Source organism: Leopardus geoffroyi, chromosome E3 (genome assembly GCF_018350155.1).
Source record: "Leopardus geoffroyi isolate Oge1 chromosome E3, O.geoffroyi_Oge1_pat1.0, whole genome shotgun sequence".
Lineage (NCBI taxonomy): Eukaryota > Metazoa > Chordata > Mammalia > Carnivora > Felidae > Leopardus > Leopardus geoffroyi.
The window spans coordinates 25130180-25627511 of NC_059340.1; the positions used below are offsets into that span (position 1 = coordinate 25130180).

At 40.9% G+C, this 497332-nt stretch overlaps 10 protein-coding genes and 1 long non-coding RNA gene across 80 annotated transcripts; 5 read left to right on the top strand and 6 right to left on the bottom strand.

The window, feature by feature from the left end:
• Nucleotides 1–4584: 4584 nt before the first annotated feature.
• On the bottom strand, nt 4585–29461 carry LDAF1 (lipid droplet assembly factor 1). 10 transcript variants are annotated; one of them, XM_045461227.1, is made up of 6 exons: nt 29304–29446; nt 26861–26888; nt 26515–26714; nt 17998–18166; nt 15874–16012; nt 13214–13385 (listed from the first exon to the last, which is right to left on the bottom strand). In XM_045461227.1, exons 3-6 carry the CDS (start codon nt 26608–26610, stop codon nt 13301–13303), a joined length of 489 nt encoding a protein of 162 aa, XP_045317183.1. In that variant the 5' UTR covers nt 26611–26714; nt 26861–26888; nt 29304–29446; the 3' UTR covers nt 13214–13300. The 10 variants fall into 10 exon arrangements, with proteins under 10 accessions (XP_045317188.1, XP_045317187.1, XP_045317185.1 ...); XM_045461232.1 differs by lacking the exons at nt 13214–13385; nt 26861–26888 and adding an exon at nt 4585–6434 and having other exon boundaries at nt 29304–29445; XM_045461231.1 differs by lacking the exons at nt 13214–13385; nt 26861–26888 and adding an exon at nt 8647–10372 and having other exon boundaries at nt 29304–29461.
• Nucleotides 29462–29487: 26 nt separating this feature from the next.
• On the top strand, nt 29488–199052 carry DNAH3 (dynein axonemal heavy chain 3). Of its 2 annotated transcripts, XM_045460406.1 has the most exons (62): nt 29488–29858; nt 34476–34879; nt 39616–39720; nt 40240–40462; nt 43348–43420; nt 44493–44667; nt 46516–46705; nt 48452–48647; nt 52940–53065; nt 54233–54428; nt 56105–56284; nt 61079–61215; nt 63446–63551; nt 63735–63913; nt 66911–67095; nt 68306–68429; nt 71165–71318; nt 72109–72253; nt 77495–77706; nt 81969–82060; nt 86665–86779; nt 88736–88852; nt 89647–89826; nt 91213–91349; nt 95858–96059; nt 97214–97306; nt 98626–98736; nt 101908–102022; nt 105275–105473; nt 106966–107074; nt 107301–107414; nt 108152–108328; nt 110320–110411; nt 111480–111699; nt 112494–112628; nt 114367–114478; nt 116312–116553; nt 123473–123573; nt 124969–125074; nt 127256–127385; nt 129838–130083; nt 148307–148410; nt 150710–151004; nt 153020–153199; nt 156793–156916; nt 157007–157163; nt 157394–157537; nt 158491–159157; nt 160401–160566; nt 162532–162748; nt 164299–164481; nt 169813–170011; nt 173075–175216; nt 182083–182308; nt 184752–184996; nt 186577–186693; nt 190789–190943; nt 191762–191929; nt 193584–193726; nt 196062–196266; nt 197126–197263; nt 198654–199052. In XM_045460406.1, exons 2-62 carry the CDS (start codon nt 34841–34843, stop codon nt 199005–199007), a joined length of 12219 nt encoding a protein of 4072 aa, XP_045316362.1. In that variant the 5' UTR covers nt 29488–29858; nt 34476–34840; the 3' UTR covers nt 199008–199052. The 2 variants fall into 2 exon arrangements, 1 of the variants encoding a protein (XP_045316362.1); XR_006708093.1 differs by lacking the exon at nt 196062–196266 and having other exon boundaries at nt 29525–29858; nt 198654–198765.
• Nucleotides 199053–202480: 3428 nt separating this feature from the next.
• Nucleotides 202481–224225, bottom strand: LYRM1 (LYR motif containing 1). Of its 14 annotated transcripts, XM_045460469.1 has the most exons (5): nt 222422–223141; nt 212975–213113; nt 209064–209223; nt 204651–204743; nt 202481–203519 (listed from the first exon to the last, which is right to left on the bottom strand). In XM_045460469.1, exons 3-5 carry the CDS (start codon nt 209220–209222, stop codon nt 203403–203405), a joined length of 369 nt encoding a protein of 122 aa, XP_045316425.1. In that variant the 5' UTR covers nt 209223; nt 212975–213113; nt 222422–223141; the 3' UTR covers nt 202481–203402. The 14 variants fall into 14 exon arrangements, with proteins under 14 accessions (XP_045316425.1, XP_045316414.1, XP_045316413.1 ...); XM_045460458.1 differs by lacking the exons at nt 212975–213113; nt 222422–223141 and adding an exon at nt 224121–224225; XM_045460457.1 differs by lacking the exons at nt 212975–213113; nt 222422–223141 and adding an exon at nt 223593–223699.
• On the top strand, nt 223282–262703 carry DCUN1D3 (defective in cullin neddylation 1 domain containing 3). Of its 24 annotated transcripts, none has more exons than XM_045460438.1 (8): nt 223737–223923; nt 225560–225660; nt 227503–227613; nt 228129–228215; nt 234272–234398; nt 247175–247305; nt 255126–255661; nt 257414–262703. In XM_045460438.1, exons 7-8 carry the CDS (start codon nt 255231–255233, stop codon nt 257895–257897), a joined length of 915 nt encoding a protein of 304 aa, XP_045316394.1. In that variant the 5' UTR covers nt 223737–223923; nt 225560–225660; nt 227503–227613; nt 228129–228215; nt 234272–234398; nt 247175–247305; nt 255126–255230; the 3' UTR covers nt 257898–262703. The 24 variants fall into 24 exon arrangements, with proteins under 24 accessions (XP_045316407.1, XP_045316401.1, XP_045316394.1 ...); XM_045460439.1 differs by having other exon boundaries at nt 228129–228205; XM_045460451.1 differs by lacking the exons at nt 223737–223923; nt 234272–234398 and adding an exon at nt 223282–223393.
• Nucleotides 262704–267810: 5107 nt separating this feature from the next.
• On the bottom strand, nt 267811–304152 carry REXO5 (RNA exonuclease 5). Of its 5 annotated transcripts, none has more exons than XM_045460410.1 (20): nt 303824–304152; nt 303274–303415; nt 300247–300359; nt 298832–298958; nt 297434–297530; nt 294071–294214; nt 289832–289920; nt 288233–288348; nt 286997–287135; nt 286752–286846; nt 285649–285751; nt 284200–284303; nt 283111–283231; nt 276479–276583; nt 275856–275993; nt 273150–273242; nt 272301–272517; nt 271883–272070; nt 270788–270906; nt 267811–268077 (listed from the first exon to the last, which is right to left on the bottom strand). In XM_045460410.1, the coding sequence occupies exons 2-20, from the start codon at nt 303409–303411 to the stop codon at nt 267996–267998; spliced, it is 2328 nt and encodes a 775-aa protein (XP_045316366.1). In that variant the 5' UTR covers nt 303412–303415; nt 303824–304152; the 3' UTR covers nt 267811–267995. The 5 variants fall into 5 exon arrangements, with proteins under 5 accessions (XP_045316366.1, XP_045316367.1, XP_045316368.1 ...); XM_045460411.1 differs by lacking the exon at nt 303824–304152 and adding an exon at nt 303619–303702; XM_045460412.1 differs by lacking the exon at nt 303824–304152 and adding an exon at nt 303546–303565.
• ERI2 (ERI1 exoribonuclease family member 2) lies at nt 303865–369092 on the top strand. Of its 9 annotated transcripts, XR_006708098.1 has the most exons (14): nt 303865–303976; nt 305258–305325; nt 305411–305494; nt 306703–306830; nt 307578–307734; nt 308960–309060; nt 309565–309646; nt 310213–310301; nt 326539–326701; nt 338726–338846; nt 345940–346139; nt 346258–346424; nt 367444–367543; nt 368740–369092. XR_006708098.1 is itself a non-coding variant. In XM_045460419.1 (10 exons), the coding sequence occupies exons 1-10, from the start codon at nt 303954–303956 to the stop codon at nt 368754–368756; spliced, it is 912 nt and encodes a 303-aa protein (XP_045316375.1). In that variant the 5' UTR covers nt 303865–303953; the 3' UTR covers nt 368757–369092. The 9 variants fall into 9 exon arrangements, 5 of the variants coding, with proteins under 5 accessions (XP_045316375.1, XP_045316376.1, XP_045316371.1 ...); XR_006708099.1 differs by lacking the exon at nt 367444–367543; XR_006708100.1 differs by lacking the exon at nt 338726–338846.
• On the bottom strand, nt 310713–370642 carry ACSM3 (acyl-CoA synthetase medium chain family member 3). Of its 6 annotated transcripts, none has more exons than XM_045460426.1 (14): nt 346762–346924; nt 341820–342089; nt 340999–341209; nt 329252–329459; nt 326416–326559; nt 326144–326300; nt 325789–325868; nt 324368–324491; nt 323346–323426; nt 317967–318068; nt 316665–316792; nt 316456–316555; nt 313566–313685; nt 310713–310813 (listed from the first exon to the last, which is right to left on the bottom strand). In XM_045460426.1, exons 2-14 carry the CDS (start codon nt 342036–342038, stop codon nt 310772–310774), a joined length of 1716 nt encoding a protein of 571 aa, XP_045316382.1. In that variant the 5' UTR covers nt 342039–342089; nt 346762–346924; the 3' UTR covers nt 310713–310771. The 6 variants fall into 6 exon arrangements, with proteins under 6 accessions (XP_045316382.1, XP_045316377.1, XP_045316380.1 ...); XM_045460421.1 differs by lacking the exons at nt 310713–310813; nt 346762–346924 and adding exons at nt 312789–313180; nt 370544–370642; XM_045460424.1 differs by lacking the exons at nt 310713–310813; nt 346762–346924 and adding exons at nt 312789–313180; nt 353478–353500.
• THUMPD1 (THUMP domain containing 1) lies at nt 370320–388172 on the top strand. Of its 3 annotated transcripts, XR_006708102.1 has the most exons (6): nt 370320–370628; nt 371942–372116; nt 373326–373574; nt 374119–374568; nt 381019–381053; nt 387184–388172. XR_006708102.1 is itself a non-coding variant. In XM_045460429.1 (5 exons), exons 1-4 carry the CDS (start codon nt 370398–370400, stop codon nt 374538–374540), a joined length of 1077 nt encoding a protein of 358 aa, XP_045316385.1. In that variant the 5' UTR covers nt 370320–370397; the 3' UTR covers nt 374541–374568; nt 387184–388172. The 3 variants fall into 3 exon arrangements, 2 of the variants coding, with proteins under 2 accessions (XP_045316385.1, XP_045316384.1); XM_045460429.1 differs by lacking the exon at nt 381019–381053; XM_045460428.1 differs by lacking the exon at nt 387184–388172 and having other exon boundaries at nt 381019–381749.
• On the bottom strand, nt 379169–400125 carry LOC123589692 (acyl-coenzyme A synthetase ACSM4, mitochondrial). Its single transcript, XM_045462132.1, has 13 exons — nt 399183–400125; nt 396683–396893; nt 392971–393178; nt 388985–389128; nt 387958–388114; nt 386036–386115; nt 384472–384595; nt 383682–383762; nt 383448–383549; nt 382860–382987; nt 382662–382761; nt 380857–380976; nt 379169–379255 (listed from the first exon to the last, which is right to left on the bottom strand). The coding sequence occupies exons 1-13, from the start codon at nt 399378–399380 to the stop codon at nt 379169–379171; spliced, it is 1740 nt and encodes a 579-aa protein (XP_045318088.1). The 5' UTR covers nt 399381–400125.
• Nucleotides 400126–408819: 8694 nt separating this feature from the next.
• Nucleotides 408820–432430, bottom strand: LOC123588972. Its single transcript, XR_006708104.1, has 3 exons — nt 432262–432430; nt 422869–422876; nt 408820–408829 (listed from the first exon to the last, which is right to left on the bottom strand). It is a non-coding gene; the product is annotated as an uncharacterized LOC123588972 (long non-coding RNA).
• On the top strand, nt 422291–442671 carry LOC123588971 (transport and Golgi organization protein 1 homolog). Of its 5 annotated transcripts, none has more exons than XR_006708103.1 (17): nt 422293–423164; nt 426350–426481; nt 430114–430135; nt 431078–431166; nt 431407–431484; nt 432468–432540; nt 432705–432843; nt 434560–434661; nt 435331–435391; nt 435500–435535; nt 435619–435686; nt 435810–435904; nt 436908–436990; nt 438439–438589; nt 438797–438929; nt 439191–439267; nt 442500–442610. XR_006708103.1 is itself a non-coding variant. In XM_045460472.1 (17 exons), the coding sequence occupies exons 1-17, from the start codon at nt 423102–423104 to the stop codon at nt 442533–442535; spliced, it is 1443 nt and encodes a 480-aa protein (XP_045316428.1). In that variant the 5' UTR covers nt 422293–423101; the 3' UTR covers nt 442536–442671. The 5 variants fall into 5 exon arrangements, 4 of the variants coding, with proteins under 4 accessions (XP_045316430.1, XP_045316428.1, XP_045316431.1 ...); XM_045460472.1 differs by lacking the exon at nt 438797–438929 and adding an exon at nt 440819–440956 and having other exon boundaries at nt 442500–442671; XM_045460474.1 differs by lacking the exons at nt 435500–435535; nt 438797–438929 and adding an exon at nt 440819–440956 and having other exon boundaries at nt 422291–423164; nt 442500–442671.
• The last annotated feature ends 54661 nt before the right edge of the window (nt 442672–497332 follow it).

Here is a 497332-nt window from a genome sequence, read left to right on the forward strand (position 1 = left end):
ATAATAAATACATATTTCGTCTTTGTCCAGGTCTAGCACAGAGCTCCTGAAACGCTGGGAATCTCCTAAGTGAAGAGGGCAATCAAGGAGTCTTTTGTAATGTTAATAGACGACTTAAGGAAAGCCCCTAGATAACCAGGGAAGGGGATCTGTTGCCAGGGACACCAACCTCAAATAGACTGTTGAGACCTTCAGTCCCACCCCCTTGATGGGGAGAGAGCACAGAGGTTGAATCAGTCACCAGTGGTCAGGGACTTAACCAATCATGAATGTAAAACCCAAACAGGTGGGGATTTGAGAAGAGTGATGCTTTCAGAGAGGATATGGAAGTTCCTTGTCCTTTCTCCATGCCTCTGCATCAATTCCATCTGGCTATTCCTGAATTACATCCTTTAATAATAAACCAGTAATCTAGTAAGTACACTGTTTCTCTGAGTTCTATGAGACACTCTGGCAAACTCATCAAACCCAAGGAGGGTCTCATCAGAACCTCCTATCTGTAGCCAGTCCATTAGGAGGAGCACAGGTGACAACCTATACTTGTGACTGGCACCTGAAGCAGGGTGGGCTGGGGTGGAGTCAGTCTTATAAGACCTAGACCTTAACCTGTGTGTGGAATCTGATGCCACAGTGACATCAGATAGTCACAGAATTCAGTTAAATTGTAGGACACGAGATGGTGTCAGAATTGCTTGGTGGTATGGGAAACTCCCCACCCCCACCCCGCCCTGACATACACATTGGAGTTGGTCCCAGAATCCTCTTTCTTCTCTCCCCACTCCCTTCTTCCCTAATAAGAGAAATTTGACCTTGTTCTGGAATGGGGTAGTATATCCCCCAGGGGATATACCCAGATTGGGCTAAATAATGAAGATAAAGTCTCATTCCTCTTGCAGATCAGCTACCAGCAAGCATATGATTCTGTTCAATCACATTTATTGAGGGATACTGGAAGGGGGCTTCTGTCTTTTGCTTCCTTGTTTAAAAAAAAAAAAAAAGTTATGTAATTCTAACCCCTTTTCTTCCTGCCTGTGGATGTGGTTGTGTGACATTGTGATTCCTTGAGCTGTGGCAGCCATCTTGTGACCATGAGGAAATAAACCTAATGACGCTGAGAATGATGGAGTAAAAACAGAAAACCTAAATTCCTGACTACTTCATTGTGTTTCCTCAATCAACCCTGGAGTCACTTGCATCTTTTAAAAAGAAAACCACAGGCCCCAAAATAGAATAACTTATGCTAGGCCAAGTTACCAAAACAGAGCTTAATACCTAATCTAATTGCAGTTTCAACCTACCCCAGAAATGTAGTCTTAACTGGTAAATCAGGAATTTTCTAATCAGCACCAGTGGGCCCTCTCCATTCCCCAAAATAAGATGAGATCATCTTTATCTGGGTAAGACCTCCTGCTCTTCCCCTAAGGGAGAGTGACCTTGCCTAAAACAATTTTTTTCTTTTGCTAATAACTTCTTTGCCCTACCCTCTTTCCTATAAAAACCTTCCACTTTGTACAGCTCCTCAGAGATCCCCTCTACTTGCTAGATGGAATTCATGAATTGCTTCATAAAACCAATGTGAGAAGTGAGATGATTCATTTTCAAACACACAAAATAAAAGCTGTGCTGTCTAGTTAACCATAGGTTTACAACCTATTGGAAATATGTACAAGCTGCCCACACACACCCCTCCCCCACCCCTTGCAACAATGGAGTCCCCAATGCTTGGACACTTCACTTCCTGGTTATTCCTCCCCTCTCCATTTCCCCAGGCTTATTTTTTGTGGGCTCTGCAATGAGCATGTGCCAAAGAACTGAAGTTCTCTGGGTCACCTCAAGGAGTGTACATTTGTTCCAATCAGACTACATGGCTATAGGTGACTTCCAGGTAAGGCTGTCACCTCTGTAGTACTCAGCCAATGAGGAACCAGGGGAGTAACATGCACGCTAGAAGATAAATTGCATGCTATAACTGCCCCGAGTTGTGCCTGTCCATCAGATACCTGCTCTTGCAAGAACTTTGATTGAAGCCTTGCTTCACTGTGCTCCAAGTCTCCTAGTCCCTCCTTTGATTGGGCCAGTGGATTTATTTCTCACAACCAATTAGATCTTCAAATTTACTCAGCTGAAATTTTAACAATCTTTGATGTTGAGTGAGATTCTAAGGATTCCTATTTTTAAGGGGAGGCCGTTTGTGTCTTGTAGGTAAAAAGCACTCAAAATGATTCAGGATTAAAGAACCTTTATTTTTAGGAGAATGACTATGGGTATAATTTGCATCTGTAAGAACACCCCAAGTTATATGTAAGCTGTCCTTTGGATTAATAGCCAAATTTGTATAAATCACAAAGAAGAACACCTTCTGTTACATTTATTTTGTTTTGGCTCCCACAAGGCCCAAGAGGACCAGAGTCTTGTTCTGTTCATCTTTGAATTCCCACTGGTCCTCACGTGGGGAAGTGGTTGACCAAAAATATAGTACAAAGAAGTTTGATTCTATGAAAATTAGTAACAGGAAACATCACTAAAATGGAGTCAGGAAGTTTTGGCATGGGGAGTTCCCATGCCCTACCACTCCAAATCAATTGCAGACACAACAGAAGAGATGAATTTTACTGTGAATAGGGAACCACTCTACTCTTCCAGGTGGAAGTAGAGATGTTTTCCTCATTTCCTGCCCCCTCTCGCCCCCACCAGGCAACAGTTCAACCAATGAGAAGCCACTATACTTCAAACTCCCAGTTTCTCCAATGGACTTTTAGTTCATAACAGCCTTCCCAATTTACCCCTTCTCTCCTTAAAAAGAGTGTTCCTCAGGGCACCTGCGTGGCTCAGTCCATTGAGCTGTCCCTCTCTTGATTTTGACACAGGTCATGATCTCATGGTTGTGGGATCGACCCTGCTCTGCACCGGGTATGCAGCCTGCTTGGGATTCTCTCTCCCTCTGCCCCTGCTTGCATGCTCACGCATACGTGCTCTCTCTCTCTCAGAAAAAAGAGGTGGGGGGGGGGTGGCACCTGGGTGGCTCAGTCAGTTAAGTATCCAACTTCAGCTCAGGTCATGATCTCATAGCTGGTGGGTTCAAGCCCCACACTGGGCTCTGTGCTGACAGCTCAGAACCTGGAGCCTGCTTCAGATTCTGTGTTTCCCTCTCTCTCTGCCCCTCCCCAGCTTGCACTCTGTCTCTCTCTCTCTCAAAAACAAACATTAAAAAAAAAAAAAAAAAAAAAAAAAAAAAAGCATGCCTCTCCCTTGTAACCTGGACTTGCCTACAGTTTTGCTGTTTGTCCCCAATTGCAATTCTCTTTTATTCACAAATAAACCCATCTTTTTCTGGTAAAATAACTGGCAGTATCTATGAGGTTACCAATTCAAAGCAGACAGTATGGTCTCTTCTCTTCCATACTTAGGAATGGATCCTCCTCCCTTAATTCTGTTAGGGTCACAGGGGCAGGGAAGATGCCAGGAAGCAAGCATGGAGGCAGGAAACATGGGTTCTAGCCCTGGTACTGCAGACTTACAGTGTCTGGCCTCAGGTGTGCATCTTCAGGAGAGGACTGAAGAGGCAATCTATTTATTACCTTGTTACCCAAGGTGTGTGGTCTGTGCAAGGCTTCCCCTGGGAGCTGGTAAGCCACGCATAAACTCAGGTCCTGCTCTAGACCTAAGGATTCAGAATCTGCCCTGTAGCAGGACTCCTTGTTACGAATGCACATTAACAATGCACATTAATGGATGCAAGTTAACATTTGATGTGTGAGTCAAAAGCTTCTTCCAGTTAGCGCTACTCCCTGCTGGCCCAGCTTCATATTGCCTGAACGTGAGCTCCCTCTTCTGGCTCAGAAATTAAGCGCTTTCTTTAGGAAACCCTTCTGATCCATTTGTTTTTTTTTTTTTTAAGGGTTTCAAATGGGGCTTGAAGCTCCAGCACCTAAACAGGGGCATAAAGGCTGTTTTTTTTTAAGGGTTTTAAATGCGGCTTGAAGCTAGCTCCAGCACCTAAACAGGGGCATAGCATATGTATAGGACCTTGAGTCTCCTCCCGCGTTTTGGAAACTTGAACAATGCCTACAGCCCGGAGCAGGGGGGGGCCATGCCCTCTCCAACCTAGATGGCTCGGATTCCCCCCTGCCAAGGAGTCCACTTTCCCCGTGACTCAGCCTTGTCATTTCTGCTTTTTTTGGGTAATATTTATTTATTTATTTATTTATTTATTTATTTATTTTAATTTTTTTTTTTTTAACGTTTTATTTATTTTTGAGACAGGGAGAGACAGAGCATGAACAGGGGAGGGTCAGAGAGAGGGAGACACAGAATCTGAAACAGGCTCCAGGCTCTGAGCTGTCAGCACAGAGCCCGACGCGGGGCTCGAACTCACGGACTGCAAGATCATGACCTGAGCCAAAGTCAGACGCTTAACCGACTGAACCACCCAGGCGCCCCAATTTTTATTTATTTTTGAGAGAGAAAGAGAGAAAGGCAGACAGAGAGAGGGAGACCCAGAATCCAAAGCATGCTTCAGGCTCCCAGCTGTCAGCACAGAGCCCAACACAGGGCTCGAACCCACGAACTGTGAGATCATGACCTGAGCTGAAGTTGGAGCTTAACGGACTGAGCCACCCAGGTGCCCCATGTCATTTCTGCTTTAACAACAAAGCAGGGAGAGATGAACAAACAGTGCCTGACCTGGCAGGCTGGTGATGGGGTAGTCACCAGCCAGCCCTGAGACCTCTGGCAAACTGTTGGCCCAGTTTCCTCTTCTGCCAGCTGTTGAATATGGCATGAAGTTGGAACAGAGTGACCTTGCAAGGCTGTTGTGAAAGGTCAAAAATAGTCATCGATGTGAAAGGTCTTTGAAAACCTGAAATGTTTGTTTCACAAACATGAAGGTGTTTTCCTGATGCAATTACTGTAACTGGCTGCTCTAGCACAGACCTGGCCAACTCCAGCCTCTGATCCCAGACGAGCTGTGCCTTGCTTGGCCTAATGCTCTTAATTCTCATTATTTGTCTACATCAAGATTTCTCAACCTTGGCACCAACATTTGGGCCCAGATAATCTTTTTGTAAGGAGGTGTCATATGCACTGTAGGATGGTTAGCAGCATCCCTGGCCTCAACCCACCAGATGCCAGCCTCACCCCCTCTTCCAAACACACACACAGTCATGACAATCAAAAATGCCTCCAGATGCTGCCAGATGGGAACAGGCTATAGATCCAGACTTCTTGATCTTTCTAGTCAATGGAAAATGTTGTTCAGGGGCTTCTATGTATAAGGTTATAGGCTACCCAAAGTGAATAGACAGACTTCGTTTCCATCCCCAGAGCACTGGTGGAGAGGAAGCACATAAGCAGGGTGGGAGGAAGGACAAATGCAAGAGAATAGCACCAAACAAGAGACAATTTCGTTGAGCAAGGGTATAATTGTTCCACTGTGTTGTAGCACTTTTAAAATCTAGAGATCACTTGCCTCCACCTCCCAAAGATTCTGGTTGGGTAGCATTCTCACTACAGACTGAGGAAGTCAACACACAGAGAGGTTGTCATTTGCTCACCATGCCTGGTCCACAAGGGCTGTACATATAAAGACAGTGCACACAGCAAGACATGACTTCAATTTAAGCTGGACTGTGGAAGGTGGAAATGTTTCAAAAAGGGAGGTTTGGAAAGGGGATGCCCAACACCACTGATTTTCAACTTTTCTGCCACACACATGATGGATAATATCCACCCTGACGACACACCCAAGAGGCACACCAAATTTGTATGTAATCCCTACCCCCTTCCTTTCCTTCAGGAAGGCAAAGAAAGCACTTTAATAATTTGTAATTGTCACAGCTCTTACCAATCACTCAGAGTGTGTGTGTGTGTGTGTGGGTGGGTGTGGGTGTGCACGCACGTGCGTGCATGCATAATTGAATCACTCAGGATATGTGTATGCATGCACGCACAGGGGTTCTGGGGGATGCCACGGCATAGGTAAGGTTACTCTCAAATTCTACGTCCTCTCTCTAGCTCCACCTTTTCTCTCCTGCTCAAGGAAGCACAGCAGAACCTCATGAAAGTACCATTAGTCATTCTCAACCTTCTTGGGACAACTCACACCTGATCTGCCTTTGCCAGAATGCCGCAACTTCTGGGCTCAATCTCCCTTTTTTTTTCTCTCTTTTCCAACTTCTATTTAAATTCTAGTTAGTTAACATACAGTGCAATATCGGTTGCAGGAGTAGAATTCAGGGATTCATCACTTACCTATGACACCCTGTTCTACACGGAGCAGACTGCAGAAGCTGCACACAAGTGGTAGTTGAAATGGTTACTTCAATGGGGACAATTTTAGGGGAAGCCAATCGCTCACATTCCGTTTCATGAAACCGGCGATCTCTGGAGTTCAGTGACACGGCAGCAAAGGATGTGGGTACGGTCGCAGACGGCATCTATTAGGGCATGGGTCCAAATTTCAGAAGGCCTCAAAGGCAGGTTGGAGGAGTGGATATTGAACAGTACACGGGTTACACAGGTGGGTTTTGTAGTCAGGCAGACTGGGCTTGAATCCCACTTGTTTCTGTGTGCCCTTAAAACAGTTTAACCACTCAGTCTTTTGGCTTCTTCATCTCCAAAATGGGCGGTAGTGAGGATGGACTGAAAACGTGTATTGATTTGTAGAGGTTTCAAGATCGCACCCAACATGTGGCAAAAACAGAGACATACTGATAAATTAACATTCTGGCTGTCTAAAGTCACAGCTTTCATGCTCTGAGGATAAATTACCTTTCCAAATGAGCCACACATTGAACTATATCTAAAAAGCAGGCACCTTTTGAATAACGGGTGAGTCCTAACATTCCTCCAAGCTTGGCTAACAATAGGCCTCTTACACGTTCCTGTTGCACTGTTTTAAATGATGGTGCACTGTGCATTTTGACAACTGTGCCTTATGGACCCGTTCTATGGCAGGCACTCTGCTAGGTTCTGTACGTTATTTTACTTTGTTTGATTGGCAAAGGCCTTGGGCTCCAGGCAATATTACGGGGAGCCTGAATTGCAAAGCTATGATTAGATGCCACATTTCTTGGCAGAATTAGTGAGTCAGTTCTGCTCTAAACCTTAGTTTCATTTCTAAACTCCAGAGGCTGATGCATACAAAAAATGAGAAGCCAGCAGGGGCAGCTTGTGATGGGTCTCACTCAAGTGTAGTGGGAAAGCACCTTGTACTTGCAGAGTTTGAAGTAAGGATGTTTATATAATCGGAAATGTGTTTTAAAATGATCTCTTGGCTACTCCTAGGAGACCATCTCATAAGATGTCTGTGTAAAGCTCTCAGCACTGAAAATACTCCCAAACATTATATCCTCAGCCCAGACCTACGCTCTAAGCCAACAGTCTACTTGATTCATCCTATTGGTGTTAAAGGCATATCTGACTTAATATAAGCAAAGCAGATTTTGAATATTCACCCAGTCCCCACCTCAGAAAAATAGTGTCTCTGTCTACCCACCGGCTCAAGTTAAAAAAATTTAGGTACCATCCTTATGTCCCCCTTTCCTTCATCATCCACATGCAATCAACCACCAGATGCTGCCGGCTCTCCAAGGGAGGGAGGTCTCCGTTACCTCCATCCCAGGATGGTGCCACAACCATCCTCTGCTCTGGGCCTCTGGAGACCTAAATGGCTTTCAGCTCCCAACCCACTGCCTATAGAGTGATCTTTTAACATCCAAGTCTATGTCCCTCAAAAATTTATGGTCTTCCCTTTACTCATTGGTGTAAATTTCTTACTATGTGGACCAGTGCACGATGGACTCCTATCTCTTTCATCTACCCTTTGCTCACCAGGCCCAGCCACACTGACATTTCGATTTTTCCAGTCTCTGGGCCTTTGTGTCCCTGTGCCTTCTGCTGGGAACACGCAGCCCCAGCTCATGGCATGGCAGTAACTTCTCATTCTTTGGTTCAGAGAAGAAATCCCTGCTTGCTGTGACTAAACTGGCCTCCCACAGTTATTTATCACCCTTTACTTTCATTGATATGCTTGTCACAATCTAATACGTTGTCTGCTTGTTATAGCAGGTAGACTCTAAGGTAGAGCCCATGATCCCAACCTGTGGTACACATGCCTTTGTGCGATCCCATCCTTTCAAGTGTGGTTGGGACCTGTGATTGCTTCTAACCCACAGAATACAGTGAAAGTGACAAGATGTACGTGATTATGCTACATAAGAATGTAATGTCTGCCTTGCTAAGAGACTCTCTCTCTCAGTGGCTTTGAAGAAGCAAGCTGCCAGGTGTGAAGTTCCATATAGACTGCAGGGAACTGGATGCTGCCAGTGACCATGTGGGCTTGGATGTGGATCCTTCCCCAGGTGAGCCTCAAATGAGAACCTAGCCCTGGCAACACTGTGTTTGTAGTCTTTCAAAGGACCCAGCTGAGCCAGGACTCCTAACACACTGAAAATGTGGGTTAACATATGCTCTTTTAAGTCTATAGTTTGTGGTAAACTGTTATACAGCAACATTTAATACACTTGTTAAACAACTCCTGTGTTAGAAAGTGAACTTCAGGACTGGGGACCTTTTCATTTTTCCATTACTGAAGCCTCAGAACCCAGCTGGATAGATACCATAGACAGAAAATAGCAGACCCTTGCATGAAGAAAAGAAACATTTAATAAATACCAACTGTTAATACTGGCAAGAAAGGGCACCTCTTGTTCTCAAGTAGAGGTAAAACCACCTTTAGGGACAGGCATGACAGTCAAGGGATTCAGAAGTTTCCAGATGAAGGCCTTTATGCCCTATCATAAGTAGCAGGCTTATTATTTTAGTTTGTCTGCCCAGTAAATATTTCCTCTCCTTCTCATATTCCTTTGGGAGTACGCACACCATCCTATGTGAAACCAGTGGACCTGACCTAAACCATCCCTGGTTCCCATGAACCTATGTCCCAGCCCTGCCCTATCAGCAGAGTCTAACCTCCTGGCCACTGTGATTGGTTCAGGGTTGCTCACATGACCCAAGTCTGTCCAAGCAGAGCCAAGCCCAGAACATCTGCTTGTACTGTTGGAAAAGAGCAGCTTTCTTACCAGTGCAGAGTGCTGACTGTAAGGTTGATGTAAAGCCAGAGTTGCTGGGACCCCAGGTAAGGAGGGCCTGACTGGAAAAGCAGCTCACACGGAGGAAAGTAGGGCTGAGGGATGAAGGCAGAGAGATGCCTCAAAGCACCACTGGATCTGGCAGTACCTGAAAATCTAACCCCTGGCTTTTTAGTTGAGTGAAATGAACTTCCCCCTTCTGCGCCCCACTTTTTAAAGCCACTTTGGGTGGAGTGTCTATCACAAACCCTATTACCTGGGATCTGACATGAAATCAACAGAGAAGGAATAAGCAGGTATGATGTCTTGGGGGTGAAATAAAGAGTTAAGAAGCTCGTCTAGATAAATATTTAATAAAATGCCATAGCAGACCACTGAAGTAGAAATCCCATGGGATTTTAAAAGTTTGTGTAATCCTTTAGCATTTCCATAGGACTTTTTACTGATGTGGCTTAACAAGTTCCTGAAAACAATACAAAAGTGTCAAGTGCAAGTATTTTAGAAAGTAACAGCACTTAACAGTACTCAACATGGGAATTAAGCCTTTAGACTTTTTCAAAAGTGCCCTTGGCCATAAAGTTAACTTTGGACTGTATTTTCCAGCTTTGTCTGAGAGGCCATAATTACCAAATTTTGCTAGTTTTTCTGATACAAAGCTAATAAGGCAGAAGAATTTGTTCTGTTTTCGATCACTTTTGCCACCTCGTTTCAAGGAAGTGAAGAAATAAAGAGCTTCCTCATTTCAGAAAGAAAGAAAAAAAGAAAGGAAGCAAGGAAGGAAGGGGAGGGAGGGAAGGAAGATAGAAGAAAAAAAAAGAAACCATAGTTGCCCCAGTTGGGCCCTTGGACACAAGATTGGAGTCTTTGGGGTCAAGCTGCTGGCTGTAAGGAGTGGGGCCAAAGTCAAGACGGCACACTGGAGAGGAGTGAAAGGTGGGAGGAGCTGCCAAGCCACTGCAATTTTCAGCTAATTCTCACGTGAGGGTGGGTCAGCCAACAGAACCACAGGGACTCAAGAGCAACTGATCACCAAGTGGCCTCAAGTTGCCCCCGCAGGATCCTACAAATAAGAGAAAAGGCTAGAGGACACATACAGGGAGTGTTTGACCACCCAGCCCCCTTCTGAGTCAATCCTAAGGGTTGAGTATGATCCACAGACTTCGAGAAGTGCTTGCAAAAAGCTCTGGCTCCGCTCAGCCGATCATTCCTGGTAGAGCCCCTCTAAGTCTGCGGACTTCATAGCAAGCTGACAGTCGCCACCGGAGTTTTGTTGTGTTAACAGTCTGTTTGGTAACAAGAGGAAATGGTTAGCCCTACGGCCTCTTTATTTGTTTATTTTTTATTTTTTAAAATGTTTATTTTTGAGAGAGACAGAGCATGAGCAGGGCAGGGGCAGAGAGAGAGACACACAGAATGTGAAGCAGGCTCCAGGCTCTGAGCTGTCAGCACAGAGCCCGACGCGGGACTAAAACTCACCAACAGTGAGATCATGACCTGAGCTGAAATTGGATGCTTTAACCGACTAAACCACCCAGCCACCCCATGTTTATTTTTTAATGCTTATTTATTTTTGAGAAAGGAAGAGAGAGATAGAACATGAGTGGGGGAGGGGCAGAGACAGAGGGAGACAGAAAATCTGAAGCAAGTTCCAGGCTCTGAGCTGTCAGCACAGAGCCCGATGTGGGACTCAAACTCAGAAACAGTGAGATCATGACCTGAGCCGAACTTGGATGCTTAACTGACTAAACCACTTGCCACCCCATGTTTATTTGTTTTTTAATGCTTATTTATTTTTGTGAGAGACAGAGAGAAAGAGAGAGAGAGAGAGAGAGGGAGAGAATGTGGGTGGGGGAGGGCAGAGAGAGAGGGAGGCACAGAATCTGAAGCAGGCTCCAGGCTCTGAGCTGTCAGCACAGAGCCCGACGTGGGGCTTGAACCTATGACCCATGGGATCATGACCTGAGCCAAAGTCAGAGGCTTAACCAACTGAGCTACCCAGGCATAGGGCCTCTTTAAAGAGCTTTAATGCTGAGCATGCACAAAACTGAATACAGGACTTTCTTTGCTGGTTTGTTTTTAGCTGCTTCTTGAAACACCAGATTTGAGGCTTTACCATTTACAGATGGAAATTGAGGGCACAAGAGGTTAAAATGACTGAGTTAGGGGTAGGGATTATGGCCCTTCCCCCTATTCTAATTTGGACACTGCATTCTCAGTGTATTGTTCACATTCTCGCAATAATCCAGTGATTGTTGGAGTAGCCCTATTTTACCAGTGAAAGAACACTGAGAACAGAGAAGTTAAGCAGCTTGTTCAAGATCACACAGCTAAAAAAAATGGCAGAGCTGGGATTGAGACCCATATCTTCTGATTCCAATTAATCCGCTGTTTCTTGACATCTTCAACAGAAGAGAGGTAGGGGGCAAAAAGGAAGACAAATAGGTCTTTTTTAGCCCCTGTGATGGCAAGTTTCTGAGGGGAGTGAGAGTGGAGATAGCATTATCGATATTAAGTGCATCTATAGGTTATCTTTGAATTTCAAATACCTTTGCCAACATGGACACCCCAGTGCAGAAATCTGTGGCATACACCAGAGTTTGGCTGACCAACACAGCTGAGAAAACAGCACTCCATCTCACAGCCTCCTTGCCAGCTTAGAACAGCCAACTGACACAATTCTAGCCAAGGAAGTCAGCTTGGGCAGGATGGGGAGAGGTCCTAGGAAAAACTGCACTTACTTGATAAAAATGGTCAGACTCAAGTGGTGAGGGAGGGCTCATTTTTTTTTTTCTCCCTTCATCCTGCCTTGAATGTTCTTGGTGTAGCCAGAGCCACAACAGCTTTCTTGTGGCCATGAGGTCACAAACCAATGGGCTAAGCATGGCAACACCAAAAGACATAAGGTGGCTGGTATGTAGATGACACCATGCAGTTAATCCATTTTCTTAAGGACATCTTACAGTTTTATTCCCTTTTTTCTTTTTCAAAAATTTTAGCTGCATATTATCTTTTGTTTTAAGGTCAAGATCCCATTTGCATCATGGAATAAAGTGAACAGTTCCTCTTTCTTCCCCCTATGCTTTGGAACATTCAGTAAGAGGTTTCTTGAGTTTAAGAATTCACTAGTGCAAGGGTTTTAGGTGACAACTATTTTCATAGTAATATAATATGCTCAATGCCTTTGTTGCTCTCATTCTCCACAAAGGAACAGTGGAGTGTTTTTTTTAAGCTTATTTTTGAGAAAGAGAGAGAAAGCATAAGTGGGGAAGAGGTAGAAAGAAAGGGAGACAGAGGATCCAAAGGGGTCTCTGTGCTGACAGCAGAGAGCTCGATGCGGGGCTTGAACTCACAAACGGCGAGATCATGATCTGAGCCTAAATCAGAAGCTTGGCTGACTGAGCCACTCAAGAGCCCCAACAGTGGAGTTTTCACAGTATATGTGGAACATCTGCATGACTCCATGAACCAATATTCTCCAAATGAGCAATGCATGAAGTTAAAAAACACGCACCATAGAAGATCTAATAAAAGTGCAAGACAGACCAGTAGATTTTAATATAATGAACTACAAAAAGTCACATTTCAGTTAACCTTTGAGAAACTACCACGTATTGAGTTTTGGTGTACTATCAAAGAACATCCACAGTCATCTGAAAAAGCTTTTCCTCTCTTTGTCAGTCACACATTTGTGAGGCAGGGTCTGCAAAACCCAGCTGACCTCTACTAAGGAGACCTTAAAGATCTTTGTAACATGTAAAACAATGCCACTTACTCATTTCATTTTGTAATGGGAAAATGTTACTTATAAAGATGTTATTTACATCAACTGGTAAAACTGCTCTTTTTATTTATTTATTTTTTTTTTTAATTTTTTTTCCCAACGTTTATTTTATTTTTTTTGGGACAGAGAGAGAGCATGAACGGGGGAGGGGCAGAGAGAGAGGGAGACACAGAATCGGAAACAGGCTCCAGGCTCTGAGCCATCAGCCCAGAGCCCGACACGGGGCTCGAACTCACGGACCGCGAGATCGTGACCTGGCTGAAGTCGGACGCTTAACCGACTGCGCCACCCAGGCGCCCCAAAACTGCTCTTTTTAAAGGAATAAATATTTTTTGAATTTGTTAATTTCTACTACAGTAATTATTGGTACATTTAAACCACATGAACAAAAACTTGGGGAGATTCAGTAGTTTTAAGAAGGTAAAATGGGTCATTTTAAGAAGGTAAAAAGCTTGAGAACCACTGCCCTAATGAAAACAATCAGTCCAGGGGTCTTGGTTGGGAGGAGAAGAGGGCTATAAGGAGATAAAGGAGAAATCTTGGGTATCTTTTTTTGTTTGTTTGTTTTTGTGAGAGAGAGACAGAGTGCGAGCAGAGGAGGAGTAGAGAGAGGGGGGCACAGAATCCAAAGCAAGCTCCAGGCTCCGAGCTGTCAGCACAGAGCCTGACATGGGGTTTGAACCCACAATGCTGAGATCATGACCCGGGCCGAAGTTGGATACTCAACTGACTGAGCCACCCAGGCGTCCCTCTTGGATATCTTTTTACTCTCTTTGTTGACAAGTAGGTGGTATTCAGGTTTTGCTACTTCCTGCGGTATAGCAGAGCAGGGTTCAGAGGTGGGGAGAAATTTTGGCTCAGAAACATCAGCTTTAATAAGCCAAATTTTGGCTAATATTTTTCCTTTTATCTCCTTTGAGACTGATAGTCATCAAAACAATTTAGAGAAGCTGAATGTAACTCCAGGGACATCAACCAGGCAAGCCTATGACAACCACCCCTGAGGTATTTTAAATTTTTTTTTTTCAACGTTTATTTATTTTTGGGACAGAGAGAGACAGAACATGAATGGGGGAGGGGCAGAGAGAGAGGGAGACACAGAATCGGAAACAGGCTCCAGGCTCTGAGCCATCAGCCCAGAGCCCGATGCGGGGCTCGAACTCACATACTGCGAGATCGTGACCTGGCTGAAGTCGGACGCTTAACCGACTGCGCCACCCAGGCGCCCCACCCCTGAGGTATTTTAAATTACACCTACTTCACATTTTATTTTCCAACATGAGTAACAAGAGGATAACACTTTGGTAAGAAGTTCAAGGGCTGGTCTATAGAAAAATAAAATTCAGGATGTAGGTTCTTTTAGGGCAAGGGTTGGCAAATCCCTTGGGCCAAATCTGGCCTGCTGCCTGTTTTTGTAAATAAAGTTTTATTGGAACACAGCCACGCTCACTTGTTTTCTTATTGCCTACATTGGTTTTTGGCTACAACAGCACAGGTGAGGAGTTACAACAGAGACCACATGGTCTGCAAAGCCTAAAATAAAATATTATCATCTGGCCCCTTACAGACATTGTTTGCTGACTCCTGTTTTGGAGTCACTTTGGAATCTTGGTTAAAAAGCTTTAGAGTGGGGCGCCTGGGTGGCGCAGTCGGTTAAGCGCCCGACTTCAGCCAGGTCACGATCTCGCGGTCCGTGAGTTCGAGCCCCGCATCGGGCTCTGTGCTGATGGCTCGGAGCCTGGAGCCTGTTTCCGATTCTGTGTCTCCCTCTCTCTCTGCCCCTCCCCCGTTCATGCTCTGTCTCTCTCTGTCCCAAAAATAAATAAACGTTCAAAAAAAAAAAAAAGCTTTAGAGTTAAGTGACTTGTATTTAAGTCCCTTCTCTGCCACACTTTGCTTTGGGACATGGCTTCATTTAGTTGTCATAGATTGGAGCTAGTACCTGCCTCACAGGGTGGTTGTGAGGATTATATGAACTAAGGCCTGGAAAGCGCATAACAGAGTCCCAGGCACAAAGCAAGTGCTTGATGGGTAGCTGCTGTCATCAATTAAGCAAGAGCTTACATGAAGCATAATGGACAGCCCACTTGGGACTTAGATTCTAAATTCATCAAGGAGAATGGATAGAAATCAAGCATTAAAAAAAAAAAAATCATCTCTAGGGGCTCCTGGGTGGCTCAGTCAGTTAAGCGTCTGGCTCTTGATTTCAGCTCAGGTCATGATCTCATGGTTATGGGATCAAGCCCTGCACAGTACAGAGCCTGCTTGGGATTCTCTCTCTCCCTCTCTGCCCCTTCTGTGCTCTCACACACTCTCAAAATAAATTTAAAAAACATTAAAAAAAAAAATCTCTGAAAATCCCTTAGGAGGGCAGTCCATTATAGACAAACATACTGTCTTACACTAATCTCAGTATGGCTGGTTTTCCCTCTAGCATTTAAATACATTACTATTCCTTCAGTGAAGGCCCAAATGAAGTGTAGCTGGCATTTAGGAGCCACAATGTAGGAACATAATCCATGTAATCAAACACAAGATAACACACTCAGTATGGTGAGATACATACATACATACACACACACACACACACACACACACACACACACACACACACACACACATTCTGAAGAGCAAAGGGAATGAAGACAGACTTTGGGAACAGCAGATTTGTGGCCCCCTGCATCATCCTGAGGTACATGCATGCTGAGTATTTCCGGTTGCCCCCCGCAAAAACCCTTAATTTGAATTTTTGTAAATTTAATGGTATCTTTTAAAAGGAATCAGTAACAATTACTTCAGAGTTGCCATGACAACAAAATGAGTAATTGTGTGTGGTGGTTGTTTGAAACGCCATCGTAAATTCCCATGTGATGTCTGATGTATATGGAAACCTATAAGGAACACCTGCCTCTCACAATTTTACTAACCAAATAGGGTTAAGGTATTATTTGTGAAAATCCCCCAAATGGTAAAGATTAAATTATTGCACTGACATGTATTTACCTGGGAGAAAACCAGTAGTTGACAAGGCTGGAGACCATCACATAGGACACCATGATTGTCCCTGACATGACGAGTGACACAAAGCTCAAGCCACAGAGGACACAAAGCAGTGAGAGGCCACCCACAGAGATGACCAGTCCTAGAAGAAAGCATAGTTAGGAGAAGCATTCAGCTAAAACAGATTGAAAGCTACCAGACCCAAGGCCACTGTGCTTATGACAGTTAACTCAGACTTTTTAAGTGAGATTTCCCATAAAGATCCAGGTTTCCAGCATCACTTTAAAAGAAGGTAATCTAGGGGCACCTGGGTGGCTCAGTCGGTTTAGTGTCCGACTTCGGCTCAGGTCATGATCTCACAGCTTGTGAGTTTGAGCCCCGCGTCGGGCTCTGTGCTAACAGTTGAGAGCCTGGAGCCTGTTTCGGATTCTGTGTCTCCCTCTCTCTCTCTGCCCCTCACCTGCTTGCTCGCTTGCTCTTTCTTTCTCTCTCTCTCTCAAAAATAAATAAAACATTAAAAAAAGATTTTAAAAAAAGGAGGTAATCTAACCACCCAAGTGGGCATCACTGCAAGGCAAATACCCTTTTCCTTGCCTTGGGAGTGGTCAAATAACTCAGGACTCCATCCTCATGGCTACAGTGATATAATTTCAGGGACGGACCTTGCAAAGGAAGGAAATCAGACAATATAAATGGATGTGCTGCCTTTTTACAAAGATTTGCAAAATCCTGGATCAGTGTTTTTCCAAGTGTGGCCAACAACCACTGTATCAGAATCAGATGCATCAGGAAGGCTTGTAAAATTTCGGATTTTTGGACCCTACTCCAGAACTACTAACGATCTCTGGATGAAGCCTAGAAGTCTGTATCTTCAAAAACACAAGTAAGACTTAAACACACTCAAGTTCCAGACTACTGTTCTAAAGGCTTTATATATGCTGTTCCTCCTGTTTAGAAAGTCTTTACTTCCCCAAAGGAAACAAGAGTTGTTACAGATCTGTAAATCCTGTCCTCTGTTAAACTTTGCATGATACACCAAAATGCAGTGGTTCTCTTCCCCTCCTTAAATTTACTTTTGCTACAGTACTCATTCATTCCTCCACTCATTCATTCATCCATCTCTCTATCCGTCAATATTTAGTGAACAGCTACTCTGCCAGGCTGTATTTTGCTCATCTGCCTATGATGCTCACTTTCTCCTTTGAGTATAAATTGCCTTATCCACAGTTCCCTGGGCAGGGAAACAACTCTGCGTGATCTTAACCCTGGGAAGTCGTAGGATAAATCAGAGGTGATTGCCTGACCCAATGGCAACCACCTCTTTGGCCAGTATTTTGTGATTTGTGATCTGATATGAAAAGGCAAACTGAGCTGGTCAGATCTGCCTTCTCAGTAATTTTATCTTAGCAACAAAAGGAGAAGTTGACAGTTGGCAGTGTGACTTCAGGAGGAAAGGTGGCGAAGAGGAAACATTACTACCTAGCAAGGTACCTGGCATGCAACGGATATTCAGTAACTAGTTGTGAAATAGACTGTTACTATTCATGTAGAAGCTACTAGGTGCCATGGGCTGTGCTAAATACTTTATGGAACTATGAGTTTCAATCCTTACAATAATGCTTTGAGACAGTTATTATATCATCCCCATTCTACATATGAGGAGTTTGAGGTTCATAGAGGATAAATAACTTGTCCAAAATTGTGTTGGTAGAAGTAGGATTCTTCTTTTAAAAAAAAAAATTTTTTTTTAACGTTTATTTAGAGACACAGAGAGAGAGAGCATGAACAGGGGAGGGTCAGAGAAAGAGGGAGACACAGAATCTGAAACAGGCTCCAGGCTCTGAGCTGTCAGCACAGAGCCCGACGCGGGGCTTGAACTCACGGACCGCGAGATCATGACCTGAGCTGAAGTCGGATGCTTCACCGACTGAGCCACCCAGGCGCCCCTGTGGAGGTAGGATTCTAATGTGGACTCCAGAGTCCATCTTTTAACTACTCTGACAATCTGCCTTGGTCATTCTGATTTTTTCAATAAGAGAAAACTTTGATATCAGTGGCAGGTGCCAAATAAATACTGTGCTCCCAATTGAATCATTTTCCAAGGGGGTGAATAGATGAGCAGGATACCTTCCAGTAAAATGACTCCCACAAGAGCAGCCAGGGAGGTAAGCACCACAAGGAGCAGGAAGAATCCAACAGGAATGGCCGACACAGCAACAAACACCAGCATAGTGAGGGCCAGAAAAGGATGCCTGTCCAGGTACTGACCCACCGGAGACTTCATAAAGGCAACCACCTGCAGGCAAAGGAGAAAGAGCCAGGATTAAACGCTACGTCTGACCCCCAGGTTGATGGACCCACCTGAGCTGCAGGAAGTATATAAGCAAAGGCCATGAAGTTGGATGGCTCATAAGTAATGTAACAAGTCAACAACCCTAACAATTTTCCCAAGACATGAGTCACCCTGGCAACAGCTTAAGGTAGCTATAGGCAGATGGCAGGTTTGAGGGTCCCACCCAACTTTAAGTCTTATGAAAGTAGGAAAGACCTGGTCATGGCTCTACCGCTTAACACAAACCCTCTCAGAAGAGGCCCTCAGCATGTGTACACATGGATGTAAAGTACACACCATTTATCTCCTACTTCACAGCTCAAGTTTCATAGTTGAGGCCACTGAGGCACAGAGAGGTTAAGTCCTAGCTACTTGGCATCACCTGGGAGCTTGTTGAAAATGCAACATCTCAAGCCCTCCCCCAGATCTGCTAAATCAGATGATTTTTTTTAATGTTGATTTTTGAGAGAGAGAGAGAGAGAGAGAGAGAGAGAAGGAGCAGATGAGGGCAGAGAGAGAGGGAGATAGAGGATCCAAAGTGGGTTCTGAGCTGACAGCAGAAAGCCTGATGCGGAGCTCGAACTCAGGAACCTTGAGATCATGACCTGAGGTGAAGCTGGATGCCTAACTGACTGGGCCACCCAGGCGCACCCATCCCCCAGATGTTGATTTTTTTTTTTTTAATTTTTTTTTCAACGTTTTTATTTATTTTTGGGACAGAGAGAGACAGAGCATGAATGGGGGAGGGGCAGAGAGAGAGGGAGACACAGAATCGGAAACAGGCTCCAGGCTCTGAGCCATCAGCCCAGAGCCTGATGCGGGGCTCGAACTCACGGACCGCGAGATCGTGACCTGGCTGAAGTCGGACGCTCAACCGACTGCGCCACCCAGGCGCCCCACCCAGATGTTGATTTTTAATGAGATCCCAGGTGACTTGTATGCACATTAAAGCCTGAGAAGCAATGGCATTTGCCTAGAGTCACGCGGTTTCCAAGTGGCAAAATCTAGGCATCCAAAGCTGAATCTCTTCATTCTGAATGTCTAATGCGTGCAATGGCTTCACCTTGTTAGGAAAAAATGCTTTTATGTCATCAACTTGGATACCACAGTCAGGACATAGTCCGATGACACCTGCAAGCTTATGCTGTGTTAATAAACAAGCTAACTTCCTTCACCAGGCAAAAGGGTTTTTTCTGGATCTGGCTCAATGGGGAAGGGCCGCTTTAATAGAGAACTGGCCCTAGACAACCCACAAGGATGGGCTTCGCCCCTCTACTTAAGCCCCATGCTGTCTCTCTCCTCACTACTGACATGTTGGTTCCGGTTCCCTTACAATGTTCCATCAAGAACTTTTCCCCATCATAACTGGTCTCATTCCTCAGTGCCTTACAGGCCAGCAGCTGAAATGAAGAGGAAATTCAAGCTACAGTGATCATGGATGCCACTACACAAAACACATGTACCTCTTAATGACTCTAATAGTGGGGATCTGGAGGCAAGCTAGAAGGCAATAGGGTTTTGCAGTTGAAGTTGATAGTGATCAAAATACAGTGCTCATGCTGCTTAACCAGAAAAGGCTGTTGTTCCAAGAAGCCACTGCCCTTGGTCTTGGGGCTTCAGCACTGCCTCCTTAGAACTCTCCAGGCATGAACAACTTCACTTCCTGTCAGGCCACAAAAATGGCACAATGCCCACTAGCTATACTGCCTCTAGCTCCTCCTGAGAAAAGCTACCAGATTTGGCTATTCAACTTCTCTAGCCAGAGGTGACTATAGTAGGAATGCGAGCTCACATAATCAGAACCCAATGAGATTCTCCTGTTAAGACAGCTGAAGGTGAGAGAACGGGTCACGGGAGTGGGGCTGGTCCCTGGATCTGTCTTAAGTCCTGATTGCCTTCCAGCTCTAGTCCACATATATTCTTATTAACTCCTCCAACCACCCAAGGCATCATCTGACAGACTGAACTGTTCTCTCTGACCCTTATAATCAAGAGACCCAGTAACCACAGTGGGGAGATGAGGCTGGAACACCTGAATGCCAGGCTCATGAGTTTACACCTGGACCATCCAGCACAGTAGCCCCATGTGGCCACTGCAGACTTGAAATATGGCTGATGAACTAGGTTTTTAACTTAGTTTAACTTAAATTTAAAAATGGATATATGCTTCAGTCACAGGAATATTTTTAATTACATTTCAAATAGGTCAGGTAGGTTTCAAATAAATTTTCAAATGTAAATTTCATGAAATCTGAAGAGATCAAGTATTTTCTTTTTTTTTTTTTATGTTTATTTATTTTTGACAGAGAGAGAGAGAGACAGAGCATGAACAGGGGAGGGGCAGAGAGAGAGGAAGACACAGAATCTGAAGCAGGCTCCAGGCTCTGAGCTGTCAGCACAGAGCCTGATGCGGGGCTCGAACTCACAGGGCGTGAGATCATGACCTGAGTCGAAGTCAGACGCTCAACTGAGCCACACAGGCGCCCCGAGATCAAGTATTTTCAATGGATATTTAGTACCTGAATTAGGATGTGCACTAAGTATATTAAAAAATGTAGACTGGGGTGGCTGGGTGGCTCAGTCAGTTGAGTGTCAACTCTTGGTTCCAGCTCAGGTCAGGTCAGGATCTCATGGCTGTGGGATCCACGCTTAGCGTGGAGCCTGCTTGAGATCTCTCTCTCTCCCTCTCCCTCCCTCTCCCTCTCTCTCTCTCTCTCTCCCCCTCTGCCCCCCTTCCTTGCTCACGCTGGCTCTCTCTCTAAAATAAAAAAAATAAACCTAAAAAAATGTAGACTATCTCGTCACTAATTTTTTATATTATTACATATTGAAATGATATTGTTTTGGATATTTTGGGTTATATAAAATATATTATTGAAAGTAATTTCACATTTCTTTTCATGCTTTTTAATAGGACTACTAGCAAATTTAAAACTCTATACACACATTGCACAGTACTTCCACTGTAAAGCACTTGTTTAAACTTTATCTAGAAAAAAAACAGGAGGCAAACTGCTGGCATTTGAGCAGGACTATGATATCATGAAAGCACTAATTTAAGATATATGAACCTGGCAGTCATGTGCAAAAGGCAATTATGAGAATTCACCTGAAATCAGGCAAGAGACACTGATGGGCAAATCTAGGCTGATGGCAATATGCAAGTGGAATGACAAAAGAAAAATCAATAGGACTTGGGGACAGTTTGGCCTGCGGATCCAAAAGGAGAAAAGTAGGACTATTCTTCCAGACCCTAAAAGAATCTATTTTTTTCTTAGCCTCTTCTGAGTCTGGGCCCTGTAACTAACAAACAGAATCATTCAGATATGCAGAGAGACCATTTTAAGATGCAGTTAAGCCCAGCAACTGTCTTCCCCTAAGAAGTACGGCCCTACTTAGGCCAGTCTGTCATAGAAGAGGAGGATATGATTCAATTACACCCAATAATAATAGAGGGGCACCTGGGCAGCTCAGTCGGTTGAGCATCCAACTCTTGATTTCAGCTCAAGTCATGATCTCAGGATTGTGGGATCAAGCCCTGCAACGGGGTCCTGCTGAGCCTGCTTAGGATACTCTCTCTCTCCCTCTGCCCCTCTCCCTCACTCACTCTCTCTCTAAAATAAAAAAAGGAAATAAAAAAAAATAATAGAGAACATTGATTAAACACTCAGGCACCAAGCACGGTTTTAAGTGCTTTCAATGTATTTCCTCATTTATTTCCCCCTAAGACACTCACAGGCAGGTAAGGAGGAACTTTATTTAAATCCAGGGAATTGGAACATAGCAATTAACTTCTCATTCTCATGGCAATAGAGGGGGATACAATGGGAGGATGGAAAGTGGGACAGCTTATTATTCAGTAACATGAACTGCAATTTTCCATCCCTATCCTGGAAGCAGGCACATGTCATCCAACCTGGATTTTATAGGGAGGGTGCTGTGCTGAAGAACTCAGGAATGCCAGGCTGGGACAGACTAGCACCGTTATGTGCCAGGCTCTGTGCCACAGCTTTTCTAAACAGCTTCTGAGATCACCTCACAACAAACCAATGAGCCTGGCATTGCTTATTTTAGAGAAGAGGTGATGGAGATTCAAAGACCCTAAGCAACTTGCCCAAGGTCAAAGGAAATTTATTTTAAACTGCACACAATTTATTTTAAACCTGCCTGAGTATGGCAGGTTCCAAAGTAGGGGTGATGTGGCCAGTATTTAAGGACATGAAGGCTCCATATGGAACTGTTTAGGAGACAGGCCAATTCCCTGGTGTCAGAATGCAAAAGACAATCAGTGTCCCTTGCTACCAGAGAGAAGGAGGACAAAGGCATCGGATTATTTAAAACCACTGGTAAAGTGCTGGTATCCAAAATCTATAAAGAACTCACCAAATTCCACACCTGAAAACCAAATCCAGTGAAGAAATGGGCAGAAAACATGAATAGACACTTCTCTAAAGAAGACATCCAGATGGCCAACAGGCACATGAAAAGATGCTCAATGTCACTCCTCATCAGGGAAATACAAATCAAAACCACGCTCAGATACCACCTCACCCCAGTAAGAGTGGCTAAAATGAACAAATCAGGAGACTATAGATGCTGGAGAGGATGTGGAGAAACGGGAACCCTCTTGCACTGTTGGTGGGAATGCAAATTGGTGCAGCCACTCTGGAAAACAGTGTGTAGGTTCCTCAAAAAATTAAAAATAGACCTACCCTATGACCCAGCAGTAGCACTGCTAGGAATTTACCCAAGGGATACAGGAGTGCTGATGCATAGGGGCACTTGTACCCCAATGTTTACAGCAGCACTTTCAACAATAGCCAAATTATGGAAAGAGCCTAAATGTCCATTAACTGATGAATGGATAAAGAAATTGTGGTTTATATACACAATGGAATACTACTTGGCAATGAGAAAGAATGAAATATGGCCTTTTGTAGCAATGTGGATGGAATTGGAGAGTGTTATGCTAAGTGAAATAGGTCATACAGAGAAAGACAGGTACCACATGTTTTCACTCATATGTGAGATCTTGAGAAACTTAACAGAAGACCAAGGGGGAGGGGAAGGAAAAAATAAAGTTAGAGAGGGAGGGAGCCAAACCATAAGAGACTCTTAAAAACTGAGAATAAACTGAGGGTTGATGGGGGGTGGGAGGGAGGGGAAAGTGGGTGATGGGCATTGAGGAGGGCACCTGTTGGGATGAGCACTGGGTGTTGTATGGAAAGCAATTTGACAATAAATTTCATATTAAAAATAAATAAATAAATAAATAAATAAATAAATAAATAAATAAATAAAACCAGTGGTAAAGACAACTCCAAGGTGCTGGGTAACAGTTTCTCCCAGACCGCGGTCCCTGGGTGCCCACTGGTACGTGATTCAGAGGTTAGTTCAAAAACATCCCTTGTGGGCCAGCATGGGAGCAAAACTAGTTAGTCATAGGTAATCCACAAGTGAAAATGCCATCAGGGGGCATCTGCCCAGCCCATGTTCCTTCTCTCTTCCCACCTCTCTGAACAGTGTCCCTTCCCACAATAGGGGTAGGCCCCTAGAGCCATGTTTCTCTCCACGAAATGAGAAGCCCCTGCCCAGCTGTCACCAACCTGGCCACAGGTGACTTGGTCAAGCCTGATCCTAGGAATCAGACATTCCCAGAGAAGGCTCCTAAAGGCCTTCAGGGAGGGAGACATAGGGAGTTGAAGGTACCAGCCTGGGGAGTCACACTGGCCCATGTGAATGGAAGAGTCAAGAAAGCCAGGCTGTAGAGAGAGGAGAATGAAGGTGATGCACAAGGAAAAACGGTAACTGGAAGCAACATGAGCAACATGGCCCAAGAGAAGGTGTTGAGAGTTACCTCTAACCCCAGTGACCTGCCAGATCCTGATTCACTTCCTGCCCTTGGCTTCTAAGATAGCCTCCCATTTCCAAAGTCCCAGCATGCCTCACTACTCGTTTGCTTAAGCTATTTTGATCAGGTTTCTGACTCTCTCAGCCTAAAAGTAAGACAACAAAGACTTGACATTCCAGGGGCTTCCAAGAAGAAATGATGGGAGTTGTTTCATAAATACTCTGTGTAGAAGCCAATCTATTCTTTTCTGGAATTTAAAGGGCTGATTAACTCTGAGGAAAGGCTAAAACTTATTTGGGAGAAATAAATCATCTAAATATGCTCCAAACAAGTAGATGTTTCTATAAATTATGCTTATGTCAATCTGATGGAAGGTTCTGTAATACCTTTTCTTACCTTTTTGTTTTTTGTTGGTAATTTCACCATTCAAAATGGCAGAAATACTGTCTAGTGTTCTTAAGTGTAAGAAGGCTGTGATGTGCCTTAAGAGAAAATACTTTGTTCAGGCAAGATTTCTAGTGCTATTGGCCATGAGTTTAATGTTAACGAATGAACAATATATATATAAGTAACCTTCAAACAAAAATACACATGCAATAGTTTATGTATTTATCAATTGATGAGTATGTTGCAACCATACATTTGCCAGAGCCTAATCCTGTAGTTCCCCTGGAGAAATTGCAAATTCATTGTTTGAGGTGACCTCAAAGAACTTAACTAACACATCTAATGAGAATCAAATGCACATGGAGATGAGCACAAGGACCTTTCCTACTAAGCTAACTTTTAGTAACAAGAGTCTCATCCTGCTGACTAGAAAGCTGCTTGGCCAATTTAAAAATAGCTTGGTAAATCCACCAAGAGGGCCAGAGGCATTTTGGGATGAGTCCAGGAAAGATCGCTACAGAGTATATTGCTCTAGACTGCAAAGTGGTAGCTCTTCAAATAGACCCTAGGGGAATGTACTAATACAAAAAACAGATCACAAACTAGTTCATTTCGTTACATATATGTATGTACCTTATGGGTATACTGCATGGGGAAAAAAAAAGTCTGGAGGGAAATACAACACAATGTTAATATTATCTCTGAAAGCTGTTATTTTTTTTCCTGACAAAATGCTGAGTGACACATAGAAGAAGGCAAGAAAGATAAAAATTCAAGAAAGCAGAATATACCATCTCAAGTCCCATTGCCATTGAATGGGTACTGAACATCTGAAAAGTGGCTAATTCAAATGGAGATGTGCCATTAAGTGTAAAATACACACTGGAGTTTGAAGACTTACTACAAAATAATGTAGAACGTTTCAATGACTTTTTTCATTAATAATTTTTATAATGATTACATATTGAAATATTTAGATATATTAGACTAAATACATCAAAATTAATTTCACCTACTTTTTACTTTTTTTTTTTTTTTTTTTCCAACGTTTATCCATTTTTGGGACAGAGAGAGACAGAGCATGAACAGGGGAGGGGCGGAGAGAGAGGGAGACACAGAATCGGAAACAGGCTCCAGGCTCTGAGCCATCAGCCCAGAGCCCGACGCGGGGCTCGAACTCACGGACCGCGAGATCGTGACCTGGCTGAAGTCGGACGCCTAACCGACTGCGCCACCCAGTCGCCCCTACTTTTTACTTTTTAAATGTGGCTACTAGAAAATTGTAAATTACATATGTGGCTCCTATCATACTTCTATTGGACACTGGGTTTCTAGTGGAAAACTGGACTCAAATCTTAAAGTAGGCTTTAGCCCCTCAGTCTCAGGATAACAGGGCAAAATTAACAACAAAACAAAACAGGAAGGTATCTGTGGCAAAGACTGAGAGCCACCCTCTATATCTAAAGAACTGCATTTACCCCTAGGGGAGACCTGCAACTAAATTTTGGTCTATGAGATATAATTGGAAGTGCTACCTGTGTGTGACTTCTAGGAAGGCCCTTTAAATTAGAAGTGGCTTGCAAGTCTTTCTCCCCTTCCCTCCTCCATCCCATAGCCTGAAATGTGAATACAGTGGCTGATACTTTAGCAGCCATCTTGGACAATGAGTTTGAAGATCACAATTTAGGCATGTCACAGTGGTGAATTAGAAAGATTCCTGACCGGGGCGCCTGGGTGGCGCAGTCGGTTAAGCGTCCGACTTCAGCCAGGTCACGATCTCGCGGTCCGTGAGTTCGAGCCCCGCGTCGGGCTCTGGGCTGATGGCTCAGAGCCTGGAGCCTGTTTCTGATTCTGTGTCTCCCTCTCTCTCTGCCCCTCCCCCGTTCATGCTCTGTCTCTCTCTGTCCCAAAAATAAATAAACGTTGGAAAAAAAAAAATTAAAAAAAAAAAAAAAAAGAAAGATTCCTGACCTACTCCAAATTTCTTCTACCTCAGAGAGAAATAACCTTCTATGCTGTTTAAGCTGGTGTTATTTTGGGATTTTTCCATTACATATCCTGATTGGAAACTGACCTTTGAGTTATTCTGGATAGACTCAATCAGCAAAGACAGCTTCCTCTGCAGTTCCTGCAAGTCCTTTGAGGCACTCGGGAGGTCTTCTTTTGCCATCCTGAAACCCACTTCAGTCTCTTTACGGGTTAATTCTTCTATCTGTAAGCTGTCCAGGGCAGGGTGCAGTCGAATCTCTCATGTCACCCTGTCTCTTGCTGTCACTGGTGAAACAAGAAGTAACTTAAACCATTAGTAGTATTCACCTAGCCAGTTCAACAAAAGCTTCTACTATTCTCACGCATTGATGGTAGGTGTGCAGGTGGAGGGTAGCTTGGCCGTATGTATCAAAATTTCTAAGTGCACACACCTTCTTCCAACAATTCATTTTCCAGAATCTGAAGGAGATAATCAAATAGGTATATCAAAACATACAAAAAGGATGTGCAGTGCAATCATATTTATAGTATGTAATAAGCAGTAAAACATTGGAAAGAAGCTAACTGTAAGAAATTGGTTAAATAATGACAAATTCATAAAATGGAGTATTCGTTACTTGTTAAAATGATAGTGTGGAGGGGTGCCTGGGTGGTTTAGTCGGTTAAATGTCTGAATCTTGCTTTTGGCTCAGGTCATGATCTCACAATTTGCAGGATCCAGCCCTGCATCTGGCTCTGTATTGTCAGCACAAAGCCTGCTTGGGATTCTCTCTCCCTCTCTCCCTACCCCTCTCCACCCCCTTCAAAATAAACAAATAAACATTTTAAATAATGATAATATGGACATTTAGTGATATGAAAATACATCCATGGTAATAAGTAAAAAAAAAATTACAAGATATCCCATACTATTACATAAACCTTAGTATTTTACGTCTGTATTCCATAGTAAAATAAAAGACCTAGAAGGATACGTATCATATAATAGCAAAATATTAATGATATTATCTCTAGGGGCTTACATTTATTTTTTTTAGCCTGACAAACTGCTGCAAAGAAAGGTGAAAGGTGAAACACTATTTTAAGTCCCATTGCCTTTTTCCCCCCAGAAAGCTTTTCTTAAGCAATGATGGTGGTCAATTTCTTTATTCACTACCCACATTAACAGGTTGGCTCCCAATTACACAGCATCATAAATCATTCTCTATTTCCTTGTAAATCTCCTAACAAGAGGTGCCTCAAGGGGAAACCTAGCTACAATATACTTCCTGACTCAACAGCCTTTAATTTCCAGGACTGTCCTAATCACATATAACTTATAAAACCAATTTGTTCAATTAGATATCTATTTTTTAACCCTTATTGGATTTTCATACAAAAAACATATTGTTCTTATTTTGCATTTTCCAAAACTGTAGGGCTGAACACAATTTCTTCCTTACAAATGACCTCTTGCTACTGATAGTAAAAAAGCCTCAAAGATCCTGTCACAGTGGCCAAAATTAACTGAGTGATGCCGACATTTGTTTACCATATTGACTATACCACATGGTAATTATGTGAGTTAAGGGGGGAGGGGTTACTTACTAATACCACTAGGGCCTAGAATGAAAATTAAAGTCCATTTTAATTACCCCAGCTAGAGTGCTTCTGCTACAACCCCGTTTGTGAAACAAGAACGCTTTGCACAGTAAAGGACTAACCCCTCTACAGCCATATTCTGTCTTTGAAGCTGCTACTCGCACAGATTTTGGATTTGGGATGTTCCCAGGACTCAGCTCCCCTAATCTCATCTCTGCAGCGGGCAGAAACAAGCCCAGCTCCCCTTACTGGTCTCCAGAGGCCTCAGGGAACCCAAGGGCCACCCAGACCGGTTAGGGAAGTCCGATGGGAACCAGCGTGGGTAGAAGGCCGTGGGCCATTGCCGTGAAATACATCCACCTGGCTTCCAATCCCCAGACTGCCTAATCACTCACTCTACGGAGGGGTCTCCCCAGGCACTAAGAAGTTTCCAAACCGAAGGCGGCAATCTCTTAACCCCGCGCAGCCCATAAATTACCTGCCTTCTCCGCCTTCCCGGCTGACCAAAGAGATCACTAACCAACCTTCCCGTCCCCCTCCCCCAGCCACGGCTCTTCCACTCCCGCCTCCCGGGGCTAACGGCCACCCGGAGCGTTCCAGCTAGAAGGGAAAGGCGGCGCATCTCTTTTTGGGGAAAAGGAATGCGGGGCGCCTCGGGCCTACCCAGGCCGCTTCCCCATCAGCTTCCAAGGCTCTCAGCCTTCGAAGCCGCGAGGGGGAGGAGGCGCCCTGCTTCTAGGGATCCATGGGCATTGGGGGAAGCGGCAGGGATGCAGGTGGAGAGGGTGGTCCGCCTACGAGAGAGCACGGAGGCTAAGAAAGGGAAGTTCAGGGGCGAGTGGAGTACTCTTGTCATTAATTTGGGGGGAAAGAATACACCTTTGTTACTTGGAGCTCCCCTCTCTGCAGTGACAAGGGAGAGGGTCCCTCGGTAGAGAGGAGGGACCCCTTGAAAAGGTGGGCACCAATTTTCATTAATCCTGCGGAAAGGGTTGAGAGACTCCCCAGCCAGGTTTCCCCAAGGGGCAGGGTCTCGGGGGTGGGATGGGACTGGCAAGCCTGTTATCAAATCTAGTGGTGGATGTGAGGGTGTGTGTGCACTCCGAGCCCGTTTTAAGGCTTCGAAGGGGTAAGACGTCCCTTTTCGCTAAACAGCGGACAGGGGACCACACCGCAAGGCACCCACTGCCTTCTCATTTGCCCTTCCTCGCGAGGGGGTCTAGCCAGCCCAGGCATGCTGTATCCTACCACCCAAGCTTCGAGCTCTCACCAAGGCCCGGCGGCTACACTTACCGGTGTCTGCGACCGGAGCTGAGGGAGATGGGAAGAGGGGGAAAGGTAAAGGAGGAGGAGGAAGGAAGGTTCTTCAGCACTGGCGGGAGCTGCGGCCGGCTTCCTGCCCAGTCCCGGCCGGCCACCTCCCTGCGCCTCGTCCCGCCCCTTCTCCGCCCTCGCCCCGCCCCTTCCCCCGCCCCTCGGTTGCCGACGTCTACCCCAACTTCGCTCTGCTCGGCTCTTCCCGCCTGCTGCCGGAGGGAGCCGGAGCCAGCAAAGGCTCGCCCTGGCCTCGCGCACCACGCTCCGCCGAGCGCGCTCTCTGCCTCAGCGTTTTGGAGCCATCCCAACAGGCCCTGAGAGCTTTACAGATGAGGAAACTGAGGCCCAAAAGGAATTGCCCGTCCCCCACCCTTGGCTTGAGGTGAGAGTGCCCATGCCACCGCCAACACAGGTGGGCTGGCCTCTGAGCACGGGTTTGTGTAGAGTCTTAGGGCTTCCCCTGCCTAAATGCCTTCACCTGTACCAACTCTTCTGGAAGCATTCCTGGAGTTCAGGACACCCAACAATGAGGTATGGCCTTTACTGGAAGGTGTTAGCCATTACTTTTCATGCAGAAGTCACGAAACCGCGAGATCCTTAAAGATGAGTTCAGCTATTATCTCTGTTTTTTTTTTTTATGGATGAAGAAGTCTAAACCTAAGTCCCTCAGTTCTACATCAGAGCCAGACACGTTCCCTGGCCCCAAACCCATAGAGCAGGGTTTCTCAATGGCAGCAATATTGACTTAGTAGGTGGGAAAATTCTGTATTAAGGGGCTGTGAATTGTAGAATGTTTAGCAGCATTCCTGGCCTCTACTCACTAGATGCCAGTAGTAATCCCTTTCCTCCCAGTTGTGACAACCAAAAAATGTCCCCAAACATTGCCACAGGTTCTGTGAGGGGGCACAATCATCCCCAGCTGAGACCCACTGCGATTGAGGGTTGAGTGTATCCGTAAACACCATGGCTGGGGGAGGGGGATCCCAACAGTTCTGGGCTCTGATCTCATGGCTTACTGTGTGACCTTGGTGAGTTACCTCTCTAAGCCTGGGCTTTGTCTGTAAAATGATAGGCCCGTGCATTGGCCTGCTACTACATAGTTTTCAGGCACTTTCCATCCAGGGACCTATGTTGACCTACCTTTCTTCTGTGACCTGGATGACAGTCACAGGGTTTTAGTGAGGACATGTGCAATAATAGCTATAAAGAAGTTAATACCTATCTGGAGTATAAAAGAGACTCAAAAAGATTGGATGGCACAGTCTTTTACCAACTAATGTTTCTAGAAATAAACAGGCTGGTGGATAAAGACATAAGCTTGGGGTTAGTAAGAATAAAAAGAAGCTAAAGGGGGCACCTTGGTGGCTCAGTTGGTTAAGCAGGTCATGATCTCCTATCATAATTTGTCAGTTTGAGCCCCGCATCAGGTTCTGCACTGACAGCGCTGGGCCTGCTTGGATTCTCTCTCCCCCTCTCTCTCTGCCCCTCCCCTGCTCACTCTCTCTCTCTTTCTCTCTCAAAGTAAATAAACTTTAAAAAAAAAAAAAAAGCTAAGGAATCCTGCTCTACCTCCACAACAGCCAAGAAAAGAGGAGCTAATGGTGGGGATAAGTGTCCCTAAATTCTTAAGTTTCAGGCAATACTGTGTGGCTTCATGCACTTTGATTTGCTGCAGTATGATGGGTGCCCCATCTAAGAAAAGGTTGTGGGTTTTTTTCCTTTAGAACAAAACATTACAACCATCATTCTTATTTCCTTTCGAAAGTGGAACTGGGTCCTCCGTGGATTGTTCAAGAGTGCCATCTAGGGACGTCTTTGTGAATCCTTTACTTCCCCCTCCTCCACCTCTGTCATTGTAGGGACAGCCAGGTTTTGTTTTATCCTTGTGCTTTGGCTGCCTTCTGCACCATGTTATATATACTCTGATGACTAGGATCTTAGCTCTCTCCATAGCATCAGGACTTGGCTCATGATGACCATTGATGGGTCAATAAGATATATCCATATGCAGCCTCTTCTATGCTTTTCAGAGATTACTTACTCTGGGTGAGCAACCATTTCAGGTCTTAGAAAAGATCTGCCAGGAGCCCTGGGCTCTGAATAAGAAATGTCTGAAAATTTCCCCACAACACATTGAGATCCTAAGCTGTTTATATCACAGAGATGGGGACAAACCAGACTCTAACTGACCTCTTCTCCCTGTATTGCCAGATTTAGCAAATAAAAATCCAGGACACCCAGTTCAGAGTGAATTTCAAGTGAACAACAGATAACTTTTTAACATAATTATGTCCCAAATACTGAATGGGATAAACTTATGCTAAAAAAATTATTTGTTGTTTATCTGAAATTGTAATTTTACTGGGCATCCTGTGTTATATCTGGCAACCCTGTGTACTTAGAGTTGAGGGATTGAGGGATTTGAAGCCTGCATCCCTCTTGGGACTTACCAGACAGAAGATTAAGTCAGACAATTCTGGTGCAGATGAGGTGGCTGGGGAGTGTGTTGGGGGGAGATGGCATTTTCATTTTCCTTAGTAGATATTTTATTTATTTATTTTTTAATTTTTAAATGTTTATTTTTGAGAAAGAGAGAAACAGCATGAGCAGGAGAGAGAGAGAGAGGGAGACACACAATCTGAAGCAGGCTCCAGGCTCTGAGCTGGCAGCACAGTGTCTGACCTGGGGCTGAAACTCAGGAACTCAACCGTGAGATCATGACCTGAGCCGAAGTCAGACACTTAACCGACTGAGCTACCCAGGCGCCCTATTTATTTATTTTCTACGTAACAGACCACACGTAGGTTTTTGGTTAAAGCTAGGGAACAGATTCCATAGTCAGGTTCAAGTCCCAACTTTGCCACCAACCTAGCTGAGTGATTTAACCTGCCTGTGTCTGTTTCCTCAGCCATAAAACTTGGGATAATAATTGTATTTATTTTCTGGGTTGTTGAGAAGATTTGGAAAGACGATGCTTAGCACAGTGCTAGCAGATAGTATAGCTCAATACATGGAGGTCATAATCATTGTTTTGATGTTTTTGAACACAGGTAGACTTAGAGTTCACTAACTTTCAGATGGAGGCATGTCTCCTCCTCACCCACAGGGTCATGGGGCTCATTAGCACCATACCAGTCTCTTTCTACTGTTTCACTTTGTTGGGCTACAGCCGCTGGTTTTTGTGTGACATTGGGTTTCGTGCCCCATTATAGAAGGCCTGGTAATAACCCCATTTCTGTCTAAACCAAAGTTTCAAACCCTGTCACTAGTTCATTTATTCCAGATACTATTTGAAATTGTATATATTGTGTTATCTAAATGTCGTGTCTGTCCAAAAGATGGGGGCCCCCAGTTGTGGGGTAACGATCAGGTGGAAAACAGTGGCAAGGGCAGTGAAGGATTCACCTGAGGCAGAACAAGGAAGCTAGAAGTTTACCAAATACACCTCAAGGGAGGTTGGGAGGGGCAGGACAGCAAAGGAGAGGCAGTGGGTGGGGGCTATTTTTAAAAGGGAAATGTGAGGAGGAATGGGGATGTATGGAAAAAAGGGAGACTTTATGCTAACTGTGCCTGGTTGTAAGTAGCCCATTGGTTAGTTAGGGCCTATGGATGTTTTGAGGTGAGTCCCCTGATGGTCTTGTCTGTATTCAGCCAGGAGGTCACTGTGAGCCCTTTCTACATTCCATTGCTCAAGATTGTTTGCCTAAAAGCTGACTCTCCATATATGTCTGATGGTAGAGAGTAGAAATAAAAGAGATGGGGAAGCACAAGGTTATTTTCAAAGTATGGAGAGGGGTGCCTGGGTGGCTTAGTTGGTTAAACATCTGACTCTTGATCTTGGATCAGGGGTGACAGTACAGAGCCTGTTTGGGAGTCTCTCTCTCCCCCTCTCTGCCCCTCCCCTGCTCATGCACTCTGCCTCTCTCAAAATAAAAATAAATAAACTTAAAAAATAAAAAAGTAAGAAAAAGGAGAAACAGAAGTACTTGGTGCTGTGCTGGTAGGATCTCAGAAATGTTTGTTTTCTGGACAGGTCCTTTGTGGAAAGAGCAATGGACTCTGGAGTCATAAGGACAGGCTTCAACTTCTATTAGCTCTTATGAGTTGCATCAATTTGGGAAATTTATGTATTTTTCTCAGTTTTGGTTTTCTCCTCCATAAAATGGGAACAACATGGCATTTTGGGGAAAATTGAATGAAATAACAGATATGCAAGCATGGCACCCCAAAAGAGCTCAATAAGTCTAACTTGGTTTTGAGGGAACTCAAGCGACCAAATAATGTGTGCTTTGAATGTTTGGACAGCAGCTAATACTGTAACCTGTGTACACAAGTATACATGTGTGTGAGTATGCGTATGTGTGTTTCTGTGTTTATAATAAGAATTATATTTAAAAAAAAAAAAAGAATTATGTTAGCCACAACATCTATAGAGTGCCTCCTATATCAGGTGACCAAACCATCCCACTGCCTAGGACTGCGGGGGTTCCCCGGATACAGGATTTGGAGTGTTAAAACCCAGAAAGTCACAGGCAAACTGGGATGAGTTGGTCATCCTCCTGCTCTGTGCAGATTGCTTTACAGACATTATCTCATTAAACCTTCCAACCTACCCTGTGAGGTAGGTACTCACGTTTGTTGCCATTTTACATTTAAGAAGGACATTTAGAGAGATTAAGCAACTTCATCAAGCCACAAAGCTAATTAATGGGAAGGGCAGGATCTGAACCCAGCTGGGTCCAGCCTGAGAATTTAACCACCATGCTATAGGCATTTAGACTTTACCAAAGGCATAGTCTTTTATTGCCACTCATCTCTACATTCCCGGATCTTTGCTAAACACCCTCCCATCTTCCCTTCTGTCACCACCAATTTCTGCTGCCCAGCCAGGCCTCCAGCAAAGGGAGACACGAGCTGAGTCAAGCCCAGTCTTGTATCTGGGCACAGCGGAGGCCCCTCCTTCCTTAGCAACAGACGCTGAAGCCTGGTTACCGGCCCCAAGGCCTGGGTGCAGGCACCTCCAATGTTAAAACAGCCCAGAGAGGAGGAGAGAGAAGAGTTCAGGTTGCTAGGGTATTGTTTAGTGGAGGTGTTTCTTCCCTCTTATCTGTACTAACATGTAATTCTGCTTCCATTTTTCCTCTACAGTGAACTCGGTGTGTTCCTTCAAAAGTTCTAAGAGAGGAGCTGCTCAGTGGAAGGGAAGAGCAGCCAGAGCAGAAGGCATTGCAACCACAGCAGAAAAGCCCTGCAGAACCCCAATGCTCTCCCTTCTTCATTCTTTAGCTTCTCTTTCTTTCTTCTTCTACCAGAGAACTCCTCAGGGGGCCAAAGTCTATGACCTCAGAGAGACAGCTCTGTGAACAGAGCTTTCAGAACATTTAGAAAGTTCCATTTTCTGTGTCACCTCACTATGCTGTAAGCAAGTGTGAATTTCAGAGCCACTGGTACGAGAGGATCATCCCTAGAGAAACTGAGAGCTCTTTATTCATTTTGTAATAGACCCAACTAAAATGGACAACATGAGTGACATGGATTGCTCATCTCAGAAGGTAGGTGTGAATTTTAAGGTGTATTTCTTTTTTTCTTTTAAACCTGTATTTTCAACATGTAGGGAATTTGGGAGTGGGCAGGAAGGGGATGTTTCAATCATAGACTAATTGCCATGTTAGATCCCCTTGACTGAGCAACTGTGTTAACATTTTTATGCTTTGTCCTTTGAAATATGCTTTTTGCTGAATTAGGCTTTTGGACTAAAAGCCTCAGGTTTTGCTGTGAAAACTTCAGGAATAGATACCTGTTGTTCCTTTCCCTTCCCTTCCCGAGGCCTTTAGACCATATATTCCATCCAACAGTTCCCAGATGTACATCAGAATATCCTAGAGAGCATCTTGAAAACAGAGACTTGGCCTCACTCCCAAAGGTTCTGATCCAGAAGACTTGAATGGGGTCCCGGAATCTGTATTTTTTTTTTAATTTTTTTTTTAACGTTTATTTATTTTTGAGACAGAGAGAGACAGAGCATGAGCAGGGGAGGGGCAGAGAGAGAGGGAGACACAGAATCTGAAACAGGCTCCAGGCTCTGAGCTGTCAGCACAGAGCCCGATGCGGGGCTTGAACTCACAGACCGCGAGATCATGACCTGAGCCGAAGTCGGACGCTTAACTGACTGAGCCACCCAGGCGCCCCCCGGAATCTGTATTTTTAACTAAGAATTGAGTGATTCTGCTGTAGCAGGTGAGCTTTTGAGATCGGCCTCCAAGAAGAACATGCAAACATGATGTGTAGTCAGAAATCATCCATCTGAAAGTAATAGTGTTACCCCATCTAGATGTCAGAATCTTGGTGTTCAAAGCCAAGATCCATTAGGTTGCCATACCCTAAAGTGCCCAGAGGAGCATTGTCATGTTTATTTGTTTTTTGAGAGAGAGAGAGAGACAGAGCATGAACAAGGAAGGGGTAGAGAGAGAGAAAGAGAAAGAGAGAGACACAACCCAAAGCAGGCTCTAGGCTCTGAGCTGTCAGCACAGAGCCCGACGCAGGCCTTGAACTCACAAATGGTGAGATCATGATCTGAGCTTAACTGACTAAGCTACCCAGGCACCCCAAACCAGAGGAGCATTTTAAATTGAAACTTTATGAAATGAAGGTGATTCTTACAAAAATCAATCTCTTTTTCCTTCAAGATGCCACAGAGCATTCTTAGGTATGGTCATGTTCTGTTCTGGAATTGATTTCTAGATCTGGTGATCCTGTGTGTGTTCCATGTATGCCTGTCCCATGCACTGAGATGTTTTCTGCTCTCCGTATTTCTGGCTCTGTGTGTCTAAGTCTTAGTCTGTGCCTATGAACAAGCTCAAATTTTTAACTTGTTCTCCAAAGGTTCTGCTTCTATTATATGCTGTAAAATTCTTAATATTGGCTTGCTTTTTGCAAAATGTTTCAGTTTCTTTATTTTCCCAAGAATGGCTTATGTCTTTGTATGATGATTCAGCTGCCTCTGTGTCTGCCCCTTGGATGAACATCTCTCAGTATGAAGGAGCATAAATATAATTTAGCTCAAACCCAAAAGGGAATCTCTGGGCTCAAGTAACCGAGAAGTCCAAATGGGATCCAGGAGTCCATCCGATGTCACTGGGAGTCTATCTTTTGCCTTCTGGGAGTCTTGCTTCTATGTTGGCTGTATTCTAATGAAAGCTTTGTTTCCACATAAGGCAAAGATGTTTATTGAGAGTGCCTCTTTCTCAATAGGTCTAGTGAAACTGTCAGGAAAGACTGATGAGCCCAGCTTAGGTCACATGCCTGTCCCTGAGCCAAGCACTGTATCTAGGAGGGTGGAGAACCCTGATTAGCCTGACCTATGTCACATGTGCTTCCTGGAGCCAGGGACTGGGTGGGATCAGGTGACTGTATAGCACGGACTGAAATTGGAGAAGAGCTGATTTTGTCCACTAGGGCTGTGCCCTACTAATTTTGGTAGGGAGAATAACTTCCCAATTGGTGTCAGAGATGACATCAGGTTTACCCCAGCCACGAGCAGAAGCAAGACACCTCCTGAATAATGTTAACGTCCTACTTGACTGTAAAAGTTCAAGGTTTTTTGGTTTAACTACTCATTTCCATTTTTGTTGTAACTTACTCAAGATGTCTGAAATTTGTGGTGTTTGTTTGTTGCTCTTTTAATGAAGATTTTTATTTGAAACATATTTAAAATTAGGCCAAGGGAAAGATTTCCAGTGACCATAAAACTTTCTTGCTTGCAAAGACAAAAAAACAAAAAACAAAAACAGGCAGCCAGAACTTATCAATCATTATATGCTGTACATCTGGGATCCTGATGGAAATCATGAATGACTTCATAGCGCTGAAAGTACCACTGCCAGAATCGACCTCAGATGGTGTGGTACCCAGTTTGGGTGACCAGGTTCCTTTCAGGCTGATGCTGGAGTTCTATCCTTTTGTTCACCTGATTAGTGCAAATCTGATACTAATTTCAGTACCAAAAAATCATCTTGGAGATAATTGATCAATTCTTAGGTCCTTGAAACTGAGGTCAAGAACAGAGAGGGGCGCCTGGGTGGCTCAGTTGGTTAAACGTCTGACTTTGGCTTGGGTCATGATCTTGTGGTTTGTGGGTTCAATCCCCACCTCAGGCTCTGGGCTGACCGCTCAGAGCCTGGAGCCTGTTTCCTATTCTGTGTCTCTCGCTCTGTTTCTGCTCCTCCCCGGGAGCAAATCCCCAGACTTGCATTCTGTCTCTCTCAAAAATAAATAAACATTGAAAAAAAAAAAAGAGAGATAGATAGACACGGTTATTTAACTCAACAAACTGAGTTCTCTAAAAACAGCAAAGTCTGCAGGTCTCAAACTCCTCTCGTTTAAGTTGGAGCCCAAGCATCCCTATTTTTAATAAAGTTCTATTGGTGAGTGTGATGTGCCACAATTTTTTACAATAGCTAGATTAGGCCATTAGACCAGTGGGCCTGTTGTATGTTTTTTAAAGATCTCAGGCTTGGGGCACCTGGGTGGCTCAGTCGGTTAAGCGTCCGACTTCAGCTCAGGTCATGATCTCACGGTCTGTGAGTTCGAGCCCCGCGTCAGGCTCTGTGCTGACAGCTCAGAGCCTGGAGCCTGTTTCAAATTCTGTGTCTCCCTCTCTCTCTGCCCCTCCCCTGTTCACGCTCTGTCTCTCTCTGTCTCAAAAATAAATAAACGTTAAAAAAAATAAAAAAAAAAATAAAGATCTCAGGCTTGGTGTGCATCTTTATTTATGGGTTTGCATGTTTTTGTTGAATTTTAAGATCAACACCTTCCTAAAGTAATTTGCCATGTTATCAGTACTTGCTGTTTCCAATGTGTTGGGATGCAGAGTCATGTGTATTTAAAATTTTTTTTAATGTTTATTTGTTTTTGAGAAAGAGAGAGAGAGAGAGAAACACAGCGTGATCAGGGTAGGGGCAAAGAGAAAGGGAGACACAGAATCTGAAGCAGGCTCCAGGCTCTGAGCTGTGAGCACAGAGCCTGATGCAGGGCTTGAACTCACAAAATGGGAGATCATGACCTGAACCAAAGTCAAACACCTAACCAACTGAGCCACCCAAATGCCCCCAGAGTCATGTGTATTTAAAAGCACCTCTGTGTGGCCAGGATGTATTACTTATATTCTCTGGGCTTTAGTTTCTTCATGTCAAACATGGTTATCAAAAACTCTCATAAGGAAAAAAAAAATCTCTCATAAGGTTGTACAGTGCCTAGCACATAATAATTTGGAATAATTATAGTGGTATTGTTATTTTATGAGGTTGAGTCATCAGTGAGCAGTTGGTTAGGGCGTGAGGGTGGCTGACATCCAATTCATATACCCCCTATCTGCTACCCCCCTGCCAGTTCCCCTGCATGACATAATTTGCTGATTCAAGTAAATCAAATGAATCCAGTAATGTCTCCTCTTACACAGTTTAGTCCAAGGTCATTGCCTTAGGTGAAAAATCATGGAGAGCCAAAATTGCCCTTGAAAGCCCCTTAAACCATCTTTAAAATGCTATACAGCAACATGTCTCAGTAAGTACAACCCACAGTTTTCCTTTAGTTTTGGAACAAATTGTACCTTCTCTGTCACAGCCCCAGATAAGTAGTTGTCGTGCACATAGAGGCTGGGTCCTAGGACAGAAACACACACAGAATTGTTCAATACTGCTGTCACTTTCAGCTCTGCTCAGAAGAGGTACTTGGGAACTGAGAGTGGCCATGGGAGCCGCAGGTTCACCCCTACCTGAGGCTCACCCCTAAGTGCACCCTCACTGAATGGAATGGTGGACTCAGACACCCATACTATTTAAGTGACTCTTTTTTTTTTTTTTTCAAAGCAGGCAGAACAGAGAGTTGCTCATGTGTGTGTTAAACACACAAAGTATAGTGCCACCACATAAGCAAATTTCTACTTGGAATTGTGTTTTTGTGAAGTGCAAGGGCCTATTTTTTGTTTAAAGTTAACCCCTTTAATCACAACCCAGGATAGGGTAACTTCCCTCAGAATTTGGGGTCTTCCCAGGGGAAAAATATTACCCTAAATTTGCTCATTGAGGGGTAACCAAGGAGAAGATGCTGGAGGAGAGACATCACTGATTTAAAAATGAAACCTACACTATGGATGGGGGTGAGAAGGTGTTTAGTGGGCATAACTCTGTCCCTAAAACTTATCTTAGGGATCTTTTTACTCCTTGCCAACCTAGAGGCTTGGAAATCTTTCCTGATTCCTGAAGAGCGGCTTTGTTCCCATTTCCCACAGATCCCTGAAAGTGACTCAATACATCACATGAGCCACTCCCAGATGCAGCCAGAGCTGCCCCCTCTGCCTGCTTCTGCTAATGAGGAACCATCTGCGCTCTACCAGGTATGTTCACTGGGCTGCTGCTATTCTACTGATATTAGTGGGAGACAAACAGCTAGGCTGGACGATTGGTCACTTCTGCCACCAGAAAAGGCTATGGTAGTGTGGGGAGAAAGAGCTATCTAGTAGTACAAAGGTGAGTTAGGATCCAGCCTTCTCACTTCCCTGCTGTATTTTTGAGACTTTCTGAACTTCTGCATCTTCGGTTGTGAAAAATATAAGGATGATTATTTCTACTTTACAGCCATGTCCGTAAAGAATAAAGACAATAGAAGTAAATCACCTGATGCACAAACATACTGCTTATTGAAAGCCAGCTTTTGTCCTTGACATCAGAAATCATGCTCATGGTGGTTGGAGAAGTGCAATTGGTGAACATCCAGGAAGCATATGGCTGAGTTTGCAGGAAGTAGAAACAGCGTAGGGCATGCAGGACTCTCTTGAGTCTCCATGTGAGTGGAACTTAAGCTCCTCCAAGAGATGTCCTTCACCTCGTCATACTCTGCATTTCTTTCCTTGTAGACCATCATGTCGCACAGCTTTTATCCCCCCTTGATGCAACGTACATCGTGGACCCTGGCTGCACCCTTCAAAGAGCAGCACCACTACCGTGGACCCAGCGACTCCATTGCCAACAACTACTCCTTGATGGCCCAGGACCTGAAGCTGAAGGACCTGCTGAAGGTTTACCAGCCAGTCACTATCAATGTCCCCAGGGAAAGGACCAGAAAGGGGCTGCCATTAGGTAATTGTAGCAGTGTGCCATACCAGATCCAAATGGGGCTTTGCAGTGAGATTTTTAGTTGTGGGTTCTACTTCTGGCTCCATTGCTTGCTGAAGCTAACCTTGGATAACTTCATAGGGTCTCAGTCTTTTCATCTATGAAATGGGAATGATTGTAATATCTAGCATTACATTTACCATATACTGTGTCCCTTACATTTACCACACACCAAACACTTTTCTGTGTACTTGTGTTATTGAATCCTGAATAACAAATTATTCCCAAAACTTAATGGTTTAAAACAACCACCACTTATTATCTCATAGTTTCTATGGATCAAAAATATGAGCATGGCTTAACCAAATAGTTCTGCCTCAGAGTCTCTCACAAGCATGCAATCAAGGTATCAGCTAGCCCCACAGTCCTCTAAGGGCACTTAGGGAAGGATCCTCTCCCAAGCTCATTCATTTCCTCAGGTTTTTGCTGGCTGTTGGTCATAGACATCAGTTTCCTGCCACATGGGTCTTTCCATAGGGCAGTTCACATTATGGCTTCTGGCTTCCCTCATAGGGAACAGGGGAGAGAGCAAGAGACAGAAGAGAGCCAAAAAAACAGAAACCACACTCTTTTTGGAATTTAATTTTGGAAGTGACAGCCTATCACTTTTGCTGTATTCTGTTTGTTAGAAGTGAGTCACCAGGTCTAGCCTGCACGCACAGGGATTGCACAAGGTCATGATGCCAGGAGGTGGGGATCATTGGGGGCCATCTTGGAAGCTGTTTACCACAGTACTTTATATGTATTAATTTATTTAATCCTGCTGGGCACACATAAGTCTGCTTATCCTTCAGTAATTTTTGTTACATGTGTGTTGGAGCCTCTCAGTCTGCCCTCTGTCTCAAACTCATTTTCATATTTTTCATTTTTCTCTCTGTGCTGGGTCTGGGTAAGTTCCTCAGATGTATCTTCTGATTCACTAATTTGCTCAACTGTGTTGAGCCTTGAGTTTATCATGTCTAATGAACTTTTTTTACTTTCATGACAAAATCTTTTCATTTTCAGATTTTCTTTTTTTTTAATTAAAAAAGTTTTTTTTAAGTTCATTTATATTAGAGAGTGTGGGTGCAAGCACAGGAAGGGCAGAGACAGAGAAAGAAAGAGAATTGTAAGCAGGCTTTGTATGCTGTCAGTGTGGAGCCCTGCACGGGGCTTGATCCTATGAACCATGAGACAATGACCTGAGCTGAAATCAAAGAGTCAGATGCTTAATCAACTGAACCACACAAGTGCCCCTCATTTTCAGATTTTCTAATTGATTCTACCTGCCAATTTGTCATTTTACTCTTATAGGTTTAGCTCTTTCAATATTCCTGGGAAGATCTTAAACATTTATTTTGGAGCAATGTTTGATTGCTGTATTATTTTTACTTTGCAAAATTATCCCTTGCTTGTTGAGTCAATTAACTGTCTTTCTTACTATTGGTTTTTCTCATATGGTCTGGTCTGGGATTTTAATTTGCAGGCTTCTGTTGAGAGTATTTTCCCTTCTTGTGACTTGCATCCCCCCCCCATTGTTTTTATTGAGGTATGATTTACATACAATAAGATGCATAGATCTCAAGTGTTCAGTTCAGTGAGCATTGACCATTGTTTATACCATGTAGCCACCACCCAAACAGGATATAGGGCATTTCCATCCCTAGAGAAAGCTCTATTGTGCTTATTTCCAGTGAGTTCTCTTCCCTACCCAAAACCATCCCACTCTAGGGTAGTTACTTTCTGATTTTTGTCACCATAGATTAAGTTTGATTGTTTTCACTTAGAAATGTAATCAGTGTACCTTTTTGACACATACTTCTTAATCTAACGTTTTTATTCTTATGCCTTCATCTGGCCTCTTAGGACCCCAAATTAGTACCAGACCTTATATTGGTGGCTTGGGACTCCCATCCTAGGTGATATTTGGAGATCTTGTAGATGTGGTCACTGAGGCTGCGTGAAACTTGGCCTCCTTATTATTGGGCTGTCTCTGTTATCTCTGGCCAACATAAGAATTGAGGATCCTTGTGCTTTATCTGCATGACAGTGCTGTCTTCATGGATAGGGCAGCCTGTCTTCATGGATAGGGCAGCGTTGCTTCAGTCCTGGCTTTATGCTGTGAACCTAGATCATTTATTTATTTTGAGAGAGATGGAGAGAGAGGATCCCAAGCAAGCTCTGTGCTGCCAGCTCAGAGCCTGACTTGGGTCATGAGGTGGGGCTTGATCTCATGAACCGTGAGATCATGACCTGAGCCAAAATCAAGAGTCAGACCTTAACCAACTGAACCACCCAGGAACCTCTCAAAATGTCAATTTAATATTATGTCTTCAACACTTCTCTGTTACTTGTTAATTCCTTTAGGCTGGAGACTTAAGTAAGTAACAGTATCTAGTTAAAGCTTTATAATCTAGTTTTATATCAACTATTGAATTCATTTGTAGTTACCTTGTATTGTGCATGATACTGGTTTTTCTATTTGTGATAATCATATATTTCCTTTAAAATAAATATGCCAAGTGTAAAAGTCTTCACCTACTTAGAAATATTAAACAGTAATTTCCAACGTTTAGAAAATAGGGCATACAGGATTAGGGAGTGAGTCAAGTAGGACTGATATTAATACTTGACAATTGTATGGGTGAATAGAAGGTATGTGCATTCCCATTTCACAGTTGGGGAAACTGAGGCCTGGAGTGATGAAGTCACTGCTTCAGAGTCGCACAGGTGATTAGTGGTGCATGTAGAACCAGGCGGCCCATCTCCTGCCTTATCCCCATTGCACCGAGTCTACTCCCCTTAGTATGCTCTGGGACTGTCCTGTGGACAGAGGATGACTCTAATGTGTTTCTTCTCCACTCTTCTAGCAACTAACTGCTCATCAGAACCCAACAAGAAGAAAAGAAAGTTCTCCTCTAGAGACAAAGAGAATCCCACCAGGTAAGTATCCCTGTGGGTGCAGGAGATTGTAGGACACCTGGCTGAACTGAAGAAGGCTGTGGTCTCATTAACCATGCTCTGCTTCTTGACTTCAAAGCATTCCCAGACTCCAAGTAACTCATGTGTTTTTCCACCAGTGCTCTTCACTCAGTTTTTTAAAATGTTTATTTGCTTTTGAGAGAGAGAGAGACAGAGACAGAGAGAGAGACAGAACACAAGTGGGAGAGGGGGAGGGGCAGAGACAGAGACACAGAATCCAAAGCAGGCTCCAGGCTCTGAGCTGTCAACACAGCCTAATGTGGGTCTCGAACTCATGAACCATGAGATCATGATCAAAGCTGAAGTCGGTTACTCAACCCACTGAGCCACCCAGGCGCTCTCTTTTAATCCAGTTTTTTAAGGCTCTAAATAAAACTGAAGTAACCAACTGAGCAGAGGCACCTGAGTGGCTCATTGGTTGCCAACTCTTGATTTCAGCTCAGGTCATGATCCCAGGGTCCTGGAATTGAGCCCTGCATCAGGCTCTGTGCTGAGCATGGAGCCTGCTGAAGATTCTCTCACTCTCTCCCTCTACCTATCTCTTGAACTCTCTCTCTCTCTCTCTAAAATAAAAAAAGGAGGGTTGCCTGGGTGGCTCAGTCGGTTGAGCGTCTGACTTCGGCCCAGGTCATGATCTTGCGCTTCATGCGTTTGAGCTCTGGCATCAAGCTCTGTGCTGACAGATCATAGCCTGGAGCCTGCTTCAGATTCTTTCACTCTCTCTCTGCCTGCCCGCCACCCCGCCACTTGCACTTTGTCTCTCTCTTTCTCTCAAAAAGGAATAAACATTTAAAAAAAATTTTTAAGTAAAAAATGAAAATAAAAAAAATAAATTTACCACCTGAGCAAAACCAATGCTACCATACCTATGGATGTTCCATGGTTAGAGGCTGTCACTGCAGTGCACATCCATACTGTTAGATGACACAGAGGATAGGGGTTTCCATTGCAGAATGACACTCAGCAGCTTGGAGACAGTAGGCCTGGCACAGAGCACCTCTGCAGAGAACCAAAGGATGTGTCTACTTTTCAGGACCAAGCTGGCCCACAATATCTCAGCCTTATCATCCATAAAGAAGGAGGCAGTGACATCTTTGACCCTGCCAGGAAGCAGACCAATGAGTCCAGAAGAACAGATTGGTGTGATGTTACAGCAGGAGATGGAAATAGAAGGTAAAGAAACCCAACCATCTGAATCAGACTTAGAGGTATGTTCTTGTTGCTTCCTTTCTCTCAGTTTGCTAAGAATTATTCTTGACAGCTCAGTGATTCTAAACTCAGGGAGAATAGCAGAATCACCTAGGGAATGTTTTAAAAATATCAAAGTCCAGACCCCATGACAGACTACTGAATAAGGGTATGTGTGTATTTGTGTGTGTGTGTGTGTGTGTGTGTGTGTCTGTGTGAATTGTTTTAGTAGGTCTTAGAAACCTTTTTATAAATTTTTTTTTTCAACGTTTATTTATTTTTGGGACAGAGAGAGACAGAGCATGAACGGGGGAGGGGCAGAGAGAGAGGGAGACACAGAATCGGAAACAGGCTCCAGGCTCTGAGCCATCAGCCCAGAGCCCGACGCGGGGCTCGAACTCACGGACCGCGAGATCATGACCTGGCTGAAGTCGGACGCTTAACCAACTGCGCCACCCAGGCGCCCCAGAAACCTTTGAGTCCTTATAGAACATAGGTTGCGGGACACCTAGGTTGCTCAGTCAGTTAAGCATTTGACTCTTGATTTAGTTCAGGTCATGATCTCATGAACCATGAGATCAGGCCCCACGTTGGGGTCTGCACTGACAGCCGGGAGCCTGCTTAGGATTCTTTCCCTCCCTCCGTTTCTGCCTCCCATGCTCTTTCTCTGTCTCTCAAAATAAATAAATAAACTTAAAAAAAAAAAAAAAAAAAAAAAACAATGGTTGCAAAATGGTGACCCATAAGCTAGGGTTGGAAAATTTTGAAAAATAAAACAAAAAACAGGACACCCAGTTAAATTGGAATTTCAGATATACAATAAATAATTTTAAAAATTATACTAAAATACTAAAAGTATAAGTATATCCCAATGCATCCTGTATTTGGAAGTTTCTTCTCTATAAGCAGCTACCATTAAGGTTGGAGGAAGGTGAGCTCAGCCTCTTCTGACTACAGACAGTTGTCACAAAAGCTCAAAGCTGATTTCCTACACTTTGTGCTTCTCACCCATCTTAAAGTATTTGTTTCTAGAGCTATTCAGCCATCTGGCAGCTTAGAGCCCTAAACAAACAAAACTTCCTGAAATCAACCAGATCACATTGACCATTTAAAAAAAATTTTTTTTAATGTTTATTTATTTTTGAGAGAGACAGAGACAGAATGCGAGTGGGCTAGGGGCAGAGAGAGAGGGAGACACAGAATCCGAAGCAGGCTCCAGGCTCCAAGCTGTCAGCACAGAGCCCCACGTGGGGCTCAAACTCACGAGCTGTGAGATCATGACCTGAGCCAAAGTTGTACGCTCAACTGACTGAGCCACCCAGGAGCCACCACATTGGCTATTTTTGTTTAGTTTGTGTGTTTGTATTGCTTTCCTAAACTCAGAAGCCCATGGTTTGATCAGAACTATTGTAAGTTTCACTTGGACTTGGGGAATTTCCCCTCACTGGCCGCTACAAGCCACAGGATCAAAGTCTTTTGTAGACCACCATTGTTGTTGAGGACGGTGAATTATCTGGTCCATTTGAGGAGCTTATTAATTATGTTCTTAAAGTTCACCGATGGGCTGCCTCTGTCCTGGCCTCAGTAGTCATTCCACTGTTCCTCTCTGCATGGCTTTTGACAAGTCCTTCCTTATAACCCACTGAAATTTCTGGCTCTGGGTCAGTCCTCCAGAGTCATGGAAAAATTTGCCCACCATCACACTGCAGAGAGTGTGTGGTGATGGTCCCAGAAAACCCGATTGTAGCGAGTGAAGGGTGGGGATGGGTGCTGTGTGAACAGGGCCCCTTGGAGGCTGATGGGTGTGGGCAGGTGGGTACAGTTAACCAATCACAATCATTGTCTTGCTGGTGGTTTGTTTATGGAAGAGATACTATTACTATTTGACCAATGGCATCCGAAAAGATATGATTGCCCCTGAGGAGGATGAAGTGATGTTTCGGATTTCAAAGCTGATTTCTAACACACTGCTGACAAGTCCCTTCCTGGCACCCCTGATGATCATCCTGGTGAAGGAGAAGGAAAATGACTACTATAGTAGCATCATGAAAAGCATTGGTAAGGTTGGGTATAAGTGGTTCAAGGGGCTCCCATGTGGAGGGCACTGTCTTTATCAGTCCACCTTCTGGTTCCTCCTTTTCATTCAGATACTCCCCCTCCATCACTAAGGTCTACACTAGCACTTCCTGTACTTTGATGGGCACCCACATAACCTGGGAATCTTATAAAAAATGCAGATTCCGGGGGGCGCCTGAGTGGCTCAGTTGGTTAAGCATCCAATTTCAGCTCAGGTCATGATCTCACAGTTTGTGAGTTCAAGCCCTACATCAGGCTCTATGCTGACAGCTCATAGCCTGGAGCCTACTTTGGATTCTGTGTCTCCAGCTCTCTCTGCCCCTCCCCCGCTTGCACTTGCTCGTGCGCTCGATCTCTCTCTCTCTCTCTCTCTCTCTCTCTCTCAAAAAGCAGATTCCGATTCAGTAGATCTGGGGTAGGGCCCGAGAGTCTGCATTTCTAACAAGCTACCAGGAGATATGGATGCTTGCTCACCTCTGGGCAACACTAGGACTAGCAAGGGTTTACCTAAGTTTTAAAATCTAGCTCAAGACCTGCCTCTTAAGTACTTTTAGCTCTCTGCACCCCACAGTGGTCCCTCCACCCTCTGCATGCACAGCACTTCTTATCTCTACTTTTAACTCACCCTACTTTGGACCATCTCTGGGCCATTATTTCTCCTCTGTCATTTCACACTGGCATTGTCTTTTCATTTCTCGTGGGTCTTGGCTCCCTTATTAGACTGTCAGTTCTTTGACCGTGAAGGACATATTATTGATCCTAGCTCCCCTTCATTCCTTAGGCCCATGTCTTATACACACAGTAGGTCATTGGGAAATATTTAATGATGGTGAGTAATGTGAGAAATACATCGAAGGGGCATAATGATATTAGTTCCTCATCTTTCTATTTTCTCTGGCCAATAGCTGTGTTTACCAAGTTATCTAGTTATTTTTAATTTCCTAATTAACTTTCTAATGGTGTCAGGGTAATGGCTCCTTGTCCACTCTAGGGTAGAACCAAACTCATAAGGTTAAACCTGTAAAAGTCTTTTAAATTCCAGCCTCAATGTACTTCTGCAGTCTTATCACCTTAAACTCGACCACTTGCATCTGATATTTCAGCTACAAAATAACTCCCAGATCCTTCAGCATGTTTTACAAAAGTCATAGAACTGCATTTCATTATATGCTGTTACTTCTTTGGTTCTTCCAAAGAATGTTATATGTTCTTTCCTTCCTATCCTGTCTGCAAATGCCTCCTCATTATTCACATTCCAGCTCAAATGTCCCTTCCTCTGTGAACCTTTTACCAATCTTTCTTTCCTTAGCGTGTGAAATATTTGGTTTCTGAATTTCCAATTCTAAGTATATGGTATCATCCGTTATGTTGATTTTTTTGTGTATGGCTATTTAGGTGTGAGAAATCAATTAATGATGAATGAGGTATCATCAAATAGTAGCTCCTTGTCATGCATGATGCTAGATATCCTAATAGGTCTCAACCCCAGGTTCTAAGCTCCAGACTGTGAAGTTACACTCCTCCTTCTCCCTGAAATATCTTCAGAAAGAAAACAAACCAACAGAGTGGAGCTTCCCCAATTTAGTTATACCCAGGGGATTATCAACATAATGGGTATTATCAGTGTAACCGGTCAGAGGCTCATTTACATTCTAAATGCTGCAGCTCAGAGCACAGAGCGTTCCAGGGCCTGCTTTACTAACAAAGTATTTGTTCTGCTGGTTATAGTTGATTACATCCTCATGGACCCAATAGAGAGAAAAAGACTCTTCATTGAGAATATTCCCCGTATGTTTCCTCAAAGAGTGATCCGGGCGCCTGTGCCCTGGCACAGTGTCTACAGGAATGCCAAGAAGTGGAACGAGGAACATCTGCACACAGTAAACCCCATGATGCTCAGCCTGAAAGAACTGTGGTTTACAGAGTAAGAATTTCCTCCCTTCCCTTTTCTTCCCTTTCTTTCTTGTTTACACACATAAGAGACTACCTATGCTGGGCACAGTTAGGGTAGCCCAGCCCTTAAGAGGAAATGATGAAAATCCTGAACCAAAAGTGCATATGAACTGTAAATGACAGCTCTCCGTGCACAGTGAAGGTACTCTTCTTTGCATGACACCCAGTGCCAGTCTCTCAGCCCTGGTGCGTACCAGTAAAGAGCACAGACTTGGAGCCAGCCCGCTAAGGCCTATATCTTCACTCTGCGGCTTCCTAGGTAATCTGGGTATGTTACATCATCTGTCTGGGTCTTGCTTTCCTGATCTCTAAATTAGGGACAGTAAGAGTTCCTGCTTCATTGGACTGGTAGGAGGAATGAATAACTTAATACATGCAAAGTACTCAGAACAGTGCCCGACCCATTAAGTGTGAATGAACCATTAACTCTGCGAGGGCATGTACCACACTGAATTACAACTGTGTGTTTGCTAGTTTGTCTTTTCTCTAGCCTACGAGATGTATGGGAGATTGGGTCTTATTCCTTAGGTAACTTATTACCCGCACAGGGATGGCAAACAGTGGTCTGTTATGTTCATCAGTGGAGCGCCTTGGGGGGCTCAGTCAGTTAAGTGTCTGACTCTTGATTTCAGCTCAAGACATAAACTCATGTTCATGAGTTCAAGCCCTGCATCGGGCTCTGTGCTAACAGTGGGAAACCTGCTTGGAATTCTCTCTCTGCCCCTTCCTAGCTGGCGTGCTGTCTCTCTCTCTCTCTCTCTTTCAAAATAAATAAATAAAGTTAAAAAAAAATTTGTTCATCAGTGACTGAATTGGCCATAGGAAGTGGAGGAGTTTAGAGGATGCAAGAATCCCTTTTCTGTCATTTTTCTAAATTGAGATATAATCCACATACCATAAAATTCACCCCTCTTAAGTGCACAGTATGGTAGTTTTCAGTGCACTCACACATTTGTACAACCCAGAAAGAAATGTGATATCCATTAGCAGTCACTCCTTCATCCCCCTTCCGCTCAGCCCTTGGCAACCACTAACCTGATTTCTGTCTCTACAGATTTAACCTATCCTGGACATTTCATGTAGATGGAATCACACCATATGTGACCTTTTGTGTCTAGTTGCTTTTTGCTCAGCATCAGGTTTTCAAGGTTCATCCACCACTGAAGCATGTATCAGTGTTTCATTCCATTCTGTGACTGAATATTATTCCATTGAAAGGCTACACCCTGTTGAGTTTATCCATTCATCAGCTGTGGAGAAAGACTGTCATTCTGGGGGAGTCCATCACGGGAGGTGCCAATCCTGGTGGGAACATGAGGCCAACAGATTTCACTGAAAGGTCAGGCTGATGACATGATGAGCTGCCATCATCTGAGTTCTTTATTAGAAAAATTAGAGGCTGGGGCATCTGGGTGGCTCAGTTGGTTGAGTGTCTGACTCTTGATCTTGCCTCAGGTCTTGATCTTAGGGTTGTGAGTTTGAGCCCTCTGTTAGGCTCCACGCTGGGTATGAAGCCTACTTAAAAAATGAAAAGTAGAGAGCCAGGAGGCTCAGTCGGTTAAGTGTCCGATTCCTGATTTCAGCTCAGGTCATGATCTTAGGTCACATAGGGCTCTGCGCTGACAGTGTGAAGCCTGCTTAGGATTCTCTCTCTTTCTGCCTCTCCCCTGCTGTCACCACACCCCCCCCCCCCGTTTCTCTCTCTCTCGCTCTCTCAAAATAAATAAAATAAACTTTAAAAAATAAAAGAAAAATTGAAGGTAAATATGCTTACTTAATTTTGATTGGCTAAACTTGCCAGTAGCTCAAATATTTTATTTTGGGGAGGCTCTGTAGCTTTGAGTGTCTTCAGTCTTAAGGGAGGCTTGTTACCTGGAGAACTTCCTTGTTTATCACATTCTTTGTTTTACTTATATTTTAGAAAGGAATGGAAGGGGAAGTCAAGCTAGCATGGAGCCCACCAATGTTAAATAAGCACATTCCCTTCTTTGGACTGTATTCAGTTTTCTAAGTCATTGGAGGTGCCACTCAGGATTCTGAAAAGAAACAGTCATTTTCTAATGAGGCAGAAGCATATAGGGTAATAATTTATAGTATGGGCTCCAAAACTACACTGCCTACATTCTGATTCTCTCTCTGTTAATAACAAACAGTGTGATTTGGGGGAACTTAATCTCTCTAGGCCTCTATTTTTTTATATGTGAAATGAGAATAATAACAGTTACCTCATGGGTTGTTGGATGAATTGCTTAGAACAGTTTTGGCATATAGCTGTTCAATAAATGAAGGTGCTGCTTTAATTATAAGCATGTTTATGGCCTCAAAAAATAACCTAGAAATTAACAAAAGAGGTCAGTCTTAGGGATGGTAAATTGCTAAATGCTCAAAGCCAAAAAGATGTACATGTGCATTTAATAGGATCGTGTAGTGAAGATGGCAAATTATTGAACCCATAGCTTCTGAAAAGAAAGAATTCTTACCGCCTGCTTTTAGGGGTTTCCTAAAGGTTACGCAGGCAACAAAGACAAACAAAGCCATTTAGAAGCTCTTTGTCAGCTGAACCAAAAAAAAAAAAAAAACAACAATGAGAAAGATTTGTTAAGGAAATGATACAGACTGCTCTTCTTTATGGCCTGCGTGATTAATTTTAAAAATTCTAAGAAGTCACCTAGTGGCTGGCAAAGGGTAAAGGACCTGGGGGCTCAAACAGGGTTGTGGTCTAAAAAGCCATTGTCGGAAGTTTGTTAGGACTGAATTAAAGATAAGTAGCATAATTACCAAGTGGTGACAAGGGCCATACTCAGGTTGGATATCAAAGGTGTGATGAGGGAGGTCTCAGATTCTGTCCTTCCCTAACAGTGCTTTGTGACTGGCCAGACAAGATGGGGACCAAGTTCACCACCTACACCAAGGAGGAATAGAAATGTAGGCTGTGGGATTTAAGAAAGGTGAGAAAAGTGCCCAAGAGGTCATTACAGTGGATAATGAAAATGAGAAGCAAGACATGAGATGAGCTAAGAAAGTGAGCAAAGGTCTAATTGAGGAAGTGAAAGGCAGTGATTATTTAAAAGAATGAGTTATAGGGGTGCCTGGGTGGCTCAGTCGGTTGAGCGTCTAACTGCAGCTCAGGTCACGATCTCACGGTCAGTGAGTTTCGAGCCCCGAGTCGGGCTCTATGCTGACAGCTCAGAGCCTGGAGCCTGCTTCAGATTCTGTGTCTCCCTCTTTCTCTGCCCTTCCCCACTCATCCTCTGTTTCTCTGTCAAAAATAAATAAACATTAAAAAAAATCAAGAGTGATTTATAAATGAGTGGAATAGATATCAGGAAGAGATATGGTGTCCCTCTGAGCTAAAAGAGGCCTCGGGGAATGTGGTAAAGGGCAACACATCCATTGATCTGAGAGAAATAGGAGAAGATAAGAGCCTCACAGGAGAAGGTGGAAGGAGATTCGTGTATTCATTCAACAAATATTGCATGCCTGCATTGTGTGAGGGACTGTGCCAAGGTATGCTGTGCATATCTTGGTGAGTCTGCCAGCCATCAGGGGTAGTAGGTCTGAAGGGTTTTTTTGTTTGTTTAGACCAAAGCAGTCCTCCAAGTTGTCCTGAGTAGCTTATCCAGGGGCCACGTTGAGGATTAGATGGAACCCACTTGATCATGAAGGTGGTGTTTCGCTTGACCTGTCTTCTCTGTCTTTGCTGTTGTAAAGAACTTTGATTTGTCCATTTGATATCCCAGTTCCCAGGCAGGCAAATAACCAGGTTGCTGCCGAAACCTCACTCCTCAGATGGGTTATTTGGAGCAGGACAGATAGGAAGGCTCAGCAAACACCTATTCAGTTGGCTCATCTATCTACTCTTTGCAAGGTTCTTGTGGACTATCTACCCCTCCTCAGACTTTCATATTTTTCAAATATAAATGGTTTTACTCTCATTGAAAAGTGAGGATGGGGCACCTGGGTGCCTCAGTTGTTTAAGTGTCTGACTCTTGATTTCGGCTCAGGTCCTGATCTCACAGTTCGTGAGTTTGAGCCCCACATCAGGCTTCACACTGAGCACGGAACCTGCTTGGGATTCTCTCTCTCCCTCTCTCTTCCCCTTCTCTACTCACTTGCACTTGCACACTCTCTCTCTCTCTCTCTCCCTCTCAAAATAAACAAACAAAAAGATAAGAAAAGTGAGGATGTGTGCCCTTTGAACCCATCCTCGAGAATTCATTATTGTCTTCTCAACCCAGGATGGTTCTCCCTCTCTTTTGGCAGATTTAAAGACCTCAGGTTTGTTCGAACAGCAGAATTACTGGCAGGAAAATTGCCTTTGCAGCCTCATGAGTACTGGGATGTGATCCAGAAACACTGCATGGAAGCACGCCAAATTCTTCTCAACAAGTCAGTATCTGGCCTCAGAATGGGACCTTGTCACAACATCATAAACTCTCAGGAGGGAAAACTGGTTCCCAGCCTGGAGGTTGCAGTTTGCTGACTTCTCACTGACATCTTTCTCTGTCCCTTTCCTTCTACATTCCATCCCACCAGTATTTGTGTCTCCCCAGGTCCATGCTTCAACCCTCATTCCTGTTCTCCCTCTGCCTTTTTGAAACTCTCATTACCATTCTTTGTTGGGCTACCACTTCCTTACCCTCCCTCTGAAATCTGTGAGGTCTTGCTAAGTTACATGACTTGAGTTTGAATAACTTGTGTTCAGGTGGCCCAGATAAACAGCTGCAAGATTCCAGCGTTAGAGAGTTTTCAGTCACTTAGACTATTCCTTTTCCCTTTGCAAATGCATGGAGGATGACGTCCAGAGCTAGAGAAGCCCCCTTATGTAAAATGATGGTGGTAATACCTACCAGTGGGTTTTTATTATCAGAGAAAATGTATATGCCATAGCACGTAGTAGCTGCTTGATAAATATGATAATTATTGTCTTTACAACTCTGGCTGTTACTAGTACTTCTCTGATTGTTAGAGTAGCACCTTCCTAGCAATCATAAAAGAGATGTGATAGGATGAAAAGGCCAGTGGTTCCCACTGGGAATTAAAAATTGGGGGAACTAGGAAGAAAGAACAATGAGACATACATTTTTTCTTTTTCTTTTCTTATTTTCACTCTCAACTTCTGAGCAACTATCACCACACTGGAGTTTCTCTTAAGTTTTCTTCTTTTTCTCCTCTTCCTCACTTACCCCCTATAAAGTCTGAATCAGAGGCCAGGCATTTGCCAGGGAGAGAAGTTGGACAGAACATTCCATTTCTTTATGCCCCTTCACCCCAATCTCTGATTATAGTGAAGAAACTAGAGACTCTTTGAGCAGGACATGCCACCAGCATCCCTTGTGCCTTTGGATGAATAGTCTCTCAATTCAAATCTTACTACTTTCTTTCCAGGAAAAAGGTGTTGGCAGGGGAGGTGGCCAGGGATATGAAAGTACCGATTTGGAAAGCTGCTTAGTGGGGAATGAGCCAACTTCCTTGTTACAGAGAGTGGGGAACATCTGATAGGATTTCTCTGAGCTCAGAAGAGCTTCTTACTTCTCTGCCCTTCTTTTTTCACAGGTGGATCCCCACTTGTGCCCAGCTGTTTATCTCACAGAAGGAGCAGTGGGTCCATTTTGCTCCCAAGAGTGACTATGACTCCTCTCATAACATTGAGGAATATTTTGCTTCTGTTGCTTCCTTTATGTCCCTCCAGCTGAGGGACTTGGTCATTAAGTCTCTCGAGGACCTCGTCTCCTTTTTCATGATACACAAGGTATGTAGGGGACCAGCAGTAGGCCCTTTGAGGGGAAACAACCAAGACAGAATCAGAATTCCATCATGTAGGTCTTCGGCTACATTAGTTCATGAAAATGAGTTTTGTGAGTCACAGCAAGCTTTCCTGAGGTAATTGCCTATACTAAATTGCCAAAGATCTCCAGAAGTGGAGAAGTTGTTACAAAAATTGAAAGAAGATAGAATAAAATGGAATTCATACCTCCTATAAGAGGGAATGGGGTCACTTTTTCATCCTCTGTGAAGGAAGGAGTTGAAAAAATTTTGTTATCAATCTTTGGCTTGATATTTAGGGAGTGTTGTGTGTATCATTGCAAACATTGGCTTTTGGTTCTTTGGTCTTTGAAGGGGCATCTCTGAAAACAAAAGGCTTTGTTGACCTAATTAATAACTTTCTTCATGAAACTACTTCAGTGAAGTCAAAATAAAAGCTAAAAACACTAAGCCTTGGATTTCAAAAGATCATAGCATCCCCTAAACTTAGATAACCTATGGACCAAGGAAGATTTGTTTACATTTTATGCCACGTGCACATTTTACCTTAAAAAGGAGTAATGAAAATATATAATTGCCTGGTTATAAAAGGTTAAGTTCTAAGTATTTTTACAAATGAAGTAAAGATGAACAATTGTCCTTTTGCTCAAAAAAAGTATAGAAGCCAATGTTGCTGAATTTAGACTGTGATGTTAGCTTTGTAACAAGGACCAATCAATAGATGTCACTGTAATCATCCACTTTGCTAAAGCAGAAGAGGCTCAGATGTGGAACAAATCCCACTCTAAAATTCCCCACAAAGGGAAAAGTTAAATCTTTATATGTCTGAAAGAAGGGGAGATTTATGGGTATTTGATACATGGTAGCTGTTCAGCAAATGTTTATCAATCATCCTTAAACAGATCTAGAGATGTCTAACATCACTGACTTAGGCAAATACTTTCCAGCTACCCTGTGACAATTTCATTAGGTAGGGTAGTTTATGAGAGGTATCTCCTATTAGTACCCTTATAGGGAATTGTAGATATCTCCATGCCAATATTTCTGTTGTAGGAGTGTTGACATTTTGAGTGTTTAAAATAGACTATACACTCATTAGCTCCATTTGAGGTATATAGATAACTATTTATGCTTTTGGATTCTGTCAACAGATTTTTATTGAGCATCAGCTATGTATTAAATGCTACCTTGGAGATTTCAGAGGAAGTACAGGGTTCAGACAGATCCTGCCCTTGAGGTTAGAGTAGAGAAAATAAGATGTACCTATAAATCTCTGCAACAGAGAAAGCTAAAATAGCATGAAGGAAATAGAAACACATAAGTTCAGAAGGGAAAGAGATTATATCTTGCTAGAGAACAGAGAAGCTTCCTAGAGCAGGGGCTTTTGAGCTGAATTTTGAAGGGTGGGAAGGATTTGGAAATAATTAATGCAGGAATATCTAAGCAAAGAAAATATACTGAATTAAAACTTCTGGAATGGGGGAGTGGATAAGCTCAGGGTGGGCTAAGCCATACCCAGACCTTATGTGAACATGAACAGTGCCTGGTACCCTGCATTTCCTTTTCTGGTATTCATGTAATACTGTGAATGGGTAAAAATCACTCCTTTGATTCTGGAAGGGCCCATCTTGTGACAGCTGCCATATCTTATATCTCCTGAAGGATGGGAATGATTACAAGGAGCCCTACCAAGAGATGGAGTTCTTCATACCTCAGCTAATCATGATCAAACTTGAAGTCCATGAACCCATTATCATCTTTAATCCATCTTTTGATGACTGCTGGGAATTAATACACAATTCTTTCTTGGAAATTATTAAAAACTCTAGGGAGATCCCCAAGGTATAGTACTGACTTACTCATTTATAGTTTTATTTACTTATCGAATAAAATATTTAAATCGAATATTTAAAGTGACTGTTTGTACAAGGTAGTCAGAAGAGTTTTTATTTTGAGAGCTCAATCCTGAGTATGCCTCCCGTGACCGCAGACAGACGATTTGGGCCATAAAGAAATGTCCACGCATTAGAGAATTGTGCTTCTAATACAAGCATTAATGGGGCGCCTGGGTGGCTCAGTCCGGTAAGCGTCCAACTTCAGCTCAGGTCATGATCTCATGGTTCATGAGTTCAAGCTCCGCGTCCAGCTCTGCTGTGAGTACAGAGCCCACTTCGGATCCTCTATCCCCCTATCTGCCCCTTCCCTGCTTGCATGCATGCTGTCTCTCTGTCTCTCTCAAAATAAACATTAAAAAAAATTTTTTAAGAATTATTTTGCCGGCAAGTAGAGTTCCCCTTTTCCTCAACATGACACCAACTTCAAAGGGACAGATGTGTCCCAAGCTGTAACCAACTTGGGTTGACAATCCACGTTGGAGCAACGCCATGAACTCACCAAGAATCTTCATGAAATGATAACTAATTTAGTTCTTGAAGTTCCATTTGTTTAACCACTGAAGACATCAAGGGGAGAGATTGAAGCTTCTCTTCCTGATCCAAGACCTTTCCAGCTTCCTTTCCAGGGTGGGATTGGTAATCATATTCCAGACACGTAGCAGACTTTTAGTGCTGGGCAGGATCACCCACATGAGTGTGACTCTTCTGTACTCTGTACTCCCTCTGGGTGGCTGAAGTGGCAAGAAGGCCAGTGTCCAGAACCACACATGAAAGGGAACCGTGGGGTGTTTTTCTCTATTTTTCTCCCCCTCCCTCATTGCCCAGGCATTATGTGTGATGCTTAGGTACTCTTAAGTACTCTTTTCTTTGCAGTCCTATGCTTAGAGGGTTCCAAGAGCTCAAGAGTAGAGTTTGGTGTTGTAGGGAAGCATGTGAGGCCAAAATGCTCTAGTCGATTTCACCAGATAACTCTAAATTTGGGGTTTCGAACCCAACCAAGCCTAGTTAACAAGAAAACTGGGTGTGTGGAAGGGAAAGAAATAGTGGGCAACTCTCCTACAATCGATATCCCTAGAAAGGAAATGAAAGAGAAGACCCTGTAATTTGGAAGGATAAGTGTGGGGCTTGGGGACAGATAAAATACATACCACTCAAGTTCTCTTTCACTGATCTTGATTAGCAATGTTTGCAAGCAGCTGGACCGGGAGAGCCAAGGGCTCATGTGGTCGCTCCTGCAAACACCCAGCAGGGGTGGTGGAATTTAGTGGATTCCCATGGCAAGAAGATGTAGTCACAGGTTATAGTGTGTACCAGGTTTGAAAGCTAGGCCCAAGTGAATGCCAATGACTTTATCAGACTGTGAGAAAAAGCAGCCCAGTCTCAGCATTCTCTATCTAGACATGCCCACAGCACTGGCTCCTGTGTCAAACTCCTCACACGATTCTGTCTCTGAACTGGGTATTGAAACTTAAATTTTTTTTTTTTTTTAGTTTTTTAATATTTATTCATTTTTGAGAGACAGAGAGATACAGAGCACGATCAGGGGAGGGGCAGAGAGAGGGAGATACAGAATCTGAAGCAGGCTCCAGGCTCTGAGCTGTCAGCACAGAGCCCGACACAGGGCTTGAACCCATGAACCGTGAGATCATGACCTGAGCCAAAGTTGGACGCTTAACTGACTGAGTCACCCAGGCACCCCAAAACTTAAATTTTTTTAATGTTTATTGTTTTTGAAACACAACTTATTTATGTGTTTTATTTATTTATTTATGAAACATAATTTATTGTTTTTGAAACAGTGACTGGGTGCCCCATGAACTGGGTATTGAAACTGAGTGCCCCATGAACTGGTGCCCCAGGTGCCTCATGAACTGGGTATTGAAACTTTAAAAGAATAGCCCCTCAGGTTGAGTATCTAATAAGTATATCTAAGAACTGCAACAGACGGACATTACCCCTAATCCCTACCTTTCCTGCCTTTTTTATGGTTGAACATAAATATTATTTTATTTCATTTATTTTTATTTTTTAAGTGTTTATTTATTTTGAGAGAGAGAGAGAGAATCCCAGGCAGGGTCCATACTGTCTGGGCAGAGTCCGACGTGGAGCTCAAACTGACAAACTGTGAGATCATGACCTGAGCCAAAATTAAGAGATGAATGCTTAACTGACTGAGCCACCCAGGTGTCCCTCATTTTATTTATTTTGGAAGTTTTATTTTAAAGTAATCTTTACACCCAATGTAGGGCTCAAAATCACTGTCCTGAGACCAAGAGTTACATGCCCTACCAAACAAGCCACACAAGTTCCCTTAAACATAAATTTTTTTAAGTTGGGAAAAATGTCAGCATGAAGTTTTGAAAATAAGTTTCAAGGTATAGAAGGGAAGCCTACCTATGAGAAAGTTACTAAAGGAAAGGAAAGTACATATTAGAAAGTATTTGTCTTGGCAAAAAAATTAAGACATAGATGTTGTAATACTGATTGAAATGAAAAGAGGTGAATGAGCGGCATAAATAAAATGAGGTGGGGTGAAATAAGGAAGGGTTTTCTAAAACTAAAAATGCAGTAAGGAAAAAAATCAGCATTAGCAGCCATGTCAAGACATTACTTTCGTAATCAGGAATACACACACAGACACACACACACATTACTATGGAGTCTCCCTGATGGGAGACTTTTCTCACTCAGAGTGCCACGGAAATCCCAAACTTGGAGAAGTGTGCAGGCATAAGCACTGAGGGTTATGACGAGACCAGGAAGTCAGGGATCAGAGAGCCATGGAGATAAGAAGATAGTAAGAGTGATTACCTGGGAAGGTCACCATTGATCTCAGCTCAGTTTTACAGACTACTACGGAGCATGGGAGAACCTGCCACATTTGAAGGGCAATAAAAGGCATTACTTCCTCTTTTGACTGAAGACTTCTCAAGAAACAATCCCTTATGCTGTCCACATGTGATCTGTTGAGTGGCCTGGATGTACCAGTTGTGTGTCCCTAAACCATATCTTTTTTTTTTTTTGTAATGTTTATTTTTGAGAGAGAGAGAGAGACAGGCAGAGAGAGGGGGAGACAGGATCAGAAGCGGGCTCTGCACTGACAGCAGAGAGTCTGACACAGGGCTCGAACTTCCAAACTGTGAGATCATGTCCTGAGCTGAAATTGGACGTTTAACTGAGCCACCCAGGCACCCCTCCCTAAATCATTTAATCCATATGCTTGACCAATGCCCTATCCGCCATCTCCTTGGAGAAGGATCACTCCTCCACTGTCTGTAGCATGGCCACAGCAAAGAAGCTGTTTGTTCCTCTGCTGGCTTAAAAACCTTGGAATTGTCCAAAGAAGGAGGATACAGACCATTTGCACTGGGCTTTCCCTCTTTCTAAATCAGTGTATTCTCATCCATGGTGTATAATTGCTGTAACCAAGTAGGGCACTCTGACAGTCTTTTCTGGGACCCATCACCATAAGCTTTCTTAGGGAGGGCATTGGGTACCCAGCACGGACTTGGCAGTCTTCTTGAATCATGCAAGTGAGAACATTTCCCAGGGATACACACATGCCATTTAGAAGTTGGAGTACTTGGGGCGCCTGAGTGACTCATTCGGTTAAGACTCCAACTCATGATTTCAGCTCAGGTCATGATCTGACAATTCTTGAGATCAAGCCTCACATCAGGTTCTGCACTGACAGTGTGGAACCTGCTTGGGATTCTCTCCCTCTCTCTCTGCCCCTCCCCTACTCATGTTCTCTCTCTCTCAAAAATAAATAAACTTTAAAAAAAAGGAGTACTTGAATTATCAGAAAAGATACTGTTCTAGCTATAGACTTTTTTCCCCCTCTGATCTGAGAGAAGAATCTAGTGTCTCTCCTTTTCTTCAGGGGAGAAAATGGAAGTTCAGAGAGAAGTAGCTTAGCTCAGGTCACATGGTCAATTAGCAGCAGAATCAGATTTAGAACCCATGTCTCCAATTACTTCATTAGTAAAAGCTGATCAGGGGGACAGGGAGCCACCACTATGATACTCATTCAGTCACACCATATTTACTGAGCACTTACTATGTGCCAAGCTCTTTAAAAAAATTTTTTTTAATGTTTATTTTTAAGAGAGAGAGAGAGAGAGAGAGTGTGCCTGAGTGGGGGAGGGGCAGAGAGAGGAAGACACAGAATCTGAAGCAGGCACCAGACTCTAAGCTGTCAGCACAGAGCCCAACACACGGCTGGAACCCACAAACTGTGAGATCATGACCTGAGCCGAAGTCAGACGCTCAATCGACTGAGCCACACAGGCGCCCCACTATGTGCCAAGCTCTTGTTGAACTCTTCACAATAGTGAAGAAGTCAGACACGATCCAGGCCCTCATGGTATTTATATCCCATGACAAACCTAAAACGGCTCATTATACATTATTTCATTACAGTTGTGCTGAGTGGGAAGAGTTCAGAATGTGAGCTTTAAGCAGGGAAACTTAACATCTAAATAGAGGCCCAGGGGACTCTCCAGGGACAGGAGACTTGAAAGGGGCAGAGAAAGATGAGTAACCCAAGAGGGAGAGAAGAGAGGATAGAGGTAAAGGGACCAGGAGGGTGATCCTGGCACTATCCAAGGGGAAACAAGTGTCAATGCAACTGGTGTCTCTGGAAGGGAGTCCACTGCAGAAGATTTTACCTTTTGGTACCATCTCCCTTCCTGTGTCTTGTGGATGTGTCACTACATAAAAGTGGTTTCTAATCCTTTAGGTGGAATCTATCCTGTTCCCGGAGTTGAAAGGATACAATCTGATTCTTGGAACCATTAACCCTGAAGAAAAACTGGTTTCTGATTTTGTGAATCAAACCTTCGAGGTATTTCAGAAAAATCAAGTCGGCCCCCGCAAGTAAGTGGGTTTAGTTGTAACTTAGCCATTTTGGCATCGGTTTGTTTGTCATCAAATAAATAATTGCTGTTCCCATGCACCCAAAACACATCTATAGTAAGAACAGCCAACACTTACATTGGAATTACTATTTATCCCCATCTTACAGATGAGGAAACTTTCCCAATGTTATACAGCAAATAAATAACCAGAATTCAATTACAGGTGTGCCTCCACTATCTGAAAGCTGCAAGGCCAGATAAGTTTTGGCATTTAGAAATTGCTGGATTTTAGCAAAGTAACATAATGCATATTTCAGATATTATGATGCAGCTTCAGCAAGATCTCAGGTCGCACCCCTTCATTAAATCTATTGATATTTCTGGAGTGAAAAATATGACTATTCACACAAGTAGCCTCACATCGGTTTACACCAGCTTTTGCTATCAAATGAATTCTGAAGCAGCTTTCTGTTTTCAGAGCTTTTGGACTTAGGAATTAAAGGAAATTGAGGACAAGTTATCTGAATGCTCCTTAATCATTGTACTGTAGGGGGGCACCTGGATGGCTCAGTCGGTTAAGGGTCTGACTCTTGGTTTCAGCTCAGGTCATAATCTCACGGTTCATGGGTTTGAGCCCCGTATTGGGCTCTGCACTGACAGTGCAGAGCCTGCTTGGAATTCTTTCTCTTTCTCTCTCTCTCTCTCTCTCTCTCTCCCCCTCCCCCTCCCCCTTCCTTTTATCTCAAAATAAATAAACTTAAAATCATCATACTATAGAATATCTCACAGTTGCTCATGTGAGCAGTCCCTAGTTTAGGGTGATCATTTATATAATACTGCTTCCAAACTGAGACACTTTGAGAGTGAAGAGGTATTAACAATTACCATGGTACAACAAGTGTAAATCTAAGCTGTCCCAGGAAAACCAGGATATATGGATTTCCTGACTGCAGCTCTGTCAACATTTTAGACCAGAAAATCCTGTATTGTGAGGAGCTGCTGTGCATGGTAGGATGTTTAGCATCATCCCTGGCCTATACCCATCTTCTCACAACCAAAATCATCCCCAGACATGGCCAAATGCCCCCTGAGTGGTCAAATCGCCCTCAGTTGAGAACTACTTCTGATCTAGTCTGAGAATCATAAATTCAGATTTGGAAGCTCTGCCCTTATGAGTTTGATTTGGGGACATCTATTTGAAACCTCTGTTCTCCCTGTTCTTGGAGTCTGACACAGTTTGTCTTTCTGGACTGGCAGCTTTGGACTGACTGCTCCTCAGATTGTATCTCAGTTTTAGAATCTCTGAAGTGTTGGGCACCTGGGTGGCTTATTAAACGTCCGACTCTTGATTTCAGCTCAGCGCATGATTTCACAATTTGTGAGTTCGAGCCCTGTGTCGGGCTCTGCACTGACAGCATGGAGCCTGCTTGGGATTTTCTCTCTCTTCCTCTCTCTCTCTGCTCCTCCTCCTCTCTCCTCAAAATAAGTAAAAATAATAAACATTTAGAATCTCTGAAGTGTTGGCCAACTCTTGGAAGTATACCACTGTGGCCCAAAAATTAATTCTGCTTACTTAATACCTTCTTATTTTAATTCAAACTTTTTTTAAAAAGGTCTTATTTTTAAGTTATCCCTACATCTAATGTGGTACTCAAACTCACAACCCCAAGATCCAGAGTCACACGTTCTACTGACTTTGTGAGCCAGGCATGCTTAATTCAAACGTATTTTAAGTCAGAACATCCCAAACACATCCTCCTCCAATTTGGGAGAAACTGTCCAGCTATTTTTGCATGATATGACAGAGCAGAAAACTAAATTTATCCCATAGATGTTAGGTTCATTAGTTCCAAATTTTCATCTTAAAATTTAGACATAGGGTTTTAGAACTGGAAGAAAGGATAGGAGCTAATATGTTGGGCAAAGCATTCATTGCTTTATATGTATATTATTGTAGGTAAGCTTTACAGCAATCCTATGAGGTGTTACTATTTCTACTTTAAAGATACTGATATTTGGAAAAAAAGAGAAATATTTTGTCTAAGTTCATATAGCTAAGAAGTGGCAAGATTGGAGTTTGAAGCCAAAGTTCTGAATTCCCAGTTCACTGTACCTTTTGCAACGTTATATTTTCCTTTCCTGGCTAGGGCTAATTTTTACTATATTTATGTCTTCATTTTCCCCTCTGCCTAATCTGACTTGGTGACCTGTATTTGCTTGCCTGATTTTACACTCTTCGATTATGGAAGATACTTAAATGTATACAAAAAATATGATGACTTATTGGATAACACGGCTGAACAAAGCATCACTGCGTTCCTGAAAGAAAATCATGATATCGAGGATTTTGTGACGGTAGGGAAAGTAATTTGATATATATCTTGGAGATGTGTGCTGCAGACAGTCCAATGAGTAGTCAGTGTATTTCAATACATTGTGCTGTGCTCAACATTGGACTGGGTTGGCTGGGGGTGAGGCTGGGGCAAAAGCAGGGAGGCTAAAGGCAAATCAAGCTACTGACTGTGCTCCTTTCTACAGAGGATCAGTAGCATAAAAAAGCGGAGAAATGAAATTGCCTCCATGCACATTACCGTGCCTTTGGCCATGTTCTGCCTTGACACCATGACCCTGAATTATGACCTGTGTGAGCGAGCCCAAAATTTGAAAGACCGTCTGATTCAATTCCAAGTGGATGTAAACCGGCACACCAATACCAGGTATCGTGATTGTGGGTAGAGAAGTAGCAACAGTATTTGGCATGAACGGGAGGATAGAAAAGTGGACAAAACTTGCACCTTCTATTAATGACCAGACAGAATTTCTAGCTCAAGTTGTTTTTGCCCCCAGAGTGAGGGTGGCAGGGAATTCAGGTTCAGGCTAGAAGGTGATCAGTAGGGAAAAAACTACATGGGGCTTGGAACAGGAGTGTGGAAAGCATCCTGCAGCTATCCATCTCTGATCTCTCAGTGTTTGCTTCCTTGGAGGCACCATCAGGGAGATGCTGCCTCTTGGGTTTGGCCATCAGAGGTCCTCTCCCTGGCCATGTAGTACATTTTCAGAGACACAGGGTGCTTACAGGCACCCCCCTAGAACCACTCCTATGCAGGCTTCTGCTGTACAGATCTGAGGATTCTGTCATTTGGTCTTAATTAAGCTCTATGTCATACCTTCATTTCACTGATGACTATATATTAGTCCAAACGTTTTTGGTTCTAAGGAATAGAAGCCCAGACAGGTTGGCCAAAGTGGAAACGGTAATTTGGGTCTCACGTGTTGAAAAGTTGAGGAATTGCTAGCTTCAGGCCATCAACACTACAATTAGGATGCAGTCTCTCTCCCTCTACTGGGCTTTCATTCTCTCTCAGGGTTTCTCCCGTTTGTGGGCCCAGCAGTTCAAGGCTTACATCCTCCCTGATTCTCATCCAGAGGGGTCAGTGATTTCTGTCTTTCCAGTTACCTCAAAAAGTCCTGGCCTGTGTGACACTAGCTTGACTTGGGTCTTTTGTGCAGCACTGAACCAAATGCCATGGTGAAGAAGATGGCTTAGATCGGGTGGCAGTCCCATCTCTGGGGTAGATGTCTGCCCTATGTGAACCATGTGAATTTGGGGTGGGGGTACCCCAAGACTTAGGGTGTAGTTCCCAGAAGAGGGAAAGATGCTAAGAGGCTGGGAGACCAACCATCTGGGGTCTTTCTTATAAGAGCACTAAACCCATATATGAGGGCATAGCTCTCATGACCTATTTACCTTCCAAAGGCCACCTCCAAATACCATCACATTAGAGAATAGGTTTTAACATAAGGATTTTGGGGGCACACAAACATTCAGCCTGTAGCAAAAACACTAGTGCCCAGTGTGTGGCTGTATTTGAAGCCTAGGCCTTGAAGGAGATGATGAGGTTAAATGAGGTCATAAGGATGGGATCCTAATCCGATAGGGCTGTTGCCCTTGTAGGAAGAGGAGGAGGCACCAGAGCTCTTTCCCCCTCTCCCCACATGAGGACACAGTGAGAAGGCAGCTGTCTGCAAACCAGAAAGAAAGCCTTCACTAGGAACCAAATTTGTCGGTACTTTGACCTTGGACTTCCCAGCCTCTAAGAACTGTGAGAGAATAATTTCCTGTTTTTTAAGCCATCCAGTATGTGATGTTTTGTTATGGTAGCCCAAGCTTACTGTTAGAATACCCGACTAAAAATGCAAAGGAGTCTGGGACGTGTAATGTAGCTCTGAGTCCAAGAAGTGGAAAATACTATGTAATATTGAGCCTATGTAGTACAGTAGATAATTTTTCTCTGCAGAAAGTTTCTAAATTGTGTAGAAATTCATTTTTAAGATCCTGGAAGTGTCTGCAAAGATGTTTTAATCATTTTTTCTTCAGTTTGATGTAATTAGCTTCACTATGGAGGGGTCTCTATACATTAAGAAGGAATATTGAGTGTCAACTATACTTCAATTGAAAAGACAGAAACAACAAAAGAAAGAATATTGAGGACTGAAAATATTGGAACGAGTGGTTTTTATAATGCATGAATGTCAACATGTAATAATCAATTACTAATAAAAATTATGATAGCTATTGCTAGCATTTCTTAAGGGCTACTATGTGCTAGGCATGGATGTATTACAGGTAGTTTGTTCCTAATTATAATTAAAATACTGATGATGGTCATTGCTGGCTTTTGCATAAGTTAGAGACATTCAAATTATCCTTAAATAGCATCCTTTCTTGGGGCACCTGGGTGGCTCAGTAGGTTAAGCACTTGCCTCTTGGTTTCTGCTCAGGTCATCTCAGTTTGTGAGAGCCTGCTTGGGGTTCTCTCCCTCTCTCTTTCTGCCCTTCCCCTGCTCGCTCTCTCTCTCTCTCTCAAAATAAATAAACTTTGAAAAAAAAAAAAAAGATAGCGTCCTTTCTCATAGTCTTGTGTTTGGGAAGCAGGCAGTTAGGTCTAGTGGTCCCAGTGGTTGAATGTCACTTTCTCTTTGCCAACCAGGAACTACCTCTAGCACATGAGGATAAACTTGCTGACATACTATAAACAGTAGTGATTACCATTAGTTTAGTGTTCTACTTCAGCGTAAAATTCAAGGAATTGCTATTGCTGGTGGTGGTGGTGGTATTCTTGTTGTTTGGGTCTAAATCTGGATTCTACCCATGGCATATCTGTTAAGAGTACAAGCTTTGGAATCGTTTGAGCCAGGGTCACATCTTGTCCCTGACACCTCCACAGCATGTTGCTTTGGACAGAGTTACTCAGCCTTACTTTCTTCCATTATAAAATGTTGATAATAACAGTCCCTACCCCTTAGAATTGTTGTGAAGTTTAATATATACATATATATATATATATATATATATATATATATATATCTCGTGTGTGTATATATATATACACACACATATATGTATATATTATGTATATATTATGTATGTATACATAATATATACATATATGTGTATATATATATTCACTGATTAGAATAGGGCATGGCACGTAGTAAAGGGCTTAAAACCTATGAGATGTTATTTCCTTTATTATTGTTTGTATTCTTGAGGTGTGGTGTGCACATGAATATTACCTATCACAGATCTGCAGGTAGAGAAAAGTTGGAAACCATTGTTCTAGTCTCCAGATGAGAATTATACCTGTTTAGCATAAACATCTTAAAGTGATTTTAGATGGTAGAGATGATGATGGCTGTTCCTCTCCCTGTAGCATTTGCAATCAGTACAGCACCATTGCAGACAAAGTCAGTGAAATTCCTGCCAACACTGAGGAGCTGGTATTCCTCATTGAATTCTTAAAGAAATCCAGTGATGTCACGGTGTTCAAACTCCGGAGGCAACTTAGAGATGCAAGTGAACGGCTAGAGTTCCTGATGGACTATGCAGACTTGCCCCGTAAGTCCAATGACATATAGATTTATGTGCAAACGTACATGTATATTTATATTTTTAGAGGTAAGGAGTCAGGAAGGAGAGTCGGCAGTCCTACCTCTAAACGTCAATATTGGGAGTGCTGCTTTTCAAGTGTGCTTATACGTTAGAGGCACCAATTCCATGGTCTTATCCTCAGGAATTTGAATCAAACAAAGGGATTTCTTATTGTTAGACTAAAAGAAGAACTATGTAGGGACTTGAGTTCTTAGATGCCTGTCCTGGTATCTTGTGTCTGGTTTCTGGAAAAAATCACTTCCAAATGCAGAGTTCTTTTATAAATGGATAGATTTCAGTTATCTATAATCTTAATACAATTTCACCTTTGAGGAGAGGCCAGGGCACTTTCCTTCATGCTCCTGAGTATCTTTAAAGGAAAGAAATGGCCAGAGCCCTTTCAAGGCTTGTTGGGCCAAGTTAGAGTTTTGTAAGGACCAGGTTCTGAAGGAAAAACTGATACACTCTCCACAAGCCAAGTTTTCAGATCCTCCTTCCATCTGGAAATACCTGTGAATTTACCTGGTGTTCATGGTATTTGGGGGAAAGAGTGATGGGAGGGAGAGATGGGTACTGGGACTGAGAGACGGGTTGCCCTAACCATCCCCCTGCACATTCATGAGCTGTGCCCTTGACCATGTGAACACACACTGGACCTCTGCTTCCTACGTTCTTCAGGGTACAGAGAGAGCCCAGGACATTTCAGCTGACCTGAGCCTTAGAGTGATACTGATTTTATTACTGACATTTAACTAGAAGGGAGACTGAGACTCAGATGAGGTGACAATTTAAAGAAATGGAACTTCAGCCCAAGTTTCTACTCTACTCAGACGCACCCTGGGAAAGCAATGAAGCCTAATGGTTAGAACATTAGCTTTAGAGTTGGTTAGACCTGGGTTTGAAATCGTCTCTGCTGCCTTCTAGTGGTGTGACCTTGATTACTTGGCTAAACTTTGTTTCCCATCTGTAAGAACAAGGATGATAATACTGTTGCCCTTCTAGCTTGGCACTTGGTAAGTGCTCCATAAACATTGGCTATCATTCATCCATAATGGGCCCATCCATTCATTGCCACCCCCACACCCACTTCTGTTGACTTCTTGTTCTGCTGAATTAATTCCCTGAATGCTGACCTATGCTGAACAGTGTCCTGGAGCAGACTGTATGTGTTTTGCAGAAGAGGACATCAAACTGAACAGCACTCTTTTCCTCTGGCCAGACCAGATTGAAGATATCTTTGAAAACAGCCGAAACTTGCTCCTTAGCAAGAGAGATCAGGCTGAGATGGACCTCATTAAAAGGTACAAGGAGAGTCTGAGGTTATTTCAGAAATGATACCCAGCTTTGTAACACACTGCATGTTTCTGGTTCTGCCTAGAGCCCCCCCACCCCCCACAGGAATGCGTGGGCGAAGGCTGAAGACAAATGGTGGAGAAGAAATTTCCTTTTGTTTCCCACTGAGGGATGTTCTCTTTAAGCCTGCTTCACTGTGGTGACCCTGCCAATGCCTTCTCTCCCTGCTTTGAACAATTGGAATTTGGTGGTACAGAGAGAAAAAGACAAAAATAGTGGCATGTAATAATGGCCTCACAATAATAATAGCAAAATTGTCAGCCTTACATTGGAGACCACAGATCTCTGAGTTATCAAGACAGGGATAATAGAGGCATGGTAGGAGGCTGAGAAATTGCCTATTTTGCAGCTGGTCTTGTTCAATGCTAATGTGGCTGTATCATTTATTCATTCATTATTTGTCAATTTCAACCAGTATTTATTAAGGATTTTTACTATGGGCTGTGCTGTATTCTAGACATGTAAGTGTGTTTGGCTGCTAAATAAAGATTTTAATCCAGAGGCAGAGAAAATATAGGCATACTGAAAAATCAAACAATATTGAGTGAAGCGGGCCAAGTGCCACATACAGGGCAAAGACATGCACGCAGGCACACATACCCATCCCAGCTTCTAACACTTGGTTTGTGAACTGTGGTCATACCAGTTACTATCCCCTTCACGTGTGAAGTGCCCACTGCCCAACCTTAGGTCCTACAGTCCCTGAAAATACTTAGAAGGAAGGAAAAATGTAGATAAAAGAAATTTCTACATAGAATGGGAGTTTGGGCTGAAGGAGAAAACGTGCACACAATTTTTTCTTCCAGTGGCCTTTTCTCTCTACCTAAATGAATACTGTCCTCAGAACCTAGAACTAGCCCAGTAGGTGGTACTGAAAATTTTTAATTAATAAACTTTATTTCTTGGAGCAGTTTTAAAATTCACAACAAAAGTGAGAAAGTACAGAGTTCCCATTTACCCCATGGCCCCTTATGCGCAGCCTCCACCATGGAACTGATTTGCAGGTTCGTGAACAGGAGCAAGTTTATCTTTTTGAGCCTTAGTGTCCTCATCCAGAAAATGGGATAACAGAGTCCATCTCAGATCATCTCATTTCCTGAGACGTATCATTGTGCAGAGGGATGAAATGAGACGATGTGATATTGTGCCTGAGTGGTACCCAGCACATGGTAGGTATTCAGAAACCATCTGCTTCCTTCATCCTTTGAACAATGACTTCTTTGGGGAAAAAATCCCCAGACCACAGCCTTGCAAGCATACTCTCAGTGCTCTAAGACTATTCAGAGGCAGCAAATGCTGTTAAAGTTCAGAGGAGTGACGGGTGGCTCTGGGAGAAATGTGAACTGTCATTTATGGTGAGAGGAGAACACTATTGGAGGGGCAACTCTTAGCCTGATGGCATGACTGGTTCCTGAGCTCTCAACAGCGGATTCAGCACAAGAGCACCTCTAGGAGAACCCCATAGCCCTGGGTCCAGCCTTCTCTTTGGTGAACTCTTAAAACTCACGTCCATCATTCTTGCATTAGTGCTGAGAACGATGTGTGAGGAGGGCTGAGCAATATTCATTGATTCATTTGTTGTCTGTGAAAGCAACCCCATTCCCTCTCTAAGAGACTTGACCTGTTTTCCCAGCCCACATTAATTTTTGGCTTTGGTGCTAATTTTTCTCCATTTGCTGTCGCCATCTCAGTTCCCATTGTTCCCTTGGCCCAAGGGGTCATAGTGGCTTCCCTGTAAGGCTACCCATATTTCACCTCTGTAGGTAGTCTCTTCATTAAAGCCTCTCTCTGCGGACATTGGAGTAAGTTCCATTTCATGCCAGAATTCTGACCAGTCCACCATCTTGAAATCCCTAAATTATCCTCTCTTAGACTCCAGGTGGTCCCACAAATACAACTCATTTACTCAACCTAGTTTACCGAGTGCCTACTATTTACTAGTGACTGTATTATATGAAATATATGCCTATGTATTTATTATGGCCATGAAAATACTTTGGAAACTATAATGTGCTAAGCAATTATAACTCAACACTATATAATATAATCTACCTTGTTAGAAAAAGGGAAAAATAAATCTGTGACCTGCTTTGTTGCTAAAAGGTCTTCCCTGATCATTCTAGCTGGAGTAGCCTTGTACTTCCATCCACAAGGCACTCTTCCCTGTTTTATTTTCTTCAAAGTATTTATCACCATCAGAAACACAACATTTTATCTTTATGTGTGAATTTATCCATCCATCTCTCCACCCACCCACCCATCCATCCATGTGTATTTCTTGTCTAGGTCTCCTCAAACTAAAATGCAAGCTCCATGAGGCTAGTGTACATCAAAAATATGTCCCTGATGCCTAGAGCAGTCCTTGGAATGCATTAAGCCCTCAATAATAAATATCTAATGGATAACAATAATATGTGTATACATACATTTTATATATATATGTATATAGTATATAGATTTCATATATGTGCACACACATGTATTTACCGATACAGGAAAACATCTGGAAATGTTTAACCATTTCCAGGCATCTCTGAGAGGTAGGATCATAAGTTAATATATTGTATTATATCATACATCATATCAGATTCTCCCCAGGCTTGAATATGAGTGAGCAATGCTGATACTCTGAAAATCAAATTGGAAAGTCCAGATGTGATTGGGATGTCCTTTGCTTTTATAGGTGCTCAGAATTTGAGTCGAAACTTGAGGGATACAGCAAGGAACTGGAAGGGTTTAGGAAACGTGAAGTGATGACTACAGAAGAAATGAAGAACAATGTTGAAAAGCTTCACGAGCTTTCAAAGAACCTAGATCAAGCACTGGTGGAATTTGAGGTTTGGGGTCTAGGGGTCTGGGTTGGAGACTTATAACTCTGTCCTGCTCTCTTCATTCTGTTTCTTGGTTTTGCATTTTCCTAACATCACCTGTCAGGTAGATACTGTTGATTGGTTGGTTGACCACTTCTTTCATTGGTGCTTTCAGCTACCTTTTTCTACATCCCTACATTATACCAGCTTTTTTGTTAGTTGCTGAGTGCACAAAGAAGAAATTACAGTAGAATAATTGCTCACGTATTTTGAGTATTTATTATGTGCTCAACAGTATACAAAGGGCTGCATATGCAATATATCACTTAACACCCATAACAAACCTTTGGGGTAGGCATTGTTACTGTCCCTATTTATCTCTATTTAAAATGGGAGAACTAAGGCATAGAGAAGCTAAGGCAATTTCCCTGAAGGTCAGCAAATAAGTTCTCTAACGATTAAAGTCCTTATCTTTGAGGTAAGTCCACATAAGAAGGCAATATCATGTAGACAGCTAACGTACATAAGAAAATTGTGAAAATGGGGACGTGGATATGGTAGAGTAGGATCAAAGATGATGGAGCAAGTGGCAAATGATCCCAGGGTTTCATCCAGCTAGATCTTAGCTGTCGTGGCCCTCAGAGGTAGCAGAGGGACCGTCTTACTTGAGTCCATGCCTTATTTTTCTCTCTCGCTCTCTAGATGAACAAGCATCTTCCTCAACTTGGTGTTCAAAGCACTGAGGAATTTGCCATGGTGGCTTCCAGGGTTCAGAAAACCAGCCACCCAATAAACAGCATCCCCTTTTGCCCTGCAGTTGATCAATAAGGAAGAGGATCTGTTGGAAAAGGAGAAGAGTACCTTCCCTCTCCTGCAAACCGTGTTGACCAACAAAGGGCCTTATGAGCAGCTGTGGCTGACAACGTACGAGTTTAGCATCAAGTCAGAGGAGTGGATGAACGGTATGTTGCAGGCTCACTCTACTGGGACAGGGTAGGGATGAGATAGTGGATCCAACCTAGCCAGTTCTAGAATAGGGTTTGGACTTTAGCTTCAGGCTGGACTTTTTATCATATTCTTATACTCTAGACGCAGCCACACAGTCGAATTTTTCCAATGTGATAATGATGGGAAGTGGGGATTGAAGAGCCAAGACCTTTTGCTAGGGTAGAATGGAAGGCGCAGCCACCCAGAGCTGTGGATTGTGGAGAGGCAGGTGAGAGGAGAATAAGATGGCAGTTGCACTACTGTGCTGCTTCAAGAAAGGCCAGAGTGCCACAGATAACTGTAAACTACTCCTTTTTCTTTAGATCCTGTAGGCTAGAGAGAAATTAAGGTAGAGTCAACAGGACTTAATGATTGATCTCAAAGGGGCAAGGGGCAAGGAGGGAGAGGGGAGAAACTGGAGTGATTTCCAGATTATTAGCCCAGGCAGTTTGGTGGATATTGCCATCACTGAACGAGAGAAGTGACAAATTTGTTGGGAAAAAAGACACATCAATTTGAATATACTGGGTTTAAGGTGTCTGCAAACATCCAAATGGGAACATTAACTAACATTTGAGAAAATCAGCCTGAAGTTAAGTTATAGGTTTGGTGGGGGGTGATTTATATTGGGGAATGATTGAGTATAGATTACAAGTAAAAGGCATGAATGATGTCACCTGGGGAGAGGACATAAGAGCAGAGGACAAACACAGGGACCCTTCGAGGTGAGCCTTCAGTTTCCAGTGCCGCAGTTATTTCAAGCACAACTGTGATGAGCATCTTTGCACCAGTTTTCTGGATGCAATTTTGATCGTTTTCTTAGGATAAATTGCTGAAAGTGAAATGGCTAGATCAAAGCTTTTGTAATGAAAATTACTAGGATTTTAAAAACTGGTTGTTGATGATGATGATATTGTTATGGTCTTCCAGAAAAGTTATGTTTTATTACCCTTCTAGCAGCACTTGAGTGCCCATTCTTCACACCCTCAATGAACCTGGGAAATAATAGCTTTGAAAAATTTTGCTGATTTATTTTATTTATTTGTTTGTTTGTTTAATTTAGTTTTGTTGATTTAATGTTTATTTTTCATTAAAAAAATTTTTTTTAATGTTTACTTGAGAAAAAGAGAACGCGAGCAGGGGAGGGGCAGAGACCTAGGGAGACACAGAATCCGAAGCAGGCTCCAGGCTCTGAGCTGTCAGCACAGCTGACACACAAGTGGGGCTTGAACCCATGAACCGCAAGATCATGACCTGAGCCAAAGTCAGAAGCTTATAACCGACTGAGCCACCCAGGCACCTCTGTTGATTTTATGTTTAAATTGGCATTTTCTTTTTCATTTAAAAAACTTGTATTTTCACTGATGCTCTTAAACTTTCCAGGTTATCAGTCATATCTAAACAATATATTTTACCTTCTTTATTTATTTTCATACCCCTTTATTTATTCACTGTTCTGTGTTGACCAGCACTTCCAAAATAAACAGTGGTAATAATGGGCATCTCTGTCTTCTTCCTGATTTTCATGGGAATTCTTGCAGAGTGTCACCTTTAAACATGATGCTTTTCATTGGTTTAAGATAGAAAATTTTTATGGTGTCAGAGAAATATTTATAGTTGACCAAGTCTTTTTATTAGAAAGAGATACTGTATTAAAATTTTTTTACACTTAGGGGCACTTAGTTCGGTTAAGAGTCTGACTTTGGCTCACATCATGATCTCACATTCGTGACTTCAAGCCCTGCATCAGGCTCTATGCTGACACCTCATAGCCTGGAGCCTGCTTAGGATTCTGTGTCTCCCTCTCTCTCTGCCCCTCCCCTGCTCCCACTCTGTCTCTCTCAAAAATAAAAAAAAAAAAATTAATTTTTTTACATTTAATTTTTTTAATTCATATACAACAAAAGGACTTTTTTGGTATATAAATGTTAACACATGTATAGATTCACCACGATCAGAGAGCAGAAGTTTCATCATTTCAGTAAAATTTCTTGTACTGCCCCTTGTAGTCACACTCTCCCCTCAGCCAGAAGACCTGGCATTGTTGAGCTTCATTATTACTATAGTTTTGTCTTTTTGAGACCTTTTGAGAGTGCTTCTTTCACACAGCATACTACTTTGAGATTCATCCAAGTTTTTGGATATATCCATAGGTCCTTCCCTTTTATGCTAGGTAGTGTTCCATTGCATGGATATACCAGTTTGTTTACCCATTTATCCACTGGTGGATATTTGGGCTGTTTCCAGTTTTAGTCTGTTGTGAATATAGCTGCTATAAACATTCATGCATGAGTTTTTATGTTAACATAAGTTTCTGTTCTTCTGGGATAAATGCTTGGGAGTAGATTGCTGGGCCATATTTAAAGTTTATATATAACTTCATTTCAAAAATACCTTGTAAAAGCAAAGTGTTCCTAATTCTTCCCTTCTATCTGCTGTGTCATTTCTGTTCTTCATTACACCAGTATATAAACTGTAATCATCAAATATATTGTTGCTCTTATTATTTTGAACAAACTGTTAGATCATCTAGGAATAAGAAAAATCAAAGTATTTATTTTACCTTCACTTATCCTTTCCTTAATGCTCCTCCTTTCTTTAAGTAAATCTGTGTTTCTGACAAATACTTTTCCTTCTTTCTGAAGAACTTCTTTTAACATTTCTTGCAAGGTACCTACTGGCAAATTCCCTCAATTTCTCTCTGTCTGAGAAAGCATTTGTTGCTCCTTCACTTCTGAAGGATAATTTCTCAGGATAGAGAATTTTAGGTTGGTTGGGTTTTTTTCTCTCTCAATACTTTTAATACTTCATTCCACTCTCTTCTTGTTTGTGTGTTTTCTGAGGAGAAGTAGAATGTAAGGCTTATTTTTGCTTCTCTAAAGGTATGGTGTTTCCCCCTGCCCTCCCCCCCACCACCACCACTGGCATTTTTCAAGTTTTTTCTTTAACTTTGATTTTCTACAGCTTGAATGTCATATACCTAAGTGTCATTTTTGGCATTTATCCTGGATCTGTAGCTTGATGTCTGACATTAATTTGGAGGAAATTCTCAGTCATTAATGCTTCACATATTTTTTCCATTTCTTTCTCTGCTGCTTCTGGTATTTCCATTACCAGTGTGTTACACATCTTGTAGCTATCCCACAGTTCTTAGACTTTCTGCTCCATTTCTTCCCCCATCTTATTTTCTTTTTAACTTTGCAAGTTTCTAGTGACATATTCTCAAACTCAAAGATTCTTTCCTCAGCTGCGTCTAGTCTACTAATGAACCCATCAGATATATTCTCATTTCTGTTACAGTGTTTTTGCTCTCCAGCAAAGATTTCATTATTGTTGTTATTTAGATTTCTTGGATCACCTGTATAAACAGTCATGTCATCAGGAAACTAAGACATTTTATTTCTTCTCTTCCAATCTGTATACCTCCTCTTTCTTTTTCATGCCTCATTGTACTGTCTAGGATTTTAAGTATGATGTTGATAAGGAATTATGAGAGTGAAAATTCTTGCTTTGTCTTAGGGAAAAAGTATTCCATCTTTCACCATTAACTGTTAGGGATCTTTCTTTCTTTCTTTCTTTCTCTCTATTCTTTATCCTTTTTGTTTTGTTTTTTTATAGAAAAGCCTTAAATTTTATATATGTATTCATTCATTCATACATTCATTTGAGAGAGAATGAGCAGAGAAGGGACAGAGAGAGAGGAAGGACAGAGGATCTGAAGTTGGGATTGATGCAGGGCTCGAATTCATGAACCACAAGAGCATGACCTGAGCTGAAGTCAGAAGCTTAACTAACTGAGCCACCCAGGCACCTCTGGTTTTGTTTTTTAAAATCACTTTGATATAGTATGATTGACATGTAAAAAGCCGTACATATTTCCAATATACAAGAGTATGGTGGTAGTATAGGTTTTTCATAGATGCCCTTTATCAAGCTGATAAGCTTCTTTCTATTTCTAGTTGGTTTAGAGGTTTTTATCATAAATGGATACTGAATTTTTTCAAATGCTTTTTCCACATCTGTTGGTACTATCATGTGATTTTCTTTTTTTAGATTGTTAATAGAGTATATTACATTGTTTGATTTTCAAATATTAAACAAGCCTCACATTACCATGAAAAACCCCAATTGGACATGGTGTATTATTATTTTTATATATTTCCTGTACACTATGTACAATTCAAAAAGTTTTAATTTAAAAAATTTTTTTCTAATGTTTATTCATTTTTGAGAGACAGAGAGAGACAGAGCATGAGCAGGGGAAGGGCTGAGAGAGAGGGAGATGCAGAATCCGAAGCAGGCTCCAGGCTCCAAGCTATCAGCACAGAGTCTGACGCAGGGCCTAAACCCACAACCTGTGAGATCATGACCTGACTGAGCTGAAGTCAGATGCTTAACTGAGCCACCCAGGTGCTCCAAAGAGTTTTAATTTTTGATCACTCAACTCACAAATGTTGGGCTGATGAAACAAGTTAAATTAATGAAGCTTTATTTAGTCTTGGTAGCCATGAAATAAGAGTGTTTTTGAGTAAATTAGCAACATCATGACACAAGAGTTAACACCGATTTGATATATCCACGGGGAAGAAAGCAGCAGCGTGGAAGGATTTTGACCAAATGTGAAACCCAAATGCTATAGGATCCCTATGAAGAAAAGGAGGAGGAGGAAATTAATGTTTTGGCACACTTTTTTTTTAAATGAGGGGTCAATTTTTGTTTTGAAAAGAATCTTTTTACGATACTTTCAAACTTACACAAAAGTTGCCAGAGCTATACAAAGAACTCCCATATCCTCGTTCACCCACATCCTCCAGTTGTTAATATTTCACAGTATTTGTGGAGCACCTTTTACTGCTTCTGTAACGGCATCTACAGCCAGGGCTACAACTGATTCCATAACTACACTTGCATTACACAGCAGGCGTTATGTTGTGCTCACCACTTTACTTACCTTGCTTACAGTCACTTGCCAAGGTGTCCGTTATTACCCCTGTATCGTAGGTGATACTGTTGAGGCTTAGAAAAGTTGAGACAAACATGCCCAGTGTTTCATTGGCTAAGGAGAGGTTTTAGATCCAGACCCCACTCCAAAGCCTATGCTTGTTCCCATATCCATACCATAGATAGGCAGAATCCTAAATTCAGGGAATTAAAGGTGTACCCATGACTAACATCTACTTGGTGGTCTGATCCTTCTCTCATGATTTCTATTTCAGGACCCCTCTTTTTGCTGAATGCTGAGGAAATCTCAGAGGAAGTAGGGAATATGTGGAGAACGATATATAAATTGACCAAGACTCTAGCTGATGTACCTGCACCCAGGCGGTTAGCAGAGAATGTGAAAATGAAGATTGAGAAATTCAAGCAACACATCCCTATCCTCAGCATTTCCTGCAACCCAGGGATGAAAGACCGGCACTGGCAGCAGGTGACTGTCACTGTCCACCTCTAGCCAGCCAGTCAATGCCTATGCCTACCTGGTCCTGGTCGCCCTTTGGAAGGCAGGAACCATTACTGGGTCAAGCCTCTCCTTTCTGAAAGGAAAATCTGCTTGAAGCCAAGGGGTTAATAATGGGAGGGAAAGTCTTTTAAAGGAAGGAAATAGGCAGGATACAGGATGAAATGCCTGCCTCTCCACATAAACAGGTTGACCCCTTTCTTTGGAGATCCCATTATTGATGATTGAATATTGCTTCAGCCAGTGGCTAGAAAGACTCTTGTAGTCTGCTTTGTAAGCAAGTGGCTGCTCAGGACCCTAAAGGATGATAAGGGCATTGAATTACAGTGAGAGGGGCCTGGGTTTGTCCCTTGATGAAGGACACACAAAAGAGAAAGCCATGCCTTTTCCTGGGGCCTCTTGACAATGCCAGATGATTCCTGCTTGGGCCAATGATATTGTAGAGCTTCATCGTCCAGCAGGCTATGTTCGGAAATAATACCTCACTCTTCTTTCAGCCCTTTGAGTCTATAAATGAGAATAATAAATATTCTCCTCTAAAAATAGTTGGGACTTTTATAAGCAACTAAGTGTGAGGGTGATAAGTGTGGTGTGAACACTAAGCAGAAAAAAGAAAACTGACTGTGTTTCTAAAATAATCATCACATTCAAGGGCTAGAAATGGCCTTGAAACGTCCTCTACCAGGGAGTTGGAGTTGAGACTGCCTCTCCATAGGCAGATTTCTCTGTGACTTGGCCTAGAATTCCCTCTTTCGGAAACATGCACAAGACTGAGGACATGTCTCTGGAAGGACCTAATCTGAGAGCACACCCATTACCTTCCAGAGAATGAAGTCTGAGCTCAGAGCATTTTGATCTCTCTGGGAAGACCAAGATCTTGATATGTCAGAGATTCTGGATTTTTCTGTAAAGAAGAACTGCTTTCAGTTTCCCAGAAAGCCTTGAAACTCAACACCTAAGTAAAGGGTGTAAAGGAGGGCAGGGGAGAGGTCCTCTTAGGAGACTTATGGTCTTGGGCTGTCCCAGCAGAGAGGGCTGCACAGGAGCACCTGCCCCCACTTGGTGCTCATAGGGTGCCCCTATGGACCTAGCCTGACTAGTACATTGGCCCATTTGGAGGGTTGGGGAGGTTGGATAGACAAGTGGCCTTTGGTGTAGTGCTAGGTCTCTCCAGGAGATGGCACTATAGAAAGTGCCCTCATCAATGGCCTTTAAAAAACCCCTCAGAAGACTCGGAAAGCCATCTCCTCCACCTGGTCCTTTCCCTTTGATGATGCTATTCCCACATGTAGACACTTTAAAAATCCCAACCATTCCTAGACATTCATAATTCTCATTTACAGATCACTTAGATGGACAGAATGGGAAAAAATTCCTTAGAAGAATAATAACAGTAATAGCTCAAACATAGTTCATACCAACTATGAACTAGGCACTGTGTTGTATACTTTGTGTGGATTCCCTCATTTTATCCTCTCAACAACCCTTTGAAGTAGGGATGATCATCTCCACAGATAAGAAAACTGAGGCTTTGGAGAGAATAAGTAAATTGTCATGTGACTAGTAAGTGGTGGGAGAGGGAATTGGAATCTAGGTCTATGACTCAGCCTAGATGGGGGAAATAGGGAAAGAAATATCAGGTCAGAGGGGACAGTAAGCTGTAGGTAAGAGTGGAATATAGCCCCAAGAAGGTGGCTCCTGAATAATGAGCCCCTAAAGGGGTGCCCACAGTCAGAGGCCTGTCCTGCCTGCATTTTAGGTCAAACCACAAGCCACCCTAGTGACAGCCACCGGCCTAGGGGAACCATTCTCTGCCCAAATGCCTAACTCAAGAGATCCATTTGTACAGGTTCTGGCTCAGGCAGGGGGCTCTGAAGGCTAAACCACCTCTTGCTGTCAAGGCTACCAAATGTAACTTCTGGGGTCATAGGGTGGCTGTGCTGTGGTTTCTGACCATTTCCCAGAACTTAAGCAGGTAGGGCTAGTCCCTTTATTTGGGGCACTGATATCAGCAAAGGGGTTGCTACTGTGATTTAAAACAAGATGGAACAGGGTGACATTTGACTTAGGAAGAAATCACGGTGATGTGTACTAAAGCTAGCCCTCTAGGACCATGCTGCCCAATGAAAATAATACAAGCCGTATGTCTAGTGTTAAAGTTTCTAGTAGCCATGTTTTTTAAAAGCAGTGACAGATGAAAAAAATTTACATTTCATTTAACCAAACATATTCCAAATATTTTTTCAATAGGTAGTCGATGTAAAAAAATGTTAATGTGATCTCATATTTTTCATATTAAGTCTTGGAAACATGGTATTCTTTTACACCTAGAGCGGATCTCAGTTTGGGCCAGTCACATTTCAAGTTCTCAATAGCCACAAGAAGCTAGTGGCTCCATAGTAGACAGGGCAGCTGCAAGCTCTTAGAATTAGAAAGCCAGATGTTTTGTTAGTCTCTATAATTAACAAAAGCAATTACAAAAAAAAAAAAAATAAGGCGCTTGGGTGGCTCAGTCAGTTAAGCATCTGACTTTGGCTCAGGTCATGATCTCTCTGTTCGTGAGTTCAAGCCCTGCATAGGACTCTGTGCTGACAACTCAGAGCCTGGAGCTTGCTTCAGATTATGTGTCTCCCTCTCTCTCTGCCCCTCCCCCACTCATGCTCTGTCTATCAAAAATAAATGTTGAAAAAAAATTTTTAATAATAAATAAATAAAACTACCAATCTCTGAGTTGGCCAAGTCCTATGCCAAATGCTTTATGTAGTTATGTCATTTAATCCTAGAGATAGTGTGTGTTCTAAGCCATATATTCAGGTATTGAGAATAAATCAAAGTCCAGGGCCACCAGGAAAGTTGTGCAGACTGCAATCCACAACTCTAGGGAATGCTGTTCGTGTGTGCTACAGTGTGAATTGTACTTTTTAGAGTTATGCAGTATATAACCTTCACAACTGTACATAGAAGACCTAAGAACCCCACTAGATGTGATGAAGAAGAGCTTTTCAGGCAGAACTGGGTCCAAGTCCCAATTCTGCCATTTACTAGTTGGATGGTCTTGGACAAGGTACTTATTTTCTTTGTCTGAGTTTCCTTATGTGTAAAACAAGAGTAATAGTACATTAGTATCTTCCTCGTCATATTGAGGGAATGAAATGAGTGTATAAAAGTCTTAAAACAGTGCCTACTTCATAGTAAGCCCTCAATAAGTGTTTATTACTTCTGATTTCCACTATGCTAGTGGTCCTCCAGGTGTCCTCAGGACCCAGATTGGAAGCCATTTGAATTAGCTGGTTCACTCATGCTTTTGCTCTGCAAATATTTATTGACGCCTACTGACTGCCAGGCCCTGGGGACACAGGGCTAAGTAGGACAGAACAGCCTGCACCTCTCACATTGCTTTCTGCTCTGACATTCTGTAGTCCTCCTGGGGTTGAACAGAGACAAAATTGGGCAGTAGGTGAGATTTCTTACAGAGCCTCATTATCCTTCAGTCTTCTTGCTCCTCCTCTTGAGCACATGTAACCCTCATCCTCCCACAGATCTCTGTCTTTGAGAAAAGTATTCAAAGCCATCAGAGATTTCAAGTGAGACCTTCTTCAGGGATATTTTCACTTAAAAGACAAGCGTGGGGTAGTATTTACACCAAAGGAATGGGCACAGTTGTGAACTGTTCCAACAAGTTAGCACACTGGGGTGGAAAGGAAGACATTTGGACAGAGCGGATTTCTTCCTTCTCGGCATCCTCAGACCACAGAATTTGTGTGGAGGGGGTCTGTGTACTCATGACTTCCTCCTTTTACTCAGCAAACACTGAAGCTTCTGTCACGGACCAGGCTTTGCACTAGGAGCACGAAAACAAACTAGATCCGGTTGCACCCCCAGGATGCTCACAAGTTGACACCACTGGTCCTCACAAAGACCACCGAGTGCTGCTGGGTAGAGACCCCCAGTAAGCCAGATGGAATGCAGTGCGGGCCCTAGGCAGCCTCCCACATTTTTAGACCTGCACCATCCAATTCATTTGCCACTAGCTGTACACAGCTATTCAATTTTAAGTAAAAGTAGATTTAAAAAATCAGCTCCTCAATCACAGTAGCCACATTTCCAGGGCTCAATGGCCAAATGTGACTGGTGGCTACTGTAAGGGACAACGCAGAGTACAACATCATGGAAAGCCTACTGGCCAGTGCTACCTTGGACAGTACACACTTGTTTTCTTCTTTTTTCTGCAGATCAGTGAGATCGTCGGCTATGAAATAAAACCCACAGAAACAACTTGCCTTTCAAATATGCTGGAATACGGATTCGGCAAATTTGTTGACAAGTAAGACTCCTTCTCTCCTTCAGGAAGCTTTTCCATCAAAGTATCTAAGTTCCTACAGGATATGACTGACCTCAGGCTGTTTTTCTCTTTATGGTTCAGGGTAACTTAAGCATTTTTAATAACCTCCACCTTGGGTGATTAGCTACTGGTGAAACTCACTTTCAGCTGCTGGGTTGATGATGGATTATAACTAGAAAATTGAGTCAGAGATTTTATTTTAAAGGGAAATTACAAAAAACAAACAAAAAAGCTCTTGGAACCTGAGCTCCAAGCCCGGGTCTCAGTGACTTCAGGTAAAACTGTTCCATCTTTTCTGGGCTTCAGTTTCTTCCTCCCTTCCTCCCTCCTTCCCACTCTCCTTTCCCTCCTCCCTCCCTCCTGAGAGAGAGAGAGAGAGAGAGAGGCAGAAAGAGAGGGACAGAGGATCCGAAGTGGGCTCTGTGCTGACAGCAGAGAGTCCAATGCAGGGCTCAAACTCATGATCCGTGAGATCACGACTCAAGTGGAAGTTGGATGCTCAACCGACCGAGCCACCCAGGCGCCCCCAGTTTCCTCTTTTGAACAAAAAACCAACAATAAACAGGAGCAGCTCTCTGAGTTCTTAGAGTCCGGGAAACATGGTCCAGTGAGAGAATGTTTCACTTGCTTTCTCCTTTTCTCTAAATGCCCCTAGAGTCTGTGTGCAAGAAACTGTGTTCTTTGAATTGCTGTTTTCAGGACCCAGAGACTCGTTGGACCTTGACTGTCCACACCTCCAGGGCAGGGGATGGGAGATACTGTATTGCCTGGACCGGAGTCCCTGTCAGACAGCTGGGTTCAGGTCTAACTCGACACATGCTTCTCAGAGTGTGGCCCCAGACCAGCTGCATCAGCATCACCTGGGAACCTATTAGAATTGTATATTCTCGGGCCCCACCCCAGTCTGCTGAATGAGAAATTCTGGGTGTGGACCCTGCAATCTATGCTTTAACTGGCTTTTTGGATCAGCACTGTCCAGTCCAGAAGCCACCAGCCACATATTCTACTGAGCCCTTGAAATGTAACTATTCTGAATTAGAGGTGAGGCAAATATAAATAGAGGCTGGGTTTCAAAGACTTATTAAGAAAAAAAAGCAAAATGTCTAATGAGTTTTAATATTGATTATATGTTGAAATGAATATTTTTGATATACTGAATTAAATAAATTATTAAAAAATTTTTCACTTGTTTCTTTTTACATTTTCAAAATATGGCTACTGGAAACCTTAAAGTGACATGTGACCCACCTTTTATTTAGAATGGGCAGTACTGCTCCAGGTGATTCTGATGCACGCCAGAGTTTGGAACCCCTTTCTCCATCCCTGTGGGATAGGCCCCCAAATCTCTCTGCCATCTGAATGCTCTGATTCCCAACCCCCTAATACCACCATTGTAGTCCCTTTGTGAGGAGGAAGCCTAGAGACAGATTAGTGAGATTGTTGGCTATGAAATAAAACCCACAGAAATGGTGTAGGTTATTTCATGAAAAGGCTTCATTTTCCCCGATAAGACAGATGTTTCTAAGACCAGCTATAGAACATTTATGCTGCACCAACATTTAATAAACATTAACAAACTTATCCATCACTATAACCTAATGTTGTAGCTACTATTATTATTCCTATTTTACAGATGAAGAAGTAAGTTGATCTGAGTGTTTAGGTAACTTGACAGAGGTCACAGCTAGTAACTCAATGAACCAAGACTGGAGCCCAGACTGGCTGATTCGAGAGCCTAAAGTATTGTTACCCTGTACTGCCTAAAAAATAAACTCCTCTAAGGAGACGGAAACCAAGCAAACACACAGCAACTCTGCCACTTTCCGTGCCAGCTGGCTCCACTGTGACAAACCCAGAAGTGGTGACACCTTGGCTACGTTGTTTGCCTCTGTATGTCTCAGTATCCTTATCTGTAAAATGGGAAGAAGAATAGTAGCTGGGCGATTAGAGTCATGTTGAGGGTTATGAGGGAAGGCATATAACCTGAGCTGAGTTAACGTCTAAGTTCTCAGCCACAACCTGTTAATGAGGTGTGCAGTCCCAGGTCTCCATCATCCCATAGTTAATGCAACTTTGTCACATCACACTGTTAGTGGGCTCCTTTAGCACATTTGGTTAAGGTCAACTGTTGCTGGACTTCAGGGATGCCCACACTTATTAATGCTTCTCCTGTGCAATATTTTGCATAATTATAAGTCATAAAGCATGTTGCAAACATTTTATCTTATTTAATTATACCAACAACCCCTGATATGTGCAGAGGCAGACCCACTACGGCCTGTTGAGTGACTTGGTCACAGACATGCAGACAGCCTCTTTGTCTCACTCCCACCTGGGCTGGCACCTGCCTTTATTAATTATTCCCTAAATGCACACTCATTTTGTCATCTCCCAAGAAGGCCACGTTTAGGATGATGACCATGCTGCTGAAGTCTTGATCAGTCATTCTTTGGAATGGGCCTCATCCACTACCCTCAAGGAAGCTGAGCAAAGGTTCTCAGCTCTGTTTAGTTGACCCTATTTGGCTGACCACGTGTGGACAATTCTCTTGCTCCTTCTGATAAGGAGAAGAGAAAAGGCACATAGTGGAGGAGGAAGAAACACTGGATTGGAAGTCAGAGGAACTAGTGTCTGGACCTGGTTCCAGCACTGCCCGGCTGCAATTGAGGCTTTGGGGATATCACTTGCTTCATCTGGGCTTCAGTTGCCTATATGCAAAGACCAGATAGTCTCATCTCCAGTCAAGCTTGCAATGAAAGACAAGTGCCGAGGCAGAAAGAATAATCCCTCCTTCTCCTTCCAAGAACTTGGCTTCCTGGTTCTTCCCAATTCCCAGGCCACACCCGAGTTTAGGACCCCAACTCTCCATGTGGAAGCAAGAAGAAAGGAACTTGTCTTCCCCTTTTCTGTGGAACAGAGGGGCTATGGACGTGAACCCAGCATATCAGGAAAATAGCAGTGATTTTTAAAAAGGTAAGGACATGGGCACCTGCGTGGCTCAGTTGGTTGGGTGTCCGACTTCAACCCAGGTCATGATCTCTTGGTCCATGAGATCATGGACCCTGTGTTGGGCTCTGTGCTGACAACTGAGAGCCTGGAGTCTGCTTCAGATTCTGCCTCCCTCTCTCTCTGCCCCTCACTCATGTTCTCTCTCTCTCTCTCTCTCTCAAAAATAAGTAAACATTAAAATTAAAAAGGTAGGGCAGGGGCTCCTGGCTGGCTCACTTGGTAGAGCATGTGACTCTTGATCTTGGGTTTGTGAATTCAAGCCCCATATTGGGTATACAGATTATGTTTAAAAAAAAAAAAAAAAGACAAGGACAGGAAGTGGAACAAAGCCATCGTGTAAATTAATAGAAGTTCTAACATCTAAATAGGAAGTCAATAATAATTCTGGGGGAAATAAGGAGTAAATGAAAATAGAGAAAAGGGGGTCTTATTTTAATGGCTTTGAAAGAATGGTTCTCAACTGGGGACAATCCACCCCACCCCCACTGGGAAACATTTGACAATATCTGGAGACATTTTCTATTGCCACAACTGGCAAGAGGTGGGAGCAGGGGGAGTCTGCTACTGGCATCTATTGAGTAGATGCCAAGGATGCTACTAAACATCCTCCAATGTACAGGACAGCCCCCTCTCCCAACAGAGTTAATTAGTATTAGTTTGCTAGGGCTGCTATAACAAATACCTTAGGCTGGGTGGCATAAACAACAGAAACTTATTTTCTCATAGTTCTGGATGCTGGAGGTCCAAGATCAAGGCATTGGCAGGATTGGTTTCTTGTGAGGACTCTCTTTTTGGTTTGCAGAAGACTGCTTTCTCCCTGTATCCTCACATGGTCTTACCTCTGTGTGTGTCTGTCTTAATTTCATGTAAGGACCCCAGTCATATTGGATTAGAACCCATCCTAATGACCTCATTTTAACGGAACTGTCTCTAACTGATCTCTTTTTTAAGATTTTAATTCCAGTATATTAGTGTTATATTAGTTTCAGATGTACAATATAGTGATCAGCAACTCTATACATAACTAAACTACCTCTTTAAAGACCCTATCTCTGGAGCACCTGGGTTGGCTCAGTGGGTTAAGCGTCTGACTCTTAATTTCGCCCAGATCATGATCCAACGGTTTCGTGAGTTTGAGCCCAACGTTGGGCTCTCCACAGCTGGCAGCACAGAGCCTGCTTGGGATTCTCCGCACCCCCCCCTCCGCTCCTCCCTCCACTCACAATGTCCCCTGTCTTTCTCAAATAAATAAACTTCAAAAATAAAAGTAAAGACCCTATCTCCAAACGGGATACCCCTCATTCTCAGATTCTGGGGTTTAGGACTTCAACGCATGATTTTTGGGGGGATGCAATTCAGCCCATAACACAGCCTGTACGCCACTGGTGCTGAGGGTAAGAAACTCTGCAAAACACTGGAGGTAACCAGCACATCTTAGAGCCGGGTGTTATTAAACATTTTAGTAAAATTAAGGGCATTTTGAATTTGTCTTAAGGATGAACCAAAATTACTCCTCTGCCATGTTTTCACTGCCCTCCTTCCTCCTGTTGTTGTTGCTATTGCTGTGTTCTCTCTAGACTGGAGCCCATTGGTGCAGCCGCCAGTAAGGAATACTCTCTGGAGAAAAACCTGGAAAAAATGAAGTTAGACTGGGTTAACATGACGTTCAACTTTGTGAAGTACAGGGACACTGTGAGTGTTAGTCCAACTGCCCAGCTCCCTGACAGCAGCCCCTTGATTATGTAGCAGGTGACAGAGGGGAGTCATTCAGAATTGCAACAGCACTTGGGAAGGAGGGATCCCTAACGTCTTGTTTTTTAATTTATTTTTATTGAGATATAATTGACATGCAACATTGTGTAAGTTTGAGATGTAAAACGTGTTGATTTGATACATTTATGTATTGCAATATGATCACCACCCTAGTGTTAGCTAACAGCCCTGTTATGTCACATAATTATCATTTCTTTTTTGTGGTAGGAACAATTAAGATCCAGTTTCTTAGCAACTTTGGAGTTTTTCTTGCCGTCTTGTCTATAATCACTATCCTGTGCATTAGATTGTTTCCTCCCATCTGCCTTCACGTGCCAGTCATTCTTCCTCCCCAGCCCACCCACCGGAAGGGTGCATTTTTAAATGAGAAAGGCCTTTTGATTGAGAGCTATAGGCTTTCTCAGTGCAAAGAAACTGAGTAAGCCTGCTGAGTTAGCATCTCCCAGGGAGGGCTCCCCAGGCCTCTCAGAAGCATACCTGGGTAAACAATGCTTGGAGCATCTCAAAAAAAAAATCTGCAATTGATTCTTTCTGGCTCCTCTTACCCACAGAATCTGTATTTTTCAAGCACTCCGGTTTTTATTCTAACGTGCAGTACAGATTAAGAAACTCCCTGTCCCCCAGGCTGCATGTTATCTTTTGTGACTCTCCACTGCTTTAACTTGAATGGTCGCGACACCTTGATCACGTGGATAGGAACTATAGCTGAGCCAATGTAAGGGAAGAGAACTGGGGCCTCTCTCAGCAAGACAGTGCCACTGACAGTGCCAGTAGCTTGGTGCTACATCACCTGATGGGATTGGATACTGCTAGGGGCTGTTGGGCTGGGGTGAGAGGTTGAACCTGGGGAACCTGGGAACAGGTCAGTTGCACCTGGCCCATCTTCAGGGTTTGGGACTGACACAACTATAGACAAGGATCGACAGCAAAAGGGAGTCACAGTAGCACTTTATCAAGAGCTAGACACACCTTCTGATGCAGACCTACTGGTAGAAGGTACATGAGAGAATATATCCTAGCTCCAATTTAACCACCCAGATGTGGGCTTGAAGGAAGTGAAAACAGAGCCAGAAAGGCCAGACCTGCCAGACAGGGGCAGACCCTCATCAGCTTGCTCACCACAGTGGCCCAGGAGGAAGAAGAGTGCCATTCACAGGGGCTGACCTCCAAGGCACAGTAACCTGAGCGCCTAGTAAAATATGGCCCAGTAAATGTATAGGCAGAAGTTCCCAAACTTTTTTCTGTGTGTGGCGCCTTTGTGTCTCGGTACCTTTTTTTTTTTTTATAGTTCCCCTCCCCGGGCCGAAAGAAACACCTAACAGCTTTGTTTATGAAGTAATAAGGTTCAAACAACTTTAATAAGTATTTGTGTCATTTCAACAACTGTTTTTTTTAATCCATATAAATGGAAAGAAAAAAACATTTGTGTTTCATTTTTAAGTAACCACAACTAATTGCTGCTAGTTTGCTGCAGCACCCAGGGGTACCTTGGCACACAGTATGGGAACCACAGGTCAAGGTCCAACCAGTCAGATTAGCAGCTCATCCTACCTGAGAGAGAACCAGCAAAGCAAGTGGAAGTAGGAACATAGAGAAGGGACTAGAATAATATGCCCTTCCCCTACCCAGTCCCCAACAGCTACTAGTTGTAGGTCTGGGCTGGGACCATATTTGATTTCTGCAAAGGAGGTAGAAAATAAATGTCTTTAAGAACACTTTCAAGGAAGAGAATAGAAATTCCATGTCCTGTGAGACAAATTTCTGTCCCACTTGGGTGGAGATCTGAGCTGTGGGGCCTTTGAGATCAGCATGAAAAGTGGGGGGCGGGGAGGGAGGGCTTGTGGTTTTGAACGGTCGGGGAATCTTTATTCATAGGGTACAAGCATCTTGTGTGCGGTTGATGACATTCAGCTGTTACTTGATGATCACGTGATAAAGACCCAGACTATGTGTGGCTCCCCATTCATCAAACCAATAGAAGCAGAATGCCGGGTAAGAGGAAATGAGATTGAGGGTTCTTGATGTCTCATTAGCTCTGGGTTTGCTGGAGGAGGGAGAAGATTTTTAAGTTCAGTTAACAAAGAAGCTCACTTTTTCCTGATTGGAAAAAATACATAACTCAAGACTGAAAGCAATAACCATCCAAGTAAGCATATGGCACTCTGAGCCTTTACAGTAGTCTGCCAAAAGAGAAGATGAGATGATTTTAATGCACTGAATAAAAATACATTTGTAAAGTATTTTATGAGCTAGAGTAATCTAGAATATAAACTACATAAGGGTAGGGGTTTAGGCTCCTTTCTTGCCTCAGTGTTTGTGGAAGTGGCATAAGCTAAGGCCACTCTGGAGCCAGACTGCCTGGGTTCAAATTCTGGCTTTGTACCTTGTTGTGTGACCTTGGGAAAGTTACTTGAACTGTTCTATGTCCATTTCTGCATCTGTAAAGTGAGATTTGTAATAGTATCTCCCTCATAAATCTGTTGGATTAAACTGGTTTCATATATGTAAAGCACTCAGACCATCGCTTGTCACAGAGTAAGCATTATAGCTGCTATTAATATTATTCCATTGGGAAAACTGCATGAAAGCAAGGACTCTTGTTTTTTTCATTGCTGTATCCACATTGCCTAGAGTAATGACCAGAACACTGGGGGCAAATAATAAGTACTTTCTTAAACAAGTGAATGAGCAAATGAATGAATAAATCCATCCAGTTTGTTCAGGCAATGGGTCTGTGTTGCAGAGTGGCAGGTTAATGATTCAGATATGAAATGCTAAATTCACAGAAATGGGAAGAAAAGCTGGTTCGTGTGCAGGAAATTTTGGAGGCCTGGTTGAAATGCCAAGCCACCTGGCTGTACCTGGAACCGATCTTCAGCTCAGAGGACATCATAGCCCAGATGCCAGAAGAGGGCAGGAAATTTGCCACCGTTGATAGTTACTGGAAATCACTCATGTCCCAAGCGGTAAGTTTTTCCTCCCTAGCACATCTCTCCATCAGGAATGTGGGATGCTGTACAGATGTTCCTCACTGCACATCGTAGCCATGTCCCTTGAAATTTATAAGTAAACTAGATTTTTTCAAATTTGATATTTTTAAAATTTTTTTCTAATTTTGAAAGTTGTTACTAAAAATTCAAATGTAGAAATATGTAATACAGAGAGTGGAGGCCTTTTGAAAGCCTACCTCCTTAGAGGCAACTGTTAGTAGTTTGTATGATTTAGTTCTCATTCCTAATGAGGCAGAAGATTGTGTCACATGATAATGCAATAGAACTTTTATAGATTGAGGATCATTTTAGAATTCAAATCATTCTCCATATTCAGTTACCTAGTTATTTAACAAATGTTTATTAAATACCCAGCATTGAATTAACAGTCAGAAAACAACTTGAAGATGACTAGTATATGATTTCTGCCTTCATAAAATTCACTGTCTTGTGAGGAGAGACTCAGAGGTAAATAAGAGAGCTATAAAAGAAGTATATATAAACAGCTTTTAGGACACAGAAGAGTGGTTTAGTTGCCTGGGAGTGTCAAGAAAGGCTGCAAAGGGGGCACCATCAGAAACAAGCCTTTTAGGATGAGTTCACTGGGCATACAGGGCAATCAGGGGTATCCATTAAGAGATGATATCTTTTTCCTTTTTGAAGTCAAGTGTACTCAAATTGGGGCTCACTTATAAAGAATTTATCTCAAGAATATTTATCTGTGTTAGTGGGAATTTATATTGCCCAACCAGTGGAGCCAGTTTTCATGATATCCTGCTTCCTCCAACTCCATATTAGTTCAGATTCTTCAGTTGCAAGTGTTCAGTAACAAAAGTTCCACTGAATAAATTTTAAAGATCAAATTGGCTTTTTTAAAGAATTCACAAATTGGGCACTATCCCATCTAACAAATAATAGGATGCTCAAAGGAGTTGTACAAAATGGAAAGTTTATTTTTTTTAAATTTTTTAATGTTTAATTTTGAGAGAGAGAGAGCACTCAAGCAGGGGAGGGGCAGAGAGAGAGGGAGACACAGAGTCCAAAGCAGCCTCTAGGCTCCAAGCTGTCAGCACAGAGCCAGATGCGAGACTCATACCCATCAACCATGAGATCATGACCTGAACCAAAGTTGAACACTTAACCAATGAGCCACTCAGGAGCCCTGGAAGGTTTTTATAGAAGGAGGAGTCGACCATGTCCAGAGGAAGAGGATCATGTTGTATGAGTATTCACCCTTGTGGGATTAGGAGGCAGTTAGCTGGGCAGGGAAGTCAGCAATTGATGGGCTTGGTCATATACTCAATGATCAGTCTCAGAATCTAGGAACCCTGTGGTGATTCTCATTTTTTTTATGAAACCTAGGTGAAAGATACCAGGGTTCTGGTGGCAGCAGACCAGCCACGGATGGCTGAGAGGCTTCAGGAAGCCAACCTCCTCTTAGAGGACATCCAGAAGGGGCTGAATGATTACTTGGAGAAGAAGAGACTGTTTTTCCCCAGGTATTCAGTACTATTCTTTTGTTTGGAGTTACCTTTTTGACCCATGTATAGTTAGAATTACATTTTTCATCCTGAGGGTTGGCTTCTACCAATCTTTTTCATAGTTTTTTCCTGGTTTTCCATTCCCCACAAGACAGCTTTCAGGAGTAGGGCATGTCTTTCTGGTCATTGCTTAGAGTGAGGTTGAATGGACACCAGTAGGAACCAAATCATAGTCAAATACCCAGTTGAAGGGATATAGTAGTCCTGATTAAGAGCCTAGACTTGGGAGTTAAACAGACCTCTGTTTGAGTCCCAGCTTTTCCACTTACTAATCTTGAGACTTTTAGCAAATCTACCTGAGCCTCAGGTTCTTCACTGTAAAATAGAAATATAATAATGGCTCCTACCTCATATATTTGTGCATATCAAGGAGATAATGCATGTAAAGCATTTAGCCATCTAAACAGTTAAATGTTTTTTTGACATCAAATTTTGCAGTTTCTGGTAGGTATGTTTTTAAATATTTGACTCTTGTTAAATATTTATATTTTTGCTTCTGCGTAAAAGTCAAAGTCATTTTAGAGGGTTGGTTTCAGAAAGAGGATTCTCACTGCTGATATCTATCCATGTCATTTGACTTGAATTGGGATGTTGGTTTGATCCAAATTTGCTTTTAGGAAAAGTAAATTTTTGTGTTCCCTTTTATGGAGACAAAATTAGTTTCCTGCTTTCCACCACAAACTTAAAAAAAAGTTTTTTTTAAGTAAGCTCCATGCCCAGTGTGGAGCTTGAACTCATGACCCTGAGATCAAGAGTCATATTCTCTACTGACTGAGCCAGCCAGGTGCCCCTCCACCAGAAATTTTTTAAAAATGGTTTGTTTAGGATTTACAAATGTCCTTGTGTCTATGTAGTGCAGCATTGTGTGATAGAAGTTTCTACAATGATAGGAATGTTCTGTATTTGTGCTGTCCAATACAGTAGCCATTAGGCGCATGTAGCTATATAGCACTTTAAATGTGGCGAGGGTGCCTGAGAAAGTGAATTTTTAATGTATTTAATATTAATTTTGCGGGGCGCCTGGGTGGCGCAGTCGGTTAAGCGTCCGACTTCAGCCAGGTCACGATCTCGCGGTCCGTGAGTTCGAGCCCCGCGTCGGGCTCTGGGCTGATGGCTCAGAGCCTGGAGCCTGTTTCCGATTCTGTGTCTCCCTCTCTCTCTGCCCTTCCCCCGTTCATGCTCTGTCTCTCTGTGTCCCCAAAATAAATAAACGTTGAAAAAAAAAATTTTTTTTTTAAAAAAACATTTGTCGGGGCGCCTGGGTGGCACAGTCGGTTAAGCGTCCGACTTCAGCCAGGTCACGATCTCGCGGTCCGTGGGTTCGAGCCCCGCGTCGGGCTCTGGGCTGATGGCTCAGAGCCTGGAGCCTGTTTCTGATTCTGTGTCTCCCTCTCTCTCTGCCCCTCCCCCGTTCATGCTCTGTCTCTCTCTGTCCCAAAAATAAATAAACGTTGAAAAAAAAATATTAATTTTGCAATGTAGATAGCCACGTACAGCTAATGGCTTCAGTTTTGGACAACACAAATACAGCACAAATCATGGAAGGAACCTGAACTTGGAAGTACAAAACTTAGGAAGAGGAAACCCCTGAGATTTGGGCTTTTAGTCCTATACCCTGTCCTGTTATTCCTTATAAAAATATGAGCAATAGCCAACACTAACACAGCATTTACCATATACCAGGACACTTCTCTAGGTGCCTTACATGTATTAACTTATTTAAACTCACAATAATCCTATGAAGTTGGAAGCATTATTATTATATCCTTTTACAAATAAGGAAACAGTAACTTGCCAGAAGACACAAGACTGGTAAATGGACAAGCTAGAATTCAATCCAGGCAGTCTGTATAAGATACGCTGTTATTTAATCTCTCTGAGACTGCTTTTCTCCCTAAATTACACACACACACACACACACACACACACACACACACACACACGCACACTCTATTCTCTCTCTCTCCCTCCCTCTTTCCCTCTCTCTCTCTGTCTCTCACCATGAATATCTCAGTTTCCTCACGCATTTTTTTAAAAATTTTTTTTTCAACGTTTTTATTTATTTTTGGGACAGAGAGAGACAGAGCATGAACGGGGGAGGGGCAGAGAGAGAGGGAGACACAGAATCGGAAACAGGCTCCAGGCTCTGAGCCATCAGCCCAGAGCCCGACGCGGGGCTCGAACTCACGGACCGCGAGATCGTGACCTGGCTGAAGTCGGACGCTTAACCGACTGCGCCACCCAGGCGCTCCCCCTTACGCATTTTTATAAAGTCATGCACTCTCAGAAAACACTGTGAAAATGTTAATGAATAATTTCACATATTTGAAATTAATTTTGTCTTGAAAATATGGAGTGCTAAATAATGATTTTATGTTAAGTTATCCAAGTAATTTAATTATTACTCTAATGGCCTTTGAGCCTTATTCATTGTCACACTTGATGAGTCCATAGAGATCACCTGTGTTAATTTCCCTTGGCAGTGAGAGAAATTGATATCCTCATTAGATATTGGTATGTTAGTCAGCCAACAAATAATTATTGTGCTCTTCCTATCTGCTCAACATTGCAGCTATAATACATTAGTTTGCTTTGCATCATAACAAACCTCCCCATAACTTAGAAGCTCAACACAGCAACTGTTTATCTAGCTCATAATCCTGTGGCCTTGCAAATAGGGCTGGAATCAGCAGGGTGGCTCTTTTGGTCTCATCAGGGCTCATTTATGTGCCTGGTCAGCTGGCAATTGATAGCCTCAATGACTTGTCTAGTGGTTGGCTTCCTTTTGGCTGGAGCAGCCAGGATAGTTGGGCCACATGTCTTTCATCCTCCAGAAAGCTAGCCTGAATTTATTCACATGGTGGTGGTCACAGGGTTCCCAAGGCCAGCCAAGAGTGGAAGCTGTAAGGCTTCTTAATGTCTAGGCTTGGAACTTGCACAAATGCATGTTTGCTATAGTCTGTAGGCCAAAGCAGGACACAGAGCCCGGCCAAGTTTGAGACATGTAAAAATAGATTCGACCTCTTGTAAAGAGGAACCATAAATATCATGGCCATAAATATCATGACCATACACAGTGAAGATTGTAATATATGGTCCCTCAATTATGGGACTTTTCAGGTTGATGGTTACAGTTTGTCTGTAAAATAGAGGTTTGTCTATTGAACATTTGCTAAAAGTTTGTGGTTGGTGACTTAAGGGCCTGAGCAAGACAATGATTCTACCATCTTCTAACTTAAAACATGAAGTAAAGTCCTCTCCATATAGATAGTGATGTGATGTGTGGTCTGGGAGTGAACAGTCAAGAAAGAATTTTTGAGATGTTTCAAGTGCAAAAAATGTGGTTTTATTAAAGCATGGAGGAGCCCCTGGGTGGCTCAGTGGGTTGAGTGTCTGGGTCTTGATTTCAGCTCACGTCATAATCCCAGGGTCATGGGATCGAGCTCTACATTGGCCTCTGCACTGAGTGTGGAGCCTGCTCGCTCGCTCTCTCTCTCTCCCTCTCTCCCTCCCTCTCCCTTTCCCCACCTCTCCCTTTTCCCTCCCCTCCCCCACTCACTCTCTCTAAAAGAAAGAAAGAAAGAAAGAAAGAAAGAAAGAAAGAAAGAAAGAAAGAAAGCAAGCAAGCACAGGGACAGGACCCATGGACAGAGAGAGCTGCACTGGAATTGGGAGGAGCAATTGATTATATACTTTGGAGCTGGGAGAGGGGAGGTGAGTAGAGACAAATGAAGTTTCCAAAAGGATTTTCATATGTTAAAGAAGACTTAACAGGATCCTGGAGGTCTGGCTATTGTCAAGTGAAGGTTGCCTTTGCCTCTGGAAAAGTATTAACATTAAGACAGTTGTGAGTTCCTGGAGGAATATCATACTCTGCCTGTCTTAAGTATTTGTCAATGGACTGCAAGTTGTAAGGAAATCTAATTTTATCTACATTTCCGTTTGCCTTTGTTCTCCACATCAGATAGGTCAATAATGTACTTCTTATTTCACACTGTTAACATTTTCTGTCATACCTGGAGATAAGGAAAGACAAGGAAGTCTTCTCTCTCCTTCTAATAATGGTTCTGTACTGATTGTATATTAGAATCACCTTGGATTTTAAAACTATAGATCCCTAGACCTAACCCAAGTCACTTATATTAGACTCTCGAGGCAGTGGAACCTTAGCATTGGAGGTTTTTTTAAGCTCCACAGGTGATTCTAGAGTGCGAAGTTGAGAACCACTGCTGTATCCAAGCTTCCTCCAAAAGGTGGCACCCTGCCCCCAAGCCATATTAAACTCACATATACCAGCTTTCATCCTTTGTCTTGCTCTGAGTCAAAACTGTCTCCACCCTCTATGCTTTACAGAAGACTCTAGAATATATCTGGTGTTCACGGGTGTCATCTATCTGTTCCACCTTCTTGGGAAAAGAGGTTCTCAAAAGAGATTCCAGTTGTCATCTTCTTTTGCTTTAAAATAGGTTCTTCTTCCTGTCAAACGATGAGCTGCTGGAGATCTTGTCAGAGACCAAGGACCCCCTCCGCGTGCAGCCACACTTGAAGAAGTGCTTCGAAGGAATTGCCAAGCTAGAGTTTACAGACAGCCTGGAGATTGTAGGCATGATAAGCTCAGAAAAAGAAACCATTCCATTCAAACAGAAAATCTACCCAGCTCAAGCCAAAGTAACTCTCCTCTTACTCATTTTCATTCTTTTCTCCATAACAGAGCAATACAGAGAGACGCAGAGAGCATATTGATAGGTTAAGCACTTGGACTCGACTTCCATACTGCCGGGGTGTGGAATAACTGAGTTCCACAGCTTAAGGACTATGTGACTTTGGGAAATTGCTTAATCTTTCTAAATCTCCATTTGCCCATCTCTAAGATGAGGGTTTTACTGCAATCCAAGTGACACACTAAATTTATGGAAGGATTTCAACCAAACTTCATGTGGAGGCAATAACAGGCATCAGACCCAACAGCCGATGCTGTTCAGATCTCCATGATCAAAGCCCGATTAAAAGTGATCTAGTCAGACAGCTTTCTGGGGCAGGTGTTTTTAAAGGTCAATAAAACATTATGGAATCAATGCCATTTTACTCAGGTTTTGATACAAGTGTCCTTATATAATGAGTAAGATGTAAATTACTCCCTCTTCTGCTGAACATGATGGCACCATCAACTAGAAGTAGACAAGCACTCTTGGCTTTGCTTTGTTAACCATTTTTGCCAGCCACACATATAAGTTGTAATAACCAGGAATCACGTTACCAAATAGATACCAGCTAGCTCATAGGTGCCTGAAGTTACCTGAAATTCTAAAACTGAATAATTTGATGCATATTTGAATTACCTGTAGAGCTTTAAATAAAATTCAAATGCCCAGGTTGCATCCCATAACAAATTGAAACAGCTGGGAGTGGAAGTCAGGTATCCATATTTTTTAAGAATCTCCAAATCATTCCAGTGCACGACAAAGTTTGGGAACCACTGGAATAAGGCAAGAATTAGAACCGCTCATTAGAAATGAGCAATTATTTTATGAACTGAAACATAAATGTGTCATTTGCTTCCTGAGAAGTTGTCTGTTTCAGAAAATTACGTGAAATGTGTATCAAGAATCCCCCATTTCCCCTTTTACGTGACACATACTTCCTAGAATGAAAAAATATAAATAAGTAAATAAATATAAAACATATAATTAGAGAATATTGGCTTGAAGGGGTGTCAGACCTTTGGCCTCCCTCCAGCCTTGGTCCAGAGAGAGCTTGGGTTCTGCCCACGATGTGTCCCTCTGGGCTTGGCTAGCTTGCTCCTTTTTTGTCTCGCCCCACAGGGCATGGTGGAAAAGTGGCTCCAGCAGGTGGAGCAGATGATGCTTGCCAGTATGCAGGAAGTTATTAGACTTGGGATCGAAGCATATGTCCAGGTAAATGAGAATTGGGATATACATGCCAGGGTGTTGGTACAGCAACCACAACTCTGGGTTAAATGGATCAGTTATAACCATCCCTCTGTCTTCTACCAAAACCCATGCTAATCCTTTTGGGTAACACCTGACCCCTCTGTGCCCTCTCTTCTTTCCCTGTGAATCTTGGGGTGATGTACGTATTTCCGATGAAATAGAAGCAGCTGGGACAAGACAACATGGTTAGCTTTAACCCTCTGGCTGCTCCCTGCCAAGTCCTTTCTGTGAAATGAATTGATGGTAGGAGGTTTTTTTAGAGCCCCTTCCAATTAAGCATTTTCCCTTCCAGGCTTTTAGGTTCCATTACACAAGCCCTAAACAGTACAACTCATTAAACTCCCAAAATTTTAGGGAAAGAAGGTATGACCGAAGAAAGCCAAAAGAAAAAGAGCTGGTGGCAATCACTCTTCAGCCAGCTCCTCGCAAGGCTAAGTGTAGGCAGATCAGGTCTTTGTGCTCCTTGATTTGGGTGCCTTTTTGCCTTACTTTTCAGGGCCCCACCCCCATGACCCTTTCCATCAAACCAAAGAATATTCAGTTAATATCTTCCCACTAAAGTACAGGGTACTGACCCTGCTGTCCCTCTTGGTAGTAGTACATTGTAAATGAAAGGCCTATCCTTTGTCCTGCGATTTATTTTAAATTAAAAAACTAAGGAAAAATGGCTACCAGTATGAAATATTTCATGCAATTGCATGTATATATATAGCAAGAGTCAGCAAACATTTTGTGCAATGTAAATGTTTTTATAGTGTCTTTAGCTCTGTGGGCCACAAAAAAACAGCCTTGGATGATAGGTAAACAATGGGTATGGCTGTGTTACAATAAAACTTTATTTTCAGAAACAGAAGCAAGGCCAGATTCAGCCCTCTGGTCTTAGTTTGTAAAATCTATAGTTTAAAAACAAGTTTGAGGAGTTGCTGAGCATGGCTAAGGAACCTGGCACAGCACTACAATATTATATAGACATCAAAAAGAATGGGTATGAAAACTCACTAAACAGCTCCTTGATTATAACTGTGTAAAATTCTTGGATTGGGAATTTAAGAAAAAAAAACGAGTTAAGCTTGCTGATGATTTTTTTTTCTTTTTCATAAAATTCAGTGAGGAAGACATAAATCAGTAATCCCAGAGATGTCAAGCCTAGTAGCTTCTGAGGGTGGAGGAGGATTTTGTATTTCTTGAGGGTGTAAGGTGGTGGGGGATGTTTTTCAGACATTGATTTAAGTCACACAAGATGAAATGACCCTACCACCTGCCCCCCCCACACACCTTTCCAGGTCCCTCGTAATCAGTGGGTCTTGCAGTGGCCTGGCCAGGTGGTTATCTGTGTCTCTTCCATCTTTTGGACCAAGGAGGTGTCCCAAGCCCTGATCGAAAAGACCCTACCGGTAAGTGAGCCTGTCATGAAGCTTGTAGAGGAGATTCAAGCTCGATTAAGCTTTGAATGACATATACTTAAAATAGCCCTATTTTCTGAACAACAACAAGAAAAAATCATAGCATCCAACTCTGACATTGGGAAAGCCAGGGTTTTCATGGGGACGGTGGGATGGATTTGGAATTGAGGCTATCCTGGAGTTCTCTAGTGTAACACCTCTCATGATCCTTCCCAGGTAGAAATACTAGGCTGTAATATACTAAATTTTTATCAGTCTTCACTTACAGGGGTCAGCTTGGCAAAATTTCTATCAACAGAGACCTCTTATCTTCTTCCTGGGCCCAAATACCACCTGATCCTGTTTTCCCCTCCTCCTTTACCATTACCACTTCTTGCCACCTGCAGTTCAACACAATCCCACCTACAACTCTTCATTCAGCTTTCTTTTAAGACCAAGAATGTTGAAGTCCTCCTTGTCCTCAGATCCAGACATGCATATTTCCAGTTAATTCCTTCCGTGGAGGCCAATGCTTGAGAGTTCAAGACCTGGATGGACTTGGGGGGTGCCTGCGTGGCTTAGTCGGTTAAGCGTCCAACTCTTAATTTCGGCTGAGGTCATGGTTCATGGCTTTGAGCCCCATGTTGGACTCTGCACTGAGAGCACAGAGCCTGCTTGGGATTCTCTCTCTCTCTGTCCTTCCCCACCCCACCCCACCCCCGCCCCCACCATATGTATACACATTTTCTCTCTCTTTCTCTCTCTCTCTAAATAAAAATTAAAAAAAAAAAAAAAAAGACCTGGATGGACTTGGGTTCATATCTTGTACTTTCCCTTGTTAGCTGTGTGACCATGGGCAAGTTTTTTAATCTAAGTCTTGGTCTCCTTGGCTCTACAATGCGCCACAGTGCACCACATTGTAGTACAACGTCATACTCTTCTGTGGGAGAGTTAAATGAAATACTAGCAAATGAGTCACTGCTAGAGACCAGGCTGTGAATCCCACAGGGCAGAGGCTATGTCTGTTTTGCTCACTATTATATCTTCAGGGGTTACTGCAATGCTGAGCACATAGTGGGTGCTAAATATTTGCTGAACAAATGAATTGTACCTCCATTCCCAACCTTTTTACCATAAACATACTTTCCCATGTTTATCCCATTAGACCTTCTGTTATTCCCCCTGTAGATGACTGGCTGCAGACAAGAAAATATTTTAGTTTATTATATTTTGTTTTATACCTTAAAATTAGAACATTAGTATTTAACCAGCATTCAGATTTCTACAGATTCCATGTTGATAATTCCTACAAATATACTTTACACTTGCTGACTGCTTTCATGTATTTCATTTCACACTTTTGAAACACTAAAAAATTATGATTTTTGTGACTGCATCTCTGTGCCCCAGTTTTCCTACCTGTAAAAGGAGAGCCTGCTTCCCATCACACATCAGTGCCATAGAGTACCTGTGTGTTGAATGATGTGGCTCAGTGTCTTAAAGGAAGCAAATGTTGGTACAGGATCACCATCCATGCATCCATCCATCCATCCAGTATTCCTTTAATAAATATTTGTTTGACATCTGCCCTGTGCTGAAATGATGCTACTAGGCAAAGGGAATTAGAAGTGAATCAGAGCAACATGGTCCCTGTCCTCATGAATTTACAGGCTAGTGGGGGAGATAAAAAGTCTCTTCAGTAGGAGTGTGATAAGGAAAGCTTAGGGATTCAAGAAGCATGGGAAGGAAGGAGAGAAGAGAGAGGTTAGGATTAGAGATGATTTCCCAGGAAAATGGTGCCTGAGAAGAGACCTAAAATATAAACAGGGATTAGCCAAGCAAACAACAGGAGAAAGAGTGTTCGAGAGAGAGAGAGAGAAACCACAATGTGCAAAAGTCTGAAGATGAAAAATGTGGTGCATTCCAGCAACTGAAGGCACTTTGGTCCAGAATAGCTGTGGAATGAGTGGTTAAGAAAGATGTGGGGAGGGGTGCCTGACTGGCTCAGTTGGCAGAGCATGGGACTCTTGATCTTGGGGTTGTGAGTTTGAGCCCCACACTGGGTGTAGAGATTACTTAAAAATAAAATCTTAAAAAAAAAAAAAAAGATGCATCACCAAGAGTTTTCCAGACTCACAGCAAGGGCAATGGGGAGGTATTGAAAAGGCTTTTGTTTTTTTTGTTTTGTTTTTTTTTTTTTTTTTGGCTATGTGTCAGGTACCTTATTAATAATAATAACAACCATCAGTATTTACTGGATGCTTTATTCACACTGTGCCAAGTGCTTCGCCATTTCATTTAATCTTCAAAACAGCTCCAAGAGATAGCTGAAATTATCTAGACTCGGCAGAACAGGAGACTAAGACTCAGCAGGTTACTCTATTTTGCCCAGAACTGCATAGCTAGGAAGTGGGGAAGGTGAGCTATGGACCTAAGGTGGTCTCACTTTTTTTCCTCTTTAAAATGTATTTGTATTTTTTAACTCTTTATTTCGAAGTAATGTCAGACTCACAAATAATGTTGCAAAAATAATGCAAAGAGTTCTCATATCCAGATTCACCCAAAATTAACATCTTAAATAGCCACAATATGATTATAATTATCCAAATCAGGAAACCAACATTGATGCAAGATACGTTCTTATCTAATCTGTTCCAGGATCATGGTTTACATACATTTACTTTTCACATCTCCTGTGTCTCCTTTAATCTGAAAAAGTTTCCATTTTTTAAAATTCTGATTTACTGCATAATTTATATACAGTAAAATTCACCCTTTTTAGTGTACAGTTCTGAGTTTCAACACATACATACATTCGTGTAACCACCATCACAATCAAGATACAGAACAGTTGCATGCCCCCCAAAGTTCCCTCACTCCCTTTGTAGCAATCCCTTCCCCTGTTCCACACCTCTGGCAACTACCAAGCTGTTGTCTGCTCCTGTATTTTGTCTTTTCCACAGTATCATAACAATAAAATCAAGATATCTGGCCTTTCCAATTTGACTTCTTTCAGTTAGCATAATGCATTTGAAATTTGTCTTGAGGTTAATGAAGAGAGTGAGGGAAAAGTTGCTGGAGGGATGGCTTGGGCCATGGGCTGGTGGATGGTGCCATTCCCCAAGAGGGGATTACAGAGAAGAATCCAGTTTAACCAGATGTCCCCTCCTGTGCCCCTGCCAGGATTTTCTGAAAAAGAGCAACAATCAGATCACGCAGATTGTCCAGCTGGTTCGAGGGAAGCTAAGCAGTGGGGCTCGACTCACCCTCGGGGCCCTCACAGTCATCGATGTCCATGGTGAGCAAGGAGGCTTCTCTGGCATTTCTGACTGTCTAGGAATAGCAACCAGGCTTGCTGCTGTCCATTCTCCTGGATGGAGTGATTCAGGGTCTCCTTTCCTGGTAGGGAGAGGCTTCTCTAACTGTAAGTAAGGTGAGGGAGTAAGAAGTCAAGGCTTCTATGAATCTCCACCTCCTTTTCTCTCCCATCCCCACCCTTATTTCCAGGGAACCCCTAAGCAGGGCCCTCTCACTGACACCATGATGGCCAAAGCCATTTCTAAGATTCACCAACTTGGAACATTTTCTTGAGGCTGACCATAGCTAATATTTTTGAATATTAGCTCGTACCCACCAGGTACGAGGCTCTGTGCTCAGTGCTTGACATACATTATCTTGTTTTTATACACACTTAACAAATTAAGAACCTGAGGCTTAGAGGCTTAGAGGGTTAAATAACTCACCCGAGAGGAATACAGCTACTAAGTAGCAGAAGCTGTTTTGTAATTTGATGCCATTGATTTAATGGTAATTCTTTGTCTGATTCCAAACCCAAGAGACTGGAAATGGGCAGTGTATGCAGGGAGAGAACGGGTGAGAGATAATGCCATCCAGCAATTCCTTTAAAAAAAAAAAATGGGAATGCAAGCTGGTGCAGCCACTCTGGAAAAACAGTATGGAGGTTCCTCAAAAAACTAAAAATAGAACTACCCTACAACCCAGCAATTGCATTACTAGGCATTTATCCATGAGATACAGGTGTGCTGTTTCAAAGGGACACATGCATCCCCATGTTTATAGCAGCACTATCAACAATAGCCAAAGTATGGAAAGAGCCCAAATGTCCATCGACGGATGAATGGTTACAGAAGATGTGGTATATATATGCACAATGGAGTATTACTCGGCAATCAAAAAGAATGAAATCTTGCCATTTGCAACTATGTGGATGGAACTGGAGGGTATTATGCTAAGTGAAATTAGAGAAAGACAAAAATCATATGACTTCACTCATATGAGGACTTTAAGAGACAAAACGGATGAACATAAGGGAAGGGAAACAAAAATAATATAAAAACAGGGAGGGGGACGAAACAGAAGAGACTCATAAATATGGAGAACAAACTGAGGGTTACAGGAGGGGTTGTAGGAGGCGGGATGGGCTAAATGGGTAAGGGGCACTAAGGAATCTACTCCTGAAATCATTGTTGCACTATATACTAACTAATTTGGATGTAAATTTAAAAAAATAAAAAATAAAATTTTTAAAAAAAAAGGAGAGGAGGAGGAGGAAGAACTGGGGCCTTTATATAAAACAAACCACCCCCTCACCCTCACTCCATCACCACCAAGGAAACTAGGGCTGGACTAGCTGGTTGCCTGGAAACAGTGTCTCTCTTGTTCATACACCCAGCTGCCTCCTGGCATTTTGTGGCATCTTGTTCTCCTTAAGATTGATGCTCATTTCTATCTAATTTTGCTTGGATAGACAAGCATGAAATCAGGGAGAGAGAAGGGAGAATGCGAACTTCATCTGGTAGGAGTAAGAAGTGCATGTGTGGTTACCGCCCAGGGTTCCCCAGAATGGTTGTGTTCACACATTTGCACATACACACTCAGGCACGCACACGTGCGCGCGCACACACACACACACACACACACACACACATGCTGCATCATGCAGGCATTCCCCATACTCAGTCCCTTGAGAGTCATCTTCCTCTTGGATCCCTCATGGAGACCCCTATTCCTGCTACTACTCTGTGGTTTCTCTGAAGAACCTGGAGGGGAATTACTTTCCTCAGGAAGGACGGAAGAGCTATTGGTGTAATCTTCAAGGACTCTTCTCTGGAGGGTTTTGGATTTTACTGTCATGAAGAAGACTTCTCTTCACAGAGGGACAATAGACTAACAGAAGCATCCCTTTGCAAAGTTATGTTTCTGAGATACTAAATTCAGGCTACTGTCCTAGTTATGAGATCTCAATAGCTCTCATCCAAGCATTCCATAAAAAATAACTAATGATTCTCATAAACCTTTATTTATTCTTCAACTTCAGGGCTCCCATAACTGTGAGAAAATTAAATTAGGCTCATAATCCTATGAGAGAAAGAAGGACACCCAGAAGTGTATCTCCCATCTGTTTTCTCAGGCCCCGAGATGGAAAGACTATATGTAACCATGGGTTCTGGGGACCCCTTCCCTTGCCAACTGCATCAGGCCAAGCTGACTGTATTCTCCTAGGATATCCTAGAAGCCTGGAACAGGGTCAAAAGGACCATATGGGGGATTTGACAGCATTTGGGGTAACTACATATTGCAAATCTCTCTGGGTCAGTCCCCCCAGAATTTAGGAACAATAACAATAGCTAGTATTTATATAATCTTTCCTTTTTTCTTTCTGTCATCTATCTGAATCTGCATATATATGTGGATATATATTTATATATGTACACATGTATGTGTACATATGTGTGCATATACATGTCTGTGTATACAGTTGGCCTGTGACCAACCTGGGTTTGAACTGCACAGGTCCACGTAGAAGCAAATTTTTTCAATAAGTACAATACAGTACTGTAAATGTATTGTCTCTTCATGACTTTCATAATAATATTTTCTCTAGCTTACTTTATTGTGAGAATACAGTATATGATACATATAACTTGCAAAATATGTGTTAATTGGCCACTTGTTATCTGTAAGGTTTCCAGTCTAAGAGTAGACTATTAGTAATTAGGTTTGAAGGGAGTTGAAAGTTATAAGCAAATTTTTGACTCTACAGTGGTTAGGCACCCCAACCCCTACGTTGTTCAAAGGTAAACTGTATATACAGTTAATCCTCCTAATAACCTTCTAATAACCCTAGAAGGTGGGTACTATGTTATCCCCATTTTACAGATTATGCAACTCAAGAGAGAGGTTGCGTAACCTGCTCAAAGTCACGAAGCTAGTTAATGGCAGAACCAGAATTTGGATCCAGGCAGTCTGACTTCAGAGTACGCACTTTTAATGCCTCTGCTGTACTGTCTGAGAGAAGACAATGTAGCATGTTCTCTGCCAGGCTTCTTGGGAGAAGCAAAGTCCAGCTTCTGAAAGACATTGCTGCCTGTAGGTTAGGAGTGGGCAGGGAAGCTAGTTGAGCCTGAAGCTGTTTGGATAGTGAAGGGTGGCCTGGATAATGTCCTGACATCCTGAGCAGTCTCTGGACATATGAGTATGCTGATGGCTCTGCATTTGTGTGTTTCCACATCTGCATCTGTTCCAATAGCTCGCGACGTGGTGGCCAAGTTATCTGAGGATAATATTTGTGATCTAAATGATTTCCAGTGGATCTCCCAGCTGCGTTACTACTGGGATTCAAAGGATGTACAGGTGCAGATGATCACCACAGAAGTCTTATATGGCTATGAGTACTTGGGGAACTCCCCCCGGCTGGTGATTACACCCCTCACCGACCGCTGCTACAGGTAACCTCTGGGCCTCCCCCGAGACCTGAAGGGTGAATAGAATGCCAGAAGGAAAACCTTCTGGGGAAGAAGGTGTGGAGCATCTTGAGTTTGTAACCTTTACCCTCTACATTTCAGATACTCAGATTGTAGAATTTTGTCCTTAATTATCATGGTCCCACAACAGGCGTGGAAATTAGCCCTTAGGCCAGAAATGAGAACCCAGTAGGAATCCTAATGCAAATTAATGTGGCCAAACCAACAAGCAGAATGTTGATGCCTGTCCTTAAAAATGCCCCAGTACTGGGGTGCCTGGGTGACTCAGTCAGTTGAGTGTCGACTCTTGATTTCAGCTCAGGTCATGATTTCAGAGTTCATGGGGTGGAGCCCTATGTCGGGCTCTGCACTGACAATGCAGAGCCTGCTTGGGGTTCTCTCTCTCTCTCTCTCTCTCTTTCTCTCTCTCTCTGCCCCTCCCCTGCTTGTGCTCTATTTCTCTCTCTCTCTCTCTCTCTCAAAATAAATGAACTTTTTTAAAAAAATGCCACAGTATTTAAGTAGAAAGCTCTCCAGTGGCAGGAATCAAGATGGTGCCTGGAGATCCCATAGACGAAAGAATCAAAAGGGGCCAGGTGAAGGACTCAGGCAAGGAGTCTCCAAGCTCAGCCAGCCAGTCTGATGGAGAGACGTAGTCATTCTATGCTCAGCAAAGTGCTTTTCCACTTTCCTTGGTATTCATAACATTAGAAATGTGAACTTTGTGAATGTGTCAACTTTGTGATGTTTAGATTTTCTTTGATTTTGTATATTCCTTAAAGTGGAATTTTTTTAATTAAAAAGACAATTCCTGAGTATTTTGTCCTTTGAAAGTCCTCAAACACCTGTTTTCTGTGTTCTGTGATTTTTGTTCTTCATTCATTTGTTTCATTATTCACTAGTCATTTCTTAAAGTCTCCTGTGCCCCATGCATGACCTCAAGAAACCCTCAATCTAATGGGGTCAGGGGAGAGAGATAGATGATTATAAGATGGTGTGTTAACTGAAACTATAGAGGCCCATACAATGGACTGTAGCACCACACTTAACACATCATTAATTTCTAATATTTATTTTGCCCCTACTGTATCAAACTGAATCAAATACAGGTCCTGAAGTCAAGATTCATAATCCAGTGGGAGAAATAGATTTATTTTCACCACTCCATTAGAACTGGTGATCTTTCATGTGTGGAGTTTATGAAGATTTTTTACCTTTATTTGATTCATTTATGTATGTATTCATTTATCCATTCAATCATTCATTAAAACAAATGTTTGTGGGTGCCACCCATGCACCAGGCTCTAAGATTACAGTACTGAGTAAAACAGAATTTTTTACAATGATGATATCCTGGTCATGTAATCAAGGAAAAAATTTAAAGCTATTTGTAGGAGTCAAAACAAAATAAAGCAAAAGTCTCTTTCTTCCCTGTGTCTTAGGACTTGGGCACCGAATTCTTATTTTCTTCCCTTAGGACACTGATGGGGGCTTTGAAGCTGAACCTTGGGGGAGCTCCGGAGGGACCAGCTGGTACAGGAAAGACAGAAACCACAAAAGATCTGGCCAAAGCTTTGGCCAAGCAGGTAGGGAAATGCTGTCTGTTCTCACCCTCTCTTGTCATCCCTGTCTAGACTCCTATCAGAGGAGTGGGCATTAAGTTCAAGATGGTTAAGGGTGAGAGAGGCAGAGTTGGGCCCCAGCTCCTACAGTGGAATAGGAAGAGAAGAGCCACACCCGTGTTTTATGGTGCAGGGTAATTCAGATATGAGGGAACCCACCCCTAATGGTGCCCACATTCTCCTTCTCTAGTGTGTGGTCTTCAACTGCTCAGATGGTCTGGATTACAAAGCCATGGGGAAGTTCTTCAAGGGACTGGCCCAGGCTGGAGCATGGGCCTGCTTTGATGAATTCAACAGAATTGAGGTAATGCTGCAACGGGACTACAGAGCAGGGATTGGATATGCAGGGGCCTTTTTCTGGGCTCTTAGGTGCTCAGTGACAGTGCCTTATGTCTCCTCTGAGACTGTTGCACAGGTAAGTACTCAGTGAACTAAACAAAAACAGTCCCAAGGAGACAAAGTGCATATTTTATATACATATGGATCCTCAGTATATTCATTCCTTCACTCCCTCATTCAAAAATTTATTGAGTAGCTAGTATATGTCAGATACTCCACAATTGTTCATGACACAAAGATAAGTAAGAAATGATTTTGCCCTCTGAGTGTTAGAATTTAGCAAAGGGAAATAAAAAGTAAGTGAAGCACATAGAATATGATAGAAGTCTATGGTAGTGGTACAAAAGAGGTATCACAAAAGAGAGGGGGTGATTAATTCTATTTGGGTAGGGAATTTAGGTCAGGAAATGTAAACATGCAATGGGAACCAATAAACACTGAGTACATACTATGGGTCAAGCATTATGCTAGGTGCTGGAACAGAGATAAAATACTATGGAAACTAGTAACACACACACAGACACACACACATCAATTTTCTTTTTCTTTACCAAAACCCCAAATCATTCTTGTAATTTTGAAGGTGAAGGTCTGGTTTTTAGGTGATTGGGTTTTTTCATTGCTAAGTGAAGGAGACTCTGGCAGAGTTGGGTGGTGGCTGTCAGAGCAAGAGCTCACATCTGCCCACTATTCTCTCTCCAGGTAGAAGTGCTATCTGTGGTGGCTCAGCAGATTCTCAGCATTCAACAAGCCATTATCCGGAAGCTAAAGACATTCATCTTTGAAGGCACTGAGCTCCTTCTGAACCCAACCTGCGCTGTCTTCATCACCATGAACCCTGGATATGCTGGCAGGGCTGAGCTGCCAGATAACCTCAAGGTAAACATGAGCGTGTGTAAATTCTGTGTGTATTTTATGGTGTAGAAACCTCTGGAGGTAACAGAAGATCTCACAGAGAAGGCAAATAATGGGTGACATTTTCCAGCTGTGAGAATTAATAGTGGAGCAACAATGGTAGTAAGTTAGTCCCCAGAACCTAACTGTTGCCCCAACAATGTCTCGTGGGGGAGGGGCATATATCCATAATGAACAATGGCAATTAGAAGACAATGAACACTAGAACAAGAGTCACTATTTCTGTTGTCTACAGGAGGTCAGTGAGAGGAACCAGCTGGGCTTGGTAGGGACTCTGACAAATGCCCCCTCTAGAGGGAGCAGCCCTTACTTAGCCGCCAGCCTACTGTTGCCAAGCAGGAATTGTCACATCTTCTCATTTTTCAGGAAAAGCCAGACATTTGGATTTTTACATGTAATCTGATTGTTGTGATCCTGGCTAAATGCGAAAAAAAAAAAAAAAAAATCACTGTAGGCCAAACAAAAACATCTCATAAGACAGCATCAAAGGTAGTCACAGAGAACTCTGGGAAACCTAGGCAGAACCACATGGAGGTCCTCTTCACCAACCTGCTTAAGCTGAAGTGGTGTCCATATCAAAACAGGCTGTTCCAACCAGCTGCAGAGAGGACAAGGAAGTATATATGTCCCCAGTGGCTACTGCTGAGCTGGCCTGAGTTGCAGCCATGGTAACAGCTACTGCTCCTGCTGCTAGTAGAGAAGGAAGGTGCCTCTGAAGGGAAAGTCAACCAGGCCATCTTCAAGGGAATAGGCTGTAGATTGTGCTCTGATGGAAGGAAAAAACCCAAAGTACAAAATGGCTGGATCTCCTGTACGAGGAGACCCTAGCACCCCAACTGCATGAAAAGAGGGACCAGAGAGAGACTTCTAGGCCTGCTTCTTTATGGATTTTCTTCTACGTTATTAATTCCATGAGTGGAATTCACAAGACACAAGAGTGGAAGACACAAGAGAGACCCAGCCAAACCCATATGAATACTTCATGTGCCAGAAACGCGTCTGATTAGTGCTCTGCGATCTTATTCAGACATTTCTTCTCACTGCCCCCCAAATGGAAGAGTCAGGGAGATCCTTAGTAATGACTCCTCCCGTCTAGGCCAGGATAGGCCAATGAGCACCAAAGTGCAATTTGGACCCACATTTCTCATTTTTACCACCCAACGGTTGTAATCCCCTCCACCCCCTGCCACACCCCTCCCAGCCAGCAACCCTGTCAAGTCTGTATAAGCAGCTTTCGTGAGATAGTGTGGTATAGCAGAAATCACCAGGGGGTGGTGTCAGGAAGCCTGGGTTCTAGTCCTGGCTCTACCTGTAACTGACTGTTTGGACTTCTGTAAGATCTAAGGTAATAACAATAGCTGATGCTTATTGAACACTCACTTATGTGCCACACACTGTTCTAAGCACTTCACTCATATGATATCATTTGTTCTCATGAGAACAATACAGTTGTTGGCCCATTTTAAGTTGAAATAACTAGAGGGAAATTACTTGCCTACAGCCAATAGGCAGCAGTACAAGTACTCAGATCAGTATCTGTCTGACTTCAAGATTCTTCAGATATATATTGGTCCTGCATTCCTAAATGACTTCCTCTGTCCTTAATGAACAAAGGAAAGGTCTGATAGTTGAACGGTACTCATTTGGCATAGGGAAATGAGGTGTTATTAGAATACCAGCACCTAAGGCCTTCCACGTAACCACTGAGGGACCCATTGTGGCAACATGTACATAGACAGGACCAGTGGGGAGGTTAGCTGGGCAGTGGATCTGCCCAACAAAGACGGTCTCTCGGCATTGACTTGTCCTCCTGCTTTTCTTTCCTTGATTTCACTGGAATGGTGTGAATGACTTTCCTGCTTCTCTTTGTATCTGTAAATACACCTTCTCCCAGAGTTTACTGTATGTGTTCAGGTTCTCAGTGGCCTTTTCTTTTCTGGCCATTTGTTTTCTAGGCCTTATTCCGGACAGTTGCCATGATGGTGCCAGATTATGCCCTCATTGGGGAAATTTCCCTCTATTCCATGGGGTTTCTGGACTCCAGAAGGTATGTGATATTGGCTTTCCAGTAGGTTCTAAAGGTCCTGAAAGAGTGCCTTTTGTGTGGTGGATTCAAGTTAGGTTACCCATTGGAAGAAAAAAAGAAACAAGAAATGGACTTTGGCTCCCTCGTTGATGTGACAGCAACTTAGCCCTGGCTTTGGTCCTGACCAGGAAATGGTCCAAATTCCCAAGAAAGAGCCTCCTCTCTCTTTATATATACGTGGACTTCTGCTAAAGAAATCGGCCACTCATCTTCTCTTTATCCCAACCCTGTGTACACACACACACACACACACACACACACACAGCTTAAGGCAAGACTTTAAAACATGAAATTATTCCAAGATTAAAGAGGAAATTTTTAATATTATTTAGAATTAACATTGTCAACAGCATAACATTTATTGACTTTAAATGTTTTTTAATGTTTATTTTATTTTTGAGAGGGAGACGCAGAGTGTGAGCAGGGAAGAGGCAGAGAGGGAGGGAGACACAGTATCTGAAGAAGACTCCAGGCTCTGAGCTGTTAGCACAGAGGCCAATGCGGGGCTCGAACCCACGAACTGTGAGATCGTGACCTGAGCCGAAGTCAGGCACTTAACTGACTGAGCCACCCAGGCTCCCCCGTTTATTGACTTTAATGGATATGGGAAAAAATTGTTAGGTTATAGAAGTGAAAAAAGCAAGTTTCTTCTCAGTGACCCTGAGTTCCATTCTCCAGGGGTTAATATTGTTGATAGTTTGATGTTTCTTCCAAAATGTGTGTTTGTGCATGTGTGTGTGCTCATATATTCACATATACACATAAAAGTATATACCCATACAATTTCTTGTATAGTAGGTTGTATACACATGTGTGTATGCTTACTCTTTTTCCTCCAAACTTTGAAAGAGAACTCTTCCTTAGCTCATCTTGGTAACTGTTAAAAGGACTTCAGATGATGGGGCTTCTCCATCAAGTCCATGAATAGGTCTGGTTCCTGAAGGGACAGGATACAGGGATGTTGGGAATGTCTGATGAGCAGGAGCTGGTCCTCTCTGGCGGTCTGCAGACATGTCTCTGCCCTCCCAGTCTCGCCCAGAAAATTGTCGCAACCTACCGTCTGTGCTCGGAGCAGCTGTCCTCACAGCATCACTATGACTATGGCATGCGCGCGGTCAAGTCTGTGCTCACTGCTGCTGGCAACCTGAAGCTCAAGTATCCCGAGGAGGATGAGAGTGTCCTGTTGCTCCGGGCCTTGCTTGATGTCAACCTGGCCAAGTTCTTGGCTCAAGATGTACCTCTGTTTCAGGTATGCAGTGTTTTGGGACCTTGGCCAAGTGCTGGGACTCGGTTTCTGAAGATGAACTATTTCTCTGGCACCCTCTCCATCTCCAGCCAGCACTCCCACCACCAGATACCCTCCCCCAAAAGTTAGATAATGTGATAGCACTATCCCTGTCTAGTTCCTGGTTTAAAATTTTTTTAATGTTTTTATTATTTATTTTTGTGAAGGGGTGTGAGGGTTAGAGAGTGAGGAAGACACAGAATCCCAAGCAGGCTCCAGGCTCAGAGCTGGCAGCCCAGAGCCCGACATGGGGCTCAAACTCATGAACCGTGAGATCATGACCTTAGCCCAAGTCAGATGCCCAACTGTCTGAGCCACCCAGGCTCCCCTAATTCCTGATTTTAATAAAAATGATTTCACTTATAGAATAATATCTGCCATTGGTTTGGGGTAGGTTTTTTTTTTTTTTAACCAAATGTAGTTTTCCTTTGTAATTATTCTAATTCCTCTCTTCCTTATCAGGCTGTGAGCTCCATAGAGACAGAAATTATGACTATCTAATTCATTCCTAGTACAATAACTAGAAGATAATACAGACTTATTAAATATTTGAGGGCTTTTTAAATTATTTGGGAGGGAAATAATATTTTACAGATTGTGTTGGAATTTGCAATTGTGGATGAGTTTTGGCATAGAAAAATGAGGTTTGGAATTTTACAAAGACTTCTGCTGTCTGTGAATCTCATTTTCAGAAAATGTCGAGGTCATACCCCCTGACAATTCACCCTTTCCATCTTCTCTTGAATTCTTGTTAACAGGGAATTATATCAGATTTGTTTCCTGGAGTTGTTCTTCCAAAGCCAGACTATGAAGTTTTTATGGAAGTGCTGAATGAGAACATCAAAAAGATGAAACTCCAGCCGGTACCTTGGTTTATTGGGAAAATTATCCAGGTTGGTTCCCTGTATCTATATGAGAATGCATGTGTTTTTCTATTTGCTGAAGTCAGGAATTAGAATTGTGGTTGATTGGAGCAGAGTGATGGCAACCACAGGAGCCAAAATAGAAATGGAAGTGCTTTCAGGTCTCATTTCCAGGAATTGAAGTTAAAATCCAATGTTTTTCCTCTGACCATCTTCTTTGGGGTTCCTTTTTTTAAATTTGGGGATGAAACAAAACGTTTGGGGGCACTGGGCTTGAACTAGTCAGGACTTTATCAGTTTCCAGTGACAGAAACCCAACTCAAACTGCCTTAGTCAACAAAAGGGAGTCTGTTCACTTACCTAACTTGAAAAACCCAGATGTGTGTTGGCCTTAGGAACAGCAGGATCCAGGAAACTTTCTCTTCATTTCTGGGCTCTGTCTCTGAGTTAAAACTTCATTCTTAGTTGGGTTTCCAGCAGCCTCAGACTTAGATTGTCCCAGGCTCAAGCCCAGAAGGAAAAAGAGCATTGCTCTCCAAATGGCTTCAGTAAAGGTCTCAGGATTAACTTTGAATTGTGCTGGTAAAGTCACAAAACCACCCTGGAATCACTTACAAGGAAGATCATTTATATTTTGCAGCATGGGCCTGGCTTGGAAAATACCTTTTATCTGTTGAGAGTTCTAATCAAGTCAGAACTGCATTTAGGCCTCAAAAAAGGAAGTTTCCAGTTGAAGTGCAGGGTGCTAAGATGACTGCTGTTTCCTTTTCGCCTTTAAAAGCAAATAGAGGGGTGCCTGGGTAGCTCAGTTTGTTGAGGGTCAGATTCTTGATTTCATCCCAGGCCATTATCTCATGGTTTGGTTCATGAGATCAAGCCCCAAGTAAGGTTCTGCACTGACAGTGAAGAATCTGCTTGGAATTCTCTCTCCCTCTCCCTCTCCCTCTCCCTCTCCCTCTCCCTCTCCCTCTCCCTCTCCCTCCCTCCCTCTCTCTCTCTCTCTGTGTCTCTCTGCCCCTCCCCAGCTCACACACAAACACACTCTTTCTCTCTCTCTTTTTTTTTTTTTAAGTTTTTTAAAGTGTTTATTCTTGAAAGAGAGAGAGAGACAGAGCATGAGTAGGGGAGGGGCAGAGAGAGACAGAGGGACACAGAATCTGAAACAGGCTCCAGGCTCAGAGCTGTCCGCACAGAGCCCGACACGGGGCTCAAACTCACGAGCTTGAGATCATGACCTGAGCCGAAGTTGGATGCTTAACTGACTGAGTCACCCAGGTGCCCCTCCCCTTCTCTTAAAATAAATAAATAAACATTTAAAAAATGAAAAATAGAAGCAAATAGAAATGGCCTAATGAAAAAAATTGAGGCATTAAGCTTAGACAGTCACGTGTGCAAATCATGGCTTCACCACTGATGAGTGTGGGCAAGTTACGTAACCTCTCTGGGGCTCAGCATTCCTACCACTAGAAGGTAGTTCATGATACCTGAGTGCATTAAATGAAATAATTTATGTAAGTCACTTGATGCTTAACCCATGGGTAGGTGCAGAGCAAATAGAAGGTCCCATTCCTTAAATATATGAGACATACACATGTATTTATTTACCCCAAAGGTATTTAAACTACAAATCATAAAAAGGACCACAGTTCACCAAGGGTTGAAGGGACTATGGAAATCCCCTTTTAGTCCCTCGTTCCTCACTGACATCTGACTGACTTGTAGCTCTGGAAGGTTTGCAACGATTAACTGTTTATATGTCTCCTCCCAGATCTACGAGATGATGCTGGTGAGACATGGCTATATGATTGTTGGAGACCCTATGGGTGGCAAGACCTGTGCTTATAAAGTGTTGGCTGCAGCTCTGGGTGATTTATACGCAGGTAAAGCTCACATCCCTGGCTTCCTGGGAGCACAGAACTCCCCAGTCAGTTGGCTGGCTCCATGGAGATAATGCCAGGCTATTAGTTTTGCCATCCCTGGATTGTGACATCAGAGCCAGAAATAGCACATCGCACACAGATGTCTGCAGGCAGAAAATAAAGGGGGGTGGGGTGGGAGCTTCTAACAGGAATTTTATATGCCTGTCATTAAGTGCAGGAATTTTCTCAGATTTCTCAAATGCTGAATAGGGGCTTCTCCAAAGGTTTCCCAATGAGAGAGAGAAACTCCTATCAGTGTCCTAAACAAATTATTTTAAAAGCTGATTATTGCATGGTTTCTTTTCTTCTCCTTTTTTCCTTTGTTCCTTTTATCCCTTTTCCCCTTCTCTTTCCTTTGCTTCCCTTTCCCTTTTTTTCTCCTCCCTACCTTCTTTCCCTCCTTCTTTCCTTTCCCTCTTCCCCTTCCTTACTTCTATTTAATGTAGAACATAAGACCTCAGACTTTTGAGTCAGACCCAGACCTTGGACCGGTGATTAAACCTCTCTCAGCCTCTACTTTTTCAGCTGTGAAATGGGATTGTTGCGCAAATTAAGTGAGATTATGCAGGAAAGTAATCCAGCACAGTTTCTGATCAACAAATGGAAGCTGTGTTTATTGCCAGAGAAAGAGTTTTGGGGTTTTTTTCTTTTATAAAACGTAAGCCTATGGTTTTGAAAAACAATGCCTTGTATTTATACAATCCCTTCCAGTACTTCAACATATCTTTTTCTTTTTGTAACATTTTTATGTTTATTTTTGAGAGAGAGATAGAGAATGAGAGAATGAACTGGGTAGAGGGAGAGAGGGAATCCCAAGTAGGCTCCATGCTGTCAGCACAGAGCCTGACATGGGGTTCAGTCCGACAAACCATGAGATCATGACCCGAGCTGAAATCAAGAGTTGGCTGCTTAACTGACCGACATATTTTTTTCTAATAATTTTTGATGATTGAGTTGCTGTTGGATTTTTGAGGCTTTTGTTTTGGGGACTAACTTGGCCCTAGTAACTAATTAGGGCCTAGTAACTAAACATTTCAAACTTACTATTTTCAACATTTGAATACAGTTTAGGAAACTAAATGAGAAAAGAGGCTATCCCATCGTTTTTGCCTTGGGATTCTGCAGAAATGGTTCTTTATTTAGCTCATGGTTCAAGCATTCCAACTTTTCCTTACTTTGAAGGATCATATAAAAGTGTGATTATTTTCTGTTATTGAATGCATCTGATGTGCCATCTATCAGCCTGTGTGTTCCGGTTGGGTCCTTGTACTCTCATGATGTGAATTTCTCAGCGGATACTTGCTGAGCAGCTAAAGAGGAGGTGTCAGGGCTAAACTAGTCCTTCAGATAGAGAAAAGAAAAGTAGTCAATATTTTCCAGAATCATTTACATGTCTGCTATTCCTTCATTTCAAGTCAAAGCCAAGGTTCTTAGGGTAGCTGTGAGAGTCAGGTACATAAAGACACTTGATAACATGGACCTCTCTCCCTTACTGCTTGAGTTCATTTAGACCCAGACAGATTTCTTTAGATCTGACCAGAACATTTGCCCTGTTTGAAATGAGACTCAGAAGAAAATTTGGTGAGAAACTAGTAGGCATAATAACCTAATAATTTAAGTCATTGCCCATCCAGATATCCTAACCTTTATAAGAACTGAGTACAAATTTTATAAGGACTCTGCATGGATGACATAATCATAAAGGTTGGTTGGTCTTTGAGGTGGCATTGTCTCTTGTCTAATGTTCTGGTCTCTCCAGAGCCTTTGTAACTCATGTTGAACCTTCTTGCTCAGCCAAAGAGATGGAAGAATTTGCTGTGGAGTATTTGATCATCAACCCCAAGGCCATCACCATGGGGCAGCTCTATGGGTGCTTTGACCAAGTGAGCCATGAATGGACAGATGGTGTCCTAGCCAATGTTTTCCGGGAGCAAGCATCTTCAATGTCTGATGAACGCAAATGGATTATATTTGATGGGCCAGTAGATGCTGTTTGGATCGAAAATATGAACACAGTTCTGGATGACAATAAAAAGGTACCTACTGAGTCTCATATCTCTTTTATATAGGTGGGTTATAAATTCTCTTTTTCAAGTGAGTAATTGACCCAAGCTATATAATACATACATTTGTTACATGAAGAATAAATGCCTCACAAGAAATTTAAGTTTATGAATTATGCTTTTATTTGTACTTGTGGGTAAGCTCTGTCTGTTTAGGGATAATGTTGCATCATGGTTAAAAGCATTGGTGTTGGCATCATATTGGACCACTAGCTCTACAACTGAGCTTTTGTATTGGGCAAGTCACATAACTTCTCTGAATCCCAATTTCCACATTTGTAAAAAGGTAGTAATAAAATAGGGATATTGACAATTAAATAAGATAGCATGCACAAAGTCACTGATATATGGAATGTATTTGGTTATCCATTACAGTATATTTAAAGACTTAAAATAGCCATTTACTTTGCTCATGATATTGTGGATTAGAAATTTTGGAAGGGGTCAGCTGGGCTCAGCTAATCATTGTGATGTCAGCTAGGGCAGCCCTGGATGGAGGATCCACAACCAAGGTGGCTTCCTCACTCAGTGTCTGGGGCTCATTCCTCCTTGGCCTGTCTCTCTCTGTCTTTCTTTCTCTTCAGATGACCTCTCATCCTCCAAGCATCTCCACATGTGTCAGGTGTCTCACTTAGTGGTCTTGGGTAGTGATAGTTCTTACATGGTGGTTAATTTTCCAAAAGGCAGGAAGTGAAAGTTTCCAGGAAATTAAGAGCTGTGCTTGGAACTGGCATAGCATCACTTTCTCTGAATTCTAACAGTTGAAGAAGTCACTGGGCCTACTCAGATTCAAGGGAGTGGAGAAAGAGACTCCACTTCTTGATGGAGCAGGGCAAGGTCACATTGCAACAGCATTCATGTGATGGAAGCTACTGCTACAGCAGTCTTTGGAAAATATATTCTGCCACAGTTAGCATATTGGCTAAAGACTTGGACTCTGGAGCCAGACAGGCTGTGTTCAAATCCTGCATAGCCGCTTACCATTTGTATAAACTCAGGCAAGCTATTTAGTCTCTCTGTGTCTCAGCTGTATCATCTGTAAAAGGGGACTGTTAATTAGGAAGATTAGATAAGTTGATATTTTCAAAATGCTTCTGATAGCACCTAGCATATAATAAGTGCTATTTTACTATATGTTAAAATGAAATAAAAAATTTTTAAGATAGCTAAATGGATTTATTTATTTTTTTGTATTTGACTCACTTTCAAATTATGTTTTTTTTAATATATGAAATTTATTGTCAAATTGGTTTCCATAAAACACCTAGTGCTCATCCCAAAAGATACCCTCTTCAATACCCATCACCTACCCTCCCCTCCCTCCCACCCCCCATCAATCCTCAGTTTGTTCTCAGTTTTTAAGAGTCTCTTATGCTTTGGCTCTCTCCCACTCTAACCTCTTTTTTTTTCCTTCCCCTCCCCCCATGGCTTTCTGTTAAGTTTCTCAGGATCCACATAAAAGTGAAACCATATGGTATCTGTCTTTCTCTGTATGGCTTATTTCACTTAGCATCACACTCTCCAGTTCCATCCACGTTGCTACGAAGGGCCATATTTCGTTCTTTCTCATTGCCACGTAGGACTCCATTGTGTATGTAAATCACAATTTCTTTATCCATTCATCAGTTGATGGACATTTAGGCTCTTGCCACAATTTGGCTATTGTTGAGAGTGCTGCTATAAACATTGGGGTACAAGTGCCCCTATGCATCAGTAGTCCTGTATCCCTTGGGTAAATTCCTAGCAGTGCTACTGCTGGGTCATAGGATAGGTCTATTTTTAATTTTTTGAGGAACTTCTGCACTGTTTTCCAGAGTGGCTGCACCAGTTTGCATTCCCACCAACAGTGCAAGAGGGTTCCCGTTTCTCCACATCTTTGCCAGCATTTATAGTTCATTTTGACCACTCTGACTGGTGTGAGGTGATATCTGAGTGTGGTTTTGATTTGTATTTCCCTGATGAGGAGCGACGTTGAGCATCTTTTCATGTGCCTGTTGGCCATCTGGATGTCTTCTTTAGAGAAGTGTCTATTCATGTTTTCTGCCCATTTCTTCACTGGATTATTTGTTTTTTGGGTGTGGAGTTTGGTGATTTCTTTATAGATTTTGGATACTAGCCCTTTGTCCAATATGTCATTTGCAAATATCTTTTCCCATTCTGTTGGTTGCCTTTTAGTTTTGTTGATTGTTTCCTTTGCTGTGCAGAAGCTTTTTATCTTCATGAAGTCCCAATAGTTCATTTTTGCTTTTAATTCCCTTGCCTTTGGGGATGTGTCAAGTAAGAAATTGCTGCCGCTGAGGTCAGAGAGGTTTTTCCCTGCTTTCTCCTCTAGGGTTTTGATGGTTTCCTGTCTCACATTCAGGTCCTTTATCCATTTTGAGTTTGTTTTTGTGAATGGTGTAAGAAAGTGGTCTAGTTTCATTCTTCTGCATGTTGCTGTCCAGTTCTCCCAGCACCATTTGTTAAAGAGACTGTCTTTTTTTCCATTGGATATTCTTTCCTGCTTTGTCAAAGATGAGTTGGCCATACTTTTGTGGGTCTAATTCTGGGGTTTCTATTCTATTCCATTGGTCTATGTGTCTGTTTTTGTGCCCATACCATGCTGTCTTGATGATGACAGCTTTGTAGTAGAGGCTAAAGTCTGGGATTGTGATGCCTCCCGCTTTGGTCTTCTTCAAAATTACTTTGGCTATTTGGGGCCTTTTGTGGTTCCATATGAATTTTAGGATTGCTTGTTCTAGCTTCGAGAAGAATGCTGGTGCAATTTTGAGTGGGATTGCATTGAATGTGTAGATAGCTTTGGGTAGTATTGACATTTTAATAATATTTATTCTTCCAACCCACGAGCATGGAATGTTTTTCCATTTCTTTATATCTTCTTCAATTTCCTTCCTAAGCTTTCTATAGTTTTCAGCATACAGATCTTTTACATCTTTGGTTAGATTTATCCCTAGGTATTGTATGCTTCTTGGTGCAATTGTGAATTGGATCAGTTTCTTTATTTGTCTTTCTGTTGCTTCATTATTAGTGTATAAGAACGCAACTGATTTCTGTACATTGATTTCGTATCCTGCAACTTTGCTGATTTCATGTATCAGTTCTAGCAGACTTTTGGTGGAGTCTATTGGGTTTTCCATGTATAATATCATGTCATCTGCAAAAAGTGAAAGCTTGACTTCATCTCTGCCAACTTTGATGCTTTGATTTCCTTTTGTTGTCTGATTGCTGATGCTAGCACTTCCAACACTATGTTAAACACCATGGTGAGAGTGGACATCCCTGTCGTGTTCCCGATCTCAGGGGGAAAGCTCTCAGTTTTTCCCCATTGAGGATGATATTAGCTGTGGGCTTTTCATAAATGGCTTTTATGATGTTTAAGTATATTCCTTCTATCCCGACTTTCTCAAGGATTTTTATTAAGAAAGGATGCTGAATTTTGTCAAATGCTTTTTCTGCATCGATTGACAGGATTATATGGTTCTTATCTTTTCTTTTATTAATGTGATGTATCACGTTGATTGATTTGTGAATGTTGAACCAGCCCTGCAGCCCAGGAATGAATCCCACTTGATCATGGTGAATGATTCTTTTTATAAGCTGTTGAATTCGATTTGCTAGTATCTTGTTGAGAATTTTTGTATCCATATTCATCAGGGATATTGGCCTGTAGTTCTCTTTTTTTACTGGGTCTCTGTCTGGTTTAGGAATCAAAGTAATGCTGGCTTCATAGAATGAGTCTGGAAGTTTTCCTTCCCTTTCTATTTTTTGGAATAGCTTGAGAAGGATAGGTATTATCTCTGCTTTAGATGTCTGGTAGAATTCCCCAGGGAAGCCATCTGGTCCTGGACTCTTATTTGTTGGGAGATTTTTGATAACAGATTCAGTTTCTTCGCTGGTTATGGGTCTGTTCAAGCTTTCTATTTCCTCCTGTTTGAGTTTGGGAAGTGTGTGGGTGTTTAGGAATTTGTCCATTTCTTCCAGGTTGTCCAGTTTGTTGGCATATAATTTTTCCTAGTATTCCCTGATAATTGCTTGTATTTCTGAAGGATTGGTTGTAATAATGCCATTTTCATTCATGATTTTATCTATTTGGGTCATCTTCCTTTTCTTTTTGAGAAGCCTGGCTAGAGGTTTACCAACTGTGTTTATTTTTTCAAAAAACCAACTCTTGGTTTCGTTGATCTGCTCTACAGTTTTTTTAGACTCTATATTGTTTATTTCTGCTCTGATCTTTATTATTTCTCTTCTTCTGCTGGGTTTGGGGTGTTTGCTGCTCTGCTTCTATTTCCTTTAGGTGTGCTGTTAGATTTTGTATTTGGGATTTTTCTTGTTTCTTGAGATAGGCCTGGATTGCAATGTATTTTCCTCTCAGGACTGCTTTCGCTGCATCCCAAAGCGTTTGGATTGTTGTATTTTCATTTTCGTTTGTTTCCATATATTTTTTAATTTCTTCTCTAATTGCCTGGTTGACCCACTCATTCTTTGCTAGGGTGTTCTTTAACCTCCATGCTTTTGGAGGTTTTCCAGACTTTTTCCTGTGGTTGATTTCAAGCTTCATTGCATTGTGGTCCTAAAGTATGCATGGTGGGGCGCCTGGGTGGCGCAGTCGGTTAAGCGTCCGACTTCAGCCAGGTCACGATCTCGCGGTCCGGGAGTTTGAGCCCCGCATCAGGCTCTGGGCTGATGGCTCAGAGCCTGGAGCCTGTTTCCGATTCTGTGTCTCCCTCTCTCTCTGCCCCTCCCCCATTCATGCTCTGTCTCTCTCTGTCCCAAAAATAAATAAACGTTGAAAAAATAAATAAATAAAGTATGCATGGTATGATCTCAATTGTGGTCTGAAATTGTGCATGGTATGATGTCAAGTCTTTTATACTTATGAAGGGCTGTTTTGTGACCCAGTATGTGATCTGTCTTGGAGAATGTTCCATGTGCACTCAAGAAGAAAGTATATTCTGTTGCTTTGGGATGCAGAGTTCTAAATATATCTGTCAAGTCCATCTGATCCAATGTCTCATTCAGGGCCCTTGTTTCTTTATTGACCGTGTGTCTAGATGATCTATCCATTGTTGTAAGTGGGGTATTAATGTCCCCTGCAATTACCACATTCTTGTCAATAAGGTTGCTTATGTTTGTGAGTAATTGTTTTATATATTTGGGGGCCCCTGTATTTGGCACATAGACATTTATAATTGTTAGTTCTTCTTCATGGACAGACCCTGTAATTGTTATATAATGCCCTTCTTCATCTCTTGTAACAGCCTTTAATTTAAAGTCTAGTTTGTCTGATATAAGTATGGATACTCCAGCTTTCTTTTGACTTCCAGTAGCATGATAGACAGTTCTGCATACCCTCACTTTCAATCTGAAGGTGTCCTCAGGTCTAAAATGAGTCTCTTGTAGACAGCAAATAGATGGGTCTTGTTTTTTTTATCCATTGTGATACCCTATGTCTTTTGGCTGCAGCATTTAGTCCATTTACATTCAATGTTATTATAGAAAGATATGGGTTTAGAGTCATTGTGATGTCTGTAGGTTTCATGCTTGTAGCGATGTCTCTGGTACTTTGTCTCACAGGATCCCCCTTAGGATCTCTTGTAGGGCTGGTTTAGCGGTGATGAAAAATGAAATGAAATTTATCACCATTTTAAGGAAGTTTCTTATACTGAATATACGATTAGTGAATCAAAATATACTTTCCTACTACATTTAAATTTCACAAGACTATGAGTGAGTCATGCTCAATGGAAGGCCTAATTATCCAAATTACACACATACGCTAATTATAATATGTGCATAATTTTGATTACATAACATATAAAAATTGAAATGTTTTATTATATAGGCTATGTGATATAAACTAATTGTACAAATGTATTTGTTGGTTTTGAGATAAGAAGTATAAAGAGTTATAAACCATGAATTCCTGATGGCTCTTCCTGTCACTGGGTGTAAATCAAACTACCGTCAGAGGTATGGGTCTCTTTTACTTTTCTTGATATTCAGGGATGATACTGCTGGTGGTGTCAGCCCCATAATGGCTATTGACCTTCTTGGGATGCATGTAGTGACCTGATTCTAGTGACCTGTTTCCAGGTGTGGGCCGGGTAATGTACAAAGAACTTTTTAAGCACAACTTTGAATGAACAGGAGGGAGTAATGGGGTTTCCTTTTTGCCACTGAGAGACCGAAGCCTCAGGCAATCTTGTGACTTAAAGATCTCACTTGAACCCATGTTGGCAAATAGGAAGTACCACTTCTTTGTACGTACATTGAGTCTCCCCTGTGTGTTTGAACTACTTTCTACAGGGACATATCCTCTAACACTAGGATTTCCAATGGTCTTTCCTTCCATTCCAGAAAGGATTTGTGGAGATGTTCTTGTCCCTGTAGACTTACACCAGTCCATGGGGGATCCCAAAAGGAGTCCTTCATGGGAAACTTGAGCAAATAAAATGGGAGAAAGGTGTGCAGTTACATCTATATTAAATGCTAAGGAAGGAACCATGAAACTTGATGTAGTCTGAGAACTTCTTGATCCTTCATCTAAGGCTGCAATTCATTGACTCTTTGACCTCACTATTTAAAATCACTTGGTCCTGGCTGAGCATTTTCCAGCCTCCTCTTCTACTTAATTATTTTCCAAAGCACTTTCATCGTGTTATATGCTATGTATTTTATCATCTGTTTCCTCCCAGCAGAATGTAAATCCCAAGAGCACAGGGATTTTTGTCTGTTTTATTCTACATATCTAGAACAGTGCCTGATGCATATAGTTAGTGCTCAAGAAGTACTGAATGAATTTAAACCATCTCTGTCTCCACTGAAGCCTTTCACTTGCAGATAGAATTTAACCCCTTTGCCTGCCCTCCACTCCTCTGCTTTGCCCTTTCAGCTGTGTTTAATGAGTGGAGAGATTATCCAGATGAGCCCCAAGATGAGTCTGATCTTTGAGCCAGCGGATCTGGAGCAGGCCTCGCCAGCCACTGTAAGCAGGTCAGTCAGCCTCATACTGGCACCCTGAGGGAATTGTATGTATATACCCATCTTCTTTATCCATTCATCTATGAATTGCTTCCACAATATGGCTATTGTAAATAATGGTGCAATATGCATAGGGGTGCATGTATCCCTTTGAATTAGTGTTTTTGTAACAAACTGTAATATTTATATATCACTCAAAATAAATAAATTATACTGACCTAGAACTCTATGGATAAATCTTATTAACTATACAATCTTAGCAATGTTATGTATAAAAATAAGCACACAATAGTATATATAGTGCAGTGTCTCCATTTAAACTGCTAAAAACAACTAACATAAATAAATTTACATTATAGGAGCATATAGAAATACTATAAAACTATATAAGAAAGAAAGAAATCAAGAGACAGGTGACCATGAAATTCAAGATAATGAGTTACATCAGGTGGAGAAAGCCATGGGTATAGGATAAGGGAGACCAAATGGGTTAGATGAAAGTTATTGTCAAGATTCTAGCTTCTGTCTGGGTGGTGGGTTCATGGATACTCATTAAATTATTGAAAACCCTTAACTAAGAAATAAGAAAGGCTCTGCATGGGCTACTGATAGTGTGCCAAGGATGACAATGAATCCAATCCTGTGCACCTGAGGTTCATACAAAAATAAAGTCAGCCCACATTCCCAAAGGCAATGTCAGGGAGTAGAAAGAGCAATGGCAAATTAGACCAACTTGGTCTTCCACCCTGGCCATGTCAATATCTAGCTGTGTGGCCTCTTCCAAGTCACTTAGCCTCTCTGAGCCAGTTTCCTCATGTCTTAAAACATGACCATAAAGATATCCTTAAAGATAAAGGTCATTAGGACATAGCATAGTGCCTGACATGCAGTAGATGCTCAATAAATGGCAGCCATATTTTAATGGGGGAAAAAAAACATGTACTACATAAAATATCAGTACTTATTAATGCTAATGATAATAGTTTCCATTGATTACAAGTTTTCTATATCCTGGAAATGGCACTGAATTATTTGTTGGCATTTTCTTATTTAACCACTATAACAGCTGTATGAACTATGTATTTTTTGTTTCTTGATTTATAGACAAGGATGAAGAATTTCAGAGATAGTAAAGAAAGCTTGCCCAAGGCCACTCAGATAGTAGAATCTGGGGCTGGGATTTGAACCCAGGTCTCTCTTATTCCCAAGACCAAGCTGTTATCACTGGTCCCCATCCTTTGCTGACAAAATCTGGGCACCTTCCTTTTGGCCTAGAGCAGGCAAGGGTCTGTGCTCCACCCCAAGCTACAGCCCCTTACCTTGCCATGACTGCCTGCATTTACCTCGCCCCTGTGTGCTTGGGAGCCTAGATGTGGACCAGGCTGGTTCTCTCTTTGTGCTTGCCAGGTGTGGAATGATCTACATGGAGCCCCATCAACTAGGCTGGAAGCCCTTGAAGGACTCTTATATGGACACCCTGCCCACCAGTCTCACTGAGGAGCACAAGGAATTGGTGAGACCATCAGACGCCTTTACTTCCCCTCCCTCCCTGTCTCCCTGCTCCTCATTTCTAAGGCCTTCTAGACACATCTTTACCTTCTAATTCCAGGATGCAAGAACAGGCAGGGGCTTCCCTGCTTGCCTCTAGTTGTCTTCTTTCCTGGGTGCCTGCCATTTTTCCAACTTTGTTCTCCATGTGGAGAGGATGGGATATGGTCAATTTCTACTTTTCTTCTACCTTCTCCATCACTCCCCATCTCCCCAGTGGAGAATTCTGATGCTTGAGAACATTCTATAAGGTGGCTGGAATGTCACTCCTTTTCCCATTGCTCCACTAGCAGAAATATCTCTAGAAGTTGCTCTAGAGATAGGCCAGATTAGGAAGAGCTGTGTTCCTCTCTGTACTGCCACTCCCCATCCTGGTGACCTCGACTTCATACCTCTCATATCTAGAGAGCTGGAGCCAGCTTAGAAAAGCTTGTATTGCAGGTACTAAGAGTATATGTCCCCTTCTTCCCTTTCTAAAAGAGGTGTGAACATTCAGGTTAATGGGTACATGAGCACACTCTCAGCCTAGGGAATCAGGAAGGGAGAACCCAAGCTTTTGGTGGCTTTTGTCTTTCCCTGCATTAATAGAATTCTAGGAAAGTTTCTCACCGAAGAAGCCAAGAAAGGTATAGTTGGGCTCTCTTCCTACTGTAGAAATACTCTGATGAGCTATGTAGGATGGCCCCATTCCTGTCACATTTATATGCATGTACCATGTATATAATCACATACTTATACAGATACATGCCCACATGCACATCAAGAGACCAATCTATACAGGTGCACAGGAAGCCTTCAGTGAGACTCCTCAGTGTCCTTAGCACAAAGTCTAACTTCTTATCAGGGCCTCTGAAACCTCAATCTGACCCTGTTGCCTTTCTGAACTCATCACTACCCTCTTCTTCAACTTATTACCCTGCAGCCCTTGTATTTTGTTTCCATTCCTAGAAGACCCCAGGTTTCACCACCTCAAGACTTTCGCACCTTTTCTTCCTCTTCCTGGAAATGTTGTCCCATTTTATCTTCTGAGGGATGATTCACCTTCATCATCTCAACATAAAGGCCTCCTCCTCTAAGAAGCCTTCCCTGACCACCCTACTAAGCCCTTCCCATTATTCCCCATTGTAGCATCTTTATTTGTTTCCTGCTAGTACTTTCCATGATTTGTAAGTATTTTATTTATTTCCTTGCTTGTTTAGTTATTTATTTTTTGTCTCCCCTACCCTTCAGTAATTTCTGAGAGGGCAGGAATCTTGTCTATCTTGTGAGTTGTTTATCCTCAGCACCTACAACACTGTAATTACTAGATACTCAATAAATATTTGTTAGCTGGATGAATATACCACATATTCATGTACACATGTATACGTATTCATATATATGTTCATGTGTATGTATTCATATATACATATAAATGCATCTATATATTTAGATACAGATATATATCAATATATGTATATATATATGTGTATATATATATATATATATATATATATATACACACATGTATTTATTTAGTGATGACCTATCTACTTCCCAAAAAATGACTTAAGATAATTTACAGTGACAACCACAAATATTTTAACAAAAATGAAAAAATATCCCAAATAAGAGGATAAGGGAAAAAAATTTTGGAAAGAGTAACTGGGGTGAAAAGCAGAGACGAGAATCATTATACCTACAAATAAGTACATATATACATACATACATACAGATAATTACTGAAAATCAGCCCTGAACTTAGCTCTGCACTTCCTATGGCCACTTTATACAGGAGTCCAGCCTAAAGTCATTTGAAAATCTTGTTTAGGGTTCCTAATGATTTTATACAAACAAGTCAGATGCCCAGTTTGGGTCCTAAAACTACTTTATGCATCTTGTAGCTGACCCACAGTAGCTCCAAGCCTCTGAGTATCCAGCTCTGGGTAGTAAAATGGGAGGAGTAGGGATGGTCTGTGGGCTGCCTGTCCATTGAGTAGGAAGTTTAAGTCAGGGCCCTGGGTACCTTTGGTCCTTTCCCCAATACACCTACATTCAAAAATAATCAGCAACTTTACCAGCATCCCTGGCCTTCCAGAAGTGTACCAAACCCTTAGTCTTAAACTCATTTTTTGATAACATCTTCAAATTTCGTTTCTACTTTCAGGTCAATGATATGTTCATGTGGCTTGTCCAGCCCTGCCTGGAGTTTATTCACCTTCAGTGTAAATTTGTGGTCCAAACTTCTCCCATCCACCTTGCTTCCTCGATGATGAGACTGTACTCCTCTCTGCTTGGTACGTGCTACTATGATTCTTGAAGGTGGGGTATATGCGGGATATTTCTTCCTCTTCCCCATCCCTTCTATTCCTGCCCTGTCCATGAGTCACAACGAGACTGGCATTTTAGTCTAGAACAAACAAGCCTTTGGAGTGGAGATAGTAGAATTTAGCGGAAAGAATCCATGTTTTGGAGCTTTAACATTAATCTTAGGTTGATTTCCTGGATGTTTTTGTGCAAATTACCCCATCTTTTCTTGTGTTAGGTTTCTCGTCCACACAATGACGATAAAAATCTCTGTCTCTCTTTACCTAACTAGGATATCCTGGAGGGAAATGAATTTACATGATACATATGAATGTATCTGAGAAAAAAAAGATTCTGCAAAAAATAAGACCGGAGATTTTCCTGTGTTAAGGAAACTTATAAAAATCTGATTTCACAAAATACATAGTTACACGGTCAAGAGAACTGATCACATCAGCTACAAAACTAGGGAACTTCTCCAGGATGTGAGAAGTACCTAAATCATAGAACTATTTGTTTAAAGGTCCTAGAGAAGTTCCCTGTAACCATCTCATATAAATCAAATTTCATTGAATTCTGTGGGAAATGACAAAGCATGTGTCCATTTGGAGAACTTCTTCCTGGATGACATTTCTTTTTCAATATCTCACATAATTCAGGCTCAAGATGGATCTTCCCAGAACTTCTGTTACATGTACATTTTCTCAGCTCATTGCTTCCAAAGGCATTATAAGGAACAGATTAAAAAAATGTAATATGGTGAACAGTTGAGTGGAGACTTTCTTTGGCTAAATATTACGTGATTTTTCTGAAATTAAAATTACAGGCAATTTCAAAAGCACACTAACTGCATACAATGCCATATATTTGCATCATTAGTTGCAAATTTTGCATATTTTCCCAAGCCCTGTTTCCTGTCCTTGTGTTGTATCTCCTCCAGGAAAAAAGGCATCGCATGAGAAGTGGACTCATTGTCCCCAGCGCTGAGTGCCTAATATCTTGCCTTCCCAGATCTATAGCCATGAGTCCTATCAGGAGTGTTGAAAGACACTCAACTACTAAAAACTGGGGACATGAACACAGACATGTCTGATTTCAGAGCCCTAACTTTTTCCTCTGTCAGTGCTAAAATGCAGGAGTATGGTAACTATGATCAATCAGCAAGGCGTTGAGCTAAGGAATACTAAATACATTTGTTAGCCTTTTATTTTAAAATAATTTCAGGCTTGCAAAAAAATTGCTAAAGGACTCTGTTGAGTCACATATCCCTTCACCTAGCTTCCTTTAAAGTTAACATCTTACATAACCAAGGCACAATGATCAAAATAAGAAAATTGAAACTGATACTAAACTATTAACTACACTACAGACTTTGTTTGCAGTTCATCAATTTTTCCACAAATGTCCTTTTTCTGTTCTAGGATGCAATTCAGGAGGTAACTTTTTTTTTTTAATTGTTGTATCTCATTCGTGTCCTTCAATCTATGGCAGCTCCTCAGTCTTTCCTTGCCTTTTTTTTAAATAAACCCAGCATGGGGCTTAAACTCATGACCCCCAAATCGAGTCACATGTTCTACTGACTGAGCCAGCCAGGCACCCCTTTCCTTGTCTTTTATAACTTGGTTACTTGATAAATAATGGTCATTTATTTTATAGAATATCTCTCAATTTAAGAGATATGTTTTCTCATAATTAGATTGGGGTTATGCATTTTCAGTAAGAATACCACGAAAGTGATGATGTATCCTTCTCTGTACATCATCATGGGGCATATGATGTTGCTATATGTTATGACTGGTGAAGGCTCCGGTCAAAGTTAGCTTTGATTAGAGCCACATTTCTCCACTGTAAGAGAAGTGTTACTATGTTTTCCTTCATAATTAATAAGTATTTGGGGGAGGGGAGACAATTTGAAACCATGCAAATATCCTATTTGCTCCTCAAATTTTCACCCACTGATTTTAATATCTATTGGATCTTGCCTACCACGGTTATTATGGTGGCATTTGCCTAATGTTAATTTTCTGTTTCTCTGTGTATTCCTTCTATATTTACTAATTAGAATTCTTCTGTAAGGAAAAACTGTTCTTCCCTATTTCTTTGCTAATTCGGTTATTTGCCGATTAAAGTATAAACTCACAATATTTATTTTATCCTATGGGTAATAATCCAATGCTATAGTTATTTTGTTGCTCAAATGTCTTCAGCCATTGAGAGCTCCTTCAGGTTGGTGCCCATGTCCTTTCAAAATTAGAAAAAGTTTTTAAAACTAGCACAAAGTAATATGTGGATAAAGGATCTGGCAGGTGATGGCCACTCAGCTACTATCATTCCCCTCTCCAGAGCCCTCACAGACAAGACCACCCAGCTCACATTGTTTATAGATCTGTATATAAGCAGATATTTGCAGCTTTTCCTGAGGTTCCTTTTTCTTGCTTTTAGATGAAATCAGAAAAATAGACAAGGAGGAAAGTGAATTATTTGAAGGCCCAACAAGCCAACAGATCTTTCTCTGGCTGCAAGGTCTATTCCTCTTTGCCTTGGTGTGGACTGTGGCCGGCACCATCAATGCGGACAGCAGAAAGAAATTTGATCTGTTTTTCCGCAACCTGATCATGGGTATGGATGATAACAATCCAAGGCCCAAAAGCGTCAAACTTACCAAAAACAACATCTTTCCAGAAAGAGGTAACTTAGTACCTGTTTGTTTTGTCTTGCTATAATAATCTGGATCATATGGTTCCAAAATCCAATCAAAATGTGTGGTCCAAGTAAGGGTTTTACAATGGCCAGGTGACATTATGTAGCTTGCCTGAGTGGGTTCAAGGTCTTCAGAGCTGGCCCACCTGTGTAAGAGATGGATGGCTCAAAGTCAGGGTCTTATGGGATGTTTTAACTATTGTTTTAATTTAGAAAAGTTGATATAACTTTTTTTTCCCCAAAATTACCCATAATTCCATCATTCAAACAGGCTCCAGGAGACAGAATGAGAAATATAGCACATTTGTTTTTCTTATTCCCTTCTAGCCTTATTCTCTGTGTTTACATTCATGGTATTATGTTGATTATGGCGTTAATATTCATTGTAATTTTGTCATTGTAATCTAATTTCATGTTGAAATGTTTCCATTTTTGCCATATACGGTTTCTTCAAAGTGATCACTTTAATGATCTATAAATACTTTATGTGTGACATCATTTACTAAAAGATCAAAAATTTTTTTTCTTTTAAGTGGCTTTCACTATTATTTTTCTTAACACCATAATGATATATAAAATTTATTTTTTAATATTTTACATTTAAACATGTTATTTATTTATTTATTTATTTATTTATTTATTTATTTATTTTTAATATGAAATTTATTGTCAAATTGGTTTCCATACAACACGCAGTGCTCATCCCAACAGGTGCCCTCCTCAATGCCCATCACCCACTTTCCCCTCCCTCCCACCCCCCCATCAACCCTCAGTTTATTCTCAGTTTTTAAGAGTCTCTTATGGTTGGGCTCCCTCCCTCTCTCTCTTTTTTTTCTTTCCCCTCCCCCATGGTCTTCTGTTAAGTTAGAAAATACAGAGAATAGCAGAAAATAAAAATCAGTGGTAATCCAACTACCCACAAATAAACACTTAAAATTTTTTTCTTCAAGTTTTTTTCTATATTTCTGTAACAAAAAGGAGATCATACTATAAACACTTTCCAAATAGCTTTACTTTTTGTGATTATAAAATAGTAGATAAAGGGTGATGAAATAACTTCTAGAGTGATAGTAATGTGTATATTGAGAAAGATTTGGTTTACACAGATATGTGCATTTGTCAAAACTCAGTGAATGTGCACTTAGGATTTGTACATTTCATTGCATGTAAATTTTAGATCAAGAGAAAAAGCATAAACAAATACTAAACAGTGAATGATATAAATGCTGAAGTCTATGGGGAAGTGTATAGATGTTTTACGTTGAAGTCTGTCAAAAAATCAGATGGCTTACTTGATAGATGGATGAGCAGGTATATGATAAAACAAGTAAAAACTAATCATAAAGTTTAGGAGAAGGGTATGTAAGTGTTTGCTGTACAGTGTTTTCAGTATTTATGTTTGAAATTTTTCCTAATGATAATAATAAATGAATGAACAAGTAGGGGCCACCCACTGCCCCTGTACACACAGTCCTTCCTCAGCACATGAGGCACACTTTATCTGATATGGTCATCTGTCCCAGTGAACTGCATAGAGGCCCTGGGCCAATCCAATATTTAGATTGTAGTACAATCATTCTGTTTTCTTTCTTTCTTTCTTTCTTTCTTTCTTTCTTTCTTTCTTTCTTTTCTTTTCTTTCTTTCTTTCTCTCTTTCTTTCTCTTTTCTTTTTTCTTTTCTTCTCTCTTCTTTTCTTTCTCTTCCCCTTCCTTCCTTCTCTCCTCCTCTCCTCTTCCTCGGTTCTCTTTTACTTCTTCTTTGATTTAGAAGATTCTTTTTTATTTTGGTAAAATATGTATAATATAAAAATTTACCATTTTAACCATTTTTAAGTATACAGTTCAGTGGTGTTAAACATTGTTGTGCACCCATCACCACCATTTATCTCCAGAACTTTTTTCATCTTCCCAAACTAAAACTCCATATTCTGTAAACACTAACTCTCCATTTCTCTCCTCCTTCTGGCTCCCCCACCCCCAGCAACCACCATCCCACTTTCAGTCTCTGTAAATCTGACTACTCTAGGTACCTCATTTAAATAGAATCACATAGTATTTGTCCTTTTTTGACAAGTTTATTTCACTTAGTAATAACTTCAAAATTCATCCATGTTGAAGCATGTGTCAGAATTTCCTTCCTTTTTAAGGTTGAATAATACTCTGTTGTGTGTATGTGCCACATTTTGTTCCTTTGTTCACCTGTTGATAGACATTTGAGTTACTCTCATATTTTGACTACTGTGAATAATGCAGGTATAAACATGGGTGTACAAATATTTATTTGAGTCTCTTGCTTTCATTTCTTCTTGCTATGTGCTCAAAAGTGGAATTTATTTTTTTAAGTTTATTTTGAGAGAGAGAGAGAAAGCACATGCACAAGTGGGGGAGGGGCAAAGAGGGAGAGAGAGAATCCCAAGCAGGCTTTGCACTGTCAGCCCAGAGACTGACGTGGGTCTCAGGCTCACAAACGGTGAGATCATGACCTGAGCCGAAACCAGGAGTTTGATGCTTAACTGACTGAGCCACTCAGGATCCCCTTAAAAGTGGAATTTATAGATCATATAGTAATTCTGTGTTTAAGTTTGTGAGGAATTGCCACAATGTTTTTCATAGTACTTGTACCATCATACATCCCCACCAGCAATGCGCAAGAATTCCAATTTCTTCACATTCTCATGTATTGTTTTGTCTTGTTTTTTAGGAATAGCTATCCTGACGAGTGTGAAGTGCATTCTTGATTTTTTAAGAAAAAATATGAATAGGTCATATAATAAAAAAGATAAATATTTTTAAAAAGATAACCACAATTAACATTTTGATAACCATCCATTTAGACATTTCCCTGTGCATGCATATATGTGCCTATGGATTTATTTTTGCAAATATGGGATCATTCTGCACTTATTTCCTAGTTATTTTCTAGTTTTTGTTATCATTAACAACACTGTGATGAACAGTATTCCGGTAGCCACCTGCTTGCTTAATCCATGATTATTTTCTTAGGATAATTTCCTAGAATTAAAATAACTGAATCAAGGATCAATAAAATTTTAAAGCTTTGATTGCTAAATTTCCCTTGTGCCTTCCCAATCCATTTCCTGAATAGGTAATCATGCCATCAACAAACAAAAATAGTTTTATTTCTTCCTTCCCAATCTTTTATTTCCTTTTTTGTTGTTGTTTGTTTTTTTTTTTAGTCTATTGCATAAGCTAAGACTTCCTGTATGATTTATATAGGTATGATTAGAGGGAGCATCCTTATCTTAGGGAGAAAGTATCTAGTTCCTTGCCTTAGGTATGAGATTAGCTGTAGGTGTTTTGTTGATATTCTTTATCAAGTTGAGGAAGTTCCCCTCTATACCGAGTTTACTGAGTGTTGGATTTTGTCAAATGCTTTTTCTGAATTTATTGATAATCATGTGAGTTTTCTTCTTTAGCCTGTTTCTGTAATAGATTACATTAATTGATTTTTTAAAAATTACCTTCATTTATTATTTCTCCAAAAGATTTCCTTTTTTTTTTTTTTTTTTTTTTGATGTAGATCCAAACTTCTGACCTATATCATTTTCCTTCTCTCTGAAAAAATTCTATTTCCTGTGGGGCTGCCCTGCTGATTATGATTTCCCTCATTTTTTTGTTTTCTGAGAAAGCTTTTATTTCTCCTCTAGTTTGAAAATATAATCTCAGTGGATACAGAATTTTATCATGGTGAGTTTTTTTCCACCAACACTTTAAATATTTCCCTCTACTCTGTTCTTTCTGGCATACTTTCTGATGGAAAGTCTACTATAATTCTTATCTTTGTTCCTCTATAGGTAAGATCTTCCCCAATAAACTGATGTTTTTCCAGATTTTCTCTTTGTCTTTGGTTTTCTGTTGTTTGGTTATATTATTCCCAGGTATTGAATATGGGGTGTTTTTCTTCCTTCATATTTTCTGAGCTACCTGGTTCTATAGGTTGATATCTATCATTAACTTTCAAAAGTTCTTGGCCATTATTACATTGAATATTTCTGCTTTGCTGTCTCTTCTTTTTCTGGTATTCCCAGTATTAATATCTTTTTTTTTTTTTTTTTTTTTCAACGTTTTTTTTATATTTATTTTTGGGACAGAGAGAGAGACAGAGCATGAACGGGGGAGGGGCAGAGAGAGAGGGAGACACAGAATAGGAAACAGGCTCCAGGCTCTGAGCCATCAGCCCAGAGCCCGACGCGGGGCTCGAACTCACGGACCGCGAGATCGTGACCTGGCTGAAGTCGGACGCTTAACCGACTGCGCCACCCAGGCGCCCCCCCAGTATTAATATCTTAAACCATTTGCAATTGACCACAATTATCCAATAATCTGTTCTTTTTTTTAAATTTTTCCTCCATTTATTTCAGGTTAGTAAGTTTATATTGTCATATATTCCAGCTCATAGATTCTTTTCTAGGCTACATCTAGTCTATTAATAAGCCTACCAAATGCATTCTTCATTTCTACTACAGTGTTTTTGTTTTCTCTTATTTTTCTTTTGATTCTTTATTTTCTTCATTAGCCTAATGGATTACATTAGTTGATTTTTGAATGTTGAACCAGCCTTATATACCTGGAAGGAATAAATCCCACTTGAATGTGGTGTGTAATTCTTTCCATATATTGTTGATTTGATTTGTCAGTATTTTGTTAAGGATTTTTGCATCTGTTTTGAGGAGATATATTATCTATAGTTTTCCTTTATTGTAGTATCTTTGGTTTGGGGATCAGGGTTATGCTGACCTCATAGAATAAATATGCTTTTATTTTCTGGAGAAGATTGTAGGGTATTGTAAAATGTTTTTCCTTAAATGTTTAGTAGAATTCATCATTTAGGCCTGGTGCTTTCTCTTTTGGAAGGTTATTAATTGTTGCTTCAATTTCGTTAATAGATATCGTTCTCTTCAAATTATCTATTTCTTCTTATATGAGTTTTGTTAGATCGTGTCTTTTGAGGAATTGTTTTATTTCATCTAAGTTATCAAATTTGTGGTCATAGAGTTGTTCATAATATTCCTTTATTATCTTCCTAATGTCTCTGGTATCAGTAGTGATGGTTCCTCTTTCATTTCTACACATATTAGTAATTTGTGTCTTCTCTCTTTTTTTCTTGGTTGGCCTAACTAGAGGTTTATCAGTTTTATAACCTTTTCCAAGAAACAGCTTTTGGTTTTGTTGATTTTCTCTATTGATTTTCTCTGTTTTCAACTTCATTGATTTCTACTCTAATTTTTATTATTTATTTTATTCTGCTTATTTTGGATTTAATTCACTCTTCATTTCTAGTTTCCTAAGGTGGAAGCTTAGATTATTGACTTTAGAGCTTTCTTCATTTCTAATATATGCATTCAATGCTAAATTTCTCTGTAAGCATTTCTTTCACTGCATCCCACAGATTTTGAAAAGTTGTGTTTTCTTTCTTTCGTTCATTTGTTCTTTCTTTTTGAGAAGAAGAAAGAGAGGGCACGCAAGCAAGGGGCAGAGAGAGAAAGAGAATCCCAGAGAGGCAAAGAGAGAGAGAAGTGGGGCTCACCCGAAGCGGGGCTTGTGCTCACCCAACGTGGGACTCAAACTCATAAACCATGAGATCATGGCCTGAGCCAGTCAGATGCTTAATGACTGAGCCACCCAGGCACCCCTAGAAGTCTTTTTCTTAATCTTCAAGTATTTGGGGGTTTTCCAGCTATCTTTTTGTTACTGATTTCTAGTCTAATTGCATTGTGGACTGAGAGTATACACTGTATGATTTCTACTCTTTAAAAATTTTAAGGTGTGTTTTATGGCCCAGAATGTGGTCTCTCTAGGAGAATGTTCCATGTGAGCTCGAAAAGGATGTATTCTGCTGTTGTTGAAGTAATCTATAAATGTCAGTGAGGTCCAATTGATGGTGAAGGTGCTGTTTAGTTTAACTATATCCTCACTCATTTTCTACCCAATGTCAATTGCTGATAGAGGGGTACTGAAGTCTCCAACTATAATAATTGGATTTTTCTATTAATTTTTGCAATTCTATCAGTTTTGCCTTATGTATTTTGGTGTTCTTTTCACATTTGTAGTACGAAAATAGTATCTAGTTTTAATTTCTTCTCTTTTTAACTGTGAGATTGAATTATATATATAATTAATTATTAATTATATGTTATATGTAATTTATTACTAATTAATTATTATTATCAATATAATAAATACATATACTTATAATGTAATATAAATTATATTCTAAATTATCATTTATAATAAATAATAATTGATAATTAATTATATATAATTAAATCTCACAATTAAAAAGAGAAGAAATTGAAATTAGATTATATAGTATTTTATAATTATTAGATTATATAATTATTAATATAATTAGATTATAATTGATAACTATTAAGATTATATTAATCATATAATTAATTAATTATATTATATATATATATGTATAAAGCAACTGTTTGTTTCACCTATGTTCTGAATGGTTTGTGTTCTTTTTTTAATATTCTACTGTAGGGTTTTGTTTTGTTTTTTAACATACTATATCTAGATGTATGTCTCCTTTTGTCTATTTTCCCTGGAATGTGATGAGGCCTTTCCATCATCGAGGGAAATTTTTATTGTCTGGCTTCCATATCTATCATCTCTTTCCTTATTTTTGAGTTTTTGCCTTTTTAAGATAGTTTTTTTTTTCATTTTAATATGTCACCCACAACTTCAGTTATGCTTTTAGTGCCTTGCATGGTGTTGGTTCTGCTGTTGTTACCTATTGTTTCCTTATGATCCTTTCTTAGTGTAATGATTAAAAACAAGTCACATTGTCAGGGCTTGAATCCTGCCTTCAATACTTAGTAGTGAGGAAGCTCCTTATCCCCTCTCAGTCTCCTCATTTATAAAATGGGGACAGGGCACCAGGGTGGCTGTCACTTAAGCATCCAACTCTTGGTTTCGGCTCAGGTCATGATCTCATGGCTCATGGGTTCATGAGTTCAAGCCCCATATGAGGCTCTGTGCTGACATCATGGAGCCTGTTTGGGATTCTCACTCTCTCACTCTCCCTCTCTCTCTGCCCCTTCCCCCTGCATGTAATAACAGTATGCAGTCATGGTGTTCTTACAAGAATTAAATGAGTTAATACATGTAAACACATTTAGAATAAAAGCATGGTATATAGAAGATGTTAAATATCAGCAATTTTTATTGCTGTCTTATCATTGTCACCATCATTCTATTAGTTCATCCATCTTCCTTTTTTTATCTCATGTGGCCTTTTTATCTTAGCCTGTTTTCTCCTTACGGCTTTCTTTCCTGTTTCATTAAAATGATAGCAATCAACCAGAAAAGACTTCAAATAGCCAAAGCAATCTTGAAAAAGAAAACCAAAGGAGGTGGCGTCACAATCCCAGACTTCAAGCTATACTACAAAGCTGTAATCATCAAGATAGTATGGTACTGGCACAAGAACAGACACTCAGATCAATGGAACAGAATAGAGAACCCAGAAATGGACCCACAAACAGATGGCCAACTAATCTTTGACAAAACAGGAAAGAATATCCAATGGAATAAACACAGTCTCTTCAGCAAGTGATGCTAGGAAAACTAGACAGCAACATGCAGAAGAATGAACCTGGACCACTGTCTTACACCATACACAAAAATAAACTTAACGTGCAAGAAAGACCTAAATGTAAAACAGGAAGCCATCAAAATCCTTGAGGAGAAAGCAGGCAAAAACCTCTTTGATCTTGCCCACAGCAACTTCTTACTCAACACGTCTCTGGAGGCAAGGGAAACAAAAGCAAAAATGAACTACTGGGACCTCATCAAAATAAAAAGCTTCTGCACAGTGAAGGAAACAATCAGCAAAACTCAAAGGCAACCGACAGAATGGGAGAAAATATTTGCAAGTGACATGTCAGATAAAGGGTTAGTATCCAAAATCTATAAAGAACTTATCAAACTCAACACCCAAAAAACAAATCATCCAGTGAAGAAATGGGCAAAAGACATGAATAGACACTTCTCCAAAGAAGACGTGCAGATGGCCAACTGACCATGAAAAATGTTCAATATCACTCATCATCAGGGAAATACAAATCAAAACCACAATGAGATACCACCTTACACGTGTCAGAATGGCTCACATTAACAATTCAGGCAACAACAGATGTTGGCGAGGATGTGGAGAAAGAGGATCTCTTTTGCATTGTTGGTGGGAATGCAAGCAGGTGTAGCCACTCTGGAAAACAGTATGGAGGTTCCTCAAAAAACTAAAAATAGAACTACTCTACAACCCAGCAATTGCACTACTAGGCATTTATCCAAGGGATACAGGTGTGCTGTTTTGAAGGGACGCATGCACCCCCGTGTTTATAGCAGCACTATCAACAATAGCCAAAGTATGGAAAGAGCCCAAATGTCCATCGGTGGATGAATGGATAAAGAAAATGTGGTATATATGCACAATGGAGTATTACTCAGCAATCAAAAAGAATGAAATCTTGCCATTTGCAACTACGTGGATGGAACTGGAGGGTATTATGCTAAATTAAATTAGAGAAAGACAAAAATCATATGACTTCACTCATATGAGGACTTTAAGAAACAAAACAGATGAACATAAGGGAAGGGAAACAAAAATAATATAAAAACAGGGAGGGGGATGAAACAGAAGAGACTCATAAGTATGGAGAACAAACTGAGGGTTACTGGAGGGGTTGTAGGAGGGGGGAAGGACTAAATGGGTAAGGGACACTAAGGAATATACTCCTGAAATCATTGTTGCACTCTATGATAACTAATTTGGATGTAAATTTAAAAAAATAAAAAATCAAATTAAAAAAATGGTAGCAATCATCATCATCATCATCATCTTTTTGTAGTCTATTTAGGATTCCAAACAGTTTCCTGAAATTTGGTTTTGAGTCTTGCATTAAACAAGGTTCAAGGATATACTCTTGAAGTATAATCTCCATATTATATTCCTTTATATTGCAGTATTTTTTCACAGTTTCCGTATGCTGTTTTCTGCTTCCTCTATCCTTCCAGATCAGTCTGTTCATGCTTTGTGTCAACAAAGATGGTTCATGAAGTTCCCTTGACCCCACTCTTGGCCCACTTTGTGTCAACATCTTTCCTTTCCTTCGGCAGCTAGCAGGCTAGTGATGTATATATATATATATATATATATATATATATATATATATATATATATATATATATATAAACTCCCACTCAGTTTCTAGGTAACTTTGCCCTATAACATCTCCTATCTACTGTGATGGCATGTGTCCTCCCTCCACACCCTACTCAACTGATGTGCTATTTAAAACAAAAATTCCACATATACGGCTTCTTTGTCTATCTTCTTTTGCAGCACCTACTTTACTTAAAAGCCAATTTGGTTCTGAAAAGACCATTCATAAGACTAAAATGACACCTTGCAAGTGATCATTGCAAACCTGTCCATGGGAAGTTAAGCTTTACTTTTTCTTCATGGTAATCCCACATCTCTCTTTCTGCTAGTTTTCCAAATTGTCACAGCTTTTGGACATGATCAGGGTGAATAATATTCATATAACACTTTTAAAATAAACCTAAATGCTATAAACTCTGCTCTAGACTAAGAAGCAATAGGATGGCCAAGATCCAATGACCACATATGATCAACTAATGCCATCTGTTGGAGGCAGCCTTTTCTATTTGTTTCATCTCTGAACATTCTAGAAAAGGGAAGTTTCTCAACAGAGGGGCATTTGTGGCTCTTTACTCTGGAAGACCGTATCTCACTGAATTTAAGGTGTTCTGACTGACTCCTCCTTACTCATATGGTCTGGGACCCTACTGCACTTCTCAGCTATATGGGGCACCTGGGTGGCTCAGTCGGTTAAGTGTCCGACTTCGGCTCAGGTCATGATCTCGCAGTCCGTGGGTTCAAGCTCCCCCACTCATGCTCCTGCTCTCTCTCTCTCTTGCTCTCTTTGTCTCAAAAATAAATAAATATTTAAAAATTAAAAGAAAAAAATAAGAGGCAAGGATAAGGAGAAAATGAGACAGTACTCCTGGATTAATACCTGGTAGGGCAAAGGAACAGCTACACAATTTTCTGTGTGGGATGGAACCTGAGTCTCTGCATCCTAGTGGCCTTTATTGCCTTTCCTCATGAAATCTCTTTTTAAAAAATTTTTTTGTAACATTTATTTATTTTTGAGAGAGAGCATGAGTGAGGGAAGGGCAGAGAGAGAGGGAGACACAGAATTTGAAGCAGGCTCCAGGCTCCGAGCTGTCAGCACAGAGCCTGACATGGAGCTCGAACCCACGAACCGTGCGATCATGACCTGAGCCAAAGTCAGACGCCTAACCGACTGAGCCACCCAGGCGCCCCCCTCATGAAATCTCTTGAGGTAAGATTTCTTATTCCAGCTGAAGATGCTGCTCAGATTTTTTTTTTCAGTCTTTATTTTCAATGACATCATTCCACTTCTTTTTCTTTTTGGCTTAATAAGTATTTTAGTGTGAAATTTCAAAGTGCCTAGCCAGAACCCATTTGAATCAAAGACATGTTTTAAGTACTAAGTATGCTTTTTTATATATAACAACTTTATGGAGGTATAATTTACATACCATAAAATTATCCCATGTAAGTGTACAAATCAGTGGCTTTTAGTAAATTTGCATAGTTGTGCAACTGTCACCATAATCCAATTTCAGAACATTTTCATCCCTCTGGTAAGATCCTTCAGGCCCATTTCCAATTAATCCCTGTTCCCATCTTCAGTCCCAGGCAAACACTGACCTGCTGTCTATATATTTGCCTTTTCCTGGTATTTCATATGCATGAAATCATGGAGTATGTGACCTCTTGTGTCTAGCTTTGAGTATACATTCTTATTACCACCTTAAAAAGCTTTAAATGCCTTTCTAGCCTTTCCACAAGGAGCCAAGGTTAAAATTCTCATGGTAAGACCTCCAGGGAGGCTTCCCTGACCTTATGGGACATTGTGTTCTGGGATTTTCACATTCAGGAACTGTGGGATAAGTAGACTTCTGAGATAAATGATGGAGGAACTACACTAGGGAGCATACGTTAAGGAAAGCAAACAGACCTTTGAGGGATTCTCTCAGGGTTGGGTTCACATCATCTGACACGTATCCTTGTTTGTCAACTAAGAGATTTATTTATCCATCTATTCATCTATTCACTGTATGCCCTTTATCTTTTTTTAATTTATTTATTTAAATTCAAGTTAGTTAACATACAGTGTGGTATTGGTTTCAGGAGTTGAACCTAGTGATTCATCACTTACATATAACCCCCAGTGCTCGTTAACCCAACAAATGCCCTTGTTAACACCCATCACCCATTTAGTCCATCCCCCCACCCACCTCACCTCCAGCAACCCTCAATTCATTCTCTGTATTTAAGAGTCTCTGAGGGTTTGCCTCCCTCTATGTTTTTATCTTATTTTTTCCTTCCCTTCCCCTATGTTTATCTGTTGTGTTTCTTTTAAATATATATTTTTTTGAGTCAGAGAGATAGAGCACAACCGGCGAAGGGGCAGAGAGAGAGGGAGACACAGAATCTGAAGCAGGCTCCAGGCTCTGAGTTCTCAGCACAGAGCCCGATGAGGGGCTCAAACCTGTGAACCATGAAATCATGACCTGAGCCGAAGTCAGACGGTTAACCAACTGAGCCACCAGGCGCCCCTATCTGTTATGTTTCTTAAATTCCACATATGAGTGAAATTACATGGTATTTTGTCTTTCTCTGACTGACATTTCATTTAGCATAATACACTCTAGTTCCATCCACGTTGCAAATGTCAAGATTTCATTCTTTTTGATCACTGAGTAGTATTCCATTGTGTGTGTTTCTGTGTGAGTGTGTGTGTGTGTATCTCACATCTTCTTTATTCATTCATCAGTGTGTGCCCTTTGAAATCTCACTCCTTTGTTGAAAAGTTTACCTTATTGGAGTGCCTGGGTGGCTCAGTTCGTTGAGCGTCTGACTTTGGCTCAGGTCACGATCTCACACTTTGTGGATTCGAGCCCCACATCAGGCTCTGTGCTGATAGCTCACAGCCTGGAGCCTGCTTCAGATTCTGGTCTCCCTCTCTCTCTGCCCATTCCCTGCTCATGCTCTGTCTCTTTCTGTCTCTCTCTCTTTCAAAAATAAATAAACATAAAAATTTTTTTAAAAAGTTAACCTTATTCTCCCAAGTGCTGGAGAAGAACACAGGGTGAAGTGGGGGGAGGGGAGGGAGGTCAGAGGTAATAGAGACAGAATATGCCTTCCTGGATTTCTACTATTCTCTCCTTTTCTTCCCTTGTACTTGGAACAGAGTTTGAATTAAAATCACAGTGCAGAGTGAACAAGAGCCATTACTCTGATAAGAACCAGAGACCTAGAGCTGAATCTTCTCAGTGCCTGTATGCTCAGAGCTATGCTACATGTTTGACACATATATCTCTCATTTACCCTCTACAGTGACTCTCTGAGCTTCACATAAAATCAGGCCCATTTTACAGGTGTACAAATGGTAACCTTGGCCAAGGTCACATCGCTTAGCAAATCTACTTTTACTCACTTGAGGCTTTTCTCTTTGGCCTTAATCTTCCTGTGTCAAGCAACAAACTAGCTCTATTGAATCATAACATCCAGGGAAGGGAGACAAATGCTTTTCTGAATCATGCTTTTAGTGTCTCCTTTTTTGTTGTAAAACAATTCAGTTCTATTTTTTAAAAACGACCAAAAAATATCTCTTTGTTCATACCACCCTGTCCCAAGTATGTCAGAAAAACTTTTCTCTGTTTTGTCTACCTGATTTCATCTCTTTACCTCTTTAGCATAATGACATATGTTCTATTTTTTATTCTATTTTCATCTGTCATTGCTTTTTGAAAGCAATTTGATATGTTGATACTTAGTTTTTGCAAAATATTCCATTCATCTCATAAGACATAATTTTGACTGGTCTCCTAATGTGAGACATGTAAATTATTTCCAAATTTTTGCTATCACAGATGGTGCTGCATAGCCATGTATAGAGATTATTTTCATTCTGAATTATTTCCTTATGATAAATTCCCAGAAGTGGGATTTCTGGCTTAGACTACAGAACATTTTTGTAGCTCTGTAAGCATAATGCCAGATTGCTTTCTAAAAGTGTTTTGCTAGATTAACTTCTAGGTAAAGCTGCAGAGGGGTGTAGGATAACAGAGCTCCCTCCTTTAATACCTAGTGAAATGAACAAAAACAACAACAAAATTAAGCCTAAAAATATCCCAGCAATAATTATAGAAAATGTTCCATCTTGATTCTGTCTATAAACATTAAGAAGTGATGGACAGGAAAAATAAAACTAAGATCTGGCATGCTGCATCTTCCAACCTAGACCCCACCACCCCCCTGTCCTCCTAAGAGTGGTTTTGGGAGGAAAGGTGGTGAGTTGACAAAATTCTGAGAGTTCTCGCTGGTAATCTCCCCTGTGGAGAGAAGTGGATTACAGTGGCCTGCAGATGCAAAGAATGTCTATGAGAAATCCTTGGGCATGAAGCACCTGCATGCTTCTGTAGAATCTTAATACAAGTGGGAGAAACTACGAGGATTTGCACCTTCCACAGTCTATGCTGCATCAGGGTTGTGAGATGATGATACAGGAATGTGGGACATTTTGCTAGCTGGGATGGGAGTGGCACCATAGTTCAGGAACCTTGGCCAAATTGTAGAGAGTGTAGAGCCCAGGTTTCCTAGCAGGGGCAATTGAGAATTTTCTTTTACCCGGTCCATGTAACCTCATGCTACAAAAAAGAAAGCCACTCACTAATCCTTGAATTGTGGTCAGGAAAGTGGAGGAGATAAACTGGCTTCAGATAACATTAGGAAAGATGTCAAGAACTTACCTGATTGTAACAGAGCAAGAATGGCATGGAAATTGCAAACATGAGAGAGAGAGAGAGAGAGAGAGGCAGACAGACTGAATGAATCTAAAAGAAAAATTACCTAAGAAACATAAAATATTTCTGTTGAAAGAACTTAGTTATAACAATTTAATTTCTTAAAAAGTTCATAGACGAACATGTGGTACTGGCAAAAGGATAGATATTTAGCTCAGTGGAATGTAATTGAGAGTTCAGAAACAAGCCCCTCACATTTATGGTAACTTGCTTTTTGGCAAGGGTACCAAGATAATTAAATGGAGAAAGAATAATCTTTTCAACAAATGGTGCTGGGACAGGTGAATATTTGTCATAAAATAATGAATTTGGACCTCTACTTTGCACCATAGTCAAAAATTAACTCAACATGAATGAAAGTCCTAAATTTAAGAATTAAAACTTGTAAAATTACTAAAGAAAAAATAGGTGCAAATCTTCATGACCTTGGACTAGACAATGGTTTCTTAGGACACCAAAAGCACAGGCAATAACAATAACAACAAATAGGTAAACTGGACTTAATCAAAATTAAAAACTTTTGTGCTTCAAAGGACAATGCCAAGAAAGTGAAAAGACAACCCACAAAATGGGTGAAGCCTTTTTACAATCCTATGTATGATAAGGGATTTCTATCTGGAATATATAAAGAGGTACTACAACATAATAAAAAGATAACCCTACTAAAAAATGGGCAAAGTAACTGAATAGACATTTCTCCAAAGAAGATACACAAAGAGTCAATAAACATGTGACAACATTGTTAGCCATCAGGAAATGCAAATCAGAAGCACAATGAGATACCACTTCACAACTAGGATGAGAATAATAAAAAAGAAAACAACAAGTGTTGGTGAGAACATGGGAAAACTGGAACCCTTACATACATAATGGAAATGTTAAATGGCACAGCAGAGTTGGAAAACAGTATTTGACAGTTCCCCAAAACTTAAACATAGAGTTGCCATATGACCCAGCAATTCTATTCCTAGTTCTATGCCCAGGAGAAACAAAAACATGTCTACCCACAAACTTCTACACAAATGTTCATAGCAGCGTTATTCATAAAGGCCAAAAAGTAGAAACAATCCAAGTGTCCATCAATAGATAAATGAATAAATAAAAATATCCATATAATGGAATATTACTCAATAATTTAAAAAATTGAAGTAATAATACATGCTACAACATGGATGAACCTTAAAAATATCATGCTCCCGGATGCCTGGATGGCTCAGTTGGTTAAGCATCCAACTCTTGATCTCATGGTCCCTGCATCCAGCTTTACGCTGACATCACCAAGCCTGCTTAGGATTCTCTCTCTCCCTCTCTTTCTTTGCTCCTCCCCAATTCGTGCATGCGTTCTCTCTCTTAAAATAAATTAATAAACTTAAAAATATATATAAATCATAATGAGTAAAAGAAGACAGCTACAAAAGAACACATATTGTGTGATTTCATTTACATGAAACATCTGGAATACACAAATCTGTAGAGACAGTAGATTAGTGGTTGCCTAGTGCTGAGAGTAGGAGGGGGAAATGGGGGGTAACAACTAGGAGATATGGGGTTTCTTTTTCATGTAATGAAATGTCTTAAAATTGGTTATAGTGTAGTTGCACAACTATGAATATTAGTACATCACATATACATTTTTAGTAAAGCTATCTTTTAGAAGTTTGTAAATGAGGTGAAAAAATCACAGAATTAGAGGAAAAGAGGGATTGAAAAACCACAAAACAAACTGACAATGAGACAGTACCATTAGTGGTCTAATAAATACATTAGGAACAGCAAGAAATAAAATGTATAAATCTAGGTATCTCATAAATGGCTTAGAGGGGAGGTTTGAGAGAACTACACCTACTATAGAAGAAAAAAAACCCAAATACATTAAAGCAATTATCAATATGATTGATATAGAGGCCAAACCATGCTGATTCCTTAAGTGGGTAACCCAGTAAATAGTATAGATAATATATACAAAGGTATATATGAGAGGAGGGGTTTCTGGGTGGCTCAGTCAATTGAGTGTCTGATTCTTGATTTCAGCTCAGGTCATGATCCCAGAGTTGTGGGATCGAGCCCCACATCCGACTCTGCTGAGCATGGATCCTGCCTGGATTCTCTCTCTCTGTCCCTCTGCCCCTCTCCCCCACTTACTCTTCTATGTATATAATAAAAAATAAAATAAAAAATTTTAAAAAGATATAAATGAGAAATTGTTCCTCAAATGAACAACTGTTTCTACAGATTATGAGTATGCCATGTTTCAAGAAAAAGTGATAAAGAATAATTGACCAAAAGATATAGCCTGATTAAATTATTAAATTTACAAATAAAAGAAATTACATGATACATATAGATAAGGAAAAAAAGTCAGTGAAGAGGGAAATATCTGATGGACCTCAGATTTCCACACAGCAACTTAGTATACAGAGAAACATAAGAGAACAGTCAGAAGTCTGAGGGAAAGAAAATGTGACCTGAGAATATCACTCTCAGCCAAGTCATTGTTCAAAAACAAAATCAGTTGGCAGATACTCCCAAACTTGCAAGAGCTGAGAGAATGAAGCACCATAAGTCCCTTCTTGGGGGAAAAAAAAAAAAAAAAAGGAAAGAAAATAAATTTTCTGACTAACAGATCAATCAAAACAAAGAGCTTTTAAATGGGCTGTGTTAGAAGCCATGAATTTGAGCAATGAATCTATTGAAACTAGACCTAAGACTAAGGAATGGGAGAATTATGGTCATCATCAACAACAAAAGGAGTCAGAGGAGAGGAGATGGAAGGAAAAGTGAGTTAATCACCTCATAGCTTATGAATGAATCAGGGAAATTGGTCTAACATTGAGTCACATGTATTTACAAATGAAATATAATGTCAGGATTTGCTACAAAAGACTCCACACAAACAAAGGAGAATGGAAAGGAAAGGGAGTTGGTTAAGTGTCCAACTCTTGATTTTGGCTCAGGTCACACTCTCACTATATGTGAGATCAAGCCGCTCATTCAGCTCTGCGATGACAGCACGGAGCCTGCTTGAGATTCTCTCTCCCTCTCTCTCTGCTCCTCCCCTGCTTGCTCTCTCTCAAGATAAATAAACATTAAAAAAAAAGAAATTTAACATCTTTATTTTAAAATAGTATAATAGATGATATATATAACATATATGTGATACATATAATATATGTGATATGTAAGTATATAATATATGGTATACATTAATAGAATATATAATTCTATATTAATATATCACATATAATTATATATCATAGTATAATATATAATGTCAAATGATCTTATTCTTATCAAATCCTTTCATCTGTCCTTCCATGTTCAATGTGTTTGTGTGTCTAAAGAGAAAGCTAGAAGGATTGCCATCAAAAGTTATTTCTAGAGGGACGCCTGGGTGGCTCAGTTGGTTAAACATCCAACTTCAGCTCAGGTCATGATCTCACAGTTCGTGATTTCAAGCCCTGTTGGGCTCTGTGCTGCCTGGAGCCCACCTTGAGTTCTGTGTCTCTACCTCTCTCTCTGCCCCTCCCCTGCCCCTGCTCACGCTCTGTCTCTCTCTCTCTCTCAAAAATAAATATTTTTTTTAAAAAATTTTTAAAAAGCTATTTCTGGATGTGAGATCTGATTTATTGCCTCTTTTTATTGTCCTTTTCAGTACTTCCCATTTTACATATTAAAATAATTATTTATATAATTAGTACCTATCATTTTTTATGCAAACTGTAGAGTCATTACTCTCTAAAAGATATTTTTCCAATTTATACAGTTACCATTAATGTGTAAGTTTTATGGGGCGCCTGGGTGGCTCACTCGGTTAAGCGTCCAACTTTGGCTCAGGTCATGATCTCGCGGTTTGTGAGTTCGAGCCCTGCATTGGGCTCTGTGCTAACAGCTCAGAGCCTGGAGCCTGCTTCAGATTCCGTGTCTCCTCCTATCTCTGCCCCTCCCATCCTCATGCTCTGTCTCTCTGTCTCTCAAACAAATAAACGTTAAAAAAATTTTTTTTAATTTAAAAAATTTTAAATTAAAAAAAAATTTTTTTTAATTAAAAAAATTTTAAATTAAAAAAAAAATTTTTTTTAATTTAAAAAATTTTAAATTAAAAAAAAAATTTTTTTTAAATGTGTAAGTATTAGCCACAGCTTGGCTAATACTGGTAGATACACATTTTCAGATGTCTATAACTGAGGTGGTTAAACACCTCAGATATGAAATGTAAACCCCTAGGGTGCTAATGACCTGTTTTGTTTCTTTGAATCCAGGGAGCATCTATGATTTTTATTTCCTCAAGGAAGGTAGTGGACATTGGTACACATGGACAGAGTATATTACTAAAGAAGAGGAAAATATCCCAGCTAATGCCAAGGTAAAAGAGAGGTATTTGTCATGGAACTTTGGTTTCTAAAATGACCTGAACTTTCTCCAAGGTGGAGGAATTAACGTCAACTCTTTATTAGCATTTTTAAGAACTTTCTTTAGAAAAAGTTTCAAACATGAGCTGGATCAGCCTTCAAAAGCTTGGACTTTAGAATTAGAGGCACAGATTCCTTACTCGGCCCTCACACTCTCTGCCTCAGTTTACTCAGCTACACAATAGCAAAAAAAATACTTGAAGGATGTTTGAGAGAATTGAAGGTAATATACCTGAACACATGGCACACATCATGTGCTAGGTCCATGTTGATTGCTATTTTGATTATTATCATTGTCATGTGGTCAGTTATCAATGCTGGGCGGTCATCAGTCCAATGCTGGGTGGTCATCAGTCTTACCTCTCAGACATCTCAGCCAAAAAGGATCATTGTCTTTTCTTCAAAATTCCCAGAGAAAGATTTCCTTGATCAGAATTCCCAGAAAAACAGGTCTAGCTGTTTCTCTCAGCTGCAACTTCTCCTTGTAGAAAATTTGCCTCTATTAGTAGTTTCTAGTGAACATACTTTACCTTTCTAGGGGTGGTTGCAGATCATTCAGGCCCCAGATGGAGTGGTGGACAATGTATAGAAAAGTGGGAATATTGACAGTCAAGTCAGGCAGCCAGCAGGGTGACAGCTGCTCCTGAAGATGGTGTGATAAGCAGAGGTGGATGTGTGCTGAATTTTGGGCACACTCTGGGGGCTGAGTGTTGTGCAGAAGCCCTGAGCATGGAGGTCCAAAACTTTAATTCTTCTTAAAGAGCTTAGTCACCTGAACCTCCAGGGGGGGTTGAAATCACACTGAATTCATACAAATAAGAGAGTCCTATGCAGAGAAGATTTTAAGTTGTGCTGAAAATTTTCCCCTTGTCAAAGTGTTGTGGTCTTTGAAAATAAAAATCTCTGAAAGCCAATTTGCTTTAAATTCCATCTTGATAGAAAAATAAGCATTTTTCACCTGGCCCTGTATTCAGCACCACTTACTGGCCACATGGCTTTGGACAAATGAGCCAGTAATCTTCCAGCCTCAGAGGGTTACTGGGAAAACTGCAGGGGATAATATAGGCAAAGCCTCCAAAGCTCAACACCTATTAATGCTCTTCCTCTATACTTCAATTCCCTTGCCTTGTCCCTTTTCCTTTGAGCAAATTACTTACCAAAAGAAGCCCAGCCTTTTTCTGCCGATATTTACAGGTCTGCCTTGTTGCACAGACTCACTTGGTGCCATTGGCATCGTGGTCTAGCTTTGCTTTAGTGGCACCATTTACATAAAACACAGTAGGAATGGTACTTTCTGGAGTTGTGCAACACACTGGCTCCATGTTCACTAGCCCCTTCCAGCCTAAACATAAGGAGATGTCAGCATATGATATACATCTTCCAGTCCCTTCCTCTGTCCCCATGGAAGGACCAAATGTGACCAAATGGCCAATGACAGTGTTCAGGCTCAAAGAAGCCAAGCTAAGGTAAGGTATTCTACTCAAAGTAATAGGGAGTCCATGACTCCAAACCAAGCCCTTAGAGTCCAGTTGGGGTTTGAATACCAGGAAGAGTGTTGTAATCCCCATATTGGAAAAAGGGTTAAGTGGGGGTGGGTCCTAGAACCAAGGATCCAAGTGTTGGAAAAAGGCAGAACAGGAGTGAGTGCAGGGAAGGGGGCTAAGTGTCACAACCCACCCTCCTGAGCCGAGCAGTATGGAAGATGACATATGGGAGGTGGACCTTCCTTGCCTGGGGCAAGGCAGACAGGTTGGTTCAGAGCAATGATCTCAGAGGGCAACAACTATAAACTGATCATTAGTGTAATTGGTGTTTATTCCTTGATAGTTCAGTGGTTAAGAATATAGACTTTGGAATCAGACAAGCTAGAATGCAAGTCCTTGTATTTCCACTTACTTGTTGTATTACTTGGGCAAGTTGCAAGTTGTATTACTTGGGCAAGTTGCCCAAGTTGGACCTTGGGCAAGGTCCAAAAAGGTCTGGACCTCAGTTTCCTCATCTACAAAACAGTGCCAATAATGCCCATTTTGACATGTATGATCTCATTTTAATCCTCAAAGCATGTCAGTGAACTGGATGCCATTATTATCGCATTTAAAAGGTGAAGAAACAGAGGCCCTTGGCGAGGTTAAATACGCACTTGAAGTCATAAAGGTAGTAAGGGATGGAGCTGAATGGATAGTAAGTATCCTGAATGCCAAACCCAGCATCTTTGGCCCAGTAATAAGACTGTTCCATATCTTTGCGGTACAGGTCTCAGAACTCATCATCTCCACAATGGAGACAGCCAGGCAGTCTTTCTTCTTGAAAACATACCTGGACCATGAAATTCCAATGCTATTTGTGGGGCCCACAGGCACTGGCAAATCAGCCATTACCAACAATTTCCTTCTCCACCTTCCCAAAAGCACCTACCTGCCCAACTGCATCAATTTCTCTGCCAGAACCTCAGCCAGTCAAACTCAAGATATCATCATGTCCAAGCTGGATCGACGGCGGAAAGGTCTTTTTGGGCCTCCCATAGGGAAGAAAGCAGTGGTATTTGTGGGTAAGTCATTGACCTGAATCTAAACATAACCAGATGCTTCTGTGCTGCAGCAAACCAGAACTTCCCTTTGTAGGGCCAATGTACAATTCTTTTACTCTCTCTGAGACATAATATATTTCTGGTTAATGTAGTGTTCCTTCCCTCCCTTTTTCTTCTCCATCCTTCTTTCTGTCCTTCCTTCCCTCCTTCCTCCCATTTTTATCCCTCCCCCTTCCCTCCCACTCTCCCATGTTTAATTTTGACTTTCCTTTCCTTCTTTCATTACCAAGTATTTGTTGATTAAGTGCTATATGTCATATTTTCAGTAAGTAAGTTATAGTCTAGGCCTTTTTGCCCTGAGGTAACCTCCAAGTTTCTCCTGAGAGGAAGATGAGCCTTTGGATCAAGCAAGGTTACCTTGTAGTGAGAATTCATTCCAGAAGGGTATTTACCCTCTTGGGTCTCCAAAAGCAACACTCACTTTGTGATAAACTCCTTATTCCATTTTTTTTGTCAGATAAATGTTATCAGCAAATGAAGAAACCTAATATTTGCTAAATAAGTATTTTGAAATAAGCACATTGAATATCCCCAGGATTTTACCTGTTTACAAAGCACTTCCTCATTTATTTCGTTTGAACCTATTATCCCTTTGAGGTTATTAACCATCATTATCATTTTACTAGTAAGATTGAGGCTCCAGAAGGTTAAATTCTCTGTCAGACATCTAGAAAATTGTGGAGCCATAACCCAAATCCAGATTTCTTGGTGCCAAATACATGATATTTTTCACTATCTTACTGCTAACTCATAGGGTTTTCATTTAGTAAAAGTAATGCCCTAGTCTTCTGGGTTATCTCATATCCTGTCCTTAAAATTCATGTATTGATAGTGAATATTGCATGTATTTATATCCTTACCCACTAACATTACCTTCTTAAAGGCAGAGATCCAATTTTGTTTTGTTTTCTTTTTCTTTTCTTCCTCTCCCCTTTCCTCCAGACTGTTCCCTCTTCCTATCTTTATGGCATATACAGAAACAATTTTTTAAATGTCTTAATGCTAGTTTATTTTTGAGAGAGAGACAGAGAGTAAGTGGGGGAGGGGCAGAAGGAGAGGGAGACACAGAATCCCAGGCAGGCTCCAGGCTCTGAGCTGTCAGCACAGAGCCGGATGTGGGGTTTGAACCCACAGACTGCAAGATTATGACCTGAACCGAAGTCCAACACTTAACTGACTGAGCCACCCAGACCCTCCTATCCGGAAACAATTTAAGCTTTGCAGCAAACAGATCTAGGTTCAAATCTCACTTTCTAACCCTAGGCATATTGTGACTTAACTTCTGTGACCCTCAGGTCCTCACCTCTAACATAAAGGTAATGCTATCTTCCTTATAAAGTCATCATTTGGATTAGGTGAGATAGTGTGTATAAAACTACTAAAATGTTATGTGACATAAACTGGGCATTCAGTTAGTGTTCGTTAGAAAAAAATTAAAAGGCTTTTATTCTATTGAGTGTATTCTATGTGCAGTGACTAGGTCACACAATATGCTTTTGAGGAAAATCAACCCCTGCCCTTGAGAAAGTCACTATCTTTTCTTGCCATTTTGGTTTTGCTCCTCAAAAACCCTTGCTTAAAACCTTTCTCCCATTGAGGTTCAATTGTTACCTGCCAGTAAAATTATACACACTGTTGGCTGGGAGTATGATTGTTTTCCTCACCATCATATCCCCAGAAATTAACAGTGTCTAACACATAGTAGACATTCAATATAGTGTGGTTGATGGAATGGGAAAAAATTAAATGCCTGTTTGTTGATGCCAATCCATGCATCCTTAATGTCACAATGGGCAGAGATCTCAATGACGCAGGAGAGCCCAGAAATTTTCTTCCCATATGGTCAGTATGTCCACTGGCTGAGCTCTTCCTGGAGTGGAGAGGGGACAACTAGTGGAGAGGAGACTCCTCTCCCATGGAGGGAATAGTTATCTGTTGTCTCCCCTAGACTTAGAATGTGTGGCTTCTTTCCCCAGATGACCTCAACATGCCAGCCAAAGAAGTGTATGGGGCCCAGCCCCCCATTGAGCTCTTGAGGCAGTGGATTGACCACGGTTACTGGTTTGACAAGAAGGACACAAACAGGCTGGACTTCGTGGATGTGCTGCTTGTGACTGCCATGGGCCCCCCTGGGGGAGGAAGGAATGACATTACTGGTACGTGACAAAGAAACTTCATTCCTCTTCATCCTCCAGCAGAGCCAGACCACCTTCATGGATGGAGAGTTGGTACAGGACACTCTGTCCTGATGGAAGGTAGAGAAAAGTATGTTTAGGCTATAGCCAGAGGGGGTTGGGCTAGCTCCAGGGAGTGGAATTTGAAGTCTTCATGTTGGAAGTTGTGTGAAATAGGACATGAATGTGGAAAGAGAATGTGAAAGTTTTTGGCTAAGCCCTGGAGAAACAGAGAGTCTCCTGTGAAAAGGAGAGTTCAGTGTGGCCAGCATGGGTGCCAGGAGGGAGACTAGATCAGAGGTTCTCAACCAGGGGTGGTAAAAGATTCACCTGTTGTGTTTGTTACAATTCTTCAGATTGCCAGAGATAGAACAACTAACCCAAAGTGGCCTAAGCAAAATAATAATAAACAAACAAACAAAACAAGTAAGAGTTCCTCCCATCATCCAACAGTTTAGGAATACATTTTGCTTCCGGTGTAACTGGATTCATCAAGGATCTGCATTTAATTCTGGGATACATCCTTGCTTAAGAATCTTAATACCATTTCCAGACTTAAGATTCTTTGACCTTGCTCTCCCCTCTGGCATTTAGCTTTCTCATCTGTAAAATTTTCCATAAGGAAAATGGACAGGATAATTGTATTTGGCACATTGTGTACCTAAGAATACAGACTCAAAAATGACCACTACCAAGACATGCACTAGTAAAATTGCTGGACTTTATAGAAAAGGAAAAATTCTTTTGGACATCTAGGCACAAAAGAGCACGTGACTTAAAAGAAAAATAAAATTAGATCATCTTAAAACTATCCTACCACAATGCTTTATGCCACAAGAAAATGAAATAGCATTTTTAAGATACTCGAGGAAATAAAATGAGAGGCAAGGATTTTATAGCCAGCAAAGCTGACCTTGACATATAAAAGGAAAACTGTTATCAGCATGCAAGAACTCAGACTTATTTCCACAGGCACTTTCTTGGGAACCTACTAGAAAATGAGTTTCACATGATCAAAATGACTGAAAATAAATAGATATCACAACTGGTCATAAGCTTTAAATATATGGTTATTTGTTGGACTAAGACTACATGGGAGAGATTATAATATGTAAAGGCTGTAAGGCCCAGTGTTGTAGACACAGAACAATTGAAAATGGAGGGGGGATGAGGATAACAAATACAAAAAGTTTCAAATCGTTTTCAGTTATCATAATTGGTAGTGGTAGTATATTCTTATTCTGAGAGATTTGTATAAAGTAGGATTATACAAATGAGATATTGTGGAATTTTCTATTTTATTTTTTTAAGTAAATTTATTTTCTTTGAGAGAGAGAGAGCACAAGCAAGGGAGGAGCAGACAGAAGGAGAGACAGAACCCCAAGCAGGCTCCATGTAATCAGCACAGAGCCCAAGGTGGGGCTCAAACTCACGAACTGTGAGATCATGACCTGAGCCAAGATCAAGAGTTGGATGCTTAACGAACTGTGCTACCCAGGCACCCAGGAATTTTTTATTTCTACTGACCCTTGTGTCCTTGAGAATCAGAAGTGTCAGTATGAAATACCAAGATGTAATATAGATGAAATTAAGTGAAAACCCTGTAGTCCTAAATTAGAAATATCAGTAGTAATAACTCATGATGTCCATTGATGTACTAGGTCTAGGAAATAATAGCCAACTCGCTAACAATGAGCATGCCTACCACCCAGATTGTTTTGAAATCCAACTTCCTGCTGAAAGAAACCAGAGCTTCTTGAGAAATGGCTGATTGCATATCTGGGGCAGAAAATACAAAATGAGCTTGTAACTTCTTGATATACCAGATAACGAGAAAGCTCTCAAAGTTTAAACGGTCGTGTCAAAAGGACTCAGTTGTCAACATAAGCAGGCTCTCACTGGCCAAAGATGGGAAAATTTGAGCTTCAACAATGATAGCAATTTTAATGGATTGAAATTTATCAAAATATATTTAAATCCACAAGTCTATAATAAAAATGATAATTGGCCATTTTCACGGGATGGTAAGGAACCAATTTATTATCTTAAAAACTGATAAATAAATGGAAGTAATCAAACATTTATCTTGACTTTCTTATATGAAATGTACCACAGTATGAGCAAATCCTAGATGAGGGAAGTATCTCTTTACAAAAATATTCCAACTAATAAATGAAAAAGAAATGATAGAATCAGAGTATCACCATTTTACAATCCCCAATAAATTAATAGATCTAGCCAATTGAGCATCAGTAGCTACCATCATCACAAAAGGAGAGACATCATGTCTCTGATGAAAGCACATACCACCACCTACCATCTGGTCAGAGAAGTAATCTGATTCTGATCAAGTCTCTGGATCCAGCTGCAAATTAGTATGAAATACAAAGGACAGAGGAACAGAATTAACTCACCATGAGTATACAGTCAGCAAAATCCTGACTGTGAAGCTACACATCAAACAGCCCTCATACTCATCTGGCAAAAGATGAAAGAAATATAAGGGGAATCTATGGATTAAAAGAGATTTATCAGACATAATCAAGTTTTTTTTTAATTGGGAAGATTAAACTGTGCTGTGTAGAAATGAACACTTGGGTGATAAAAGACATAAATCAAGACAGCAAAGCAAATTACTATAAAAGTCAAGATAGTAATCTTTGGAAAGAGACAGAAAGCTAAGATTGAGATAGGATGTGCAGAGAGGCACCTGTGGAAGGTAAGCAAAGCTTTATTTTTTGACTTGGATGGTAGATGTACGAGTATTGATCTTATGATGATCCACTAAACTTTATATTTGTTTTTGTATGGTTTTCTGTATCTGTGTTTTATTTTGTATAATCAATTGCTTTTTTAAAAAAGACATGCAGGCAAATTTAGAGAAATGAAAAATAGTCTATTCATTGCCAAGGACTCCAAGAAAATGGGGAGTGACTGCTAATGGTTACAAGATTTCTTTTTGAGGTGATTAAAATGTTCTAAAATTGATTGTGGTATTGGCTGCACAACTATAATACTAAGAAATGATTGAATTGTATACGTAGTTGAATTGGATAGTATGTAAATTATATCTCAATAAAGCTGATATATAGACATAAATATATAGATATCTAACATTAGACAGGCATAATATAGATAGATATGTAAGGATACCACATTGATAGTGGTTAATTGGGGAAAGAATGGAGGTAAGCCAAAGATGATGCTCACTTTCTATAAAAGTATTTCTGAATTGACTATTTTACAATGATCACATGTTGCCTTCACTTTTAAAAGCAATCGTGAACATTAGTGCTGTTAATAGAATTTCTGCAATCATGGAGATGTTCTGCATTTGCATTGTGCAATACAACAGCCACTAGTCACATGTTAGAAATGTGGCTAGTGAGGCTAAGGAAATTATTTTTTAATGTTATTTAATATTAATATTAATTAAGTTTAAATAGCCACATGTGGTTAGAGGTTACCATATTGGACAACACAGCTCTAGAACATGAAGTCAGAAGAAAACCTACTCTTCCATATCCCAGGATCACAAGGCCCAGGAGGTAGGTGTGAGTCTGTGTGTTTTCCAGGACGATTCACTCGCCATCTGAATATTGTTTCCATCAACGCCTTTGAGGATGACATTTTAACCAAGATTTTCAGTTCAATTGCTGACTGGCACTTTGGGAAAGGGTTTGACGTGATGTTCTTAAGGTAAGAAATTCCTGTGTCTTCCACAATATTGGCCTGGGATCCTCAGTTTTAGCCCCTCTTTGATGGATTTGCCTTGCCCTTCCTCCTAAGGTATGGAAAGATGCTGGTACAAGCTACTATGACAATTTATAAAGCTGCAGTGGAGAATTTCTTGCCAACTCCCTCTAAGTCACATTACGTCTTTAACCTGCGGGACTTTTCACGGGTTATCCAAGGGGTACTGCTCTGCCCTCACACCCACCTGCAGGTCAGACACTATCATTTCTCTTATCCAGTTCATTCAGCAATATCCTTGGCTACATGGAATCAATAGTGATAATAGTAATTGCTAACTTTTATTAAGCTTTTATTTATGCTAGGCATTGTGCTAAGTATTTTATAAGCATTATCTTGTTTAATACTCAGTCAACCCCAGGATTTAGAAACTAAGAACTACCACCTCAGGTACCACTCAAATAATTAACTCTGGATTTTCAGGATATAGAAAAATTTATCCGGCTTTGGATTCATGAGGTTTATCGGGTCTTCTATGACCGTCTGATCGACGATGAGGACAGACAGGTCTTCTTCAACATGGTGAAGGAAACCACATCCAACTGCTTCAAGCAGACTGTGGAGAAGGTAAGCCAGACCCTCTGAGCATTTGGCCTCAGAAATGGCCCCAAATATTTGACTATGTTAGTCTCAGATTTCAGGTTTCCTTCCTCATGGAGACTCATAGCTCTGCTCTCTGAATCTCAGGAGATGGGATTGAGTCAACTAGTCACTTGATTTGGTGATATTATATTTGGCCCAATTTTGCTTCACTTCCCTGATAACATATACGTTTGGATCCATTCAAAGTGGTTTATGATCTGATGTAATTGTTTATAATTAACTTAAAATACATTTTTAAGGTTAATTAATTTGTGAGTTGAGAAATGAACTGTGAAATTTTTAGGGTTTGATCAACATCCTACTTGATCTTCAAGTAGAAGACTATCATAGTTTCCCATTTGTAAATATTTTCTCTTTTCCCTTTTGATGTAAGAAAAGTTGTTTTTAAGCCTATGTGTTTACATAGTCTAGTTGTATCTCTATTTTTAAGAAGCTGTGGTTTCTCCACAGAAAAATAGTGAGTGTTTCATGTTGTATCTAGAGGCCAAGTGCTGTAGCACTGCCAGGTTCTAATATCAGGAAGAGAAAGCACCTAGAACATTCCCACTCTAGCCACAGAGTGGGGATCAGGGGTAGCACCTGTACCTCTCTTTGGTGAAGGAGCAAGTTTATTGAAAAAATGGTGCCATCCTTCAACTACCACTGGGATCTCACAATCTGACCACCAACATTTTAGCCATTTGGCAAACAGATTGACTCTCACTTTCATGCTTTTTTCTCTAATGTCCTTTCATTATAATCTTTACAACCAGCAGATCCATCTATTATGTTTTTAAAAAACTATTAAAGAATGCTGACTTTGGAGAATATGCTCAGAGGAACCACTCATATCTCTTGTTCCCTCCCTCTGTACCTCACACCGTCATCTTGGTTGGGCCACTGGCTGAATGCCTGGCTGAGATTTTCCTTTCCCACAGGTCCTCATTCACCTGTCACCCACTGGAAAGATTGTCGATGATAATATCCGTAGCCTCTTCTTTGGAGATTTCTTTAAGCCAGAAAGTGACCCAAAAATCTATGATGAGATCACTGACTTGAAACAGCTCACAGTGGTCATGGAGTACTACCTAGAAGAGTTCAACAACATCAGCAAGGCCCCCATGTCCTTGGTCATGTTCAGGTTTGCCATTGAGCACATCTCCAGGATCTGTAGGGTCCTGAAACAGGACAAAGGCCACTTGCTTCTGGTGGGCATTGGGGGCAGTGGGAGGCAGAGTGCCAGCAAACTGTCCACATTCATGAACTCATACGAGCTTTATCAGATCGAGATCACCAAGAACTACTCAACCCACGACTGGCGGGAGGACCTGAAGAAGATCATGCTGCAGGTCGGAGTGGCCACCAAAAGTACCGTATTCCTCTTTGCTGATAACCAGATCAAGGATGAATCATTCGTCGAAGACATCAACATGCTTCTGAACACAGGAGATGTGCCCAACATCTTCCCGGCTGACGAAAAGGCTGACCTTGTAGAGAAGATGCAAATGGCAGCTAGGACAGAAGGCGAGAAGATGGAAGTCACTCCTCTTTCTCTGTATAACTTCTTTATTGAGAGGGTGAAAAAGAACCTTCACATTGTCCTTGGTAAGAAGAAGTAAACTCACTTTGCCCTTTTCCTCGGGGTGTTTCAGGGTCTCCTGTGCCTAAATTTGGTCCTCTTACAGTGGTCTGAGGATTGATCCAGCCATGGCACTCACCCAGGGCTTTATGGCTGAATTTCCGTGGAAACTTACCCTTCCTTGAACAACTATTTTAAACCTGTTTCACTCTTCTCAATTCTCTGAATTCTTCTCTCAACCTTTTCCTTCCTTTTAGTGCATTACCCTGGTGGCCTCACATCTGGAGTTCTCTCTGTGAATGACATCCCCAATCTATCCAGAAACCGAGGCATTCTATTTAATACTTTTCTCTCGCGTTACCATGTCCTGTCAATTTTTATCTCCTTGGTCTCTCTCATATCCACCAATTTATCTCCATCTCCACTACGTTTGCACTAGCTAAACTGCCAGCATCTTGCCCAGCCTCACCTCTGCAACCTTCTAACTATTCTATGTGCACTCTTGTCCATTCCAAACCTTTCTATTCCACTGACCCAGGATGGGTTTTTTCCCATGTACTGCAAATATGAACATTGTGTACGTACACACACACACACACACACACACACACACACACACATTAAAACACTTAAAATGCTTTCTATCAGGATAAACACCAAAATTACTAATCTGTGGATTTATAAGGCCACCTGCCTTACTGTCCCCTGTATCCTTTCCACTCTCCTCTCAAACCAAGCTCCCCCTTCTCTCTCTGTTCTTCACCTACAATGACCTCCTCACACTTCCCACCTGTGCATCATGCTTCCTCCTACCACACTGAAACCAAATAAAAAATAAATGGAATTTATCCAAAATTTGTGTTTCGATGGAGATGGGGTCAGAAACAAGCCGATGGCCCCACTCAACTTCCGTAAATAACTGTGTATGGGTCATCCATGATTCCCTTATATCTGAGTCAGCACAAATAGAGAAAGAGGATCAAAGGGCATAAACCATGCTGGCTAAGTGATGCAAAAGATCTGGAAAGGAGAACAATAGGTATGGGAGGCCAGTCAGAAGTCTATTATAATATACTAAATTCCCATCACAAAGTTGCATGGAAGTATCCAATGATTCTGCTGTGCTTCTCAGGCACTCAATGTGACTATTCCCATTATACCCCTGGAGTACCAACAGGAAACCAACCTCTTACCCACCAGAATCCTTGGAAAACCTGCCTGCCTCTTTGCCTTGGAGGAAGGAAACTAACCAAGTCTGCTTTTCATTAGCCATGAGCCCAATTGGGGACGCCTTCCGGAACCGCCTGCGGATGTTCCCTTCACTGATCAATTGTTGTACGATTGATTGGTTCCAGTCCTGGCCCACAGATGCCCTGGAGTTGGTAGCCAACAAATTTCTGGAAGATGTGGAGCTTGATGACAATATTCGGATAGAGTAAGCATTAGCTGCATTTTAGTACCCCAACCAAATATTCCAAATTGAAAATCCAGATATTGGCTGTATTGTTACTATTGTTTTATGATTTCTTGATTTATATATAGAAAATCCCATTTAGGGGCCCCTGTGTGGCTCAGTTGGTTGGGCATCCAACTCTTGAATTTGGCTTAGGTTATGATCCCAGGGTTGTAGGATTAAGCCCTACTTTGGGCTCCATGCTGAGCGTGGAGCCTGCTTAAGATTCTCTCTCTCTCCCTCTCCCCTACTCTTTCTACCTCTCTCTCTAAAAATTAAAAATTAAAAAAAAAAGATTTAAAAAGAGAAAATCACATTTATTTAGATATTTAATAAAACACCTTTGCTGAAAAAGAATGAAATTTCATTGTTCAGAATTGTCCTGGGGATGCACTGTTGTCATAGGTATGAGAACCTTGCTCTAATAATATAGCTATTTCAATCATTTTGGAGCATGCATTCTCGGTAGGGATGACATTGCTACCAAGGGGATGAAAACCGGTTGTTTTGAGAGTGAAAAAAAACTTACTCTTTTATGTATAAAGCACAGATATACAAAAAACAACCCCAAAATGCCCTTAATTTTGGCTAGAGTAAGGGAAGAGATGAGAATGTTATCTACCTGGGTGCCCCATATGAAGGCAGTAGTCACATTATCTGCCTTGTCTGACTCTATATCCTTAGTGCCTAGCAGGTTCCTGGCACATAGTAATTCAATGGCTATTTAGTAAATGAATGAATGGAAAATGAAAAAGTAGGTAGGGGTCAGAGTATTGATGCCTATAAATTCCTCCTTAAGAACTTTGAACTTTATTCTCTAGGCCACAAGACCCTTAACTTGGGTCCATGGGCTCAGGGATAGAATTCAGAGGGTCAGTTAATGTGAATGGAGAAAAATTATATGTTCATTTTCATTGACATCCAACTGGTATTTTGCATTTCCTTAAATGATGAATGTAGGCAGTAAACCCCAGTAGGATTAGCAGGACTTGTTACCAATCGGAGTCCCAGTTGTGTGTGTGTGTGTTTTAAATAACACATTCAGTCTTTACAGATGCATTAGTGTATCATTTCCTTCAAAGTTGTAGTTTTCAGACCTGTTGCCTCATCTTATTATTTAATGCAGAGTCAGCAAGCCATGATCCACTGACCAAGTCCAGTCTACAGCCTGTTTTTATAAATAAAGTTTTGTTGGAACTCAGCCATGCCATTTTTTTCCCCACACAACAGCAGCAAAGTTGAGTAGTTACCACTACTCAACCATGTGACCCATTGATTTTTACTATTTGGCCCTTTCCAGAAAATGTTTGCTGACCACTGATATATTGCAAATTTGTTTTTTAAAATATTTTGAAAATGGGGGCGTCTGGGTGGCTCAATTGGTTAAACGTCTGACTTCGGCTCAGGTCATGATCTCATGGTTTGTGAGTTTGAGCCCCGCATCAGGCTCTGTGCTGACAGCTCAGAGCCTGGAGCCTGCTTCAGATTCTATGTCTCCCTCTCTTTCTGCCCCTACCCCACTCATGCTCTGTCTCTCTCTCTCAAAACTGAAAAACGGTAAAAAAAAAAAATCAATATTTTGAAAACGATTTCAACATAATTGGTTCCTTTTGTAATTTTATGTATTTTTTTATGATTTTGAGACTATCATTCTGCAAAATCCAGAGGCTTCACCAGACTACCTAAGATTAAGAACTCTTACTCAAAGCTCTGGTGATTCCCCAAAGTGACCAGAAATAGAAATTACTTGCTCGAAAATCATTCTAGTAGGAATATATATCTCTCCAAACCTTCTTGCAGCTATGTTGGCCTGTCTCTGAGAATTTGGGACTCTAGCAGGCGATAGTCAGTGTGTACCTTCTCACATCCTCACGTCTGTAGCCAAAGCTGTGGTAGGTCTCTCTAGAGGACGTTGGGCCTGCCTAACCATCCTCGTGTCCTTGGTAGGGTCATCTCCATGTGCAAATATTTCCAGGAAAGTGTGAAGGACCTGTCACTTGATTACTATAACACACTTCGCAGACACAACTACGTCACCCCCACTTCCTACCTCGAACTGATCCTAACCTTCAAGACGCTCCTGAATACCAAGAGACACGAGGTTGAAATGATGAGGAACCGTTACCTGACAGGTCTGCAGAAACTAGAATTTGCATCTTCACAGGTGAGCACTGCCAAAGTAGAAGAGAGACAAAGAGGTCCAGGCTTAGGTGGGTACAGTGAGGCACTTGTTCAGGTGCAGAATTCAGGAGGTCACTACATAAGGACAGCATCTGCACCTCTTCTTGTAGAGCTTTACCTTGCTTGCCTCAGCCTAAACCCAGCCCTCGGAGATTCTGTCTTTCTTTAAGATCTTGATATCTTGTTCATCATGGATGAACCCTGAATGCGTTATTTCACCCCTTGGAGCCTCAGTTTGATCTGAGGGGGGATAATAGTTTTCACATCATAGGGCTATTACAAAGGTTAAATGGGCTAACACAAGTGCAGCCCATAGCAAAATACCTGGCATATGAATTAGTAATTAATTTGTGCTTGGAGCCACTTGAAAAACCATCTAAAATGAGAGCTGTATAAATGGATGGATTTTCAGCACCAATAAAGAACTGAACTAATTGAGGTTCGCAGTAGGTTGACCTGCCACTGAGTACAGCAAACCCACTAGCACTACGACACAAGGATGGGGGAGAACAGCAGAGGTGGCCTCCCTCGTTCTGTTCCTGGGGGTCCCTGGCTGTTAGAGAGGTTTTGAAAATTGGATTCTGTCCAGGCAAGGGTGAGCAAACCATGTTGTTAGAGGAGCAGCAAGGCAGTCTAGACCAGAAAAGAGAATGATGGTGCCAGTTAACATTCCTTGAGCCCTTCCATATGATGGTGCTGTGTATGAGGAAAGTACTGTTACCATTTCCATGTTACACACAAAGAAACCACGATGCAGAGAGACCAGGAGACTTGCCAAAATCACACATGCAGGCTTGTGAGTAGCCAGTGTGAACAGTCAGGCCAAAACTGAAACCCTGTTCTGCATGATTCCAGAACCTGTGCTCCTAAGCAGGCCAACATGCTGTGCTTCTCCCACATGCTTGTGGTAGCAGGATTATGAAACCTTCCTCAGATATGCATCTGAGCTGCCTTAGAAGGTAGAATCAGGGCCAGTAGGTGAAAAATGGCACAAATGTCCTGAGAGGGAGTGAGCCCTCCACCATTAGAGGAACTCAAAAGGAGGTCAGAAAACTACTTGACAGGAATGCTCTAGAAGGCATTGACTCTTGGGAAAAACGACCTTGAAAGTTTCTTCTACCCTAGGTATCTCATGTATGCTTCCTTCACAGACTAAAAAAAAAAAAAGTAGGAGTTTGTTTTTTTTCTAACTTGCTTCTGTTTTATATCTCCCTGCCCCCAACACTGAAATGTAGGTTCAAGAGCACAGGAGGAAACTGTACCTTTTAAAAAAAATTTTAAGTTTGCCATTTTATGTCTAGTGCCTAGCACCTGTACTTGATAATTTACAGTACATAGTATGCATTCAGTAACTAAGTATTGAAAGATCAAAGAAAGAGACTCCAGCCAACAAATACATACCCAGGACCATGTTAAAATCATTAGTATTTTCTGCATATATCATAGGTTGGAGAATGGTTTCAACTCTTGCCAACCATGCCATTCTCAGTGATGATAGAGCTGACGCTGCCCCCCCCCCCCACTTCTTGCTAGGTGGCAGTTATGCAAGTAGAACTGACTGCTCTCCAGCCTCAGCTCATCCATACCTCCGAGGAGACCGCCAAGATGATGGTGAAAATTGAAGAGGAGACAAAAGAGGCTGATGCCAAGAAACTTCTGGTGCAGGCGGATGAAAAAGAAGCCAACGCTGCTGCTGCCATTGCTCAAGGAATCAAGGTATAAAAAGCCAAAGAGGAAAGGGAGGGAACCAGCATTTTCTGGGTTCATCCATGATCTCACAAGAGCCTAACAAAGTCCTGCACAGTGTATGTGGTCGGACCCATCCTGCAGGGAAAAGTGGGGTCTGAAGAAGACAACTGACTTTCATACATCACACAGCTAGTAAGTGGTGAAGCAAGTCTTTGTGACACCTGGCTCTCTCCAGGAAGCATTACTGTTTTCCGAATATTCTCCATCTCACTCAGAGTCAAGACCTACAAGACCCAACATGATCTAACCTCATCTCATTACCTTCCCTTCATTCACTCTGCTCTGGCCACTCTGGCGTCCTAACTATTCCTCGGATAAGTGCAAAGGCACACTCCCACCCCAGGGCCCTTGCACTGGATGTCCCTCTGCCTGTCTCCTCCACCTCCATCATCTTTTGCTCAGATGTGCCTGGTATGTTACAGGGGTGGAATAAATCATTGTCAAATAACAGAATGTTGAACCTAGAAGATGCCACTTGAAGGTGATTCTTGTATCAAAGAATAGCCCTGGGCAGGGCTTCACCTACATTCTGATATTAGAAGAAAATCTGATTAACATTCATGTGATGCTATATATTTCTCAGCCCTTTCAGTTGCACAATTCCATTTGAGTGTCACAACTGCCTTGGACTTGGGAATGACAGGTATCAGTATCTGAGAGTTAATGACATTGAAGTTCAGTGGTGAAGTGATTTCTCAGAGTTGCACAGCTAGTTAGTGGGTTTAGCGCTGTTGGCACTTAGCTCAAGATAATTGTCCCTATTCAGAATTAGAAAATCCTTTTGACCATTCTTCATAAAAGAGCTTGAATAGGAAGTAGCTTATGTCTGGATTCTAGGTTAAATACATCATGGGGCACCTTCTTGAAAAGGACAGGTGTTATAGACTGGCTTTTCTCTAGTGAGTCCTGAGACCTGGCCTCTCATAGGTTCCTTTAGATCCAATCCCTGATCTCAGAGTCACACAGTGAAGGCCCTGGGTGAGAGAGGTGTGCTCATTCATGTCCCAGTGGCATAGACAAGAGGCCACTGGAACCATAGAAGATGGTGACCACCAGGAACCATAATCCAGCAGGTGTTTTGCCATTCTGTGACAAGATGATAGTAATAGCTACTACTCTTAAGCACCACGGTGGTTTCTTGCAGTCCTTCATTTAACAAATACTTACTGAACACTTGCTGTGTGCTAGTGCCTTTCCAGGCAGTGGGGGGTGAAGAGTGAACAAGACAGACAAAATCCCTTCCCTCATGGAGACTGTATTCTCTCATACTTGATATACCATTGCCTTTTATCATTGCAGCAGCCCTGCAAGGCAAATGATATCATTCCCAGCTTACATATAAGGAAATTATAGTACTGGAACTTAAATGATTTGTCCAAGGTCATGTGGCTACCAAGTGACTGAATTTGGGAGTGTATATTTACCCTGTGACACACACAGTATTTTTTTTTAAGTCTGAAACAATCTTCAACTTTTAAAAATTAGGAGATTTCAAGTAAAAATTGTGAATGTTCAGTTTTTCTTGGGGGAAAAAAATCAAGCATTCTGGCAACATTGGACCTGCGTTTCTGGGTTACACCCATCAGCAGTATTGAATAGATGATGCCCCATGTGTCTTCCAGTTCCCCAAAGCCCCACCCAGCCCACTTCCCACAGTCACATCATGGGCCTGGCCCCTGTAGGCACAGGAATTTGCAGTTCCTCCGTGGTTTAATATTATAATTGGGCACATCAGGCTCAGTATTTTTTCTGTCCCTTTTCTAACCTCAGTTTTCTTGCCTATTAAGTGAGGATAGTAAGAGAAAAACAGGTAAATTTTGTAGCACATGTCCAGCACACAGACTTTAGTGGTGCATATTCTCCACAACTGTTCTTTACCTTGTACCAAGTGGATTTACCTATTTAATAAAGGACAGCCTCTTTCCAAATATGGGTACCATCACTGGATTCTACTCCACAATGTCAGGGGAAAACAGGGACTTGCTGGAGCAGGAGGGAGGGAGGTGACATGGAGGCGACCCACCACACCCATTCCTGGGCAGTAAACTGCTACTTTGGGTTTCAGTGTCAAGGGTAAGGTCTGATGTTTTGCCGTGTCATCCCTGAGTGTCGGAAATGAGGTGAGTCAGGAGGTGTACCCAGGAAGGAGGAAGATGCTGTGCTTGCTCTGAGTTTTCCTGAGGACCAGAACCCCTCCTTGAACTTCTCAGAGCTACAGTCCCCCTCTATACAAGGATTATAATTTCCTCCTATCTCCTCCCACCCCTAGAAAGGAGGTAACCTGGGAAAGCCCCCAGTGTGGTGGCCCCTGCAGCAGAGAGGCTCAGCCATGCAAGTGGAATCTATCCAGGGACAGTGAGGAGACTGGCAGAGAAAGAGGCCCAAATACTTGCTTCCCAAGTACAATAGTTCACTTACAGCAGTCATTTCTTTTAAGTGAATGAATCGTTTCTTTTCCCCCTAATGAGGCTAATAACTGATTCCAGAATTGCTGCAGAGTTGATTGTGTTTCTTGAGAGTGCACCGTGCTTTATACCTTTCAAAGGGCCCTGCTGCTCCTTGAATTGCTAAGCAACTGGGGTCATTTTTAATCAATGTTTTTTATCATAGAAACAAATGATGTAACAGTAATAACACGTATGAAAGATTATTTAAGAACTCAGCTTTAACATCTTTTTGATTTCCCAAGTTTTCTTCTAGCCCCTGTCTATACACACGGATAGTTTTATATTATTGCAGTCATAACATAATTGCAATTTGCATCATGCTTATTTATTTCCTTAACATCCTATCACACCTGTTTTTTCAAAATGTCATATAACCATTTCAGTGACCATTTTAAGTAAGTTCTTCTCTCATCAAGTAGCCATTCCCCCATTGGGCACCAAAGTCTGTTCCTTCCTGCCATGTTCTCAGTTTCGAGAGCGTAAGCTGGAGTCTCTCAACAGAGCTGTGTGTCAGAATCACCTCTGGAGTTTTAAAAAGGCGGTGTCGAGGCCTCGCCCAGATTGAATGAATCAGAATCTTGGGGCGTGGGGCCTGACCATGAGGATGACCTTAAATGTTCTTCGGTGACTCTGAGGCAGAACCAGCATTGAGAATCAGTGTACACACAGTCTTATAATTAGAGCCTTTTTGCATCACTTGACAAACAAGCTTGCTGGTACCCAGGCCTTGCTCCTTAGGAAAGGGAGCAGAGCTCCTGGGCCACTGGAGGACAAGAAGCATGTGTGGGCCACTGGTTGTCTGGCACATGATAAGAAAGGAACATGAACTATTGGTGGCACCTGTGGGAACCTGGGATTATTGAAATTCCACCAAGAATCCAAAGCTGTGGCTGAGCCAACACCTTTTTTCTCCTCTGCCACCAACTTTATCTGAAGCTGACCATGAGAAACAGCAGGCTTTGGTTTCAGTTCTTTTCCTCTTGCATTGCACTCTGGCACTTATCCTAGGATGGAAGAGGGAGCAAACTGAGTTACCCCTGGGACTGGGCCATTTTTGCCATCTGAAGCGGAGCATTTCATTTTGATATTGGGAACATCTGACGTGTTTCATGGAGGGCATGGGTGTTGTTTTAGTATAATAAAGCCAAACAAAACATTGATGCAAGTTTATTTAAAAATCAGAAAACCTAAAATAAAAAATCCATGATATACACACATGAAGATACATACAAGTGCATGCAAGAAGGTGATGCCACCTTTATTTTGTTTGCCTACAATACACCTGTGGGATATGGACTTCAACACATGCTGCTTTGCCTAAGAATTGTTGTTCTCTTGTGAAGCTTCATTTCAGCTGTGGCTGTGTGACCATTTGTAGGGCAGGGCAACCAACAGAGTATTCACAGAGTGTGAACCAGGGTCCCAAAGTTGGAGCTTCATGACCGGGGCTAACTCATTTTGCCTACTGAGACCTTGTTTTTATTTTTGTTTATTTGGTAATTGCATTACTAAATAGCCTATAAGGTCCCTTCCAGTTCTAAAATCTTACAATGCTAAGCTTTCTTTAAAAAAAAAATTGAGGGGCGCCTGGGTGGCTCATTCAGTTAAGCGTTGGACTTCAGCTCACATCATGATCTCATGGTTTGTGGGTTGGAGCCCTGTATCAGGCTCTGTGCTGACGGCTCAAAAATGAATAAACGTTAAAAAAATTTTTTTAATTGAGATTTAATTCACATACCATTAATAGCTACCTTTTTAAAATTTATTTTGAAAGATAGAGACAGAGAGGGTGGGGAAGGGCAGAGAGAGAGGGAGAGAGAAAATTCCAAGCAGGCTCTGCACTGTCATCACAGAGCCTGATGTGGGGCCTGAACTCATGAACCATGAGATTATGACTTGAGCTGAAACCAAGAGTTGGATGCTTAACTGACTAAGCCACCCAGGTGCCCTCCACCTTTTTAAGTTATGCAATTCAGAGGTGTTTAGTACAGTCACAGAGGTATACATTTATCACCATTAATTCTAGAACATTTTTGTCACCCCACAAGAAACCTAAACCTGTTAGCAGTCACTCATCATTCCTCTCTCTCCCCCAGCCCTTGACAACCACTAACTCACTTTCTGCCTCTATGGATTTTCCTTTTCTGCACATTTCATGTAAATGGAGCCATATAGCAGGTGGCATTTTGTGTCTGGTTTCTTTCACTTAGCATGTTTTCCATGTTGTCACATGAATCAATACTTCATTCCTTTTTATGACTGAATAATATTTCATTGGATTAATCTCTGTTCCTATTCCTCATCCTTAAACTATTGCCTTAAACTCCACCCTATCCCCAAGCTTCACCTTATCCCTGACTCTACCCCTGCCTCATCTCTGAGCTACAGTACATTCCGGACCTCACCCCATCCCTGACCCTCCCCCACCCCTCCTGCCTTATTTTTCCCCCAAGCTTGCCCTAATCCCCTTCCCAGCTGTCACTCAACCCCTGGGCCTCATCCTTTACTCCATTTCTCAACCCATCTTGATCAGTGGGTGTGAAGTTACCCACTGCATATATCTCTTGGGAACTTGTTTAGAATCCAAAGCTTGATTTTTTTTTTTTTTTTAGACCACAAATCAGGTGAATTCTCAAATGTCCAAGGCATCAAAACCACAGCCCTGAAAAGCCATGGATGCCTGCCTGCTGCCACTCAGTAGTTAGAGCCACCCTCCTGTGCAGAACTCCAGGAGGGGGCACCGTCCTGGAAGGACATGGAGGGGCAGGAAGAGCCTCTTCCAGCTTCCTCCAAGAGGTGAGCGCCTGGTGTGCCAGGCACTCATCCCTCTCTGTCCCTGTGCTGCCCACAGAATGAATGTGAGGGGGACCTGGCAGAGGCCATGCCGGCACTGGAGGCTGCACTTGCTGCCCTGGACACCCTGAACCCAGCAGACATCTCACTGGTGAAGTCCATGCAGAACCCGCCCGGCCCTGTCAAGCTGGTCATGGAGAGCATCTGCGTCATGAAAGGGCTAAAACCAGAGAGGAAGCCGGACTCCAGCGGCAGCGGTAAACCCCTTCAGCTCCCATCCCTCCCAGCAGCCTTCACAGGCTGTTTTCCCTGGCAGGAGGGGTACCACGCCCCCACCCACTGCCCCAGGCCTCCAAGCAGGGTCTGGAGTCCCAGAAGAGATCAGAAAGGTGCCAGGAGGTGCATACTCATCCACACAGCTCTCTCCTTCCTCACTTCTCTCAATCAGTAGGGAAAAGGCAGGCGTCTTTAGGCAAAGCTGAGCTTAGTCAAGGCCCCTGACTGAAAATCATTACAAAAATGAAGGCTGCAGAGACAAAAGGCTGACACAGAGTAGTGTGTGGTTGTGAGGGTGAGAAACAGAGGCTAGAGAAAGAGAGAAACTGAGAGGAAACCAGAGAAGGAAACGCAGAGAATGAGACCGAGATACAGGGAGATGGAAAGAGATAGGCACCTGGACTCACACGCACATGCTCAGGCATGCATATGTGCACGAAGAGGTAATGAACTGGGCGAGATGTGAGGAGGGAGGAAGGCAGAGGGAACAGAAGAGCTAGAAACAGTTAAAGGCAGAGAGAAGGGGGCAAAGGGAGGAAGACAAGGAATCAGAGACTTGGGCATAAGGGAGGAAAGAAAGCTCCTCATATAATTAAACCTAGAAGAATTAGTAGGTGAGTATTTGTCCTCCTTAAAATCCAAATTACATGTAGAACTTTGTATTATTAATAACAGTGTCTTAGAGCTAAACAAGGACTTTAAGAACCCATCTCAGTAATTTCCCTGCCTTTTGAATCCTCCTGTCCTGGGAACAGCCCTGATCTTCCTCCATTCCTTCTGAAAGGTTCTAAATCCCTGATCCCTCGTTCAGGAGCCTCTGGCTTCTGCTTTCCACTGACTAACACTTCTTCTTCCCTGATTGGTGGCAGGCCAAAAACCACATGAAGAAGATAGAGGTGATCAGGAATGGACAGGCAGGAAGTGGACTTCACAGGAGAATCCCTTAGGGAAACAGCTGAGTAAGAATGAGCTAGTCCAGCACTTCTCCACCCTGTCTGCACCCTAGAACCACCTAGGGAGTGTAAAGAATGCTCAAGCCCGTGCCTGCATTCCTAGAGATTCTTACTCCACTGGTCTTGGGTACAGGGGTACAGACTGAGCTGTGTGTGTGTGTGTGTGTGTGTGTGTGTGTGTGTGTGTGTGTGAATATATATATATATATATATATATATATATATATATATATATATTCAGCTTCCAGGTGATCTAAGGTGCAGCCAGGGTGGAGAACTGCCAAGATACGCAAAATATGGCCAAAGTCACGAAAGTTCATTCTCTTCTTGGATCACTTGATCAGCACAGGACCCACCATTCTCCTTTCTTTTTTTTTTTTTATTGAAGTGAATTGTGTGTATTATTCATTTATCCCACACAACTTTAGCCAGAACATTAAGACAGAGCATAAGACCATTTAATTCATTTTGGGTACCTTGAATTTAAATGAACCAGATCATTTTCCTGAATGCAGACAAAAACCTTCATGAGAAATACTTGTTTGGTTACTGTGCTTGCATTAGAAACAGGACACATCTGACCTATTGTACTTAATATGATTTCTCAAGTATAACTTTTTTTGATTAACCTGAGGTTGGCAAGTGTTTACAATGCTGTGAGCCAAAAGGGCTTCTAACTCATTTCCAGCATGTCAACAAAAGGGATGCAGCCCCAGGTGGGATCAAGACTCGCTCAGTCATTGGCAGGATGGGTGCTGAGGAGAATAAGGGCCCTGCTTTGTTTCTGGACAGGGCAAGGATGGCCTTTTCTATAGTTACATGCCGCTTCCTCACCCTTGCTCTTTCTCTTGAGACTCACTCACAGGGACTGATTGGGTACCATCTAGCCCACCTCCCAGACTTCAAAAGGAGTATTCAGAGGCACCTGGGTGGTTCAGTCAGTTAAGCATTTGACTTCAGCTTAGGTCATGGCCTTATGGTTTGTGAGTCTGAGCCCCACATTGGGAGCCCCACAGCATGGAGCCCGTTTCAGATCCTCTGTCTCCCTCTTTCTGCCCCTCCCCCACTCTGTCACTCTCTGTCTCTCAAAAATAAATAAAACATTAAAATCACAGGTTGGATAAATGATGTAAAGGGAATCGACATTCCAGCAGCTGAGATGAAAGAAAATGCTGGGGGAGGGATAGAGTAGCCCAGTGTAGTGATAGAAATCTGGGGAAAGCTCTCAGTGGAAGTAACTTTAAAAAAAATTGTTTTTAATGTTTATTTTTGAGGGAGAGAGAGACAGAGTGCAAACAGGGGAGGGGCAGAGAGAGAGGGAGACACAGAATCCGAAGTAGGCTCTATCCTCTGAGCTGTCAGCACAGAGCCTGATGCGAGTCTCGAACTCATGAAACGTGAGATATGGCCTTAGCTGAAGTCTGACATTTAACCCATTGAGCCACCCAGGTGCCCCTCAGCAGAGGTGACAATTGAACTGAAGTCTGGTTGAGAGCCAGCAGATGCTATTTACAGTCTAGGTCAAGGGCTTACGGTAGGGAAGCACTTAAGATCTTTGAGGAGTTGAAGAAGGTTCTGCCTGACTAAAGTCCAAGGAGCAAGGCCTCAAAGATGAGGTAGATGAGTTCAGTGGGCCTCCTGGACCATGGTAAGAAACTTAGATTTTTCTTTTTTTTTTTAATTTAGATTTTATATTTTTAGAGCAATTTTAAGGTCACAGCAAAATTGAGAGAAGGGTACAGAGATTTCTCATATACCCCTAACCCACACACGTGCATAGCATCGCCTGTTGTTGTAACAGAGTGGTACATTTGTTAAAATTGATGAACCTATTTTGACACATCATTAACACCCTGAGTCCATAGTTTATATTAGAGTTCATACTTGGTATTATACATTTTATGGATTTGGACAAATATATAATGACATATATCCATCATTATGGTTATTAAACAGAGTATTTTCCTGCACTAAAAATGTTTGGTAGGACCTTGGATTTTTTTCCCCAAATATGAGTAGCCATTGCAAATCTTGAAGTCTCAGCCAGAATGTCTTAATAATAGTCCAATATCCATTTCTTGTTCCAAATAGGTAAAATGATAGAGGATTACTGGGGAGTTTCAAGAAAGATTCTTGGAGATCTGAAATTCTTGGAGAGTCTTAAGACATATGACAAAGACAACATCCCTCCAACGATCATGAAGCGGATCCGGGAAAGGTTCATCGATCACCCAGATTTCCAGCCAGCTGTCATTAAAAATGTGTCATCTGCCTGCGAAGGTCTGTGCAAGTGGGTGAGGGCCATGGAGGTGTATGATCGCGTGGCCAAAGTGGTGGCTCCCAAACGGGAGCGGCTGAGAGAGGCCGAGGGGAAGCTGGACGCACAGATGCAGAAACTGAACCAGAAACGAGCAGAACTGAAGCTGGTGGAAGACCGCCTCCAGGCCCTGAATCTTAACTTTGAGGAGATGAACACCAAGAAAAGGACCTTGGAGGAAAACATTGAGATCTGCTCCCAGAAACTGATCAGAGCAGAAAAGCTGATCAGTGGTCTTGGGGGAGAGAAGGACAGATGGACAGAAGCCACCCGGCAGCTGGGGATCCGTTATACAAATCTAACAGGGGATGTGCTATTGTCCTCAGGGACTGTGGCTTACCTGGGGGCCTTTACAGTGGATTATCGGGCAAGGTGTCAGAAGCAGTGGTTGGCCCAGTGTAAGGACAAGGTCATCCCTGGCTCTAGTGACTTCAGTCTCAGCAACACATTAGGAGATCCTGTAAAAATCCGGGCCTGGCAGATTGCTGGGCTGCCCATTGACTCCTTCTCCATTGACAATGGCATCATTGTGTCCAATTCCAGACGCTGGGCCTTAATGATTGACCCTCAGGGGCAGGCCAATAAGTGGATCAAGAATATGGAGAAAGCAAATAAGCTCTCCGTCATCAAATTCTCAGATGCCAGCTATGTGAGGACGTTGGAAAACGCCCTGCAGTTTGGCACCCCCGTCCTGCTAGAAAATGTTGGAGAGGAGCTGGATGCATTTATTGAACCCATCTTGCTCAAGTCCACATTTAAACAGCAAGGGGTTGAGTACATGAGGCTGGGTGAAAACATCATTGAATACTCCAGGGATTTTAAATTATATATCACAACCCATTTGAGGAACCCACATTACCTCCCTGAAGTCGCTGTGAAAGTCTGCCTGCTCAACTTCATGATCACACCCTTAGGTCTCCAGGATCAGCTCCTTGGCATTGTGGCTGCCAAGGAGAAGCCAGAACTGGAAGAGAAGAAGAACGAGTTGATTGTAGAAAGCGCCAAGAACAAGAAACAGCTAAAAGAAATTGAAGATAAGATCTTGGAAGTCCTCTCCCTGTCTGAGGGCAACATCCTCGAGGATGAGACTGCCATCAAAGTTTTGTCCTCCTCCAAAATGCTGTCTGAGGAGATATCTGAGAAACAGAAAATTGCTTCAGTGACAGAAACACAGATCGATCAGACTCGGATGGGCTACAAGCCAGTGGCTGTCCATTCTGCCACCATCTTCTTCTGTATCTCTGACCTGGCCCACATCGAGCCAATGTACCAGTACTCCCTGACATGGTTCATAAACCTCTATGTGCATTCCCTGGCTCATAGCAATAAAAGTGAAGAACTGGACCGTCGCATTGAGTACATCATCGAACATTTTACCCTCAGCATCTACAACAATGTCTGCCGCTCTCTGTTTGAGAAGGACAAGCTACTTTTCTCTCTCCTCCTCACCATCGGCATCATGAAAGAGAAAAAGCAAATTAATGAGGAGGTTTGGTATTTCCTTCTAACTGGAGGTGTCGCCCTGGACAACCCCTTCCCTAACCCAGCTCCTGAATGGCTGTCCGAGAAGGCGTGGGCGGAAGTGGTTCGTGCCTCGGCATTGCCCAAACTGAAAGGCCTGATGGAACATTTAGAACAAAATGCTGATGAGTGGAAGCTTATCTATGACTCCACCTGGCCCCATGAGGAGACATTCCCTGGATCTTGGAAGTTCCTTCAGGGATTGGAGAGGATGGTAATCCTACGATGTTTGCGGCCTGACAAAATGGTTCCAGCCATTCGGGAGTTCATCGCTGAGTACATGGGCAGTGTATACATTGAAGCCCCTACCTTTGATCTCCAGGAGTCCTACAATGATTCCAGTTGTTGTGCACCATTGATTTTTGTGTTGTCTCCAGGTGCGGACCCAATGGCAGGTAAGGGCAGAATGTTGTGTGAAAAACATAAATACCCCAGGATGCATGAATGGATGACAACAGCGTGTCCCTTCCAGCAAGAATCTCAAACTCAGATGCTTTGAAATGTGAACAGTTAACAGGTGAAGGTGAGGGTGAGGCCACTGAAAATTTCTTTTCCCACCTAAAGAAAGCAGCTCCTCTTCAGCCCCGAAGCACCATGCCATTCTGATAATGTGAGCCCAGGAAGGCTAGGTCACCTGATTTTTCAAGAGAAATCAGAAATGCAGAAATCACCCATTTTTACATCCTGATAACTCATTCAAATTCTTTCCTAAAAATTGTGAGGGCCAGACCAGGACTAGATTTAGCCTACTGGGTGATAGTTTATCATCTTCATCCTAAATCATTTTCTAATACTATTGCCTCTCTAAATTAGGCTTTTCTCTTTTCTTTTAATTTTTAAATTAAAGGTTTTTTTTAATGTTGGTTTATTTTGAGAGAGAGGGGGCATCTGGGTGGCTCAGTCAGATAAGCATCTGACTTTGGCTCAGGTCATAGTCTCATGGTTCAGGAGTTCAAGCCCCATGTCGGGCTCTGTGCTGACAGCTCAGAGCCTGGAGCCTGCTTCAGATTCTGTCTCTCCCTGTCTTTCTTTTTTTTTTTTTTTTTTTTTTTAATTTTTTTTTTCAACGTTTATTTATTTTTGGGACAGAGAGAGACACAGCATGAACGGGGGAAGGGCAGAGAGAGAGGGAGACACAGAATTGGAAACAGGCTCCAGGCTCTGAGCCATCAGCCCAGAGCCCAACGCGGGGCTCGAACTCACGGACCGCGAGATCGTGACCTGGCTGAAGCCGGACGCTTAACCGACTGCGCCCCCCAGGCGCCCCTCTCCCTGTCTTTCTGCCCCTCCCCACTTGGTGCTCTGTCTGTCTGTCTCTCAAAAAGATAGATAAACATTTAAAAAAGAAGAAACATAGAAAGTGAGAGAGTGTGTGCCTATGCATGCGTGTGAGTTGAGGGGCAGAAAGAGAGAGGGAGAGAGAATCCTAAGCAGGTTCTGCACTGACAGTGTGGAGCCCAAAGTGGGGCTCAAACTTATGAACTGTGAGATCATGACTGAACAGAAATCAAGAGTCAGATGCTCAACCAGCTGAACCACCCAGGTGCCCCCAATTAAAGTGTAATGACTAATACTGTGTATAACTGTATATAGTAAAAAAAAAAAAAAAAAAAAAAAATCAATGTGGAAAAGTATAGGACTGTGGCTCCACCAGGACCATTTTGCCCCCTCAAGGGACATTTGGCAAAGTGGTGAAACGTTTTTTGTCACAAGTAGGGGGTGCTACTAGCATCCAGTAGATTGAGCCCAAGGATGCTACTAAACATCCTGCAGTGCACAGGACAGTCCCCCACAACAAAGGATTATTTGGCCCAAAATGTCAGTAGTGCTGAGGTTGAGAAACCCTTGTGTAGAGTGAAAGATATATCTTCCTCCTAACCCTTCCAGAAGTAACCATTATTACTGGTTTGTGTATCTTTCCAGAAATCAATTATTGCATATTAACAGGTATGAGTTATTGACAGAAATAGATTTGTTTTCTGTTCCGCTGGATCTCAAAGCTTTCATTTTCTCTGTGGCTGAATGAAGAAAAGTACCAGAAATGCAAATGACAAGGTTGCCATTCTTTTGTAACCCCTGAGGTGTTTGACACTTATCCTGACCTGGATGGAAAGCTGGCAGCTGTGCACCAGGGAGGAGGTCGGAGGAGGGAACTGAAACGAACTAGTACCCTTTCCACGCTCCCATACCACAGTGTTATTGTCAAAGATAAATTAATGGTCCCTTTCTAGTAGCTTTATTTTAACCCCTATGTCCTTTATGTGGCAGATTTAAATTAGAGCAATGAGGGTAAACCAGGAAAGGTAAAGAGAAATGGAGGAAAGGTCATAGTATGGTCTGTAAAATGATGATGTGCTGGCAAAGGATGGGCCAGTTGTGTCCAGTGGCATATGTTGCATATTCCTGTCTGTCTGTGCTAGAGGCCTGATCAGATTTAACTTGGATAACTTCCCAGGAGACCTCATGGGTACTGTATCCCTTGTAGTGCCTCACACCAGGAAGCATATACTATCTGATTGTCTTTCCCTTTCTGATTAAGTTTTATCAGTGGACTCAGGCACTGTCACTGTGATCCACCTTCCCATTCTGCTTCCCTTGTAAAGTTTCCCATCAGCCTCACAGCTAATGTGATGGTTCTCAATCTTGGCTGCACAATGGAATCACCTAGTTTGAGGGGCAGGGGGCAGATTAAGGAAAACCTCCATGTGCATGCCACACCCTCACCCAATTAAATTAAAATCTTTGTCAATGAGGCCCAGGCATTGTGTTTTAGAAGCTTTTCAGGTAGGGGCGCCTGGATGGCTCAGTTGGTTAAGTGTCCAACTTTGGCTCAGATTATGATCTCATGGTTCTTGGGTTTGAGCCCAGCGTCAGGGTCTGTACTGATAGTTCAGAGCCTGGAGCCTGCTTCACATTCTGTGTCTCCCTTTCTCTCTGCCCTTCCCCTGCTTGTGTGCTCTCTCTTGCTCTCTCTCTCTCTCTCTCTCTGTCTCAAAAATAATCATTAAAAAAAGAAAAAAGAAGTCTTTCAGATAATTCCAGTATGTTTTGGAAACAACTGACCTGATGATTTTAGTGGCCTTAAAAAAATCAATCCCCAGATCCATTATTTCATTAGGGGCTACAAAATGATATTTTAATTCTGTCAACTATGTTTGCATTTATTCGCTGGAACTCCTCTATGAAGAAAAATTTCCTTGGTCAACTCTTTGGTTTACTCTGACTATAGCTCAAAAAGGACCAGCAGAATAGACACTTGGTTCATTCTCTTGATTTCTCAAACTTCATATTAATAAATTAGTGCCCTGGTATCCTGTGAAGTTACTTAAGCAATAAGATTTTCTTTGTGCCATTGTGAATGCGTAGATTTTAACATAGTGGGTGTTTCAAACATGGTGGTGTTTTATTATTTACTATTCTTTTTGGTTTTCAAATCATTCAGTCTCTAGCCTGTAGGGGCCCCTTCATGCCTAGTAGTTTTCACATAACCCCGGTGGTTTTATATAGCATCCTTGCCGTATAGAATTAGCATGTATTCTGGGCTCATCTTGTACAGACATTTCTCTAAGGAACTCCAGTTCTTTCAAAACAGGCCACAGGATTTGGAAACCACAATATGAGTACTACTGGATGGATCATTGATTGCAGACCTTACTGCTCACTAATTCTTTCTGGCTGTCTCTACCCTGTGCTTTTAATCAGTACTTTGAGTTTTTATCTGCAGTGACAGTGCTTTCCATTTCTAGAAGTTTTATTTGTTTTATTCCAAATCCATGTATTTCTTTTTTCGTAGAACTGTGAATTTTATTATGCTTTGTGGTCCTCCTTTATTGATTTTTAGATGTATTTCATTCATGGTCTTTTTCAGAAATTATATTAATCTGCCAGGGCTGCTATAAATAAATATCAAAGACTCAGTGGTTTAAATAAGAGAGATTTATTTTCTCTCAATTCTGGAAACTAAACATCCAAAATCAAGGCGTCGGCAGGGTTAATTTCTTCTGAGACCTTGGCTTGTTTGTGGCCAGTTTCTCCCTGTGTCATCTTCTCCCTATGTCTTTATATGGTCTTCTCTCTGTGAGTATGTCATTGTTCCAGTCTCCTCCTCTTTTAAGGACACCAGTCCTGTTGGATTAGGACCTGCCCTGTTGACCTCATTTTAACTTAATTACCTCTTTAAAGACCCCATCTCCAAATACAGCCACATTCTGAGGTCCTGGGAATTAGGGCTTCAACATATGGATTTGAAAGAGACATAATTGGGCTCATAACAGAGTTCATATATAATCTGTGGAGTATTAATTCTCCTGATTGTTTTATGTGCTATCCCTTATAGTGATGTATTTCCTCACGTAGCTTGTAATTTTTTATTGTGAGTTCACAATCAGCAATCTTGTGTTCTTTTGTGGGAGTCTCCTAATACCTTGGGTTTTAGGAGTGCCCTAACAGAACGACTTTGCATATGCAAACACTGATACCCCAGGGGGGGGTGCCACTCTAGATCAATTTTTTTAAGTTTATTTATTTATTTTGAGAGAGACAGAGACAACATGAGCAGGGGTGGGGCAAACAGAGAGGGAGAGAGAAGCCCAAGCAGGCTCCACACTGTCACACGGAGTGCGTGACCTCACAGAGGCGCGTGCAGAGCCTGACACGGGGCTCAAACTCATGAAACCATGAGATCATGACCTGAGCCAAAATGGACAGTCGGGCGCTTAACCAACTAAGCCACCCAGGTGCCCCCATTCTATATCAATTTTATGGGAAATTTCTCAGTTGGGGAATCCCACCCACAGGTACTATAAACCCACACCCTTCATCCACATGTGGCACAGGCTTAGTGTTTTGTTTTCTCAGCAGAGAGTTATTTTTTCCACCAATGAGCTTCTGCATTGCTTCTAGACCAGTAGCCAGATTTCTGGCCACCTTAACATAAAGGTGCAGCCCTTTGAAGGTCCCAACTGTCTACAAAAGTCTCAGTTCTAGCCCCCCATTTCTTATGAGTGCAAAAGTTATGTGTCCACAATCACCCAACATCCAGATTGGTTAAATAAAGTATGGTATATTCCAATCATGAAATGCTATGTAACCATGAAAAAGAATAAGACTTTTCTGTATGTACAGGCATAACTTGTTTTATTGTGCTCTACCTTACTGCACTTTGCAGATCTGGTTTTTTTGTTTGTTTGTTTGTTTGTTTGTTTTGCACATTGAAGGTTTGTGGCAACCCTGCATCAAGCAACCTATCAGTTCCACTTTTCTTATTTTTTTAAGAGAACAAATCTACACATTTATGTATGTATGTATGTATTTTTTTTAATGACAGAATGTCTAACTAAGGAGAGTTTTTTTTTAAGGAATGTTTACTTATTTTTGAGAGTGAGAAAGTACATGTGTGCACACTAGCAGGGGAGGGACAGAGAGAGAGGGAGACAGAGGATCTGAAGCAGGCTCAGCACTGACAGCAGAGAGTCTGATGTGGGGCTTGAACTCACGAACTGGGAGATCATGCCCTGAGCCGAAGTCGAATATTTGAGCAACCCGGGTACCTCTCAGTTAAGTTTAAATCCTTAAGGAGTACAGCATCACACAGATTTTTGTGGTCAGTGGCCTTAGCAGGAAGGTTGCTTTGAAACTTGGCACAAAACATGGCACTGTTTCCATGAGCATGAATTACTTTTCCCCAGAGTACTCTGGTTTTCTTCAGTTTGCCACCAGAAATTACTGTGTTGTTCTTTGCTTTGTACACATAAGCACATCTCTTGCGTAGATAGAATTCAGTTTCATGTTGAGCATAAACACCTTCAGTTTTAAGAAGTGCCGTGTGCTCCCTCTGGTTCCAAAGAAAATTGGCCTTGGACCACAGCCTTCCAGACATATTTGTCGTTTTAGGAGTCCTGTTTCCAGCAGGCGGCCACAGGCTCCAAGATGACAGGAAGAGTATTGGTGCCATTTTTCCAACAACATTTGCTCACTTCATGTCTCTGGGTCACATTTTGGTAATTCTTGGCAATATTTCAAACTTTTCCATTGTTTTTCATGGTGATCTGTGATCAGTGATTATAACTTACTGAAAGCTCAGATGATAGCATTTTTTAGCAATAAAATATTTTTAAATTAAGGTACATACATTGTTTTTTAGACATAATACTACTGCACACTTAATGGGTAATATTGTAGTGTAAACATAACTTTTATATGCACTGGGAGGCCAAAAAAAAATCATTTGCTCGTTTTATTGCATCATTCACTTTATTGCGATGGTTTGGAACCAAACCCGCAATATCTCTGAGCTGTGCCTGTATTGATGTGGAAAACATCTAAGTGAAAGAAGCAAATGTAGTATTCTGCAGTTCTCATAATAGTATATATGCATTTATTTAATGCATAAAATATGTTTGGAAGGATTCACAAAAAGCTAGTAACATTGGCTGCCTCAGAGGAAAAGAGAAGAGAAAGAGACTTACTTGAAATTTCACTGTACAAATGCCTATTTTTCTAGTAAAATACATTTGTAACAACCCAGTTTCTAGTTCTTTGGTTGTGTGTTCATCTCTTTAGTTTTGAGTTCCCTCTTCATTTTTAGCACCTGGGAAATTCTGTCTCTCAGACTCTATTTTTGTTGTTGTTGTTGTTATTGTTTGTATTGTATAATTCAGTTTGTAATTTTTTTAAATAAAGAATGCCTGGGGCACCTGGCTGGCTCAGTTCAAAGAGAATGAGGCTCTTCATCTTGGGGTCATGAGTTCAAGCTCCATGCTGGGGGTAGAGATTACTTTAAAAAAAAACTTAGAGGGGCTCCTGGGTGGCTCAGTTGGTTGGTTAAGCATCTGACTTTGGCTCAGGTCATGATCTTGTGGTTTGTGGGCTCAAGCCCCAGGCTGGGCTCTGTGCTGACAGCTCAGAGCCTGGAGCCTGCTTCTGTGTCTCCCTCTCTCTCTGCCCGTCCCCTTCTCATGTTCTCTGTCTCCCTCTCTCTCTCTCTCTCTCTCAAAAATAAATAAACATTTTTTTAAAACTTAAAAAAAAGAATGTCTATGTATTCAGAACAAAAGAGGAATCAATAGTAGCTTCATTCATCCTCTTAAAAGAAGTCTAAAGCTTCCCCATAGAGATGCTTATTTTTGTAATTGACAGAAGCCAGTGAGTTTCTTTCCAAGTCCAGAATTTTGATGTAGCCCTTCTTTCTGCATAGTCCCTGTTAATATGGTCTTAGCTGGCCTGTCCTCTTTCAAAAAAACCCTTTTCTTCCTGGTCTCAGGCCTGCTGAAGTTTGCTGATGATCTTGGCATGGGAGGCACCAGAACACAGACCATCTCCCTTGGCCAAGGCCAAGGCTCAATTGCTGCCAAAATGATCAACACTGCCATCAAAGATGGGACCTGGGTGGTGTTACAGAACTGCCACCTGGCCACAAGCTGGATGCCTACACTGGAGAAGATCTGTGAGGAGGTGATTGTTCCTGAAAGCACTAACATCAGATTCAGGTGAGGTGCTGCCCCACCACTACCTGTTTCGGGGCCCCAATCTTGAGCTCCAGATGTCATGCTGGTGGCTGGGAGTGCTAAGATGAGCAAACGCTGTTCTCATTTAGCAGAAAACAGACCATGGATGAATGATGTTGATGCCATGCAGTACCTGCTGTACTCGTTTGAATAAGAACCATGGAGCACAGAAAAGGGAAGGGAAAGCTGGGGAGTGCCTAGAGGCCTGACAGTTGCCTGGGATTTTGAAAGATGATAGTTTTGCAGGAAGGACATTCCAGCCGGAAGGGATAGCATCTATAAAAGCAAAGATGCGTATGAAGGAAACACTGAGAAGTTATTCTATGAATATGGGGTATATACTATGAGAAGTTGTTGGGGGATATAATAGGAGATGTGTTCGGGAAAGTAGATTAAATGTCAGTAAATCTGATTTTTAAAATTGTCATGGAAGAAATCTCACCTGTAGTGTAGGCACCAATGTCCATGCTGTTCTAACCTGTGTTTCTTGGGCTCTGTGGAATTTTAATCAATACTGGAAGGAGCTACCTATTTTTTGTGTGAATTTTAAAGCCTAGCAAAACTGGGCCTCAATTTTTGCGTATACAAAATGATGAGATGAACCAGACAGACTTCAGAGCCCTTTTCAACTCAAATGTTCTCTTATTCCAGGCAAGAGGTCAGCGAACTACAGGCTGTAGTTCAAATACAGCCTGCTACCTGATTTGTATGGCCTATATGCTAAGAAGAGTTTTTACATTTTTAGATGGTTGAAAAAAAATCAAAACAACAATATTTCGTGACACATGAAAATTATATGAAATTTAAATTTCAGTGTCCATAAATAAAGTTTTATTGAAATAGAGCCATGCTCATTCACATCCTGTCTATTGTGACTGCTTTCACAATATAAGTAGTTCTAACCGAAACCATATGGCCTGCAGAGCCTAAAAATTTACTCTTTGACCTTTTACAGGAAAGGTTTGCCAACTCCTGTTTTAGGCTACAAAGTTTGCTGGTTATTTTTTCTTTCTTTCTTTCTTTCTTTCTTTCTTTCTTTCTTTCTTTCTTTCTTTCTTTCTTTCTTCCTTCCTTCCTTCCTTCCTTCCTTCCTTCCTTCCTTCCTTCCTTTCTTTCTTTTTAATGTTTATTTTTGAGAAAGAGAGCGAGCACGCGCGAGAGCGCGCGCACAAGTGGGGGAGGGGCAGAGAGAGAGGGAGACACAGAATCCAAAGCAGGCTCCGGGCTCTGAGCTATTAGCACAGAGCCCGACCCACGGCTTGAACTCACAAGCCATGAGATCATGACCTCAGCAAAAGTCAGATGCTTAACTCAGGTGCCCCTGGTTATTTTCATTTTAGTCATGTTTGCCTGAAAATAGGAAAGTGTTTGGTGTTTATTTACAAAGCCAGATTAGGCAATGGTTTATTATATACATGTAAGACTCCCATAAAATCCATAGAAGAGTTTAAAGGAATCCAATTAGTTTCAAGAATTCTGTTTGGTTTTGGATGGTGGCTTGAGTAAGCACTATCAATGATACAATGAACATTGAACAAAAAATTATTTATGCTGATATTATGGTCTTCTGTAATATGATCCTAACACAAAAGTTATTACCCCAAGTGCCTATAGGAGCCAGGAATAACATATATGAATGAAGAGGACTTGGCCACAGGAGATATTCTAGTTCCCACAGTACAGTGGCAGTCATCATGGGCAGTCAGCCTCAGTGTTGGACATCAACGGAGAGTGGTGGGGACTGCAGTGAACTAGAGGCCCATGCATGACCTTTAGAGAAGAGCAGTGACTACCTAATACCAAGTGACTGTTGCCATGCAGGAATGCAGGCCCCTTGTGTTCAGATTTTCTCATTATTTTAAAGGGAAGATGGGAATCTAGAATTTTAAAAGAAAGTCCCAGTTTTTTTAAAAGTTGGCAGCTACTTCAAACTATATTGTAGCCTTGTGTTGGTTTGCATGGTATGAGCTAAATATCACCTAACTGCAGCCTGAAGTAGGACCTCAATCTACCTGTTTATGGCCTCTTCCCTTCCCTCCTGGCAACTCCTGGGGTGCCAGGTATCGTACTGACCTAGTAGATTCTCAGGTAGTCTTGCAGGGGAGGAATATGGTGTGGTGTCTAAGATGGCCTTTGGAGTCAAGGAGCCCTGAGTTCACATCCCATTTCAGTTGCTTCTAAGTGGTGTGTCCTTGAAAAATCCAGTTGCCCTCTGCATGCCTCCGTTTCCTCCCTGGTATAAGGGAATAGCTAATCCCTTCACATAGGGTGGCTGAGAGGGTCAAGGAAGGGACATACATTAAATTCTTATCATGGGGTTTGGCATCCAGTAGTGCTTAATAAATGGTAGCTATTATTTTTTGTTATCGCTTTTTAATATAACTTACTGCATTGCTCTAAATAGTTAGATCTGTTGTTCTTCCAGACTCTGGTTAACCAGCTATCCATCAGAGAAATTTCCAGTCAGCATTCTCCAAAATGGGATCAAAATGACCAACGAGCCCCCCAAAGGGCTGCGGGCCAACCTTTTGCGCTCCTATCTCAATGACCCCATCTCGGACCCCGTGTTTTTCCAAAGCTGTACAAAGGCAGTCATATGGCAGAAGCTGTTGTTCGGGCTATGTTTCTTCCACGCCATTGTTCAAGAAAGGAGAAACTTTGGACCCTTAGGTAAGCGATGACAGTGTACCTGGGCTGCTGGGGCACAGATCACAGACAAATGCAGGTATGTGTTCAAGTTTATACTCCGATAAGGTTGCCAGTAAAATGCTGTATAAGTATATTCCATGTAATATTTGGGACATACTTAGACTAAACATGATTTGTTTAAGTGAAATTAAAATTTCACTGACTGTCCTGTATTTTTATTTGATAAATTTGACAACCCTATAATTAGGTCACTATCAATGTCAAGAAAAGAGATGTTGCTCCAAAATTAGAGGTCTCCTAATTATTGAAGTAATATGTTAATGAAAAAATTGTAAGCCCTTCCCTTTGGTGAGTATTTGCCTATCTTAGGTACAATGGCCATTTTCCAGGGAGTTGTCACCAGGTAATTTATGAAATTTTGAGTAGTTCTCTAAACATGTGCATAACAATGAAGGAAGTACAACTGGGACATTTGCCTGTGCTTCTTCTTGAAAAACTAAAAATAAATTTCATTATTAACATATCCTGTCCATGGCCTAACTTACTACTTTATCTTAACTTAATGCTCTTGTTAGAGCAGAACATCCAACTGCTAAATACAGATTCCATATCCACATGGTTTAAAGATTGGGCTACCTCTGATTTTGTTCAACAGCCTTGAAATGGCCCAAGGCGATGCATTTTCAGCTGTTCTTTTGGCTTAAATGTGGAGGCAAACTGTCCTCTTGGCGATTCTCTCTGAGCATCTTCTTCCTTTCCTTCTCCCACCACCCACAGCCCCTGTTAGCTTCCCAGACCATCTGACCATTCCACTGAGGGGTACAGGGATGACACAGCCTGGGCTGGACACTCCCACCACATCTGTGTTTCATATACCATATTCTCCCACCACTATTCTCCCACCCATGCCAGATCTCCAAAAATCCACGTAAGAATTTGGCTTGGAGCCAACAGACCAGTTGTGTTTTTTTTGCCAGAACACGAATTTTTTATTTTGCTAAATTTTTATTTGAATGTAAATGTGCAGGAGGAAATTAAATGTCCCTGCTGAGCACACATCCCACTGAACTCTGCTGTCTTACACTGTGCCCACTTCACATATTTATGTCACTTTTCCAGCCCCTCTGGGCATTTATCATTATACCCTTGAAAATACCCTTGATAGTTTCTTCAAGGCTGGCCATCCCATTTTTCCCATGAGCCTGAGGAGGGGAATTCTCCAAGCTGATTTAGTTCTGTTGCCTAATCATAAGATATTGCTCTCTAGCTATGCTTTAGTGTTATTTTTGGAACCCTGTGCATTACCACAGTATTCCAGCCAGGGTGAATTATTCTCATTCCACAAATCCCAGCATATTAAGATCTACCTTAACAAATGGGGAGATCCATAAGAAAATTGATTTTAGAATGGATGTTTTCTCAGGCAGAATAGCTCCCACATTGGCAGTAAATGTCAGGGCTAATAGTTGGCCTGGTACTTGATATTCATGGGGCTGAAAGAGGCTGCTGCTCCACATGATGCTTAACTCTACAGCTCAATGTCTGAGTGGAATTATGAGCTCTTGGCACTGAAGTCTCTAATTCTTCTATGCTTTGTGCAGGCTGGAATATTCCTTATGAATTCAATGAATCTGACCTGCGGATTAGTATGCGGCAGATCCAGATGTTTCTGAACGACTACAAGGAGGTGCCATTTGATGCTCTGACTTACCTGACAGGTATTTCTGGGAGGAAGCTTTGCAGTTATAAATGTCCAGTATCCTACTCCACCCCTCTGCTCTTCTGGTTCCACCTCCATTCATTTATTTACTCAATCATTCTTTCAACAAACATTGAGCTCTTACTAATGCTGGTCACCATGACAGATATTATAAAAAACGAAGATACAATTCCTACCTTCAAGTGGCTCACAGTCCACAAAGGAAAAAATATATATAAAGAAATAAATGACAATACAGTCATAAATTCAACAAGGGAAACATTTATAAAGTCGAAAGGCAACGCAGTGATTAAATCTCAGGGATGGGGTAGGGGGTGATCATGGAATACTTCCTGAAGGCATAAAGGATGGGTTTTGAGGGATGAATAGGAGTTTTACAAGTGGAAGAAGAAAGCAGGGTAGGCAGTGGGAAAAAAGAAGGAGAGCGTTCCTAGCACAGGTATCCTAAAGTGAAAACATCACTTGCTGCTTTATATTAAAGCAGTCTACAGTGACCTTTTATTAGTCACTCAGATATTTACAAGTACATGATATAGAAGAATGTAAATGGATAGAACTTGGTTGCTTCCCTCATGGAACACATCATGTAGGCCCAGAGATAGGAGATAAAATATAGATGGGTAAAGCGAGTGGAATACCATGGCGGAAGGTCAAAATGAAGCACAGTTGGAAAACCTTGGTGTCTTCAATATTACGGGGGCACCTGGGTGGCTCAGTCAGTTAAGCGTCGGACTTCAGCTCAGGTTACGATCTCGCGGTTTGTGAGTTCGAGCCCCTCGTCGGGCTTTGTGCTAACAGCTCAGACCTGGGGCCTGCTTCAGATTCTGTGTCTCCCTTTCTCTCTGCCCCTCCCCCACTCATGCTCTGTCTCTGTCTCAGAAATAAAAACATTAAAAAAAAATTTTTTTTTTAAAGATTACATACAAGTTCCTTCCTCAGCTCCATATGTTAAGGAGTTTGTGTGGATCCTTTCCCCGATTGTGTGGCAGATGCTCCATATATACACAATCATCACCTTGAGTCTTCACAGTAACCTTATGAGCTTCATGTTAGTGACCCCATTTTAGAGTCAATGAGACTGAGGCCTTAGAGCAGTGGTTCTCAACAAAGGGCAGTTTTGTCCCCCAGGGGACATTTGGCAATGTCTGGAGACATTTTTGCTTGCCACCACTAAATAGAGATGCTACTGGGTAGAGGCCAGGGATGCTGCTGAACACCCCACAATGCATAGAACAGCCCTCACCACACAGAACTATCCAGTACAACCTGTTAATACTGCTAAGATTGAGAAATCGTACTTCAGAGTGATTAAGTTCGGTTGTAAAAGGTCACGTAGACCTTACTTAACGCAGTACACTGTCCCCTAAAATGAAACCCCAAGTGATATGCACAACATAAGCTCAGTGGATATTAGTTTGGTGAAAGAACTTCTCTAAAGAAGTGAGTCATTTTCCTCTCATTTCAGGTCACGCAGAAGCATATGCCAGGGCTGTTCTTCAGAATGCAGAATGAGTGCATACTTGCCCTAGGATAAGGTCTTAGTATGAGACTGCCTGGAGCCCATAAAGCAACCTTCCCTGACCGTGTCAGCCCACTGGAGGAGACTCACTTCCCACCTAGGCCAGTCAGCATAGGCTAATTAGGCCAGGAGAATCAACAGCCCCCACATCTCAAGGGTGTAAGACATCTAAGATCCATTTCTCAGCCACTCTACATGTCTGGGGTGAAATGGCAGGGGTCTGTGCTCATTGTGATTATCTATCTACCAGCTGGCAGAAGCTCCACCCACTTTTGATGCCATGTCTCAGCACATACTTGTGTGGTCACTGCCACAGGAATAGCACTGAAGGGCTCATGCCAGGAATTAAATGCACAAGAAGTTGTCTCCCATACCTGGCCCCCACAAGGGACCCAGAGAAGTGTAACTTGCCTATGTGCCTGGAAGGAAAGAAAATCCAGATGTGGATGATCATTAGAACTCTGTGCTGACACTAACCAAAGAGACGGTCTTGTTTGAACAATGGTTATCACATTCAATGGGCCGAAGTCAATGCATTATTCATCTGGTACCCCCAGCCCTTTGGCAGGGAGAGTAGAGACCTTAGAGGAGACAAAAGCAAGGGGTGTCTGGGTGGCTCAGTCGGTTAAGCTTCTGACTTCATCTCAGGTCATGATCTCACGGTGCATGAGTTCAGGCCCCACATTGTGCTCTTTGCTATCAGCACAGAGCCCACTTTGGCTCCTGTGTCCCCTGTTCCCTCTCTGCCCCACCCCTACTCTCTGCCCCTCCCCCACTCGAGCGTGTGCTTTCTTTCCACCCCCCCCCCTCAAAAATAAATAAACAGTAGGGGTGCCTGGGTGGCTCACTCGGTTAAGTGTCCAACTTCATCTCAGGTCATGATCTCACAGTTGGTGGGCTCAAGCCCTGCATCGGGCTCTGTGCTGATGGCTCAGAGCCTGGAGCCTGCTTCAGATTCTGTGTCTCCCTCTCTCTCTGCCCCCCCCCCTGCTCATGCTCTCTCTCTCTCTCTCTCAAAAATAAATAAACATTAAAAAAAATTTAAAAAATATTTGGGCTCCTTTAAAAAAATTAAAAAATTAAAAATAAATATTAAAAAAAGACAAAAGTACATCCTGGCTCCCATAGGAACTTGTGCTCTTGATACCAGAATAGACCTATAAGTAGCTATAAAGAAATCCACCTTCCTTCACAAACATAAAACCCAAAGCCTGCAAGGGTATCCCCTGGAGGAAAATTTGCTGATAAGGGTGTGGTGGCAGGACCTTGCACTATGACTCTGTGCCTGAGATTTACCTTTACTTGGGTTCACTTTTGGGTGCCCTCGAGCTCTGCCATGCTGACTTCAGTGAGGGAAAACCACTGCGCCTTTGATGTTATATTTTTAATTGTTATATTTAATATAGTGCTATCAAAAGCTTGTTTATAGCTGAGACCAACCGTAATGTTCAAACTGAACTTTGCTAAACCCCTGGAAAAGTCCATAGAGAGAGCCTCAGAAATCTAGATGGTCTGGCTTAAGGTAAAACAGCATCTGCAGGGCTCAAATTACTCAAAAAGTAAATAGACCCTTACTCTGCCCTTAATGAGCCACCCATATCCTCCTACTTCACATTTAGACCCCTCCAACACCAAGAGAAGCTGAGGCCTCCTGCCCCCATCTTAGGTCATACCTCCTGTTTCTTGTCTGTAGACCTGTGTCTTCCTGGAATGGTTGGAATTGGAAACGAGCCTGCATATGTGTGTCCACACACGCATATACACACAGATGTGTTTCCTCCTTGAAGACTAGTGTGTTGTCCATTAACTACCAAATACCAGGTGGCACCCACATACTATGGAATCTGGACCAGCTAGAAAATGCGTCATGGGCTTGGCGAGATGGATTTGATGTGGCTTCCAAAGAATTACCTAATTATTTTTGTAGAAATCTGAGTGTAGAAACCTGAGTCTCAGAGAATGATATTAATGATGGGGGTGGAGTATCCCAAAGCAGTATGTATGGGATAATCACAATTTTCAAAAATATATTTATTTGTAATAGCTGTAATAAATTGAATACTTTCTGTGTGCTATATATTGTGCTAAATGTTTTATAAGCATTATTAACCACAACCTTGTAAGATGGGTACTGCAATTATCTCTGCTTCTCAACAGATGAGAAACTGCTGGGGTTGGAACCCAGGACTGTCTTATGCCAAAGTGCTTGCCCTGAACCACCTTTATGTAATGCCTTTCATGTGTGTACACACACACACACACACACACACAACCACACACATGAAGAAGATGCCTAAATGTTCACAGTTACCTTTGATGGAATTATTGGTGATTGTATTGGTTTTTTCTTTCAGTTTATTTTTACTTCCTAATTTCTAATGTGGTGAATAAGTACTACTTTTGTGGCAAACATAATACCAAAAAGGCCTGATCTCATCCCAATGTGAGCATTGGTTTCAGCAACCCTGCATCTAAGCAGAGTTTCTTGGCCAGAAGAATCCTCTGTTTTAGGTTAATGACCAAGTTCATTATGACCTTCCTTGAGCTCAACTTCTTCCTGTTGGTTGTCCACAGGGGAATGTAATTACGGGGGCAGAGTGACTGATGACAAAGACAGGCGTCTCCTGCTATCCCTTCTGTCCACGTTCTACTGTAAGGAAATTGAGCAGGACCATTACTCCCTCGCTCCTGGAGACACTTACTACATTCCTCCTCATGGCTCCTACCAGGTGAGGGGCTTGGCAGTCTCCATGTGGCTAGGGGCTGCGGCGTAGCCAAGGAGAGCCAGGGGTAGCTTTGGGCTTCCTGACTTGGGACCATAAGTTATTTCCAATATTCCAAAAAGCCTTTAAGAGAGACATTATTATTATTGAATGAAAACTGGGTATTTGATAGACAAGATCTTTTCAAAATGTGGGGCCCATCTTGGGAAGTTAAGGGGAAGGATGGTTAAAATGAAGCCTTGGTAGTAACCTGGTTGCAAATTGCTACTTGAAAACAAAGGTTCAGAAAGTGGCTAAAGGGGAAGGACAGAAAAACTGGATGGGAGAATGAGAACAGGAAGAAGAAAACAGGAAATCTGTAAGAGCTTTAAGAGGGATTTCTTTTATTAAACACCTGTTATATGCCAAGGCCTATTACTTTGTAACTTCACTTATCTTCCCATTTACAGATAAGGAAACTGGGGGTCAAGGTTACACAGTTAGTTTTCAGTAGAGCTGGATCCAAACCCAGTTCAGTCTGACTGTAAAGCCAGAACTGCAGGGGGAGCAGGGAGAAGCTAGGGGTGGGAGGGGAGATACTCAGTCCTTCTGCCTTCATACTCACTCCCTAGAAGACTGTATGAGGAACAGCTTGGGGTGTGTTCACCGTGTGTGTGTGTGTGTGTGTGGTTGGTTGGTTGGTTGGTGTGTGGGGTGGTGGGCAGATGTGGCCTGTGCTACCAATCCAATGTGATTCTTGCTTGGGTTGGGTACAGCTAAGCCCTGAGTGATCTCTGGGACCCCAGAGGACCTGGGTTTGTGTCAACTGAACATTTCCTTTCCAGTCCTATATCGAGTATCTTAGGAACCTACCCATCACAACCCACCCAGAAGTCTTTGGCCTCCATGAGAATGCTGACATCACCAAGGACAACCAGGAAACCAACCAGCTGTTTCAAGGAGTGCTGCTGACCCTCCCTAGGCAGTCAGGAGGGAGTGGCAAGTCCCCTCAGGTAATTGGGCTTTGGGTGGGAGACGTAATTCCATTCACAGACAGTTGTCCGTCTGGTGGTCATGCAGGATTGTGGGTGATAACCTAGAAGGCCGACGATCGGAGGCTTGGCAGACTCCGTGGGGCATGGGTGCTCTGGTCTTCCTGCTGAGAGTCCTTAAATACAGAGCTGGAAGAGCAGCAGTGTTTCTGGATTGTCAGCTGCTCCTATATAACCCTCAGGAGTCATTGCTCTACCCATATGTCATCTATACTACATTTACATAATATTTAAAACAAAATCTCTTAAAAACATTTCTTTTAAACACTGCATATCATGCGACTCTTGTGATCTGGGGGTCATGGGTTAAAGCCTTACATTGGGTGTAGAGATTACTTAAAAAATAAAATATTTAAAAAAGCTCTGCACATCAGTACCATAAATGGAAACTCAATGTCACTTCCATAAAGTCACAACAGCCACAAAAAGAAAATGAAAACTAAACGGTTATTAGGTTCTTCACAGATTATGTTGCTGAGGCCCTGCTGACTGCTTGTGAAAAGAGGAGGATCAGCCAGTGTTACAGAGCGTTTAGTTAGCACTGATCTGAGACTTTGTCCTTGAGAAGAATGAAAAGAGAAAGGCAGCTGAAACTTGGAAAGAGAATGACTTTATCACCATGTGATTCAACATGATGTGTTCCATGTCCCGGAAACACCTAGAAACAGCTTGGGTGCCTCTTGCAGTCCATGCTTTATGAGGCACAGACCTGGTCCACCATCCTCAGTCTACAGATGGGGGTGAAATAGCCCAGTGGGAGGAAGAGACCTGCTTCAAAGCATTCATCAACTCAGAGGCAGAGCCAGATCCAGGACTGCCATCTCCTGACTCCACCACACCCTCTTCTTTCCTATCCTTCCCTTCCCTTCTCCATCTTCTGAGCTACTCCATGTTCAAGCCCTCTCAGCTGTGGGTTTCTCTTGATTTGGCTCATAGTGCCATAAATGATAATAGGTATAAAGATAGAGCAGCCTGCTTGGTTTCAGTTTAGGGATGGAAATTCCCCTCACTGCAAGAAGAGGGAAGGAAGTGTGTGTTCCAAGCCTTTCAGATCCACAGGATGGCAGAGCTGTGTGTCTCTCCCACACCCAGGTCCTACTCCTTGCTCCTCTAGGCCTGTCCCCTCCCCTACTTGGCCAACCCCATTGCCCTGGGCTATTCTTGCTCGATGCTGAGGAATGGCTTACCGCTTTCCCAGGTGTCCTATACGGTCACTGGCACTGAGCAAGAGTCCCATCTGTACCATGAGCTGGTTATGAGGGGCTGGCTGAGAGAGCTGTGGGAGATGCTCTCCTAGGAGGAGTTTGGCTGGGTTCAGCACTGCCTGAGGCTACCTATCCAGCCGTCAGAACCTTGCTTCAGGTGTAAGAATAGGGCTCTTATTGCTTAGGTTTTTTTACCTTCTGGGCCAAGAGGTGATGCCTTCAAGAAGACTGGTAGAGAGGTAAGTGACCTCCTTTCCCCTAGGCAGAATTGGCTTTTGTAGGAGAGTTCCCAGGAGGGTCCTGTAGGCTGTGATTAAAAAGACCAATGCTCACTGCTTCAGGTTTACCCAGACAAAGCCACAGTGCACAGGCCTTGTTTCTCATTCACCTCTCTACGTCTGTACTTTAAGGAAGTCATTGAGGAGCTGGCTCAGGACATACTCTCCAAGCTTCCCAAAGACTTTGACCTGGAAGTGGTCGTGAAGTTGTACCCTGTGGTCTATGAGGAATCCATGAACACTGTCCTAAGGCAGGAGCTCATCAGATTCAACAGGTGGGCTGGATGGTCTTACTTGGATCCTTGGAGTGGGAGTGTAGGGGTATGATCTCATGGGCAGTAACTGACATGTGCACTTGATAAGTGGTTTGCCCCACCTATGGGGAGGGCTGTGAATAGGACCATCCTAGCATGTGTTGACCCAAGTTTAACTCAATTTTTCTAGTCATTCTCTTCCACTCATTGATAGTACACCTGTAAAATCAGCTTAAAACCAATACCAAGCAGACTCATAGTAAAAGTAATTATCAGAGCCACTTTTCTTGAGCCCTTAGTGCCAGGTATAGCTCCAAGCACCATGTATGTGTTTGCATTCAAACCATGTAATAGTCTTCTGAAATAGGAACAGTTAGTAATCCCTCTGCCCCCATTTTAAAGGTGAGAAAACAGACCCAGAAGAGTTTATACAACTTGCACAAGGTCATACAGTAATTCAGTGACAGAATGGAGTTTGAACACAGGCTGTCTGATTCCAGAGCCCATACACTTACCCAATATGTGAAATCAGGGCGAATATAGAAAAGGGTGGAGAGAAGTTTATCCCATTGCCCCTACCACACAGGTAGAGAAGGGGTGTGATGGGCTGGCCATGGAGCTAAGGGTCTCTGGCTCTCCGTACTTCTCTAGTTACTACAGCAGAGAACCCAATAGATCATCTTGATTTGACTTCTAAATAAAACTGAAAGGGTTCTCAAAGACCATATATACCAAATGAGAAAACTCATCACTTCTGTCTTCAAGTCAAAGGTTCTCACTGCTCCCAGCTCTCCATCTGTTACTGTCTCCATTTTGCCTCATTGATCATTGCTTAGTTTTAGGGACATCCCTAAACTCTGAAGTACTAAAGAACTGGAAGAATGTCATCTAAGTATTCCTTGCCTTCTCAGTGTTAGGATTAGAGTCAACTCTAAGTCAACAGACAGTTGACCATATGGGGGAACGAAGCAAAGTATAGGGTGTGAGCTAAGGATGCAGCAGCACTGCTGTGAGTCAGATACTTTGCATGATGGGATGTAGTTGTCATTCATCCAGATGCCAAGCCTAATGGCTTTGCTCTTCTGCCATCCATCCTCTCCTAAGGTCACAGGAACTCTTCCTTAGTGGTTGTAGGGGCCTTCACTAGCCTTTACCACTGGTCATTGTAATGGAAGAGAAGAGGGTAACAGCAATCTTATTTTCCAATGACGGTCAGGATTAATCACATTGAGTAATCTACCCCCACATCCTCACCAATCACTTTTTTTTGGCCTGTTCACCATGTGGTATGAGAATATCAAAATGATTAGGTGACAGTTCAGTTTCCAGTTCAGGGGAATCATTACTGTGTCTTCTGAGGCAAATGTTACTTCCTAAAACCTTGAAACTAGCAGAGCACATAGTTAAAAAGAAAAAAAAAGAAAAACTCTTACAAGTAAGTCTTTAGGTGTAATAGCCAAAGGTCTGTGGAATAATCCTTCAGATAGTAACTTTGCCCCTTGACTCCTTAGCCAAGCACATGAACCAAAGTTCTGACCCTTAAATTCCTCTTAATATGAATATTAAGTGATTACACGTCTAGGAATCCCTTTCTTGCATATGATCATTCTCATATCCACTTGGCTGGGATTCCAAAAATTGCTAGAGATGACAAGTTATTTCTGGTGGCATATTCTTTGGCACTCTCAGGTGAATTCCCTCTGGGCTTAGCTAGGCCTCAAAACATAGAGGCCAGAGAGAGAGGCAGGCAATCTTGGCATCTCCCAGGCTGCCTTTTCTCAGGCATGGACCTCATAATCTATGAAAAGAACTTTGGCAATATGGATCAAACCCCTTCAAATTTTATTACCTTTTGACCTAGAAATTCTACCTTTCATAGGAAAATCATTATAAGTTTCCACAAAGATTGATATGGATGGATGTTCCTAGCAATGTTGTTAACAGTGATAACAAACCTAGATATAACATGTTTCAGCAATAGGGAAATGGTTAAATAAAATGAAATACCTTGTAGTCATTAAAAAAGGATGATTTAGGTCTCTATTGAATTGGAAAGATGCTCCCTATACGCTAAGAGAGAAAAACAGATTACAAAAAAGTAATATAGTTAATACCATTAAAAATAATTTATGTTTACATATAGAAAAATTTGGAAAGATAAACATCAAAGTTATCTTTAGGTGGTGAGATACCAGGTGATTTCATTTTTTTCTCATCTTTATAATTTTTCCATCATGAATGTATATTACTTGTCTGACCTTTCAAAGAGGGGAAAAGTGAAAGGAGACCTGAGTCAGGGTATTTGGGTAGGGTAAAGCTGGAGAAGCTGGCTGAGCCAGCTCCTTTGTTCTTGCAGGCTGACCAAGGTCGTTCGCAGAAGCCTCATTGATCTTGGCCGAGCCATCAAAGGACAGGTCCTGATGTCCTCAGAGCTGGAGGATGTCTTCAGTAGCGTGATCGTGGGTAAAGTGCCAGCCATGTGGATGGCCAAGTCCTACCCATCCCTAAAGCCCCTGGGGGGCTATGTGGCTGACCTGCTGGCCCGCCTGGCCTTCTTCCAGGTACCTGGGAGTCAGGGCAGCTGGGCACCTGGCACACGCATTCAGGTAGAGAGGACATTCTGAAATGGATTGAGCACCTACTGGAAACAGTCTTGCCAGAATTGAGGGCAGGAGTCGGAACTAGAATAAATGTCACAAACTAGTGGCTCAAGGGCCAGATTTGACTAATAGATATATTTGGTTTGGCTGCCTGGTAATTAAAAAAAATTTTTTTTAAGTTTATTTATTTATTTTGAGAGAGAGAGTGTGCATGTGTGAGCGTGTGCAGGGAAGGGGCAGAGAGAGAGAGGGGGAGAGAGAATCTCAAGCAGACTCCATGCTCAGTGCAGAGCCTGATGCAGGGCTTGTTCCCATGACTGTGAGATCATGACATGAGCTGAAATCAGGAGTCAGATGCTTAACTGGCTGAGCCACCCAGGTGCCCCTAATTTAAAATTTTTTGAGATAGCATGTAAACATTGAATTATTACACATAACAATCCAGATGTTTGTCCTGCAAAAAAAGGAAGAGCTGAAACAATGAGCCTGCATTCCTGCATGGCAACTATTATGAGATGAGTGGCTGTTGCTCAGTTTAGGCAAGGCACATAGTTTCCACCATTACATTCCCTGCCAGTGTCTATTATACCCCGACACCAGCTTGCACCTGTGCTTTTCTTAAAGTAGAAATATATGTTTGTACCTTCATTTCAAAAGTGGGGGAAAAAAGTGGGAAAATACAAACTAAACTGAGAGGGCTACCTGTTTTGAGAAAAAAGAGAAAAAACATCTTTCTTAACGGAACTCATTTACATTACCTGCCTTTGAACTATCTTTGATGTGCTGTTGATTTTGAATTTTTATTTCTGTGACTCTCCAGGAATGGATTGACCACGGGCCCCCTGTGGTCTTTTGGATCTCTGGATTTTACTTCACACAGTCATTTTTGACCGGTGTTTCTCAGAATTATGCCCGGAAATACACCATCCCCATTGACCACATCGGATTTGAGTTTGAGGTAGACATACTTTGGGTTAGGCCAGCTCAAGGGACCAACCAGAGAAAGCAATGTTGCCTGTTTTTTAATGAGTCCAAACATTTGGATGTGTTAAGGCCCAAATGCTTCTGAGATGGTACAAGTGAAGTATTTAGTATGACTTAAAAATAGCTCCAAAATTTATTCCAGACAGAATCAGAGAATTCCCAAGGCTTTGTTGCTGTGTATACGTAAAGAATATTTCCAGAGAAAAACTCTGCCACCATTATACCAAGAAAAATTAAAGCATGCTTCCCTATTGTTTATTCATCATGGTGGACTCTTCATTTGGAAAGATGTTAATGGTCTTGGGTAGTGCTTTCCTTGGAGTGAAGTCAAAGGAATGACCAATAATCAAGTATCACCTTTGTCCATATATGGAGAGAAAAGAGTAAGATCATCTTGTCCAGAGGTTGCCGACTGGTTGATAGGTCTTAATTTAGTTTATGAATGAACTTGATAATCTTCGAAGGCAACATGAAGCTGAAATTAATGCAATAAGGTAACAAAATAACTGGGATAAATATTGGAAAATAGATAAATACATCTTTTTTGATGTTGAAATGATTGTATACCTAGAAACCCTAAAGACTCTAAAACTACACCTGTCAGAATACTGATAGATAATAGGTATCAGAATACTGATATGGTGATTGGATACCCGGATACTGGTTAAATATACAAAAACCAATAGCCTTTCCTATTCTAGCAATAAGTACTTAGGAGTAAAAATGAGAAAAATATTCTATTCACAACAACAGAAAGAGAATTTGAATGATTTTAAATGGAGCTTGTCTTCTCTGGTCCATCATAATCCCCACCACTCCTTATTCTCCTACACCTGGACCATTTTCTGCACTCACCTTAAGGAATTTGACTTTACTACCTCTGAATTTAAACAGTGGTGTGCTGGAGCTGGCTCATATCAACTCACCAGACCCGGGTGGAGCTGGTTATTACATAGTTTTAATAGCCTGAAACATGTACACAATAGAAATTGACAAAAACTGCAAATCAAGGCTTTATTTCTCCCTGCCAGACAGCTGTTTTACCAGCATGCATCTGAATCTTACCTCTCACTTTATGGATCCAGGTCCCAATTGTGCAAGGTCACTAAGCTAGTTACAGTTAATGTGATCCCCCAGCTCCTACTTTAGTGCATTCTCTATGCCTACCATATAGGAGCACAGCATGCTGACTAGGAATCAGACCTGGTTCATTTGTGAAGGCAGGAGTATTTTCACAGAAGCCACAGTGTCCTGGGAAATGTATATTGGGAAAGGCAGACATTGCAACAGATTTTCTGATCTCTTGATGCTGCCCCATTTAGGGAAATTGCAGGTAATGGAACTTACAGCTCTCTCTCTTCCAGGTAACCACACAAGAAACAGTCATGGAGAGTAACCCAGAAGATGGGGCCTACATAAAAGGACTCTTTTTAGAAGGTGCCCGCTGGGACAGGGAAACAGTGCAGATTGAGGAGTCTTTCCCCAAAATTCTCTATGATCCACTGCCTGTTATTTGGCTGAAACCTGGGGAAAGTGCAATGTTTCCACATCAGAACATTTATGTATGTCCAGTCTACAAAACAAGTGCCCGAAGAGGCATCCTCTCCACCACAGGCCACTCCACCAACTATGTCCTCTCCATTGAACTCCCAACAGACAGGCCCCAGAAGCACTGGATAAACCGAGGGGTAGCCTCTCTGTGCCAGCTGGATAATTGATGGCATCCATCTCAATGCAGAAAATAAAATGCATCTCATTCTCAACCACAACCTAGCTTTCCTTTCATAAGAGACACATGGTATGATGATGATGGCGGCAGTTATATTAATAGAGCACTTGCTACGAGTCAGTATTTCAGAGCAGCCCTATAAAGTAGGTTATTATTATCCTCATTTTATGGCCACAGAAACCATGATACAGAGAAGGTAAGTAAGATCTCCCAAATCAGATAGCTACTAAAATAGTGGAGCCTGGATTTGAACACAGATGATGGGACTCTTCAACCTAGACCTTTAGCCATTTGGCTAAACTCCTTTGTGTTTTATTTCCTGTTGTTTTGCTGTAACTTCCACTGAACTTTCATTGCTTCTTTCCTAGTGCTGTTTCCTAGCACTAACATCACAGCCTCTCAGGTTCAAAAAGGCTTGAGCCACTGTGCTGACAGCTCAGAGCCTGGAGCCTGCTTGCTTCAGATTCTGTGTCTTCCTCTCTTTCTGCCCCTCTCCCACTCTGTCTCTCTCTCTAATAATAATAATAATAATAATAATAATAATAATAAAAACATTAAAAAAAACCCAACTAGTTCAAGGTTTCACAACTCATCAGTGATAGAAATGGAACCCAAATACTTCTCTACTAGCCTGCAACAAATGGGCAGAAATTTCAGGAAGGAGACATGAGAAAACCAGCATTTGTTGCATGCCTACTATGTGCCATGGGTTGTGACCTGGTCCTTTAGATATCTTGTTTTTTCCTATGTGGTGGGTACCATTGTCTCTCCCTCTGGAGATTATGTAACTTGCCTAAGATCATCCAGCTCTTTGACATTGCAGAGCCAAGGTCTGTCTGGCTCTAGAACCCATGCATTTTTCACTGCCACATGCTGCCTCCCTGCCAATGACTTGGCTTTGTTATGATGTAGAATCTTAAATGTGTAGCTCCAACAACCATGTCCAAAAAATTTCTAGTTTATCACTTTCCTGTTTTCCCCCAGAGCCAGCTAAAAGAGAATCCTAAGGAATATAAAAATCAAATTCTTTATATATTACTTCTCGACTCTTTCATTTAGCTCTTTGGCTCTAAGTGACTTCAGGGCATTCCAGTGGTCAGTTCATAGTTGAGCAAAGACATAAGGCTGTTTGAGGGTCTGTTTTTTTTTTTTTTAGAACAGTTTCTGAATGTATTTTTTTTTAAATATATGAAATTTGTTGTCAAATACAGTTTCTGAATGTATTTTTTTTTAATATATGAAATTTATTGTCAAATTGTCAAAGTGCTCATCCCAAAAGATGCCCTCAATACCCATCACCCACCCTATCCTCCCTCCCACCCCCCATCAGCCCTCAGTTTGTTCTCATTTTTTAAGAGTTGTTTGAGGGTCTTAATGTGTCTTTCGGTTTCTCTGCCTCTTCACTAGAAGAAAGGTCCTCAGGGTTTTTTATTTTTTCCTGAATGTGGGAAGCTTCAGAGAACCAAACATACGTACTCTAGAAATCTCTTCATGGAAACATGGAGTTGATAAAATTCTGATTAAGAACCCTAAATTAGGGGTGCCTGGGTGGCTCGGTTGGTTAAGCGTCCAACTTTGGCTCAGGTCATGATCTCACGGTTCATGGGTTCGAGCCCCATGTCAAGCTCTCTGCTGTCTGCTTAGGGCCTGGAGCCTGCTTCGAATTCTGTCTCCCTCTTTCTGCTCCTCTCCCTCTTGTGCTCTGTCTCTCTCTCTCAAAAAACAAACAAACAAACAAACATTAAAAAATTTAAAAAGAACCCTAAATGCTGAGATCAGCAGAATTATCTGAGAGATCTGAGACATTAAGTGCAAAAGGGGAGTTCTCCAAATCTTGCCAGGAGGCAATAAAGAGGAGCAGTCTCTTCCAACTCAAAGCAGGTAGCTTAATAGTTATTTTTTTGAGAAAGACAGTTTTTTAATTTTTACTTTTTCCAATGAGGGAAAGAAAATCAGAATGAAAAGAGAGCTGAAACTGCATTATCATTCCAAGTAAGATTGTTGGTCATGTGAGATGGAAAGATGGTCGGGATCCCAACTGCCTGAATCTTGGACTGGTTAGGCTAAGTTGTATTGTAAGTTTTAAGGCAGTGAGGGGGTTGCTAAGAGAACAATTGGATTTTAATTAGTTGTCTAACTCCCAGATTCAGCAACAAAAAGCTGAAGGAGGCAGGGACTGACTGTTTCATTCCTCAGGGGTCAAGGGACAGAATGTTTCTGTATGATGGATTAAATTTTTGTAATTTAAAAAATTTCCTCCACTTTGAAAAGAAACATTGCCCTAAATTTGAGGTCATTTTCCACCGGGGCCAATGGGGTATTTAATGTTTCCCCCTGGGAAAGAGCTGTATGTTCTTTCAGAAATCCTGGTGAGTTAGAGGCTGGAGTCTTGGGGCAGAGATGGCCAGAGATCAGTTTGGTGAGAAGCTGCCGTTCCTGCCAATAAATAGTGCAGCAGATGATATCAGACAAACATTGTCACCAAGCTAGTCATTTTCTTTAAAAATTTAGCTGTTGGGTAAAGAATTTTCAGTCCTTGTCAGTATTGGAAGAAAATTTCATTGAAAGAGGGGATGTAGGGAAGATAGGTTTGGCCTTTAGAAGAACGAAGATGGAGATTTTATAGTCTTGGAGAGAAAATGGGAGAAATAAAAGCTATTATAAACATTGTTCATATGAAAGTTTTGGTAGCAAATTGGTAATTATGTTACTGTGTAATAGGACATGCACCTTTGCAAAGGAGGCTAGTCATATAAAATTCAGTTAGGTAAGATTCCTGGCACATAGAAGATACTCAGGAGGCTAGCTAGCAATTAGGTCAACTTCCATTTTGGAAGAGGCTGGGTAGGAAGGTTGGTTTCTTCACTCAACAGAGTTAAAGGCAAAAACTGCACAGTCAAAATCACCTTGAGTTACTTAGAAAAGGACGAGGACAGAGATAGGCAAGTCACGTCTCACTTGGTCCAGCAGAGCCAGTTTTTCCACCAATGCGAGAACAGATCACTGTTTCAATGGCTGACCCCCAGATGAAGTACTTGACTTGATTTCACAGGCCCTATGTTGCATGACAAAATGTGTAAACACTAGAACCACCTCTGAACAGGGAGAGGCTTCCACAATGAGACCAGATAGAAGGAGAGTTACTGATGGAACAGCAGATGTCTCCCAGTTGAAGCCAAGCTGGGGTTTATGTGGCAACCATGTTAAATATGCATTTGATATTACTACAGTGATATATTTGTTCTCCACATCATTGCCAAACTCTGCAATACTCACCCTCAGCATTAAAGTGTATGCTTCTGCTCACAGGAGCAGGCTTTGAGATTGAAATATAATGCTTACTTTGAATTAGAGGAGCTGTGTGACAAGAGAATCCTAAATCTAGGTATGGGCTGGAAGCTACCATATGCTACTTTTGAGGGTCTCAGAGCCATTTTGGAAAAGAATACAGAGAGACCAAAATCGATAAAAATTTGTTTTTATTGGTGATGCTCATCGTCTTTGGAAGTCAGAAGGAATGTTAACAAGGTGTGTGTGACTTGCCATGGGATTCCACACATGCAGGAGTATAAATCCTTTGTGTTTTGATTTCTCTTTGTGCCATTGCTGTTTAGACATAATTTGAAAACCAGTTTGGCCCTTGTACTTCCTAATTATGTTAAGATAAAATATTCATAATGAATGCAGTATGAGTTTCAAGTAAGCCTTTCAAATCCTAAGTGTATCCTAAGTAATCACAGGCTTTAAGATAAAGTAAACATACGCATTTACCTAAGACAAGTACTTTTACGTATGTATATGTCAGGGGCAGGGTGTCATGTAAAATTTCCATGAAAAACCACGATAAATCCAATGATGCACTTTTTAAGGGTAGTTTATCTGGAAACTGGGATGGTCAAAAGACAGCAAAACATATACAAAGAAGCCCACTTTTAAGCAAACCTTTGTTTTTTAAGCAAAAATTCGGGAGAAAGAAGCCAAAAAATATTCTGAAGGCAGTGTAGTTTTATGGTAGCTATGAAGACTTTCAGCAGCTGGCTGATTTCTTCCTATCAGCTGACATGACTGGCAAATGACATTTCCATGAAAATCTTTGTCATCCTTATCTTCCTTCTACAGGCCTTGGCCTTGTTTCCAAAGATGCTTCAGTGAGGGTATATAAGGTCCATGACCTCTAGGGTTAGTGTCATCCACTTTAGGCAACAAGACCCTGATGAAGTGTCAGGAGGAGTGAGCACAGATGTTGGGGTGAATACCAATATTTTAGAGGTTTTTAAGAAGATATTTAAATTTTTACCCCTAATCGAAGAGAAGGGTTTCATCATCTGGTTTACATTCAAGATCTAGTAGGCTCATCATTCTGAGAAATGAATTTTCTTCTGGGTTAGGAAATCTCATCATGAGACTTGAGATATACTGGTTTGGAAAGTTTCCTCAGTTTTTCCTGGCTTCGAAGTCCCCGGCCTCGTAGTGGGGTAAGGCCCATTGGAGGCAGATGAATCTGAATAGGAAGAGTAAGAATAATGATAATATTAAGAATTATAATCACCAGAGCAGCTTATTCATTGAGGATTTACTAAGTACCGTGCTCCCTGCTAAGCACTAAATCTACACTGACTCATTAATCCTTAAAATCCTTACACACATTAATCCTTACAATAATCTCATAAGGAATTAGATAATATTTATAGATGAGACAATGGAGGCTCAGAAGTTAAATAACTTGCTCAATCTTACATACACATTAAGTGGTAGAGCCAAGATTTGCATTCCAGATCACATTCCAGAGCTTGTGCTCTTCTTTGTCATACTGCCTGCATGGAAGGAACAATGACCACAGATCACATGGTGAGATGAGAATCCAAAGAAGGCGAGAAAAAAAGTTTGGGTAGACAAAGCTATTCTGCGCAGAGTGGAAAACTGGGAGTAATCTAAATGCCTACTAAAGAGCTGCTGGGTAAATTATGGTATATTCTTGTAACAGGATCCAGTGGCAACCATTTAAAAAGATGGGAGGCAGAGATGGCCAGGACAGATGACATAAACTAAGTAAGCAGCAAACAGTATGTCCAGGATCCCATGTACTTTAAGAAAACGTAGGTACACGAATATAGAAAAAAAGACAAGATATTACCAAACTATTAGGTTGAGCCAATACCGGGTAAAATTGTTGTTTTTGTATTATAGGTTAAGAGTAGAATATTGGCAGTTTCATATAGTGCAACCGAACAGTTACAGTGGTTACTTCCACAGGGTGAGAATTTTGGACCATTTTCACTTTCTACCTCATGCACTTTTTTAATGCTATTAACAACAAACCTTACTTTTATTATAAGGAAAATAAAAATACTTCCATAAAAAAGGTGAAAGTCAAAAAGACAAAGCTATCTAAATATGGGCTAGCTTTCCCTTCTATATGTGGGAAAGTTGTATGAGTAGGAGAAATCAGGCATTCATTGACATTTTAGCTTGTTGTGATGGGTTGGCGGCATGCAAGGATAGCTTACTTCCAACATGCCTCCCACAGAAGCTCTAGACTGCTCGACAAACACTGGCCTTCTTGGTACACGTTCTTGGAAATAACTGGGTTGGTGAGGAGAAGTACCCGCCACATGTTAACTGTCACACTTACTGGCCGTGGATAAGGAATCTGGTAATGCAGTCCAATTTCAATCCTTGCTGTGCATTCATCTATACACTGTTTAATCAGGTCTGTGTCTGTGAGCTATTAAAAGAGGAAAACAGGTGAGGTTCTTAGCATCTTTCTAATGCTCCTTATGTAGAGGTGTACATCTTCTTCAACTTTCTCAGCTCACCAGCCAGTAAATTCAATGCTGATACTTTGAAAAATCAAAAGCAATTTAGTATAAAATTTACTGTGGATTAAACTTTTAAAAAAATTATGGCAATAGGTAATACCTGCACACAGTAAAACATTATTCAAATAACACAAAAGGATATAATATAAAAACAAAGTCTCCTTTTTACCCCTCTCACAGTTCCCCCTTCTCAAGGACCACAATTATTGGCAGTGTTTGTCCTCCCAGGGATATTCTATGTAGATAAAAGCATACGTGTATATATACACTTTTTTTTTCCTTACACACAATAGCTCTCTTTGTTCTGAACTTTGCTTTTTCCCCTAACAATGTGTAGCTCCTTTTATATTTACACAGAGAGCTGCCCATTCTTTTTTTTTTTTTTTTAATGTTTATTTATTTTTGAGAGAGAGAGAGAAAGAGAGAGAGAGACAGACAGAGCATGGGCAGGGGAGGGGCAGACAGAGAGGGAGACACGGAATCCAAAGTAGGCTCCAGGCTCCGAGCTGTCAGCACAGTGCTCGACGCAGGGCTCGAACCCAAGAACCATGAGATCACGACCTGAGCCAAAGTCAGACGCTTAACTGACTGAGCCACCCAGGCGCCCCAGAGAGCTGCCCATTCTTTCTAAGAGCTGCACAAAATTCAAACATAAGGCCGTGTAATAATTTAATCAGTCTTTTCCTGATGGATATTTAGGTTATTTCCAGTTTTTTTCCATTATAAACAATTCTGTTATGGATCCCACTAAAGTTTTTGGCTTACACGCAAATATATCTAAAAGATAAATTCCTAGAGAACTGCTGGGTTAAAGGGTGTATGTTCATGCATGTTTAATTCTTTCAGATATTCCCTCTAGATTCAAATTACCCTCTAAGAGTGTACCAATTTATAGTCCCACCAACACCCTGATGAGAATGCTTCTCCACCTCCTCTCCATGTGGATCAAACTTGAACCCAACTGTTTCAGCAAGTGCTGTCCAGAAACCCCCCAAGTAAGATATTGGAGAATGATCCACTTCTTATTTTGAACTGTAAACTGCCTTGTTCACTGGTAAGGGGAAGAAATGGCTTTTTAAATTCCCAAATAGTCAAATTGTGGTAGTCCAGTTTCAAGTAAAGGGATGACAAATTCATTCTAAAAAACAGAACACCAGGTAGAAGGGGAGAAACCCTTACATTTCAAGGATGGAAAATGAGTCAACATGTGGCTCTGCTAAGAGTTTGCAAGTGGGCCTCAAAGCAGAGCTGGGATTGCACCAGTCCCAGATGACACCCACAGTGACGTCTGGGCCAGCAAGGCTTGGAAATTCCAAGGGCGTGCCTATTCTATGGCACCTTTTGGAGCACAGAAGAGTTCTAGGAACTGCAGTGCACAGAACTACAGCTGGGTCCCCTGGGGCAGAGGGTCTGCTTTCTGACCTCTGCTTCTCAGAAGCTGTTGCTCTGATGTCCACATTGGGAATAGATTTCCATGTTCCCATTTGCCCATTAGGATTCAGAGCAATTCATGAGATACCTCTGAATTATTATTAAAATCTCACAGCAAGTGAAGTTCTAAGAAACGTCTTAAGTCTGCGTAAGGGACTGGGGAGAAAGAAGCCCATCATAAAGATACGTATGGTTAAGGGGGCTGAGGGCTCCTGGGACTGCAGCTGTCCATTTAAACAAATCTGGGTTAGAGCTCTCCAAATTCAGTCATTCATTGGCTGCCTTCATGATTCTGCTATATCCACACACCATTTATACTAACATTAAGCTTTCTCTTTAAATGTACTGTCTCCTAAGCATAATATTTGTGGCGTTATCTGATATGCTATTTTCTAACACGTGGCAAAATACGTATCTTAAAAACCCATGTACCTTCTCCCCAGACACAACAAAATAATCTTATTTATGTCACATCACTGGCACATACACTTCCCTCTGACTCACACCACACTGGGCCAGCCCAAGCTGAGGCAAAGGAAGGATTGATTACTGCCATAAGTGAAAACCCTAAGGGCCTTGATCAGTCCTCACATGAGTGAGCCTGAAAAGGTTTACTGGGCACATCCTGCTATGATATCTCTTCAGCACCGGGCTAGACACTGTGAGGCCATGATTCTTGCCTTCAACTATGATGGTTATTACCTGGGCAGAACAACTCTGATGCATAAAGCTACAGAAAAGGCATGGAGGCATGTAATCAACAGGGCAGTGACTGCTGCAGACTGCTCTAGAGGAGTTCAGAATAGATCACTGTCACAGGGTTGAGTGAAGGCTCATGAATTCAGTGACAACCACAAGGCAGGTCCCATGGGATATATAAGAAAGTATAAGACATTGTCTCTTTGCTCGAGGAAGTGGCAGTCTGGTTGGGGAGACCACACCAACATAAATGAAACAAACAAGAAGGAATGTGACCAACTACATAGGGACAGGCATAGGTTATAGTGGTCTCCCAACTTTTTGATTATTTACTGCTTTCAGTAAAAATTTCTGAGCCCATAGCTCCTATACATGTACTCATACTGATTTATAAAATATATTAATAAGTGCATTAAATACATCAAAAACCTTATAAGTATACACCAAATACACATTTTAATTTTTTTTATTTTTTAAAGTTTATTTTTTTAGTAATCTCTACACATAGTGTGGGGCTCAAACTCACAACCCCGAGATCAAGAGTCACATGCTCTCCCAGCTGAGCCAGCAAGGCACCCCATGAACAGACATTTTTAAAGGATGCAATAAAAAATAAAGAGAAATAGCACTTGCAGTATTTTATTTCCATTTCTCAGAGAACTGTTTAAGGACTTCATTGGGCATATACATTGTGATGTGTGGCATGGAAAAGTTTGGAGAAGCTGGAGGAAGGCCGGAAAGGCAGAAGCTTCATGAGCAGGTTGGTTTTATGAAGCAGACAGGATTCAGATTCTGAGATGGGGAAGATAGTGTTGTTTGGGAGGGTTTCTTTGTAGTGCTTACCCCAATTGGAATTTTTTTTAATTTCTTACCATCTAACTCTGAAACATCTTTGAGGGATCCTGTCTTGGTTTTGCTCATTTTATGTCCTCAACATCTAGTCCAAAGTTTGGCACATGGTGGGCACTCAAATACTTGCTGAATGAAAGAATGAGAGCAGAGAGTTGCAGAGTGGTGATGGGAGCTATGGCAGAAATAGGCAAGCTGGAGAGGGGAGGCATCCTGGTGGAAAGAGGTGTTCTGCTTTGGATCGTTACACTTGGTGTAAGGCCCTTCAGGAGGCTGGTGAGGGGCTGAGGCTGGGTTTTCAGATGTGGGAGCTGAAACCATAAAGTGGTTGCACAGTCTCTGGGCCTCAGTGCAGAGGGCTGACTTTCAGAGGATCCTTTAAGCTGTCAGGAGGGTGTGTGGCAGGAGGGTGTGTCCAAAAGGACACAGAGACAGGGGTCAGAGAGGAAAAGTAAAGAGAGTGGATTGTCAGGAAGTGTCATGAGGGGAACAGTGACAGCATTGACTTCCTGAGATCAATGAGAAGGAGGCAAGGAAAGTAAGAAGCTGAAAGCCTCTTTCCATGCTTAGTGCCAGGCAGTCTTTGTAAGGAGCTAAGAGCCAATGCTTTATAGTCTGTGGGATGGGTCACATCAAGCCTCTTACAAATGGTTTTTGGCTCCCTGATGTCTAGGTGTGCAGTTCCGTTAAACTACTTAATGGAGGCACTTTCTTACCCAATTCTGTGGTCTCAAAGGGCAAACTCACTCTGCTAGCCAAAGAGGCTTGAGTTCAGAGTGAAGTTGTGAAGGGAACCCTGTGTCTTTATCCTATTCTCTTTCTTCTGAATGGGTTTATACTTAGAGGCCTTGAATAGTTTATGAGTTGAAGAAAAAAAAAAAAGTTTCACTGTGCACCTCCTGTGGGAGGGGCCGGGAACAGGCACAGTGATTGCGAACTGCTCCTCCCCTGAAAACCCTCACTGGCCTGGCTCCTGTCACCTGGCTCATGGGGTCTTACAAGGACGAGGACGCTAAGACACTGACAGGCTGGACTGAGACCTGAAACAAATGACGGGAGGAACCCAGGCTGGGCTCTGCTGCCCAGTAGTTGGGCAAGCTAGCTGGGCCGTGCCTCTGAGCCCTTCCTGCCCCACACTCTGCCACTGTGACCTGTGCTGCTCAGTCCTCTCAATTTTAGGACGAAAAAGAACAAGTATCACAAGACACTGCCCTCCTCCTTACAGTTTCCAATTGGGGCCTACTTACATTTTTGTTTTTCTGGAACAGCGTTCTGGCTTCATTTAATATGTACTGTTTTTCTTTAATGGTGTCTTCCATCTGCCCTGATGCCGCCTGCCATTTCCTCACAAGCCTGAAAATTCTGCGGTAGAGGCCAAGAACTTCTTGTCGTGTTGCTGTTGTCATCCTCAGACCCACCAAAATAGAAGAGGGGAAATTTGCATGAAAATTCAATTTGACAGTAGGCAGCTAGGCAGATGTACATTTTTTTTAATCAAGCTTTTTAATTAGTCTGGAAATAATTGCTCTTTCTCAACAGATCTGTTTGGTAGCATTGCCAGAATGTGCTATAGGAACACCAGATCTCTCTCAGCCGTGCTGGTATATCACCCCATGGTTCAGAGTTCATGTTTGCTACGATGGCAATTTTTACAAACATGGCAAACCAAAATTCAAATTTACTATACTTTAAAGCAGTACATTCTTTACCAGAATATCTTGGGAATGATGCTTTTAGTGTGTATTTTTATAAGATAGCAGTACTTACCAGAGTGCCTGGAAAAGGCACATTTTGAAAAACTAATTTTTTTTAAGTTTATTTATTCTAAGAGCGCGCATGTGCGAGCATGAGCAGAAAAGGGGAAAAGATGGAGAGAGAATCCCAAGCATGCTCTGTCCTGTCAGCATGGAGCCTGATGTGGGGCTAAAACCCATAAACTGTGAGATCATGACCTGAGCCGAAATCAAGAGTCAGATGCTCAACCAACTGAGCCACCCAGGTGCCCCAAATAACTAAAATTTCTAGTTAAGTAACTTGAGTTTAATGCAGGGATCTCAAATTCAAGCACATCCAGGGTCTGGCAGGTAACAAAATGAGGGAACCTGGCTAGGTAGAGACAATGGCCAGGAGAGGACATCCCCCCGCCCCCCCCAAAAGGTACAGTTGCTACTCAGTATCAGGCAGCTACTGCCATGGAGAAATGAGGGCCTAGGAATGCCAGATTTCCTGATAGTTTAACAGTAGGTAGCAATCCATATTTTTTAAATGTGAAATCTCAAGACACTAATTCATTCTTTTCGAAAGTGTGAGTATCATGAAAGCCAAACATACTAGGTCTGCAGGCTCAATTCTACCCAGAGGCTGGCAGGTTGCAACCTCTCTTTTAGTTCATCATAACCTTGTTGAAAATATTTCTCAAAATTGTTGGTCTGCTTCCTTGTCCATGTGAGAACGGTACAGTAAGTATAACGGAAGATCTTGCTGATGATGACTAAAGAGCTTGTGGCCTCTTTGGGTTTTTACTCTGAAACATCAGTTTTAATTTCAGGAAACTTGGCTAAGTGAGTCCCAACCTAAGTATATTCCCAAAGCTAAATTCATTCATTCATTCATTCATTCATTCATTCGAGAGAGAGAGAGAGAGAGAGAGAGAGAGTGGGAGGGGCAGAGACAGAGATACAGAATCTGAAGGAGGCTCCAGGCTCTGAGCTGTCAGCACAGAGCCCGACGTGACCCATGGACCATGAGATCATGACCTGAGCTGAAGTCAGATGTCTGACCAACTGAGGCATCCAGACACCCCTAAATGCATTAAAAAAAATTAAATTCCTGTCATTTTTATTTTTATTATGAAATATTTCAGATATACAAAAAGATATAGAGAATAAAACAGCCATATATTCACAATGGATCTTAAATAAATTATATATATATATACCCCCACTGTATCCCTTCCAGTCAAATTTCCCTTCCTCTGTGCTAGAAGGAACCACTGTCCTGAACTTATTAATCTTCTCACACATATTTTTACACTTAACATTCTATAGTATTGCTTAGCAAGTTTACAAACCTTATACAGCTGACCCTTGAACAATATGGGGCATAGGAGCACTGACCTCCACGTAGTCAAAAATCTACAATAACTTTTGACTCCCCAAAACTTTACTAATAGCCTACTGTTGACATGAAGCCTTACTGAGAACATAAGCAGTCAATGAACACATATGTATCATATACTATATTCTTACAATGAAATATGCTAGAGAAAGGAAAATGTTAAGAAAATCATGAGGAAAAGAAAATACATTTATAGTACTGTTCTGTATTTGCAAAAGAAATCTGTGTCTAAGTGGACCTGCATAATTCAAACCCATGTTGTTTAAGGGTCAACTCTCTATGTAAAAGGTATTATGTCCTTCTGCAACTTGCTTTTTTTGCTCATGTTTGTATGATTCACCGATGTTGTCACATGTAACCCTAGCTCATATATTCTCAATATTGCAATTCAGTCCCAGTATATTGTCTCTTCCCCTGCTAATGTTCTAATGATGGGACATTAGGTGTTTTCCTTTTTCTTTCTCTTTTTACTTATGCAAAAACTTCAGACTATGTCTTTACTATTTACTACTATATCTAAAAGAAATTCAGGGAAGACAGAAAAAAGAAGTCTCAAAACTAGAGGATTCTGATTAGTCACATTTTAGAGAATGAATATATCGTACGGTCTTTAACAAAAGGGTAGGCTGGGAAGACAAGAACACATCTGGTGAGTAGCAGGGCCAGGCACTGGAACACCTCACGAGTACTGGGCTTTCCTCAAACAGGCTCATCAGGATGGGGAAGTAGGCTGCTCACTGCCCTTTGAGAAGAGGACCCATTTCCAACTCAAGGTGGAGGTGTAACATACGGAGACTGTATGCTTTAGGGTGGTCCTGAGCTCCTGAGGACTTGGGCAGCTAAATGCAGATGGGAGCTGGGAAGAGTGAGTTCATCTAGAAGTTCTAAGTACCTGCAAGGAATTTACCTTAGAATTTCTTTTGAATAGGATTGCCTCCCTGCCCCCTGACCCTGGTGACCTTTCTTAAGCAATGAGTAATGAACCAAGGCTTAATCACTTGCTGAAAAGGTTGAAAGCACTGCTTCACCCAATTCAAAGTTAAGATGAAAGTTATAATCAACACCAATTCTGATGTCCATGGATACCTCACAGAAAAAAATGCTTAGAAGAAATTCATAAAAACCAGGAGAGAACATCATTCTTTGTGGCTAATCGTAATAAAAACCCATGAGATGATGACTTTTCCTGGTAAGGAAACAGGTTTCTGAGTTTCTGGTTCTCCCTAAAACTCCATGGTTTCATATGAAAATACGTGAGTCAGTTCCTGTGAGGGGCATAGAGTCTGTAACTACGATTAATGATTGCTTCACTTCCTTAACAGATGAAACGTCTCTGACTGCATGACACTTGAGGAAAGTGACGGAGGTATGGCATATTAAAGCAGTAGCAACCTTCTCCAAAGCCTTTGTTTTTTTTCTACTACTCGAAAGAGCCGCCACAACTTCAAACTGTAACTGGTCATATGCTATAATCGGATACACAAGCCCTGCAATTAGGGTACTCAAGGTCATAGGCAGTACCAACAATCAGTACTTAATAGGTCTATTTTCAAAACACTTTAATTAACGTATACAGTGTTTTGAAAACTAATCCTGAAAGGGAGATTGATATCTCCCTCTCCACCATCAGGTGACCCAGAAAACCCAAGTCTGAAAGATTTCCGGAGAAGGGTCTAAGGCTGTATTCCCCATTGTGCACTATTAGGAAGTCTAGCTTAACTACACTTCCCAATCTTCAGAGAATAGGCAAGAAAAGAAAAATGCCTCCTTTGTCGTTTCCTTACTGGATTTCTTTCGGTTCTTTGAGGGAATCACATTTTTCTTACTGTAGGTAGGGGTATACACGCATGCTGTTCCCTCTTTCTAGAAGGCTCTTTCCTGACCCTCTCTCTTTTACCTGACCAACCCCTACTCATCCTTCAATTCCCAGTGAAAACCTGGACACCTCAGAGAATCCTTCTCCCTCCTGTCACCACATGCACTGGGTCAGGTCTGTTGAACCTTCCCATGGATTCTTGAATTTCTTCTTTGTGGTACTTACCACTCAAGTAATTATGGTTTGTTAGTGCCTGTCTTCTCCCAATTGATCCTTACGTTTATGGGGACAGTTATGACATCCATCTTATTTACTGCTCAATTCTTGGCACCTACCCAGGTCTGTAATTGGTGTTCCACAAATGCTGAATAAATAAAAATATCTCATGATACAGAAAGCTTGGGATTCTAGAAACAAAACTGACCATATAAAAATTTTTTTTTCCAAGCTCTTTCCCCTTTGGTTTATATTTTTGTCTTTGTTCCTAGCAAGCAACCTGTTTAGAAAAAGTGCTTTTTCCCTAAGAGTGTTCCTTCCTATGGATTCAATGACTTGAAACCAACATTTATTCCTCCGGAACTATCAATGATTTCTCACTACTGATGCAAGGCTGAGATGGCTCTTTTCTTTACTAGTTTCATGGGTTGATCCAATGTAATGAGGTCTGCTGGGATTTTCCCACAGGCAACATGAGAAATATCAAATTATTTAGAGGACCACATTTTTAAAAAAGATTTTATTTTTAAGTAATCTCTACACTCAACATGGGGATTGAACTCACAACCTTGAGATCAAAAGGTGCAGGCTCCACTGACTGAGCCAGCCAGGTGCTTCTAGAGGACCACAACTGAACCAGTCTCACTCAACTGGCCATGAAATCTACTCTTACAGAATTTTTAAAGTTTTATATCTTTGATTATGAGATTGACATTTGGTCAAACTGTTTCACTTTACTTCCTTAACCCCAAAGCCCCAGAATGAGGAAAGGTAAGAGATATGAAGTGTTCCTGGGAGGAAATGTGACTAGAAACTGGCCTTTTCTTCTTCTTCTTTTAATGTTTATTTATTTTGAAAGAGAGAGAGAGAGAGAGAGAGAGAGCGCGCACGTGAGCAGGGGAGGGGCAGAGAGGGAGAGGGACTCCCAGACTCCGTGCGGTCAGCAGAGATCCTGACACCAGGCTCTATCTTACCAACCTGATCTCACTATCATGACTTCAGCCAAAATCAAGAGCTGGACGTTTAACCAACTGAGCCACCCAGGTGCCTCGAAATTGGCCGTTTCTTAAAATCGTACCCCATATATACATAGTACCAAGAAAAAATTCACAACTAAGCATCTTCCAAGTGAAGCCTGGGCCACTAAGAAAAGGCTGATAAATGCTGCTAGTGTGGTTTGGTCTCTGGTCACAGTTGGGAGAAGTTTTCCCGACAGCAGGTGTCCCAAAGATTGGTTGGGGAGGTTATTTTTTGGATGTACAAGTATTTTATAATGTACTGTAATAGCCTATCAAACTCATAATTTAATAGCATGATTTTGATTTCACAGCAATAATATAGAGCTTCTTTGAGATGAACGTATTATAAAAGGTTTTTTTAATGTTTATTTTGAGGGAGTGAGCATGCACAAGCAGGGGAGGGGCAACGAGAGATGGGGAGAGAGAAGGGGGGAGAGGGAGAGACAGAGACAGAGAGAGAATCTCAAGCAGATTTGGTGCTTCACCACAGAGCTTGATGTGGGGCTCCAGCTCATGAACCGTGAGATCATGACCTGAGCTGAAATCACGAGTCAGACACTTAACCAATTGAGCCACCCAGGTGCCCCTGTATAAGAAAAGTTTTTAAAGCTGGCCTAAAATATGGGTAATAATAGTAAAAATTGTGATGCAGAGTGTGAAATACACAAGTTTTAAAGCTACAGCTCTAAGGCACCCTGCAGGGTCATGCCTTGGTGTTTATTCTATCATCCACTTACAATGCTTGCTTTCTGCTAGTTATCACACCCCACCTACTAGATACCTATTTGCTCCCAAGTTTTTCTGCGGCCCCCTTTTCTCTGCTTCTCTCCTAAGCCAGCTATTGATATTTTGCTATTTCATTGTGTCTTTTTCTTCACAGTCTCTGAATTCCTGCAGGGCTCAGACTGTTTTGCACATTAGAGTAATTATAATAATACTACACTTTGCTCTGTACTAACTGTGCTAGAGAGGCTTTGCTAGGTGCTTTATGTATGTTAACTCCCCAAATCACAATTCTATAAGGTAGGTAACTACCATTACCCCTTTACAAAGCAGAAACCTGATGCAAAGAGAGGTTAAGTAACTTGCCCAAAGTCACATCAGCTATATTAAGAGGTAAGGCTGGAGGCACCTCTCTGGCTCAGTCACCAGAGACTCATCTCAGGGCTGTGAGTCAAGCCTCAAGTTGGTTGTAGACCTCACTTAAAAACAAAACAAAACAAAACAAAACAAAACAAAACAAAACAAAACAAAACAAAAAAACGGGGCATCTGGGTGGCTCAGTAGATTGGCATCCGACTTCAGCTCAGGTCATGACCTCATGGATTGTGAGTTCAAGCCCCGCGTGAGGCTCTATGCTGAAAGCTCAGAGCCTGGAGCCTGCCTCAGATTCTGTGTCTCCCCTCTCTCTCTGCACCTCACACACTCTCACTCTGTCTCTCAAAAATAAATAAACATTAAAAAAAAAAAAAAAAAAAAAAGAGGTGAGGCCAGGATTCAAACCCAGACCCAGTCAGTCTGGAGTCCAGCCCAAATGTTTAATCACTAAATAGGATGCTCAATCTCAGTAAATGTGGTTGAATGTCTGTTAACTGCTTTAAAGAGCTTGGCTAGTTTGTGACAAAGGGAACTCAATTTTATTCCCTTCCCACAAACAGCAAAAAACCATTGTTTTGCACCTTGATATGAATAACCTTTTAATAAGGTTTTCCATATGCCATCTGCCCTTGCCTTTTTTTTTTACATTTATTTATTTTGAGAGAGAGGGACTGTGAGCAGGGGAAGGACAGAGAAAAGGAGGAGAGAGAATCCTAAGCAGTCAGTGCGAAGCCCAACTCGGTTCGAATTCATGACCTGAGCAGAAATCAAGAAATGGACACTTAACTGACTGAGCCACCCAGGCACACCGCCCCCCGCTCCTGACTTTTTTAAAAAGTTTACTTACTTAATTTTGAGAGAGTAAGAGTGTACATGAGTGACTGGGGGAAGGGCAACTGTCCTTCCTTAATAATTGTGTTGCACATCAGCACCTTAAAAGATGCTGTGCACCTGGCAGGACTGGGCTGCTCTTCCATGCGCTATGGCAACTCTGTTCCATCACTCCAAAAGGAGTGGACATCATAGAAGACTCACCAGGGCTCATTACAGTGCTACCACTCTGCAGGCCTTACTGGTCCCTCCCAAGCATCTATCCTTTCAGTACCCACTGGGACCACACACAGGAGATTCTAGGGATACACAACCTTGATAAACAAGCAGACTTAGTCCCTGCCTTCCTGAAGCTTACATTCTAGTGGCCAAGTAGATGACATACAAGAAAAACAATTTCTGATGGTGGTATGTGCTCTCTAGGAATGAAACAGTAATAGGATTCAAATGAACAGAGGCAGGGTTATTTTATTTTGGGTAGTTAGTGCCATTTGAGTCCTGAATGACATGAAGGAGCCTGAGCCTATTCAAGGGAAGAGTTAAGGGAAGGGTGGTTCAGGAAGAGGGTGGCAACCAACAAAGGCTAAGAGGTGGTAAACAAGTCAATGTTAATGCAGCAAGAACCTGTGGGGAAGGTGGGGCCACAGGTGAGCAGAAATCTAGGACAGGTTGGGAGCATAGGCCCTGGAAAGGAGTTCAGTTTGTAATCTAAGAACAAAACAAAAGGAAGACATTGGCTGATTTTAAGCAAGCTGGAGTACCATGGTCTAATTTGCATTTATTCTATCCTTTAAAAAAATTTTAATGTTTTATTTTTTGAGACAGAGAGTGAGCAGAGGAGGGGCAGAGAGAGAGGGAGACACAGAATCCAAAGCAGGCTCCAGGCTCTGAGCGGTCAGCACAGACCCCCATGCAGGGCTCAAACCCGTGAACACAAGATTATGACCTGAGCTGAAGTTAGATGCTCAACTGACTGCGCCACCCAGATGCCCTTAATTTACATCTTTTAAAATGTGCTGGATTTGGGGGCACCTGGGTGGCTCAGTCAGTTGAGCATCCAACTCTTGATTTCATCTCAGGTCATGATCTCAAGGTTTGAGATTGAGCCCAATGTCAGGCTCCACAGCCTGATCCACAGTGTGGAGCCTGCTTGGTATTTGCTCTCCCTTTTCTCTCCGCTCCTCCCCTGCTTGTACTTGTGCTTGCTCTCTCTCTCAAAACAAACACTAAAAAAAAATGTGCTGGATTTCAAATTGTATCTTGCACATGGTGAAAAAAGTTTTGCCTAATGCCACCTAATTGACAGGAGATTTGGGATGAAGAGCCAATAAACCTAGATGATTATTTCCCTGACCAAGAGTTTTCCCATTTTTATTTTGGAGTCAGTTATGGGGCAGTAATTAATCTCCTAAAACCAAACGAAACACACCACCTACTCACTCTTATACTCCGTGATGAGTGGAAATAGTGAAAGGTCTGGGTAGGTTCCAAGAACCCACTCTATACAGCACGTGTAGACACACGGCATGTTTAGGTTTGGCTTTTCAGGATGTCTGCGTGAAGATATGCTAGTATTAGGGGATTTATCCACTTCACCCTTTCCCCCACCTTTGGAAAGACCATCACAGCATAAACACTGAGGAGTTTAAGAGCAGAGATGAAAATTCCTTCTCCAGATGAAATTTATAGAAGTATGACTCTGGTCTCAGGAATGTCAAAATTCCCAGTGTTGGACTCTCATGAGGCTTTGCCTTCTACTTAAGAAAAAGTGTTGCAGTATAAACAAGGGACAGAAAAGGCAATGGGAATTAACTGACTTTCCAGCCCCAGGCAGAAGGAAAGACTCTTGCCATTCTTTCAGTATCTGCTCCTAGGTGGAATTTTTCTTTTTCTCATCATAACTAATGAATGTAATAAGAGTTAAATTTCTCTCCCAAGTACTTTATGATTGGGTGGGTGGTGGAGATTATGAAACTCACCCAAATGGTCTCATGTGTTCATTGTGCACCCATGCTGGCTGGTCCCTGTCCTGCTGCCCAATCTCCTTAGATCTGGCACCCCTTCTTTTTGCCAAATGAAGGTCCAAATTCACACAACTGAAATACTCTTTCTTTGCCTAGCTGTTGATTCTCATTCTTGGATTTCCATTACTTTTCATAGGGTGCCATCTTCATGCTGAAACAGGTTCAGTGACTCTGCTATGTGTACTCCAGGCACCTCCAGCACACTTGTATCCTAAGTTAATCCTATTCTAGTGTAATTTTCTGGCTGGCTTTACCTTTCTTCTTCCACTGTGTTCTGGGGAGGGAGAAAGAAGGTTGGGACTATGCCTCATTCATCACACTCTTAAGACTGGGCACAAAGTTGGAGCTTGAAATATATTTGTTAGAAGAATAATACATTTACACACGAAGAATAGTCACCAGTAATGTCCCTTCTCATTCTGAAACACACACAGTGGTATGTGGGCCAGGTTTCCCAAGTGAAGACCCTAGAACATTTAAAAATACTAATTAACCCTCACAATGATGTTTTCAAGAGTGGTGCTGTGGGTGTCAGGTTTGGGGAGGAGGCCTTATCAGTTCCATCCTTACAGTTATAATAATGTAACACATACTCTTAAGTTCTTTAAAAGTCAGTAAGTGTTGGTCCACTGGAATGAAATGATTTACTATGTTTTCATGAAGCTTAGAACCAAACATATAGAAAAAATATGGCTCAGACACATTTTCTCTTGGGAAAAAAAAAATCTTTCTTGGGAATAAGATCTATTGCAACCAAATGATCGGGGATCAAAACCAACCTCCAAAATTGTTATTTGGAACAAGCAAACAGATTTTCTTGCCCAGGAAAGCAGAGGACAGAATGACTGTCTTGGTTTTAGGCATTCAAAGTTTTTCCACATATGTAAGGAACAGAAGATAAAATGCAACTATTGAACAAATGGGTTCTGGAATGGTCAAAAGTGGGTTTCAATCCCGACTTCACTACATTGGTCAAGTCTTCCTGAGCCTCAGTTTCTGAAAAAGTGAAATGGGGTAACAATAGAACCCTCTTCAAAGAGTGGGGGTAAGGATTACTCATGAGATAATCCATGTAAATCACTTAGCATTGGGAGTTAACAAAGGCAAATGTTACCTAAATAGGAGGAAATAAAGGAGGAACAATGACGCCTCTTTTATCTATGCTAAACTTTGTCTGCAGAGATGGGAAAAGAAGCGTGTTGCCTGTTGGCAAATTTATTGCTTTGTGATACTGATGGATTTTCCTAAAGCTGTTTCCCTCTGATCATTAATAATCCCTGTACAGTAAAGGGCTATTGTTCTTCAGTATGAGCAAATAACCCAGTCAGATGCACTGCTTATCTTCAGACCACAGCACATACTTCTTACTGGAAATATAATGCAGGTGCCAACACTGAAGGCATGACCAGACTTCCTATTTTTCTTCCTTTATCTCTTACTCCTTGCTTATCCTTTGGCTTGTTTTTCTCCTACATCTCTTATATTTCCTACTTTCTGGTGTACACCCATATCCTATACAGTATCATCCTTACCCAAATCGAATAACCTTCAAGTTAAGCTGTGCCCCACACATCACTGCCCTCTATCCCCCACTCCTCTCAATTAACAGACAGGCAGACACACACGCCCCACAGACTTGTTTCCTGTCCTGGATTCAGTTTTTGGTTACTAGAATCCAAAAAGGGAAGTGTAATGCCACACACTGTTCTGCAAATCTCAGGATATGCTTGTGTGGTGTACTTAATCATACCACAGCTATTCTCTGAAACAGCATCTTTTTACACAGAAAGTGACAATATGGTGTGTCAGAGATAGGAGGCAGGGAGTGGAAGGTAGATCGTGTTTTCATTTTACTTAAAGGAATAGAATTAGGTTAGGCCCTGTAATATGGGAAATCTCCAGAACACAGGGAAAAACCAAAAATAATGATGTCTGAAAGGCTTCTAAATTATCCAAAACAAAATCATATGAGGCAAGTATGCTCATTCTAAATATACCAGCATAGGAGCATACACAAGATTATACTTGTAAGGGGGAACTCCAATTAGGCTTTTGTAACCAAGAGAGATACAGCTCTTTTTCCCCTCAGACAGAAATTCTAAATGGAAACCAAGTTTCTGCCCTTCAATTCAAAAGAAATGGAAGTATTTGTTTCCTTATCAGCATATTTTAAGAGACAAAAGTAAGGGTCAGTCAGAGGGGGTAAGAACCAGTTAGCAGAAGTAGGATGAGGTGTTAGATGTGTGTGGGTGTGTGTGTGTGTGCTGGAAATAGATGAAAACTAGGTCAACGCTAAAAATCAACCCCAGTCATTCATTCATAACTACCCAGAATTTCACCCCTTCATAGGAACTAGGAAAGTCAGAGCAAGAAACACTTAAGTTTAAATTAGCATTTAAATCCTCCTTTGTGATAATTTCCTAGGGAAATGGATTAGGAAACTGACAAAAGGGCTTTGGTTATAACATTAGATACAGCTGGAGTTTTCTAGCACCTGACCCTAGATCCAACCATCTGATGAATAACCTCGCGTTGAGTAGTGGTCCCTGCCTTCACAACAGTTTCCAAATACTCTCCACCTATCAAGTAACTACCAAATGAGCAACTTTTCTCATCTGCAGAGGCAACAGAGCTCCTTACTAGACAAAATCCCTCGACAGCAGGAGCAATGATTGTCCATCCTTATGTGTGTGGAACTATTTGCACCCAGAATACCTTCAAGCTCCTGCAGTTCAGTGCTGACCCACAGAATGTATTTCCTTTTTACTTCATTTATTTGTTTATTTATTTAGAGCATGAACAGGGAAGAGTGGCAGAGGGAGTTAGAATCTTAAGCAGGCTCTGTGCTCAGCGCTGAGCCTGACCCAGGGCTCAATCCCACGACCCTGAGATCATGACCTGAGCCAAAATCAAGAGTTGGATGCTCATCCAACTGAGCTATCCGGGCACCCCCACAGAATGTATTTCAATGATGGAAATATTCTATAACTGTGATGTCCAGCAGGGTAGCTAGCCACTGGTCACATGAAATATGGTTACTGCATCTGAGAAACTGGCATTTAAAAGTGTATTTAAGTACCTACATGTAAAAAATAAATAGCAACATGTAGCCAGTGGCTACTGGGGAACAGCACAGTTCAAGACCAAGAACTGCAAATCAAATGCCCACAAGGGTCAGGCAGACAGCTGAAAAGAGAGGAGGCCTTTGGCACTGAGCCACATACAAAGGCGGGGGGGGGGGGGGGGGGGGGGCTGGTGGCGGGGAGAAGCTTTATTGGCTCCAGGTGTGTTGCCAGATTCTTTTTTCAATGAAGCTGAAAATCTGGATTTTGATGTCTAATTTTTAAATGTTGGCAAGTCAATTTTAAAAAGAATTTAAATTTAAATCATTTTGGGGGCTGAATGATGTTTGTAGGCAATAGCTGTATTTCCATTTGCAATCTCTAATTTAGGCCAACCCCTTCAGCTCAAAGAAAATGACCTTCTCCAATGAATGCCACTGCTGATCAGTAGCAGATCCAAGATTGAAACCCAGGCCTTCTGATACTTCTGATATTCTTTCTAGATTTTATGAGATTAACCATATCTAGATTGTGGCTGGCAGTGGCAGCATCAGCAGGACAAAAGCTCCTTTGTCAGAGCTGCTGAAGTCTGTGACTGATACCTTATGAATACAGTATTCCTACCTAGCTATAACCACATATTGGGCCCTTTGGGCAAAGCTCTATACTAGAAGCAAGACACAAAGAAGAAATAGCCCACAGGGGAGTCAGACATAACAATTAACAAGCAAAGTCAGGCTTGCTGTAATGGACACAAATCACCTGCACACAAGTCCAAAAGCAATGACAGCTGGGGGAGGAAGGGAAGGAAGAGATTTGAGCCAGGGCTTATAGGATGAATAGAAGCTGGCTGGTGGGTGAATGAGTCTCACGGATTATGAGAGTGAGTCTCACTATTGCAGGATATTAAGGGATCCTGGTTTTATCTCTGAGGCCTTATCTGTGTCAAGTCTCCTTTGCTGGCTTCTGTTCTTCTCCGGGGAATCTCTGAATGTCTCTAAAAACTCCTGTGTATTTTCTCTGGGACTTTTCCCCTGACTTGTATATCTAACTTCTCCAACATCTTCACCTGGATGGTTAGTAGACTTATCGAACCTAGTATATTCAAGAGAACTTAGGATATTCCGTTCCAAACAGTTTCCCCTTAGTAGTCCTCCTTGGTTCCTCTTCCTCCCATACACTTCACACCCAATCAGGCATTAAGTCTTTTAAACTCTACTTCCAAAATGCATTCTGAATTTAATGATCGGCATTTCCACTGACAATACTTCTTGGCCTACTTTAACAGGGTCCTAACAGTTCTGACAACTTCTACCCTTCTCTGTCTAGCAACCAAGTGATTTTTTTTTTTTTTAAATGTAAATCAGGTCAGGTCACTCCCCTTCTCAAAACCCTCAGGTAACACAACAGCCAAACCCTTACCTTGGGCTAAAATGCTGTGCTTGTTCAGGCCCTGCCATTTCTCCATCACAGACCACTTTGGCCCTTGTTTTTTCTGCTCCAGCAACCTGGCTTTCTCGCCGTTTCCTTCCTCAGAACCCTGTCCGTTGGCTCTTTTCTCCACCTAGACAGTCCATCCCCTAGCTTCTTTCTTTTCTCGAATCTCTGTGAAACCCGGCCTTCTCTGAAGAGCTCTACCCCATTTTAGAGTGGCCCTCCCCCCATCTTCTACCACTTCATCCGGTACTATTGTCTTACTTGCGGATATCTTCCTTCCTGATTTACATTTTAACTTTAACTGTACATTTTAACTTTCTTCCGGACTCGAAGTCACCGAGCAAGGCCTCCGTTCTCGCTCTCATTTGTAAATCGAGGCAATAAGAAGCTAGTTCTCAGTATCCTAGGTCTCCGTAGCTTGTACGGGCCCTCGTTTGGGTCAACCTTCCCCAGCTTGACGCCTCTCGCCCCTGAATAGCCCCTGTTAATCTCCTATTTATATTCGGGGATCCAAGCGATTCAGCAAAGTTTGAGATGGGCCCCAAATCGGCATCTCAGAGTCCCCAAACCAGGCCTTCCCTTCCTGGCCTTCGGGCCACTTCCCAAGGCAAGTTCTCGAGGCCAGGGGCGACGACACCGAGCCGCCCTCGCGAGGCAGGGGTCACACAAGCACGTCTCCTAGCAACGTCGCACCCCCGCCCCCACCCCATCCCTGCCCCTGGGGAGCCAACCCCTTCCCCCCGTCTCCCGCGCCAGGAGTCAGCGTCTCCATCCCCTACACTCACTCTGCGTCAGTCCTGCCTTCCCCCACCCACAGAAGCGCCGCAGCCTACCGCGGGCTAGGAGGAGGCGGCGCCAGGAGCCTAGCAGAGCCGCGGGCGACGGAGGTCGGGCAGGTCCGGTAGGCCAGGCCGGACCAAACCACCGGGAGGACCTCTGTGGGAGCATTAGTTCCAGGTCGGGAGTAGCCACGAGTCTCCCTTACACTTCATACTGTAGCCCATATTCCGCCGTATACAAACAATATAGCCAACTTCATCCTCTCCCTAGTTTCTCTTTACCCCTTCCGCTATCGTTCCCCCCACTCTAGTCAAAAAAATGGTCCAGTCCAGCACCTCCTAGCCCTCCCTCCTCGTCGCTAGGTCTTTGCCCTTACTTGGCTACAGCTTCGTGCGTCTTTGCGTACGTCGTGACGCAATCTTCCACCCGTTCCTCCCCGCCCCTCTTCAATTCTCCCTCCTGGAGTCGGCGGCCTGCGGGGTTACCGGAAGTGATGATGCAGGAGGCGATGGAGGGGGCGGGGTTTGGGGGCGGCTGCCACCGGTGGGCCGCAGATGAAGAGGAGGCGGCGGCAGTGGTGGAAGAAGAGGCGGCGGCGGCGCGGGTAGGGAGCCTGGAAACGCGAGCGGGGATGGTAGGTGGTTTGGACCCGCCGGGCCGCCGTCGTTTCCAGAAAGGGTTTGACTGGAGGAACCTCTGGAGCAGCTGTGAGTTTGGGGGGGGGGGCTTTTGAGGAAAAGGGGGGAGCATTGAGAGATGAAGGGGCGGGGGTTGGGTACCTTCGAGAAAAGGGGGTGGAAGGGGAGGAGTGGAAATCAGCGCCTTGTCTGGACTGGTCCCTTTGGAGGAAGAGGCTGTGAGGGGAGCCTGTGGCGTGTCAGCCGCAGGGCTCAAGAAAACTTACCTACGGTCCCTGCCTCCCCACCGCCAGCACCCCTCAACCCAGGCCTGGGGATCTGGGGGCTGGAGCTGCCCTGGAGAGGGTGCAGACTCTGGTTCTATGCCCCGGGTAAGCGCCGTAAGGTAGGAGTCCAAGCGGGAGGTGGTGGGTGAATCTCCAGCTCCCTCCTCCCTCATTTCACTCCCCACCCCCATCCTTCTCTTTAATCATTAACAGCCCTGGAATTAAGGGGCTCAGACCTGAAGGCCTTTCTATGCACCTTTGCTACAAACGATAACCATCTGTGCCTGAGGTAATGGGGCTGGAAGCTTTGCCCGTGTCCTGTATAGGAAGTGGTACGGGGTGACAAATGTATTGTTTTTTTTCCATTCCCTTTCACCCCTTTTCTTCTCCCATATACCCCCCTCGTTTCCACTTCAGTTCTCTGTGGCTAGGTGGTAATCATGGTGGTTTTTCTTTTTTCTTTCTTTTTTTCCCCCCTTTATGTCACTTGATTACCTCTTTCGAATTTGGTGTTCAGCCTCTATCCCAGATCTTACTGCAAGCTTTGTAATACTTCAGTTACAGGCTGTGCCACATTGGGAGTACCTCTCAATGCCTGGTAGCTCCAAATTAAGATGAGCATTTTCTCCTATGAATACTGGAATTCCTAAGGCCTTGCAAGGATTCCTAAATGGCATCATAGCCCAGGAATCAAAGTCTCTTGTTCTAAATACTTTATGTGTGAGGAATTTACATGTTGTCAACTCTTTCCAAAATGATTTGATGTTAGGCTAATTCTGGATTTCTGTGTTTCTCTCCACCCACACTTCATGATGCACTTCAGAGAACAGAAAACCCCATATTACTTTTTTGTTTCTGCAGTTGGACCATAGGTTTTTAATCTTTTTCTACATTTGTTGGTCACACAAGTCTTCAGTGGCACATATGATTTGTGCTGATTTCCATCTTATTTAGCTGATTCTTTGTGTATAGGTGGTCTTAAATGAGAAAATGTGGTGTGTTGTTTTAAAGAAGAATACAAACCAATAACGGATGTGCAAAAATTATTTGAACAAGGCAGATAATGACTGGAAAGATCTCTTTATGGATGTTCTCTTGGTTTAAAAAAAAAAATCAAGTAGTGCTCTTTTAGCTTGTCTTAGAAGTTTTAGAGTGAAATGTAAGAATTCCTATTTTGGTGTTGATATTTTCTTTGGAAATCTGTTGAATGTTGAACTGTGTTTTCTGAAGAACTTTAATAGATAGTGCCTAAATATTAGGGATCCTTTGATTAGAAAGTGTTCATAAATCCTGGCCCTCTATAACTGAGTTTATATGCATATTGCTAGGAGAATTATCATAACGGGTCCCATCCGACTCATTAGGGCTTTCAAGCCTGATAAAACAGAATATTTAATGCCTTGATTGTACAAGTAACAGCTTGTTTATGTGTTTCACAGAACTGTAACAAAAAGAATGACTACTGTTCTCACAATTGATTTGGAACCATTGTATAAAAAGTCCAAAATTCATTCATTCAGCAAGTATTATTGATGAGCAAGTAAGTGCTAGCCAGTATTTTGGGTTCTGGGTGGGCAAAGGTGAACACAAGCATAAGGTCTGAGCTTTCATAGAGCTTACATTAGAAAGTGTGGGGACAGAGAATAAATAAGCAAATAAATCAGATTTTAATAAATGCTGAAGACAGTAGAGTGATGTGATAGAAAGTGATTGGGATGCAGTCAAGGAAGACCTTTCTTGAGGTAACATTCAAGCTGAGCTTTAAATAAAAAGAAGCCAGCCATGCAAATATAGGGGAAGAGCCTTCCAGCTTCTCGGACTAGCTAGTGCAGAAACTGGCTGAAGTGACTTTGGCTAGTTCCAGGGTCTGGGAAGAAAGGGGTGGGGTGGAAAGGGGGTAGGGAGGTGAGGGAGGATGGGAAAGAGGAGGCAGTAACAGCCAGAGCCTAGTGAGCAAAGAGGAAATGAAAAAAGTCTAGGTCAGAGAGGTAGAGGCTAGGCTCAGAACAGGTAGGCAAAATAAGAGCAAGAAGAAGGAAATAGAAAGTGATGCTCCTTTTTGATCAATTCTATTTCCTTTCGTAGAGTATTATCACTTACTGTTTTGCAGGTACTGTTGGACTGTTGGCAATTAAAAAAAAAAAAGTTGCCCTGCTGAGAGTGGGAGAGGAGCCGTCTGTGGTCACCTGGGTCTTTTCTGGCAGATAAATGTCAAGCTGTGTTCAGAATTCAACAAAATGTTCAACTGAGAGCACACTTTTTCTCCTTAGAGGATTTTGTCTTGTATGCTATTTAAAATTGCATAGTGGGTACCCTGAATATGTTCTAGTAAATGAATCCTCCTTTGCTTCCAGCTGTGTATGAATTTAGGGTTGAAGGTTGGGCAAGTGATAATAATAAAACCCTGTTGGTCTACAAAGATGTCCATCAGGATCTAAGTTTGAAGTTGTTTTTTGTAGGGAGGCAGGTTTTATGTTGCAACATTTCCACTCTTGTCTGGTCTGCCTGATGACTAATAACACTGAGCTGAGGTGTAGGTTGGTGCTAAAAGTTCACTCGGTGGATTACAGTAGATAAATGACCATTGTGGGCTGAATCCCACTATGTCGGCATCTTTGGGCTGGCATGTAACCAGGGGATGTAACCTACTTTTGCCTTCTGTTGGGACCATTCATCTCCAATAGTCAGCTGCTTTTCAGCCTCACCTTGACCAGATTGTCCACTTGAGAAGCCCAATCAGGACTCCTCCTTGATTTGGCCCTCTTCTGCCATGTCACAGTGGGCTGAAACAGAAAGAATACGCTGTTTTCTTCTTTTGAACCCCACAACAGTGACTAGTGTGTTCTTTGAGTGAATTGGCCCTTTGAGCCATGTGGTTGAGAGACTTAAATGTTGCTTGGGCTGTTTGTAGTAAAGTCGGTATTAGAAATGCTAAGTAAAACCTTTTAGTGTTTGGGGGAAAACAAATCTGAAATTGAGGACTTGTCACCTGTTTTAAGTTCTGCTACTTTAGTAGAATTGGTAGGTGGATTGCCAGAACTAACGAATAGGGCTTGCTGGGCAGTCCTCAGGGTAATGAGGGGGATGGAATAGAGCCTGGTACTGAATTACTGAATTCCGACTTGAATACCAATGGAAAGTCTTTTAGTTAGCGAGCAAGTGACTGAAGTGAACAGCTAGGACCAGGAAAACAATAGACTCCACTCTTCTGTACTGCAGACTAAGTCAAAGATTGGAGAACTGATGATATATATATAATATATATAGGTTAAATGTATATATATATAATATATATAGGTTAAATATATATGTATAATATAAATAGGTTAAATATATATATATATATATGTGTATGTATGTATATATATATATATAGGTCTAGGTTAAAGAGTTTTGGACTTTGTATGCTAATGCTGGGCTTCAGATGCTCTGGCCAATGGATTATTAAGCTGTCTACTATTCATCTTCATTTCAATGGCTTATTATAACTCAGGTATGAAAATATCCTGTAGGTTGAAATATTATCAGCTAGTTTGTAGGCTAGTGGCTCTTTTCTAATTTCTGAAAGGGGGTGGATATGTAGGAGGGGACTTGAACATGGGGAGAAGCCATTGACTCCTACGTTGGCCACTGATTGTGTTTGGGGAAAGAATCCACCAATCTAAATGAATGTGGAGTCTTGGAGTTGAGCTGGCCTTTTAATCTAGGGTACCAGTTGATTTCTTTCTTGAACTTTGGGGGCTTTTGGACAAACTCTTCTGAGAGGTGGGCAACCTAGGAGGCCAGTTGATGCCACTTAGTTTTGGAGTTGTATTGCAGTAGACTTAAAATTAATCTGATTTTGCTGTTTTGGTATCTGTGCTGCAGTAAGAGTTAATTGTACACTGGCTGCCAGTTGTTTTGAGGTGAAGATGTGGTAACTCAGATTGAAACAATGGTAATTACGTGGTAACTCCTATTTCCCCAGCTCTTGATAACTTACAATTACTTCTTTGTGTCTCTTTACAGATGTTGATACCAGTGAACCAGGATCAGTTCTCCCTAAATGTTGCACAGTGTTCTGAAGCTCTTTGTACAAAGGACCAGTGAGTTTGAGTTAGTGTCTTTCACTTCAAATCTAGTTTCACTGGTTCTTGTGTCTGTTTTTCTAGGTGATGGAAGGTCTTATTTCTTTTGGGAGAACAAAGAGATTATCACAGTACCTCACCATTTAATTAACGATTACAAAGTATAACTCAACATATTAATTTAGTAAAATAATGAGAAAAAGGGTTGGAAGCCCAAACTCTAATTCTTTGAAGTTGTGATATGCTGAAAGGAAAAAATGGGAGGGGGAAAGAAAGTCCCACATGATCTTCTTTTAGATGTGTGTGAATGAAACTTTATTTAAATACTGTACATCAGAATAGGGAAGATCAGTAAGTCAGTGTTGAGAGGGTGATTAGCCCTTGTTGTGGCAAAATAAGCCACCTATGGCCAGTGCTCATATACCAGCCTGAGTGCATGGAAAGGTAGGCATCATGTTAATGACTTCTCCTGACTTCCTGAGGGTGTGGCTTTGCTCACGACTATCCTTTGAGCTGTGCTGTGTTGTTGGGTTTTGGGCTGAATTGCAGTGTGGAAGCTTAGATTGCTATAGGAAACATTCTCTTTGTCCCTGTTGTGCCATGCTCTGCTGGAGGGCTCAACCTGAGGACTTGAGGACCGGAAATAATTCTGTAACTGAGGCCAGACCAGATATGACTGACAGAGGATCTTGGATAGTACCCCCTGCATAGTGTAGGACTTTTGTTTTTGGAGAGTTGTTTAGCATCTTTTGTAGCTACTGCCCCAGTCTCTGCTTGTCATTCTAGGAGACAGTGTGCTGGAAAGACTTGCCTCCCCTTATTTTATTAATAGATTGCTTCCACCCTATCAGGACAGCAGAGTTTGGTTCTAGTTTTTAGTTCTTGTTGGTTGATGAAGGGTTTGGTCTCTCCAGTGTTGGCTTAAAGTGGGTTGGTGTGTGATCTATAATTTTGATTCTGAGCAAGAGTCAAGTGATAGCATTTAATGTATTGAATGCAGTTCATTCCTCTTTCTCCAGTTTAGGAAGAAGCCGGAAAAAGACCCTCAAAGAACCTTACTATCTGGTGTGGTGTTTGTTTCAAACTGGGCTCTGTGGAACTCTTGTGGGTCGTTGCTGGAGTACATTTGTGGTTGGGATGAGGGAGTTTTGCTGTCTCCCTTCCATTTCAGCCCACTGTGCTTCACTCTGTGAAAGTTAACTTTAATATTCTCTTATATTGGGCTTCCACAGAAGATTTCAATGGAACAAAACGTTCTGAGACCAAAAACAGGTTGAAAAGCGGTGATTTAGTCGGGAAATGGAAATCTAGAAAGGTTACAGTAAACTTGCTTGAAGTTACAGAGCAGAGTACTGGCAACTATAGGACTAGAATCGGGCCTTCTCTGTGCTAATTTTGTTTTCTCATTTACTTTACTTCATATGTGTCTTTGTAGGCACTTAGTTTGTTTGAGTTGAATTGAAATCCTTGCTGCTTGGTCTTTTATATATTCTTAGTTCTTTACTCAAACATTTTGTCACAAACTGCTGTTCTTTCAGAGAAGACTCCTTATAACCACCTTTGAAGAATATGCGAAATGAGGCTATAAGTGAGTAATGGCACCTGTAAGTAGCTGGCCCTTTCTCAGTATTCCTGAAAGTGACAGTAGTTCTCTCAAATAGGAGTTGAGGCTTTATCTCTGTAATTTCTTAAGCCAGTGGGCTGTAGAGAATACCTATTCAAAATGCTGAACCAAATACACTACTTCCTTTTCCCAGTGACTTGCCCTGGAATCCGAACAGGAAAACCTGGGTATATCCATTGACAGAACAGTTTTAGAACAGCTCTGGGAAAGAACTACAATGGCCACATTCCTTTTTTTTTTCTTTTTTTCTTTTTTTGTGAAGCAAATTTGTTTTCAGTTAAACTCTAGCTTTGTATCTACTTGATTACCTAGTGGCTGCTCTTTAAACTGAAAGGGTAGGGTAGGAATCCACTGCAGTGAGGGCTGGCACTCTAGTAGCCTGGGTTCTAGGTGGCAGGATCGTGGATACGCTGGAATTCCCAGGTCCTCAGAGGAGACATTTTTCTCAGTTCGAATGACACTTTCTTGCTTCCGAGTAGAATTCAAAAGTGAGAAGTGATAGAGTGAATGCCCTGTTTCCATTTTTTAGAATGTTTCCATGGTTCTTTTTCTCTAGTAAATTAGTTTTTTTTGAAACAACTAGTCATTTGTTCAGTCATTTACTCAAAACAGTTGGTTATGGCTAATGCCTATGGTAAGGAAAAGTTGGTGGGTTTCCTAACATTTTATGAAAGAGAAAAGTCTAAAGACTTTTGAAGGCTTTTATTTTATTTTATTTTATTTTATTTTATTTTATTTTACTGTTTATTTAGTTTGTGGGGGAGGGGCAGAGAGAAGAGAGAGAGAGAGAATCCCAAGCAGCCTCCCCCAACACAGCGCTCAGTCCCACAAACCCAAGAATATGACCCGAGCTGAAATAGAGCTGAAATCAAGAGTCGGAAGCTCAACTGACTGAGCCACTGAAGTGCCCCGTGAAGGCATTTAGATAGGTGGGTTCAGTGGTGGAAGAAGAGGGTGTGTAGGGAAGGACTTTGGGAAGGTGAGGTGGTCGGGGTGGTGGTAGTGGTATTGTGGACTGGGTGTATATATAGGGTGAAGAGAAATGCCCATTGGTGGTCCAACTGGGAAAGGGTAGAAAACGCTAACGATGGCACTTAGCGGGGGAAGAGTGGGTAGGGAAGGAGCAGGCCCACAAGATTGCCCAACTTCAGGGAACAGTGTTCCCAAGGAGAGGGACGGGAAACCTGTGGAGTTGGGTAATCCAGGGGCCCTGACCAGGTCTCTGACCACAAGTGTTCTCTCCCATTACTGGAAAGTATATTTCTGATGGGGAGGGGTGAATGCAGGGATGCAGTATCTGGTTTGACCAGATTGGTCTTAAAGATTGCTTACTGAGTGCTGGCCTAAGTTTTTTGAGATCTCTGTCTCTTTTGATTTTACTTTTGACAAATCAGAAGTTGGTAAACAGGAGGGAATGTAATGTCCCTGGTCACATTAGAGTTTGGGTAAAAGTACAAATGAAGCAAATACTAGGTGGTGGTAATTGTCATTTAGCATCATCTGCTATCCAGAGGGAACAGTTAATGTAAACTATTGAGGTAATTCGTGATTCTCTCATGGGAGAGAATCTCATGGAGACTATAATAAATGTGGAATAAATCACAACTTAAATTATTAAAGAATAATCATTTTTGGTTTCAATTTCTACAACATTCCATGTTTTCTTTAGCAGGTCAAATTAGTCCATGAGCTTTCTTCTTTTAAAAGAAATTTTATTCTACCAGGTACTTGCAGATCTGTCCATAGAGCCATATTTTCTACTTGCACTGAAAATGTCAAGTAGTGCTCTGAATTGGTGACAGCTATAGATTTAATGATTAGATCAAGCAGGGAAGTGGCTTCTGAGCACCAGTTAGATTGGTTTTAACGTAAACCTCTTTTTCTGAGGTTATTAATTATGTTCCAACAACAATTCTCTGACACAACCTGAGTGTCCAACAATTCAATTCTGACACAAACTGCCTGGAGTGAGTGCATACCCCACAAGTTAATGTTTCAGTCTCATAAGATTGCCCAACTTCAGATACCAGCCACAAGTATCAGGTAGCCCCAGAGTACCTGCACTTCTGCCTGACAGGCTAAAAATTTGGGGTTCCTCACAACCTCCCTCCCCCAGGTTCAATAATTGCCAGAACATTTGACTCACAGAACTGGGGAAAGTGTATTTATGATTACAGTTTCACTATAAAGGATACAAACCAGGAACAGCCAGTTGGAAGAGGGGCATAAGACAAGATCTGAATTGGTACAGCTTGCATGTCCCCCCTTGGTTATTGCTGCCTCCCAGTACATCAGTGTGTTCACCAAGCCTGGAGCTCCTCTAGCCTGGTTTTAGTTTCAGTTGAGGTTCCTTGATGTAGGCATAACTGATTGAATCATCAGCCTGGTGATTAAACTCCAGCCACCCTTTGCGCCCCTTCCCTGTAGTCTGGAGGTGAGGCTGAAAGTTCCAACCTTTTAATCTTGTGTCTGCTCTTTCTGGTGAGGCCAGCCTCTGCCCTGAAGGTGTCTAAGGGCCCACCCTGAGTCACCTCATTAGCATAAGTTCCAGTGTGGTCCAACCAGGATCCTTATGAATAACAAAGGACACTTCTATCTGTAAGGACATACCAAGAGTTTTAGGAGCTCTGGCACAAACTGGGGACAAAGACCAAATATATTTTTTTATTCTACACTAATAATCCAGCTTTGCATTCCATAAGTAGATGCTACCTAGAGAAGGCTACCTAAATTTAATTTACGTGAGAAGTAACAGTATGCATTTACTGTTCATTTGATGGAGGTTTTGGTCAAGAGAGTGCAAATTAAATAGCTTCAGATTACAAAAGAACAAACTTCTCCCTCAGTCAATATGAAATGGCATTCTCAGAATGTGTTATAGTTTCTTGGATTTCACAGGTGCTGTAGCTCTAGACTTGCCTAGTGCAAGAAATTAGCTCCCTTAATAAGAAATCAATTACACAATATTCATGTTTTCTTTTGGTGTGACGTTAAAAAGATTCAGGTGTACATAGTGCACTGGTTAAGAGCATCAGCCTAGTCTGGGTTTTAGTCTGAACTTTACCACCTACTTAAATGTTGATCTTGGATGAGCCACTTAACATCTCTAAGTCTCATTTGTAAATTTTTCATGTATAAAGGGAGGATAATCATAGCAAATACTTGTAAGTCAGTAAGACAGTCCATTTGAAGGCTTTGGCACCGTGCCTGGCATGCGAATATATATATATGTGTGTATATATATATATATATACACACACACACACACACACATCTAAGAACATCATATATACATATATATATATACATCTAAGAACATCAGCTGTTATTAGCTATGTGCATACATAGCTAAGCTCACCTGGGTTGGCACGTCCCAAGGGGCCAGGAACTATATCATTTTACTTCCTTTTATAGGGAGACATATAGGACAGCGTATAAAACATTGCTGGGCACACAATAGACACAGGTTATCTGTCACTTGAAAATAAAACCTGCTCTGGGTATCTGGGAAGTATAGGAGTGACTCTTTGATGGAAACTTCCAGCCCATTTCCAGAGCTGGCCTAAAACTAAGAGATGGAAAATCTCCCTGAAACTATAGAGCATGCAGGAGTCTAGCAATGGGCACTGGGACTCAGTAGCAAAGGTACTGTTAAACCAAAAAAAAGGGAAACTGATCCAGGAGACATTTTTATCTTTTGCAGTATACCTTGAGTGCATTGAATTGGGCATAATCACATGAGACTTTGGGAAGGAAACAGCGAGTCTATTTCAGCCAATCTAGAAGAACCTTGGAGAGTCAGCTAGCCAAGTACTATGTTGTGTGTGTGCTTCTCAGAGAAAGTGAAAAGCCCAGATACACTGGTAAAGGGCTTACCAGCTGCTTGAGGTTCAGTTGTTGGTGAAGTCCCCTAAGGCCAGCTCTCTAATTCTCCCTGTAGCTCACCCTTCTGGAGATTCTACTCTGGTGGGACCACCACTGGATTTAGATCCTAGTCTGGGCTCCACCACCAGTTATTCTGTATTTTTGAGCAAGTTACAGGCCCTCTTTGAGTCTGTTTCCTTAACTGTGACATAAAGGATTTGAGATGAAATCACTGTTTCGCAAAGTGTGGCTTTGGTTATATTTTTAGTGTATATGCTGCTGAAATGAGCACGCAAAAGTGTTTTTTTTGTACTATTGATGGTACATAAGATTTTTGGTGGTACACAGATGAGACCTTTTTGTTTACTAGTTCTGTATTTTACTGTGTATTAATGAAAACAAAACTAGCATGCCCAGACCTGTGACTTCATGGATAGTGTTGCTTAAGATAATATTAAAGTGGATATGATTTTTTTATGCTTTTAAGAAAAATATTGGGTGAACAATAGTTGATGGTAAATGGATATGTAAGATCATAAAGGCTGTCTAGGAAAGGCTGAAGTTTGTAATTCTAAGGTTCATTAATTCTGCTCCAGTGCCACACCTTCATGAAGTCCTCTGGGGGACACAGCAGAACAGGTTCAAATTTGAGTGGATTTAAAGACTTGCCTCACTCAAGCAAATTGACAAATTTCTATTTCTGCATTCATGGTGAAGATATCTGTAAGTAGGCTGTATAGAATTTAAAATATTGTAAATGTTAGTAGTGGTGGCTTTTTTTTTTAACGAATGAAAAATAAGTAGTAATGCTTTCTCTTTCACTCTAAGCAGTTTTCCTACAACCTGGATTGATCTTTTTTCCTTTCACTTTTTGGGGTTGGGACTCCCCATAGAAGCAGCTAGGATTCTGACCTATTCTGTTGGGGAGGGAGAAAAAGCCAACCCTCGTGCTCTCTCTCCCTCTTACTTACTTATTTATCGATCTATCTACTTACTATTTATTTATTTATTTATTTATTTATTGCCAGCCCTCTCTCTTGAATGCATGCTAGTGCATGTATTCTAGGTTCTGGAAGGCTGAGGCTGTGCCCTATCTTAATCTTACTGGTAACTTCTTTAAAGGTATAGTGTGACACCTGCCCTAAAATGAAGTTAAACACTGAGACAAGCTTTATTTAAAATTTTATTTCACTTTTGTTTTATTGGCTCATAACTCAATGGGGGTCTTGAGAAGTAAACTGAGCAATGGTTAAAAAAAAAAAAAAAAAGTATTGTGGGAGGTGCTTTCTTTTTAAGTAAAACCCTAGAATAAAACTGAAATCTTGATTGCATAATAGGAGCCAAGAAAGTTGCTTTCACATGTAGTCTGTTTTCTCGAGATTGTTTTTTTGTTTTGTTTTGAACCTTAATTACCTGTGTTCCCTTGACATTTTCTGTGTATCTTCACACTGTCATCTTTCATTATCTACTTTGCTTGTTGGCCAGTGTTCTGCAAGTGATAGTGTTCTGTAATTACTTCAGCATAAAGGCCCATGTATCTGGTATAGTTCCGTGTAATAGTTTAATGTTTCAAATTGTAATTTAAAAGAATTGCTATAAAGATGGTTCCGTGTCTATTACCTTTCGTGCTATGTGTTATCTAGTCAAGATGAGGTCAAAATTGAGCACAGTGGTGACAATGATGTAGCCCAAGATGATTTTCCTCCTTCATTTATTTAATACAGAGTTTCTACTTGATTTCATAATGAGAAACTCTTCAGATGTTTCCCAACTGAGGTAAATCTAACGTTCCAAGCCACAAGCCCTCAATACTTGGTAAATTTTCGTTTTGTCATTCATACAGTTTTGTCTCCTGAGAGAAGTGGTGACTTGCAGTATTGGGCACACTGGGAAAGGGAAAAAGCCTTTACTCAGGCCTATAATTTTGCAGGATTAAAAAATCTTTTTTTCTCCAGTAAAATCTGTTTCATGACATAGATGACATTCATCCTTTGTGCAGATTCACAAGACTGCCTTACTCATTGTAGATGTCTTTCAGAGTCCATTTTCCTTGGCGCAGAGTTTAGTCATTACTTATATATTATTGCTGGTGAGTCGGGGGAAATCCTAAAAGGGGATGGAGAGGAGTCGTGACATTTGCCCTTGGTCTGTAGACTAGGATTTGCAAAGCTAGAGTGAGGTTGTTTATTTCTTTCTCTTCTTGGAAAATTGCCATTAGATCAATGAGTCTTGGTTAAGGTATCTTGTGGGCAGCTGAGTCGTTGGGCCTTTAAAGATGAGAGCCCCATGAAATACTATTCTTTCCCAGTCATACAAATAATTATCTCCATGGTAGTAGAATCTCCACAGAAGTGTAAGCATTCAAGATCACACCTTTAGAAAGATAAAATGTAATTTAGAGTCAGAATGAAAGATGTACAAACAGTGGTAGAGTTCCAAACCTTCTCAAGTCATTCTTCCATGTTTCCAGCACTTACTGGAGTAAGACGACTTACTCTGGTGTTCTCATGGAAGACTAACATTTTAATTCTTGTTGCAAATTGAACTTTCATGGTAACTTGAAGTAAAAAAAAATAATAATAATAATTGCCGGCTTTAACTCTTAACTCTAAACCTCCCTAATCAAAGAACCAGAATTACTTAGTTTGTCAGGGCATTTGCTTTTCTAAGTTCCAGCTCAAAACCATTGCTCGGCCTAGCAGAAAGAGATAATAAAATGTTATGCAACAGGTAAAAATCTTTCCAGTTGCCTTTTCCCCATTTGGAAGGATACAGTTTTTCCTTCCCTCTGTGTAGTTTGGCCTAAGTTTCCCCTCAGTCTGATTTGTCGCTTTACCATTTGCATACAATGCTTAAGTTGACTCACTCAACACCAAGTTCTGCAGGTCTCCTGCATTTAATGCTTCTGACTCAGCCCACTGAAGTGAAAGAGCTTTTGATTACAGTAGCAGCTTAACAGAACAAAACTTTTATTTTTAATTTTTTTAATGTTTATTTATTATTGAGAGACAGAGCATGAACAGGGGAGGGGCAGAGAGAGAGGGAGACACAGAATTGGAAGCAGGCTCCAGGCTCTGAGGTGTCAGCACAGAGCCCGATGCAGGGCTCGAACTCACAAACTGCAAGGTCATGACCTGAGCTGAAGTCGGACGCTTAACTGATGGAGCCACCCAGGCGCCCCAACAGAACTTTTAAAAACACACTGTTAATAGCACTCTCAGTTTCCAAACAGATGCAAGATATTCTAAGAAGAACCATCCTATATAGTTTTCAAATTAGACGTATATGAGAAGGGGACCAGCTTTCCCAGACAGAATGTGGATCATTCATAGGGAACTTCTGAAACTCAAAACTAGCTTTGTAACCTAGAAAAATTTGGCCTTCAGATTAGATGCTTTCACCATTGTATTCAAAATGAAGTGTGTGTGGTCTGAATTTTTCTTAAAGGACTGACACTAGGATTGACACTATAAACAACATGTGTTTATAGGTTGCCAGCTATTCATTCCGGTACATTTAAGTGCCTTTTGTGTATCTTGTTCTTAAGGCCCTTATGATGTGGTAGGAAAAGTGACATAAGAGCAACTAGAAAATGTAAAACCGTTGCCAGAAAATATCAGTGCCATAAATGAAGATGTGGAGGGGCAGAAAGGCTCTAGGTCAGCTTGAAGGAGTCAGGAGAGGAGTCCTGTGGGAGGTAAAAATCTCAGCTGAGCTTGACAGACATAGACCAGAGAGTGAGATGGCGGTCAGTAGAGGTAACAGGATGTGTAAACTTAAGCATGAGAAGCCGTGGCATTTTGGGGAATGGCAGGTGTTTATGGCTGAGGGATGGGGAATATATGAGATGGGGAGAATGACAGTAGATGAGGCCAGACTCAGAAGGGCTTTTTTTGTATGCCTTATTGAGTTTGGGATTGTGTTTTGTAGGTGAAGGGGAACTATTAAATAATTTTGAGTAGGGACGCAGCATAGTCAAGTGTGTGTGTGTGTGTGTGTGTGTGTGTGTGTGTGTGTGTGTGTAAAAGATCATTCCAGTGACAGTGTGAAAGAGGTTGGAGGGAGCAATCCCAGAAGTAGGGAAACTATTTGTGAGGGTGCTCTAATAAAGATGTCAGGGGCCTGAACTGTAGAATTACTGAGGATGGGTAGATAGTCAAGAGTAAGAATTTACAAAGTCTGCCTTAATCTGATAAAACTTTATTGTTTGGATGTCCCGCATGGGTCAGTAGGCTGAAGGGTGCCCTGTTCTATACAGTCACTCAGAGGCCCAGGCTAATGAAGATTCCATTCTTGTGTACTATCTTGGTCACCATGGCAGGGGAAAAGATGGCTGAGATGTCACGTGCCAGCTCAGTGTTTAAGGTTAGAAACGATAAGAATCACAACTGCCTACAGCTCATTGGCCAGAAATAGACACATTTCCCCACCTCACTGAAAAGAACCTGGGAAACTGGGGGAGCAGATGGACAGTTTGGTGAGCTTTTCTGTGCCACAGTGTAGGGATTTGGGTAAAGTGGTTTTTTTCTGAGATTATTTCAGTGTATCAGCAGTACCAACTTCGTAGGGTAGATGTGGGGATTAACTGCTGTCATGACTTTAAAATGCCTAGTATTCTGTCTGGCACAATAAGGCTATTGAAGGGGACCTTTAAGTTTGATCTTGAGAGTTTCTCACTGTGGGTCATATCTAGTGAGTATAATCAAAAGTTAAAAACCAAATTAAAGAAAAGGAATAAATTATAGTGCATCCTAGAAGTGAGGGTAAGGTAAATATTGCTTCATGAAACTTTTGAGTTATATGTGTATTTACATGTGTATTTGATCAGGGGGTAGTGTTCATTCTCACTGAAGGTTGCAGTTAAAGTGGAAGGCACTGATCTTGTTCTGTCTCTCATTTCACAGTAACTGAAAGCTTATACATACCACACAAAAAACTATTTATTTAAAAAAATTTTTTTTAAGATTTTATTTTGGGGCGCCTGAGTGGCTCAGTTGGTTAAGCGTCTGACTTTGGCTCGGGTCATGGTCTCATGGTTCGTGGGTTCAAGCCCCACATTGGACTCTGTGCTGCCAGCTCAGAGCCTGGAGTTGTTTCAGATTCTGTGTCTCTCTCTCTCTCTGCCCCTCCCCTGCTCACACTCTGTCTGCCTCTCTCTCAAAAATAAATAAACATTAAAAAAATTTTTTTTAAGATTTTATTTTATTTGAAAGAGAGGTGAGAGCACACACAGGGGAGGGGGAGGAGAGAGAGAATCCCAAGTAGGCTCCATGCCCAATGCAGAGCCCGACGCGGGGCTCAGTCTCAGGACTGTGAGATCATGACCTGAGCCGAAATCAAGAGTCAGACACTTAACTGCCTGAGCCACCCAGGCACCCCTAACGATTTTATTTTTAAGTAATCTCTGTACCCAACTTGGGGCTCGAACTTAAAACGCTGAGATCAAGAGTTGCGTGTTTTACCTACTGAGCCAGCTAGGCACCCCAAAAAACTATTTTAGTATGGTTTTTGAAGGAGTTAGTTTAAATTTCCATATTTTAAAAACTGTGGGTTTGAAAAGCATTATCCTTAATTATGAAAAACAGTAAAACATGGGTTTGAATTTTAGCTTTGCCACTTGCTAGCTGTGTGCCCTTATATAAGTTATTGGTATTTTCTGTGTCTTAGTTTTCTCATCTATAAAACAGTGATAATACCTACCTACTAGGGTATGATTGTTGGATTAGTTCATATGTGTAAAATGTTTTGAAAATGTTGGGTAGTACATTGTAAAACTCACTTAAGCATTTGTGGACGTGATTGTGTAAAACTGGCTAGTACCATGCATGTAGGTAGATTTGTGCGGTGTGCTTGGTACAAAGTAGGTGCTTGTTCTTTAGAAAATGTTTGTTAGGTGCCAGTTAGCTCTTTTCACGTTACCATGCACACTCCCTGCCTTCTTAGAACTTGTAATCTAAGATGTAATAATAATAATATCCTTTATCTTCTGTGCACGTGTTATTTTTGGCTATCTGCTTTGGTGTCATGAATGTTTATGTTCAATAGGAGTAAAGGATACAAAATGCATTCAAGCTTTGAATGCATAATAGAAATAACAAATTGTCTATTATAGGGGCGCCTGGATGGCTCAGTCGGTTGAGTGTCTGACTTCCGCTCAGGTCATGATCTCATGGTTCGTGAGTTTGAGCCCTGCGTCGGGCTCTGTGCTGACAGCATAGAGCCTGGAGCCTGCTTCGAATTCTGTGTGTGTGTCTCTCTCTCTCTGCTCCTCCTACCGCTCATGCTCCATCTCTCTCTCTCTCTCTCTCTCCTTCAAAAATGAATAAAAAAAAAAATTAAAAAAAAACCCAAATTGTCTACTATAATAAAATGTCAGCCTAGGCAGTTCCTATAAAAATTCAGTCAGGAGAACTTACTGGAGGAGAAACCAACAAAATACGTTCCTTTCTGGATTTAAAAAAACTTTTGGCCTGCAAGAAACAAGTATCAAATTTGTTTATAAGATTGTTAGGTTGATTTCTCTTGCAGTGAGTAGTTGGTGTCAGCCAACTGATGAGCAGTGAGAAACGTGCTGTGCCTTTCTCAGGGCAGTGGTGGATAATGACTTTCATTTTGATAAGCCAGTTGGTGATACTGAGGAGTAGTGCCCTGGGTGAATAGGAGTTAATCCTGGCTGCCTTGCAGAAGTGGATTTGTTATATAATTTATGGCACCCAGAAGCCCTTTGGGGAGGTCTTTATTGTCTTATTATCAAGACAGTATCCATCTAGGCCTGAAGATTAATTCTTGTTGCTCCCATCTAGTTCCACCAGAGTGGTTCTCATAACTGAAAGGGTAGCAGTTTGCTGTGAAATGCCTGCACTTGGCTTTTGCTTTGACACAAAGGTATGTTAATCAAGAATGGCTATTAGAAATCCAGAAATGTTTCAGTTAGTGATTTGTTAATAGTGTAGAGGACTTTTTTTCTTGTTAAACTGATTTAACTTTTGAAAAATGAGTCATATTCAGGGTTTCAAATAATTTCCTCTTTGTCTAGCCTCACAAAAGGTGTATGAACATTTCTGTTTTGTAAATTGCTGCTGCCGTTCATTTGTGTCTGTTTTGCCATTGCTAAAACAAATACAGGAGTGTCCGTTTGGTTTTCCATCATCTGACACAAAGTGGACCTCTTTAACTCTTATTTACCGGTGTCCACTGTTCAACAAACCTGTACTATTTTTTGTGACTCACTGAGAAGTCATGTGGTGGTGTGATCCCCGTCCTTAGCTACCAGCACTTAAACTTGTAATTTTCAATGTATTGTGTTAAAACAGATTTCTAATTCTGGCTATTTTTCTTTTCAATTTTAGACCTAAAATTGGAAGCTCTATTTTTATAAAACACTCTCCTAGAAAAGTCACTGGTGTTGCTACCCAAATATCATAACTGGGCCCGGGGGCGGAGAGAGCAAAAGCTAGCTGTTTCACATGGTTAAGCAGAATGTGTGGGCCTGCCTGCCAGCCAGCGGAGGTGGAATCTGCCCTTTGCTTTCTTGGCAAATGCATCTAGCTTTGAAGGCCCTTCGTTCTTGGCCTTTCTTTTCTTGCTGTCATCTAAAACATAGTCCGTTGTCCCCTGTGGTTCTAACGAGATGCAGGACCTTGATGGTCCGTATCTCTTACTATCTTTGATGAGGTATGCTCTTGAACCCTCAGAGTTAAAAGCCATTGTGTCATCAAGCGACTTTTAGTAAATACAACAGTGGAATAGCAGTATAAAATGGCTGTGTGTCCTTCACGTTCAATATGCAGCATTCAAGAAAACTGCTGGGTTTTGCTCTTGCACCTCCAAACACCTTAAATGTGTGATGCCTTAGTTTACTGAGGTAGAGAAGATGTAGTTCAGACCAGCACCAGAAGGCTTTTTACTTGAGTTCACCTGATTGACAAACCCTTGGAGCTTCCTAGAGTGCCACATGGCAGTGGCTTGAATGAACTCTTTGGACTTTCTCCCTTGCTAAAAGGAGAGGCCGGAGTGATATCGATATCCATCATTAATGTGAATTTTTTCCAAGGGACTGGGGTGCAGGTTAAAGAGAGGCTTGACAGGATGAACATGTTCTATTTCAACTTTAACTTTGGCTCTTGTTGGGTTGGAGGTGAAAATTAGCTTGTGGCATGTGGAGAGTGGTATATGCTGGCTGAGAAGCTGTGTTTTACATTATCTGGGAAATGATGAGGTAGGGAATAAGGGGACAGTTCCTACTCTCTCTTCTCTCTGAAGGTAGTGAAGTACTGGGAGGAGAGGAGTCCAGGAGAAGTTAGACCTTAGGAAGCAGTTCTGGAGAAGTGAAATTAAATTCTCCATACTTAGGGCTTAACCCCCTTTTAGTATTTGGTAACATCATAGAATTGGTATAAATGGCTACCAGTTGTTGAGTTCTAACTTGTGCTAGGGACAGTGCTAAGTATGTTGGACTCCTCATTTATTCAATCATGAGTTAATACACTTAATGTACATAGACTAGTGAGTGCCTTGTATAGAAGTGTTCAGTAGATCTCAGCGACTGTTATTCACTCAACAGATACTTATCAAACTGTTGCTTATGTGACACAACTTAGGTGCACAGGACAAACAGGTGAATAAGATAAAATCCCTGCTCCTGCGGCATTTGCCTTCTAGTAGTGGGAGCAGACAACAGGTAAGTTAACAAGAATTTCAGAGAGTGGAATGTGCTGGGAAGAAATAAAATAGTGTGTCAGATTGGATGGAGATGGAATTTGAGGTTGGTTGAACAGTAAAGCCATCTCAGCATTAGAACTGAGTGCCACCTGATGCGAAGGAGCCATTTATTCTTCACGGTGACCCTTTGATTTTCCTAGTTTTTAGGTGAGAAGACTGAGGCACGGGTGATTATGTGCTGGGGCGCAGACAGAGCTGAACTGTACAGACTCAGTCATCTGTGTGCAGAGCATGTCCTGCCTTTCTCCGAAGGCATGAGACTGTACTGGGGCAGCTGTAGGAGCTACACTATCTGCAAGTGGGTTTTCTGGATGGACAGAACCAATGTGGTTGCAGCGTAGATAAAATCCTGATGCATTTTGGAAAAGTTCCATGTATTTTCATAGACCTCAGTCATTGGATGCAAGCTTTGCGTGTATTTGTATGTATCTACAGATTATTCTGGGTCCAAAGCTGTCCTATCAGATTTTCAAAGATACTGATGACCAAAAGAGCTTATGGTACTGCTGCTTTATTTTAGGATTTCCTCATAATCGGTTTTATGAAAATAGGGCCTAGCTGTTAGGGCAGAGTTTTGATAGCTTTGCAGTGACCATTTGGTGGCAGCAATTTTGGCAGGTCAATATGGGCGGGAAGTGGGCAAGAACTGGGCTGGAATCATCAGATGTGTCTTTTACCAAGTCTCTAATACTGTGATCCCAGCCATCAGGTATAGGGGTCTATTTTGATTTAATTATCTGCTTATCTTTACACGTGTTAATGAATACTTTGGCTTCATGCCATGTGAGTACGCATCTGTGAAATAAGTAACTGGGGGGGAATAAAAGCCCAAACCTTGGGGCCTCAAGTTTCACCCTGCAGGGAATGGATTTCCAATAAAGACACACAAAAATGAGCATTTACTGTCACAGTTTTTTTATTTATTTATTTATTTTTTTTCAACGTTTATTTATTTTTGGGACAGAGAGAGACAGAGCATGAACGGGGGAGGGGCAGAGAGAGAGGGAGACACAGAATCGGAAACAGGCTCCAGGCTCTGAGCCATCAGCCCAGAGCCCGACGCGGGGCTCGAACTCACGGACTGCGAGATCGTGACCTGGCTGAAGTCGGACGCTTAACCGACTGCGCCACCCAGGCGCCCCATACTGTCACAGTTTTTAAAACCTGAATTCTTTCTTGCTTTCTGTCTTGCTGTCTTTCAAGAGGGAGAGAGAATGGGTGCACGTGTGAATGAGCGGGGGAGGGGCAGAGAGAGGGGGAGAGATAATTTTTTTTTAATGTTTATTTATTATTGAGAGAGACAGAGCGGGAGTGGCAGAGGGGCAGAGAGAGAGGGGGATGCAGAATCCGAAGCAGGCTCCAGGCCCTGAGCTGTTAGCACAGAGCCCGACATGGGGCTTGAACTCAAGAATTGTGAGATCATGACCTGAGCCGAAGTCAGATGCCAACTGACAGCCACCCAGGCACCCTGAATCTTTTTTTTTTAAGTTTATTTTATCCATTAAGAGAATCCCAAGCAGGCTCCATACTATCAGTGCAGAGCCCCATGTGGGGCTCAAACTCACTAACTGTGAGATCAAGACCTGAGCTGAAATCAGGAGTTGGACGCTTAACTGAATGAGCCACCCAGGTGCCCCTGGAGAGAGAATCTTCAACAGGCTCCAGTCTAGCATGGAGCCCAGCATGGGGCTCGATCTCAAAAAACCGGAATACTTTCTAAATAGGCTCTTCAGTGCTTGAAACCAAAGAGAAATGGTTTCAGCAATAGTAACTGAAACCAAGAGGGCAGTCAAATTCTGGTCAGATCTGGTCTTTCAGTTTCATAGGATGTGGTTTAGATGAGATACCTATTTCAGCTGGAAGATTGATCATGTTGTTACTATACAGAGGAAGACTTCCAGGAGCTCTTGCTTTACAGCTTTTCACGTGGTGTCTGAGTGCTGGGAGGAGGTTCCTCCTTGGGAACATGAAGATGACAGAAAGTGTACACAACAGAATAAAGCAGCTGTTAAGTGCTCTGTGGCCTGTCTGCTTGAAGGAGGCCAAAGGTGATAAAAATTGCAGTTGGAAAGGTTCTTTTGCTCATTAGTAACATCAACTTTTAAATAGCATCCTAGTGGCCCACCCACTTGTAATAGAATTTTACAGTTTGCTTGAGTTGGGGATTATTGGTCCTGGTGTTCAGCTAATGGATTCCTTTGATGTATTGGGTTGAAATTGTGGCCTAGTAAATTGGTTCTGGATGATGAATCAGAGAGCCTAGGCATCAGACCTTCTTTCTTTGGAGTGACATAGCAGTGTGTTGGTAGGGACTCTTTCTGTTGTGACAGTAAACCTGATACCCGGTTTATGCAAAAGAATTTATTGGCTCACATAACTGGAGTTCAGACTTTGATCTGACTTTAGGTAGTACAGTTGGATTCTGGGTACAGATAATGCCTTGAAAACTCATTTTATCCTTGTCTCTTGGCAGTGATTTTATTCTTGAGTCTTATATACATTTAAGTTGAGACCCATTTGATAAGAAGGGACCATTTAAGCTTCACAGTGACTCTTTGATAGGCATTATTATTTTCTCTGGTGGCTCTTTCAAGATGACTACAGCAGCTCCAACTTCCCATACTTGCAGTGCTAAGATTCACTGTCTGCTTAGGTCTCTTGCATAACCCTAACCCAGTCAGGTGAAGCCAAGGGCATGTGAGGCTCTGGTGGGCCTGAGTCACATAGTCCATTATGAACCCCACCCAACTCTTGGGTGAACTCTTAGCCCCTGAACTATGTGGCCAAGAGTTCAAGAGAAGGCTCTTCTAGTGAAAACTAGGTAATCACTTGATGCAGAGCCTAGGTACTGGGGAAGCAGACAAGTGGGTGTCAATTTAGATAGAATTAAAAGGTGTCCGTACGAGTATTCTTTTTTTGTCCCCCACTCCGCATCATTTAACAACACTGTCTTGAAATCCTTGAAGCCAGAATCCTTGGATTTGTCAGCCTTTTTGATGTGATTTACAGTGAAGCAAGTGATCTTTCTTTACCTGTTCCATTCTCCTTTGGTGGTTTGATATTTCCCCTTCAATATAATGTCTTAATGTGCTTTTGGTAAGGATTTTTCAAAAGAGGTTGAATTAGTTAAATTAGATAATGTTGGGAGAAATACACACTCCCAGTACATTGCCATTATACAAGTTGATATTCTTTGGAATTCAGATTGGAATTGTATATGTGTGTGTGTTTGCAAATCCTTTGATCTGTTGGTTCCACTTACAGGAATTTATTCTCAGGAAATAATTATAAATGTGCTGAGTTTTAACTGCCTGTTCTGTTTATTATCACAGTATTATTTATAATAGTGAAGTATTGGAAGCAAGCTAAATGTCCAACAATGGGACATAAATCAGCCTATTATGGTACCTCCATTCAGGGGAAGACTTATCTGAATATTAAATATGTTTCAACAGAGAATCTCAATCTTTTTTTAAAAAAATTTTAATGTTTATTTATTTTTGAGAGAGAGAGAGAGAGACAGAGCACAAGTGGGGAGGGGCAGAGAGAGAGGGAAACACAGAAAATGAAGCAGGCTCCAGGCTCTGAATTGTCAGTACAGAGCCTGACATGGGACTCAAACCCATGAACTGTGAGATCATGACCTGAGCCGAAGTCGGACGCTTATCTGACTGGGCCACCCAGGTGCCCCTCTCAACCTTTTTTTTGCACACCCTCTGCAGTACAGCACCGAATTTTTGACAGAATGAATAGTAGGCTATAAATAGTCTCTGGGTTATATAACGTAACTAGTGTGTTAGTGGTGATACCAGTACTACCATTGAATTGCTGCTCTTTAAAAGCGTTGGGTGAGAGCACAAGATTTATATGAAAAAATGTTCAACGGAAACGATTACAAAATAGAATGTACGGTATGACCCCACATTTGATTTTTTTTTTTTTTTCAACCTTTATTTATTTTTGGGACAGAGAGAGACAGAGCATGAACGGGGGAGGGGCAGAGAGAGAGGGAGACACAGAATCGGAAACAGGCTCCAGGCTCTGAGCCATCAGCCCAGAGCCTGATGCGGGGCTCGAACTCACGGACCGCGAGATCGTGACCTGGCTGAAGTCGGACGCTTAACCGACTGCGCCACCCAGGCGCCCCATGACCCCACATTTGTTTGAAAGTCCATGTGCATAATATGGACATGCATGTATTTTACTTGTGCCATCCATATGTGCTCATATAAAAGACTGAAAAGACATACTCAGATATTAATTGTAAGTAGTGGGATACTAGGGGACTTCTTTTTTTTTTTTTATCTTTATGCTTCTATTTTCTAAACTTTACAGACTATGTAATATTTTTGAATTTGGCAGCAGGAAAGAAAGCCTTAGTGGCCTCACTTCTCTGACCAGTTTACTGATGTGGTTGAAAACAGATATTCTTTTATTACACAGCTCTTCTCTCCTTCTGCTTCTTCCCGTCTGCTGTGCATTAGCAGTCAGCTTCCATCATGGGCCTCTAGGAAAAAACTGATAAATGTGGCCTTAATGGATTTGGATTTTTTTTTTTTTTAAGAATTAGCAGACATTTAAGAGATTGATTAGTTACCACATGATGAACCTGAGGCATTCTTAGAGGAAATGTGGCTGTAGAAACCACATCTATACATTTGTGGTACTTCTGGTGCCCCTTTAGACGTTTGGATGCAGTCATTTATCATCTTTATATTGGGTTGCTTCCTCATCTTTTGACTCATTTCAGTTTCCTTTCTTGCCTTTCTTTTACTTAGGGGCAAAAAACAAAGCTGATCTCTAGCTAACTAATTTTCAATTTGTGACTACTGAATTCCTCAGAAGGAGACTGAAAAGTGCACAGGTGATGTGGTAATTGGGTGTTTGAGGACTAATCAACCACAATCAGGTAAGCCTCTAGGGTGGCTGGTATCCATATGCTAACTGGAAGCCGGGAATTAGTGCCTAATCACTGGTTTACCTTCAGCAGGGCCTAATGAGGCTGCTGCGTCCTAAGAAAGAAAACAAGCAGCGTAGAGCCAGAGATGAAGAGTGCAAGCAGGCATGCCATTTTTATTACAGTGCCACAGAGCACAGATCCAAGACGGCCCTCAGGTCTTAAACCAGGAAGGAAATCGAAAAAGTTCGTACAGAAACAGAGTAGTCAACCTAGAAATCTGGTGCCCCTTAATGATGCCCGCTTTGCACATAAGTGGGTAGTCTGTCCTGATCAATAGTGACAGCAAAAAGATTCCAAGTGTGGGTCAGTAAAATGATATGGCCCTTTTTTGGTTATTTTGAGTCATATGGGATTAAACATGTAGCTCATTACTGGAGCTCAGAGACCAAAAATGCTTCATTATTTGGTATTTGGAAACTTTATAGTACATGCGTGTGTTGGCTTGGTTGCATTTGGCAAGTGGTATTTGTTCTAGCCAGCCCATACTGGCCTCAGTCCTCTGGCCTTAGTTGGATATATATTCTTACTCTAGTATATTTGAAGTATGCAAGGTAAGGAACAGTAAGAACACTTTAAAAAGAAAAGAAAAGAAAAGAAAATTACTCCGTGGAAAGCTGGCTGGTCTTAGTCATGTGACCTAAGATTATTTTATAGAAATATAACCAGTTGGTTTATTTTTTTTTTAAGTCCCCCCCCGCCCCCAACGTCTTCTTTAAGCCCTTTTCTTTTCATTTGCGCTTTTGAGATTTGTTGATGTAGAAAGTCATGTGTTCCTATCCAACCCTAACTGGAAGTGCTGTCTTAGCTTGCTGCTGTAGTACATTTTAGGACAAAAAGTCTTTTAAAAGCATGAAAATAGCAGCAGACGGGTCTCGTTTGCTTTGGCAGAGGGAACAGCTTTCCCTCCCAAGTAGCTCTGGGTAAGACCTAATCTCCAAAGGTGATCTTGTAAGGCCCAAGTTCCAAGTGACAGCAGGCGACTCTGCATTTAAAGTACTCCTTCACTCTTAACCTCCTTGTTATTTTTGCAAGTTTACTTTCTAGGAAGTAGTTTACAAATGGCCACCGCCCATTTCCTATCTTTTTCTCAGGTCATTCAGCATCTGTAGCTGCCAGGTGGGATCAAGAGGCTCTTGTGGGCTTCCTTTGAGACTCCCAAGGGGGGGATGGTTTCTGCAAGTACAGCGCATTAGCCCCTGGCAGTTGGAGAAAAGCTGTCTGAAGAAATCGTGTTCTCTGGCCCTTGGGTGTCTGGCATATATAGTAAGACATAAAAACATGCACCCAGCTGGCTCCACAGACTGATGAAAGTTGGAAAGGGGTTTCTCATTGTCACTATATAGAAATACCAGCATTTGTCAGCGGTTTCTTGCTTCTGAATAGACACTAGATGGGAACAGAATGGGATGGTTAAATCAGACTGGTCCCTACTCTCCAGGAAGTCTCAAAGTAGATTGCAAGTGCCTTGTTGACACTGATTTTTGGTGCCAGCATTTGCCTCCTGTGTTTTAGCTCCTCATTTCACAAGGTTGTTCCTTGGGTGACAGGCTCCCCATTAGCAGCCAACACAGCATTCCTCTGAGTGAGCCTTCCTGACCCAACCAGCTGCAGCAATGAGCCAGCTCGCTCTGGTCTGTTTTCCATATGCCAGGACCTATTGCTGACCCTGAAGAGATCAAACTAAGATGACTACAGAGAGGCAGACCTGCAAAAATAGTATAATCTTTCACCCCTTATTCAGACTGGAGTAGCCCCCGCTTTCTCTCTCCTCCTTTACGACTTCTTGTCTTATTTTCTCTTGGGTCTGATAGGCTTGGGCAAGAGAGAACTGTTTACTAAGCAGTCTTGCAAATTTTGATCATTAGCCTCTTTGCATGCCAAAAAGTGAAGGTGGTCCCAGAACATTAAACTTGGAAGGACTAGTCTAAACTCCTCATTTTAATGTTGGGATCACACAGACTCAGCGAGGTTAAGTGACTTGTTCAATGTCCCACACTGCTTAGAGATACCAGACCAGACCCAAGGCTTCCTGGGGGTTTACTCTGTATCTCTGGTACACTTAGGTGTTGCTAATGTACCCATCTCCATGGGAGAAAGGTGTATCTTTGGGACACGTCATAGCAGAGAATAGTAGTGAGGCCAGTGATGAAGAATGGAGAGTGTAGAAATCAGACTGCCTGGATTTGAATCCCTTTTCCTTTGTAGACTGGCTCTGGGACTGGAGGCCAAATCCCTTAAACTCTTGAGTTCTCTTCTCTGTAAAAAGAATTGTAGTATCTTCCTCATATGGTTTGTAGTGGGTTAAATGTGACAGTTACTGTGAATCCCCTCAGTACATATGTGTAATTTAAAAGATACCACTATTACTAAATGTTTTAAATCTCCTTTCCACATGGACCAACCAGATTGACCCTTTGACTCTTGACTCTTTCCTTTCCATGTGGTGTTTCCAGTCATTTAAAGACCAAACAAGACCCGCTTCTCTGAAACTTTCCCACAGGGTGAACTTTGGAGTCTGACAGGCTGGTTTTATTTCCTAGTTCCCCTGCTTAGTAGTTAAGAAACCTCGGTTTGCTCATCTGTAAAAACTCTGACAAGCTCTAGGTGTCTGTGAGGTCAAAGGCGGATGATACATAGGAAGCGTGCAGCCCTGTGCACATCACACACATCACTTCCCCTTAGTCAGCCCTCCACCTTTCTTTCCGTAACACTAATTCACACACCTCTCTCCTTTTCCTGTCTCCAGTCACCCTGTGTCCTTGTGTGGTTTAGCCCGTCATGGTCATTATCTTCCATAACAGGTAGATAGTAAACCTGAGAAGACCCAGGGACTTACCTGATCTCGCTTCACGAAACTGCCTACAGGATAGATCAGCTCCTGATCCCTCTTTGGAGCCAGAACATCCACAGGGACCACAGCCTCTGGGATCGCCCCTGGCCAGCAGTGCCAGCTCCAGGCATGGGGCCAGGCAGGCAGCCAAGCCCATCCCCATGAACAGCAGCCAGGGCTGGTACTGTGAGGGGGGGAGGGGAGACTAGGGCTGATGTGCAGAGAGGGAGGGTGACAGAATCATTTGGAGCCGAGATTGAAGGAGAAAAGCTGGAGGCTGATTGTGGTCCAGCATAAACTGAGCTGAGAGATAACTGGCACCAATCTTTCAGGTAAACCCCAAAATTATAATTGTGCTAGAAGTAGGTTTCCAGGGGTGTGTGTGTATGTGTGTTTGTTTTTTCTTCATTTTTCTTCCTGCCTTTGCTTTCTCCGTGCCCCTCCTCGCCCCTGGCTCTGTTCAACTCATTAATGCCTCTTAGCTAAAGCAGGAGAGCAGAATCCCTGCAAGAACAGGTTGCTGCTGTGGGTACCTGGGGAGTCCTGCTTACCTGAGCTGCCCCCACCCCCATAAGAGCTGCACTGGCCACTGAAAAGAGCACTGTTCTAGGAGCAGGGAGGCTTGATTCTGTCACTGTCTTTGCAATAACAGCAGCAGTTACGATAAAGGTTAACATGTAACTGAATACTTTGTGTGGGCAGAACATCTATGGATTATCTCATTTACTCTAACTTGGGGTACAGCTGCCCCATTTTAAAGTTAATGCTGACAGTCACAGTTGGTGCCATCACTGTAATTCACATCCAGGTTTGTCTGCTCCAAGAGCTCATCCTCTTTGTTACTCTGCTCCTGTTTTTCCCTTCCTGGAATAGCTCCTTGACCTTGGTATGCCTCCATTTCTTTTCCTATGAAATGGGGATAACCATTTCACAGAGCTACATTTATAGCTATTATAATATCCTACTAAATACACAGTGGTGCTTTGTTGCTGATCAAATTTGCCTCTGAGGGTGCCCAGATTGTGCTGAGGCTGCCTACTTCAGAGGTGGCCGGGATGACCAGCTGGAAAGGCAGTTCCATTAAATTAGTATAAATAAATAGTAAGCCAGAAATCCTGTCTTTTTTAAACCTACAGATCTGGGACTAAGTAGAAAGGGGAAGAAATCTGGAACTGGCTGGAAGCTTGCCCCAGACTAGGGTCGGGGGTAACCATTGGATTCGTGTGGTGTCCGTAGAGCACAGCAGATACCTAGCTTGATTTTATTCAGCGTCAATCACAAGGCAGTCTTATCCTGTGGAGAACTCAACCCTCCAGGTGTTTCTGGGCAGTGGTACATTTGAGCAGGGTCAGTGCTGTGGTTTAAGAGAATTTTTTTTTTAAGTTTATTTATTTATTTTGAGAGAGCAAGAGAACACGAGCGGGAGAGGGCCAGAGAAGGGAGAGAGAGAATCCCAAGCAGGCTCGTCACTGTCAGCACAGAGCCCACTGCAGGTCTCATACTCCTGAACTGTGAGATCATGACCTGAGTCGAAATCAGGAGTTGCTGTTTAACCTAACCGACTGAGCCACACATGTGCCTCTCAAGAGACTATTCTTGAGCAAGACCCAAACATGTGACTCAAGGCAGGGGTAGGCGTCCTGGCTGGATCTGGAAAAGCTGAAGCCTGGCACCCATTGTTCTGATGGGACAAGCTGCGGTTTTCATCAGGTAACCAGATATTACTTTGCTGTTAATAATAATGACCGATAGCTGTCCTATCATTTCTTTCTGGGGAGTGGGGCACTGTGTGGCAGGTACTCTTTATCTGTATTACCTGACTGAATCCTTAACAACAGCTCTGTGAGGCAGATACTATTCTGCCGGTTGAGGAAATAAAGGTTTCAATCAGGATCAGCAATAATAACTGGCAGAGTTGGCCTTTGATTTCAAACCTGGAGCTTTGAACCATGTTGATGGACTGAAACATCACTGCTTTAGGGCATCTCTGGTGAGGCTGAGCCCAAGGAATCTTGACTGCCTGGATCACAGTGGCAGGGCTCACTGGGAGAGGGCAGTGGGTAGGACACCCTTCTTGAGCACTGGGCAGGGACAGTTTGTCATTCTCTTTCCAGTGGCTGATGGTAGAACTTACTCTTCTGAGATCAGTGTGGTGACTTCAGAGCTCAGGACCCATCCATTGGTGGGCTTTCCCTGGGTGCTCTCATGGAGGTGGACTCAGCTGCCCAGCCTAGTGGTAAAGGCTATGTTTCTCGAGCCAGACATACTAGGTCTTCTTTATGTGATGTTGAGTGATTTACCTTGTGCCTCAGTGTCCCCATCTTTCAGTGGGGTTGTGGTGAGCATGTACGAGTTTTAATGTCCATAAAGTGCTTAGTGTAGTGCCAGGCATGCTATCAAGTGTTCAATAATTGACAGCTGCTATTATTAGCTATTAGCCAACAGCTAGCAAGTCCAGGGAGACTTATGACTTTAAAACATCTGAAGTGCTGCCAGCCTGGGACATAGGGCTTGTGAGACTCAGCCTCGAGAAAGCTCTGAGAGCATAAGTATTTTCCCAAGGAAAGAGGTAGATACAAAAGAAGGGGGACCATTGAATAATCGGGGCTGGACTTCCCATCAGATCTGAAAACATTGTGCTCTGGCTTGAGGTCATCAGTTGCCTCTACACTCCTGTGGAATGGGGGCATCTCACAGAAGGGGACCAGAAGGGAAGAAAGAGATCTGACCTTCTGGCACTTGCTGATGGATCATCTGTTTACATTGATTTTCCCCTCCTTATCTGCTGGGCATGTTAAAAGCCTTCAGGTTCTGCTGTGTCAGGTCATCAAAGATGCTCTTATGTGGAGGGCCGTTTGGGTAAATGGGATTAGGGCTTCTTTGGGAGGCCCATCTGTTCTGTCCTTACCTGAAGGCCTAGGCGCCAGGATTTGGAGGAAGCTGGTACAAGGAAGCATCTGTCCCGTGGGGGTGGGGATGAGGGTGAGTGGCCTGGGGTAGGTGGGTCAGACAGAGGCCAGGAAATCCTCTTACTCTGCCAGGTACCCGGGCCTCCCTCTGCAGCAGGAGCTGAGCAGCAAACCCTGGTGAGTCAGCATGCCTGGGAATTAGAGCTGCCAGTCTGTGAGCATGTGGGGTTTGTATGAGTTTGGGCCTTTTGTTTCTTTTAGCACTGTAGTCTTTAGAAACACCAATCTGGAAACCAGACCCTCCACATGGTATAGTCCTGCTTGTTTTGAGATAATTCGGCTCCAACAGTTGCTTTCCTTGCATGCTGGTCTTCCAAGAATTAACCCCTTGCCTTTTAAAATTTTAAATAGCTTGTTCTTATGGCTTATTTGCTGTACTATTAAGGCACAGAAAGACTTAAGGAAACTTAATTGGATCTTTCCCCACACCAAAACCCTTCAGCCTTTCAGTGTTTTTTTTGAAGCCTAAGTGGAACTGCAAGTCTTTTGAGGGCACGTATGGGCATGTCTTTCTGTCAATTTATTCTCTTTGAGGGTGGAGAATAGGACACACCCTGATACAGTTGAGTCTCCGATAACTATAAGAGTGATCCTGGTGGTCATTTTAAACTTGTACATCCAGAATTTACCTGTAGAATTCCTTATGAAGATAGCCCCAAATGTATCTAGGCACTATTTGGAGGAGAGGAAAGTTCTTTAGGTAAAGTTTAAGCTCCAACCTTCCATGAAAAGCACCCTTCTGCCCCACTGCCCGTCTCCTAAGAGCTTTGAATTTGGATCATAAAGGTCCATGAACGCTTCCTAGAGCAGAGCAGGCATGGGACTGACATGGATTTTGGTCCACTTTACCTGCTGTACTTCTGGCTCCTGGTCTGAAGTTCTGTTAACATTGTAACTTTGGTGGCCGCAATTACTATGGCAGGTGGTAGTATTTTACAGATAATAAGTTGTGGCTGGATCTTCTTGTGGACTAGTTAAGACACAGTTTGCAGAGAAATCACCTCACCCCTGGCCAGGAAATTTCTAACAATGTTTTAAAAACACACAAAACACACTTTTAAATAACGTAAGTAATAAACCACCATGAGGAGTTTGTATCAGCGCACACTCTTGTTTTTTAGCTAGCAATTATCCTACTATTTAGAGATTATATTGAGGTAAATCAGCACTTCTTTTAAGATGGAGACCTCCTCTTGGAGGACTGAGCTTGCAGGTCTTCTAGGACCTTCCATTTTAGTGTGGACTTGGCTTGCACTCTACATACAGCCTTGAGGAGGACCTGAGTGGGGAGAGAGAGAAACTGGAAGACCAGGAACCTTGGCATGGAGTACAGGCTTGATGTTTGGCTCCTGTGGGTGGGCAGAGGAAGGGTGGAGAAAGGGCATTTCACTTACTGCGTGAGAGAGTCCCAGAGAGGAATTTGAAGAGATCAGAGACAGATTTTACTTAGCTATTTGGCTAGGACACTGTAGTCTTGACTCCACAAATCCTTTACCTCATCTTCAGGCCATTATGAAACTCTTAAATGTGGCTACCCTTTCTCCCTACTCATCCTACTTAAAAAGAAAATCTGAGGATTTTGACATTAGAAACTAGGAGATGAACTTTTTATTTGCACCTTCTGGCTGAATCCAGGACCAAACAACTTTCTTATGTGATGGCAAGTTGGCAAGACAGATTTCCTCTGGAATATTTCTGGCAAAACTGCAGTCTTCCCTGATGTGTTCTGCACATGAATCAACCTCTTTGTAACCTATGTTACCTTAAGAATTTTAGGAATTTTCCTTATTGATTCTCCATATGTGCCCAGCCCTGCATTTCCAGTGTGAAGGTACAGAGCTTATGGGGAGGTGGTGATGAACTCTGGGTCTCTCATGGTTGGCTCAATGAAAGAGAATGGGGCCCCGGGGCGCAGTCCCTGTACTCCTGTCTCCTTATCCAGTGGTAACTGTTCTCTGATTTTCTTCTAGGTTGGCTAGCTCCTCTGGCTGATGGCATGTTGAGGCACATGGGCCAGTGGCAGCGAGGGCATCTGATCCAGAGGGGGCCACTCTAGAGGCCAGGCCACCAGCACCATGGGCCAGTGCGTCACCAAGTGCAAGAATCCCTCATCAACCCTGGGCAGCAAGAATGGAGACCGTGACCCCAGCAGCAAGTCACACAGCAGGCGGGGTGCAGGCCACCGCGAGGAACAGCCACCAGCCTGTGGCAAGCCAGGTGGGGATATCCTTGTCAATGGGACCAAGAAGGCAGAGGCTGTCACCGAACCCTGCCAGCTGCCAACGTCCTCTGGAGATGCTGGGAGGGAGCCCAAGTCCAATGCCGAGGAGTCTTCCCTGCAGAGGTTGGAAGAACTGTTCAGGCGTTACAAGGACGAGCGGGAGGATGCAATTTTGGAGGAAGGCATGGAGCGCTTTTGCAATGACTTATGTGTTGACCCCACGGAATTTCGAGTGCTGCTCTTGGCTTGGAAGTTCCAGGCTGCTACCATGTGCAAATTCACCAGGTTAGTCACAAATACTTAATGTCACCAGGTGAGCAGAGGAGGGAGAACGTACTACTGGGCAGTAGTGCCCAGCTGGGGTAGAACTGGGTTGGCTTCTTAGGGTTTTGGGTAAGTCTGTCTTTTTCTGACTGATTTCTCTAAAGCAATTCAGCTTTGCCTAAAGTTAAGCGAGGAATAACCCACGTGGAGCTCTGCTGCCCAGCCCCACTGCTGCCCCAGACGTTTATCTCTTCTTTCACTCCTTCACTTGTCGTTTCCCTCACTTCCTCACTCACTCGATACTTACCATGCACCTCTCCTGTGCCAGGCGCTGTGAGTGCCAGTTTGGGGAGCACCTTTGGTGTCTGCTTCTGTCACTGCGTGAAGCCAGTTGCCCCTTCTAGCTTTGCATACATGCCCCTTAGCCAGCATGCGCACCAAAAAGGACAGCGGGCCCCCGTGACCAAGCAGTAGTTGTGCACATCTCCATGGTCGTGCGTCCCTGTAGAGGTTGTTTGTGGGGACGGAGGGGCAGGGTCACCTCAAGGTGTGGTTTCCAGAGCACTGGGTTATAAATAAGAAGTGACTTTGAGATCCGCCCCCCACCTCCACCCCCCATTTTCCAGCCCCTGGGTAGATTACCCGACAGACTTTAGATGCCTTATATCTTTAGCTGATACAGCAATCTCTGAGAAGATGATCAGTGAGAAACCTTGTTGGAACCTAAAAATGCTACATAGATATTAAAAATACATATTCAGTTTTCGTGTTTTTTTTTTTTTTTTTTTTATGTTTATTTGTGAGAGAGAGAGACTGTGCATGAGCAGGGGAGGGGCATGCACACGTGCATACACACACACACACACACACACACACACACACACACACAGAATCCAAAGCAGGCACCAGGCTCTGAGCTGTCAGCACAGAGCCCGACATGGGACTCCAACCCATGAACCATGAGATCATGACCTGAGCCGAAGTTGGACACTTAACCGACTGAGCCACCCAGGCACCCCCACAGGTTTTTGTTTTTTTGGGTTTTTTTTACATTTATTTTATTTTTGATAGAAAGAGACAGCACAAGTTGGGGAGGGGCAGAGATAGAAGGAGACACAGAATCCAAAGCAGGCTCCAGCCTCCGAGCTGTCAGAACAGAGCCCAACATGGGGCTCGAACTCACAAACCGCAGCTGAAGTCGGACGCTTAACCAACTGAGCCACCCAGCCGCCCCAGTTTTCATTTTTTAATAACAGAACTTTGGCCTCTGGTGGCAGAGTTACCTAGGTTTATCCAGAATCTTTGACTCCAAAAATCTCCCTTGGCAGTCACCAAAAATATTCCGAAAACAAACAACCCATGGAGAATCAAAAGGAAAGCAGGAAGACTTCCTGTCTGGGAGGGGAGTCTGCAGCTTAATTACTACTGCCAAATGGGAAATAGGGCATTGAGCAGGAGCCTTGAGTTTCATCTTTGGAAAGATGAGTAAGTGAATGAATGAGCCACTATTAGCTGTCTACCATGTGCTAGGCACTGTTAGATGCAGTTGACACGTATTAACTTGTTTAGTCCTCACCAAACCCCTAGAAGTTAGGTGGTAATCTCACCATTTGACAGATGAAGAAATAGGATTAATTTAATTAGTGGAGGAGCTGGAATTCAAATCCAGGCCATCCAGACTCAAAGCCATGCTCTTAATTACTATGCTATATTGCCTCTCAGCAGATGATAGTGTTTACAATTATTAATTGTGCCCCTTCCTTCCTGTTGCAGGAAGGAGTTTTTTGATGGCTGCAAAGCAATAAGTGCAGACAGCATTGATGGGATCTGTGCACGGTTCCCTAGCCTCTTAACAGAAGCCAAACAAGAGGATAAATTCAAGGATCTCTACCGGTTTACATTTCAGTTTGGCCTGGACTCTGAAGAAGGGCAGCGGTCACTGCATCGGGAAATAGCCATTGCCCTGTGGAAACTAGTCTTTACTCAGAACAATCCTCCAGTATTGGACCAATGGCTAAACTTCCTAACGGAGAACCCCTCGGGGATCAAGGGCATCTCCCGGGACACTTGGAACATGTTCCTTAACTTCACTCAGGTGATTGGCCCAGACCTCAGCAACTACAGTGAAGATGAGGCCTGGCCAAGTCTCTTCGATACCTTTGTGGAGTGGGAAATGGAGCGAAGGAAAAGAGAAGGGGAAGGGAGAGGTGCACTCAGCTCAGGGCCCGAGGGCTTGTGTCCCGAGGAGCAGACTTAGTGGCTCTATCCCAGGAGCAGCAGCAGCAGCCGCAGCAAGGATCTGCCTGCTGCTCTGTAGCCAACTGAGGGATTGGACCTTTCTGGAAATTACTGAAGATCCAGATATTTTCTACTTTACACCTTTCTCTGCCTTGTATCTGAAAGGGCTCTAAAATGCTGTATCATGTTTTAGGCACTTTCTTCACTTTTTGGTTATTTTGGTTATTTCTTTTTTTGGGGGGGTTCCCCCAAAATATTTGAACCTGGCTACATGTTGTGTATCTTTTTTTTGAAGCCTTCAGATAGAATAAGCCTGCCATTTCTTGCACAAATTAGATTTTTTTTTTTTTTTTTTGTGGGGGAGGGTATAGAGCAGGGAGGGGGGAATGGGATGGTTAGGTTGAATTAACATTACAAGATGATACAGTGCCAGATCTCAGTTTTGCATATTCTGTTTTTCAGGGCAGGTCTGTACTGTGTGTAGTGCTGTTTACATGGTTGGATTTAGGTTATAATAATTATTTTAAAAGATTTACACAGAATTGAATAGCAGTGTTAACTGTTAACCATATTGCATTAATTCCCAGGCGATTTAAAGCTCTTGGAGAGCCAAGGCCAGCCAAGAGCATTTGTAGTCTGGTGACAACCCCCTTTGAAGCTAATTTATCCGAACCCCTTTTCTTCACTTCTTGCTCATTCCTTCTTTGACCTATTTCATTTCATGTTGCATTTATCCATCAACATGCTGCACCTGTCAGTCAAGTGAGCAGTTTTTTTTATACCACATTGTACTGAGAACCACTTAAGCATTGAATGCAGAGAAAGCAGTGCTACCTCAGTTTTGCTGGAAGTAGACTTTGATAGTTTTTTTTTTTTTTTTTTTGATGAATTTTCTGTATTTTCATGTTGTAGGTGAAAATACCTTTTTTTTTTTTTTTTCATTTGCCTTGGAGCCAAAGTTTCTGTTCCTGGTGGTCGGAAAACTGTGCCTGCCGGCCAACTGACTTGAAGGAAAACTGTGGTATGGAGCTCTGCTTGAATTTTTTTTTTTTTTTTTTTTAATTTTTTTTTTTTTGATTATCATCAGCTTACTTGTCTGGCAAGTGCAGAAGCCTGGGACTGGCCTGAACTCTGCCAAACAAATATAGAAGTGTATTTAATAGTTAAACTTGTGCCCTTTCCCTTCTTGCTGCACCCATGTTGTCACTTAATCCCCAGGAGTTATTTATTACCTTCTTTGTTAATGTCAAGCTCATTTGGGGTAATGTGATAACTGTTTAGGTTTACATGACCCTCCTCTCTTTTTCCCTACCCCCAAATATGTATATATACATATATAAGATATGTATATATTTTACCTATATAAAATATATATATACACATATATGTATCTATATTCCTTTATTTCTTTGCCTGCTAAAACTGGCCATAAAAGAGGGAGCTGCCTTCAATATATAAAGCATAAGAAGAGTGCCAGGGAATGTCATAAATGGAGGCTTTTGAATCTGAATTTGGACCATTTTCACTAAAGAGAAGATGAATTTTCTCAGCCCTTTCCTCATACGAGGGAGGGCCAGTTCCCCAGACTCCTTTACGTGCTTGCTCCATAAGGTCTGCTTTGGCCATACTGCCACACGGGAGCTGACTCTGGTCCTACCCAGTTTCAGTAGAGGGTCCTCTTGTTATTTTTCCATTTAAAAAAACGGCCTCAAAAAACTGTACTGGAAGGGTGGGTGGCAGGAACTTGTATAGTTCAGCTTCCAACACTTTGGAATAGATTGAAAAGGGAATCTTTTGAATAAAAACTTTTAAAATATTTATACTCTTGAGATAATGAGAGTTTGTCTATTAAACATTTGGAGTTTTCTTCCCTAACTACTCCCATCTGCCTCCCAGGTATGTTTCTCAGCCTGGGCAGAATTTGCTTATTTTGAGTTCCTTTATTAGTAGCCTATGGCTCCAGGCTCCCATCTTTCCAAAGAGGATTATTTAAAGAGTTTCTGCGGTCGATGTTTTCTAAGATTGACAATGACCTAGGAAATGTACTTGGGGGCTTGATTTTTTTTTTTTTTTTTAAAGCCCCTAAACCTTACAGTTGCTTCTTCTAGAGGGCTAGAAGGGAAACTTTCAAATCAGCCACAGCAAGTTAGCAGTACTGCTGGAAAGCTGAAGAGGGTCTTAGGCCAGATGTCTGGCTTTTGTTCTAGCCTAAGACACAAGTTCCTTGAATAAAGAGAGTTTTTAGGGGCCCATTGGGTTTTGTGGGCTCAACTGTAGTCAGGGTGCCCAGACTGAGGTCTTAAAGGGGGAATGCCTTTTTATCCAGCCAGTCTGCGACCTCTAGTTTTTCCTGATTCTGGACTGGGTCAAGGTTGAAAAGGGAGAAAGGCAGGCTGCTTCTCCTAGTCCGGTAAGGCTCTCTTCTTAGATGACAAGGGTGTATGGAGAGAAGTGCACAAAAGAGGGAGGCACTGAGGATCCTGAGGACTCTGGAGAAACTGGATTCCTTTCCCAGCCTACAAGGTAGCATTCCATGCATGAGGTGTACTAGACTGGGTGGATTTTGTAAATTAACTATTCAGCCTCCCCACCCCCCAGAAAAGGGCCAGTAAAGAAATTATTTTTGGTTATATTTTTAATGATGTATTTGTTACAGATATGCAAATGAGAAACCAGAAAAGGGAGCCGTTAGGTAAGGACTTAAAGGGTCCTTCCAGGTTTGACTTCATGATGCAAGGAATTCAAGCTTCCACAGTAGCTCTGCGCCAATGTTTGACTACAGGAAAAGCAATTTTGCAAAGGGATCGAAGATGGGTGTGTATGTAGGATTTGTAGTCATTTCTGGGAAGTGAAAGGTCTCTGGTCCTTTTAACCTAGAAACAGGTTTTCTGTTTAATGGGTGAGTAATTGTGTGGAAGAGGCCAAATGCGTGCCCCTCAGGTAAGCCAGTGCACTCTTCACTTTAACAATGTAACACCAGGGTGGTGTGAAGAGGGGCAGGATATGGATGCAATTTTGAAAATAGGCAAATATTTGAGGGTAACTACAATACATTGAATACGTATTGGGAAATTCTTGGTTTTCAGCAAATGGCTGAGTTTGTGGTTAGTGATTAGAAAGCTGTATGAGATGAAGTGTTGCTTCATTGAAATGCTCTTCCCCCATCCCTGCCATATTTGAATGTATCATTAACTCCACCTATTGTAATGACTTTGCTGTGCTTCAGCTGGTTGCCTCAACAGTATTTCCTCATCTGTGCCAGATGTGCTCACATCTGTGAGATGTGAGATAGGTCCCAGACACCATGTCTACCCTTCCGATAAGAAGTATTAGAGCTGGGTAAAGATCCCAATTTCAACCAAGCCCACAGGCCCAAAGAAATCCAACTGAAAATGTACAGGGCAGTGTTTTTGACATTAAAACTTTCCTAAGGAAGGCACAAACTAGCCTTCTTAGGAAGAAGGGATTAAGCCACAAAGTATTTAATCAGTCTTTGAAACAGTCTTGATTTCCCAGAGGCTGATGCCAAATTCAGCCCTCATTGCTGGAGCCTGTAGGATGTGGGACTCCATAGTTCGTGTGATGGCCTCAAATACTACACACTATGCCAAATTGCATTAAACAATAGTGGGAAATTACTGGGATAAGGACTTGGGTCTAAAAGTTGAAGAACCAAAATATCCGTATTTAGGACTTTGGTTTGCCACATTTAAAGTGAAGCCTTGAGTGTAGTGAAGCCCAGAAGTAGACCCAATTATACAATTATAAGGGCTGGAGAGAAGATGCTGCTAGGTTTGTTTTGTTTTAGCTGCCTGCTTTCGCCTTTTTCTTGTGTCTCTAATGTTTGATTAGCGATGACTTGAACATCTTGGCAACTGACAAAGGTCTTCAGTGGTGGACTCTAGCAGTATCTTGTTTAGAAAGGACTATTAAAAGTACAGTATGTTGAGACTCACTTGAGGACATTCACATTGATCCTCAACTTACTCCATAATCTGTTTTTTGAATCTTACAGGGTGGTTCCCACTCACCCCTTTTAGAATTTATTCCTATAAGCTGTAATTATAGCATATATCCAGTTTAATCTGGACTGGGGGCCGTGTTTTAGTGAGGATCTGCAGGTGTTTTTTCTTACTGAAAGACAGACTTGAGCACTGGTTGCAGACGCCAAGATGATTTATATAGCCTTGAGTAACCGTCAGGTACTGCGGCATCACATCCTCCCTATTCCTCTTGGAAACTAAGCCTGCTTTCATAGATACCTTTTTCCACCATGCACCTTCCCTTCTTTCAATATAATCTTGGATAATGCCAAAGGAAGCCATTCAACAGAAGCACACCTCCCCCCCACCCACCGCCCCTGCCATTTATTCTGGGGGAAGTGTCTTCCCTCTGACTCTGGTCCCCAGCCCCGAATCTGTAATAAACTCCTCTTACCTGTTGCACTAATGAATATAATTCTAGGTTTCAAAGGGGGAATTTGAAGCAATAGGCAAATGGGGCTTGGATGAATTGGTCCTACAGATACCCTGCCTTAACCCACTGAGGTGATGAGTCCACTACTCATGTGACCCTCCACCTTTGTGGATTCCTCTTGGTTTGTGACCAGTCTGTCTGTTTCTTGAGGTTGTACAAACTTGTTGACAAAGGTCAATACTTTTGTTTGTATTCTCTGCACTGTTGCACTCTCCAAATGGCCCCTTGAATATTTTTAACTTGTTACACACGTTTTGGTCTTTGTCTACATTTTTCTTTTGATGTTTTTGTTTTTTTATTTGAAAGGTTACCTGCTGTTGGATTTAATAAATTTGTTTACTTGACTGTTGACAATTGTGAGAGAGAAAAAGACAAAACAAAACAAAACCAGTGACTTAATTCTGGGGCAAGATTTACCCACCAGGAGCCTCTTCCAACGTGATATTGGATAGCAGTTTCTATGCTTTGGAAAATAATCCAGATGGTACAGGATCCTCAGACTTCAAACATGGATGTTGACTTCCCACTCACAAACTTAAAGGCCTTTAGGTCATAATACTTGTAGGCAAAAGGCAAATGAGTCCTCAGAGGGCCACTACTTAAATAGTCTTACCAGAACAACTGATTTGGATTCCCATGAGGAACAAAAAGTGAATGTGAGCACTGTGCTAATGGATGGCTCCTACATCAGGTTGGCAGTGATTAAGGCAAAGGAGACCAGCTGAAACTGTCAAGTGCCACTGCTGTGTGACCTTTGGCAAGTTAGTGAAATTGAGTTTCCTTATACTCATCTGTAAACTCAAGAGACTATTTCCATCAGAGTGTTAGGATTTAAAAGTCTTTATAAAAAGCACCTAAATCACGTAAGTTTAAGGTTTCCAAAAGGATGTCAGGTGAGTAATGGCAAGGAATCCAGAGAAGAGGAGATGGGGGGGTTGGCATGATCACACATGACCTTTCACAAGTCACTACCCCTCCTGGGGGCTTAACGTCCCTCTGTGCCAAATTGGGGGTGGGGGGATGGGAGTGCTTAGACTAACATGATCCCTGATGGCTCTCTTTGGCTCATACGTCCTAGAAGTCTGATTATGGTAGACCAGTTATGACCCTTAGCTTCCTTTCATTGTATTTTCTGTCTTGTTATTGTTTGTATTCAGGAAAGCTATTGGCCAGCCATCTTACTCACTTCTTTGATGGAGGCCCTAATGACCTTCCTAAAGATTTCCAGCCTCATGTTGGTATCTCCTAAAAATAAGTAAGTACAGTGGTGGGACTAGATGTGCTTTTGTTTTTCCTTTCAGTTGGAAAGGATTTGGGAGTCATGGCTACATCCTCTAGCTAGGGACAGGGTTATAGGGTTTCCTCAATGAACTGGAATTTTTTTCTTCTCTTACCCTTATTACCAAGGTTAGCATCAGATGGAGGCTGGAAGGAAACCTAGGGGAGGAGTGGTGACTTTTTTCCCCTCACTTAAAGTGCATCTCCAAAACATGTACTTATTCCCCAGTTAGCTCTTGGGCTTGTGTCTGCTGTGCTTTGGCCTTTCTGAGGTATTGAGCCCAGCCAGGGCCTTAACAAACAGAGGTTTGGAGAATTACACAATGAAAGATACTGATTTGGGTGCTTATATAGAGCCTGGAGCTATTGAAAGTGTTGTTATGGTGCTATACAGCTGTATAGATAATATAGGGCTAAAATCCAATTTATTTTTTGATGAGGGGCAAGCAACTTCTTCACACCAGAGATGAGCTTAACTCTGCATATAGAATGGACAGTTCGTAGCAAGAGAGATACAACAGAAGGTAGTGCTAAGGGTCCAGAGACGTACAGAAGAGTCACCCTAGCACTGGCCTCTTCTCTCTTCTCAAATCCAGTTGCCAAAAACACATGGCTGGGTTGCCTCTAGAAGTCCTCTCTTAGCTCTGGGTTTTGATCTAGGCTCAAAAGGGTTAGTCTGCCTGGAAAGGAAAGGTAAGGGAGCCAGCCCAACTTCTCCCATTTCCTTTCCTTTGCTATGACTTCTCAGGAGGCCCTGTCTTTTGAAAGCCATAAGGCTCTTATCTGGGCTTAATATTCTTCCTATGTAATGTTCCAACCTTGATTCTCTTGCCTTAGGGGTGCTGAAAAAGTCCCAGTGAAATATGGCAGCAATGCAGTCAACAACAAAGCATCTGACTGTAGTGTTGTATAATCCATGCTGATGGGGACTCTCCATGGCCCTGTGTTTATCTGGGGTGGTGCTGCTGAAATTGCTAGTATGTTAAAATATAGAGCTACAAAATGGTAAGGCACCTTTTGTAAGAAAAGACAAGAAAACAGTGACACAGGCTCTTGCATACATGGCCTTACATAGTAAAGGACACATCCTCCGTGATTGGGTAAGTAGAGATAGATAAATGGGTAAAATCTAAATATTTGGGGAAAAGTTGTCACATGCCAAAATAAATTACAGGAAGAATAAAAGTAAAAGTGTAAAAATTAAATTATTTAAAAAAATACATATACACACACACTTGTCAGTGGCTATTAATCTCTGAATCAAGAAGACTTTCTAAATACAAGAGCAAATAGAACAAATCATAAAAGACTTCTAAAACTATCTTTAAAAAGTAGAAACATTTTTACAATAATAAATCAATGGGACACTGTACTTAATCCATAGGGAGACCTTAAAGAAAAACAACTGGCCAAAAAGCTTCTGAAAAAAATAGATGTGAATCTACAGGATATTCAAATAAATAGAAATTAAAGCTGTACTGAAAAGGTTTTTTTTTTTTTAATTTTTATTTTAACCTATCAAACTGGCAAGATTTGAAACAAATCCATGTTAGTAAACACAAGGTAAAAGCTTATATGGAATTAAAAAAAAAAAAAAAAAACCTTAAGTGTCCATACTCTTTAACCCAATAATTTCACTTCTAGGAATGTTTCCTCAAGAAATATTATCTGTCAAAGATGTTGTGCAAGGATATAGTTGGTAGCATCAGTTGGGAACAACTTCAGTGTCAACAATAGGGGGCAGTTTTAGAAATTATGGCACATATCAACATGTTGGAATATTATGCAGCTGTTAAAATCTCTGCTTTTAAATAATGGAAAAAGTATGATAGACTAAAATAGGGGCAGTTGTTGACTCTAAGTGGTGGGAACAGATTTCTGGATTTTCCAAGTTGCCATTAATTGGTCCTCTTTATAATAGGGAAGAGGTTTTTTACAAAAAGGGAGACAAAAGGAAATTGCACATGGCTAAGTGTCCTGAATAATTCTATGGGTGAGGAGGTTAGAAATTTGGGAGTAATATGTTCAAAGCCTAAACCAAGAGTTCTGTAAAAACTCTTGGGAGTTGCTTTTTTCCCCCACAAGCGAGAAGCTGCTTCTCCAGCAGCTGCCTTGGCAGCTCTGCATTGGCTGCCTAGAAGGGTGTGGGAGGAAAAATGCACAAATGCACTTATGAATGGAATGTGTGTTTTGCAAGAGGCCAAGTTGGCAGCTTTGGCTTCCAAAAGGTGGGAGCATCAGCTGAAAGAACAGAGTGTGCAGACTTGAGGCCTCAGAGACCTTATGGTCTAGGCCCAACTCTGCCGAGTTCTGGAGTTGGGGGCCCACTGGGAAACCTCCCATCCAGGAGAAGGAAATGATCTTGGCTATTCCTAGGAGCAAAGGCAGTGCTCTTGGCACATGGAGCCTCATCTGTTCTGTGATCCCACACTTGGAAAATGTTTCTCAGTAACATGTCATTTATTGAAGACTTAATGTGGGTTTTCCCTAATTTAATCCTCATAACAACCTTATTATGTTAGGTACTAATGTCCCCATTTTAAAGGTGAGGTAACTGAGGCTCAGAGAGGGAAAGTTATATATAGCCCACTATTCTGTCATTTTCCACAAGCTGGATCTTTGAATTTTCACAATAATCCTTAAAAAGATATGGCCTCATTTTATAAGCTGTGGAACTCTACTCAGATGAGATTAAGTGGCTTGCCCAGAAGCAGAGGTCTGTCCATATCCAAAGGCAGACACTTCATTTGTCTCAGGACTGGAGTCTCAAAAAGTAAACAGCAGTTAAGCTCCTATAGCTTTGGAGCTCAGCTGGAGGTGGAGAAAGAATCCAGAAGCATTGTCAACTTCAAGATGGTCTCAGGGCCTCACAGTACACCTGGAGAGTTTTCCTCTTTACAAGGGAGCTTTAAGTGTTGTGTCTCCATCCTAAATCAAAGCTCTTAAGTTCTGGCTCCTGGTTCCCAGCTTTTACAGAGGGCCAGCTCTTAACAGAAGTTAAAGGATTAAACACTGCCTTATATGCCCAACCTTGAGAGGTAATTTAAGTATTGTTGTGAAAGTAATATATGGTGATTTAAAACCAAACACAGAAAAGCAATTGGTAAAACCTAATCTTCCAATCTCACTAGTAAGAGAAAAACACTGTTCACATTTGGCATACAGTCTTCCAGGTTTTGTTCCAAACTTAGGCATGTCTTGGTGTACCTTTTTCTACAAACTACACACACTATTCAGTAACCCTCTATATTTCCTACAACATATATTGGGAATACATAATCACATCTTCACAAAAATCCCATAAGGTAGGTATGTACCATTACTGTCCCAAACAGAAATGTTATTCAAGTTCATACAATATGTAGGAAAGCTAGGATTCAGAGTCAGTCTGTATCCAGAGGTCCACTTCCACTTAATAGCTACCAAGAATTCCACTGTGCTCACTCTGTGATATCTGCTCCGTACGTGTTTATGTGAAACTATCCTATTATGATAGGATATTCCTACAGAAGTGGAATTGCTGGGTCCCCATCTATGAAACAATTTATAAGGGTTTTGGTGTGATACATACTGTATACTGGATTAGTTCATCTTTTCTAGAGGGCAGCTAAGTATCTCTGTTTTGGAGTTGTGTGTGCCTGTACCCATGTCCTTTCCAACACAGAATGTTAATATTTTAGGAGGTGATAAAAAAGAAGAGCAGTAGCTTTTACTGAAATTGAAGCTTCCAGTTCTAAGGGGAAGATCTGGTGTGATGGGGCCACCTATTGGTGAAGGGTGACACTGCAGTCTCACTGAAGGGAAGGAAGCATTCCTAAAAATGGAATTGGAAGGGTGCTTCCAGTGTTGGTAAAAAGCTTAATTAGTCTTCCTCTCTTGTGTTGGGGGGGGAGGGTCTGCCAGATTTTCAGTTCAGTCTCTTTTCCCTTCAGTTTATTAACAGCTGTCAATGAGAAAAGTGTGCCTTAGAGAAATTTGCTTCATAGATAATATAACTTTGACAACCTGCATTAAGGGCTGAATTTTCTCCATACTGAAGTCCCTTTTCCTGGTTTCCTTACCTACATATTACCATTTAATAGGAGTGCTACCTAGGATGAGCATGTACTACAATTTCCGCTGACACAAAGAAAAGTACAAACTGGTTTCCTTCCCTCACCCCATCTTAAGATCAGGAATGCTTGAATTGTAGGCATTTATTGAAAATTTGTACATGCCATATAAACGTTAGGACTAAACTTCTTAGGTAGTATACCATTTCCACAAAAGCTTGTCTGCTGGACAGAGAGGCTGCAGCCTGACCACATTCTCTGCCACTGTCCACAAAGGATGATAAATGGCACATGGAAAATGATGGTCAGACTCACGAACATATTTTTGGGGTGGTGCTTTCCTCTTCATCTTTTATTCCCATCAGTCCTAGGCCAGAGAATGATCCATGAGTGCTGCAACAAATGAGTGAAGATAGGTTTCTAATCCACAGGGATGAAAGAATGGTTACAGACTCATAGGTAAGAGGTGGTAAGTTATTTTGGATATAAGTATGGGGCAGAGGACAAGCAGGGAGACAGTTTATGGAAAGCTGCCTACTGAAAATGATTCAACAGAAAGAATACTGACCAGTCCCAGAGGCCTAGAATCAATTCAGCTCTGCCATTTAACAGATGTGAGGCACATCTCAACCAAAGGTGAATAACCTCAAACTGAGGCTATTGTCTTCAACTATAAAACCATTAAATATTTAAATTAGGATCTCAGGGCTTTTGTGAGGACTTTAGACAATGATTGGTAAAATACATCATCTCCTCATATATCATACAGATCATTCACCATGTACCAAGCATTATTTTAAGCACTATATGCATTCTCATTTAATCCTCAAAAGAGCTGCTGTACCTAACGTAGGTACTGATGCAGGTACAATTGTTACGTCCACTTTTCAGAAAGAACCAGGCTCATAGACCTAAAAACTTGCTCAACAAGTTGAGTGACAAAATAATGCATATTGTAAAACACTTGGTACAGTTTAGAATTTAGGAGTCAACATTTTAGTTCCCTGCCACCTTGTAGTGAATATTCAAAGAATTGGGTTGGAGGGCTGAGGAGCTATCCAAGGCAAATCAGGTGGAAATGAGCAAAAACAAACAGAATCTGTCACTACCTGATGTCTGAACTTATGCTAACAAGCACTAGCCTTTTGGGCATGGAAGACTGGAGCTTTGAGTGCTGGAGAGTGGCTCTGGAGTCAGACCATCAGGGTTCAAATCGTAAACTGTACTTATTAGCTAGTTGTGCGGCCTTCAGCAAGTTGCTTAACCTGAACCATTTTCTCCACTTGTTAAATGAGCACTCAACAACCTCAACTGAAAACACATGTAAGCATTTAGCACAGTGTCTGACATTAAGGGTTTGATGAATTATGGCAAATATTGCAATATTTAAAATCTTCATTTTAGCATCTACTGGAAATACAAGGATTAAGAGTTGAGTCAGGCTCCATGCATGAGGAAGCCTATATTCTCTGCTACTCCTTCTTCCTGTGCTTTTAACCCTTTCCCAGGGCATTGGGATCATGGAGATAGTTGCCAAAACAAGGCCCAGAGAACTTAGTCACACAGCAAGCTTATAGTTTAAGGAAATGCATGCTCAACATGGCTATAGAAATCAAGATGTAACTTAAAATTTTTTTTTTTATTTTAATTAGGCTCCACGTGTGGGGGTTGAACTCCTGATCCTAGATCAAGAGTCACATGCTGTACGGACTGGACTAAGCCAGCCAGGCACTCCCTTAACATGTAACTTTTAAAAGAAAGAAGTAACATCAGGTTTCCTTACTGTAGGCTTTTTGCTATTTCCAGAGTTTTTTCCTGACTTGTTAGATGTGTCTTAGGACCTTTGGCCTTAGAACCTAAGCCTTTTTTGCTCCCTGACCACAATGATCCCTTCCTCAAGCTCTCATCCACTGTAGAATAATATCCTGGCCACTTCTGGAAGGAGAAAGCTTTGGCCTATTCTTAGCTTAGTTTACATACACAATGGAGAATCTAAGAATTCTACCTAGAACAGAAGACCCTTACTCTACCCCCACCTCCACATACTGGCTCTGACAAACTATCTCAGGGCAAGTCAGTCTGTTCTTCAGAGTCTCTGCTCTTAACCAAAAAGATTTTTTGGCAACTTATGGTCACCTTGTGCTGTTAACCTCCACAAAAGCCTGTTTAAAGTAGATCAGTCTAAGATTTTTTTTTTTTTTTAAATGTAAAGACTTAATGGCAGCTTCTGTTCCTCTCAAGCAATTCTCTCAAGCTGCCCAAAAGGTAGCCCATCTCACTAGTGGCCCTGAGATGCATGTTACAAGAATTTTATGACAGGAAATTAATGTCTGATCCCATGTTTTAATGCCTGAGGCATTCATGTTCTGCCATCTGGGACCTTGGGGCTGGAAAAGAATCCTAGAATGTCAAAATTTTAAGGAAATTTTTCAGAAGTAAATACAATCTAGTGATTTTCAAACTGCTCAAAAGAGCTACAGCCCCCCTTGCCCCCTCCCCCAATATATATGCTCATCCAACTACCCACTCACTCATTCTAGAACTGCCTATCTTTAGCATTAGGATTTAACAGCAATTTTTCTTTTAACGAAAAGGTTTTATAGTTGGGAGGTTTGAAAAACACTGATCTACTCCAAATCTCTCATTTTACCAAAGGGAAATTGAGACCCACAGTGGGAAAGTGGCTGGACCACCTGTCAGGAGATACATGAGTGGCTTGACCACCTATCAGGAGAGCTGGGACTGGACCCAGAGTTCTGGTCCATTATTCCTCAGGCTTAGAATCAGCAAAACAGGCTCTCTTTGGCAAAGAGGGCGATGGTAGAGAAGGCAGGAACACCTGAAATGTGAGAAAGATCATATCTGGTCTAGGCCTTTCCCTAGAATTTTTTGACTTTTTACTCAAGTGGGGTTAGGCAGATGCCTCCTGTCCTATAGAGGCCGCAGGCCCTAAGACCTCTGGCTTTAAACTGGGATGAGCTATCTCCTTGTGGGATTAATGTAGGACATATACATGTAAAATGGATAAAGAGAACATCAACAAAAGGCCAACGGCTGAAGTCCAGGAGCCAGAATCATGAAGGGACAACCCTTCAGTCCTTACCTCTTGGTTCCTGGCAATAGGATGAGGCAGAGAGTGCCCGGGCTCAGGCTGTGGTAGAGCTTTCCTATCTTCCGGCCCCAGCGCCAGGCTGCTATCTTTGGGTGGTCCACCTTCAGAACCTACAATAAAAGTCATGTGTTAACATTCAGCCAGAGTACCCTATGCTCACCTGTGGAGAGGCTGCAACTTTTCAGGGTTTGAACTGTGGGGTCCCAGGAAAGGCTCTACGGAAATCCTCTATCTGAAGCTAAAGCCCATACTTAAGGGTTCTTTGTCCATCCCTGCATCCCTAGTCCACAGGTCAGTTTAGTAGGAGTATTCTGTGTGGGTCTTCCAGGGCCCTGACTTTGGGGAACCACCTCACTAATGAGAGGCCCAGACTAAGGAGTCTGGCTCCTGTCATGAAGTATCTTTGTGACCTGGGAAAGTCACTCACCAGCTCTGGCCTCTATTTCTTAAGTGTGGGAGATTAGACTAGGATAGAGTTCCCCTTCAAACTTCAGCCATTCACCTTCTATCTTCACCCTTCTGCTTGTGTATGCCTCTAATATTTTTCTTTAACAGTGAGTCAGTTTGTTCCCTCACCTCATTGAAATAATTTATCTAGAAGTCACAGATTCAGTGTGATTGCCGTGTATACTTTAGTGTTAGAAAAACAAGATCTTAATATATAAGTGGGGGGATAAAAAGTCCATCTATGACCACTAAAAATCATCTTGTATACGTAACTACACTTTGAGAAAAGCCTTGAATTACTAAAGATGTGCCCAGCTCTTTAACCTCCTCCTATGTTAGCAGGCCCTCAAAGTACCTTGAGAGCCATCTGGAGGATTAAAAGCCTGATTTTAGCAGGTATGGAGGAGGCAAAAGTGTAAGACATTTTGAAGAAAAATGTGTTCAGGTCTGGAAGAAGCTGGAGAATGAAATAAAACTAGTGCCAGGGAAGGAAAAAAAAAAAGCTCAGGCTTTAAGTGTCACTTGAGCTGGACTCCTAACTTCCGTAAACATCAGAAGGCCAGTCAATGCCTAGAGACAGTGAACCAAGACCGCTACCTTTCCCCTCTGACCCCAGGATTCACTCACTCACTCACTCACCTGTAAGGCCTGTTGCTCTGAAGGGGGAGGTATGACACGAACCCCTGGGGTCCTTCTTGATTCAGGAGGTATGCCCCTGAGCCAAGCATGGAGATGCCTGGGGGTTAAGGCATGCCTGCCTTTCAGCTTCCAGTCCTTGCCTTTGAGAATGTTGAGAGCCCTCTGGGCACTGCCAAAAGTTTTGAATTCTGAAAGCAAGAATACCCCCTTCTGTCACTAAGGGCCTTTAAAAAGCCTGGTCCCCATGGTACCCATCCAGGTTGGAGCTTGCCAGGGCCAGGAGAGGGCAGAATCAGCTGCTGACCTGATCCATTCCCCTGGGAGGGCTTATTTGGTGAACATTTACCTTTTCTGACCTCACATTATCACCATCCCTAATCTCGTTACCCCAAGATTACATTGCGTAGTTTAGACTTACTCAGGAAACAGTAGTTTTTTTGCTTTCCACTTTTAAGATCTTTAGGCAAGATCACAGCTTCCAGGCCAAGGAAAATGTTGGACTGCTGCAATAGGTGTTCTTTAAAGGTTTGGTTCACTCCAGACAGGTATATAGTACCTCGGTTCTCAGAATCTTGTTCTAGCTCCTTCACAAGAGTGCTAGAGTCAAGAGTGAGCTCCGTCACAGGCCTCTGCACCTAACCAAGGAAGATGGTATTAGTGGTAGCAAGTCACTACTTCAACTTCGAGGCCTATTATATACTAGCAAGTAACTTAATTCTGCAGTTTCCTTATCTATATAAAGAGGTTAATGATAAATGCTGCAGAGGACTATGGTAGAGACTTCTGTATTAGATAAATAATACATAAATGAAAATATTTTTGTGTAAACATACTCTCCTCCCTTTCCTCCTCCCCCGAACACCCTGCAATGGAAATGAATTCCCTCATTTCTACCCCAATGAAATTATTTGCATAAGAAACTTAAAGACACCATTTGATCTCTTTAAAAGTTAAAGGAAAGGGCAGCTATGGAAAAACATCCAGAATAAGCCTTTTGAGGTCTAAGTAGTGATAAAGAGTACAAGGAAGACCCCAGTGTAGCCCAGGCTGATTATGACAAGAACAAAAGCTGTCATGTTTTATGGTCACTCCTAGAAGAATGCTGGGCTTGGCTGAAGGCTTTCCATAACACAAAGTCTTGTGTTTGTTGGGCCTCTTGAGGGCATTTCTCAAGGTGGTGTTATACACTAGGGTACTGTAAATACAGGTCATGCTAGGTCAGGGCTGATTGAAGGATGCTGCTTTTTGCTTTCTCTGACTACCCTACCTTGATGCAGGTACTTTCTACCAGAATGCCATCCAAGGATTCTATGGCCAGCTGGGCAGCTTCCAGAACTTCATACTGAATACACAGATGTGGCTGCAGAAAAAACAATATTTTATCTTTGCTTTCTAGGCTCAAACTATTAAAGAAGGGACTGGGAAAGGGCCCTAAACTACTGGCCAGAGCCATCAGAATAAATGTTCTCTTTGCTGTGCTGGGCTAGACAGTGATCGCAGATCACCTTTAGGTAAAATCACCAAGGTTCGTTAAGTGATTTCTCAGACAATAAGTAACCTTTATTAGTCATTTAAAATTGAAGCCTTCTCTTCCTGGGTGGTATCAGCAAAGCACTAATAAATCTTCAGTACCCAACTTGCTTTTCATATTATGTATTATGAACCACTAAAGTCTTCATTGCAAGTCACAGAGACTAATTTTGTCTTGTTAGCTTAATTTCACACAGGCACCTTTCTTATAAGCTTGGGGAGGTTAAGTGCTTCCACTGGATAGGCTGCATCTTCAAATTGACTGCTTTTCTGCTTAATGATTGAGGTATAGCATCATCATGGAGATTAAAGTGCTCCCAGAGAAAAGCTTCATGATACTAATTTGGCAAAAGAAAATAAAACAATTGGACTTGATCAGAATTAAGAAGTACATCAAAGGACACTATCAACAATGTCAGAAAGCAACCCTAAGAATGGGAGAAAATATTTGCAAATCACGTATCTAGTGTAGACTTCATATCTAGGGGCGCCTGGGTAGCTCCCTCAGTTTGGCATCCAACTCTTGATTTGGGCTCAGATCATGATCCCAGGGTCATGGGATCGATCCCTGCGTCCTCTGTACTGAGCATGGAGCTTGCTTAAGATTCTCTCTGTCCCTCTGCCCCTCACCCTGCTTGCAATTGTTCTCTCTCAAAAAAAAAAAAGCATATCTAAAATACAAAAACTGATAAAACTCAATAATAAAATATCAACCCGATTAAAAATGGGCAAAAGGACTTGAATAGATAATAGGTATTTCTCCAAAGAAGACATATAAAAGAGAGATAGAAATGCAAAAGGGAGACAGAAAAAATAAGTGTCAGCTGGAATATGGAGAAACTGGAACCCTTGGCACTCAGGGAATGTAAAATGGTGGAGCCACCGGGGAAACCAGTATGGCAGTTCCTCAAAAAATTATACATAGAATTGTCAATTTTGGGTATATACCCACAAGAATTAAAAACAGAGACTTAAATAGATATTTGTACATCCATGTTCACAGAAACATTCAGAGTAGCCAAAAAAAGGAAACCATCCAGATGTCCATCAACAGATGAATGGATTAACAAAATGTAGTACATCCATACAATGGAATATTATTTAGCTTTGGAAGGAATGAGATTCTGAAACATGCTACATGGATGAACCTTGAAGACATCATGCTAAGTGAAATAAGCCAGAAACAAAAGGACAAGTACTGTATGAGTACACTTATGTGATGTATAACAGACTAGTCAAATTCATAAAAACAGCACAATAGTGGTTACCATGTCTGGGGGAGAAGGACTGGAATTCTTGTTTAATGGGCACAGAGTTTCAGTTCAGAGTGATGAAAAAGTTCTAGATACATTCCAAAACCCCCAGTAGATGCCTGAAACCAGAGATAGTACTGAACCCCTGTATATACTATGTCTTTTTCTACACATAAATATCTGTGATACAGTTTAACTTACAAAAGCACAGTAAAACATTAAAACAATAATAATAAAATATAACAATATACTGTAATAATGTTATGTGAATGTGGTCTCTGTCTCAAAATACTCTACTGTATTTATCCTTCTTATGATGTGAGACAATAAAATGCCTACTGGTTAAGATGAAGTGAGGTGAATGACTTCCACAGGCATTGTGAGGTAGTGTTAGGTTACTACTGATATTCTGACGATACATATGTTAGGAAGAAGATCAAGTGCTTCTGGACTGTGGATAAGGAGGTACTACTGTACTTAGTAACACAGAACTGTACATTTCAAAACAGCTAAAAAGGCAAATTTTATGTAGATTTTACCAAAAAGAAACAAAAATCAAGACTTCTAGCAAGAAATTACAGTCCCTTGACATATCCTTTTTATCCCTTAGGTTCATCTTTCCGGGGGGTATTTCTATTTATATTTTTAGGTATAGGAAAGACATTAATAAAAGATTAGGAAAAAGCACATTTTAAATATCTAGGATTCTGTACTTAGATCACTTTGTAAGATAGATTTTTTTTATTAAAAAAATTTTTTTTAATGTTTTATTTTTGAGAGACACAGAATGTGAGTGGGAGAGGGGCAGAGACAGAGGGAGACAGAATCTGAAGCAGGCTCCAGGCTCTGAGCTGTCAGCACAGACCCCGATGTGGGGCTTGAACTCACGGACCACAAGATCGTGACCTGCGCTGAAGTCATGCTTAACCTACTGAACCACCCAGGTGCCCCATGGAAGATGGTAGATTTCTTGATTCTCAAAACAAAACAAAAAAATCAGAGGGTTGGCAATACTAGGTACACATCCTTGTGGGTCAAGAACTGCTTCATCAAACAGAGCATGACTCATACTCCAGTTGGTGACAATCAAGCTCACATCAGTAATATTTGTTACCTGAATGGCCTCAGTAGACATCTGAATTTCCAACACTAATCCAAAGGTGAAAATCTAAGTTTTCCTTTTTCATTACCTGATGGGTTTCAAGAACAAGAGACATTGACTGGACTGGGCCAAAGCTCTTAAAAAGCCTCTTCACAGCCCTGAGGTTGCAATTTTTGCTAAATGGCCCAGCATAAACAGTTGACATCTCTGTCCACTTGCTCCTCATCTATAAGAAAAACAATACAGCAAGGAGGTGAATGTGGTAAGAGAATTAAATCAAATCTAAAAAAATCGTGAGTCAAAACATGGGATAACTCTGATTCAAGAAATTTCTCAACACAAACACTTGCCAAATGCACAAAGATTTGTATACAAGGATTTCATGACCACACTATTTGGAATAGCAAAAATTTATAAAGCACAAATGATGAAAATTAACAGGTCTACAAATGGAATACTATACAGCCGTTAAAAACAAAGATTGTGTACTGACATGAAAAGATGTACATGATACACTTAAATGAAAAAGTAAAGCTGCATGATAGTATACATAGTCTGATTCCCATTTTTATAAAAATGTGTTTTCCAAAATATTAATACAAAGAAAATGGAGAAATATAAAGCAAACATAATAAAGTATGCATTACTTTCCTTTATGCAGAGAGATTATAACTCATTAAGTAAATCATCTAGCACAACTCATTTACTTACCCTCTTGTTCATCTCCTCAGTGAGTTTGTATGAAAAAGGTTCAAAAGAGAACTGGACGATGCTGAAGGTAAACAGAGGGATTTCCACTCTGGCCTGCTCAAGAACCTGCAGAGAACAGCAAAGCCTGGATGAGGCAGGAACCTAGTGGCTCCTAGAAGTGAGCCACAATAATATGAACAAGGTTGCCTTTTTTACCCATATTAAAAAGCAATATGGGGCTGACTGTAAGGTCTAGAAGAAAATGGTGACCCCATACAACTTTCTAGAAAACAGTAAAGAGAATGATTAACATCACACAGGATTCATGCCTTTAGGATTACTAAGAAAAAGAGACTACTATAACCAAATTATCTCTAAGAAATAAGTTAAATCCCAACAGAGCTCCCACCATTTCCTATTGTTAAAGCCTGTGAGTAAAGACAGCAAGGAGAGGAGGCTTAAAAGACTGGAAAGAAATCAAGAGGCATGGAAGTCTTAGATGAAGTACAAACAAAATTACCCCCGAAAAGAAAAAGCACAACTGAAAGCCAAAATAATGAACACACGTCACGAATTTGATATTTCACAACACTTGACTAAAGGGAAGAAGCTTGGCAGCCTCAGAGAAATGCTTTTGGGGAAGATAAGATCTATAGAGAAGAGGTAATACCTCCTTAGAGACACTGCAGTGAAGGGAAAGAAGGAAATAAAGGAGGAAATTAAGGATCCTGGCAGAAAGATAATAAGACTAATGCCACCCTCTCCCAAGAGTATTATAAACTCCTTATTCTTTCCAGCACAGTATCATCCTCAAAATAAGCACTTAAAAAAAAAAAGAGAGAGAGAGAGAGTGTGGCATCAGCAAAGTGCAATACAAGGAAGCTTCAGGCCCTTACTCTCCCACAAACACCAAGTTAGCAATATAGGCCAGAATACTTTTGTGTATTCTGTGAGAAACCAGTTGAGAAGCCACAGCATTTAGACCAACATAAAATCAAGAAAGGATTCTATGGAAAGGAGTAAGAAAATTTGTGGTGTTTTGCATGCTCATTCATACCCCTCCCCCCATCCAACCTAGCACAGTACAACTCAGAGGAAACCTCCCCACACTGGGAGATTCAACATTTTGGCTTGTCTTGAGGCTGCCTCAGGGACTAGTTTCTGTCTCACTTGACTCAAAGCACTGATGGTACTGGCAGCATTGTTTAGAAATTCCTGAAAAGGAGTGATGTCAGTAAGGTCATAAAGTAGGAAGCTTCAGGCCCTCATTCTTCCACAAAGACACCAAGTTAACAATAACAAAGAGACCAGAATACCTTTGCAAGAACTCTAGAAACCAGTTGAGAAGCAACAGCACCAAGACCAACAAAAAAACCCAGGGGTTTCAGCTAAAGGGAAAGGAAAATATGCAGTTTTATGTGCCTACCTATGTTCCTCCCCATCCTAGGAAGGATCCACTGGAGATCCTCCCACTGGATGGAAATAAGAGTGGACTCTGCATCCAATTTTATGGCTAGTCTAGGGTCGCTGAGGGACTAGTTTCTGTCTCACCTGACGTAGAGAACTAACAGGACTAGGACTGGCAGCCTTGTTTGGAAGCCAGTGAAAGCAAATGCAATCACCATAGCACATTAGAGCCACAGTTTCATAGGCAGATGCCAAAGGCAGTAAGAGATTATGAGCATTGAGAAGAAACAGACAAGCTCCTTAGGGAATCTGAGATAACTAAAAGTACTCACGTAAGCTCCAAGAAGACACATCCTCAAATTGGTTTGAGAGGTCCTGGAACCTCTAGCTAGGCTATTTATCGAAAGTCTTCTGCTCCATGATGCCAAGCCATATGATGGCAGAGATAGTTGGTTCTTTTCCAAATGGTTAGATCTCAACAAAGAAGATCACAAGGCATACAAAAAATAGGGGGAAATGGCCCAAATGAACAAAATAAAATTCTAGAAACTAAACCTAAAGAAACACACAATGAACTAAAAGAGAACAACACAGACAACTAATGGAAATCAGCAAAATGATGCACGAACAGTATGAGAATATCAACAAAAGAGCAGCCATAAAAAATGAATGAAATCCTGGAGCTGGAAACACAGTAAGTGAATTGAAAAATTCACTAAAGGAGTACAACATCAGTCTTGATTAGGCAGAAGAATGAATTAACAAATGTAAAGACAGATCATTTGAAATCATCAAGTCAGAGTAAAAAAAAAAAAGAAACAAACAGATCCTAAGATGGGACAATATCCAGAAGACCAATGTACATACAATGGAGTCCTGGAAGAAGAGAGAAAGGGACAAAGAGCTTATTTGAAGTAACAATGGCTGAAAACTTCCCAAATCTGAAAAAAAGAAATGGACCTTGAAATTCAAGAAGCTCAAAGAACTCCAACCAGGATAAATCTAATAAATCTAAAGAAGCCCACACAAAGACATATTACAATCAAACTGTCAAAAGTAAAAATCAAAGAAAGAATCTTGAGAACATCAAGAGAAAAGCAACTCCTTGCATAGGAGGGAACTTCCTTAAGATTATCAGTGGATTTTTCATCAGAAATTTTGCAGGCCAGCAGAGTGGTGTGATATATTCAAAGTGCTAAAGAAAAAAAAATCAAGAATACTGCAGCCAGCAGGACTCTGCTTCAAAAATGGAGGGAAAAAAAAAAAAAGCTGACAGACTTCATTACAACTAGCCCTGATCTGCAGGAAAGGCTAAAGGGAGTCCTTCATGATGGAAGAACATTAGACAGCAACAAGACGCCACATGAAAACAAAGTTTCCAGTAAAGGCAAACACGTGGTCAAATACAGTAACCTCTATTACGGTAATCTTGGTGTATCAATTCACTTTTAATTCTTATTCAAAATTTAAGTGACAAAAACATGAAAAAATAACTATTCCTATGTTAATGAATATATAATCTATATAGATGTGATTGACTAATTATTAAATGCATTCACTTAATCATTTTCAAACTCTACTTTATTGGTAACTTTTCCTGTTTTTTTATTTTAATTTTTTAATTTGAATATAGCTGACATACAATGTTACATTAATTTCAGGTGTACAACATAAGTGATTCAACATCTCTATACATTATGCTACACTAACTACATTTATCACTGTACAATGCTAATACAATATCATTGGCTATATTCCCTATGCTACATCTTTTACATAAAGGTGCAATTTATAACATCAATAACATAAAATGGGGAGAGTGGAGCTTATAAAAGTAGAGTTTTTGTATGCAACTGAAATTAAGCTTTAAGATGTTTTAGGTAGTTGTAATAACTATAAACAAAATATTTATAGAATGTACACAAAAGGAAATGATAAAGATATCAAAATATGTCATTACAAAAAAAATCACAAAGGAAACAAAGGAAGATAGTAGAGAGGAAAAGAGGGACATGGCACTGGCATAAAGACAGACATCTAGAACAATGGAACAGAATAGAATTCAGAAGTAAAACCTTGAGTATATGGTCAAATGATCTTTGACAAAAGTATATAGTCTAACAAAATGGTACTGGGAAAACTGGATATCCACATGCTAAGGAGGGAAGTTGGAACCTTGCCTTACACCATCTATAAAAATTAACTTAAAATGGATTAAACACCCAAAGGTAAGGTCCAGAACTATAAAACCCCTAGAAGAAAACATAGAGGAAAGTTTCATAATAATGGATTTGTCAATGATTTCCTGGGTATAACATCAAAAGCACAGGCCACAAAAGCAAAAATAGACAAATGGGACTACTTAGTTCCTTAAAACACACAATCAGTAGAATGAAAAGGCAACCTAGAGAGAAAATGTTTGCGAATCATGTATCTGATGGGGAAGTAAACATATTGGATATATATACATATATATACACACACATATATATGTATATGTACATATGTATATATGTATATATATATGCATATATATATACATACACACATGCGCGTGCACACGTAGGGGCACCTGGGTGGTTCAGTTGGTTGAGCGTCCGACTTCAGCTCAGGTCATGATCTTACGGCTTGTGAGTTCGATCCCCACATCAGGCTCTGTGCTGACAACTCACAGCCTGGAGCCTGCTTCAGATTGTCTCTGTCTCTCTGCCCCTCTACCGCTCATGCTCTCTCTCTCTCAAATATAAATAAACATTAAAAAAAAATCCTAAAATATTAACAACAACAAAAAAAAACAATTAAAAACTGGGACTTCAGGGGCACCTGGATGGCTCAGTCGGTTAGGTGTCTTACTTCAGCTCAGGTCATGATCTCGCGGTCTGTGAGGTTGAGGCACATAAAACTGCATATTTTCCTGAGTATATGCTTTTTGGTAGTTTTGCCTTGGGAGGCACATTAATGTTCTACAGATCCCAAAAATAAATCAATAAAGATTCAAGAGGGAAAAAAGCCTAAAACTGAAAGCAAAATGAAACAATTGAACCAAACTATATTTTAAACACAGCTAACCTGTAGGTGAGAAAAACCAAGTAACTTATAAATGAAAAATATTCCAACTGAATACACAATATTCAGTTGTAAATGGGGTGAAGGATAAGGAAGAGACTGAACTTCATATTCTTAACTAATTCTACAGTGATTTGGGTGCAACAATTCTACAACTATTTTGGATATAGTTTAGGTTTGAGCAATGAGTAAATGTTGATGTTGGGAGCCAATGTTCCCACACTGGATAAAGGGAGATTCAAATATAGAATGAGGAAAATCAAGGAACACCCCTATATGAAAAGGCTGAAATTAAAGGTATTCATATAGACATATGATTTCTAAAATATGTGTATACATATATATGTGTGTATATGTATATACATATATATATATTTATATTTATATGTGTGTGTGTGTGCACGCACATGTATGTATATCTATATGCATTTATTTCCTGTTGTCTGCTTTAAGGGTCTAGAAACAAAGACACCCCAGTAGCAATATGCATACCCAATGCCCAGATCTTGGTTTCTAATATCATGATGAAACTAAATATCTTGTAACAAAAAGTGCTAAAAAAAAAAAAAAAAAAAAAAAATTATGGGTGCATGTCACAAGGACAAAGAAGCCACTTTGAAGGGGCTACCATTAGCTAAATCTGGGAAGTCTGACAACCAAAACAATGTAGTAAAATCATAAATTATAATTTATAATTAAACAAGAATCTATGAGTCCTGAACTAAACTGGAATCTGTGAGTCCACACTGAATGAATAAATAAATAAATAAGGTAAAGGGAGGACTCTTGCTTATGGAATGCTGAGTAACAACTAGTAAGTATGAAGGAAATGCTAGAGTTGGAAACCACTGTACAACAGGTTAAGAATCATCAGTTTTTCAAAAAAGTATCTCCTCATATTACTTATTAGAAGTAAGGGACAAAAGTAGTAAATCTACAGTGGAGATAGCAGACAACATCTTGCTAAGGTCATCAAAATAAACAGCACAAAAGAAAGGACAGATGGGCAACATGTGCCTCTGATATGATACCCTGGAAAGTAAACATGACTTATAAGTAGTCTGGCAAAGAATGCATAACCTGTGTCTAATCATGGGGAAACACCACACAAACTCATAAATGAGGAACATTCTGGGTGAGGTGATATGCAACATGTATTACTTAAAAACCACCACTGTCATGAAAAAAGAAAGGTTGAGGGATGTATTCAGATTAAGGGAAACTAAAAAGATAGGACGACTAAATGCAGTATGTGGCCCTGGAAGGGAAAAGAAATGCTAAAAGGCATTATTGGGTCAACTAAAAACACTGAAATACAGATGAAATTAGAGAAAGGTACTGTGTTAATATTAAATTTACTGAAGTTTTTTATGGTTATGTAAGAGAATATTTCTGTTTTCGGGAAATATACATTGAAGTATAGAGGGGGGAAGGGCCATGATATACGCAACTTACACTCAAATAGTTTCAAAATTAAAATGTCATATAGAAAGAGGTAGAAAGAAATAGCAAGAGAGGATAAGCATGCCAGCATATACACACATAGAGCAAATGGGACAAAGTGCTAACAGAAGATGAATCCAGTTAGAAGGTATAGACGAACATTCACGTAAATTTTCTCTAAGTTTACAAAACTCTTTCCAAATAAAATTGAAAAAATATATATATATATAGGTCTTCTGAACAAGATGACTTAAATTCATGTTGTGATCTATCCCTTCTACTTTACACATACAGCAATAATAGAAAAAAATATAAGAGACAACCAAAAAAATACAGTCAGGTTAAAAACCAAGATAAACATCTCTATAAACCAGAAAAAGACCAGAAATACAAAGTGGTGTACAATGCCGAAGGTGGGCTCGGCAAGCAGACACTGTCAGCTGACAGTCCTGCTCCTGTGGGGCAACCAGAACACAACCTTAAAAGAGAAAGTAGGCGGGGCGCCTGGGTGGCGCAGTCGGTTAAGCGTCCGACTTCAGCCAGGTCACGATCTCGCGGTCCGTGAGTTCGAGCCCCGCGTCAGGCTCTGGGCTGATGGCTCAGAGCCTGGAGCCTGTTTCCGATTCTGTGTCTCCCTCTCTCTCTGCCCCTCCCCCGTTCATGCTCTGTCTCTCTCTGTCCCAAAAATAAATAAACGTTGAAAAAAAAAAAAAAAAAAGAGAAAGTAGGTCACTCACCTCTTTATTTGTAAGGCACTTAATAGTTTGACAGTTTCTGGAAGAAGAAAGTTCACTAGTTTCTGCTTCCCGGGTCAAGAAAAGGAGTCTCTGACCCATTAAGTCCAAGCATTCTAAAACACTGTAAAGAAGTTGAAGATATCAAATTAAGAACCACCATTTTCCCTAACCTCAGAGTTATTTCTCTATACTTGTACTGTCACATAAGGGAGCCACTAGCAACATGTGGCTATTTTACTTAAAATTAATTAGTATTAAATAAATTTACAATTCAGTTCCTCAATTGCATTAATCACATGTACTGTACTGTGTGGACCTTACTGGACAGCAGAGATATAAAACAATTCCATCACTGTAGAAATCATACTGGACAGTAGTGCTCTATATTTAAGGGAAGGAAGGATAAACAAGAAAAATTCTCAATGTTTAGGTTATACTCTAAGGATCTGATACATTTATTATGGTGTGGTGACAAACTCCTTCTGAACCTGTTTTTCGTTTTCCTCTAACCTGGGCAATACCTCAAGGCTACAGGTGATTGTTGAAATCAAAATACCCACAAGTCTATCATCTCCCCTAATGCTACTTAGTTCATTTCAATATCTTTTTTTGTTTGTTTGTTTGGTGACACAGTTATTTTAATAGCAGTCATGAGATTTAGAAAATAATAATAATAGATGCTATTTAGGGTAGAAGGTGGTATTTTTCCCTCCACGGTTTTTGTGATGGAAGAATGTTACTCATACTATTGGTAAACATTTTTCTTTCTTTTTTTTTTTTTTTTCAACGTTTATTTTTTTGGGACAGAGAGAGACAGAGCATGAACGGGGGAGGGGCAGAGAGAGAGGGAGACACAGAATCGGAAACAGGCTCCAGGCTCTGAGCCATCACCCCAGAGCCTGACGCGGGGCTTGAACTCACGGACCGCGAGATCGTGACCTGGCTGAAGTCGGACGCTTAACCGACTGCGCCACCCAGGCACCCCGGTAAACATTTTTCAATAGACTTAACAAACAAACAAAAAACTCCAAGTTTTGTATGTCAGAAACCATATACTCTTTGTTCTTGTTTAGATCTGAAAAATATTACCTTGTGTTTGACTGCTGAACTACTTCTGCTGTATTTCTTGGCCCTTGGCCTGCTGCTAGCAATTCTTGGTGACTAGCTAGTGCCTCCAGATTTAGTTCTGCAATCTTGGAGAAAATAAAGTAGTAAAAACCATCTAATTTCCTGCAAAGCATTTGAGATTTAAAAAAACAAAACAGCAAAAAAAAAAAAATCCAAGAAAAACCCATTCAAGTGGTGTTCTTTGCTTCTGCAGACAGTGGCTTTGTCACTGCCACAGACCCAGGCTGGCTTCAATAGTTACCAGATTGTTTCTGGCTGCTTAGCCAAGAATGGCAATCTGTTACCAGCTGTTGGTGTTGTTATATGAATACAGAAAAGGGCCAAGTAGGGCTAAGTAAAAAGGGATGGCAATTTTGACTCATCACTGACCCCATGGAGTCAGTCATTTAAAATTTACTTCTTTATGAACATGCAACTTTTGTAAATGATAAAAGAATGGCTTTTACAGCAACATCAAAAAAGACCTTTTATTGGTTTAATACAAAATCAGTTTATTATTCTTCCATAAAGAGGGGAAACTATTATTTATATGTCCAATAAGATATTTTAGAATGTCTTTCTACCACCGTGACACAAAATACTATTCTGGATGTTCATGGCTCTAAATGGACTACAATTTATTTCATAGTGCAGTCATGATAGAACATATGCAATGGGACAATCTAATAGGTTAGAATGTATTGTAATAAGGCCTGTCAGAAACTGTGTCTTCTTCAATGTCTCCCTTATGTGCTATTCTAACTTAGCACCCACTGAATTGCTACTGAAAAAATGGTAAGCTCCTCCCACCCCAAAGGAACAAAAGCCTATGTCGAGTTTTTAATTATTACAATTATCAACATACAATGATCACCACCACATTATGGTGCTTAATATATTCAAGACACTATATTAACAGCTTTGTAAAAGATATTTCATTTACCACCACCAACAAACTAGAGAAATGTGTTCCCATTTTACAGGTGTAGAAACTAAAGTTGTTCAAAGAAACTGACCCAATGCAGGGCTTAAACTTACAACCCTGAGATCAAGACCTGAGCTGACATCAAGAGTCGGACACTTAACAGACTGAGCCACTGAGGTGCCCGTTAAGATTTTATTTTTATGTAATATCTACACTCAACATGGGGCTCAAACTCACAACCCTGAGATCAAGAGTCATGTGCTCTAGTGAATGAGCCAGCCAGGGGCCTCTATCCTATATTTAAAAACAGATTAAGTCCAACTTCAGAGACCACATACTTATCTACTACATTATGCTAGTAATATAGGCCTTAATTCTGAACGCTCAGCTTGAATTACACTCCTATCTTTGTAAAGAAAGGTAACAACAGGGGATGGCAGTCTGTGACTATCTGTTCTAGTCCCATAATTTTAAGAAAAGTAAACACACAGGTCAAAGATACTAACCTTCCTTGGGCCATACTTAAGGAAATACCGAGCCAATTCAAGGGTTGTTCTAGCATCTTCTGTGGCATCATGACCAAGCCTATCTGGACACTGTATATCCTTCCTGGAAAGTCAAGATAAAATTGACATACCTGGGACCATTTTTTAACGACAGGTTCTTTCAGCTACCTCAAATATTCTGGTTATATGTAAAATTTCAGCAATCTGATAATCAGATTTCATCATAACAATCAAGATTCCTTTATTCCTAAGTGCCATGAGAGTACCAGGAGTGAGAGGACTGACGATATACAACAATCAGAAATGGCTTTGTTTACAGCAAGCATATTATCTGGACATTAGGCTACCCAATAAAGTCTCTGACCATGCCCCAGCCAACCCCTTGTCTCATTTTTTAGATGTAACCATTTTTTAAAGTTAACTTCCAGAAATTTTTTATTTGCATGCAAGTGTCTATATGTATTTATAGGTCCATACATCTTTTCTGATTCATTTTTAAAAACCTTTAAAAAGCATATATATTTGTGTCTATAGATACATCTAAATCTAATCTATATCATATTGATATCTGGGGATATACAGATCTTGTTCTGCATCTCCATTTTATCCTCAGTAATATCTTAAGAGTTTTTCTTACTAGCACATATATAGATTCATCATGTTCTCTTAACAATAATGAAGTATTCAATAATACAGATAAATGTAATTTATTTAACCAGTACTACAGAATATTTGCAGGGTTTTTGGTTTTTTTAAACCATACTATAATGAACATCTTTATACACATGTGCTTGTACATTTAATATAGGAACATTATGTTTTCAAATTCTGATTAACTTTTCTGCCCCTCCCTGTCCCGATCTATCCATTAAACCTCAGCTGTGAATGTAAACCCCTTTTTGTATTCCCACGATTTTTCCATTTGTTAGTCATACTTCTCTGGAATTAGCATCCCAGGATTCATAAGAAATGAAAGGAATAATGTCTACAGACTAAGAAGAAGAGCAGAGATCCTCAATTTTGCCATTTGCGTTAAATAAGATATTATATGCTAACTTATATGTGACTTATCAGGACAATATTATAAGATGCAAACAACCTACCCCAAAATAGCTTTGGCTAAGAACTTTAGCTTAAATCTTCTGCCCTGCTCTCTGACATAAAGCAATGATGTATCAATAACATATGGATGTATCATCTGAGGAGGAAAGAGAATAGAATGAGTAGCATCCTATGCTAAAGTAGAAAACAACTGGGCTGGGGGACAGAAGAACCCAAGACTTTAGATTTGAGATGAATGGAACAGGCATATAAACTGGAAAAACTAAGTTCTAAATCAGATACTCACTTTTAGCGCTCTGAGATCCAAGCCTAATGAATGGCCCACTAACACAGCATCAGGAGGAAGCAGTGCTTTTAACTGTCTCTGTACATCTTTGAGTTTGGTTGTCACTGGGTTAAGAATCTTCTTTGTAATTCCTGAAAAGCTTTCAATGAAAAAAGAGAAATGGACAGGTCAGGATATTAATAAGGTTTCCTCCTTGAAAAGTCATTTCAAAAAGAGTATTTTTAAAAATTAATATGTGCTAACTGTAAAAAGGCTGAAAATACAAATAAACAAAGAGGAAATTTAAAATGACCAATAATCCTACCACCCAGAGATCACTTTTTACATTTTAGTAAATATCCTTTCATACTTTTGATACATATATTCATGTATATATTTCATTTATAAAAATTCAATCATAATGCATATTACTTTATAACATGATTTTATCATTTACTATATATTAACAAGTTTTCACATCAATTAACCTATTTTAACACATCCTTTTAAATGGTCACAGAGTATTCCATTATATGGATTTCACATATTTTAATCAATCCTCTACTTTCATATGTTCCCATATATGTGAAATACTGTGACAAACAAACTTATACATACATCTTTGCCACAAATGACTGATGATACTAATTATCATGCCTCCTAATAGGACAATCTTTATCACTATCATGGCCTCTCTGTGCCTAAGTAAGCATCAATTTATAGATGCAACTTCAATGGGCAAAAAAGAGTAATGTTTTACTACCTTTTTTTGCCTAATCATGATAAAATGTGTATTCTAAAATTGCATGACAATCCTTAAAAAGGCAGACAAAAATTTTTGAGCTTCAAATTTCTTAGTTTTGTATTGGTTTTCAAGGTCAAGGCAGCTTAAGCTCTAAAATCCTTTGACTGATAAATAATGATTTGCAGGTTTTTCACATAAGGTCTTATTAGACAGCAAAGTTCCAGCTGTTTGGCAGTTGCTAGATCATGATTACAACCGGAGACTCTAGACAAGGAAAATATTGTGCTTCCTTAAGGTCACAGGAAGATTAGAGAGCAAGAAGGGTTAAGAGCTATATACAGACATTGTGCAATTTCAGTATTAAAATTTACACCTGTGGTACCCCAGCTTTGTCTTTCATAATATAGATATAGATAATACCTAACTAAACAGAAACTACAAACTATTTGTGTTTTCACATTCCACTCTAGTCTGCCAGTTCAAGGGAGAGCAGAAGGCAAGGTGAAAAATACCTGGTAAGGTAGTCCAGAACCTTGTTGTCAGGTTTAACAAGTTCATCCATAACACAGCAGCCTCCTTCAGCAACCAGTGAGATGCGTGTTAGCTCCCTCCCCTTGGATGTGAGGCACTGAAAGACCAGGCCAGAGTCAGACTGCTGAACGGTGGAAGCTCTTGCTTCCTCTCATTATTCAGACTACAGCAACTGCTGTCGACTATAACCTACTGGGGACCCACTGACAATGGCACAACCTTTTGCTAACTAGAGAATCCAGAATGAATGAAATTAAAGCTGGGCAGACTGCTGAACCTTTCATCTCAGGTAACCGATTCAGTTTAATTGCTCTGAAAAGGGTGTGCTCAAGGAAGATGGATGGAAATAATACATCAGCCATCATTTTACCATTTATTGAGTGTTTTACATTCCAGTATTAGCTGAGTACCACTAGTAATTTAAAAAAAAATTTCTTAATGTTTATGTATTTTTGAGAGAGACACAGAGCGCAACCGGGGGAGGGGCAGACAGAGAGGGAGACATAGAATCCGAAGCAGGCTCCAGGCTCTGAGCTGTCAGCACAAAGCCTGATGTGGGGCTCGAACCTACAAACCACGAGATCATGACTGAGCTGAAGTCAGACGCTCAACTGACTGAGCCACCCAGGGGCCCCTGGAATAGCACTAGTAATTTTAATTAGCATGCTCTAATATCATCTTATGCAATACTAAGCATTCTATACATACCACCTCACAATAACCCAATGAAGTACCTCTGTTATTATCCCCACTTCAAAGAGAAGCTGAGACTGAGAGAGGTTAGGGATTTGTCCAAGGTGACAAAGCCATTAACAGGCAAGGCCAGCATATACACACCCTGATATGAGACTCTAAAATTTTAGCTCTTTGCCACTTTGTTCAGAAATGAGAGACTGTTACCTGAGTACTAAGTGAGAGAGGATGCCCTGTCTTTGAAAGGAGACTTACTAATTAGACAAAGTGAAACACAAAGGGAGCTTGAGACAAATCCTACTTCTGATCTTAAATGTGTAACACCAAGCCAAACCAGTGGTAGCTGAGGCAGTCCTTAGGGGAACAAAATACTTGTTCAAAAGACAGAAGGAGTAAACTTCTGGTAATGTATAGACATCTGGTTAAACATAACAAGTAGTTAGAAAACTTAAGTGATATTTATTCTTCATCCTGGAGCATATATCTAAGTTTTCTAAAATGTGCGGGGCGCCTGGGTGGCGCAGTCGGTTAAGCGTCCGACTTCAGCCAGGTCACGATCTCGCGGTCCGGGAGTTCGAGCCCCGCGTCAGGCTCTGGGCTGATGGCTCAGAGCCTGGAGCCTGTTTCCGATTCTGTGTCTCCCTCTCTCTGCCCCTCCCCCGTTCATGCTCTGTCTCTCTCTGTCCCAAAAATAAATAAACGTTGAAAAAAAAAAAAAAAAAAAAATTAAAAAAAAAAAATAAAATGTGAGTAAAAGTGCCTACTTTCAGTTATTTAAACTGAATACTGGAATGAAATGGACTGATTCACTGGTACATTAGACTCAAGAAATCATCTTCTACTCTAGTTTGTAACACTCCAGTTGAAACATCAAAAGTAGTACTTACCATTTCACAGTCAAGTCCAAAGAGAGGACTGTTGTCTGTTATAGAACCATGACATTTGGTAGGTACAAAGTTTTCACAGTCTGGAAAACCTAGAAGGAAAAGAAATAAAATATTTGCCTTTAAAACTAGAGATGGTAAACATCACTCAGATTCACTCACCCAGGGAAAACTGAAATACTGTAATTGCTGGGCACCTTCTCTATGTTAGACACTCGAAATATAAAAAGAGACAACGTCTGTCCTCTAGTCTTTCTCCATCCACTCATTTTTTTATATTCTGGGGAAATACAGGCTGCTGTTATAGGGGATACTAGGGCCTGGACTTCTTGGCAATTATCAAATAACAATTTTTCCTTCTTATGAGAACAGAGATTTTAACTAAAATTTGGCTAAATCCAAAGTCAATGGACATTTTCATGTTAGGCATTGAGGGAGGATAAACAAAGTATGCAATAATTGCATGTGGCATCTTTCTTTCCTAAATAAAGAAAAAGTAACAATAAGATTCCACCATACTAGAGATCTAAAAGGATTTTACTGTAGGCAGAGTGACATTCATCATGTGCACCCATGCACCGAACTCTACCCTTGAGACTTCTCTGAGATGCCTGCATTTTTCTGGAATCAAAGAGTGAAAATTCTCTACAGAGGCCCAGAGCTATAGGCTTAAGGCACCCACTCCATCGTGTACCCTAACCAGGTGTCAATAACCAGGCATGTTCAGCTAAGAGGCCCCAAAGTGTTTGAACCAACAAAGATTCCTACCTTCAGACAGAGGCTAAAAAAATAAAAATACCTAGATCTTGTATGACAAGAAACAGAGGAGTCTGAGAGACTGACTAGTTTCTGTATCATGGTACCTTAAAATTTCCAACTAGTTACAATTAAAATAATTAAATATGATCTAGACCAGAAAAGAGAAGCATCCCCAAATTTGGGAGACTTTATACTTGCTGCCCAGATATTATCTATTTTATTAGTAGCAATAATAACAAAAAATAACTTCTTAAAAGTATCATGTGCCAGGCACCATGCTAAGCACTTTTCTGTACATTAACTCATTTAATCCCCATGGCAATCCATGATACGTGAACTATTAACTCCATTTTATATATAGCATATGAAAAGATGTTCAATATCATCAGCCATCAGAGAAATATAAATCAAAATCACGAGATACTGCTTTACACCACTATAATGGATATAATCAAAAAGACAGAATAACAACTGTTGGTATGGATGTGCAGGAACTAAAACCTTTATTTTTTATTAAATGTTTTTTAATGTTTATTTTTCAGAGAGAGACAGAGTGCAACTGGGGGAGGGGCACAGAGAGAGGAAGACACAGAATCTGAAGCTGGCTCCAAGCTCTGAGCTGTTAGCACAGAGCTCAACATGGGGCTCAAACTCCAGGGCCGCAAGATCGTGACTTAAGCCGTAGTTGGACGCTTAATTTACTGAGCCATCCAGGCACCCTGAAACTGGAACCTTTAAATTTTTTTTTTTTTTTTTTAACGTTTACTTATTTTTGAGACAGAGAGAGACAGAGCATGAACAGGGGAGGAGCAGAGAGAGAGGGAGACACAGAATCTGAAACGGGCTCCAGGCTCTGAGCTGTCAGCACAGAGCCCGACGTGGGGCTCGAACTCACGGATCGTGAGATCGTGACCTGAGCTGAAGTCGGCCGCTTAACCGACTGAGCCACCCTGGCGCCCCTGAAACTGGAACCTTTATACATTGCTGAAAGGAATGTACAATAGTGCAGCTGCTTTGGAAAACAACCTCAGAGTTCTTCAAAAGGTTAAACAGAGTTACCATATGACCCAGAAATTCTACTCCTAGGTATATACTCTCCTAAAATGAAAACATATGTCCACACAAAAACTTGTACTGAATGTTCATAGCAGCATTATTCCTAAGAGCCAAAAAGTGGAAAGAACCCAAATGTCCATCAACTAATGAATGGATAACATGTTGTATATCCATATATAGAATATCATTTGAATGAAAATAAATGAAGGTGGCAGATGGCAGCTACACTTAATGAGAACAGCATAATTACAGAGCTGCCTAATCACTATGTTCTACACCTCAAACTAATGTAACATTGTGTGTCAACTATACTTCAACAAAAAAAATAAAATTATTGCTGGTTAAATCTTTTAATTTTTTGTTTTGAGAGACAGAGAGAGAGCATGTGCACATGCACACAAGTGGGTAGCAGCAGAGGGAGAGAAAGAGAATCTCAAGCAGGCTCCACACCCAGCACAGAGCCCGACTCAGGGCTTGATTTCATGACTGTGAGATCCTGACCTGAGCCAAAATCAAGAGTCAGACGCTTAACCGACTGAGCCACCCAAGCACCCTTGCTTCTTAAATCTTAAAAAAATGAAAGTATAAGTGTTATAATAAGTAGGATAAACTACAAGATATGGATGGTACCATGCATATTATTTGAAAACTAAATAATATATATGAACATATATGTATGTGTATATATTTTACATATATATACATGTGTATAAATATACATACACATATATGTACACATACACATATATACATATACAATTTTAACATTTATGTAATCTCGACACTCAATGGGTTGAAATCACAACCTTGTGATCAAGAGTCTTGTGCTCAGGGCACCTGGGTAGCTCAGTCAGTTAAGCGTTCAACTCTTGATTTCGGCTCAGGTCATGATCTCACAGTTCATGGGATTGAGCCCTGCATCAGGCTCTATGCTGACAGTGTGGAGCCTGCTTGGGAGTCTCTCTCTTCCTCCCTCCCTCTCTGCCCCTTCCCTGCTTGCACATGCATGCACCTGCTATATCTCAATATAAATAAATATATGTTAAAAAAAAAAAAAGAAAAAAAGAGTCACATGCTCTTCCACCTGAGCCAGCCAGGCACCCCCCAAAACTAAATTATATTTAATCTTACTAAAATTAAATTTAAAAATAAAAAGAAATTAAAAAAAAGAAGAGGAAATGGAAGTACTGATACAAGCTACAACATGGGTGAACCTGAAAACTAAGTGAAAGAAGCCAGTTACAAAAGACCACATATTGTTCAATTTCATTTATAGGAGATATCCACAATCAGTAAATGTATAGACAGAAAGTAGTGAAGGCCTAGGAGCTAAGGTAGTGTTGTGTGAAAAATAATAGTGCAGGGTTTCTTTTGGGGTGATGAAAGTATCCTAAAATTGATTGTGGTGATGGTTGTAAAACTCTGCAAATATACTAAACTATTGAATGGTATGTTACATGGGTGAACTGTATGGTAGTTTAACTCTATATCTAAATAGAGCTGTTTTTGTTTTTTTTTTTAATTTTTTTTTTAACATTTATTCATTTTTGAAAGGCAGAGAGAGACAGAGCACGAATGGGGGAGGGGCAGAGAGAGAGGGAGACACAGAAACAGAAGCTGGCTCCAGGCTCCGAGCTATCAGCACAGAGCCTGACACGGGGCTGGAACTCACGAACCGTGAGATCATGACCTGAGCCGAAGTTGGACACTTAACTGACTGAGCCACACAGACGCCCCGAGCTGTTTTTGTTTTTAAAGGAAACTTAACATTACTGCTATGATTAAGAGGTAACAAAATAAAATTAAAGCATTTTTCATAAACTCCTGTTACATAACTGACCAAGGCTCTGAGCCCAGATCTTCACTGACGAAAATGAAAATGGGGTATGGTGGAGTGGGAGGAGAATTAGAAGTATCAAAGAAGTGTTAAAAACATATTGACTTATTTTTAATATACTAAGAAGGAATGAAAGAAAAATGAAAAAGGAGTAACTTTCTCACAGAATATTTCAATGATATTTAAGGTCATGTTTATGTGCTGCACATCCTATACTCTAGGAAACCCTGTACTTAAAATGTTTCCTTATTAATAGAAGATGGACTAAGTCATTTGGAAAGCAGCCAAAAAACCGGAAAAAAAATTTTTTTTTTTTTTTAACATTTATTTCTTTTTGAGACAGAGAGAGACAGAGCATGAACGGGGGAGGGTCAGAGAGAGGGAGACACAGAATCTGAAACAGGCTCCAGGCTCTGAGCTGTCAGCACAGAGCCCGACGCGGGGCTTGAACTCACTGACCGTGAGATCATGAGCCGAAGTCGGCCGCTTAACTGACTGAGCCACCCAGGCGCCCCTCAACAGTAGTATTTTTAAATAAACTACTAAATATTTTTACATTGTTACCAAGATCAGATTAAGTCTAAACCAACCTTGTAATGGAAAATGAAATGTTTTCATTTCCTCCTTTGTGAGAAGGCATCTGGTTAAGCCCACTTTCTTAGAGCCATATTTTTGAATAATAGGGTCATTCCGCAGGCTGATGCTGACTTTTGAACTGGTAGAAGGTAAAGACCCTGAAAAAAAATAAAAGGACAAATATACATTGTCAGAATATGTGTTTAAGAGACCTCAGAGGACATATTTCTTAATCTTGTGTAGGGTAAGCACAGTGAAGATCAAAAGATGTATTAAGACCCAGCTTCAACTCAAAGGAGCTTGTACTGATATAGTTATAGGAAAACAAAGAGAATGTAAGTCTGAAATGAATTATAATAATAAAAGCTATAAAAATGAAAGGAAGAACACACTGGTTGGGGTGGTCAGAGATGGTTCAACAGAGGAAAAGATTAGCTGAGTCTTGAAGAAAAGGCAGAATTCAGATAGTTGGTGTATTACACCTGTCCATCACAGTGCTTGCCACTCCTAACAGCGCATTCTACCTAAATCTACTCCACTCCTAGCCACTTACTCAAGCATCAGCCTGTTCTTTAAGCAAGAGTAGTCACTGACTGGACTGAGAGTGGGAACCTGGCTTTAGAGTGACATATGTACAAGCAGACCAGCAACTTGATATTCCTTGTCAAGACATGTTCAAAAGGGATAATGGTAATTAGCTAAGCTGATCAGATTGCTTGCTTCCAGAATCAAACCAGGAAATACAGAGAACTGACCAGTTATGAGAAAGCAGAAAGCAGAGAAGATAGATGCCTTGAAAGGGCACCTGGTTTCCTGGTGGCTTTCTAGTTTAAATGCATCCTTTAAATAGGACAGTAGCGTAGGAAACAGTTGAGAGGAATATAAAAATGAATTGTAAAGCAGTGCAAATGCCTGGCACAAGAGATTAGGCTTTAGTCCATAATTCAGTACATAATGGAGAGTAACAGCAAATTCCTAAGATGGGAAATGGCACAACCATAACTTTAAGAAAGATCAACCTCAAAGATATGGGGAAAATGGAGAAGAGAGAGAAATGAGAAATGAGTCATGCAGACTGAGTATAAGGAGCCAAAAGAAAAGTAATTCTAAAATTCAGGGCTGTTACCTTAGAGAAAAATGGTACCAACAGAAAAGGTGATTTGAAGATGGGAACCTGTAATTTAAGGATGAGAAAAACGCTTTTAGCTATTTCATGATTGAGGGAACTGGGAAATATCCAAGTAGCAACATCCAGCAGGTGGTTGAAAATGCAAGCCTAGAATCTCGGACATCAGACCCAGAGATAAAGATACAGGAGTTATCAAAAGAAGAGTAATAGGTCAATTGGGAAGATAAATATTTTGAAGGAAAGACTGAATTGAAGGATGATCACAGTGCTACAGGCTATGCTTTGGGACTTTGATATTTAGGATGGGAAGCAAATGAAATCCTTTAAAGAACAAAGAACTAGCCATAACTCTCTAACTTCTTACAGCCTACAGAATAAAATCCAAAGTCCTTAGCATAACACTTACAACCTGCAGGACAAAGCTTTAACCTACCTCTCTGTCTTGTCTCTCACCACTACTTCCTCTTATTCCAACTCATCATCCTCCAGTTATCCCCAACAATTATATTCTTCAGCCACATCAAATCTCTTTTGCCTGATTATTTCTTTTGCAATACTAAGTCTTTACATGACCTTTGAATCTAATAATGACTACTCCATGATTACTTAAAAAAATTTTTTTAAGATTTCTCATATTTAAAAAAAATTTATCTATTTTGAGGGGGGGGAGAGGGAGGGAGAGAGGGAGAGAGAGAGAGACAAAGAGAGAGAGAGAGAGAGAAAGAGAGAGAGAGAGAGAGGGCACGCGCTCTGAGAGAAAGTGTGAGCATGAGCAGGGGAGGGGCAAAGAGCAAGGGAGGGAATCCCAAACAGGCTCCATACTATTGGCACAGAGCCCAAGAAGGGGCTCCATCTCACAAAACTATGAAATCATGACCTGAGCCGAAACCAAAAGTTGGATACTTAACTCAATGAGCCACCCAGAAGCCCCACTCAAAGAGGTTTAAAATACAGTGGAGATCAAATCAAACACAGCTGCAGGTCAGATACAGGCATCTATTGGAAGGAGAGGGGAACAATGGAAAGGAAGGAAGCAGAGGTCTTTGAGACAGAGGATAATAGGAAACACAGTCCTAAAGGAGATAGGAAGGAGCCACTGGCAACTCCTCACCACCTTTTCATGTCAGCTCAGTATAACTATTCAATTATTATTGCTGAACACACACAAAAAAGTATCACTGATTAATACTTACCTAGGTCCAATGAATTCTAGCAAGTTCTGTTCTATTCCATCATCTACCTCCTTCCCCTCACAAAAACAGAAGGTTAACTACAACTTACTCATGGACACAACCCATATGTTTGAAAACTACTGCCATCATGGATATTTCTCTTTCAGTTGGCTAGCATCTAAACCTCCTGCCTATTCCCCACTCTGAGTAGTTTTTTTTTTAATTTTTTTTTTTACATCTATTTATTTTTGATAGAGACAGAGCACAAGTGGGGGAGGGGCAGAGAGAGAAGGAGACACAGAATCCGAAGGAGGCTCCAGGCTCCGAGCTGTCAGCACAGAGCCCGATGTGGGGCTCGAACTCACAAACCGCAAGATCATGACCTGAGCCGAAGTCAGACGCTTAACCGACTGAGCCACCCAGGCGCCCCCCACTCTGAATAGTATTAATGGGTGTTCCTTACATTAGTCAAAGGCAAGATCTTCATTCCCATTTGTATACTCATGGCTACAAAGACCCACTGACAGTTTAAAAATTATTCACAGTAATCTGTAAGAGTCAAATGTTATCGATATCCAGGGACAGCCTTCACTTATCTCACCTAACCAAATGGTTTCTGAGGCATGAATGCTACCTATGGTTCCTGCTGTCTAATCTCCCTAAGTACTGATCCATGTTCTCCTTAAAAAAATTGTTTTTCTGTTTAGTTAGAATTGATCTTTGTTGTTTGCAAGAATAAACTTGATTGACAAACCTACTTATAAGTATAGCCGTAATATCTTTTATTTTTTTTTAATACATTTAAATTTTTTTACAGTTTGAGAGAGAGAGAGAGAGAGAGAGAGAGACAGTATGAGCTGGGGAAGGGAAAAGAAAGGAGGAGAGAGAGAGAGACTCCCAAACAGACTCCGCACCACCACCGCAGAGCCAAACAGGGGGCTCAAACTGGCAAACCATAATATCAGGTCACTGAGCCAAAAACAACAGTCAGATGCTTAACCGACTTAGCCACCAAGGTGCTCCTCCATAATATCTTTTAGAATGAGCAAATCATCAAACCAGAGTCACAGCCATACCTTTCACCATCTTGGATAGATCCCCAGTTGTTTCTTTCTTTTGCAGTCCAATGATATCAGCTAGAAAATTAGATGATGGAGGAGGCAAGCGGAATTTCTGAAAATACATTAACAAGTTTTTATAAAAATGCTTGAAAGCAGTTAAGACAATGTCAAAGACTTGCACTTTACTTAATTCTATGTCTAGCAATGTATTTATTTATTTAGGCATGCACTTTTTTTTAAATTTTTTTAATGTTTATTTCAAGACAGTGTGCACTTGCACAAGCAGAGGAGGGGAAGGGGCAGAGACAGAGGGAGAGAGAGGATCCCAAGCAGGTTCCACGCTGTCAGCACAGAGCCCGAAGCAGGCCTCCATCCCACAGATGGTGAGATCATGACCTGAGCTGAAATCAAGAGTCGGGACACTCAAACAACTGAGCCCCCCAGGCGCCCCCACTCAGTACTATGAAAGGTCTAGACCTTAACTATTTGTATTGCAAAATGAGAAGTTTCCTTAATGTGTAAAAGTGACTAGGTAATTAAAAAAAAAAGTGACAAAGGAAGTAAGACCACATTCATCCCATTCCACAAATTTTCTTTGCTTCTCTGATTACAGAGGAAAGTCCCCTATATTTTTCAAAGCACTTCTATCTATTATGTTAATGGACAGCTTGCCAGGTAGGAAAGATGACACAGCCAGGCTTAGAGTTTGAGGGCTCCAACCTTAGGCTCACTTGGGCTGAAATTCCAGCTCTGTCACTTACTAGTTATAACCTGAGCAAGTCACTCACAGTGTCCTTATTTATAGAAGACACCTGTACCTCTCACAGAACTACTGTGAGAATTAAAGATAATGCATGCAGAATGACTGATGTAGGTCCTAACACATATGTAGTGTTCAATAAATGAAAATAAAAAAGAAAATAGAGGCTCAAGGATTTAAATTAGTACTCACCAAGTCCAATCCCTCAGGGTAAATGGATGAAACAGTTCAATAAAGAATAGAGGTGGCTATGGGAAAATGGAGAGCACATGCCTCTTCTAGAGATAACAGCTGCTATTCAGCTGCACATACTATTCTAAGGATGTCCAATCTTGTGATATTGTCAAGAGGCCAAAAAACATAAGACTTTACATAAACTGTATAATTTTTGAAAATATCGTAACCCAAATAAAATAGGATAATATCAACCTGGGGACTACATATAGATTGTAATCTGGTAATAAATGTCTTGCCTAGATCATCAAAGAAAATCGGAGACAAACCTAATCTCAACATGAGATCTCTTTTTTGCTTTCTACAACCTCTACTGTTTCTTTTATCAGGTTGCCAAAGAGCATAGTTTGAGAGACGTGCACTAATCTCTGGATAAGAGGACTCAATTCAGGCCTTAATACAAAGTTTTCTTAACTTACATGTGTGAATGCCTTTCGGAGAAATCCAAACTCCATATAGAACCTATAAAAGTGTAGCTGGCTCATTCCCTGCAGTACAAAAACCACCACGTTGTTCAGCTGGTTTTGGTGAAAAAGCTGGCACCAACTGTTGAAAAATCAAACCAAAACAGCTAAAAGTGATACCATCAAGTCAGTTCAGACATACAAAAGGAAAGTGTGGAAAAAAAGCAGCAAGCAACAGTTAATGGAGCTTATCATCACTCACTGACTGCCTGTAAAGAACAGCTTTTAATGCACAGAATTCAAATAAAGATCTCGTGAGATAATTATTTATTGCATTCAAATCCAAAATCCTATTAAGATTTGCTTTAAATTGGAAATAAGGTAATTTTACAAAGGCATATCCTCAAGATCCCAAGCTGCTCTGCAGTCCTTCCTAAGCAAGTAATCACATGACTGACCTCAAGAAAGCCAGTTTTAGATAAACTGACATACTAATGGCAATATGCGTTAATGTAGAAGATGGCTTTTGAGGTATTCTAGCCAATCTCTCTCAGATGTCTGAAAAACTTTGAAAAGTTTTGAAACAATTTGTATTGGTATATATAAAAAGCAATTTTCATTAGATATTTAACAATGGCAGTGAAGATATCAGAAAAAAATCTCTTTCACCCTTCACATAAAGGGAACAAGAAAGATTGACTGGGATTCTTAACATTTAATCATATCATTTCAATCGGGTCTCCACTGGGGGTTATAAACCAAAATACCTATAGTGGTGCTGGGGAAGGTCACTGAAAAGACATGACTGCAGCTGACCTGTGAGCTGCTCCAAGGACACAGCCTTGAGATAGTGATGTGGTGTTGAAAACACCAGCATGGTATATGTGACTGAATCCAGTTAAGGCCTGTATGTACACTTTTAGGATTTGGCAGGTAGGTGTAGGGATCTGTTTGTTTTGCTCCTACCCAAGACCAGCTTTGTATATGCAAGTTCCCTTTGCTTATTATTAAAACTGCCACTTACCAAGAAATGGCCTGCCTCATTCTTTAGTCTCTCCCTGCCCTCCAAGTAAGGGGAACTGGTTTCAGTTTTCACCCAGAAAGTTCCAAAGAAGGTTGCAAACCAATAAGCAGCCAGACAGATAATGCAAAAAAGAGAAGCAGATCAGGTACGACACTAAAGAGTACATGCCCCTATTCAGATTTGACAAATTGTTGCCATTTGGGAATACAGGGACAGCTGCCAGATCTTAAGAGTTTTTTGAATAAAGTATCTGGATTTTAATAAAGGAATTCCCAAATTAAATATTGGCAACTAGTATAAGAAAAATTTAGGATATTCTGTATGGCAAATAAACAATGTAAATTAAGAGTATATGGCCCTGTAGACACGAGTTTGAAACCTCGGGTCATTTAAGTTCATCTCATACCTGGGTTTAGAAACATTGGAGTTGCCCAGAACTGCATACTTCAGCAATTCACATAACTGTTCATGTGTTACTTCACAGTTTTCAGCAAATAAAATGGTAGATAAGCGGGCTTTCTGAAAAGATAAATCAGGGCATAACAAATGACTATTGGGAATAACAATAAAGCAAAGCAAATTATTAAAACATTCTAGTTTCTGATTACTTTAGCATATATGCAAATGAGGGGTCTAATTGAAAATGAAGGTCTAAAACAACAACCTATGATAGGACATTATTAATATAGTGTTTAAGAAACATTGATACAGAACCTTAATTATAGATACTTGGTTACATACTAGAGATAGTAGGATGAATAAAACAAGATTCATGCTCTCATGTTCATTTTACTGAAGTAAAAGAAATGCAAAAATAGGTAATTCCAATGCAATGTGGGTAAGTGCTATTATAAAGTATAGGAGTAAAAAAGGCTAACTGCCTTGGGGGTTAGAGAGTTTGGGGGATAGCTTCATGGAGATGAGAATACTGGGGCTGAGTCTTGGAAATAATTTGTCAGCCAGATAGGAGGGAACATTGTGTCTAAACATGTAGTTTTATTTGGCTGGAGCCAAGATGGCATGATGCAGAGCAGAGGAGATTTGAGAGTATACAGAAGAGGGAGCCAGATCATAGAAGTTCAATGTGGTCTATGGTAAAGAGTCTGACATTATTCTGGGGAAACAAGGAGTTCACTGAAGCTTCTCCCTCCTAAAATAGCTATGCACTTATATTTGGTTATTAAAGCAACTCATGCTTGTGAAAAGAGATAACTGAGAAAGGTAAATAAAGACAATAGGTAAAAGAAAATAAAAGTCATCTGTACTTACAGAAGTCAGAGATAGTTACCACTTTCATTTTGGTTTGGGAGGCAGCAGAGTAGACTGGTTAGGAGCTTAAGTCCCAGACTCCTACTACTTGAGTTCAAATACCAAGCTCTACTGTGTAGGACAAGTACCTTAACCTAAGACTCAGTTTCTTCATCTACAGAGTAATTATAATTCCACCTCATGAGATTTTGGGAAGATGAACGAGGTAGTACAAATGCAATATAGTAAGACTGACATTATCATAAGTACTTAATAAACACCAGACATTATTATTGCTAATGTTCCCATGAGTTTTTAAAGATAATGTTGAGCACCTATTAATTAGCCATTTAACAGTTCTGAGCACTTCACATCTATTAACTCATTTAATTCTTACAGGTCTTTTAAGTGGCTACTACTTTATCATCATTTTGCATAAAGAAACGAAGGAATGGGTAAGTGGTAGAATGAAGACTGGAATACAGGCTCCAAAGCCCAAAATCTTGATCTCTATACTATACTGCCCCTAAAGGATTATACTATACATTCTGTTTGGTAACCAACTCCCCCCAGCCAAATAAATAAATAAATAAAATAAAAATTTGTAAGTATCTTTCCATAGCAGTTAAATATAACAAATACAAATTTTAATAGTCCATTCTCTAAATTTACCTCAACACCTAAAATTTATGTGAAAAAATTCATCATCGAGGACACTGTTTTTTGTAATAAATTATGAGCATCGTTTTAACATTCCCTGTACACCTGGATAAATTCTCCAGATAAGTTCCTGATCAAAATAAAACCTAGTTGATCCTTCACACCTTTACACACAGGTTTAAATTGTGTGGATCCACTTATATGTGGATCACTTTTGGTAAATACAGAATAGTGCTGTAAATGTATATATATCCGTGTTATTTTCTAATTTGGATGGTTGCATTGTGGCTACGTAGGACTGTTTACAGGAAATACATACTAAAATATGGGGGGTGGTGATCATGAAGCATTGTTTGCAATTACTTTCAAATGCTGGCTGGGGATGTTTTTGGTACTGTTTTTGCAACTTTTAACTTTGAGAGTGTTTCAAAATAAAAAGTGATGAGATTGTCTATTTCCTTAAACTTCTCACCACATTCACCCTTAAAAAGTTGTTCTGCCAATCTGATAGGCAAAAAAAGAAAAAAACGAAGAATCCCTTTTTAATAGATGTTTTTAACAAATGTTTTCATAGCACTAATTCCCTTTTAACATACTACAGGTATCCCTAGCTTTCTGAAACCTTGTGTTCTGCCACTTCCCTCTTAAAAAAAAGATCTGTATAATCACTGTACCTGTTTTCACTTTTATTTTCAGCATGTTTCACAACAAGCCAGTTACAGAAGCGGGCACCCTCGCAATTAAATTGGCACAGCCAAGCTCCTTCTCCAAGGACTACACTGAACAAGAAGCCCCCATAGCTTTGATCTGTGTCTGTGAGCATCTACACTTTATCTCTATTTTGTGTATTAGTTAGCAAGATCTGTCCTGAGATATCTGAAAGCTTAATAGAAGTTATTTAGGGGGTATGAAAATGCTTAATTTTTTTTTTATAAATAAGTGCTTCTTCACTTTACACCATTTCAGCTTACATTTCACAGGAACGCTCTACTTTTGGATAGTGGGGGAAACCTGTATATAACTTCTATTTGTCTTTCTACTACAACTAAGGAGGAACCTTTATTTACTGATTCTCCAAGTATCTAGGGCAGTGCCCAGCATATGGCAGACAAGAGAAATCTGATGACTGAAGAGATGGGCCACATATATTTGGCTCTCAATAAATGGCAGGGATGATCATCAGCTTTGTTATGTCTCTACTGGTATGTAAGTTGTACGAGCGCAGGGAGTTTTGGTTTTCTGCACTGGGATACCCCCAAAACCTAGAACAATTTCTGGTACACAGAGCAAATTGTTGAGTCAAGTATTTGTTGAGTGAACATTCTTTTAGGGTCGCAGGCACCTTACTAGGTTTAAACCGCCAGTATCAGCCCTGAGGCAGGTGGTAATCCACTATCATTCCCATTTTACAGAAAGCCTAATGAGTGCGTGAGGGCGACCAGTGTCCAGGGAGGATTTGGGGCCCAGAAGGCGGCTGGGGAGGCTCCAGCCCCGGGACCGCCCACTCGGGCTCCCCGTTGCTCACCTTGGCCTCAGGCTGACTCTCCTCAAGTTCCCAACGGGCTCTCATCGCCTCAGCCGCCCCGACCAGCGTGTTCGGGCCTCGCCTCCTCTTCCTGCCCTTCTTGAGGTGCCTCCCGGCCCTCTCCCTCTGGGGTTCCATGAGTCTGTGGAGAAAGATGTACGAGAGCTGAAGAAACGCCGCCTCCTGACGGGGAAACAGCTGGGGCTTCGACAGCCTACCGCCTCCCTCAAATCCTCTCTTCAACTGCGTGTACGGAGACCTCCCAGACCTCCCTTAAAAGCAAGGCTGCCAACGATCCTCCCCGTTCCACGGAGGAGAAAACAGCACCGAGACCAACGGTTTTACCGTCCGCTCCAGAGGCAAGATTCTAAACGGTTTTCCAACGGCTCTACAACGGTTCCCCAACGGCGCAAACAGCGCCTCCGCCCGTTGGAAAAGAGGAAAGTTACTGCCAAGAGCCTTCCCTGCCAAACCACTCCCCGCGCCCCCCCCCCCCCGAACCCCGCAAATGCCGAAGAGAAGCGGGGCAGAGAAAACAGGACGCAGCTACCTCCGCCTCAGTAGCAAATAGAACCGCAGCCTCGGCTGCCGGCTCAACCGCGCCAGGCTTTTGAACGGACCGGAAGTGGGAGTCTGACGACTTCCGGCAGTTGGGCTGGGAGGAGGAAGGAGAGCGGAGAATGGCTACCAAGAGGTTGGCGCGGTACGCGAGGGGTTTGGGGGGCTTGGGGTGGCTCCTGGTCCGGCGCTGGGGACCGCGGTAGGGCTAGGCAGTGGGCATCCGCGGTGTCAGGCTTCATGCTCTGTATCCGGCGTCTCCGACCTGCCTTCTCTGGCCCGGACTGAAAGATATGTCTGGACCTCGGTCTCGAGCCTCAGGCCGCCCTCTGCGCGAGGGTGGAAGGACCGGGTTCGCGACTGTGTGGCGTTGAGCCCGTGTCTGCCCATTCTAGACCTCGGGAAACGGGTTAAAGGTGACAGCGCCTGGTAGGCCGTTCCGAGGTCTCAGACAGCCCCCACTGCACCTGTCAAGCGGTTCACCCCATCACTTCCTAGTGATACGTTTAATTCATAATGTGAATTAATTGTGGCCTACTCCCTGATTCCCGGTCACGCTGTGCACATTTCCGATTTCTAGATGTACTGTAATAATGTATTAGAAGATAGCATGGGCTTCAGAGTTGGACGATCCTAGGTTCACACACCAAATCTGTGTTCTTTGGCAAATCACCGAGTGTTTTCTTCTCCATAAAGTAGAGGTAGCAAAAGTGACTACCTCGTACCATTGTTGAGGATTGAGATCACCAGAGTTCAGTGCCTACTATCTAGTAAGCAATCAAATAAATATGAGCAATTATTCCCAGCTCTTTGCACTTCCATCACACCTCCTTTTTCTTCTTCTTTTTTTCTTCCCCCATCACACCTCTTAAACTAAAAACTACAACAGGAAGTGTCTGCCTGGTTAAACTCTACCAATTGTCAGAGTGGTTTGTCTTAACATCTCAGTAAGCCCAGCCCTCTCTGTGGACTCCAGTATTACCTTACAGTCTTTTACCATGAATGTCCAGTTTCATTACGCAGGTATATTTTGAGCTCCTAGAAGACTGGATCAGCCCAATCTCCTCAGAACTGTGCTTTGCGCATAGCAAGGGCATGAAAAATGCAAAGGCAAAAATAAGTTTGTCAATGCGTCTTCTGCAATCACTCAAGTTCCTCAGTATTTACTGTAAAATAAGGGGAGCAGAAAGAATTAGTCTAAGTTTGCAAATATGAACTTTGAGGCTCATGCTGGTAAAATGACTACTCAAATCAAAAGAGGGTGACAGTCAGTATAAGAACCAAGGTCTTTTGCTCTCAAAGTCTAGTTCAATTTCCTCTAACATTGATACATTAACAATGAGGGTTATATCATTAGTTTGTTAGCGTATTCAGACAGGAGCGTGAATGAGTTTGTTGAACATACTGGGTTGTTTTACATTTTTAGGCAGCTTGGATTAATTAGAAGAAAGTCAGTTGCACCAACAAATGGAAATGTAGGAAGAAGCAAATCCAGTAAGTAGTGTGCTTCATTTCTTTACATGTTGTATCCTTGCACTTTTAACACCGGTAAAGCATAAGGATACCCTTTGTTTTTCAGAGCAGTTGTTTGACTATTTAATTGTCATTGATTTTGAATCAACATGTTGGAATGATGGGAAACGCCACCAGAGCCAAGAAATAAGTAAGTCTGGACTGCTAATGACCAAAGCTAGCCCTAGAGGGGTCACTTTAAAGTTTATAGATACAGGGGTACCTAGATGGCTCTCTTGATTAAGTGTCTGGCTCTTGACTTTGGCTCAGATCATGATCTCAGTTCATGGGTTCAAGCCCCATGTCAAGCACTGCACTGGCAGTGCAGAGCTTTTTTGGAATACTCTTTTCTTCCTTCTCTCTGCCCCTCCCCTGCTCACACACGCTGTCTTTCTAAAAATAAATAATAAACTTAAAAAAATAAAGTTTATAGAATAAAATCAGTCAATAGTGTATTTTTCTTTTCAAATTTTTATTTAAATTCTAGTTAGTTAACATACAGTAAAATATTGGATTCAGGAGTAGAATTCAGTGATTCATCACTTACATACAATGCCCAGTGCTCATCCTAACAAGTGCTGTTTTAATACCCATCATCCATCTAGCCCGTCCCCCACCCACCTCCCTCCATCAACCCTCAGTTTGTTCTCTTTTAAGAGTCTTTTACGGTTTGCTTCCCTCTCTGTTTTTTTCTTTTTTCTCCCCTCTCCCATATATTTATCTATTTTGTTTCTACATTCCACCTGTGAGTGAAATCATATGATATTTGTCTTTCTCTGACTGACTTATTTCACTCCATCCATGTCATGGCAAATGGCAAGATTCCATTCTTTTTGATGGCTGAGTAATATTTCATTTGAACAGTTTAAAGAAAACAGATAGTTTATGAATTGGTAGTTTACTATAAAACCTGACTTGACCAAAGAAGAGAACAAAAACCTAATATCTAAATGTGTCATCATATAAAATGATTTTAGAATTCCATACAAAATTTCAATTGTATAGAAACTGAAAAAAATACCTTTGCAAAAAGGAGTACATTTCAACTTCTGTGTGGTCTTCTTATTTAATTGTGGTATTCAAGAGCTTTAAGTAGGTATACTCAAAACTTTAATATTCTGACTTATTCTTTGGCATAGTTTTATTATAACTGTTATATCACACTGTTTAGGTCATTTTAATATGCTTTTACTGAAACGATGGCATATGATGCTATAAGCTATATATATATATATATATAATTTATGTATATAATGTATACAATACTGTATGATGGTACATTATGTTTAGTTTAGAGTGATTACATCATTAACATAACAATTATACATTCCAGTGTCAATTGGTGATTCTTTCATATAGTTGAATTTCCAGCAGTATTGCTGAGCACATCAACTGGAGAGATTGAATCTGAGTTCCATACTTACGTTCAGCCTCAGGAACATCCGATTCTTTCTGAGTTTTGCATGGAACTGACAGGCATAAAACAGGTATGCCCTACCCTTTTCCCTTTCTCTCTTCTCATCCTACCCCTCTCCCCCAGAAACAAGTAAGTGTGATGCAAATATTAAAATTCACCAATCAGTTAAGGGTTGCCTGGGTGGCTCAGTTGGTTAAGCATCCAACTCTTGGTTTTGACTCAGGTCATGACCTCACTTTTCATGACATAGAGCCCCGTGTCTGGCTCTGTGCTGACAGTGTGGAGCCTGCTTGGGATTCTCTCTCTTCCTCTCTCTCTGCTCCTCCCCTGCTTACACTTTCTCTCTTTCTTTCTTAAAATATATAAACTTAAAAAAAAACCATAAAATTCAGTAATCAGTTTTAAAAAGAAAGGGAAAACTATATACCACTTGGAATTAGATTTATGCACTGTTAGGAGAAATAATGTTCCCTCTAGAACTCTGTCAGAATCTTTAAAAATTAAAAAGAATAGTATAAAAATGAATATCAAATTTATTTTATGGAAATTAAGTGACATCAAATTTCTGTCAGTCAGGATTTAATTACTATATTTCTGTGTGATTTTAGGTAGAGCAACCTAATTTTTCTTATCTTGCAGCATTCTAATCATTATATTCTCTTGCATGTGTTTTAATATCTTTTTCACTAAATAAACTCTTTGCCAGTCCGAACCTCTTCTTTTTTATATCCCCCTATAGTGCATAATTATGTGCTAATGATGTGTTCAATAATTATAGAATTTTATTGTTGAATTCAAATTTTGTGGCTTTACTCAGGCTCAAGTTGATGAAGGAGTCCCTCTGAGGATATGCTTATCTCAGTTCTGTAAATGGATTCAGAAGATTCAGCAACAGAAGAAAATTATTTTTGCTACTGGGATTTCAGATCTGTCTAATTCCGAAGTAAAATTATGTGCATTTGTTACTTGGTCAGGTAAAAAATAAGTTAATATCTATAAATCATAAATGAGTAGGATTACTACTATGTAATTCTTCATCTGTAGTAAGAATTATACTTGTTAACCTCTTGGGACTCAAAAAGAAATCTAAGTGCCTAACAGATGTTAACCAAGGAAAGTAAGTTTTTTCATATTTTTCAAATTACCATTCTGGGATACCTTAAAATTTTAAGACTTAACTTTAAGAATATTTTTAGATTTTTCCTCTCTGTTCTGGTTCCAGGCAAAGATGATTTAGTGAAAACTCTTATGCTATTTTCTACAATCTTGAATAAAAAGAATCTTAATTCAACTCACATCCTTTGTTTTCACACTAGGAAAAAATGGGTTATTAAAGTAGATGTTTTGTATGCCTGTGATATAGCATTGCCATTAATAGGCATTGATAGCAATGCTGTGCCATTGATAGCATAGCATTGATAGTCATATTTGGTTTTAGGTTTCTGTAAGATGTCTGGTTTCTCAGTTACATTAGTTTTTTCCTAGAATTTTATTTTTTTATTTTTATTTTTTTTCAACATTTTATTTTTGGGACAGAGAGAGACAGAGCATGAACGAGGGAGGGGCAGAGAGAGAGGGAGACACAGAATCGGAAACAGGCTCCAGGCTCTGAGCCATCAGCCCAGAGCCTGACGCGGGGCTCGAACTCACGGACCGCGAGATCGTGACCTGGCTGAAGTCGGACGCTTAACAGACTGCGCCACCCAGGCGCCCCTTCCTAGAATTTTAAAAACAGATAACCTTCTCCATGTAGGCCTTGTAACTTGACACCTTATTCTTCTTTCTGAAATATTTAGTGTGTTTTTTGGGGTGTTTAAGAAATCATTTTGAAATTTAGTTACCAACTTAATTTCTTAATAGTAAATTATGTAAAGTGAATAATTGTTAGATATTAACAGCAATGAAATTTTATTTTATATTATATAGTATATTGTTATAGCATACCCATTATAGCTTATACACTATATATGGTACATATACTATAGAATATAGTATGTTTTGGTGGTATACTGTATACTATTATGTATATTATGTTTTTCTAGTATATATGCTGCCGAAGCGAGCACTATATTATGTTTTTATAAATTTTAGTATTTTATTTTATATCATCTTTCAACCTTTTATTTATAAATGTTGATAGCATAAGTAAAAACTGCTTGGCATCTTTGAATTTGTTCTATTTTAATATACTTAATGCAGACTGGGACTTGGGGGTTTGCCTGGAGTATGAGTGTAAAAGAAAACAGCTGTTAAAACCTGTGTTCTTAAATTCTTGGATTGATCTCAGAGTAACTTATAAGGTAAGGGTCAAAGATGGGGGCATGTTCACTTTTCTTCTACTGGAAAATGATGAAACTTCATCCCACGCATGGCTATAGGTTACTATAAATGAAATGTTTTCTTTTGAAACTTTTACATAAATACATTTTTTTTTAATTTTTTTTTTTTTTCAACGTTTATTTATTTTTGGGACAGAGAGAGACAGAGCATGAATGGGGGAGGGGCAGAGAGAGAGGGAGACACAGAATCAGAAACAGGCTCCAGGCTCTGAGCCATCAGCCCCAGAGCCCGACGCGGGGCTCGAACTCACGGACCGCGAGATCGTGACCTGGCTGAAGTCGGACGCTTAACCGACTGCGCCACCCAGGCGCCCCATAAATACATTTTTTAAAGTCTGTAAAACAGCACAACATAATAAACACGTTCCAAATCTAATAGAACTAAAAATTATGAAAAGTAAGTGGTTAATATATAGACTTTCTAATAGTAACCTTTTTTGGATATGTCTTCTTTTATTTGATTAGATTTTCTATAGAAGAAAACCAAAAGGACTAAGTGGTGCCCTGCAGGAAGTGGGAATAGAATTCTTGGGAAGAGAACATTCTGGTTAGTATAAATTAAAAATAATTTTATTATCTAAGTCATTTTATTTTTACAAAATCTTTCGTATGAATCTCATGTTTTTGGTGATGTCATTAATAAAGAATATCCTTCAACCTAAAAAAAGCTCCTAATCTATACTATACCAAATTATTTCTGACTTTCAAATTACTAGTATTGTAGGATAAAGACTGCCATCTAGTGGGTTAGTTGCTAAAAAGAATGGAAATTAGCTAAATCAAATGGAGATTTAACAAATGCCCAGATAATACATTGAATTAGTGAAAAAACCAAACAAGATCATTAGATTACTCACAAAACATGGCCCCTACAGAATGTTGCTTACAGTTTTGCGAACTGTAATAGATTTTTATCTTCTTCTCTATAAATGTGTGTGATCTTGTCTTTTATTGGTACAATTGCCACAGCTTTTTGCTAGTCTAATTTATCATGATTAAAATTAGTAGATGATCATAAATAGTATGCTCCAATTTAAATTGTTATTTCTTATTTTTGCTATACTTCTTTATGCTGGTACTACTAAATTCAGTGTTTGATATCTATTTACTCAGGGTTGGATGATTCTCGGAATACTGCCCTTCTTGCTTGGAAAATGATCAGGGATGGTTGCTTAATGAAAATTACAAGGTCCTTGAACAAGGTTAGTGGTATCTTGCCTCTTTATTTTGTTATATCAAACTCCAGAAGTAATCATAGGTTCATGGAAATACAGATACCATTGCATGCAATCATTGATAAATCAATGAATGATGACATTTTTCTTTTTTTGTCAAATCATATAGTGTATAATAAATAAATTATGAATGTACAGTTTCTAAAGCTATTCTGTGGAATCATAGGTTCCCACTAAGAAGAATCCCAAAATTTTGGCCAGAAATTTGAATACGAATCAAGTTGAAGAAGCATCGGCCTGCAACAGTAGCATTCGGGGGCTGAGCACATATGATAGGGAGCCTAAAAATACAGTAAATTCTCATGAAAAAGTTCAGTTGAGGTCAGCTGGTGTGAATTCTCCTATAAAGGGACAAGATCAGTTCCAACTAAAGAGCAATGTAAAAGTGGGTCTTCATGGTGGCAAAGGCTATTTATCTCTTTTTAATACAAAGCCCTCTACTTCCCTGGAGCAGTTGCAGTCTCCCAGCTTGAATACACCTATGCAGAAGCACATAAAAAATGAACACCTTGCATTTAGTACCAAACCTAAGTCTTCAACAGTTAGTTCAGAATTGGTACTTATTTCAACTACCATTTCATCTGTTAATCATATTTCTGATATGGAAATGAGTTCTGCTCTTGATTGTTTACCTATGTTGGCTGATTGGGAGGATGTAGCTTTACTGCCAGCATCTCAGCCTGAGCAAAATATAGATTGTATACCTCCCATTAATGACCCAAACGTAGACACTTCACTTAATTCCATAGAAAGATTAATGATTTTAAAGGAAGGCACAGAAGAAACTCCTCAAAACTCTGAGACCTCTAAGTCTATTGTTTATAAGAGTCCACATACTACTATTTATCATGTAAAAGATGCCAAAGATCAAGGTTCAGTTGCTTCTGACTTTAAATTACCTGAATGCAAATCAAGTAGCTCCAACAGTATTAATGCCAGTATGTCTCATCCTTCAGTTTTGGGGAAATACCCCCTCCTTTTAGGTAGTACTAAAAGGAATCCATCCAGTCTCCCAGCTTTCCCACCAGCAAAAAAACAGTCCTTCACTATTCATGAAGAAAAGCCTACATCATCTGATGGCTTCCCAGTGAGAAGTTGTTCCCAGAAGGTCCTCCCCTCTGTCTTAGCTTCTACAGTTAACCTAGAAGGACCTTGGAAGAGTGGAAAAATGACACCTCCATTATGCAAGTGTGGCCGAAGATCTAAGAGACTTGTTGTTTCTAATAATGGACCAAACCATGGAAAAGTCTTCTTTTGTTGCCCAAATGGGAAATACCAAGAAAATAGAAAATGTTGTGGTTATTTTAAGTGGGAACAAACACTTCGAAAGGAGAGAGCCAACAGCAGCATTCTGTCTCATTCTCCGGGAGGACCTACTTTTGATTCCCCAGAAATAAGCCATATTTGTGACAGAAATGTAAATTTTTCTACTAAAAATTCATTGAGACTCAGACCTTCAATGAGGAATTGATAAACCTTCCCTATGACTAAACTGTGTTTTTACTTTAATGTGACTTTTTGTGTGATAAAGAGAAAAAAGTGTATAGGGCTACAAGTCATGGGGACTTAGCATATCTGAGTTCTGTAGACTGCACTGGGGCTATTAAACACACATGCATGCACACACACTGAAAATGAGAAAAAAATTGATTTCACACACTTTAAATTTCCTTGATCAGTTATCTAACACTTCTCTGGTATTCATTCATCTATGAATCCTGATTGTTCCTTGAATTTCCAAACATCATGAATATTCTGATAATCGTCTTACACTTTTATTTTTGTCATATATTAACGTGCCAAATTTATCATACTTTTATCAAGAACCACAAATATTTTGTATATTCTATTAGATTAGATATAATAAACAACAATAGTATATAACATTCTTCTTTTACAGGTAGACCTTGAAATAAATTTAAACTGTTTTTAAATTACTTGAATAAAAATGTGACTATTAAAAATCCCTAGTCTATTTTCAGGTAGACGCTTGTACTTTAAGAATTAGGAAATCTGATATATTTTTTTATTTTTCTAAAAACTTTTATTTATTTATTTTGAGAGATGGAAAAAGAGCACGAGAGGGTGGGTCCAGGGAGGAGAGGGAGAGAGAATCCCAAGCAGGATCCACACTGTCAGAACAGAGTCTGACAGCAGGGCTCAAGCTCATGAACTGTGATATCATGACCTGAGCCTGAAATCAAGAGTTGGACACTTACTGACTGAGCCATCCAGGTACCTCTAAAAACTTTTATAATAAGTTGTTTAGTTTTATTTCAAAGCTTGAAGATTTGTTCTGATTTGTACATCAATATACCAGAAGAACTACTCAACTAGAGTTTGAAAACCAACACATCAGAAACTTGGTTTGGATAATACACATTTAAAAATTTCTCAGCAATTGATGGTATTCTTTTTATATTACCAAAGTCATGAGAACATTGACACTAATGTAGAGGAATTTACCGAATATTTTATTTCAAAATTCAGCCTCTGATGTTATAACCACAAGATATTTATTTAAAGATTTTTTTTTTTTTTAAGGAATCCCTGCATCCAATGTGGGGCTCGAACGTACAACCCTGAGATCAAGAGTTGCATGCTCTACTGACTAAGCCAGCCAGACACCCCAACCATAAGTCATTTTAAATCAACAATTTACAAGTATACTATTATATTTTTAATCACCTCTCCATAATCTTGTATTTGTACAGTCTTTGTTTTATAGATACTGTGATAAATAATAGAATGGAATGGATTTAAATCATTTCCCATTCTTTCTTCCTTAGTTCATTTCTTTTTATCTTCCCACTGATAGTCTTTGGCAACTCTTGAATAAATTCTACCTGTTGGTATCAAGGGAAGAAAATTAGCCAAGAAGTTTTCATCTTTAGACAAATCCAATTATATAGCAGTTTTATTATCTCTAAGTGAAAGAATTAAGGTACCCATCTGGGTGGGTTTTGGTAACAACCAAAACAGCAGAGGTATTGTTGAGGAGTTTTTTCTTGGTATTTAGTATTTACAAGTCCAATTAGCCAGATGACCCAGAAAATTATGTCAAGAATTTCATTTTAATCTCAAAGATTCTGAATCTTATCCATGTCATTAGTTCAGTTTGGAATATTTGGTGTGACATGTTTGAGGAGAATATTCATTAAAATGGAAAAAGTAAACAGCTGAAGTTTTTCAGAACACTAAGCAAATTGTCATCATAATTAGAATACCTACCTTTCTGGGATATTTATAAGGTGCTGTAATTTTTTTTACATGTTCCTGAATCTCCTTTTTTAGTTGTTCTTGATCATGTGACTTGTAATCATGGCTCAGAACAATAAAAGCCTTTACTACCTGAAAAAAAAAAATTTGAAACACCAGGAAGATGTTATGCATTTTTATGTTTCATTGTGTCTTGTTTACTTTCTCTAACTGGGAATCTAAGTGCCTGGGATTGGGGGCAGAAGGCTTCATAGGGTTTGATCCCAGCTCTGTGCTCTTAAACCAGCCATTTGAGTCCCACACCTCCTGTTCTGTATCTAATTCAAGAATTTCTGGGACCCCTGCTTTGCCAATAACTTGAACCTTCTTACCTAAAAACATCTTGAACTTTACTTTCTGACCTGTTTGTGTTTCTGAGCTGTCTTTGCTCTTGACTTCTTGCCTCATCTTTTATTTCCTTCAAGAAAATTTCCTCTTAGAAACTTGACAATGTACTAAGTACAGTCTCTTGGGTAACAACCTAGCCTATCTAGCCTACTTTCTAGATCCCCACCCTCAGTATGGCCCTTATAAAGAGTATTCACTCTTAGTTTGCCATATCCTTGTGGAAGGGAATAGTTGAGACTGCACACTCTTTATTCCAGAGACACTTGTGTTGATGTAAGACTGTGAAGATTCCAACAGCCACTTTGTTACTACTCTGACCAATTACCTGGCCCTGAGAAACGAGCAAAAGTGGTAGTGACTGTTGTTCTCTAATTGACAGAAGACAGGGAAGACTTCATCACTTTATGCTCACAAATGCTGTTTTTCTAAATTCACTCTTCTTTGAAGTGTTCTGGAAAATCCTGCCCAGTTTTTGGATCATGTATATACGCATTTATACAATTTTATCCTATCCATTTTTTGATATTTCATAAAATGTTTTTGTGTTTATACCTACTCTTCTGCTTTATCAACATTTTTATGAATTAAATTTATCCTTGCTATAAGTGAATAATTCAGATGCACATTGAGAACTAATATTTGTAATTATTAGTTTGCATATTGATGACTTGTACACCTTGGATAAGGTCTACTTTATTTTTATAAAAGTCTTTATAAATCATTACATAAGATGGTAAACTAATAAGGAACACCCTAACGTGGTTAAGAGCATGAACTTTAAAATCAGACAGCCTGGGTTCGAATCACACTTGGTTGTGTAATCTTGGGGAAGTTAGGATACATTTCGGTGCCTCAGTTTCCTTCTCCAAAAAAAAAAAAAAAAAAGAGGTTGTGAGAATTAGATGAGCTTACATATACAGGCCCTGTGTAGGGCTTATAATACCTGGAACATGCTAAGTCATCAGAAATATTAAGTATTAGTTGTAGTAGTATTAGAAGTACAAGTCTTTTGTTTTTTGGGTTTTGTTTTGTTTTGTTTTGTTTTAGAGAGAGAGTGTGTGAGTGGGGAGAGGGACAAAGGGAGAGAGAGAGAGAATCTCAAGCAGGTGCCATGCTCAGCATGGAGCCCGATGTGGGAATTGATCCCATGACGCTGGGATCATTACCTGAGCTGAAATCAAGAGTCCAGATGTTTAATTACTGTGCCACCTAGATGATCTGTTTGTTGTTTTTGTTTTTTTTTAATTTTTTTTTAACGTTTATTTATTTTTGAGACAGAGTGAGACAGAGCATGAACGGGGGAGGGTCAGAGAGAGGGAGACACAGAATCTGAAACAGGCTCCAGGCTCTGAGCTGTCAGCACAGAGCCTGACATGGGGCTCGAACTCATGGACCGCGATATCATGACCTGAGCCGAAGTTGGCCGCTCAACCGACTGAGCCACCCAGGCGCCCCTGTTTTTTGTTTTGTTTTGTTTTGTTTTTTTAAATTAAAATCTTTAAGTGGGCTTCAGAATTTCTCTCAAATTCTATGCAAAATTTTGCATTTTTATGAGAAGAGCCTACAGTTGTGCTATTTAATATAGTAATCACTAGCCACATGTAGCTGTTTAAATTTAAATTAAAATGAAATAAAAATGTTCTCAGCCACACCAGCCATATCTCAAGTGCTGTATAGCCATGTGTGGTTATTGTATTGGATGGTGCAGATAGAGAATATTTATGTCTGTCATTGCATTAGTCTATGTCCAATGTCCTTCAAATTCCAAAAAGCTGTGTGATCCTACTGGTGGAGTTCAGGGTGAAGGAATAAATTTTAATCACCAGCTCAATTCCCTGCTCTCATCTATCTGGAATATTGGGGGCCTTGCCTGGCAAAGGGGACCTGAAGAGTGGCATGGAAACTTTAAACCCAAACTACCATTTGACCAACCCCAATAAGAATGAGCTTTCAAGGGTGCCTGGCTGGTTTAGTCAGTAAAACATGTGACGCTTGATCTCAGGGTCGTGAGTTCAAGCCCATCATTGGGCATTTACTTTAAAAAAAAAAAAAAAATAGCTTTCAGGACTCCTGTCTTATTCACAGCTTTTTTTGAATTCTCTACTTGGCTACCTACCCAGCCTACTTCTAATTGCTGCCTCGGTTCCTACCTTTGACCTTGCTCCCACCCCTGATAGGTGATGCCAGCCTATCCTCCTCAACTACATAAGGGACCATGTTGTTTCCAAACCTGGGGAATAACGCAATTCTATCTAGCTGACCTCTGACATCCTATCCTACTGTGAACCTGAGTTGTTGGCATTCACACCATCCCTGCATGGAAAGAATTCAAATTCCTTATATATATTTTCAGTCTTATCTTTAGCAATTCTTTCCTGACTAGCATATTTACTAATGACTATGTGACTTGAAAAGTTAGTGAATGAATCATTTAATTGTGTTTCCATAAACTGTTGAAAAGTATGTGTTAGACAGCCAACAAATTATAAAGTGGAGATGAATCCATTTTTTTTACCTCTCCCCTGATGGGATCTGGGCTGCTGACAACAGCTGCCTCTGCAACTGCAGGATGCTCAATCAGGGCACTTTCTACCTCAAATGGTCCAATTCTGTAACTGGGAAATAAACATATGACAGGAATATATAAAGGTGAGCAGCAGGTTCACTCTAGAACACTGATGATCAATTAACTTAGACATATGCACAGATGAAAAAGAAAATTACCCAGAGGATAATATGATATCATCTGATCTTGCGACAAACCAGAAATACCCATCTTCATCCATATAGCCCCGGTCCCCAGTGATATAGAAATTGCCTCGTAGGGTTGAAGCTGTTTTTGTAGGATTATCCTGTGAAACAAGTAGCATTTTGTTAATATTACTGTGAATGTGATTCTTCTGTTCGGTCGGATTTTTTAAGTGTTGAAGGAGAAAAAAAAAAGTTTGGTTTCTTTGAGAAGCCTTGGAATGAAGAGAAGCCAGTGCAGGAAGTAAGGATGCAATTCCAGCATTGAGCTAGCCCAATCAAAGAGAGGTAAACTACAGTTACAAAGACTAGGCATGCTGCCATCCTGAGAATTGTCTATGATGATCACTAAACTCTCTGCAAGAGTTCAGAGCTCCAAGATATGGGCTAATTAAGTCTTTTGCTAAGTGGTTAATATCTAATACGGGTAGGAAAAGCGAGAAGTGAATGCTTAGAGTTAAAAGAAAGCACCAGCACCTAATAATTCAAAGAGCAGTTTTTCTGTTTTTGTATTTTGTTTTAGAAACAAAACCGGTTCTGCAACTTGGTAGGAGGAAAAAAGAAGGATTGTTACATTATGTAAAATTCACTGACAAGTAGAACCTGGACTTTTGATTATATTGATGCAAACTTTAAAATATATATACTTCAATTAGACATGAAAATAGGTCTGCAAACAATAGGGAGCCTGTAAAGGCTCTAGTGAAAGACATTTACTTAATCCCACTGCCCCACTTTCTTTCCCTCTCACTGCTGTTCAGAAGGGAAACCATTAATCACATTTCAGGAAAATGATTGGGTGCTGTCTTCTATTGGAGATGATCAGTGTATACAAAGAGGGCTGTCTTTCTAGGGCTCCCTTCTCTTACCCTCATGGGCCTGGAGCAGTGATCTAGCCCAGGGAGAATAAGCATTTGGGCGTTTCTTCAGTTTCCTACCTGAGGGATTACAATTCAGGACAATGAGTCTCTCAAAAAGCCAAGCACCTATCCTACGTGTGTTTTGTGACAAATAGGGATAGTTACCAAGCACTTTTTAAAATATGTATTTTTGTATTATTTATTCATTTTGAGAGAGAGAGAGAGAGCAGGGGAAGGGCAGAGAAAGGGAGAGAGAGAATCCCAATCAGGCTCCACGCTGTCAGCATAGAGCCAGTTGTGGGACTCGATCCTACAAACCATGGGATCATGACCTAAGCCCATATCAAGAGTCAGTGCTTAAATAACTGAGCCACCCAGGCTCTCCTTTTGAGAATTAAATAGGAAATAAATCTCTTACTATGTAATGAGCAAAAAGGCCAAGTGGTCGATTAGGTAGGACTTGAATGCCAATATCGCCTTCTTCTCCAGGAGGTAGAACATTGCCATTTATGTCTAAAATCTAGGATAAAATAGAATGATTTATTTAAGGGAATATTTTATTTAATGTGCCAACATGTTAAATTTTTCTTTGCATGTTTTGTTTTGTATTTTAAGTATATTTTAATTCCCAGAAGAAATATGTTTTACTTAAATTCTTACTGCAAAATATATTTTAAAATGCAAGTTAGCAAAACGTGAAAGAAGAATAAAAAATGTCTTTAATTTCACTATCTACCAATAATCACACTTTTGGTGATATTTTTTGAGACAATATAGACATAGAAAAAAATAGAATCACTTTATATATACTGTTTTACAGCCTGCTTTTATCAATTGGCAATATATCTTGATTATCTTTTAAGAAAATATTTCATTACCAGTTTTTCAAAATTTAACTGTGGAACAAACAAAACCTTACTTCAGGAGCCCATTACAAGCGAGGAAAGGGGAATGTTCTCTAGTGGAGACACTGGTGATATGTCAAAAGTCTTGCTTTCTTACCTTCTCCCCAGTCCTCCTGATTCTCTGAAGTGCCTAGCATTTCGTAAGCACTGACTGCATTCCAAGTAATAAATGCTAGAGCTCTACGCACTCCACATGTATTGTTTTCTTTAGTCCTTACAACAGTCCTATCTGGTTATCACTATCACTATGCTCATTTGACGTATGAGGAAACTGAGGTGCAGAGTTTAAGCAACAAAGTACATGACTGAGCTGGAATTCAAATCTCAACAACCACACTCCAGATCCTATCCTTTTTCATCACTACACTTCTTTGTAGAATCTCTTCAGGGAGTTAGTCCACTTTTTAAAAATCCAGACGCACATTTCTCAGGTTGATTGCTTAACTCATGCGCCAGATTTTGCCTTAAGTAACTTTTAGCTGTTTTTAAACATGAACACTCTACTGTTACATATATCCTCCAAGAGCCTTCAAACCCAGGTTTGTGTGAAATGGCTTGTGTGGAAAATAAGGGTATAATACTTATTTGGCACTTTCCAGATGGAAATGAGCTATGTCTCTAAAAAGAAGCTTGAAAGGCAAAGGAATTCTAAATGTAAAATCTTACTTTTAAGTTCTCGTAAATAAAAAAATATAAATTCCCACCCAGTCATCTAAAGAATATTTGGCTCCGGTATCAAGGAATTACTGATGGAAAGGAGATGTTTTAAGAGTTCTAAATACTTCTCACAGACTACTCTTTAATAGATGAGAAAGAGACAAAATGTTCTATTTCTGGAGAGAATCATGTTCCTTATTCAAGTGTTCTTAAAATCATGAAAATTATGGGCTTTGAGCTTTGAAGTTGCAAGAATCTCATATCCAGCTGGTTGGAGTATATCCCCAGATTCCAGGATGTCACTGCAGATGCTCTTATCTAGGTAACAAAAGCAGTAATAAGAGCTCTTGGGGAAAAGTTAAAAATGAAGATAGCTGCATTAGGGAAATGCAAATCAAAATTACAAGGAGATACCGCTTCACACCTATTAGGATGGCTACTATCAAAAAAACAGAAAATAAGTGTTGGTGAGGATATGGAGGGATTGGAACCTTTGGACATTGTTGTGGGAATGTAAAATGGTATAGGCACTGTAGAAAACAGTATGGCAGTTCCTCAAAAAATTAAAAATAGAATTACCATATGATCTAGCATTTCTACTTCTGGGTATATACACAAAAGATTTAAAATCATGTTCTTCAAGAGATATTTGTAATAGCTAAAATGTGGAAAGAACCCAAGCACCCATTGACAGATGAATAGAAAAGCAAAATGTGTTATAGCCAATCCAGTGGAATATTATTCAGCCTTAGAAAGGAAGGCAATGCTGACACATGTTACATGGATGAAACTTGAGGACATTATGCTAAGTGTGATAAGCCAATCACAAAAAGATGAACACTATGATTCCACTTATAAATAGTAGTCATAAAAACTGAGAAAAAACTGAGGGTTGATGGGGGGTGGGAGGGAGGGGAAAGTGGGTGATGGGCATTGAGGAGGGCACCTGTTGGGATAAGCACAACATAGAGTTGTCATAGAAAGTAGAATGGTTGCCAGGGCTGGGGGCATTGGGGAATGGGAAGTTACTGTTTAATGGATATAGAATCAGTTTTACGAGATGAAAAGAGTTATGGAGATGGATAGTGGTAATAGGTCCACAATATTATGAATGTATTTAATACCACTGAATTACGCACTTAAAATGGTCAAGATGATAAATTTTATGTGTTTTTATTATTTATTTTTTTAATTTATTATTATTTTTTAATGTTTATTTATTTTGAGAGACAGAGACAGAGCATGAGCAGGGGAGGAGCAGAGAGAGAGACACAGAATCCAAAACAAGCTCCAGGCTCCGAGCTGTCAGCACAGAGCCCGACGCGGGGCTCGAACTCACAAACCGTGAGATCATGACCTGAGCCGAAGCCGGACGTTCAACCGACTGAGCCACCCAGGCGCTCCTATGTGTATTTTATTACAATAAAAAATTAGGGGGGAAATGAAGGTGATGATGCTGAGTGGGGATGCATGATAGAGCAGTTTTCCTCTTGGCCACATCCTTTGTGCATTCAAATATAGTTGCTCCAGAAATCCACAGGGCTTAAATTAGTGGGCAAGTGGTGATACATTGCTGTTGGGATTCATGTGACTACAGCTGTACTGTGAGAACTTCATAGCAATGCATGTTGGGAATTGTCATTAAGAGGGAAGAAAGGAACACAACTTTGTGAAATGCCAACCTGATTGCATATAATGCAGACAAGAGAAGGCTCAACTATCAATATTTCCTTCTCCAACCTAAGGCATCCTATAAACCAATGAACTATTATTAAGCCTGTTTACAGAATGTAACCAGGGCTCCCTGACCATCTCTTCTTAGAAAAGCTTTTCAGGGGTGCCTGGGTGGCTCAGTTGGTTAAGTGTCCGACTTTGGCTCAGGTCATGATCTTGCGGTGTGTGGGTTCGAGCCCTACATCAGGCTCTCTGCTATCAGTGCAGAGCCTGCTTTGGATACTCTGTCTCTCTCTCTCTCTCTCTCTCTCTCTGCCTCTCCCCATCCCCACCCCGTCTCTCCCTCCCTCTCTCCCTCTCTCTCTGCCCTTCTCCCTTTTGCACTCTCTCTCTCAAAATAAATAAATAAACATTAAAAGAAAAAAAGAAAAGAAAAGCTTTTCAAAGGAAGGGAATGCAAGGGAGAGCTGAATGATAGTAATGGCACCTATCTTTTAGACCTTTATTATGTGCCAAGAACTTTGTTATGCTCTTTAGGGATATTATCTCATTTAATCCTCACAAGAAACTTATGATATCAGTTTCATTATTAGGGCGACCAACCATCTCAGTTTTCCCAGGACAAAGGCAGGAGAGTGTCCCTGGGATGTAAGACTTTTAGTGCTACAACCAAGTAAGTCCCAAGCCGTTCACCATAGTCCCTATTTTACAAATCAGGAAACTGAGACTTCAACAATTTACCCAAAGACATTCAGCTAGTGAATAGTAGAGCCAGATCTGAGCCATCAGGCAAGCCTATCTTTAAAAAAAATTTTTTTTTATGTTTATTTGTTTTGAGAAAGAAAGAGAGAGAGTGAAAGGAGGAGAGAAGAAGACAGAGAGGGAGACACAGAATCTGAAGCAGGCTCCAGGCCCTGAGCTGTCAGCACAGAGCTGGGCATAGGGCTCAAACTCACAGACCACAAGATCATGACCTGAGCCAAAGTTGGAAGCTTAACTGACTATGCCACCCGGGCACCCTGAGGCAAACTTATCTTTAAACAAGGTTCTCAGCAACGTTAAAGTAAGGGAAAGAACCCAGCATCTGGTTTATTCTATAAACAGTGACATCAGCAATCAATTTCATCTAAATTTTCTCAGACTTACCTAATCATAAGAACTGGGGCACTTGTTTAAAACAAAGATTTCATTTTCATCTAGAAGGGGCCTGAGAATTAGTGTTTTAAAACAAGTATCCAGGTGATTCTTATGATCAGAAAAGCTTTGGAAGCATTGATCTAATCCATAACTAACCCTCATTTAGTTTGGTTCTAAGCTCTCCATTCTGTAAGCTCATCCATTTTGTGTTTTTGTTGCTATGCTATGGTTTTCTCTTATATATTAGTGTAAGTTCCTTTGGCTATACCTGGCTTTGGGTGTGTTGATCTGAGAACATTTCTAACCCTGTAAAAAGTGTGCAGATAGGAGAATAGGATGCTCCCTAGGGATCAGGTGGTAATAATGGCCATGGTTAAAGAAAGCCAGGAAATGGCCTGGTAGGACTAGGGAAAGATAAAAATATTTCAGCCACTGTAAACTGTAACTTCCTTTGGTCTACTTGACCCCTCAGGAGGTCTTGACCTCCTTCATCAGAAAGGGCACAGTGTGATGATGTGATTAAGAATATAGAGGGGCGCCTGGGTGGCGCAGTCGGTTAAGCGTCCGACTTCAGCCAGGTCACGATCTCGCGGTCCGTGAGTTTGAGCCCCGCGTCGGGCTCTGGGCTGATGGCTCAGAGCCTGGAGCCTGTTTCCGATTCTGTGTCTCCCTCTCTCTCTGCCCCTCCCCCGTTCATGCTCTGTCTCTCTCTGTCCTAAAAATAAATAAACGTTGAAAAAAAAAATTAAAAAAAAAAAAAAAAAGAATATAGATATTGGAACCAGATTGCTTGGAATTGAATCCCAGCACTAGTAGCCACTAGCTATGTGACTTCTGGTGAATTCCTTCCCTCTCTGTGCCTCATCTGTAAAATGGTTCTTTTTTATTTTATTCTTTATTGAATGACAGTTGACATACAATGTTACATTAGTTTCAGGTTTACAATATAATGATTTGACAAGTTTATATATTATGTTGTGCTCACAAATGTAGCTACCATATGTCATCACACATTATGATTACAATACTATATTGTATTGTATTGATTGACTATATTCCCTATGCTGTATCTTTTATCTTTATAACTTATTCATTCTATAACTGGAAGCTTGTATCTCTCATTCCCCTTCAGCCATTGTAAAATTGTTCTTATATTGGTATGTCTCTTATAGGTTCTTTCTGGGAATCAAATGGATTAGTACTTATAAAATGCTTAGAACTGCATGGCACAAGCCACTGCTTTGCTAAAAAAAAAAAAAAAAAAAAATGGAGACCATTAAACTAATATCTCTAATCCATTTCTAATACGTGGAAATTAAGATATCATGGAAGTAGCATGAAATCATCACCAAAACTAGGAGTGTAGGGGTAGGTGGTAAACAGATTAGGTTGTTAAATATTCTCCTGGAAGGGGATGTGCAAACCTTAACATCAAAAGCAGGAGATGGCTTTCCCATTGAGCCAGACTTGATTTTCATTCCCTTAAAATTTCCACAGATTAGCACCTAGTTAAGAAGAAGAAAGAATGAAGTAACATTACAACTAACTTAAAATTAATTTATTCACCCACATGCATTCATTCAACAAATAATTATCGAAAATTTATGATGAACCAGACTCAAAAATAAAACAAATTTTCTGCTCTCGGAGTGTAGAGATAGACACTAAACAAAGACATACAGTAAAGTTATAACACTTAATAAATTGATAATTACTAAAATGTCCATATTTATGAAAACATACCTATATTAGCATGATACTTGTTCTGCTCTTTCTATTTAATACATTTGTAAATTTTATCTTTGGTATATTAATTTTTGACCACTCTTATGGTTTATAAATAGAAGCATTATAAAAAGACACTATGAAAAATTTCTTTCAGCCTTTCCCTTTTCTGCTCCATTGTATGCCTCCTTTTCCTTACATAATAACCACTTTTGTTATGAGTTTATTCACTTCCTCTAGAATTTCTTCTTCTTATGTCTACACGCTCTTTAAATAACCCCTTTTAGAGTATACTTGCCAAGGAGTTATCTAAGTGAACTCTTAATATTTTAAGTAGCAAGGAACTCAGAATTTTCTATTTTTGAGGCAGCTGTAAGAAGTTCGCTCTTTCATAAGGGGAAATCTGTCTGTTGATCTAGCATTCTTTCATTTAAAATATATTTTAATGCCCTTGCCCTGATCAGGTCTATAGTGGTTTTTCTCAGTGAATGGCTACTTAAACAACTGTATCTGTTACAGTTGTAACTTTTTTTTTTTGTAACTGGTTTCCCTCCAACTTTCTTTAAACTACTCTTCTAACCACTCCTCTACTGCCCTATCCTTCAAACAATTGTAAGGATATAATAAACACTTATTTTTAAAATTTATCAGTTATATAAATCACTTTTTATATATCCAGCTAACTCAAGTCCGTCCCTGTCTTTTCAATGAGGTCATATACCGTTTCTGTCTGTCCATATCCTTCATAGATATCCAGACCTGTTCGGTTTCTCCATTGTTCAGTCACTTCAGGATTGATTGGTTCCCCAGCACTCACACAGTGCTTTAAGCTTTTGAACTTATAGCTTCTCAGAAAACAAATAAGTTAAATTTAGGAGACAAGAATAGACAGAAATGAAAATTAGTGTTATTTCTAATAAAATTCAATATGAAGTGTGTTTTAGTTCCTTCCTTACTCCTCTCTTCAATACAAACAAAATGAACAAACCCTTCTAAAATCATAAAATGACTCCCAAGACATCCATTTTTTTCCCCTCTTATTTTCTGGGAGTGTGTGATTTGTTGTAAAAAAAAAAAAAAAAGAAAAAAAGAAAAAGCAAGCAAGCAAGCAAGCTATGTCATCCTCAGGGAAGGTATCTCATAATAACATTTTAAATCAGTGATTAAGAATTTTCCAATTGTATGGTGAAATTCACTGTGGAATATTTATGCAGTGGAATCCTATAGAGCTGTAAAAGGAAAAAAAAAATAAGGAAGCTCCTGGACAGTGTTGTCCAATAGAATTTTTTGCCACAATCAAAATGTTCTATTATCTGCACTATCCACTGCAGTATCACCTAGCCCTATGTGGCTACAGAGCACTTGAAACATGGCTAGTGCAGCTTTGGAAGTGAATTTTTAATTAAAGTTAAATTTAAATAATTGCATGTGGCTAGTGGTTACCATATTGGATAGCACTGGATAGCACACAGTTCCAGGATGTACTGTTAGGCAAAAAAAGGAAGGTGCAGAACTGTAAACATACTATGTTTCCATTTATGTGTATAAAAGAATGGGGGAAGAATACTGGCATATTGGTTTGTATAAGCACAGATTTCAGGGAGAAGGAGAACTGACACTGAGGACAAGGTTTGGAGGGAGACTCCATTCTATAATCTTATATACCTATTGAATTATATGTCACATGAAATATTTCCTATTCAAAAAGTTTTAGCAATTTTAATGATTTAAAAATATTTACCAATGTGCCCTTTCAAATGGAATCAAGAATAAAAGACATTCATCCTTTTTTCCCTATTTGCTGGGACAGGGCTCCAAGTTGGAGTAATTTCTCTACTTTCTCAGCTCATGTAACATTCATCATCCAAAAGATTGAATACTTTCTTATCCATAACCTCTGGGCTCAGGGGTATACCTGTGACTAAACCCTCCCTTTTCTCACCTTTCTTGGGGGAGCCTGCCCTGGATGTAATAATTATGATTTAAAGAATGAAAGCAAGAAGGAGAAGGGGGTGAAGAGATTGTTAAATTCTGTACCTACTAGTGTGGAACTTTGTTTTTAGGCAGAAAGATCCTTTATTTTATGGCTTACTCTTCCTCTCTCCTACCCCCACTAAGTGCCTATTTACCAATATTTCTTACCTGGTCATATCATTTTGTATAAGCATTCGGTATGCAGTCGGCGCTGAACAGAAGACGGTGATGGGAAACTCGGAAAGTGTCTGCAATTTAGAAGTAAACTCTTAGTCTTACTACAACTTTAATAAGTTGCTAAATGTTTATTTAGGGCACAGCACAACTTAAACATTGTTTATTCTAACATAAATGCACTCATACCTTTTGCCTGTATATCTTTTCAGGATAAATGACTTACCAGGTGTGAAATACCTTAAATCATGTTGTTCACTCTGATTTCTGCAAGCTACTGTATTCATCAGTCCTGTCAGGAACGCTGCTAAAGCATTTCTAAATGGTGACCTCTTGTTCTCTGCCTTACCTGAAAGATGGAAGTTGGCTCAAAACGTGGCAAGTAATGTGCAAATACACATGCTCCCTGGATCCATGGAGAAAAGATGCTGCTCCATGCAGACTTTGCCCAGCCTGTGTCTGAGGTATTCCATATCACATCTGAAGGTGTCAAATCCAGCCAGAACCTGGGAAAACAAGGAATCATCCTGATATATGTAGGAAAAACACATTTAAAAGACCAATAAATGAATCATCACCTCCGCAGTTTTGACATGTCAAGCTGCAGTTCCGTGAAGGTACCTTCCATTTACAGATAATCCTAAACCAAAACTGCTATGGGTGTGTCCGGTCATTTTCGGAGTTCCACTTGTTCCACTGGTAAAGTAAATGGCCATCATCTCATCGTGTTTTGTTTTCACACAGGTGTGGTTGTCACTGGCCTGTCTACAAAGGAAGAACTACAGTGATTCTGCACATGATACACAGCACCATGAACTGTTAACCACAGCCAAGTATTCGAGAAACCATCTACTTGTACCTCTTTACCTTATGAGTCAGGCCTCAGTGACTTGGGTTGAATTCCAAGGTAAAAACCATCTCTTTCTCTATCTTCTTAGGTGCTTTCTGGAATCAAACTAAATTTTGTCATCAAAGCCCACTTATGGGCTGGTTTCATAGCTTTTCTACTATACAAAAAAGAAGACTTGATGCATTTTAAAAAACTGAAGAGGGTGCCTGGATGGCTCAGTCGGTTAAGTGTCTGACTCTTGATTTCTGCTAGGGTAGTGATCTAATGGTTTGTGGGATCAAGCCCCATGTGGGGCTCTGAGTTGACAGTGTGGAGCCTGCTTGGGATTCTCTCTCTTCCTCTCTCTCTGCCCCTCCCCTGCTCATGCTCTCTCTCTGTCTCTCTCAGAAATAAATAAATAAATAAATTTAAAAAAATAAATAGGTAAAAAAACTCAAGAGCTTGATCATAACACCAGCATAATGAGGATTCTATGATCTCATAATGATGGCTATGTGAGAACTGCCCCATCCCCTTCACTGTGGATGTTCTCAAATATGATTTTCTTTTCTTTTCTTTTTTTAAAAGTGATATGAGTGCCTGGGTGGCTCAGTCCAATGGTTAAGCATCTGACTCTTGATTTCAGCTCAGGTCATGATCTCACAGTTCTTGAGATCGAGCCCCACATCAGGCTCTGCACTGACAGTGTGCAGTCTGCTTGGGATTCTCTCTTTCCCTCTCTCTCTGCCCCTCCCCGGCTTGCATGTGCTCTTTCTCTCTCTCTCTCAAAATAAATAAGCATTTAAAAAATTGAGTATGTTAATAGAAGTCATGGGTAACAGTATAAGGCAGGTTGGTAATTCCCACATTGTTCAAGGATCAGCTGTAGTTCTGAAGGATAACTGGGCTGCTAACAGGCCCCACATTAGGGCAGCTAAGAGGAGGTAAACACTGCACACAGAGATTTTATCTGGGAGTACTGGGCTGAGAATGAATGAATTAGAAAATCCAGGCCACGAGATTTGTAGAAAAGCTGTTTTCCTTTTCTTTCTTTCTTTCTTTCTTTCTTTCTTTCTTTCTTTCTTTCTTTCAACAGGGAGCAAGTGAGAGAGGGTCAGAGAGAGAGAGAGAGAGAGAGAGAATCCCATGAGGGGCAGAGAGAGAGAGAGGGAGGAGAGAGAGAGGAGAGAGGGAAGCAGGGCTCACCCGAAGTGGGGCTCCAACTCACCAACCGTGAGATCATGACCTGAGCTGGAGTTGGATGCTTAATGACTAAGCCACCCAGGCTCCCAAGAAGCTGTTTTCAAAGCCTAACAGGTAGACTAGGTATTTAGTCTATGATTTCATAATTTTCTTCCTTAAAAATATTACCTAGAGCAGTGTATTTATCACTTCATTGTAAATACAGTTGCTTTTGAAAACTAAGGTGGGGTTATCATACCAATCTTTCACCGCTATAGGCAGTAAACATAGCCTTTAGGAGTGTGGGTTCAGAAGCCAGACTCCCTGGGTTTGAAACCCAGCTCTGCCAGATCATAGCATTTGACCTTATTCATCTGTATTACTATAGCACCCTTTCCTTAGGTTATTGTGACATTTTAATGAGTTAATATATGTGAACGCTTGGAGCAGTTTTTGGCACCTAACCAAGGCAATATAAATGTTACCCGTTATTGCAATTATAACATTATTTTAATTAGAACAGTACTTGGCTTTTGGTAAGAACTCAATAAATGATGGCTATTTTAGAGGCAGTAGGAACAAATCCATAGTTGCAAGCATGCTTCCAAATCCTTGAGTAAAGGTAGGAAGTTCATTCTAGAGGGAACTGGCTGCCAGCCTAAAGCTAAGATAGAACCAGTACATGGCCAGAGTGCCAAGTGACCCCTGGAAGCATTCCATAGCAGGGATGGACATCAGTGTAACTCAGTTTTATAATTGCATCCATCTTATTTATAACCAGAAGTGTTGTTATCAGCAAGGTAATGATATAGCCTACACAGAAGAATTCACTGTGTTTCTCTGTTTCTCTGGGAGATGATAACAGCTCTGTGGTTGGTGCTGTGAGACACCTCCTAGATCCTGCTGCAGGAATGAAGGACTTACTTCCCACAGCTGCTGGGAGCCAGCTCTCTTTTAGAGATTGCTTTGGCTGAAGACAGCTGCCAAGGTCACTCACCTCTCCTTCTAGGGATAGGCCACACCCAGTTACTGATCAGTATGGGCATATAAAGGCCAGGATCTCTTATTTTATCTGGGAATAGCTTTGAGGGGCTATCCATGCCCCAGAGGTCCCAGTGGGAGTGCATGGCAGATACATTTCTTCCTTTGCCCAGTTGCACATCCCTCCCCTTCCTTCATAGGTGTTGACCCCAAGACAACTCCTTAATAAACTTCTTACACAACTAATCTCTATCTCAGGGCCTGCTTCCTGGAGATCCTAACCTCTAAAAAACACTCCAACCTCTTTCCTGCCTCAGAGTTTACATTGTTGGTGCAGCCATAATTACTAGTTGTTCCCTTTGCCTCATTTTACTTTTCATTTTTCTGGTCACTTGGTGGGTTGAATATCTTTTCAGCGTTGCCTTCCTCTGGGAAAGCTGTTCTACAACAATTATGGCTACTCACTTCATCATTTCCTTGAGGTTCCCCCATCCATCTTTGGGTTTCTGAGACACAATTAGCTTGGAGTGCAGATTTTCACATTTAGATGCAACAGCATCTACTGCGGGGGCTAAAACTTCGTCGGTGATAATGCACTGTGCTTTTGAAGATTGTAGTCTGTAGAGAATGTCTCTCTGGGTCAGCTGGGTGGTTCCTGGAATTAAAACTGTCCCTACAGTGGCAGAAAAGAAACTATGTATAGAAGGAAGGATTTCCTTTATCATGGTAGTTAGCTAGTGTAGATAGCTCATGTGTACTTTATGTCTCAGGATGAGTTTACCATTCCATTTAACAGTCTAGATATCTATTTATCTTCCATTAATTATTTGGCTTTTGCGTTTCAAGGGATCTTAAAATCTGTGACCCTTTTGACCTACCATGAAAGCATGTTAAATGCTGGATAATTATCTTCTATCTGAAGACCATTCATAACGTTCAGCTTGAAGAGAGGTTTTTTTCCCCATTTTTTTAAAGAGAGTTTGGATTGTAGAGTAATATTACCCAACATATATTGGCTAAATGTCAGATGCTATTCTAAGTGTTTTGCATGTTTTAACTTATTTAATCCCTAATCCCCCCCCCCAAAAAAAAACAAAAAAAACAAAACACAAAATCTATGAATAACTTGCCAAAGATCCCTGAAATGGAAAGTGGCAGTGCAGAGATTGAACCCTGTAGCCTGACCCCAGAGCTGTACACTTAACTACTTCAGTCCAGCACCTTTTAAAACATACGTGAATGTTTTATGATTTCTCTCCAAAGGGAAGGATCGAGGCATTCATCTTTTCTGTACTTCTACTTCTCCCTGCTGTAAATTACACTGTAAGTGTAGTGTAATGGTTAAGAGTGTGTCCTGGAGCCAAATAGTCTTATAGCTTGGCCTTGGGCAAGCCACTTCATCTCCATGAGTCTCAGGTTCTGCTACTGTAAAATGAGGATTCTATAAGATTAATGAGGAGTAAATGTGTTAAAATGTATAAAGAGCATAGAACAGTGCTGACCAAATTTTAGCTGTTATTTTCTCAAAGGATTAATGGACTTTCAAGAATATGTCTATATCTGTATCTCTATATCTACGTGTATCCATATTTATATTTCAGACTCCACCACTCTTAGGTCCAGACCCTCAGGAGAGGGCTGGAAAGTATACACTTCACAATGGTTTTTGCTCTTCCCAGCATCACAGCAGGAAAGGAAGATTGAATAACACATACCTGCTCATTCCTGGACTCTTGACACTGACTCGTCTTTCCATTTTGGAAAGGATAAGCCCCTCAGTGGAATTCTTCAGGAAGCAGATAATCAGTACCAAAACACAAAGTTCTTCAGAATATCTTTCTTTTCTAATCAGGCAATGCAGCAATATTTATGAGGCTTTATCTCCAAGGTTATTCCTTAGAGATGTTCCACCTGGGGATAAGTGATTCTCCTGCCATGGCCTAACAGTCCTCTGTTAATAATTTAAAGGCACTCTCTAATGACAAGTTCACAGTCAGTATTTGATGCCTAGTAGGAGCACTTTGTTTAAACACATTACCCTTAGATAATTAATTTCTGCTAAAAAATTATTCATATCCTATTTTATTAAATTTCCTTTTTCTGTTCTTTTCTTTTCAATTTTTTTATATGAAATTTATGTCAAATTGGTTTCCATACAACACCCAGTGCTCATCCCAACAGGTGCTCTCCTCAATGCCCATCACCCACTCCCCACCCCATCACCCCTCAGTTTGTTATTAGTATTTAAGAGTCTCTTATGGTTTGCCTCCTTCCCTCTCTGTAACTTTTTTCCCCTCTTCCCCTCCCCCCCTGGTCTTCTGTTGAGTTTCTCAGGATCCACATATGAGTGAAAACATATGGTATCTGTCTTTCTCTGTATGACTTATTTCACTTAGCATAACACTCTCCAGTTCCATCCACGTTGTTACAAAAGGCCATATCTCATTCTTTCTCATTGCCAAGTAGTATTCCATTGTATATATAAACCACATCTTCTTTATCCATTCGTCAGTTGATGAAAATTTAGGCTCTTTCCATAATTTGGCTATTGTTGAAAGTGCTGCTATAATCATTGGGGTACAAATGCCCCTATGCATCAGCACTCCTGTATCCCTTTGCACTTCCTAGCAGTGCTATTGCTGGGTCATAGGGTAGGTCTATTGTTAATTTTTTGAGGAACCTCCACACTGTTTTCCAGAGTGGCGGCACCAGTTTGCATTCCCACCAACAATGCAAGAGGGTTCCCATTTCTCCACATCCTCACCAGCATCTGTAGTCTCCTGATTTGTTCATTTTAGTCACTCTGACTGGCGTGAGGTGGTATCTGAGTGTGGTTTTGATTTGTATTTCCCTGATGAGGAACGATGTTTAGCATCCTTTCATGTGCCTGTTGGCCATCTGGATGTCTTCTTTAGAGAAGTGTCTATTCATGTTTTCTGCCCATTCCTTCACTGGATTATTTGTTTTTCTGGTGTGGAGTTTGGTGAGTTCTTTATAGATTTTGGATACTAGCCCTTTGTCCAATATGTCATTTGCAATTATCTTTTCACATTCTGTCGGTTGCCTTTTAGTTTTGTTGATTGTTTCCTTTGCAGTGCAGAAGCTTTTTATCTTCATGAAGTCCCAATAGTTCATTTTTGCTTTTAATTCCCTTGCCTTTGGGGATGTGTCAAGTAAGAAATTGCTGCGGCTGAGGTAAGAGAGGTTTTTTTTCCTGCTTTCTCCTCTAGGGTTTTGATGGTATCCTGTCTCACATTCAGGTCCTTTATCCATTTTGAGTTTAATTTTGTGAATGGTGTAAGAAAGTGGTCTAGTTTCATTCTTCTGCATGTTGCTGTCCAGTTCTCCCAACACCATTTGTTAAAGAGACTGTCTTTCTTCCATTGGATATTCTTTCCTGCTTTGTCAAAGATGAGTTGGCCATACTTTTGTGGGTCTAATTCTGGGGTTTCTATTCTATTCCATTGGTCTATGTGTCTGTTTTTGTGCCAATACCATGCTGTCTTGATGATTACAGCTTTGTAGTAGAGGCAAAAGTCTGGGATTGTGATGCCTCCCTCTTTGGTCTTCTTCTTCAATATTACTTTGGCTATTCAGTGTCTTTTGTGGTTCCATACAAATTTTAGGATTGCTTGTTCTAGCTTTGAGAAGACTGCTGGTGCAATTTTGATTGGGATTGCATTGAATGTGTAGATAGCTTTGGGTAGTATTGACATTTTAACAATATTTATTCTTCCAACCCATGAGCATGGAATGTTTTTCCATTTCTTTATATCTTCTTCAATTTCCTTCATAAGCTTTCTATAGTTCATCTTTGGTTAGGTTTATTGCTAGGTATTTTATTCTTCTTGGTACAATTGTGAATGGGATCATTTTCTTTATTTGTCTTTCTGTTGCTTCATTATTAGTGTATAAGAATGCAACTGATTTCTGTACATTGATTTTGTATCCTGCGACTTTGCTGATTCATGTATCAGTTCTAGCAGACTTTTGGTGGAGTCTATAGTGTTTTCCATGTATAGTGTCATGTCATCTGCAAAAAGTGAAAGCTTGACTTCATCTTTGCCAATTTTGATGCCTTTGATTTCCTTTTGTTGTCTGATTGCCGATGCTAGCACTTCCAACACTGTGTTAAACAACAGCAGTGAGAGTGGACATCCCTGTCGTGTTCCTGATCTCAGGGGGAAAGCTCTCAGTTTTTCCCCATTGAGGATGATGTTAGCTGTGGGCTTTTCATAAGTGGCTTTTATGATGTTTAAGTGTGTTCCTTCTATCTCGACTTTCTTGAGGGTTTTTATTAAGAAAGAATGCTGAATTTTGTCAAATGCCTTTTCTGCACCGATTGACAGGATCATATGATTCTTATCTTTTCTTTTATTAATGTGATGTATCACATTGATTGATTTGTGAATACTGAACCAGCCCTGCAGCCCAGGAATGAATCCCACTTGATCATGGTGAATAATTCTTTTTATATTCAATTGAATTCAATTTGCTAGTATCTTGTTGAGAATTGTTGCATCCATATTCATCAGGGATATTGGCCTGTAGTTCTCTTTCTTTGCTGGGTCTCTGTTTGGTTTGGGAATCAAAGTAATGTTGGCCTCATAGAAGGAGCCTGGAAGTTTTCCTTCCCTTTCAATTTTTTGGAAAAGCTTGAGAAGAATAGGTATTATATCTGCTTTAAATGTCTGGTAGAATTCCCCAGGGAAGCCACCTGGTCCTGGACTCTTATTTGTTGAGAGATTTTTGATAACTGATTCAATTTCTTTGCTGATTATGGGTCTGATCAAGTTTTCTATTTCTTCCTGTTTGAGTTTTGGAAGTGTGTGGGTGCTTAGGAATTTGTCCATTTCTTTCAGGTTGTCCAGTTTGTTGGCATATAATTTTTCCTAGTATTCCCTGATAATTGCTTGTATTTCTTAGAGATTGGTTGTAATAATTCCATTTTCATTCATGATTTTATCTATTTGGGTCCTCTCTCTTTTCTTTTTGAGAATCCTGGCTAGAGGTTTACCAGTTGTGTTTATTTTTCCAAAAAACCAACTCTTGGTTTCATTGATCTGCTCTACAGTTTTTTTAGATTCTATATTGTTTATTTATGCTCTGAAATTTATTATTTCTCTTCTTCTGCTGGGTTTGGGGTGTCTTTGCCTGTCTGCTTCTATTTCCTTTAGGGTGCTGTTAGATTTTGTATTTGGGATTTTTCTTGTTTCTTGAGATAGGCCTGCATTGCAATGTATTTTCCTCTCAGGACTGCCTTCGCTGCATCCCAAAGCCTTTGGATTGTTGTGTTTTCATTTTCATTTGTTTCCATATACTTCTAAATTTCTTCTCTTATTGCCTGGTTGACCCATTCATTCTTTTTTAAAAAAATTTTAATGTTTATTTTATTTTTGAGAGAGAGAGAGAGTGTGCCTGCAAGCAAGGGAGGGGCAGAGAGAGAGGGAGACACAGAATCTGAAGCAGGCTCTAGGCTCTGAGCTGTCAGCACAGAGCCTGATACAGGGCTCAAACTTACAAACTGTGAGATCATGACCTGAGCTGAAGTCTGATGCTTAACTGACCGAGCCACGCAGGTGCCCCAACTCATTCATTCTTTAAAACTGTTTTTTTAATGCTTATTTTTGACAGAGAGAGAGAGAGAGAGAGAGAGAGAGAGAGAGAGACAGAGCATGAGCGGGGGAGAGGCAGAGAGAGAGGGAGACACAGAATCTGAAGCAGGCTCCAGGCTCTGATCTGTCAGCACAGAGCCCAATGTGGGGCTCGAACTCACGGAGTGTGAGATCATCACCTGAGCTAAAGTCAGACGCTCAATTGACTGAGCCACCCAGGCACCTCAACCCATTCATTCTTTAGTAGGATGTTCTTTAACCTCCATGCTTCTGGAGGTTTTCCAGACTTTTTCCTGTGGTTGATTTCCAGTTTCATAGCATTGTGGTCTGAAAGTATGCATGGTATGATCTCAGTTCTTTTATACTTATTAAGGGCTGTTTCGTGACCCAGTATGTGATCTATCTTGGAAAATGTTCCATGTGCACTCGAGAAGAAAGTATATTCTGTTGCTTTGGGATGCAGAGTTCTAAATATATCTGTCAAGTCCAACTGATCCAATATATCATTCAGGGACCTTGTTTCTTTATTTATGCTCTGTCTACATGTTCTATCCATTGCTATAAGTGGAGTATTAAAGTCTCCTGCAATTACCACTTTCTTATCAATAAGGTTGCTTATGTTTGTGATTAATTGATTTATATATTTTGGGGCTCCCATATTCGGCACATAGACATTTATAATTGTTAGCTCTTCCTGATGGATGGACCCTGTAATTATTATATAATGCCCTTGTTAATTTCTTGTTACAGCCTTTAAAGTCTAGTTTGTCTGATATAAGTATGGCTACTACAGCTTTCTTTTGACTTCCAGTAGCGTGATAGATTTTTCTCCATCCCCTCACTTTCAATCTGAAGGTGTCCTCAGGTCTAAAATGAGTCTCTTGTAGACAGCAAATAGATGGGTCTTGTTTTTTTATCCATTCTGATACCCTATGTCTTTTGGTTGGAGCATTTACGTTCAGTGTTATTACAGAAAGATATGGGTTTAGAGTCATTGTGATGTCTGTAGGTTTCATGCCTGTAGTGGTGTCTCTGGTCCTTTGTGGTTCTTGCAACATTTGACTCACAGAGTCCCCCTTAGGATCTCTTGTAGGGCTGGTTTAGTGTGATGAATTCCTTCAGTTTTTGTTTGTTTGGGAAGACCTTTATCTTTCCTTCTATTCTGAATGACAGACTTGCTGGATAAAGGATTCTTGGCTGCATATTTTTTCTGTTCATCACATTGAAGATTTCCTACCATTCCTTTCTGGCCTGCCAAGTTTCAGTAGCTAGGTCTGCCACTAGTCTTATGGGTCTCCGTTTGTAAATTAGGGCCTGTTTATTCCTAGCTGCTTTCAGAATTTTCTCTTTATCCTTGTATTTTGCCAGTTTCACTATGATATGTCAAGCAGAAGATCAATTTAAGTGACATCTGAAGGGAGTTCTCTGCCTCTTGGATTTTGATGCCTGTTTCCTTCCCCAGAGGGATTTTGATGCCTTCCCTTCCCCAGGGAACTTCTCAGCTATGATTTGTTCAAGTACACGTTCAGCCCCTTTCTCTCTCTCCTTCTTCTTCTGGAATTCCTATGATAGGGATATTGTTCCATTTGATTGCATCACTTAGTTCTCTAATTCTCCTCTCGTACTCCTGGATTTTTTTATCTCTCTTTTTCTCAGCTTCCTCTTTTTCCATAATGTTATCTTCTAATTCACCTATTTTCTCCTCTGCCTTTTCAATCCACACTGTGGCAGCCTCCATTTTATTTTGCACCTCATTTATAGCATTTTTTAATTCATCATGACTGTTTTTTAGTCCCTTGATCTCTGTAGCAATAGGTTCTCTGCTGTCCCCTATGCTTTTTTCAAGCCCAGCAATTAATTTTATGGCTATTATTCTAAATTCTTGTTCTGTTATATTGCTTCAATCGGTTTTGATCAATTCGTTAGCTGTCACTACTTCCTGTAATTTCTTTTGAGGAGAATTTTTCCGTTTCATCATTTTGGCTAGTTTTCTGTCCCTTATGCGTTTTATTTTATTTTATTTTTTTATTTTTTATTTTTTTTTCCAACGTTTATTTATTTTTGGGACAGAGAGAGACAGAGCATGAACGGGGCAGGGGCAGAGAGAGAAAGAGAGACACAGAATGGGAAGCAGGCTCCAGGCTCTGAGCCATCAGCCCAGAGCCCGACGCGGGGCTCGAACTCACGGACTGCGAGATCGTGACCTGGCTGAAGTCGGACCCTTATGCGTTTTAAATGTTTGTTGTTTGCCCTGCACCTGCGAGCACTGCTATATTAAAGGAGTGTCATACACTGCCCAGGGCCTCGCCCTTCAGGAGGTGTTTTTTCAGAGATTGTTACTTGCTCTCTGTTGTTGTGACTTTGGTTATTTTATTACTCTATTCGTAATAATATTTTGGACCCTCCACCAGATGTGCTTTGATTTGTTCCTTGGAGTGGCCCTGCAAAGGAAAACAGATAGACAAACAGGAGACAAAAACATGCAAACACACAGACAAATAACACAAGCAAATAAACAAAAACAAAAACTTAAAGACTAAAAACAAAAAACCCAAAAGTACCGACTACAGGTAAAGAAGAAAGTGGAGGCAGTGCTGATGGAAAGGCACATACAAAGAGAGAAATGATAGGAACACGTGGTGGGGGCGGGGGGGGGAGGAAAAAATAAACATTGATTAGGCAGAGAGACTAAAAGACTTAATCCAGAGAGAGACAAAGGAAAATAAAGAAGGAAGCGGGGGAAATGAAACGAAGATAAAGTCACCCAGACAGAGAAATTATATGGCTTGATTATTCCAGGGAGAGAGAAAGGAGTGTAAAGGAGGTGTAGAACATGTATCAAGACAATGGATTAAATATGTCTGTTTAGACAGCCCAATAACCAGAGTAACCAGCCTAGGGGAGATCAGAGATAAGGAGAAGAAATTGGGGGTGGGGGGAGAATATATCTATATATCCATAATTGACCTAGAGTTAATCCAGGCAATGCTACATTGCTTGTCGGGAGGAGCTGTCTGCAGGGTCTGTGCCAATCAATTGGATACGCAGTTACCCAGTGCAAGGAGGCATGGTTTGGCGTATTCTGAACCCACCTCCACTATGGGCTCTGGGAGTGATCCTTGAGGCCTCACTTTGGTGGTGGTGGTGGGATGGGGGGGGGGGGGAGAGAGAATGGTGATTCCCCAGTCTCTTCTCCACAGAGCCAGACCTGGTGGACTCAGTTTGAGTAGTCCTCACTGTGCCGGGGCACAGACGGCGGGGTCCTTCTGGCTCCACTCCGCCAACTCCCCTGACTCTGTGCTTGGCTAGGATTCAAAGTCCAGCTGAGTGCGCTCTGGCGCTGGGGAAGCGCCTCTCAGTGCGGCTATATGTGGTCTCGACTGGCTTTGTCTGTGCCTCTACACTTCAGGGAGGACAGCCTTCTCCTACTGCGGACTCAGTTGCTGCCCTCGCTGCGAGCCCACAGGGTGGCGGATGCAGGCAGGCTTTGTCTTTTCCCACAGCACTCCAGGGAGACAGCTGCCTTTTTCTCCTGCAGACTGCGCCCTTGGCCCAGCCACTGGGCCCAAGGGGTGGAGGATGCAGGCAGGTTCTGTACTATCATGCAGCCCTCCAGGGAGGGAACCACTTTCTCCAACTGTGGACTGAGCTCTGGCCTACCACCACATCCAGGGCTGGCTCCCCTCCACCCCAGGTGCATGAACAGGGAGCCAGCCCCAGTCGGAAGAAAGCCCTGCAGTTAGAGATCAGATCCCTCTCAGTCTCAATCCCAGTCCGAGGTCTTTCTCCTGTCTAGATACAGTCCTGCACTTCCCTAGCCACTCTTTCTCTTCCCTTTGTCTCTTTGCAGAAGGGGGTCCCTCCCCTCCGTGCCCATGCAGCCTTTTTTTTATCTCCCCCAATTCGCAGTTACCCACCTATCTTTTTTCCAGCTTTCCCATTTTCTTCCTGGTAGATTCAGTCTCTTTTCCTCCCAGGCTCTGGTGTTCAAAGTCCTTTAGTTTCTACACTTCTTTGTTTGCGAGGCATGGGAGTATTGATTCCCCCTACTTCTCTGCCATGTTGGACCCTCTCCTCATATCCTATCTTTAAAAGAACCTATTAATAGTGACCAATCTTACCTATTAAAACTGCTTCCTGTCCAAATTAATCATTCTGGGAAGCATTACATTATTTCTTGTCAGGGAACAAAATGTTACTTTAAATCTTGGGGAGGCCTCTCATTACCATGTTTGTGATATAGGGTGTATAAGATGATATTACCAATTTTTGCATGAAGGGTCAAAAGACTGACACCCGTAGCCCCTTTTCTCCCTGTTAACAGATCTACATGAAAGGACAAAATTTTTACAGAAGTTTGTTTGGTGGACAAAAGAAGTAACTCCCATCATTCAGTTTGGCAACAGGATTTGAAAGCCTAGTCCATCTACCCATCCCTCTAGGTGGTAGGTAATGCTTATTTTCAGAATTGTTAGTATATTAGATTTACCATTTATTGCCTCCCTTTCATCCTCCCTTCTAAGAGACTCTGCCTTACTTTCTGTAACCTCAGTAACCATGTTTGTACCAGATGAACTTGCCTCTGACCACATCTGACTGGCCTAACCCAAGCCATGCCAATCAGATTCTGCCTCAAATATTTGATTTAAGAGACTGAGGACATACAGAGTTAGGACCTAAGGCATCTGTGTGGCAAACCAAAGCCACACGTCAGCCAAAATGAAGGCAGCAAAGAAATCATGTGTTAGCAGATGTCAAAAGAACAGGTGCTTGAGAGAGGCAGAGACAAGAGGCCCTATGGCTTTAGAGCAAAAGAAATAGAGAAAGAAGCTGCCCGCCTCCCTTGCAGAGGCCAGTTGCTCTTTCTGCACTTTTTTTCTGTAAGATTCTTCAGTAGACATCCAATAATTATCCTTCCTTAGTTGAACTAATATGAATGGATTTCTGTTCTTGGAAATCCAACATTCCCCTTACTAAGACAATGAGTATAGCAGCATTCATGAAAGCTATCATTTCGTTAAAAAAGAAAAACTGTAAAAGTGGGTTCTGCTACTCCAGTGTATAATTTATATGTATATATGATATGGAATGTATAACTCTCCTCAATTGCAAGTAATTATTGTGATAAATTAAGAATGCTTACTTAATGTAATGATTTATTATAACGGTAGGGATATGAATTAATTCAACCAATATTTTACTGAGCGTTTACTATATGTCAACAATTGGAGGTACAGACATGACTATCTCATAGTCATTGCCTTTTAGGAACATACATAGTCCTATGGGAATGACAAATTTATGAACAAATGATATACCCAGACAACATAGTACAGGTTAAAATAAAAATGCATACATTTTTTTAGGGGAGCTCAAAAAAGAAAGCACCTAATTGGGACATCAGGGTGGGGTTGCCTGAGAAGTGACATTAGAGTTAAGACCTGAAAATCCAATAGTTGGCCAGGAGGTTAGGTGTGAGGAAAAGGGTTTCCACACATAGGAAACAACGTGCACAAAAGCCAGGAAATGGGAAGGATCATGAACCTTATAGGAAACTACTTGCTACTCCTGGAGCACAGAGTATGAAAACAATGAAGGGAAGATAGTTCAAACCTTCCATGACAAACTAAAGAAGTTCAGATGTTACCAGGTAGGCAATGGAGAGTTATTAAATCATGTCAAGCAGCATAATGACAGGATAAAATGTGCATTTTAGAAAGAACAGTAGCTATGGAGAATGAATTGCGTAGGAGTAAAGTGGGCACACACAAGACCAGAATTAGGAAGACTTTTGGGCAAGTCCATTCAGGAGATGGTAAACATGTGAAGTAAGGCAATGGCGATGGAATTGGAGAAGAAGAGGGACTCAAGGGGCACGTAGAAAGTCAAATTTACAAGATGCAGGAACTGATTTGGAAGGAGGAGTAGCAGCTGCTTGGCTTAGGGTACCAGATGAATGGTAATTAACCATGAGAGAAATAAAGGCATGAAAGAAGAACTAGGGTAGGTTCTTTGAGTTTGTGGCTGCATTGAGATTCAGATGGCCATGAGTCTATAGGAGGAGAAGAGTGGTAGGTATGAGGGTATTCAATTGTTGATTGGCATTTGGTTAAAAAACTTATTTCATGGGGCACCTGGGTGGCTCAGTAGGTTAAGAGTCTTGACTCTTGGTTTTGGCTCAGGTCATGATCTCAGGGTTTGTGAGTACAAGCAGCACATCGGGCTCTGTGCTGACAGCACAGAGAATCTCTCTCTCCCTCTTTCTCTGCCCCTTCTCTACTCTCTGTCTCTCTCAAAAATAAATAAGTAAATAAATAAGTAAATAAATAAATAAATAAGTAAATAAGTAAATAAATAAGTAAATAAACTTAATTAAAAAATAAACTTAATTTCATTATGAAAAACCCAACTCATAGTTTAAGTCAAAAGATAGGAAATGTTTCCAACACATTTCTAAGGTTTCTGAGAATAATACTATATTGTGTATAGTTCCTCAAATAATTTACCCAAATGAATGTCTCATGATTACTTAGATCTTTTGGAAACTCTCCCATCTAGCCTATTTTAAATATATATCAGATTGCAAGCACTACTAACCTGTTCGCAGACAGGCTACATTTGCAAGCCACCATTCTGGGATCCTGGGCAGAATCACAATTACTCTATCTCCTCTTTTCAGGGCACAGGCTTCTGTAAGTATATTGGCAAATTTTCTAGACAAAGATCCCAGTTCTTCAAAACTCCATCTCACTTCTTCTCCATTTCCATTTATCCACCAGAAGGCTGGATTGGAAGGTCTCTTTCCAGCCTGAGGAAAGACAAACCAGTCATGGATTTAAAGGTCATTATGCAGCTAAATTCTATTTTAACTGACTTAATGGAATATTTTTTCCAGAATAAAATTCACAGGTCATTAGTTAAGACACACATGGAATATTGGGAAATAACTCTAGAGTCTTTATTTCTAGCTGTTGGGAGCCATGTCATTTCTTACAGCATATGTCATTTCTCATTTAGCCTGATTGCTTTTCTTTCCAAGAAGTTAGAATTCTTGCATCCCTTTATATTCTCTCAGTGACATATCTATGTCTTGTTTCCTACCATTTCTGACTCTTGGAATCATTTTCATTCGAGTCCTTTCTGGATTTTGAAGAAGTTAACCTATAATCATGCATTTTTATAACCATCACCTTTCTCAACCATGGAACTATTAACATGTTGAGCCAGATAATTCTTTGCCATGGGGAACTGTCTTATGTATTAGAGGATGTGTGGCACATCCCTGGCCTCTAACCATTGGCACACACCTTCTCACAAGTCATGGCAACAAAATTGTTTCCAGACATGGCCAAATATCCCCTGGGGGCAAAATCACTTCTATCTGAGAAACTGTAGTTGGACTGGCCCTTGCTTCATACCTTTTCCATATTGGTCCATTGGTCCAGGATATCTTTAGCAAAGTTGAAATACTCTGGAGTCTCCAGTTTGAATTCCTGTTTCATGGATTCATAGTTGGAAAAATTCTGAGGAGGCACTATTCTATAATCTTTATGCAGTTCTCTCACAGAACCAGGGATTGCTAGGCGCCAAAAACACTTGGCATGAAGTAATGTCTTCATAGTGACAAGAGGTAGCATCAGTCTTGCTGGATGTGTTAGCACTCAGGGTTTCCACAGAAACTAATCCATCTAAAAGACAAGTAAAAGGATATGTATTTGTCTCTCTCCTAAAGGTAGCTATACCCCAAAATAGCTAAGTTTTATTATTATTACTAACAATCATCCTAAAAATGCCATTCTCTGAGCACTCAATATGTTTTAAACACTGTACTTTGTTTCACTTACATACAAATTATCACTAAATCGTCAGAGTAACTCTGTGACATGGATACTATTATCATTTCTGTTTAAAGAAAGAAAAAATGACGAAGCGAGGCTGTCTTAGTCAACTCTGGCCACCATAACAAAATACCATAGAGAGGATGGCTCAAAAAATAGACATTTATTTCTCACAGTTCTGGAGGCTGGGAAATCTAAGACCAAGTGCTGGCCAGTTCAGTTTCCCAGTATGGGCTCTGTTCCTGGCTTGTGGATGACCACCTTCTCTTTGTTTCCTCACATGGTAGAGAGAGCAAGAGCTCTGGTTTCTCTTCTCCTTTTATAAAAATGTTAAACCCATTATTGGGGCCTCACCTTGTGACCTCATCTAAACCTAATTCCCTCCTAAAGACCCCACCTCCAAATACCATCACATTTCGGGGGTCAGGGCTTCAACATAAGAATTTGAGGGGTCACATTCAGTCCACAACAGAGGCATTAGTTGGATCTGAACCTAGAACTGTCTGGTCCCAGCCCATTCTCCTGACTATGTACTGCATACTATTGTCTCCCATATGCATTTCTAAAGAAGTGAAGATCTGGGTCACTCATTTACTCTCAGTGAAAGCAAAGGGCCAAGCCTGCTTATCTAATTTAATCTTTCACCTTCATTTCAAGAGTTGTACAGACATGTTCAGGAGAAATTTCCACAGTGGGTAATCCATAAGTGAGAAAACTGAGAGTATCCCAGTACCAATTAGGCATGAAAGAACTGTCAAAAGTCCTTTGGTTTATAGGCCATAGTTCCCATGCTCCCAGTAGGAGCCCACACAACCTTCCAGTCCAGGCTTGGAGCTGCATTTACGGGAGATGTAATAATAGGGCTTTAACCTTTAGGACTTTTGTGGGGGAGGACCCTTCAGGCCACTGAGCCCCCCTGCTTCTGTGGGAAATCATTTGATCATGATGTCATTTACTTGGCTGAGGTCTCATAAACAAAGTTATTAAAAACATGGTTCTAGGGATTGTAGGGTTCTCTTCTTCATACATTCTGTAATCTTCCAAATTTCCTACAATGAAATACTACTCTCATAATCATTAAATCATTTTTAACTGCAATTCTAGCTATGTGGTGTGTAAGGCAGCAGGCTATGTGGGAGAGTTTCTATACTGATATGTTGCCAAACAATAATTAATAATGTCAGCCATCAGTTTTATCCTAAATAGGTCTGGTGTTTGGGCATCATGTTGCTGCACCCACTGCATTATAAGATCTGGGTTCTTCTTCTGACTCTCCCACCTGTTTATGTGAAGACCAGACAAGTCACTGAACTTGAACCCTCTGAGATCATCTGGTTTGAGCTCCCCATTTTTCACCTGCAGAGAAAACAGAGCCCCGGAGAAGGGAAGCAACTTGCTTCAACATGTCATATCAGAGTTAGAACTAGAACTCACATCTTTGGATTCTCATTTGAATGTTCTCTTTACTGTTGTTCAATAGGATTTCAGTAGAGCAGTGATTCTCAACCCTGGCTGTATATTTGAATCACCAGCAAAGCTTTTTAAAAATACTGATGCCTGGGTATTAGACCAATTAAATCAGAATCTCTGGAAGATGGGGCCTGGGCAGCATATTCTTAAAATTTCCTCAGAGGATGTTAACGTGCAATCAAGGTGGAGAATCACTGATTCACAGGTTGTGATCTGTGAACCAGCAGCATCAGCATAACCTGGAAGCTAGTTAGAAAATGCACATTTTCAGAACCCGGTTTTCTGTTTTGCCAATGTAGAGACTAATAGAACCCCTGTCAGAGAGAATTGTCCCAAAGATTAAATGAGATAATACATACAAAGTGCTTATCATGGTGTCTAGCATATCACTACTCTCTAGAGCAGGGGTTGGCAAACCTTTTCTGTAAAGGGCCAGATAATAATTTAGGCTTTCTGGGCCATATGTATGATCTCTGTGGCAACTGCTTACTTCAACTCTGGTTGAGATAGAAGCCATTGACAATACATGACTAAATAGACATAGCTATGTTCCAAAAAAGACCTGTTTATGGATACTGAAACTTGAATTTCATATATTTTTCATGTGTCATGAATTATTATTCCTCTTTTGACTTTTTCAAAAATGAAAAAAACATTTATAATATAAATTATAAATATTATATAAAGATAAATCCCATACATTTGGCAGCCGTCTCCCTTATTACAGAATTAGCATCAGGTTTCATTCAGCTGAAAGGAGTTGTTAAGTAGTAGTTAAAAACACTAGGTTTTCAGTGTTGTAACTTTTCTCTTTATTTGTAATTTTTTAGATCATGTCTTCAAATGTTTCAAAAAACAAAAAATGTTTATATTTTTACGTTATAATATTTATAAAAAATTAAAATGTAATAACCATTCTTGGTTTGCAGCCTGTATAAAAACAGGTAGAGGGTGGGATTTAACTCACGGCTCTAGTTTGCTGATCTTTGGTGTTAGAATGTAAGTTCTATGAGGGTAGGCATTTAGTCTGTTATGTTCATGGGACTATCCCTGGGAAATATCATCGTGTTCAGCCCATAGTATTTGCTTATTTGTTGAATGAAGAAATGACTCAGAAGGGAGAACTTTTATATACAGTTTATTTCAATAGCTCAGGATAACAGTAGACCTGAGCAGTGCCTTTATTGCTTAATCAGATTTATATAACTACCTGGACTGTTCACATGTGACTATTTAAATTCAAATTAATTTAAATACTATTTAAAAATAAGTTCTTAGAGTAACTGAACTTTAAGCACTTAAATAGCCACTTGTGGCTCTTGGCTACTGCATATAGATAACTGCAGACACAAAACATTTCTATCACTGAAGAACATCTCTTGTGGACAGTGCTGATCTATATTGATAATAGCTCAGAAGTGGGTGATATAAGGGGCAAGTGGGTGGCTCAGTTGGTTAAGCTTCCAATTTTGGCTCAGGCCATGATCTCATGGTTGGTGAGTTAGAGCCCCACATTAAGTAGTAGTTAAAAACACTAAGCTTTTAGTGTAACTTTTCTGTTTATTTGTGATTTTTTAGATCATGTCTTCAAATGATGCAAAAAGCATAAAAATTACACAGTGAAAAAATCTTCCCCCTGCACCCCCATCTCACAGCTGCTCAGTCTCATCCCCCCCCCCACTCCCTTAAGGAACTACAATTACTTCTATGTATCTTTTCAGTATTTCTTTATGTGTATTTAAGCAATAGATTCTTCTTTCTCCACCACTTTGACACAACAGGTAACCTAGAGTACACACTATTCTTCCCATTAAAAAACATTTTTATGACAAATTCTTGAAGGTCTTTCCACATCAGTACATAAGTATCTTTCTCATTTTGGGTTTTTTTTTTTTAATGTTTTTGTTTTGTTTAAAGAGTGCATGGCATTCCAGTGAACAGCTGCACCATAATTTCTTAAGCCAGTCCTCTATTGATGTCATTTGAATTGTTTCCATTATTATGCATTTAAGATGAAATTTTGAAACTATTTCCTCCACCACATTTAGAATCCTTCAAACATATAATGAAAAGAAAATTGACCAGTCATTTGGAGCTTAAAATGAGCCTAACCATTCTGCTCTACCAAAAAGAACTTATCAGCATCCTCCTCATCAAAGTGGTAAGATTGCCTTCTCCCCAGCGACGTTCTTTTCAGTGATCTTAGCATTTCATAACATCTATTTTCCAGGTTTCTAATATTCTTTGTAGGTGAAGGAGCTGAGCTAGGAGTACAGATGTTTATACTGAGCTACAGAAAACTCCTCTAAGAGAGAAAGTACCATTCCTGGTCAGCTGGGCTTTCAAAGTATTTAAGGTCTCATCTAAAATGCAAGCTCTACATCTATATAAACAGCAGTGCAGAAGAGGTTTTAGCTGCCCTACATCTCTGTAAGTATCTCTCCTACCAAGTAATCCAAGTAATAACAGTGGCTTAGCATATATAGCCTCAAAGCAAGATGAAGCCCCCTACTATTCTCCCTAGCCCTAAACTTAACCTTCTCTATAGGATTTTTGGAGCTTCCCTTGATCACTTAATGGAGAAAAGTGGCTTCCCTGGATTATTTCCTTGGATTTTCATTTATACATTCCCTGAAGTTTCCCTAGAGGTAGTATGCATACTTTCTGGATGATGCAGAAGATGGATTCCTATCTGCCACTGAGCAGGGTGGAGAGGTAAGTAGACAGCACAATGAAAAACTCAGCTGGTACTTGAACTCAATTAAAACATTTTACCAAGTTAACACATGCACATAGTTAAAAAAAAAAATTACATAGTACCAAAAGACTTAAAATGAAAAACTTACCTGCTATGTTTACAGCCTTTTGTGTGTACATACTCCTTGCTACTTACTAGATACAATTACACAACAGCTGAGAAATTCTGATAGAAATACTTTCATGAGAGCACTTTTGATTTGTTGGTTTTGCTTGCTTGTTTGTTACTCTTGCTCAAAAGTGCATGTGCCAGCCCAGAAAACCTTACATAGAGGACAGATAAGGTAGTACTCACTAAAGTGAAAGATTCCAACACAGCTGGCGATGATGGCAGACCTGTTTCCTAGAAGAGCAGCCCTGAAACTTGAACTCTCACTTCTGCTTTAGTCCTGGTAGTAGCCAACAGAAGAGGGAGAAGTAGTCTGACAACTGGAAGAAGCAAGACATAGACAGAGGGCCCTTCCTGGATTGGTAGAGACATTCTAGAGGGAGGAGCAGGAGTTTCAGGCCAAGTTTACGCTGAAAGCTTACACAATTTTCTGCCACCCTCCCTTTTAAAGTTAATTATTTAAATACCCTGTAAGCCTTTGCTGGGGAGCTGGGAAAGTAATTTATTCACAGGAAGAAAAGTGTCTATGGAGTTGCTGGGGGGATGGGTCCCATGAAGGAATAGAGGAAGTTTTCTCTTAGAAGGAGCAAAGAAAAAAGGACGTAAGAAGACAAAGAGGGGGTTTAAATGGAAAAGAAAGAAGTTAAGGGGTAGGTTTGGGTTGCTCTAGGTCTTAGGGAACCTGTTGCTGTGTTTATCTGTTGAGCTGGTGATGACTAAACATAAATGCTATCAGGTCATTCCTCTGCTCAAATCCTTCAGTGCTTCCTGGTTCACTCCAGGTCAAATCTCAAGTCCTTCCATGGACTACAAGGACCTGGTGATCTGGAACAGGGTCCTCTCTGACCACCACCCACCTCTCCTTCTCTTAATCTTCTGCAGCTTGAACCTACCACACATGTTCCAGCTTTGGGATCTTTGAACTTACAGCTTCTATTGCCTGGAAAACTCTTCTCTTAGATAATCCCTTGGCTAAATCCCCATTTTATGAGGTATCCATCAAAGTGGTCTTCTCTTACTACATTTTCTAAAACAGCACCCCTCATTGTTTTTTCTCTTTAATCTGTGTTAACTTTTTACATCTCTTACCATCACCCTTAGGAGTAAGAACTTTGTTTTGTTTGCTGATGCATCACTATTGTCTAGAGCAGTTGCTGGCAGCTTTTAGGCATTCAATAAATATTTGATTGGTAAATGAATAAGTAAATGACCTTTTCAGTTACATGTGACAGAAACCCAATTCAAATTCACTCAAACAAAATGAGGGATTTATTGGTCACTTTTTAGTTCTATGAGTTTTTGGTTGCTGTTGATTCCCTGGGATTATCTATGTAGAGAGTCACATAATCTGCAAATAGGGACAGTTTTACTTCTTTATTTTGGTTCTCTGTGCCTTTTATTTCCTTTTCTTGCCTTATTGCATTAGCTAGAATTTACAGGCTATGTTGAAAAAGAATGGGGAGAGCAGCTATGCTTGCCTTGTTCCTGATATTAAGTGGAAAGCATTCAGTCTTTCATGCTTGGGGGTAATGTCAGCTGTAATATTTTGTAGATGACATTTATCAAGTTGAGGAAGTTCTCCTTTATTCTTATTTTTCTGAAAATTTTTATCATGAATAAGCCTTGAATTTTGGCAAATACCTTTTCTGTCTCAATATCATCATGTGATTTTTCTTCATTAGCCTATTAATAAAGTGGATTTTTTAATCATTGAACCAGCTTTGCTTCCCTGAAATAATATATATTTATATTTATAGATGAATTCTATATACCTCTTGCCAGTTTTGAGAAGTTTTCCATCATTATTTCTTGAAGTAATTTTCTAGCCCTGCCCTCTCTCCCTTTTTGGGAGTCTTATGACACAATGTTAGATCTTTTATGATAGCCCCACAAGTCTCTGAGGCTCTTTTTTTTTTTTTTTTTTTTTTTTGTCAGCCTGGTTTCTCTCTGTTGTTAATATTGGGGAACTTTTTTTTTTTCAGATTTTCTAAATTGACCACTTTATTTAAACAGAAAAAAAACCCCACAATTTTAATTAGGTACATATGTGGGAACCCTACAAAGATATGAGACTCCTACATTGATTAAATTTTACCATCAAAACTGTTACTTTTTAAAAATGTTTATTTATTTAAAATTTTTTTTTATTTTTTTAATTTACATCCAAGTTAGTTAGCATATACTGCAACAATGATTTCAGGAGTAGATTCCTTAATACCCCTTACCCATTAAGTCCATACCCCCTCCCACAACCCCCCCAGTAATATATTGGGTAATCTTTATTTTTCTATCTTCCAGTTAACTAATTATTTTCTCTTCTTCCTCCCATTCTGCCGTTGAGTCTATCCAATTAAGTTTTTCTCTTATTATATTTTTTATTGTATTTTTTAATTTTAAAATTTCCATTTGTTTCTTCTTGATAATAATCTATTACTTTGCTGAGGCTTTGGTGTTTCAAGCATATATATTTACAATTGCTTGTTGAAGCATTTTTATTATGGCTGCTTTAAAATCTTTGTCAGATACTTCTAACATCTTTGTCATCTTGGTGTTGGTATCTATTGACTGTCTTTTTTTACTCAGTTTGAGATCTTCGTGGTTCTTGGTATGGTGAGTGATTTTCATTTGAAACCTGGACATATTTGTATTATGTAATCAAATTCTAGATCTCATTTAAACCTTCTGTTTTAGTTGGCTTTGTTCCACATTGTCCTGGCAGGGAAAGTGGGAGGACACCACCTCATTAATGCCAGATGAATATAGAAATCTAGATTGTCCACTAAGTCTCCAATTAAACTGGGATTGGGAGCAGTGCTGGGTGGGGATAGCAGTTCCAACTCCTCATGGGGTCTCTGCTGACACTGGCCTGTTCCCTACTTGGCATTCTCTGATGCTACCCCAGTGGAGGGTATTGGGATACCTTGTTATAGACTGGTGAGAGTAGAAGTCTAAGCTTCCCACTCTACCTTTTGCTGGCATAGGTAAGGATATGTGGAGCCGTGATGTGGAGCTGGAGTAGAACAGATAATATTTTAAAGTTTTTTTTGTCTTGGTAGGCTGCTCCTTTCATGGTCCTCTGGTAAAAGACAGCAGGCTTTTTCTGGGGCTTTTATTGTTGGTACCATTGGTATTTCCAAGTTTCTGGCTTTTTCATCTCCCAAGTCTACAATATATGAGGCAAAAAAAGAAAACCCAGGGAACTGACCACTGGGTCATTCCTTAGGTCCCAAACTCTATAACCAGTCTGCCTTCCTCTCTATACCTTCCAGAGTCTTATGTTTGTTTTATATCTAATGTCCAGGGATTTCAGTTGCACTTAGCAGGAGAAAAGAGAAAGGTCTGTCTACTTCCTCTTCCCAGAGTAGAAGTCCTCCCAACTCATTTTTTGAGATTAGAATAACATTGATAGCAAAACGAGACAAGAACACTGCTAAAAAGAAAATCATAGGCAAACTGAAAAACTATGAACAAACAAAAAGTCAAAAATAGATTTTTAACAAACTGAAATCAGCAATGTACAAAAACCAAAAATCCATTATGACAAGTTTGAGTTTATCCTAAGAAAAGGTAAAAGGAGAAAAACCAATATGAGCATTTCAGTGCACACATAAAGTGTATAAATTTCAGTATTTATTCATGATAACCTCCATTGCCCTCAAAAGTAAAATTCAAGTGGAAGGAGATTTCTTTAATGTGATAAATAATGTATATCAACAAATTATTTTGATATTGAACATTAGAAACATTTTATGGTGAAATATTAGAAGCATTCCAACTAATTGAGAATAAGGCAGTGGTCACCATGCCTAATTAATATTATACCATGGGGCACCTGGGTGGCTCAGTCGGTTAGATGTCTGACTTTGGCTCAGGTCATGATCTTGTGATTCATGGGTTTGGGCCTTGCATGGGGCTCTGTGCTGACAGCTCAGAGCCTGAAGCCTGGTTCGGATTCTGTGTCTCCCTCTCTCTCTGCTCCTCTCTTGCTCATGCTCTGTGTGTCTCTCAAAGATAAAGAAACATTAAAAAAAAATTTTTTTTAATTAAAAAACCTAAAAAACAATGCAGAAGATAGCCTCCAACAAAGAGTTAATTATCCAACTTTAAAAGTAAGGGCTATGGCTGAGAAACCCTGATCTAATGTCTAAGTGGATTCAGTGCTTACTAATAGTCCTTTACACATAGCTTGTCTTTCCTTGTATTCATTAATGTTTTTCTTTGTTAGCTGAATTTAACACCTACTAGATTTTTTTTCCCCCACAAGGGCTTATAATGACTGCTTTCCCTTGCTTAGTTGGTAATGCCTATCTACTGACTTTATACTGAGAATATAAAGTCTAGGTAAGAGTTTCTTGTGTTAAATTTTCTTTCCCTCAGAAAACTGTAGACCTTGTTTCACTGTTATTTGGCATTAAATATTACTTTGGAGAAGCCCAAGGTCAAAGAAGTTCTGTTCTCCTGGAATGTGCCTGTTGTATAATAGAAAATTTGACTGGCCTTTGTCCCTGGCTCCTAAATCCTTGGAGACTCTAAATCCCTAGAATTCCTGAGTAATAGGAGTGCCTTTGTTATTCATGAACCCCTTAAATGCCACCTGAGATTATGCTAGCAAGGTGACTCAGGATGAAGGGTCTGGTCACCAGAAAGGTCAGCCATGTGATCAGAGGGTTGGAGCTTTGAAGCTCTGGGGAGGGAAAGGGAACTGGAGATTGACTTGAGTCAAATGCCTAATGATTCAATCAATTATGCCTAAATAATGAAACCCCAATAAAAATGGTGAAGTTTCCTGGTTGGTGAATATATCCAATGTGCTGGGAGGGTGACATGCCCTGATTCCACAGAGAGAGGGCATGGAAGCTGTACATTTGGGACTTTCCAGACTTTCTTTTATGCTTCTTTTAATTTGGCTGGTCCTGATATATAACCTTTATAATAAAACTGTAATCCCAAGTCTAGCACTCTTTTGAGTTCTGTGAGATCTAGTGAATTAAGGAACAGGAGGGGTTGGTAGCCAGTTGGTCAGAGGTTTGTGTGGTCTGGGGACCTGTGAACTTACAGTTAACATCTGAAGTATGGGAAGTCTTTCTGGGGACTGTGTTTTTAAAGCTGTGAGGTCTGATGCTATCCCAACAGTGTCAGAACTGAATTGAAATGCAGCACTGTAGAGCCTCACTTACTCTGCCTGGGTGCTTGTGTAATTTTTTCTTTATTCACAAATTAATTAACCTCAGCCAGAGGTGTTTTAATGTTGTTATCCCTATATCAGGTCTTACCTACAACAAATGTGTCTTATTGTTCTGTAGATTCTTTTTCTGTTATGCTAGTTTATGGTCATTCTCTATTATAATTTCTACATCATTCTTCGTAATGTTATTGACTTGGGTCCTTGGGCTCTCCAAGCAATAGGAATTGACTGGGGCCAAATGGGAATTTCCAGGCAAGGCTTTTATTGGGCTTATGCTCGAGCACAAGGGAGACAGCGCAAAGGAAAGGGTCCTTCATGCTGGCTGTCAGAACAAAGGCCAAGGAAGTTTTTAAAGATGGTAAGGTGGGAAAGGAGTGATGTCTAAGCATGTAGGGGTGAAGAGAGATACAGGAAGTTGGGCGGACAGGCAAAGTGGACAGAACATGCTTCTTCACGCATCGCATGTCTCATTACCATGTTAAATCTCCACCCCTGGGCATGGTTTTTAGTATTATAATGAGGGACAAAGTCAGTGAAAGGTCAGCACTGGGGTCCATCTTGCAGACTGGTTTGATTTGGTCTTCACCAGTCTTTGTAGTGGGGTCCCTCCTTTGGTAAGCATCCTGTTTTCCATTCCTGTAAGACCATAGAGATCCATCTCTCAAGGATTGCTGGATTTTGTGGTGAAGATTGAGGGGACCTGAGTTCAGTCCCTGTTCCATCTTAGTAACTTCAGTGCTCATGTAAACAACCCATTTAATACTGTGGTCTTTCATTCTCTTAATATCCTGTCTCCCAATGATCTTAATCCTACCCAGCCTTAGTCTCTCATTCTTGTGACTGCACCCCACACCTTCTCATTACCACCAACAGTACTACCTCCAAAATCTGTGTCAACATCCCCCACCCCGCTTTTTTTTTTTTTTTTTTACTAATTCCTCCTGTCTTGCCAGTTCATTTCCCTTTACTATCTTTATCACAGTAATTCCTTTAACTCCACTAAAATCTTCAGTCCATTGACTTGAACACTGTCTTCTTTATACCTTCACTTACCTCTTGCCCATTTTGGATTCTAGGTCCTACACAACTCCTTTGTACTGCTCTCCCTCACCATACTCGCCGGACAAAACCCAACTTTCTGCAAAACTCCAGATAGCTATCTCCCTATATTGTGACTGCATGTGAGCAGCTTAACATACCTCTGGTGAAATGGTTCTGCGGAAACCTGGTTCTGCACTTAGGATGTTGATGGTACTTGCTAATGGTCTTAAAAAATCCAAGCAGGTCCTCCCCATTGCCTGATAACCCCATTACATATCTATAGGTGGAGATAACCATTTCATACCTTCTCCTATTTCTATAAACCTTCATCTCTCCTCTCCTCCTCTTATTTCACTGAGATTTAGAAGTAGCCAGAAGAGAATTTCCTCAACCCCCTAGTACTTAATCAACCTAAACTCCTACAATTCTGTTCATACCTTCTGCATTCCTTCCTGTAACAATGAATAGTTGTCAGGTTCCTAGTTTGGGCCACCCTCTCCACAGTGTCCTTGACATCATCTCCTCTCCCCAACTCAAGAACATTACTCCTTCAATTACCTCTCTCCTGTGCCACCCATTTCTTCCTTTTATTTTGGACTAGGAGTTGTAAAGAGACAGCCACAAACACATAGTAATATCTCCTATATTAAAATATCTTAGGGGGGGGGCGGCTCACCGGGCCCTCGATTCTGAACCACACACCTACAGGGAGTCAGAAAGTTGTCGCAAAATGAGGAAATCCTGATGCTGGCTTTGTCTTCCTGACCCGGGAGGTAGTCATGACAATGGACATGAAGTGAGAGAGTGATATCTGGGCCTCAGCTGTCATCTGTCCTATGCTGGCATTGGGTGAACCCTTTCAAGTTCCATCTTTGAACAATTTTCACAGTGTTGGACAACAAAGAAGACAGAAAAGCATCTCTGAGAACATCATTTTCCAGGTTCCATTTGTGTCAAGGTGGTGGCTGGTAACAAGTTCTTAAAGAGAAAAGACTGGCTTCTGGGAAGATGGCGAGGTAGGAGGACGCTGGGCTCACCACATCCTGAGGATCACTTAGATTCTACCCACACCTACCTAAATAACGCAGAAAATCACCAGAAGACTAGCAGAACGGACTTTCTGGAGCCAAGCCTAGATGAGAGGCCCATGGAAGAGGGTAGGAAGGGCGGCGAGGTGGTGCGCGCTCCATGGACTGGCGGGAGGGAGCCGGGGTGGAGGGGCAGCCCACCAGCAAAGCAGAGCCCCTGAGTCTGGCTTGCAAAAGCAGAGGGGCCGGACAGAGTGTGTTTGGACAGCAAGTGGGACTTAACATCTGGAAGGTTATAAGTTAACAGCTCTGCTTGGAGAACCGGAGGGCTGGAGGACAACGGGAGGGAGAGTTGTTGAGCCCCAGAGGACAGAGCTCAGCTTGGCAGGGAACAAAGGCGGTTGTCAGCGCCATCTCCCTCGCCCATTCCCCAGCCAAAATCCCAAAGGGAACCAGTTCCTGCCAGGGAACTTGCTTGCACCGCGCAAACACCCAACGCTGTGCTTCTGCGGATCCACCCCTCCAGCGGCGGGTCTGACTCACTCCCAGTGCCACAGGGCCCCTCCTGAAGAAGATCTCCAAAGGAAAAGCAAGCTGAGCACCCCCCTCCCGCCCCTGTGCAACTTGCCTATCCACCCCAGCTAATACGCCAGATTCCCAGCACCACAAACCTGGCAGTGTGCAAGTAGCCCAGACAGACCATGCCACCCCACGGTGAATCCCGCCCCTAGGAGAGGGGAAGAGAAGGTACACACCAGTCTGACTGTGGCCTCAGTAGTGGGCTGGGGGCAGACATCAGGTCTGACTGCGGCTCCGCCCACCAATGCAAGTTATTCAAGACAGCACAGGGGAAGTGCCCTCCAGTTCCACACTACTCCAGGGACTATCCAAAATGACAAAACAGAAGAATTCCCCTCAAAAAAACCTCCAGGAAATAACAACAGCTAACGAACTGATCAAAAACTATTTAAACAATATAACAGAAAGTGAATTTAGAACAATAGTCATAAAATTAATCGCTGGGCTTGAAAACAGTATAAAGGACAGCAGAGAATCTATTGCTACAGAGATCAAGGGACTAAGGAACAGCCAGGAGGAGCTAAAAAAATGCTATTAATGAGCTGCAAAATAAAATGGAGACGACCACAGCTCGGATTGAAGAGGCAGAGGAGAGAATAGGTGAACTAGAAGATAAAATTATGGAAAAAGAAGAAGCTGAGAAAAAGAGAGATAAAAAAAAATCCAGGAGTATGAGGGGAAAATTAGAGAACTAGGTGATGCACTAAAGAGAAATAATCTACGCATAATTGGTATTCCAGAGGAGGAAGACAGAGGGAACGGAGCTGAAGGTATACTTGAAGAAATCATAGCTGAGAACTTCCCTGATCTGGGGAAGGAAAAAGGCATTGAAATCCAAGAGGCACAGAGAACTCCCTTCAGACGTAACTTGAATCGATCTTCTGCATGACATATCATGGTGAAACTGGCAAAATACAAGGATAAAGAGAAAATTCTGAAAGCAGCTAGGGATAAATGTGCTCTAACATATAAAGGGAGACCAATAAGACTCGTGACCAATATCTCTACTGAAACTTGGCAGGCCAGAATGGAATGGCAGGAAATCTTCAATGTGATGAACAGAAAAAATATGCAGCCGAGAATCCTCTATCCAGCAAATCTGTCATTCAGAATAGAAGGAGAGATAAAGGTCTTCCCAAACAAACAAAAACTGAAGGAATTCATCACCACTAAAACCAGCCCTACAAGAGACCCTAAGGGGGATCCTGTGAGACAAAGTACCAGAGACATCGCTACAAGCATGAAACCTACAGACATCACAATGACTCTAAACCCATATCCTTCTATAATAACACTGAACATAAATGGACTAAATGCGCCAACCAAAAGACATAGGGTATCAGAATGAATAGAAAAGCAAGACCCATCTATTTGCTGTCTACAAGAGACTCATTTTAGACCTGAGGACACTTTCAGATTGAAAGTGAGGGGATGGAAACTATTTATCATGTTACTGGAAGTCAAAAGAAAGCTGGAGTAGCCATACTTATGTCAGACAAACTAGACTTTAAATTAAAGGCTGTAACAAGAGATAAAGAAGGGCATTATATAATAATTACAGGGTCTATCCATCAGGAAGAGCTAACAGTTATAAATGTCTATGCACCGAATACAGAAGCCCCCAAATATATAAAACAATTACTCACAAACACAAGCAACCTTATTGACAAGAATGTGGTAATTGCAGGGGACTTTAATACTCCACTTACAACCATGGATAGATCATCTAGACACATGATCAATAAAGAAACAAGGGCCCTGAATGATACATTGGATCAGATGGACTTGACAGATATATTTAGAACTCTGCATCCCAAAGCAACAGAATATACTTTCTTCTTGAGTGCACATGGAACATTCTCCAAGACAGATCACATACTGGGTCACAAAACAGCGCTTCATAAGTATACAAGAACTGAGATCATACCATGCATACTTTCGGACCACAATGCGATGAAGCTTGAAATCAACCACAGGAAAAAGTCTGGAAAACCTCCAAAAGCATGGAGGTTAAAGAACACCCTACTAAAGAATGAATGGGTCAACCAGGCAATTAGAGAAGAAATTTAAAAATATATGGAAACAAACGAAAATGAAAATACAACAATCCAAACGCTTTGGGATGCAGCGAAGGCAGTCCTGAGAGGAAAATACATCGCAATCCAGGCCTATCTCAAGAAACAAGAAAAATCCCAAATACAAAATCTAACAGCACACCTAAAGGAAATAGAAGCAGAGAAGCAAAGACACCTTAAACCCAGTAGAAGAAGAGAAATAATAAAGATCAGAGCAGAAATAAACAATATAGAATCTTAAAAAACTGTAGAGCAGATCAATGAAACTAAGAGTTAGTTTTTTGAAAAAATAAACAGAATTGGTAAACCTCTAGCCAGGATTCTCAAAAAGAAAAGGGAGATGACCCAAATAGATAAAATCATGAATGAAAATGGAATTATTACAACCAATCCCTCAGAAATACAAGCCATTATCAGGGAATACTAGGAAAAATTATATGCCAACAAACTGGACAACCTGGAAGAAATGGACAAATTCCTAAGCACCCACACACTTCCAAAACTCAAACAGGAAGAAATAGAAAGCATGAACAGACCCATAACCAGTGAAGAAATTGAATCAGTTATCAAAAGTCTCCCAAGAAATAAGAGTCCAGGACCAGATGGCTTCCCTGGGGAATTCTACCAGACATTTGAAGCAGAGATAATACCTATCCTTCTCAAGCTATTCCAAAAAGTAGAAAGTAAAGGAAAACTTCCAGACTCATTCTATGAAGCCAGTATTACTTTGATTCCTAAACCAGACAGAGATCCAGTAAAAAAAGAGAACTACAGGCCAATATCCCTGATGAATATGGATGCAAAAATTCTCAATAAGATACTAGCAAATCGAATTCAACAGCACATAAAAAGAATTATTCACCATGATCAAGCGGTATTCATTTCTGGGATGCAGGGCTGGTTCAACATTCACAAATCAATCAACGTGATACATCACATTAATAAAAGAAAAGATAAGAACCATATGATCCTGTCAATCGATGCAGAAAAAGCATTTGAAAATTCGCATTTTTTCTTAATAAAAACTCTCAAGAAAGTTGGGATAGAAGGAACATACTTAAACATCATAAAAGCCATTTATGAAAAGCCCACAGCTAATATCATCCTCAATGGGGAAAAACTGAGAGCTTTCCCCCTGAGATCAGGAACACGACAGGGATGTCCACTCTCACTGCTGTTGTTTAACTTAGTGTTGGAAGTTCTAGCAATCAGACAACAAAAGGAAATCAAAGGCATCAAAATTGGCAAAGATGAAGTCAAGCTTTCACTTTTTGCAGATGACATGATAATATACATGGAGAACCCGACAGACTCCACGAAAAGTCTGCTAGAACTGATACATGAATTCAACAGAGTTGCAGGATACAAAATCAATGTACAGAAATCAGTTGCATTCTCATACGCTAATAATGAAGCAACAGAAAGACAAATAAAGAAAATGATCCCATTCACAATTGCACCAAGAAGCATAAAATACCTAGGAATAAATCTAACCAAAGATGTAATAGATCTGTATGCTGAAAACTATAGAAAGCTTAGGAAGGAAATTGAAGAAGATATAAAGAAATGGAAAAACATTCCATGCTCACAGGTTGGAAGAATAAATATTGTCAAAATGTCAATACTACCCAAAGCTATCTACACATTCAATGCAATCCCAATCAAAATTGCACCAGCATTCTTCTCAAAGCTAGAACAAGCAATCCTAAAATTCATATGGAACCACAAAAGGCCCCGAATAGCCAAAGTAATTTTGAAGAAGAAGACCAAAGCGGGAAGTATCACAATCCCAGACTTTAGCCTCTACTACAAAGCTGTCATCATCAAGACAGCATGGTATTGGCACAAAAACAGACACATAGACCAATGGAATAGAATAGAAATCCCAGAATTAGACCCACAAAAGTATGGCCAACTCATCTTTGACAAAGCAGGAAAGAATATCCAATGGAAGAAAGACAGTCTCTTTAACAAATGGTGCTGGGAGAACTGGACAGCAACATGCAGAAGAATGAAACTAGACCACTTTCTTACACCATTCACAAAAACAAACTCAAAATGGATAAAGGACCTGAATGTGAGACAGGAAACCATCAAAACCTTAGAGGAGAAAGCAGGAAAAGACCTCTCTGACCTCAGCCGCAGCAATTTTTTACTTGACACATCCCCAAAGGCAAGGGAATTAAAAGCAAAAATCAACTGTTGGGACCTCATGAAGTAAAAAAGCTTCTGCACTGCAAAGGAAACAATCAACAAAACTAAAAGGCAACCGACAGAATGGGAAAAGATAATTGTAAATGACATATTGGACAAAGGGCTAGTATCCAAAATCTATAAAGAAATCACCAAACTCCACCCCCGAAAAAATAAATAATCCAGTGAAGAAATGGACACAAAACATGAATAGACACTTCTCTAAAGAAGACATCCAGATGGCCAACAGGCACATGAAAAGATGCTCAACGTCGCTCATCAGGGAAATACAAATCAAAACCACACTCAGATATCACCTCACGCCAGTCAGAGTGGCCAAAATGAACAAATCAGGAGACTATAGATGCTGGAGAGGATGTGGAGAAACAGGAACCCTCTTGCACTGTTGGTGGGAATGCAAACTGGTGCCGCCACTCTGGAAAACAGTGTGGAGGTTCCTCAAAAAATTAACAATAGACCTACCCTATGACCCAGCAATAGCACTGCTAGGAATTTACCCAAGGGATACAGGAGTACTGATGCATAGGAGCACTTGTACCCCAATGTTTATAGCAGCACTCTTAACAATAGCCAAATTGTGGAAAAAGCCTAAATGTCCATCAACTGATGAATGGATAAAGAAATTGTGGTTTATATACACAATGGAGTACTATGTGGCAATGAGAAAGAATGAAGTATGGTCCTTTGTAGCAACGTGGATGGAACTGGAGAATGTGATGCTAAGTGAAATAAGTAAGGCAGAGAAAGACAGATACCATATGTTTTCACTCTTATGTGGATCCTGAGAAACTTAACAGAAACCCGTGGGGGAGGGGAAGGGAAAAAAAAATGAGTTTAGAGTGGGAGAGAGCCAAGCCATAAGAGACTCTTAAAAACTGAGAACAAACTGAGGGTTGATGGGGGGGTGGGAGGGAGGGAATGGTAGGGGGTGGACATTGAAGAGGGCATCTTTTGGGATGAGCACTGGGTGTTGTATGGAAACCAATTTGTCAATAAATTTCATATATAAAAAAAATAATAAAGAAAGAAAAAAGACTTACAATACAGAAAAAAAAAAATATCTTAGGGGATGCCTGGGTGGCTCAGTTGGTTGAGCGTCCGACTTTGGCTCAAGTCATGATCTCCTGGCTCATGGGTTCAAGCCCTGCGTCAGGCTCTGTGCTGATAGCTTGGATCCTAGAGCCTACTTTGGGTTCTGTGTCTCCCTCTCTCTATGCTCCTCCCCTGGTGATGCTCTGTCTCTCCTTCAAAATAAATAAATAAATAAACATTAAAAAAATTTTAAGTATCTTGGGATATTTTTCCTCTTCCACCTCTTCATTTCTTTTTATAGCAAAATTTATATATAACTTGTAGTTTTTACTTCCTTATTCTTTCTCTTTGTCCCTCATTGTGGAAAATTTCAACCATATATACCAATAGCTAGAATAGTATAATAAACCCCTGTGTATCTGTCACTCTGCTCCAAGGATTGTCAACACATGGCCAGTCTTGTTTCATTTACATCCCCGCCCACCACTCCCTCTCCTTGCATTACTGTGAAACAAACCTAAACATCCTATCATTTAATTCATTTTGAGTATTCAACCCTGTAGCTGAATTTAACCTATTTTTCTGTCCCTTTATTTCTGTAAACTAATGTATCTAGAGGCCAGATCAATATTTAGCAAAAGGATTACATAAAGAGTATTGTGTAATTACTATTGCATGACATCTTGGGAAACATAATCTCTAGTTGGCTTGCCTTTTTTGATGTTAAGGTATCAGCCTGACCCATCCAAGGTTCCATCAGCTTTTCACCTCATATAGTTTTTGGTTTTTGTTTTTAAGTAGGCTCCACGCCCAGCATGGAGCCCAGTACAGGGCTTGAACTCATAACCCTGAGATCAGGACCTGAGCTGAGATTTCAAGAGGGCACAGGGCACCCAGGTGGCTGAGTTGGTTAAGTGTCTGCCTCTTAATTTCAGCTCAGGTCATGATCTCACTGTTCTTGAGATCAAGCCCTGCATCAGGCTCTGCACTGACAGAGCCTGCTTGGATTCTCTCTCTCTGCTTCTCTATCTGCCACTCCTCTGCACACATGCACTCTCTCTCTCAAAATAAATAAATAAACAAACATTTAAAAAAAGAGTTGGATGCTTAACCAAATGAGCACCCATGTGCCCCTCACCTAATGCAGCTTTTGCAATCATTTCCCATATCCATTATTTCATGAAGATCCCCATTTTCTCTGGAAAGGAATCAGGTTTTCTTCTCTTGTACCCAACTGAAATATAATCCCCTTCAAAAATAAAAACACTTTCAAAACCTGTTCTACAGGAAAGAGGACAGAGGTTTATATAACTGTGTCAACTATTTTGTTAACTACTTACAGACTTAAGAATTTTAATTCTATGTACATTTTGTGAGAAGGGAGCAAGAGGCATTTCATGTGTCCTGGCAAGAAAACAGAAAGCTGGCCACTGGTCCAGGATTTCCCTCTGAGTCTAAAAGAAAATAACAAAGCTGGGCTTTCCAATCAGGTCCTACTTCAAAACCCATGTTCTCTTCACTTTGTTATGAGCTGTTTTATTAATTTATCTGAAGGACAGTGTTCGTAATCTCTGTGGACAGTAAGACTCTAACAAGAAGAATAAAGACGTTCTGAACAAATTCTAGATTGCCAGTGTATTGTTCAAAGGGTGCTATGTTATGCAGTAGAAACAAACCAAGGTAAAGCTCAGAGGCTGAAGTCTAATGTGAAAGTTCTGTGCTGCTGGGCTTTCCTGGTTAGCTCCACTCCACACAGTGACTTAGTGTGACTTATATTCACAGTGACACAGTGACTTACATTCATGGGCTCCATTCTCCCTCAGACCTCCTCTAAGAGCTGTGTGCTGGATCCTCTGCAATCAGCCAGTAGAAAAGCAGAAGAGCAAGAGCCAGAGCAAAGAGCAGAGAGAGACATCTGTAGAGGATCTCATAAGAATTTAGGCCTAGAAACATGCACCACTTTTGCCTACATTTCAGTGGCTCCACCCTCACTTCCAGGGAGCTGGAAAGTGATAGCTTAATATAAAATATATTTATTAATATAAAATAATATAAAATATATATTAATATAAAAATAATATAAAATAATGTCTGCATATGGATAAAAATGAAAGATACAGAATGATATAAAGTAGTTACTAAATGTGTTGCAAAACAAGGGTATATGTGTGTATAGGGAAGTGGGTGGAATATATATGCAACTAGTTTTTCAAATAAGTCTTAAATCAACTTTAGTTTTTCTCCCAATTTCTGTCCCCCCACCCCTGCTGTATCCAATATCCCTTTTCTATCCCTTAGTGACTTGCTGGGATGATCCCACAATTCACAATCACTTTTAGTTATAAGTTTGTCCACTTAAAAATGTTAATCACAGAGGTGCCTGGGTGGCTCAGTCGGTTAATTTTCAGTTGATTTTGATCAATTTTCAGTTGATTTTGGCTCAGGTCATGATCTCAATGTGTGTGAGATTGAGCTCCACATCAGGCTCTGTGCTGACAGTGTGGAACCTGCTTGGGATTCTCTCTGCCACCACTCACATTCTCTCTCTTTCCCTCTCTGCCCCACCCCCCTCAAAAATAAAAATACATATTAATCACAGACTCAATGTACATTGCACCTGTTCCCCTCTCCCTAGCACAGACTTGCTCTGTGTTTCTTGGGACCAGCAGTGGACAGAACTGGCCACCCTTCTGCACTCCTCCCACTCTAGTATCTAGAATAGAGACATGTAGCTTGTCTGCCTCTCATATACGTTCCCCCTCTTATCTAACCTCTAGACACTCTACTGTCAGAGTTAAGGAAAAAAGATTAAGAGAAGGGGGTTTACCATGCTGGCTAAGACTTTAATCCTCTGTTGGGCCTGGCTGTTCAAGCCTAGGTATCTTCTGGGAGTCCACTTGGCACAGAAGACACTCACACATCTTTAGAACACCTTGTCTCAGGCTGCAGGCCTCTGCTGTGTTGTCTTTCCACCCACCTCACTGTCTGTGCTCTGCCATGTGTCTCTACTTCTCTTTCTGGCTTATTTCCATACTTGGTCAGGCAGAAGGGGACATCATCCCAGTAATGTGATGCCAGTCTCCTTCCAGGAACCACTAACCTTTATAATGGATTCCCTTAGTGTCCCTCTCAGCAAAGGGTGTGAAAGTACTATCTTCTTTCCCATCCCCAAGTTTCTGATTTAGGCCCAAAAGCAGAGTGCTCTCAGTGTAGCAGGACCAGTTGAGCCACCTTTTTACAAACCTGGAGAGAGTTACAAAACTTAGTCTTTTTTTTTTTTTTTTTTAGTTTATTTATTTTGAGAGAGGGGGAGGAGAGAGAGAGAGAGAGAGAGAGAGAGAGAGAGAGAGAGAATGTCAAGCAGGCTCCGCATTGTCAGTGCAGAGCCCAACATGGGGCTCGAACTCACAAACTGTGAGATCATGACCTGAGCTGAAATCAAGAGTCAGATTCTTAACCAACTGAGCCACCCAGGCTCCCCTCTTAGTCTTTTTTGACAGTTCTCTTTAGAATGGAAAGGGCAGGGACATAATGCCTTTTAATCCTTAGCTTTGGGCTTTAGTTGAGAAATGTGAAGAGACACCTGAACTCTTACTAAGCACCAGTTTTATATACATGTAGGATGAAAACATACATATGTGAATGTATAGGTTATGTGTATACATTCACATATGTATGTATAAATATGTGTCACATATGTGTCACATATGGATATATACATATGTATGTATACATATATGTATGCATACATGTCACATATGTATATATACACACATATTTATGCACTTAATTATTCCCTTTTAAAACATGAATCAGTTCATACTACACATACCTCACTTTTTTTTCCTTGATTTTCCAATGTATCTTGTAGATCTTTCCATATTAACCCATTTAGATAAAATAAGGCTTATCTTGAGTACTGGAAATCAGTAAGGAGTGACTGGAGACACCTCAGAGCAAACTGAGCAACAGAAAAAGCCTGGGTCTTCACCTCAACTCTTGTTTGCTTAAAAATTAATCTTACCAAACCTTCCAATTAGCAACAGCCATGACAAAACAGCAGTAGCTAACATTTATTGAATATTTTTATGTGATTACCATGAATTATTTTTATTCAATACTCATAACTTCCTATAAGGTATATATTATAGCTATTCCCATTTTATAGATGAGGAGCATGAGGTTAGAGCAGTTTATTTGCCCAAGGTCATAGAGGTAGCAAAGGGGTGGAATCAGTATTTAAACACAAGACTGCGACTCTCAATGTATGTTCTTAATCAGTTTGTCTATTTGTTCATCTACACATTGAATGCCATATTCTCATTGACTTCCCTCCAATTTTTTTTAAATTTTTTTTAACGTTTATTGATTTTTGAGACAGAGAGAGACAGAGCATGAACGGGGGAGGGTCAGAGAGAGGGAGACACAGAATCTGAAACAGGCTCCAGGCTCTGAGCTGTCAGCACAGAGCCCGACGTGGGGCTCGAACTCACGAACCACGAGATCATGACCTGAGCCGAAGTCAGACGCTTAACCGACTGAGCCACCCAGGGGCCCCAACTTCCCTCCAATTTTTAACTTAAATATAAATGATTCAACCTGACTACTCATGTAGATTCTTATTTAGGCCTCATCTGTGCTGAAAGATCCTCTAAGCCTCTGTCATCCTGGACTATTAAGCATGTGCCGTACCTACTCTGAAATTTATACTTCTTGCATTAGTACTTTATCCAATACTATTGTTATGCCTTGGTGGAGTGTGCAGTTCACAGATGATTTCAGTTCCAAATGGATGTATTTCTAACTTGTTGAACTGTCTGAGACTCCACCATTAGGGATTCATTCTTAGGAGCACGGACAAAAGTGGAAGTAAGAAGCAGGAGGAGGACCTACAAGTACTCAAAAAAGTAGAGCTATATAGTAAAACAACGAAATTTAAACATAGATTATTCAACCAAATCTCAGAGAAGCAGGAAGGAAGTACCTGTGAAACCTCATGAAAAGTTTTAAGAAGACTCATGCATGTATAGAGTGTAAAATTGGAGAAGAAAATTGGAGGGAAGGAGATTTATTCACTTTTTCTCTCAAGAACCAACATCCATAAAATGCCAAATTTGCCTTACCTGTCAAAATTAGACTCTAGCAGTGGTGGGATGAAGCACACTGGCGGCGGGGGCGGGGAGGGGCTGGGATCAGGAGTTCAGGACACCCAGCAGGGCTAAGTGAGGATGCAGGTAGGAACAAACGGCTAGACCAAATGTGGCTTCTCCAGGGATAGACCAAGTTCACATGGCTTCAGAGTCAGCTTCCATTGTGGAACTCAGGCTGTTGGGCACGTTTCTTATGCAGCTTGTAGGTGTGATAAAAGTGCAAGTGTGGCACAAGTGCTGTGGGCACAGAGCCAGTGAAAGACCTGGGGTGTCATTCAATCAAATGTGAGGCAGGAGCCAGTTGGCAGAGGTAAGGTGTTACGTATTTTATCTTATTTTATGATACACGATATTAAGTTAACTATATTTAAAGTTTCTTTCCCTTCTGGCCTCCTTCCTCAAAGGATTACATTTAGCTTTCAATAAGTGACACATGGAGATAAGACATTAGGGGACAAATAATGCATTTAGGGGACTGGGTTGGGGAATGGATACTAATATAAAAAATACTAGGGACACCTGGGTGGCTCAGTTGGTTGAGTGTTGGCTCAGGTCATGATCCCAGGGTCATGGGATTGAGCCCTGCGTTGGGCTGTGTCAGGCTCCATGCTGAGCATGAAGCCTGCTTGAGATTCTCTCTCCCCGCCCCCCCCCCCCCCCGCTCTACTCCTCTCTCCGGCTCGTACTCTCTCAATCTCTAAAATTAAAAATAAATAAATAAATAAATAAATAAATAAATAAATAAATAAATAAATAAATAAATAAAAATACTAGACATCACTGAGTCACAACTGAGCCCCAAACCAGCTGTTTTTAAGTCCACACTGACTCAACAGTGACTATGAACAAGTCCACATTGACTGAACAGTGACTATGAACTAAGCACTTGTCATGCCTATCTTAATGAGTTTCCCTAGTAACCCGGAAAATCGGTATTATTATTATCCCCATTTAAACGTTGTTGTTTTGTTTTTTTAATCTCATGAGGAAATTCAGCTTCTCACTTGCTTGAAGTTCCACAGCCAGAACATGGCAGAACTGGGATTTAAACACAGTTTGACTTTAGAATTTGGGCCCATGATCATATACATATTATCAACTCTGAAGGTGGCAAGTGTAGAGAAATCAAATCAGCAGATGACCAGGGTTCAGTGTTAAGACATCTATTACCTGAAAATGCTGGGTAACAAGAGAATAAGGCAGGAAATCCTGGATGGATAGTGTAGTCAGAACAGGAACAAAATCTAAGACTGTTTCCTACCTGTGTTCGGGGCAAGGATGGATTCTGTACTGAACATACAAGTAGAAGTTAAATGGCAGTAACTTTGAAAGGAAGAGAAAGAGAAAGAGAATTTAGAATGTCTTACATCATTCTTCCCTTTCTGGGCTGAAGACCTCATGAATATGTGAAGCGAATTAGAATTAGGTTAGTTAGAATAAAAGGCAAATTCCTCATAGTACTTATTCCAAACCCACATTATCCGCTGCACAGGGTATTAAGTGATTTTTCTATAATGCCGACATTCCTTTTCTTTTTTTTTTTTTTAAATTTTTGTTAACGTTTTATTTATTTTTGAGACAGAGAGAGACAGAGCATGAATGGGGGAGGGGCAGAGAGAGGGGGAGACACAGCATGGAAGCAGGCTCCAGGCTCTGAGCCATCAGCCCAGAGCCCGACGCGGGGCTCGAACTCACTGACAGTGAGATCGCGACCTGAGCCGAAGTAGGACGCTCAACCGACTGAGCCACCCAGGCACCCCTCCTTTTCTTAAAACAAAACAAAACAAAACAAAAAAACCACTTGGTATACAGGAGCCAGAAGAGGGGTTTACAAGCCACATCACAGAGCCCTTGGTGCCCAATTATAGACACCAGACCTCTGACCATGACTGGTAATCTAAGGAGGTGAAAGTTCACACAAATTGAAATTTCATACAAATGTGTTTCCAGCATTGCCAGGGAAATCTCTCTCTTAATTCCTAGCTTCTTTTCTCACTCCTCTGGTGGGGCTTAATGGGATCTGGACTTGGTATACTTCCCTTCTTAATAGCATTGGTCTTAACCTTTTTCCTTTACTGGCCATTTCTTGGGGTTGAGTTCAAATGTTCAATAATATTTTTTGAGCACCTAATATGGATCTGGCATTATGGCAGGCACCAAGGATGAAAACAAAAGTAAAAACAAGTTTCAGTCAGCTCTCTCTATGCTTCTGAACACCACAGCAATGCCACTGTTCTTCACAATCAACTGAGGACCTCCAGAAATCTATACTATGCAATCTCCATTGTCAAAAGTAAAGGCTATGCTGATTATATAGGTGAAAGCAAAAAATAAGATGATGACAAAATTTTTGGAAATAGTGGTAGATCCAGGGTCAGAAGAACCAAGGATGACTGGGGGAGTGAGGAGGCTAGAACTAGCATCAGTGTTCTGAAAAGTCTAGTACTACCACTACTTCTGGAGTGGCTGCAAAGCTGATGATACTGGATTTGGAATGCCACTGCCATTGGTCGGATGAACTCTAAATGGGCACTCCTTTTTACACATTTGCTTCCAATTCTCAGACCCTCACAGATGCATCCAATTGATGAAGCTGAGGTGATGTGCTCACATTACAGAGTGGGAAAAAGGGATACCTGACATGTCAAGCTTCCATGATGCAAGGTGGGCCCTGCCTTCCACTCAGACTCATCCAGTGATGGATTACACCTCCTCCCCCAAAGGGGGTTCATTTATTGAGCAAACAAAAACAACAAATGTTAACCATAAGGTAGACAAAAACTAACAAGGAAGTAGTTATAGGTGATCATGATATGTATTCCAGCCCAGTTTTCCCACTGGTGATAGAATCTGCTTATTTCTCTGCCTTCATCCCTAGGATAATAGTATTAAAGAAGACATATTGGAAATCACTTCCTCAAGGATTCCATTTCTTATGAAATTGCCTCCATATTTGGCCAGAGGGAGCACCCTAAAAGGGAAATGAATTTTTTCCATTTGTCCTACTCTACAGTGTGGAATGGGACAGTTAACACCTAGTACTAATCAGGAACTCTAGTATTAATATTAGTAATTTAAGCAAAAGAATCTAAGGGAAGATAAGGTTATACACACACACACACACACACATCTTTATATACATATATGTATATATACAACTATACATACATATACATATATATTTACATATAAGAAAAAACCCAGTTAACCATGAAGTTCAACATCAGGATAATTACTTTTCCTCTTTTTAGTATTTTGTTGTTTCATACATTACAAGTAAATCTCGGAATGTGAGATTGAAATATCTAGGTCAATAAAAAGCACAGTACTCCTGCATTGCTTACCAAAGCAATATACTGTCATAGGTGGAACACCAACATAAGGGATTTATAAAGTTCAAGTTGACTTTTTTTTTTTAATGTTTATTTATTTTGAGGTAGGGGGAGGGACAGAGAGAGAGGGAGAGAGAGAGAGAATCCCAATCAGGCTCTGCTCCGTCAGTGCAGACCCTGACACCAGGCTCAAACCCACTAACACATCATGACTTGAGCCAAAGTTGGATGCTTAACCAACTGAGCCACCTCAAGTTGACTTTTAATTGCATGAAGTATAAGGAGCTGGATTCCTGACTTTAGGGTATGGGGAATATTATGATGTTAACTCTGAAGGGATTGCTTATCTATCCAGTTTAATGAGTGGGTTCATAAACATTTTAGGGGACAGATATGAAGAGAAGAAAATAGCAAGGTATATTTAATTGGAGAAAAGAAGATGAATAATTTTCCTAGTAGTGAAAATTCTTTTATATGTATATGGACTATTCTAGACTATTATTTCATATCAGAATTACTTTTTCACAGGTGTCACAAGAATGTGAATCTGAGAGATGAAGGCCTTACAATAAATAAGAAGTTCTTTATTCCTGACTTTCTATAACAATCTACATTTCTGGGGCACTGGATTCACTAATTCTTCCTAGGGCAACAAAGGACAAACCTTCTTTTGGCTCTTCATGATTTTGTTCAGAAGTGAGGATGTGATTTCCTGTCCAGACCAACTACAGTCGGAACAATAATTCACCAAAATGTTACTATCACTTGTTATGACATCAGCGTCAAACAAAAGTTGTGTGAAGAAATTGATATGGACAATATCTTGGGTATGAATATGAATCTTGGGTATGAATAGTGACAATTCAATGTTAAGAAGTTTGGCAGGAGCACCTGGGTGGCTCAGTCAGTTAAGCGCTGGACTTCAGCTCAGGTCATGATCTCATGGTTCGCAAGTTTGAGCCTCACGTGGAGCTCTGTGCTGACAGCTCAGAGTCTGCAGCCTGCTTCAGATTCTGTGTCTCCCTCTCCCTCTGTCTCTCTGCCCCTCCCCCGATTGCACTCTGTCTATCTCTCTCAAAAATAAACATTAAAAAGGTAATTAAAAAAAGAAGTTTGGCCAAGTTTCCCTGTATTTTATATTTCTTATTCTGATAATCAACTCTCTGACTTCAATGAGTTTCTTATACTTTGTGTTCTTTATTTGTACCTCTGGGGTTCTCCAACAGGAGTGCTAAAGTCAAGTCCATTGCATATGCACATTTCAAAAGGAGCAAAAAATAAGTAGGGTGGTTTGGAAGAAACATTAACTTCTAAGAAACACTGGCCTATAAGGGCAACATGAGTATGAAGTGTGTCTGTCTTTGCTAATGGTCTCAACCTTAGTACTTAGGTCAATAACTAGTGCATGGGTACTTAATAAATATTACCAGAATGAATCAATGACTATGAATGGTAAACAAAACAGTTCTTTTTTTTTCAACGTTTATTTTTGGGACAGAGAGAGACAGAGCATGAACGGGGGGAGGGGCAGAGAGAGAGGGAGACACAGAATCGGAAACAGTCTCCAGGCTCTGAGCCATCAGCCCAGAGCCTGACGCGGGGCTCAAACTCACGGACCGCGAGATCATGACCTGGCTGAAGTCGGACGCTCAACCGACTGCGCCACCCAGGCGCCCCAACAAAACAGTTCTTTACAAGCATGGTCTACATCCGGCTGGAGGCCAGCATGTAAATTTACAAACCCGCTCCATCCAGGCCAATTCCCCAGGAAGCCCTGGCTTTTGGATAGTGAGCAGTAAGAAGTGCCCATCAAGGGCGCCTCAGTGGCTCAGTCGTTGAACTTCCGACTTGGGCTGAGATCATAATGTCACCCTTTGAGGGTTGAACCCTGACAGCGCACAGCCTTCTACGGTTTCTCTGTCTTCCCCTCTCTCTGTCCCTCCCCCACCTCAAAGAAGAAAAAAAAAGTGCCTGTCCACTCTCTCCAAGGGCGGGCCTCGCACCACCATTCCACAGCCGGCCACCTGCCGGCTTTAGGACCTGGCGCAGCACGGAATGAAACGTGGGAGGCAGGACTAAGAGAGGCCGTCGCACACACATGACGAAAGCAGCTGGCGTCAGCAGAGGTGAGGAAGCCGGGAATAGAGGAGAAAGCTGTTTCTCGCTAGCCTTGGTTCTCACGCGCCATGGCGGCCCCCGTCCAGCAGCCTCCTCAGTCTAGCGGTGGAAAGCGCAAAGGGAAAGCTCAGTATGTGCAGGCCAAGCGGGCGCGGCGCTGCGACGGCGGTGGGCCACGGCAGCTGGAACCCGGGCTACAGGGCATTCTCATTACCTGCAACATGAACGAGCGCAAGTGCGTGGAGGAGGCCTACAGTCTGCTCAACGAATACGGCGACGACATGTACGGGCCGGAAAAGGTACGAGCCCCAGAGAGGGTAAGCGGGCCTGTGAGAAAAGAAAGGAATGCAGGAAGGCCGGCTGTCTTCTACGCGTGCGCGAGTTTTGTGGCCTGGTCTGTGTTCCCGCCTTCTCGCGGAGTCTGAGTTGTAGATCGCTGCCGGGTCGCGTGCTTGAAAAGCTTGCCCATTTGAGGGGTTTTTCCCATTATTAATCACAGGGGCTCCTGTTTATAGATTGCTTCTGAGATCCACGTGTTGTGTTTCTGAAGCCCTCAAAGAAACGTTTATTTCTTACGGTAGACTTGTGAAGTAATTTTCACGAGGACACTGGAGCTCAAGTAGGTTAAGTAAACGGTCCAAATTCACAGGGGAAACTTCATTGGTCGTCATAGTTTTTATATATTTTACCACCATCTTTACGCCATGGTTGTAATAATTGTCCTAAGCATTGTGTCTGAAATAGTGGGTTTAGTACTAGTGCTAGTTATTTCTCAAATGCACGTGTAAATACATTTTAAAAAGCAAAAATTTTTGTACCAATTCCATCTAAGATCTAATTGTCTCAACACAGTTTGGAAATCTTTATATTATTGGCATAAGATCTGGACTAATGCAGAAACACCTCAATTAATTAAAAGGGGGAGGATAGATAATACAGAGGGAATTCGGATTCAAGTACTGTTATTTACTAGATCTACGGCATGGGCGTATTATTTAATTCTGCTGAGCTAGATAAAAAAGAATAAATGATAGTATATTTAATGTTGGCTGACAAGTTGCTTATGTATATAAATACATCCTGATAAATAATAAAGGTTCCATAAATGGGTATAATTATTACTGGTGCCTGACTGGCAAACTCCATTGGTGGGGCAGAGAACTAGGCAGCAAGTTAGTGTCCTGTCTCCACTGGTGTCTTGAGCAAATTCTCAAACTATTTTTGTTCCCTCTTCCTTAGTAGAATAGAAATAAGGGTTTTTAATGCCATAACAGGTTGGTCTAATCTCACCAAAAGGAGACTGTCTCATTAGGTACAAAGATATCTAGTGATGGGATTTAAGGTTTACCTTGAAGTAATTCATTTGGTGAGCACATTTCCCTGTGTCCCAGAGTGTCAAGATGTTTTTGAAAGCATTTTCAAATTATATGTACCCCAGTCTGAAGGAACTTCCTTTTTCCTCTACATTTTGTAGGGAGTGATGTGTCAGTTTCTTAATAAAAAGTTTTGTTGTCAGTATTGATCCATCTGCCACTGGAGGTTTCACATAAGTATATAGGTATAGCTTTTAACATGAGCTGTTTTGGCATTTTTGCTCATTAATTTTATGCAGTTTACAGACAAAGATCAGCAGCCCTCTGGCAGTGAGGGAGAAGATGATGATATGGAGGCTGCCTTGAAGAAAGAAGTTGGTGACATTAAAGCATCTACGGAGATGAAGCTAAGAAGATTCCAATCAGTGGAGAGTGGAGCAAATAACGTAGTCTTCATCAGGACACTTGGGATAGGTGTGTCTAATAAGCCTTAAGATTATTGAGCCTATAATATCTAGACATCTCCTTGTCTTAGTGAACACTGCCTAAAAAGTGGCTTCATGGTCACGGTTCAGTTAATAATTTGATTGATCTTCTTCACACTGTTTTAGCACTAAGCATATGGAAAGGTAGAATGGTGTGGTGAACATAACATTGGCTTAAGAGTGGAAACCTGGCTTTGCCACTTTCTTTGCATGTAACTTTAGGTGAAACAGGAGTACAAGTTCTGTCTAAAAGAAGCAGCTGCTATTCAGCTCCAGCCAATTTGGAATGACTTTAGCCATCTGGAATGTAGTCCTAATAGAGCCAGGTCTTTTGATTTTTGAAAAGAAGGTGGAAATCTGGAGAAGTTTGTAGATTTTTTAATGTAGTTAACTAATTTAAAAGTATTGAAAACACGGAGTAGCCCCAAATAGACTTGTATGTTGTCAGGATGTGGCCTAAGGATCATATGATGATTTTGTGTAATTCATGGTCTTGGGGCTCCTCTGAGTTCTGAGATCTGGATTTTTGTACAAATTTGATCAATGGATGAGTTGAATGTGTGGTTTTTAAGTTTATTTATATTTGGAGAGAGTGAGTAGGGGAGGGGCAGAGAGAGATGGAAAGAGAGAATCCCAAGCAGGCTCCATGCTCAACTCAGAGCCCCAGACAGGGCTCGATCCCATGACAGTGAGATCATGCCCTGAGTTGAAATCAAGAGTCAGATGCTTCACCTGCTGAGCCACCCAGACACCCCTGAATTAACTCTTTTAAAGTGACTTGCAGATTTTGTTTTGTTTATTATTGTAAACAAAAAAACAACAAACAAAAAACACTGCTGTTTAATAACAATATGTTGGTAGTTGCTCTTGTTATAGGAAAACAATATGGTCTTGTTTGGACAAGTCAGACATCACAAAAATGTTAACTCCAGTGTCTTCATGAACTGTTGTTTTTAGTGAAAGCAGTAGTAATGCTGAAGAGTTAACATATTAGATATAGTAGTAATCATAGGCAGTGAAGAAAGTTGGAAAAACTGTTTGATTAGACTTATTAATGTTCAACGTGATAATTTCTTCTATACTGTTGATGTAGGTTGCTGACAATGAAAATTCATTTTGGACAGTTTGAAGAGGTTTTAAAATGTCTGAGAGCTTGTATTCTTGTTCTTTTTTTGCTGATTTTTTTCTTTTCTTTCAGAACCTGAGAAATTGGTACATCATATTCTTCAGGATATGTATAAAACCAAGAAGAGGAAGACTCGGGTTATTCTACGAATGTTACCTATTTCGGGCACATGCAAGGCTTTCTTAGAAGACATGAAAAAATATGCAGAAACATTTTTGGAACCCTGGTTTAAAGCTCCAAACAAAGGGACATTTCAGATTGTATATAAATCTCGAAATAACAGCCACATGAATAGAGAAGAAGTTATCAAAGAATTGGCAGGTATGTTTCTTTTAGTGATTTTACGTTTGTATGTAATAGTAAATACTTGTTTTTAGGAATTTTTTTTTAAGATTTAAGGCTTATATTTTTGGATATAAAACAAGTATATTAAAATGTCCTTAAAATAAGGGCGCATGGTTGCTTCAGCTGGTAGAGCATGTGACTCTTGATCTCAGGGTTGTGAGCTCGAGCCCCACACTGGGGACAGAGATTACTTTAAAAAAAAAAAAAGTCCTTAAAATAATATCAGACCTAACAGACTTGGATATGAGACTTTCTGGTAGTTAGATATTAAATCTTCCAAATCAAGATTGAATTTTCTTTGGAAAAAAAAATTACTCTGATTAAGTATTTCAGGATTTTATTTGTATTTATTTATTGAAAGAGTTCACAGAGTTTGACTGAGGTCCATGTAGAAGCATAGACTAGTATGTATATTGCTTTTAACAAGTCCCAAATGGAAAGATGAAAGATTGTGTTTGTATCTGTCAAGCTTCATGGTACCCTTCTCCCTCTAAGCGTTTCCCTATTCTTTTTGTTACAGGAATAGTAGGCAGCCTCAATTCGGAAAATAAAGTGGATCTTACCAATCCACAGTACACAGTGGTAGTAGAAATCATTAAAGCTGTCTGTTGCCTGAGTGTTGTGACAGATTACATGTTGTTCAGAAAGTATAATCTCCAGGAGGTGGTTAAGAGTGCTAAGGACCCATCACAGCTTAACCCAAAGCAGCCAGCACAAGCCGGAAATGGGAAAGAAGCTAAATTGGAATCTGGTGACAAATCAAATCAAAATGACACAGCAGAAGGAAAAAATAACCAGCAAGTGGTACCAGAAAATAATGAGGAGCTGGGGCACACAAAACCAAGATCTGAGACACAGGTGGTGAGTGAGGGAGGAGCTAATCCTGAACTTGAAAGTCAAGTCACAGAAGGATCTGAGCCAAATGAAAATGACCTCTCATAGAGAAAAAAAAAGTCATTTGATGTTGCAGGTAGGTTTCTCTGGTGACATTTGGTGAGATGTTGGTAGGATTCTGTATAAAATTGTGACTGAAAATACAGGTTTTGAACTTTGTATGTTGCATAATGCTGTACTCACAATAGTGAACAGTGATTGAGCAGCTCCATTAACAGTTATGTTAGAGATCTTTTCAGCCCCATGTGCCAGGTGCAGTTTGGCTTATGTGAATTTTGTTTAGCTGGGAGAAACTGGATAATTGGTGAGCACTTGCATGGAGGGGAGGGTGACAGGAGGATAATGTTGGGCTCTCCCTCATGATTACTTTCCCCAGCCTCCCTTTCTGCACTGCCATCTAACTTACTGGAGTAAACAAACTCTGTAAGAGACACTCCTAGGGAAATTAGCATTCTAAGGAAGGAATTTTTACATGTTGCAACTCATCTGTCCCCTGTCACTTTGTTGTAAACATTGCAAAAACATGGGTCTTCTAGGTGAGAAGTGAATTGTTTTTTGTGAAGTTTTTGCATTTTTTTGTGATTCTTAGAGTTACTTTGTAACTCTTAGTTACTATGGCAGATTTTATATTTTATTAACATTTGTTAAACAAATCTGATGTTCTAGTGCTGCAATTTTTGAGGTCATGGTGTAAGATAGAAAAGGACCATTCTAGGCATAGAAATACAGACATTTCTGTTGAGGTTAGTGATGAAGAATTAGTGTTCTGTGATACTTTGGTATGCCAGTGCAACAAGGGACACAAATTCTTTCTTTACAGTGAAAGCTACTTTTCAGTGATCTTACGGATTTACAATCCAAGCTGTTGTCTTCCATTGTACATTGTGGAATGCAACTTACAAACCTAGCATTTGCTCTAGCAATTGCAACTATAAATCATAGCCATTTGATAAGTAAAGATGTTGATTATTTTAAATGGCATCTGGAATATCAAAACCGTAAACTGTGTTTAAAAAAGTCGCATTCAGGAGCACCTGACTGGCTCAGTTCGTAGAGCATGTGACCCTTGATCTCGGGGTTGTAGGTTTGAGCCCCCTGTTGGGTGTAGAGATTGCTTAAAAATAAAATCTTAAAAAAACAAAAAATCACATTCAGTAAAACGTTTAGAAAGCAAAATTTTAGTAGCAGCATTATATTAGAAAAATTTAATAATATAATAATAATACCAATGTAATAATGCCAGTATAACATTAAAATGTGAGGGCAAGAAGCAGTATAAGAAATTGAAAAGCCTTCACTTTCAGTTTAATAAATTGATTTATGTCTCCTGATACTAAAGAGGTTGGGTAATTAACTGAAAAGCAGCCGCTTCTCTGTCTGGGTTGATGAGTCAACAGATTCCATGAATATTTGTCCTACTATAGCCTTGGTAAGGTTGGTGAATGATGACGAAATTCAAGAAAGCTTGTTCTGCTGCGAGGAGCCTCTCAAAACAAAGGCAATATAAATTTAATGGGTCTTTATAACTGAAGACTGAAGGTCTGTCATCTCTACTCCTGGTGCTCATCCTTGGCTCCCATGACCAGTTTTGCCTCATTCTGGTAAAAGGAAATGTTGACATTCATGTTATAGCACACTGCTTTCTTCCCAGAGAGGTGCTGATAGAAAACACTTGGAGTTGAAATGAAGAAAGTTCTGGATAATGCTGCAGAAATGGTTAACTTTATTAAAGACCCATTTATGCAGGAATGTTTAAAAAAAAAATAAAGCTCAAATCTGAACAAAGAGCACATAAATCTACATACAGAAATCCAGTGGCTTGTCAGAAGAGTTCTCAACAGGATATTTGAGTTGAAAGGTCAATTGCCAGAGTACTTACAAGAAAATATTAGGCCAGATTTTGCAGAGTGCTTTGGAGATGAAGGATGGCTAAGACACCAGTCTATTTAGCAGACATTTTTTTTTTTTTTTTATCACATGAACAAACAAGTTCCTGCAAGGTCCTGGAGAAAATGTATTTTCTTAAAAGTGATAAGATTCTTGGATTGATAGGAACTGACTCGTTGGAACAGTCACATCGCCAAAGAAACTCTTGGAATGTTTCCACACCCACTTGGGCATGAGAGTGAAGAAAAGATAGCAACGAGTCTGAGGCCTTAACTAAAACTCTCTGTGAAGAACTGCAAAACCAAATAGCCTTTCCCCTCCTTTTCTCAACACCTGTGTATGACTAGGTACGAAATCCCTTCTCTGAATCTCAGCCTGAGATTTTGTCCAGGTGAAGAGAAAGAACTCTCTGAGTCATAGTCTGATAGTTCAGGATTTCTGTGAAATAAGAGTATCCTTAACTTAGTGCTGACACTCACATGCCATGAAACTTAATTTGAAAGTTTTTTCAAGGTTTCCCCCAGGGTAAAACTACTGAAAAAAACTGGAAGAGACTCACCAAAGAGGGCTGCATAAGAAGTCCAGGTTGAAAATAAATATTAAGAGGCTGTGAAATTCACTTTTAGATGGGTTTATTTTTAAGTTTTAAAAAGTTCATAAGTATTATAAATGTTGAGTCTTCCTTCACCAATGTCTATGTCTGTTTAATGGCCAGGGAATGTGGTAATGTATTTTTATCCTCCTAAACTAGTGGTCCTGCTTGGTAAACCAGACTAGAAGGATTAGGGAGGGGAAAAGACTATAGATTGGACCTTGGTAATGCAGATGAGGCTGCAAGTCCTTCTAGATCTTTAGATATTTAGAGTGTTAACTCTTAATAGGTTGAGATCATTTTAAAAGGATGATCAGAGCATTTTAACTGTCACGGAGGATAGGATTTTGGTGCCTTCATCAGACTTGCTCCAAGACAAAGACACTTTTATTTTGATAGTGCAAGACTTTGGGACTCTGGGAATAAAATTGGCCATATGCTTACAGAACATCCAAGTTTGTGGAACTGGGTTCCTTTTACTTTGTGAAAGCTGCTACTCTACAGAAAGATTTTGATTTAGTAGTTTGTTTTTAATCCTCTTGTATTTATTTTTATTTGGTAAGACCTGCGACAAAAGCTATTCTTTCCAGCTGTAAAGCACTGTGTTCTGTTGGAATCTGATTTCATTCATTGATGCATTTTCAGGTTTCATAACTTTATTGTCACTGACTTTTGAGCATGTTGTTTTATAAGTGACAAGATTCCAGGGTGGAAATTGAGTGTTGTTGTTTTTTTTTCCATTTAATTTTTGTTTTTGTTTTTAAGTTACGTCAGCTAAAAAAAACTCCAGTGTTGTGGTTTAGTAAATTTGTTTTGCTTTGTGGAGGATAGGGTGTTATACTTGGTATTTTGAGACATGTTTGTTTAAGGTTAAACATGATTTCTAAATGTTCTTTTTATTTGTATTTTGCTTTTGTTATGGCCAGATATTTAGCTTGTTTTTCATAGTTTCTGATATTTTCAGAAAAATCAAAATAAATTTGTTCCCTAAAGATTGGTGTTCTGTGCTCTTTCTTTCTTTCTGCCTCTTAGTAAATCTCTTGATTTATGTGTGTGTGTATACACATACATATGTATAATATATATATAATTTTTTTTAATGTTTATTTTTTTTGAGAGAGAGAGACAGAGTGTGAGCAGGGCAGGGGCAGAGAGAGAGGGAGACACAGAATCTGAAGCAGGCTCTGGGCTCTGAGCTGTCAGCACAGAGCCCAACGCAGGGCTGTGGGGCTCAAACTCATGAATGGTGAGATAATGGCCTGAGCTGAAGTCGGATGCTTAATCGACTGAGCCACCTAGGTGCCCCATAAATCTCTTGATTTATAATAGATACCTCATAAAAGATGTTTTTATGTCAAATTATACATTGTCCTAAAATATAAATCATTTTTATAAATGATTATATAAAAAAAGATATAAAACATTTAATAATTGCTCTTGAATAATTACTCTTATTAAGTAATCCAAACTTTAGATATTTTGCAGCAAATTTGCTTCAAAAGGAGGTATAGTAATACAGTAGTCAATTAAATATACTTATTTGGTTTTTGGATTATTTATATTCCTTATTTTAATATTAATATTAAAATATAAACTAATAAAATTAAAGATTATAAAATATTAGTATTTTAAAGAACTAATAAAAAGATCTTAGAAATTATTATTTTTAGATTTATTTATTTTTGAGAGAGAGCATGAGCAGGGGAGGGGCAGAGAGAATCGGGGACAGAGGATCAAAGTGGGCTCCACGTTGACAGCAGAGAGCCCAATGTGGGGCTAGAACTAACAAACTGCAAGACCATGACCTGAGCCGAAGTTGGATGCTCAACCAACTGAACCACCCAAGCACCTTGAAGAAATTCAGTCTTGAACTTTTAGAATAGTTCTAATCTTTATTTTGGCTTAATCATTCACAAGATAATTCAATGTCCACTGTGCTTTTCTAAGTAATTATTTGCTATTTTAAACCCTTGCAAATCATTAAAAACATTGCCTTTGTCAGTTTGGTCATTATAACAGTTTTCTTCCCAAATGTTTTTAGATTTTCATTTATTTTTTGGCTAATTGCAAAACAAAAAATTGAGTTTTTCAACCAGGAAAAATCTTCAGCATTTTAAGAGACTAATCACTAAATTGTTAGGAAGCAAGGACTAAAAGCAGCCCTATTAACAACTTAATGCCATCGTCTCTTATCAGGCTATGTTCTACCCCATTCATGGTCTCTCAAAACGTTGCGTTTGATTTTCCCAGTGATTGTCTTTGGGAGTTCTGGAACAAATTCCACCTAATTAACAGAAACACATTATGAGACACTTGATTCCATTTTGACAATCCCAGCTGTCAGTACAATAGGGAAAGTTTTCATGCAACTCTAGCATGGAGTTTGAGTCTAGGGGTTGTCTTAGCCCACCAAGCTCATTGAAATTCTTGTGTTTATATAGTAAAGTTGACAATGGAGCTCCATCATGGGTTTTTAGTGCAAAGGCTGTGTGCTTTGTCAGAAGAATATAACAATTCCTTTACTCCTAAGTTCAATTGGACCTAGGCCTCCACTACCCCAGGGAAATAGAGGCCACACCTAAATGCACAAGGAAACAAGTTAATTCTTGGGGTTTGGGCTTTTAAGAACTGGGTCCTGCAGTTTCTGAGGGAGATTTTTGAGAGAGAATTTTGAGTACACACAATTTTCCCCTTATGTACATGGTAAATCCTCTTCGTTTCCCTTCCTCAAGATGTAACTATTGTATTTTAAAATTTTCTCCAATAACATTTCTGAAAATCAACTGCCATGGAGTTAGTAAATTTAATGGAGAAAATGTAACTATTCTTAAAGTTAACTACCTTTTGGTTGAAATACCAACTGAAATGGAATTCTCATGTTAAGGATCAATATCAACCAATAGTATTCTGGGATGAGAAGGAAGGAAGTTGCAGTGCCATCTCTATGTTTTTATATAGAATTATTTTTTTTATTAAAATTTTAAAAAAATATTTATTTTGGGGAGATAGAGTGCAAGCAGGGGAGGGGCAGAGAGAGAGACACACACAGAATTTGAGGCAGGCTCCAGGCTCCAAGCTGTCAGCACAGAACCTGACGCATGTCTCGAACCCACAAAGTGCGGGATCATGACCTGGGCTGAAGGCGGACGCCCAACCGCCTGAGCCACCCAGGCACCCTTTTATAGAATTATTCTTAAATCCTCACTTGAAGAAGAAGGTTTCAGGAAAGATTCCACAGTTTCTTCGGATAGTATGTATATATTTTTCTAAGCCTTAAGTTTGGTCAGTTTGATACTAAAGCCCTGTGCTTTGAATTTGTAAGGGTATTATGGATCAAGAGTGCCATGATTGTTGAATTAGGTGCTGTTTTCATTTTTTAAAAACATTTTTTAAAGTTTATTTGAGAGAGAGAGCACGAGACAGGGAGGGGCAGAAAGAAAGGGAGAGAGAGAATCCCAAGTAGGTTCCATGCTCAACATGGAGACTTGGGGCTCTATCTCAGAACTGTGAGATCATGACTTGAGCCGAGATAATGACTTGAGCTGAAATCAAGAATAGGATGCTTAACTGACCAAGTCACCCAGGTGTGCCCAGGTGGTTTTTAAAATCAATTTGCCAGTATTTTTTTTTCTCATGGAATGGGACTGATTAGTCTTATAAGGATCCTTAGTAGTTACTCAGTATTGCAGAGTTGATCAAAGCTAGTTTATCAAATATTTGAAAATAAATTTTCTAAAGCAAGATTGTTAGGGCAAAACAAGTTGAAATAGGTATCCTCTGCTTACATACTGAGCAAACATAAAGTCACAAGCTAATAAACTCTATGTACTTACTACCTTAGATCCTTGTTTGCTAATACATTAACTTTTGGGCAAAAATACTTGCCTTTCTTGGATATTTGTAAGGTGCAGTTGATTTTTTCACATGATCCTGAAGTTCAAGAGTTAATTTCTCTGGGTTGGATGATTTAAAGGGTGCAGATAAGACAACAAAAGCTTTCACTACCTGCAGGAGAAAAGTCCATTTATATTGATGTTTGTTTTTCAGACATATCAAGAGTTTGGAGCCAATGCTGAACACAGGTACTTGTAATTAACAGGAGCTTGAGTGATGAATGCAAATCCAGAGATCACCTCTGAACAAAGCTTGGATTACAAATGAGGTTTTGAGATCTAATTCCAGACAAATGGTTTCTGAGTGTGAGGAGTGCAGTGTTTCATTAAGGGTAAAGGTCGAGTTTTATTTACATGTCCACATGTATTTGACATTTCAGTCAGACTAATCCTAATAGGCAATCCTTGATTTACCGATAACCACTTATTTCAAACCTACACTGTTAGAAACATGCAGTAGGGGGGACAAATGGAGTTCCCAGAGAATACAGTTTGAAAGGGGTTTGGGGAGGCTTAGTGGAGGGATTTTGTATGCTGGGGGATGAACTCTCAGGAAGGATTGGTCTACCTCTGAATATTTTTTTTGCTTCTCTTTGGAATACCATGCAAAACTCACTAATTAATTATTGAAGTTAGTTAAGTATAAATTATTAATTATTCCTACATTGATTCCAGTTGGTATTTGCTTCTAATGTTCACCTGAAATAAGCTCTATTGAGACTATGGTAGCAGGAGGAAAATACTTTGAAGAATGGAATTCATTGAATGGGGAAGTGGTACAAGAGGTTTGAGTGTGGGATCCATAGAGTCACTGCAGAGGGCCACAGTTATATGAATGGCAGTAGAGAAAGAGATGTGGAAGGATGCTGATACAGAAACTGATTTTGAAATTTTGCTACTTACTCTATTAGAAATTTCCTCAAGGAAAGGAAAAGTCTCCCTTTCATACTACATGGCTTCCTCCTAAACCTAAGGTTATTCCTGTCATTCCCCAGATTCCCTTTAATAGGTTGAAAGTAGGCTTGTGGGACTTGTTTGGGAACCTGGCCACAACATCCTATTTGCGTTGTTCCTGTAATGAAATGTATTTTGATTTCCGTGACAATAGTACATACAGTAGAATCTGCTGTTTTTTTCTTCTGTAGCATCTCTTCCTCTTTTAGTAACAGTACCCTGAGTTTCCTACAGAGCATTACCCTAACTTCTCTCTCTAGTGGTGTTGACACTAACTCCTACCTCCAGTGACAGGCATATGATCTAGGTCTGGCCAGTGAGCATATACCATTCCCTGGACCACGTTGGTTGGATATGTGATCTAAAATAGGCAAATATTATTCTGGGAGTTGCTTGAAACTGGTGGAAAGGGAGCTGTCTCTTTTCCTGGTTGTTAAGCTGTGTGCATTTGGAGTGGTTGCTGTCAAGTAGGAAGAACCTTTCCGAATGGAACCAACCTAAAGAACAACAGCCAAGAGATGGAGAGAGACGGTTTTACTAACTTCACATGAACCCTTGGATGTAGCTGTACCTGAAGACCTCACTTATGTGTGAGCCAGTAAATTCCTTTTTTTAAAAACTTAAGTCAGTTTGAGTTGAGTTTCTGTCATTTGCCTCTAAAAGAATGCTAATACATCCCCTTTGAGATGCAACTCATTTGTAAAGTTGATTGCCTAGTATACATTTTTGGCACATGTGCTTCATAATAAGAAGTACATGACTACTCCTGATTCACTCCTTAACATGGTCAAATGGATAGAACTTGAAAATATGAAATTGCTACATTAATGACATTCACTCTACCTCTCCTCTGATTGGATCTGGACTACTGACAACAGCTGATTCAACAACTGCTGGGTGCTCGATTAGTGCACTCTCCACTTCAAATGGCCCAATACGGTACCTGGAAGAGGAAAAGAAGCCCTTGGTCACTACACCACCCAATAGACCTCCCCTGACAATCAATTACTTCCTAAGAGTAAGAGTAGCAAATATACAAACCCAGAGGATATGATGACATCATCAGCTCTACCAACAAACCAGAAATACCCATCACTGTCCATCACTCCTCTGTCTCCAGTGACATAAAAATTCCCTCTTATCGTGGCAGCAGTTTTCTCTGGATTGTCCTAGGAATCAAAGATGACTCTTGGTCAGAATAGACAAAGGGCTATGGCACCCATGGAGTGACATGTACATTGTGCATTCTATTTCTAAAAGAATTTAAAGAAATGTAATTCCTAGTGTAGAATACAAAAGGTTCAAGAATATAATAAAAAGTAAACCCCTCTTCCACCTCTACCACTCCCTATCACTCCCTCCCTGCCCTCTGCAGCCTGCCTAGTTGTTTTTTCTGAGGACACTCACTGCAACTGGTTTCTTACACATAGAATTTAATCTTTGCACAACTCCTAGGAGATAGATGATATTCTCCCCATTTTGCAGTTGATGAAATAGACTTGGATTTTGTGACTTGCCCAAATTTACACAGCAACACGTGATGGATATGAAATTTGGACCCAAGTCTGTATGATTCCCTGTACCACCTTTTCTATTAAAGTGTGACTAGCATATTTTACATTCTTGTACCACATATTCAGAGAAGAAACAGAAAGGCCATGTAGTCTGTAGTCTGAGGGCAATTTCCCCTTCTTTGCCAGGTGGTAGGACGTTGCCATTTTCATCTATAATCTAGAATGAAAGAAACAATTTAGGTTCCTAAATTTGTTTTTTTACAGTGTGAAAACAGGTTATAAATAGTTGTACAATGACTAGTAGAAAACTGTAAAACGTTTTTTCCTTATTGAAACAGATATTACTGACCTGGACATCATAGGGTTGTACTCCTTTGCCCATTGAACCCAGTTTAATTTCTTGCCCTTTCTGATTGGCACAAATTATTCCCTGTTGAGAGAACATGTTTTATATAAGGATGTAAAAATTCAATTTCTGTAGTTATTTATATCATGACAATAAACCATAAGACTCAGTATTGACTGATTTTCCCAGTTATACACACACACACACACACACGTACACATACACACATGCACATTATTTTAGATCAGTGCTTCTCAAACATAAGCGTGTACCAGAGTCACCTGGAGCATTCATTTTTCAAGCACAGATTTCCAGGCACCATCTCAGAGTTTCTGATTCAGTAGGTCTGGCCAGGTGGGGTGTCTGAGAATTTGAATTGCTACCAAATTTCCACGTGCAGCTGATGCTGCTGATTTGAGGACCACACTTTGAAAACTACTCCTTAGACTAAGGATACCACTTAGTGCACCTTGGGATAAATTCCCCACTGGGGCTCTGTGGGGTCCTCAGTGTTGCTGAGAAGATGAGCTGCTCAAATCTGACCCTCTCTGACCCCTAACACCTTTGAGACTTCTCCAGCATGGGAAGAAGGCAGGAAGACTGGAAGGAATAATCCTAATTCCCCTCTAGCCAAACCTAATTGGGCAATTCAGAGGTTTTGGTGGTTACTTGCAAGGTAAGGTATCCTGGGAAATTCCATAAAAATTTAGAACACCAAGGGGACTCTTCAGGGGCTCAGTCTGGGGTTGAAATGTTCCCAATGTGCTAAACCTAAACTGCCCATTAAACATACCACTTCTGTCTGTCCGTAGCCCTCATACAGTTCCAGTCCAGTTTGTGCCTTCCACTGTTCCAGCACCTCAGGGTTGAGTGGCTCCCCTCCTGTCAAGCAGTGCTGTAGCTTCTTGAATTTATATCTGTAGACACAGATATAGGGTCTTTGATGGGAGAAATCTGAGTGGCTTTCACTAAAACATTATTAGTATGTTCTAGCAACAAGCAAATGAGCTAGGAAAGACAAGTAGTAGGAAAGTTCAGTCAGCAAATATTTTTGAGCACCTACTATCTTGTCAGACATGGTTGTAGGTGTGTGGGGCATGTTAGTAATTCAAATAAAATTTCCTGACAGAGCTTGCATTTTAGCAGATCATTAAAGGAGGGGAGAAGGTAGGACAAAATACCAATAATGATCTTAAGTGCTTATTATGGGCCAAGTGATAAAACAGCTAACATTAATTAAGAACCTACTATGCTGTGAGGGCTTTAGGAGCATTCTCATAATCCTCACATCCTTATTATACAGATCAGGAACTTGAGGCTGAGAGAATATAAAGAGGTTGTTCAAGGCCTCACATATAATAAAGGGCTGAATTGACTACCCTGCACTTACCATTTGTCAAGTATCTCACCAAGTAGGCCATTTCCCTGAATTCTCTCCACAACCGCATGAGGCAGCCCTTAATCCTCTCTTGTGGATGGAGTTAAGGAGACTTTGCAAGGTCATCTGGAGTGTCTGAGGTCACACTATCAGTAAATAGTGGAGCCCTACTTGTTTGGCTTTGGAGCTTGGTCAGCTAACCACTGGCCTTACTACTCCACTGCCCACTTTCTCAAGTTAGGAAGTCTGGAATAGCCCAGCTCCGGTGCATTGAGGTGTCAAATGGGGAGGACAGGAGTTGTGCCTATTCAAAATAATCCTGGAAAGCTCTGAACTACTCTTGAAATGTGAGCAAGATGCTTACATTCATATCTGCTTTATTTTGTTTCATAGCACTCTCCCTTCTGGGCATCCACACTTGAGGGTGCAGAGGATGGGTGAGCCTATACTACTTAAATTATTTCTCTCTTCCTTTCTCTTTTTCTTCAGGTACTCAATTTGTATTAGTTAAGTAAATATGCATTGCAAGTCCACTAGGTGTTCAGATGATTTGGATAAATTGATTATAATCTTCAAGTCATAAGACTTCATTAGCTTCTCTTCAAGACAATATGAATGCAGCTGTATTTTGGGGAGGGAGGTTGGTTCTCAGACTTCAGGGTTCTGGTTGTCCCTGGGAAAACGTTCAGTTGCCCCTAGAGGCTATTCTTAGGGGCAACTGGGAAGTGATTAGGCAATATCTGAAGACAGTTTTGATGGTTGTGAGGGAGGTTCTACTGGCATCTAGTAGGTGGAAGCCAGGCAGAATGTTGCTCAACATCCTACAGTGCACAGGACAGTCCCCGACAACACAGAATTATTCAGTCCAAATGTCACTAGTGGCAAGACTGAGGAAACCTGGGCTTTCCTGCTCTGAGAAGGGGTGATGTGGGACTATAGCTTTTGTTTGTGGTTCAAATGGAGATTTCTGCCCAAGTACCTCTTAAGGTCTTTTTGCACAAGCATCCGGTACACAGTGGGAGCGCTGCACAGGGTCGTGATGGGATAAGTGGTGAGCGTCTGGATGATGGAGAAAGACAGTTTCAGAAGTGGTTCATTAGAGGCTACAACCAGAGCTGATGTCTGCAACCCCTCAACGTCTATCATTAGCATGTTTTCATCTCATGATCACTACTAGGCATAAGAAAGCAAATATTTATTGTCACTAGTGACTGGATATCCGTTGGAAACTTCCAATTATTGGGAAGAATACATATATGTTACAGTAATAGACACACACAATCAAATTCAACAAAAAGTAAATTGTCAAATTTGAGACCAACCCCAAAGTAGGAACTGGTTGATTCTACCTCAGGGGTGCAAATTACCTTTCATGGTGGAATTTTGAAACCTCCTGCCCGTATATTCCGGCACAGTACTCACCCTAGATGTGAGCTAACCTACCAAAACTTTCCCAAAACTGTTTCTATAAAAGATACCAGTCCTTTCGAGTGGATTGATTAAATGCATAAGTCATTTTCCAGGCCCAGATTTGCAGGGCTCATTTTCCCTCTAGCTCCTTAAAGAAAAATAATGACATAGGCAGGTTAAATCTAGAGAGATACTCACGTTTTAGATTTCCTGTTTCTAGAGAGGTTCGACTATGCCAAGTGATAAATTGACAGTTTGTATTAAACTTAAACATTTGAGAGAAGGCTTTCAAGATGTATTTCTAGTCTATCTGGATCATGAAAAACTTTTGATCTGTAAGTGAACATCTCTACTATGTGTACTTGCTCCCTGGATTCCAACTATTCTTAATAGGTGTTAAGTGCTTATACCTAAGAATAGCGTAAAGTTTTTAGAGCACTTAAAATACACACATCTTTGTGTATTTGTGTGTATTTTAAAATATACCCTATCTTTGTAAAATAAGAATAGTCTTATTTTAATCAACTTATTTAATATGTTAAATAACATAGATTAATAATATAATAATACATTAATATTAACATATTACTAGCATTACTATGTCTTAATATAATGTTAAATAAATTGATTAAAATAAGTATATTATGTATCTTACTTAAATACTATACAATATTTAATATTTTACTAAAATTATTATTCTTATTTTTAAAAATGCAGGTTTCAGAACTGCAAACTTAGTTTATCTACTTAGGACACTTTATTAGCCTGATGGAGAGATCCTAGTTCTTATGCTACCCAGCATTTCTGTTAAGACCCTCAAGCCATCTCGTCAGACCAGTTAGCAAAATAACAGGGTGTGTATAGCTTTTATTCACACAGGTGTGGTGTTTGTTTAATAACATGTATTTTGTTAAACATAATTGATTTTTCATGGGTGAAAAATAATTGGCCTGAATCACATCTTTCTAAAGGCTAAAGAAATGAGAGCAATCTGATACCTCAATCTAGCTGTCTCTGGCTGAAAAGGAGGGACATGCCTGATTTCAAGACAAATATTGGGTTCTGAGAATTAACAAAGTGAGAAGCTCAGGGTGAGGGGAGAATGGAAGGAGCTGCTCTGGGAGAAAGGTGACCCCACCTTTTAGTCTTCTCTACAAAGGGTTTGGGATTTATCACCTATTGTTTTTGTTTCACTGAGTCAGAAACCAAAGATTTGTTTGGACTTGAGACTTCTAATCTGTTACTTAGAATCTCATGCTCAGTGGGACATTAGAAATCCTGAACAATTTGAAGCACAAGAGTGGATTTTATGCCTGAGAGTGTTGTGGGTGTTTCCTCTCTGTTAAATACATTCAAAGGCCAAGTCCCTGGAGACTTCAGTTCTTAAAAAGGAATTATTTCCACAAGCCCAGGAAACTATATTCTGAAGAATCATTTCTCTGTAGTTTTAGAGGAGACAAGGGAGAGATGTAGCTAGAAGTCATGACTTACATCTAAGAAAGTGTCAGTGTCAAACTGGGCCATCCGATGTACAAAGACACACGCTCCCTGAAGCCAGGATGAAAACACACTGCCAATGGCAGCCTTGATCCAGCCAGTGTCAGACATGTTCCATATGATATCTGAGGACTTCAGGTCTAGCCAATACCTAAGTGATATGGAGAAGCAACAAGACCAAAAAAAAAAACAAAAAAAAACAAAACAAAGCTAAAGAAAGAAAGAAATCCCACAAAACAAAAAACAAAACAAAACAAAAACAAAAACAGAAAAGCAAACAAGCTGGTGTCTTTGAGAACTGGCCAGAACATCAGGGGCTACAGAGAAAGATCAAAATAAACCCGAAGGCAGGATGAGCTATTATTCTACCTCCCACTTTTGTTATTTTGTTAGAGAACTTCTTCAGAATCCTAGGTAATATGAAAATAGGGAGGCTGGGTTTGGCATGATATTCTAGGTTTGTTCATTGATGCAACAAATATTTATTGTGTAAATATATGCTAGGCACTGTTCTGCCTAGCATAGTGAGATAGGCTAGATATCTGCTCTTACTTCAGTAAGACAGATAGCTAACAAGCACACAATAAAATGAATGAGTATAGATCAGTATCATAATATCAAATAGTGATAAGTGCTCTGAGGAAAATAAAACAGGTAATTTGATAGCTTTAAGATATCTAGGAAGGCCTTTCTGGGTGGGTGAGCTTCTCTGGCAATGAGAAGGAGCCAGACATACGGTTATCGAGATGTGGCCAAGGGTGATTCCTGTACATCACCCTGTGCTCATCACAAGTGCACTCCTTAATTCCCATCGCCTATTTAATCCATAAGTTCTTGCTTGATCAGTTGGTGAGATGGTGCCATTTACTGAGCTAGGGTTGGGCAGGGGCATCAAGGGTTCTGTTTTGTAGACATTATATTGGAGAAATCCAATAACCCTCCAAGTGGTGGTGTCAGCTCAGTTGGATACACATGTGGGCGGCTCAGGGGAGAATTTAACAAAAACAGTTTTCCTCCCTACCTTCCACAAAGGGTGTACCCAATTCCAAGGCTGCTCTGAGAGTGCTGGGTCATCTTGGGAGCACCTGTGGTCCCACTGGTGAAATAAATGGCCATTGGTTCTTGACTTCCTGTTTCTACACAGCTGTGCTCTGCAGAGGCAGATCTGTAAAATATGGATCCCAACATAGTGGCTGAAGATGGCAGACCAGTTTATCTCTCTATATATATATTTGCATATATATATATATATTTGCATATATATATATTTGCATATATATATATTTGCATATATATATATATATATATATATATATATATATATATATATCTTCTTGATACCAGAAAAGAGTTAATAGAACAAAACCTAATCCAAAGCCTCCTTGAGAAGAAATTCTCAAGAAATCTTAAAGGGACTTTGTAGATAAGTACTAAGCTTTAACAACTCACTTGTCTGTTTTTTTAAGTGCCACCTTTGTATAGGTCACATAGATGACCAAGAGACTTTCAAAATCAATGGCAAAAGGATGTGTATTTAAACTTTTTCTCTCAGTGCTTCTTTTAATCTATGATTCTTTCAAAAATCAGTGAATCTTTGTGAATTTTTATTAACATTTCAAGAGTTTTTATGATTTAAAGGAAGATCTTTTGGCATTTGAATCAAACTTTTTAATACTTTTTGTTCAGCATCTTCAATATTGCTGACAGACACAGCTTCTTACCATATAGCATCCCATTCTTCTTCCTTGCACTGATAAAACTCTGATTTTGTTCAGGTATTAGGCAGGGGAGACTGTTCCTTATATAGCTCTAGGGGGTGAATCTTGATTATCCTAAGCCGATCATGCTAATTCTTGTACCAGAGACTGATTTAGGGGTGGGTACATGTTGCAGTTATGGTCAATGAGATTTAAAGGCTTTATGGAAAACGTTTCCTTATTTTAAAGAGTCATGAGGAAGGGATGCTGCCTTTCCTCACCCCACCTATCTTGTTTTCTGGACTTCGGATATTGTTGTGAAAGTACATTATGTCTGGGACAACTCTAGCCATGTTGGGATCACAGGAGGGATTAGCAGACACACTGAGGATAGCACGATGGAAAGATGAATGAATCTGGGTTCATGCTAATTTCATCAAACTACTGAATAACCAACTCTCATTCGGCTCTATCTCTGTACTTCTTACTTGTCATATAATAAAATAGTTTGTGTTGTTTAAGCCACTTATAGTTGGGTCTCCTATTACTAAAGCCAAGAGCATTCTATGAATAGATACTAACAGTATCTGTGTAAGATTATCTGCACAGACAGCTCCAACATTTCCTTCCCACCCTGCACAAGAATGCCATTCCCTCACTGAGGAGTGGAGCCTATGTCCTCTCTCCTTGAATCTGGGATGGCCTTATGACTAATTTTGATTGACAGAGTGTGGCAGAATTTCTTTGACTTCTCGGCCTAGGTCTTAAGAGGCTTGGTAGTTTTCACTTTCACTGGGGCGGGGGTGGGGGGATGCAGGCACCATAGGAAAACGTTTAGACCCTCCTGCTGGAGACAGAGGGCATGTATGGGACAAGTGAGGTGCTTCAGCCAATAGCTAACACCAGAGCCTCAGACTTGTGAGTGAACCCCCTTGGGTCCTTGAGCTTCAGTCTAGCTGATATGGAGAAAGATAAGCTGCCTCTGCTGAGGTCTGCGTGAACTTTTTTTTTTTTAATGTTTATTTATTTTTGAAAGAGAGAGAGAGAGACAGAGTGTGAGAGAGGGAGGGACAGGGACAGAGGGAGACACAGAATCTGAAGCAGACTCCAGGCTCCAGGCTCTGAGCTGTCAGCAGACAGCCTGATGTGGGGCTCAAACTCACAAACTGTGAAATCATGACCTGAGCTGAAGTTGGACGTTTAACCACCTGAGCCACCCAGGTGCCCCTGCATGGACTTCTGACCTACAGAATCTTGAGAAAATAAAATGTTGCTTTATGCCACTAAATTTTGGGATATCTTGCTTCTCAGTGAATTCAAAGTCCTTTTTCTTCTGATTTTTTGGGCACCTTTAAGGGACTCAATGGCACATTGCAGAGTTGGTTAGGGCAGGGACCTGTGAAGTAGGGGTGCTTGCCGTTAGGTGTATATAAGATACCCAAGATGGGGAAGAAACTAAGAGGACTTCAAATTATATGCATTCTTGTATTTATTATTTAAAGTATTTATTTTTGGTATTTGTATAATAACCAAAAACACATGTATATGATTTATAAATTAATATGCATGTATTGTGGGAGTGTTAAAAATATTTTACTGACGGAGATGCATATTCAAATAATCTGGGTGCTATTACCTTAGGGAATCACTACACTGCCAAATGACTTTAATAGCTGAAAATAATATGAGTAATTATAATTACTATAATATTTGTGGAGTGATTACTATGTGCCAGGCTTTATACTAAACACTGCATATGCTTCATCACATTTAATTCTTTTACAACCCAGTGAAGTATATACTATCCTTATCCCCATTCTTCGGATAAGAGAGAGTTTCGGAGATGTTACTTGACTTATCCCAGGGTACACAGCTTATAAAAGACACAAACAGGATTCATTGGCATGGCCCTTGGGACAGAATTTTGGGATTGACTAATAACAGGAATTTGGCTTGCATTAATTTGTAGGATAAAATTTCATTTCAGCAAACACACACACACGCACACACCACTGCCCTATTCATGTCTTCTTTCTTTAAGCTTCTCTGGAAGAATTTTTAAAAAATATTGTATTTAATAGCTCTTTGAAGGATAATACCATTCATTAACATTCTATTCTTTTTTTTTTTTATAGTTGAGGAAGTACTTTCTCACATATTAGCTTATTTTATCCCCAAAACAACAGTTGAGATATGTGCAGTATAATTATCCCTGTTTTACTGAGTAAAACCAAGGTTCAATGATCTGTTTTGTTCATTCATTCATTCAGCAAATATTTATTAAGTATCACCTGTATGGTAGGAACTGGAGATAGAGTGATCAACCAAGCAGATCAACAGTGCCCCTGTCTTCTTGGAGCTTACAGTTTAGGGCAGAGTTTGGCAAACATTTTCTATAAAGGGCCATACAGCAAATATCTTAGAATTTGTGGGCCATATGGTCTCTGTTGCAACTACTCTACTCAGTTCTTATAAGATTTACAAAAACCGGTGCTGAGCCAGAATTGGCCCATGGGCCCTATTTTGCCAACCCCTATTGCAGAGGATAAAAACACAGTAGATAAGGGAGAAATGACTGTACACAATATTCAGATAGTAATGACTGCTCTGAAGAAAACAGGATGATGTGATAGAGTGGTTTGGAATTCTGTAGATAGGGTGGTCAGAGACAATCTCACTGAGAATAAAACATTCAAGCTAAAATCTGACAGGAAGGAGTCAGCTGTGAAGAGGACGTTGGAAAAGCATTTCAGGCAGAAGAAACAGCAGGTACAAAGGCCCTGAAGTGGGGCATGTTTGAGGAATTAAAGGGTGGCCAGAGGGAATCAAGGCAGGGAGAGTAGTGGGAGAGGTGATCTAGGATTAGGCTAAATCCAAGCCATGCAGTATACTCATAACAAGCCACAGTAGGAGGTAGGGAAACGGAGGCACAGCTACATCTTTTCTTCTGTGCTTAAAAATATTTTATTAGGTGATTCTTTAAAAAAAAATTTTAATGCTTATTATTTGAGAAAGAGACAGAGAGCAAGCAGGGGAGGGGCAGAGAGAGAGGGAGACACAGAATCGGAAGCAGGCGCCAGGCTCTGAGCTGCGAGCTCAGACTCACAGACTGAGAGATCATGACCTGAGCTGAAGTCAGCCGCCCAACCAACTGAGCCACCCAGGCACCCCATATTAGGTGATTCTTTTATGGGAAGGGGTCTGGATCGAGTGATAGTATTGCTGAGTCCTTGAGGCAAGGAGACTCCGAGATACAGTTGTAATTGGTGTTATTGCTGGTACTGCAGTTGAGGTGGGGGAAAATACTCACTGAAATAATTCCTGGAAGCTAAGCCACCCGTTCTGGCTGTGTGGAGACACCAGGAGTTTGGTCTTTAAGTCAGGACACTCTGACATGATGGACTCCACTGCTGGGACCACCTCCTCACTGACCACAACACACTTGGCTTTGGATGCTCGCAGCCGATAGAGAATGTCTTTTGCTGTCAGCTGGGTTGTTCCTGGCATGAAGACCAGCCCTGGGAAGGAGAGAGGGCCCTGAGCTGAGCAGAACTCTTGTCCATCAGGTAAGATTGTAGACTGTTGAAATAGGCTCTGTGCTTGGTAGAGAGGAGTTGTGGATTATAGCCTTTAGCTACCCTTGTCTCGGTCCCCAGAGACATCCTACAGGACCTTGGTCACTGGGAGATCATTAGAGCACTGGCTTTAGATTCTGATAGTCCCTGGGTCTAATTCTGTCCTTGCAACTTACTATCTTTGTGACCTTGAACATGTTACTTGATCTCTCTGTGCCTTCCTTTCCTTATCTGAAAAATGAGGGAAAATAGTAGTAAGTGTCTGGCATATAGTAGGCATTATAATGGCATAACATTTTTGTGAAACATTTGCATCATTATTATATAATACTTAAATAGCACTTTACAGCTCATAACATATTTTAATGAACATTATCTTAGTCAGTCCTCTGAACCAGTGGTCTCCAAAGTGAGTTTTGCAGGGTAACCCACTGAGGATGAGAAGAAAAATTAGAATTAAAAAATTTTATTGCGATATTAGAATTCTTTGTTTTAATCTCATTTTTGTATATATTTTATAACATGCATGCTATATTAGTACAGAAGAACAATATAAATATTATATCCAGATGGGAGGATGTGTGTCCCAAATATTTTTATTGATAGTTTGTGCAATCAGAAGAGCCTGGAGACCACTGTTCTAAAAAGCCATGTAGGTCCATGCAGTTGTTGACATTTGATGGAATGTGAGATTGAGTCATAGCCAGTGAGGGGCAGAGTCAGCCCTCAAACCTGGGTCTTCTCAGTGGTCTGGAATCATCAAAGTTTGTCTACACTCCTTTGGCACTCCTTTGGCAATGTTTAGTTTATCCCACCTCTTCACTTCATTCTAAACACTGGCCTGAGATGGACCTGATTTTAAAGTAGCAGTTCCTTGTGAGAAGGACATATATAGGAGAATTCGATGAAAAGCAGAGGGAAGGTGGTTTGCACTTTCTAAAGTGAATCAGTGAAGGAAAACAGAGTGTATGTAAAGCATTACGAACATCCACTGAGCACTTATTAGGCCTCCGCTATCTCACTTAAAACCAGTCCCAGTGTATAGACGACAACTAGCCCAAGAGTCACAGAGTCTGTAAGTGGCAACCAGGATTCAAAGATACATTTACTAGACTCCCCAGACCTGTACTCTATAGCAGACTACTTATTTCTTGGTGAGTTTCCTGAAGTCAGCTAAATGAGAAGAAGTGGACTTGAATTCCTAGAAAGAGACTTTATTCATTGAATATATTTTATTTTATTTTATTTTTTTTTTTAAATTTTTTTTTTCAACGTTTATTTATTTTTGGGACAGAGAGAGACAGAGCATGAACGGGGGAGGGGCAGAGAGAGAGGGAGACACAGAATCGGAAACAGGCTCCAGGCTCTGAGCCATCAGCCCAGAGCCGGACGCGGGGCTCGAACTCACGGACCGCGAGATCGTGACCTGGCTGAAGTCGGACGCTTAACCGACTGCGCCACCCAGGCGCCCCCATTGAATATATTTTAAAAGCTCTCGTGTCATTCTCCTCTTGAGAAAATGAATAGATATATGACAATAAGGAAGTTAATCAAGGAGATACCTTACAGGACCTCAGATAGTGCACTCTATGTAAAAATATAAGATTATTTATTTTGCAAACACTTGTTCTTAATGGCTCAGAAATTATTAGTACTCTTGGTAGATTTTTGACATGAATGTGTTCAGTGCATAGCACGGGGGTTAAGGAAACGTTCTCTTCTGGTGGATTTCAGAGTTTAGCATTACAGCAAAAGTGAAATATTTTGCCACATTAGGTGCAATACAAGTATCTCAATATTCACTCAGAAGATTTAATAATTCTGAATTAGAATTATGAATTAGAAATAATTCTGAATTAGAAAACAATCCTTAGGTGCTTGCTTAACACTTAATTAACTGAATGTTTTTGATAATTTGGCCTAGGGGTTTGTTTTTAATCTTGGCATTTCACAAATTGCTTAAATTATGTTAAATAATATTAAGTACATTTTTAATCACAAACCACTTTTAATCTCCCTCCAACATACAATTGGTTTCACATTTCCAAGTTCCTTTTTATACTAGATACAAAAAGTACTTTATATATTGCTTTTATAAAATTTAAATTGGTAATTAAGAGCATTTTCTAATACCATTGTGAAATCCTTATAATTATCTTTTTAATGATATCCCATCAAGTTTGAGGTATCATAATTTCAAATAGCAATAAACACTTCTATTAAACTTGATTTAATCATTTCTATGTAGTTGTTTCCATTTTTTTCTCTTGTTAATGATATTGTAGCAAAGATCTTGTGTTCTCTATGTATTATATCCTTTAATATTCTTACTTTTTAAAAATGTTTATTGATTTATTTGGGGGTGGGGTGTGAGCAGGGAAGAGGGGCAGAGGGAGAGACAGAATCTTAAGCAGGCTCTATACCCAGTGCAGAGCCTGACATGGGGCTTGATCTCACAACCATGAGATCTTGACCTGAGCTCAAATCAATAGTCAGATGTTCAATCAACTGAGCCACCCAGGTGCCCCAGTATTTTTATTTACCTTTAGTTGATTTATAGACATTGTGTCATGCTCTACAGTAGGTATTGGAAACTTTTTCAGTAAAGCACCAGATAGTAAATATTTTAGGCTTTGTGGACCATCCCATCTCTGTCTCAATTAGCAATTCTGCTGTTGTAGAGCAAAAAGAGCTGTAGACAATATGCAGATGAAGGAGCATGGCTGTATGCCGTTACAACTTTAAAGCTTTATTTACCAAAATAGATGGCCAACCTGTAGGCCATGGTTTTTGCCGACCTCTGTCCTAGAGTGAAAAAAAAATTCTAGAATTTTTATTTGGGGTAAAATATAAATTGTTATTTTTATAGAAAATGTGTCATTGAATACATTAATCTTTTTGCCTGGAATGAGGCAGAGGTTTTCCAACTGGGATCCGCAGTCATATTCTTATAAGTCCTTGTATTCTAAAATGCCTTTTCTTCCTTTAGTGTTTTCAAATCTGGGAGAATCCAAATATATTCAAGAAAGTAAATTCAGAACTATCTGGCTAAATACATCATAACCAGCTCTGCAAAAAGGCATTAGTGTCCACATTTGCTTTGATAGAGTTTTTGTTTAAATCCCAATTGCATAGCTTTCTAGCTGTGTACCTTTGGACAAGCTTCTTAAACTCTCTGAACCTCAGTTTCCTCTTTTGCAAAATGGGCATCACAATAATACCCACCTCTTTTTTCTTTTCTTTCTTTCTTTTTTTTTTCTTTTAGCAATACCCACCTCTTAAAATAGTTGTTATTATTATTACATCATGGTTCCTCTTCATCTTAACTCTTATTTCTCTGTTCTCTGTAAGCATAGCTTCAGTTGGAACTAACAATTCAGAAAAACCTCAAATGTCAGTCTCTCTCTGTTTCTGCATGATTTAGAAATGTTAAATATTGGCACTGACCTGTTCGCATACAAGCCACGTTTATAAGCCACCACTCTGGGATACGGGGCAGAATCACAGCCACTCTGTCTCCTCTCTTTAGGCCACAGGGCTTGATGAGCACGTTAGCAGCTTTTCGGGACAAGGAGCCCAGTTCTTCAAAGCTCCATTTCACCTCAGCCCCTTTGCCATTCACCCACCATAGGGCTGGGTTGGCTGGTCTCTCTCCTGTCTGGCCATGGGCACATGGGAAAGAGAGAAGGCTTATATGACTGGTCCACCAACTAGATGGGACATCTGCCATTACTTCTTCTCAGCACTTGTGCTGGTGGATTCTGGTAACAGCACCCTAGTTTGTCATTGGAGGACCGACCGACTCCTCTCCTATTGAATATAGCTTAGGTGAGACAACCCATCAGGGTAATTGTCCACCCACCAGTGAGAGACATGTGACCTATGTTGGGTGAATCAGACCTTATGTCCCTGATTTTGAGTTTTCTGAGAAGAACAAAAAGATAGAATATAGTTGAAACAAAATCTGTGTATGAGCTCTTGGTGCTTCTATATCTCCAGGGAGCTATCCTGGTTCCTGTTCTTGCTGAAACTGACTGTCCAGCTTGCAACCCATTTTTGTGAGCACTCCTATGTCCAATAAATTTCTTTCTTGCTTAAAATAGATTCTGTGCCATCCAAATAACCCCAATGGTTGTACTAAGGTTGATTAGGAACAAAGCATCTTTTTCTATCTATCTATCTATCTATCTATCTATCTATCTATCTATCTATCTATCTTTTAGAGAGGGCACACACACGTGTGCCCACATGACTGGGGGGAGTGGCAGCGAGAGGGGGAGAGAAAATCAAGCAGGTTCCACACTCAGCATGGAGCCTGATTTGGGGCTCAATCTCATGACACTGAGATCATGACCTGAGCTGAAATCAAGAGGCAGATACTTAACCAACTGAATCACCCAGGTATCCAACATCTTTTTTTTTTACCCAAAAGGCTGAGGGATGGTTTTCAGAGAAAACAAAAAATAGGATGGTGGGCCTTTGGGGGAGGCTCATCAACTGATGGATTTTTGAAGGAAACTTCTCCTATGATTCTACAAAATACACTGTCTATACTGAAAAACCTCTTCACTTTGTGAATTACCAAAAAAAAATTACTCCTCTTTTCTTCCCTTTTCTGGAACTCTCTTTTTACCTTCTCTGGTTAGAAAATATTTCAAAATCGGGGACTGGGTGGCTCAGTCGGTTAAGTGTCTGACTTCAGCTCAGGTCATGATCTCACACTCCGTGAGTTCAAGCCCCTCGTCGGGCTCTGTGCTGGCAGCTCAGAGCCTGGAGCCTGCTTCAGATTCTGTGTCTCCCTCTCTCTCTGCCCCTCCTCTGTCTCTCTCTGTCTCAAAAATAAATTTAAAAAATTTTAAAAATTTAAAAAAAGTATTTCAAAATTCAATTTCAATTTCACTTCCTCTCTGAAGCCTTTCTCAGCCTCCTCTTCTCTTCTCTGACTTCTCTGTATTCCCACAGCATTGTGCTTAGATGCCAGATGACTGTGTTATATTGTATCATAATCCCTACCCTATGGGTGTAAGATTAGGGTCTGACTCATGTACTCTTGAGACTGGTGACCTTGGATAAGGAACTTAATTTCTATGAGGTTAACTTCCTTATTTGCAATCCCCCAGCATGGTGATGGGGATTTGGTGAAATACTATAGGTCAGTATTTCTTAATCTTTAGTCATTTGAGTATCACTACTTTTGTCAGATCTGTTTACACCTGTGCTATTGTTCTTTGTATTTTTCTTTGCATTCACTCCTTTTTACTTGCATACATTTACTTAAGAAGGAAAACGTGTTTGGCTATTATTGGTAAAACCAGTACTGCTTGCTAAAAATAGGTTACTGAAAAATAAATATATTGAAAATAAAATATGCCCTTAAATTTTGTCTAGAGATATTCAACTTCTACCTGCTCTTTCTGTTCAAAAGAGAGTTTAACGAGTGTAAAAGAGCTGTTAAAGATGTAATGGACTTAAAGGAAGACTTTCCCCTTAATTTAATAGGAAAGATTGATTCAATGTTATTTAATATTTTGTATATCTAGTATCTGCATCTTTTGAGGCACAGGTCCTTGCAAATGACTATTATTATTAAACCAAAGCTCAAATTACTGTTTTTTCCATAAATCTGTAGCTAGCCTGAACAGATGAACAGAGAGCAAAGAGCTGCTGAAGGAAATGAAAGAAAAGAGAAAATGAAGGAAAAGAGGCAGGGCTCTGTGAGTAACTACCATGAGGGGGTCTGAGGAAGATCCAGAGAAAGACAGTATGTGGAGTTGAGGATCAAAGATCTTCCCTGGGGAGAGAGAAGAGCAAGTGGAAAACAAACAAAGGAGATCCAGAGGGATGAAAGAACTGAATTAAGAGTGACAAATGGACCACAGAACAAGGAAATGGAAGGCTGAGACATAGGTGGATACCAAGCATCCAATGGAAGCCTATCGTGTCATACCTTTTCTTTTTGGGACCACTGGTCCAGCACATCCCCAGCAAAGTTAAAGTTTTTAGGCAGTGATCTCTCACAGCGATTTATGGCTTCAAAGTCAGCAAGAGTCAGAGGTGCCCAAAGCTGGTGATCTTTGTGAAGGTACCGGCCAGTTGGCCTGGCAAGCCAAATGAATCTGAACATCTGATAGCGGAAAAAAATCATGAGTTCCAAAGGGCTTTGTCAACTGATATGGATGTGGAAGTTCTGTAGCCTGTGGGGAGAGATGGGTAGGGGGAGCGTTAGTCTCTCTGGTTGCTCTGTGGTGAGACCGGGGAGTGGACTTGTGGCTGTGTGCTCCCCAGGGAGTTGGGGAACACCTGAAAAACACTCATCCTTTTTCAGGGCTGTGGCAGTCAGCCATGGACTAGTCTCCCTACCACTGACCTCTCCTCTTCGTTCTGTCTGTGATCAGGTTATTCTTCAAAACAAAACAAAGCTGACAACTATAGAATTGTCAAGCTTCCATTTTTCGTCCCTATCTTCCCCCCCAACCAAACAATAGATAAACAGCATTTTGCTGCCTCAATAGACATTCAAGCCCTGCTTCTGTCTGCCTCGTACTCTACTCTATTCTAACTGTATTTTGTAACTCCTCTACTTGAATTTCCTCTTCTAGTTAAAGCAGTCCACTTATTTTCATGAATGCCTATTTCTAGCTCTAAGATTTAGTCTGTCATTCACCTTTTCTCTGGCTTCCCTACTTTCTTCACCCCTCAGTCCTTCATTATAATTGGTTAGAAACCTTGATTTAAGTCCTGGCTCAGCAACTTTCTGATAATAGGACTTTGGGTAAATCACTTACCTTTCCTGCACCTCCATTTTCTCATGTGTAAAATGGAGGAGGGGAGGAATATAATACCTCTCTCCTAGTGTTATTATGAGGATTTAATAAGATAATGTGTGTAAAATAACCAGCATGTAAAAAGTACCTTCAAAGTGTTAACTAATGCTTTTGTTAAGATTATTTTCATTAGTACTATGGTGGCATTGGTTCATGAAGTAATTTTACTTTATGAATCAGGAGACCTGGACTTTACTCTGAACTCTTTCAGAATTAGCTTTGTGACATTGGTAAAGCCACCTCCCACCGCCATCTGTAATTTAACATTTTTTAATAATACTGTTATTTCTTCCTTTGAATTTCCATCATATGCATCAATATTCCTCACATGACAGGTTTCTAGCTTATATTATTAATTGTTTTCATTGTATGTGCTTTGTCTCTGTAACCTACCTAAATGGTGTGGGTAGAGGCTATGCATTGCATCCTTGGTACTTAACATGACCTACAGAGCCATCTTTAATAACAGAAGCCAATGTTTATTAAGTGCTTGCTGTAGACCAGGCATTTTGCACTCCTGATATCATTCAGCATTCATGACAAGCTTTTGAGGCTGGTGTCATTATTATCTCCATTTTAAAGATGGGGAAACTGAGACCCATGTAGACTTAAGTAGTGTGCCCAAGGTCATCCATCTTATAGTGGCAGAGGCAAAGTTTGGACCTGTTTGATCTGTCCTCAGAGCTTGTGTCCTCAACCTCTTTGCTATTCAGCCTCCCTTGTGCTGCCTTCTTCGGTCAAGGTTTCTTGCTGATGAATATTGCCTTTCAGTCCTACTTAGTAGCCTTGTATGGAGTGGAAAAATCTGCAGGTGCTAAGGGTGCCTGAGTCTGCCACATGGTGATAACATAAATAGTTAGAACAAAGGGTGTAGGGTGTACCATCCCTTCATTGTTGCCAAGCCTTCTTTGCTGTTCAGAGAGACGTCTGGAGAAGCGAAAGCCCATTTGGTGCAAATGCAATTTACTGTATCCCACGAAGAGCTAATTATGACAATACCATTGGCATTAAACTCTCCATTATGTCAAGGAAGACAGACGAGGGATCACCTGGGCAAGTGTGGTGGAGGTAACAAGAGTAGAGAAGGGCAGGGAGAGGGAGAGTATTGGGGGCCATGTTTATGATTTAGCATTTTACTGAAAGTGAGACCCCACTTCTCCCCTAAACACACACACACACACACACACACACACACACACACACACACACCACACATGCTTGCATCCACGCTTGTCTCTCTGCATGCCCTTTGCAAGTCGCTTAGCATTTCCAAGTTTCATCACATTTGCGCAATGAGAGTAATGGAAGTACCTTCTTCACTGGCTGGCTGTGGGGTTAAAATGAGCACTCTAGCACAGTGCCTGGTGGGTGACTTGGACTCAGTAAATGCTTCACATTAAGAATCAAACTTCAAAATTATTTATGGCAGAAGGCTTTAGCTGTTTGATATCCAAAAAAACAAAAAGACAAAAAACAAAAAACAAAAAACCCAAACTAGAAAAGCTGTTGGATTAGAGCTATCAATATTTTGATGGCTTATTTTGCCTCTTTTATGCCCTGTCACTGTGCTCCAGGCTCTTGGGGCTGAACTGAGCCCCCATCAGTCTGAAGCATTCTAGCCTCCATTTCCATCATTTTGACCTTTCTTGGTCCTAGTTTAATGATGAGTTGGAAAGATTCTCAAGACATGAGATACTTGGAACATTCTTGCTTCCTAAGAAGAATAGTGCAGATAACAGAGCAGATAGTTTTAATGCAAATCTCCTTCATCTTCTCCTCCAAATTGAAAAATGATTTTTCATGAATTATTCTGATTTCCCATACCTCTGTAACCTACCTAGATGGTGTGGGTAGAGGCTATGCATTGCAACAACAAATCAAAACTAAATGAAAAACTAGCAATAAATCAAAAACTAAATATCATAAAACAGATTTGATCTGAATATACACTTTAGCATTACCCATGTTATGTGCCTAATCAGTGAAATAGGTCTTGCATATGCAAACATAATCATTACTAATAAAATACAAATCAAGATATCACAGAGTAGGATTTTTCAGTTAAACTGTAAAATTGTTTTGCCAGTAACATTTCTTCTTTCTATCTCTTTGGTCTGCTTTTGATTTTCTGAGATTTGTATGGATAGGCCTTTAAGGAGACCACGAATCTCCGAGGAGCCGCCATTTTGCATTGAACATAGCCATTTCCTGGCTTTGGATCCTGTGGGAAGTCTATATGATTCCAGGGTCAAATATGAGAATCACTGAGTTTTTTAGGTCAAGACATTATCTATGTAGAAATTAGTACATACACATGTTTAACAAAATATTTCCAGATGATATCTGTAAAAGTGAGAGATTCGAAATAGGTGATTTTTAAAGTCTTAGTGATTTCCAATGTGTTAAGGGAAACTTTAACAGTGGAAAGATGTTTAGGCAATTGGTGTGCACTCAGCACTGTGAAGTATTTTTGTGCACTATCTCGTTCAATTCTCTTAACACCTCTTGGACGCAGGCATTTTGTTTTACATATAAAGTGACCAAGGCACTGAGAGGTAAGTGATTTACCAAAAGCTATTCATCTAGCTAGCAGCATCAGTTCTAGCCTGCATTTCTTGTCTCCAAAGGCAATGCAAGGAAATGCTATCATAAATATTTGCTATATTTCTATCAATCTTTGTAAAGTAGAAGAGTCAATTTTCCCATCAAAGAGACTTTTATTCAGTGTTGGATCAGCACTTATCCAATTACAGCAAGGCAGTGTGACCTCTCTTACTGCTGTTCTATACATTTAAACACACTTGCACAAGTTCTCATTATTAGAGTCACTTCCATGTTACCACATGCATTATTTCTCTTACCCAAAGATGGTATTATTGTTCCAGAAAGGCCTTCGACTCCTTCATAAGACTCAGCTCTGCATCAGCCAAGAAACTGGTTCCTTCCTTCTTTTCTTTTGGTGGCATCTGTTCCATTGTAGTCCTGAGACTCTGGTGCACAACTGGGAGGATCATAATCCCTTGGGAGGGGAGTTGACGTTTCTCTGGACAACCTGTGGTTAAAGGGACAGCAGCTTATACGAGACACCTAGGAGGGGAGAGAGGAAATGCAGGAACAACTTCCGTTTATGATTCAGTGCTAAGCCCCAGCACATTAGTGGATTATTCTTGTCCATGGAGTTGATAATATCAAGATCCATTGTGCTTAGATGACCTATAATCAGAGCCTCATGGCATGATTTCCAAACAGTCTAGAACATTGGCATGCTTGACTATTGTGATATAGCTGGATGTAGCTTGGCAAACCTGGAAAAGGACAGCTAAAGGAATCATATTGGAAGTCTCACCTCACTACTAGGTGACTGTCCTGACATTATCTCACTTGGAAATAATTTTGAGAGAATGTTACTGACTGGTTTGAATATAAACTTTGCCTGCTTGTACCTTTGTGGATGTCAGTTGCTGGCAACAAGGATTGGGTTTCATGAAGTCTGTGGCTAAAAGTTGCTTGTTGATGACAATGATCAAACAGTGACATTTTTCACCTTCAGAGTTCATTGTTACCCCACATGATATCCAGAAGAGAGTATCTCTCATGGGCTCAGACATCAACAGGGCTCCTTGGTCCTTTAATGAATGAAGGCCAAGGCCGAGCCCAGGGTGGTAGACTAAATAAAGGCACTCCAAAGATATCCATGTCCTAATCCCCAGAAACTGTATGTTACCTAATACAGCAAAAGGGAATTTGCAGGTGTTAAGGATCTTGAGATGGGGTGATTATCCTAGCTTATCTGGGTGGGTGTGATGTAATATAAGAGGCTGATAGCACCTGGCACAGCACCTGGAAAATAGCACTGGTTCAACCAATAACAGTGCTCATTAGGAGGTGGCAATCTCCTCCCTTGCACATTCCATCCCCCTGGCTAGGGGTGTGTGTGTAGAGAGGTTTCCTAGAGGAGATGAAACTTGAGTTGGGCTTTGGAAGATGGCAAGACTATGAGTAGGTGGAAAAGAGAGCAGGCAGGCATCTCAGAAAGGGACCACAACATGGAGAAGGCCCAGCTATACCTGGATCTTCCACGGTTTGGCTGATCCATACATTCTTGATTCACCAAGCCAGAAAATTCTTTTCTCCCCTCAAGCAATATAGTTTGGGATTCAGTTACTTACAATCAAAAAAGTTATTGACTAGTATAGTTTTGGTGCCTCCCAGTTTGTGGGCTAGAAACGGAATTAGAAGTCAACCAATCTTCCTATTGCACTTCGGTGGCACCCCCAACTCCTGTGTGCCCCAGAATCTTCACTTCCTATAGATCCACTACAACATCACCAGGTAGCCATCCTAAATACCTCTTCTTTAAAAAACATTTCCTATCTCACACATCACCTTCCTTACCACCACTAGGGTATAATCAACTACTCCCTCTTTAAACTTGTCACATGACATGCAACAGTTTGGTGGCTAACTTCTTTAAATACCTCTTCCCCAGAATGTAATGGCCTCCAGGACAGGTGCCATGTCTTATTCATCCATGACACCTTTATTCCTACTGCATAGCCTGAAATATTGTAGTGTCCACTAATTATTTGCCTCCCCCCCTTTGGCTTGTCTCTGTGTAGAGTTGATATGGTTCTTATCAGTCTCCTTGAATTTCTGAAGAGGATGTCAGTCCAACTCCCACCTCAATGGACTATCTTGGCTTAGTGGCTGTGTTATAGTTATGTGTCTGCTTCTAAACCTCATATAATTTGCTATTATCAAACTGTGTATTGCTGAAATGCTATATTGCCTTGGGCACAGAAATGAACCAAAGAGAAATTCATTGCTGAATTTAGTGTAGGAATGACAAATATGATGTTCACAGGAAGATGCAGGAGAAAACTTTCTCTCGGACCTGAATATCAGGAAAAAGTGGGATTTTTTTCTAGGCACCTGGTCTGTATTTGTCATATGGACACTACATGTGCCCAATCATGCCTCTTTCCCTCTTTCATCTGGATGGAGGAATGCTCTAGCCAAATTTCTGGCACACTTCTGGAAAATGGATAGGTCTTTGCGGCATACATTTTATATACTCATCTCACTCTGGTTTTTGATCTGGCTTTCTACCTATTTTGTATTCATTATGTATTCATTTCCTACCCTATTTTGTATTCATTTCCTCAGTTCCTTTTTCCTTTTTTTTTTTTTAAGTTTTTAAAAAAAAATTTATTTATTTTGAGAGACACAAAGGCAGTGTAAGCAGGGTAGGGGCAGAGAGATGGAGAGAGAGAATCCCAAGCAGGCTCCACACTGTCAGTTCAGAGCCTGATGTGGGGCTTGAACTCATGAACGTTGAGACCATGCCTGAGCCGAAACCAAGAGCTAGACGCTTAACTGACTGAGCCACCCAGGTGCCCCAGTTCCTTTTTCTAAAGAAAAATATTTTATTCCATACCTCTATAACCACAATTATTTCCTGATTAGGCACTGCACAGCTTTTCAACTTTGGTATCATATTAGTGATAGCCACCATTATCCCCTTCCACAATGATTTTCACACAGTTCTTATCAAAAAAAGAGATTGAATCCATTCTTTGTTCTATTTCCCTGAATATAATTTTAATAAGAATTTTTATTTTAGAATAGTTTCAATTTACAGAAAACTTGCGAAGACAGTACAGAGAGTTCCAGGGAATGTTTTTTCCTTGGCTAGACTGGGGTCACTGCTGTTGGGGAAGAAGATCACAGCAGTGCCATATCAAGGGTGCCTGCTATTAACTTGACCTGTCGCTGATGATGTTAACCTTGATCACCTGGCTGAGGTAGTGATTTTTAGGTTTCTCCACATGGATGCTGTCATGATAGTCATATAGTTGAGGAGATAGGCTATTCTAAGAAGTTGGTTGTTATGCAGACAATCCTAGATATCTGCCTCACTTATTACATGTTTTTTTACACACAAGTCTCAGGGCCAGGAGCTGGGGATGTGAGACAGTACTCAGTATTCTCTCTCAAGGATGTCATGAAAAACAATCACTAATTCCTGGACGACTCGCTCTTGAATTCCACTTCTGAGATATTTTCTCTCCTTACTGCTTTCATTCAAAATTTGGGGCACAGTCATCCAACCATGTTCACTTGGGATCCATTTGTCTCTTTGAGCATCTCTGAGGCCTTTGCTTCGTTTGGATTGTAAGAGCTGAATTCTCCTTCCTGCAAGGGGCAATATGTACTCTATGGTTTTTTACTTGGTTACACAAGTGTCCTACGGGAGCTTTTTACCTAAGCAAGGAAGGCAAGGTAACAAGCCACCACTGTTAAATTGCCACCAGCCCTCTAATGGGTCCTTTGGAAGGGCCAAGATTTCATCCAGTGATGACAATCACCAGGGACCTTGTTATGTTGGAGAGCTCAGGGAGTATATGGACATGCAGCTTGCACCATTAGCTAGGCCTTTTGGGAACATGCTTCATCGCTGGCAAGTGAGAGGTAGTACTTATAATCCAGCATAGGTTTTGAGGGGGAGATTGCAAATTATATCAGAATCGACAATCTACACTTAACCCCTTAGGTAAACTTCTTGGATCAGAGGCTGAGAATGTTGAATCACTCCTCAGGGTTGGATAAGAATAAGAATCCAGAAGATAGGCATCTAAAACCCCCCAGAGATCTGTTTTGCTTGGAAACTGTCCACATGGTAATAACAGCTCTCCTTTACATGTATATAGTACTTTATAATTTCTTGAGATCTCATATGCTGTTATTTCAGGTAATCCTCACAAAAAGCCTATGAAGTAGGCACTACTAGTACTATTTTATAAATGAGGAAACTGGAACTCTGAGAGGCTAAGTAGTTGCCTCAGCCTACATATTATTTTAATGCTTGATTCTTTCTCTTTGTTATTGTCATCAATTTCCAGCATCATGAGTTGGGGCTCTTGCAACCTGTAATGATGACTAATGAATTTTTTTGACTAATAAATTTTTGAAATAAGATTGTAAACTGAAATATATAATTATATATATTAATGTATACACACAACACACACACACACACACACACACACACACACACACAGTGTTTCAGTCTAATGAAGTAATTTTTTTTTTATAGCTTGAATAGTCTCAGAGTGATTCATGGGAGCCCGTTCAGTCTGGCTTCTGTTTTTTGTTTTTGTTTTTTTTTTTTTTGATATGACCTGTTGACTGACCCCATCAGTCTTTGAAAGCTTGCTTGCTTTCTGGCACAATGAGATGTCCCAGGCTTATTTTGTACATTTCTTGCCAAGGTTCTAAAATCAGCCATTTTTCTAAGGAGTCCTGGTTTCTTTCAATGAAAAATGATATTTTACAACCAGTTAATCAACATCCACTTGCTGTTGTGCTTTATTAATATAAGAATGACTGACTAATCAGATTTGGCCTTATAGTATAGTATTAGAACAGTGACTGGGGCATTTTGGCCAATAGTGCACTATATCAGAAAGGATATAGCTCATAGCTATTAAAATAAAATAAATGAGGTGGTACTGTTACTGTCTTTGTCACCCTTGGATGAGATGGCACATACATTAAATGATAGTTGACCATGAGTTGCAGTGTTTTCTATGCAAACATACCAGTTAGAGTAACAAATGTTGTTACCATTGACTCTATTGTTTTTTAAAAAGTGTATTTATTTTGAGAAGGAGAGACTGCATGCACGAGCAGGTGAGGGGCAGAGAGAGAGAGGGAGAGAGAGAATCCCAAGCAGAACTAGTGATTTGTCATTCCTAGTAAAACTATTAATTTGTCATCCCTAGTAAAACTCAGAGAGGGTCCAATTTGTATCAGGATAAACCATGCTATGCTGTGTATCAAATAATCACTCAGATCTTGGTGGTGTGTGGCATAACAAAGGTTTGCTTTGTTTTTGTTTGTTTGGTTTTTGTTTTTATTTTTATTTTTTTGCTCTTGCTACTTGTCCATGATGGGTCTTCAGTGACCTGGCTGATGGAACAACAACTATTTGAAGGGTTGCCAGTAGATGTGGAAGAGTAAACAATTATATGTACTAGCCTAGAAAAGATGGACATCATTCCTACTCATTGGTCAGGACTCGCCCCTTGGCCAGAGTGCATATTCTCACATTACTTGGGGGATGAATAGCTGGGTAATGACTACCATAGTTATCCTTTTACAAGAATATGTTAGATTCATTCTATTTTTGGAAGTCTTTCATAACATAACCCAATAGAACTTTTCCAGAGGAGCAATACTTAAAAAAGTAAAGACTTACCATTTTGGAAACCTAGCAAACTAGATCTTCCATACAGTAGAGTGGTGACAACCATAGACTTTTTGGAACCGGAGAGAATGAAGTTCCAATTTCAGCTCTGCTGCATAGTGGCTGTGGGGTATTATGTAAAAACATTTAGTGTCTCTAAGATTAGTATTCTAATTTCTAAAATGCTTAACAGGATGAAATTGTTGTGAATAAAAAATGAAATTATGTACAAAGGTGTCCAACACCTTTGGACCAATTCAATACCTGTTAGCTAGCTTGAAAGATGAAAAAGTCTTGATATTTTATGAATTGGTGCCTCTTGGGCTAAGTGTTCTTGGCAGGCAATGCTTTTATGTTCTCTGGAGGGCTGGCAATTAAGATTGCTCACATTTCTCTGTGGGAGAATGTTCTTGAAAGAGCAGTTCTTTTGAAATGATTCTTCAGCTCACTCCATTTAGAATTCATCAATTTTCTGCATCCACCCACAATCTTTCCACACATATTCTCCTTACTTCAGACTGTCTAGAAGTCTTAGTATTAGACTTCTAGTATTAGTATTAGTATTAGTATTAGTATTAGTATTAGTATTAGTATTAGTATTAGTATTTAACACATATTTGGGGCCTATTATGTGACTGGTACATGCGGGATACATCTGTCTGCCCCAAGTTGTTCTATGATTGGGTCAAGCAGAAGCTTCCCTTGACTTCACAGGCTTGGAGAACTAGAATACTTCTGGGAGTAACTGATGGTGACAATGTCTCTCTTGTACTAATGCTTACATACCCTATTATAGACCTATTGGTTTTGGAAAAAGATCTGGTGTGCTGGTGTTGGCCTTGGTCACATCTTCCACCTTTGTCTTTTGCTTCTCACATTGAAATATCTTATTTCTGTTTTTTAATGTTTATTTATTTTTGAGAGAGACAGGGACAGAATGTGAGTGGGTTAGAGGCAGAGAGAGAGGGAGACACAGAATCCAAAGCAGGCGCCAGGCTCTGAGCTGTCAGCACAGAGCCCGACACGGGGCTCAAACCCACGAGCTGTGACATCATGACCTGAGCCGAAGTTGGACACTCAACAGACTGAGCCACCCAGGCGCCCCTCACATTGAAATATCTTAAGCACAATTAAAAAAAAAATCAATGTTCAAAATTGATGTTTCCCATAACACAAGAAGCAACGAGTGTTGGTGAGGATGTGGAGAACCTCTTGCCCTGTTGGTGGGAGTGCAAACTGCTACAGCCATTCTTGAAAACAGTATGGAGGTTTCTCAAAAAGTTTAAATAAGATCACCTGGGGGGCTCATTCAGTTAAACATTCAACTCTTGATTTCAGCTCAGGTCTTGATCTCATGTTTATGAGATCAAGCCCTGCATTGGGTTCCATGCTGACAGCACAGATCCTGCTTGAGATTCTCTCTCCCTCCCTCTCTCTCTGCCCCTCCCCCACTAACATGCATGCTCTCTCTCTCAAAATTAATAGTTTTAAAACGTTAAAAATAGAACTACTCTATCATCCAGCAATTGCAGTGCTAGGTATTTATCCAAAGAATACAAAAATACCAATTCAGAGGGATACATGCACCCCGATGTTTATAGCAGCATTGCCTACAGCAGCCAAATTATGGAAGGATCCCAAATGTCCATTGAATGATGAATGGATAAAGAAGATGTGGTATCTATATATGTATATTATGGAATATTACTCAGACATCAAAAAGAGTGAAATCTTGCCATTTGCAATGATGTGGATGGAACTAGAGTTTATTATGCTAAGTGAAATACGTCAGTCAAATAAAGACAAATATCATATGATTTCACCATATGTGAATTTAGGAACCAAAACAGGTGAACATAGGGAAAGGGCAGGAGAAATAAAATAAGGTAAAAACAGCAAGGGAGGCAAACCCTGAGAGGACCTTAACTATACAGAACAAACTGAGGGTTGTTGGAGGGGAGGTGGTTGGGGGGATGGGCTTAATGGGTGATGGACATCACTTGTGATGACAACTGAATATTATAAGTAAGTGATGAATCACTAACTTTTACTCCTAAAACCAATACTACACTATATGTTAATTAAGTTGAATTTAAATAAAATCTTGGAGGAAAAAAGAAACATTGACAAAGACGTGGAGAAATCAGAACCTTCAAACACTGCTGTTGGGGATGTAAAATGGTACAGCTACTTTGGAAAACATCCTGGAAATTTCTCAATAAGTTAAAAATGGAGTTGCCATATGGCACAGCAATTTCACTCCTCGACACATACCCAAGAGAATTGAAAACATATATTCCCATGAAAACTTGTATAGAAATGTTCATAGTAGCATTATTCATAACTCCTACAATGTGGAAACAATCCAAATGTTTGTCAACCAATGACCAGATGCATCAAAGTGGTATAACCACACAGTGGGATATTGCCTAGCCATAAAAAGGCATGCAGTACTGTTACATGTGTGGATGAATTTCAAGAACATTGTGCTAAGTGAAAGAAGCCAAAGTCCACATATTGTATGATTCCATTTATATGAAATCTTCAGAACAGGAAAATCCAAGAGACATAAGTAGATTTTTGGTTGCCAAGGAATGGAGGAGGGAGGAATTGAGATATGGGCTTTCTTCTCAGGATAATAATAATATTTTAGAATTAGTGGTGATAGTTGTGCAACATCAGGACTATATTAAAAGACACCGAGTTGTCCACTTTAAAGTGGTCAGAATGATGGATTTTAAGCGCTGTGAATTTCATCTTAAAAAATAAAAAATTGAAAGCTTCAAAAATAAAAATAAAGATAAATAGCCAAAAAAGGAACATTCCAAACATAAAGAAAAACACTTCCCTGTTTTCCCTATGATTAAAGTCATACAGTCTTGCAGATACTAAAACATAAGATAAAGTCTGTAACTTTCTGGAATGTCATGATGATTTATAACACTTTCTGTGAAAAAATATATGTAACCCTGCACTGACTGTTCCTCTCTCAGAGAAGTTTCTTCTTTGTGAAGATTGTGTATCCTGGGCAGCTATCTTGGGATCAAATGAACGTCTTCTCCATTCTCCCTAAATTTTTTTTTTGATATGAAATTTATTGTCAAATTGGTTTCCATACAACACCCAGTGCTCATCCCAACAGGTGCCCTCCTCAATGCCCATCACCCACTCTCCCCACCCTTCCACCCCCCATCAACCCTCAGTTTATTCTCAGTCTCCCTAAAATTTTTTGAAAGTTTTGTTCACTTTGAATCAACATAGTCGTTTTATAATGTTGTTCAACTCTCCTATTTCCTTGTTGATCTTCTGTTTAGTTGTACTATCCATGATTGAAAGTGGGATATTGAAATCTCATACTGGGGAATATACTTTTGAATAAAAAAGTACATTTAGGGTAATGAGAGTTTAGTTTAATTTAGGGTAAGAAAGTTTAGGGTAATGAGTATGCTTTTCTTGGTGACCCTTTCCCCAAGTATTATCCTAAAATATTTTTGAGGAGAAGCAATACAATGACAACAAAGGTATACTCCCCCAGAATGGCTTCTTTGCAGTGGGAATGTGAATGTTGTGCTACCTTCTTGCAGAATTCTTTCCTGATTCTTTAGCTGAAGGGAGTGTCTTTTCAGCTGAAGGGAGTTAGCTGAATTTTTTGGCAATTTATCTAGGACCTTCCTGATTCCATTAAATTGTTCCTTCATTGATCTCATCTCCCATAGGGATGTTTCAGCCCCATCTGAGGGTAAGAACTTTGTCTCATTCATCTTTATAACACCAGCTTCTAGCTCAGTGATTTTCCTTCTCTAGACTTTTGGTAACATTGCAGAGTAAATGTTAAGAAGAAAAATATTGTTGTTATTTATATAGTGGTTTTAAAAACATATTATTTCACATGTGGTTTAGAGTATGGACTGTGTAGCTGGGGTCAAGCTAGCAGCACGGGAGGATCCTGAACTCATCTCCTCCCATGAACACAACAATTCAAGAGCTACATATGGTGCAATACCCTCTGAAAAGGACCTGAAAGATAGCTGAACAGTGTCTCTACAACAGAGGATAAAAGGGCCATATGGAAACAGGTAGGAGAGGCATAGACACAATCTCACAAGAAACCCCACCACAGGTGTGGTGACCCACGGTCAGGAGGATCTCATAATATAGAGGTTGTCCATGAGGAGTCAGAGGTTTGTGACCTACATCAGGCACCCCAGTTCTTGGGAACTACACCACCAAGATGAGCCTCCAAACAGCTGACTTTGGAAAAAATAGGACTTACTTCCTGAAGAACCATATAGCTATAGGGAAAAGAAAACCTGCTCTTACCAGGTTCACCTATAGGCCCAAACTCACCCAGGACTCAACCCCAAAGCAGCAATTTGAAAGGTGCCCAGCCAGCAAAGGAGACTCATTTGTTAATCTTAAAGCTTCTGCCAGAGAGGCAGAAACTTGTAGAGACTTACTGTAGGGATGGAGACACTGGCAGGCACTCTTTTTGCATTCTCCTTCTGCCTTGTGGGTGCCAGTGCTTCTAGACACCATGTTTGCAACCCTCACACACCCAGCCTACTAGCTCCATGGGAGTGCACTACGTAACACACCCCAGCTGCAGCTGGCCATACCAGCCACGTATGAGCACCCTGTCCCCATGGCCACAGCCATGGCCTCTTCTTCCACAGCCAGCCCCTTGGGCACCCAGCTTTGGTGGCCAGGGAGGATTGAATTCTTGGGCCCCATGGGTCTAAAACAATTGGAGAGATAGTGCTTGACGGGCTATCACGCCAAGGCACTGCACAAACACACTCCCAGTCTTTGTGGAAAAGGCCTATTTTCTTGCCCTGGAGCTTCAGCATGAGGGGCAGGCTTCAGGTTTGCCACTAGTCCAGAGGCTACAGAGGAGTTCCCAGAGAACATAAGCGGAAAGATGCCATATTAACATCCTCCCTTTGCCTTGCCACAGTTCGGTGGTATGTCCCAGAAAGGAGCTTATATAAGGTATAAAGTCGCAATATTTGCTACTGTTGTTTAGGGGACACCCCCAGATCTCCTGTTATGGAAGTCAGCAGGGTTTACAATTGTGGACCCGCAAGACTGTATATATTCACATGCTTTAAAAGCTGCTGCCTGAGGATCTGGCTTACAATTAGCCTAAAACTAGATCATCTCTGAGATCTGTCCATTTGGAACAGTAACAGGTTTTGGCACACCCTCAACAACTGGGATCGGTCAAGAGCAAATCAGGCTACGTGGGCAATTATAGAGGTCCAAGAAATAAGCAAAAGCCAGGGCAAGGATGCATGACAACTTTCATCTCCTACATAGCCACTCCTTCAAGACTGGGAGAGTAGCTGCTTTACCTAATACGTAGAAATAAGCACAGAGAGTCAAGCAAATGAGGGGACAGAGGAATATGTTCCAAAGAAAAGAACAAGAGAACACCTCAGACTTTACTGAGATGGAGATAAATAAACTACCTGATAAAGAGTTGAAAGTAATGGTCATAAACATGTTCACTGAACTTGGGAGAAGAATGAATGAACATAGTGGTCCATCTCCTTTCTAAGACATGGATCACTTTTCCCTTAGCGTAACTCAGTGCATTGGAACCTGGGAACACTTTGAGAGTCTGAGTAGGCATGAGAGTATGATTTACTTCCTGTCTTTTCTTCTTTGTGCCTCCCACACCTGGCGTTCTTAGGGACATCTGCTCTTTGAATACTTTTTAGGGTTTTCCTTAATTAGAGTCCCTGTTAGTAGGCAAATGCAATAGACTAAGCCATTTGTGACAACTTACAATGGCAAAAAAAAATTTATGGGAAAACACCAGGGAAGGAGTCCTTTCTTTGACTTTCATAGGAGTCTCCCAATCCCCCCACCCCCAAAAAGAAAAGAAAAGAAAAGAAAAGAAAAGAAAAAAGAAAAGAAAAGAAAAGAAAAGAAATGTATGCCTGTATTCGTGGGAAGACAGCTGTCATGTACCATAGCAGACAAAAGGGACTGATATTAGGGGTTGGCTCCTTTCCAATATCCTTTTGTTCTCACTACCGGGAAGTGGCTCATGACTGAAGCATTCCCTGCTGGGGGTATTTATGTTGTGGAAGTGAGCCTCAAAGGCATGGATGGGATGCCCACAAGGAGTAGCTCTATCCTAACAGTATCCAAAATCTGATCCCGAGCTCATTTAGTGTGACCCTCGAGGACTCTCCAATACTGGGTATAGAGGGTCCTTAGAGATGGTCCTTTATGGACCATCTTTTTATGGATGGGGAAGCTGAGACCTACCTAGATCAGGCAAGGTTTTCCTGCTCAGAGGCTTAGACTTCCTGGCGGTGATAAATGGCCTACAAGGTAGCTAAGCACTTTCTCTGGATTATTTGCTTTTCATTTTCACAAAAACACTGTAAGTCTGAAACTATTACTGTGCCCATTGCACAAACAAGGAAACTGAAGCTCAGAGAGGGATTATATTACAAAAGTGGTAGCTGGTGGAGCTGAGAGTCAAACTTAGGCCTGTTTATAGACCCCCAAACTATAGGAAGACTTTGGACATAGGATGGACATCCTTTTACCATCTCTCCATTCAGTGAATGATTGAGAGTGGAATCCCATAGGAGCCTCTGACCCAGGAGTCTCTCTCCCATGTCTTATCCAATTGCATACAGGCCAGCCAGCTACAGTAAGTTTCTGGTGCTGGGGGCAGGAATACCATCAGTTGTTCCCCATGGCTGAGGGCCCATGTGTCAGAGAGGATGCTGGCCACCTTCTGGGAGAGATGAGTCATCCTTTCAAGCTCCATTTGTCTTCTTCTCCATTGGCGTTGACCTCTCTGAGTGCGGGGTAAGGCCTCCTGAGTCCATTCTAGGCATGATGATATCCAAAATATTTGATATTAATCAGCATGAACATTGGATACAAGAGGCTCCTATCTGTTAGACACCACCCTTGAGTGGGTAGATCTTGAAGAAAGGCCAGGATGTCTGGGATATTGGGGTCAGTGAGTATGCCTCAATTGATAAGGAAATATTTTAATGTTTCAATGACTGGCATGACAGTACCAATGAGTTTCAACTAATGCCAGTCCTGATTCTCAGAAAGAATCTCCCAAGAGTGCTCAACATTTGAAGTGGCCAGGGTCTTCTGGAAAGATGGCTGACTTCTCAAGGCACCGTCCTACTAGTAGAGAAAAAGTGCCTTCCTCCTCCCCCAGTCTGCCTCTATTCCTGCTGCCAAACATACCTTATTAAATCGTCCATTGCAATTTATTTTTCAGTGGGGCAACTTTTGATCAGGAAATTATTTATTTTCCAATACTGCTTAGTGAAGGCACCAATGAAGATATCTGGAACCTTAAAAGCATTTCTATTGTAACTGAGGTTTCCTCTCTGTGCCAAATTGAAAGGTTTCTGTCCTTCTCTTCCTTGATGATCAAGGAAAGAAGGACCCCTCCCTTCCTTTTTCCTTTCTTCCCTCCCTCACTCCTGCCCCTCAGCTCTCCTTCCCTTCTTTCCCGACTTCCCTTATTTCTCCCTTTACAAACTCCCTCCTCCTTCCATCTCTTTCACCTTTCTTCTCTTGCCTTGGGCAGCCCACAATATCTTTACTCTGTCCGGACCATTTTAGAAGCTCTCATTACAGCAGTGAGAAGTGGGGGTGGGCAAGGGGATATAGCCCTACCCCTTCTCCTTCACTTGAGCAGTAACAGCAAGAACAACTATCCCCTCTGCCAGTTTAGTTTTCTATTTTCTTGTCAACCACCTTTTGTTGAATTCTGGGGCTAGGCCATGGGTCTGGCTCTTTGCAAGCTTCCTTAAGTTTGTGATTTGCACGGCTAATGATGAAAATATCTGTGATGTCATTTTATTCCTGTGGCTGTGGGAGTAATTCTCATTCCCTGTCTATAATATCCCTGTGTAACTCATGCAGCAGCTGTGCACAGGTCACTCAAAAACTTTCAGTGGCTCAACACAGTCCATCAAATCACTTCCAAACTCCTTACCTCAGTCTTCTGAGCCTTTCCAACTTTGACAGCTTCTTGTCTTTTTCTCCTCATAACTCAGTACTCTTGAGTGCAACCCCGTATCCAGCCAATCCATTGCTGAATACTCCTCATAGTGTTTACTGCTTTGTCTACTCATACGGTTGCCTCTATCTGGAGCTCCTTTTCCTGTATCATTTTGTTGAAATCCTACCCATTCCTCAGGATCCACTAGATACTATATCATGTACCAAGGTTTCTAAATTCCATTATCCAAATGCAAACTTATTTCCTTTTATACCCCCACTTCCTACCCTTCAGCACTTTGTGACTATCTTTTGCTAAAAAAAGCCAAAGAACAAAAACAAAAACAAAAACAAAAACACTCCATTATGTGCTCTTTTGTCTTTGGCCTCTAAAACTTTGTATGTGCCAGAAGAGGCGCAAAAATGTTTGTTGATTGGAAACAAATCATATCATTCTGACAATAATATTATGAGTAATAATAAAAGCTTCTACTGAGTGCTTGCAAGATGTCAAGTCCGGTGCTAAGCCCTTTTCACTGATTATCTCATTTAAACTTTTCAACAACACTATGAAACAGGTACCATTAATATATCCATTTGATTTATAAGAAAACTAAGGTTCTAGGGCATAAGTAGTTTGCACAAGGACATACGGTTTTAGTCACAGGGCGAGGATTTAAACACAAACCTGTTTGGCTGCCAAGCCTGTGTTTTTAGTCACTTTGCTGTAACATCTTTCCTCTGAGTTTGTACTTTCTAGTGCCAGGCATAGATGGGGTTTGAATCTCATGATCTTTGATTATGCAACAGGCACTTTACTAGTGGGTCTTTGCCAATATTTCAAAGTTGAAAAACTTTTTTTGTTTTACTTTTTCCAGTTGGGACCATTGGTCTAGCACATCCTTTGCAAAATTTAAGTGTTGGGGAATTGTTTGGCCTAGGGTCTTGGGGTCAGAAAGTTTGAAGGTCCAAGTGGCAGTTTTTCTCTTTGGTCTGCACCAGACACACCAAGTCACAGAGAAGATTTGAAACCAGCTCCACATTTGGCTCAGACAGGGAACACCTCAGGCAAATGAGAGAAAAGGCATTGTGTATGTAGGTGCCTCAGAGAGATCATCTTTGTGCTGGGAATGAATCCATAAGGCCAACAATTTCGTTATGAACGCAAACAAAAGTTGACTACTAGAGAGAAAGAAAATGAACACAAATATCTACCAACTTCAAGAACAGACTCTATTAAGGGACTTCAGATATAAGAGGATGGGGGGCTATTGTCTCTGTCTCCTCTGAGAACTGTTTACCTTTTGCAATTTAGGTGCTAGCTCTGGGGCAAGAGGGAATTTCCCAGCCTTGGGACAAACCAAGTCCTGGATCACTTTCATTAGCTCCTGGGCCTAAAAGACAATCTCCTTTGCCTGTGGAAGGTGGGGTTTGGGGGCTGTGAGGTAAAATGAAATAATGAGTATATCTTGATTTTTAATAGTATGTGAGGAGAAATAGATCACAGACTATAATGCCAAGTGTGTTAGAATATAAGATAACAGACACAGAAGTTAAGTAAGATTTTATCACGAAGTCTTGCACTGACGAAAGAGATTGCTCATCAGTCACAAGTGCACTGAGCTCTGAACACCGAATGCGTGAAAATGCCAGGGTTTCTTTTAAAAACTGGCACATTTAAAGCCCTCTAGACATTGTCTCATAAGAAGGTTTGTGGCATTTGAATAAGGAGAAGAGAACTCATGATACTTGGCAGAAGAGGGAAAGGTGTTGACCTCCCTGAGTGCGGGGTAAGGCCCCCTGAGTCCATTCTAGGCATGATGATATCCAAAATATTTGATATTAATCAGCATGAACATTGGATACAAGAGGCTCCTATTTGTTAGACACCACCCTTGAGTGGGTAGATCTTGAAGAAAGGCCAGGATGTCTGGGATATTGGGGTCAGTGAGTATGCCTCAACTGATAAGGAAATATTTTAATGTTTCAATGACTGGCATGACAGTACCAATGAGTTTCAACTAATGCCAGTCCTGATTCTCAGAAAGAATCTCCCAAGAGTGCTCAACATTTGAAGTGGACAGGGTCTTCTGAAAAGATGACTTACCCAATTTGCTCTAAGTCAGTCGTATTGGGGACATGACTGAGAAAGGCTTGGGTGTCCTGTCCTGCTCAGGCTATCTCTTGAAAGCCACTTATAATTGCTTCAGTTTGGGGTGCAGAAGTTTTTGCCTCTTTCAGTCCTTGGAGGCACCAGTGACTCTACTCTCCACCAAACTGGATTGTTGTCTACAGGCAGAAAGAGCTCCCTTAGAAGAGCTGTATTCCCTTGCATAGATGCTGGCAGGCTGGCTGACCCTATCCTGAGATCTATTTGTGGCAAGTTGCTGGTGAAAGTGGCAAAATGTATCCAACACACACCAATATTCCAAATGTTTCTATTAATTTCTCCTTGAGTTTCAGGTTTTGATGGCATGCGACCTGCCATGAGAATGACTGTAGACAATAGCTTAGTGTTTTGTCACAACATAAAAAGAGTCACCAAACTTTCAGGCTTTAATATCTGTTCATCTCCACCTAATGCCTGCCCACCAAACATATCCACTTATTTTGGGTTCTAAACTACCAGCCACTCACTTCTAGTACCAAATTCTGTAAAAGTTTGGATATAGTTTGGGCTGCTCTAACAGGGGCTGTAAATAACTGTGGCTTCAACAAAATATGTATTTCTCTTTCACGTAACAGTCTAGGTATAAGTTCAACACTGGAATGATTACCCTATGGTGTCAAGTACCCAGGATTCAGTATTGTTGCTCTGTCATTCCTTACCTACAAGGTCAAAAATGACTAAGCACATCCGCTCTGTTGGCAGCCAGCAGGGAAGGAAAATGGGGAGGGGAGAGCATACACTTCCTCTTAATGCCGTTGCCCATAGCACACATCACTTCCATTTGCATTCTGTTGACCATAAGTTAAAATTTCATGGTAATTTATAGTCTTATTCTACAAAATCGTGTAGCCAACTCAAACTCAGGAATTATCTCACTATGAGAAAGAAAGTGGGAATGGATGTTAGGTGGCAACAAACAGTATAGTTGATATCAAGTCAATAATCTTGACTCCACTCTTCACTTCCCACCCTCTCCTCAACATATGGTCATCTGAGTTCTGGCCTTCACCTCTCATTTGTATCATTCCCACCAAGGTCACCTTGTCATAGCTCAATGAAAGCTGTTCTTGACCTTCTCAATCCCATTGTAGCATCTGATCCATTAGACCTCTCCCTCTCCCCCAAGCCCAATATCCAATCATCAAGACCTCTCAGGTCTATGTCTGGAAACAATTGCTGAATCTTCCCACTATTTCCATTCTCATGCAACTAACATAGGCCACCATCATCTCACGCACAGCCTTAAAATTGGCCTGTTTACTTTTACTACCTCCCACTTCCATTTCACATCAATTCCTTCTCCACCTCCGATCAGAGTGATCTTTTAAAAATGAAAGCTCAGCAATCAGTCAGTGACTGCTTAAAATTCTTTAATGACTTCTCCGTACTTTCAGGAAAAAGCACAAAGTTCTTAACTGGTTTGCAAGGTCCTGCAGAAACAGGCTTTGTTATTTCTCCAGCTTCATCTCTTAAAATAAGCCTGTATTTTCTCCTCACCTTTTTGTTCCAGGCATATTGAAACAACATTTGCATACCTATGTCCTAGGTCCTCTTGTATCTCTGCTGGCTGTCACTATGCTTCAGGCATTATACGAAGTTATTTCCACACATTGGAATTTTATTTATTTATCTCTTTATTTTGGTTTTTATTTATTTATTTTTGATGAATAAAAATTTTCTGTATTTAAGAAGACGTACAATGTGATGTGCTGATATATGCATACATTGTGCAATGATAACCACAATCAAAGTAGTTAACATATCCATCACCACCATACCTACTTTTCTTTTCTCTGATATTGTTAGAACACTTGAGATCTGTTCTCTTAGTAAATTTCAAGTATACAATATGGTATTATTAACTACAGTCTCGGTGCTATACACGAGGTCTCTAGAACTTGTGCATCTTATGATGGAAAGTTTGTACATTTTGATCAATATCTTCCCCTTTTGCCTATCCCCCAGCCTCTGAGATCCTTCAACTCTGTCTCTACAAGTTTAACTTTTTTTTTCAAATGAAGTTTCACATGTGAGAGAGATCATACAATATCTGTCTTTTTGTGTCTGACTTATTTCACTCAGCATAACATCCTCCAGGTTCACTCATGTTGTCACAAATGGTAGAATTTCTTCCTTTTTTATGGCTGGATAATATTCCACTAAACGTATAAGCCATTTTTCTTAAGTTGTTTCCATATCTTGGCGACTGAATAATATTGCAATGAACATGGGAGTACAGATGTCTCATTGAGATAGTGATATATATCCAGAAGTGGGATTGGTGAATCCTATGATATTTCTATTTTTAATTTTTTTAAAACCTCCAAACTGTTTTCCATAATGGCTGTACCAATTTATATTCCCGACAATAGTGCTCAAGGGTTCGATTTTCCTCCACATCCTTGCCCACATTTGTTATCTCTTGACTTTTGGAGAATAACCATCCTAATAAACAGGTGTGAAGTAATAGCTCGTTGTGGTTTTGGTTTGCATTTCCCTGATAATTAGTGATGGTGAGCATCTTTTCATATACCTGTTAGCCTTTTGTACTCTTCTTTGGAAAAATGTCTATTCGTGTCCTTGCCCACTTTTTAACCATGTTATATGGTTTCTTTGCTATTGAGTTTGTGAAAATTATAAAAGGAAACTTTACCTAAAATGGAAGTGTTGAGGGGCGCCTGGGTGGCGCAGTCTGTTAAGCGTCCGACTTCAGCCAGGTCACGATCTCGCGGTCCGTGAGTTCGAGCCCCGCGTCAGGCTCTGGGCTGATGGCTCAGAGCCTGGAGCCTGTTTCCGATTCTGTGTCTCCCTCTCTCTCTGCCCCTCCCCCGTTCATACTCTGTCTCTCTCTGTCCCAAAAATAAATAAACGTTGAAAAAAAATTAAAAAAAAATAAAATGGAAGTGTTGAATTACTATATTGTATACTTGAAACGAATGGAAAGAAAATAAAAACTTAGAGAAAAAATAAAATAAAATGGAGTCAGGGGGCCAGAAGGGGGAAGCTCAGAGGCTCTACTATGTACCATTTATTGCAGACCCACCAGAAGGAGACATACCTTGTAAACTGACACTACTTCAGCTACTGCTTTACTACCCCAACAAGAGGAAGAAAGGTCTTTCTTCTTCCCTGATGACAGCCCAGCCAATGAGAGACTGTCACAACTTAAGCAATGAAAAGCCACTCTACTTGGATCTCCTAGTTTACTCCAATGACTTTTAATATACCATAGCCCTCCTGACTTCTCCCTTTGTCTATAAAAGTGTTCCTCTCCTTTGTTCTCCAGACTTGCTATAGCTTATTTGTCCCGAGTGGCGGTTCTCTGCGATTGCTGAATAAGCCAATTTTTTTTTTAACTGGTAACATAACTGGCAGTTTTATTTTTAAGATTAAACTATTCCTATGAGCTTCTTCTATAGTTTGGATATTAACCCTTTCTTGGATATGGTCTGCAAATATATTCTTGCATTCTGTAGGTTGCTTTTTTATTTTGTTGATGGTTTCCTTCCCTTCCCTTTCCTGTGCTTTTTAGTTCCATGTGGTCCCAATTGTTCATTTTTGCTTTTGTTGCTTATGCTTTTGGTGCCAAATTTCCTCTTTCATTTTTTCTAGAAGTGCGATGGTTTCAGTATTACATTTAAGTCTTTAAGCCATTTTAAGTAGATTTTTGTGTATCGTGCAAGGGAAGGGTTCACTTTCATTCTTTTGCACATGGATATACAGGTTTCCCAACAGTATCTATTGAAGAGATAGATTGTCTCATATCCACTCATCTCTGGGGGTCACCTCTGGGGAGTCCCCTCTGTGGCAGCTCATTTCTGAGGTTCATAGACACCCACACTCACAGGGAAATAAACAGACACCACAAGCACAGAATCACACCAGCCTCACCTGGGAACTCAGGTATGAGGCTTACGGACAGACCCACACACAGACCCACACTGCAGACATGGCCAACGACACCCTGAGGAAAACACACACACACACACACACACGCACACACGCACACACGCACACACACAGATACAATCAGGAAGACCCAAAGGGGCAGCAAATTCACATGCGTAACTAGTATACACACATACAAAACCCAGATATACATAGACACTCCCATATGGACACACATGTCCCCGAAAACGTACATAATGGGCAGGGGCTTTTGAAAAATGCGGTCACGCGGGGTGTCCATTGTGATCTATCAGGGGCTCAGGCCTCTGATTGGTGGAGAGAGGATATACAGCATCCGGATTGCTATGACAACGCTCAAACAGGTGAAGACCTGGACGGAGAGGGATGTTTCTCTGCTCCATCTTTTCCTGACAGTTTACTTAACCGGCTACTTGTGTCCTTCTCACCCAGTGATTTACTGATCTGTTGACCTACTAACCTTTCTAACGCTCTTCCCTCCCCTCTTGTACTTGATCATTCCTGGTACTGTCCCTGACTCCCTTCTACGCCTGACACACCGCCCTCCCCAATCCCACCCCTATTTAAATCCCACCCCAACCTCAGTTACCACTCCCCCCCCTTTCCCACCCCCTCCCTTCCCCTCCCACCCCCACCTCCTCTCCACCTCCATCTGCACCTCCTCTCTGGCACCCCAGCTCCCCCTGAAAGGACTAGGCCATAATGGTTCAGAAGCTGTTTTTCTGTATCCTCATACTTGGGTATCCCGGTTACCCAAACACGAACGTGAGTACACATCCTACATCAGTGGTTTCTTCCTTATTTATTTATTTATTTATTTATTTATTTATCCAGACTGTGGTTAAAAAACAGCTTTTCCATAGAATCCTTGATGAGACCTCGGTTCTTTCTGAAAACCGAGGACCTCAGGGCCAAGGTTTCTCGACCAGCCTGTTCTGGCCACAACTGTCCACATCAAGCTGTGGATCCTGTCTGGGCCGCTTGGTACAAAAAGAGTAGCATTGACAGGATGGAAACCTGAGCTTCATAGTGTCAAGAAAGAAGGACCTGTGAAGATACTAAAAGCCACTGAGATCTTTGTCTTAATTTTTTTTTTTTCAACGTTTATTTATTTTTGGGACAGAGAGAGACAGAGCATGAACAGGGGAGGGGCAGAGAGAGAGGGAGACACAGAATCGGAAACAGGCTCCAGGCTCCGAGCCATCAGCCCAGAGCCTGATGCGGGGCTCGAACTCACGGACCGCGAGATCGTGACCTGGCTGAAGTCGGACGCTTGACCGACTGCGCCACCCAGGCGCCCTGAGATCTTTGTCTTAAATAAGGGGCCTGTATGATGTTTGAATTATACCTCATTAAAACTGTTTCTAAAAATGTCAGAAACATTTAATAGGCACGATTTAATAGTATTAATAGTATTTCATAGTATTCGACTGGCTCCTGGAAGTCCTGTCAAGATCCTGCTCCAAGCTTTGTAAGCTTACAGTCCATCTTATATGTAGTTTGTTTTCCTATCAGCGCATTGTTCATATTTGTGAAGTTTGGTAGCCCTGGGAACAGTGGTATCTGAAGCATTGGTGTTGGTACTAGAGAGTTAAAAAGTGAAATGTCCTTTGTGCTCTGTGCTTTCTGGTTTGTTCGCTTTTAGGATCTTGTGAATCAGCCCTCTCCCTCTGGTCTTGGGGGCTGCTGCCAAGAATTGTGTGTCCGAACAGGTTGGTTAGAAGCTCAACATCAATGAAGTGGCCTCACCCTGCTTGGACATTTATAATAGGAAAATCACTATGAGTGATGTGATCAGGAAGTGAATGAATTCTTGTCCTTTCTTTAGCCAAATATGTGCAGAGGGTCGATTTACTCAAACCCAAAAAGGTCTCGAATGTCCTTACGATTGTCCAACTATAAAGAAATACCTGGTTCCCAGTGTGAATGTTTCATTCTATCATTAAAAAGAAAAACCTGTACTCCCAGGAGCCTGAGACAGAGAGACAGGGAACACCCACAGAGAGACGTAGGTTTCTTTAGATTAGCATGCACCAGATTCTTAGAGAGGGATCTACAAAGTCCCAAGTCAGGAACAACCTAAATTGAGGCAGAATCCTCCTACATGAATACCTCCAGTCAAAACAGAATCTATTCTATTTCTTTTGAGTCTATGAAGGAGGAAATTTCTTGGTTCTGTTTATTGGAAATTCCCCCCTCTACCTAGAATGCATCTCACAGATCAGTTCAGCTCTCTCTCCCTCCCTCATCTCTGAATTCGCCCATAAACTAACTTGTCTTGCATTTCCCACCTCCACCTAGTCATGGCCATCGTCTGTGAGAACCTGGCGTTATTGACCCCATTGGATCTAATCTAGTTAAGATTAACTACTGATATCAGCTTCCATATAGCTGCCAGAGGTACCAAGAGTGCCCCGGACTTAGAATGTTTACCATTGGTGTCAAGATGGCCTCTGTCTTTGGTGCATTTGATCCCCATGATCAATCATTGAGCGGACAGCTCCTGCTTTCTTTTAGACAGTGGCCACTCAAAGACAGTGTACATTTCCCACCAGCACACATTTTAGTGACCTCAGTTCTGAGAGCTGAAGATACAAATGGTACACAGTTTGGAGGCTGCTTTCTAGAGAGATTTATTGGCACAAAATTAAAGTTTGGTATGTGAATTAGTATGAATTGCATTGTATTGAGTATATTTCTCCTAAAATACTGGTAAGCCTAGTTTTAGTAAAATGATATGTGTTCTGTTGTTTTGGTGACCATATTCAGGACTTTTGTATTCTTTTAGAAAGTAATTTTCATAGTAGCTATTGATTGATTTAGGTTCAACACTATGAAATAGGAACTTGACTTTATTGTATTGGCTATTTGGAGATGTGTGTTCAAATAACTTAAAATCTCATAGATTTCATCAAAATAGACAAGATCACCTGATTATGCAAATCTTTATTTACTTCAGAAATCTGACAACCTGAGCTGTGATTCAGATTCAAAGTAAACCTTGAAAGTAAAATCTCATAAGGCACCTGGATAGCTCAGTCAGTTAAGCATCTAACTCTTGATTCTGGCTCAGGTCATGATCTCATAGTTTGTGAGTTTGAGCCCAGCATCAGGCTGTGTGCTAACACCGTGGAGACTGCTTTGGATTCTCTGCCTCCCTCTCTCTCTGTTCTTACCCCACTCTTTTTCTCTTTCAAAAATAAACATTAGAAAAAAGAAAACCTCCATGTTTTTAGAAACTAAACAGTAATGTAGAATTTATTTTTGCTGGAATAATCCCATATTATTATAATAACAGCTTCCCATCTCTCTCAGTCATATCCATATCTGTAAACATCTGGCTCTATAACAATTTCATTTGAACTTCTAGCACATTTTCATTGTTACTTCCTCCCATCCTTCTACAAACTTTGGTGTATTTTTGGAAATGTTCCAAAGTATTTTATCCAGGTACTTCATGAATGTACAACAGAAGTCATTTACTTCTTGTCTACTAAAAGTTTGCATTTATTTTTTTTATTTTGTTTTTTTTTTCAATTTTAAGTTGGCTGATAAATTCTTAAGTTCTGCTAACTATTTAAAAATTGTTCCAGTGTGTTTGTCAGCACTATAGAATTTCTAAGATGGCCTATTAGATTTTCCCAACAGCTGCAGTGTGGTATAACTTACGTATAACAACAAGACCTTTGTAAAGATTACAGTTTGTTGATATGTGATATAGATAAGAAGCAATGAAGCCATCGCCATAGTACGTAAACACAGTCATCACTCCCACAAGTTTGCCTCTGCTCCTTTGTAAGCCTTGTGCCCGCCCTGTCCTTCATGAGGAGGCATTTGAGAGATGTGCTTATAACCTCCTGGAAGCTGGTTGAAGGTTTATAAAGATGATTCTTTGTAACAGATATTATAAATGTCTTTGATATTCCTCATTGTCTCAAATATTATTTCAGCTTGTCCATATTTTGGCTGGCCATTTCCCTTTTGGCTCTCGTGTATTTGGGATTCTGTGGAAGCTTACCATTATTACTGCCACCCTTCCAATTTGTGCATGTCTGGTTTACCTCTGGAGAGTTGTCCTTGCTGTGAGTATACTAAAGTACCTTATAGATAGGCTTGTAATCATAAGTAAGCAGCATTTTTTTTTTTTTTTTTTTGGTAAGCACAAATTTTTAACTAGACCTTTTGTATGCATTCAGTACTTCAAATTTCCCTTTAAGCACTGCGTTCATTGCAGCCACAAATTGTAATAATTCCAATGTTCATTATCATGTAGATGGAAATATTTTTAAAATTCTGTGAATTGTCTTCTTTAACCCACTTCTTTTACAATATCTCTATTCTGTCTCTATTCTCTATCTTCTATTAGAATATCTCTAATATTTTTTTGTAGTTTTCCACCTGTCTTTCTGTTACTGATGTCTAGCTTGCATTTGTGTTCTGAGAACATATTGTCTATGGTTTTGTTGACTTTAAGTTAAGATGTATTTTCTGACCCTGAATATGGTCCATGTCAGTGAATGTTCTATGTGAGTTTGAGAAGAATGTGTATTTGTCTATTGTTGAAGTGTTCTACAGATGGTCATGCCATCCAGGTGATTGATGATTCAGTTCAGTCCAACTGTGTTCTTAAATTTGAATGTCTGTGTGCTCAACCTGTCAATGACTGATAGAGGGTATTGAATTCTTTCAGCCATAATAACGTGTATGTCTGTTTCTCCTAGCAGTTGTGTCAGTTTTTGCCTCATGTATTTTGACACTCTGTTGTTAATGCATGCACATTAAGGATTATGTTTCCCTGGAGAATTAAGCCTTTATTATTGACCTCAGTATGTCCTATAATTTTCCTTACTTTGTAGAATGTTTTGAAGGATAATTTCAGTTACCACAGAATTCTCGGTGATGGGTTCTTTTCTTTTAACACTATAAACATTTCATTCTTCTTGATTGCATGGTTTCTGAATTCTGAGTATTTTTTTTTTCCTGGTTCCTCTTGGGTACGGTGTTATTTCTCCCTTCTCCCTGTAACTCCAGCCCTCAACACTTCCCCTTAGCTTCTTCCAAATTGTTTGTTTTCAGTTTTCTGTTGATTGAATAGTATATGTCTAGGGGTAGTTTTTTGTTGTAGTTGTTGTGGTGGGGTTTTTTTTTTGGGGGGGTATTTATCCTGCTTGGAATTCTTTTAGTTTCCTGGATCTGTGGTTTGCGACTATCATTAATTTTGGAAAATTCTCATGGTCGTGTTCACTTCAAATGTGTCTTCTTTTCACTTCTTCACCAGGTATTCCCATTCTGTGTATGTTACACCTTTTGTAATTGTCCCACTGGTCTTGGATGTTCTGTGTTGTATTTTTAATTATTTTCTTTGTGTTTCTGCTTCAGATGTTTCTACTCGATATTTCCTTCTGCTTGTTGAGTCTTTCCTCAGCTATGTTGTGTGTGTTAATATATCCACAAAGGCATTTCTTATTTCTGTTATGGTGTTTCTGATTTCTAGAACCAAAATCTCTTGGATCCTAGAGTTATCATCTCTGTGCTCACACTCACCACCTCTTCTTGCGTACTGACCACTTTTCCCATTAGAGTTATTCTCCTATTAATCAGAGCAGTTTTAAATTCCCAGCCTGATTATCCCAACATCTCTGCCTTAGGAAATATGAGTCTAATGCTTGCATTCTGTGTTCAAAATATGTGGCTTTTCCTTTTAGGGTACCTGGTAAGTGTTTTTGAGAGCTGGGAGTCACATCCTTGTTTAAAGAAACTGAGGCGAATAGGCCTTGAGTGTGAAGTTTTGTCTTTACCTGGCTAGCTTTTAGGCTGAGTTTACTCCCCTGTGAGACAGGAAGGAGGAAGAGCACTGTAGTTGAGTATTTCCCTTCATCTGCATTGCTTGTGTTTAGGAAAACCCCCATTAGGTTTTGGAGAAATAGTTTCTCTTGAGGGCAGGCCTTCTAAGGAAGAACAGAATACCATGAGTTTATGTCTAAATGGCTGTTTTTCCTCTTTTCCTGCCAATTTAGAAATCTTTCCCCTCATAAGGAAAATATAAATATTATGTATTTGTAAGTCCATCTCTCTTTCCATTTCCCCTGCTTAGGAAAGGAAACATGTGATGTTAAAGGACTATCCATGGTTTTCTATTTGCCCTCCATAGATACACTTTCCTATAACAACATTATTATGACTTGCTTTTTGATAACACATTGATATTCCAATATCCTGGCAAGATGTTGGGGCTAGCTTCAGCCCCATTTAAAACGTTTGAGTAGGGATATGCATTCTAGGAGTCAGGAAAATGTGTCTTTACCTTTTGTTAAAGTAGAGTCTGGCCTAGATTTTACTGAGCTATAATTCACCAGGGGATGACTCGGGTCTGGGTGTTATTGGATCCCCAAGACCAGGTTCTTGAGTCTCAGTGTCCTAGGAATGAACACTGAACTCAAGGGAAACAAAGCAGGTAGAGTTTATTAGAGATAGCTCGTATACGATGGAGCCAACAAGAAAGAAGCATATCGCTCCCTAAAGGGGTAGTGTGCCAGGCTTATAGAGGCACTTTTCCAAAGAGTGAGGGGCTGGGAGTGGGGAAGCATCCTTTAGTCCCACAGTCATTATCTTGTGGTTGTTACTTTTCAGTGGACACAAGACCATCACAGGATGGTTTTCCATGGTTGACATTCTTTTAGGGCTCCTAGAAAACAGAAATACTTGTGCAGTCAGGCTTTAAATTATTACTTCTAATTTTGCCCAGACAACCATTACTCCCTAATACTTGTGATCTCTCTTTTGTTCACGTTTCCAGAAGGAGGATGGAAGCTTTTAACCCTTGCCTCAGACCACTGCCTCTACACGAGTGAAGTTCCTTTTGTTTTTCTTATACCTTCTTACGGGGAACACTTTTTCCTTTTTTTTTTTTTTTTTTTTTTTTTTTGAAATGTTAGCCATCTTTTCCTTTGTTGCCTGTGCTTTTTCTCTAGTCATGTTCCACTCTCTTTCTCATTTGATGACTTTTTTTTTTGGAAGACCCTCTGTTTTTAGTGATCTAGGAAAATCATAGCACCTGACATGTGGTAATTGTTTATTGATTCAGAGAGCAGCCAACTCTGTACGATTTCAGAAAGCTTTCTAGAGAATGAAAGAGGCATATCTTACTACAAAGGTTTTCCTTTTCTTTCCTCTTCCCTTCCTTCCTCCTTCGCTTCCCTTCCCTCCCCTCCATCTCTCTCTCCCCCCCCCGCCCCCCCCCCCCCCCCCGTCCCCCGTGGGTCTCTTTCTTTATTTCTCTCTCCCTTTCTCTCTCTCTCTCTTTCTTTCTTTTGGACTTTCAAATGATCCTAGGTTCTGGGTTTCAGTGTGGATGTTGGGTTCGACTACAAGAGAAAAAAATCAGACAAATATTTTATTTATATATTTTTAAAACTGTCTGCATTATGCACTGACAAAATTGAATACGTTGATGTTTATGGAATAGAATGTAAATCTATCTTTTAGTGAAAATAAGCCATGAATCTTTATGCTTTTATCAGAAATGGTTTATAAAGAATCATGAACTAAATATGAAATTCTAATTTTTGCTTATATTTAATATTATGAATTCATTATGCTGAACAAAATGATCATTGTAATTTCATTGCTTTACATTTAATATTTTATCAGAAAGAATATGTTTTTACTAATAATATGTTTGACCTCAAACTTATTTTGTTTCTTCCTCTCTCAGATAGAGCCTCAAGTATATCAAGGTAAGATTTAAGGTTTTAGTATTTTTTGTAAGTTTTTTTCAGTACTGGTGTTTGATGTGGGTTTTAATTTTTTAACTAGGGATAAATATGGTGACTTGTGATGTCTAATTGACTTGTTAACTCTTAAAAATCTTTCTCTTCCCTGTTTGGAGGCTAAGTGACAATGTGGAGGGATTTGGCATCTCTTAAGAGACCAGGGGAGGAAAACAACATAGGAGGAAGGAGAACAGGATGAGTGTAATTTTGCATAGAAATGGTTAGGAAACAAGTGATGATGTGAGTCTGAGGTTTGGAGTGAGTACTTTGCCATGACATGGCTCTTGGTGAAATGTGAAGATGAGAAAACTCTCTTTGAGTCTATCAAGTGGCCTAAGCTTAGAGAAGAAGCCAGATATTGCCAGGCATGGTGTGTGTCACAAGAGAGGTTTAAACCATGGTTTTGAGTCTGAGGTGGAGGGAGCCATTCATGCCAGGGGAGAATGAGAAGTGAACGTGATGCAAATGGGGGTAATGTATTCTGCATGGGCCCTATAGACTGTGGTGATTCTGTGACACTGTGTGTTGAGAGCCAGGGTGGCTGCCTGACACTTAGTAAGCCCTCAAAGGCTGGTGCTCATCACTGTGAGTGCAGCAGTGGTCGCGGTGAGAAGAGCGAACTCAGGGCATGAGAGCTCTCACACTAGGCCAATAGAAGAGAAGTTTGCACTTTGTGCTTGTTAGAGGAGTCAGTGTTCTAGAGCTCACACGTATAGTGATCTCAGTGAAATAAGGTTCCTTGGGTTTAAAATGCTACTAAAACTTGCTTTCTTCAGGCACAATAAGAAAGCAAAAAAGTTGGTTACACCCACATGTCAGATAATGTGTCTCTGCTGCTAATACAGTGGGATTATTCGATGTCACCAGCTTGGTAACAACCTTAGAAATTGTTTTATCTCTTTTTAGTTAATTTACAGCAAATAACTGAAAAGATCAACACAGTGAAGAAAGAAAACAGAGAGCTGGCTGAAGCAATATCCATTTGGGAACAGAAGGTAGCATTGCCCTTTCAAATATTTTTTTTTTTGTGATTTTATTTCAGTTATTTCACCTCTGGTAGTTCATCCTATTGACCTATTTCATGTGTTGTAGAAACACTCCCAATTCAAGACAAGCTTCACAAATGTAAAGAACTACCTCTTTATTTGTGAAAGGAATCACACATTAGAGATAGGTTTATCTACCATGATGCTATTTTTGAATTCTGATTCCTTTTTCATATGTTTTATATATAGATCAATGAATCAAAGATACGCCTTCAAGAAGCTGAGAGAAGAAGTAACATTCACTCCGCTGAAGCTCTTAAATTGAAAGTAAGAATCCCATGGGGTGCCCGGGTGGCTCAGTCAGTTGAGAATCTGACTTTGGCTCAGGTCATGATCTCACAGTTCGTGAGTTTGAGCCCTATGTCGGACTCTGTGCTGACAGCTCGGAGCCTTGAGCCTGCTTCTCTCTCTCTCTGTGTGTCTCCCTCTCTCTGCCCCTTCCCTGCTCATGTTCTGTCTCTCAAAGATGAATAAACGTTAAAAAATAAAAATAAAAAAAAAGAAAGTAAGAATCCCTTCTTTGCCTGGATTGCATTCTAAAAACACAAGTAAAATAATGAATTATTATTACTCATTCAACATGTTTTGTTGAAGGAGCACATCAAAAAAAGTTGAGCACTTTACTTAAAATTTAAATGACACCCTGCAAAGTGCACTTGCTACCTTGCAATCAGAGAGAGAGAGGAATGTCAAGAATCCGGAAGTAATGAGTTGGCTGCTGAGTTTTACTGTAACTTGGCTTTGGAGGCTTTTTGTTCATTGGGTGAGGTGAGCACAGCATATTCTTTTGCTGTTTACCACAGTAGAGAGTGGGCCTCTGGGAGCCAAACCTCCATCCTCACAAGGACGTGGAATTTCACTTAGGACCACCCTGAGGAGTTTTGCTATTTCAAGGACTAGCAAGTGTCTTTTATTTTCACAGCTGGGTAATTACCACCTCATTCAGCCCTGCCCTCCCAACATATGGAGAAAATCCCCCAAGACAGTTGAGAGATGAAGGGCAATAGCCAAATCGTATACTGCCCTCCTCCCTTAATGCTGAACAATGTTCAGTGTGAATAGTCCCCTAAGAAAGCCATTTGTGAGCTCTTTGACTTGAACTATATTCCATGTTCTTTGCCTTCTCATTGTTATATTTATGCTTTGGGATCTTTCTTTGTTGCCATGCATAGTCCTGCTGTGTTAGGTACACTCACATTGTTATGCGGTCAGTATTTCTTGAATGTCTTTTTTTCATATCTGTCTTAAAGTCACAAGATGCAAACGGTCAATTTGAGGATCCAGAACTGAGAGCCGTGATGTCCAATAACTGTGAACTGGAAGGTATGTTGTCTGTTGGGGAGAAATGCCCATATGGTGGCAATGAGTTTGCTTTGGGAAGGGAAGGAATAGCTTCCTGCCTTCGTGGTACTTGCCCTTTTCCTGTCACCCCAAAACCAAGTCTCATGTCCTGTGCGCACACAAAAATAAAATTCATTTCTTGACAGAAAGTAAAAAGGCCCTGGAGGACAAGTGTAATGCATTGAGGTCTGCGAAAGCAGCCAAGGAAGCCAAAGTCAGACAGTTGAAGGAGAAAGCAGGCATCCTTGAAGAATTCTACGAAGAAAGAAAAGTGGCTATAGAAAAGTAAGATGTTCATGTGATAAGAGTCCCAAGTACTGTTGTATGAAGGCGTGTGGTGGCCAGTATAGGTAAATGTATTTCTTTTAGAATTGGATCCAGAGTATTTTTGCCAAATGCATTCAGTAGAATTGTGCCTGCCCTTCCTACCTTGCTTTCTGTAACCTGCATTTTCCTTTCTGTCCTTAGTGCTTGCCACACGTTGTTGTGTCATGTACATAGGGTGGACGAGGGAAGGCATTAATCACATTGATACCTGGATTCCCTCTGGATCCATTTACATTGTCCTATAGGTTTCAGTCCCATCACATTGTCCTATCAGCTGGGAATTAGGTCATCTTTGTTCAGCACCAGACTTGGGTCAAAAATATCTATGGGAAAAATGGAATTATCTTGCTGTAGAAACAATGGACAGTGGTTTGGGATGCCATCAGTACTGGATCCCTTCATCCAGTCTGCAAGTGAGATTTGCATGAAGTGTGTCTCAAATTTGTGTTACAAATTTGGTGCACCACTCACATGTTTCCTCTTTTGTCCAGTATTTTCTTTTGTTCTCAGGAGGAGATCAGGGACCTTAAAGTCCCTCATTCACATTGAAAAGTAAACTCTTCCTTCTCTTCCCTGAGACTCAGCTTTGTGTTAGTCCTTCCCACACGTGGGGTGGGGGCTTCTCTGTCTCACTTACATCTTGTTTTTGTTACTTTGTAAGCTCTGACCACCTCTCTGTCTTTACCCCCTTACAAAAGAGCCACTACATTATAGCCACAGACCAGAAAGCATTTGCTGAAGGACTGCCTGAGAGGCCAGAAGGAAATGCATGTGCCTTTCTCTGTCTAGTGCTTTTGCTCAGTTTCTAAGAGTCTTTCAGTTTTGCATGTGATTCTTGAGTATACCCAGTGCCAAGTTGAAACCCTTTAAAGCAACACCATGAACTAAGTAGTCTGAGGGCAACACAGCAAGCCAGACTTTTGAAGCATTGCCTTTTGCTGCCTTCGCTATGAATAAACTCCGTCTTGTTAAAGACTGGATTGACTCCATGAAGTTGATAGTTTTCCATCTGAAATCTATTTCCTGGAGATAACAGCCTGACTGTGGGACAGTTCACATCATGTTATATTTCAGTAGATATTGCCACTCTAAGATTGGCCTTTTCCTCCACCAGGATCTTTGAAGGAAGAGGCAGGGGTTGCACTCCTGTAACTCCTGTGTGGGAGTGATTTGCAATGCTGGTGAAACCATGTCCTGGAAGGCTATCTTTCATACTGAGTGTCTGTGTCCGGGTACAACTTTTGGACTGAGACTCAGTGCATTGCCCCATGGAGGTATAAGGCAATGATGATCCCCTGCTTCATCCTAATGGGTATAGCTGGTCAGGCATAGTTTTTCACGTTGAACTGAAATGAGCCTTCACCATCTCGAACAAAAGACCAACTCTAGGAAGGCACAAAGTGCAATGTTATTTGATGACTTTATGATGAAGGAGTAGAAGCAGAGACCTCGAAAGACCGCTCTGATTGCAGGTGACTTGGCAGCAGACAGAGGTTGATTTTTCTTTAACCTTAAGTGGGGTCTTCATTTCTCTGATTGTGTTGTCAGTCTGTGCATCTATGGGAGGACAGTGTAGGGATATTTGAATCTAGGCCTGCAAGAGAGCTGGGAAGTTAAAAGGCAGAATTTCTGGACCTTGGCTCCTGGACTGTGTATATATCTTTCTCATCCTAGAAAGCTGGATACGATGAACTGTGAACTAGCTGCAGTGAAGAATCAGATGGCAACTGCAGAAGAAAATCTGAAACTAGCTACAGAGGAAATACACAAGTACAAGTGAGTTCAGATACTAATTAGCAGAGGCTCATGAAACCCCTGTTCACTCCTTAGTTTGAACCTTGGTACAATGGGTGGACTCCATTAGCGTAGTATACAAACGCAAATTCAGAGGACATATCTATAGGGAATTAACAGATAGAAAAAGATAACTGTTAGAAAGAATAAAGCAATTACGTTACTAAACATTTCCACGTCTCCAGTGCTGGCCTGACCATGTGGAAACTTCATCCATGCCAATATTCCTGAGGGGTGGTGTCAAATGTCATAATCTATAGGAAAGCAGTTTGTTATAGGATGAAATCATACCCATCAACATGGTAGTGCCATTTGATGGCCTTGGTCGTTGCAACCCTGGGAAACATGGTGAGTACAAAGTTAAAGGAGAATAGAGCTTTATGATGAAAGGCACTTGTCATATGATGAAAGATTGAATATGGGAAGGAATTCAACAAACTCTGAACTCTGTAGGCAGGGAATAATGAGTAAGGAAAGGATGGAACAATCACTTTGGTCCTACCGTACATTTATAATTATGTGAAAAGTGTTTCCTGTGTAAGGATAAATTGTATTAGGAGACAGATATGAAGTTGATGGGAACATGGGCAGATGATTTAAAATCCTGCTCAATATTAGGCCTTATTTGACGAACGCAATTGTAACTCACAGGCAACAAATTGAACAAAGACGAGAACAGCTGCAACGGGCAGAGCTCACCTTCAGATACCAGGTAACTTGAGTTCTGCCTGATGTATTAAACCCTTAGCACCTCATGCTGGTGAGTGTAGTGGCCCTTGGAATCCCTAAACATGGGCTTTTCGTTGTTGGCTTTTTTCAGATCGCAGTTTATGAGAAGAATGCTCAGCACAACTGGGTAAGTGTTTTCTTTTTTTCCTCCTCTGTCTCTTTGGTGCACAGTCTGGCATGACTGAAGGTGGATGTGTTTTTCTCCCCCAGATCAAGACTCAGATCTGGGAGAGGGCGATGGCGGAGGAGAGGAGGGAGGCGGCCCACTTGAAACACAGGTGGGTGATCTTGACATGTGTTTTTAATGGTGTGTCGAGGGATGACAGCTGTGCTGTTTAGTGTCTTGTAGAGGACGTGGTGTTGCAACTCTTAAGGAAGTCCATTCTTTTTCTGTATCCAAGACTGGACATGATGGAGGGAAAGAGGCTGCTTGAGGGATACATGAGGCAGAAACCAATGCCTGGAAGACCACAGACCCAGAACCCTCCAAGGAGAGGTAAGGAGCACATGGTGATGTGCAGCAACCTAATTTCTGCTGTGTAGCCTGTTCCTGGGGCCTGGAAAGAATCACAAGCACTAAGGACATCAGGTTGTCTGAAGGGGTGATAGGAGGGTGCCCCAGGCAGTGGGGCACTTGTCCCTGTGACTTGTGGAGCTTATGCCCCTCCCCTAACTGCAGACCCTCCCACCTCCTCCAGCATCCCCTAACTAAAGAGATGAGTCTGGAGAGGTGACATGCCATCATGTCACATGGCACATAGGCCTTATCCTTCTTCCTACCTTGACTCAATTTTATTTTAGTTTTTTTTTGGGGGGAGAAGGTCATTTATTTACTATTTTTAATGTTCCTTTATTTTTGTCTTATTTTTTCTGAACCCTATTCTTACATTCCTAAGTTCAGGTTCCATATAGCTTAGTCCCCTGATGCTATCAGTGCAAGTCTGAAGCTTCAGTGCTAAATTCCCACAGTTTTACTTTTCTCATGAGTATAATTTCAGTCAAGTATATTTCTATTCAGAAATAGTTACATAATACCTGCTCACATGTGGAAGGCAGCTTATAGATAAGCTGGAAGATTGAACAATTCGCCTGGAGCCAGAAGAAACACACCCATGCTCTTCTGTGGAGGGTTTTTTGATGTTATCCCAATCAGTACTCTCATTTTTATTCTTGTCTGTAGTGAGATGGTGAGTTATTACCCCTAATGTACATTGAGAAATGGCTATTTTGGTGACGCTTTCCAGATTTCTCTTTGAACCGACCTGTTGCAAGTTATTTGACTAATTATGAAGAACATGAACCAGGGCCCTATGGTTTCTTCATTAGCAAGATAGGATGGATCTCCCCTTATCTTTGGGGTCACCTAAGGCTTGTGGGTTACTCTCTGCCTCTCCTCATGGTCTGAAGTGTGGGGAAAAGTTTAAGATGTCACAAAATGTGGTGTTTGTTTGAATTCTGCACAGCCTATTAAAATCGGAATAAACCTCCATCCCTTCTAGAGCCTTTAGCCGATCCAGAAGCTGGTGTCGCTCCCGTAAGTCACAACAACAAACACTCTACCAAAAATGCAGAAAAGGACAAGGTAAATGCTGGGGCCATTTTCAGTTGTAAGTCTGTTGGGAAACCCTCTTTTGCAGTACAGCAGGCTCTATGGCCTTTTCCCTGTTTTGTGTGTTGTGTGATATGTCTGCCTGTTTCTGTTTTCCAAATGCACAGCCTTAACCCAAGAGTCTATAGGCTCCTCTCTTTGCAGCCTGTCATCGCTTTCTGGAACAGTTAGTAGCCAACGGAACTTAGAGGTTGAGGGACCTATGGCTTTTCTCATGTGTTCTGGAGATAACACCAGGAAGATGCACTGCACTCCATACTAAAGTCTCTAGGCTTGTTGACTACTACTATACCGCCTGTCTGTGGGATCAGTGTTGTTATTTTCCTCTTTCTGGTCATGTGATTAACATGGTAAAGCTACTTGTTAATTGGAAATGCGGAAAGACTTCCCTGTATCTTTACATTGTGTGCCTTGTCCAACTTAGAATGCACAAAGTCATTGTCATAACTCACCACCTTCACCACTTTCATGTCTTTGTTGGTAAATGAACTGTTGGGAATCCTTTAAAATGTATCTTAGGTAAAAATATTCTGAACACGAGGTCCTTCAGTTGTGTTCATATGAGCAGGTTCTGTTTGTCTCCAATCAGTGTTAGAGCTGATACCACTGCTTATGACACATCCATGGATATTTATACCAAAATCAAAACGCCTTTGCATTAATTCTGTTACAGGAATTTCAACCTCTTTTTTTCCATAGGGTATATATTACTCTGTGTCTTGTACTGTGCTCAAAATCAGAATTCCTTATGAATTCAGGTAAACACATGTGGGCTTAGTAGTCATTGATAAGTAATATGTTCCTCACAGCAAACACTTTCTCAGTTCCCCTGCAAGACTCCAGGCATCCCCAACTCCCCAGTGGTCTTGTGGCCTTTGACAGCAATTCCAGAGAGGGAAGACCCCTTTCGCGGGGAGGGAAGCAGAGGGGACAAAATAAGGAGCCGGCAGGAAGAACTTTTCCCCAGTAGTAGCTGTGATTTTGTGTGCAGAGAATCAGGTGTTTATCTGCACTCAATTTTTTTTGTGTTTGGAATATGCCAAAACCAGAGCTTCTATAGTCACTGTAGTGGAGGAATGCAGGGTGATCCTGGACATAGATGTCTGACTGTCTGGAATATGCTACTTCATTAGACTGGAATTACTTCTTTGATTCCTCTAAGATGGCACCATTTTTTCTACATTCTAAGACATGGGCAGGGACATGTGGTGACCGTAGTTTAACCTCCAGCATTTATTTGCCTAAGCTGTAGGCGGTACCCAGTGGGAGAGATGGGGTTTTCAGGTACTGATGCTACTCCCTTGGATCCTGGTGGCTGAGAAGTTGGCAGGTGCTGACATATTCTTCTCTGGGTTTCAGCTGCTTTTGGTATTGGTTCTCTTGTCTGCTATATGCACATAGCTGTCACTTCTGTTCTGCAGGGCAGCGTGGATCCATGGGGACCTCCTCTGCTAACTGGAAGATTCTGCACACCCTACCCTAGAGGTCCCCCCATGGGCTATAGGGCATGTCCACCTCCTGAACCTTGGTGGCCCTGGGGACCACCCCAGACCTGTCTACCTACACTGCATGGTAAGATGATCTGAGCAGTATGAGTTGACTTGCAAATCACCTTCATCTAATTTTTGTTGTTGTTGAGTCTTGGACAAGGTGCAGAGGTGGTACCACAGATCGTTGCAATGCGAGGGAAAAGCGTTTGCCACCATAACCACATTCCTTGAGTTTCTCTTGATCGACATATCATCTTTGTGTCATTTCCCACACCCTGTGTTGGTACAGGTGTCTCTTGTGGAGATGGAATGGGGCTGTATACACAAAAGCAGACATAGGGCTTCAGCAGATGTGTGCTGTACACAGTCCATGTGCTGGGCTATGGGAGGCATGAGGCTCAGCCTAAGGTATATCTGTCCAGGTGAGCCACCAGCCATCCGTAGTTGTTTGATGAGTTATGAAAACACCTGAACCAGGGCGTTTATGGGTCTTCATCAAGGTTTAAGGGGTGGTTCTCCCCTTTGCCTTGGGATCACCTGAAGCATGTGGGGCTACCCTCTGCATGTGACTTGGGATCTGACTGGGCCAAAGTGTTTAAGATGCTTGAGGAATGAGGGGAGGGTTTGTTTTTTTAATCTCTGCACAATCTCCTCAAATCACAATAAACCTCCATCCCTTCTAGGGCCTTTTGCAGATCCCGAAGTTGCTCCTGTGAGTGAGAACAACACAGACTCTACCAAAAGGGCCAAGAAGGACAAGGTAAGCGGTGTGGCCATTTTCAGTTGTAACTCTTCTGGGAAACCCTCATTTTTCTGTTCAGTGCTCTCTCCTGGCACTGTGTCTGTTTTGTGTGTTGTATGATATGTCTGCTTGTTTTTCTTATTTTCCAAATGCACAACCTTAACCCAAGTGTCTATGGGCTTCTCTATTTTCTGCCTGTCAACTCCTTGTAGTAACTTTAGAAGCCAAACGTATTTAGAGGTGAGGACCTTAGGACTTTTCCAGTGTGTTCCTGGAAATAACCCAAGTAGGATGACCCCACACTCCACCTAGAAGTCTCCTGGCATGCCTCATATTTCCTGGACCTCCTCAATGTGGAATCAATGCTCTTGCTGTTTCTTCCTTTCCTGTTTCTATCTAGGGGATTAACGTGTTCACAAAACCTAAGGTTACCCTTATGGTTTGAAAATGCAAACTGCCTTCACTCCAACTTATATTTTTGTATGTGTCATTTAGAGTGGTCTTAGACAAACTAAATTTCATACTCATCACCCTTCAGCCTTTTTTTTTTTTTTTTTTTTTTTTTTTGTAAATGTGCTGTCCAGAATCCCTTCAGGTGTGCCCTGGGTATAAATACTCTGAACTATTTTTGTGACATATTTGTCCTAGAAAACATGCACTGGAACATGAGTGGTGAAGAAGAGAAAATCCATAATTACCTGCATTGTACTTCCCCACTGTGTCCTTTATTTGTGTTCCCATGAGCAGGTTCTCTTGAGTCCTGGGTCACGCTTACAGGTGAAACATGGACATTTACAGCAGAAACAAATGTGCGTTTGTGTTAATTCTGTTATTTAGAATTTCAGCTCATTTTTCTAAAGGACACAATTACCTTGCAAATTGTACTGTACTTAAACTGAGAGGTACTTCTGAATTAAAATAAATTAGCTAAGCTTAACTAACATGTATAGGTAGCATGTTTCTCTAAGAATATGCATCCAGATGTTTTTCAGGACCTCAGGATCCCCACCACTCTATGTGTCTCTGTGCCCATGGATAGCACTTCTAGAGAGGAGAAGACCCCATTGTCGGGAGAGAAGCAGATTGGGCACAGGCGGGGGCTTAGAGGCAGAGCTTTGAGCCACGAGGGCTATGATTCCATGTGTGGAGTCTGGGATTGTCATTTCTTCTCATTCTGAAGTTCTTCACATACAAATAAGCAGCCTCTGTGGTGGAGGGGGATGAGAGGTGGCGGGTGATCCTGGACTTAGATGCCTTCCTATTGGGAATATGCTATTTTGTTAATTTGGCATCACACCATATATCCACTAGGACAAGAGCCCTTGCTGTTCTACATTTGCAGACATGTGAGGACACTAGTTTATCCCCATAGCATCCATTACCCACCCCAAAACTGTAAGTGGAACCCAAAGTATGCGTAGAGGCTCCCTGGTGCCGATGCTGCCCTCTTGGAACCTGGTGGGGGGAAAGCTGGCCGGAGATGAGCACTGCTTCTTTGGGTTTCCACTTTTTGCTGGTGTTGATGCTCTGTTCTGTCCTATGAACACAGCATTCATTTCTGTTCTGCAGGCCATGATGTACGCAAGAGGGCCTGGTCCTTTCCCAGGATGGCCTTGCAGGCCCTACCACATGGACCACCCTTCATCACCAGCCAACGGCTGTGGGCCACCTCCCCCTCCTCACCAGCTCCTCCACCTGCTCCATTTGGTAAGATGACCTGAGCTGGATGAGTGACTGGTAAAGCACATGCATCTTCTTCGTGAAAGACTTGGTGGGAATGATGTAATGATGGTTCTGAGTAGTGGCAACCCACCTGCAAACCTGCCTGAGGACACTGTAACATATCTCAAGTTTCTCTGGACTTACATACAAAGGGCTGTGTCATTTCCCTGTAATGAGGTGAGCTATAGGTTTCTCTTGTCAAAAAGAAAGAGGATGTTTACCCAAAGCAGAGGTATCAGAGGTACTGGTGTGTTTTTTACAGACACAATGTTGTGGGTTCTGTGAAGGTGAGGTGCACCCCGAAATTTAGGTGCCTCAGGTGTCCTGTGTGAAATGGGGCACATGCGTTATATGACACAGATCTTGTGATCACCATAATGGAGGCACCAGTGAAGGAATGGGGGAAACTTGAATCACACAGGAATAGAAGGAAAGTTGTGGAAGGTAAGCAGAGTTTGAGGAGGTGTGGAGGAGAGGGTGTTGGGGACAGTAGGTTGGAGTTGGAAGCCATTCCTGGCAGGGCCCACAGCCTGGGCAGGGAGCTTGAGGACCGCATGAGATCTGCAAAGAACTGCTTCATGGGTGCAAGCACAGTGTACAATGCAGTCATCATCTCCAAAATGTCAAAGTTACCGCAGTGCACATAGTTCATAATCTAAATACAGTTTGTTGTTTCCCTTGGGTTTCTGAAAGGTCTGGACACGTACGAAAGAATGTGCTGGAGATTTGGGAAATTAAACTTGGTCTTAGGAAATGCCTAAGTTTGTGTGTCTCAGTGAGACTAAAGGGGAAGACAGGTTGTAGATCAGTTGAGTGGCTTCCTTGGCCTTCAGCCTGAGTCAGACTCTTAGTGGGGATTCAGGGTTGACCAGAAGCTGCCCCTGCTGGACTCCTGTCACCACACACCTGCATCTGCTGTCATCACCCTGCCTGCCAGTTTGCATCTCTGAAACTTCCCTCACAGTATCCTGAGGCTTTGCCTGTGTTCCTGCTGTCTCATCCCTAATACCAGCTCTCAGTGGGGCCATCTCGGAACCTCAGCTTTGTTATCTGAGAAACAGGAATAGTGTTGGGTTCTGAGATCAGTATGATGAAGAGGTGACAACCACATAAGGAATTTGTAAAATAAATGGGATGAGTGGGCACTCACCCTCCTCAGTGTGTAAATGAAGGTATCTCCACACAGAAGCTCATCAAGAGATGTTCATTCAATTCCATTAAACTAAGAGTATAATGCCTGAGGCTGTGAGATTGGCAATCCCTGTTTCAAAAGAGACAGCAAAGACCCCTGTGTTTTCCCTATTAGAATTCAGGTCCTACTTCACACAGGAGGAAAAGATAACTATGAGAAAGTGTACATTCAGGGATCTATATCTCAGACCTGAAGACAATCATCTTCCATTACTGGTAGACACACAGATGCAGCCACACAATTAAGTGTTCGTCCAAGGTATATTTTCAAGGACAAAACGCATAGACGAGAACAGAAGATCCCATTGCTATAACCCCAAATCTCTTTGCCTTTCAGGACAACTTGAAGTTTGAAGAGGACCCGAAACTGTGACCAATAGGCTGTGGCAATGTGATATATTGAGAAAAGTTGTCTGATACGCGTATTTGAATGAATCCTTTCCCTCACCATTCCTGTCCCCTCTATTTTGTCTGCCCTCGTTTCCTGTAATAAACCCATCATAGTTCTGCCTCTGTGTCAGTGTCTGCTTCCAGGAGGACCTACGGTCATTCTCTTTCGATGCACACAGTGTGACTCCTGTATACACTGTCACAAACAGGTAGAATCTACAGTAATAGGGACAGAAGACAAGTCATCATTTGAATTGTATTGACTGCACATGTCCCCCTGGATCCTTCTGGGGTGGTGGACACAACCTTCATCTAGATCTGGTGATGGTTGTGTTCACTCCTCAGTAGATACTCACAAGCACACGGCACCTGCTAGTCACAGTGGTGTGTGGTGATCAGCAAGACAGCCATCAGTCCCCGGGGAGTGGCTGATTTCTGATTGCAAGAAATGGATGAGGGGTCAGCAGTGTCTCTGGTAAAACAATGAGGAAACCCTGCATTAATCCAGGTGTTGGGGACTTTTCCCACCTACAAGCTACCTCACAGTAGCACTAATCCAGGTGGGAGCTGAGGTAGACTAGTGGTAGTAGTTTTCGGGGTGAGTCTTATGATGTCCCATATTTCTTCCAGTGCTTTCTTTTTTTCTTCTAATTTTTGCAATGTTTGCTTATTTTTTTGAACGAGAGAGAAATACAGAGCGCAAGCAAGGGAGGGGCAGAGAGGGAGAGAGGGAGACATAGAATCCAAAGCAGGCTCCAGGCTCTGAGCTGTCAGCCCAGAACCCGACCAGAGGCTCAAACTCACGACTCACGAGATCAAATCTGAGCCGACGTCAGACGCCTAACTGACTGAGCCACCCAGGCTCCCCTCCTCCCACTGTTTCCTTAGTGAGGGATGGGCAGGGCAGAGGTCCATGACATGATACCCGTTCCTTCCTCACCACCATGGAGGAGTTGGTTGTAAGCATCTGGCTCTTTCCAGATCCTCAAACCCCATGCATTCTTCTCCAGAGCCCCTGACACCTGCAGGCCCCCCCTTTCTCCCAGGTTGTGGAGGTAACCAGCCCTCCAGCATCTTTGGGATCATGGCTGGGCCACCAAGGGGTCAAGGTCTGGCTGTCCACATGCTTCCCGGGAGTGTCTGGGAACAGCAATGCTGCAGTAAACGTCATCACTTGCAGCTTCTATAAAGAGGACTTTCATCCGCTGTGATCAGGGCCTGGGCTTAAAACATGACAGGAGAGAGGGGGACACAGATATGTGGTGCCCTGATCCCTGGACAGGGCTGCACGGAACAGAAGGCACGAGGCCTGGGGAGAGGCAGAGAAAGAGACAGGCAGGAAAAGAGACAGTGAGTGATGGGGGAATTGGGCAAGTCCTAGAGAGTGAGAAAAAGAAACAGAGGGAGACAGGGGTAGGGAGAAGCAAAGACAGAAATGAAGCACAGAGGAAAGGACGGAGCTGGTCACAGTGTGCGGAGGGGGCTATAGGCCACGCAAAAGGGGCTCTGCGAAGATGCTCTTAGGGTTGGAGGCAGAAAGGGTAGGAAACCTGGGCATTACAGTTCCCTCAGTTCAAGGCTCCAACCTCACTGAGGCAAGCTCTGTAGAGGCCATTGCCCCTGGGAAGATGGGTCCCCCTCATTTTGCCTGGCGTGTTGGGGCCCAGTCTCAGGAACGGTCATAGAGAGAAATGGCTTGAGGGAGAGCATGCAGTCCATTAGCAGGTAAAGTCCAGAGTGTGCCCCATGGGGAGGTAACCATGATCTGTCTCCCCCACTTCCCCCAGTCCCTGCTGCCTTCCCCACTGCTCCAGCATGACCTCCTTATGTTCCACAGCCAGGCGTCAGGCATTGTGCTGCCCCCAGAGCCTATAGCCTGGAACTTGCACAGATGGATTATTGATCTCAACCAAAAGTATTTGAGAATAAGGTCCACATTCTCCTTCTAGCACTAGTTATGTGCAACATGATAGGGGGTTGCTATTCTTACACCTACTGCTGGTCTCGGGATTCTGGATTGTAAGCGAGCAGTTTAAACCACCACAGCCTTCTCTCACATGAAAGGAGAAATCTATTTCATCACCCAGCCTTCCTCTGATTGTGAAGAGATGGCATTTACTATTTGAAGGCGCAATTATCTGAGTGTCATGGAAATTATGTCATCTGTCTTCATCCCTGAAGCACCTTTCATTGAAAATATTACCCATATACAGGCAGGAAATTGATAACAGATGCGTAACTCCCTCTAGGTATGCATTCTGACCTTGTCACATATGTGTCATCAAACATATTATTGACAACTTGAAAAATAAGCTCTCAACATCAAGACGGTGACATTAGAGAATGTGGTATAAATGGAATTTCATATGTTCTTATTAGAAATAATTTTTTAATGAAGGAAAATTTAAAATAGTGTCAATTTTTTATTGAAATATAGTGGACACACCATGTTGTATTAGTTTCAGGTATACATCATAGTGATTCCGTGTCTCTACGTCATGCTCTCCATATACCTACACAAGTGTAGCTATCATGTGAAAGCATGCAACACTTTATTATAGGATTGACTATCTTCCATAGGCCGTACCTTGTATCTCAATGACATATTCATTCCATAGCTGGAAGCCTGTATCTCTTTCTCAAAGGTGGCAATTTTTTATTTAAGCCAAGTATTTTGGTGGTAAACACAATTACCTGTAGTTCAGCATGTGTAAATTTGTAGTCTGTATTTCTTTGAATGTTGCTTAAAGCGTTACAAATTATATCATGACATTAATAAATTCGGTTTCGTTCTTCACTCACTAAACAGGAGAAGGAAAAGAATCTTTTTGGGTCCCAGGCCCTGTGACTAAGACCCATTCTAATCTGGAGAACAGGCTTACCTGGACCAGCTGCACCCTCAATACTTTCAGCTGAGCGGCCATGGCCTTGAGCATTGCAGGAATTCCCACGGAGGCCGGCAGAGGGCGCGCACGCACCGCGAACAGGGAGGGGCCGGTTCCTTGCGCGCTCAGCGAAGGCTGGAGAAGGCGCCCAATTAGGCTGTTCTGATCCTGGGCGGCTCAGAGCAGGAAAGGTTCTCGTTGCTTCTGAGGACCCAGTACCTGTGACTGTGGGCAAAGAGCCAGAGCTGGGTTTCCAGCAGGTTCCGCCGCCGGCGTCGGGGAGACCCTGGACGCTTCGCAGCAACTTGGCGTCTCCTCAGTGGTGGGGCTGAGTACCGAGGAGGGGCGCTGGGTAGCTTCCCCAGAGGCACCTGATGGTCAGTGAGCTGCTCAGCCACTTGCATTTTCTGGGCTGTTCCATGGTTTGTTCCTCGTTTTCCCTGCCGATATTTGAACAAGATGTTTTTCAGTCAAGGATCCGTGGATTCAGGGGGTCCTTGCAAAGCCACGTCAGAGATGCTGGGGTTGGTTTGTTCCAGATTCAGGCTTGTTTTGGGGGGAGAAATCCTGACACAAATTTGGAGGAATGGGAGCAGCATTCAGTTGGGTAGTGAAGACAGGAAATGTTGACTCTCAGGACCTTCTAGAAGAATGAGCTGAGACCCACTTTCCGAGTCCTGCTGGAACCAGAGACCGAGGTAAAAACACAAGGTGCCCTCCACATCATACATGCTTTTATTAATTTTCAGTGGGAGTTTTTTCCAACAATGTCGTAGTCGTTGAAAACAACGGAAAACCTGACACTTAGATTGTGTCCTGAACCTCCCGTTATTTGAATATTCAATATTATTCCTGCAACAGAATTTGTTACAATTATCCTTTCTTGTCTTCATTGGAAGAAATCTCATCAATAATACCTTAAAAACATACTCGTTACCTTATTTCCTTTTCAGTTGAGATTTGGCATGTTTTCTAATTTCTCATAAACTCATGAAAATCTGAAATACTTTTAAATTGATAGCAGTTTTTACTAAAAGCTCATTCACAGGATCCCCCTGTGACTTCTACTGGTCAAAGAACGAAGCAAGGCCACTTCTCAGTGTAGGGAAGATTGTACTAAGCAAACACTGTGAGTCAGTTTTAGAAGAAAAAGCCTGATGTTATTTTGTCTTTATTAAAATTGATGCTTCTATCCCCTGTTTGATACATTCCCACTTTTTAAACATTTTTTCTGTTTTGCTCATTTCTCATTCAGATATTCGTAGACCTGAGTTTTACATTCACCACACATGGTTTCAAGGCTCCTTTCTGTCCCTGTAAGAAAGAAGACAGACGTTCTGATGAGCATGCAGCTTTCTGTAACTTCCAGATTTGTTTTTGTAGGTGTCTGCTAACTTTTTCCACCCAGTTGAAGATACCATCCCACCTTGAGTCGTTCCATAAAAAATGTAACCTATGTGCACCAGTATGATTTCACTTCATTATAGTTGATTTCTTCATTTGATATCTTGTGTGTATGCATAGTAGATGTTTTAGAAATGAGAAAATCCCACATATAATTGAATTTGAAAGAAAAATTTATATCCTAAATGTAAAATTCTAAGATTCGCATATTGAATTCATAAATGTAGAATTTTTGCATGTGAAATTAGGGTTATTTTCTGAGAAAGATGCCAGGGAATAACCATTTCGGGGGAAAGAATGGCATACGGTTTTTATATGCCTGCAGTAGTTACTCAATTATGTATCTGTTTAGGAGCAATTTTATGACAATGTCCCATTTTTCCAATTTATTAATGACTTCATAAGCTAAGTATATCACTTTTTATTCCAAGATTATAAAGCTAAATCTTTTATCTTCTATTGCTGTAAGAGTCTTTCCATTTTATATTAATTGTTAACATTCAATTATATTAATTTTTTAACCCGATGTAACTAACATAGGGTTATATTTTCTTCAAGGTGTATAATATAATGATTTAACAATTCTTATATGACTCCCTGCTCCTCACCATAAGTTTATTCTTTTTTTTTTCCTGTTTTATTTTTATTTTTTATTTATTTTTTATTTTTTTTATTATATGAAATTTATTGTCAAATTGGTTTCCATACAACACCCAGTGCTCATCCCAAAAGGTGCCCCCCTCAATACCCATCACCCACCCTCTCCTCCCTCCCACCCCCCATCAACCCTCAGCTTGTTCTCAGTTTTTAACAGTCTCTTCACCATAAGTTTATTCTTAATCTGCTTCCCCTATTTTTCACCCATCCCCACACCCACCTCTGGTAAGCACCAGTTTCCTCTCTATATTTAAGAGTCTGTTTTTTGTCTGTCTGCTTCTCTCCATTTTGTTTCTTTGTTTTGCTTCCAAAATTCCATGTAGAAGCGAAGTCATATGGTATTTTTCTTTCAGCACAGAACCCAATGAGGGTCTTGATCTCCAGAACTGTGAAAGCATGACCTGAGCCCAAACCAAGAGCCAGATGCTTAACTGACTGCGCCACTCAGGCACCTGAGGTGAATGACTTTTTAAATGCATTGTTGGATTTGGGTTACAAATATTTTCTTGACAATTACTGTATCTATGTTCATCATAGATATTGGCCTGTTGTTTTGTTATTGTTTTGTAATATCTTTATCTGGCTTGGTATCAGGGTAATGATGGCATCATAGAATGAATTTGGAAACTTGCCTTCCACTCTCATATTTTGGAATATTTTAAGAATAGGTATTAACTCTTTAAATGGTTGAAAGGATTCAGCTCTGAAGCCATCTGATCCTGGCCTTTTGTTTTTTGGGAGTTTGTTGATTACTGGTTGAATTTGATTGCTATTCATCAGTCTGTTCAAATTTCTATTTCTTTCAGGTTCACTTTTAGATGTGATGTTTCTAGAAATTGATGCATTTCTTCTAGGTTGTCCATTTTGTTGGTATATAATTTTTCATGATATTCTGTTATCCTTTATATTTCTGTGATGTCTGTCATTATTTATCCTCTTTCATTTCTGCTTTTAGGTTAGTCCACTTTTGAGGGGAAGGGGGATGAGTCTGGCTAAAGGTGCATCCATTTTGCTTATTCTTTCAAACTATGAGCTTCTTGTTTCATTGACGTCTTCTGCTGTCATGTGTCTATTGGCCATCTCTGTATCTTCTTTAGAGAGAGACCTGTTCATTTCTTCTGCTCATTTTTTAATTGGATATTTTTGTGTGGGTTTATTTGCATTCTTTATATATTTGGGATACTAACCCTTTTTTGGATATGTCTTTTGCAAATATCTTCTCCCATTCAGTAGGCTTCCTTTTAGTTTTTATTGTTTCTTTTGCTATGCCGAAGCTTTTTATTTTGGTGTAGTTCCAATAGTTTATTTTTGCTTTTATATACCTTGCTTCAGGGGACATATCGAGAAAAATGTTGCGATGGTAGTTACCAGAGACATTACTTCCGGTTCTCTGTTCTGGGATTTTTATGGATTCATGTCTCACATTAGGTCCTTAATCCATTTTGAATTTATTTTTCTGTATAGTGTAAGAAAGTGGTACAATTTTATTCTTTTGCTTATAGCTGACCAGTTTTTCCAACACCATTTGTTGAAGAGCCTGAGTTTTCCCGTTGGATATTCCTTCCTGCTTTGTTGAAGATGAATTGAACATAAAATTATAGGTTTATTTCTGGATAATTTATTCTGTTCCCTCAACATATGTGTTTATTTTTGTGCCAGGACCATACTGTTTTACTGCCTACTACTTCGCACTAGAACTTGAAGCCTTGAATTGTGATCCCTCCAGCTTTGCTTTTGTTTTTCAAAGCTTCTTTGGTAATTTGGGATCTTTGCTGGTTCCATATATATTTAGGATTTTAGTTGTGTGAAAAATGCTGTTGGTACTGTGATAGAGATTGCATGAAATCTGTAGATTGCTTTGGGTAGTGTAGATATTTCAAAAGTATTGGTTCTTGCTTATTTATTTATTTATTTACTTAAAACATTTTTTAATGTTTGTTTATTTTTGAGAGAGAGACAAAGCGTGAGTTGAGGAGGCGCGAAAGAGATGGAGACAGAATCCCAAGGAGGCTCTAGGCTCTGAGCTGTCAGCACATGACCTGTTGTGGGGCTCGAATGCAGGAACTGTGAGATCATGACCCGAGCTGAAGTCAGACACTTAACCAACAGAGCCAGCCAGGTGCCCCCAACTTTTAAAAATTTTTTTTAACGTTTTATTTATTTTTGAGAGACAGTGATAGAGCGTGAGTGGGGGAGGGGCAGAGAGAGAGGAGGACACAGAATCCCAAGCAGGCTCCAGGCTCTGAGCTGTCAGCACAGAGCCCAACGTGGACCTCAAACCCACAAATGTGAGATCATGACCTGAGCTGAAGTTGGAAGCTTAACCGACTGAGCCACCCAGGCGCCCCTGCCTCTTTCTGTGCATGAGCATGGAATGCCTTTCCATTTATTTATGTTGTCTTCAATTTCTCTCATCAGTGTTTCACAGTGGTCAGAGTAAAGGTGTTGCACTTATTTGCTTAGGTTTATTCCTAAGTATCTTATTATTTTATTGCGTAAATGTAATTGGGATTGTTTCCTTAATACCCTGTTAGTGTTTTATTATTATTTTATACAAATGCTACTGATTTCTGCACATTGATTTTCTGTCTTGTGATGTTACTGAATTCAGGTATCATTTCTGGTAGTTTTTTTTGTGGACTCTTGTGAATTTTCTGTATAGAGTATCACGTCATCTGCATTTGGTGAGATTGTACTTCTTCCTTCCCAGTGTGGATTCCTTTTTATTTCTTTTTGTTGGCTAGGTGCTTTAGATAGGACTGCCAGTACTCTGTTGAATACAAGCAGTGAAAGTGGACATCATTGTCTTGTTACTGACCTTGGAGGAAAGTTCTCAGTTTTCTCCACTGAGTACGATGTCTGCTGTGGGTTTACATAGGTAGACTATATTAAGCTGAGGTATGTTCCCTCTAAACCTGCTTTTACAGAGTTTTAATAATGAATGGGTGTTGTACTTTATCAAATAATTTTTCTGTGTCTGTAGAAATGATATGTATTTTATCCTTTCACTTATTACTGTGCCATAGCAGTTTGACTGATTTTTTTAATATAAAACTACCCTTGCATTCTGGAAGTTATCCCACTTGATGCTGATGGACGATTTTTCAAATATGTTGTTGGATTCTGTTTGCTAAATCTTGGTTGAGGACTTTTGCATCTGTGTGCATGAACAATATGGGCCTGTAGTTTTGTTTTTTCATGGTGTCTTTATATGTGGTTTTGGAACAGGGTAATGCTGGTCTCATAGAATGAATTTGGGTATTTTCCTTCCTGTTCTGTTTTCTGGAATAGTTTGACAAGTATAAGCATCAACTTTTCTTTAGATGTTTGATAGAATTTCCTGTGAAGTCCTCCAGTCCTGGTCTGTTGTCTGTTAAGTGTTTTTTGATTACTGAGTCGGTCTCCTTGCTAGTAAATAATCTGTTCAAATTTTCGATTTCATCCTGCTTCAGTTTTGGTAGGTTTCATGTTTCTAGGAATTGATCCATATATTCCAGCTTGTTCAGTTTGTTGGCATATAGTTTTTCACAATATTCTCTTAAAATTGTTTGTATTTCATGGTGTTGGTTGTTCTTCTCTGTCATGGTTATTTATATGAGTCCTTTCTTTTTCCTTTTCTGATTAGTCTGGCTAGGGTTATCAATTTTATTGATCTTTTCATGGAAGCAGCTCCTAATTTCATTTATCTTATTCTACTGTGTTTTTAATTTCTATATCATTTATTTCTCCTCTGCTTTTAATCCTTTTCTTCATTCTGCTGTTTGGGGGTTTTGTTTGTTGTCCTTTGTCTAGCTTTTATTGTTATAAGATTAGGTAGTTTACTTGAGTTTTTTTTTTTTTTTTTTTTCCTGAGGCAGACCTGTATTGCTGTAAATTTCCCTGTTAGAACCACTTTTGCTGGTTTACAAAAGTTTGGATTGTTGTGTTTTCATTTTCATTTGTTTCCATGTCCTTTTGGATTTCTTCTTTGATTTCTTGGTTGACCCATTGATTGTTTAGGAGCATGTTATTTAACTTCCATGTTGTTGTGCTTTTTCCAGATTTTTTTTCTTGTTGTAAACTTATACTTTCATGGCATTGTGGTATGAAAAGATACATGGTATGACTTCGATCTTTTTGAATTTGTTTTGGCTTGTTTTATGACATATTTTATCTAGTGTGGGGAATGTTCCATGTACACCTGAAAAGAATGTGTATTGTGCTGTTTTAGGATGGAATGTCCTAAATATATCTGTTAAGTCCATCTGGTCCAGTGTATCATTCAAAGTCACTGCTTACTTGTTGATTTTCTGATTGAATGATCTCTCCATTGATGTAATTGGGGTGTTAAAGTGCCCTACTATGTTTTTGACTGTTTTATGTATTTGGATGCCCCCACATTGAGTGCATATATGTTTACAATTGTTCTTTTTGTTGGATTGTACCTTTTATTATTATAATGTCCTTCTTTGTCTCTTGTTATGGTTTTATTTTTAAATCTGTTTTGTCTGATATAGGTATTGCTGCTGCAGTTTTCTTTTGATACCCATTTGCATGGTAAATGTTTCTCCATCCCATTGCTTTCTATTTGTAGATATCTTTAGTTCTATAATTTGTCTCTTGCAGGTAAAAGATAGATGGGTCCTATATTTTTATTCATCCTACCACCCAGTGCCTTTTATTATTAAGAGAGAAAGCACAGGCATGGGAAGGCAGAGGAGTGGGGAGGAGAGAGAGAGTGAAAGACAGTGAGAGAGAGAGAGAGAGAGAGAGAGAGAGAGAGAATGACAATGACAATGACAATGAATCTTAAGCAGGTTCCATGCTTAGTGCAGAGCCCAACATGGGGCTCAGTCCCATGATCCTGGGATCATAGCCTGAGCCAAAATCAAGAGTCGAAGTCTCAAGCAATTGAGCCATCCAGATGCCCCTGTCACCCAGTGCCTTTGATTTGAGCATTTAGTCTGTTTCCATTCAAAGTAATTGATAGATATGCACTTGCTGTCATTTTAGTACTTGATTTTGGTTGTTTCTGAATCTTTCTGACCCTTTCTTCTCTTTCTCTCTTTGATGGTTTGCTGGGTTTCTTTATTAGTACATTTGGAATTTTTTCTCTTTATTTTCTGCATATGTATTAGTGGTATTTGATTTGTGGTATATAGGTTTGTATATAACCACTTCTGTGTATAAAAGTCTATATTAAGTTGATGGTTAAGTTTGAAGCAGTTCTTACTGCTCTCCTCCCTGTGTTGTAGCTATTATATCCCTGTGTATCATATTACACAGCCTTTTATATCATGAATATCTTGACTGATTTTTTTACAGAAATTCTCATTTTTATTGCTTTTGTGTTTCGCACTTTAATACTGTCACTTTAGGTGTTTCTTTTCCACTCAAAGAGTCCCCTTTAACATTTCTTGCAGGGGTGGTTTGTTGGTTGTGAATTCCCTTAGTTTTTATTTGGGAAACTCTTGATCTGTCCTTCCATCTGAATGATAGTGCACTGGATAGACGAACCTTCTTGGCTGCAGATGTTTTCCATTCAGCACCTTTAACATACCATGCTACTCACTTCTGATTTAAAAGTTTCTCCTGACAAAATCCAGTGATAACCTTATGGTGTTTCCCTTGTAAGTAACTGTCATCTTTTGTTTTCCTGCTGTTAAAATTGTTCTTTATCACTACATTTTGCTTTTTAATTACGATATGACCTGGTGTGGATCTGCTTCTATTGAATGTATTGGGGGTTCTTTGTGCCTCCTGCTTCTGGATCTGTTTCCTTCCCTGCATTAGGAAAGTTTTCATCTATTATGTCTTCAGATAAGTTTTCTGGTTCTTTTTCTCAGAGTTCTGACAATCAGAGATAGGACAGGAAAGACCTATTGAAGGTTCTCTAATGAGTCACTGGATTTTCATGTGTGGAGGAGAGATTTGGGGCTCAAACGAACAACCTAACATTAACTTCAAAGAACTAGAAAAAAAAACACAACAATCTAAGTCCAATATTCTCACGATGGAGAAAGTAACACATAGGAAAGTGGAAACAAATGAAACTGAGACCATGAAATCAATAGAAAATATGAAGAAAACCAACAGTGGGTTTTCTGAAAAGTTAAACAAAATTGACAAGACTGTATATAGACTATGCTAAAACAGAGAGAGGACCCAAATCAAAAAAATTACAAATGAAAGAGAAGACATTACATCTGATACCACAGAAATATTAAAGGAGACAAAGAGGCGACTGTGGTGAAATTATATGCCAGCAAACCGACTACCTAGAAGAAATGGATAGGTTCTTAGAAACACACAACCTACGAAGACTGAATCAGGAAGAAATAGAAGGTCTGAACAGACCAATTAATGGAAGACTGTACCAATACAAGAAGATAACCAATACAAGTAAATTGAATCAGCAATCAAAAATCTCCCAGTGAAGAAAAGCCCAGGTGGATTCACTGGTGAATTTGACCAAACGTTTGTAGAAGAATCTAACAGCAGTCCTCTCACCAATTAAAGAAGAATGAACACCACCAAACCCATTTCATGAAACTGGGAATTACCGTGTTAGGAAGCCAGAAAAGGATGCTACCTGAACAGAAAACTATAGGCCAGTATCCCTGTGATGAATATAGATGAAAATTTCTCAATAATACACAGACAAATCAAATTCAGCAGCACATTAAAAGGATCATTTACTGTGATGAAGGGGTTTTTTCCCTGTAAAGGAAGGATGTTTCCGAATATGCAAATCAATACATGTGACACCTCACATAATTGAATGAAAGAAAAATCAACCAGAAACCAGACTCTTAACTATAAATAGCAAACTGAGGGTTTCTAGAAGGGAGGTGGCAGGGGAATGGGTTAAATGGATGATGGGCTAAGGAGGGCACTAGTGAGGAACACTGGGTGTTGTATGTAAGTGATGAATCACTAAATTCTATACCGAAGCTGATATTACACTGTATATTAACCAACTAGAATTTAAATAAAAACTTGAAAAAATAAGTACTAAATAGTGTAAAAATTTAAACCAAAAATAAATACGTTTCAAAAATTAAAAAGAAAACTCATATGACCATGTCAATAGACACAGAAAAAAGATTTGAGAAAATTTGGTATCCATTTGTGCTAAAAAAAACTCTTTAAAAATTCAGTGTAGAAGCAGCATATCTCAACATAAGGAAGTCCATGTATGAGAAGCCCACAGCTAACATCATACCCAACAGTGAAATTGTGAAATATTTTCCTCTAAGATCAGGCACATATGCCCTAGATATGTGAAGGGGATTGGGTGATGCAGGCTTCTGGTTATGGAATGAACAAATCACAGGTAGAAGATACAGCATAGGGAACATAGTGAATGGTACTGGAATAGCCATGTATGGTGACAGATGATAGCTACATCTGTGTTAGCATATCAGAATGTATACACTTGTCCAATCACTATGTTGTACTTTCGAAACTAATGTAACATAGTGTGTCAGCTATTCCCAAATAAAATGATTATTTAAAATAAGGTAAAAGAATGAAATAAAAAGCAAGAAATTCAGTAAAGTTGCAAACTAGAACATTGCCATACTAAGTTCTGTACCATTCCTATACACTAACACCAAATTATCTAAAAAGAAGTAAACAACCCCATTTTAAATAGCATCAAAAACAATAAAATATATAGGAATAAATTTAGCCTAGGAAGTGAAAGATCTCTCTACAGAAAACTACAAAACCTGTGGGGAGAAATGGAAGAAATGCAATTTGGATGAAAGAAATGGAAGAACACACAAGTCAGTGAAAAGCGATCCCATGTTCATCTTTTGGAGGAGTTAATATGGATAAAATGTCCATACTATCCAAAGCCATCTAGAGATTCAATGCAATCTCTACCAAGACTCCAGTGAAATTTTTACACAATTAGAAAAACATATCCTAAAATGTATTTGGAACCACAAAAACACCCCAAGTACCCAAAGCAAGAAAGAACAAAACAGGAAGATCACACTTCTTGATTTCAAGCTGCATTATAACACTAATCAGTTATGTCACTGTCATAAGCACACACACAGGACAATGGAACAGAAATTGAGAGCCCAAACTAAACCCATGCATACACGGTCGAGTAGTATTTGACAAGGGAGTCAAGATTACACAGTGGAGAAAAGAGGTCTCTTGAATAACTGGTGCTGGAAAAATTGGATATTTACATGTATAAGAATAAAGCTTAGAACCTTATGTTAAACCAGTCACAAGAATTAACTTGAAATGGATTAAAGATGTAAATGAATGATATGAAACCATAATTCTTCCACATTATTTCAGCTCTTATTATGCCAAGACGGAGCTGTTGAGGTGGTGAAGGGCTGAGTGGAGAGTAGTCCTGGAAATAGATGCCTGGGTATGTGGAACAGACTTTCTTTAGTAGTCTGGAATTCTCTCTCTGATCTTCTAGGACCGGCCACTTCCTACCCTACATTTACAGACACAGACAGTACTATGCACGCTGCCAGCAATGTACTGCCTTGTCTCCTCAAACTCCTAGAAGCTCTCGGTGAGGCCCTATGGGAAGGGTGGGGTTTTGTGGCACTGATACTGCCCTGTTGAAACCAGATGGAGGGGAAGGAGACAGGTACTGTTCCTGCTTCATTGGGGTTCAGCTATGTTAGTGTTGGTGTTGGTGTTGGATTTTTGACCTTTTACCCTAAACACATCTCAGAAATTTAATTTCTGTCCAGCAAGGTCAATGTGGCTACAAGGATATTTCCTCCTTTCCCAGAAGGGCCCTCCATTCCATACCCCATGGGTTGTCCTTTATCACCATCATGGGCTCTGGGCCACAACTACCTTCTCCACCCTGGTGGCCTCTTGGATCTCACCCTCCACCTCCACCTCCACCATCTGGTAAGATGATCTGAACACTATGAGTTGACTTATAAAACATGTTTCATCTTTTTTCTTGTTGAGTGTTTGGAGAAGATGCAGTGATGTCACCACAGGGCTTTCAGGTCAGCCTGACTGAGGACATTGTAACATTCTTCAAGTTTCTCAAGACATGTATGAAATGGGCTGTCATTTCTACATAGTGAGCTGGGCAGCCTGTGTCTCTTATAGAGAAGGAAAGAGGCCTTATAGGCTGACAGACATAGCACTCCCTACAATGTGGCTTGTACAGAGACCATGTGCTGGGCTCTCTGAGGGATGAGACACACCCCTAACTTTATTTCTAGCTAGTTAAGACCTGAGCTGTTCACAGCTGCTTGATTAGTTATAAAAACACCTGAACCAGGGCCCTGTGGAACCTACCTCAAGGGACAGGGTCAGATCTCCCTCTTGTCCTCAAGGGTCACCCGAGTCACCTGAAAAACCCTCTGCCCCTGGTAAGGGACCCGAGAGTTGGAAAGAGTTGAATATAATGAAACATGTTGCGGACGGTTTGTTTTTCTTCCACGAAGTCTGTGCAAGTCAGAATCAACCTCCATCCACCTCCAGCCTTTATGAGACCCAGGATGTGGTGCAGCTCCCATGGGGAACATCAGTTGTGTCTCTACCAAGGATGCAGAGAAAGACAAAGTAAAATCTGTTGCCCTTTTCAGTTGTAATGATTTCTGGAAACTTTTATCTGGCCTTGTCTCGTTTTCTATGTCCTATGGTATCTTTGCTATTTTATTTACTTCTTCCTCACAAGCCTCCAGGCTTCTCCAGTTTAAGATCATCATGTTAGCTGGTGCCTCTGGAAGCCACAGGTGCGTGGAGGCTGAGGACCACGTGGCTGTCACTTTGTGTTTGTGGAAATAACTTGAGGAGGATGACACTTCACTCCACACTCGAGTCTTCTGGCGTGGCTGACTCCTTCCACACCTTCTTTACATGGGATTATGCTACTATTTTCATTTTTTCCTGTTTCAGTGTAGGTGATGAACTTGTTCAGAATGTCTGCTATGAGCCTCGTGACTGGAAAAGATGAAAACTCTTTCCAACTTTGTATTGTGTGCTTTGTGCAGTGCTGACTGTTCTTAGGTAAATTTCAGAATTCATTACTGGTCCTTCTGTGTTGGTCAATGTGCGATAGAGAATTTCTCCAGTTGTCCAGTAGTTGGAAACACTGAATTATCAGAAGCGGCACATGTAGTCGAAAATGTATGCCACAACTGCAGTCATGAAGGGAGAGAATCAGTGATTACCTGCAGGGCCAGTACCTCACAGAGTCCTTCAGTTGTGTTTATATGAGCAGGTTCTCTTGTGTCCCGGGAACTGTTGTAACTGGTACTTTGTCTCATGATACCTTATGGGAGTTTTACACCTGAAATCGAGACATGTTTCTGTTAATTCTTTCATGTAGAATTTCCACCTCCCTTTTACAATGGGACAAAATAGCTCCGCAACTCATATTGTACTTAAAATCAGAATTACCTGTGAATTAAGATAAACATACCTGAGTCCAATGAATGTGTACAGGTAACGTGTTTCTCTTAGAAAACACATTTCCAGGCCCCCTGCAGGACTCCATGAATCCCCATCTCCTCAGAGGTCTCGGTGGCCTTGCAGAGAAGATGCCTTTGGCAGGGGGTGGGGGAAACAGAGCAAGGACAGGCATGGGCTGGCAGGCTGAGCTTTGACCCTGGGGTGACTCTGAATCTCTGTGGTGCTGGGCTTTTCATTCCTTCATGTTCTGTCTGTTCTCAGTGTGCAAATAAAAAGTCTGCAGATGTGGTGGAAGAGGACACCATAGGGGTCCTGGACATAGATGCCTGCCTCTATGGAATATGCTCCTTTATTAGACTAGCATCAATCTTCTAGAATAGGATGCCTTGGCTTTTTGCATTTGTAAACATGGGCAGTGATGTGTGGTGACAGTAGTTTCTCCTCATGGCATCTGGTACCTTCAAGCTGTAGGTGGGACCTCATATGAGGGTAGAGTTTTCTGGTACTGATGCTCTGTTCTCCTAAAACCTGTGAATGAACAAGGAGCCAGGTGCTGACATCTGCTTCATTGGGTTTCAGCTCCTGTGGGCATTCTGCTTCTGTCTGTCATACCAATATACCAGTGCCTTCTGTTCTGTAGGTCTCTATGGATGCAAGAGGACCTCCTCATTTACCAGGACTACCCTGCAGGCCCTTCCCCACAGACCACCCTTTATCACCATTCAGGGGCTCTATGAGCCACCTCTAGCACCCTGGTGTTCTCTGGGACAGGACTCACCACCTCCACCTCGACTATTTGTAAGATGATTTGAACAGTAGGAGTTGACTTGTTCAGCATGCTCAGCTTCCGTCTTGTTGAGTCTTTGAGAAGGGGTAGAGATGGCCTCACAGGCTTTGCAATGCAAGGATAGGGCTGGCTGAGGACACTGTTAAGATTCCTCAAGTTTCTCGGGACATACATATGTTGGGCTGTGTCATTTTCCCTGACTGAGCTGGGCTGCAGGTGTCTCTTGAGGAGAAGGAAAGAGTCTTTTTATAAAAAAGCAGACATACCAGTTCTGCAGATGTGCCTTGTACGGAGTCCATGTTCCTGGCTCTGTGAGAGATGAGGTACAGCCCTACCATCAGGGGCTTCAGGTGTCATAACAGGGAGAGAGTCCCATGCATTAAATCACACGGAGCTTCTGAGCTACAATAGTGGAAGCTCCAGTAATGGGTCTTCAAGTACAAGAGCCGGAGACATGAATTTCATGGGAATGAATTGGAGGCTGTGGACGAGAAGGAAGAGCTGAGATGATGCAGGGGGGAGGGTGTTGAACTCAGTGAGACGGAATTGGAGGCCATTTCTGGCGAGGCCCACAGGCTGGGCAGGGAACATGAGGGCAGCGTGAGGTCTGCAGAGCTGCTGCATGGGTTCAAGCACAGTTCATGTAGTTACCATCTCTCAAATGTCATTGTGGCCAAAGTGCACCTAGTTCATTATCTAAATAGAGACTGTTGTTTCCCTTGGTTTTCTGAAGGTTCTGGATATGTGTGAAAGAATGCCCTGGAGATTTGTAGTTTAACTTGGTTCTTATGGGATGCTTGTCTGCCTATGTTTGTGTGCCTCTGTGAGACTAAATGCGAAGAAAGGTTGTAGATCAGCTCTGTGGCTTCCTTGGCCTTTAGGCTGAGTCAGACTCTTAGCGGGGAATTCAGGGTTGACCAAGAACAGCCCCTGCTGGACTCCTATCACCACACCACTGCATCTGCTGTCACCGCCCTGCCTGAAGATTTGCATCTCTGAAACTTCCCTCACAATATCATGAGGCCTGCCTGTGTTCCTGCTGTCTCAGCCTTAATACCAGCTTTCAGTGGGGCCATCTCAGAGCCTCAGCTTTGTTATCTGAGAAGCAGGGACAATGCTGGTTTCTGAGATCAGTGCGATGAAGAGATTATAAGCACATAAGGAATTTGTAAAATACATGGGATGAGTGGGCACTCACCTTTCTCAGTGTGTAAATGAATGTATCTGCACACAGAAGATCATCTAAAGATGTTCATTCAATTTCGTTAAACTAAGGGTATAGTGCCTGAGGCTGGGAGATTGGCAGTCCCTGTTTCAAATGATAAGGCAAAGACCCCTGTGTTTTTTCTATTAAAATTCAGGTCCTACTTTACAAAGAAGGAAGAGAAAAGAATGAGAATGTGTACATTCAGGGATCTATATTTATGATCTGAAGACACTCCTCTTCCATTACAGATAGACGCACAGATGCAGACACACAATTAGGTGTTCATCCAAGGCCACAGATGTATTGTAGAAGACAAAATGCATAGAGAACAGAAGATCCCATTGCAATAACTCAAAATATCTTTGACAGAGGACAGTTTGAAATTTGAAGAGGACACTGAGCCATTACAAACCAGCTGTGGTGACTATATATTTAGAGATGGTGTCTGATCTGCCCCTTGGTCTGAATGTTTTCCTTGTCCACCCTGTCCCCTCCGCTGTCCTTCCTAGTGTCCCATAATACACTTGTCACAGTTGTGTCTTTGTGTCAGTGTCTGCTTCCCAGAAGATTGACACTCATTCTTCCATCAAGTGTACACTCTGGGGTCCCCGTAGAATGTATAGTATTGGTGGAAGAAGATAGACCATCCTTTGGGGTTCTATTGCCTAGAAGGGACCCATAGTTCCATCTGAGGAGTTGGACACATCCTATAGGGAGCTCTGGTGGTAATTGTTAATTTTGTAGATAGATACTCATGAGCACATGGCGCCTGCTAGTTTATGGGGTTTGTGTTGATAACCAGGGCAGGTATCTGTCTCCAGACAAGGGTCTATTCTGATATTGAGGAATGGATTCAGGAGACCAGTAAGGAGGCCCTGTATTAATCCAGCTCTTGTGCCCTTGTCCACCTTACCAGCTTCCCGCAATAGCACCAATCCAGGTGGCCTCCAAGGGAGCAAATGGCAGCAATTTTCAAGTGAGTCACATGATGTCCCATAAACCTCCCCCTGTTTCCTTATTGAGGGCTGGGCAGGGCACAGGTCAATGGTATGAGATTGGTTCCTTCCACACCACCCAGGAGAGTTGGGTGTAAGCATATGGCTCCTTCTACATCTGCCAGTCCATTCCACTTTACCCCCAGGGACCCTGAACCCTGTAAGGCCCTTTCTCCTCCCAGTTGAGGGAAGCAGCCAGCCATCCAGCAGCTTTTGGGTCATGGCTGGGCCACCGAGGGTTAATGTCTGACTGTCCACATGCTGCCAGCATTGCTACAGCAAATGCCAACATGAGCAGCTGCTGTACGGGGGATTCTCCTCCATTGTGATCAGAGCCTGGGACAAAACATGACAGGACAGAGGGAGAGACAGGAGTGACCTGTGTTCCTGGACAGGGCTGCATGCACAGAGCTGATAGCCTGAGGGCCTGGTGAGAGGTGGAGACAGAGTTAGCCAGGGAGAGAGACACTGAATGAATGATGGGGGGAATTGGGCAAGTCCTAGAAAGTGAAAGGAAGAAACAGAGAGAGAGACAGGGTTAGAAGAAAACAGACAAAGGAATTGCAAGGAGGAAAGCAGGGAGCTGGTCCAGGTATTTGGACGGGTGACAAGAGGGGATGTGGGTGGCTCTGAGTGTTGGGGCAGAAAAGACTGGTATCATGGGCATCAGAGTTCTGTGAGTCCAAGACTCCAACTTCCCTGGGGCCAAGTTCTGCAGAGACCATTGCATTTTAAAAGATGGGCATGCCTCATTTCTCCTGAAATTGTGGGGCTCAGCCTCAGATTCTGTCATGGAGAGGGATGTCTTGAGGGAAAGTGTGCTGCTCTTTGACAGGTAAACTCAAGCCTGCCCTGTAGGGAGGTGACCCTGAGCCATCTCCCTCACTGCCCCAGGCCCTGCTGCATTCCCCCCACACCAGCTGGCCTTCCTCATGTTCTGAACCCAGGCATGAAGCATTGTGCTGCCCCCAGGTCCTGCAGCCTGGACCTGGCAGAGGTGGACTGCTGATATGGATAAAAAGTATTTGACAATAAGGTCCATATTCTCCCTCTGGAAATTGAAATGTGCGTCAAGATAGTGGGTTGCTATTCTCCTGTCTGAGGATGCCAAATAGTAAGTGAACCCTTTTAAACACCATAGTCTCCTCTTACATCAAATTAGAAGACATTTTCTTCTCCCAGCTTTCTTTTCATTATGAAGAGATGGCAATTAGTAATTAAAGGCATAATGGTCCTATAGGAAATTGACTGATGGACATTATTTCATTCATCTGCATCCCTAAAGCACACTTCATTGAAAATATTAGCCAGGATACATGCAGTAAATTCATAACAGATGTATAGCTCCCTGTAAGTTGCATTCTGACCTTGTCACATATGTGTCATTAAAGATATTATTAGTGACTTTTAAGATAAGCTGTCAACATCAAGATGGTGATGTTAGAGAATCTGGTATAAATGGAATTTCACATATTCTAAATTAGGAATGATGTAAAAAAATTTTTTAATATTATTTAAGAGAGAGACATCTTTTTTAAAAAAATTTTTTTACATTTATTTATTTTTCATAGACAGAGAGATAGAGCACAAGTGGGGGAGGGGACAGAGAGAGAAGGAGACACAGAATCCGAAGCAGGCTCCAGGCTCTGAGCTGTCAGCACAGAGCCCGATGCAGGGTTCAAACCCACAAACCTTGAGATCATGACCTGAGCTGAAGTCGGGCACTCAACTGACTGAGCCACCCAGGCGCCCTGAGAGAGACAAATCTTTTTTTTTTTTTCAATATATGAAATTTATTGTCAAATTGGTTTCCATGCAACACCCAGTGCTCATCCCAAAAGGTGCCCTCCTCAATACCCATCACCCACCCCCCCCTCTCACCCCCCATCAACCCTCGGTTTGTTCTCAGTTTTTAAGAGTCTCTTATGCTTTGGCTAAGAGAGACAAATCTTAAGCAGTGGAGGGTGGAGAGAGAGGGAGACACAGAATCTGAGGCAGGCTCCAGGCTCTGAGCTGTCAGCACAGAGCCTGATGTGGGGCTCAAACTCATGGACTGCAAGATCATGACCCGAACTGAAGTCACATGCTTAACTGTCGAAGCCATCCAGGCACCCCAGGAATGACTTTTTAATGGCAAAGAAGGAGAAATTAAAAACAGTATAAAGGATATCAATTTTTAATTGAAATATTACAATTTCACATTTGAATATTCACATTGAAATATTACAATATTACACATTTGTTGTATTAGTTTTAGGCATACATCCTAGTGATTCCATATGTCTATAAATTATGTTGTACTTAACCACAAGTGTAGCTATCTATCATGTGAAAGCATGCAACACTATTATTACAGGATTGACTATGTTCCATAGTCTGTCCCTTGTATCTGTATGACTTGTTCATTCCATAGCTGGAAGCCGGTATCTCTCTCTCAAAGGTATAAATTTTTTATCTAACCTTAGTATTTTGGTGGTAAACACAATTAATTACCTGTTGTTCAGCATATGTAAATTGGTAGTCTATTTTTCTGTGATCATTGCTTAAAGCATTACAAATGATGTCATTACATTAATAAATTCAGTTTCATTCTTCACTCACAAGAAAGGAGAAGGAAAAGATTTCTTTGTGTCCGAGGCCCTGTCACTAAGACGCTTCCCAATCTGAACAGGCTCAGCTGCCTAGAGCACCTTCAGTGCCTCCAGCTGAGTGGCCATGGCCTTGAGAATTGTAGGAATCCTTAGGATGACCAGCAGAGGGCGCGCGAGCACCACAAATCCGGAGGGGCCGGACTAGGGCGCGCTAGGGGCTTTTCTGATCCAGGGTCCCCTTAGAGAAGGAAAGGCTTCGGTTGCCTCCAGGGGACTCAGGGCCTCTGCCGCTGCCTCAGGACAGAGACTCAGAGCTGCGTTTCCAGCAGGTTCCACCGACCGCCCCAGGGGAGACCTTGGGAGCTATGCAGCAACTTGGCGTCTCCTGAGTCGCCAGAGAGAAGCTGCCTTGTTGCGCTGAGTGCTGAGGAGGGGGCGCTGGGTGGCTTCCCTGGGCGCACTGGTTGGTGAGCAGCACAGTCTCTTGCATTTTCTGGGCTGTTCCCATGTTTCCTTCCTCACTTTCCCTGACGGTATTTGAACAAGACGCATTTTACTAAAGGATCCGCGGATTGAGGGTCCCCACAACATCATAGATGCAGTGGATGGTTTGTTCCAGATTCAGGCTTGTTTCCGGGGAGAAATCCTGACAAATTCAGAAGAACTGGAAGCTGCATTCAGTTGGGATGTGAATACGTGAAATGCTCAGTCTCAGGACCTTCTAGAAGAATGAGCTGGGACCCACTTTCCACGTCCTGCTGGAACCAGAGACCGAGGTAAGGGCACAAACTGTCCCCCACATCATAGGTGCTTTTTAAAAATTTAATGGTTATTTTCCCAACGTGGTGAAGTAATTGGAAACTAGGGAAAACCTGGTAGCTAGGTATAATAAACCTTACGTTATTTTTCAATTTAAGTTCCAGTTAGTAAAGATGCAGTGTAATATTAGTTTCAGGTGTACAATATAGAGCAACACTTCCCACACATCACCTAGTGCTCATCCCAAGTGCACTTCTTAATCCCCATCACCTGTTTCACCCATCCCCCACCCCACTATGGAAACCCTCAGTTTGTTTCCTAGTTGAGAGTCTGTCACTGTCTCCTTTTTTCCCCTTTGTTTTGTTTCATTTCCATGTGTTAGTGAAATCATGGTATTTGTCTTTCTCTGACAGATTTATTTTACCCAGCATAACATTCCCTCGTTCCATCCACCTTGTTGCAAATGACAAGATTTCATTTTTTACAGCTGAATAATATTCCATTCCATATACTACATCTCAATTTATTCATCAGTTGATGGATACTTGGGCAGTTTCCATAGTGTGGCTGTTGTAGAAAATATTCTATAAACATCAGGGTGCATGTATCCCTTTGAAGTATTATTTTTGTATTCTTTGTGTAAATACCTCTTAGTGAAATTGCTGGATGGTAAGGTAGTTTCACTTTTCATTTTCACTTTTTGGAGGAATCTCCATAATGTTTTCCAGAGTGGCTGCACTAGTTTCCATTCCTACCAACAGTGCAAGAGGGTTCCTCTTTTCCCACTTCCTTGGCAACACCTGTTGTTTCATCATTCATTGATTTTAGTCATTCTGACGGATGTCATTCTGACAGATTGTACTTTTGAGTTGTATTTCCCTGAAGATCAGTGTTGTTGAGCATCTTTTCATGTGTCTCTAGGCTGTCTGTATATCTTCTTTGGGAAAATGTCTATTCATGTCTTCTGCCCGTTTTTAATTGGATTTCTCATTTTGTGGGTGGTGTATAACTTTATATATTTTGGATACTAACCCTTTATCAGATGTTTTGCAATTATCATTCTGTAGGTTGCGTTTTAGTTTTGTTGATTGTTTCCTTGGTGACAGAAGCTTTTAATTTTTATGAAGTCCCATTATTTTTGCTTGTGTTTACCTCACCTCAGGAGATATATCTACAAAGAATTCTGTACAGTCAATGTCAAATAAGATACTGCCTGTGTTATCCTCTGGGATTTTTATGGTTTCAGGTTTCACACATAGGTCTTTATCTATGTTGGATTTATTTTTGTGTATGTTGTAAGAAAGCGGTCCATTGTTGTTCTTGTTTTGTTTTGGTTTTTTTTGCAGGTTGCTGTCTAGTTTTTCCAAAACCATATGTTGAGGAGACTTTTTTAAAGTTTATTTATTTATTTTTGAGAGAGAGAGACAGAGCATGCAGAGGAGGGGGGGAGAGAAATGGAGAGAGAGAATCCCAAGCAGGCTCTGCACTGCCAGCACAGAGCATGACACAGGGTTCAAACTCATGAACCCTGAGATCATGACCTGAGCTGAATCCACAATCAGACACTTCAGTGAGTGAGCCACCCATGTGCCCCAAGACTATCTTTTTTTCCATTGAATATTATTTCCTGCTTTATTGAGGATTAATTGACCATACAGGTGTGAGTTCATTTCTAGGTTTCCATTCTATTGATCTATGTGTCTGTTTTGTTTTGTTTTGTTTTGTTTTGTTTTGTTTTGTTTTGTTGTTTTTGCCAGTACCATACTATTCTGATCTCTACAGCTTTGTAATATAACCTGAAGTCTGGAATTGTGATGCCACCAGCTTTGCTTTTCTTCTTCAAGTTTGTTTTGGCTATTTGGGGTCTTGTGTAGTTCCATACAAATTTGGGGATTATTTGTTCTAGTTCTGTGACAAATGTTTTGTTAGTTTGCTAGGGATTTCATTAAATGTGTAGATTGTTTTGGGTAGTGTAGACATTTTAACAGTATTTGTTCTTCCCATCCATGAACATGGAATGTATTTCCATTTCTCTGTGTCATCTTCCATTTCTTTCATCAGTGTTTCATAGCCTTTAGAGTACTGGTCTTTCACCTCTATGGTTAGGTTTATTCCTAGTATCTTATGGTATTTGATATGGTTAGGTTTATTCCTAGTTTCTTATGGTATTTGATGCACTTGTCAATGGGATAGATTCCTTAATTTCTCTTTCTGTTAACTCATGATTGGTCTATAGAAATGTAATAGATTTCTGTACATTGATTTTTGTATATTGTCACTTGCTGAATTCGTATATCAGTTCAGTTTTTATGGGAGTCTTTCATGTTTTTTGTATAGAGCATCATGTCATCTACATATAGCGAAAGTTCTTCTTCCTTGTTGATTTGGATGCATTTTATTTCTTTTTGTTGTCTGATTGCTATGGCTAGGACTTCCAGTACTATGTGGAATAACAGTGGTAAGAGGGGACATCCCTGTCTTGTTGCTGACCTTAGAGGAAAAGCTTTCAATTTTTCCCCATTGAAGCTGACATTAGCTGTGGGTTTTTCATAGATAGGCTTTATTATGTGCAGGTATGTTGAGTCTCAGTCTACTTTGCTGAGAGTTTTTATGAATGGATGTGACATTTTGTCAGGTGCTTTTACTGCATCTGTTGACGGCATCATATGGTTCTTATTCTTACTTCTATTAATGTGGTGCATCACGTTGATTGGTCTGTGAATGTGGAACCACCCTTGCAGTCCAGGAATATATCCCACTTGATTGTGGTGAATGATGCTATTAATGTATTGTTGAATTTAACTTGAAGTTATTTTAATGAGAATTTCTGCATACATGTTCATCAGGGTATTGGCCTGTAGTTTTCTTAAAAAAATTTGTTAAACATATTTTTAATTGTTTATTTCCTTAGAGAGAGAGAGGGAACACAAAAGTGAGGGAGGGGCAGAGAGAGAGAGAGAGTGAGAATCCTGAGTAGGCTCTGCACTGTGAGCACAGGGTCCAGTGTGGGGCCCAAATGCATGAACCACAAGATAATGACCATCCCGAAATGAAGAGTTGGACACCCAACCAGCTGAGCCACCCAGGCGCCCCTGCAGTTTTCTTTTTTAGTGGAGTCTTTATTTGTTTTGGTATCAGGGTATGCAGGCCTCATAGCATGAATTTGTAAGTTTTCCTAACTTTTCTATTTTTGGAATAGTTTGAGAATATTACCTCTTCCTTAAATGTTTGGTAGAATTCATCAGTGAATCCATCTGGCCCTGAACTCTTGTGTTGGGAGAGATATTTCTTATTACTGATTCAATTTCTTTCTACTTTAATATTTTCTGTATCTTCCTATTTCAGTTTTGGTAGTTCATGTGTTTCTAGGAATCTATCCATTTTTCTCAGAGTGTCCAAATTTTCTGCATATAGTTTTTCATAATATTCTCTTCTAGCTGTATTTCTGTGGTGTCAGTTGTTATTTCTCTTCCCTTATTTGTGATTTTATTTATTTGAGTCCTTTCTTCTTTTTGATAAGTCTGGCTATGAGGTTATCAATTTTATTAATGTTTTCAAAGAACCAGCTCCTGGCTTCATTGATCTGGTCTAGTGTATTTTTTTTTTGTTTTTTTTTAGTTTCTATTTCACTTATTTCTGTTTTAATCTTTATTATTTCCTTCCTTCTGCTGTCTTTAGGCTGGGATTATTCTTTTTTCTCATTCCTTTAGTTATAAGTTTGGATTATTTGAGATTTTTATTTTTAAGGTAGGCTTTTTTTGCTATATACTTTCCTCTTAGGACTGCTTTTGCTGCATTCCAAAGATTTGTACCACTGCATTTTCATTTTCATTTGTTTCAATGTGTTTTCTGATTGAGGTCTTGGTTGACCCATTCCTGTTTAGTAGCATGTTGTTTAACCCCTCATTATTTGTGGTCTTTAAAAAAAGTCTTTTAACGTTTATTCATTTTTGAGAGACATGAGAGAGACAGTGCGAACAGGGAAGGGGCAGAGAGAGAGGGAGACACAGAAACCAAAGTAGGCTCCAGGGTGTGTGCTGTCAGCACAGAGCTCTATGCAGGGCTTGAACTCATGAACCGTGAGATCATGACCTGAGTTGAAGTCAGACACTGAATTGACTGATCCATCCAGGCAACCCCTTTATTTAGTTAGTTAGTTAGTTAGTTAGTTAGTTAGTTAGTTAGTGTTTGACTTCAAGTTTCCTAGCTTTGGGTTAGAAAAGATGCTTGGTCTGAGCTTGTCTTTGTGTACTTGTTGAGACCTGATTTGTGACCTAGTATGTGATCGATTCTGGAGACTGTCCCATGTGCACTTGAAAAAAATGTGTATTCTGCTATTTTAGTATGGAGTGTTCTGAATATATGTGTTAAGTTGGTCTGGTCCAGTGTGTCATTCAAAGCCATTGTTTCCTTGTTGATTTCCGGTTTAGAGGATCTGTCCATTGATATGAGTAGGGTGTTAAGGTCCCCTACTATTAGGTTATTATAAATGAGTTCCTTTATGTTTGTTGTTAATTGTTTTATATATTTGGTGCTTGCATGTTGGTTGCATAAAGTTTACAATTGTTGGCTCTTATTGTTTGATTGTCCCCTTTATTATGAGATAGTGTCCGTCTTCATCTCTTGCTAGTGTTTTACTTATTTTTTTAATTTAAGTTTTAGTTGACATATGGTGCAATATCGGTTTCAGGAGTAGAATTCAGTGATTCATCACTTACATACAACGCCTAGTGCTCCTCACAACAAGTGCTCTCCTTGATACCCATCTCCCTCCATCAACCCTCAATTTGTTCTCCATAATTAAGAGTCTCTTGTGGTTTGTTTTCCACTCTGCTCTTTTCCTGCCCCCTTCCCATGTTTCCATCTTTTTTGTTTCTTAAATTCCACGAGTGAAATCATTTATTTGTCTTTCTCTGATTGACTTATTTTGCATAGCATGATGAATTCTAGCTCCATCCACATCATTGCAAACGGCAAGATTTCATTCTTTTTGATGGCTGAGTAATATTCCATTGTGTGTGCACGTGTGTGTGTGTGTGTGTGTGTGTGTGTGTGTGTGCATACACACACATGCACACACACACACCACAACTTCTTTATACCTTCATCAGTTGTTGGATATTTGGGCTGTATCCATAGTTTGGCTCTTGTTGATAATGCTGCTATAAACATTGGGGTGCATGCAATTTCACTTTTAGGTATTTACCCAAATCGTACAAAAGTACAGTCTTGAGTTGAAAGTCTGTTTTGTCTGAATGAAATATTGCTACTGGCTTTTCTATGACATTATTGGCATGATAAATGTTTCTTTATGCCCTCACTTTAAATCTGCAGGTGACTTTAGGTCCAAAATAAGCCTTTATACACATCATATAGATAGGTATGTGTTTGTTTGTTTCTTTTTTTCTTTTTTGGTCCATTCTGACACCCTATCTGATGTCTTTTGATTGGAGCATTTGTCCATTTACATTCAGAGTAATTATTGATAGGTATATATTTAGTACCATATTATCATTTGTTTTACCACTTTTTCTTGATGTTTTCTCTGATCCTTTCTTAGCTGTATCACTTTTGGTCTTTCCTTTCCACTCAAAGAGTCCCATTTAAATATTCTCTTCTTTTATATGTTATTACATTTATTTATTTATTTTTAATATTTCTTTTTTTTTTTTTTAATTTAAATCAAGTTACTTAACATATAACGTAACACTATTTCAGGAGTAGAATTTAGTGATCTGTCAATTACATAAAATACCCAATGCTCATCCCAAGTGCCCTCCCTAATGCCCAGCACCCATGTAGCCCATCACCCTATTCAATAAACCTCAGCAACCCTCAGTTTGTTCCCTGTATTAAAGAGTCTCTTCTCGTTTGACTCTCTGTTTGTTTCTTATTTTTGCTTCCCTTCCACTATGTTTGTCAGTTTTGTTTCTTAAAGTCCACAGATGAGAGAAATCACATATTTGTCTTTCTCTGACTTATTTCACTTAGCGTAATACAGTCTATTTCCATCCACATTGTTGCAAATGGCAAGATTTCATTCTTTTTGATTGCGGAGTAATATTCTTTTGTATATACACATACCACATCTTCTTTATCCATTGATCAGTTGCTGGTCATTTGGGCTCTTTGCATAACTTAGCTATTGTTTTTTTTTTTTTTCAACGTTTATTTATTTTTTTTGGGACAGAGAGAGACAGAGCATGAACGGGGGAGGGGCAGAGAGAGAGGGAGACACAGAATCGGAAACAGGCTCCAGGCTCTGAGCCATCAGCCCAGAGCCTGACGCGGGGCTCGAACTCACGGAGTGCGAGATCGTGACCTGGCTGAAGTCGGACGCTTAACCGACTGCGCCACCCAGGCGCCCCAACTTAGCTATTGTTGATACTACTACTATAAACATTGGAATGCATATGCCCCCGTGAGTCAGCATTTGTGTATCCTTTGGATAAATACCTAGTAGTGCAATTGCTGGGTCATAGGGTAGTTCCATTTTTACTTTATTTTTATTTTTTAATTTTTTTTATGAATCTCCTTCTATTTTCCAGGGTGGCTGCGCCAATTTTCATTCCCACTAGCAGTCCAAAAGGGTTCCCTTTCTCCACATTCTTGCCAATATCTGTTGTTTCCTAAGTTGTTAATTTTAGCCATTCTTAGAGGTGTGAGAGGTATCTCATTGTGGTTTTGATTTGTATTTCACTGATGATGAGTGAGGTTGGGCATCTTTTCATGTGTCAGCCACTTGGATGTCTTTTTTGGAAAAGTACCTATTCTCGTCTTTTTCCCATTTCTTCATGGGATTATTTGGTTTTGGGTGTTGAGTTTGATAAGTTCTTTATTGGGATACTAACCCTTTATCTGATATGTCATTGGCACATATCTTCTCTTATTCTGTTGGTTGCCTTTTAGTTTTGCTGATTGTGTTCTGTGCTGTGCTGAAGCTTTTTATCTTGATCAGGTCCCAAGAGTTCATTTTTGCTTTTATTTCCCTCGCTTCTGGAGACATGTCAAGTAAGGAGTTGCTGTGGCAGGGGTCAAAGAGGTTGTTGCCTGTTTTCTCCTCTAGGATTTTGATGGTTTCCTGTCTTACATTTAGATCTTTTGTCTATGTTGAGTTTACTTTTGTGTATGGTGTAAGAACGTGGTCCAGGTTCATTCTTCTCCTTGTGGCTGTCCAGTTTTCCCAGTTCAATTTGCTGAAGAGACTCTTTTTCCATTGAATATTATTTCCTCCTTTGTCAAAGATTAGTTGTCTGTCATAGACTCTGTCTAAAGTTCTCTCTTGGCCAGCAAGAGAGCAGATGCAGGATTAAAATGCGGGAGATGGCTAATGTCCAGGAAAAGACAAGAGCCCCGAATAAAGGTCCTTGCCCTGTTTTTATTAGGATCAGACAGCTTATAAACATGGTGATGGACATGCACAAAGAGACAATGAAACTGTGAACATTAACTCATGGACGTGAGGGAAAGGGAGTCTTGAAGATATTCGGGATTAGGGGTTTGGGTTAATAGAAAACAAAATCCTGGCCCAGGCAGCCGGGTGGATTATTGTTGACAGTAGACTTGAGGCACCACCTCTGTTTATTTTAGCTAGCCTAGGGGATGAAACAGAGAAAATAACCTCAGGGTTAACAAGGCACCTTTTCTTTTGTTAATCAGCTCCCATCTTGGCAGCATCACCCACAGAGCAGTGGTCTATAGCCCGAGTTACCTTTTTACCTAATTTAGTCCTTTCTTCCTGTGATAGCAGTTTTCTTCTATAGTGCTAACTTGGGGGGGAGGGGGCGCTTCTGCCCTGAACACCTAATCTTATTTATTTTATGTACCTATGTTCTATATTGGGGCCTTTGCCCTGCCCTCTCTATACTGGGGCTTCGGCTCCGCCTTCCCCATACTTATTTACCTAATCTTGTTTACCCAAACTTGGGTGTGAGCATCCTATGGCTTTGTAATTCTTTATGCCTTGTTAACCCATTGGTGTAAGCCCAGGGTGTTTCAAAGCTTATTCCCAACAGTTGTCCATATGTTTGAAGGCCCATTTCTGGGTTCTCTATTCTGTTCCATTGAACTGTCTGTTTTTGTGACAGTACCATACTATCTTGATGATTACAGCTCTGTAATAGACCAAAAAGTCCAGAATTGTGATATTTCCAAGTTTGTTTTTCTTTTTCAACATTTCTTTGGCTATTCGGGGTCTTTGCAATACATACAAATTTTAGGACTGTAGTTCTAGCTCGGTGAAGAATTCTGGTGTTATTTTGATAGTGATTGCATCAAATGTGTAGCTTGCTGTGAGTAGTATTGACATTTTAACAGTATTTGCGTTTCTATTCCATGAGCATTAAAAGTTTTTCCATTTCTTTTTTTTTAATATGAAATTTATTGTCAAATTGGTTTCCATACAACACCCTGTGCTCATCCCAACAGGTACCCTCCTCAATACCCATCACCCACCCTCTCCTCCCTCCCACCCCTCATCAACCCTCAGTTTATTCTCAGTTTTTAAGAGTCTCTTATGGTTTGGCTCCCTCCCTCTCTAACCTTTTTGTTTTCTTCCCCTCCCCCATGGTCTTCTTTCTCAGGATCCACATAAGAGTGAAAACGTATGCTATCTGTCTTTCTCTGTATGACTTATTTCACTTAGCATAACACTCTCCAGTTCCATCCACGTTGCTACAAAAGGCCATATTTCATTCTCTATCGTTGCCACGTAGTATTCCATTGTGTATAAACCACAATTTCTTTATCCATTCGTCAGTTGATGGACACTTAGGCTCTTTCCATCATTTGGCTATTGTTGAAAGTGCTGCTATAAACATTGGGGTACAAGTACCCCTATGCATCAGCACTCCTGCATCCCTTGGGTGAATTCCTAGCAGTGCTATTGCTGGGTCATAGGGTAGATCTATTTTTAATTTTTTGAGGAACCTCCACACTGTTTTCCAGAGTGGCTGCACCAGTTTGCTCTCCCACCAACAGTGCAAGAGGGTTCCCATTTCTCCACATCCTCGCCAGCATCTATACTCTTCTGATGTGTTCATTTTAGCCACTCTGACTGGCGTGAGGTGGTATCTCAGTGTGGTTTTAATTTGTATTTCCCTGATGAGGAGCGACGTTGAGCATCTTTTTATGTGCCTGTTGGCCATCGGGATGTCTTCTTTAGAGAAGTGTCTATTCATGTTTTCTGCCCATTTCTTCCCTGGATTATTTGTTTTTCAGGTGTGGAGTTTGGTGAGCTCCTTATAGATTTTGGATACTAGCCCATTGTCCAATATGTCATTTGCAAATATCTTTTCCCATTCCGTCAGTTGCCTTTTAGTTTTGTTGATTGTTTCCTTTGCAGTGCAGAAGCTTTTTATCTTCATGAGGTCCCAATAGTTCATTTTTGCTTTTAATTCCTGTGCCTTTGGGGATGTGTCAAGTAAGAAACTGCTGCGGCTGAGGTCAGAGAGGTTTTTTCCTGCTTTTTCCTCTAGGGTTTTGACGATTTCCTGTCTCACATTCAGGTCCTTTATCCATTTTGAGTTTATTTTTGCGAATGGTGTAAGAAAATGGTCTAGTTTCATCCTTCTGCATTACATGTTGCTGTCCAGTTCTCCCAGCACCATTTGTTAAAGAGACTGTCTTTTTTCCATTGGATACTCTTTTCTGCTTTGTCAAAGGTTAGTTGGCCATACTTTTGTGGGTCTAATTCTGGGGTTTCTATTCTATTCCATTGGTCTATGTGTCTGTTTTTGTGCTAATACCATGCTGTCTTGATGATTACAGCTTTGTACAGCCTCTACTAAGAGGCTAAAGTCTGGGATTGTGATGCCTCCTGCTTTGGTCTTCTTCTTCAATATTACTTTGGCTATTTGGGGTCTTTTGTGGTTCCATACAAATTTTAGGATTACTTGTTCTAGCTTCGAGAAGAATGCTGGGGTAATTTTGATTGGGATTGCCTTGAATGTGTAGATGGCTTTGGGTAGTATTGACATTTTAACAATATTTATTCTTCCAACCCATGAGCACGGAATGTTTTTCCATTTCTTTATATCTTCTTCAATTTCCTTCATAACCTTTCTATAGTTTTCAGCATACAGATCTTTTACATCTTTGGTTAGGTTTATTCCTAGGTATTGTATGCTTCTTGGTGCAATTGTGAATGGGATCAGTTTCTTTATTTGTCTTTCTGTTGCTTCATTATTAGTGTATAAGAATGCAACTGATTTCTGTATGTTAATTTTGTATCCTGTGACTTTGCTGAATTCATGTATCAGTTCTAGCAGACTTTTGGTGGAGTCTATAGGGTTTTCCATGTATAATATCATGTCATCTGCAAAAGTGAACGAAAGCTTGACTTCTTCATCTTTGCCAATTTTGATGCCTTTGCTTTTCTTTTGTCATCTGATTGCTGATGCTAGAACTTCCAACGCTATGTTAAACACCGTGGTGAGAATGGACATCCCTGTCGTGTTCCTCATCTCAGGGGGAAAGCTCTCAGTTTTTCCCCATTGAGGAAGATATTAGCTGTGGGCTTTTCATAAATGGTTTTTATGATGTTTAGGTATGTTCCTTCTATCCCGACTTTCTCAAGGGTTTTTATTAAGAAAGGATGCTGAATTTTGTCAAATGCTTTTTCTGCATCAATTGACAGGATTACATCATTCTTATCTTTTCTTTTATTAATGTGATGTATCACATTGACTGATTAGTGAATGTTGAACCAGTCCTGCAGCCCAGGAATGAATCCCTCTTGATCATGGTGAATAATTCTTTTTATATGCTGTTGAATTCGATTTGCTAGTATCTTGTTGAGAATTTCTGCATCCATATTCATCAGGGATATTGGCCTGTAGTTCTCTTTTTTTACTGGGTCTCTGTCTGGTTTAGGAATCAAAGTAATGCTGGCTTCATAGAATGAGTCTGGAAGTTTTCCTTCCCTTTCTTTTTTTTTTTTTGGAACAGCTTGAGAAGGATAGGTATTATCTGTGCTTTAAATGTCTGGTAGAATTCCCCTGGGAAGCCATCTGGTCCTGGACTCTTATTTGTTGGGAGATTTTTGATAACTAATTCAATTTCTTTGCTGGTTGTGGGTCTGTTCAAGTTTTCTATTTCTTCCTGTTTGAGTTTTGGAAGTGTGTGGGTGCTTAGGAATTTGTCCATTTCTTCCAGGTTGTCCAGTTTGTTGGCATATAATTTTTCCTAGTATTCCCTGATAATTGCTTGTATTTCTGAGGGATTGGTTATAATAATTCCATTTTCATTCATGATTTTATCTATTTGGGTCATCTCCCTTTTCTTTTTGAGAAGCCTGGCTAGAGGTTTATCAATTTTGTTTATATTTTAAAACACCAACTCTAGGTTTCATTGATTTGCTCTACAGTTTATTTTAGATTATATGTTGTTTATTTGTGCTCTGAAATTTATTATTTCTCTTCTTCTGCTGGGTTTGGGGTGGCTTTGCTGTTCTGCTTCTATTTCCTTTAGGTGTGCCTTTCGATTTTGTATTTGGGATTTTTCTTGTTTCTTGAGATAGGCCTGGATTGCAATGTATTTTCCTCTCAGGACTGCCTTTGCTGCATCCCAAAGCGTTTGGGTTGTTGTATTTTCATTTGTTTCCATATATTTTTTAATTTCTTCTCTAATTGCCTGGTTGACCCATTCATTCTTTAGTAGGGTGTTCTTTAACCTCCATGCTTTTGGAAGTTTTTCAGACTTTTTCCTGTGGTTGATTTCAAGCTTCATAGCATTGTGATCTGAAAGTGTGGATGGTATGATCTCAGTTCTTTATACTTATGAAGGGCTGTCTTGTGACCCAGTATGCGATCTCTCTTGGAAAATGTTCCATGTGCACTCGAGAAGAAAGTATATTCTGTTGCTTTGGGATGCAGAGTTCTAAATATATCTGTCAAGTCCATCTGATCCAATGTATCATTCAGGGCCCTTGTTTCTTTATTGATCCTGTGTCTAGATGATCTATCCATTGTTGTAAGTGGAGTATTAAAGTCCCCTGCAATTACCACATTCTTATCAATAAGGTGGCTTATGTTTGTGATTAATTGTTTTATATATTTGGGGGCTCCTATATTCGGCACATAGACATTTATAATTGTTAGCTGTTCCTGATGGGTATACCCTGTAATTATTATATAATGCCCTTCTTCATCTCTTGTTACAGCCTTTAATTTAAAGTCTAGTTTGTCTGATATAAGTATGGCGACTCCAGCTTTCTTTTGACATCTTTTGACTAGCATGATAGATAGTTCTCCATCCCCTCACTTTCAATCTGAAGGTGTCCTCAGGTCTAAAATGAGTCTCTTGTGGACAGCAAATAGATGGGTCTTGTTTTATTATCCATTCTGATACCCTGTGTCTTTTGTTTGGAGCATTTAGTCCATTTACATTCAGTGTTATTATTGAAAGATATGGATTTAGAGTCATTATGATGTCTGTAGGTTTCATGCTTGTAGTGAGGTCTCTGGTACTTTGTGGTCCTTGCAACATTTCACTCACAGAATCCCCCTTAGGATCTCATGTAGGGCTGGTTTAGTGGTGATGAATTCCTTCAGTTTTTGTTTGGGAAGACCTTTATGTCTCCTTCTATTCTGAATGACAGACTTGCTGGATAAAGGATTCTCAGCTGCATATTTTTTTCTGTTTATCACATTGAATATTTCCTGCCATTCCTTTCTGGCCTGCCAAGTTTCAGTAGATAGGTCTGCCACTAGTCTTATGGGTCTCCCTTTACATGTTAGGACCTGTTTATTCCTAGCTGCTTTCAGAATTTTTTCTTTAGCCTTGCATTTTGCCAGTTTCACTATGATACATCGTGCAAAGGATTGATTCAAGTTATGTCTGAAGGGAGTTCTCTGTGCCTCTTGGATTTCAATGCCTTTTTCCTTCACAAGATTAGGGAAGTTCTCAGCTGTGATTTGTTTAAGTACACCTTCAGCCCCTTTCTCTCTTTCTTCCTCTTCTGGAACTCCTATTATACGGATGTTGTTCCATTTGACTGCATCACTTAGTTCTCTAATTCTGCCCTCCTACTCCTGGATTTTTTTTATCTCTCTTTTTCTCAGCTTCCTCTTTTTCCATAATTTTATCTTCTAATTCACCTATTCTCTCCTCTGCCTCTTCAATCCGAGCTGTGGTCACCTCCATTTTATTTTGCACCTCATTTATAGTATTTTTTAGCTCCTCCGGACTATTGCTTAGTCCCTTGATCTCTGTAGCAATAGATTCTCTGCTGTCCTCGATGCTTTTTTCAAGTCCAGCGATTAATTTTATGACTATCATTCTAAATTCTTGTTCCGTTATATTGCTTAATTCTTTTTTGATAAATTCGTTAGCTGTCGCTACTTCCTGGAGTTTCTTTTGAGGAGAATTCTTCTGCTTCGTCGTTTTGGATAGTCCCTGGGTGGCGTGGAACTGCAGGGCACTTCCCCTGTGCTGTCTGGTGTGACTTGTGTTGGTGGGCAGGGCTGCAGTCAGACCTGATGTCTGTTCCCAGCCCACCAATGGGGCCACAGTGAGACTGGTGTGTACCTTATCTTCCCTTCTCCCAGGAGCAGGATTCACTATGGAGTGGTGTGGCCCCTGTCTGGGCTACTTGCACACCACCAGGCTTGTGGTGCTGCTTTAATGGGATCTGGCATATTAGCCGGGGTGGATCCGCAAGGTGCACAGGGGTGGGAGAGCCAGGCTTAGCTCACTTTGCCATAGGTGGTCCCCTGCGGTAAGGGCCCTGTAATACCGGGATGGAGGCAGACCCATCAGATGGATGGATCCACAGAAGTACAGCGTTGGGTGTTTGCACAGTGGAAGCAAGTTTGGTGACGGGAACTGGTTCCCTTTGGGATTTCAGCTGGGGGATGGGAAAGGGATATGGAGCTTGCCAGTGACTTTGTTCCCCACCAAGCTGAACTCTTTTCTCCAGGGCTCAGCAACTCTCCCTCCCAGTGCCCTCCCACCCTCCCTCCTCTCTGAGAGCAGACCTGTTGACCTTTAACGTTCCAGATGTTAAGTCCCACTGGCTGTCAGAACTCACGCAGTCCAGCCCCTCTGCTTTTGTAAGCCAGACTTCAGGGGCTCTGTCTTGCAGGGCAGTTCTGCCCCTCCACCTCCCTGGCTCCCTCCTGCTTGTCCGTGTAGCACGCGCTGCCTCTCCACCCTTCCTACCCTCTTCCGTGGGCCCCTTGTCTACACTTGGCTCCAGAGAGTCCCTTCTGCTAGTCTCCTGGCGGTTTTCTGGGTTATTTAGGCAGATGTGGGTGGAATCTATGTGATCAGCAGGATGAGGTGAGGCCAGAGTTCTCCTACGCTGCCATCTTCCTACCTATAATCTCAAGTTTTTCCATTTCTTTGTGTCTTCTTTAATTTCTTTCATAAGCTTTCTATTCTTAGTGTATTGATCTTTTACCTCTTTGGTTAGGTTTATCCCTATATATTTTATGGTTTTCACTGCAATTGTAAATGGGATCGATTCCTTGATTTTTCTTTTTGCTGCTTCATCATTGGTGCATAGAAATGCAACCAATTTCTATACACTGATTTTATATAACCTGAGAATTTCCTGAATACCTGTATCAGTTCTAGAAGTATTCTGGTGGTGCCTTTTGGGTTTTCCATGTGAGTTTCTAGTCTACCAAGTGTGAAAGTTTGACTTCCTCCTTGCTGATTTGGATGCCTTTTTTTGCTTTTTGTTTTCTGACTGCTTAGGTTAGGACTTTCAGTAGTACGTTGAATAACAGTGGTGAGCGTGGACATCCCTGTCATGTTTTTTATCTCTGGAGGAAGGTTTTCCCCCATTGAAGATGATATTAGCTGTGGGACTTTCATATGTGGACATTATGATGTTGTGGCATGATCCTTCTATCCCTCCTATCTTGATGTTTTTTTTTTTTTAATCAAGAAAGGATGCTGTATTTTGTCAAATGCTTTTCCTGCAACTATCAAGAGGATCATGTGGTTCTTATCCTTTCTTTTATTAATGTGATGTATCACATGAATTGATTTGCAGATATGGAAACAGCCTTGCATCCCAGGAACCAATGTGACTTCATTGTGGTGAATAGTTCATATATATATATATATATATATATATATATATATATATATGTATGTGTGTATATATATATGTATGTATGTGTATATATATATATATATACATTTTTTTTAATGTTTATTTTTGAAAGAGAGAGAGAGTGCAAGAGGGGGAGGGTAGAGAAAGAGAGGGAGACACAGAATTGTAAGCTGGCTTGAGACTCTCAGCTGTCAGCACAGAGTCTGACATGGAGCTCGAACTCACAGACCAGAAGATCATGAACTAAGCCAAAGTCAGACGCTTAAACAACTGAGCCACCCAGGTGCCCCTCATAATTATTTTTATGTATTTTTGGACTCAGTTTGCTAATTTATTGTTGAGAAATTCTGCATCCAGTTTCATCAGGGAAACTGCTCTGTACGTCTCCTTTTTAGTGGGGTCTTTGTCCAGTTTTGGACTCAAGGCAATCCTGGCCTCATAGAATGAGTTTGTAAGTGTTCCTTCCATTTCTATTTTTGGAAGAGCTTCAAAAGAATAGGTGTTAACTATATATGTTGACTAACTTGGATGTAAATTTAAAAAAATCAAATTAAATAAAAATTTTAAAAAAAGAGTAGGTGTTAACTCTTCTTAAATTTTTGGTAGAATTCCCCTGGAAAGCCACCTGGCCCTGGACTCTTGGTTGTTGGGAGATTTTTGATTACTTATTCCATTTATTTAGTGGTTTTGGCTCTGTTCACATATTCTGTTTCTTCCTGTTTCATTTTTGGTAATTTATATGTTCCTAGAAATTTGTCCATTTCTTCCAGATTGCTCAATTTGTTGGCATATAATTTCTCTTATTATTGTTTGTATTTCTGCAGTGTTGGTTGTGATTTCTCCACTCTCATTCATGATTTTATTGATTCGGGTCCTTTCCTTTTTCTTTTTGATCAAGCTGGCTAGGGGTTTATGAATGTTGTTAATTCTTTCAAAGAACAAGCTCCTCGTTTTGTTGATCTGTTCTACTGATATTTTTTATTTCGATATCCTTGACATCTGCCCTAATCTTTATTATTTCCCTTCTTCTTCTGTTTGGGCTTTATTTGCTGTTCTTTTTCCAGCTCCTTTAGATGTAGGGTTATGTTGTGTATTTGATGCCTTTCTTCCTTTTTAGGAAGGTCTGTATTACTGTATACTTCTCTCTTTTCTTTTTCTTATTAACAATGCTTTAATGGTAGAATACAATAAAACCATGTCTTAAAGATCAAAGAGTTATTTTGAATCTTCAATTATATATCCAGCTAAACTATTATCAAGAACAAAGGCCAGATAAAAACATTTTCAAACACACGAGCACTCAGCAAGTTTACTTGATATGCACTGTTTCTGAAATTGTTACTGTCACATCCAGACAAAAAATATAGGCTCTAAGAAAGAGAAGAGTAAACTCAAAAGTTCAGTGAAAGGAGTTCTAACGATGATAGTTGGTCAGTAGGTCTAGAACAGCTGGTCTGTATTTGAACATGATTTGCTAACCTTTTAATGCAGATCAATTTAGGTTTTAACCTCTGTTCAATTTATATATCGGGTCTATATTTCATATCTAAAACTATAAATAAAAACAAACCTACTTTAGGCCTCTGTTCATAACTGTTTAAAGAACTGCAATTTTACTTTACTTTAAATACATAGCCCAGATGAAATTTTTAGGAGTTAAATCCTGCTGGTATGTTTACAAATGTACCCCAGATGTTCTGAATGTAATCTTATCTCCCAATTAAGCAATGTACTCAACTCAATTGTCATCCACACATTGAAACCCAGAACAAATTGATAAATGGGTTTTTACTTATTGTAAGTGCTGCAATTAAGAAGTATGAATACTAGTTGCCTAAGCATTCCACCTTCATAAGGAAATAAGTAAACAAATGTGCCAAAATTAATATAATGAATTTTTATTGTAGTATTCACTGTATTCATTCAAAAAATACTTGAGGCATTTATCAGTTAGAAAATTTAAAAGAAAGAAGCAGTCTAAATACATAAAAGTAAGTTACGGGATAAAGAAAATTATATTCATACATTTTGTCACTAAGATTGATGATGGCATAGAAATATATTTGTTAAAAATGAGAAGTCTTCTAATACACATGTAATGGAGAAAAGCAAGTTATAATATGTCATATGATCTCTTTTATATAGATAACAGAAAGATTGGTTGATAAATAGATAGATTGGTTGATAAATAGACAAAGTATCTTCTTTCTGGTTATCCACAGTTTTTCTATCCTTCTGGATTTGTCCTTCTCTTGAGACCATCTTTTCCATAGCATCAGGATGTAATTTTTTGTCCTCTAACCCCTCTTGAGGGTGCCCTTCCTCTAGCACATCTTGGATAAAGACATTTACCACATAATTGTGCCCATATCACTCTTCAGTGCTGCCTCCTTCCATGCCTCTTCTAGATCACTCAGGCTTCTCCTTTGCTGCCATTTTAGTACTACAATCCCTTTCTTCTCTAAAGAGCATTAAGTTTTTACATGTATTTGGGGTTTTTTGGCATTTTGTTTATTTATTTATTTATTTATATTTTTAATTTATTTTTTTTTTAATTTACAGCCACATTAGTTAGCATATAGTACAATAATGATTTCAGGAGTAGATTCCTTAGTGCCCCTTACCCATTTAGCCCAGCCCCCCTCCCACAACCCCTCCAGTAACCTGTTTGTTCTCCATATTTATGAGTCTCTTCTGTTTTGTTCCCTCCCTGTTTTTATATTATTTTTGTTTCCCTTCCCTTATGTTCCTCTGTTTTGTCTCTTAAAGTCCTCATATGAGTGAAGTCATATGATATTTGTCTTTCTCTGACTAATTTCACTTAGCATAATACCCTCCAGCTCCATCCACATAGTTGCAAATGGCAAGATTTCATTCTTTTTGATTGCCGAGTAATACTCCAGTGTGTGTGTGTGTGTGTGTGTGTGTGTGTGTGTGTGTGTGTGTATACATACATACACATACCACTTCTTCTTTATCCATATTCATCCGTCAATGGACATTTGGGCTCTTTCCATACTTGGGCTATTGTTGATAGTGCTGCTATAAACATGGGGGTGTATGTGTCCCTTCGAAACAGCACACTTGTATCCCTTGGATAAATACCTAGTAGTGCAAATGCTGGGTTGTAGGGTAGTTGTATTTTTAATTTCTTGAGGAACCTCCATACCATTTCCAGAGTGGCTGCACCAGCTTGCATTCCCACCAACATTGCAAAAGAGATCCTCTTTCTCTGCATCCTGGCCAACATCTGTTGTTGCCTGAGTTGTTAATGTGAGCCATTCTGACAGGTGTGAGGTGGTATCAAATTGTGGTTTTGATTTGTATTTCCTTGATGAGGAGTGATACTGAGCATTTTTTCGTGTGTCGGTTAGCCATCTGGATGTCTTCTTTGGAGAAGTGTCTATTCATGTCTTTTGCCCATTTCTTCACTGGATTATTTGGGGGTTTTTTGGTGGTGTTGAGTTTGATAAGTTCTTTATAGATTTTGGATACTGACCCTTTATCTTATATATCATTTGCAAATATCTTCTCCCATTCTGTCAGTTGCCTTTTAGTTTTGCTGATTGTTTCCTTTGCTGTGCAGAAGCTTTTTATTTTGATGAGGTCCCAGTAGTTCATATTTGCTTTTGTTTCCCTTGCCTCCAGAGACGTGTTGAGGAAGAAGTTGCTGTGGCCAAGATCAAAGAGGTTTTTGCCTGCTTTCTTCTCAAGGATTTTGATGGCTTCCTGTCTTCCATTTAGGTCTCTCATCCATTTTGAGTTTATTTTTGTGTATGGTGTAAGAAAGTCATCCAGGTTCATTCTTCTGCATGTTGCTGTCCAGGTTTCCCAGCACCACTTGCTGAAAAGACTGACTTTATTCCATTGGATATTCTTTCCTGCTTCATCAAAGATTAGTTAGCCATACGTTTGTGGGTCCATTTCTGGGTTCTCTATTCTGTTCCATTTTTTTAAGTGTCTGTTCTTGTGCCAGTACCATACTGTCTTGATGATTACAGCTTTGTAGTATAGCTTGAAGTCCGGGATGGTGATGCCTCCTCCTCTGGTTTTCTTTTTCAAGATTGCTTTGGCTATTTGGGGTCTTGTCTGGTTCCATACAAATTTTAGGATTATTTGTTCTAGCTCTGTGAAGAATGCTGGTGTTACTTTGATAGGGATTGCATTGAATATGTACGTTGCTTTGGGTAGTGTTGACATGTTAACAATATTTGTTCTTCCTATCCAGGAGCATGGAATCTTTTTCCATTTTTTTTGTGTCTTCACTTTCTTTTATAAGCTTTTTATAGTTTTCAGTGTACAAGTTTTTCACCTCTTTGGTTAGATTTATTCCTAGGTATTTTATGGTTTTTGGTGCAACTGTAAATGGGATTAATTCCTTGATTTCTCTTTCTGTTGCTTCATTGTTGGTGAATAGGAATGCAACCGATTTCTGTGCATTGATTTTATATCCTGCAACTTTGCTGAATTCATGGATCTGTTAGAGCAGTTTTTTGGTGGAATCTTTTGGGTTTTCCATATAGAGTATCATGTCATCTGCAAAGAGTGAAAGTTCGACCTCCTCCTGGCTGATTTGGTTGTCTTTTATTTCTTTATGTTGTCTGATTGCAGAGGCTAAGACTTCCAATACTATGTTGAATAACAGTGGCAAGAGTGGACATCCCTGTCTTGTTCCTGACCTTAGGGGGAAAGCTGTCAGTTTTTCCCCATTGAGGATTATATTAGCATTGGGTCGTTCATATTTGGCCTTTATGATCTCGAGGTATGATCCTTCTATCCCTACTTGAGGGTTTTTATCAAGAAAGGATGCTGTATTTTGTTAATGCTTTCTCTGCATCTATTGAGAGGATCATATGGTTCTTGTCCTTTCTTTTATTGATGTGATGAATCACGTTAATTGTTTTGCAGATATTGAACCAGCCCTGCATCCCAGGTATAAATCCCACTTGTCATGGTGAATAATTTTTTTAACGTATTGTTGCATCTGGTTGGGTAATACCTTGTTGAGGATTTTTGCATCCATGTTCGTTAGGTAAAACAGTCCATAGTTCTCCTTTTTAGTGGAGTCTCTGTCTGGTTTTGGAATCAAGGTAATCCTGGCCTCATAGAAAACGTTTGGAAGTTTTCCTTCCATTTCTACTTTTTGGAACAGCTTCAAGAGAATAGGTGTCAACTCTTCCTTAAATGTTTGGTAGAATTCCCCTGGAAAGCCATCTGGCCCTGGACTCTTGTTTTTTGGCAGATTTTTGATTACTAATTCGATTTCCTAACTGGTTATGGGTCTGTACAAATTTTCTATTTCTTCCTGTTTCAGTTTTGGTAGTGTATATGTTTCTAGGAATTTGTCCATTTCTTCCAGACTGCCAATTTTATTGGAATATAATTGCTCATATTATTCTCTTATTATTGTTTTTATTTCTGCTGTGTTGGTTGTGATCTCTGTCATTCTTGATTTTATATATCTGGGTCCTTTCCTTTTTCTTGTTGATCAAGCTGGCTAGTGGTTTATCAATTTGGTTAATTCTTTCAAAGAATCAGCTTCTGGTTTCATTGATCTCTTCTGTTTTTTTGGTTTCTAAAATTTTGTTTAATGTTTATTTTTATTTTTGAGAGAGACAGAGACAGAATGTGAGTGGGTTAGGGACAGAGAGAGATGGAGACACAGAATCCGAAGCTGGCTCCAGGCTCCGAGCTTTCAGCACAGAGCCCAATGTGGGGCTCGATTTCACAAGCTGTGAGATCATGACCTGAGCTGAAGTCAGACGCTCAACGAACTGAGCCACCCAGGTGCCCCTGTTTTTTTGGTTTTGATAACATTAATTTCTGCTCTAATCTTTATTATTTCCTGTATTCTGCTGTTTGGGGGTTTTATTTGCTGTTCTTTTTGCAGCTCCTTAAGGCGTAAGTTTAGGTTGTGTATCTGAGATCTTTCTTCCTTCTTTAGGAAGGCCTGGATTGCTATATACTTTCCTCTTATGACTGCCTTTGCTGCATTCCAGAGGTTTGGGGATGTGGTATTATCATTTTTATTGACTTCCATATACTTTTCAATTTCCTCCTTAACTGCTTGGTTAGCCCATTCATTCTTTAGTAGGATGTTCTTCAGTCTCCAAGTATTTGTTACCTTTCCAAATTTTTTCTTGTCGTTGATTTCGAGTTTCATAGTGCTGTGGTCTGAAAATATGCGGGGTACAATCTCGATCTTTTTGTAGTTACTTAGGGCTGATGTGTGTCCCAGTATATGGTTTATTCTGGAGAATGTTCCATGTGCACTGGAGAAGAATGTATATTCTGCTGCTTTAGGATGAAATGTTCTGAATATATCTGTTAAGTCCATCTGGTCCAAGTGTCATTCAAAGCCATTGTTTCCTTGTTGATTTTTTGATTAGATGATCTGTCCAGTGTTGTGAGTGGGGTGTTGAAGTCTCCTACTATTATGGTATTACTATCGATGAGTTTCTTTATGTTTGTGATTAATTGATTTATATATTTGAGTGCTCTCACATTTGATGCATAAATGTTTACAATTGTTAGGTCTTCTTGGTGGATAAACCCCATGATTATGATATAATGCCCTTCTTCATCTCTTGATACAGGCTTTATTTTAAAGTCTAGATTGTCTGATATAATATGGTTATTCTAGCTTTCTTTTATTGACCATTAGCATGATAGATGGCTCCCCATCCCCTTACTTTCAATTTGAAGGTGTCTTTAGGTCTAAAGTGGGTCTCTTGAAAACAGCATTTAGATGGATCTTGTTTTCTTATCCATTCTGTTCCCCTATGTCTTTTGATTGGAGCATTGAGTCCATTGACATTTAGAGTGAGTACTGAAAGATATGAATTTATTGCCATTATGATGTTTGTAGAGTTGGAGTTTCTGGTGGTGTTCTCTGGTCCTTTCTCATCTTTGTTGCTTTTGGTCTATATATATATATATATATATATATTTTTTTTTTTTCTTTTCTCCCCTCAGGAAGTCCCCCTTAAAATTTCTTGCAGGACTGGTTTAGTGCTCACAAACTCCTTTAATTTTTGTTTGTCTGGGAAAATTTTAATCTCCTTCTATTTTGAATGACAGCCTTGCTGGATAAAGAATTCTTGGCTGCATATTTTTCTGATTCAGCACACTGAATATATCCTGCCACTCCTTTCTGGCCTGCCAAGTTTCTGTGGATAGGTCTGCTGCAAACCTGATCTGTCTTCCCTTGTAGGTTAGGGACTTTTTTCCCTTGTTGCTTTCATTACTCTCTCCTTGCCTGAGTATTTTGTGAATTTGACTATGATATGCCTTGTTGATGGTCAGTTTTTGTTGAATCTAATGGGGGTCCTCTGTGCTTCCTGGATTTTGATGTCTGTGTCTTTCCCCAGGTTAGGAAAGTTTTCTACTGTGATTTGCTCACATAACCCTTCTATCCCTATTTCTCTCTCTTCCTCTTCTGGGACCCCTATGATTCTGATATTGTTCCTTTTTAATGAGTCACTGATTTCTCTAATTCTTAAATCATGCTCTTTTGCCTTAATCTCCCTCTTTTTTCTGCTTCGTTATTCTCTATAAGTTTGTCCTCTGTATCACTGATTCTCTGTTCTGCCTCATCCATCCTTGCCGCTGCTGCATCCATCCATGATCGCAGCTCAGTTATAGCATTTTTAATTTCATTCTAGTTTTTACTTCTTTTATCTCTGCAGAAAGGGATTCTAATCTATTTTCGACTCCAGCTAGTATTCTTATTATTGTAACTCTAAATTCTGGTTCAGACATCTTGTTTGTATCTGTGTTGGTTAAATCCCTGGCTGTCGTTTCTTTGTGCTCTTTCTTTTGGGGTGAATTCCTTAGTTTTGTCATTTTGAACGGAGAAAAGGAAATAATGAGGTAGAAAAATTGAAATTAAAAAATACTAAAATTAAAAAAATATTAAAATGAAAAATTACACATGCCACACACACAAATCGAATATATGATGCTAGATCCTAGGTGTGTTTTGGTCTAGGTGTTGAAAGTGGTGGGGCGCCTGGGTGACTCAGTCGGTTTAGTGTCCAACTTTGGCTCAGGTCAGGATCTTGTGGTTCACGAGTTCGAGCCCCGCATCGGGCTCTGTGCTGAAAGCTCGGAGCCTGGAGCCTGTTTCTGATTCTGTGTCTCCCTCTCTCTCTGACTCTCCCCCCATTCATGCTCTCTCTCTGTCTCAAAAATAAATAAACGTTAAAAAAATAATAAAAAAAAAAGAAAGTGGTTTGACAGGTTAGAGAATAAAAAAAGTGGGGGAGAGAAAAAGGAAAAAAAAAGGAAATTGAGAATTTGAAAAAATGAATACACTGAGGTAGACTAAAATGAGATGATGGGGGTTAAATAGAATTTGAAAAAATATATACAAAAGTAAAGAATATAGTAGAAAAAAATTAAAAATGTTTTTAATAAAAATTAAAAATAAATATGAATATTTCGGGGTGCCTGGGTGACTCAGTTAAGCGTCCGACTTCGGCTCAGGTCATGATCTCGTGGTCCGTGGGTTCGAGCCCTGCATTGGGCTCTGTGCTGACAGCTCAGAGATTGGAGGCTGTTTCAGATTCTGTGTCTCCCTCTTTCTCTGACCCTCCCCTGTTCATGCTCTCTCTCTGTCTCAAAAATAAATAAATGTTAAAAAAATTTTAAAAAATAAATAAATATGAATTTTTCTTTTTCTGTATGTAAGAAAAAAGAGAAAAAAGATTAAAAAAATCGTTTGAAAATTTGAAAAAGTGAATACACTGTAGTAGACTAAATTAAAAAGATAGAAGTAAAATAGAATATGAAATAATTTACATAAAAGCAAAAAATATAGTAATAACAATTAAATAAAAATACTTTTAATAGAAATTGAAAGTAAAATGAAGTTTTTCTCTTTCTGCATTCAAGAATAAGAAACAAAAGAGAGAAAAAAAGAAAAAAAGAAATTGAAAATTTGAAAAGGCTAATACACTGAAGTAGACTAAAATAAAATGATGGAAATAAAGTAGAATTTGAAAAAAATTACACAAAAGTAAAAAATATAGTAATAAAAATCAAAGAAAAATATTTTTAAAAATATTGAAAATAAAAATTATTTTTTTCTCTTTATTCAAGAAAAATAAAAGAATTATAAAAGAGAAAAGAAAAAAGAAAAAAAAGAAAGAAAATTGAATAGATGAACCTGCTAAAAGATTGAAGTAGGACTGAAATTGCTTCATTTTCCCCTAGCAGTCAGTCTATGTAGCTCTTTATAGTCCATAAATTAAACTGGCAGTGAGACTTGTGTTCTTGAAGAGCAAAGTTGGCCCAGTTGGGCAGGGCTCAGTATAACAGCTCCACTCTCCACTAGATGGCGCTGCTAGCCTACTGGGGTGGATTGGTGCAGTGCTCTTAGGTGCCTATGCGCATGCGCGGGAGCAGTGAAAATGGCGCCACCCAGCTACCCTGTGTGTTCTCCCAGATCAGCAATCATGAACCCATCCTCTGTCTTCAGCTTTCGTTCACTCCCGGCCATGATCAAGACCCAGGCAGTACCTCTCTCTCGAGTTTTGTCTCAGATGCAGCTGTTTTCCCCAGCCCCTTATTTCTGAAGGACTGCGGCTTTGACCCATTCTGCCCCTCCCGGGAGGGTCTCACCAAGCAGTGGCCGAATGAGCAATGGCCGAATGTTGGCTGCACCCAGGAATGCTTGCTGGACCCTGCTGCTGCCAGGTGTCAGTCTGTCCCAGAAAAAGTTCGTGAGACAGTGTAGCAGCAGCATTTCAGGGATTATGGAAAATCACAACACACGTCTGGCACCAGGCTTCACCCTTAATGACCTTGTTCCAGCACCAGCAAATGTGGCCATTTTCTGGGGTCTGCTGGGACCAGGTGCCTTCAACAGTCTCTACCAAATGCCCTTGCAGCAGTGGAACTGCTTTTCCCCATGTGGTCTGAGAACCTCCCGGACACCACTCTGTTCCTGGGGATTTGCCCTTCCCACCAGAGCACCGCCAGATATCGAGCTGCAGAGTTGCAGCCTTTGTGCTCCCCTTGTTTACAGTCTTAATGGAATTTAAACCCTCTCCTTTCTCCTTTCTCCCATTTTAGTTTAGTTCCTGCGGCTGTTTCCAATTTTCTACTTTCTCTCCAGCTGCTTTTGGGGAGGGGTGCTTTTCCCATATTCTCCCCCCCTCCCCAATCTCTGTCCTCTCTCCATCTGCAAAAGTGGTTCCCTACCTTTCACGGCTTCTCCCTCCCCAAATTCACCTCTCTGCATCATGTACCTGAATTCTGTGGTTCAGGTTGTGCAGATTGTTGTGTTAATCCTCAAATCAGTTTTCTAGGTGTGTAGGATGGTTTAGTGTTGGTCTGGCTGTATTTCATGGATGCGAGATACACAAAAATCTTCCATGCTGTTCTGCCATCTTGGCTCCTCCCTGGTGTAAGCAGGTTAGGTAGCCAGTGTGGGTATCGCATTGTTTCCAGCAGGTGGCTCTGTGTTTATGCTGGGGGGCAGAGGAGGGAAATGGTGCCATCAAGCTCTCATCCCTAGAGAGGCATCTTTATGAACCCTGTCTCTCAGGAATGTGCTCCAAGAAGAGTGTGTAATCTCCCCATTGTGTGCTCCAGGTGTTGTACAGATCACTGTTTCCATGCCATCTACCTGCAAGTTGTTTGCTGCCTTCTCTCCAGGAGTAGGGCAGTGCCCTCAGGACTGTATCTCAGCCGAGCCTGCTAACCTCTAAAACTCCACATTCTTGGGATGCCTGGGTGGCTCAGTTAAGTGTCTGACTCTTGATACCGATCTTGTGGTTATGGGATTCTTCTCTCCCTCTCTCCCTTCCCCTCCCTTGCATGTGCTCTTTTTCTCTGTGTCTCTCTCAAAATAAATAAACTTTAAAAAAATTAAAATTTTTTAAAATTTAGTGACAAGGAATACATTATTAGGCATATTTGCCTCCCTAAGGAGAATGGAAGGGGTCTATCAGTAAGATTTCTAGCCCTGACTAGGAAATTCTGTGTTAACTGGTTAAAGATTATATTCCTGGAGGAATGAAACTAGGTTTGGTGACATGGGGCCTTAATGTTAAGTGTCTCCATCATGGGCCTGTGATTTTTCTTAACATTCCAAACCCAAATTTTTACACATCCATTTTTTTTTTTGTTAAAAATAAAGCCCTAAATAACATTTTAGCCTTCTATTGCCAACCTGATTTTCATATTCTATGAAACTATAACCTTCTAATCATAGGTGGAAATCAACTCTTTGGCTCTAAGATCTTTGTCAGTCTAAGTTACTTTGATCTAAGTTACTAAGATATTTGTGAGTCTAAGTTACCACTGGCCTTTTGACCCCCAGCCAGGCTGCTGAGCCATCACCTAGGCACAGAAGCACCCTTTCCAAGTCACCTCTTCCTAAAGTGTTGTCTTTCCCTCTTGTACTTCTGGGTCTTAGCCTTTGGCAGGTTACATTCTGTGATGGACATCCCCTCATGCAAACCTGTCAAAGTGTCCACAATAAAGCTGCTTATCTGTGACTGCCACTTCATGGTCCCATCTTTTTCCTTCTGAAACCCCTTGAACTCACTATCATTCTTCCAGTCTTTGAATATCTCTTTGATTTGGAAATCTTTGATTCTGTTATATTACTGCTAAAAAAAATGCATGATAATATTGAAGCAAGGATTCTTTAGAATCAGGGAGCCAGTCACAATGATTCATCTGGCCATTTGTACGTTTTTTTGAGAATGTTCAGGCATGATGTAAAGTACATCCTGTAAAATCTGAGTATGGTTTATTATATAGGATAACCACCATTATAGAAAGCCATTCGATGTCATGCTCATTCAAGATCAGAAAAACACTTAATTTACATACCACATAATACAGTGTTATGTACCTATGTTATTATCTTAAAATATGTAAAATAGATGCTTCTATGAATTGTATAACATTGTGCATTCAGTTTTCTATAACATGAGTGCTATTATTTAAACAATAGTGAGAACAATAAGAATAGGTAAATGTTAATCACTAGGAACTAATACTAAGACTATTATAATATCATGTGTTGAAAAACTAAAACCATGATTACTAACATTACTAATAATCTTTTCATTCATTATGGGTTTCTAGTTACCAAAAAAATTGGTAAGATAGTACTGAGTCTCCACATACATCAGACTGTTTTCTGACTACCGATGTCATATCAGTTGGTACATTACCACAATCAATATCCAGAAGAGGTATTAACTAACGTTTATATTTTTACTCATATTTCTTAGGTTTCAACCTCTTCTGTTCCAGACTCATCTCAGATAGCACATTACATTCAGTCATCCTGTCTCCTTAGGCTCCACTTGGCCATGACGATTTTTAGGTTTTCCATATTTTTCATCATCTGCAAAGCTTTGAGGGTGCTTTTGTAGAATGCATTTTGTAGAATGATCCTTGGTTGGATTATGTCTAATGTTTGTTCCAAATTATTAGACCAGCATTAATGTGTTTCGGAGAGAAGATCCAGAGGCATAATGCCATCCATAATTATCACTTCACATAAAAGATGTTTATTCTGAAGATTGGGGTCTTTTGTGGTTCCATAAAAATGTTAGGATTGTTCTAGTTCTGTGAAAAATGCTGTTGATATTGTGATGGAGATTGCATTATTTGTGTCAATCTCTTTGGGAAGTATAGACATTTTCACAATATTTGTATTTCCAATCCATGAACATGGAATGTCCTTCCATTTCTTTGTGTCATCTTGAATTTCTTTCATCAGTGTTGTATAGTTTTCAGAGTATAGGTCTCTCACCTCTTTGGTTAGACTTATTCATAGGTACCTTATTATTTGGTGTGCAATTGAATATGGGACTGTTTTCTTAATTTCTCTTTCTACTGCTTCATTATTGTGTAGAGATTTCTGTACAATGATTTCGTATTCTGTGACATTGCTGAATTCATTTATCAGTTCTAGCAGTTATTGGGTGACTCTAACGTTTCCTGTATATAGTGTCATGTAATCTGCAAAATGTGAAAGTTTTTCTTCTTCCTGATTTTGATTCCATGTATGTGTGTGTGTGTGCATGTATGTATGTATGTATGTCTTATTGCTGTGGCTTGGACTTCCAGTACTATGTGTAATAAAAGTGGAGAATAGACATCCTTGTCTTGTTCCTCACCTTAGAGGGAAAGCTCTCAGATTTTCCCCATTAAGGATGATGTCAACTGTGTGGTTTTCATAGATAACCTTTGCTATGTTGATGTATGTTCCCTCTAAACCTACTTTTTTTTGGTTTTAATAATGAATGGATATTGTACTTTGTCAAATGCTTCTTTCTGCATGTATTGAAATGATCATATGGCTCTTTTTTTAAACGATTATTCATTTTTGAGAGACAGAAATGAATAACGTGAGTGGGAGAGTGGGGGAGAGAGAAGGAGACACAGAATTTGAAGCAGGCTTCAGTCTCTGAGCGTTCAGCAGAGAGCCCAACACAGGGCTTGAACTCACAAACCATATGGTCTTGACTTGAGCCAATGTCTGACGCTTCAAGGAATGAGCCACCAGGAAACACAATCATATGGTTCTTATCCTTTCTCCTGGTGATATAATATATCACATTAATTGATTAGCAAATATTGGACCATGCTTGAAGCTTGGGAATAAATCCCACTTAATTGTGGCGAGTGATTTTTTTTAAGGTATTTTTGAATTTGGTAGATAGTACTTTATTGATAATTTTGCATCCATGTTTGTCAGGGATATTGGCCTGGAGTTCTCTTTTTTAGTGGTTCTTTATCTGGTTTTGGTATCAGGGCAATGCTGGCCTCATAGAATAAATTTGGAAGTTTTCCATCCTTTTTTATATTTTGGAATAGCCTAAGAAGATTAGGTATTAACTCTTTATTAGCTGCGTGGTAGAATTCACCTGTGAAGTCATCTGGTCCTAGAGTTTTGATTGTTGGGAGGCTTTTGTTTTTTTTTTTATTACTGACTCAATTTCTTTGCTGGCTATTGTTCTGTTCATGTTTTCTATTTATTTCTCTTTCAGTTTATGTAATTTACATGTTTCTAGGAATTTATCTGTTTCTCCTAAATTGTCCAAATTGTTGACATACAATTTTTCATAATATTATATTATGATTGTTTGTATTTCTGTGGTGTTAGTTGTGATTTCTCCTCTCTCACTTGTGATTTTATTTGAGTCCTTTCTCTTTTCTTATGGAGAAGTCTAGCTAGAGGTTTATCAATGATTTGTTTTGTTTTGTTTTGTTTTCACAGTGAACCAGCTCCTGCTCTCATTGATCTTTTCTGTTGTTTGTTTAGTTTCTATGTCATTTATTTCAGCCCTAATCTTATTTCCTTCCTTCTGCCATTTTAGGTTTTGTTTGTTGTTCTTTCCCTAGCTCCTTTAGGTGTAAGGTTCAGTTCTTCAGTTGAGATTTTTCTCCCTTCTTGGTGTAGGCCCTGTATTGTTCTGAAGTAGCCTCTCAGAACCACTTTCGTACATTCCAAATGTTTTTGGACCATTGTTTTTTCATTTTCATTTTCATTTGTTTCCATGTATTTTTAAAATTTCTTCTTGGATTTTCTGGTTGACCCATTCATTGTTTTACTAAACAATGTTTATTTAACCTCCATGTATTTGTGGTCTTCCCAGAATTTTTCTTATGGTTGATTTCTAGTTTCATAGCATTGTGGTCTGAAAATATTCATGGTGTCATTTCAGTCCGCTTGAATTTGTTAGTTTGTTTTGTAGCCTAATATGTGATCTATTCTATCTATTCCATGTGCCCTTGAAAAGAATGTATGTTCTCCTGTGTTACACTGGAATGTCCTAAACATATCTGTCAAATATATCTATTCCCCTATGTCATTCAAAGACATCGTTTCCTTGTTGATTTTCTGTTTAGATGATGTGTCCATTGTGTAAGTGGGGTGTGAAAGTCTTATTTTCCAATTAGTTCCTTTATGCTGTTAACTTTTATGTATTTAGGTGTTCCTATGTTGGGTTCATATATATTTACCATTGTTATATCTTCTTATTGGATTGTACCCTTTAGTGTTACGTGGTTTTGTCCTTTGTCTCATTACGTTCTTTGTTTCAAAGTCTATTTTCTCTGATAAAAGAATTGCTACCCCAGCTTTCTTTTTACATTCATTTGCTTTCTCCATCCTCTCACTTTCATTCTGTAGGTGTCTTCAGGTCTAAAATGGGTCACTTGTAGGCAGCATATAAATCTGTTTTGTTTTTTCATCCATTTTTACACTCTATGTCTTTTGATTGGAGCATTCATTCCATTTACATTCAAAGTAATTATTGATATGTATGTATGTATTATCATTTTATTACCTGTTTTGTTGTGGTTTCTCATGTTTTTCTCGATCCTTTGTCTTTCTCTCTTTCATGTTTTGCTGATTTTCTTTAGTGATATATTTTGATTTCTTTCTCCTTATTCTTTGCATATTTGAGTGGTTTTTGATATATGGTTACCATTAAGTTTTCACATAATTTCTTTGTGTTTAGTAGTTTGTCTTAAATTGATGGTCATTTACCTTTGAACCCATTATTTTCTCCTCCCTATGTTTTGGTACATGTTATATTTTATATCCATTTTTGTGAGTTCCTTGACTGATTTTTTACAGAAATATTCATTTTTACTGGATTTGTGTTTTCTACCTCTCTATTGTCACTTTTGGTCTCTCCACTCAAAGAATTCCTCTTAATATTTCTTGCTGGACTGATTTAGCAGTACAAACTCCTTTAGTTTTTGTTTAGTAAACTCTTGGTCTCCTATTCTGAATGAAGCATTACTGGATAGAGTATTCTTTGCTGCTGATTTTTCTATCTAGCACTTTGAATATGTCATGTCACTCACTTCTGGCTTGCCAAGATTCTGTTGACAAATCTGTAGCTGTCCTTTGGTGGCTAGTGTCTATGCACCAGGGCAGCCAGGGGCTCAAGGCTATTCACAGAGTGCGCTGGTGGCTGGGGACACATGGCTGGGTGAGACATATGAGGGCAGCAGGGGGTGCACAGCTCGGTGCAGTGCAGATGTGCACAGCGTGCAGTGGCAGCTTTGCATGCAGCAGACCAGACAGGGTGCCCATGTGGATTTAACAAAGTTTGTCCTGAGCCCAGCGCTGAGGCCAGCAGCCTCGGAGTGAGTGAGTCCCCCAAGGAACTCTTGGGATTGGCACACTGCTGGTGGGTTCAGTAGCAAGTGTCTGTGCAGCCCAACCCATGGTAGGTGCTTCTGTGTTTATTGGTTGGGGGCAGGGGAAGAATGATGCCTGTGAGCATCCCTCTTTTCTGGAGAAGTCCCCCAACCACTCAGAAATCAGCATGAACATATCTGTCTCCTGTTGCCTCTGGCATTGTGTAAACTACCATGTTTACATTGCCTCTCTACACAGGCAAGGACCTGGCTATCACTCATCCTCCTGGATCACACAGAACTGACTCAGCTGACCACAAAGCTCCAGGATCCAAGCCCAAGGAATTCAGCCCCTCTGATAGGGGATTAGTCTTCCCTGTGTGAGCTCCCTGGTGTGAGGACTCACTTTCTCTGCCCTCTCTGCAGGCATTCGCCCTCCACCTTTCTGACCTTCTTAACCTCTCAGATGCAGCTTCTCACTATTTATTGTGGAGTTTGTTCTGCCAGTGTTTGGATCGCTCTCTGGTTTATGGACTTGGATGTGGATGTTAGGTAGTAGAAAACATGGGACAGGGTGAGCTCAGGGTCCTCCTACTCTGCTACTATTAATTTTTTAAATGTCTTATTTTTTTTTGGATTTTTGAGACATGGTCAGAGAGACTCATATCACCCATGGACTTCAGGATTAGAAAGGAATTTTCCCACAGTTGTTTCTAGTATTTTATGTTTGAAACTATCTTTAATGAGGCTTAATTTACATATAACAAATAGCTTCAAATTAAAGGGCATAATTTGACGAGACTTGATCTCATGGGTATAGCGCCATGAAATCTCTCTAATCCTTAAATCACTACTGATTTAGTAGTACAAACTCCTTTGGATTCCTTTGTGTCCAACGTTAATGTTTATTTTGAGGAAACGACTACATTTTTTTATGTTTTCAGGTATTGCCCAGGTGTCTGAATGCCTGCTTTGGGATGCCTCCTTTTCTGATAGTCTATATTCCTGTAAGTACTGCATTCGGTCTACCGTTGGGCTTTATCTTGTATTGTATCTCTGTGCTTCATAATTTTGTTGCACTACTTTAATGATGAGGGCTTCATAATTGGATTTTCACTAAAGGGTACGAGCTGCAGTTCCAATGATGACAGAAAGCACGGGCTTCCTGTGTTAGGTATTCAAGAGCAAGGCAGATATCCTGGGCACTTGAGCTGAGAATGTCACTCTGTCTTTTTGCCAGTCCTCTTCCCCACCCTTGGAGACAGGAATCCCCTTTTGTTCACACAGAAATGTAGCTGAAGTCGGTATAAAAGTTCCCTTCTCTTCTCTTCTTTGTCTCTCAAACTCCCTGTGCCTACCTTCTGCCTTTCCCTTTCCATGACTCAATCCCCCAGGTCCACTGCTCCATTCCAGCCATGATCAGGGTGTCCTCCAGCTGCTGGCCTCTGCCCTGGCCATCCCTCAGTGAGGAATCTGCAGGAGGATTATGGAGTTCACGGGACTGATCAAGAAATCTCTGCTCTTCAGAGCCCTCCTACACATGGTGCTGTATGGGGAGAGCTGGCACCCTGGGCGAGGGTCCGACTCCATGTGTGGCCTCCTCACTCCTCTCCCACAGTCACTGCTGGTCCCTCATCCTTACCCACCATTAGAAATCAGCCATATGCTAGGGAAAGATACCTGTCTATTTGACCATGAGGCACCAGGGAGTCAGTACATATTTCCACAATAAATGAGCATAAGCACCTCCATAAATCTAGATGTAGGAGGTTCCCACCACCCCAGAAAACTCTCTCAGGCTCCCCACACAAAGGGTGATCTTGCTACTACCCACCATCACTGCCATTTTTGCCAGTTTGTTACCTGTGTGTACAAGAACCCCACTGTGTGCACTGATGGGGA

Excerpts from the sequence above, each read along its gene's own strand:
- LOC123589692 (XM_045462132.1), bottom strand. The coding sequence starts at position 399,380 with ATGATTTTTTTCCGCTATCAGATGTTCAGATTCATTTGGCTTGCCAGG. Across the intron at positions 384,596-386,035 it reads GTGCAAAAAGACCTTAAGAG|ATATAAATTCAAGAAGCTAC; the intron begins GTACTTGGGCAG and ends CTGTGTCTACAG. Across the intron at positions 383,763-384,471 it reads GCTACGGACAGACAGAAGTG|GGAATAATTTGTGCCAATCA; the intron begins GTATGTTTAATG and ends TTCTCTCAACAG.
- DNAH3 (XM_045460406.1), top strand. The coding sequence starts at position 34,841 with ATGGACAACATGAGTGACATGGATTGCTCATCTCAGAAG. Across the intron at positions 182,309-184,751 it reads AGCACTAACATCAGATTCAG|ACTCTGGTTAACCAGCTATC; the intron begins GTGAGGTGCTGC and ends TTGTTCTTCCAG. Across the intron at positions 196,267-197,125 it reads CCCGCCTGGCCTTCTTCCAG|GAATGGATTGACCACGGGCC; the intron begins GTACCTGGGAGT and ends GTGACTCTCCAG.
- THUMPD1 (XM_045460429.1), top strand. The coding sequence starts at position 370,398 with ATGGCGGCCCCCGTCCAGCAGCCTCCTCAGTCTAGCGGTGGAAAGCGC. Across the intron at positions 370,629-371,941 it reads ACATGTACGGGCCGGAAAAG|TTTACAGACAAAGATCAGCA; the intron begins GTACGAGCCCCA and ends AATTTTATGCAG. Across the intron at positions 373,575-374,118 it reads AGTTATCAAAGAATTGGCAG|GAATAGTAGGCAGCCTCAAT; the intron begins GTATGTTTCTTT and ends TTTTTGTTACAG.
- REXO5 (XM_045460410.1), bottom strand. The coding sequence starts at position 303,411 with ATGGAACCCCAGAGGGAGAGGGCCGGGAGGCACCTCAAGAAGGGCAGG. Across the intron at positions 298,959-300,246 it reads TCCAATGTTTCTAAACCCAG|TTGGTGCCAGCTTTTTCACC; the intron begins GTATGAGATGAA and ends ATTTTTCAACAG. Across the intron at positions 286,847-286,996 it reads TGGATCTCAGAGCGCTAAAA|ATGATACATCCATATGTTAT; the intron begins GTGAGTATCTGA and ends TTTCCTCCTCAG.
- LYRM1 (XM_045460459.1), bottom strand. The coding sequence starts at position 223,384 with ATGCTCCCACAGAGGTCCTCCCGGTGGTTTGGTCCGGCCTGGCCTACC. Across the intron at positions 209,231-223,221 it reads GAAGGCAGGACTGACGCAGA|GTCTGAGGATGACAACAGCA; the intron begins GTGAGTGTAGGG and ends CTATTTTGGTGG. Across the intron at positions 204,744-209,063 it reads TGTTCCAGAAAAACAAAAAT|CTCACAGACACAGACCTGAT; the intron begins GTAAGTAGGCCC and ends CTCTTTTAATAG.
- LDAF1 (XM_045461225.1), bottom strand. The coding sequence starts at position 26,610 with ATGGCAAAAGAAGACCTCCCGAGTGCCTCAAAGGACTTGCAGGAACTG. Across the intron at positions 18,167-26,514 it reads CTATCCAGAATAACTCAAAG|GTGGTTGCCTTTATGAAGTC; the intron begins GTCAGTTTCCAA and ends CTTTGCCTGCAG. Across the intron at positions 16,013-17,997 it reads GGGAGTCATTTTACTGGAAG|GACTGGTCATCTCTGTGGGT; the intron begins GTATCCTGCTCA and ends GCTTTCTTCTAG.
- LOC123588971 (XM_045460472.1), top strand. The coding sequence starts at position 423,102 with ATGGTTCAGAAGCTGTTTTTCTGTATCCTCATACTTGGGTATCCCGGT. Across the intron at positions 435,905-436,907 it reads CCAGAACCCTCCAAGGAGAG|AGCCTTTAGCCGATCCAGAA; the intron begins GTAAGGAGCACA and ends CATCCCTTCTAG. Across the intron at positions 439,268-440,818 it reads AAAGGGCCAAGAAGGACAAG|GCCATGATGTACGCAAGAGG; the intron begins GTAAGCGGTGTG and ends TCTGTTCTGCAG.
- ERI2 (XM_045460415.1), top strand. The coding sequence starts at position 303,954 with ATGGCTACCAAGAGGTTGGCGCG. Across the intron at positions 303,977-305,257 it reads GCTACCAAGAGGTTGGCGCG|GCAGCTTGGATTAATTAGAA; the intron begins GTACGCGAGGGG and ends TTACATTTTTAG. Across the intron at positions 305,495-306,702 it reads CCACCAGAGCCAAGAAATAA|TTGAATTTCCAGCAGTATTG; the intron begins GTAAGTCTGGAC and ends TCTTTCATATAG.
- ACSM3 (XM_045460421.1), bottom strand. The coding sequence starts at position 342,038 with ATGCTACCTCTTGTCACTATGAAGACATTACTTCATGCCAAGTGTTTT. Across the intron at positions 341,210-341,819 it reads AATGGACCAATATGGAAAAG|GCTGGAAAGAGACCTTCCAA; the intron begins GTATGAAGCAAG and ends GTCTTTCCTCAG. Across the intron at positions 329,460-340,998 it reads TGTAGCCTGTCTGCGAACAG|GGACAGTTTTAATTCCAGGA; the intron begins GTTAGTAGTGCT and ends CTGCCACTGTAG.
- DCUN1D3 (XM_045460451.1), top strand. The coding sequence starts at position 255,231 with ATGGGCCAGTGCGTCACCAAGTGCAAGAATCCCTCATCAACCCTGGGC. Across the intron at positions 255,662-257,413 it reads ACCATGTGCAAATTCACCAG|GAAGGAGTTTTTTGATGGCT; the intron begins GTTAGTCACAAA and ends TTCCTGTTGCAG.